At 47.9% G+C, this 550,846-nt stretch overlaps 18 protein-coding genes, 3 long non-coding RNA genes and 1 pseudogene across 119 annotated transcripts; 9 read left to right on the plus strand and 13 right to left on the minus strand.

The window, feature by feature from the left end:
- Window positions 1-7,784: 7,784 nt before the first annotated feature.
- CSTPP1 (centriolar satellite-associated tubulin polyglutamylase complex regulator 1) lies at window positions 7,785-218,517 on the plus strand. 2 transcript variants are annotated; one of them, XM_061381444.1, is made up of 9 exons: window positions 7,785-7,954; window positions 58,142-58,244; window positions 97,048-97,178; window positions 192,544-192,628; window positions 210,913-210,998; window positions 212,659-212,854; window positions 213,720-213,829; window positions 215,988-216,051; window positions 218,227-218,517. In XM_061381444.1, exons 1-9 carry the CDS (start codon window positions 7,909-7,911, stop codon window positions 218,384-218,386), a joined length of 981 nt encoding a protein of 326 aa, XP_061237428.1. In that variant the 5' UTR covers window positions 7,785-7,908; the 3' UTR covers window positions 218,387-218,517. The 2 variants fall into 2 exon arrangements, with proteins under 2 accessions (XP_061237428.1, XP_061237427.1); XM_061381443.1 differs by lacking the exon at window positions 218,227-218,517 and adding an exon at window positions 216,278-217,008 and having other exon boundaries at window positions 7,786-7,954.
- LOC133227056 (uncharacterized) lies at window positions 102,520-109,170 on the plus strand. 2 transcript variants are annotated; one of them, XR_009729714.1, is made up of 3 exons: window positions 102,520-107,041; window positions 108,410-108,540; window positions 109,077-109,170. It is a non-coding gene; the product is annotated as an uncharacterized LOC133227056 (long non-coding RNA). The 2 variants fall into 2 exon arrangements; XR_009729713.1 differs by having other exon boundaries at window positions 102,521-107,041; window positions 109,080-109,170.
- On the minus strand, window positions 131,850-131,919 carry LOC133227232 (U6 spliceosomal RNA; annotated as a pseudogene).
- On the minus strand, window positions 209,663-212,662 carry LOC133227057 (uncharacterized). Its single transcript, XR_009729715.1, has 2 exons — window positions 212,448-212,662; window positions 209,663-211,945 (listed from the first exon to the last, which is right to left on the minus strand). It is a non-coding gene; the product is annotated as an uncharacterized LOC133227057 (long non-coding RNA).
- On the minus strand, window positions 218,451-228,975 carry ARFGAP2 (ADP ribosylation factor GTPase activating protein 2). Of its 2 annotated transcripts, XM_061381418.1 has the most exons (17): window positions 228,821-228,975; window positions 228,531-228,649; window positions 227,971-228,043; window positions 227,310-227,441; window positions 227,139-227,219; window positions 226,055-226,136; window positions 225,699-225,755; window positions 225,029-225,070; window positions 224,634-224,686; window positions 224,091-224,227; window positions 223,858-223,989; window positions 221,924-222,052; window positions 221,710-221,844; window positions 220,710-220,836; window positions 220,465-220,558; window positions 220,233-220,351; window positions 218,451-219,753 (listed from the first exon to the last, which is right to left on the minus strand). In XM_061381418.1, exons 1-17 carry the CDS (start codon window positions 228,890-228,892, stop codon window positions 219,733-219,735), a joined length of 1,605 nt encoding a protein of 534 aa, XP_061237402.1. In that variant the 5' UTR covers window positions 228,893-228,975; the 3' UTR covers window positions 218,451-219,732. The 2 variants fall into 2 exon arrangements, with proteins under 2 accessions (XP_061237402.1, XP_061237403.1); XM_061381419.1 differs by lacking the exon at window positions 225,029-225,070 and having other exon boundaries at window positions 228,821-228,974.
- Window positions 228,976-229,617: 642 nt separating this feature from the next.
- On the minus strand, window positions 229,618-239,157 carry PACSIN3 (protein kinase C and casein kinase substrate in neurons 3). 4 transcript variants are annotated; one of them, XM_061381439.1, is made up of 11 exons: window positions 238,804-238,892; window positions 235,502-235,573; window positions 235,169-235,258; window positions 234,855-235,011; window positions 233,464-233,699; window positions 233,190-233,345; window positions 231,858-232,033; window positions 231,572-231,692; window positions 231,272-231,399; window positions 230,780-230,901; window positions 229,618-230,151 (listed from the first exon to the last, which is right to left on the minus strand). In XM_061381439.1, exons 3-11 carry the CDS (start codon window positions 235,220-235,222, stop codon window positions 230,036-230,038), a joined length of 1,266 nt encoding a protein of 421 aa, XP_061237423.1. In that variant the 5' UTR covers window positions 235,223-235,258; window positions 235,502-235,573; window positions 238,804-238,892; the 3' UTR covers window positions 229,618-230,035. The 4 variants fall into 4 exon arrangements, with proteins under 4 accessions (XP_061237423.1, XP_061237425.1, XP_061237424.1 ...); XM_061381441.1 differs by lacking the exons at window positions 235,502-235,573; window positions 238,804-238,892 and adding an exon at window positions 239,074-239,157; XM_061381440.1 differs by lacking the exon at window positions 235,502-235,573 and having other exon boundaries at window positions 238,804-238,886.
- DDB2 (damage specific DNA binding protein 2) lies at window positions 237,458-273,406 on the plus strand. 5 transcript variants are annotated; one of them, XM_061381432.1, is made up of 11 exons: window positions 237,467-237,715; window positions 252,396-253,407; window positions 254,545-254,678; window positions 255,051-255,242; window positions 268,456-268,601; window positions 269,876-269,975; window positions 270,067-270,244; window positions 270,550-270,692; window positions 272,385-272,549; window positions 272,689-272,734; window positions 273,028-273,406. In XM_061381432.1, exons 2-11 carry the CDS (start codon window positions 253,281-253,283, stop codon window positions 273,075-273,077), a joined length of 1,281 nt encoding a protein of 426 aa, XP_061237416.1. In that variant the 5' UTR covers window positions 237,467-237,715; window positions 252,396-253,280; the 3' UTR covers window positions 273,078-273,406. The 5 variants fall into 5 exon arrangements, with proteins under 5 accessions (XP_061237418.1, XP_061237416.1, XP_061237415.1 ...); XM_061381434.1 differs by lacking the exon at window positions 272,385-272,549 and having other exon boundaries at window positions 237,458-237,715; XM_061381431.1 differs by having other exon boundaries at window positions 272,385-272,734; window positions 273,028-273,131.
- ACP2 (acid phosphatase 2, lysosomal) lies at window positions 269,756-280,842 on the minus strand. Of its 3 annotated transcripts, none has more exons than XM_061381437.1 (11): window positions 280,630-280,842; window positions 279,962-280,057; window positions 279,553-279,639; window positions 278,498-278,650; window positions 278,290-278,388; window positions 278,122-278,211; window positions 277,548-277,680; window positions 276,681-276,763; window positions 276,457-276,563; window positions 276,157-276,332; window positions 269,756-274,413 (listed from the first exon to the last, which is right to left on the minus strand). In XM_061381437.1, the coding sequence occupies exons 1-11, from the start codon at window positions 280,741-280,743 to the stop codon at window positions 274,280-274,282; spliced, it is 1,272 nt and encodes a 423-aa protein (XP_061237421.1). In that variant the 5' UTR covers window positions 280,744-280,842; the 3' UTR covers window positions 269,756-274,279. The 3 variants fall into 3 exon arrangements, with proteins under 3 accessions (XP_061237421.1, XP_061237420.1, XP_061237419.1); XM_061381436.1 differs by having other exon boundaries at window positions 277,548-277,677; window positions 278,498-278,677; XM_061381435.1 differs by having other exon boundaries at window positions 278,498-278,677.
- A 10-nt stretch (window positions 280,843-280,852) lies between these two features.
- NR1H3 (nuclear receptor subfamily 1 group H member 3) lies at window positions 280,853-293,868 on the plus strand. 9 transcript variants are annotated; one of them, XM_061381425.1, is made up of 10 exons: window positions 280,889-280,997; window positions 287,602-287,681; window positions 288,211-288,399; window positions 288,910-289,176; window positions 289,550-289,758; window positions 289,866-290,045; window positions 290,228-290,327; window positions 292,954-293,067; window positions 293,287-293,381; window positions 293,573-293,868. In XM_061381425.1, exons 2-10 carry the CDS (start codon window positions 287,639-287,641, stop codon window positions 293,717-293,719), a joined length of 1,344 nt encoding a protein of 447 aa, XP_061237409.1. In that variant the 5' UTR covers window positions 280,889-280,997; window positions 287,602-287,638; the 3' UTR covers window positions 293,720-293,868. The 9 variants fall into 9 exon arrangements, with proteins under 9 accessions (XP_061237412.1, XP_061237409.1, XP_061237405.1 ...); XM_061381421.1 differs by having other exon boundaries at window positions 280,901-280,997; window positions 288,880-289,176; XM_061381420.1 differs by lacking the exon at window positions 280,889-280,997 and adding an exon at window positions 286,666-286,842 and having other exon boundaries at window positions 288,880-289,176.
- A 1,511-nt stretch (window positions 293,869-295,379) lies between these two features.
- Window positions 295,380-335,942, plus strand: MADD (MAP kinase activating death domain). 50 transcript variants are annotated; one of them, XR_009729712.1, is made up of 36 exons: window positions 295,380-295,626; window positions 299,121-299,280; window positions 299,888-300,484; window positions 300,884-301,187; window positions 301,895-302,026; window positions 302,558-302,671; window positions 303,811-303,891; window positions 305,594-305,772; window positions 306,128-306,363; window positions 306,569-306,725; window positions 307,322-307,425; window positions 307,633-307,823; window positions 308,212-308,462; window positions 308,708-308,847; window positions 309,692-309,793; window positions 311,085-311,144; window positions 311,500-311,602; window positions 312,172-312,358; window positions 312,449-312,599; window positions 313,081-313,287; window positions 314,969-315,022; window positions 315,983-316,083; window positions 317,084-317,167; window positions 317,514-317,672; window positions 320,397-320,505; window positions 320,789-320,851; window positions 321,091-321,211; window positions 321,314-321,419; window positions 322,113-322,223; window positions 324,613-324,720; window positions 330,277-330,441; window positions 330,680-330,752; window positions 330,891-330,997; window positions 333,030-333,112; window positions 334,664-334,710; window positions 335,027-335,059. XR_009729712.1 is itself a non-coding variant. In XM_061381365.1 (36 exons), exons 2-36 carry the CDS (start codon window positions 299,219-299,221, stop codon window positions 335,129-335,131), a joined length of 4,941 nt encoding a protein of 1,646 aa, XP_061237349.1. In that variant the 5' UTR covers window positions 295,381-295,626; window positions 299,121-299,218; the 3' UTR covers window positions 335,132-335,942. The 50 variants fall into 50 exon arrangements, 49 of the variants coding, with proteins under 49 accessions (XP_061237376.1, XP_061237377.1, XP_061237392.1 ...); XM_061381365.1 differs by lacking the exon at window positions 333,030-333,112 and adding an exon at window positions 332,936-333,005 and having other exon boundaries at window positions 295,381-295,626; window positions 335,027-335,942; XM_061381367.1 differs by lacking the exon at window positions 333,030-333,112 and adding an exon at window positions 332,936-333,005 and having other exon boundaries at window positions 295,381-295,626; window positions 317,084-317,164; window positions 335,027-335,942.
- Window positions 335,943-336,880: 938 nt separating this feature from the next.
- On the minus strand, window positions 336,881-354,636 carry MYBPC3 (myosin binding protein C3). Its single transcript, XM_061381451.1, has 34 exons — window positions 354,534-354,636; window positions 353,178-353,444; window positions 352,501-352,614; window positions 352,331-352,423; window positions 352,092-352,240; window positions 350,857-350,974; window positions 350,310-350,358; window positions 350,014-350,043; window positions 349,781-349,834; window positions 348,518-348,535; window positions 348,095-348,249; window positions 347,040-347,172; window positions 346,811-346,813; window positions 346,579-346,703; window positions 346,398-346,503; window positions 346,138-346,304; window positions 345,635-345,800; window positions 344,554-344,660; window positions 344,439-344,468; window positions 343,412-343,551; window positions 343,132-343,212; window positions 342,356-342,515; window positions 341,943-342,047; window positions 341,660-341,848; window positions 340,248-340,385; window positions 339,948-340,115; window positions 339,241-339,329; window positions 338,936-339,131; window positions 338,582-338,721; window positions 338,236-338,395; window positions 338,003-338,139; window positions 337,552-337,738; window positions 337,271-337,308; window positions 336,881-337,162 (listed from the first exon to the last, which is right to left on the minus strand). Exons 1-33 carry the CDS (start codon window positions 354,556-354,558, stop codon window positions 337,298-337,300), a joined length of 3,810 nt encoding a protein of 1,269 aa, XP_061237435.1. The 5' UTR covers window positions 354,559-354,636; the 3' UTR covers window positions 336,881-337,162; window positions 337,271-337,297.
- A 1,457-nt stretch (window positions 354,637-356,093) lies between these two features.
- On the minus strand, window positions 356,094-385,633 carry SPI1 (Spi-1 proto-oncogene). 5 transcript variants are annotated; one of them, XM_061381445.1, is made up of 5 exons: window positions 385,502-385,633; window positions 370,298-370,397; window positions 358,375-358,562; window positions 357,459-357,618; window positions 356,094-357,110 (listed from the first exon to the last, which is right to left on the minus strand). In XM_061381445.1, exons 1-5 carry the CDS (start codon window positions 385,616-385,618, stop codon window positions 356,791-356,793), a joined length of 885 nt encoding a protein of 294 aa, XP_061237429.1. In that variant the 5' UTR covers window positions 385,619-385,633; the 3' UTR covers window positions 356,094-356,790. The 5 variants fall into 5 exon arrangements, with proteins under 5 accessions (XP_061237429.1, XP_061237430.1, XP_061237431.1 ...); XM_061381446.1 differs by lacking the exon at window positions 385,502-385,633 and adding an exon at window positions 372,730-373,010; XM_061381447.1 differs by lacking the exon at window positions 385,502-385,633 and adding an exon at window positions 372,730-373,009 and having other exon boundaries at window positions 370,298-370,394.
- Window positions 385,634-395,235: 9,602 nt separating this feature from the next.
- SLC39A13 (solute carrier family 39 member 13) lies at window positions 395,236-403,532 on the plus strand. Of its 4 annotated transcripts, none has more exons than XM_061381458.1 (10): window positions 395,236-395,316; window positions 396,904-397,212; window positions 399,404-399,517; window positions 399,736-399,860; window positions 400,510-400,614; window positions 400,724-400,813; window positions 401,473-401,523; window positions 401,841-401,973; window positions 402,151-402,250; window positions 402,343-403,532. In XM_061381458.1, the coding sequence occupies exons 2-10, from the start codon at window positions 396,912-396,914 to the stop codon at window positions 402,416-402,418; spliced, it is 1,095 nt and encodes a 364-aa protein (XP_061237442.1). In that variant the 5' UTR covers window positions 395,236-395,316; window positions 396,904-396,911; the 3' UTR covers window positions 402,419-403,532. The 4 variants fall into 4 exon arrangements, with proteins under 4 accessions (XP_061237442.1, XP_061237444.1, XP_061237441.1 ...); XM_061381460.1 differs by having other exon boundaries at window positions 401,841-401,969; XM_061381457.1 differs by having other exon boundaries at window positions 401,841-402,250.
- Window positions 403,533-405,383: 1,851 nt separating this feature from the next.
- PSMC3 (proteasome 26S subunit, ATPase 3) lies at window positions 405,384-411,415 on the minus strand. Its single transcript, XM_061381455.1, has 12 exons — window positions 411,079-411,415; window positions 410,756-410,839; window positions 409,995-410,120; window positions 409,479-409,583; window positions 409,304-409,366; window positions 408,925-409,062; window positions 408,367-408,510; window positions 408,099-408,247; window positions 407,131-407,227; window positions 406,773-406,918; window positions 405,891-405,972; window positions 405,384-405,540 (listed from the first exon to the last, which is right to left on the minus strand). The coding sequence occupies exons 1-12, from the start codon at window positions 411,154-411,156 to the stop codon at window positions 405,430-405,432; spliced, it is 1,323 nt and encodes a 440-aa protein (XP_061237439.1). The 5' UTR covers window positions 411,157-411,415; the 3' UTR covers window positions 405,384-405,429.
- A 4,516-nt stretch (window positions 411,416-415,931) lies between these two features.
- On the minus strand, window positions 415,932-428,279 carry RAPSN (receptor associated protein of the synapse). 2 transcript variants are annotated; one of them, XM_061381453.1, is made up of 8 exons: window positions 427,941-428,279; window positions 427,040-427,378; window positions 419,522-419,680; window positions 418,900-418,998; window positions 418,700-418,822; window positions 418,042-418,140; window positions 416,603-416,802; window positions 415,932-416,252 (listed from the first exon to the last, which is right to left on the minus strand). In XM_061381453.1, exons 1-8 carry the CDS (start codon window positions 428,130-428,132, stop codon window positions 416,180-416,182), a joined length of 1,284 nt encoding a protein of 427 aa, XP_061237437.1. In that variant the 5' UTR covers window positions 428,133-428,279; the 3' UTR covers window positions 415,932-416,179. The 2 variants fall into 2 exon arrangements, with proteins under 2 accessions (XP_061237437.1, XP_061237438.1); XM_061381454.1 differs by having other exon boundaries at window positions 418,087-418,140; window positions 427,941-428,277.
- A 4,867-nt stretch (window positions 428,280-433,146) lies between these two features.
- Window positions 433,147-504,300, minus strand: CELF1 (CUGBP Elav-like family member 1). Of its 17 annotated transcripts, XM_061381477.1 has the most exons (16): window positions 504,211-504,298; window positions 471,923-471,963; window positions 466,837-466,988; window positions 459,755-459,942; window positions 458,178-458,260; window positions 457,599-457,647; window positions 455,394-455,528; window positions 454,760-454,839; window positions 454,054-454,215; window positions 451,583-451,658; window positions 450,045-450,173; window positions 449,561-449,674; window positions 448,699-448,884; window positions 446,051-446,194; window positions 445,432-445,598; window positions 439,252-445,343 (listed from the first exon to the last, which is right to left on the minus strand). In XM_061381477.1, exons 3-15 carry the CDS (start codon window positions 466,905-466,907, stop codon window positions 445,471-445,473), a joined length of 1,545 nt encoding a protein of 514 aa, XP_061237461.1. In that variant the 5' UTR covers window positions 466,908-466,988; window positions 471,923-471,963; window positions 504,211-504,298; the 3' UTR covers window positions 439,252-445,343; window positions 445,432-445,470. The 17 variants fall into 17 exon arrangements, with proteins under 17 accessions (XP_061237450.1, XP_061237461.1, XP_061237460.1 ...); XM_061381466.1 differs by lacking the exons at window positions 439,252-445,343; window positions 471,923-471,963 and adding an exon at window positions 433,147-434,765 and having other exon boundaries at window positions 504,211-504,293; XM_061381476.1 differs by lacking the exon at window positions 471,923-471,963 and having other exon boundaries at window positions 449,561-449,671; window positions 451,583-451,646; window positions 455,394-455,525; window positions 504,211-504,293.
- A 9,180-nt stretch (window positions 504,301-513,480) lies between these two features.
- Window positions 513,481-520,687, minus strand: LOC133227068 (uncharacterized). Its single transcript, XR_009729716.1, has 2 exons — window positions 520,619-520,687; window positions 513,481-514,710 (listed from the first exon to the last, which is right to left on the minus strand). It is a non-coding gene; the product is annotated as an uncharacterized LOC133227068 (long non-coding RNA).
- A 404-nt stretch (window positions 520,688-521,091) lies between these two features.
- Window positions 521,092-527,393, plus strand: PTPMT1 (protein tyrosine phosphatase mitochondrial 1). The gene is made up of 4 exons (XM_061381485.1): window positions 521,092-521,472; window positions 521,577-521,657; window positions 524,156-524,347; window positions 527,059-527,393. Exons 1-4 carry the CDS (start codon window positions 521,092-521,094, stop codon window positions 527,215-527,217), a joined length of 813 nt encoding a protein of 270 aa, XP_061237469.1. The 3' UTR covers window positions 527,218-527,393.
- Window positions 527,394-528,245: 852 nt separating this feature from the next.
- KBTBD4 (kelch repeat and BTB domain containing 4) lies at window positions 528,246-532,623 on the minus strand. 3 transcript variants are annotated; one of them, XM_061381461.1, is made up of 4 exons: window positions 532,541-532,623; window positions 531,010-531,630; window positions 529,964-530,070; window positions 528,246-529,511 (listed from the first exon to the last, which is right to left on the minus strand). In XM_061381461.1, the coding sequence occupies exons 1-4, from the start codon at window positions 532,557-532,559 to the stop codon at window positions 528,651-528,653; spliced, it is 1,608 nt and encodes a 535-aa protein (XP_061237445.1). In that variant the 5' UTR covers window positions 532,560-532,623; the 3' UTR covers window positions 528,246-528,650. The 3 variants fall into 3 exon arrangements, with proteins under 3 accessions (XP_061237445.1, XP_061237446.1, XP_061237447.1); XM_061381462.1 differs by lacking the exon at window positions 532,541-532,623 and adding an exon at window positions 532,411-532,499; XM_061381463.1 differs by lacking the exon at window positions 532,541-532,623 and adding an exon at window positions 531,830-532,276.
- Window positions 532,555-537,452, plus strand: NDUFS3 (NADH:ubiquinone oxidoreductase core subunit S3). Of its 2 annotated transcripts, none has more exons than XM_061381487.1 (7): window positions 532,555-532,639; window positions 532,896-532,961; window positions 534,088-534,185; window positions 534,392-534,541; window positions 535,663-535,788; window positions 535,902-536,021; window positions 537,203-537,452. In XM_061381487.1, exons 1-7 carry the CDS (start codon window positions 532,621-532,623, stop codon window positions 537,368-537,370), a joined length of 747 nt encoding a protein of 248 aa, XP_061237471.1. In that variant the 5' UTR covers window positions 532,555-532,620; the 3' UTR covers window positions 537,371-537,452. The 2 variants fall into 2 exon arrangements, with proteins under 2 accessions (XP_061237471.1, XP_061237470.1); XM_061381486.1 differs by lacking the exon at window positions 532,555-532,639 and adding an exon at window positions 532,713-532,785.
- A 100-nt stretch (window positions 537,453-537,552) lies between these two features.
- Window positions 537,553-540,806, plus strand: FAM180B (family with sequence similarity 180 member B). Of its 2 annotated transcripts, XM_061381488.1 has the most exons (3): window positions 537,553-538,693; window positions 539,483-539,553; window positions 539,762-540,806. In XM_061381488.1, the coding sequence occupies exons 1-3, from the start codon at window positions 538,555-538,557 to the stop codon at window positions 540,155-540,157; spliced, it is 606 nt and encodes a 201-aa protein (XP_061237472.1). In that variant the 5' UTR covers window positions 537,553-538,554; the 3' UTR covers window positions 540,158-540,806. The 2 variants fall into 2 exon arrangements, with proteins under 2 accessions (XP_061237472.1, XP_061237473.1); XM_061381489.1 differs by lacking the exon at window positions 539,483-539,553.
- Window positions 540,807-541,369: 563 nt separating this feature from the next.
- On the minus strand, window positions 541,370-545,831 carry C1QTNF4 (C1q and TNF related 4). Of its 2 annotated transcripts, none has more exons than XM_061381483.1 (3): window positions 545,722-545,831; window positions 545,424-545,490; window positions 541,370-542,392 (listed from the first exon to the last, which is right to left on the minus strand). In XM_061381483.1, exon 3 carries the CDS (start codon window positions 542,385-542,387, stop codon window positions 541,410-541,412), a length of 978 nt encoding a protein of 325 aa, XP_061237467.1. In that variant the 5' UTR covers window positions 542,388-542,392; window positions 545,424-545,490; window positions 545,722-545,831; the 3' UTR covers window positions 541,370-541,409. The 2 variants fall into 2 exon arrangements, with proteins under 2 accessions (XP_061237467.1, XP_061237468.1); XM_061381484.1 differs by having other exon boundaries at window positions 545,424-545,486; window positions 545,722-545,803.
- Window positions 545,832-550,846: the final 5,015 nt, after the last annotated feature.

Genomic DNA, 550,846 nt, shown 5'->3' on the forward strand with positions numbered 1-550,846 from the left:
TCACATTCCAGGTCAACAGTAGTATTTGAGTCAGGATCTGAGTACCATGGCTGATACAGTTCCCTGGTGTAACTTGAGGCACATGCTGAAAAATGGGACTTCCTAGCACATTTTTTAAAAATCTCCTGAAAGCTTGATAGTCACACACCTGACCTGATACATATAAATAGAGCTTTTGCAGCAAACGTCTCAGTACATCTTGCTAATTTCAGCGGCCAAGTTGAATGTAGAATGGTGGATAAACAAATGGACCAATGAATAAATACTCATTGGTAACAACCGTGACTCAAACATCTCTGTAAATGGTCTGTTTCACACATGCCCCTTATAATTCATTTTCTACACAGCAGCACAGTGACTTCCTAAAAAACAAATCAGATCATGTTATTACTAGGCTAAAAACCTTCCCATGCTTCCTACTCAGAATAACGGCTGTACTCAGAATAATGGCTGTACTTCTCACATGTTCTTTGAGGTCCTTCATGAGCTGACCCCCACTTAATTCTGTGACCACCTTTCCCCTTGTTCATTCTGCACTAGCCACACTGGCTTTCTTTCAGCTCTGCAACACACTACCATTTCTCACAACTTTTGCACAAGCCATCTCCTCTACTTAGCATATTGTTTGCCCAGACCCTTCTATGGCCACTCTCAGCTCAGTGTCATAGCCTCAGAGCTCACCACACTACGTGTGCCTTGTCCTTACTCATTGCCTTTACTCTGTTTTATATCGGAGATTGAATAAGAATTCATGGAGATGGGGCCATTTTGCCAAAGTCTTATAGGATGTGTAAGAGTTTGCATGGGTGCATGCTCAGTCTCTTCATTCATGTCCAACACTTGTGACCCGATGGGCTGCAGTCCACCAGGCTCCTCTGCCCATGGGATTCCCCAAGTAACAATACTAGAATGGGTTGCCATGCCCTCCTCCAGGGGATCTTCCCCACCCTCCCACCACCCACCGCCAGGGGTTGAACCTGAGTCTCCTGCATTCTAGGTGGATTTTTTACTGCTGAGCCACCAGGGAAGTGTTATGTACAAGTTTACTAGGCAGAAAATGTGGAAGAGGTACATTCTAGGTGGAGAGAAGAGCTTATCCCAAAGCAAGAGGGTGTGAATGAGCTCAGTATGTTTAGGAATAGTGAGTAGGAAGGAAGGTATGGCAAGAGAATTACGTGTGTAGGAAAGAGTGAATGGCATAGTGGCTGGAAAACTAGATTGGAGCCAGACTGTGAAGGAATATATGTGTCTGCATGTTAAGGAATTTTGCTTCATCCTAGCAATGGTGAGTCAGCAGTATTTTCAAAGTAAGGAAGTAACATGGTCAAATTTCAATTTTAGAACAATAAACTCTGTGACAATATAGAAGATGACTTGGGGGAGAAAAAAATAGACACCAACTGCAGCTTTTTGTCCTGAGATTCTAAACTTTGGGAACTTCCAGTTCATATCCTGAGTTTCTTTAGTGATTCCTAGTAGATTCCCTTTCATCTTCCTAAACTAGTTCTCTTGTCTATAGGCAGCATCCTCTCTACGCCTGTTGTGGAGTTAGTTGCTTTTTTTCTGGGTATTTCTTAAGCTATGATGATCTGTCACATATAGTATTTAGGTGCAGGGAGGAGATACCAATGCTGTCTGATTGATTTTTAATCTTCTCAATGATGCCTCGCCGTTTGCTGACCTCTTTATTTAATGAATTTGTTTCATGAATTGGTTCCTGTGAGGCAATCGTAAGTCCTATGGATTGGATGGCCTTCATTCTCTAGACTATTAATCTAAAGTAGAGGGGAAAGTCTGTTTGATAGGCACTGTGCATGGTTCTGGAAATTGAAAGATGAATGAAGACTGTCTCTGACCTCCAGGAACTCACAACTTAGTAGGATAATTCAAATCGTGTTTTTTTCTAATGACATAATTTTTTTAAGTCTACTTTTTCTAATATATTGTTTACGTTTTATTTCCAGTCCTTAGCTACATGCATAACCTGTGAAATTAACATTTATAGAGCACTCCACCCCACAATAGCAGGATAAACATTCTTTTCAAAGTGCACCCACGACAGCTACTGAGGCATATTTACTAAGGTAGTCCATATTCCAGATTGTAAAACCAGTCTCAATAAAGGCAAAAAGATTCAAGCCATATAAGATTTTATATGTGATCACAGAGGAATCAAACTAGAAATCAAGGAATTCCATGGTGGTCCAGTGGTTAGGACTCCATGCTTTCACTACTGAGGGCCTAGATTTGGTTCCTAGTTGGGAATACCTGACCACCTGACCTGCCTCTTGAGAAACCTGTATGCAGGTCAGGAAGCAACAGTTAGAACTGGACATGGAACAACAGACTGGTTCCAAATAGGAAAAGGAGTACGTCAAGGCTGTATATTGTCACCCTGTTTATTTAACTTATATGCAGAGTACATCATGAGAAACGCTGGACTGGAAGAAACACAAGCTGGAATCAAGATTGCCGGAGAAATATCAATAACCTCAGATATGCAGATGACACCACCCTTATGGCAGAAAGTGAAGAGGAACTCAAAAGCCTCTTGATGAAAGTGAAAGAGGAGAGTGAAAAAGTTGGCTTAAAGCTCAACATTCGGAAAACTAAGATCATGGCATCTGGTCCCATCACTTCATGGGAAATAGATGGGGAAACAGTGGAAACAGTGTCAGACTTTATTTTTGGGGGCTCCAAAATCACTGCAGATGGTGACTGCAGCCATGAAATTAGAAGACACTTACTCCTTGGAAGGAAAGTTATGACCAACCTAGATAGCATAGTCAAAAGCAGAGACATTACTTTGCCAACAAAGGTCCGTCTAGTCAAGGCTATGGTTTTTCCAGTAGTCATGTATGGTTGTGAAAGTTGGACTGTGAAGAAAGTGAAGTGAAAATCGCTCAGTTGTGTCCGACTCTTTGCAACCCCATGGACTGTAGCCTACCAGGCTCCTCTGTTCATGGGATTTTCCACGCAATAGTACTGGAGTGGATTGCCATTTCCTTCTCCAGGGAACTTCCCAACCCAGGGATTGAACCCGGGTCTCCCACATTGTAGACAGACGCTTAACCATCTGAGCCACCAGGGAAGTCAAGAAAGCTGAGTGCCAAAGAATTGATGCTTTTGAACTGTGGTGTTGGAGAAGACTCTTGAGAGTCCCTTGGACTGCAAGGAGATCCAACCAGTCCATTCTAAAGGAGATCAATCCTGGGTGTTCATTGGAAGGACTGATGCTAAAGCTGAAACTCCAATACTTTGGCCACCTCATGCGAAGAGTTGACTCATTGGAAAAGACTCTGATGCTGGGAGGGATTGGGGGCAGGAGGAGAAGGGGATGGCAGAGGATGAGATGGCTGGATGGCAGCACCGACTCGATGGACATGAGTTTGGGTAAACTCCGGGAGTTGGTGATGGACAGGGAGGCCTGGCGTGCTGCGATTCATGGGGTCGCAAAGAGTCAGAAACGACTGAGTGACTGAACTGAACTGAACTGAACTGGGAAACTAAGATCCCACAGATTGCACAAAGAAACAAAAAATTAAACAAAACAGAAACACCTCTGGAAAACCCTCTGGTGTATGGAAATCCTGAATAATACATTTCTATATAAACCATGGGACAAAGAAGAATTCCAAAGGGAAATTAGATAATGTTTTCTATTTTAATTCATAAACTTAAATGTTTAAAAAATACAAAATCACATTTTGGAAAATTGGAGCTCTCTTTGTGGGAAGATTTTTAACTAAAAATTGCATTTCTTTATAAATAGACAGGTGTTCAGGTCATCTGTTTATTCTTGAGTGAAACTTGCTAGTTTGGATTTCAAGGAATTTTTCCATTTTACATAATTTATTAAATGAGTAACACTGTCCTACTATTCCCTTAGTGAAAATGACATAAATATTTATCCAGGTGCATACTCCAGGACAGAGGAAGGCATGGCTAATTTTTGTGGGCTACCAAGAAGGGTCAAAAAAAGTCTTCGTTTCTTTTAAATTACATGAAAGTATAATTTCCAACTCTTTTTGCAGCACAGAAAATATAAAATAACAAGAAGGTACGAGTCTGTAATTGTCTTTGGGCTCCAGTTGAATTTAAGCTGTGTCCTCTAAACCACTTTCTTGCGATGCATTAGTTTTCTTTAACTGACCAAGAACTTGTGACCATTCTTTGCAAGTTCTCCCAAAGTTCTGGTCTGCTGATCTGGGGCAGTCTAAAATGATTTGTCTGTGAATAATATTTTAAAGTAAACATGTAAATCTCATGCAGTGGCATCACACTTAGTTTTTGCTTTTCTCTTATGGAAGATGAGTCTTCGAAGAAGAGCCTTGTAGCTCAGCATGAATTTCATGACCTGCATTTCTTAGGAGCTGCTTCGCCTTTAGCATCTTTCTGCTTGATGAGTTGATAAAAGCTTGTCCTAGTTTCTTGAACCTGTTTTGTAGCAATAACTCAGACTGCATTTTTTTCTTTCTATTGTTTCCTTGAGGTTTAAAACTATTTGGTACATTTATGTTTGCTTTTCTGTGGTTTTCAGTTCCAAGGAGGATTTTCTTCCCTATCCATCTCTCCACAGATCCTCTGCAGAGCCAGAGATGTCTGTTCATTTTCTGTTTATAATTAGAAATTATAATCTGATAAATTGATGTCTCAACATATCCTCTCTCATGGGCATTTTTTCTATTGAGTTTGATGTTTCCATTCTTTATGCTGCAGTATTGACTGTCACATCTTAAGCCCTCTCTATGTTTTGATCAATTTCATATCACTTGCTTATATTCAGGATTGTGGAGTTGATTTCTGATTTATTGGTTTACCTTGATGATTATTTGTTTGGGTAGAAATTTCAGAAGTATGTAATGATAATTGAAGAACCTGAAAAGTCCATCTAATTGAAGGCTGAGATGTTTTTCTTTTTTTTTTTTTTTAACATTCAATAGGTTCACAGAAATACACTTGACTCTAACAATTTTTGTGTATTTCTCCTTTTCTTAAGATCCGATGTTGTAAAGGTTTCACTAGAAAACTTCCTTTGCCACTGATGGGTTGCCAAAACATATTCATGTGATGTACAGCAAAAAAAGAAATCTAAAAGTAATGGCCACTTTTGGGGAAAAACAAACTCTCTATGAAGGGTCATGACTTCTTAAAAACATTTTAAAGATTTTCAAGCCACTTCACTTTCAGGTTGTTTGTATGCCTATTATAGATCATTTTAAGGATAAAGAAAAGTATAAAGAGGAAAAATGTAAGCAGTACTTCCATCACCATTTAAAGGCTACCTGCTATTTCTGTGCAACCTCAAACTTTCTTGAAGGCTTAGCCTAGCGACCACCTGCCCTTTTCTGAGTCTTCCGCCTCAACGGATTGTTTAGGACATTAAGAGTGGAAGACCGACTTTAAATATAAGGGCCCTTAGGATTTTTATGGAAGGGATGGAGCTGTAGGAAAAACCTACAAATTGCTCCAGAGATGACATCTTGTTCTTATTTAGCTTTCTTTGAGTCATTAACAGTCGGGCGCCACTGGTGCTGAAACTTATCATTATTATAACCGCAAATGGGTTAATGCCCAAACAAAGCTATATTCTTGGGGCTGGTTCCCAGCTCCACCGCACAGACCCCAAGAGCAGCACCCTCCAAATCCCAGGATAATGCCCCACAAATGAGGTGATGTCAAATGTTCAGCCCGAACTCAAAATTCTCTTCTTTTATCTGGGAGCTCACATTTGCTGGCAGGGAAGAGCCAAGGGGAAAATAAATAAATAAACGTCAAGCCAACAAACCCTAAAAAAAGAGGCTATGTGGTTTAGCGGTCAGACCACTATCCTGGAGGTTGAGATCGCTGCGATACAGTTCCAGCTCTCCCACTGACTGGCTGGATGATGCTAGACAAGTCATTTTCCTGACACGGTCCTCGGTTTCCCTACTTAGAAAAGGGAGCACTGCTTTAGAAAGTTTTTATGAGCACAAATGAATTGACCTGTGAATAGCTTCAGGTTGCTTGGAAATAAAATGAAATTGCAATCCTTAATAATTACCATCCTATTACTTAATTAATAATACAGTAAAAAGCCACAGGTGTTAAAGTTATGAAACTCCCATACCCTCAAGGTGCATGGGGGATGGGGCAGGGCAGTGGGAGGCAAGGGTGGAGGAAGAAGGCAAAATTTTTCAAATCAAATTTGCAGAACTTCACATCAAATACCAAATTAGCAAATTTATTACCTCAAGATAATAAATGCTGCCCTGAGTTTGGCTTTGGCCCTTTATCCTTACCACATCTAAACTCAGAGTGACTCACAGGAGCCTAGAAATGAGACATACACAATTTTAAGGGAAAGGGAGAATTAGGAGGTTTGAAGCTTCTGCTGGAGGAGGCTAAGAATAGACCCACTCAGAACACAAAGAGAGCCTCCTCTTTCCTCTTCCTCCCAGTGTAGGTGGTCTACTGGTTTCCCAGTCATTCCTTTGAAAAAATGATTTTTGTTTTCTTTCTGTCCGCAAAACCTCACCTTGTGTGGGGGAGAGCTAGCTAAAAATGTGAGGACAAAGTCGCTTTTTCTACTGCGTTAGAACTGTGACAAGTACTGTACAATACTAACCCCTTGTTGGGTGTGGAGAGGGGCTGAAAGACAAATACTGAATGTGAATATCTGGAGACTTGAAAACCACGGAGTTCTCTACCTTCTTAAAGGAAAAGTGAGCAATTAGGAATATGAGGGGGGAAAATCCAATAGGTGTCCTTGTTTGTGCATCCCACTCCCCCAAGACGTGGAGCGTCTTTTAGGGGGAAAAAAAAGACATTTGGGAAGGATATCAAATAGTAAGAGACAGAAGTAGAAGGAGGGGCTATAAAGATAAAGAGGAATTTGAGACGAAATGTCCATGAAGTCATAGATGATTTAATGAGCACCTTCTGGATGCCCAGTCTTGTCACAAGCAAAGACATCTCTGACCTCAAGGAGCAGCTGAGATATGGGCATGTGAAAGCACTTTGTAGTAATTTAAGATGGTAAATAATCAGATAAAATAGAAAGAAAGTGAAGTCACTCAGTCGTGTCTCACTCTTTGTGACCCCATGGACTATACCTAGCAGGTTCCTCCATCCATGGGATTTTCCAGGCAAGAGTACTGGAGTGGGTGCCATTGCCTTTTCCAGGGGGTCTTCCAGACCCCTGGAACCCAGGTCTCCTGCATTGCAGGCTGAGGCTTTACAGTCTGAGCCACCAGGGAAGCCACCAAAAAAAAAAAAAAAATTGATGATGGGATGTTAAATGTTTATGGAGATTTAGAGGTGGGAGCTACTATTGTGGGGCTTTCCTGGTGGGTCAGTTGGTAAAGAATCTGCCTGCTATGTAGGACACTGCCGGCAATGCAGGAGACTTGAGTTCAATCCCTGGGTCGGGAAGATCCCCTGGAGGAGAAAATGGCAACCCACTCCAGTATTCTTGCCTGGAGAATTCCATGGACAGAGGAGTCAGATGGGCTACAGTCTACGAGAGTAGGACACAACTTAGCGACTAAACCATCAAGGCTACTATTAGGATAACAGTTGTATAAAGCAGGAAGAGTCATGAAATTCAGAAATTGAGGGTATATGGAGGGCTGGCAATAAGTTTTCCACACCGGGAAATATGATGGTTTCAGAGGAACTCTCCGCCTCAAATTCCTCTAAAACCATCGCCTCAAGAAAGGGAGTCCAAAGAAACTAAGACCGCCGCGAGGCGACTGCTCCCGGAACTGGTACGGCCAGCTTGGAGTTGCGATACGGAAACTGTTTGCGTGACACCTCCTCCGCCTCCTGCCTCTCCCGCCGCGTGGGTGCCATGGCAACCGAGAGAGCCAGGAGACCTGGGTTCCGGAAGCCGAGGAGCTGGAGCTCTGAAGCCACCCTGATCAAAGGATGCTGAGTCCGGAGCGCCTAGCCCTACCGGACTACGAGTATCTGGGTAGGCGCTTCCTTCAGCTTTGGGGAAGGAAAGAAATGCCAACGCATTAGGCCAGGGTCTGGGGAGGAGGATGGGGCGGGATCTGAGTGTGAATGGGTCGGGTGGGCTAGGGAGGGGCGAGGAGGGGGCGCTGATCCAGGGGCCTGAAGGTGTAAGGCCCAGCGAAGAGGAAAACAACATCTGGGGAATAAAGAATGCTGAAGTGTACCCGCTGGAGCTCAGGCAGTGTGGACTGTGCTCACAGTGGGCTAGGTTGGAGTTGAGAATTGGCGGGGGTGGGGGGCTTTGGGGATGTTATGATACGCTGCTAGTGGAGTAACCTTAGAACCTTGAAGCGCCACATCAGTCATTCCGTGAGCCGTCATATAACCGTCACGGCGGCGGCAACTACACTTTCGAGTGTTTCTTTTACATTAGGCGCTATGCTAAGCATTTTACATGCATTCTTTATTGAATCTTCGTAACAGCCCTAGGAGGAAACTTTTCCTTCCATTTTGCAGACGGAGAAACTGAGGCTGAAGAGATAACTTACACAAAGCCACACCGCTAGGAAACGGTATGGCCTGGATCAGAACCTAATTTGCCCACTCCTGAGCTTGAGTTCTTGATCAGGAGGGCTGCGGCTGTAATACGTAATGCACACTTAGCACCTTCAGGGTGGATGAAAAAAGGGTGTGTGTAGGTATATGCATACGTGTAAGGACACGTGTTTTAAAACGTTGTTTAATCGCTAAGTCATGTCCAACTCTCTTGCAACCCCATGGACTGTAGCTGGCCAGGTTCCTCTGTCCATGGGGGTTTCCCAGGCAAGAATACTGGAGTGGGTTGCCATTTCCTTGTCCGGGGATCTTCCAGACCCAGAGATCGAACCCACGTCTCCTCCATTGGCAGGTGGATTGTTTACCACTGAGCCACCAAGGAAGCCCTTTAAAACATTAATAGACTTTACTTTTAAAGAAATTTTAAGTTTACAGGAAATTAAGCAAATATTATAGTGTTCCCATGTACTCCCAGTCAGTTTCCTGTTATTAACATCTGACATCTCTTAGTATAGTACACTTGTTACAGTTGATGGACCAATATTGATACGTTATTATTAACTAAGATCCACAGTTTGCCTTAGGGTCAGTCTGTGTCAGTACAGTTTTATGGGTTTTGACAAATGCATAGTGTCGGGTATCCACCATTATAGTACTGTGCAGAGTAGTTCCACCCCCTGTCTATTCATCCTTTCCCCTGTCCCCCAACCATTGACAACCATTGACCTTTTTACTCTCTCTAAAGTCTTACTTATTCAGAATATCATGCAGTGGAGTCACAGAGTGTATATCCTTTTCAGACTGGCTTTTTTCACTAAGCAATAATGCATTTTAGGTCCCTCCACATCTTTTCCAGGCTTGATAGCTCATTTCTTTTTATCACTGAGTAATATTCAATTGTATGGCTATATCGATACTATACACATTTTTTTAAATGAAAAACAATTCCAGTTTAAATTTCTGAATTTGTCATATGGAAACTAGATTAAAAAATATAAAGAAGTTTATAAGAAAAAGTCTCTTCCAGCCCTTTCCCCCTCATCTGCCAGTTTTCATCTGTCCTCAGCCCACTACTAGTAACCACTGTTAACTGGTTTCCTGGTGTCCTTCCAGAGTTTAGTTTATTATGTATATAAGAGGTAATGTATTTTTTTCTTTCTATATATCTCATAGTGATTTCTTTTTTTTTTTATTTTTATTTTTATTATTTTTTTTAATTTAATTTTATTTTTAAATTTACATAATTGTATTAGTTTTGCCAAATATCAAAATGAATCCGCCACAGGTATACATGTGTTCCCCATCCTGAACCCTCCTCCCTCCTCCCTCCCCATACCATCCCTCTGGGTCGTCCCAGTGCACTAGCCCCAAGCATCCAGTATCGTGCATCGAACCTGGACTGGCAACTCGTTTCTTACATGGTATTTTACATGTTTCAATGTCATTCTCCCAAATCTTCCCACTCTCTCCCTCTCCCACAGAGTCCATAGTGATTTCTATATCAGTGAGAGCTTTCTCATTCTTCTAAAAAAATTTTTAGCCACATAGTATTGAAATAATTTATTTGACCAGTTCTCGGTTGGTACACATGTTGTTTTTAGCCTTTTGCTATTACTGAAAATGTGTGTGTTGGTCGCTCAGTCATGTCCAGTCACGACCCTGTGGACTGTAGCCAGCCAGGCTCCTCTGTCCATGGAATTCTCCAGGCAAGAATACTGTAGTGGGTAGCCAGGAGATCTTCCCAACCCATGGATCAAACCCAGGTCTTCCGCACTGCAGGCAGATTCTTTACTGTCTGAACCACTCTGTCTAACCAGAGAAGGCCATTACTGAAAATGCCCCACTGAATAACCTGTAATTTTGTGCCATTACTAGTATATCTGCAAAGATAAAACCACAAAGTAAAATTGGTGGGTCAGAGATATATGCATTTTAAATATTGGTAGACATTGCTAAGTCATGTTTCACAGGGGTTGGACTGTTTTACACTGCTGTTAGCAATGTAGGAGAATCCCTGTTTCCCTATGGTCTTTCCAACAAAATATATCAAACTCAAACCATCAGATATTTTCAACTGGTTAGTGACAGATAGTCCCAGGGTAGATTTGATATGCGTTTCTCTTATGAAGTTAGGACTCTCTTCACCAAGGTTAAGGGGTATATGTGGCTTTTGAAAGGAGTATATATACCTATTTCTCCTAATTGGAGAAGGAAATGGTAACCCACTCCAGTATTCTTGCCCAGAAAATTCCACAGACAGAGGAGCCTGGCGGGCTATGGCCATGGGATCTCAAAGAGTTGGACTCAACTGAGCGATTTCACTCACTCATATATACCTAAAGAGCATAATTAAATCACAGATAATTTTGCATCCAATGAATAATAATGTCTAGCAATGCCTAGACTCTTGCTAAGAATTTTATGTTTTTTCTCTTACTTACTCGGTACTAATGAGTCTATGAAATATTTGAAAAGCCTAGTCCTTTGTTCAGTTCCTTGGATATTTGTCTCAAAGTCTTGACATATTTAAATTATATGCCTCAAAGGCTTGACATATTTAATATTACTGGTTCTTTGGTGAGTAGAAGTTAATGGTCCCTCCATAAGTGGCTTTTTTTTTCAGGGAGACTAAGCCAATGGCATTATTGATAATGAATTTATAAACAGAATCAAAGTTTCAGATTGGCCGAAAAAACTTCAGCATCCAACCACTTACCTAATTATTGAACCCTGGATTATTGAAGCTCTTTCAGGTTCTGTTGCATATTTAAGTGTCTTAACTCCATGTCCCAGTCACTGCCTAGACATTCATATTGCCCTAAGCAGGGTCATACTACTCACTGCCTTCCTCGCGGTTGCTCAAACCATACAACTCTGCTGAAATGCATTTGTCTTTAGTTGAGAGCAACCCTGCCCATTTCAGTTTGGTCTCTTTTAGAGGCATGCTGTTGCTGTTTGAAGCATTCACCCTCCATTTAACAACCACTGAAAATCGTCCCTTATAGATTAATTTAATGAAATATTTTCTGGTTTGAAAATTTAAATACTTGTGGAGGTTTTGTTTGACTTGATTTGGCTCTTCTCCTTTTCTTCTTTTTTTTTTTTTTAAATTATAAAGTCACGTGTGTAGAACTAGACAAGAAAATGCATACAGAAAAAGAAAATTGGGGAGACGGGAAAGCTCTAGGTATTCAGTGCATGGGAAAAGTGAAAGTTCAATATCCCTTAGTAAGTGTAAATGGAGACCTCTTTTTAGTATTATGTACAAATTACAGGGATACCTGTTCAGTGAATATCTATAGGTTTTCCTTTCTACCTGTTAGCCAGGGCTTCTATTTGCCTTTTTCACTACTAGTGAAGAAAAGAATCTTTCATCATGTTGGGTAAACTGATCCGTTCCCTGCTGACTTGGTGGATTTGGAACCTGTAATCATGGCCTGGAATGGCTTTAGTATCTTAAGATCATCATTACAGAATCAGCTCTGTGATGTTCATGCCTGCAGTCATCAGAATGGAGTGATAGAAACTGTGTTAATGCCCAGGCATAAATAGAGAGAGGAGAATCTGGAAAAGAGATGAAATAAATATAGAGCCCTTGAAAGAGTTCCAGCTTCATGAAAGCTACTTATTGGAAGCTTCTGCCAGAGGCTGAGGTGTGTCTGTGTATCTGGTTGGGTGTGGAGAGTTCTGTAGAGCCGAAGGGCGGCCTGTTCTGGTCCCAGGTTTGCAAAACACACTCCCTACGTGCTGACGTGAGTATAAGCAAGAGGGTGTGAAGTTTATCATCTTCCCCCACCTAGACTGGGGAGGTGCTTGCTCTCACTCATGCTCCTATTTACCACTTCTGTTTCTGTGGAAAGTGTTTGTTCTCACTAGGTTGGTAGTGGACCAGCATGATAGGTAACTCCAGGGAATCAGGGGTGGTCTTTCTCCTTTGCAGGCTGTACTTACAGAGGAATCATAATAAATTGGATAGTTTTTTTTTCTTAGTGTGGATCTTTTTTTTTTCTTTTTTGAGTTTGTTACAATATTGCTTCTGTTTTATGTGTTGGTTTTTTGGCTATGAGACCTGTGGGATCTTGGCTCCCCAACTAGGGATTGAACCCACACCCCCCACATTGGAAGGTGAAGTCTGAACCACTGGACTGTCAGGGAAGTCCCTGGATAGTTTTTTTGTTTTTTTGATTGGAAGATAATTGCTTTACAATGTCTCATTGGTTTCTGCGTACAACTGTGTGAATCAGCTGTAAGTATACATCCCCCTCTCTTGACCCTCTCTCCCACCCCCAACCCCCACAGTTATTTTGAAGCTATAGTTTTTGAACACTTCATTTATGCTTAACACTGTGCCTTAACTCGTTTCATCTTCACAACCGTCATACAAGGTATTATTAGGTAAAGGAGAAAGGGAAGGATATACCCAACTGAATGCAGAGTTCCAGAGAAGAGCAAGGAGGGATAAGAAAACCTTCTTAAGTGAACAGTGTGAAGAAATAGAGGAAAACGATAAAATGGGAAACACTAGAAATCTCTTCAAGAAAATTGGAGATACCAAGGGAACATTTCAAGCAAACATAGGAACAATAAAGGAGGAGGAAATGGCAAGGACCTAACAGAAACTGAAGAGATTAAGAAGAGATGTCAAAAATACACAGAACTATGCAAAAAAGGCCTTAATGACCCAGATAACCACCATGGTGTGGTCACTCATCTAGAGCCGGACATTCTGGAGTGTGAAGTCAGTAGACCTTAGGAAGCATTACTACAGACAAAGCTAGTGGAGGTGATGGAATTCTAGCTGAGTTATTTTAAATCCTAAAAGATGATGCTGTGAAAGTGCTGCACTCAACATGCCAGCAAATTTGGAAAACTCCAGCAGTGGCCACAGGACTGGAAAAGGTCAGTTTTCATTCCAATCCCAAAGAAGGGCAACGCCAAAGAATGTGCTCATTTCACATGCTAGCAAGGTCATGCTCAAAATCCTTTAAGCTAGGCTTCAACAGTCCATGAACCAAGAATTTCCAGATGTACAAGCTGGATTTAGAAAAGGCAGAGGAACCAGAGGTCAAATTGTCAACATCTGCTGGATCATAGAAAAAAAGCAAGGGAATTCCAGCTAAACATCTACTTTTGCTTCATTGACTACTCCAAAGCCTTTGTGTGGATCACAACAAACTGTGGGACATTCTTAAAGAGATAGGAATACCAGACCACCTTACCCGCCTTCTGAGAAATCTGTATGCAGATTTAAGAAACAACAGTTAGAAACGGACATGGAACAACAGACCAGTTCAAAAATGGGAAAGGAGGACTTCAAGGTTGTATATTGTTACACTGCTTATTTAACTTATATGCAGAGTACATCGTGCAAAATGCCAGGCTGGATGAATCACAAGCTGGAATCAAGATTGCTGGGAGAAGTAACAACAACCCCAGACATGCAGGTGTGTGTGTGTGTGTGTGTGTGTGTGTGTGTGTGTGTGTGTGCTTAGTTGCTCAATTGTGTTACCCTTTGCAACCAGGCTCTTCTGTCCATGGAGATTCTCCAGGCAAGAATCCTGGAGCGGGTTGCCATGCCCTGCTCAAGGGCAGAAAGTAAAGAGGAACAAAGAGCCTCTTGATGAGGGTGAAAGAGGAGAGTGAGAATCTGGCTTAAAACCCAGCATTCAAAAAGCTAAGAATGTAGCATCTGGTCCCATCACTTTATGGCAAATTGATGGGGAAAAAGTGGAAACAGTGGCAGATTTTATATCCTTGGGCTCCAAAATCACTGCAGATGGTAACTGCAGTCATGAAATTAAAAGACCATTGCTTCTTGGAAGAAAAGCTATGACAAATCTAGATAGCATATTAAAAAACAGAGACATCACTTTGCTGACAAAGGTCCGTGTAGTCAAAGCTATTATTTTTCCAGTAGTCATGTATAGATAGATGTGAGAGTTGGACTATAAAGAAGGCTGAGCGCTGAAGAACTGATTCTTTCAAATTGTGGTGCTGGAGAAGACTCTCGAGAGTCCCTTGGACAGCAAGGAGATCAAACCAGTCAATCCTAAAGGAAATCAACTCTGAATATTCATTGGAAGGACTGATAATGAATGCAAAAAGCCAACTCATTGGGAAAGACCCTGAAGCTGAGAAAGATGGAGGGCAGGAGGAGAAGTGGGTGACAGAGGATGAGATGGTTGGATGGCATCACCAACTTAATGGACATGAGTTTGAACAAACTCAAGGAGATTGTGAAGGACAGGGAAGCCTGGTGTGTTGTAGTCCGTGGGGTCACAAAAAGTTGAACACAGCTTAGCAACTGAACAACAATAATTATTAGTCCTATTTAGTAGTTATTCAAATCTCATTTTACAAATAAGAAAACTGAATCTTAGAAAGGCTAATTGATTTGTACAAAGTCACATAGGTGGTGATGCAGATTCAGATCCAGGTTTATGGAATTCCATGCCTGTTTTCCCCTCTCTTCAGTTCGGTTCAGTTCAGTTGCTCAACCATGACTCTTTGCGACCCCGTGGACTGTAGCACGCCAGGCCTCCCTGTCCATCACCAACTCCCAGAGTTTACCCAAAGTCATGTCCAGTGAGTCGGTGATGCCATCCAACTGTCTCATCCTCTGTCATCTCCTTCTCCTCCTGCCTTCAATCTTTCCCAGCATCAGCATCTTTTCAAATGGGTCAGCTCTTCGCATGAGGTGGCCAAAGTATTGGAGTTTCAGCGTCAACATCAGTCCTTCCAATGAACACCCAGGACTGATCTCCTTTAGGATGGACTGGTTGGATCTCCTTGCAGTCCAAGGGACTCTCAAGAGTCTTCTCCAACACCACAGTTCAAACCCAGAGATAAAAATAAACAAACCAAAATAGCTGCTGCCTGTAAAGGGTGTGATCCTTGCTTCCCTTTTAAGACTGGAGCTCTTAAACAGTTCATTAGTTGCAAACAAGTGTCCTGAGAACAGAAATTGTATCTTACTCATCCTTGTATACCTGCCTTTCACAATACAGACACCTTATACATACCTGTGTGTTACATAAAAGTGAAAGTGTTAGTTGCTCAGTTGTGTCCAACTCTTTGCAACCCCATGGACTGTAGCCCACTAGGCGCCTCTGTCCATGGGATTCTCCAGGCAAGAATACTGGAATGGGTTTCCATTTCTTTCTCCAGGGGATCTTCCCCACCCAGGGATTGAACCCCGGTCTCCTGCATTGTGGGCAAACTCTTTACCACCTGAGCCACCCATGCAACATGAATAATCTGACCTTAGGGTCCCCCAAGTGTGAGCAGTTACAACAATAACTGACTTATTAAGTACTTAGTATGTACCAGGTGACATTCTATATACTTTACATATTAATGCACATGAAGATAGTTTCAGTTTTTATCTCTATTTCATAGATGAGGAAACTGCAGCACCAAGGCATTAAATAAATAGTGAGTCCTGGAGGCAGGATTCTAATCCAGCAGTCTAATTTCAGAGTCTGCATTGTTAAACTCTATGCTACAAACACCTTGAACAACTCCAAAAAGGAGGCTCCATGGTTGCATGGATTCTGGAGTCAGTTCAGATGACTCCAAGGGCTTAATTTAACATTTCTGCCAGGAGGGGGCGTCCTAGGAATCAGGATGGATCCAAGAATAGTAAAATTCCAGTTCCTTCTTCCACTGGACTCATCTCTCAAAGGCAAGCAGTAAGGAAGATTACGACTAAAAATAGACCGTTTAGGGGAGCTTGCGTGACCGTAATCTATGTACTTTGTGCAGCTGTGTGACCTTGAGGAAGTTACTCAACCTCTCTGTGCCTCAGATGCCTAATCTGCAAAATATAGATAATAATACCTCATGCATACAAGCTTTTAGAGCAACACCTGGCTGATACATTATGAAAAGAGGATGTACAAAGATAAGTAAGATATCTTTTCCTCTAGAGCATCTAGGTAGGTGCTCAGTAGATATAAGCTGCTATTATTATTCCTGTTTTTTAATAAAAACATGTAATACATCTGTGGCAATGGGTCACGGAGCCGGACACGACTGAAGCAATCTAGCACACACAATACATCTGTGGTACCCATGAAACTGCCTCTCAGATCTCCTAGTGTGGGAGGGGAAGATCATTAACTCCAGCTCTCAATCCAACACCTTGTTCACACTGAGGTCACGCTTCCTGCAGGCTGCTCCCAGCAGATGACTGGGTGAGGCAGGCAGACCCACTTTTATGAGAAGTGTGACTCCTCTAATGGTGACTTAGGCTTGAGGACTCCCACCGCACCGCAGTCTAATACTCCCATTCTCTTCTCTACGCGGGTCAGCCCTGCAGTGCATCTGTCACCTCTCGGAGTCTCTTCCAGCTCCCTCCGCATATTCCCTCATGGGCTTTTCATCCCCTAAATCTCTTGCATGTCTGATCCTGTCTTCTTGTCTGCTTCTCAGAGTCCCTGGACTAAAACAGCCTCCAACAGTCACTGATACAGTCCCTTTCAGTCATGAGGTTAAAATTTCTTCAAGCCTTGGCAGAGGTTCTGACACATGACTGCTTCTATGTTGAAGATTCTTAAGTGTTACTAATCTTGGTTTGGGGTTTGTTTCTTTTTTTTTGCATTTGCTGATATCAACTTGTTTTATTGCCAGACATAATTTCTCTTTTTGCTTTTGGATGAGTCTTGATAAGCAAACGTAATTTTGTTGGAATATATTCAGTTCAGTTCAGTTCAGTCCAGTCGCTCAGTCGTGTCTGACTCTTGGCGACCCCATGAACCACAGCACACCAGGCCTCCCTGTCCATCACCAACTCCCAGAGTCCACCCAAACCCATGTCCATCGAGTCAGTGATGCCATCCAACCATCTCATCCTCTGTCGTCTCCTTCTCCTCCTGCCCTCAGTCTTTCCCAGCATCAGGGTGTTTTCAAATGAGTCAGCTCTTCACATGAAGTGGCCAAAGTATTGGAGTTTCAGCTTCAACATCAGTCTTTCCAATCTCCCAAACCCAGCCTCATGCTAGGAAACATTGCCATTTATAGTAAGTCAGAAGAAATACTCATAGGATTTTAGAGAGCTCGGGTTGTTGCAGAAAGAAAAGGAATAAATACTATAGGTGTTACACTGATTCCCTAAATCTTTGTAAACTAGGTTTATAATAATAAAGCTGGTCACTTAGAAACAGTAATGCATATGTTCACATAATCATGAACGTAATATTCATAAGTGACTGTAACACAAAGTAACTGTGTAATAAGTGCCGACTGGGAAAAATTGAGGGCAGGAGGAGAAGGGGATGGTTGAATGCCATCACTGACTCAATGGACATGAGTTTGAGCAAGCTCTGGGAGTTGGTGAAGGACAGGTAAGCCTGGCATGCTGCAGTCCACGGGGTCTCAAAGACTTGGACATGACTGAGCGACTGAACTGAACTGAAACTGGGAAAAGAGCGGAGACACCTGCCTACATACAGTTCACTCAGTCTGTTATAGCACTTAGATCCCATCTCCCATGTATGGCGTAAGTTTCCTGCAGGGAGTGGCACGTTATATTCATGCTTTGCTTTATATAGAGAAGCTATTCAGGGAACAAGAAAGAAAGAATGGAAGGAAGGAAGAATTAGGAAGAGAAGAAAGGAAGGGGAAAGGGGGAAGAAGAAAGAGATGATTTTGTGGACATGTGCCTTACTGTTTTTAAGTGACCAGCTTCATATATTGTAAACCTATGAATAGTATCCAGAGACTTAGGAAGTCAGCATTTAACATCTATAATATTTATTTATTTTCCTTTCTGCAACAACCCGAGCACTCTAAAGTCCCATGAGCATTTCTGTTGACATATTGTAAACAGCAATGGGTTGGATTGGCACTAGCATAGGGTTGGATTTGGAAGGTTCACTTATCATATTCAAACAAAAGCAAGTTTGCCTATCAGGATTCATCCAAAAGCAAAAGAAATCGCCATCACAGGGGCAGCAGCTCCCTAGGCGGCCCAGTTCTGGGGTGTGCCTCTGGGAGCTGTTCCTGGAAGTTCAGCCTAGACTCTGCTTCAGTCATCTTTCTAAGGATTCCATAAGCTACTTAATAAATGTAATCAATGTTTCTGTTGGAGGGGGTTAGGGATGGGGAACGGAGGTTGTCGGAGGAGAGCAAGTGAGTTCTAAGGCATGCTGTTTGTTGACCATTACCCACCTCTGTTTCTCCTGGGTAACTGACTACAGGTGATGTCAGTACTATTCTACGGATTAAAAATAGTTCTGTAAATTTTTTACTTTGCCTATCATTTATATATTCAGGTAATCTTAAAGTCTTCCCTCCAAATGCTATCTAAAAGTTGGAGATCACTATTTTTTGTTATAAATACCACATTTGCTAAATGAGTGAATTTAGGAAGCTGACTAGGTAATCAAAGTTTTAAAAAGTAATAAAAAAGACTTCAGAAGAGATAGATGATCAAGTTATCTCTGGTTCATCTTCCAGTTTATATGCTTCTTAGCGCTTATCACAATTATCTTATTAATCTATTCGTGTATCTTGTTACTGTCTGTTTCTTACTAGAATGTAAGCATAAGGGCAGGCTCATTCTCTCAGTATCTCCAAAATCTAGCACAGTGCTTGGCCCAAGTTAAGTGCACAGTTGTTAAATGAACAGCGTGCTTTATGTGGGCTTTCCAGATGGTGCTAGTGGTAAGACCCTGCCTGCCAATGCAGAAGATGTAAGAGGCTTGGGTTCAGTCCCTGGGTCAGGAAGATTGCCGGGAGGAGGGCATGGCAACCCACTTCAGTGTTCTTGTCTGGAGAATCCCATGGACAGAGGAGCTTGGCGGGCTGCAGTCCTTGGGGTTGCAAAGAGTCGGTCACGACTCAAGCGACTTAGCACACACGCACACTGCTTTAAATAGCAAAATAATTTTTTTTTCAAATGAAAGAAAGGAATCCAGCTCAGAAAATAGTTATTGAATTCCTGCTGTGTGAGAGACACTAGGGTTTTTTTCCCTTCTTCCATTGACAACCAAAGGAGAACTGATTAAAATCTTTGCTCTGAATGCTGTCCAAATGTTGGGGATCACCATTACTTGCATATATACTATGTTTACTAAATGAGTAAATATAATTTCTTGGTTGACACCATGTTTTCTCTGTTTTGATTACACAGCAGTAAGATTTAGTTCCTTTTTTCAAATGGTTTCTTATGAAGGAAGGAAATTTTATACCATTTTGAGGCATCTCCTGGAGATCCCGTTTTCAGTTGGGCAGAGTAACATGCTTTGATTAAGCCTGGAATTACCCTTGTCAGCCAATTGCTGGGTGCTTCCCTACGGGCCTTAGGAAATAGCTCATCCTATGATTGGAATTTCAAGTCAAAACACATTTATCTGAGCAGAATTTTAATGATTTATCAAAGAGAGGAGGGGTTTTCCCAAACACATCTGAACTTACCAAATTACTGATCCCATTAGCTATGTTTTCTCTTAAGCACTTCTCTTTAAACAAAGTAATTACAGCTGAAATCATCCAATGTATTTTTCATAAAAGCTTTTGACTAAGTTGTGTTTGATTAGCAGGAACCCAGTAAAAGTAAATATTGTTTGAGAAGGCACTTTCTGAGCCCTTTCTTTTTCTTCATTGAATTAGCTTTTTTGAAAGCACTGTTCTTTGGAGAGAGTAAGAGCCTTTTTCCAGCTGTCCTATTGTGTAGCCCAAGGTCTTGTTAATACTATTATCTGGCCCTGAGATTACAGGTAATTGTGATAAAACACAGGCTTCAGTTTCTGTAATCTCAGACAGAAATCTGTTTGTGCCCTGGCCTTCACATCAGGTGTTTGTGAAATTCAGACTTCTCTCACCTGAAAGAGCACCCCCACCCCCCGCCCCGGCCCCCAGTAAACAGAGGTATCTGGCAGGGAAAGGGCTGTATAAGAGCCATTGCCTTTATTTATTTATTTTTTTTAATCATGTGGCAGAACTCCTCCTGTGGCCAACTTACATACAACATGTGCCCTAAATGGGAAAATTATATATTTTAAAATAGGCATGCTTAAAACAATAACACTTTTGAATGTGAAATGTACCAGAAGGCCGCATGTCTCTGGCTTTGCTTGTCAAATGGAGAGGCTGCCAGAACCACTCGGCTCCATGGTTCTCATGCCCTAAAGTCCTGGAAACTGACACGTAAGTAGGCAACGCACAAAGAAGCTCAGCCCATGAGAATGAGTTTGGGCGCCCGGGCTGCCCCCTTTCTCTCTGTGTGGAGTTCTTTCCAGCTTCGCTTCTCCTGTCCCATCACAGTGGTTTTCAGAAAGGAGAGATTAAACGCATCTGGTATTTCAGCGTGTTAGCTGCACAGGCAACATGAGGCTAGCACTCAGGCCACTGTTGAGCCTGTCATATGGAAGGAATTGCTTTTCAGGGGAGATTATAATTGTGTATGTAGCCACACAAATGCACATTCTGCCTGGAGGGAAATGCACAGAAGAGGAGGCCTTATGCTGCCACTCAGGTCTCTTTGTGGAGGGCTGCATAAGGAGCCCTTACATGGCATAGTCAACTCTTCTGGGCTTAATGAGTCATCTTTTTGTGTGATGCCTACTTCAAAAAAAAAAAAGGTGGGGGGACGGGGGAGGATGGGAGTAGAGGGGGAGAAGAAGAAACACACTCTTCCCCAAGTGAGTTGCTTTTATTGGCCCTGCAGCTTTGTCTAAGAGTTTTGCAGATTCCTGATGACATCATTTATAATGCTAGTGCACAGACAGTAAACAAAAAAATAATTTAGCTTTCAGGCATTTTGACAAAACTTGAATAGTCCAATTTAGAGAAATGATAATGAGCTTTATGAACAGTAAGCACATGAGCTTAAACAGCAAGCATGACCCCAGTCTTTCTTGGAATGTGACACATTGAAAGATGACTGTAGAGAAAACCAGAAGCTTGACACTTTTGAATCACGTGCAGTTCAGACTGGAGCCTACGGTCTAGTGTTAATCCCATGCAGTGTGTTCTGGTTAGTGGCTGAAGTACAGGCTACCAAGTGAGCAAGTCATTAAGCCCCTTGAGCCCTAGCGTTGTACCTGTGAGAAAGGAAAAGGTAATATTACCACCTACCTCACTGGAATGTTAGAAGATTGAGACGATAAACATGTAGAACTCTTTATAAGAAAGATATTTTGTAAATAGAAAATACCATTATTACTCTCCTTGATCAAATTTCCCCAACACGAGGAGTTGATAAAAGCTACCTCAGACTGGGTTGAGAGGATGAATTAATTAATATATGTCAGTTATCTTACAGTAAGGTATTTAATGAGACCTAAAATTGTCTTTCTTGATAGTCTGTAGACCACCAAACCTGATATTTAAGCACATGATTAACTTACAAAGTCTTACACGTGCTGTCGGTCTTTTGCCTTGCCTTCGAGAATTGGCATGGTAGGGAATGGTGCATACTCTACCATGTGGTGGTGGAAGAAAATAAGTTAGGTCTTCAGGAAGCATGGCCCTGCCTCTTTTCTTTTCAAGGTTATGCCTACAGATGATCTTTGGAGTCTTGCTAATCTTTGTTGCCCTGTCTGAACATAGGTAGTGGCTGTTTGGACCTTTATTCTTCCAGTAAATATTTGGTTTTGATTTCATGTTTCTAAAGAAGAAACAAGCTTATAAGGAAAAGAAGTGATTGATTTATCTTACATTGTGAACTTTTCTTATCATATTTCTTAGTAGTTTAAGAGAAAATAATTGTTGTTGAGGGACCTAACTCTGAGTTCCCTAACTGGAAAGGTCTTAAACTAAGCCAAGTAATAAAAACCGCTTTGGTTGTTATCTTTAAAGAAGGGATACCGGAAAAGACTTTATATTTTTTAAATGACAAAATTATCACTGACATCTCTGCTTCCATTTGTGTTGGTATTTGCATAAGGTTTTAGGCAACAAAACCTGAGACGACCCCCTTGAAAACAGTGTAATTTTCAATGTAATTTTCATCTTCTGTTTCCAAGTACACTAATGTTTGGATAACCTCACTTCCCAGATTTCATTTTGTATTAGATGACACAAAATGGGAAACGCTATTTCATTTAAACTCTAAACCCTCAGCAGAGATTCTCTCTCGTACATTTTTTTAAATTAATTAATTAATTTTTTTACTTTACGATATTGTATTGGTTTTGCCATACATTGACATGAATCTGCCACAGGTGTAACATGTGTTCCCCATCCTGAACCCCCCTCCCACCTCCCTCCTTATCCCATCTCTCAGGGTTATCCCAGTGCACCAGCCCCGAGCACTCTGTCTCATGCATCAAACCTGGACTGGCGATTCACTTCACATATGGTAATATACATGTTTCAATGCCATTCTCCAAAATCATCCCACCCTCGCCCTCTCCCACAGAGTCCAAAAGACTGTTCTATACATCTGTGTCTCTTTTGCTGTCTCGCATACAGGGTCATCATTACCATCTTTCTAAATTCCATATATATCCATATATATGTATTGGTGTTTTTCTTTCTGGCTTACTTCACTCTGTATAATAGGCTCCAGTTTCATCCACCTCATTAGAACTGATTCAAATGTATTCTTTTTAATGGCTGAGTAATACTCCATTGTGTATATGTACCACAGCTTTCTTATCCATTCATCTACTGATGGACTTCTAGGTTGCTTCCATGTCCTGGCTATTGTAAACAGTGCTGCCATGAACACTGGGGTACACGTGTCTCTTTCAATTCTAATTTCCTCGGTGTGTATGCCCAGCAGTGGGATTGCTGGGTCATATGGCAATTCTATTTCCAGTTCTTTAAGGAATCTCCACACTGTTCTCCATAGTGGCCGTACTAATTTGCATTCCCACCAACAGTGTAAGAGGGTTCCCTTTTCTCCACACCCTCTCCAGCATTTATTGCTTGTAGACTTTTTGACAGCAGCCATTCTGACTGGTGTGAGATGGTACCTCATTGTGGTTTTGACTTGCATTTCTCTGATAATGAGTGATGTTGAGCATCTTTTCGGGTGTTTGTTAGCCATCTGTATGTCTTCTTTGGAGAAATGTCTGTTTAGTTCTTTGGCCCCTTTCTTGATCGGGTTGCTTATTTTTCTGGAATTGAGCTGCAGGAGTTGCTTGTAATTTTTGAGATTAATTCCTTGTCAGTTGCTTCATTTGCTCTTATTTTCTCCTGTTCTGACGGCTGTCTTTTCACCTGCTTATAGTTTCCTTTGTTGTGCAGAAGCTTTTAATTTTAATTAGGGCCCATTTGTTTATTTTTGCTTTTATTTCCCATATTCTGGGAGGTGGGTCATAGAGGATCCTGCTGTGGTTTATGTCGGAGGGTGTTTGGCCTATGTTTCTCTCTTTTTAAATACAGAGATAATATTCCAGCTTCTAAGTAAGCCCAGCCCCCCAAATACTGTCTTAAGTGGGAAATATATTCAAACAGATGTTCTTGGTATGCCAGCTGGAGTCATTCTCATATCCAGGAGGACTAGAATCGGTCCTTATATTTGTGAGGTAGGTACCAGCTTGACCCTCACTTTTCCATGAGGAAACTGAAATTTAGGTTATGTAACTTGCCCAAGGTCATCCAGCTAGTAAATATGGAGGTGAAGCTTGAATGAAATTTATCTAACTCTAGAGCCTGTGTTGTCAGCTACTTTGCTTTTAGGTCTGATTTCTCAAGGCCTGCTTTCTTATTCAGTTCATAAGGATTTAAGGATTAGAACTTAGTATTTTAACAGAAATGTCTATGGAATATATGATATATTCCCCATATTCCCTGGTATATAATAGAACATAACGTTTTCTTGATGACATGGTGTCATTATTTTAGACGTTTGTACTGTAGATGTGTTATGACATTTACTGGGGTGTATGTTAGGAAACAGGGACCCAGAGAGCTTAAGTAAAATTTCCATCGTTCATGTAGATAGCAGTAGGTGGAGCTAAGATTTAATTCTAGTTCTTCTGATTCCAAATTTAGTGGTTTAGGTGCCACTTAATCAGTGTTGGTTAAATCTGACTGGTAGCTGTCATTGATTAATGACAAGAACATCCCCTGTTGCTCAAAACTCCTCTCTCTCCAGACTAATGTTTCCTACTAGGTCAGTAAGCTGGTGAGTGTATTGAGGTTCTGTACTTTAGGTGATTTTGTGCCACTGATCTCAGGGTGATGGTTGAGCAACTGCCCCCTCCAGTGCAATGGCTTATACAGGAGAGAACTTTATTTCTCTCTCCCTTAACCTAGGTCCAGGATGCAGAAGGCAGAAATCTGCTCTAGGAAGCCATCGCAGGATTTCAGGCTAGCAGGGTAGCCATGCCATTTGAAATCCGTGGTTTCTGAGGATGCCTCCGTTGTAGCCATTTCCTGTCACAAAAAGGAAAAGGGGAAGGAATGAGTACAGGGCAAATAACTTTTAAGCAAATAAGGCAGAAGTTGCAAACATCACTTGTGCTCACATTTCATGGGTGAGGACTTAACATAAGACCACCGCTAATTGCAGAGGAGCTTGGGAAGTCCAACCAGACATCGTGTGTGAGAAGAATACGAGCACGTATTTTGCATAGGAGCACATATATTCGGAGTGCCGACAATAACCTACCATACCTGGTCTGTGCGTAGTTAGTAGCCGCTTGCCCTTGTTCAGAGGGGGAGCGCAGATACTCCAGTAGGTGTTTGGCTTTTCCTCCCCGATGTCTGCCTCTTCAAGTACAGTGTATTTTATCGGTTGTCCCTGTTCTCCACTCTTTTACCTTACACTACTACTGAGCTTGATTGCTCCCTTTTTATTATTATTATTATTATTATTTTCATAACTCTGTATCTCCAGTCATTTCTCTTGGATCACTTCTCTGTCCTTAGTAAACATTTCCAACTAATCAGAATAGTTCCTTTCTACACTTCAGGGAGCACATGTAATTGTTGGAGTTTTAGTTCTTCTTTATTGTGTTGCTTGCTGTCTGTTGGAGCTTACTTTTGCTGCCAAATAAAAATTTTTTGAGTGGGGAGTTAGACCCATGGTAGAAACTTAAATCTTGTCTCCAGAGAGAGAGTTTTACAGTGAATAAAGATATTTGTCTTCCTAGGCTGAGAGTAAGAGATTTAGAAGGACGAGGAAAATGTGGGGATGCAGAAACTGGGGGAGGAGTGAGTTTCAAGATGGAGGGAGTGTTCAGTGCTATCAGCTGCCTCCAAGAGGTCAAATGAGATAAGAGCTGCAAAAGGGATTGTTAGTGGCATTAGGTGAGAAGTGTCAGTGGAGCGCTGTGGCAGGATGCCAGGTTTGCCTGTAAATGGGAAGGGTGAGGGATTTGAGACAGTAGGTAGGATAGACTTGTTTCCAGAAGTTTGGTGGACTGGGAAAGGACAGGGGCTGGTAGCAAGGGTAGGCGAGAGTTTATTGCTGTTTTGAAGTTTTTAGAGTCTTGAATATGTTTACAGGCTGAAGGAAAGGGAGCCATTGTAGAGGAGAGAGGGATGAGCCAAGAGAATAAGATGATTAAATGATGCAATACTTTTTTAAAAGAGGTGGGAGAACATTTCAGGATCAAGGGCAGAGGTGCAAGCTTGTTTTTAGAGGTGGGATTCAGGACCATGTTTATTCATTAGGCACTACAGGCATTGTGCCAAATCTATAAACGGTTTTGAAATGTTTGGAAATACTTGATAGCTAAAAAATACTTGTGTGTATGTGTGTGCTCACTTGTGTCCGACTCTTTGTGACCCCATGGACTGTAGCCCGCCAGGCTCCTCTGTCCACAGGATTTTCCAGGCCAGAATGCTCAAGTGGGTTGTCATTTTCTACCCTGGGGATCTTCCCAACCCGGGGATTGAACCTGCATCTCTTGTGCCTCCTGTATTGGCAGGGGGATTCTTTATCACTGTATCACCTGGGAAGCCTCCAAAATACTATTTATTGACCCTAAAATATGGGTAAATGTTTAATTATACATTTATAAAACATAGTATAATACCACTTTTATTGTTATATTTAGTATGGAAAAGCATTTTATTACATTTAAAAGCAACTTTTACATGCTCACAAGGTAATGCTCAAAATCCTTAAAGCTATGCTTCAGTAGTAGGTGAACCAAGAGCTTCCAGATGTATAAGCTGGATTTTAAAAAAGGCAGAGGAAAAAAAAAAAAAGGCAGAGGAACCAGAGATCAAATTGCCAGCATCCATTGGATCATAGAAAAAACAAGGGAATTCCAAAAAAACATCTACTTCTGTTTTATTGACTACTCAAAAACCTTTGACTGTGGATCACAACAAACTGTGGAAAACTCTTAAAGAGACAGGAATACCAGACAACCTTACCCACCTCCTGAGAAAACTGTATGCAGGTCAAGAAGCAACAGTTAGAACCGAACATGGAGCAACAGACTGGTTCAAAATTGGGAAACGATAGGTCAAGGCTGCATATTGTCACCCTGCTTATTTAACTTATATGCAGAGTACATCATGTGAAATGCTGGGCTAGATGAATCACAAGCTGGAATCAAGATTGCCAGGAGAAATATCAGCCACCTCAGATACGCAGTAGATACCACTCTAATGGCAGAAATCAGAGAGGAACTAAAGAACCTTTTGATGAAGGTGAAAGAGGAGAGTAAAAAAGCTGGCTTAAACTCAGCATTATAAAACTAAGATCATGGCATCTGGTCCCATCACTTTATGGCAAATAGATGGGGAAAAATTGGAAACAGTGGCAGATTTTATTTTCTTGGGCTCCAAAACCACTGCAGACCATGACTGCAGCTATGAAATTAAAAGATGCTTGCTCCTTGGAAGAAAAGCTATGACAAACCTAGACAATATATTGAAAAGCAGAGACATCACTTTGCCAACAAAGGTCCATGTAGTCAAAGCTGTGGTTTTCCCAGTAGTCATGGATAGATATGAGAGTTGGACCATAAAGAAGGCTGAGTGTGAAAGAATTGACGCTTTCATACTGTGGTTTTGGAGAAGGCTCTTGAGAGTCCCTTGGACAGCAAGGAGATCATACCAATCAATCCTAAAAGAAATCAACCCTGAATATTCATTGCAAGGACTGATGCTAAAGCTGAAGCTCCAGTACTTTGACCACCTGATGCAAAGAGCCAACTCATTGGAAAAGACTCTGCTGCTAGGAAAGATTGAGGGCAGGAGGAGAAGGGGCAACAGAGGCTGAGATGGTTGGATGGTATCACCAACTCAATGGACATGAGTTTGAGCAAACTCAGGGAGATAGTGAAGGACAGGGAAGCCTGATGTGCTGTAGTCCACGGAGTCACAAAGAGTTGGCCATGACTTAGCAACTGAACAACAAAAGCAAGTTATAGGTAAGATTTTTTGCAATTAGCAGATCCTAAGTGTGAATTCATGTCCTAACATGGTTTTAAAAGAACTCTGCTGCTGCTAAGTCACTTCATTCGTGTCCGACTCTGAGTGACCCCATAGATGGCAGCCCACCAGGCTCCCCTATCCCTGGGATTCTCCAGGCAAGAACACTGGAGTGGGTTGCCATTTCCTTCTCCAATGCATGAAAGTGAAAGGTGAAAGTGAAGTCGCTCAGTCATGTCCGACTCTTCAAGACCCCATGGACTGCAGCCTACCAGGCTCCTCCGTCCATGGGATTTTCCAGGCAAGAGTGCTGGAGTGGGTTGCCATTGCCTTCTCCGTTAAAACAACTCTACAAGAATATTATTCAGCATAAAAAAGAAGTCCTGCCACTTGCAACAGCGTAAATGGATGTTGAAGGCATTATTTTAAGTGAAGTAAGTTAAAGACAAATACTGTATGATCTCACTAGCATGTATGTAATATTTAATATATTAAAAAACCCCTAGACTCATAGATACCAAAGAGGTGGAGGGTGGGTGAAATGGATAAAGGTGGGAAAAAGTACAAATATCTAGTAATACAATAAATAATCCCTGGGGATGTAATGTACAGCATGGTGACTGTAGTTCAGTATACTGTATTTATATTTGAAAATTGCTGAGAGTAGATCTTAAAAATTCTCATCACAAGAAAAAAATTGTAGCTGTGTGGTGACTGACGGATGTTAACTAGACTTACTATGGTGATCATTTCACAACATACACAGATATCCAATCATCATGTTGTATACCTGAAACTATTAATAGTACAGTGTTATATGTCAATTATGTATCAACAAAAAAGAAAAAGAAGGAAACCCTGACTCTGCAAAGAATAATTGCTTTTGAATAACAGAGACAGAAAGTAAAATTGGTGAAGGGCAGAATTGAAATGGAGCTGAAAGTTGATGTTCTTTACCTGGCCACCTACCTCGTCTTTGTCTTTGAAGTAAGATTCCAGGTTATCTCCCTAGAGTTAGGGAAACAAAAGTAAAAGGCATAGGAGAACAAAGAAAATTTGTATTACTGTGGAAAAGAAGAAATAAGTTGCTGTAGGAAGGAAGAAAGAGAGCTTGACTAGGAACAAGTACAAGAATTCTGAGCAGCATTAAGACATTTGAAGTAAAGATGTATAATGTGCATGCTCAGTTGTGACCCCATGGACTAGCCCACCAGGCTCCTCTGTTCATGGAATTTTCCAGGCAATAAGACCGACTGAAGTGGGTTGCCATTGCCCACTCCAGGGGATCTTCCCCACCCAGGGATCAAACGCACATCTCCAGCATTAGCGGGCACATTCTTTACCACTGCACCACCTGGGAATAAATAAACCCTTTGAAAAAAGAAGCAACAAAAAAACATAAATAGGAACAAAGTCGACTATGTAAATTCTAAAAGAAAAAACTACAAAAATATTGCAAAGTAATAATTAGATGAAACAACTGAATAACTTCTAGGAAAACAAGGTGTCACAAATAATGGGTAAAGAGAGGGGAAAATCCAAAAGAACAAAAATTATTTGATTTGATGTTTATTAGCTACAGAATTTTATCAGCCAAGTGGATTTATAAAAGCTTTAGTAAAACAGTAGTACCATACCCCACAAACTCTCACCTCTAAATCCCCCTCCTCAGAGGAGACTACTTACGGATTTTTTTCACCATGTCTTTTGCTGTTTTGCTGCATATCTTAAAATACCATGCTTACACTGCTCTTCTTGATTTTTCAGTTGCGGATATTGTCTAATGACTGCCTGTGATGGATTTAGCGCTTTTATATCCTCTTAACTTCCCTTCCTCCTAGCCTTGCAATAAATTATGATTTTTGGTTAAGTCAACATCCAGTGTTTATTATCACTAAGACAGTGGTATGTATACATTAGTCATGCAGTACTCTATGATTACATTTCCCTTTTTTGCATAGTTTTCCCCCCAGAGTTAATCATTGCCTTGTCTTTTGTTTGGTTGATTTTCTATGAACTTGTCTCTAGTTTCTGCCCCAGCTCTCCAACCAAAAGGCTAATCTTCTCCGAGCTGATTCAGACACATCAGGTATTCTCTAAATTTCAATTTATTTTTTTCAAGATAACTCCCCTGGGGTACTCCTTTACCTGATTGGCCCTCCTGCTGCCATCTGGCTCGGTTGCTGTCTAAATCCTTATCCTTATCTTGAATATTACTTGTCTCTCTCAAGTGATACTCCATACGACCTGAAGCCTCTGTTTTCCTTTTCCCCAAATAATCCTTCTTTTTCTTAGGTTGTATCCTCCAGCAGCTTTCTGAGAAAGTTTGCATGCAAAATAAAATTAGAGTGTCTTATATCTCTGAAAATGTTTTTGTACTACCTTCACACTTGATTCATAATTTGTGTAGGTATAAAATTCTATGTTGGAGATAATTTTCCCTTAGACTTTTAGAGGCATTTATCCCTTATTTTTTAGTTTCCCATATTGCTGTTGAGAAACTGAATGCCATTCTTATTTGTCATGTTTCATAAAGATATCCCTTGGTGTTGATCTGTCATTCATTTCTTGAGGCCCTTTCAATATGGAAATTTACATCCTTCAGTTCTGAGATGTTTTCTTGAATTTATGTTTGGCATTTTCTCATGTCTATCTCTGGAACTATTATTACTCAGACATTGGACCTTATGGATTCATGCTGTGATTTTCTTACCTTTCTTTCTCCTTTTCTGTATTTTTTGGTTTATTATATTTTATGTGAATATGTTTGACCTTTCCTATCCTATTGAATGCTACAAATATCTACAATTATATTTTAATTTTCTATTCATTTTTCCTGGATTCACAAACATAAGATTTTAAGCTTGTCTTTCTGAGATTTTTTTTTTTAATTTTAGGATAATTGCTTTACAGAATTTTGTTTTCTGCAAGTATCAGCATGAATCCACCATAGGTATACATATGTCCCCTCCCTCTTGACCTCCCTCCCGTCTCCCTCCTCATCCCACCCCTGTAGATTGTTACTTTCTGAGATTAGTAATTGTGGTATTTCTTTTCTTGTTTTGTTGTTTTTTTGTGCTTTGGTTTGGTTTGTTTTCTTGCTTTTGTGTATGTCTTCTGCATTTCTTTCTTTCAAGTTTATTTTTTTCTGTTAGTTATTTTTGGTGTACTTTTTAGATAAGAACCTTTCCTCAAACTTGTGAAACTTCTTGGATATCTGTTTATGTGCTAAGCAGGGGAGAGTCTCACACAGGTCAGTAGGTAGGCTTTAATGTAGTCATCTGGCACCTCTGTCCTTAACTGTTCTTGAAGTCCCTAAGTTCAAAGACCTGATGATTCAGTTTCTTAATAGAAGATAAACCTTTAATGTCATATCTAAGTAAAGGGAGGGTGATAACTTTGCTCCATAAAGTTGGGGAGAGGATCTAGAAGTATGAGTGGTTCTTATGTAGACTTTTTGCCCAACATATTAGTTAGCTTAGGCTGCCACAACAAAGCAATCACAGTGTGCATGGATCCACTTCTGTATGTGGATCCCCAGCTTTCCCATCACCGTTGTTTTTTTAAAGATCGCCTTTCCCCCTTGAATAACGTTGGCATCCTTGTCAAAAATTGACATATATGTGAGGGCTATTCCCAGGCTCTCTCTTGTATTCCATTGTGGGTTTGTTTTTGTTTTCATGCCAGCACTGCCCTGTTTTGATTCCTATAACTTTGTAATAAGTTTTAAAATTAGGAAGGGTGAGTCATCCATTTTTGTCCTTTTCCAAGATTTTTTGGCTATTCAGAATCTCTTGAGATTTCATTGGAATATTACAATGGAAAAAAAAAAGAATATTGCAGTGGGTTCCTACTTGTTCAGGGTTCAACATGACTGCTCCTCTGAGTAACTTTTCGGTCCTGTTTGGGCTCATCTCATCCACACCATACATGTGCAGCTTCACTGTAGTTTTCACTATGTGTTGATTGTCAGTGTGCTTACTTGTCTCCTTAAGGACAAAGAGCATAGTTCTATTTGTTTTCATTTTCCCAGTGCTTAGCATATTCTAGATTTTCCATATAATGTTTAAATGAATGAATGAAGCATAAACAAGTATTATGTTAAATTTAAGTGGATTGGGCTATCACCCAAATATAAATAACTGATACTTGTATAGTACTTTATTGTTTAAAGTACATTTAACTATACTGTAGTACTATATTGTTATAAAGCACATTTAGGTATATTATCATATTCATCTTAACCTATGAAGAAAGTCTGATTAATATTGTTCTTTTTTATAAATCTGATATTACAGACAGTAAGGTAAAATTAAAACATTTAGGAAAAGAATAAATGAGAAAATTTAGAAATTAAAAATATGTGGATCCTTTGCAAACATTTATCATATACAAGGTACAAAGAAGCTTTTGATTAATAAAAGGCAGAAATCATATATATTGCATCCTCAAGCTATAATACTATAAAATTAGAGATAATGAAAGTATAATTTAAAAGTACCTAACCACAAGGATAATTTAAAAATTACTTTCCTTTACAACTGGGTTAGGAAATAAATTTGAGAAATAACAATAGACTATTTATAACCACAACACAATTAAAATCTATGGACATTTACTAAAGCAATGTTCAGAGGAAAAGTTACTGCTATAAATATTTAAATTAATAAGACATAAAAACATAATTAAGTTTATACTTAAAGACTTCAGAAAAGGAGCAAAGTAGCAAACTAAAGAAAATATAAAATAAAATTAAATAATAAAATACAGTACACAACAAATGGTGATTTTTTTGAGCTTTCAGAAACAAGTAGTTCAATTACAAAGTTTGTAATTAACTCAGAAAAAACCGTCATCTCTTTTTTACTGACAGTTTTATGGATGTATAATTTGAATATAATAAAAACCATATAAGGGTGAAATTTAATAAGTTTTGATATATATATGTTAATATATAGCCATGTAGTCATCACCTCAGTTAGGATACATAGCATTTTCATCACCTGAAAGTTTCCTTATGCCCTGCTCCTATGCTGAAGCCTTGATTCCCAATGTGATGGTATTTAGAGGTGGGGCCATTGGCAGGTAATCGGGTCATAAGATGGAGCCTTCATCATGAGATTATATTGGGTTGGCCAAAAAGTTCATCCATCTTTTTACATAACATTGTATGAAAAATCCAAACAAACTTTTTGGCCAACCCAATACAAACAGACTCAAGAGAGATAATTTCTGTTTTTACCACCTGAGGAGGAAGGTGGCCATTCTGCAAACCAGGAAAGCTCCTTGGCAATATATACAAAAGTTGAACCTACTCATCCCCTGTGGCCTAGTCATGCACTTCAGGGCCCAGAACCAGCTGAAAATACAGACATGAGTTTACTAAATTTTGGCACCAGGGACCAGTTTCATGGAAGACAGTTTTTCCAGAGACTGAGGAGGGGGTAAGGTGGTTTGGGGATGATTCAAGCACATCACATTTATTGTGTATTTTATTTCTTTTCTTATTATATCAGCTCCACCTCAGATCATCAGGCATTAGATCTCTGAGGTTGGAGACCCCTGTACTAAAAGACTTATACTAGGGTGTCATAGTGATACCATTCATAATAGACCCAAACTAGAAACTGAAAAAATGCTGTCAGCAGGGAGTTGATAAATAAATTCAGGGCACAACAGAGGACAGAAACGGTATGGATCTAACAGAAGCAGAAGATACTAATAAGAGGTGGCAATAATACACAGAAGAACTATACAAAAAAGATCTTAATGACCCGGATAACCATGATGATGGGATCACTCACCTAGAGTCAGACATCCTGGAGTGTAAAGTCAAGTGGGCCTTCAGAAATATCACTGTGAACAAAGCTAGTGGAGGTGATAGAATTCCAGCTGAACTATTTCAAATCCTAAAAGATGATGCTGTTAAAGTGTTGCACTCAATACACCAGCAAATTTGGAAAAGTCAGCAGTGGCCACTGAACTGGAAAAAGTCAGTTTTCTTTCCAATCCCAGAAAAGGCAGTGCCAAAGAATATTCAAACTACCACACAATTGCACTCATTTCACAGGCTAGAAAGGTCATGCTCAAAATCCTCCAAGCTAGGCGTCAACAGTATGTGAACCAAGAACTTCCAGATATATAAGCTGGATTTAGAAAAGGTAGAGGAACCAGAGATCAAATTGCCAACATCCATTGTATCAGAAAAAGCAAGAGAATTCCAGAAAAACATCTGCTTCATTGACTACGCTAAAGCCTTTGACTGTGGATCACAACTAACTGTGGAAAATTCTTAAATGGATAGGAATACCAGACCACCTGACCTGCCTCCTGAGAAACCTGTATACAGGTCAAGAAGCAACAGTTAGAACTGGACATGAAACAATGGACTAGTTCCAAACTGGGAAAGGAGTATGTCAAGGCTGCATGTTGTCACCCTGATTATTTAACTTATATGCAGGGTAGATCATGGGACATGCTGGGCTGGATGAGTCACAAACTGGAATCAAGATTGCCAGGAGAAATATCAATAATCTCAGATATGCAGGTGACACCACCCTAATAGCAAAAAGTGAAGAGGAACTAAGGAGCCTCTTGATAAAGGTGAAAGAGGAGAGTGAAAAAGCTGACTTAAAATTCAACATTCAAAAACTGAAGATCATGGCATCTGGTCCCATCTCTTCATGGCAAATAGATGGGGAAACAATGGAAACAGTGAAAGACTTTATTATATTCTTGGGCTCCAAAATCACTGCAGATGGTTACTGCAGCCATGAAATTAAAAGATGCTTGCTCCTTGGAAGAATATCTATAGGAAACCTAGACAGAATATTAAAAAGCAGAGACATTATTTGCTGACAAAGGTCTATACAATCAAAACTATAGTTCTTCCAGTAGTCATGTATGAATGTGAGAGTTGAACCATAAAGAAGGCTGAGTGCCAAAGAATTGATGCTTTTGAACTGTGGTGTTGGAGAAGACTTTTGAGAGTCCCTTGGACTGCAAGGAGATCAAACCAATCAATCCTACTTCTGGGAATATATCTTAAGGAAATAATTCAAAAGAAAAAATAAATTGTAAAAAAAATTTTATAGCCACATTATTTTTAATAAAAAATTGGAAATAATCCAGAAGCAAACTGAGGTAAATTAATACAGTGGAATATCATATTACTATATCATTACGTAATTCCTAAGAAGACTTTATGTGTGTGGGTGTGAGTGTGTATGTGTGTAAAAGCATGTAGAAACAAACAACAGAAAAAGGTAGAACTCTAACATAAACCTGTGGATTTTAGTGAAGATGAGGCAGGACCATAGAGATATGTAATCTCTTGCTATTTTATGATCGGAGAAGGCAATGGCAACCCACTCCAGTACTCTTGCCTGGCAAATCCCATGGATGGAGAAGGCTGGTAGGCTGCAGTCCATGGAGTCGCTAGGAGTCGGAGACTACTGAGCGACTTCACTTTCACTTTTCACTTTCATGCATCGGAGAAGGAAATGGCAACCCACTCCAGTGTTCTTGCCTGGAGAATCCCAGGGACGAGGGAGCCTGGTGGGCTGCCGTCTATGGGGTCGCACAGAGTTGGACACGACTGAAGTGCTTTAGCAGCAGTAGCAGCAGCAGCTATTTTATGATAGAGGAATTCTGTGTTTAAGTAATGTTTTAAAATGCAATAACAATGTTGATCTTCTAATTTTAAAAAAGTATTAAACTAGATGACCTTAATATGGTTGCTATCAGCTCCATGCTTTTATAATCTCAGGAAAATGAACTTGAAAGTCAAGTTTCTTTGATCTTTTCCTTCTCCCTCTGGTGCCATTCAGATCTTTCTCCTTAGATTAACATTTTCTTAAATTCGATCCATTAATGAGGTTCTCTACTGACTTGTTTTGGAAAGACAAAGTATAAATTCAGAGAAGTAGAAGAAAATGCAGTTATTTCATTCTCCATATCTATTTATATTAACTGTTACAAAAGCAAAATATGCAGTTATGCTTAATCAAGCTTCCAGATAGTGCCGGAGAGGAAAGTATCCTTCTCCCCCATAATCTAATGAGGAAATTCAGCTTGGAGGGAGGCTCAACAACTTGCATAATGCTCTGAGGAGCAATCTAAGACAATGATTAGAAACCGGGGCTCATAGAACAAGACCCTCTTGCTTAGGCTGTTAGCCTGGGGGCCTCTCTGTGGAATGGCAGTGCAGGGCTGGGATCAATTCAGTGTTTAAGAGCTGGACTAAAGGTCAATTCACCTTTCCTTGAAGTGTTGGATTATTTGAGCAATATAAACTTTCTGATAAGAGATTTCTGGAAGCAATTGCAGAAGTGTCTTATGCCACCAGCAGGAGGACCTGAATGGACTCTGACCTAGGTTGTCCAGAGAGAAGGGGCCTGTAGAGAGGAGTTCTGCTGCCCCTTTGCTGCCTCTGACTTCATGTGCTGCCCTTCGTTTGCTCATTTTCCTCTCTAGTGCAAAAGGCAGGATCACAGGAAATGCTACTGTCATCAGCTCTGAAGTTGAACAGACTGCCTCCTCAGTTAGTAAAGGGAAAAATTAATTTTAAAATGTCTATACAAGTTCTGTGAAATACTAAGACATTGATTTGTGATCTGTTGTCAACACACACACGTACAAATCATGGTATTTATGTTCATATTAGTTAGTATCAATCATGGTCATTTTTAAAAACTTTTGAATATCTGTAAGAATCTCTCTAGAAATTATCCACTATGATTCAGTGGGGTATATTTACACTTATGAGATTAAATTTTAAATCTTTGCTTTACCATTTATAAACTGTATGACCTTGGGCAATTTCCTCATTTGTAAAATGGAGAGAATAATTCCAACCTTATCTGATTCCTGCTACTGCTAAGTCGCTTAAGTCGTGTCCGACTCTGTGCGACCCCATAGATGGCAGCCCACCAGGCTCCCCTGTCCCTGGGATTCTCCAGGCAAGAACATTGGAGGAAAGTATTTTTTCCAATGTTTTTTCCAATGCAGGAAAGTGAAAAGTGAAAGTGAAGTCGCTGAGTCTTGTCCGACTCTTAGCAACCCCATGGACTGCAGCCCACCAGGCTCCTCCGTCCATGGGATTTTCCAGGCAAGAGTACTAGAGTGGGGTGCCATTGCCTTCTCCATATCTGATTCCTAGGTTGGTTGCAAGGTTCATTGAGATAATGTAAGTGAAAGCATTTAGTGAACTTTCAGGGGTGTTACAAATCTGAGTGTTCAGTTAAGAGTCAGGAAGGCCTTACCCTGTGTGCAGTGATTCAGCATGGAAGGCAACAGTGCATTTCTTCAGACTCTGGGATGATTCTGGAAATATGTCATGGTGGCCCAGTGTGCGCTAACCTAAATTAGTGGATACCAATGAGCTTTCTGATTGGTACATTAGTTTAATCTCTTCATTTATACTTTAGGGCAAATACATAGGCATTTTATGTTTATATTAGGTTTCTCTAAATACAACAGAAAACCCTAAAACAACATGATTTAAATGACTTAGAAGACTGACAATAAGCAGTCCATGGCTGGTATGGTGTGTTCCAAGTGTAATCGGGAACTAAGGCTTCTGTCTTCCTACTCTGACATCCAACCATAGACTCCCTTTTTTTTTTTTTTGCCTCATGATCCATGAGGACTGAAGTAGCTTCTCTGTTCCTTTCTGGGATGGATAAGGGACATCTTTCAGCTGAATCAGTTTCATCTAAATACTTTCTAAAAGACCCTCACAATATTGTGCTCACATTTTATGGCTTAATCACATAAGGAAAGCCTAGCTTCAAGAGAAGCTGAAAAATATGATCTTTATGCCAGTGGCTATGTACCCAGGTAAAATTGGAGTATGTTTCTAAGGAGAAAAAGGTTACTAGAGTTAGCAACCAGCAGTCTCTGTCACAGCATTACATAAATATGGATGTTTTGCTCATAAACTGCACCCTCCCACCCCAACACTTACGTGCACACACACAGACACACATGTACCTCACATTCACACAAGTGTGGCCTATTTTACTTGTTTCCTGGGTAAATTAGTCCACTTCAGTTATCCTGTGCCCAGGAATCGTATCAGTGCATGGTGATTGATGCCAACTTTAGGAACGTGACCAAAAGGTCATTAAGCAAAAGGTTCTGTTGTCTTTTTCAAGACAGCCAGTTGGCCCAGGGAATGACTTGACTCTGTGCGTGCTCAGCACTGTGCTCAATCCTGCACAATGCACAGAAAGGTTATCATTCCGGCTTCTGGTCCTTTATTTGGTCTTGTGAGTGGAATTATCGTATTCCCAAATGCCCAAGAAAGGAACCCAGAAATCATCCCAAATGCCCTCCCATCCTTGAACCTCTCATATCCAGTCAGTTACCAGCTTCTGTTGATTTGATCTGTCATTTCCCTTGTTACTCCCCTACTTTGGGCCTTTAATGCCTCGGGCCTGTACTGTTTCAACAGTTGCCCTCCTGGTTGTCTGCACCTCTAATCTTTCTCCCTCCAGCTCTTCCACGGTGCTGTCAAAGTGATCTTTCAGAAATAGTAATATGACTGTCACTCTCCAGCTCAGAATCCTCCTGTGGTTTCCTAACATCTGTACTCTTTATAAAACCCTTGATGATGATGATGCTGTCCAGCTTTATCTCTTAGGAATACTCAACTATTTGTCGCTTTCCAGATCTCCCATGCTTTTCACATGCTGATGCTTCTGCACGTGCTGATGTGTCTGTGTTAAATATCCCTTCTCTACTTGTTCACCTGGAAATTCTTTCACATTCTTTGAAACATTCTTTCTCCCAGACAGACATAGGCCTCTTTATCTTTACCTTTTTTCCATGCCTCCTTTGTAACAATGATCATACTGTGTTATCATCTTTGATTTATATATCTGCTTCTCCAGTCAATCTTAAATAATCTCCTCGAGGACAAGGACTATGCTTAGGTAAATTAACTAATTATTAAACAAAGGAATGTCTTCAATTATATTATAATTTAGTTGAGGTTACTTACAGATGAAGTAAAATACTTTAAGTCAATATGAAATCAAGTGCTATGTAATAAGTAATAGTTGAGGGGGAGAAAAGGAGATCACTGGGGGTTGGAGGAATTAGACAAGGAGTCAAAGAGAATATATCTCCTTAGGAAGGTAGCAAGATGATTTGGGCAGGGGAAACCGAAAATTCCAGGGACATATTTTTATACTTGGCAATGTTTATAAAGCAATATTTCTAATGTCAAAGCATTACATTTTGAAAAATATAATAAGTAAATTTAAAAAGGAGATAAAAACGAGAAAGGAAAAACCCTAGGAAATACTGTACTGGGGCTTCCCAGGCGGCACTAGTGGTAAAGACCCCACCTGCCAGTGCAGGAGACGGGAGATGTGGAGTCAACCCTGGGTCAGGAAGACCCCCTGGAGAAGGAAACGGCAACCGACCCACTCCAGTATTCTGGCCTGGAGAATCCCATGAACAAAGGAGCCTGGCGGGCCACAGTCCACGGGGTTGCAAAGAGTTGGACTTCACTGAAGCAACTTAGCACACGTGCACATACACTGTATTGGTTTAATTTGAACCCTCTTATCTGTAAGTGTCTTTAGTTCCTTTTACTTTAGCCTTTTCTCATCTCCAAGGAAGTAAAAGTCCTATTGAATAAATGCTTTATGGATACTATATCAGTGCTAAGATTCAGCCTCTTCTCAGCCTGCAGTCTTTTTAGAATGTGTGTATACCTCACAGTACTAATATGTTTATTACATGTATGTTTATATATGTATACACACACACACACAGAGTAGGTAACACATCCACAGGTTCAAAAAATATAAGGTTGGTACAAAAGTAATTGCTATTTTGGACCTGAATTTTAAATCATTATAACTAGACTTAAACATATCTTTATTAATCAAGATAGGAGCCATTACAATCGACACATTTTTGCCAACAAGAAATACGTTTGTTTATTCCCGTAGCATAAAATCCATGCTTCGGGATTCGACGAACTCTGGGAAAGCATTTCCTGCTTCCTGCTGGTCGTGGAAGTGTTTTCCCTGCAGAAAGTTGTCGAGATGCTCAAAGAAGTCGTAGTAGGTTGGTGAGAGGTCAGGTGAATGGGGCAGATGAGGCAAAACTTTGTAGCCCGATTTGTGCAACTTTTGAAGTACTGGTCGTGCAGTGTGTGGTCAGGCGTTGTCGTGGAGAAGAATTGGGCCTTTTCTGTTGACCAAAGTGGGCTGTGGGCATTGCAATTTTCAGTGTATCTCATTGATTTGCTGAGTGTATTTCTTAGATGTAATGGGCTGCGATTCAGAAAGCTGTAGTGTATCAGAATGGCAGCAAACCACCAGTGACCATGACCTTTTTTTTAGTGCACGTTTGGCTTTGGGAAGTGGTTTTTGGAGCTTCTTCTGTGTCCAGCCACTGAGCTGGTTGTTGCCGGTTATCGTGTAAAATCTACTTTTTGTTGCGTGTCAGAATTCAATCGAGAAATGGTTCGTTGTTGTGCAGAATAAGAGAAGACAACGCCTTAAAAAGATGTTTTTGATTTGTGGTCAGCTCATGAGGCACCCACTTATCAAGCTTTTTCACCTTTCCAATTTGCCTCAAATGCCAAACTTGGCAACTTCTCTGGTAGTTGTAAGAGGATTAGCTTCAATGATTGCTCTCAACTGGTCATTGTCAACTTCCAATGGCTGGCCATCCTCAAGGCTCTCGTCTCCGTTGCAGCACTTCTTGATCCACCACTGCACTGTACATTCATTAGCAGTTCCTGGGCCAGAGGCGTTGTTGATGTTGCGAGTTGTCTCCGCTGCTTTGCTGCCCATTTTGAATGCAAATTTAAAAATTGTTCTAATTTGCTTTTTGTCTAACATCATTGCTGTAGTCTAAAATAAACAGCAAGTAATAAATCCTAACCAAAAAAATCCCGTGAGGAATGCACATTAGAATGATGTATAACCTAACCACATTTATTTAAGAATGTATTCCAACGTCAAATGGCAAAATTCAACAATGCAAAACCACAATTACTTTTGCACCAACCAAATAGCAAGGCATACATTGAGAGGAGTTGTTCTCACCCTGCCCTATTTCACCCCTTTCCCCCTCTCTTATGTTGTGTGGACAACTGCATTTAGTTTTTTCAACCACCTCTTTTAAATCCATTTGATATGATTATGTTTTGATTCTCCAATTTTCTAGTAGTGTTGAGCTTTGCCATTTACCTTCCTCCAAAATAGCTTCCTTCTTTACTTTCTCTAGAATACTTTTTCTGCCTTTTTATCATAAACGCATGTAATAATTTTCCTCATCTGGTATCTTCATGTTAAGGGTTCAGTATAATTCAGTAATCTGATTATCAGTACTTTGATTATCTTTCAGCCTAGCATTATGTTAAAGAAAGTTAAGGGGCTTCTCTGGTGGTCCAGTGGCTAAGACTCCACGCTCCCAATGCAGGGAATCCAGGTCTGATCCCTGGTCAAGGAACTAGATCCCACATGCCACAACTAAAGGTTTGCGTGCCTCAGCTAAAGATACCGAATGCCTCTGTGCAGGTCAAAGATCTGGCGTACCACAGCTAGGACCTGGCACAGCCCAATAAATAAATAATAGATGTAAAGAAAGTCAATAATTTATTAAACTTAGTATCACTTATTATAGGACAAAAACCATGTTTTGTACTTGATCCTGTATTATGATTAGTACCAGGGGCCTAAATGGACTATTAATAGGATAAAAGGAGCCTGGATAATATCATTTGACTATTACTTTTGTGTGTTTTCTTATTTATTTACCTATGGCTGTGCTGGGTATCCCTTGCTGCGCAAGCTCTTCTCCATTGTGGGGCGTGGGCTCTCACTGCAGTGGCTTCCCCTGACCTGGAGCACAGACTCTAGGGTATGCAGGCTTCAGTGTTACGGCACATGGGCTCAGTAGTTGAGGCTCCCGGGCTCTAGAGCACAGGCTCAGTGGTTGTGGCACGCGGGCTCAGTTGCTCCTCAGCACATAGGATTTTCCCCAACCAGGGATCCAACCCATGTCTCCTGCACCGGTGTGCGTGTGCCCGTTTAATCACTCAGTCGTGTCGAGCTCTTTGCGACCGATGGACTGTAGCCCACCAGGCTCCTCTGTCCTTGGGATTTTTCAGGCAAGAATACTAGAGAAGCTTGCCATCTCCTCCTCCAGGGGATCTTCTCGACCCAGGGATCAAACACGTGTCTCCACTGGCAGGCGAACTCTCCCACCGAGTCACCAGCGAAGCCCATGCATGCCATTTGACTATTGCTTTTAAAAAGTTGGGTGCTTTCAGGGAGTTGGGAAAAAATATTTGAAAATAATTCAGTTATTACCATGATTTATTTTGTTTGCTTTGTACAAAGAAAAACTTCGGCAATGTGGTTCTGGATAGAAATATGGAGAACTTAAGAGATGCATTTGAGCAAGCCCAAGAACTTTCTATTACTGAATCAAGGGCAAAAAGAAAGAAGAATGACTTCAATTTCTGTATCTGTAAAATGATTGGAGTTGCGTGATACAACCTTTAACTTAAGGACTTATCAACCTTAAGTCCTTTAACTCCTAAGCTTTTATAGTTCAGGAGCAGTGGTGAGAATGCAGTGACTGGCTACTGATTCAAGTACAGAAAGAGAGGCCGATGGGACAGTCTGTGGGAGGACATAAGTGATTTCAAGTCCTGGTGAAGAGGAATAGTGTGTTCAGTGAAAGCTGAGGAGGACAAGGAATTGTCAGGTTGGGACTTGGTAGCTCATCATTGTGAAAGAAAACTGACCATGTACTTCCATGAAGAGAGATTTGTTTTTTGTTTTTTTTTTTTAACATGTAGGCCCTGAATCCTCAGAGGAGCTATAGATGAGCCTTTGGAAGTTCTTCAGTGTTCTAAAATTGTAACTTGTTAAACTATATACATTTTTCTTTGAGAAAGCATTTGCAGCTTTAATTAAATTCTTATCATGACCTAACAAAAAGCCGCTCACTCTTAAAAAAAAAAGTGAATGATAAAGATTTAAAATGATTAAAACAGAGAAAGAGTAATACACTTCAGTGGACATGCAGTGGATGAGTATGGTCATTGTAACATTTTCAGAATAAACTGGGTTTCAGTCACAAGAGACACAGAAGTAAGGGCTGACAATTTAAATTTTTTAAAAATAGAGAGGAGTTTGCGCATTAGATAGCTTTTAGTTTTGGCTTGCCATTGTTGGCTGTGTGACCTTGGGCAAGTGAATTACCTTCAAAACCCTCAACTTTCTCCGCCTGTAACGGGGATAAGAAATATCCACCTTAAACGGTGACTGTGAAGATTAAGGGAGATAACGCACGGTAGCATTAATATAGTGTGTCAGTATTTGGTAAACGTCTCCCCTCACGCGGTTTTTGAATTTTCTGCATTTATTTTAAGGCCCTTATTGTAGATTTCACTTGGAAGGGCTGGTTCTCAGTCAATCTGTCTTCAGAGAACTGCTCAGTGATGCTAACAGTCAAGAAGATCATATCTTATTAAGTGGTTAGTCTAGAGGCTCTTTCCAATGCAGATTTGCAAGCTGGGTGTGTAAAAGTCACACACTGCACTTGTTGCCTGGCAGCACGTGTCCCTGAGTGGTGGTACATGGCTTGCATTGTAATGCCATCAGTGCAGGGGCCAGCTGGCTGGACATGTACTGCCACATGGGCTGGGGACTCCATTCCTCAACAACACAGCAGCCGCCCCCAGGGTTAACAGAAAATGACAAACCAGGCAGGGATGAGGAGGCGCCAGCAGAACAGCGGGACGTCCTTTGATTTGCTTCTGTTATTTGCATGTCTTTCTTGTGATGTCTGTGAAATGTTCAGAATGACAAAGTTTTTAAAAGACCTGCTGACTCCGCCTGAAAAATGTGAAAAACCTCCCGTTTAGAGACCCATTATGTCCAGCTAGCCTGCGTTTTCTATATCTTTTCCTTCGTTTTTTATTAATGCAAACATTTGCATGGAGACAGAACCTTTGTTTCTTAAAGAGTTCATCTGCTCCTGCTGCTTACTGGCCCTGCCATGCAAGCGCACAACAGAACCTTTGTTACGCTTTCAGCAAAGCTGTTTATGAACGGTGGCTTACTGAGGACTGCTTCCTGTGCTGTGTGCTTCCATTTTGTCTAAAAGAGAAAAAGAAAATAGTTCTTGGGAGTGAAAAGAATTTGGACTTTTCTTCTATTCACGTCTTGAATGTTGAAATGACAAGTAGCCCCCAAATTTGTGGAGGAACTGGTAATTGCATCAAATGCTTTTTTTTTTTTCCCCCACTTTACCTTGAACATAATGAGGCTCTTAGTAACAATAAAAGGAACAAGTGCTTCCCCTGGAGTGGAGGGACAGAACAGTAAAAAGGCAGTGGAAGGAAGGGCTGAGAGCAGGACGCAGTGGCTTCCTGTCAGAACCCCAGCGTTGCCACAGAACGCGTTTTGGCGCGTAGTGATGCCCACCTGGGAGGCACGGTCCTGCTGAAATGGCTGAGTTGAATGAAGAATAGCGCCACCGTTTATAAATAGTGATTCGAGTTATGTATTCATTCAGTAAATATTTGAATGACTGGTATGTGAAAGACGCTGAATGACCCAGAGTGTTATAAGGGATAGAAGATAAATGACTTATGGTTACCTCTGTGTCTTTAAGGAGCAAGAAGTCTTAACAAAGGAGGTAACACATGTGTAACAGAAATAACTCTATATCAAAGTAGAAAGTGCCGTTGGAAATATTTAAAATTGGTATTTAGGGAGTTCAGGAAAAGGAAGATTGCTTCTGGCTGGGAGAGAATCTGAGAAAGCTTCCTGGCCAGGTGGCATTTGAGGTGAGCCCAGCAGGAAAGGTAGGCTTGGACACTGCAACATTCCAACATTCCAACATTAGTCATTTGAGTTACGAGTCACAAATTATGTGGCTGAGGTAAAATAGATCCAAAGCCTGTCTTTATAGGGTACTTTGGTGGGAGAAGGCAATGGCACCCCACTCCAGTACTCTTGCCTGGAAAACCCCATGGACGGAGGAGCCTGGTGGGCTGCAGTCCATGGGGTCGCTGAGGGTCGGACATGACTGAGCAACTTCACTTTGACTTCACTTGGTGTTTTGCACCATTAATTTAGATGATATGTTAAGTGCTGGCATGAATTTTCTGTGTACATTAGTCTGGGGCCTCTCTGTCTAGCCTGTGCTGTTCCAGTCATTCATTGCGTGTGACTTCTTGTGCACTTTGACCTAGGCCTCTAGGCATCTATAAATATCTATGTTATAAAAAAATAGAAACTCAGAGGGATTATTGAGCATTATTACAGCCTTATCCCATAAGCAGGGTGTAGACATAGTTCTGAGTGGGGATTTGACATGTGAGACTCTCATTTGAAAAAGAATCCCACCTTCATACAGAAGAAGCAGGATCACTCAGAAGAGAGAGGATTGGAAATTCTAAGCCCGTGAGTTTTCAGCTACCTTAAATTGGAACTCCTCTGTATCTTTCTGCCACTAGATTAAATGAGACCCTACTGCTGTTTTGTGAGTTGTTGCGAGTGCAAACTAATTTTTATGAAATAGTTTGAATATAAAATGCCAAATAATTGATAAATTATTGCATTAGTACCTTGTTGCATTAATGTAACTGATCTGTATATCATAGTTCAATTGCATATTACCAAACATAACTGCTGATAATGTGTAAATGCGTGGTTTGCCCCAAATGCTACAACCTTTGATGACTCTATGTAGCACAATTAGTTTTCACCCTATAACATTAATACTTCTCTGCCTGATATGACATTATGAATGGCACGTGACTTGTTCCATGTTTGTCAATTTATAGGTTGTGTTTTCTGGAAAACGGTATTGTGAATGTTTATGGAGTTGATCTGATAACTCTCAGTTCAGTCGCTCAGTTGTGTCCGACTCTTTGCGACCCCATGAATCGCAGCATGCCAGGCCTCCCTGTCCATCACCAACTCCTGGAGTTCACTGAGACTCACGTCCATCGAGTCAGTGATGCCATCCAGCCATCTCATCCTCTGTCGTCCCCTTCTCCTCCTGCCCCCAATCCCTCCCAGCATCAGAGTCTTTTCCAATGAGTCAACTCTTCGCATGAGGTGGCCAAAGTACTGGAGTTTCAGCTTCAGCATCATTCCTTCCAAAGAACACCGAGGACTGATCTCCTTTAGAATGGACTGATTGGATCTCCTTGCAGTCCAAGGGACTCTCAAGAGTCTTTTCCAACACCACAGTTCAAAAGCATCAATTCTTCGGGGCTCAGCCTTCTTCACAGTCCAACTCTCATATCCATACATGACCACAGGAAAAACCATAGCCTTGACTAGACGAACCTTTGTTGCCAAAGTAATGTCTCTGCCTTTTAATCTGATAACTCTGCTGCTGCTGCTAAGTTGCGTCAGTTGTGTCCGACTCTGTGTGACCCCATAGACGGCAGCCCACCAGGTTCCTCCATCCCTGGGATTTTCCAGGCAAGAACTCTACTGCTCTATGAATAGCTGATTTTGCAAAGCTATCATCTTGATAGTTATTACTTCTTCATAATCATAAATCATAACTATAGGAAACTTAAGTGCTTCTTTAGATTTCTCTGCATTTTGGCAGTAAATTTTGTTATGGTCATCTAGGTGAGTGCTTCACATTTGGACCTCTGTAAAAGCCTCCTTTTTCTGGCACTTCAAATTATAAGACTCCAATGTACAAATTCTGTATAATGAGATTTAGGCTGGAAACACTGAAGCAGTAAGATTTAAGTACTTAGCCTTTTGACATTCACTCCCCGTGCACCCCCCCACCCCCAGTTTTAGGAAGGAAAAGGGAAGAGGGGAAGATTAATGGTTGACTAGAAACTGAATGTCAAGGGACTGAGCTCTGCCCAGCTGTTAACTTGTACAGTTCTTTGATTTGTTGAGGGAAGTAGACTTTAGTGTTTCGTCCTGTACTTTACACAAAGGTCTTTAGTCACCGCTTGTTTTCTGATTGTCACAGGTGATGTTGACATATGTGTAGTGTTTTGTTTGCTCCTGGCTTATCTTTTAGTATTTGAGTTTGACTAGCTGTATAGCAGCACTGGGGCTCCCAGGTAAAGAACCTGCCGAGAGATTCAGGTTCGATCCCTGGGTCAGGAAGATCCCCTGGAGGAGGGCACGGCAACCCACTCCAGTATTCTTGCCTGGAGAATCCCGATGGGTAGAGGAGCCTGGTGGGCTACAGTCCCTGGGTCTCAAAGAGTCGGACACGACTGAAGGGACTTAGCACGAATGCACGCATAGCAGCAGTGTGGTGGTTTGGGTGCTCACATGCAAAGTATTCCTTTTGTCTGTTTTATAACTATCAGTGTAAAATATCTTTCCTTAACTTGTATGTTTGTTCTTAGAAAATTCCATTTGATATATATGCTGCATAGCTCTTTGAGGGCTGCAGATTCACATCCTGTCTCTGCCACTTACCAGCCCATTGACCTTTGGGTAAATTACATGTCTGAGTCTTCCTTCTGTCACCTATAAAATGGAAATAAACCCATCTCATAGGATTGTTGTGAATAGTAAATGAATTAATACCTGTACAATGCTTAGAATACTGTCTTGCATGCAGAGCTTAATAAATGTTGACTGTCATTTTATTATATCTATAGGTTTAGCTACCATTAAGCAAATCTGTAGTGATCAAGAGCTAGTAAAAGAGGGAGGCCTCCTGCATTTATATAAAGGATATTTCTCAGGATATTGATCTGCAAGGTATGACTTATTTACATTTTTTTTCTGGAGGTCCAAAAGGTCCGTCTAGTCAAAGCTGTGGTTTTTCCAGTAGTCATGTATGGATGTGAGAGTTGAACTATAAAGAAAGCTGAGCACTGAATAATTGATGCTTTTGAACTGTGGTGTTGGAGAAGACTCCTGAGAGTCCCTTGGACTGCAAGGAGATCCACCAGTCAATCCTAAAGGAAATCAGCCCTGAATATTCATTGGAAGGACTAATGCTGAAGCTGAAACTCCAATACTTTGGCCACCTGATGCGAAGAACTGACTCACTGGAAAAGACCCTGATGCTGGGAAAGATTGAAGGCAGAAGGAGAAAGGGACGACAAAGGATGAGATGGTTGGATGGCATCACAGACTCAATGGACATGAGTTTGAGCAACCTCTGGGAGTTGGTGATGGACAGGGAAGCCTGGGGTGCTGCAGTCCATTGGGTTGCAAAGAGTCAGACATGACTGAGCGACTGAACTGAACTGAAAGTTAAACTTGACATACCACTCTTTTATATTCAGAGCTAGTAAAGGCTTGATTTTGGGTTAACACTTTTACTTTATGTTTCTTTCTTGCAAGTTTTAAATTTCTTTTTGTATTATACTATGTTAATTGTGAACTCATAATTTTGGTAAAGAACATAACTAGCTTAAATTAAATATCATCAGAGAAAAATATAGAGGAATAGGTTTATACACCTGGAGTGCAGGCCTGTTTGAATAAGACAAAAAGCGCAATGTATACAGATATTAATAAATACTGCTGACAATATCATCATTTAAAATTTTTGTGGTGAAATTTAATGAAAGATACCATAAAAAAATGATAAGAAAACCCCTAAGGTAGGTGTATATTTGCACATATAGAGAATTAGAAAAGCCTCCAAATCAAAAAGAAGAAAAAAGATAACCAGAGAGGAAAATGGGCAAAGGATGTTAGCAGATTATGCACTCAATATGCCAGCAAACTTGGAAAATTCAGCAGTGGCCACAGCACTGGAAAAAGTCAGTTTTCATTCCAATCCCAAAAAAGGGCAATGCCAAAGAATGTTCAAACTACCATACAGTTACACTCCTTTCACATGCTAGCAAGGTCATACTCAAAATCCTTCAAGCTAGGCTTCAACCGTTCTTTTTTTTTTTTTTAAACTTTACAAAATTGTATTAGTTTTGCCAAATATCGAAATGAATCCACCACAGGTATACATGTGTTCCCCATCCTGAACCCTCAGAACTTCCACATGTACACTCTGGATTTAGAAAATGCAGAGGAACCAGAGGTCAAATTGCCAACATCTGTTGGATCACAGAAAAAGCAAGAGAGTTCCAGAAAAACATCTACTACTCCTTCACTGACTGCACCAATGCCTTTGACATGGTTTGTTGAATCACAACAAACCATGGAAAATTCTTAAAGAGATGGGAATACCAGACCACCTGACCTGCCTCCTGAGAAACCTGTATGTAGGTCAGAAAGCAACAGAATGGTACATGGAGCAACTGGTTAGGCTGGTTCCAAATTGGGAAAGGAGTACGTCAAGGCTGTATATTGTCACCATGCTTATTTAACTTATATGAAGAGTACATCATGCGAAATGCCTGGCTGGATGAATCACAAGCTGGAATCAAGATTGCAGGGAGAAATATCAATAACCTCAGATATGCAGATGACACCACCCTAATAGAAACTGAAGAGGAACTGAAGAGCCTCTTGATGAAGGTGAAGGAGGAGAATGAAAAAGCTGGCTTAAAACTCAACATTCAAAAAACTAAGATCATGGCATTCAGTCCAATCACTTCATGGCATATAGATGGGGAAACAATGGAAATAGTGAAAGACTATTGGGCTCCAGAATCACTGCACATGGTGACTGCAGCCATGAAATTAAAAGACGCTTGCTCCTTGGAAGAAAAGCTATAGGCAACCTAGACAGCATATTAAAAACCTGAGATATTACTTTGCCGACAAAGGTCTGTATAGTCAAAGCTATGGTTTTTCCAGCTGTCATGTAACGACAACAATTCACAGAAGAGAAATACAAATGACCATGAAAATATGCTTAACTTAATTTAGTAAGAAGACTAGAATACTGAAACAACAGTGAGAAACTATTTTATAACTGTTAAATTGGCAAGATCATGAAGTCAGTGAAAACAGTCATAGTGAAAACAGATATTCTTATGGTGGGGAGGAGTGTAAATCAAAACATACTTTGTAAAGCAATTTTGTATATCTAGTAAACATGATGATGTGGAGAAAAGGAACTTCTTATGCACTGTTGTTATGACTGTAAGTTGGTACAGCAATTATGGAAATCAGTATGGAGGAGCCTCAAAAAATTAAAAATAGAACTACTACCATAAAATCTGAAGAATTGATGAGCACCAAAGAATTGATTTGTGTGGTGCTTTTGAATTGTGTGGTGAACTGTGAATTGTGTGGTGAATTGTGTGTGAATTGTGTGGTGCTGGAGCAGATTCTTAAGAGTCCCTTGGACAGCAAGGAGATCAAACCAGTCCTAAAGGAAATCAACCCTGAATATTCATTGGAAGGACTGATGCTTAAGCTGAAGCTCTAATACTTTGGCCACCTGATGTAAAGAGCTGAGTCATTAGAAAAGATCTTGATGCTGGGAGGGATTGAGGGCAGGAATAGAAGGGGGCAACAGAGGATGAGATGGTTAGATGACATCACTGACTCAGTGGACCTGAGTTTGAGCAAACTCCGGGAGATAGTGAAGGACAGGGAAGCCTAGAGTGCTGCAGTCCCTGGGGTTGCAAAGAGTCAGACGTGACTTAGCAGCTGAACAACAACACCATAAGATCCAGCAATTCCACTTCTGGGAATATATCCAAAGGAAACAAAGCACTAAATGGAAAAGATTCCTACACCCGTATGTTCATAACAACACGTTTACAGTAATTTAGGTAAGGAAACCACCTGAGTGTCCACTGATGAATGAATGGATGAAGAAGTTGTGCAACACACACACACACACACACACACACACACACACAGTGGAATATTATTCAGCCACGAAAACGAGGAAATCCTGCCATTTGCAACAACATGGATGGACCTTGAAGGCATTATGCTAAGTGAAGTAAATCATAAAGTAGATTTACACTATAGATTACACTAAACCTATCTAAATAGATTCAAATAAAATAGATAGACACTATGATCTCAGTTATATGTGGAATCTAAACGACTCCATCAGACTCTGGAAAAGAGATCAGACTTGTGATTGCCAGAGGCAGAGGGTCGGAAGAGAGGGAAGAGGAGGAAGGTGGGGGTGATGGTGGGGCAGAGTACAGATTTCCAGTAATAAGGTAAATGAATACTGGGGGTGTTAAATACAGCACAATGACTGTTGTTAACACTGCTGTATGATATATGGAAAAATTGTTAAAAGAGTAAATCCTAAGAGCTTTTACCCGAGGAGAAATATTTCTTTTTTTTCTTTTCATTTTATGTATGTTAGAAGATGGATGTTAGGCTTAACCTATTATGATAACCATTTCATAATATATGTATAAATCAAGCCATTATGCTGTATTCTTTAAACTTTCACAGTAGTGTACGTCAATTATTTCTCAATAAAACTGAAAAGTAAAACCCATGAGGATACGTGCATCCTATCAGATGTCACTTCCCTTGTGGCTCAGCTGGTAAAGAATCTGCCTGCAATGTGGGAGACCTGGCTTCGATCCCTGGGTTTCGATTCCCTGGAGAAGGGAAAGGCTACCCACTCCAGCATTCTGGCCTGCAGAATTCCATGGACTGTATAGTCCATGGGGTCGCAAAGAGTCGGACACAAGTGAGTGACTTTCACTTTCACCTTAAGAAAAACTCTTGCACATATGCACAGCGAGACAAGTACAGGAACGTTCCGCCAGCAGTTTGCTATAGTGGGTATGTGGGGACAGCCTGAGTGTTTACCAATAGAAATACACTGGCAAATAAGTTGGTACCATATTGTTTCATAAAAGATTTCCAAACATGGTCAAGTGAAAAAAGTAAGGTACAGAAAAGTATATGTCATTTACTTAAAAACAAAACCAAGTTCACAAACTGTGTATTTCTGTATTTTTTAGATATGCATACCAAACTGATTGGGAACTGGGATTGGTTTTTAACTTTTTCTATATTGTTTGAATCTTTCAAAGTAATTAAATATATAATTATAAATAATAAACATTAAAAAAATTAAAGACCATGCCAACATTTTATCTGATTAACCAAATGAAATTTCTTTTCTAGTGTTAACAATGGAGAGCCAGCATTTTCTAGACAATGCAGTGTAAAATGGAACACATTGTCGGTTCTTGGCTTTTTCTTATTTTGTTTTGCTTTTGAGAGCTAAGGTTGAGATGGAAAGGCATGGGCTTTGGAGTCAAATGTTAAGTTTCAGTTCTAACTTAGTCATTTTTTAAGACTGAGCAGGTTTCTTAACCTCTCTGAGCTTCAAAAAAAAAGTCTATTACCTACCTCACTGGGTTGTATAAGTATTACATATGCTAGTTTTCCTCATTTCCCCATCTCCTTTGGTCAAAGGAAATTGGTCTAGTGTGGTCTAAGATCAAAGATAGTCTTGTATGGGTGATAAAATATTTTACCAGAGCATACTGTATCCCTGGATGAGAACATACCAGTAAAGATGGAGAATGTAAATGATTAATTTTAGAGGTTTAACTTTTTAAGCCATTAAGCTATCTATTTGTATTTTACAAGATCAAATACTGTATCATGTTAGTGATTTAGAAATGATATTAAACTTGAAGCTTCTAAACAGTTTACATGACAGGTTGTTGGTTAAAAAGGTTACTTTTCTAATCTCAGAGAACAGTCTTAATTTAATTCAGCACTTATTTGTTCCAACCAGCATCTGAGTCTCCAAAGGACTCTGACAAAGGAGAAAAGTCAGATATAAATGTGGATATATGTATATGCTTTGCTTTTCACTTACACTGCTATTGCTCTTATATCTAGTAATACCTCATATTGTAATTCATGTGAATGTTTTCTAGTGAAACTTGTTTATTCTAGTCCAGGGACTCTGTGTAAAATAATAATCATATAATAAAATGAGTGGTCTAAATAATTGAGGTAGCCCCTCAAGCAAAAATTTCCAAATGGGACCCCTTACCATTTAATTGCAAAATAAACAGCTAATACTTGGATGGTATTTATGCTTGGGAAGAGAGTAAAAAGAAATCGTTTTGGATTTTCCCCATATAAATTAGAGTCTCCTGAGTAATTAGCAGTTAATAAGTGAATGCTTACTACAAGTTTAAAGGCTATAGCTGAAGTGAGTCTAAATTATGTGTATCGTTATATGTGTAGAGTTTTATGTAGCTCAGTAATCCTTGAAGATGATCTGTAAACATCTTTGGTTAGATGGGCAAACTTTAAATAAGTGAGCAGGAGTTATGGTAGGTTGATGCCTTGGTGTTCATTAGAGTTGAAACCCATTGTTTTGTGAGTTGCGATGTCTGGCAGAGAACAACTGTCATAATAACAACAGTAATGAACATACACACAGTAAGTTTATTGCACACTTACTGTGTGCCCAGTGTATGCTGAGATTATTGTTGTGTGTGTTGTGTTGTGTGTTAGTTGCTCAGTCGTGTCTGACTTTTGCAACCCCGTGGGCTATAGCCTGCCAGGCTTCTCTGTCCACGGGATTCTCCAGGCAAGAATACTGGAGCGGGGTGCCATTCCCTTCTCCAGGGGATCTTTCTGACCCAGGGATCGAACCCACGTCTCCCACATTGGAGGCAGATTCTTTACCATCTGAGCCACCAGGGAAGCCCCTAAGATTATTACATAAGTTATTTTATTTACTCCTCACTACAACCTTAAGTGGTAGGCATTAGTCCCCAGTTTTACAGAAAAGGGCAGAGAAATTAGGTAACTTGTTTCAAGTCACACAGCTAATAAGTACCAAAGCTAGAAATTAAATCCAGTTCAGCTTGACTCCAGAGCCTATGTTCTTAACCATTGCAGTGAATTGCTATATGGTTTTGATCTGTAAAATCTGTATGTAGCAATAATAACATAATCATTAATATGTTATCTTTTATATATATCCGATATTTTCTAAAGAGGCTAGCTTGCTCCTTGCAAGGAAGTGCATCTGTGTGCTTAGTCTCTGAGTCATGTCCAATTCTTTTGTGACCCCATGGCTATAACCCCCCAGGCTCCTCTGTCCATGGGATTCTGCAGGCAAGAATACTGGAGTGGGTTGCCATTCCCTTCTCTAGGGGATCTTCCCAACCCGGGGATCAAACCCGCGTCTCCTGCATTGCAGAGAGATTCTTGACCATCTGAGCCACCAGGGAAGCCCTTTTCTAAAGAAACAGTTTATTATTAGACATAGTCTTCACGTCATACTCAAGTCACAGCAAGCTTGACTGTGGTATCTAGAGATTAAGTGATCAGCAGGAGGTGATTCAACAGAGAACCAAGAAGTTTCTGACCCACAATTGCTTTCACCCACACGGTTTATATAAAGATCACACCGTGCTTACTTATATTTTACTCAGTCATTTCAGTGCAGTGTGTTGAAGGTTTAAGTGCTTATCTCAGACCGCGATGCTATCGTGAGCAAGACATGGATCCTTGGGCCTTAGTGTGGATTTCAGAACAATAGAGCCTATTGGTTCACGTTAGAAAACTTAATCCTGGCCTTGTGAAAATCACAGCAAAGCAGAAGAGGAAAAGTCAATCTGAAACGTTTTTCCTTCTCCGAGAGGGCAACTAAGGTGCCCAGATATCTCTGCCCTCCAGGGATGCAGGTGTGCAGTTTTTATTCTTTAATCATTCGCATAAATTAAAGCCTATTCCTTTGCATCTTAAAAATAATATGAAATGACACCCACCATGTTTTATTGCCAGACAAGAGCTTTGAACTTCCGTCTTATTGACGTTTGATAAAGTGCAAGGATTTTCCAGGGCTGGGTGGTACCTTTAACCACAGAAGTTAGCATGGGACTGATAAGAGCTGCACGTGGAGGAAGCCACCAGCGAGAAAGCAATTAGCAAGGAGGGCTCTTTGCACTAGGCTTGTGTGAAATCCTCAGAGAGGAACTTCCTCCTGCCTCTGCGGGCTCTTCTTAATTCCTTCACTTCACCCACGGCTGAAAAGAGCCCTAGGGCTTTCTGTTTCTGCTTTCTGAGCTAGGGGTGGGTGGGGTGAAGACTTTGTGGTGGGCAGGTTCTTTGTAAGAAACTTTGAAACTGGGGACATGTCCTGACTTCACACAAATGCCGATTGGCATGCACACCTGTGCAGGCGGGGACAGGGTAAATACACACAACACACAAACACACTCATACAAATTCACATATGAATTCACATGGACACAGGTGGACCACACCTCTCATGATTTTACTACCAACATACACCCCTTTCCTTTGTGCTCCATGTAAAATGAAGATCATATCTATTATAAAACTTATTACAAGGTGTCAGTGATGAGGCAGTGTGGTATACAGTGTTAAGAGCATGGGTTCTTGGTAGGACATACCTTGACTCGAGTCTTGGCTTCTGTTTTTACTAGCTGTGTGATCTAGAGAAAGGTACTTTATAAATCTCCATTCTCCCGTTTGTATAATGGAAACGTGATCAAAATATCTATCGTAGGATTATTGTGAAAATGAAATAAAATAATGCATGTAAAACAGCACAGTTTCTGGCACATGGTTATTCAGTAAGTTGCACAGGCGCTCAAAATTGGTAGAGCTGTTATTGTTATCATCATTATTATGTGTAATATAAAGTTCTACATATCTAATTGGTAGCTGAATGTTAAATAGGTATAGTCCTGTATTTATATTTGTTTTCTTTTTTCCTTTCCTTGCTCCCCATCCCCCACCTTTTTTTTTCTTGCTGCAAAGTCTGTTTTCCAGAAAATTCCTCCCTTTTTTGAGGAAGACAAAAGTACTTTGATTTTAACTGCTCTGAAAACATTTCTCCCTTAAAGGGCTTTCAGATTGACTTTTAGTCCCTGGAGCTAAGACGGAGAAGAAGCAGGATTTGCTTCTAAGTAGAGCTCTTTCATTTTTGCTGTCAAAAAACAGAACAAAAAAACAAAGCAAAAAGAAACCCTAATCTTTTGTAGTAGCCTTAGGTAGTTCCAATTCATAAAAGCCTATATATAGCCCATGGAAGGAATCTTTTTGTAAGATAAGGATAAGTGGGTGGAATAAGAGAAGGAAAATACAGAGGTGAAAGTATAGCTGATTTTAATGTTAATTTGGCCACCCGCACCCCCAGTTTCATATATAATTAATTATACAACGACTAATGCCAGAAATTGTCTGTTGTTGTTCTTGTTGTGCCGTGAAACTTGCAGGACCTTAGGGACCTTAGGACTTCCCACCAGGGAGGTCCCAAGAAATTCTCACGTATTATCTCACAACTTCACTGTCAGTTTGGGCCATTTCTTAGTGAAATAGTTTTCCAGTTGGATGAACCGTTGATGAAGCCCGGGTTTTGTTTTCACATCTTTTTGTGGGGTCGGAGTTGGAGAATGTTTGCAGTAGCTGATAGTTGTTAGCTTCGGGAAGCACTCAGATCGATAGAGTAAGTCATGGAATGTAAACATGTCATTCATCTGGACTTTGGGCTGGTGTAAACAGTGAAACTGTAGGTAACCACTGTCAAACAAAGGCTGTCTCGAGTACAGCTTGGGTAGATAAACGTATTTGCTTTACAAGTCTCACTAAACTACCAGGACTTCAGGAATGTTTTTTTTTTTTAAGTATCTAATTTTACAGATTTTAGGTAATTCCCTCATATTTTCCTGAGGGATGAAAATATGAAAGAGGCAAGTGTCCATCTTGGTAGCAACTTTGTGGAACTGCTGTGGCAGGATATTTATTACTTTGGGGTTTTTTGTTCTTACTGCTCCAGACGAAAATTGTTTTGTTTGTTTTGCTTTTGAAAAAGAAAAAAAATAGGGTGGTAAATGGAAATACTGAATTGGAAGTTTCTACGTGAAGTGTGCCAGGATACCGTTGTCATACCTAAAGATGAAAGTCAGGGAGGGGGAACAAGCGTCTGGGGAGCACCTGCTGTGTTAGAAGCTCTGCTGTATCACTGAAGCAGACTTCCAATAGCCCTTTGAGATAGACTTTTAATGAGATGTATCATCAAGAAAACAAGGCATTGTGGTTTAAGAATAGTGACGATGTTATTACCCACATTTTACAGGAGGAAATAGGCTTGCAGGCTAATTTGCCCGAGGTCGCACAGCTAGGAACTTGGTGGGCTGAGGATGAAACTCAGGTCTCTCAGAACTCCAGAGCCCAAGTTCTAACCAGCGATTGTTAAACTTCAGGATACGTAAGAAACTTCAAGGGTACCTGTTAAAATTACTGGGCTCCGGTTAGAATTTTAAGATCATGAAGTCTGAGATAGTGCCAGGTGAGGAATCTGCATTTTAATAGGGTGTCTCAGGCGGTTCAGATTAAGTTGATTGACCACTTTAGAGAAAGAATTAAATTCTGTTTCTCTCATCACTCATACGTGGAATCTAAAATATGACGCAAATGAACTTATTTACAAAACAGAAACAGACCCACAGACACAGGTAACAAATTTATGGTTACCAAAGGGGAAGGCGTGGAGGGATAAATTAGGAGCTGGGGATTAGCAGATACAACTACTATTTATAAAATAGATAAATAGGGTTCTACTATATAGCACAGGAAACTAGATTCAAGCTTCTGTAATAACTATAATGGAAAAGATATGAAGAAGAACATATGTGTATATAACTGAATCATTTTTCTATACACCAGGAACTAACACAACATTGTAAATCAACTATACTTCAATTTAAAAATAAATACATAAAATTACGTTTCTTTCCACACTTGATAAAGAAGGAAACAGGCGCAGATTACATAACTATCCAAGATTATGCTGTCAGACAGAGTCATGATTCCAGCCCAGGTCTAATTCTAGTACTCATCACATCCTTTATTACAAGCCCATGATGAAGTCACACATCTGCTAGTCACAACAAATGTGGGAAACATGGCTTCTGATAAATCGGGCCACCCAGATTTCATGGTCTTCTTATTTACTAAGGTTAATAACTTTTAACATCTTTACTGAAATCTTCATGGTCCTTAAACTTTTGCAGTTACTTTTTTTTTTTTTTTAAATGGAAGAATTGAGTTTTCCTTGCAGTCAGGCATAGAATCATTACTCCCTAGGGTAAATTTCTGAGCCATGCAGAAGTGGAAGGAGGTGGGAAGAAAGAATTCCCAGGTGTATCTGCTAAATGGTGCTAAAGCTCCTCACCTTTATCACTGAAATAAAGAGCGAATGGCTGATATTAATACTCACAGCCAATCAAATGGCAGCAGGTCTTCTCCAGCATCTCCCTTTGTACCCACTGAGACTGTAGCTCAGCGAGGGCCGTGAGTGGATTTACCTATTGCAGTCCACTTCCTAGAGCAGAGCCAGCGCCTCGATTGACTTTCATGCCTTACTGGGGTTTGGAGGGTTGTTTTTTTTTTTTATCTCCCTCTCACTTTCTCTCTCTCTCTGTCTCTTTTTTTTTTTTTTTTTTTTGTAGCCCAGCGACATGTCCTCACATACGTGGAGGATGCAGTCTGCCAGCTGCTAGAGAACAAGGAAGATATTAGCCAATATGGCATTGCCAGATTCTTCACAGAATAGTAAGTACCTGAGTGCTTTGCCTCTAGGGCAGGTCCAGAAGAGGCTTTTGGAAGCAGGCAAGATGCATGAAAAGTAGAGCAGGGCAGCTGATGAAGCAGTGGCGGTGGATGCTTAGTTTTGGTGGATGAGTTGAGGGCTGCCCAAACACGTTTTGGAACACGCTTTTGGTGCAGCCAGTTTTGTCTAATGATGAGTCTAGTGAGTAGTCACAGCTCTAGAAGCTCAACAACTGCTCATTTGATCCATCGCTACTACTGCTGTTCAGTCGCTCAGCTCTTTGTGACCCCATGGACAGTAGCCCGTCTGGTCCTCTGTCCATGGGATTCTCCAGGCAAGAATACTAGAGTGGGTGGCCGTTTTCCTCCTCCAGGGGATCTTCCCGACCCAGGGATCAAACCCCCATCTCCTGCTTGGCAGGATAATTCTTCACCACTGAGTCCCCTGGGAAGCCCTGTTTGATCTTTTAGATCTGTTTTTTTGTTTGTTTGTTTGTTTTTTTAGGTTCCTCTCATAATTTTTAACTTTTCCCATTATTCAGAATATTCACTCCGATTTCCTTTAGTCTGTGTCCTGTTAACCTGTGTTTTTCTTGGCTGGCTTTTTTTTCACGGAAATGTTCAGGATGATATTCCTCTGCAGTTTTCCTTCCAGAGGATGCTTCGTCCATCACTTAAGAATTTAAGATTATTTCTAGAGGTAGGACATCTTTCATAGATTATATCTGTAAGGAATTGTGTTTCTTTATAAAGTATGTTTGGAGGGGTAAAAGTCAAGATGATTATCCATTTTTTTTAATTTATAAAAAATGGTTTTCTTCAAGTTTTATTGAGATATAATTGATATACAGCATTGTATAAGTTTAAGATGCAGAGCATAGTGATTTGATTTACATACATCATGAAGTGCTTATCACCATAAATTTAGATGAACATCTATCATCTTAGATAGATAATTAAAGAAATAGAAAAAAACTTTTTTCTTTTGATGAGAACTCTTAGGATTTCCTCTCTTAACAATTCTTATGTGTAACATATGAAATTTTCATATGTAACATACATTTTTATATCCCCAGTACTTGTTTATCTTGTAACTGGAAGTTTTGATTACCTTTATCCAATTCCTCCTATCCCTCCCCACCTCTGATAACCCCAAATCTGATCTCTATTGCTGTTTGTTTTTTTAAAAACTTTTTGTTTTGTTTTGGAGTGTAGCCAATTCACAATGCTGTAATAGGTGAACAGCAAAGGGACTCAGCGGCATGTGCTGGAGCAGTTTGATGTGCTGTACATTAGGTCCTTGCTGGTTATCCATCTGCAATATAGCAGTGTGTACATGTCCATCCCAAACCGAGTTTGGTTTTGAATTACAGTTGACCTAGAACACTGGTTGTTCCTGTTATACTGCATAGCGATTTAATACTTCTTGTACACTTGACACTGATTACTACCACAAGTCTAGTTATGATAGTTCACTATACAAAGATATTACTTAGTTTTTAAAAAAATTTTAGATATTAGTTACTGACCATATTTTCCTCACTGTACACTTCATACCCATAAGTCACTTTTTTGTTTTGCCACCAGAATTTACCTCTTAAACTCTCTTACCTATTTCTTTCTTTTTGATATCACAAAACTGCTTTTAGGCTGAATGAGATAATCAGTTTAAAATACCTTGGTCTTCATGAAAGGACATGCTAAAGAAATTTAAAACATTATTTTTATTACCAAATTGCCATCACATATTTATATAATCATTTTTGTATTCTTTTCTCTTTTTTCCTGGTTTATTGTAAGCTTTTTAAGAAAGGAAGAATAGCTCTTGCAGGCTATCCTATTCTAAGGTGAATCATGAGCTCAGGTCTATTCTTGAAAACAATTTTTTTTCCTTTCTATTCTCCAGAGGTTCCTTGAAGATTAGACATCTCTTCTAATGGCCTAAACTTGGGTTGCTGTTAGGGGAATTCTTGACTCACTCTCATTCTTTTGCTGAGCTATAAGTCTTGCAAATTAAATCTAGATTTTTTTATGGGTTGGAATTTCAAGTTCCTGGGAAAAACAGGCTTTCCAGGATCAGAGCTGGTTCTTTGGCTTCCCCCAGTCGTCTAAAAGAGGATGAAGTAGAGCAAGGCATCTTCCTTGTTCTCATGGTATGGGCTGAAGCAAACGAAGTGGGCTGGGAATAAAGACCGAGATCAAATAGCCTTGCTTGCTTTACAGAACTGACAAGCCTAGGGGTCAAGTTTCTAGGCCATTTAATCTGTACCAGCACCCTTGAGCCTCCTTGCCAAGTGAAATATGATTCTTCTGGGGGCAATGCTTCTTCCTGGCTTGGTTCATTTTGCTCTATGCTCCCTCCCCCATCTCCTTTACGTCTCTTCCCTACTATGCTGGTTCCTGAGGGTAGGCACCATTTCTCCTTCATCTCTGCATTCCCAATGCCTGGCATGCATGATGCCTCGTATATGATAGATGTTAGGTAAATATTTGTTCAATCTATAGCTGTATATATATTTTAAGTTATTGAATTCTATCTACCTGGTGGCTCAGTGGTAAAGAAATCTGCCTGCCAATGCAGGAGACACAGGTTCGATCCCTGGGTCAGGAAGATCTCCTGGAGTAGGAAATGGCAAGTCACTCCAGTATTCTTGCCTGGAGAATCCCATGGAAGAGGAGCCTGGTGGGTTACAGTCCATGGGGTTGCAAAAGAGTCAGACACGACTTACTGACTAAACAGCAAACATTTCTATCTACCCTTTACTCTTGATTTTAGTATGAATAAGGACTATCTCTTGTTCTTTTTTTCTTTTTTGTTGATTGTTTTTGATAAAGTTCTATATCCTGCCATTTAAGAAGCTATGTACCAGAATTCCCTGGTGGTCTAGTGGTTAGGGCTCCTCACTTTCACTGCAGGGGGTATGGGTTATATCCTTGCTGGGGAACTAAGGTCCTGCTTGCTCTGCAGCCTGGCTGAAAAATAAAGAAGCAGCTGTATACCACGGATGTACCATGTAGCGTGGGTTCCAAAAGTGAACCCACTAGTCTATGTAACTAATACTGAACTCTAATAAGGCTTATAACTATTTCCAAATGCTATTGACTATAGCTTTTATCTAGCAGTACACTGTTGGGGAAAAAAGAGTCTTAAGATTTTCCACAGTGCTGATAGAAATCTAGTTACCAAGCAAGCAGTTTCTTGTCCTCAGAAAACTAAAAATTACATAATATATGTGAATGGCACATACTTGACATTTCTATAACTCTAAGACAACTGTATTGGCCTGAGGCAAGTTATTTTGAGAAGTGAGCCAGCATCAAAGCTCCAAAATCCTTTAGGAAAAAAAAAAACTTGGAAGATGTACAATTAAATGGGAAGTGGTATTTGGTAGGCAAGGAGACCTGCATGGTAGAAGCTCCTGACTTTCCTTTGATTGTGAATTTAACTTATGTAGTGAAAATCCTTCTTTCACAGGCCTCAGTTTTGTATTGATTTGTAGAAGCATAAGGAAGTGAAAAGCTTCCCAGATGGTTTAGTGGGTGAAGGATCTGCCTGCTATGCAGGAGACACAGGAGACACGGGTTTGATCCCTAGGTTGGGAAGATCCTCTGGAGGAGGAAATGGCAACCCACTCCAGTATTCTTCCTGGAAAATCCCACGGACAGAGGAGCCTGGTGGGCTACAGTCCATGGGGTCCAAAGAGTCAGACAGAACTGAGCAACTAAGCACTGCTGCTGCTGCTGCTGCTGAGTCGCCTCAGTCGTGTCCGATTCTGTGCGACCCCAGAGACGGCAGCCCACCAGGCTCCCCTGTCCCTGGGATTCTCCAGGCAACAACACTGGAGTGGGGTGCCATTGCCTTCTCCAGTGCACACACACACACAGTGAAGTGAAAAGAATGGAGCCCTGGGAGGAAGAGCTGCTATCCTTGTAAGTCCTCACTCTATAATCTTGAGCCAATTGCTGAAATTTTCTGGGCTCAGCTGCCTCATCTGTGAAATGGGTATAATAAAGTCTAACATGCTAATAAAAATGATGTGATAGTTATATATTATAATAAAGTTTTTATCAAACTCATACTATATTTCAGTAACTATAATTCTTTGAAGTAGGTAATATTATTATCTCTGTTTTATAGATGAGGAAACTGAGACTCAGAAAGGTTAAAATAGCTTCTATCAGTTCATGAGCTACAGAATTAAGAACCAAGCTTCACCTGCGGTATTAAAAAGCCACTGTTCTCTACTGTCTCCAAGTCGCTCTAATGCCTAATGTTACTGGAGGCCTAACCAGATAATAATTTGAGGTCTCTTCTTGCTATAATTTCTAAATTCTTTGAGGTTTCCCTTATGAATTATACTTCACACAGGTTATCACACAGCTTTGTCTGGTGACCTCAATACATTGCCATTTAAATGTTTAACACTGGCCTTTTGGAGGGGATAAATTGGAGCTATCTCTAAACAATAGGAAACATAATTTTTTTTAAAAATGTGTTGGGCTCCCCCCGTGGTCCAGTGGTTAAGAAGCCGCCTTGGAATGGAAGGGACACCAGTTTGATCCCTGGTCTGGGAAGATCTCGCACGCCACAGAGCAGCTAAGCCCGTGCACCAAAACTACTGAGCCAGTTTGCTAAAGCCCGCGAGCTGAAACCAGAGAAAGCCCACACACAGCAGTGAAGACCCACCACAGCCAAAAAATTAAATACAGATCTCTTAAAAAATATGTTAAGTGCGCACTTCCATCTCCCAGTTTCAAGTTCAGAGGTTGATATTTTCATACAATAAATGGTGGATAATTTACCTGTTTTTCAGTTCAGTTCAGTCGCTCAGTCGTGTCCGACTCTTTGCGACCCCATGAATCGCAGCACACCAGGCCTCCCTGTCCATCACCAACTCCCGGAGTTCACTCAGACTCATGTCCATCGAGTCAGTGATGCCATCCAGCCATCTCATCCTCTGTCGTCCCCTTCTCCTCCTGCCCCCAATCCCTCCCAGCATCAGAGTCTTCTCCAATGAATCAACTCTTCGCATGAGGTGGCCAAAGTACTGGAGTTTCAGCTTTAGCATCATTCCTTCCAAAGAAATCCCAGGGCTGATCTCCTTTAGGATGGATTGGTTGGATCTCCTTGCAGTCCAAGGGACTCTCAAGAGTCTTCTCCAACACCACAGTTCAAAAGCATCAATTCTTCGGCACTCAGCTTTCTTCACAGTCCAACTCTCACATCCATACATGACCACTGGAAAAACCATAGCCTTGACTAGACGGACCTTTGTTGGCAAAGTAATGTCTCTGCTTTTGAATATGCTATCTGGGTTGGTCATAACTTTCCTTCCAAGGAGTAAGCATCTTTTAATTTCATGGCTGCAATCATCATCTGCAGTGATTTTGGAGCCCCCCAAAATAAAGTCTGCCACTGTTTCCACTGTTTCCCCATCTATTTCCCATGAAGTGATGGGACCAGATGCCGTGATCTTAGTTTTCTGAATGTTGAGCTTTAAGCCAACTTTTTCACTTTCCTCTTTCACTTTCATCAAGAGGCTTTTTAGTTCCTCTTCACTTTCTGCCATAAGGGTGGTGTCATCTGCATATCTGAGGTTATTGATATTTCTCCCAGCAATCTTGATTCTATCTTGTGCTTCTTCCAGCCCAGCGTTTCTCATGATGTACTCTGCATATAAATTAAATAAGCAAGGTGACAATATACAGCCTTGACATACTCCTTGTCCTATTTGGAACCAGTCTGTTGAACAATGATAAAGATTACTCTTCCAAATTGTTTTTGGAAGGTTTTTCTGCCGATTTTCTTCTGTGGAGTGGCTTGCCCTCTCACCTGTGCCGTTGCTCCATGGAGGTTGGTGTTTCCAACAAATCCATGATTGTTCCAGCAAATCTGGATAAGCTGTAAAACATGAGTAGCTAAGCTGTACTCTGTGTGTGTGTGTGTGTGTGTCTGTAAGACTGTGAGCTCTTCAGATCAGATTCCTCTGGACACTCTTGAAAGAAGGATACCAGATCCCGGAGGATTTTCTTTTATGTTGTATGCAACCTCTACCTCTGAATGTTGTCTTTCAACCAGTGGAAGGTAAAAGGAATTGACATTTAGAGGTGCCGCTCTAAGAATAGACCAAGTGTCAGCACCGGGTCAGGACCTTTGAAGAAGTACATCCAAGAAAAAGAGGCTAGAATAGAGTAGCTGTAACTTAGAAACCGCAGTAGAGTGTGACCAGGTTCTTGTGGCAAAGATAAAATGAGAAATGTGGTTTTTTAAGACACTGGAAAATAATGATGAGAGAAAAACAGGCTGAAATCTGAGAATTCCTATCACGATTGGGAACCATTCTTCACAGGCTAAATTGATAGTTACAACCCTGTGGCATCAGGGAGCTTGACCTCCACGTACTAATATAGAAAAGAATGGTACTCTGTGGTCTTGGTTGGTGGGCCCAGGAGGGCTCTTTTTTATGATCAAGTGTCTTGTTTTTGTTTTTTTTAAATGATGATTTTAGCTTCCTAGGGAAGTTTGCATGACGACCACTTTGGTTACAAGTACATATACAGATTACCTTCATTGACGGAGGTTTATCTTAAGGATATGTGAGACTATATGACAACACTTCTTGAACTCATTCATGCAGTGATTATTTTTGAGCACTACTAGTGCCTGTGTGTATTTGGCAATGAAGGAGAGTGGTGAACAAGACAAATAAGGTATTAATAATTGCCCCCATGGACCTGGAGGTTTAGTGAGAGATAGTCAATAAACAAGTAAACTGATGATGATGACAGTAGCTAATAGTAGATAAATACTTGCTGTATTCTGGGCATTGTTCCAAGTCTGTAACATGTATTATGTCATTTAATTCTCAAAAATACTACGAGGTGGAGTATTAGTATTATCTTCATTTTATACATTAGGAAATTCAGACACACAAGAGTAACATTCCCCAGGTTATACAACTGATACTAACAAGATAAACAACAAAGAAGTAACTAGAATAATGTGATATATAGAATGGCCAGGAAGGCCCCTGGGAGGGGATGGCATTTGATGGCTTATCAAATTATTATTGATAATTTATCAATTTATAATTTATCAAACTTATTATTTGAGGGCTCAAATTATAGAATGATTGGCTCCTCATCCGAGAGCTGATAAGTTACTTCAGCTCAGGTGACTTACCTTGTTTTTGTCCACCTTGATCACCTAGGCTTTCTTTGTCCAAAAAAGAAAATTTGACTAATTTTATTTGCTGCTTCTCAGAGTGGAATACCTTTAACAGGTAGTAGTCATAGAAATCTACCTTATAGGTAATTGGCCTCTCTCTTGGGCGCTGCTTGTATATAATAAGTAAGAATAATAAAATAATTAGTCATAAAATTATTTGTGTTATCTAATATATACTATATATAGTTTAAATATGGAGATGGAAGTATTTATCAATTTTCAAAAAAATTATTAATTCCATTCTGATACATATCAATTATCAGAATTCAGTTGGGAACTTGCATGCTTGTTTTATATGCTTTAGTAGTAAAAGGTGCCAGCATCAAATTCCTTTTTTTATTGTTTTAGTTAGAATAAGTCCATGAAATGTGAGTTTCATTAATTTACTCTTGGAGGAAAGGAGAGTCCAATAGTGCATATTCTTAAATCATTTAAAATGTAACTCTAATGAAAACAATCCATGGTTATAAAGCATGTATTACTTTTTCTTTTTTAAACAGGTGCTCTAAGCCCTATGAAAGATGACCCACTTCTCTCCTCAGTAATCTAGAACAATCAGGGCGTAAACTTGCAGTTCTAAAGTTGGCAGGTTTTGTAGGATTATCCAGCACCCAGCATTTAAGTCGTGTTTGGGCTCTTCTTGTGCCCATGGTAACAGAGGAGCAGGTCTGGAGCACTGAGAAGCACATGAGAACAAACTAGGACCTTGCTGAGTTTCAGGCTCGTAGCTCTGATGAGGAGCGGACCTGAGACTTCTCTGGGCCTTTTCTGCTCCACATTCTCCCGACTGATTGTTGTAAAGTTGAGCCAAAGTGTAGCATGATGAAGTAATGGTGACTAATCACATCACAGGCGTCTTCATCAGGGGTAATGCTTGTCCTGGCCTGCCGCTCATCCCCATCTTTTCTCCACAGTTCAGTTCTTAGCTGCAGTTGACATTCTGTAACAGAAAGTTATCCACTTTTCACTGTCACCATCTGCATCCTCAGAGGGTTGCCTGGAATAGATTTTGCCATAGCTGAAGCAATCCTGCCCTCACTGATCCTGGCCCAGGCATTTCTGTTAAGCCATCATTTAGGAAATCCGTGGAGGATTCTGGCTCTTTTCTATATTACCAGAGGCATCTTGTAGAAAAAGGATGCCAAGGAAACATAGTGGTGGGTTTGAAAGTCTTTTGAAGCTTAAAAATCCAGGTTCACTGAGGATGTAAGAAGCTGCTTATTTGCTTAGAATCCATCTTTCTCCTCCAGGCCCTTCATGTCTTGAGCACAGGAAACCATCCAGCAGCACTTGACCTGGCGGCTGAGGAAGGCATTTCACAGCCCAGTGGCCCCTGACTCCTTTAGAAGTCGGAGTCAAAGGCTATGGAAGTAATAATTGGGCCCAGATTCTCCCTGTCAGGATAGACCTTACTTCCCCACCCCCTCCCTGCTACAAGTTAGGAGGAGTTTAGCTGTCATGAAACCATTCAATAAGAGGAAATGAAGGAACTCCATCCTTGGCTGAAGTATTCTCAACACCCAGTGATACTGTTTCTGCTTTCATAGGAGCTGCTCTTACAGCTAGCTAGTATAAATGTTAGGTATCATTCTCCACACTGAACTTTTCCCCTCAGAGAAATTACTTGATTTATTTTAATCTATAAATAATATAAAGAACCTTTACTTGGCCCAGTCCAAGCCCTGATACTCCTTCTCACTCTGGTCATTCCCTGAGTGCTCCTCTGGCAATCGTAGACACGCAAATCTGAGGTAGCGTGTCAATAGTGCTATTGCTAATCAGAAGTTAAGACGCTTTACCTAATCAACAGTAGAACCATTTAAATGAATCAGGGCTTCCGTCCTGGCTCAGTGGTAAAGAATCTGGCCTGCCAGTGTAGGAGACACTGGTCGGATCCCTAGGCCGGGAAGATCCCACCTGCCACGGAGCAACTAAGCCCGTGTTGCCACAACTCCTGAGCCTGTGCTCTAGAGCCCCGGGAGCTGCAACTCCTGAGCCCACGCACCACAGCTACTGAAGCCCGGGCACCCAGAGCCCGTGCTCTGCAACAAGAGAAGCCACCCCAGTGAGAAGCCCTCACACCCCAACTTGAGAGTAGCCCCTACTCTCCACAACTAGAAAAAAAAAATCGCACAGCAGCAAAGACCTAGCACAGCCAAAAATAAAGAAACAAAAAAATTATTAAAAAAATTCATCAGTGGTTTTAATTTCTCCCATAATTTGCTGGCAACTCTAGAAGATCTGCGGTGCTGGCAGCACAGGCCTGGCATGAGAGCAGGGAAGAATGACATAGTCTGGGACCTTGAACCAGAAGGTTGTTAATGAACTGAGATTGGGGTGGGAAGGAGACAGGGGAAGGAGGATGGACAATCAGATTTTTGGCAGCCACACAAAGGTCTTTCTTCCCGGAGAAAAGGGAAACGAAAGTCAAATGAAGCTTCTCTCTGTTACTATGATTTGTTTAGATGTCCGCCTGTGCGTCGCTTCCAGCCCCCTGGCAGGTGCATCTCTGCAGTCAGTGACTTGCCCACAAAACAAACTGTTTCTCAGTATCCCTCAAGAAGGGTCGTATCCAACCAAGTTCCTGTCTGAGGTCAGAACTGAGCGCTCTTTTCTTCAGCTAACAGGTGCGGCTCTGCTCAGCATGGTGTGTGTATGCATGCATGCTCAGTCATATCCGACTCTTTGCCACCCTATGGACTGTAGCCCGTCAGGCTCCTCTGTCCATGGGATTCTCCAGGCAAGAATACTGGAGTGGGGTGCCGTTTCCTTCTCCAGTATCTGACTTTATGTATTGATGATTCATTTTCATATAAGTCTCATTCCTGTTTAGCTCCAGTTTTCTGGGATGTTTGCATCCCTCCTATTTCATGGTGTTTTTGGAAAGTGATAGTATTTCTCTTTAAATAGTATTGGAGATGAAGATCCTTAGGACTTGTTAGTCTGTCTTGTTTCCTGTAACACTGCGTGCACTGTTTGGATTAAAGACATTTGATGATTTTCTACATGACTGGTAGCCCTTTAGTGTTATTTATTCAGAGAATAACCTAAGAAAGCTTTTTTTTCCCCCAACATATAAGCTATTTCCTCACTTCCTGTCTATACCCTCTTTCCTCTGGCTGCCAAGGTTTTAAAAATTCAAGGTGTCATGGGAGACCTGAGTCAGTCAAGCCTATCCAACTTGTATTGTTCCTGTTCTTAGCTCCAGCAGTGCAATGATGTGCTGAGGGTAATGAAAAGCAGACATTCTCTGCTGAGGTCATTGCTCGTCACACTGGCAGCTTGCTCCAGGAAGCTGTTTATCTGTGCTTGCTGAGCCAAGCTCCAGCCTCCAAACAGTTGGAATGTATTGAGAAACCACAGAGCCCAAGGAGAGACTGTTACACGGGCAGTTCCAGGCAGGGAGAGTATATTCACACCACACAAGTTACAGTTTACATGTTCCTGCGCACGGCCTCAGACTTCACTTTCTGTGCAATATATGTGCCCTCTCAAAGGGGGTTAACCGAGAGAGCTCTGTTCACATTGCCCTGAACATCCACAAGCTTGCTGTGAGGAAAAAAAGATATTATAGAAAACTTGATGTAAAAAGCACCTTTTTTAAGGTAGTGTTTTTCGGAGTCAGGTTTGTTGTTTAGAATCTTAAACCATATAGGCCCAATCTCTAAGGCATCCCCAAATGATATTCCATGCATAGTTTTTCCAACTAAATGTTTTTCTTCATGCCTTTACCAAAATAGCAAGTATTGTTACAGAGCTTTAAATGTGGTCTATATCCATAGGAATATAAGATATGGTCACGTGGCTTCGCGCGTGTAATCTGGTTGAGGAGTTAATGCTTATTGATTAACCACTAGAGAACCATTCAAGACCTTATATAATGGCTTTAAATCGTGCTTGGAGATCTGAGAGTACGGTGAAATAATGGGCACTAGAGTAATTACATCATAGAAGAATTTGTCTTGACCTGTGTGATGGTTAATTTTATGTGTTAACTTGACTAGGCTAAGGGGTGACCTGATAGCTGGTAAAACATTATTTCTGGATGCATCTATGAAGAGGTTTTCAGAGGAGATTAGCATTTGAACCAGTAAACTAAAGAAAGATTGCCCTCCCCAGTGCATTTGGGCATCATCTAATCCATTGACCTGAGTAGAACAAAAAGGTAAAGAAAGGTAAATCTGCTCTCATTGCTTGAGCTGGGAAGTCCATTTTCTCCTGCCCTTAGACACTGGTATTCCTGGTTCTCAAGCCTCTAACCTGAACTAGAACTTAAACCACTGGCCCCCTGCTTCTTGGTCATTCAGACTCAAACTGGAACTTATACTGTTGGCTCCTCTGGCTCTTAGGCCTTTAGACTTGGTTGAATTTACCAACTTTTTTGGTTCTTGAGATTACAAATGGCAGATCATGGGACTTTTTCGCCTCCATAATCACATGAGTCAATTCCATGATCAGGTAAGCTGATTTTACCTCTGTTCCACTATCTTCACTTATATATATATATATATATATATCTGTTTCTCTGGATAACCCTGATTAATACACCCTGGAAAGGTGAGTAGAATATGGATAAGTGAAAAGGAAAGAAGTATTTTTATATGACTTGAAAACACTGTAGCACAGTGGTGAAGAACACAGACTTTGGAATCAGATCTATGTTCGAGATCTGATTTCGAGCCTGCCATTTAACTTGTATGTGATCTTGGGCAGGTTGCTTACCCTTACCTATAAAATAGGGAGATTCATATAAACATAAAATTATATGTTACATGATTGATAGAAGGTTTAAATAAGATAATGAGTATAAAGTGCTTGGCATTCTACCTAAGACATACTAAGTGTTGGATAAATAATAGCTACTGCTACTATTGTTCTTTCATTAAAAAATATTTACTGACTGCATTTTGTTAGTGTTCTAGACACTAGGGGATACAGAAGTGAACAGAACAGACAAGATCTCAACCTTCATGGCACTTCCACTCTAAAATTAGCTATCATTCTGAAACTATCTTTGTTTCATTATTTGGTCTTTTAACTATTTTAGACTTACCAAAAAAATCACAAAAATATTATTGAGTTTCTATAGCCAGCTTCCATTATTCCATTCTTTCACCCAGCTTCCATTAATGTTAACATTTTCTATAACCGTAGTATAGTTATGAAGATCAGAGACTTATTGATTGAAAACTATTAATTATAGGCTTTATTGGAATTTCCACCTCCATTTCTGAAGGCCAGTTTTTCTTGTATAAATTCTAGGTTGGCAGTTTGGCACTTTGCATATTCCATTCTGTTATCTTGTTTACACCATTTCTGTTGAGAAGTGAGTTATCACTCTTATTATGCCTTTGAAAATAATCTATCCTTTTACAATAATCTCTGACTACTTTTTGGATATTTGGTCTGATTTTTGCTAGTTTTTCTGTGATGTGCCTAGGTTTGCTTTTCTTTATATTTATAAACTATTTGGGATTCTTAAGTGTTTCTTGAACATGTAACTTGACATCTTTTATCAGTTTTGGAAAGTTCTCCATTTTTAGCTTTTCAAATTTACCTCTGTTCCACTATCTTCACTTCTTCTGGAATTCTGATTACACAACCATTAGACTTTTTCATGGTGTCCTCTCTTAGGTATTTTCTGCATTTTTTTCATCATTTTGTCTTTCAGTGTGAATATTTTTTTCTGAACTATTTTTACAGTTCATCAATTCTCCTTTTCTTTATGTCTAATTTGCTGTTAAACCCATCTATTGAGTTCTTACCTCCCAATTATTGTATTGTTTTTTGTGTGTGTGTTTACTGGGCACTTTTAATCAGTCTTTTAAATACAAAAGAAGGAAAGGGAAATTGCAAGTTGGGGAAACTATTAGTATAAATGGTTGAAAGTTAGTCTGAAGAAACTAGTCTCTTCTGAAAACATCTTCATAGACACATCCAGAAATAATGTTTTACCAACTATCGGAGCACGCCTTAGCCTGGTCGGATTGATATGAAAAGTAACCATCACACAGTCTTGCCTCCCCTACACTGCATCTTAAATCTTTCTTATTTTTATTTCCAACAGCAAAATAGATTTTAATTAGCTTACTTTCTATAATTTATTCTTCTAGATTATTGTGAAAACCTTAGTTTTCAAATAGTAGTCCAAATATGGGTTTTTTTGGTTTGTTTCGTTTTTTAAAGACTTACCTTTAGAGCAGTTTTATGTTCACAGGAAGGTAGAGATTTTTTTATATATCCTCTGCTCCCCCAAAATACATGCTTCTCTCATGCCAACATCCCACCAGAGTAGCTGCTTGTTACAGTTTATGAGCCTATCTTGACACGTCATTATCACCCAAAGTCTACGGTTTACCTCAGTCGTGTCCGACTCTTTGAGACCCTGTGGATCGTAGCCTGCTAGGCTCCTCAGTCCATGGCGTTCTCCAGGCAAGAATACTGGAGTGGGGTCGCCATGCCCTCCTCCAGGGAAATCTTCCCGCCCTGGGGATGGAACCCGCATCTCCTGTGTCTCCTGCATTGCAGGCAGATTATTTACCCACTGAGCCACCTGGAAAACCCAGTTTGCCTTAGGGTTCACTCTTGATATTGTACGTTCTCTGGGTTTGGACAGATGTATAATGGCTCATATCCATCATTGTAATATCATACAGGATATTTTTTAGTGCTCTAAAAATCCTCTGCTCAGGGACTTCCCGGGTAGTCCAGTGGTTAAGAACCTGTCTTCCAATGCAGGGGACGTGGGTCTGATCCCTGTTCGGGAACTAAGATCCCACGTGCTGTGGGGCAACTAAGCCTGCCCACTGCGACTGCTGAGGCTGCGTGCCACAGCCAAGACCCAACAGCCGAAAGTGAATGGATAGGATTATTTTTAAACCTCTGTTCTGCCTGTTTATCCGTTTCCCCACCCCAACTTCTAATATTTTTTAGTGTCTTCATAGTTTTTCCTTTTTCAGGATATCATATAGTTGGAATCATATAATATGTAGCATTTTCTGATCATTATATTTTCTAGTTGAAGAACGGCTATTCAGCCATCATTTTAAAAGCCTACAAAGAGCACATGCTGGAGAGGGTTTAGGGAAAAGGCAACCCTTTGGCATGTTGGTGGGAATGTAAATTGGTGAAGCCACTATGAAAAATAGTATATAGGTTCCTCAGAAAAACTAAAAGAGCTGTCATATGATCCAGCAATCCCACTCCTGGGCATATATTCAGAGCAAACTATAATTCGAAAGGGTACATGCATCCATGTGTTCACAGCAGCACTATTTACAATAACCAAGACATGAAAACGACCTAAGTGTCCATCAGCAGATGAATGGATAAAGATAATGCGGTACCTGTATACAATGGAATATACTCAACCATCAAAAAGAATGAAATAATGCCATTTGCAGCAACATGGACAGTTGTTGTTCAGTCCCTAGGTCATGTCCGACTCTTTGCGACCCCTTGAACGGCAGCGCATGAGGCCTCCCTGTCCATCACCAACTCCCGGAGCTTGCTCAAACTCATGTCCATAGAGTCGGTGTGCCATCCAACCATCTCATCCTCTGTCTCCCCCTTCTCTTCCTGCCCTCAGTCTTTCCCAGCAACATGAATGGACCTAGAGATTATCACACTAAGCAAAGTAAGTCAGAAAGAGAAAGACAAGTACCACAGAAATCCCATAGGATATCCCTTGTATGTGGAATCTAAAATGTGACACAAATGAACATGTCTGTGAAGCAGACACAGACCCACAGACGCGGGAGCAGACTTGTGGTTGTGGGGGGGGGAGTGGGGAGGGGGAGTGATTGGGAGTGTGGGGTTAACAGATGCAAACTATTACGTATAAGATGGGTCAATAACAAGGTCCTACCGTATAACACAGGGAACTGTCTTCAATATCCTGTGGTAAGCCACAATGGAAAAGAATATAAAAATTATGTATAATGTGTATAATTATATATTATATACATATAACTGAGTCACTTATAGCAAAAATTAAATCTGTACATCAGAAATTAACAAAATTATAAATCAACTGTACTTCAATAAAATTTTTAATAAAAAGGACTGCCATTCAGTTCTCTTTTAATGGCTTCTTTACTAGATCTTATCTTTCATTTGCTGACCATACTAAAGCATATGGTTATAGGCAGTCCATCAGTCATTATTTGGATTCTCCGAGGGTCTGTGTCTATTATCTATTCTTTCTCTTGGATTTTTACTCCATTGTCTTATTTTGTAGTATACCTTTCCCCCTTTAGTTGTGTTATATATTGTATATGAAAAACTGTAGAGATAATGTGAGGCCTAGAATGATGTTATCTATTTTCAGAGAGGATTTATATTTGCTTCTGGCAGATGGCTAGAGCACTCACAGTCCTGGATTACCTCAATCCAATCAGGGGTTGAAATCATTTGAAACTGGTCTTAAGCGTCAGGGAGGGCTGATTTATCCCCAGTCACAGTTTTCACGGAGCCTTTCCCAGACCCTTAGAGAATTTACCAAGGTCCCTGGGTCCTGAACTCCAGTTTTTTGACTGCCAAGTCTTAAGAATCATTTGAAAATTCAAGGACTTAACAATAATTCACAACGATTACCGCTCAGTCTATCAGCTGCCTCTTTTATGACTAACACAGCTCTTGGAACTACTAGTGGGTATAATATTACCTTGTTTTTGAAGTGGTAATGAGTATAAATGATATTGTGAAGTGTCTGGAACAACTTTAATATGATATGAAAATACCTGAGGTTTCTGTTGTTGAAAAAAAAATCGCAGGCCCTGCTAATTCTGTTACGTTTACTTTCATACTTGAAGGAAATGCTAAATTCCAATGAAAGGTTAGTAAAGATAAAGATGTAATTTTTTTCCTATCCACGTTTGTAGAGTCGTCGAATTCAGTCCATGGATCCTTCTATTTAGAATCCCTGCCCATGGGAAAAATGACTCCAAACACTAGACTCACTTCTTTGGATTTTATTCTCCTCTTATACCTACCTGGCCTTGTCATTCTTCATTTGACTTGGTGGCTTGCTGATGACTTCAAATAAGTGCTTTTAATAATTCATCCAGTTTTTCTCAGCCAGGAGGATTGGTCTAAATTCCTTGGTCTACCTTTATTGTAAGAGGGAGTGTTTGGAACTTTCATTCTAGTGGAATATTGTTACATAGCAGAAGGAGAAAGTACCATCCACTGCATGGAGTCATAAAAGAGTCTCCCTTGACTTGTGGAGGACCAGCACATGTTGAAAAGTAACTAACAGGAAATATGTAATTAGGATAGGGCCAGTTTGTGGAAGGCTCCATTATATTGAGATAAGAAGAAAGGCAAAGTGAAAGACAGTACCTTATAAAGGCTGAGAAGCAAACTCACTGTTTGGTCTTTTAATTTTTAAAACTTAGTTACTCGAAAAATAAATAAATAAATAAAGGGGAAAAAAAAAACAACTTAGTTACTATTTCTTAAGCCCTGTGCATGATAAGTCGCTTCAGTCATGTCCAACTCTTTGCAATGCTGTGGACTGTAGCCCTCCAGGCTCCTCTGTCCATGGGTTCTCCAGGCAAGAATACTGGCATGCCCTCTTCTAGAGGATCTTCCCAATCCAAGAATACTGCCGTGCCCTCTTCCAGGGGATCTTCTCGACTCAGGGATCGAATCTGTATCCCTTATGCCTCCTGCATTGGCCGGCAGATTCTTTACCACTGGTGCCGCCTGAGAAGCCCTTATTAAGCCTTTAAACCTTAAACCTCTAAGCTAGAGGTTACCTCTAGTTGGCATTTAGTAAAATGCCAACCACTGTGTCAGACATGGTCCTCGAGGAATTCACTGTCATTCTTACAGGAAGCAGAAATCACGACAGTTTACATACCAGGATGCTTGTGGGTCCACTGTATGCCAGACACCATGTCAGTGAAGGACAGAAGATGATAAGCCAGCTGAACTCGAGGAACTAATGAACTCAAGGAGAAAATCAGATGTGAGCATAATTATTAAGATACTGCTCAGTAAGTGCCGAGTAGAATTTCAGGCAGCATGTTTTGGGATAAATGGAAGAAGAGATTTATTCTGACTATAAATTTTGAGGAAAGCTTCAAACGGTCTTTAGAAAATGAATAACGGAGAATAGGAACTGAGCAAGGAGAGCATCTCTAGCTAAGGGAAGAGCATGAGCAAGGGCACAGAGGGTTGGTGTATTCAGAGAACAAAGGGTCTGTGGTCTGTGCACCAGTCTGTTCGACCTGCTGTAACAAACTGCGGTAGACTATGTGGCTTATAAACAGAAATTTACTCCTCACGGTTCTGCATGCTTGAAGTGCAAGGCCAGTTCCTTGCAGAGGTTGATGGGATTCTGTCTGTTGAACGCTGCATCCTGGTTCATAGATGGCCATCTTTTTGCTGTATATTCCCATGGCATAAGGGGCCAGGGAACTCCCGTGAGCCTCTTCTGTAAGGACACAAGTCCTGTTCATGAGAGTTCCATCCTCCTGACCTACCTCCCAAAAGCCCCATCTTCAAATACCATCACCTTGGGAATTAGGTTTCAATATATGAATTTTGAAAGGGCCACAAATATTCAGTACATTGCAGTGAGGTAATAGAGCTTAGGAAGATATTTAAGTGAGGGGTTAGAAAGATAGTTTTCTCTCCTCTGTGACTGATAGGGTATTGGTGCCATTGACTGAGATCATTCAATTTAGGAAATACTTCTTAAATACCGCTTATATACGTGAACCGTGAACTACCAGATGTTCAAGCTGGTTTTAGAAAAGACAGAGGAACCAGAGATCAAATTGTCAACATCTGCTGGATCATTGAAAAAGCAAGAGAGTTCCAGAAAAACATCTATTTCTGCTTTATTTTCTATGCCAAAGCCTTTGTGTGGATCACAATAAACTGTGGAAAATTCTGAGAGATGGGAATACCAGAACACCTGACCTGCCTCTTGAGAAATCCATATGCAGGTCAGGAAGCAACAGTTAGAACTGGACATGGAACAACAGACTGGTTCCAAATAGGAAAAGGAGTATGTCAAAGCTGTATATTTTCACCCTGCTTATTTAACTTATATGCAGAGTACATCATGAGAAATGCTGAGCTGGAGGAAGCACAGGCTGGAATAAAGATTGCCGGGAGAAATATCAATAACCTCAGATATGCAGATGACACCACCCTTATGGCAGAAAGAAGAACTAAAGAGCCTCTTGATGAAAGTGAAAGAGGAGAGTGAAAAAGTTGGCTTAAAACTCAACATTCAGAAAACTAAGATCATGGCATCCGGTCCCATCACTTCATGGGAAATAGATGGGGAAACAGTGGAAACAGTGTCAGACTTTATTTTTGGGGGGCTCCAAAATCACTGCAGATGGTGATTGCAGCCATGAAATTAAAAGACCCTTACTCCTTGGAAGGAAAGTTATGACCAACCTAGACAGCATATTGAAAAGCAGAGACCTTGCTTTGTCAACAAAGGTCCGTCTAGTCAAGGCTATGGTTTTTCCAGTGGTCATGTATGGATGTGAAAGTTGGACTGTGTAGAAAGCTGAGTGCCGAAGAATTGATGCTTTTGAACTGCGATGTTGGAGAAGACTCTTGAGAGTCCCTTGGACTGCAAGGAGATCCAACAAGTCCATCTGAAAGGAGATCAGCCCTGGGTGTTCTTTGGAAGGACTGATGCTGAAGCTGAAACTCCAATACTTTGGCCACCTGTTGCGAAGAGCTAACTCATTTGAAAAAGACCCTGATGGTGGGAACGATTGAGGACAGGAGGAGAAGGGGACGACAGAGGATGAGATGGATGGATGGCATCACCGACTCAATTTGGGACATGGGTTTGGGTGAACTCTGGGAGTTGGTGATGGACAGGGAGGCCTGGCGTGCTGCGGTTCATGGGGTCGCAAAGAGTCGGACACGACTGAGTGACTGAACTGACTGAACTGACTGATGCCTTGGTTTATCACAGGTGCTGGAGAACCAATGATTAACAAGGCATGGTTTCTACTTTGAGAGGACTCACAAAAAAGCCAGTGGTTAAATTACTTGTGATTTGAGCTAACTAGAGGTTTAAGGTGTAAGAATAAGACTGTCCAGAGGACAGACATCTTAATTAAACTGGAAGAGTCACAGAAGGTGTCACAGAACAGGTAGCCCTCTAAGCTGAGTATTCTTTTCCTAATTTATTTATTTTTTAAAAATCAAAGTTATACATGCATTAGGTTTAAAGAATGAAATAGTTCTATAAGAATTGTAAAAAATAAAATTCTGCCAATTCTCAGTTCAGTTTCCCATTCCTCAAAGATAACCACTTTCAACTCAGAGTGATTTATTTGGCGTTTATTTCCAGATCTCTAAATTACTAGCTTATGTTGCTACTTCTTGATTTTTTTCAAATTCAGGCATTCCCTATTGACTTCCCACTCTTAAGATATTATTTCCTTTACCACACATATGTACCTTTACTTACCGCCCCCCCAATCTCCCAATATACTTATGTCCAGATTTTTGTTATTATTCAGTGTTTATATTTTATAATTATATAAACACTATCAACCCCTGAACTATGTTGTATAACCTTCTTACCCCTAGGATTTCCCCTGCTACTTTTTTTTTCTTGTTTGGTTAATTTCCTATAGATTTATCACGAATTGAACCAAACTCTATCCAGCTGCATACATTTCCCTGAGTGCTGTGCTGTTCCACTTGCCCCTCCAGATCCAGTCTCCACTTTTCTCTGCTCTGGAGGACTGATCTGTATGGATTTGAATCCATAGACTCCCTTGCCCTGTGGCTTCCATTTGGGTTAAAGCCAGTGGGAGGTACTGGCGGGAGATAGAAGGGCAGGAGGGGAGAGAGTGGGATGGGGGTATATGTCCATTTGTTTCTCTTTCTACCAGTCTGCTGTGGGCTGGGTTGGCTCTTTTCCTCTACTGACAGTCACAGCTCAAGTCGAATGGTCCCTACTCTTTCTGGGTTCCGGGAAGCTTTCCCTCCACCTGCCTCTCCAGGCCTAGGGGCAAACACAGGTCCTAACTAGCCCTTAGGTAATCCAGTCTCCCTCAGCCCTGTCCACCCCTTTGTAAATACCCTTTTTCTAAAACACATTCCTCAGCTATCCTCTTTCAATGCATTGTCTGTTCACTGCCAGGACTCTGACGGAAGCAAATGCATGAATATTTGTATGTATGTATTCTCTCTTTTCTAGCTCCTTAAAGAAGTCTCCTCCAGAATCTTGTCTTCCGCTCTGTCTTTATGACTTGATCTCTCCGTGTCGTATATAGCTGCTGTCAGGAATCTCTGGACTTTCACCAGTACCCTTCAGATTCCCTATCTTCTTTCATCTTTATTTTTGGTATAGTGGTCTTAAAAAAGGATCCCACATTCTTTGATATTCCTGCCTTGGAGAAGTGGGGTCTGTGTGCCCTCTGCTTGAATACGAATATGATAGAAGAAAGGCTTTGTGACTTCCCAGGGCTAGGTCACAAAAGGCTGTGTAGATTCTGTAGGACCTCAGGCTTCAGCCATTGCCCCTCAGGACCCCTCTTACTGACCAGCCGCCGTGCTGTAAGAAGCCAAGCCACGAGCCTGGTCTTCAGGTCGTCCCAGTCCAGGTGCCCAACCTGAGAGTGAAGAAGCCTCCAGCGGATTCTGTCCCCAGCCCTTTACATTGACCCCAGCCACTCAGGCCTTCCCAGTTTAGGTTCCAGGCATCGTGGAGTAAAGACTGGGCATCTCTGCTGTACTCTGTATAATTCCTGAACCTACTGAATCCATGAGCATAACAGCATTTTTATTTTTTATGCCACCAACTTTGGTGTGGTTTGTTAAGCAGCCATAGAAGTCTGGAACAGCATTTGTTCCTAGGAATGAGGAAGCTCAGTAACCTAAAACTTGCACCATTGGCCTGGAGACCAGGCAGTGGGCAAGAAATCAGGAGGACCTTGAGAAGAAGTTAGTGGAAGTCTCCTTCATGGATAGGAGATTATCCATGAAGGCTGGAAAAAAGGTAGGAAAAATGTTTTTGGAAGCTGGAGATGGGACTTTCCTGGTGATCCTGTGGCTAAGACTCCATGCTCTCAGTCAATGCAGGGGGCCTGGGTTCCACCCCTGGTCAGGGATCTAGATCCCACATGCTGTAACTAAAAGATCCTGCATGCTGCAGCAAAGATCAGCTATGACCAGGCACAGCCAAGGAAATGTTGGCGGAGGGGAAAGACCCTTGTTGTACAGAGACAGGAAGTTTGGCGTACTGTCACCGTTGGTAATGTGAAAAAAATAGGAAATGTACCTGGTGAACACCGTGGGCTAGCTATAGAGATTTCTGGGCCGCCTGTCTGTCTTTTCCTAGCTGCCTACAGTAAAACGTGTGGGCTTCCCTGATAGCTCAGTTGGTAAAGAATCCTCCTGCAATGCAGGAGACCCCAGTTTGATTCCTGGGTTGGGAAGACCCCCTGGAGAAGGGATAGGCTACCCACTCCAGTATTCTTGGGCTTCCCTTGTAGCTCAGCTAGTCAAGAATCCACCTGCAATGAGGGAGACCTGGGTTTGATCCCTGGGTTGGGAAGATCCCCTGAGTATGGGAAAGGCTACCCACTCTAGTATTCTGGCCTGGAGAACTCCATGGACTGTATAGTCCATGGGGTCACAGAGTCGGACACGACTGAGTGACTTTCACTTTCACAGTAAAATGTGAGAGAGATGAGCTAAAGAAATGAACTATTTTGTTTTCAAGTAGAATTTAGAGGAAATACAGAGAGCATGGGTAGTGTTTCCAACCAGCAAAAAGTACTCAAAGTAAGAAAGTGCCTCAGGGCAAAGATCAAATCCAGAGTGCTGTCAGAAAAGTGTGGTCTTAGAGTAAAGAGCTACTGTTTGTTAAAGCCTCAGATTTCAAGGTGGAGCCTCTTAGACTGTTTCAGAAGACCTCATAAGAAAACCCAAATAGGGCCTGCTTCAGGGAGATTTGGGTGTATAGCTTTGGTCTGATGAAGTAAACTCCAATTAAGGTAATAGAAAAACCCATGTTTTTAAGAGAATTGTATTGGTGGAAGTGCCACCAGTTTGGACTCAAGAAGATAGAGATAATACAAAATGAAAAAGTTACCTTTGGACCCCTAGACTCCAATGGACAGGAAGTAAGCCAAGAAGGCTACTCAGCTACAAACTGAAGCAATGTTTCATGGAGATGAAAGTAGGATTCAGAAGATGGAACCAAAAGCTCAGAGCACAGAGTCAAAGGCCACAGAACATCATTACCGGGAAGAAGGATTGGGCCCAAATCAAGGAAATAAGACCTGTGCCTGGATGGATTTCAGAGCTGCAACGGACCAATGACTACATCCTCTCCTCCCTGTTTTTGAATAGAAGTCTGTTGTGGTTATCCTATGCCTGTACCGTCATTGTACATACTAGATGTAGGGGAGCGTGTATTAATAACTCATCTCCTTGGTGTACAGGTGTTTAGATGAAGAACCAGACTCAAGGAGCCATACCCAAGAAATTGTACTGAAGGAATTTCATCTGGACCTGATTTTGATTTATACGACAAGATCCTAGACTTTTGGGTCGACGCTGAAATGGAATTAGACTTTAGGGGTTTCAGAGAGCAGTTGGGAAGAATGTAAAATTGTTGTGGCCAGAGGGAAACTGGCAGGTTCTATTTTCCAAAGACAGCTGCACCAGTGTCTCCTGTCATCCATTTTGCTACAGAGTGATCTTGCCACACTCCCAACAAAGGCAGAGTCTGCATCTTTACAGTGATGAACCTTGGCATGCATCTGTAGCCGTTCATTGCGCTGGGCTTTTAAGGATCCTTTCAATCTGGGAGCTCATGTCTTTCAGTTCTGAGAAATTTTCTTCAATTTTTTCCTTGCCTTCGTTTTCTCTTTTCTTTCAAACATCTTGTCTACTTGCATATACACCCATAGACGTGTAGTTTTGTATCAATGGTATTATACTATCCATGCTGTTCTGTGTAAAATATTATTTTTCAGATTATATAGGCTGTATGTCTTTTAATATTTATCAGTACTTCCCTGGTGGTCCAGTGGCTAAGACTCCACACACTCCCTCCCAATGCAGGGGGTCCAGGTTCAGTCCTTGGTCAGGGACTCATGCGTTGCAAGTAAGAGTTAACATGCCACAGCTAAAGATCCTGCATGCTGCAACTGAGAGCTGATGCAGCCAAATAAATAAACAAATAAAGATTTGGGTTTCCCCGGTAGTCTAGTGGTTAATAATTCACACGCCAATGCAGGGGACATGGGTGTGATTCCTGGTTCGGGAAGAGCCCCCATGCCATGAAGCAGCTAAGCCCATGTACCACAGCTACTGAAGCGCGAATGACTAGAGCCCGTCCTCTGCAACGAGAGAAGCCGTCGCAGCGAGAAAGCCGTGCACCGCAACCAAGAGAAGCCCCCCTCCCTTGCCGCAACTAGAAAAAGCCTGCTCACAGAGCAGCGAAGACCCAGTGCAACCAAAAACAAACAAATCTTTAAAAAAAAAAAGATTTATCAAATGATATGACATTTAATTTTTATCAATTAGCATGGCATGTAAACATAGCCATTACAGCTATATCTATATGTAAAATCTTTAGACCGTTTCTCACACCTGGAAGTGGCCCACACACCAAATAAAAAACTTTTTTAGACTCCGTGTCCCAATTTGAACTTCTGAAAATATGGTCACCATATGCTTAGGCATGAGTTAGGGAATGAGCGTGGTGTTTGATGTTCCCCATTACTCTTTTCATAGCTCTCCATTGCTCGTCCCTCCCTTCTTACATGATGACCCCATCTGAAATGAGTCTACGTAATGGAGAGTAGTTTAGAATTGTGATATTTTATGGAAACAATTATCTCTAATAACTTTTTGTAAAAATCATCTGTTTGTTTTGGAGTCTTAAGCCTAGTGGTGAGGCAGAATTTTTTTTCTTAGGAATCCAGATTTTCTCTTTAATCAGCAAAACCCTTTAATTTGCAAAAGATCAGTTTTGTGCCCCGTTGACCGCTCAGTGAAACAAGCAAGTGTTAGAGAACCCTTGTGTTTTTTCTTTGCTTGTAAATTCCATCAGGCTAGCCCATTAATTGCAGTGGATGGGAACTGGAGAGCTGTTCATTTGGCAATTAGCAAAGGGTGGTGGAGGAAAGGAAAATACCTTTCTGATATTTCTGCTTAGGAATTTGGGAATTCAGAATTTAGTCATAAACAACTAGATTAATGTGTTTAAATAACTTGAATCACTCTTAAATCCTTCCTTGTTTTGTAACATACTAACAAGATCTTAGAGATAGCTGAAACAGTGGTTGGAAAATTCTGTTGTGGATTTAAGATCCTGGAAAAGCATCATCCATTAATGGGCAGAGTGTTTTGGCACTAGACAAGCAAAGATGGATTAGCTAATAGAGTGAGAAGTCCCATGTCCTGTGGTTACCTCTCTGCACAGAGGAAGTGTGTAGTTTGTAGGCAAGAGGCAATTGGAGTTTACTGTCTTTGTTTTGCAGGGCTTTTTCCTTTTTTTTTTTTTTAATATATCATCCTAGAGAGAACAAGAACATTTAGTGACACTCAATGGTACTAATCAGGAATTTAGGATGTTGACATGAGAGGTTGTTTAAAACAAGACAGAAAAGGTTACTCTTTGTCAGCTGCATCATTCCTGGCGAGAGCTAGTAAGTTCGCTGCTTGTTTTTTGTTGTCGTTGTTGTTAACCCATTAGAGAAACTAACCACTATATTAGTTCCGGCCAAATCCTTGTCATCACTGGTCCTAAAAACCTCGGGAGGACCTCAGAGCACCTGGCCATTCTGAAAGCCTCTACTCAGTGATTGATGCGCGTCTCTGCAGGCTCCCCAAAGCCCTCCCCGCTTTCCCTGAAGCACCTTCAAGCATTTCTGCATGGCTACCCACTCTCTTCTATTCTATCTCCTCCTCCTGCCTTACTGAATACTGGATTTCCCAGCTCACAACTCTTAAGAAGGAGCTTTATTTCAGAGTAGAAAAGGGCCCCCATATGTGGCCTATTATATCCATATCAACTTGCTTACCCTTTTCAAACAGCTATTGTCTTTTAATAGGGTCTGGCCTGGCAGGGGGAGTCCTTAATTCTTGCCATATAAGAATGGGCAGCTTGAGTTACAGCGAACTGCAGTTTGGTGCTCTGATCAAAAGGCTTCTGTTGTTTTTAGGGTTTCTTTTTTCCCCCTCTCCTTCCCTCTCTCTCTCTTTCTATATCCTAGGCTAATAATTCAGCACAGCAAGGTCATTACTGGCTTTGAATTGAGAGCTGAGAGTGTTAAATTACTGACCTAGAATAAAACAGATCTGGGGGGTTCTCAGGAAAGATAAAGGGATTCCGGCTAGGAAAGTGCAAGCCCAGCAACCTCACTTCTTAACTATTATTTTTTTTAATCCTCTCTGTCTCCAAAAGTCTTTTCTGGGACAAGGAAAGATCTCCAGCCAGAGAAAGTAGGTTAGGAACTCAACGACGTCTTCTGGGAATAGTGGCCCAGGTGCTAGCCGTTTACAGGGCCTGCGTGACTGTCGTTTTTGTCTCCCCACCTTGTGAATATTCCTCCCTCTTCCAGCTTGCTCCTTGGCCAGATACTGGTCCTTTATCACAGAAGTCAAATATATTTGTGATATGTCAGCAGAAAGATTATATCCCTCAGGGGGATTTCCAACATGTGAAAAGCATACCATTGAGCCCCTAAAATATTTTTCAAATACTGTCTTTAAAAGCTACTTCCATTCCATTTATATTTTGTAAATATTATTTGTCTGGTCCTCACATACTATAACAAGAAAAATTTCCCCCACTGTGAACAAATTTGACACCTTCCCTCAACTATATTAGGTCTTCTTGAAGAAAGTCACTTCCATCCCTTTGTGCTTTGCCAAAACTATTATCTCCCATATATCTTTTTTTTCACTATTACCTCTTAAAAGCCAGGCACCATTCGTATCCTCTGGAAAATACTGACTTCCTAAATTTACTATTTTTAGAAAAGACCCTGAAATCTACTTTCACAGATTTTCTATAAAGCAAAGTAACAGTAATGAGCTTCCTTGGTGAGTCAGACGATAAAGAATCCACCTAAAATGCAGGAGACCTGGGTTCCATCCCTGAGTTGGGAAGATCCCCTGGAGGGGGGCATGGCAACCCACTCCAGTATTCTTGCTTGGAGAATCCCCATGGACAGAGGTACCTGGGGGGCTGCAGTCCACGGGTCTCAACGAGTCAGACACAACTGAGCAACTGAGCACAGCACAGCAAAGTAATAATAATAGCTAGTGTTCCCTGAATGTGACAAGCATTATACAACAGGCATTATTGTCACATTTAATCTTTGGCGACCTTATATGGTAAGCATTCCTATTGTCACCATTTTACAGATAAAAAAATAATTGAGGCAAAGAGTGGTTAAGTACCTGGGCCAGAGTCACACAACTAAAAAGTGGTAAGGTGCGATACGGTGTGCTCCAGACTGCTGGTGCTGCTGCTGAGTCGCTTCGGTCGTGTCCGACTCTGTGCGACCCCAGAGACGGCAGCCCACCAGGCTCCCCCGTCCCTGGGATTCTCCAGGCAAGAGCACTGGAGTGGGGTGCCATTGCCTTCTCCGGTGCCCCAGACTAGTGCTTCTTACACTTCAACATGTGTGTGAATCACCTGGGCATCTTGTTAAAATGAGGAATGGGATTCAGTAGGTCTGGTATGGGGTCTGAGATTCTGATTTCTTAGGGGCTTCTGTGTAACACCGATGCCACCATCCTCGGTCCACACTTTCAGTAACAAAGCTGTAGTCATTCTTACTTCAGAACCACTCTAAAAATGTTTTAGTTATAACTAAATTTCTCATTCCATCAAGCAATTCTATAAATACACATACTGGGCTTTTGTGTTACATTATTATTATCATCTTAACCAGTATCTTCATTCCTTTGCTTTTATTGTGGTAAAATACATATTACTAACATTTCCCATTGTAACAATTCTAAGTCTACATTTCTGTGACATTAAGTACATTCACATTATTTTGCAGCCATCACCGCCATGCATCTCCAGAACTTTTTCACCTTCCCAAACTGAAACTCTAGCCATTGAACATTAATTCCCCATTTCCTCCTCCCCTATTCCCTGATAACCACCATTCTGCTTTCTAGCTCTATGAATATGACTGCTCTAGATACTGCATCCCTGGGGAAGGAAATAGCAACCCACTCCAGTATCCTTACCTGGAAAATCTCATGAACAAAGGAGCCCGGAAAGCTACAGTGCCTGGGGTCACAAAAGAATCAGGCAGGCTTAGCAACTAAATAACAAAAGGTACTGCATGTAAGTAGAGTCGTACAATAGCTGTCTTCTTGTGACTGGCTTACTTTATTTAGCTTACTGTCCTCAAGGTTCATCCCCGTTGCAGCTTGTATCAGAATCTCCTTCCTTTTTGAGGCTAAATAATGTTTCATTGTATGCCAATACCACATTTTGTTTATCCATTCACTAGTCGATGGACCCTCGGGTTACTTCCACTTTTTGGCTATTGTGAATAATACTGCCGTGAACACAGGTGTACAAATATCCGAGTACTGCTTGCTTTCTTTTTTTTTTTTTTTGACAATAAAGCTGGAAGTGAAATTGCTGGAATATATAGTAATTCTGCCAATATCGTACTTCCTAAGGTACAAGTTTATGTTCAAGGTATTGTTTGTATCCCTCTTTTTCAAAAAAAGAAAAAGAATTTCTTACTTAAATGAATCTTTAAAGGTTTGGCAGGAAAAGTGAGTTTCAGTATAGATTTCCATTAAGTTCTGTCATCTATAACTGCTTTGTGATTTTCAATCACAAAAAAATATTGAAAATGTCCTTTGTGTTTTAGAAGATTGGTAACTGGTTAAATGATACCAAGTAAAGAATTAGAGAATGGTAGTGTTCTAAAATAAATCAACATTAAGAAGGTTTGTATCACAGAGAAAGTTTAATGAGAATGAATTCAAGACTGAGCCTGACAAACAGGTGTCTGGGGAATGGGAAATTGAAAGTGAAAGTCGCTCAGTCGTGTCTGACTCTTTGCAAACCCATGCACTATACAGTCCATGGGATTCTCCAGGCCAGAACACTGGAGTGGGGAGCCTTTCCCTTCTCCAAGGGATCTTCCCAGCCCAGGGACTGAACCCCGGTCTCCCACATTGCAGGCGGAGTCTTTACCAGTTAAATTTTTACGTTCTTCTTTTAAGATTTCCTGAAGTAACTCTCCCAGGATCATCAGAGACTTTGTGGTACCCTTTTCTCTGAGGTTTTTAACTAAATGACACATTAGATTCTCATGTGTTTACAAAGCTTTGTGTAAGACCCAACCTACTATCTCGAGTTCTTTCCTCATGTATCTTTAGAAATAAAATTCTCTGTTGGAAATAAAGTAAATCAAAGTGATATTGGAATCTGATAAGTTAATAAGAAAATTTGAAGGGATATTTATAAAGGTATCAGGAAGAAACAGACTTCTTTCCATCACAGACCAATGAATCATTAAGACTGCTTTAATCATGTGTGCCTAGAGCTCTCTCATTTTAGGAGTTCCCAGCTAATGCAAAAAATTTAAAAAGAATGGACTTGAATTTGGAAAGGTGAAAGAACACAAAATAACTTTTACCTAAAGTCAGGAAAATGAGTATTTTAAAAGTATAAATGAGTCAACTAGCAGCTTTTAAAGATAAGTATACATACCAAAAGACACTTTATTTTCTAAAAAGTAAGACCAACTTTGGAGATAAAACAAGAAATAACACAAAGGAGATAACTCTGGAAATAGTGGTAGTAATGTAGCACAAGACATGATGAGACGAGATGATAAGCCCCAAGAAAATGGAATTAGCAGCTGCAAGTCTGATGTACATGATTCTAACAGAGCAAACCCTGCACCACAACTCCCCTTCAACTTTATTTTCATTTTGGTATGATCAAATCCAAGAAGACTTTGTCCTGTGACTAAAGCATTTGTATGAAGCTTTTTTTTTTCCCAGCTTAATTCATATCATCTTGAACAAGAACAAAAGATGATGGTTTGAGAATTACTTGCTGGCTTTGAACCGAGAGAGCTGATAAATGTAATGCCTCCAGCTGTTGAATGGGGTGGAGGAAAGTATTTTTAACATTTAAGGGACCCATAAAAGTAGTGTTGGGTCTTCAGATCTTAATGAGAATAAAGAGATGATAAAGAAAAAAACCTTATCGTGGTAGGCAGGAAATAGAATATTCCTTAAAATGTCATCTACTGTTGTATTGATTCAAAGCTCAGACTTGCAACGGGTGGAGAAAACCTGAAAGGGAAGTTAGTATTGAGTTGAAAAGGCTAAAGAAGAAAACTGACAAGAAATTAAATGAGAATATGATTTGCGATCTGGCAGTAAAACAGATGAAAGCTGTTTTGAGGTCCGGAGGTAGAGAGTCACTGTGAGAAGGGAATGGCAGGGTGTGTTGAGGGTGACTAAGGAGAGCCCTACCTGAGGCACTAAATTTAACTTCAGTAGCAGAAAAAAGGGCTTCCCCTGGCGACTTAGATGGTAAAGAATCTGCCTGCAATGCAGGAGACCTGGGTCAGGAAGATCCCCTAGAGAAGGGAATGGCACCCTACTCCAGTCTTCTGGAGAATCCCATGGATGGAGGAGCCTGGTGGGCTGTAGTCCACGGGGTCGCCAAGAGTCACACATGACTGAGCAAAAAAAGTAGTACAGATGGGATGAGCCTGTTGATAAAAGAGATACAGAGGCTTAAAGATAGAGCCAAAGAGAAAGAAACAACAGATAACAGGTTTAGCGACCACATAAGAAAGTATGTGAGATACAACATGTAGCACGAGGTAAGACACAACAGAAGTACTGCCGCTTTCTAAAGAGGAGCATGCTTCGTCCAGAAAATTGTCCTCTACGGGTAGGAGACGTTTCCCCAGAGAAATCATCAAAACAAAATTACTCTGAATTTCAAGTGAAGTTAGACAAGCTCCTGGAAGTTCTGTTATCAAGAACTCTATTTAGAGACCAAGTAGCAATAAAGAAAACTAGAGATCTATGGTAACTCTTGTTAAAAAATGTCTTTACGACAGAAATATAGATCAATGGAACAAAATAGAAAGCCCAGAGATAAATCCATGCACATACGGACACCTTATCTTTGACAAAGGAGGCAAGAATATACAATGGATTAAAGACGATCTCTTTAACAAGTGGTGCTGGGAAATCTGGTCAACCACTTGTAAAAGAATGAAACTAGAACACTTTCTAACACCATACACAAAAATAAACTCAAAATGGATTAAAGATCTCAACGTAAGACCAGAAACTATAAAACTCCTAGAGGAGAACATAGGCAAAACACTCTCTGACATACATCACAGCAGGATCCTCTATGACCCACCTCCCAGAATATTGGAAATAAAAGCAAAAATAAACAAATGGGACCTAATTAACCTTAAAAGCTTCTGCACATCAAAGGAAACTATTAGCAAGGTGAAAAGACAGCCTTCAGAATGGGAGAAAATAATAGCAAATGAAGCAACTGACAAACAACTAATCTCAAAAATATACAAGCAACTCCTACAGCTCAACTCCAGAAAAATAAATGACCCAATCAAAAAATGGGCCAAAGAACTAAAAAGACATTTCTCCAAAGAAGACATACAGATGGCTAACAAACACATGAAAAGATGCTCAACATCACTCATTATCAGAGAAATGCAAATCAAAACCACTATGAGGTACCATTTCACACCAGTCAGAATGGCTGCGATCCAAAAGTCTACAAATAATAAATGCTGGAGAGGGTGTGGAGAAAAGGGAACCCTCTTACACTGTTGGTGGGAATGCAAACTAGTACAGCCACTATGGAGAACAGTGTGGAGATTCCTTAAAAAACTGGAAATAGAACTGCCTTATGATCCAGCAATCCCACTGCTGGGCATACACACTGAGGAAACCAGAAGGGAAAGAGACACGTGTACCCCAATGTTCATTACAGCACTGTTTATAATAGCCAGGACATGGAAGCAACCTAGATGTCCATCAGCAGATGAATGGATAAGAAAGGAGTGGTACATATACACAATGGAGTATTACTCAGCCATTAAAAAGAATACATTTGAATCAGTTCTAATGAGGTGGATGAAACTGGAGCCTATTATACAGAGTGAAGTAAGCCAGAAGGAAAAACACCAATACAGTATACTAACACATATATATGGAATTTAGAAAGATGGTAACAATAACCCTGTGCACGAGACAGCAAAAGAGACACTGATGTATAGAACAGTCTTATGGACTCTGTGGGAGAGGGAGAGGGTGGGAAGATTTGGGAGAATGGCATTGAAACATGTAAAATATCATGTATGAAACGAGATGCCAGTCCAGGTTCGATGCACGATACTGGATGCTTGGGGCTAGAGCACTGGGACGACCCAGAGGGATGGTATGGGGAGGGAGAAGGGAGGAGGGTTCAGGATGGGGAACACATGTATACCTGTGGCAGATTCATTTTGATATTTGGCAAAACCAATACAATTATGTAAAGTTTAAAAATAAAATAAAAAAAAAGAAAAGCATTTTCTAAATTGCTACATTGTCTTTTTATAATTTAAATTTCTAACATGCCATAAAGAGTATGTATTTAGTAATTGTCTCCTGGTGCTCTGTGCATTGATTTCCCGTCCTGAGTTACATGTATTTGCCTGTTTCTACTGGCATGAAGTAAACAACCATTTTTAAAAGTAATGTTCCTTAACACTTACAACTACAGACAGTAACAGATGTTAATGAATCATCTTACTTCTCCATTAATGCAAGTGGGTAAGGAGTTTATATGCAGTTGGGAGTTTACTGTAGCATACCAGGCCTTCAGCAATAAGTGTTGAAGTTGGAATACTTGAAAAGGGAGTTTGAAACTTTTTTTTTTTAACTCTGGCAGGGGGTCCTTACTGAATTAGAAACAAAGATCCAGTGGAGGGCAGTTTACTTTCAGAGAAGCAGCATGTGAGAATTTGCTCAGTGATCACCCTATGTACAAACACTCTCCTTTCCTCTTGGCATCAGATGCCCAGGGTGGCACAATCCATGGCTTGAAGCAGATTCATTCTGCAGTTTGGTGACAGAAGAGCACTTGATGAAGTAACTGAGGAAAGAAAACTCGACACTACTTATGCCTCCCATTGCAAAACTTTTCACAGCTCTCGGGGCCTACGAGGCCGTCTCATGAGTTTTTCTCTTCATAATGCAGTTCGATGTGATCTCACTGATATCATGATCTGAAAACTAACTCTGCTACTAAGGATTACTCAGTCAGGCAGGGAAAAAAAAAGAATCCTGGTATGAAATGCCAGTGCTGTCTTCAGAGTGAACTGATAAGCTTCTGGTTCAGTGGTTCCGCTCTTGCAGAGATTACTGCTCTCATCCACCACAAGGGCAGCTCGGGTCTCACAGGTTGGTTCACCTGTCCCTAGTCAGTGACTGAAGATCAATTAGTCCCTGTTGAATTTTTTCGTCAATTGGAGATTTTTTCATTTGTTTGTTTGGAAGCCAGTGATCTCAGATACTCTACTCCTAATTTAGCTGAGAATGAGAAGATGAAGAGGATGGTGGACACCCGCCTGCAGCATGGCAGATGTCCATTTTCTATACTGCTGACACTCACATCTTCCTGCCCAACAGAGAAGAGACCCTGCAGCCAGCTCACCTGATGCATGAACTGGGCAGAACCTATTCCACACGTACTGTACAGTAAAGACAGTAAAGACTTGGTCGGATTTCCCTGTGGACACAGAATCGAATTGTTCATTGATTTGTTTCCTGTTGTGAGTACATTGTATATTGAACAATAGATTATAACAGCCCAGGAGAGAGAAGGTTTAGAAATTCCGCAGTAAACTTTTGTGCAGAAATTCCTTTGTAGCACTATGAGAAAGAAACTGGTGTGAGACAACTTCTGCTCAAGTGTGTTGTCTAAGCTGCAACATAGGCCAAGCTGACATGCTTCACTGACTTCTCTCATCAAGTTGGCCCTGCAGAACTCTATAGCAGAAAAGCAATGGAAAGAAAACATTTAAGGGCTTTAGGCTTCATCTGAATTTCATAAGGTGGGAAAGAACAAATACAGGCATAGTTAGTTCAGGGGACCAAATCATGCCACGGGAATATATCTTTAGGGTTTGGCGACTTTTTGCAGAACAAAACTCCAGTCTGTTAGTCTTGCCAATTTGATAGTGGGAAATAGGCCACAAAAGGTTTCTTTTCTATTCCCTCTATAGGGAATATCTTTTTTCCTTCTGCTTCCAGAAACAATAAAGGGTTACTTTAAACCATGATTCTTTCTAAAGTATTTAGGATCTCTGATCTTATTTACTTTTCAGAGCTTGGTCTACACCCTATGTATTTATCACCGTGGTGTGGCCAGTTTGTTCTGCATAATGGGGTGTGGTCTGTTCTCATACATTGCTTCTTTGATAAATCTGTTTAGGATTTCTTGCAAATAAAACTCATCTTGAAACGGCAAAAGGCAGTTCCAATTCTAAAAGAAGATCATGTACTCTAATGAGCTAGCCTGATTTTAGAGAGAAAAAAAGGAGATAAGTGACTGGCCTAAGAAGAAGGAACTGTTGCAATCCAATTTAACTGTGTAGGTCAAGATTCATTGGCTGTTTTCATTTTGAGGAAGAGCAAAGAGTATCTGGAAGATATGAAGTATTATAGGAGCTTTGAACTTTTGCCTCTTGGCACATTGAACATGAGCTGGAATATTTTAATTTGGTCCTTTTGCTCTTTGCTATTTCTCTATATAGAATGTGAATGGCTATGTATATAAATCTACTATGATTACATTTATATTTAATTCTTTCTTTGACGGTCCTTCAGTTACTGACTACTTAACCAAAGTAACTTAAATCAGTTCTAACCTTTTGCTTTTTAATATTCAAAATTAAGATATTTATGTGAAATTTATATCATAAATGAATCCTTAGAACTTTTTTAGTTTTTCTGGAGAAAACAGATACCACTTAATAGAAGTCTGTTGACTTTTTTCTATGTAAACAACCTTTGTTATTAAATGAGAAAATGAAATTGTATCAAAACTATTTAACATGTTTACAAATGTCTGGTTATAAAGGTCATTAATTTTAAACAGCTTCTGCTATATTTTTTTGATATGATACTCTAGAATTAATTAAATAGTAAGCAAATAAAATGGTAAAACTGAAATTTAATTAACTTATTTTCTTGTTAAAATCAATTTGAGACATTTCTTCTCAGACAACTTCATTTTAATAAATTTATTTATACCTTTTAGGATTAAAAATTATTCGCAAAGATCCAGAGAGTTCCTGAACTTTTTATTCATGACGTCTTAAAAAGAAATCATCAGATACACCTATGAACTGGACGAAAGAACAACCTGTATTATGCTAACTTTAGCATAAGAAAGAATAGGAAATAAAAACATATACATCTACCTATTCTTTATTATAGAAAACAAACTTGTAGATGAAATGATGTAATTAGGTAGAAAATCACCATTTGGCAAAAGCATCATAATTTTTATTGCTTCTGGCAAGAATTATCATTAGATGCTGAAAGTCGTAAATGAAGGTTTGAAGAGTAACAGTATATTTCCCACAAGATACTTACTCATTACAAAGGATGAGTTCACCGCTCTACAGTGGGTGAACCTGGCAGACACTGCTTTACCTAAATAATCTAAGTTAATATCACCATAATTAGATTAATCCACAGCAAGTGCCTCTTGATATGATGCGCTAGGAAAACTCAGCATCACTTCCGTGATAATCCTGCCAAAAGAGTATAACCTGAACCTAATAGTGAGGAAACATTAGACAAACCCAAACTGGAGTAAAATCTGTACTCTTAAAATGTCAGTGTCATGAAATACAAAGACCCAGGAACTGTTTCCGATTAAAGGAGACTAAAAAGTCATGACAACCGAAGGCAATGTTTTGTCTTGAATTCTCTTTTCCTGTAAAGGAGACATTATTGAAACAGTTGGTGAAAACTTAATAAGGTCTGTAGATTAGATCAAAGTATTATATCAATTTTATTATATAAAATAAGGTGTTATATCAATGATATTGTATTGTTCATTGTACTATTGTTACATAAGAAAATTACTTATTTTTGGGGAAATACATAATGTGTTTAGGGGTAAAGGAGCATCATGTCCACAAGTTATTCTTGAATAGTTGTGAAATATATATATATATATATATATTTATACATGTATGTATGGGTGTGATAGAGACTGAGAGAGGAAGAATGTTGTAGTGAAAGCAAATGTAGTAAAATATTCACAACCAGGTAATCAAGGTGAGGGATATTCAGGAATCCCTTGTGCTATTCTTGTCACTTTTCTGTAAATTTGAAATTGTTTCAGAGTAGAAAAAAAATGAAATCTCAAGGGAATAAAACTAAAAACTTACAGAAAATGAAAGAATTTACTGAATGAAGTTTAAATAATGGTTTTGGAGAACTCCATTTGAGGCAGGCATCTGGTATACTTTTGCATGCCCTTTTAAGATATTTTTAGGAACTTTTATGTTTGGTTTTACAGGTAAGCTTGAGGGCTTTTTTTTTTTCAAAATTTGTGATCCAATTTTATTTATTTATTAATTTTTATTAACGTATAGGTGACCTACAATATTATGTTTCAGATGTACAGCATAATAATTCAATATTTTTATAGAGTATTCTTCATACAAAGTTATTATAAAATATTGGCTATATTCCCTGTGCTGTACATTGCATCCTTGTAACTTGTTTACTTTATACCTTGTAGTTATATGTCTGAATCCTATCCATTTATTTTACCCCTCCCTCTACCCCTCTCCCCTCTGCTGCTGCTAAGTCACTTCAGTTGTGTCCGACTCTGTGTGGTAAAAAAACAAGATCCAACTATTTACTACTCAGAAGAGTACTTACCTTTTTAAAATTAGCAAAAAGATTGAAATTAAGAGCATGGAAAAAAATATGCCAGAGAGCATGGAAAAAATATGCCAGGCAAATACCAATCAAAAAAAAAATGCTAGTATTGCAGAATTACAACACTAATATCAGACCAAAGTCCTGGACTTTTAAAAAGATCATAGAATGTTGACTTTCAGTATCACTAGTATGGCTGGCTACAAACATAAATCCTAATACTTTCTTCCTGGTATCATTCATCTGTTTTTTTCTTATCTTTCTTAAGCGGTATCTACTACATGTTAGGTAATGTAATGGAGACAAAGATGAGTACAAACGAATTGATTACTGTATAGAATCTAATAGAGAAAATAAATCCAGTCACTTTAAAACAAGGCAGCAAATTGTGAGTATCATCAAGAGAGTTGTAAGTGATATATGATGGGAATTGGCTGTGGTGGTGGAATCAGGAAAAGACTTCATACACATGGTATTTGAGATGGTCCTAGAAGATTGGATAGAATTTAAGAGGTGGGGGTGGTAGGAAAAAGATATTTCAGGTTGAAGAAAAACAGTGAAGTTTGGAGTAATTGTGTTTTCTACTTTTTCTTTACAGCCATCTTATCTAAAAGAATTTCACTGGCTGTGTTAAGATTGTCTATTAACTCCTTAGGTAGTGATTATGATCTCCATACTAATAAGCTGCCACGCTAATTCCTGCTTATTTTTATTTTTAATTAAATGTGAGTTTTATTGGTATGAGTTATCTAAAGATGGTAGTGTAAACACAATTCTAAATCTTTTTATATTCAATATTATCTGACTTGCCCTGTTGTATAAAATTCCTATTTTATAAATTCTTGTGTATATTTGTATTCATCTGTAAATGAGGCTCAGCTAGATTCTTCAATGCGTAAATTACTCCCTAGTTTTAAAAAAGCTGTTTTTTTAAAAGCTGCACGAAGAATAGAATTTCACTAGTATTAGTTCCATTTTACCCTAGACCATGACCTAGACACCAGCTTGTTTCCCTTGAGGGGTGTGCAGTACACTTTGGGACTAATTCTTTGCTGGTAGCTTCATAAATTTAGGCTCAAATGTTATCATTTGCTAGACTTCATTTGCTGGAAATGTGGCCTACTCCATTTACCTGTAACAGCTCATTTGCTTTATTTTTCATTTTCCTTTACTCAAGACTACAGCACTGCAAACTGCATAATTAGGTTAACACTTTCATTGCTTTTTAAAAATCTCTCTTCTAATTCTTTGCCAGATGTTGTCCTCATACTTCCTCATAGTATCTTAGAAGTAAGATTTCTAGGCTCGTTTTCCATAGGGAAAGAAGGGCATGTAATTTTCTTTTTCATACAGTGTTGTTAATATTAACAGAAAGAGGCTAATTTTATCCCAAGTGATAATATGCTCCATGTTAAAGACAGATTAGACACTTCCCTCTAAACTTGGTCAGGGAAAAGGAAAATGGATTAGATGGCTCCTGACGTTTTTTTCCTGTTCAGTTCGGAGACTCAGAATATTTTCCCCCTTTAAATAAACAAATGAAAAGTGGCATTTGGAATTACCACTATCCCTCTATTGCTTGCCATCTTCAGTTTAATGTCTGCTTCTCTACAAAGATTAACATATTTTCCACTCATGATTTATTTGTCAGGGACTTTAGGAGTTTTCTGGAACCAGAAGTCTGTCTTTGGTAGTGATGATTACTGGATAATTGCCTATTCTTTGGTGGATTTTCCATTTTTAGATTACGCCAGGCTCTGCAGTCTTTATTTCTTTGGCAGAAGAACCCGAAGGCAATGGAGTGTATTTTTTCCCCTTCCCCAGCCCAGCTTAAACAATGACTCACTCGGGCCCTGGGGCTTTGCTTCTTACTCCCATTCAGGGGCCACTTTCTACCCTTGTTTTCCTTATTTGCCTTTAGTGTCTGTCTGGAACCTTTTATATCTTTGGCATGTGGACTTTCCTCTAAGGTGATTGTCAGAGAGGTATACAACGCCACCCCCAAATTGGAACAGACAATCCAGTTGTGTTTCCATAAGCCACGTTGTTCTTAAGGCACCTAATATAGGTCAATTGTTTAGCCGCTCAGTCGTGTCCCACTCTTTGCAACCCCATAGGCTGTAACCTGCCAGGCTCTTCTGTCCATGGGATTTCCCAGGCAAGAATACTGGAGTGGATTGCCATTTCCTTCTCCAGATAGAGGCCAGAGAGAAGATAAAAAGAATGTCATTAAGGAAACATAATTTCAAATGGGGTAGAAGGAGAAGTATTCTCCAAGAGGATATGAGTGCCAGTTTATCATCGAGCTAAAGACAAAGATTTCCCTCTATATGAGATGTTCCAACAACTGATTAAAGCTTCCTTAGAGTGTACACACACACACACACACACACACGAGGTGGCATTCAGAGGAATTGGACTCCAGGAGTTTCCAAAGAGATATAGTTATGTGAAGAGAATTCCTCATACAGCAACTTGGTCTAATCTGTAGTACAGAGTTTTGTTGGAGAAAAGATTTTTCTCTGGGCAGTCGTTCTATATATTCTTGACTTTTTATTCTAATTCCAGTCTTCTGTAACTATCCATCTAGTGATGATTTCTTGCTTTTTCTCTTTGCAGTTTTAACAGTGTATGTCAGGGAACTCATATTCTTTTCCGGGAATTCAGCTTCATCCAAGCCACCCCTCACAACAGGGCATCATTCCTACGCGCCTTCTGGAGATGCTTCCGAACTGTTGGCAAAAATGGCGGTAAGTCTTCCCGAATTCTTTCCTAGCCTTCCTTTATTCCCTCTAAACTTCTTTCTTCTTGCTCAGCATAAATACTGTTGTAGCGCATGCGCTTCAAGGCTCTTGGAACACATTACTTTTAAGGAGCTATCTGTCTGTATCAGAGACACTGCCATCAGTAATACTATCACCATCACTGACGATACTTGTTAAGGTCCAAGTGTAGCTCTATGTGCAGTAATTCATTTAATCTGCACAGCATCTCTTTCTGGTAGATACTATAATTCCTATTTTACAACAAATTAAACTTAAGATCAATTTGCATGTTGGTTCTGCATCTTTTTGATTATAACCCAAGGAAAATATTAAGAAAAATGCTGATTGAAAATGCCTTATATTGACTGAGACCTTACTTTTGCTGAGGTGAAGTGTGAAAGCTTAGTGAGAGCTTCTTTTTAAAAAATGACGCTAGATTACATTCTTACATTTAGACTACTAAAATAGATTTAATTACTCCAAACTTTTCAGACCTAGACTATATCAAAACCTCTGTTCACATCTGTTTTCAAGGACTTGTTTTTATTCCTGTTTTCATCTTATGTGCTTTTCCAAATAAGTATTGAATGCCTTTAAGACAGTTTCTATAGGAATGGTAACTTAAAGTAGAGAGGAAGGCTAAAACGATTTCCTCATTCATGCAACAAGTATTTCTGGTAAACTTGCCATGTGCCTGACTCTGGGGTTATAGTAAGTGAATAGGTATGCTCCCTGCTTTTATTGAATTTGCAAGATTTCCTACCCTGATCTAATTGATGGTATTGCTATTTTATATATAGACACTGAAACTTTTTTGCTTAAAGATCTTTCTGCCTATTTTCTTATTAAATCATTTCACTATCCTAAGAAATAGATAAGGTAGATATTATTGTGCCTATTTTATAAAGTGCAAAATTGTGTAACTTGCAAAATGATTTCACAGTAGCAAAGATGGAAATAGAACTCAGATTTACTGGTACTCTATTTCTACTGGTACTCTTTGCGACCCCATGGACAGTAGCCTGCACCAGGCTCCTCCATCCATGGGATTTTCTAGGCAAGAGTACTGGAGTGGGTTGCCATTTCCTTCTCCAGGGAATCTTCCCGACCCAGGGATTGAAGCCAGGTCTCCCGCATTGATAGACAGACACTTTACCAGCTAAGCCACCAGGGGACCTCTATTTCTGCTATTGACATGTAACTCGAGAGATCATCCATCTAAGTTACACTCTTGTGCCAGTGTACTGAGAATAGCATCGTCTTCTTTACAAATGACAGTAGGCAAAAAACAATGTGAATGAGATTTGAAGTGAACTAGATCAGAAACACTATCTCATTGATCTCCACATAAGCTGGGAGCTATGAGTGTATCGGTGAATTTTGTACTATTTCATCTTTCCTATCTTTCCAGAACCTATCTTTCCTAATCCCTTCTCTGTCCCTTAACCAGTCAGCAAATATATATTGAATACTCACTATATTGAAGAATGGTGCGTATGGCTAGAGTTGGTTTCTGTGAAATAGCACATGAAGATAACTATGGAAAACAGTCCTCAGATATCCTTAATTCTTCTCATGATTATGGATCCATGGAGCAGTGGACTATACGCAGTGTCCTTTTCTTTATCTTTTGTGTGTGTGCATGCTCAGTTGCTTCAGTCGTGTCCAACTCTTTGGGACCCCAGAGACTGTAGCCCACCAGGCTCCTCTGTCCATGGGATTCTCCAGGCAAGAATACTGGAGTGGTTGCCATTCCCTCCTCCAGGGGATCTTCTCGACCCAGGGATCAAACCCAAGTCTCCTGTATTGCAGGCAGATTAGCTTACCACTGAGCCACCAAGAAATTTGGAGAAGGAAATGGCACCCCATTCCAGTACTCTTGCCTGGAAAACCCCATGGATGGAGGAGCCTGGTGGGCTACAGTCCATGGGGTTGCTAAGAGTCGGACACGACCGAGCGACTTCACTTTCACTTTTCACTTTCATGCATTGGAGAAGGAAATGGCAACCCACTCCAGTATCCTTCCCTAGAGAATCCCAGGGACAGAGGAGCCTGGTGGGCTGCCGTCTATGGGGTCGCACAGAGTCGGACACAACTGAAGCGACTTAGCAGCAGCAGCAGCATCAAGTAATGATCAATTCATTCAGCTGCTGAAAAGAGGCAACCCCAGATTCTCCTTATTTCTCCTGTGCTACCAAAAGGACCTAGATTTTATGCTGGATATCTGTTGTCATGCTTCTTAATCAGTCTCTGATTTCTTAAACACCGAAGACAGCATTTATGTCTAGGTGACCCTCAGGTCTTTGGTTAAATAGTTTTAATATATTCTCAGTTTCTTTCAGGAAACTGTAGAACATCATTCTGCCCAGAATGTGTCAGTCCCCAGTTTTCATCCAGAATGAGCAAAAACACTCAGAGGCATGGTTCCAAAGGAAAGTATTTATTAAGCCCCATTTTTTCAATTAGAATGCCAAGTACCAGACGCCTACTCAATGGAGCTGCTATTATATTGTTCTCCTGCAGATAACTTCCTTAGAACATCATGTACATGTTTTAGCATCATTGAGAGGAAACTAACTCTTCTGGGAGGTAGCAAGAGAAGCGCAGAGTTCCAGCCTAACATATCTAAAAATGAAGCCACCTGTAGAAAAGTAAGGCTCTGACCCCTTCTGGCAAGAAAAGTTTCATCCCGGGTTCTAGCAGCACAGAGCTGCAGTGTCGTTCCTGCATGACTGAGTCCCGAATGGCAGTCATCTCCCTAGGTTTGGAAGTCAAATAACCTCATGAAAACTGTAGTGAATCTCTTGCTATCTAGACAACTTTAGACTCTGGGAAGCAAAAAGATCTACTCAAATGTAATGAGCCGTCAAAATTCGACTTCTCACTTTGGTATTTCTTTCAATACAGAAAGATTAATCTAAATTTTCCACGTCTGGCAAAGACTGAAATTCCCCTGAAGTAAATCTTTACTTCTGTTTAGGGATATTGGCTCAAAGAGCTTTTGTCCACAGTTGATTTTCACAGTTTATGAGAATTTAGTTTTGAGCTTTGTGCTTTTACCAAGGAATATATATGTTTTCTTTAATAAAATAATGATGCTAAAGGAAGTGTCCTCCTGCTATAAACAACTAGAAAATCAGACAAAATGTCTGGAACAACTGTTTCAGAAACTGGACCAACAATCAATGTGGAACTGTGGTCTCTGAGAGGCAGTTGCCAAGTGACAGTTCAGGGAGATCACGAGGGTCTTACGAGTTGAGGAGACGAGGGCTGGGGTTTAGGGAGGCCGCGGTGGCCAGCATTTGCAGGGCCAAGTACTAGAGAGGAGTATGTTGCTCACTTAGCTCCAGAGATGCAAGGAGGTATTCGAGTCTTTGGCTACAAACTATGCACATGTGTGGGTTGGAAAAAGACCGACCGGAAAACAGTAGGCAAGACGATTCCTGGCATGTTCACAGGGCTAGTTCACACTTCTACCAGTTGGAGTGGAGAAACCTCAAACTGCACAGGGCATCGGATTGAGTCCTCAGCCGCTGAAGTAAGCATCAGGCTGATCTGCAAATGACTGCACACGAAAACACAATTCAATACTCCTTAAAGGAATTCAACAAAATCCAGTGCTCTGCAACGTAAAATTCACGAAGTCTGGCGTCCAACTAGAACGTACAGGAAGCAGGAAGATATGATGCATAACGGGCAGAAAAAACAAATCAGTAGAAACACAGACTCAGAAATGACAGAGACGGGGGACTAGCTGCCTAGGACCTTTAAACAGTTAAGTCGTACAGATGTACTCAAGTATGTAAGGAAAACATGAATATGACTAGGAGGTAAATGAAAGATGTTAGGAAGACCTAAATGGAATTTCTAGACATATAAAATATAGTATCAGAAATAAAAATATTGATAATGATAACATTTAATATTTATTAAGTAGATTATCTCACTTTTTAATCCTATGTATTAAGTAGATACTTTCATTATCTCCTCTGCACAGAAAACGAAGCTGAGATTTTTGAAATTTAAATAACTGGTCTAGGTCACACACCTAAAAGTGTGTGATCAAGGAATGCCAGAGAAGCCAGAGAAAACTGACTAGAGACAGTATTGTGTTTTTAATGTAAAGGTGTTCTCTACTGGAGGGTGTGTAAGATGCTGGAAATATAGATAAGTAAATGACAGTGCTTGCCCTCAAGGAGCTCGAGTTCTGGGAGAAGAAACAGAGCAGCCTGGAAGTAGTCTCCATGCAGCGTAAGTGATCACTGAAGTCTGTATAAGAGTCAGTGACCGCACAGGAGAGAAATAGTCCTTCCTGCAGACGCTGGAGAAGCTGTAAAGAAGTAAAGAGAATGAGGCTGGACCTTGGACTAGTAGAAGGCTATTGAGCAAAGGAGTACGTTCTAAACAGAAAACTCTCGCAGTTTTGAAAATATAACATGAAACACCACGGTTCCTTTGGGAAATGGTAAGAAGTACTATGTGGCAACAGAAAATACTGCTGAATGCTTATTGTGCCAGCCACTGAACAGAAATTCTGTTCATGTATTCATTTATTTCATTCACACAACAAACTTGAGTTGGTGTGATTATTATCCCATTTCTCCTAAAGAAACTAAGAGAAGTTAAGTGACTCGCACAGGCTATACGGTTTGTAAGTAGCACAGCTCATATTCAAACTTCAGTCTTGACAAAGGCCACACTTTTTTTTTATTGAATTGTAGTTGATTTACAATGTTGCCTTAATTTCTGATGTACAGCAAAGTGATTCAGTTATACATATATACATACTGTTTTCCATTATGTTTCTTTTATCTTGTTACAAGATATTGAATATAATTCCCTGTTCTATACAATAGGATCTTGTTAATCTGATTTGCTAATCCCAATTCTAATTTATCCCTCCCGCACTCCCTTCCCCTTTGGTAATCAGAAGTTTGTTTTCTGTGTCTGTGAGTCTGTTTCGTAAATAAGTTCCTTTGTGTCAGATTTGAGGTCCCACATGCAAGTGACATCATATGGTACTTGCTTTTCCCTTTCTGACTGACTCCCTCACTATGACAGTCTCTGGGTGGGTACTTGCTTTCCCTTTCTGACTGGCTTCCCTCACTATGACAGTCTCTGGGTCGGTACTTGCTTTCCCTTTCTGACTGACTCCCTCACTATGACAGTCTCTGGGTGGGTACTTGCTTTCCCTTTCTGACTGACTCCCTCACTATGACAATCTCTGGGTGGGTACTTGCTTTCCCTTTCTGACTGACTCCCTCACTATGACAGTCTCTGGGTGGGTACTTGCTTTCCCTTTCTGACTGACTCCCTCACTATGACAATCTCTGGGTCGGCACTTGCTTTCCCTTTCTGACTGACTCCCTCACTATGACAATCTCTGGGTCGGTACTTGCTTTTCCCTTTTCTGACTGGCTTCCCTCACTGTGACAATCTCTGGGTCCAGCCACGTTGCTGCCACTGGCATAATTTCGTTCACCAAGGCCACATCTGAACGACTCTGTGAGACTGAACACATGCTACCCCCAGTGTCAAAGGGCTCTGTGTCCTCTGAAGTTCGTGCCTTCTCCTGGACATGGCAGGACTCTATCGATTTTGTGTGATGTTTTCACTTCTGACATTGGCACAAGCATGGGAAGCAGAATGGAAGGTGGATAGTAAGACTGAAGCCAGAGACCAGACAGGAGATAATTGTAATCAAACAGGAAGTGGCTGTGGAGATGAAAAGTTATTTAAGGAGTGGGTTTGACAGGACTTGCAGATTTATTGTGAGTGTAGGGTATGGGAAAGAGTCGAAAATGAATGCCAGAAGCTGAATATTTCCAATTTTATCCCTCCCCTCCTTTTTTCCTTTCCTTTTATTTTCCCTTTCACCTTTTAGGTTTTACTCTGGATTTGCTGAGGTTTTGTCTTCATTGTCTAGGTGTATTTATTCACTAAAAAAAATTATGTATGGTGGGCTAACAGTCCCTGGAGTCGCGAAAGACATAACTTAGCAACTAAACAACGATCAGCAGTGTGTGGGATTAGACAGAAATTCTTGCTCTCATGGAGTTTGTGGTCTGATAATCAGAGATTGAAAGTAAAGGTGAAAGTCGCTCAGTCGTGTCCGACTCGTTGCAATGCCACGGACTATATATATGTAGTCCATGGAGTTCTCCAGGCCACAATACTGGAGTGGGTAGCCTTTCCCTTCTCCAGGGGATCTTCCCAACCCAGGGATCGAACCCAGGTCTCCCTCATTGCAGGCGGATTCTTGACCAGCTGAGCCACAAGAGAAGCCCAAGAATACTAGAGTAGATAGCCTTTCCCTTCTCCAGGGGATCTTCCCAACCCAGGGATCGAACCCAGGTCTCCCACATTGCAGGTGGATTCTTGACCAGCTGAGCCACAAGGGAAGCCCAATCAGAGATTAGGGGGGACAAAAAAATCCCTGCTTTTATAAAAGGAGTTCACATTCCCGGAATCGGGGGAATTGCAGTAGGTCTTGATGACCATATGATAAAAACCTGTTACTTTTTCCCTAAAATATCGAACGGTATGGTGGGTTTAGTGATCTCAAGTGAACACGCAGACGTTTTAGGCTGAGATGAAGCTTCTGTTCTGACTTCTCTGTGTAATTGCATCAAACTTCCACTTGATTATGCTTGTCACTAATCCTCATCCTCACCACTAAAGAGCCATTCTGTGAGGATTAACGGTGCTTACTGCAGGAGTGGGGTGGCTGTCTTGTTTGAAATATTAAAGAGCATTTGCTGCTTTTGTAATTTTGTAAACAAACACAAAGTGAAGTGTGACCTCTTCACTCTGAGGCCTCCTCTCGCCCATTCTCTCCCCTTGCTCCCACCAGTTCTTCACCTCTCGTCATTCTCCCCAGGAGCCCGAGACGGCCAGGAAATAATTTCTTCAACCTCAAGTTCCTGTTTCCTAGCTCCCGTTTTACTTATTTCTTCTCTCTTCCTAACTTTCTTCTTTTTTCATTTTTACTTCCTTCTTCAGAACCTTTTCTCCAGAGAGAACACTGATGTTGCCTCGAATCTGTCCCCTCTCTCCGTCCAGTACCTTTCATCTTTTCCTCTATTTAATTTCCCCTTTTTTCTATTCTGGTCATTTGGGGCTGTCACGCACGTCACATAAGCGTTTCTGGAATGCTTTTGTCACCACCTCCTCTCCCACCCGAGCCTCCTCAGCCTGCTTAGGTTGCTGACCTCTCTTTATCCTTTTAGGTCTTAGTTTAAAGGTCAGCTCCTTAAAGGGGGCTTCTCTGTGACCCTTCCTCATCTGAATTAGATGACTTCATTACTCTTTTCAAATCATCCTGTAATTTTTTAGTCATCCTGTATTATAGTTTCTGACTAAATTATTTTTTGCATGATCCTTAACTTAATGTACATTTCTTTTATTAAATTGTAACCTTTATGAGGCTATTCCTGACACCTAACATATGTAAGTGATTTGTTATTTAACATGAAGGTTCACCATTTCCCAGTCACTGGACAGAGGATAGAGTATTGAATGGTTTACATTATCACCCCTTTTATTAGGGGTAGGGTCGGTTTCAAATATCTGCTTTTCATATCTAACTTTTCAATATTGTGTAGGAGACGATTTAAAATAATAGTAGCTGCTACTTATTGACCATCTCATATATGCAACACACTAACACATCATGTTCAAAGTGCCCCAGTGGCAACTGAACCCATTCAAAGCTATACTGTATTATAACGTCTTCTGTTTGTTTATTTTTGACCATGCTGGATCTTGGTTGCTGTGCGCAGGTTTTCTCTAGCCGTAGAGAGCAGGGGCTGCTCTCTAGCTGTGGTGTTCGGGCTTCTGACTGGGGTGGCTTCTCTCGTTGCAGAGCATGGGCTCTGGTACCCGGGCCTCAGTAGCTGCGGCGCGTGGGCTCAGTAGTTGCTGCTCCCAGGCTCCAGAGCACAGGCTTAGGAGGTGCGGTGCACGGGCTTGGTTGCTCCATGGCATGTGAGTTCTTCCTGGACCAGGGATCGAACCCATGTCTCCTGCATTGGCAGTCAGATTCTTTACCACTGAGCCACCAGGGAAGTCCAAAAACTAGACTATTTTAAATGACACCTAATTAAAATACTATTCAATACCCACTAGTGCTTTTAAACAAGGATTAGAAAGATTTATGTCATGAACTGTAAGCCAACTTTAAATGTTGGTGAGGGTCTGGTTGGCAATACTTCTTTCCCTTCTTTTGTATTCTGGTCCAATCTTTATGCTTTGAAAGAGATCACAAACTAGTGGTCAGCTGACTAGACGTGCCTTGGCCTGCAGATATGTTTTCTTTGGTCTGTTGTTAAAAAATATGTATTTTTAATTAGATGCCAACATTTAACAAAAATGTCTCGATTCAGTTTCACTTAAAAATGGAAAGTTCTTCCAATACTGCAACCACATTCCAACAGAGAGACAGTTCGCCAGGGCGGAGGTACAGCTGCTCTCTTTAGACAGGGCATGTGGCCTCAGATTTACCACCATCCCCAGCTGCCTGGCTTCACCTGCTTACGTTTCCTGCCTGGCCTCTGTAGACATTTGAATTTGCTATCATTGCTAGAATTTCTTGGTCCATTTATAATCACTTGAAAGGTAAAGTTACACTCTTAATTCAGAACACGGAGTTAGGATCCTATTCCTCAGCTAGATTCTCTTTTCTCCTTGTTATCATGATGTCTCTCAAAAAATTTCATAATTAGAAGGGCCCTTAGAAGTCCTCTCATCTTGAAACTAAGTCTAGGGGGGTTTTAATATTCTCTTTTTTATAGTAAAATATGCATAACATAAAATTTGCTATTCTAACCACTTTTTAAGTTGAGAAATCTTCTTTTGGTGGTAAAATATAAGTAACCTAAAATTTACCATTTTAACCATTTTAAGTTACAGTTCCGTGGTATTAACTGTATTCACATTGTTATAAAACTATTACCAGCATCCAGGTCCTTGTCTGCATCTTCCCAAAATGAAACACTTTACCCATTAAAAAATAATTCTCCCTTCTGCGCTCCTCCAGCCACTGATAACCATTGTTTTGCTCTCTGTCTCTGTGTGTTTGACTATTCTAGGTACCACATATTAGTGAAATCATACAGTATTTGTCTCTTTGTGTCTGACTTATTCTACTAAGCATGACTTTTCCCAGTTCATCTATGTTGAGTATCAGGATTTCATTCCTTCCTGTGGCTGAATAATATTCCACCATGTAGAGTTCATGCTTTGTTTCTTCATTCATCTGTCGGTGGCCACTTGGGTTGTTTCTACCTTTTGGCTATTGTGAATAATGTGCAGCACAACCAAACAAGAAAAAAGTAGTGATAGTAAATTTTTGTGTCAAAGCTAATTTACTTGCCTAATTGGTGAGTAATCACTTTGGAGAACTCAATGAACAATTTTCCCAGCTAGTTTAAAAACTGTATTGTTTGGAGAAAAATAAATGTATCTTATAACATCTCATACGAGTTGTCCAATAGTGTTATTTCGTAAAAGATCAGATACTTCAGGGGCTGCTGTGAACTGCATTGTGTCCCCCCAGATTGATATGTTGAAGCCCTAAGCCCCAGTATGACTATGTTTGGAGGTAGGGGCTGTCAGGATGTCATAAAGACTCAGTGAGGTCATTAGGGTGGGGCTCTTCTCCAGTATGGTTAGCATGCTTGTAGGAAGAGACAGCTGAGAGCCTGGCCTCTCTCCCCCATGTAAGGAACGGTGAGAAGATGGCCTTTTACAACCAAGGACTGAGTCCTCCCTAGAACTGACCCTGCTGGCTCCCCGGTCTTGGACTTCTAGTCTCCTCGACTGTGAGAACAAAAATTTCTGGTGTCTAAGTAAGTCACCCACTCTCTGATATTTTGTTACAGCAACCTGAGCAGACTAATACAGAAGCCATCTTTCTACTCACAGTTTTTAGACAGAAAAATTAATTTTACTTTGCATGTTGAAGCCAAATCCTGTTTTGATTCATCACTAATGTTTTATCTCATTACAACCACTAATGAGGTTGTAAGTATGTTAGTCTTGTAAATGTAAACTGCGCTATTCAGTTTATTTAAAATATTAGCAAGATTTCCAAGTTGATAAACTTTAATGGATATACATAAGGCAGAAATAGGAGTAATTTTTTATTTTATTTGACTATTATTTCAACAACTTATATCAGTCAGAAAACCTTAGTGCAAAAGAATAAATTCCAGTATCACTACTGATACATCTACAGATAACTCTGAAAGGTCTAATTTAAAAGACTCATCCTAATAAAATTAATGCTGCTGCTGCTGCTAAGTTGCTTCAGTCGTGTCCGACTCTGTGCGACCCCATAGACGGCAGCCCACCAGGCTCCCCCGTTTCTGGGATTCTCCAGGCAAGAACACTGGAGTGGGGTGCCAGTTCCTTCTCCAGTGCATGAAAGTGAAAAGTGAAAGTGAAGTCGCTCAGTCATGTCTGACTTTTAGCGACCCCATGGACTACAGCCTACCAGGCTCCTCCATCCATGGGATTTTCCAGGCAAGAGTACTGGAGTGGGTGCCATCGCCTTCTCCCAATAAAATTAATAGAATGTATCAATTTGTACGTTATCCAATAGAGTTTTGAAAACTGCCTGCGTGATGTTAACTATCAGTGCTTACCCACACAGCATCCGATGGCACTGCAGGGCCTGTGTTTCCTGTGGTCCAGTATGCTATAAGCTTTTTTCTGATCCTGCTTTTCCAGTCCCAATACAAAAATGACTACATTTATCGCACTTTAAAGACTTCTGTTTTATAGTTATCAAGCTATGTTGTTGTTGTTTTTGTTAAGTCGCCTCAGTCGTGTCCGACTCTGTGTGACCCCACAGACGGCAGCCCACCAGGCTCCCCTGTCCCTGGGATTCTCCAGGCAAGAACACTGGAGTGGGGTGCCATTTCCTTCTCCAATGCATGAAAGTGAAAAGTGAAAGGGAAGTCACTCAGTCATGTCCGACTCTTCGAGACCCCATGGACTGCAGCCTACCAGGCTCCTCCGTCCATGAGATTTTCCAGGCAAGAGTACTGGAGTAGGGTGCCACTGCCTTCTCTATCAAGCCATGTTATGGAGCAATAGATCTGCTTTGGTTCTGTGACCGCATCATATAGGAACAAGGAGAGGGTGGTAACATCTGTACTCTCATCCAGTAGAACTGAAGATGTTATGTAATCATAGCCTTTATACTAATGTAGTCCTGGGTTGAAAAGAAAAGGAAAAGACCAGAGCAGACGAAAACCTTCCCCGTGCGTGACACGTCTACCAGTGTGCCGTTCACACGTACGTTTATGGAGAAGCTCCAGGAGAAGTTAACCCGAGAGCGCAGGTTGGTGGGGTCCATATCTAAAAATTTACTACTAACCTATTTAGTGTGCATTTTGTTTTTCTTATAAATTTTAAATAAAGGCATATTTTTTAACAAGAAAAGTATTAATATTAAACATCTGTAGAACCTTACAAGTGTCTCTCTAAAAGCCCTAGTCTCCTGCTTCCATGGCTGATTCGTGTCAATGTATGGCAAAAACCCCTACAATATGGTAAAGTAATTAGCCTTCAATTAAAATAAATAAATTAATTTGTTTAAAGAAAAAATAAATAAATAAAAACTGCTTCCACGCACCCCCTATCACACAGGTATAAATTGAAGCCTCAAATCTCCCAGTCCTCTGACTCTCACCAAGTGATCTTGCCATTAGCATCACGTTCTCTCTCCCTGATGCTTAACGAACATATATATATTTTATGTCATTCAGTCTCTGAGGTCAGTGTATAACTTTCTAGCCCAGAATGTGATCAAATGAGTTAAGGTTTAAGAATGCATCGCAATTATATGTGATTTTCTATCTTCTTTCATTGCCTTAGCAGATGGAGGAAAGTTTCTTTAAGTTCCACTCTGCCTGTCTTCAAGAGAAAGTTATTCCATCTTTTATTTAAAATAAAAAAATCATGATTCTTATTACTGAGGGAAGTATGGTACTTGTGTTACTGCATATTTCAAGCTTTGAAGGACATAAGCAGAATTTTCAAGTTCTTTGAGAATACAACTGAAGGTTTTGTTTTTATTTAATTAGGCTAAAAAGTGAGACTTTACCATGGGATGTTATTAAAGCCATTCTCTACAGCAGATCTACCCCAAAACCAAATGGTACCTCTGAGGCTTCTGAAATCTCTTGCTCTCATGATTCAGTTAGAAACAAAAGTAAATGACTAAATTAAAGTTTACACACTGTGAGTCAAAGTAAAACCACCTTAGGTTAAAGATGTCAGTTTAATAAAGCATACTCAAATTTGGTTGTTTTGGTGGGTTTTAAGCTGGAAGTGTATAAAAGCAAGTGTAAGTAGTGTTGAAAATTTAATCTTTTCCAGTTTTATTTTGCTTGGCATAACCTGCTCTTCCTTCCCACTGCCGCCACCTGACCCTAATTTAGAGCCCTAACTAACCACATCGGAGAGGTTGTCAAACAGACAGATTCCTTGATCCCGTCTCCAACCTACTGAATCAGAGTCAGCAGGGGAGGGACCTGGGAATTTATTTTTTAACAAGCATTTCAGGTGATTCTTAAAATCACTCAAGTGTGCGAAGTATTGAATAATTTCTTCACTTTTTTTCTTTTGCTCCAGTCCTTGCTCTACATCAGCAGTTTTTAAGCCGGGTTGCATGTCAAGTTCACTCAGGGAGTTTTTAAAAACTGCTGGTGCCCAGGCCCCATCCCAGAGCGATTTAATCAGAATCTTATGGTTTGGGACCTATGCTTTTTTTCTTTTTTAATAAGTAAAAGAAATTTTATTGCAGTACAGCATTTAGAGAAAAATGCAAAATAATAAATGTACAGCTTAATGGAGTTCTTAAAAACAAACATACTCATGTGATGTCCCTCCAAATAAAGACAGAGAACATTACCAGCACCCCAGCTGTCTCTCCCAGGTCCCCCTCGTCATGAATCCCCTCTAGGTCACCGCTAGTCTAACATTTATCACCATAAACTAGATGTGTCTGATCTTGAACTTTATGTATCGAGAATCATAGAACATAGAGCACTCTTCAGGGTCTGGCTTATTTTGCTCAACATCATACTTCTGATTTGTTGGAGTTAGCTGCAGTTTGTTCTTTTTTATTGTTGTACAGAATTCTATTTTATATAAACCACAGTTTTTTTTATCCCTTCTGCAGTAAGGTGGCATTTGGGTTGTTTTCAGTTTCAAGCTAGTACAAACAGTGTTGCTCTAAACATATTTTTGTACGTCTCCTGGTACACAGATTTCTGTTAGGTATGTACTTAGGAGTGGAATTGCTGGGAATGTGTATGTTCAGCTTCAGCACATATTCCCAGGTTTCCAAAATGACTGCACCATTTTCCACATTTTACTGTAGCTTGTGAGAGTCCCTGTTGCTCTGGAACTTTTAGTGGGGCCCATGTGTTTTCAAAGCTCTGCAGTTGATCGTGATACACACTGAAGCTTGAGAACTACTGCGAGACCTTGTATAAATACAGCTCTCTAAAGCACAGCCCTGGAAATGTGAATCCCATTACATTACATCCACACCAGATCTAACCTTTCCACCCACCACTTTCCTACTCACAGCTGATGCTCACCACACACAGTCATTCACTTTCCCCCAAACACTCCTTACGCTTTTTCCCAGCACACCTTCGTTTTTTCTTTTCTATTTGGGCAGAACTTTCTTGCAAGTCTGTCACATTCCTGCGCATCTTCAAACAAACCCAGCTCAAGTCATGCATCTTTTAAAAGTCTTCGTGATTCCCACATCCTCCCCTCCTTGCAGGGCTTCCCTGGTGGCTCACTGGTAAAGAATCTGCCTGCCGATGCAGGAGATGCAGGTTAGATCCCTGGTTCAAGAAGATCCCCTGGAGAAGGAAATGGCAACCCACTCCAGTGTTCTTGTTGGAGAATCCCATGGACAGAGGAGCCTGGCGGGCTACAGTCCATGGGGTCACAAAGAGTCAGACACAACTTAGCAACTAAACAAAAACAACCCCTCCTTGCCTTACTTCTCTCCACATGTCATCTCTCTTACAACACTTGTTCTATTATATTTACATTTAGTTATTAGCAAACATATAATCTCTTTCCTAAGACATCTCACGGGTTAGAGTAAATCGATTTTTATGTCTTTCCTACCTCTCACTCCAGCTCGTAAATCTGTAATGTCAAGCTCCATATGAAACCCTCAAGAGAAGACTTTAATTTGGGTACAGCTGTGTAACCACGGTTAAGTTACTTTTTCCAGGCCTTAGTTTTCTCATCTATAAAACGGAGCATATACTACTTCACCATTGTGAAAACTAAATGAGATAACAAATTAAAGCAGTTATTAATCTTGGCACATAGTAACTGGTTCATCAATGCCCGTTGTCTGTGTCATGTGGTGAGTATCATTGTTCGTTTCCTTCAGGGTAGAGACAGCATGGTTTATCTCTGAAGCTCCATTCAGTGCCTTTGCTTGTTGCCGGTGCTCAGTACAGGCTGGGAGAATAAATCAATGAATGTCTGCTGAATGGTTGCATGGGCCAGGCTTATTTATAGTCCCTTTCCAGAAAGCCCATCTTGGAAGAAGTCAAATTTCAATTTAACCATCAGAGATAGACAGAAAGTAGGATTTTTACTAAAAACTTTAAAAACTGCATTAAAAAGGCCAAATCCCCAGTTTAACCATACAACAGCTGCTCTCCTTCTGCTGCCAGGAAATAGGGAAAACCCTCCAAGAGCTATTTGCTGTTTGTTTGTTCATCTTCTGATAAACATGCCGTGACTTGGGGAAAGCACACACTTCGCCTGCAGGCAAGCGTGGGTCTGGGAAGTTGCAAGTAGCAGTAATGAGGAAGAAATCCCCAACTCTGTGGGAGAGGTTCCTGCAGGGACTCAGCTAAAGCCATTTGCCACTTTGCTGAGTTATTTACCAAGATGAAGGGACTGGGTGTGGCTGGCCTGCGAGTCCTCCTGGGAAGTCACTTTAAGAATCTCTCTAATTTCCTCACCCTTCATCTTTGTTCTCTGGCTCTGCTGCGAGGGCGCAGGCAGTCGCACCCACCTGGCTGTGGTTCCCAGCACACTGAATTCTTTGGAGCTGGCTGTTGCAGCCAAGGATTCCCTGCCCTGCTCTTTCCCCCTTGCCCTGATTTGAAAAACAGTTTGGGAAATTCTCATCTGGCATGGAGATTGATGAGAAGAAACCCCATGGGCTGTGTGCTCTTTTTCTAGATACACAGGACCAAGAAGGGTCTTTTGAGCTTTAAATTGTCCTTTCTCAAAAACCCAGTATTGATAGACTACATGTGAACAAGTTATACAAAGTAGGATCTGCCATCACCACTCTCATTTTAAGGCATTTTATTGCTAAGAGGCTGTATAAGTGAGACAGAAGCGATACCAGAGAGCATTTATCACCATCTATGTCGCTTGCAGAAGGAATATAACAATATACTTAACTAATTGAAACCTCATGAAAGATGTGTAACAAACCATATGAAGATTAATGGGTAAGTCCACGAAAATGTTTACCAGGTGTCTAATATCTTTTAAAATATGAACAAATAAATGACTTTAACCAAGTTATAATCAAAATGGGTCTGATGACAAAAGAATTAGCAACTTGAAAAATATATAAGCCCAGTGTCCAAAACCTTATTTGTCATGTAAGTTGGCCAATAATTCCTTGGAAGTGTGTTTCTGTTTTTAAAATAAAATTAACTTCAGGAAGCAGCGATAGACAAGGAAGTAATACGATTTTAGGAAGACTCTGAAAATCTACATTTATTGTCTCAAGTGGCAGAACAGCAGAATGGTATAATACCATTTATATATATTTTATGTCTGTATGTATTTATATGCATACAAAAATGTTTGGAGAGAGGTTTACCAGAATGTTATTAGTGGTTTTCTTTCAGTGCTAGGATTTTACTTTTTTTTTTTCACACATTTTTATATTGTTTGAGTTTTTGTAATGACTGTGTAACATTTTTATAATCACAGTAAAAATAAAGCTATTTGGGGGACTTCCCTGCAAGTCCAGCAGTTAAGACTCCACACTTGTACTGCAGGGGGCGCGATTTGAGCCCTGGTCAGGGAACTAGGATCCTGCCAGTCTCATGGTGCGGCCAAAACAAACAAACAACAAAAACAATACCTGAAACACAATAAGCATCAGCTGTCATCATGTGAAAAAATAAAGCCATTTTTGTTTAAAAAAAAGATTTTGTTCGACCATCTGCCGTGGGCCCACAGAGGTACTAGGAGCCATAGGGATTAGAAAAGAAGGCTGTGGCCTAGCCACCAAGATGTTCACATTCTAGTTGGGAAGACTCCTAAGGGGCGGTGTGGTAGAGAGTGAGCAGGCGTCAGGACGTGCGGTTCAAAGAAGTACTAGAGGCTACCAGGAAGAGGAGAGGTCGTGTGGAAGTTTTCACTGGAAAGAGGAGGTTCGAGTTGGACCTTGAAAGATGGACAGAATTTGACCAGGAGCGGGGCAGGCGGACGTTTTAGGCAGCTTGAGCACTGAAGCAATAATAATGGTATTTGAAAAGACAGTGGGGAGCCAGTTTATCTAGAATAGTAAGCAAATATAATTTGAGGTAGAGAAATTTGCTTTCTTGCCAAGTTTATTCTATATCTTTATTTTGATACATTGCAAATTATATTTTGGTGTACTTGAGCATTTTAAAAAAGGATATCTTAGGAAAATAAACACAATTATCCTGAATATTGACTCTAAAGTGACATAGAAATTAGACTGCTATGAACATTTCATTATTTTTAGTGTATTGAGAATGAAAGCCCTCAGTACATGAGCTCTCTAATGCTGTCATTTCAATCCATATTTCAATTAGGTCAATGGCTTTCTGTACAGGTTTTTAATTCGTGATTAATAATGTTCCTACTTTCTTGTACTAAAAGTCAAAAAGTAGAGTATGAAATATGAGGGCCAAAACAAAAACAAAATTTTACTTTAAAAAGAGACATTAAAGTACACTGCTGGTGGAAATGTAACTGATACAGCCACTATAGAAAACAAGTATGGCAATTCCTGTAAAAACTAGGAATAAAACCACCATCTGATCCAGCAGTACCACGTCTAGACACATACCCTGAAGAAAGCAAAACTGAAAAAGACACATGCACTCCAGTGTTCATTGCAGCACTCTTTACAGTAGCCGAGACATGGAATCAACCTAGATGTCCATCGACAGATGAATGGATAAGGAACCTGTGGTGCACATACACGATGGAGTACTACTCGGCCATAGAAAGGAACACACTTGAGTCTGTTCTAATGAGGTGGATGAACTGGAGCCTCCTATACAGAGTGGAGTAAGTCTGAAAGAGAAAAACATGCTGTATATTAATGCGTATATATGGAATCTAGAAGGACGGCACTGATGAACCTGTTTACAGAGCCGCAGTGGAGACACAGACCATGGTCAGGGTGGGGAGAGGAGAGACAGGGTGAGGCAAATGGAGAGAGCAGCGTGGCTGCATATGCACTAACATGTGAATAGAAAGCCGGTGGGAATTTGCAGTGAACTCACACTGGGGCTCTGTAATAACCAGAGAGGTGGGAATGGGCAGGAAGTAGGAGGAAGGTTCGAGAGGGAGGGAATATACACCTATGGTTAATTCATGTTGATGTATAACAGAAATCAAACCAATATTGTAAAGCAATCATCAGTCAAAAATAAATATTAAATAAATAATAAAAAAGACATTAAGGGACTTTCCTGGTGGTACAGTGAATAGGAATCCATCTGCCAGGGCAGGGGATACAGGTTTGATCCCTGGTCCAGGAAAATTCCACATGCCTCGGAGCAACTAAGCTCATACACCGCAACTCCTGAGCCCACACTCCAGAGCTCCCAAGCTGCAACTGCTGAAGCCCTCATGCCCTAGGGCCTCTGCAACGCAACAGGAGAAGCCACCACAATGGGAAACCCACGCTCCACAGTGAAGAGGAGCCCCACTCATCGCAACTAGAGAAAACCCATACAGCAGTGAAGACCCAGTTCAGTTCAGTTCAGTTGCTCAGTCTTGTCCGACTCTGCGACCCCATGAATTGCAGCACGCCAGGCCTCTCTGTCCATCACCAACTCCCGGAGTTCACTCAGACTCATGTCCATCAAGTCAGTGATGCCATCCAGCCATGTCATCCTCTGTCGTCCCCTTCTCCTCTTGCCCCCAATCCCTCCCAGCATCAGAGTCTTTTCCAACGAGTCAACTCTTCACATCAGGTGGCCAAAGTACTGGAGTTTCAGCTTTAGCATCATTCCTTCCAAAGAACACCCAGGACTGATCTCCTTTACAATGGACTGGTTGGATCTCCTTGCAGTCCAAGGGACTCTCAAGAGTCTTCTCCAACACCACAGTTCAAAAGCATCAATTCTTTGGCGCTCAGCTTTCTTCACAGTCCAACTCTCACATCCATACATGACTACTGGAAAAACCATAGCCTTGACTAGATGAACCTTTGTTGGCAAAGTAATGTCTTTGCTTTTGAATATGCTATCTAGGTTGGTCATAACTTTCCTTCCAAGGAGTAAGCGTCTTTTAATTTCATGGCTGCAATCACCATCTCCAGTGATTTTGGAGCCCCCCAAAAATAAAGTCTGACACTGTTTCCACTGTTTCCCCATCTATTTCCCATGAAGTGATGGGACCAGATGCCATGATCTTAGTTTTCTGGATGTTGAGCTTTAAGCCAACTTTTTCACTCTCCTCTTTCACTTTCATCAAGAGGCTTTTTAGTTCCTCTTCATTTTCTGCCATAAGGGTGGTGTCATCTGCATATCTGAGGTTATTGATATTTCTCCCAGCAATCTTGATTCCAGCTTGTGCTTCTTCCAGCCCAGTGTTTCTCATGATGTACTCTGCATAGAAGTTAAATAAGCAGGGTGACAATATACAGCCTTGACGTACTCCTTTTCCTCTTTGGAACCAGTCTGCTGTTCCATGTCCAGTTCTAACTGTTGCTTCCTGATCTGCATACAGATTTCTCAAGAGGCAGGTCAGGTGGTCTGGTATTCCCATCTCTTTCAGAATTTTCCACAGTTTATTTTGATCCACACAGTCAAAAGCTTTGGCATAGTCAATAAAGCAGAAGTAGATGTTTTTCTGGAACCCTCTTGCTTTTTTGATGATCCACCAATTTGATCTCTGGTTCCTCTGCCTTTTCTAAAACCAGCTTGAACATCTGGAGGTTCACGGTTCACGTATTGCTGAAGCCTGGCTTGGAGAATTTTGAGCATTACTTTACTAGCGTGTGAGATGAGTGCAATTGTGCGGTAGTTTGAGCATTCTTTGGCATTGCCTTTCTTTGGGATTGGAATGAAAACTGACCTTTTCCAGTCCTGTGGCCACTGCTGAGTTTTCCAAATTTGCTGGCATATTGAGTGCAGCACTTTCACAGCATCATCTTTCAGGATTTGAAATAGCTCAACTGGAATTCCATCACCTCCACTAGCTTTGTTCGTAGTGATGCTGTCTAAGGCCCACCTGACTTCACATTCCAGGATATCTGGCTCTAAGTGAGTGATCACACCATCGTGATTATCTGGGTCATGAAGATCTTTTTTGTACAGTTCTTCTGTGTATTCTTGCCACCTCTTCTTAGTATCTTCTGCTTCTGTTAGGCCCATGCCATTTTTGTCCTTTATCAAGCCCATCTTTGTATGAAATGTTCCCTTGGTATCTCTAATTTTCTTGAAGAGATCTCTAGTCTTTCCCATTCTGTTGTTTTCCTCTATTTCTTTGCACTGATCTCTGAGGAAGGCTTTCTTGTCTCTTCTTGCTATTCTTTGGAACTCTACATTCAGATGCTTATATCTTTCCTTTTCTCCTTTGCTTTTCACTTCTCTTTCCACAGCTATTTGTAAGGCCTTCCCAGACAGCCATTTTGCTTTTTTGCATTTCTTTTCCATGGGGATGGTCTTGATCCCTGTCTCCTGTACAGTGTCACGAACCTCCATCCATAGTTCATCAGGCACTCTATCTATCAGATCTAGTCCCTTAAATCTATTTCTCACTTTCACTGTATAATCATAAGGAATTTGATTTAGGTCATACCTGAATGGTCTAGTGGTTTTCCCTACTTTTCTTCAATTTAAGTCTGAACTTGGCAATAAGGAGTTCATGATCTGAGCCACAGTCAGCTCCCGGTCTTATTTTTGTTGACTGTATAGAGCTTCTCCATCTTTGGCTGCAAAGAGTATAATCAGTCTGATTTTGGTGTTGACCATCTGGTGATGTCCATGTGTAGAGTCTTCTCTTGTGTTGTTGGAAGAGGGTGTTTGCTATGACCAGTGTGTTCTCTTGGCAAAACTCTATCAGCCTTTGCCCTGTTTCATTCCATATTTGCCTGAATTTGGGCCTTGCACTCTCTATCAAACACACTGAATTTATAATGAAAGGGGAGAAGAGATATAAAGCCAGAAGAGAAGAAGAGATGACAGTGATTGCTGTTGTTGTTGTTGTTCAGCCACTAAGTCATGTCCAGCTCTTTTCTACACCATGGACTGCGGCAAGACAGGCTTCCGTGTCCTTCACTATCTCCCGGAGTTTACTCAAACTCACGTCCATTGAGTTGGTGGTGCTGCCCAGCCATCTCATCCTCTGTCACCCCCTTCTTCTCCTGCCCTTAATCTTTCCCAGCATTAGGGTCTTTTCCAGTGAGTCATCTCTTCTCATCAGATGGCCAAAGTATTGGAGCTTCAGCTTCAGCATCAGTCCTTCCAATGACTACTCAGGGTTGATTTCCCTTAGGATTGACTGGTTTGATCGCCTTTCAGTCCACGTGATAGGTATGAAGTAAATTTTACATCTATCTGCAGGTTGACCGCAGATGGATTAGTAGGAACTGTTTTAGCAAAGAAACCTGCTGACTCACTTACAAAAGAGAAAGATATCTGTTCATGCTGGGTCAGGCACTCTGAAACTAGGGGTGTGAGGAGAGCTGAAAACAGGATTTGGTGAAAGCCCTTATAAGGAACTGTTAGCACCTGAGAACTTCTTCCCCACATAAAGCATCAAGGTCAGTACTTCTTTCTCTATCCAGTTGAAGGCTGGAGCAACCAAGCCGAAGACGTCTCAATTCAAGAATACCAGGTTCAGAGCAGAGGTGAGATAGCCTCGTGAAAACAAGGAAATCAACCAGTGTCTACAGGCTGTGTGTTGATACCTATCCCTACTTCCCTTGCTTAGTTCTCAGAATGCTGGCTGCCGAATGGATACTCCCCAAGCGTGAGTCTGGAATATTACCTGGGGAAACGAAAGTAGCCCCTGAAAAAGTTCCCACAAATCTGACATTTAGGAGTTCCACTGTGAAATGACAGGTCTCAGCCTATTCGTTCTACAATGGAGTGCAGTGTCAGCAAGCTCCATCCATTGAGAAAACCAGCTTTTTGACATCTTACTCTAAATATGAATGGATATATTCCTGGATCACCAGCCATGTGGAAGAACTCTCTAACACGATAGCCAGAAATGAAGGCCAGACAAAAAGGGTAGACAAAGAGGCAACTGAGAAGAAGTGGCGACAAGACCAGGATCAGAAGAAAACTTTAAGAAGGCTCTCGTTAATATCATCAGGGAAAACAGAGAAGGTATTGGATCCACTAAATGGGACTAGCCTGCCATATGTGGATATACACTCACACATACATATGGAGAAGGAAATGGCAACCCACTCCAGTATTCTTGCCTAGAGAATCCCAGGGAGAGAGGAGCCTGACAGGCTACAGTCCAGGGATCGCAAGAGTCAGACACGACTTAGCGACTAAACCACCACCACCACCACCACACATACATATAAACATAAATACACATATATATGTATTTTCTTCAAAGAACAAGAAGGAATTTTTGGAAATTAAAAATATAATAGCATAAATTAAAAATTCAGTAGAAAAGCTGGAAATGGCCCAGAAGAGGCAAAAGAACTAGAAAATAAGAGAAAATTACAAGGAATTAGAGGCCTGCTCCAGAAATGTAATGTCTGAAAAATTGGACTTGCAGAGAAAAGGAATTAGAATGTGAATGGGCTTCTCAACAACAATGCTGGAAGTTGAAAATCAGTAGAGCGATAGAGCAATGCTTTCAGAATTCTAAGGGAAAATTATCAAATCAAATTATTCATCAACTACGAGAACAGAATATAGATTTTTAGATAGGCAAGAGCTTATAAATGTTAACTCCCATGCAGCTTTTCTCATGAAACTACTGGAGGACGTGTTTCACCCAAAAATGAGGATAAATCTTAAAGGTGAAATTATAGGATCTGGAAAAAGCTATCCAACACAGGAAGGAGTAAAGGGGATTCTCAGGATGATATTGAAGGTTAGTCCCAGGATAGTCGTTTGTGCAGGAGAGGTAGATAGCAATCAGCTCAGATTGCAGTGTCAGAAATCTCCAGGAGAAATGCCTACAAGAATACGTTAAAAATAGAACTGATGAAACTGTTGTGTTAGATTACATTCGGCTGGAGAATTAGAGATGAACACTTCAGTCAAAGAAATAGTAATTAATACTTACAAACTCCAAGCAAACCAAGAACGATGTAACTCCAAAAGAAACAAAATGTTGTATAAAAAAAGAATATGTAATAATAGCACGGCTTGTGGCTTGGCTGTGAATAATATTTATGTAGTATAAAAGTTATAAACACTGCATATTTCAAACTAGAATTGTTACAATTGGTTCAGTTCAGTCACTAAGTCCTGTCCAGCTCTTTGCAAGCCCATGGCCTGCAGCACTCCAGGCCTCCCTGTCATCACCAGTTCCCAGAGCTTGCTCAAACTCATGTCCATTGAGTCTGTGATGCCATCCAACCATCTTATCCTCTGTCATCCCCTTCTCCTGTCTTCAGTCTTTCCCAGTATCAGGGTCTTTTCCAATGAGTCAGGTCTTTGCATCAGGTGGCCAGAGTATTGGAGTTTCAGCTTCAGCATCAGTCCTTCCAATGAATATTCAGGACTGATTTGCTTTAGGATGGACTGGTTGAATCTCCTTGCAGTCCAAGGGACTCTCAAGTCTTCTCCTCATTAATATATTACAAAGATGGAGGGATGGAACTATGTGTGGGTGGTAAAAAAGATAATCTACCATCTTCAACTAAGAGTCCAAAAATAATATCTAAGATTTAAAACTCGAGGAATAGCAGCATACATGTTATTAAGAAATGAAAAGTGAAGAACAGAAGATTCATGGAGTTTAAGTGGAGCTGGTTACAAGCGTGCTACTGCAGTTTGGTTTGGAATCAGCTGAGTGTGAAAAGCCAGTGAACCTTCCAAATGAACTTGTCCAGCGGGATTCAAGACTGATGACGAGATTAGAAGCGGGAATATAATCAGAATTTAAAACGTGAATGGATGAGATCACCGAGGAACGAAAGTGTAGGGAGTGAGAAAGGAAAGGACAGAAGTTTGGGGAATGCGTATATTTAAAGGGTGAGAGAAGGAGAAAGTATCAGGGAAGAAGCAGGAAGAAAAACAGCATAGAATACCACTGTATAAGCCAGAGGAGGAAAGTTTCAAGTACTGGAGGGACAGCAGTATCAGAAAAATGTCCTTTGAATCTGTGGCGATTGGGAGCTCATCCATAACTTTCAAGAGGACAGTTTTGATGCGACAGAAGCGACATGGAACGGGCTTCTGAGTGAGTGAATGAGTAGTCAGAGGTAATGAATGCAGCACACTCTTCTGAGAAATTTGGCTTTGAAAAGCGAAAGGAGAACCAAGTAGCTTTAGTAAGTAAACTATGAAAGATGTTTAAATTAAGGGAGCACTCATACTTATGTGGGCAGATAGCAAAGCGCTAATGGAGAAGGTAAGAGGAAAGACGCATGCATAAGGCGGATAACTGGCAGAGCAGGGTCCCAGAGAAGCTGAGAGAACGTGGACTCGGGAACACAGATGGAGAGAGAGAGAGAGGGAAGGAAGAGGTGAGGGGAAGTGAAGACACGGGGAGATTTAAGGTATGGAGGAAGGAAATGGAAGGATTAAATTAGATGGCTTCAATCTTCTCAATAAAATAGGTTGTCTGCTTAGAGTGGAGGGGTGGGAGCAAAGGGTTAGTTTAGAAATTTGAGAATGGAAAACGTCTGGGGCAGCTGCTGTAAGGAATGCAATACAAAGTTCAAAGGAGATGACTGAAAGGATTACCCGGTAGCCATGAGCATCCAGTCGAAGTTGGATTGTATGAATTTGTAATAAAGCCAATCAGTATGGTTTCTGGACTTCCTCCAAGAACACTGTATCTCCAAAAATTGTATAGGCCATCATCTTGGCTAGGGAAGGGCTTCCTATGAGTGTCTTAGGAGACATGCTGCTGCTGCTGCTGCTAAGTTGCTTCAGTCGTGTCCGACTCTGTGCGACCCCATAGACGGCAGCCCACCAGGCTCTGCCGTCTCTGGGATTCTCAAGGCAAGAACACTGGAGTGGGTTGCCATTTCCTTCTCCAATGCATGAAAGTGAAAAGTGAAAGTGAAGTCACTCAGTCGCGTCCGACTCTGTGCGACCCCATGGACTACAGCCTACCAGGCTCCTCCGTCCATGGGATTTTCCAGGCAAGAGTACTGGAGTGGGGTGCCATTGCCTTCTCCACTTAGGAGACATCCCAGGGTTCAAAACCTTCAGAAAAATCCTTGCTCAAGAAAAGTTACTGCTCAGGAGTACCAAAGAGCAGGTTTGCTTGTGGGTCATGCAGGGGTCTTCTGGAGAGAATCATGGGCAACAAAAAGCAAGGTATTCAAGAGACTTAAGAGAAACAGGGCAGCTTGGTATCGAAAAGATCTATAGCTGCATGGATATCTAGACACAAATCTGGGGGTGGGAGCATGTTGGAGAACATCTGGAGTCAGATGAAAGAAGAAAGTGACATCATGTGAGATTACCCTGTAGGCTACCTAGCCGGATGGAAGAACTAGATGAAGCATTCTTGATACATATCATAAAACTGGCCTGAGTCAGGAGAGCATGGCGACCGGGATTTCAAACATCAAGACATAAGTTCCAAGCCACATTCAGCAAATAAGCAATATACTTGATTGATTCTTTTTATCTCCTGTTTATGTTTTTCTGATCATTAAAGAAACACTTGCCTATTATAGAAATGTAGTAGTACAGCAAAGTATAATGAAGCAGAAAAATGATTACTTATAAATCCACTACTGACAGCACTCACCATTAATATATTTGCTAATTATTTCTAGGTTTTTTTTTTTCTTTTGTGCTTAAACAATAGAATTTTATTTTCCCACAGTCTGAAGACTTGGAGTGCAAATCAGGGTGTCAGCAGGTTTGATTGCTCCTGAGGCCTTTCTCCTTGGTCTAATATTTTTTATACATTGTTTTTACATAGTAGAGATTATGCTGAATAACATTTGTATACCCAGTCGGGTTTTTTTAATATAGAAGCTTTTCCTCATGTCTGTTTCTCATATATCTCATACATATCTTCATAAAGATCTGAATTTTTTTAATTTTAAATCTTTGATTTGCCTTCATATTATGTCCCTCTCTCAAAAGGAAGAAATATGAGATAGGAGTTCTAGCTGTAATTATAAAAACAAGTTCACTATTTACTGTTTACTATCAAACAGTAAATTTACGCAGCTTCTCTGGTGGCTTGAATCCACCTCCCAGTGCAGTGACGTGGGTTCGATCTCTGGTCCAGGAAGATCCCCAGAAGGAAATGGCAACCCACTCCAGTATTCTTGCCTGGAAAATCCCATGGACAGAGGAGCCTGCTGGGCTATAGCTCATGGGGTCGCAAAAGAGTTGGACGTGACTTAGTGAATACAAAACAACAACAACAAATAATTATTTACATTTTTCTAAAGATACCAGTCAATACTACTAAGCAGGACATAAAAAGGAATGAATTTGAGGCAGTTCTAGTGAGGTAGATGAAACTAGAGCCTGTTATACAGAGTGAAGTTAAGTCAGAAAGAGAAAAACAATATCATATATGAACACATATATGTGGAATCTAGAAAAATGGTACTGATGAGCCTATTTGCAGGGCACCAATAGAGATGCAGACATAGAGAACAGCAGGGGAAGGAGAGGGCGGGATGAACTGAGAGGAGCATTGAAGCGTATGTATTACCATGTATGTAAAACAGATTGTTGTTGTTCACCCACCAGGTTGGTCCAACTCTTTGTGAGCCCATGGACTGCAGCACGCCAGGGTTCCTGGTCCTCCTTCACTAATTCCTGGAGTTTGCTCAAACTCGTGTCCATTGAGTCGATGATGCCATCCAACCATCTCGTCCTCTTTCAGCCCCTTCTTCTCTTGCCTCAACCTTTCCCAGCAGCAGGGTCTTTTCCAATGAGTTGGCTCTTCGCATTTGGTGGCCAAATTATTGGAGCTTTAGTTTCAGCATCAGTCCTTCCAATGACTATTCAAGGTTGATTTCCTTTAGGATTGACTGGTTTGATCTCCTTGCAGTCCAAGGGACTCTCAGGAGTCTTCTCCAGCACCACAATTCGAAAGTTTCAATTCTTCCATCAGATCAGATCAGTGGCTCAGTCGTGTCTGACTCTTTGCAACCCCGTGAATCCCAGCACGCCAGGCCTCCCTGTCCATCACCAACTCCCAGAGTTCACTCAGACTCACGTCCATCGAGTCACTGATGCCATCCAGCCATCTCATCCTCTCTCGTCCCCTTCTCTTGCCCCCAATCCCTCCCAGCATCAGTATCTTTCCCAATGAGTCAACTCTTCGCATGAGGTGGCCAAAGGACTGGAGTTTCAGCTTTAGCATCGTTCCTTCCAAAGAAATCCCAGGGCTAATCTCCTTCAGAATGGACTGGTTGGATCTCCTTGCAGTCCAAGGGACTCTCAAGAGTCTTCTCCAACACCACAGTTCAAAAGCATCAATTCTTTGGGGCTCAGCCTTCTTCACAGTCCAACTCTCACATCCATACATGACCACTGGAAAAACCATAGCCTTGACTAGATGAACCTTTGTTGGCAAAGTAATGTCTCTGCTTTTGAATATGCTATCTAGGTTGGTCATAACTTTCCTTCCAAGGAGTAAGCATCTTTTAATTTCATGGCTGCAGTCACCATCTGCAGTGATTTTGGAGCCCCCGAAAAATAAAGTCTGACACTGTTTCCACTGTTTCCCCATCTATTTCCCATGAAGTGATGGGACCAGATGCCATGATCTTCGTTTTCTGAATGTTGAGCTTTAAGCCAATTTTTTCACTCTCCACTTTCACCTTCATCAAGAGCCTTTTTAGTTCCTCTTCACTTTCTGCCATAAGGGTGGTGTCATCTGCATATCTGAGGTTATTGATATTTCTCCCAGCAATCTTGATTCCAGCTTGTGCTTCTTCCAGCCCAGCGTTTCTCATGATGTACTCTGCATATAAGTTAAATAAGCAGGGTGACAATATACAGCCTTGACATACTCCTTTTCCTATTTGGAACCAGTCTGTTATTCCATGTCCAGTTCTAACTGTTGCTTCCTGACCTGCATACAAATTTCTCAAGAGCCAGTGGTAATTTGCTGCATCTTGCAGGAAGCTTAGCCCAGTGCTCTGTGACAACCTAGAGGGGTGGGATGGGGTAGGAGAGAGGTTCAACAGGGTGGTGACATTTGTATACCTATGGCTGATTCATGTTGATATATGGCAGAAAGCTACACAAGATTGTATCCTCCACTTAGTGCTTGCTTCCGCAGCACATATACTAAACAATTATCCTCCAATTACAAATAAAATTTTTAAAAAGGAAAAAAGATAATAGCCCTCTAACAAAACTGTATCTTTAGAAGAAGAGGTGATACATTTCCATTGTTCAGTTATAAACAGGAATCTTGTGTCACTAAATTTAAGAGGATTTAGGAAAATTTACTTTCTTGTTAAAAAAAAATACTATTAGGCAGGAGAAAGAAATAAAAGACATAAAAATTTTAAAGAAGGAAAAATTACATTATTTGCAGGCAATACAGCTGCTTACTTGGAAAGCCAAAGACAACCAAACTGAAATCTATTATAAACATTATGAAGGGGACTTCCCTGGTGATCCAGTGGTTTAGAATCTGCCTTCCAACACAGGGGACACAGGTTCAATCCTTGGTCAGGGAACTAAGATCCCACATGTCCTGGGACAACTAAACCCAAGCACCACAACTCTGAGCCCACATACTGCAATGAAGATCCTGTGTGCCCCAGCTAAGAGCTGATGCAGCCAAATAAACGAACAAACCAAAAAAATTTATGAAGATTCAGCAAGGTGGCTGGACAAAATATACTAAAACCAACCATTTATTTTAAAAATAATAGCCTTTATATAGTCAAACAAGAAGAGAAGTCCCTTCCTCTAGCAAAAGAAGATAAAATACCTAGGAATAAACCAACAAGAATATGCAAGAACTGTATGAAAGAAGCCTTAAAACCTCACTGAAGAACTCAAAAAGAAAACTTGGGCATATGGAAAGGCATACTCTGTTCTTAGAAAGACTTAACCATCATAAAGCTATCAGTTCTCCCTAATTTAATTTATAATTACCATGATCTCAGAAGAATACCAAGAGGATTTAATTTTGTTTGCTTATGTTTTGTGAGACATGCTGATTGTAAAGTTTATACAGGAAAACTAAATAGGCTAGAATAACCAGGACTATCTTAAGAAAGAAAAAAAATAATAGAGTAGTAGCTCCTTCCAGATATTAGAAGCTATTCTAAGGCTATAATAATTCTACTAATAATAACTAAGGCAAAACACTGTGTGCCAGGTACTGTTTTAAGCATTTTTGAGATAATTCATTTAATCCTCACAACAGCCCAAGGAGATTAACTTGCTCAAGCTCACAGAGTTAATGAGTGGCAGAGGTTGAACTTAAACTCGGGGTACTGTGGCTCCAGTGTACATGCTCTTCATAACCATGCCATACAAACATTCATCACTAGAACATGAATAGGTAAGTGAAAAATCAGTGAACCAGATTTTGAAGTCTAGAAATTGACCCAAATATGAAATGGAGTTAACCTGTGTTGGAGAAGGGAGGACATTTAAAATCAATGAGCATAATTGTTCGCCATCTTTTAAAAAGTGAAGTTGGATTCCTTCCTCACACCTTACATGAAAATAAATTTACAGATGGATCAAAAATGTCAGTGTGAAAAAATGAAACCACGGGGCTTCCCTGGTGGCTCAGTGGTAAAGAATCCGCCTGCCAATGCATGAGACATGGGTTCGATCCCTGATATGGGAAGACCCCACGTGCCTCAGAGCAATTAGGCCCATGCGCCACAATTATTAAGCCTGTGCTCTACAGCCTGGGAGCTGTAGTACCGAGCTCACGTGCTGCAACTGCTGAGACCCACGTGCCTAGAGCCTGTGCTCTGCAACAGGGGAAGCCCCCCAGTGAGAAGCCAGCACACCATAAGGAGAGAGGAGCCCCTGCTCTCCACAACTAGAGAGGGCCCTAGCAGCAATGAAGACCCAGCACAGCCCAAAATAAGTAAATTTAAATATTTTTTAAGTTAAAAGGAATATAACTCTTTTTTTAAAATATTGAATCTATAAACATGCTCAAAGAAACCACAGGAAAATACTTTTATAGTTTAATAGAAGGAAAAGCCTTTCTTAATATGACTGACAAAAAAACCATCAAAGCCATAAAAGATTGGTATATTTCATTAAATTAAAAAGGTAGAAAATCTGCTTGACCAAAAAATTCTGTAAATAAGATAAAAGATTAACAACAAACAAGGAGAAGTATTTGTAACATATCATAAGTGAAGGGCTAATTTCCTTACATACAGAGTTCCTAAAAATCAATAATAAAAGTTCTAAAAATTCAGTAGAATATTAAATGAAGAAAACAAAATTCACAGCAAAGAATGGTAAAAGTGATTCTTTAAAAAATATTTAATAATAGCTTGATTGAAATATAACTCACATGCCATACAATTATCTTATTTAAAGCATGCAAGTCAATGGTTTTTAGTATATTCACAGAGTTGTGCAACAATTACCGCAATCAGTTTTAGAGCATTTTCATCACCCCCTCACCCTCAGAAGAAACCATAATCAGAAGGAACTCTAATTACTAATTACCCCTGCTTCCACCAGTCACGGACCTACTTCCAGCCCGAGGCAGCCACTAGTCTACTTTCTGTCTCTGGATTTGCCTGCTCTGGCATTTCATATAGAAGGACCCATATGCATGTGAACTTCTGTGTCTGGTTTCTTTCACTCAGAATAGAATTTTCAAGGTTCATCCATGTTGTTTCATGTATCATATCCATACTTTAGTTCTTTTTTATGGCCAAATAGTATTTCATTGTATGGGTATACAGTTGATATTTATCTACTCACCCATTGACAGACATTTGGGTTGTTTCTATGGTTTTGGCCATTATGAATAATATGCTGTGAATATTTGTGTGGAAGTTTTTGTGTGAACATAGCTTTCACTGGGCTTCCCAGGTGGCGCTAGTGGCAAAGAACCCTCCTGCCAGTGCAGGAGACATAAGAAAGGTGGGTTCAGTCCCTGGGTCAGGAAAATCCCCTGCAGGAGGGCATGGCAACCCACTCCAGTATTCTTGCCTGGAGAATCGCATGCACAGAAGAGTCTGGCGGGCTACAGTCCACAGGGTCACAGAGTTGGACGCAACTGAAGCAGCTGAGCACGCAAACACACGCGATTTCTCTTCTCTTAGATGTATAGCTGGCAGCGGGATGCTGGATCATATGATAACTCTACGTTTCACTTTTTAAGGAACCATTTGCCTGCCTGTGCGTTTGTGCTAAGTCACCGCAATCCTGTCCAACTGCTTGCAGCTCTATGGACTGTAGCCCGCTAGGCTCCTCTGTGCATGGGATTCTCCAGGCAAGAATACTGGAGTGGGTTGCCAAGTAGATTGCCATGCCCTCCTCCAGGGGATTTTCCCAACCCAGGGATCAAACCCATGTCTCCTGTGGCTCCCGCATTGCAGGTGGATTCTTTACTGCTTAGCCACCTGGCAAGACTGCCTGCCTACTAAAATGGCTACACCATTTTACATTCCCACCAATGTATGAGAGTTGCCATTTCTCCACATTCTTGCCAGCACTTGTCTTTTTCTTTTTTTTTTTAATATAGTTGATGTACTGTATTATGTTAGTTTCTGGTATACTACATACTGATTTGACGTTTGCATCCATTATGAAGTAATCATCATGGTAAGTCTGGTATCCATTTGGCCCCATACAAAGTTATTATGATATTACTGACCATATTCCTTAGGCTGTATGTTACATCCTTGTGGCTTATTTATTTTTTAACTGGAAGTTTGTACGTCTTAATCCACTTCACCTCTTTTGTCCCCCCACCCATTTGTTCTCTGTGTCTATGGGACTTTTCATTTTGTTTTGTTTGTTAGATTCCAAGTATAAGTGAGATCACATAGTATTTTTTCTTTCTCTGTCTAATTTATTTCATTTAGTGTAAAACTCTCTAGATTCATCAGTGTTCTTTCAGATGGCAAGATTTCTTTTTTATGGCTGAGTAATATTCCATTTGGAGAAGGCAATGGCACCCCACTCCAGTACTCTTGCCTGGAAAATCCCATGGATGGAGGAGCCTGGTGGGCTGCAGTCCATGGGGTCGCTGAGGGTCGGACATGACTTGAGCAACTTCACTTTCACTTTTCACTTTCATGCATTGGAGAAGGAAATGGCAACCCACTCCAGTGTTCTTGCCTGGAGAATCCCAGGGACGGGGGAGCCTGGTGGGCTGCTGTCTCTGGGGTCGCACAGAGTCGGACTCGACTGAAGTGACTTAGCAGCAGGAATATTCCATTACATGTATGTGTGCCACATCTTTATCCATTCATCTGTCAGTGGACACAGGTTGCCTCCATATCTTGTCTGTTGTAAATAATGCTGCAGTGAACACATATATTGCTGTGCAGATATGTTTTTGAAATAGCATTTTTGTTTTCTTTGGGTAAATATCTAGAAGAAATTCATGGATCATATGTTAGTACTGTTTTTAATTTCTTAAGGACCCTCCATACTGTTTCTCATAGTGGTTGCACCAATATGCCATTGCCCCAGTAGTGCGCAAGCGGTCCCTTTTCCCCACATCTGTGTTGTCTTTTTTGATGATAGCCATCCTGACAGGTGTGAGGTGATACCTCATGTGGTTTTTATTTACATTTCTCTGATGATTAGTGATGTTGCACATTTTCATCTGTCGGCCATCTATGTCTTCTTTGGAAAAATGTCTGAGTCTTCTGCCCCTTTTAAATTGGATTATTTGGCGTTTTGCTATTGAGTTGTTTGAGTTCCCCGTACATATTGACTATTAACCCCTTATCAGATACACGACTTACAGATATTTTCTCCCATTATTAGGTTGCCCTTTCTTTCTTCTTCTTCTTTTTTTTTGATCATGCTTTGTGGCATGCAGTATCTGAATTCCACTATCAGGCATCAAACTTGGGCCCCTGCAGTGGAAGCATGGAGTTCTAGTCACCAGGCCAACAGGGAATGCTGCTTTTTCACTGTATTAGTTGTTTCTTTTGCTGTGCAGAAGCTTTCCAGTTTGACATCGCTCTTGCTTATTTTTTCAGTTTGACATCGCTCCTGTTTATTTTTGCTTTTGTTGCATAAGCTTTTGGTATCATATACCCAGAAAAATTGGTGCCAAGATCAATATCAAGGATGTTTTCCCTTATGCTTTCTTCTAGGAGAAGAAGAAAGTTTCAGGTCTTACATTAGCCTCCTTTAAACCATTGTGAGTTATTTTTTGTGTGTGGTGTAAAATAGAGGTCCGATTTAATTATTTTGCATTTGAGTGTCCAATTTTCCCAGCACCATTTATTGAGAGACTATTCTTTCTTAGCTATCTTGCCAAATGTTAGTTGACTGAACACGTGGGCTTATTTCTGGGTTCTCGAGTTTGTGCCGTTGCTCTACATGTCTGTTCTGATGCCAGTACCGTACAGTCTTGATTACTTTAGCTTCGTAGTATTGTTTAAAGTCAAGACGTGTCATGCCTCCTGCTTTATTCTTCCTTCTCAGAATTGCTTTAGTTCTTCAGGGTCTTTTGTGGTTTCATATGAATTTTAAGATTTTTTTTCTATTTTTTCTGTGAAAAATGCCATGGGAATTTTGATAAGGATTACATTGAATCTATATATGGCTTCAGGTAGTATGAGCATTTTAACATTATTGATTCTTGCAGTTGGTGAACATAGATATCTTTGCATTTGTTTGTGTCTTCAATTTCTTTGATCAAACTCTTGCAGCTTTCAGTGTACATATCCTTCACTTCCTTGAATGAATTTATTCCTAAGTATTTTATTGTTTTGGATGCTATTGTGAATGGGATTATTTTCTTAATTTCTTTTTCAGGTAGTTTGTTGTTAGTGTATTAAAATGCAACTGATTTTTGTATGTTGGTTTTGTGTCCTATAACTTTACTGGATTTGATTTATTAATTCTAACAGTTTAGGGATTAGATTGGAGTTTTTAAGATTTTCTATATATAAGATCATATCATCTACAAACAGAGATAGTTTTACTTCCTTCTTTCTGATATGGATGCTTTTTATTTCATTTTCTTGCCCAATTGCTCTGGTTAAAAATTGCAGTACTGTGTTGAACAGGATGGTGAGAATAGGCACCCTTGTCTTGTTCCTGATCTTTAGAGGGAGAGCGTTCAACCTTTCACCACTGAATACGGAATAAGCAGTGGATGTGTCCTGTACAGTCTTTATTTGGTTGAGGTACTTTCCTTCTATATCCAATTTGTTCAGTTTTCAATCATGAAAGGAAGATGAATTTTGTGGATATATGTTTTTATTTCTCTTGCATAAATCAGATCAGATCAGATCAGTCGTTCAGTCGTGTCCAACTCTTTGCAACCCCATGAATCCCAGCACGCCAGGCCTCCCTGTCCATCACCAACTCCTGGAGTTCACTCAGACTCACGTCCATCGAGTCAGTGATGCCATCCAGCCATCTCATCCTTTGTCGTCCCCTTCTCCTCCTGCCCCCAGTCCCTCCCAGCATCAGAGTCTTTTCCAATGAGTCAACTCTTCGTATGAGGTGGCCAAAGGACTGGAGTTTCAGCTTTAGCATCATTCCTTCCAAAGAACACCCAGGGCTGATCTCCTTCAGAATGGACTGGTTGGATTTCCTTGCAGTCCAAGGGACTCTCAAGAGTCTTCTCCAACACCACAGTTCAAAAGCATCAATTCTTCGGCACTCAGCCTTCTTCACAGTCCAACTCTCACATCCATACGTGACCACAGGAAAAACCATAGCCTTGACTAGACGAACCTTTGTTGGCAAAGTAATATCTCTGCTTTTGAATATGCTATCTAGGTTGGTCATAACTTTCCTTCCAAGGAGTAAGCGTCTTTTATTCTCTTGCATAAATATCTAAGGGTAAAATCACTAACAAACTGTTTTCCACATTGGTTGTACTGTTTTATACTCCTATCAGCAATGTCTGAAAATTTCAGTTGTTACACATCCTTGCTAATATTTGGTGTTGTCAATCTTTTTTCCCCCAACTTTGAGATATAATTGGCATGTAACATTCTGCAGGTCTAACGTGTACTATGCAATGATTCGATATATGTATATATTGTGAAATGATTACCACAGTACAGTCATTTTTTAAAATATGGAACGTTTCACAAGCTTGTATGTCATCCTTGCACAGGGCCCATGCTAATCTCTCTGTGTGTGCTCTTTCGCTCAGTCATGTCCAATTCTTTGTGACCCCAGGGATGTAGCCAGCCAGGCTCCTCTGTCCATGGAATTTTCCAGGCAAGAATACTGGAATGGGTTGCCATTTCCTACTCTAGGGAATCTTCCTGACTCAAGAATCAAACCCATGTCTCTTGTGTCTCCTGCATTGGCAGGTGGGAAGCTCCAGTTGGCTCAGTGTTGTAAAGAATCTCTGTATTGTGCCAGTTTTAATATATGTTCTTCTGAAGCAAGCAGTCATTTTTTTTAACTTCTTATTTTATATTGGAGTATAGTCGATTAGCAATGCTGTGATAGTTTCAGGTGGACAGCAAAGGACTCAGCCCTATACATACATGTAGCCATTCTTCCCCAAACTCCCCTCGCATTCAGGCAAGCATAGTCTTTAATTTCAGCCTTTCTAATGGGTCTGAAGTAGCCTTTCTAGTATCTTATTGTGGTTTTGATTTGCGTTTTCCTGATGACTAATGATGTTGAACACTTTTTTATTGTTTATTGGCCATTTCCTCTGTGAAATGCCTCTTCACATCTTTTGCCTGTTTTTTATTGGGTTATTTATTATAATCATTAAAACAGTTCTTTATATATTCTGGTTCGCAGTCAGATGTATGTATTATAAATCTCTCTCACTCTTTGGCTTATTTATTTCCTTAATGAAGTCTTTTATAGAGCAGAAGTTTGAAGTCTATTTTCTGAATTTTTTCTTTTATGGTTAGGTCTTTTGGGTCCACTCTAAAAAAATCTTTGCCTTAAATACGTTTACAACACTATTACTCTACATTTTCTTCTAAAAGCTTGAGAAATTTACTTTTACATTTAGATATATAATCCATCTTGAATTAATTTTTGCGTGTGGTTTGAAGTTGAGATCAGGATTTTTTGTTTTGTTTTTTTTCCATATGGATAGCTAGCTGTTTATTTCAGCACCACTCTTTGAAAGACTGTACCTTTCCCACTTAATTTTTTTGGTTTGTTTGTAAAAGAAATCCGTTTATACAAGTGTGGGTGTATTTCTGGATTCTCTATTTTGTTTCATTGATCTACTTGTTGAACTTTAGTCTTGATTACAACAGAAAGGTACCGTCTTTAATGTCTCTCAGCAATACTTTATAGTGTTTAATATACAGATCTTATACATTATATTAAATCAATTTATATATTTCAAGTTTTGTGCTACTATTTAAGTAGCATTATTTTTAAAATCTATTTTCCTTACAACTGTTCATTGCAAGAACTTAGAAATATAATTGCTTTTTGTATATTTCTCATATCTTGAGACTTTGCTAAATTCACTTATTAGTTCCATAGCTTTTTTGTAGATTCCTTAGAATCTTCTACATGCAAAATCATGTCATATGCCAATTAGGGGCACTTTTATTTCTTCCTTTCAGGTCTCTGTAGGTTATTTTTCTCTTTCTTTCTTTATTGCCAGAGTAGGACCTCATTATAATGTTGAGCAGAAGTGGTGAGAGCAGATATCTTTGCTTTGTTCCCAATCATGGCAGAAGAGTTATCAGTGTTTCAGATTAAATATGAGGCTTTTTGTCGATGTCCTTTATTATGCTGAGGAAGTTTACTTTTATTCTTAGTTTGCTGAGAATTTTTTAAATTTAATTTAATTGTTTTAATTGAAGGATAATTGCTTTACAGAATTTTGTTGTTTTCTGCCAAATATTAACATGAATCATCCATAGGTATACATATACTGAGAATTTTTATTGTGAATTGGTATTCAATTTTTTATTGTTTTTCTGCATCTATTGAGATAATATATGATTTCCCCTTTATGCTATTAATGTGAATAAATCTACCTTAGCCATGATTTATTATTATATATACATATATATATATAATTGGATTCCTTTTACTAACATTTTGTTAATGATTTTCAGCTCTCTGCATAATGTATTTTAGTCTGTAGTTTTCTTTTCTTGTAATATCTGTCTGGTGTGAGTCTCAGGATTATGCTGGTCTCATAAAATGAGTTTGAAAGTATTTCCTCTGTTTTTAATATATCTTTTTTTGGGGGTGGTGGGGGATGGTTCCAATCCAATTTTATTACAAAAACAGGCAGGAGCCCAAGTTTGCTGACCCCTGGAATCTATCAAAATATCTTACTGCTTCTCCTACTAGCTATTAGACATGCTCAAGCCTCTTCCCATCTCGTTGCAGCTTCTCCTTTGTCTTTGGACATGGGATGTCTTTTTTTGATGGGTTCCAGGGTCCTCCTGTTGATGGTTGTTCAACTGCTATGCAATTTCAGTGCTCTCACAGGAGGAGATGAGCGCTCATCCTTCTACTCTGCCATCTTGAACAAATCTCAGTAATATATCTTTTTTAAATGTCTCTTTTTCTAGGAAGACTTTTCTGAACTTTTAAATAAGATTTAATATGCTTCTTATAAGCTCTTTTCCTAACATTTTTCATACATATAAATGTTTACTTAAATTCTGTCTTCCTCATTAGACTTAAGCTTCATTAGAACATTTTTATGTCTTTCTTATCCCTGGGCTAGCATCTAGCAAAGTGCCTTGTTCAGAGTTCAGTTGGCCCTTGAACAACATGGGTTTGAACTGTGCGAATTCTTTTCAATAAATATATTGGAAATTTTTTTATAGATTTGCAACAATTTGGAAAAGCTCACAGATAAACTGTGTAGCCTAGAAATATCTTAAAAAAATTAAGTTAGATATGTCATAAATGCCAAATAAATGTAGATGATAGTCTATTTTATCATTTGCTACCATGCATATGTGCTAAATCATTTCAGTCGTGTCCAACTCTGTGCAACCCTGTGGACTATATAGCCTGCCAAGCTTCCCTGTCCATAGGATTCTCCAGGCAAGAATACTGGAGTAGGTTGCCATGCCCTCCTCCAGGGGACCCTCCTGACCCGCAGATCAAACCTGTGTCTCATGTCTCCTGCACTGGCTGACAGGTTCTTTACCACTAATGCCACCTGGGAAGCCCAGTTGAATATCACCATGACAAGTGAAAGTGAAAGTCGCTCAGTCGTGACCAGCTGTTTTCAACCCCATGGACTATACAGTCCATGGAATTCTCCAGGCCAGAATACTGGAGTGTGTAGCCTTTCCCTTCTCCAGGGGATCTTCCCAACCCAGGGATCGAACCCAGGTCTCGTGCATTACAGGTGGATTCTTTACCATCTGAGCCACAAGGGAAACCCATAAAAATAGTCAAATAAAAAGTTTATAAAAACTTATGCACATATCTACATAGCATCATTTGTGGTCTAGAGAAATATAAACAAACACAAAGATGCAATATTAAATCATAACTGTATAAAATTAACTCTAGTACTCACTGTATTACTGTAATAATTTGTAGAGACCCCCTGTTGCTATTGCAGTGAGCTCAAGCATCGTGAGTATCCACTTAGAACGCCATGTGACACTAACTATTTCCACCTGGGCAGTTCATAGCTCCAGTACTGCTTATCGCGTTAAAAGTGATCCCCTGCAGATCTCATGTATTTTTCATCACATTTAGTGCAATATTGTAAACCTTGAAAGACACCATTGGACCCATATGAAGAGCCACTTGTGATGCTGGAAGTGCTGCTAAGAAGCAGAGAAAAGTCATGACATGACAAGAAAAAGCTGAATTGCTTGAGATGTACCATAGATTGCAGTCTGCAGCTGTGATTGCCCACCATTTCAAGATAAATGAATCCAGTGTAAGGACCATTCTTTAAAAAAAAAAAAAAAACCACTTCTTCTGTGTGAGCCATTGCTGCAGTTAGGTCAGCAGGCGCAGAAACCTTGCACTTTTTGAGAAATATTGAATATTTCTCTTTTTATCTCTTTGAAAATTCAGCTTTCATGTGGGTGTAGAATTACTGTAAGAAAGGCATGGTGATAGACTCTAATATGATTTGAGAAAAAGTGAAGTCATTATATGACAACTTAAGGCAAAATGAAATTGAACGATCTAAAGCTGGAGAATTTAATGCCAGCAAAAGGTGGTTTGATAATTTTAGAAAGTTTTGGCTTAAAAAAATGTCAAGATAACAGGAGAAGCAGCTTCTGCCAACCAAGAGGCAGCAGAAAAGTTCCCAGAAGCAATTAAGAAAGTCATTGAGGAGAAAAGATATCTGTCTAGACAGGTTTTTAATGCAGACGAAAGTGCCCTATTCTGGAAAAAAAAGAATGCCATAAAGAACATTTATTAGTAAAGAAGAGAAGTGAGCACCAGAATTTAAGGCAGAAGGAAATAGGCTAACTCTACTGTTTTTTGCAATTTCAGTCAAGTGTATCATCAGGACTACCCTCATCTAGGCTTCGGACCTTGAAGGAAAGAGATAAACACCAGCTCCCAGTCTTTTTAAGTTGTACAGGAAGAAGACCTGGACAACAGGAGTCCTTTTTCTAGATGGGTTTCATCGACATTTTGTCCCTAAATCAGGAAGTACCTTGCCACTAAGGGACTGCCTCTTAAAGTTCTTTTGATTTCAGACAATGCCTCGACCACCCAGAACCTCATGAATTCAATAATAAAGGCTTCAGAGCGGTCTACTAGCCCCCAAACACACTCTCTAATTCAGGGGATAATAAGGACCTTTAAGGCTCATTACACACAGTACTCTAGGGACAGGATTGTCAACACTATGAAAGAGAACCCCAATAGAGAAAACATCATGAAAGTCTATAAGGATTATACCACTGAAGATGCCATTGTTGCTATAGAAAAAGCCATGAAAGCCATCAAGCCCAAAACAATAAATTCCTGCTGGGGAAAACTGTGTCCAGATGTTGTACATGACTTCACAGGATTTACAACAGAGCCAGTCAAGGAAATCATGAAAGAGATTGTGGGATGAAAAAGAAAAAGTAGGCGGAGGGGTGAAAATTTTAAGATATGGAGAAATTCAAGAACTAATAGACACCAAATGAGAGGAATTAACAGAAGATGGCTTGATGGAGATGAGTACTTCCTAACTGGTGCCAGGCAATGAAGAAGACGAACACGTAGTGCCAGAAAACGTATTGATATGAGACAGTCTGGCAGAAGGTTCCAGTTATTCGTGATTGCTTCTGACTGCTGCGACGTGGACCCCGCTATGATACAGCCGCTGAAACTAAAGCAAACAGTAAAAGGAGGATGAGTACTATGTAGAAATATTTTCAGAGAAATGAAAAAGCAAAAAGGTCAGGCAAATTTCTGATATATTTCCGTAAAGTTACGCCCAGTGTGCCTGCCTCTCCTGCCTCCCCTTCTACCTCTGCCACCCCTGAGACGACAAGATCAACCCCTCCTCCTCCTCAGCCTGCTCAGTGTGAAGGCCTTTATGATGGGCCACTTCCACTTAATAATGGTGAGCAGCCACCTCATGCGAAGAGCTGACTCACTGGAAAAGACTCTGATGCTGGGAGGGACTGGGGGCAGGAGGAGAAGGGGACGACAGAGGATGAGATGGCTGGATGGCATCACTGACTCGATGGACGTGAGTCTGGGTGAACTCCGGGAGTTGGTGATGGACAGGGAGGCCTGGCGTGCTGCGATTCATGAGCGACGGAACTGAACGGAACTGAATCATGTTATACAGTTAAACTTAAGTGTTGTGTATGTGGAGGCGGGGTATGTGTGTGTGAAAATCTAATAGCTGAATAGCAAGAACTGTGTGAGATTTTGTGCTGTTACCATTATCATCACCTAAATATGCATCACATAGAACAGTGTGTGCAACAACGAAGGAGACTATAAGCAGGTGAGAAGATAGCCTTCAGAACAGGAGAAAATAATAGCAAATGAAGCAACTGACAAGGAATTAATCTCAAAAATATACAAGCAACTCCTGCAGCTCAATTCCAGAAAAATAAGCAACCCGATCAAGAAAGGGGCCAAAGAACTAAACAGACATTTCTCCAAAGAAGACATACAGATGGCTAACAAACACCCGAAAAGATGCTCAACATCACTCATTATCAGAGAAATGCAAGTCAAAACCACAATGAGGTACCATCTCACGCCAGTCAGAATGGCTGCTGTCAAAAAGTCTACAAGCAATAAATGCTGGAGAGGGTGCAGAGAAAAAAGAACCCTCTTACACCGTTGGTGGGAATGCAAACTAGTACAGCCACTATGGAGAACAGTGTGGAGATTCCTTAAAGTACTGGAAATAGAACTGCCATACAACCCAGCAATCCCACTGCTGGGCGTACACACCAAGGAAACCAGAATTGAAAGAGACATGCGTACCCCAATGTTCATCACAGCACTGTTTATAATAGCCAGGACATGGAAGCAACCTAGATGTCCATCAGCAGATGAATGGATAAGAAAGCTGTGGTACATATACACAATGGAATATTACTCAGCTATTTAAAAAGAATGCATTTGAATCAGTTCTAATGAGGTGGATGAAACTGGAGCCTATTTTACAGAGCGAAGTAAGTCAGAAAGAAAAACACCAATACAGTATATTAACGCATATATATGGAATTTAGAAAGATGGTAACGATGACCCTGTATGCGAGACAGTGAAAGAGACACAGATGTAAAGAACAGACTTTTGGACTCTGTGGGAGAAGGTGAGGGTGGGATGATTTGAGCGAATAACATTGAAACATGTGTATTATCATATGTGAAATAGATTGCCAGTCCAGGTTTGATGCATGAGACAGGGTGCTCAGGGCTGGTGCACTGGGATGACCCTGAGGGATGGGATGGGGAGGGAGGTGGGAGGGGGGTTCAGGATGGGGAACACATGTACGCTCATGGCTGATTCATATGAATGTGTGGCAAAAACCACCACAATATTGTAAAGTAATTAGCCTCCACTTAAAATAAATGAAAAAAAGAAAAAAAAAGATCTCTAAGTTCTGCAAAGTTCTTACTCTTTACAGGAAAGTATTGAACTTTTTTCCAATTAAAAATTAGAAAATACATTTTTCCTTTTTGTTAGAGATTCCCTTGAATCATATAATAAAATAAAGATAAAAAGAATGTAAAAAAAAAAACAAAACTGTGTGCAAGACTGGTATTGAGGCCGATAGCCTGTCCTTACACAGGCCTAGAGTGATATTTAATACAAAATTAACAATCTGTTAGTCTTCTTCCTAGTTTACTAAAACTTTGCTTTCAGAGAATTACATTACCATACAGCCTGCTTCTCTTTCTTATAATTGGAGAAACTTTGTTTTATCCTGTCATCACAAGTAAGTGGGTTTTTTTAATGTAGCAATATTTCCAGTACTGAATGAATATGACTGTAATATTGTATGCCATAAAATTTTTATAATGATTCATTCATTTGTACATAGGTTAGGCTGTTGGAAGGACTGATGCTGAAGCTGAAACTCCAGTACTTTGGCCACCTCATGCGGAGAGTTGACTCATTGGAAAAGACCCAGATGCTGGGAGGGATTGGGGGCAGGAGGAGAAGGGGATGACAGAGGATGAGATGGCTGGATGGCATCACCGACTCGATGGACATGAGTTTGGGTGAACTCCAGGAGTTGGTGACGGACAGGGAGGCCTGGCATGCTGCGATTCATGGGGTCGCAAAGAGTCGGACACGACTGAGCGACTGAACTGAACTGAACCATAAAGCAATTGTATTGCTGCTTCTTCGTTATCAATACATGAACCATTCTACCTGTAAATAAATATGGATTTCTTTTTCACATCTTGTTGTTAAGCCCCTAAGTCGTGTCTGACTCTTTGTGACCCATGGACTGAGCACGCCAGGCTCCCCTGTCCTTCACTATCTCCCAGAGTTTCCTCAGACTCATGTCCATTGAGTTGATGGTGCCATCCAACCATCTCATCCTCTGTTTCCCCTTTCTGTTCTTGCTCTTAATCTTTCCCAGCATCAGGGTCTTTTCCAATGAGTCAGCTCTTCAAATCAGGTGGCCAAAGTATTGGAGCTTCAGCTTCAGCATCAGTCCTTCCAATGAATATTCAGACCTGATTTCCTTTAGGATGGACTGGTTGGATCTCCTTGCAGTCCAAGGGACTCTCAAGAGTCTTCTCTAGCACCACAATTTGAAAGCATCAGTTCTTCAGTGTTCAGCCTTCTTAATGGTCCAACTCTCATAAATGTTAGTAATACATATAACATTACAGTGTTTTGTATCATACAAGACAATATGTAGGTACTGACAGATGATTCACTTGTAGACAGACTATTTAAACTTTGTGGTATAAATACATACAGTGCTATAAATGTGTTTTCTCTCCCTTATGATTTTCCTAATAATGTCTTCTTTTCTCTAGCTTACTTTATTGTTAAGAATACAATATATAATAATATAATATACAAAATATGTGTTAATTGACTATTTATGTCACCAGTAGGGCTTCAGATCAATAGGAGGATATTAGTAGTTAAGTTTGGGGAGAGTAAAAAGTTCCGCAAATTTTCACCTGCGTGGGAGGCTGGTGCCCCTAACACCTGTGCTGTTCAAAGGTCAACTATATATCCATATATATGTACACACACATATACAAGTGAATATTTGTACTTACATTGTATTAAAGGGAAGATAAGAGACTAGGAAGACTTGAGAATTGTGACAAAATACTGAAGACAATGTAAAAAGTCTTCCTTTTAAAAAAATTACATCAGAGCAGAAAAACCACAGTGAGGACTAGGTGGATGGTATCATATTAATGAGTGAAAGCGAGAAAAGAGAGCATTCACCTCTTATTTTGATTTAGTCTCCTCATCAAAGAGAATGCTTTTTGGATTGGAAAAGATTAAAAGAAACACTGGTTCCAGGAAATGAAATCAAATATAGCTGAGATGTAAGAAGTCACCTAACTGCTTTAAATGAGCTCAAGTTTCGGGCCTGATTTACTTTCTGAGGCGCGGAGGCCCAGTGGATAAGCAGGCTGAACTGCTGGGAGTCTCTGGGAAAGCGGACCGCGCACAGGATGTGAGGAGAGGGCGGCCGGGCAGAGGCAGGGTGGCCGAGCTGCTGGGAGAAGTTCCAGAAGACCCGACTCAGCAGGCCGGTTCAACAGACTGAGGGCGGGTGACCTTGCCATCAGTCCTGGGATATTCTTTCAGTTCAGTTCAGTTCAGTCACTCAGTCGTGTCCGACTCTTTGCGACCCCATGAATCACAGCACACCAGGCCTCCCTGTGTATCACCAAGTCCCAGAGTTCACCCAGACTCACGTCCATCGAGTCAGTGATGCCATCCAGCCATGTCATCCTCTGTCGTCCCCTTCTCCTCCTGCCCCCAATCCCTCCCAGCATCAGAATCTTTTCCAATGAGTCAACTCTTCGCATGAGGTGGCCAAAGTACTGGAGTTTCCGCTTTAGCATCATTCCTTCCAAAGAAATCCCAGGGCTGATCTTCAGAATGGACTGGTTGGATCTCCTTGCAGTCCAAGGGACTCTCAAGAGTCTTGTCCAACACCACAGTTCAAAAGCATCAATTCTTCGGCGCTCAGCCTTCTTCACAGTCCAACTCTCACATCCATACATGACCACAGGAAACTATTTGTTAAAGAGTAAGTTGTCGGTGTTTAGAAAAGGACGTTGTACTCACTGTAAGCCTATCAGAGTTTATTGCAAGAGAAAGGGCTGGGAGGGGATGAGGGAAGGAAGGAGGGGAGGAGAGAAGAGGGGAGAAGGAAGAGAGCCCAGGCTTGGTGGGTAAAGAAGGCCCCAGCTCTTACTTCTGAGTAAAACAACATTAGGCTAATTATTTATCTTTATAAGCCAAATTGCCTTATCGGTAAAACAGAAATAATAAGAGAACCTACTTCATAGCATAGTTCTTAGGTATAAACCAAATAATGTGTGTAAAATATTCATCAAAATCATTGGTAATTGTGAAGGGAGTGACAAAGACAAATGATGGTGATGACCATAATACTGAAGGAGGAAAAAGTGAAATAGTCAATGCAAACTTAGTCCATTTTTGAAGGGATTACTAGACTGTTAAATTGAGAAGAATCTATACTTAGCTATATTTATTTATTAGCTATATTTATTACAAAATTATTATAAAATGTAGCTATATTTATCCTGTTGGTTTGGGGTTCCCAGGTGGCACTAGTGGTAAAGAATCCACCTGCAACTTCAGGAGATGCCAAAGACACGAGTTTGATTCCTGGGTTGGGAAGATCCCCTGGAGAAGGAAATGGCAACCCATTCCAGTATTCTAGCCACGAAAATTCCACGGGCAGTGAAGTCTGGTGGGCTGCAGTCCATGGCGTCTCAAAGAGTCGGACACGACTCAACACCCACTCTCTCACTCACATCGTGTTGGTTTAGTTTAACTGGACTTCAACAAGACCTTGACAACATCTCCATGGTATCCTTGTGAAGAAGCAGAAAGGATGTAGGGCTGGATGGTATCTAACAGGTTGAACAGTCATATCCAAATGTGCTAATTAATGGGTTTGTGTCATGCTGAAGCGAAGACTCCAGAAGTATAATTCTGGATTATGTCATTTTTTTCTAATCCATTATTTGCATGAAAGCGTGGATAGCAGGCTGATCAAAGGTGGGAGACATAGCTGATAAGCTACCTGAAAGAAATAGCACCTGAAAAGCCATCGTACAATATACTACAGAGAACGTGGGGGTGGGTCTACCACTACTAGCTTATGACCTTGAGTAAATTACTTAACCACCTGAGCCTTTGTTTCCTATTTGCATGAGGATAATACCACCTATTCCGTGGTGGTTGTGAGAATAAAAAAGATATGTGTACTAGTTAAATATATTTTAGTTATCTATCACTGTATAATAAATTACCACCAAAGTTTGGAGGCTTAAAGCAATAAATACTTAAGTCACACCGTTTCAGAGGGTTAAGAATCTAGGAGCAGCTTACTTGGATGGTTCTGGCTCAAGGTCCCACATAAAGTTAAAATCAAGATTTTGGGGCTTCTGTGGCGTGGTTATGAATCCACCTTCCAATGCCGGGGACGTGAGTTCGATCTCTGGTCAGGGAACTAAGATCCCACATGCCACAGAGCGACTAAGCCCATGCGCCACAACTAGAGAGCCTGCAGGGTGTGACTAGAGACGCTCGCTCACCCACAGCGGAAATCCCGGTGAGGCAGCTAGGACGCAGTGCAGCCAAATAAACAGATTTTAAAAAAAGAAGACAAAATCAAGATTTGGGTCAGGGCTGCAGTCATCTGAAGGCTTGACTGGGACCAGAAGATCTGGTTCTAAACTCACTCATATCACTGTTAGCAGGAGGACTCAGTTCTTCATCCCGAGTTCCTCATGATATGGTAGTGGCTTCCCCAGAAACAGTGATCTCAGAGAGAGCAAGAAGCATCAGGACCTCTGATGACCAAGTCTCTGAAGTCACATCACGGCACTTTCATTTTACTCTGTTCTTTAGAAGTGAATCACTAAGTTTCACCCATACTCAAGGGGCAGAGAGGGGAGTATCATAGAATCTTGTGGACATATCTTAAAACCACCACATTATAAAAAGTACTCTGTTAGTGCTTCGCACAAGGTTCAGTTCATTTCAGTTGCTCAGTCCGATTCTTTGTGACCCCGTGGACTGCAGCACGCCAGGCCTCCCTGTCCAACACCAATTCCCAGAGTTTATTCAAACTCATGTCCATTGAGTCGGTGATGCAATCCAACCATCTCATCCTCTGTTGTCCCCTTCTCTTCCCGCCTTCGATCTTTCCCAGCATCAGGGTCTTTTCCAGTGAGTCGGTTCTTCACATCAGGTGGCCAAAGTACTGGAGTTTCAGCTTCAACATCAGTCCTTCCAATGAACACCCAGGACTGATCTCCTTTAGGATGGACTGGTTGGATCTCCTTGCAGTCCAAGGGACTCTCAAGAGTCTTCTCCAGCACCACAGTTCAAAAGCGTCAATTCTTCGGTGCTCAGCTTTCTTTATATCCGATTCTCACATCCATACATGAGCACTGGAAAAACCGTAGCCCTGACTAGACCTTTGTTGCTAGGTGCTCCATACATGGCAGTTGTTTTTATGCTGTTACTACTATACCCCTAACACATAAGGTCTTTTCTATAAAGCCACTATGAGCAGGACAAGAAAACCTCATGGTTCTTTAGATTCCTGGAAAATACAGAGAAGGAAGTACCATATATCACAAGATTCATTATATCTGTTTTGTAAACTAAAATGAATGAACTCTTTTTGTACTATTGCATTAAGAGCAGACTGATAAAATTAAATTTCAGTCACACTTAATAGTCATACCTAAAGTGTATAGTCAGCCGGCAAATACCAGTGACATGGATAGTTTGAATTGATGGTTAATCCAAAAATTAATTTTGTTTGGTTAAGACAAAATATAAACACCTATATTTATATTTAACACATATTACAATTCTTCCAACTTTAACTGTGTAGTATACCAACTTGTCTGAGTGTCCTACTCTCCTTTCCAGCTAGAAAACTGGCCACCGCTAAGACCGAGAGGACCCAGTCTCAACAAATATAAGAAGACTTGCTAGTTCACCCACCTTCCCTGAGGGCAAGGAGTAATTTAGGGAGAATTAAATCAACAAGCAAAAGAAGTATATCAATCAACAAAGGGCTCAATTAAGCCAGAGAGTTGATGTTGATAGTAAAAACTCAGAAACAAGAATCGGTATAGCTACGTCGCTGGATAACCTAGTGTTCCTCTGCTTGTGTACACATATGGATACCTGGTGTCCATCAGTGGCCTCAAGGATTGTCTAATGCTGGTTGTAAACAAAAGCATAAGAACTCATGAACTCCAGGTGGACAGAGTAGTTTACTGGGCCACTTTGGTAAGATAAGATCATTAAATTGAAGATATTGTCACACCCAAAACTGGTTTATTCACAAGTGTTTTGATTTGCATTAATCATTAGACAGTTCCTCAGGCTAATGTCTGGAATTATGGAACTCTCCTTAGCAACTCACCAACAAAGCAATCAGACTTCTAACATGTTCACAACACAGTCACGGATTTGAAAGTCAGTAAAAATGGCCCCCAAGGAGCCAGTGTTTACAGAGTTTATATGTGTCTTTGTAAAAGAGGCAGAAAATCTGCCCAGAGCTCCGCAGAGAATCCGATAACTTATAAATGCATAACTTTCAGGTTCTGATCAGGTCAACAGCAGCAGATAACAAGGTGGTGAGGAGGGTCTGACAGGCGTGATAAACGTTATCAGGAAAGAAAGTCACTAAAATTCAAACAGTGAAGAGAAAATCCATGTTAAAAACAAACAAGAGAAAATCTGTATATATTTTTTTAAATCAAATGGTATTTTAGGGTCATTTACCATGTAGGGGACCTGTAAAGGCTTTATCTTTTTTGTTCTTTGAGGATCTCTTTCCATTATGGTCCAGGGCAGTAAGCAGTTGTCATCATGTTGAACCAGAGTTGATAAACCAAATGCTACTTATGTTTATTATCATCTTTTAGCAGGCCAAGGAAGTTTGTGATGCAGTTTAGAGATAAGATACGCTTTAAAAAAATTTTTTTTTTAAGTTTGGGCACTTAAGCTTTACTTATTGACTTAGAGAATACACATAGAAGAAGGGGTCCCTGGAGCCTCCGGGAAAACTGTGTACTGATTCAGCATCATGAGGGTTGCACAGCCTGTTCTGTGAATAATAAAATAATTATAATAATAGCCATCATTTGATGAACACAGAGAATGAGATGGCTGGATGGCTTCACCAAGTCAATGGACATGAACGGGCAAACCCTGGGAGATGGTAAGGGACAGGGAGGCCTGGCATACTGTAGTCCATGGGGTCACAAAGAGTCGGACATGACTTGGCAACTGAACGACAATGAAAACTCATCATGTGTCAGGAACTGTGTTAAATCTTTATATGCATTATGGTATTGAATCTTCTCAACCACTATTTTGAGTATTATTATTATCTCCATTTTTTAAAATGTTTATTAATTTATTTGGCTGTGCCAGATCTTAATTGCAGCACACAGAACCTTCCATCTTCATCGTGGCATGCAGGATCTTGAGTTTTAGCACCTGAGCTCTTAGGGACAGCCTGTGGGATCTAGTTCCCTAACCAGGGATCAAACCAGGGCCCCCTGCATTGGGAGCACAGTCTTAGCCACTGGACCACCAGGGAAGTCCCTGTCTCCATTTTAAAGATGCGGGAACTGAGGTCAGTTCAGTTCAGTCACTCAGTTGTGTCCGACCCTTGGCGACCCCATGGACTGCAGCACACCAGGCTTCCCTCTCCTTCACTATATCCCGGAGCTTGCTCAAACCCATGTCCATTGAGTCAGTGATGCCATCCAACCATCTCATCCTCTGTCATCCCCTTCTCCTCCTGCCTTCAATCTTTCCCAGCATCAGGGTCTTTTCCAATGAGTCTGTTCTTCACATCAGGTGGCCAAAGTATTGGAGTTTCAGCTTCCACATCAGTCCTTCCAATGAATATTCAGGACTGATTTCCTTTAGGACTGACTGGGTAGATCTCCTTGCAGTCCAAGAGACTCTCAAGAGTCTTCTCCAAAACCACAGTTCAAAAGCATCAATTCTTTGGCGCTCAGCTTTCTTTATAGTCCAACTCTCACATCCATATGTGACTACTGGAAAAACCATAACTTTGACTAAATGGACCTTTGTTGGCAAAGTAATGTCTCTGCTTTTCAATATGCTGTCTAGGTTGGTCATAACTTTTCTTCCAAGGAGGAAGCGTCTTTTAATTTCATGGCTGCAGTCACCATCTGCAGTGATTTTGGAGCCCCAGAAAATAAAGTCTCTCACTGTTTCCATTGTTTCCCCATCTATTTGCCATGAAATGATGGGACTGGATGCCATAATCTTACTTTTCTGAATGTTGAGCTTTAAGCCAACTTTTTCACTCTCCTCTTTCACTCTCATCAAGAGACTCTTTAGTTCTTCACTTTCTGCCATAAAGGTGGTGTCATCTGCATATCTGAGGTTATTGATATTTCTCCTGGCAATCTTGATTCCAGCTTTTGTTTCTTCCAGCCCAGCGTTTCTCATGATGTACTCGGCATATAAGGTAAATAAGCAGGGTGACAATATACAGCCTTGACGGACTTCTTTCCCAATTTGGAACCAGTCTGTTGTTCCATGTCCAGTTCTAACTGTTGCTTCTTGACCTGCATACAGATTTCTCAGGAGGCAGGTCAGGTGCTCTGGTATTCCCATCTCTAAGAGTTTTCCACAATTTGTTGTCATCTACACAGTCAAAGGCTTTGGCATAATCAATAAAGCAGAAGTAGATGCTTTTCTGGAACTCTCTTGCTTTTCCAATGATCCAATAGATGTTGGCAATTTGATCTCGGATTCCTCTGCCTTTTCTAAATCCAGCTTGAACATCTGAAAGTTCATGGTTCACATACTGTTGAAGCCTGGCTTGGAGAATTATAAGCATTACTTTGCTAGTGTGAGATGAGTACAATTGTGCAGTAGTTTGAGCATTCTTTGGCATTGCCTTTCTTTGGGATTGGAATGAAAACTGTGGCCACTGCCTAGTTTTCCAAATTTGCTGGCATATTGAGTGTAGCACTTTCACAGAATCATCTTTTAGGATTTGAAATAGCTCAACTGGAATTCCATCACCTCTGCTAGCGACATGTTATGTCTTTGCTTCAGCATGACATGAACCCATTAATTAGCACATTTTGATATGACTGTTCAACCTATCATATGTCATCCAGCCTACATCCTTTCTGCTTCTTCACAAGGATATCATGGAGATGTTGTCAAGGTCTGGTTGAAATACAATTAAACTAAACAAACACAATGTGAGTGAGTGAGTAGGTGTTCAGTCGTGTCCAACTCTTTGCAACCTCATGGACTGCAGCCCGCCAGGCTCCTCTGACCATGGGATTCTCCAGGCAAGAATACCGGAGTGGGTGGCCATGCACTCCTCCAGGGGATCTTCCCAACCCAAGGATCGAACCCAGATCTCCCGCATTGCAGGTGGATTCTTTACCATCTGAGCCACCAGGGAAGCCCAAGAATACTGGAGTGGGTAGCCTGTCCCTTCTCCAGGGGATCTTCACAACCCACGAATCAAACTGGGGTCTCCTGTGTTGCAGGCAGATTCTTTATCACTTAGGCACCAGGGAAGTCCTGTAATGTTATCTTATATGGCAAGAAGAACTTTGCAGGTGTGATGAAGTTAAAGATCTTGAGATGAGGGAGTTTATCCTGGAATATCCATGTGGACTTAATGTTATCTCAAGTCTTCTCAGAGGCAGACTGCAAGAGATTTGATGATAGGAGAGGAAAGGCAGTGTGGAAGCTGGAAGCAATGGACAGGGGAAGGTGATGCAGCATCCTAAGCCAAGGAATGACCACAGCCCCTCGTGGCTGGCAAAGCCAAAGACTAGATTGTCCCCAAACCTCCAAAGGAATCATGCCTGCTGACACCTTCATGTTAGCCCTGTAAGACTCATTCTGGGGGCCTCCCTGGCAGTCCAGTGGTTAAGACTTCACCTTCCAGTAGCAGGGAGGTGCCGGTTCAGTCCCTGGTCAGGGAGCTAAAATCCCACCTGCCTCAAGACCAAAAACCAAAGCATAAGAGACAAAAAAAACAAAATGCAAAACAGGAGCAATATTGTAACAAATTCAATAAAGACTTTAAATGGTCCACATCCAAAATAATCTTTAAAAAGAAAAAAAAAAAGATTTATTTTGGACTTCTGGCCTTCAGAACTTTTTTTTTTTAATATATCAACTTAAGAATGATTTTATTTTACTTTTTAATTTTATTTTCTTTTTTAACTTTACAATATTGTATTGGTTTTGCGGATGGGGAACACGTGTATACCTGTGGCGAATTCATTTTGATGTACGGCCTTCAGAACTATAAGAGAATAAATTTCAGCCGTTTCAGGCTACCAAGTTTGTGGTAATTCATTACAGCAACCATAAGAGTCTCATACAACCATGTGACTGTCTTCATGGTTTGCTTGCTTCACACTTTGTCCTTATATTTTTCCTACACTTAGTAATTATATTTCCTGAATTCGGTTATAAAAGCATCGTTTCGGATCAGGTTTGAGGTGTGTTGAGAATTTAGCTGAGCTACCTCATGCTATTGCTGCCTTGGCATCCATTTTGTTTGGTCCACAGAGACGTTAAAAATGATGCCAGCCCCTCAGCAAGCACATGCCCTGGATAATAGCCTGCAAAGTCACAAGTAAACACAAGGTCCTGATGCGACTTTCCCCTTGTGTTCAGAGGCCGCCCCTGCCTCCCAGGGCTTTCACCTCATCCCTTAGATAAGACCCAAGTGGGAGCTTACCAAAAGCCCACTCTTTTGGTTTGAATTGACCAATCCAGCCTTAGCCCAGAAATCCCAAAGTTCTTCACCCACAGACCCTAATAAGGACTTGTTACCCCAGGTCCTGACGGTCTCGTCTGCACTCTGCCCTGACCTCCCGCTGTGGCCCCATGAGATGTGCTTTGTGCTTCTCCAAGACCTGTCTGTAATAAACGTCTCTCTTTCAGTTTTTTCTGTGGTCAGCTGTTGAACAAGACTCACCACCTGCTATCCTATGCTCCACTTAACAAATGTTGGTTAACAAAATCATAACAAAGAGGTGCTTTATGAGATTATCCAGTCCTATGGCTATCCCATATCCCAGCCTTTTGTATTCCTACAGTAGAACAGGGAAAGTGATGGGACCAGCGTTGCTATATGTATAATGAAAGAAAATCTTTTCAAGATGAAGGATTAACACACTTGTGGAAAAATACTGAATATCAAAAGTCAAATCCGTAATCACATCCCACATCTCTCACTAGAAATATAGTAGATTTCCCCTACACCCTCCACTCTTCATTAAAAAAGTATTTACAACCTTCAAGAAAGCTATGGAAGTAACTTGGATTCACCAAATGCTACCAACTATTACATTTGTGCACAATAGGGAGGTAGACAGATAGATAATTCAAAACTAAGTTATAAGAATCATGACACTCAACCCCTATGTCAGTGAAAATGAAGCCACTCAGTCGTGTCCGACTCTGCGACCTCATGGACTGTAGCCTACCAGGCTCCTCAGTCCATGGAATTTTCCAGGCAAGAGGACTGGAGTGTGTTGCCATTTCCTTCTCCAGGGGATCTTCCCGAGCCAGGGATTGAGCCCAGGTCTCCTGCATTGCAGGCAGACACTTTACTGTCTGAGCCACCAGAGAAGATACAACCCCTATATACTTAATATAACTTAATATATATAACCCCTATATACTTAATCTCCTAAAAGGAAGCATTCTCCTCGTCTGCATAACCCCAGTTTTGTTATTTAAGAAAATGAACAGTAATTCCCCAGTTGTTCTCAGATATATTAAAAGAAGTTTGTTTTCTGACCCAGGGTCAAATCAGGGTTCATAGTTGTACTTGGTAACGTCTCTCTAGTTTCTTTTAAGCTGGAGCAAACGCTGCACTGTTTTGTTTTTCACGCTGTTTTTCTGGTGCTTAGCCTGACCCTCCCTGCGCTCTCATGTAAACTCCACGGGGGCAGGGATTTGGGTCCCTTTTGTTCCTTGCTATGTCCTCAGCACTGAGAATAGGGCCTGGCACTTATTAAGACTTAGTAAATATTTGTTAAATAAATAGATGAGTGGATGAATAAGCAATGCAAGTGTAATGAGCATCATGAGAGGTGATCTAGAGGATGCCAAAGAGGCTGATCTGTTGTTGTTTGTATATTAACTGTTACCTCTGTGTTCCAGGGATTCGTGTTCCAACAACAGGCTCATTTTACAAACCAAATAAGAAAATATAAATAAAAATTGTTTAAAAAAATAACCAACTGAAAAAGTTGGTCAAGACAAAAGAGGTATGGGAATTCCCTGGCAGTCCAGTGGTTAGGGTTCTGCAGGGGTCACAGGTCTGATCCCTAGTCGGGGAACTAAGGTCTGCAAGCCGTACAGCATGGCCGTGGTACACGATGACATGTAACTTAACAGGAAGACTACAAAGACACTTAAATTGACTATTGGGTCACAGAATGATGTAACCAGCACACACCTAAGTTAGCCTTAGAGTAATACAAAAATAACAGAGGTCTTAAGAAGAAGATGGTTGTTTTGCTCTGTTTATTCATTCTTTCATTTGACTAGTATTTTTTGAGGGCCTACTGTATTCCAGGCACTAGTTTATAGATTCTTAAAGGTCATCTTTTTTAACCATCAGTAATAATACAGAGATAGGCACAGTTTCATTTTGGAATAAAGGAAAGCAATTATCACAGAAATAAAACTATTGTGTTATTCGGAGATATTTTTATTTCATTGACTTCAAATTGCTTCTTTTGAGCTCATCACTCCAATTAAAGAAATAAATTTCTAACAGGGAAATGGCCTACCCAGAGCATAATCAAGACAATAATCATTGTATCTTTTTCCTGAAAGAATTTTCCCATGATTGTTTAGTTCAGCCTGAAAAGCCTTTTGTGACACTTAAAAATCACTGAGGGGAAGAAAAGAGCCTGAGCTGGGCTGGTTTTGCACAGGACATGAGCTGTGAGTCTGGTTTCGGCTGTCAGTATTAGACAGGATGCCATCTACCAGCTTTGTTTCTTGTCCAACTCCAGTCTCCACAGGTTTCCGTTTCCCTTTGCTCTCCAGTCCAAAGGAAAAATACTCACATGATTCTTAGGAATACTGGAGCAGGAAATTGTTTGAGGGACTTGAAAAACCCTTTTTTCTCTCCCTTCAAAGCCTTAAATGATGCTTGCTTCATCGAAGCTTCAGTTCAGTTCAGTTCAGTCACTCAGTCGTGTCCAACTCTTTGCGACCCCATGAATCGCAGCATGCCAGGCCTCCCTGTCCATTACCAACTCCCGGAGTTCACCCAAACTCATGTCCATCGAGTCAGTGATGCCATTCAGCCATCTCATCCTCTGTCGTCCCCTTCTCCTCCTGCCCTGAATCCATCCCAGCATCAGAGACTTTTCCAATGAGTCAACTCTTCACATGAGGTGGCCAAAGTATTGGAGTTTCAGCCTCAGCATCAGTCCTTCCAATGAACACCCAGGACTGGTCTCCTTTAGGATGGACTGGTTGGATCTCCTTGCAGTCCAAGGGACTCTCAAGAGTCTTCTCCAACACCACAGTTCAAAAGCATCGATTCTTTAGCACTCAGCTTTCTTCACAGTCCAACTCTCACATCCATATATGACCACTGGAAAAACCATAGCGTTGACTAGATGGACCTTTGTTGGCAAAGTAATACCTCTGCTTTTGAATACGCTATCTAGGTTGGTCATAACGTTCCTTCCAAGGACTGTCTTTTAATTTCATGGCTGCAATCACCATCTGCAGTGATTTTGGAGCCCCAAAAAATAAGTCTGCCACTGTTTCCACTGTTTCCCCATCGATTTCCCATGAAGTGATGGGACCAGATGCTTACAAATCATTAAAAGCAGAACTGCCAGATTGATGTAGTATATGTTTTAGCTTCCAATAGAAAAAAAGAATCTCTATAAAACTAATCTTTGAGTCATGGAGAATTTTTTCTTTTCTGATTTTAATGTTTTGGAGTACTCTAGCACCTTTTCACTGCCTGCCATACACAAATCTCCTGTGTCTTCCTTGAGCCAAAGATGAACCTGGTGTCGCCTCTAGCAGCTGTGTATTCCTAGTCCTTTTCAAATATGTTATTATTCACCCATTTTAGCTGTCGCAGAGCAACTCCCAAGGACCAGTATCTTAGGAAACCAGAAACCACACAGAAGAGCAGCAGTTGTTGGACATCAAGAATGCCATTGCAGACCTGAATTTCTTGCATCTTTGTGGCTTCAGTTTAGGATAAATGTAGACGGACAGAGGCCGAGCTCTCTCCGGTGTGACCCCTGGTTAAGCTAAAAACTATATGAAAACTAAGGATACCCTACTTCCTGTTACTCACAGAGAGAGAGACATGAAAGGACCAGACTAACAAGAAAAAAGGAAATAGCGTTTGTCGAGCGCCTCCAGTGAGGTAGGCGTTGTGACAGGCGCTTCTTAAAGTTAAAACTTCTGCAGTATCACATCTGATCCTCATCACAGTCTACAAGGTATTGTCTCTATATTATAGACAAGAAAACTAAAGCTCACCACTAATTTGTTCAAGGCCATGCAATAGGATGCAGAGAAGAGATTCTAAACATTCTCTGTGGCTTCAGAGTTATGCCCTTCCCACTCACTCATTCTTCCTGCTCCTCTGACCAGTCCTCCTCTTTAGAAAGTTACTCTCCTCTGTCTTAAATGTTGCTGTGTCCCAGAATTCCATTCCTGACTCGTTACATTTCTCACTGAGTGTGGTTACTGAGCAGTCCTGTCTCCTTTGACTTCCCCTACTATCTTGGGCAAATGACTTCTAAATCTGACTGTCTAGCCCTGAACTCCCCCTGAGCCTCAGAACCACACATGCAGCATGCTACCAGCCTCAGACACCACTACTTACACATATGTCTGACAGTCACATGTTTCGGAAGCAGAACTCCTCACCCTCACCCTTGAATCTGCTTCTCTTGGGCTCCCCAGAGTTACACTTTTATCATTCTAGATTCCTTTTTCCCCCCTCACCGCTCACATGCAGTCAGCTAGAGTCCCACTGTTCTCCCCTTCAAAATAGTTCTTAAATTCCTGATCTGTCTTCTTGATTCCGGTGATCAATGGTACGGTTCTTTCTTGAACCTTTGATATTTTGCTCCCTTTATAGTTGAGTGATCTATATGCAAAGAAAATCTGACTGCACTGCTCTTCTTCTTTTACTTGAAACCATTTAAAGATGCCCCCACCATCTAAGAGCCCATTCATTGGAAAAGACCCTGACGCTGGGAAAGATTGAGGGCAAGAGGAGAAGGGGCGACAGAGGATGAGATGGTTGGATGGCATCACTGACTCAATGGACGTGAGTTTGAGCAAGCTCCGGGAGTTGGTGATAGACAGGGAGGCCTGGTGTGCTGCAGTCCTTGGGGTTTCAAAGAGTCGGTCACAACTTAGCAACTGAACAGCAAACCATGAATGAAGCCCACAAGACTTTCTGTGACCTGATCTCTGCCTCCCTCTTCAGCCTCGTTCCTAGCGACTCCTTAACTGGAAATCTTCTCTCCAGTTATACTGAACGCGAGCACTGATAGTCCCCCCTCGTCTCACGTGTTGTTTCCCAGCAGGATGCCTGAATTGAGGCCCTGCCTGCAGCCCTGCCACCTCATCTTTGCTCCTGGATAAACTCCCACTCCGGTGCTCATCGCCAGTAGCACCTCCTCTCCAATCCTGCCCTCAGCAGTCCTCTGCCACAACCCACCAAGGAGGCTAAACCCTGTCCTGCCTGTCAGTTGCGTCACCAGCATGTTTCAAAATCAGTTGTTTGTCTTGTCCATTAGACTTTAAGTTCTTTGGGCACAGAGATCATAACGTACTGAATTTTGTAATCCTAAGGCCTACCCTGGTATAGAGAGGGCTCTTAAAAACTGTTTAGCCTAAGTTAAACAACAGCACGGGTGGGTGCTCAATCACTTCAGTCATGTCCAACTCTTTGCGACCTCATGGACTGGGACACACCAGGCTCCTCTGTCCATGGGATTCCCCAGGCAAGAATACCAGAGTAGATTGCCATTTCCTTCTTCAGGGGATCTTCCCAACCCAGGGATCAAACCCTCGTCTCATGTCTCTTGCATTGGTTGGAGAGTTCTTTATCACTCTCGCCACCTGGGAAGCCCCAAACAACAGCATCAGTTCAGTTCAGTCACTCAGTCGTGTCCGGCTCTTTGCGACCCCATGAATCGCAGCACGCCAGGCCTCCCTGTCCATCACTAACTCCCAGAGTTCACCCAGACTCACGTCCATCGAGTCAGTGATGCCATCCAGCCATCTCATCCTCTGTCATCCCCTTCTCCTCCTGCCCCCAATCCCTCCCAGCATCAGTCTTTTCCAATGAGTCAACTCTTCACATGAGGTGGCCAAAGTACTGGAGTTTCAGCTTTAGCATCATTCCCTCCAAAGAAATCCCAGGGCTGATCTCCTTCAGCATGGACTGGTTGGATCTCCTTGCAGTCCAAGGGACTCTCAAGAGTCTTCTCCAACACCACAGTTCAAAAGCATCAATTCTTCGGCGCTCAGCCTTCTTCACAGTCCAACTCTCACATCCATACATGACCACAGGAAAAACCATAGCCTTGACTAGACGAACCTTTGTTGGCAAAGTAATGTCTCTGCTTTTGAATATGCTATCTAGGTTGGTCATAACTTTCCTTTATCTCTCAAAAATTACTTCTATATTGGAGGCTCAAATCATATCCTTCTCCATGAAAAATAAGCCTGACAACTATTAAAACACAAGAACATCAACCATTTAAAAAGCCACCTGATTTAAAACTTGGCAGAGGATTCAACAGGTATTTCTCCAAAGCAGATGATGAAGATATGCAATGATCAATAAGCCATGAGTGAAATGAAGAGACACTCAACATCACTAATCGTTAGGGAAATGAAAATCAAAACTAATCATTAGGGAAATGAAAACCAAAAAATCCATTAGGAGGGCTCCTGTTACAAAAGCAGAGAACACGTGTTGGCATGGATGTGGAGAGACTGGCACCGGAGCCCTTGTACACTGTTGGGGGGATGTACCACGGAGCTGCGGCTGTGTGCGGCAGTACAGTGGCTCCTCGGAAAATCAAAAATAGGCCCACCACCTCTGGGTGCTTATCCAGAAGAACAGAAAGCAGAGTCTCCAAGAGATACTTGTACTCCCGTGTCCTTAGCAGCTAAAGCATGGAAGTAACCAAAGTGTCCATCAGCGGGTAAGCCAACAGTGGTACGTACACACAGTGAAGCATTACTTGCCTTAAAAGGAAGGAAATTCTGAATATGCTACAGCATAGATGAACCTTGAGGACGCCTCGCTAGATGAAATAAACAAGCCACAAAAACACAAATACCACTTATATGAAGTACTTAGAGTTGCTAGGGGCTGGAGGAACTGAGAGAGTGTTGTTTAATGGATACAGAGTTTCAGTTTTAGAAGATACAGCAGGCACTGGGGATAGATGGGTGATGGTTGCATAACAGTGTGAATGAACTTAATACCACTGAGCTGTCCACTTAAACATGGCTAAGATGGTAAATTTTTTGTTATGTGTATTTTACCACAATAAAAAAAAAAATTTAAAAAAAAGCAAAAACAGGACAGAGGAAGAGGTGTAAGGGTGAATAAGCTTCTTGAATTGGCACCATGGTGCCCCAATGCAGACAGCATCCAGCTCTCCGTGATCCTGTCTTAGGGCCCAGAAGTTCCCACATGGCCAGAGAATGTGTGACTGTGAACAGTCACTTCAGATGATTCTGATGAGCAGACAGATTTGGGGAACTGCCTGAGCCACATTAGTATAAAAGAATGACTGAAGAACCTTTTATCTGGATATTTTTGAAAACAAGACAGATCATTTTTTACTGTAGTAAAATACACGTAATAAATTCACCACTTTAACCCTGGATAAGCGTGCAGTTCCGTGCCATTAAGTACATTCAAGTACATTCCCAGCGTTGTGCCACCAGCTCCACTATCCATTTCCAGCACATTTTCAACATCCCACCCTGAAACTCCGTACCCATTAAACAAGAACAGCGCACTTCTCCCTCTCCCAGCCCCAGCCCTGGGTGTCCTCTAGTCTCCTTTCTTCCAGGTACCTCATAAAAGTGGACAGATAATTGATTTCTATCCGAAGTTTAATTGCTTTTTTGCCTGGAGGCATGAGTCTGGTGAAGGGAATCAAACATCATAGGTCCCTCGATCTGCCAAGCCAATGTCATATTCAGATTTATTGGATTTATCTCAAGCAATAGAAAATTATATTCATGAACTTTGGTTTCATGAAATCATGTAGATTCCTTTTATCCTAATCATTTTTATCATAGCCTGTGTGTTCATTATAAAGTCTATTCATTCGAGATGGTTACTGATTAGTTAGTGGCGCTTTATCTGACTTTTCTCATAAAAATTAATAAGCATCTTTCAGTTACATTGTTCTAAGATTTTTCTGTCATATCAAGGCCCAGAGAAAAAAAATTGAGGAGAATATTACTATTAAAATGGTTCCAAAGTTCAAAAACAGAAGAACTAGGACTCTTTAGGCTCTTTTTATAAACAGCATTTACTTCAAGCCATCACAAATTGGAAATTTCAAGTCATCCTGTCCACAAGACTTAGCTCTTGAGTGCAGCCCTACTGACTTCTTCCAGATGTCCCAGTGAAGCAAAGAACATCTTACATGCTCAGCATACTATTCTGGGGAAAAAAATCTCTCCTCTTGTCTAGAGTAGGACATCTGTGCCCAGGAAAGAGGCCCAGGAAATAGCCACTACTTGAAATGTTTTTTTTAACCATATTCTTCAAGCTTTTTAAATATATATATATAAAATAAATAATATATTATTTATTTTGGGCTGTGCTCAGTCTCCACTGCTGCACGGGCTCTTCTCTAGGTACAGCAAGTGGGGGCTCCTCTCTAGTTGCAGTGCTCCAGGTCCTCATTGCCACGGCTTCTCTTTCTGTGGAGCACATGCGCTAGGGCATGTGTGCTTCCATGGTGGTGGCATGTGGGCTCAGTAGCTGTGGCTCCCCAGCTCTAGACACAGGCTCAATAGTCGTGGCCCACGAGCCTAGTGTCTCCTCGGCATGCGGGATCTTCCCAGATCAGAGATCAAACCCATGTCTCCTGCCTTGGCAGGTGGATTCCTTACCACTGGACCACCAGCAAAGCCCCAATTCCTCAAGCTTTTAAGACTATCCGTGACATCCCCACCACCTTCACTGTCTGACTGTAAAAGTCTGATCCTTAGTAACCTAATTATGTGCTTCCCTGGTGGCTCAAATGGTAAAGAATCTGCCTACAACGAAGAAGGGCACTCAAAGCCAGTGCTCTGGGACAATCCAGAGGGATGGGGTTGGGAGGGAGGTGGAAGGGGGGTTCAGGATAGGGGGACAGATGTGCACCCGTGGCTAATTCATGTCAATGTACGGCAAAGGCCATCACACTGTTATCAAGTAATTATCATCCAATTAAATTAATTAATATTTTAAATAAATAAAATATGCCAAGAGACTAATCCTAAAAAAAAAAAGAATCTGCCTACAATGCAGGAAACCAGGGTTTGATTCCTGGGTCAGGAAGATCCCCTGGAGAAGGGAATGGCAACCTACTCCAGGATTCTTGTCTGGAGAATCCCATGGACAGAGGAGCCTGGCAGGTCACAGTCCATGGGATCACAAAGAGTCAGACAAGACTGAGCAACTAACACTTTCACTTAATATGTTTTGTGTAAAACTATGTAACTACCTGTTAAGTACTTAAACCTTGCATTATAAAATTGTTTTTAATCTCTCTTCCCATGGGGTTGGACCACTGTGTCATGACAAGTCGTTGGTCTAAGGTCTTCCTACACATTCTTATTCACCATTAAAAAAAAAAGTATTCCAACTTCTAATTCACAAACCTGTAAGGGCCTTTCCGATAACCTCCATCTGTTCACTTTTTGAAGTTGACCCTTGGGTTCTACAATGCACTTTGTTACAGACCTACTTTGTAACTTTGAGCAAGTTATTTCTTGAACACTTAACTTTCCACACAACTTCACTGAGCATAAAACCAGGTTAATAATACCATCGCTTAGAAAAAGAGATTAGTGAGTCCATGGGTTTGTTTCCTTACTTATCTCTGGATGGGAAAATGCCATCTTACTTTTCCTTCTGTATTCTCCCTCTTGATACCTGGCCCAAATGAAGAATTGTTCTTCCTGGCAGCATCTATGGCTACCAAGAAGAACTTGCCCCGCCGCCCCCTACCCCCCGCCTTTGAAATGGTAGAGCCAAGCCTTTACGGAGAGCTTTCGTACAAGTTCCCACCAACAGCCTCTTTGGGAGGTCCTTTTCCTAAAGTTATCTGCGGACTTACATCAGTTTGCAGAGGAGACATCCTTCCCACAGAAAGTTGGCTTTTCCTCCCACAACTGGGAGGAAGATGGTAAAGGGGAAGTGAAAACGGGGTATAACATAGGCATATGTTTTAAGCGCTTTGGATAAAAACGTTTGATAAGTACCAGCTTGTTTTTATTGCTTTATTGTACTGCTTGTTGAAGAATGTGTTTTCTTTGGTCACCCGCCAATGAAAAAAATAAGCCTTTCCCCGAATCTAGGCTTTTTTCTGTAGCTAGTTATGTTGGTAGAACAAGATAGACAAATGCTTCTGAAATAAACGAATCAGTCTCGCAGTGGTGCTCATTCCTGTTCATTGCCCTTTTCCAACTCATGGACAGCAGCTGCCACCAACATGGACGGGGTTTCCGTGGGGCTCTTTCCCTCCTCACCAACCCCAAGTTGGAATGTTTTCAGTTGGTTCCTTTGTTCTGAAGTCCAAGACTTTAAAGGACTTGCCCCTACCTCCACCCCTGTTTTCCTGTTTTATGGCATCCAGTAGGAAATGGTTTTTTGTTTGTTTGTTTCAATGCCTGTCTGTAACAGAAGAATCCCTTTTTAGATATTTGTACCTTGTATCTTCTAGTTTCTGTTTTAGTTCAAAATAGTTATAATTTTATTTTTTTAAGGCAAAGCCTGAAGGGTTTTTTGTTTTTGCCCTCTCTCAAATTTGTTCCTGGTCTATAGAAAAAGAAGCAGCTAGAATAACATATCTGTATCAGAAGCTAGTTGAACTGAATGTAATACTACTTTGAAATTCTCCTTAATGTGTTCTCATTGATCTGAGGTGTCTCTTTTGGCTCTGGGCATTCTCAATTAAAATTAAAGCCTTTTACACATTATTAACTCATCTCCACCTCTTCAAACAAAAAAGAATGAATTCCTATTGCAATGTGAGGGACAGAGGTCACATATGTGGGCAGATTTATTAGAGATAATGTTATCCGATGTCATGTGAGGTTCCTAACCAATATTGCAGAATATCCTTTCCTGAAGTTCTTTGTTTTGTTTTAATAGAGTAGACCCTGGTAATAAGGAATGAATTACATACAGATCTACTTGAGAGCCTGAGATGGATTTTATCTCTTGAAGTCACTTACTCTTTAGGGAATTTTAATGCTGATTAACTGGGAGAATTTAAATGAACCTAAGTCTAGTTTACAGAGAAGAGGCCTTTTAGATAGCTGTTTTTATTTGGTCTGCCAACCTCTGACTCCCACCCTCTTACGGTGAGTTTCAAGTATGGCTAGTTCTAAGACATGATCTGTTTCTGTGACTACTAAATAAAATATGAATTTTTCATGTTACTTGAAGACTCTCTGTGAGAATTCTTTTTTATTTTTCCTGGCCATGTGGGATCGTAGCTCCACCAAGGATTGATCCCAGGCTCCAGTGAAAGTGCAGAGTCTTAACCACTGGACCGCCAGGGAGGTCCTCTGTGAGAGTTCTTGATTTGAGTCTTTATATATCAAGGTTTACTCTGCCTTGTCTAAACCCAGAAAGATGATGGAAAAGAGAAAACTTGTGTGCCTCCCTATACAGTGTGCTATGCTTTGCTCAAATTCACGTCCATTGAGTTAGCGATGCTATGTGTCTCATCCTCTGCTGTCCCCTTCTCCTCCTGCCCCCAATCTTTCCCAGCATCAGAGTCTTTTCCAGTGAATCAGCTCTTCACATCAGGTGGCCAAAGTACTGGAGCTTCAGCTTCAGCATCAGTCCTTCCAATGAATACTCAGGGTTGATTTCCTTTAGGATTGACTAGTTTGATCTCTTTGCAGTCCAAGGGACTCTCAAGAGTCTTTTCCAGTATCACAGTTCAAAAGCATCAGTTCTTCAGTGCTCACCCTGGGTTATGGTCCAACTCTCACATCCACTCATGACTGCTGGAAAAACCATAGCTTTGACTATAAGGCATTTGTTTCCAAAATAGAAACCTTTAGAATAACAGCCTGAGTTCTCTTCCTTTCTTCCCATCAGTCAGTCAGTTCTTATCTGTTAGCACCTTCTTTTGCTTTTCTGCTGTTAGATAGAGAAAACGGGTCGTCTGAGGCAGAATGACCTTTTTAAATTTCTCTCTAGCAGAGTACCATGATTCTAGATTAAAGTAGGAACCAGAAGACATAAGGTCTAGAAATCCTCATAGAGACTTTGTATGACAGATAAGGTATTTATACGAAGAAACATCAGTCCCTGTGACCTAATTTAAGCTACCTAATCTCTCGATGTCATCATTTCTCTGCTTGTAAAAGAGGAATAGCAACACCAATCACTGTCTTACTCTGGAGTTTGGGAGAAATTTAATGAGATAATGAACTTAATTCTACTCTTACAAGGGAATATATTGTTGACTTTTAGGAAAGTTAGCTATTTGGGGGTCCCCAAGGGACTTGACGATCTGTTACCTTTTCTAGCACTCAAATGGAACTATTGTAAAACGCTAACCCACAGCCAAAAAGTAAGCCATTTATTCTGCGGATAGATCAGGTCCAGTGCAAAAAAAAAAAAAAAAAAGGGTTTTGATCTCTTCTTTGGAAAAACTATCACTGGATAGGCCCAAAGATGTCCTTTTTTCTTTCTTTCTTTCTTTTTCTGAAATCAGAACAGTGGCATAATTGGGTTTGATGGTTCACTTTGAGAGAATGTTGGGTTCAGTCCTGGAACATATTAAATCAGATAATGTACTTTTTTAAAAGTCTCTAGAACATGCATTTTCAATGGGAGCAATATTTACCCTGAAGGGGGAAAATATTAGTTCTCTGAGAGGCAAAAAAAAATTCAATAATATAATGGTCTGTGGCCCTCCACTAAAAAAAAAATAGACATGCAGTATTTCTATGGTATTAAAATTTCATGATGGAAGAGGGCACTTGGAAAAAAATGTTATTAAAAGACTAGGGGTGGGGGATGGGATTTTAAAAAGTCGGGAAACACGGCTGCAGTCTAGAACAAGCTTGTTTGACTCTCAGTCCTGCCCAACTCTTTGGGACCCCATAGACTATAGCCCACCTGGCTCCTCTGTGAAATTCTCCAGGCAAGAATACTGAGTGGGTAGCCATTCCCTTTACCAGAGGATCTTCCTGACCCAGGGATCAAACCTAGGTCTCCTGCATTGCAGGCAGATTCTTTACTATCCGAGTCACCAGGGAAGCCCAGGCATACAGCTTCGGTTAGTCTCCTAGAAATGTATGTCCCTACTCCAGTACTTTTGCCTAGAAAATCCCATGGACAGAGGAGCCCGGTAGGCTGCAGTCTATGGGATCGATAGAGTCGGACATGACTGAGCGACTTCACTTTCACTTTTCACTTTCATGCATTGGAGAAGGAAATGGCAACCCACTCCAGTGTTCTTGCCTGGAGAATCCCAGGGACGGGGAAGCCTGGTGGGCTGCCATCTATGGGGTCGCACAAAGTTGGACACGACTGAAGCAACTTAGCAGCAGCACCAGCAGGGATAGGTGAGCTGCACACAGTCAGGCTGAATGCAGATTGCCATTGATTCCTTCAATCCAACAGGAACTGAGTTCATAGGAAACTTGAAAGAGATTCAATTCATACCCTAAGGGATAATGATCTCACACAAACAACTCAACATAAAATCTACCCTTTCAGAACCAATACTTTGTACTTAAATGTGGTTAAATCCTTAAGGTAAGAGATTCCTTTTTTCTCCTGCCTCTTTAGTCTTGCAGAAAGGCACATCAAGGGTAGAAGTGATCTTCAAAGTGGTTCACAGAAAAAGTCAGATGGAGAGAAAAGAGAGGGTGTGGACCCCGCAGGCAGGAAGGGAATAGTTGTCTAAATAGTAATGTAACGTGCAGAGGAATGAAGACCAGAAATATGGTGGGGAACTGGCATTTAAGCGTTTAGGAAACTTTAAGTTTGATGTTGGTGCTGATATTAATAAACATATATCCTTCCATCCCCCTTGTATGCCTTACATAGTCTTTTCATGCCTTTTGAATGGATGAGACGTCTCAAAATTGACTTGCTACATACTATGAAGTTTGGAAGAGGCCCTGTGTTCTTTAGACTCAGCAGCCCCGAAAAAATAGAATGGCCATATTTTTTGTGACTGATGTTACAAAAATTTTTTTAATTTACTTTTGGCTGCACTGGGTCTTCGTGGCTCAGGCATTCTCTGGTGAGGGCTGCTCCTTGTGGTTGGCGGGCTTCTCATCACGGTGGCTTCTCTTGTTGCGGAGCACAGGCTCTAGGTGCAAGGGCTTCAGTGGTTGCAGCCCACAGGCTACGCTGCCCCACATCATGTGGGATCTTCCCAGACCAGGGATGGAACCCGTGTCCCCTGCATTGGCAGGCAGACTCCTAACCACTGGACACCAGGGAAATCCTGGCCATATTTTTAAAAAATATACCCCCCAACCCCTCACCCCCATCTCTGACTCTTCTTTCATCATCCTGTTCTTTGATATACATAACATATCCGTAACTTGGAGAAAAAGAGAAAGTGATGTTTTTCTCTCCCCACTTACCGATTTCACAGTGATGTTCTGGACAATGAGTGCTCTTTCCCCAAGCCAAGCCTTTGCTAAGCATTCATTACTGTGGGCATTTAACTGCCTTACAGAAATCTACCCCAACCCCCTGTTTGTTGATTTCCTTAAGATCTTAGAAGAAAGTGAAATGACCTGAGAGGGGCCTTCAAGGCCACTGACGCCCAGGGGACCCCCTCATCTCCACCTCCCACCCCAGGTGCAAACGCTAACCTCCTGGCCGTCTCACTGGTGCTCGGATCCCCAGCCGTCAGCTCCCTTCTGCCACCCGCTGGGCCACGCCTCGGCCCCAGCAGCGGGCTGCTCCCGCATCGCATTGCAGACCTTCTTTTCATATCGTCGTGTCCCCACTGCCGCATTCCCTCCGTCTGGCATCCTTCCCTCTGCGCAAACTGCTGTGGCAAGGGACAGGAGTTTGCCAAGGAGATGCTGGCAGAGAGGGTCCATTTCTCTCCTTTCTATCTGAAGAGCCCAGTGTCACTCGTTAGCATATGAGAAGAATGGTTGTAAATAAACATCAAATGAGGTTAACGAGCTGCAGCTCATCAATATTAATGAAGTCCACCCCACAGCCGTGGAGTGAGGTCCTGACGGCTCAGATCACAAGCAGCAGCTTCACAAGGCCCCGGTTACAGGCCAGGAAGGACTCGATTCAGCCTGCTGGAATGTTTGTCATTTCGCCACCCCAGGAGTGCTGCAGGGAAAGGCTGTCTGATGCCAGATCTGTGCCTGCATGGCCCCTCTTGTGTTCAGAAGACATGTGTTTGTCTCAACAGGCGGAAGCCGTGAGGAAGGTTTTATCTGCTCAGCCACACTCTGGGGTGGGAAAATGCCAAGTCCATCTGCCATGTCCAAAAGGACATTCCCAAAGTACCAGGATTGAATCTCTCATGGCCCTTTCATCAGTAACCCCATGAAATGCAAGCTCTTGTTTCCAGTGTACTAAGGGACACTGTGGAGGCCTTCTAAGCCCAGCCCAATAAAAAGATGAAGAAACTCCTGTTTCATGAAGCTCGTGTGCCCACTGCCCCTTAGGTCCCTCCCCAGAGCCATGTTTGATTCCTGGGCCTGTTGGTGGCTCAGGCAGTAAAGAATTTGCCCAAAAAGCGGGAGACCCACGTTTGTTCCCTGGATCAGGAAGATCCCCTGGAGAAGGGAATGGCTGCCCACTTCAGGATTCTTGCCTGGAGAATCCCATGGACAGAGGAGCCTGGCAAGCTATAGTCCATGGGGTCAAAAAGAGTCGGACATGACTGAGCAACTAACACACACACAAAGAGAAATGAGTACACCTATTGTTTATTGAGCATTTACTGTGTCCCAGGCACCGCACAAAACCCTTTTCGTATGTTATATAACCCTCATACTAATCCTATGAGGATGATTCCCATTTCACAGGTGAGGAAGCGAAGCTCACTGATCTTATGTGACACGTCAAAGATCACACACAGCCAGCAACAGGGCTCCACCTTTGTATCTGCAAGGCCCCTGCTTTCTGCAAGCCCCAGGCTAATCACTGTGTCCTGTGGCATCTCAGCATCACTCACGGGAAGTATGTGAGCTTCTGTGCTGTCCTGCCTCTTTTGTAAGATGCTTGTCCTCTCTTCTCCAGGTCAGCAGACCAAACACCGTATGGTTCTCTGAAAGTAGAGTCAGAGGACTTTAGAATTAATTTTTTTTTTAATCAAAGCACCTCTTTGAAATTATTTTTAGAAAGGATCCTTTCTAAAATACTTTCTGAAAAAGTTTCATATTTTCCTGTGTGTATAAATTTGAGGTCAGTGGGTGTGTGCTTTGAGGTTGTGTGTGTGTGTGTGTGTGTGTGCTGAGTAGCACTGATGCTGATTTATCCAGCTCACCAGGTCAGTTCCTTTTACGATTAAGCACACACCTGTGTGAGATCGGTGACTGTGGACACAAAGAAGCCACCTGGCTCCCAGGGCTGATTTGAGCTTATGATCTTAGCCTCAATCACACCATTTCAACAACCGAACCTGGTTTATTACTTAACGTTCAGACTATCGGCTTCTTTATCTATGATTTCCTTGGGGGCGGGAAGGAGGACCTGATGCTTCATCAAATGGTTGTTATCACAAAAGCTACACCTCGTTGTTTTTAAAGAACACCTCATAGAGAAAGGGTCTGAGAATGAAACGGTCACTTATCTTTCTTCTCCTTTCCTCCCTGAAAACTCAGAGACCTCGCTTGGTCATTTTTACTTAGGCAAAATGCCCAGGAATATTTCCACAGAGCGGCACCCCAAGCCCACCCTTTCCGCCACCAAGGTAACCAGGACTGGGAAGCAATTGAAACTGGGCCTTCCTTTCCCAGGCCTGTGGCTGTCAGCTTGGCTCAGAAAGAGGCAGACTGATGGCTGCAGCTCCTCACCCGGGCGCACTACCACACAGCCTCGTTCAAGTCCCGTCACATGGTTTTGCTGCTCGTGGCCAAACAAGGGTGCGCTGTTTCCAGTTCTTTGCACCCGGGGTTGGGCCTCGGCATCCTTAGTTGAAACCACCAGGGCCCCCAAACCTGAAGCTTTTCCAGGGACAAATCGCATGCTGCGGTGGAGACGGGGAGCGGAGGGGTGGAGCGCAGCAGCGGATGGTGCACCGTCGGGCCGTGGGCGAGAGCCAAGGGGTTACTTCACTGCTGTTTAGTATACTCAGGCACACCAGAAGACTCCGATTAATAGGCTGTTTATTCTTCAGCATGTTCCTTGAATCAAAGGCTCTGGATGCCGTTATTGAAGAGTGTTTGTGAGAGTGCCCCGGAACACTCCTCCTGGGCTCCGCTCGCTGAAGAGGAACGGGGGAGTCCTTTCATTTCCTGGGCAGCACCCCTCACGATCACCGCTCACTGCAGTCTAAAGGTCTGCACAGCCTTTGTGAGAAACGGGATTTTTTGTTCTGTCTCCACGAGGTCCCATTCCCTCCAGCACCTTGCTCTCTTAGAGTCTAATCATTTCATGTTCTTGTCTTTGAGCCTCCTGAACCTGATGAACGCAGCCACTTTATCTCAAGTTTTTGCTGTTGTTGTTTGGGATTTCTGGCGGTTTTGAGTTGACTCTGTTTGGCACCAATTCTCTGCCTGGGCAGTATTGTCATCTTTTCTTTTCATGGTTGTTTAAAGGCATTTTTGCCAAGGGTGAAAAAAAAACCATCCATCTGAACCCTTTTCTGTGAAGCAAATGAAGATCTTTTTTTTAAATTTGACTATTAGAAATACAATGAGACTTCTTCAAACCTTGGAATTGAAACATACTTATTATGAAAGAGTTACTTCCTGCATCACCACCCCCTGCAGTAGACATCTGTGTGCACGTGCGGGTGTGTGTATGTATTAGTCTCTCAGTTGTGTCCGACTCTTCATGACCTCATGGGCTGTAGCCCGCCAGGCTCCTCTGTTCATGGAATTCTTAAGGCAAGAATACTGGAGTGGGTTGCCATTCCTTTCTCCATGGAATCTTCCCAACCCAGGGATCGAACCTGGGTCTCCTGCACTGCAGGCAGATTCTTCATCATCTGAGCCACCAGGGGAGCCCTTTATATCAGAAGTCAAAAAATTAGGAGGGACACCGCTTCTCCAGTCCCCCAAGAAGTCACTGTCAGCTTGGGGGACACGGAAGGGATCGCCGTTTCCTATTCCCTCTGGCAGTTATGCTTTTCCGTGGCCTGTAAAATAATTGTATTTCAGGCCTTCCATGACTTCTGTGCACACACGGACAACACAACCACGACCCTCATGGGAATGCCCTCAGCACAGAGGCATCCAGTGTATTGCAGAGGTGCTCGATGCTCTACAGGCCGTGCAAACACTCAGCATGCTGCGGGCGCCCACATACATCAGACAAACGCAGCACAAATCATAAGCAACAGTTTTGAATCTGGCACAACCCTTAATCACCACAGCCAGAGGCCAGCAAATGAAACCAGGGTCACGTATCTGGGGTTAGAACTCTATAAACCGTCGGGCACCCCATGGCCCAAGATTCTGCCGGGGAGGTGCTCCTCGGAGGGGATCCTTGGAGCACCACACCTTGGAACAGTGGGAGTCCTCGCGTCCACAGGATACTGTCCCCTCACATCCCTCCAAAACCAGCACAGCTGTGTGGACGGGAACCATTTGCCGTATATACACTGAGACCAAGATATATACACACACCCTGGCGTTTCGCCTGATTCCTTCCATGAAAGCCATCTGTTTATCCAGTTCCAAATCCCAGAAGACAGTCACCAAAAAGTAAATAGCGAGAAGGGACAGGATTGTGGTTTGTTTTTTTTTTTTACCCCTTTCCTTCTAGATAAACATGTTCCAATGAACAAAACAGATTTTGCAAACACATTCTGCCTACTAAATCTTACCTAACAACTGTGTGAGAAGGACTTAGAGGAGAGAAGGATGAGGCATGGGAGGGTGGGCTTGGACTTGATGAAGAGAACTAGAAATCCACAAGGTGGGACAGTTGAGTCCCACCTACGTCTCATTAGATGGGGATTTCCTCCTTCCCTGTATTCTGTCCCTTCATCCCAACCCTGGGACCTGTGGTGGGCTTGCCAAAGATAAAGATCTGGCTACAAATATCCGTTTCTTCAACTGAAAAACCAAGCAATCAGAACTTGTATCTTTAGAGGACACAGCCTGTCTTCTGCCTGCACCCTCTTCCTCTCCCACCAGCCCTGCCAGCGTCCACTGCAGCCATATGGCTCCTCTGGAGTCAGACCAGGGAGTGTTGCCCTTGAGCAGCCCACCTGGCCCGACTCTGCTTGGAAATGAGGGACCGAGCTCAGATCAAGAACTTGGATTCTGAAGATCAGGGACCAGCACAAGAAATTGACCTTTTGCCTCCGAGGCGCCCGGATATGTGTGTGTATCTCTGTTCGATGTCGAATTGGCTCACTCTACCATTCAGGAATGGTTGTTGTTTGGTTTGGGTTTTAATGCTCTCCTCGCTCCTCATTTGTGGGTCAGATGCTCTGGGTAGTCCAATGGAATTCTCTCTGCTTCCCTCCTGGTTGCTGCCAGACACAGAGTGCTAAATCCTGTCCGGCTGGTGACTTGAAATGATGATGTGTGAAATAGCACTGGTTTCTGGACATCCTGCGCTCATTCACACGAGCCTCTTTGCCAGTTAACCACAGTAGGGAAGAGCGGCCACAAAGTGGAGGGTGGGGGTGTTGGGGGGGATTCATTCCTACAGCCCTTGCCTTATCTTTGCTCTGGGATCAGAGTATCTACTGATGCTCCCAATCCTTCCCCCAAGGTCAACACGCGTCTCCAGTACTAATCGGTCAGCCTTGGGATTCCGTTTCGTTCAGTATCGTTCCTTTCCCAGGCCTCCTAGAGCAATTTCTTTAGCAGATGGTAGCATGGCCAGAGACAGAGAAGTCGTACTTGTGTGCAGAGCAGGGACCCGGGAAGCAAAGCAGCATTGCTGCCCCTTCCCACCTCCTGGCTGTGCGAGTGCTGTCCGCGCTCCCCCTGATTGCATGCCTGGCCCCTTCTCATCCACCAGGCCCCGGCTCAGACAACACCTGCTCCCTGACCGCCCTGTCTAGAGTCTCACGTTCGGTCACTCCACATACACTGCCCTGCTTTACTTATGCCGTCGCCCTTCTCACTCTGCAAGTATTTCATTTATCTCTCTCTTCACCCAGGCACCCACGCTAGCGAGCAAGCTCCATAAAAATAGGAACTTTTGTCTTACCATTCCTGTTCCTGCAGAGCCTCGCCTCACCCCTGGAACACAGTGGGCACTTAAATATTTATTAACTGAAGAAATCGGTAGGAATGTAGCAATTAAGAACTCCCAAAGCAAATATATGGTTTCTCTCAGGAGATGGAGAAGGCAGTCTGACGCATAGTTTGAGGAATGGAATAAAAGCCCAGGGGTTTCTCGTGTTGGTTTTCATAATGGTTTTAATTCCAAACTGAATGTGTTGAGTCAAACATCACAGAAAGTGAATTGCTCTCTTCACTTCCTCTGACTCAGACTAAACTGCTCGCCTTTGAGTAGATTAGGTCAGGGTCATGGAGACCAATATGACACCCTTCCCTGCCAAGCTGGCATAACTGAGGCCTCAAAGGATGCCCACTTCCAGATTTCCACTGGATAGTGCCCCCGACTTAGCTTTCCCGAGGGCAGGTGCCAGAAGAAACTGGCATCAAGGTGTACAGCAGTGTAAAGCCCAGCCTGGGTATCTTTATCTGCTTTTTATTACACCTTTTATTACACCCTTGCTTGCCTCCAGGTCCCAACGAGCTCACATTCCTCTCCAGAGCTCCGGGGCTCTGCAGGCAGCTCTTTCCACTGTGAGAGCCCTGGAGGGTGGGTGGGTGTGTCTTAGCTCCGATCTGCCCAGCTGTGAAGGGCTTTCCAGGTGGCTCAGTGGTAAAGAATCCACCTGCCAATGCAGGAGATGCAGGTTTGATCCCTGGGTCGGGAAGATCCCCTGGAGGGGGAAATGGCAACTCACTCTAGTATTCTTGCCTGGAGAATCCCATGGACAGAGAAGCCTGGCGGGCTACAATCCATGGGGTCACAAAGAGTCAGACACAACTTAACGACTGAGCACACACTCATGCCCAGCAGTGAAACAGTAGCACTGAGACAATGCATCCTTTTAGCCTGGCATCCACATGGCAGTCATCTCCTCGGGAGTCCTTTGCTGGAACGAGAAGTGCTAACTTCACAGACACCGTCCTTTGTCTTGTTGGGGCAAGATCCATGCCTCGTGTCAGGAGAGAGATATTAAAGATTAAAGAGCCTCCTCCACCAGGAAACGGGATAGTTTTGCCTGAATCTCTTAATTTGTTTTTCCCCCCATACAAGTGCGTTCATGTTGCTGGGCTCCCTGGCTCACTCCCCAGCAGTTTGTAGTCATTATTCTCTGGACTTTGTGGTCTCATTGATATTAGAATGTGTTTCATCTGCCGTAGGTGACGCTTCCACGCTCCACTGCTTTTGCTGTTGCATTCCTAATGACTCTTCTGTTGGTTTCAGCCTCTAGCCAAGCCCACCCCATCCACACCCCACCCTCTCCCTGTCTTTTATTGATGCTATGTTGACTTTGTGTGTCTCTGTTAGTTCAGTTTTCTGAGCACCTGCAGAGAATTAACCATCTCTACTGGCTGCTGGGGATCACCCAGGCCTTTGATCTGTTTGGTTTCTGTACTTTGGGAGACGTTAAAGGACTCTGAAACCGCACCAAAGCACATAAAAGGTGCTGTTATCCCTGTGGCCTGACCTTCCAGACTAGCTCCCCTTAGGGACCAGAAGGTATTCATGTCAACACAGATGTAGATACCGTCCGTTAAATGTTGGCTACGTACCACATACTGTTCTATGCACCTAACATGACTATCTTATTTAATCCTTACGTGTAGGCCTAAAAAGCCACACATGAACTGACTCCAGTTGTCTCTCCAGCCTCATCCCTCAGTCCTTTCTGCTTTGCTCTGGCTGTAGCCACATTGGCTTCTATGCTGCCCCTCTTACCCACCAGGCACATTCCTCCCATGCGGCCTTTGCAGTGGCCGTCCCCTCTGCCGGTAAGGCTTTTCCTTCAGATGTCTGCCAAAGTTACTTTTTAACTTTCTTCAGGTCTTTGCTTGGTACCATCTTCATGAAACCTAACTAGACTCCTTTCTATAAAACGATGCTACAACTGCAACCTCACACGCCTTCTCCAATTTGCTCTATTCTGTATTTTCCACTCAACTTACTATATAGTCAATTATTTTAGGTCTTCTCCCAACATAAGGTAAGCTTCAGAAGGGCAAAGAACTTGTCTGTTTGTGCCCTAATGTATCCTAAGCACCTAAAAAGCAGTGTCGGGCACATTTTAGACGTTCCACAATTCCTGCTAAATGGATGAACTTTGTCCCTTCAAGAATCCTGTGAGGTGGAGGTTTCTGTTGTTTCCATTTTAAAGATGATGGAATTAAAGCTCAAAGAATGTAAGTAACTAATTTGCCCACATCACTCAGCTATTAAGTAATGGAGCTGAGATCTGAAGCCAGGATTGACTAACTCCAAAGAATGTGCTTTCAAACACTAGGTCAATAGTTCTCAGACTTTGTGTTTTTTAATTTTGTGGCGGCGCCATGCAGCATGCAGAATCTTAGTCCCTGACCAGGGATGGAACCCACGGCCCCCTGCAGTGGGAGCAGAGTCCTAACCATTGGGCCACCAAGGAAGCCCCATCAGACTTTTTTTTTTTACATTATTTTAAAAGAGTTTTTTCTTAATTCATTTATTTTTGGTTGCACTGGGTCTTCCTTGCTGCAGGCAGGCTCTCTCTAGTTGCCGTGAGCGGGGGCTGCTCCTCTCTTGGTGCGGGGGCTTCTCGCCATGGCGGCTCCCCCAGTTGCAGAGCTCTGGCTCTTATTGCTCGGCAGCGTGTGGGATCTTCCCAGGCCAGGGGTCAAACCCATGTCTTCTGCATCGGCAGGCAGATCCTTACCCACTTTACCACCAGGGAAGTCCTCCCATCAAACTTGGATACACATTAAAAGTCACCTGAGCTATTTATTTAAATGCACATTCACACTTCCTAACCCTGAGGAGTCTGATTCTGTAGGTCTGGGATACAGATGCTCCATGGACCGTACTGGGAGAGACGTTGGGATACACTATATTGCATTTAAGGGCTTGGGATCTTTATAAGGAGATGTAGAAATGAAGTCCACGGGACAGGTTCTGAGTGCCTACTATGTGCCAGTCACTGTGGCATATAAAAGCAAGTGAGATGGAGTCCTCACTCTCAAGATGCAATCTTTTGGTAGTAATGGGGCAGCCAGACACATATATTATTAATAAATCATGGAATACTAAAAACCACAGGCTTCAGATTCAGGCAGACCCACGGTTCAAAGCCGGAATGGCAAATGACTTAACCTCCCCGTGTCTGCAACTAAAATGAGAACAGCAGTATTTACCTAATACGACAGTAATGAGGGATTAAATGAGGTAATGTGTGTATAACATTCAGAAAGGTAGTTTAAAAACAGATAACCAACATCAGGAGGCAGTGGATAAAAAGTGATAAATAAGTGGCTTAGAAACAGTAAACATAGAAAAACTCAGATGGAGAGTTTTACCGTTTTACAGCCTTCTGTTTTATGGTTAGAGTACCAAAATTTTTTGTTGTTTTTAATATAACTTACATGGAAATCTTTTCAAAATACATTTAAATAAATATATAATACTACTCTCTGCATCCTTTTTTTCCCCCTGCATTCATAAATAGAATTTATCTTGCATCTAAGTATATACTTATGAATTACATTATGCTGGAAAACACTGCTGCCATCAAAGCTCATGGAAGTGTACTAAAAACATCGATTGTCTTTTAAATATTTCTCCTCTCGATCAGGTTTCTGTCGTGCTGTTAATGCCTAACTTCTCCCTGCTGTCCTAGCACCTACCTTTTATACCTCCTTTCCTCTCCCGGGTTACTTCATCTAGTCTGTACTGGGCTTAGGAACTAGACGGCCAAGCTTGTTAAAGACTATGAACATAATTAGGGCATTTCTCGAAAGCCTGTACGTTCACCACATAAGCTTTAGTGCGTGAACTTTGTGACATCTCTTTTGCCTACTTAGAGGCTTACTGGCATCTAGGTATTTGAGACTTCCTGTTAGTTAAGTTGTGAATACATTTGGTGGGACTTGCTTGGTGGCCCAAGGGTTAAGATTCCACCAACCAATGTAGGGTGTGCGGGTTCTGATCCCTCCCTGGTCAGGGAGTTGAGATTCCCACATGCCTCATGGCCAAAACACCAAAACACAAAAAAAGGAGCATAAAAACATAAAAAATATTGTGACAAATTCAATAAAGGCTTTAAAAATGGTCCACATCAAAAAAAAAAAAATACTTAAACTGCATTAGGTATTATTGTGTAGGGTACAGACACCTAGAAAGTCCATATTTGTTCTCAGGATTGGAATTTAGTCCATTTTGTGGCTGTGTAACTTAAAAGAGCCTTGGAGATCACAAGGCCATAGATCTGGCCTCTTGCTCTCAAGTAGGTAACTGATCATTACCTCCATTTTACAGATGAAGAAACTGAGGCCTAAAGAGTAAGGAGCTTGCTCCAGTGAGGTAGCCCAGCAGAGCCAAGGCAGGGTTCCAAGTCTCCTGAGCCTCCCTTTCCCTCTGCTCAGCCACGCTGTTCCCAGGAGGAAACAGAGAATCATCGTAGGCTGTAGAAAGGAAGGAAAACCATCAATAACTGTGACTAAAAGGCATGAAGTCTGATTAGTATTGTAACTGATCAGTTTTAGCCCTGACTTTGATAGGTGTCTCTCCCCGCCCCCAGCCCCCTGCTTACCGTGCCCCATGGGCCCAAACTGTGAGCATGTATAAGGCAGAGCCAAACAGCATTATAACAAGATCCAGAAGCATGTTAAGGATTTTAAAAGATGATTATCAGCTTTGCAAACCCTTTTCATTATGGACAAAACCAAGTGACAGAGAGGGCAGACAGAGCCACTGGGAATGAGGGACATGGAAGTGGCTTTCTGAAGGAAGATGCAGAATCGACATTTTCTCTGGATGGATGGCTGCTCTGCTTGCTTGCTTGGACAGCTTTACTGAGATATAATTTTCATACCATTAGCCTGGGTGCCTTTTGTGAAATACATTTTATTCTGATTGTGAGAAAATGCAAATCACCCATAATCCCCAAACCCAGAGTTAACCACCATTATTAACACTTTGATGTAGCCCATTCTTTTTTCTGTGCAAGTTTATAGTCTTTTTTTTTCTTTTAAAGCAAAGATGAGATCATACTGTATAGAATTTTTTTTTGCTCTCTCCCTGAATAATTATGAGGTTATCTAGTTTATTTCTTTTCATCTTCAACTTGTTTAGTCAGATGGCTCAAATCTTTATCGTAAATGCTTCCAGAGAGAAATTCTACATCTGGGGTTGAAAACTGACATGCCTGCAGCAGCCAGACAGGTAATATATGGAGCACAGGTGTTAGTGCAATGCATTGTGGGTACCTGACAAGGACGTCCTCTGCCTGGCTTAGCTGATCGTGGCCGTGAAGGAATGGCCTTTCTAAGAATAATTTTTTTAGGGCTTCCCTGGTGGCTCAGTGGTAAAGAATCTGCCTGCCAATGCAGGAGACACAGGTTGGATCCGTGATCCTGGAAGATTGATCCAGGATTAGTTGAGGAGCAACTAAGCCCATGCACTGTAACGACTGAGCCTGTGCTCTGGAGCCCAGGAGCTGAAGCTACTGGAGCCTGTGCCCCCAAGAGCCCACGTTCCGCTCCAAGAGAAGCCACCGCACTGAGACTCCCACAGTGCGTCTAGAGAGAAGGCCCCGCTCTCTGCAGTTAGAGAAAAGCCAGCGCTGCAACAAAGACCCAGCACAGCCAGAAATAAAATTATTTTTATAAAAGCTTTTAAAGGGATATCTGAAACCTAGATTGTATTATGGGAATTGTCTTCATTTCTTAATGATTTAACTCAAAAAATTAAAAAATACAGTTCAAACCAAACAAAACCTGTGTTACAGCCATATTCTGTCTCAGTGAATGCCAAGAGCTTCCCAAGCATCATCTCACTTAATCATCACGGAAGTCTTGTTCATCTAACAGTTACTTATTGAGAACCAACAGTGAATAAAAGAATCAAAATCTTTGCCTTCCTGGAGCTTACATTCTAGTAGGGAGATGAATAGTACTGTATCCTAGTAGGTAATACCGTTAAAAAATATATAATACATCATACAGTGATAAGTACTATGGAGAAAAATAAAGCAGGAGAATGAGACGGGGATAGGGGTAGGGGAGTGGCTGTTTTAAATCCTTGCGGCCCCAAAGGCTTTACTGCTAGGATGGCATTTGAGGAGAGACCTGAAGGAAGTCAGCGCAATACAGGGACAAGTAGAAGACAAGAACACGCGTGACATATTCAAGAAACAGCAAAGCCGTGTGGCTGGAATGGTCTGAGCAAGGGGTGAGTAAGAGATGCAGTTTGGGCCCCCACTGGATGGAGTCGGAGAAGGATAAAGTCTTACCCGATGTTACAGATGTGAAACCTAGGGCTCAAAGAATTTTGCCCATGCTACATAGCAAGGAAATAAGAGGCATTTTGAACTCAGGCCTGTCTTTTATTCCAAATCTCATGCTGTTAGTGACTACGTGTGCTGCACTAGAAGGCAAGCACATGGGTTTATAGCATCCCCATCTTCTAGCAAGTTCTGTGCTCAGTTCAGTTCAGTCGCTCAGTCGTGTCCGACTCTTTGCGACCCCATGAACCGCAGCACGCCAGGCCTCCCTGTCCATCACCAACTCCCGGAGTTCACTCAGACTCACGTCCATCGAGTCGGTGATGCCATCCAGCCATCTCATCCTCTGTCGTCCCCTTCTCCTCCTGCCCCCAATCCCTCCCAGCATCAGAGTCTTTTCTAGTGACTCAACTCTTCGCATGAGGTGGCCAAAGTACTGGAGTTTCAGCTTTAGCATCATTCCTTCCAAAGAACACCCAGGACTGGTCTCCTTTAGGATTGACTGGTTGGATCTCCTTGCAGTCCAAGGGACTCTCAAAAGTCTTCTCTAACACCACAGTTCAAAGGCATCAATTCTTTGACGCTCATCACAGTCCAACTCTCACATCCATACATGACCACTGGAAAAACCATAGCCTTGACTAGACAGACCTTTGTTGGCAAAGTAATATTTCTGCTTTTTAATATGCTGTCTAGGTTGGTCATAACTTTCCTGCCAAGGAGTAAGCCTCTTTTAATTTCATGGCTGCAGTCACCATCTGCAGTGATTTTGGAGCCCCCAAAAATAAAGTCTGCCACTGTTTCCACTGTTTCCCCATCTGTTTCCCATGAAGTGATGGGGTCAGATGCCATGATCTTCGTTTTCTGAATGTTGAGCTTCAAGCCAACTTTTTCACTCCCCTCTTTCACTTTCATCAAGAGGCTTTTTAGTTCCTCTTCACTTTCTGCCATAAGGGTGGTGTCATCTGCATATCTGAGGTTATTGATATTTCTCCCGGCAATCTTGATTCCAGCTTGTACTTCTTCCAGCCCAGCGTTTCTCATGATGTACTCTGCATAGAAGTTAAATAAGCAGGGTGACAATATACAGCCTTGACACCTAGATTCAAATTTTGCCCTCCCTGTTTTTTAGGTTACTGCCTTAACCACAGAGAATTACAGTTAACGAATCCTAGAATGCTAGATCCAAATAGAACTCTGAGGATTATTGAGCCAAATAATTTGCAGTTTTTTATATAGTTCTGAATGGTCTTACTTTTTTTTCCGTTTCTATGGTCTTACTTCTTTAAGAGCCGTTGATATCTGCCCACTGCTTATATTTTTGTTTGATTTTTCTAAAATGGGTTATACATGAATGTCACAAAATTCAAAAAGTTTGATGCTTACATACTTTAAAACATATTTACACTTAGTCTAATTGACCCTGATCATTTATATGTGAGGCATGACAGAAGAAGAAACTGAGACACAAGGAGTTGGTGCCCAGTTGGGACTTCCTTGGTGGTGAAGAATCTGCCTTGAGATGCAGGGACATGCGTGCGATCCCTGGTCAGCGCACTAAGATCCTACATGCCTCAGAGGAGCTAAGCCCAAGCACCGCAGCTAGAGAGTCTGTGCTCTGAAACTAAGACTTGAAGCAGCCAAATAAATATTTTAAAAAAAAAAGAGTTGGTGCCCAATTGAAGGCCACACATCAATGGGCACGCTGAGTACCTTATCCAAACTCTGTAAGACCAGACTTTGTCTTCTAGTGTATTTTTGACTGAAAGAAACTGGGTGGGTTCATCCTTTGATGCCACTGGGGTATTTTTTTTTTACCTGTTTCCTTTCCTTTTGTATGCCTGCCAGCTGCACTGAAAGATGAGGATCCGAGTTGAGACAGCCCAACCATTGTGTCGTTTCCCAGGATGGAGAGCCGCTAGCATTTGGTTCTTTATTAAAGTGAGATGAGTGATTCGCTCGTGTTACAGGCAAAGCCTCTCCTACCAGGAAAACCATACTCTGACGAACAAAGAGGATGGCTTTAAGGGACAGAGAGTGCTAACATCAATTTCCTTTCCCATCCAATCCCAAAAAACGTCAGACCCTCTCTGTCTCTGGACACCTCTTTCTCTGACCCACACATATACATATAATTATAGAGACAGTGCATTATATATGCCCACAGAAGACAGAAAACAGCTGGAAAGACAGAGGTGGATTCATCTCGAGAAATGCATGTGTTTATCTACATCCAACCCTCTCTCTGCTTCCTGCTGGTTTTGTTTGTGAAATCTGTCTTTTCAGTTCATGGGTAGCCAGAAATGCATCATCCTTGGTGGAAGTTAGTGGATTCTGACAAGAGAACAGGCTGTGGTCTTTATAAATACGCCTACAGGCTGGCAACAGCCTTCCCCTACTCGCGCCATCATTGAGAACTAGGGAACTTAGATTGCTTTTTATTTTTAGTCTGTCTTGGTTCAGCTCACCCTCAGTGAGTAACTCTGTTAGCCACTGCTTCTTAGTATATTTATTTAGAAAAGAAGGAAAATGCATTTTAAGCAAAACAAATGCATAATCTGTCCCACTTCTTATTTATTCTATGGCTACTTTGGACAGTAGAAAGCCCAGAAAAATAATAACTTTTATTGGTTTTTGTTTTCTGTGGCTTGCTTTCTCAGACAAGTCATCAGACAGTTTTGCTGATAGCTTATAAAACTCCATGCCAATTTTTTTTAGCCTTATTTTATTTTTTATTTTTTTAACTATATATGTTTTATTGAAGTATAGTTGACTTACATTGTTTCAGGTTGTCAGCCTCATTTTAAATTGGAAAAGGAAAAAAGGTAGTTGGAAGTATTTTTTATGTACATTCAAATATACTTTTCTCTTGCTAACCTATGTCTGGGCCTGTTACCATTGCAGACACAGGCTTCTAATGACTCAGCGTGTTTATTGTGCTTGTTTCCCTTCTCTATTTTCTTTTAGAGATTAGCAGCAGGTCACCTAAAATAGAAGGGCCCTCTCAGTTTGAGGGGGTGGGGGGGGCGGCAACCAGGAAGCTGGGAGCCAGACAGACTACATCTGGCCCTGGGGTCAGCTTAGGAGAAGGATGCTAGAAAGAGGTAGAATGCTTGGCAGTAGACTTCAACGTAACAGAAATGACAGTAATAGCATTTGCAGCTAACATTTACTGCATTCTCACTACCAAATTCTCTAGGAGAAATAAAAGCAGGCCGAGAGCCCGGGGTCCCAGGGACCGTATGGACCGAAAGAAAAGGACATCACGGGGAACTGGCCTCCATAGTAGAAAGAGGCCATGCCCTGGAGTGGGAAGGCTTGATCTCATCCTGTCTCTACCACTTACTTGGTGATTTTATCCCTAAATGAGGCTGACTTTCCTCATCTATAAAACTGGGAATACTTTTATTACCACTTTCCTCTCTCTGCCCCACAGGTTTCTTATGGAGATCAAAAGTGGTAATGCATATGAAAATGGTTTGCATAATTATACAGTCTCTCTATAAATATGACTCATCATTACTTTTAATTGTAAGAAGAGAGGATTGGCAGCGCACTGACTATCCAGGAAGGTGGTGTGCACCTGCCTTGGGGCAGGAAGTCTGTTATTCACTCGTCAATAAGAACAAAGGCAGCCAGATAAAATAATTATGAGATAAGGCGTAAGATCGTTCTAGCCACCCACTGGCTGGAGCTGGAGAGCTTCCATGAACGGAGCCTTTTGTTCTGCAGGTGCCATCCCACCTGCGTGCCTCAGACACAGGAGTAGACACTCTACTGAACGTTTCCGCGTGCCGTGCACTAGAACGTGAAGTTTACTACCCCTCTCTTTTTTTTAATCGCCTGTTCGAATCCTCTCAAGAGCTCTTCACGATTAGTATTAGCATCATCTTTATTCATATTCATATGATGATGATTTACTGCCATTTCTAATGGGCATGCTCATTGCTACATGACTACTTAGCTTCAGCACCAGGATTTAGATCCTGGTCGGCTGATTCAGGAGCCCGCACCCTTAGCCATACGCTATATGAGACCCACTGAGCGGTCAGGGCCAGCGATCCTGCACAGAGCCCGGCATGTTGTTTTGCTTGCGTGGGTATTTGTTTCTTTGGTTGAGTCAGGTCCTAGTTGCGGCACGCAGGGCGCTCGCTGAGGTACGTGGGCTCCTCTCCTTGCTAGTGAAGGCTTTCCTCTAGTCGCCGCGCACGGGCTCAGGAGCTGGGGTGCGTGGGTAGAGCCCACCGTTTTAAAGGAGTTCCAGGCCTTCTCCTCCAGCCTCCTCACCCCCACACCTCTAGTGAAGGCTGTTGAGGACAAAGTTAGGTAAGAAAAGGCTTGTTTTTATCTGTTATACATTAAGTTTCCTTATAGGATTTCCTTTTGGGGGCGAAGAGCAGGGGCTGCTCCTTGTGGCTGGTGTGATCTCAGTTCCCGGACCGCGGACTGAACTCACACCCTTGGCAGTGAGAGGGCGGAGCCCGAGCTACCAGATGGCTGGGGAGCTCCCAAGGTTTCCTTTTTTTTTCTTTAAGTGCATTGTTGTATTGTTTAGTCACAAAGTCACGTGTGACTCTTTTGCGACCCCATGGACTGCAGCCCGCCAGGCTCCTCTGTCCATGGGGTTTTCCAGGCTAGAAGACTGGAGCAGGTTGTCATTTGCTTCTCCAGGGGATCTTCCCGACCCAAGGATCCAACCCACGTCTCCTGCATTGGCAGGTGGATTCTTTACCACTGAGTCACCAGGGAAGCCCCTTTAAAAAGTGTTATCTATTTAAAAATTTTGTTCAGCCCTCACATACCACAACGTTCTTATTTTATAGGTGAGGAAATGGAGGTCCAGAAAACCTGTGGCCAGAATCACAGAATTAGTTCTTTGCAGAACTCAGACCAAGTTCTTTTCTGTATATCAGGAGGTATCTTTGTGGGAAAACAGACTTTTTTAAAAAAAGGCATGAAAATCCTCATTTCAGCCATTAAAACCCTAGGTGGCTCAGATGGTAAAGAATCTGCCTGCAGTGCAGGAGATTCAGGCTGGGTGGGGAAGTGCCCCTGGAGCAGGGAATGGCAACTCAGTCCAGTATTCTTGCCTGGAGAATTCCATGGACAAGAGGATCCTGGCAGGCCGTGGGGTTGTAAAGGGTTGGACATGACTGAGCGACCAACACACACACAGCAGAAAATTTAAAATACTGCCTGTTTTTCAAAAATTGAGTGAGGTCTTCCAGATACGCACCATCGAGAGGGCAGGATTTTCCTCTCACCTTTACTTCATCCTCCAGCTCTGGTGCCTGTTTGACCATTTCTGTTGTATTAAGAACCGGAGTGGCTCACAGGAGTTTGCGGCGGTCCCCGCTTCTTCCTGGATGAAAATTACACCTCGGCTCTGAAACCTCTGCCTCCAAAGACACTCCCTTTTGTGAACAGTAGCGCAACGCTAGGCTTGAGATAGCTTCCTTGAAGGGCTACTGGGCCTTTGGGAGAGCTGCCTCCGTGTCCTCAGTAAACCGTCTGGAGACCATGCCCGTGCCCGAGGAGCTAGCCCTGTTGCTCCTGGAGAGACACTCTTCTTTTCTCCCGGCTGGTGCCTCCTTCCACAGTGCCACCTGGCTCCCCAGCCTGGGCACGGGAGGCCCGTTGGGTTTCACGTCAGCATCAGAGCTAAGGCAGTGCCCCCGCCAGCCCCAGGCCTTGCCCCGGTCCTCCACCTCTGAGCAGCTGCATCATGATGTCCAGAAGAAAGGGTGGCACCCTGAGGGTCTGGCCCAGTCTGGAGGGTTCTTCCGTGCCAGCCCAGCCCTCCAGTCCAGTCGCGCAGCCCCTCACCTGATCAGACTGCTGGGATGTGCCGAACACAATCCCTGGGGAAGAGTTTTCAGACCCTGATTAGAAGTGCTCACGTCTCTTTAAATCTTTGTATAATATAAAGAGTTTCTGGGGATTTACGTAATTATCTGTGGATGTGCTGTGTCTTCACTGCTGTGCTCGGGGTTTTTCTAGTAGCGGTGAGCCGGGAGCTACTCTAGCTGCTGTGCGCGGGCTTCTCAGCGTGGTGGCTTCTCTTGTTGCAGAGCCCGGGCTCTAGGGCCCACGGACTCAGGACTTGTGGCTCACGGGCTTAGTTGTCCCCTGTGGGATCTTCCTGGATCATGGATCAAAGCCATGTCCCCTGCATTGGCAGGTGAATTCTTAACCACTGGACCCCCTGGGATGTCCCCCTGGGGAATTTCTTTTGTTCATTCTAAAATTTGGGGTGAAATTGTTACTGTACCTGATTTAATACTTTGCCTAGAATGTATATACTGGTCAAGAAGTAATAGTCACTTGGTGTTGGGCTTTGTCATAATCAAATATGAAAAGGAAAGAGTCTGGCTCTCTGCCCCTGTTTGAACACACCTCGCATAGTCCAGAGACTAATGAGTTGGCAAAGAATAGTATTAATAATGCCCCACAGGTGTCACTGGAAGCCATTGCTGCTTCTCATTCCTTTTGTAAAATCATTTCCCTTTCAGTAAACTATCATTTCCCTCCATTTACAACATAAAACAACCGTGCTATCAAAGAAGATAAAATTTAAGAACACAGCCTGCCCTTCTTCTGAGGTTTTGCTGGACAAGAACATCCCCTGTGGCTGTTTGCAGTTTTCCTGTGTCTCATGGTACCCAGTGCTACATGAAGGGTGGAGCTGTCAGATGTCTCGCCTCCTCCCTACTCCCCCCTCTCTCCGTTCCCCTCCTTGCAGAGTAGCACTGAGATATTTACTCAGCTGCGGACTGGTACCAAAGCCTCAGTGCCCTGGGGAAAGGAAGGGGTGGTATGGTCATGCCCTGAATTATCCATGTCCTTCCGAGCATCTCTTGGCAGAGCAGCCTGGCTGGGGGGCAAGTGTCATTTGGAAGGAGACTTCATAACCCCTGCATGAAAGAACATAAAAACAATGGCAGCTGAAAATTGGAGAGTCCACTCATGGGCTGTGGTGTTCTCTGGGCTCTGTGGTAGTTCCTACCGAGATCATGCAGCCAACCAACTAGAGGCTATTCAGTCCTCTGGGATTCCCCGTGGCTTGGGAGCATTTCATTATCTCCGGCTCCTGTCCCAGCCCTCAGCCTGAAGGCTCTCGTGCAAATGAACTCAGACTAAACCCCAGTTCCTCCTCCAGACTTTCAGAGGTAAAAAAAAATAAAAATAAAAACAACCCTCGATTCAGTCGGGCTTGGGGGAAGGCTTCTCTGAGTAAGGGACAAAGATATGGCCCTTGTTCCTTCATCCTTGCTCTCATGACACCACTGTGACACTCGAAAGGGCACCATTTCCCAGGAAGAGCAAAGAGGCATCTGAATCTTCAACCACACACCGCCGCAGTTCTTCAGAGCAAATGTGTGGACCCACATGGTGGCCTGTGAGGAAGATGTAGAGATGACTCAGCTGCCCCCACAGAGCTTCAGAGCCTAGAGTTTCCACAGCAGGAAGGCAAGACCAGATGGAGAAAAGACAAGAGAAGGTCTTCAATCCTTCTTTTCCAAGAAAGGAGGAAGTGAGAATGAGTTAGCCTTTGAACATATTGGGCATGACTAATTTCTGACAAGATGAGTTTTCTTAGCCATCATAACCTCATCCATCACTCTCTAGGATTAGAGTGGGACAGCCAAGAGAATATTTTGAGTCGGGATGGGTATGTTGAAAACTCCAGTATTCTTGCCAGAGTTGTAACAGTGCATGCATGCTAAGTCACTTTAGTCGTGTCCGACTCTTTGAGACCCTGTGGACGCCCTCCAGGATCCTCTGTCCCTGGGATTCCCCAGGCAAGAATGCTGGAGTGGGTTGCCACGCTGTCCTCCAGGGGATCTTCCTGACCCAGGGTCAAGCCTGAGCCTCTTTGATTTCCTGCGTTGGCAGGCAGGTTCTTAACCACGAGCGCCACCTGGGAAGCTCCAGAGTTTAACAGTGGTAAACTGAATGCCTAAGAAGTGAACCCTAGGCTGCTTCTGATTTTCATGGTAAAACTGGTGATCTGTTCCAGTGAAAATAAGTATTCAGGTTGACTGGATTGAGCGCTTGCTAAGAAAGTGCTAGGAGCCAGCAAGGCCATGGAGTGTAGTTACACCTGCTGTAATTCATTCATTTCCCCGAGAGCCGGGTTACCTACCCAGCCAGGACGTGTTCCATCCCCAGCACCCGGCACCTCCTCGCACCACCCTGAGTTTACAGTCATGCCTCCTGTGTCTGGAGATCCCCCGTCTCTGTTCAAACGCTGACCGGAAACTCGTCCCTGTGAATTTTCATTCGGGTCACTGTGCAGTGTGTGTTTTATTCATTTGCTCTTTCAACGGGTATTTAGTACTATAATCCAGACATTGTGCTGAGGACTTCCAAAGATGCCTTAATTTCAGGACTTCAGTTAATAATTATTAAACAGTTCTCCCATTTACTGAGCATTTTGATAATTTTTTAGAAAAACACCTCATATACAAAGTACCTCCTTTTCTTTTTATAACAATCCCTTTAGGCAGGTACTGTCATTAGTCACATTACTAAGAGGAAATCAAGGTTCAGAAAAGTTGTCTAGGGAATTCCCCAGTAGGCCAGTGGCGGGGACTCCAAGCCTTTACTGCTGAGGGCACAGGTAGGTTCTATCCTGGTAGGGGGACCAAGATCCCACAAGCTACAGCCGAAACCAGGAAAAGGAAACAAAAGAAAAGCTGTCTAACTTGTCCAAGTCGTGCTGGTGGTAACTAGTGGGACCAGGTTTTGAAGCCAGGTCATCTGATTACGAAGTCTGGGCTCTGCACTAACACAGCTGCCCTGGCCACCTGCAAGCTATCTGTGTTTTTGTTGTTGTTCAGTGGCTAAGTTGTGTCTGACTCTGTGACCCCATGGCCTGCAGCATGCCAGGCTCCTCTGTCTTCCACCAACTCCAAAAGTTTGCTCAATTTCATGTCCATTGAGTCAGTGATGCTATCTAACCATCTTGTCCTCTGCTGCCCTCTCTTCCTCCTGCCCTCAGTCTTTGCCAGCATCACAGTCTCTTCCAATGAGTCAGCTCTTCGCATCAGGTGGCCAAACTATTAGAGCTTCAGCTTCAGCATCAGTCATTCCAGTGAATATTCAGGGTTGATTTCCTTTAGGATTGACTGGGTTGATCTCCTTACAGTCCAAGGGACTCTCAAGAGTCTCCCATATCACAATTCAAAAGCATCAATTCTTCAATGCTCAGCCTTCTTTATGGACCAACTCTCACATCCACGCATCCTGCTAAGTCACTTCAGTCATGTCCGACTCTGTGCAACCCCATAGACGGCAGCCCACCAGGCTCCACCGTCCCTGGGATTCTCCAGGCAAGAACACTGGAGTGGGTTGCCATTTCCTTCTCCAATGCATGAAAGTGAAAAGGGAAAGTGAAGTTGCTGAGTCATGTCCGACTCTTAGCGACCCCATGGACTGCAGCCTACTAGGCTCCTCCGTCCATGGGATTTTCCAGGCAAGAGTACTGGAGTGGGGTGCCATGCATGACTACTGGAAAAACTATAGATTTGACTATACAGACCTTTGTCAGCATAGTAATGTCTCTGCTTTTTAATACACTGTATAGGTTTTCATAACTTTCCTTCCAAGAAGCAATCGTCTTTTAATTTCATGGCTGCAGTCACCATCCACAGTGATTTTGGAGCCCAAGAAAATAAAATTTGTCACTGCTTCCACTTTTTCCCCTTCTATTTGCCATGAAATGATGGGACCGTATGCCATGATCTTCGTTTTTTGAGTGTTGAGTTTCTAGCTAGCTTTTTCACTCTCCTCATCAAGAGGCTCTTTAGTTCCTCTTCACTGTCTGCCATTAGAGTGGTATCATCTGCGTGTCAAAGGTTATTGATATTTCTCCCAGCAGTCTTGATTCCAGCTTGTGATTCAGCCAGGCTGGCATTCCTCATCATGCACTCTGCATATAAGTTAAATAAGTAGGGTGACAATATACAGCCTTGACATATTCCTTTCCCAATTTGCAACCAGCCTGTTGTTCCATGTCCGGTTTTAACTGTTGCTTCTTGACCTGCATACAGGTTTCTCAGGAGACAAGTAAGGTGGTCTGGTATTCCCATCTCTTTTAGAATTTTCTACAGTTTGTTGTGATCCACACAGTCAAATCCACACACCCAAAAAAATGAAATGGTTGGATGGTATCACCAACTTGATAGACATGAGTTTGAGCAAGCTCTGGGCCTTGGTGATGGACAGGGAAGCCTGGCGTGCTGCAGTTCATGGGGTCGCAAAGAGTCAGACACAACTGAGCGACTGAACTAAACTGAACACAAAGGCTTTAGAGTAGTCAATGAAGCAGAAGTAGATGTTTTTCTGGAACTCCCTTGCTTTCTCCATGATCCGACAAATGATGGCAATTTGATCTCTGGTTCCTCTGCCTCTTGTAAACCCAGCTTTTACATCTGGAAGTTCTTGATTCATATACTGCTAAAGCCTAGCTTGAAGGTTTTTGAGCATAACTGTATCAGCATGTAAAATGAGCACAATTGTGCAGTAGTTTGAACTTTCTTTGCCCTTCTTTGAGATTGGAATGGAAACTGACCTTTTCCAGTCTTGTGTCCACTGAGTTATCCAAATTTGCTGACATATTGAGTGCAGCACTTTAACAGCATCATCTTTTAGGATTTGAAATAGCTCAGCTGGAATTCAGTTACCTCCATTAGCTTTGTTCATAGTAATGCTTCCTAAGGCCCACTTGACATCACACTCCAGGATGTCTGGCTCTAGGTGAGTGACCATGCTATGGTGGTTATCTGGGTCATGAAGACCTTTCTTGTATGGTTTCTCTGTGTATTCTTGCCACCTCTTCTTAATCACTTCTGCTTCTGTTAGATCCTTGCTGTTCCTGTCCTTTGTTGTGCCAGACCTTGTATGAAATATTCCCTTAATACCTCCAATTTTCTTGAAGAGATCTCTAGTCTTTCCCATTCTGTTGTTTTCCTCTATCTGTGTTTTACCTTAGATATAAAGTCTGCAAGTCACCTGGCATAAACAATCCTATCATCAGAAGTCAAGTGCCCCACAAAACCAGTCAGATCCTACCTGGTAGAGTACCACTCGCTGGACCTTGAATGCTAAACCAGCAAACATCTGAATCTCAATCTTCCCTCCTCTTATTAGCTCTGTCTCTTTGAAAAGTCATTAACCTTAAAGAAACCTTGTTTCTTTATTTCTGAAATAATAATATCAAATACTAACAGAGCACTTATGATGGGACCCTTGTTCTCAGTAGTTTAAACAACTGTATGATGTTGGTTATCCTTATCCCCACTTTATAAATGTTGAAACTGAGGCATAGAATGCTTAAAGGTCAGTAATTTGAAATCAGTGGCAAGGCTCGGATCTGGACCCAGGCAGTCTAACTCCAGAGTCCATGCCGGGAGCCACCATGCAGTACAGAGCTCCTCCTGAGATGATACGATGGAGCAGGGTTGAGACCTCTGGTCCCCGAGCCAGGCACACAGTCAGTGGGGCTCTTAGGAGGTTTAGAATAAGAAAGACGAACAGCTCTGGCCACCCACAAAAAAAGCAGCACCAGTTTGCAGGGCATGTTCTGATTTTGATCTTATACCAAACTCGTCTCATGTCTTTGCCTTTGAACTTTCAGGACCTGGGGGGTTCCTTTAGAGCAGGCGTCTGGCGGTGCGCCGCTTGCCTTCCTGCACCTGCCGGGGTGGAGCGCCGGCAGTGGGCGGGATGCGCGGTGTAGCCGCCCGCAGAGGTGTACTCGTCCCTGCCTCCCCGAGGCCCCCAGCCCAGCACACGCCGCGATGCCGGAGCTGCAGCCTTTCCTGTTGACAGTAATTAGAACCTTTCAGACTCAATTTCTTATGTGCAAAAAAATCCCAGTTCACTTGAATTGTCTCCTTGATCCAGTTCACCTGGAGCTATTTAGTCCCTACAGTTTGTTTGGAGTGGAGAACAAGCTTTTAAGCCTTCACCCATTACGGTTGATAAGATCAAGGTGCGGAAAATGTTAGTTGGGTAAACTTTGGAGCCAGACTGCCAGAGCTTGGATTCCAGTTCCACCAGTTAAGCATGATCTGAGTGTCTGTGAAATGGGGATAACCACAGTGAGGACTAGATGAGACGGCACAGGTAAAACCCTTGGAAGAACTGTCTGGTCCAGAGTGAGTGCCCAGTACATGTTCACTCTAAGTATTATTATCATCATTAAGCCCATCCAGCCCTTAGGCCCCAAAGGCTACCCACTCCAGTATTCTGGCCTGGAGAATTCCATGCACTGTATAGTCCATGGGGTTGCAAAGAGTCAGACATGACTGAGCGACTTTGCTTCACTTCCTTTCCCCTCCCAGCCTAGGAAGCCAAGGCTCTGGGAAGCCAAACGTGCTCCTCCTGTCCCCCACGCTCTGGACCCTTCTCTCCTCACTTCCTAGATAATTTCATCTCTCTAAGCCTTCATGTCCTTATCTGTGCAGTAGGGCTGGGATTTATCTTATGAGGTTGTCATGAGGTTAAGCAAGCTACTTCAGAGCCTGAGCACAGAGCTCAGTGACTGACTCACTATTGCTATTCCTGAAGCACAAAGGGGCTGCCTGCGAGGCTGGTCTTCGAGATCTTGGAGAGCTCTTTAGAGCCAAAGGACCCAAAGGCAGGAGCGTTTAGGATTAACCAATGGCTGAGTTGGAGCCTCTGAGCTGGGGAGGCCACCAGCTTGTTGGGAATGGTGTGCGTGCTAAGTCCCTTCGGTCGTGTCCAGCTCTGTGCAAACCTATGGACTGTATAGCCCGCCAGGCTGCTCTGTCCATGGGCTTCTCCAGGCCAGGATACTGGAGTGGGTTGCCGTGCCCTGCTCCATGTGTTGTTGTTCTTGTTGTTTAGTTGCTAAGTCATGTCCAATTCTTTTGCAACACCATGGACTGTAGCCCGTCAGGCTCTTCCGTCCATGGGATTTCCCAGGCAAGAATACTGGAGTGTGTTGCCATTTCCTTCTCCAGGGGATCTTCCTGGGAACGGAGGAGGCATAAAATGCAGACTGCAGAAGAATATTCAAGAACAGGTTTGACTCAAACAACCTGACAGAATTTTCAAGGCAGAACTCTCCCAGGGGTTTAAGCTTTAAACTCAGCAAGAAGCTTCTTCCTCCTCTCATCTCCTGCCTTTGCCCCCAGGATTTAAAAAACAAAACCAAGCGATTTCCCTGGTGGTCCAGTGGCTACGACTCCGCACTCCTGATGCAGGGGGCCTGGGTCCAATCCCTGGTCAGGGAACTAGATTCCACACGGCCCAACTAAAGATCCGGCATGCCATGACTGAGGATCCTGAGCGCCACAACTAGGACCCAACACAGCCAGAAAGTAAACAAGTAAATGAACGAACACTGAAAACAAAACCCAATAGCTCCTGTTGTTTGGCATTACTGTGTCCTAGACATTCCACCGAGTACTTTCTAGACATCATCTCTTTTAATCTTGACTTGAGCCCTGAAAGGTAAGTGTCATCATTCCCGTTTCACAGTTGAGAAACTGAGATTTAGAGGGACTGAGCAATTTGCCCAAGGCTGCCTACCTGGGGAACCGAAGAGCCAAGGTTTAACTCCGAGCCAGAGGGCCAGGGGAAGAACAGCTCTCCTTTGCTCATCAATGCTCTGATTCGGGGACAAGACTTAACTGCTCACCCTTCTCCCAGATACCCAATGTGCAACCCAGGAGTGTTTCCAAGCGACAGATGCCTCTCCCTTGAAAGCATCTGGCCTTGATATTATCCTGAGTCTGCTTTAATAGAACTGCTGTCTTAAAGAAATAGAACTGCTGTCTTCCACAGTTAAGGTAGCCAAAGTTGTGTATTTGCCTGCACTTTCACTCATCTCTTTATCTGACTGTCTTCCTCGCTTTACATTTGGGAATGTCAAGTTCCAGAAGTGGTGAACAGGATCTATTCTGTTTTTCTGATGTATTTAGTATTTCCCAGAACTGTCGATGCTTTGGAGAAGAACAAAATTATTTTCGTAAGTTACTCTTCTGTCCTTAGGAAGCAAGTATTTGAAACACGTGAGTTAGAATATCATCAAGAACCTAAAAAATGCTGAGGGCAGGAAAACCAGGAGGCTAGAAGCTAAGATGGAGTCCCAGCACGGTCTTTCTTGATTAAATAAGCAGGGGGTGGGGGGCAGGTGTCACAACTGTCTCTCAGCTTCTCACTTTCCTTCATGTTGTTTATCTTCCCAAGAGTATCTTGCAGATAATTTGGGGGATAAATATGAATAACTGGGAAATACTTTGGCCCACCCTAAGAATGGTATCAGATCCATCCACCAAATCTTAGCCTCAGTTCAATTCAGTTCAGTAGCTCAGTCGTGTCCGACTCCTGCGACCCCGTGGACTGTAGCCCACCAGGCTCCTCTGTCCATGGGATTGTCCAGTCAAGGATAAGGATACTGGAGTGGGGTTGCCATTTCCTTCTCTAAATCTTAGCCTAGAAGAGCTTTAATGATCCAAAGACAGAACTCACTCCTCTCTGCACAGGGAGCTTTGGAGTGAGAGGAAAGCAGGAACGCATTCAATTCAGTGGCTTTTCGCCGCTTCGTTTTTCCTGTCCCTCACCCCAAGTCCGCGAGCCCACAAGTAGCTGTTACTCTTCCTGCTGAAGAACAAAGCCTCCGACTAGGCTGGTGCCCGAGGTCAGGCGAGCAAGGAGAGGGAAGCGCACCCCCCGTTGTGGCCGAGACGAAGGCCTCAAAAGCCATCTTGTCCTCTGACCCACGCTGACGCTGTCCCCTTGCTGTCCCTGACTGGCAGTGTGGTTAGTCTGACGCTGTGCCCTCACCTTGAATGGAGCCTTGATGAAAAAGGATAGGAAACCCAGGCCTGTCCCTGGGGATTTGGGGTTTTTATCTTGGAAAAGCATCAACTGAACTCGCAGGGACAGGAGATCTGGATTCCTGTGGCTTGAGCTAACTTAGGTCCAGAGAAACCAAGTGCCTGTGATCACCATCTTTGTTCCCCCCAGTGTGGCCTTGCCCTCGGGGCTCCCTCCTCTCACCCAGGCTCCCAGTTAGGAGGGCTTCTGGGTTGCTCCATCCTGCTTTACCGTCAGCACGTCCTTCCGTATTTGAAATGCTTTGGTATATGGAATACTTGTGGATTGAAGCTGCCTGACTGATCTAAAATCCCTCAGCTTTGGGACACGCAGTAACAAAACAACTTTTTTTTTTCTTTTTTTAAATTTTAATATGGAAGATCTGGTTTCTGCCATCAGATCAAATCAGTCGCTCAGTCGTGTCCGACTCTTTGCGACCCCATGAACCGCAGCATGCCAGGCCGCCCTGTCCATCACCAACTCCCGGAGTTCACTCAGACTCACGTCCATCGAGTCAGTGATGCCATCCAGCCATGTCATTCTCTGTCGTCCCCTTCTCCTCCTACCCCCAATCCCTCCCAGCATCAGAGTCTTTTCCAGTGAGTCAACTCTTCGCATGAGGTGGCCAAAGTACTGGAGTTTCCGCTTTAGCATCATTCTTTCCAAAGAAATCCCAGGGCTGATCTCCTTCAGAATGGACTGGTTGGATCTCCTTGCAGTCCAAGGGACTCTCAAGAGTCTTCTCCAACACCACAGTTCAAAAGCATCAATTCTTCAGCACTCAGCCTTCTTCATAGTCCAATTCTCACATCCATACATGACCACTGGAAAAACCATAGCCTTGACTAGACGAACCTTTGTTGGCAAAGTAATGTCTCTGCTTTTGAATATGCTATCTAGGTTGGTCATAACCTTCCTTCCAAGGAGTAAGCGTCTTTTAATTTCATGGCTGCAGTCACCATCTGTAGTGATTTTGGAGCCCAGAAAAATAAAGTCTGACACTGTTTCCACTGTTTCCCCATCTATTTCCCATGAAGTGGTGGGACCGGATGCCATGATCTTCGTTTTCTGAATGTTGAGCTTTAAGCCAACTTTTTCACTCTCCACTTTCACTTTCATCAAGGGGCTTTTGAGTTCCTCTTCACTTTCTGCCATAAGGGTGGTGTCATCTGCATATCTGAGGTTATTGATATTTCTCCTGGCAATCTTGATTCCAGCTTGTGTTTCTTCCAGTCCAGCGTTTCTCATGATGTACTCTGCAGATTAGTTAAATAAACAGGGTGACAATATACAGCCTTGACAAACTCCTTTCAACATAAATCGGCCACCGGTGTACATGTGTCCCTCCGTCTGAACCCCGCTTCCAGCTGCCTCCCCACCCTGTCCGTCCAGGTTGTCCCAGAGCACCGACTTTGAGTGCCCTGCTTCATACATCAAAGTCACACTGGTTATCTGTTTTGTATATCATAATGTATATGTTTCAATGCTATTCTCTCAAATCATCCCAAAACAGCTTTTAAGCATCAGTGTATTTCCTCTCCCCTGACATTCTACAAAGCCCTCTGAGTTTACCTCTCTGGGTTTTCTGCTGAGCCACGGAGCGTCATCCTGGCTCATCTCTCCCAAAGCACTGCTTCTGTATATCAGGAGTCATTTGGTCGCCTTGATTGTAGATCTCGGGTCTTGGCTTCCTACAGTAGGATGACCAGATCTGTGTGGGCATCCAAAAGAAGCCAGCCTGCCCAGTACTGGATGAAGGGCAAGAAGGGCTCGGGCCGCCCTGCTAACTCTTCTCCCCTATACACTACAAGACTGCCTCTGCCTTGGCACTGCTTCCAGATATTCTGTGCATGGTCTTTGGGCATGTTGTGGTGAAGGCTACCGTGCCAGAGAATTTCAGCAAATGTAGCCAGCTTTGAAATGACTCATTTTTGTGGATTTTCAGACACCAGGAAAATCAAACTGAGAAGGCTAATAAAGTTGCGCCTCTAATTCTCCCTTCTTACCCAACCATCCCTCAAACCAGTGAAGCTCCTTTGGCCAAAATGTTGTAGCTGGGTGCCTCCCATCCTGGAAAAACTTTGTAGAAATACTGATCTTAAAATATCATCCTTGGGTTAACGCAACCTTAATAGTGACTCACCTTGATCCATGTTGATGTGTGGCAGAAACCAGCATACTATTGTAAAGCAATTATCCTCCAATAAAAATTTGTTTAAAAAAGAGCAGTTCTACCTAGGGTAGGTCTGAAACCCCTGAAATGACCGAAAAGCCTGCGGTGACTTCCCACTCTGAGGCCTGACGCCTTCCTCTCCATTTCACTGCAGATTTGCTGACCATGAGGGAGTATCACTGCTTGCTGCAATTACTGTGCCCGGATTTCCCCCTGGAGCTCACTCAGAAGGCCGCCAGGTATGTCTCCCGGGCTCCTGAAGTCAACTGTGCCCTCTCTCTGGCTCAGGCTTCTGAGAGAGAACTTCGATGTATGCAGACAAACACACGTTAGGAGAGAGTAACAGCGACGGGAAGGAATTGGCATTTGGAGAGGGGTCTATTTGGGATTTGCCCCAAAACATAATATTCACTTTCTGCATCTCCAGGAGGAAGCCAAATGATCTTTGGTGGTTTCTGTGGGGAGCCTTAGGGTCTGCAGATAGAGTTGGGGGTGGTGGTGAGATGAAGAGGCAAACACACTCACACCAGCTCGCACACTCACACGGGCACACACACAGATAAACATCCCTAGAGGGCATTCTGAGAAAATATGGCGCAAGCTTTGGCAGCGACTTGCGATGAAGGGGGGTGAAGTTCGAGGCTGGAAAGCGTGAAGGTGATAAATTCCGACTGAGGGGGAGATAAATTGTATTATTTATGCTAAAAGACAGTTTTCAGTATTAGTCCAGAACCAGGGAGACTTGGCAGAAATAGTTAGAGCCCCTAATTTCTGTGTTTGGTTTCACTGTTATTCGCATCCTTTAAGCAAATGCGGTAGCTGGGCTATGCCTCAGTTAACTTTTACTTATTTAGGTGAAAATCTGAGCTAAGGCAACAAATGGAAGTGTAGCAAAAATCTCGTCTTTTGAAAAATGCCAAAACAGAGGATTTTTAGAAAAATATTCTGTCTTATACACGGTAGATGGCCTTCCCTGGTAGCTCAGCTGGTAAAGAATCCACCTGCAATGAAGGAGACCCCAGTTTAATTCCTGGGCCAGGAAGATCCCCTGGAGAAGGGATAGGCTACCCTCTCCAGTATTCTTGGGCTTCCCTTGTGGCTCAGACAGTAAAGAATCCACCTGTAACGTGGGAGACCTGGGTTCGATCCCTAGGATGGGAAGATTCCCTGGAGGAGAGCATGGCTACCCACTCCAGTATTCTTGGGCTTCCCTTGTGGCTCAGGCAGTAAAGAATCCGCCTGTAATGTGGGAGACCTGGGTTTGATCCCTAGGATGGGAAGATTCCCTGGGGGAGAGCATGGCAACCCACTCCAACATTCTTGCCTGGAGAATCCCCATGGACAGAGGAGCCTGGAGGGCTACCGTCCATGGGGTTGAAAAGAGTCGGACACGACTGAGCGACTAAGCACAGCACACAGGGCACAGCATACATGGTAGATACATCTGTTCACACCCGTGGAATGTAGCTCCAAGAGTGAAGCGTGGCTCCAAACCTGGACTTGGGGTGATGATGCGTCCGTGGGTTCAATGGCTGGAGCAGATGTGCCGGCGGGGTGGGGGGCTTTGATTATGGGGGAGTCTGTGCACGTGTGGGGGCAGAAGGCATTTGAGAAATCCCCTCCAGTTCACTGTGAACCTAAAACTGCTCTAGGAAAGTCTAAGTAATAATTTTTTTAATGCCCAGCTTCCCTAAACCAATTGATCAAGTATGCGTACAGAGTAGAGTTGACTAGTAAACAAGGAAGAGGTGAGAGACACCGGCCTCTCTGTGCAGATGAAAACCCAAGTAGAACTCTTAGTCCACTCTCCATACGCACAGGACTTCCACACATGTGGTTCCATATATGCAGGTTCAGCATCTATGGACTCAACCAGCTGCCCCTTCTGTATTCACTATTGAAAAAATAGTGAGCCTGCGCAGTTGAAACACAGGTTGTTCAAGGGTCAACCATATATTCACATCGCCACAATCCATTTTAGAGCATCTTCAGTTCAGTTCAGTCTCTCAGTCATGTCCGACTCTTTGTGACCCCACAGACTGCAGCACGCCAGGCCTCCCTGTCCATCACCACCCCCTGGAGTTCACTCAAACTCACGTGCATCGAGTCAGTGATCCCATCCAGCCATCTCATCCTCTGTCGTCCCCTTCTCCTCCTGCCCCCAATCCCTCCCAGCATCAGAGTCTTTTCCAATGTTTCAACTCTTCGCATGAGGTGGCCAAAGTACTGGAGTTTCAGCTTTAGCATCAGTCCTTCCAATGAACACCCAGGACTGATCTCCTTCAGAATGGACTGGTTGGATCTCCTTGCAGTCCAAGGGACTCTCAGGAGTCTTCTCCAACACCACAGTTCAAAAGCATCAATTCTTCGGCACTCAGCTTTCTTCACAGTCCAACTCTCACATCCATACATGACCACTGGAAAAACCATAGCCTTGACTAGACGGACCTTTGTTGGCAAAGTAATGTCTCTGCTTTTGAATATGCTATCTAGGTTGGTCATAACTTTTCTTCCAAGGAGTAAGCATCTTTTAATTTTAATTACCCCCAAAAGAAACCCTGCTGCTCTCAGCCACTGCTCCCTAATCCCCCGCCCATCCTCTCTCGCCCGCAGCAACTACACTCTGTCTCAGTAAATTTGCATGTTCAAGACACTGAAATGGAAGCACACGATATGCGGGCCTTTGTGACTGGTTCCTTTCGCTTAGCCGTATGTTTTCAAGGTTCATCCACGTCATAGCAGCTCTCAGTATTTCCTCTTATCAAATATTTTTTAAAGGTTTCTTATGTGGACCTTTTTTTTTTTTTTTTTTAGTTTTTACTGAATTTGTTACAATATTGCTTCTGTGTTAGGTTTTGCTTCTTGGCCCCAAGGTATGTGGGATCTTAGGTCCCTGAGCAGGGATTGAACGCGCACTGGAAGGTGAAGTCTTAACCACTGGACCGCCAGACAAGTCGTTCATCAGCTATTTATTGAGTGCCAGTTTTGTGCCAGGATCTAATCTGCACACTGGGGGTGCAGTGATGAATAAGATTATAGTTCCTGTACCAAGGAGCTTGACATCTGATTTAGAAGAGGGTCGCTTGGGTACCGATCACAGCCTGCCATCACTTTGTGACACACCGCCTTGGTCTCTGTCACTCCACAGCAGCTGCTGTCCCCGTTTCCCACACCTGAAAGGTAGTGGGTGGGCCCGAGGGTGAACCTTCTGTATGGTCTTCGGCCCCACCCACCTCCCAGATGCTTCCAAACAACCTGATGTAGTAAACACTGGAAGGTTAGACTAGAAGGAGCAGAACCCTCTAAAATCCACAGATTCTTACAAGTTTTGATATCCAGGGGCTTCTGGAGTGACCTTCCCCCGGCTGTGGTCAGAAGCTTACCGCCCCTCCCCATCACCACCACCACCAAGAGACCCTCTTGTTCTTTAGAACTTCAGACCTTTCCATTTGAGCAGGGGGGAAGCATGGTGGCCGGTCCATGCTAATAGCCAGCAACGAGAAGGGATGGTGGGGACGCCAGAATCAACAGCAGAAGGGCCCAGGGCAAGCGTCAGGAGACGGGCTACAAAATTAGAGATGACTTCAAGACTCAAGCTTCGGTGTCGACCCCGCCTCCCCAGCTCCATTCTCTCCCCACCCCACTCCAGCTGCTGTGTGCGTGTGTGTGTCTGTGTGGAAAAATCATATCCATCCCAGAATGTGCCCCTCTGACTGCCTGAGCTCTTCCCTTCTCATCCTGAAGGTCAGGATCCCAGCTTCCTCACACGCGAGCCCCGGCTTCCGACCAAAACTGCAGGCGGGGGTGCGGATGGCGAGGCCCCCCCAAGGCAGTGGCCATGGCTGGAGGACAGTCTTCGTGGCCCCGAGGTGGGGACAGGCCGTGGGAGCAGGCGGCAGCCCCTGATGATGTGTGCGTAAAGGAATGTGACCCACACGCAGCTGTGCACCAGAGCCTGCCGAGCACAGAGCAGCCCCACGTGCGCCCAGCTGACGGGCGGCACCTCGGCCGGGCCTGGGGCGGCAGGTGTGAGCCGGAAACACAACTGGGGAAGAGCCAGCAGACCCCCTGACCGCGCCCGGCCAGAGCCCCGCCCCACCCCCCACTCCTGCAGAATGGAGGTCGTTGAGTTACATATCCCTAAACGGTCACCATAGCATCTTCGTCTCCATCCTCCATGGACTGGGCAGCTTTCCTGACGGTTAAAAGCGCTCAACTAGAGCCAAACTGCTTCTTTTTTTAACAAGTGAGAGGCCACTTTTGATGGCATTTTAATACCACGCCTCCCCACCTTCAGGGAAGGTCCTTTTTATTTATGTGTGTTTTGGCTGTGCTGGGTCTTCATTGCCGTGTGTGGGCTCTCTCTAGTTGCACCGAGCAGAGGCTCCTCTCTAGGCGCGGTGCGCAGGCTTCTCTTTGCGGTGGCTTCTCTCGTTGCAGAGCACGGGCTCGAGGGCTTCAGTAGTTGAGGCTCACGGGATCGATAGTAGTGGCACATGGGCTTAGGTGCCCTGAGGGTTGCAGAGTCTTCCCGGACCAGGATTGAACCTGTGTCCCCTGCACTGGCAGGCAGATTCTTTTTTTTTTTTGCTCCTTTCATCCTTTCCCTTTCAAGTTGTAAGAATAACACATTTGCAGTAAAGAAATCCAAGAAATTTCAGAAAAGCCAGAAGAACATAGAAATTACAAACACTTAGAATCAGGAGTTTTCTGATTAGTCAGCTTGTATCCATCCAGCACAGGTTCCTGGCATCCCAGTGCCTGGCTGTCATGTTCAGGCAGAGTCTGGGCTTTGCTCTGAACACAGTGGCAGGCAGATTCTAAACCACTGGACCACCAGAGAGATTCAAGCCAGAACTCTTGAGTTCAAATCCTGGTCCCAGCTTATATCCTGGGGAAAGTTATTTAATTTCTTTGAGCCTCAGTTTCCTCATCTGTAAAGTGGGAATAATTTTAATAGTTGTCATAATTGAAGCCGCATATCACGTGATTAAAACAATGCCTGGCATAGAGCAAAAATGTTAGAAGCAGTGGTGTTAACCCTGACCTCTAAGAGCACAGGCACCAGAGGATTAGAAAGACCTGAGTATCCACACCACCTCTGTCTATTGACTGCATGACCTTGAGGATCTTTCTCAACTTCTCTAAGCCCTGTTTGCCTTGTCTGTAAAATGGGGCTAATAATTAAATCATAGGGTGGCTGTAAGATTTCAACAAAATTATATATATATAAATTGCTTAGCACATTATGGACATTCAATAAATAATATTTTCTTGCTGTTAAAATAATGTTGGTATTATTATTACCAGACTTTTTTTTTTAATCAGTGAGAAGTCAGACATTGAGAACAGACTTGCGGTTGCCAGTGGGAAGGGATAGGCTGAGAGTTTGGGGTTAGCAGATGCCAACTGTTACATATAAAATGGATAAACCACACGGCCCTACTGTAGAGCGCAGAGAACCGAACCCAGTCTCCGGGGATAAACCATAATGGAAAAGAATATTAAAAGGAGAATGTATGTGCATATGACTGAATCACCCTGCTGTACAGCAGAAATTAGCACAACGTTGGAAATGAACTGTACTTCGATGTAAAAATTAAATAAGTGAGAAGTTCCTGGGTTCCCTAAGGCACTGCTTTCTGGCCTTCTTCCCCTTCACAACACTCAGAAAATAATACGTAACAAAAAGTAGGGTAAAGACAAGACTGCCTGTGGTGAGTCCCCTGGGCCCAGGGGGCCCCCACACTTGTAGCCCGTCCAAGGCTCACATGACACGAGTGGGAAGCCTCGCCCCAAGGGTGGAGATTTCAAGCAGTGGCCCTCCAATCTGAGAGAGCGCCAGACTCACCCGCAGAGCTTAGTGAACTGCAGATGGCCCAGGCCCCGTCCTCAGAGCTCAGGGGGTCTGAGATGGGGCTCAAGAATTCATGTTTCTTAGAGGTTCTCAGGTGGTGCTCACGGGTCTGGGACCACTCTGAGAACCTCTTTAGAGCTTTGCATGCCCATCTCATTCTGCCATTTTAGAACTGATTGCACTCAAAGGAATTGCGTTTCCTTCTCACTCTTGTCATCGGAAATCGTATTTAACTCGCTTCTCTGTCTCTGAAAGCCACATTTCCTAGTCAGTAATACATGTTTAATAGGAAGAGCTCTTCTGTCATGGTTGTATGCTGAATACATACAGCGCTTTGAAAGCATGTAGACCCCTAAAAAATCTAGAATGTCTTTCCTCATGCCTCTCGCCTGCAGCAGCGTCCTGCACTTCATGCCTCTCGCCTGCAGCAGTGTCCTGCACTGATCTCCCCCCAGGGCTGACCTGCCACCCGACAGCGTCGCTGTTGCCCCGAAGGTCTTTCTCCCCATCCTCTCATTTCCCAAATGTTTATTGAGTGCCTGTTACGTGCCAGTCAGCGTGCTTGTGGAGGAGCTGACAGTGAGCAAAACAGACGTGGGTCCAGCCCTCAAGGAGCTTGCCAACCAGTAGAGCAGCAGACGTTAAGTCAATGAAGAGCCAAGTGCTGCAGGGACACGTAAACAGGTTACAGCCTAACCTGGTCGATTAGAAGCTGGTCCCTAAGGCAGAGATAGACATGTTGCATCGGGGACCCGGAGGGTCTGTAAGAGATGAACTTGCTCTGCCAGCTCTGTGTTCTCTGAGTGCCTCATCGCTCAGGCGTGTCCAACTCGTTGCAAACCCCCTGGACTGTAGCCCGCCAGGCTCCTCTGTCCGTGGGATTCTCCAGGCAAGAATACCAGACTGCCGTGCCCTCCTCCAGGGGATCTTCCCAACCCAGACCTGGAATCGAACCCAGGTCTCCCATATTGCAGGCAGATTCTTTACCGCCTGAGCCACCAGGGAAGCCTGTTGGTCTTGAAATAAGTCTTAGCCCTTTCAACTACTAAGACTTACTGTAAGGCCATCATGACAGTGAAAGTCACTCAGTCATGTCCGACTCTTTGTGACCCCATAGACTATATAATCTGTGGAATTCTCCAGGCCAGAATACTGGAGTGGGTAGCCGTTCCCTTCTCCAGCAGATCTTCCCAACCCAGGGATCAAACCCAGGTCTCCTGCATTGCATCGGAACCACCAGGGAAGCCCAAGGCCATCAAAATGCCCACTAAAAATTGGGACTGCCATCTGTCTGTACGAAGATTAAGCCACTGCAGCAGCTGACCTTCAACACACCCTGAATGGGGTTAATTAGGAATGAGGCACTCTGTGTTCTGGGAAAAACTAGCAGAACAGGCCTTCAAATAGTTAGATATTTTCAAGAAAAGATTTTATGAGTCCAATCCTTGCCTCTCCTCATACCTAGAAAAGCACTAAAATCACACATGGAGACGTCTGCTCCTCATGGCTAGCAGTAAACTTCACAAGACTAGCAGCAACTTCTGCAAAAATGCGTGCTTGATGGCATGCTCCCCCTTCACCAAAATCAGTACATACGGAGCTTTCTCCCAGCTCTTCAGAGTGGTTTCTCAGAGCTCTCTGAGGTGCTGTCTCCCAGGTTGTAGTCCTCATTTTGCCCCAAATAAAACTTAACTCACAATTCTCACATCGTGCATTTTTTTTTTCAGTTGACGTTTATCCTCTAGGATAAAATAAAATTAGATCACTACTTCAGACCATATGCAAAAGTCAGTTTCATATAGATTACAGAAAAATCCTTGTGTGCATGTGTGATCAGTCTTGTCCGACTCTTTTGCTGCCCTGTGGACTGTAGCCCACCAGGCTCCTCTGTCCATGGAATCTGCCAGGCAAGAATACTGGAGTAGTTTGCCATTTCCTCCTCCAGGGGATCTTCCTGACCCAGAGATTGAACCCAAATCTCCTGCATTGGCACCTGGATTATTTATTAACTGTTGCCACCTGAGAAGGCTGGATTATAGCCATAAGTGTAAAATGCAAAGCTATAATAATCTTAAAAGAGATTAGAAGAAAATATTTTATTGCCACTGGGTAGTTAAAAAATTCTTAAACGAGATATAAATTCTTTAAGCCCAACCCCAATGGACGAGGTTGATAAACCGACCACAAAACTGCATTCAGTCATTCAGCCATCAGCCAGTGTTGAAGGAGAACGCATCACCTGCTGCTGCTGAAAGCAGCGAAGAAAACAAAGCCCCTGCCCTCGTGGAGCAGACATTCTAGAGAAAGAAGCATCTGCTGGGAAGCAGGAGCTCCCTGATGGCAGACTGAACCCAGGCCGCAACAGTGCAAGCGCTGAGCCCTTGCCCAGCGGAGAGTGAGGATGAAAAACGTCTGTCCAGCAAAAGATACCATAAACAAAGTTGAAGGACAAGCCAGAGACTTGAAGAAGATATTTATCACCTACGTAACTAACAACAAATCAGTCCACAGAATTTTTTTAGTCTCGAGATTGTCTATAAAGAACTCCTACAATTGCGTAAGAAAAAGATGAAGGACCTCAGTAGAAAAATAGTCCAAAGATACGAAGAGCTAATACACAGAAGAGAAAACCCTAACAACTACCAAACATTCGGGCATATCTTCATGGCCAAACTCGCTAGTTATCAGGGAAATGCCAGTTAAGTTGAGATACCCGCTCACAGTCATCAAATTGGCAAAAATTTTAAAGTGAGATAATGCAAGTATTGGTGAGGACGTGGAACTGTGGGAACTCGCACACTCGGCTAGTGGGAGTGTAAATTGGCATAATCACTTGGAAGCAATTTGGGCAAATCTTAAAAAGTTCAAGAAATGAGAGGGCATATGTGTATACATACAGCTGACTCACTTTGCTGTACAGCAGAAACGAACACAACATTGTGAGGCAACTATATTCCAATACATTTTCTTTAAAAAGAGGAAAGTGTTTGGAAAAAAAATTCCAGAAAGTTCTGAAAAACAAAATAAATTTGAATTTGCCATGTGCAGGGAACTAGTTACATAATAGTAAAAAAAAAAAAAAAAAGTTCATGAGGTGTGGCTGAGTCTAAGGAGACAGGCAGCATTATTTGTAACAGCTACCAGTGAAGCCCTATGCCTGTTACCACGCAGTAGAAAGGACAAAACATCTTAAATCCGTTCCTTGGAATTCTATACAGCAGCTAAAACGAATACAGGGACGTAGGACTTCCCTGGTGGTCCAGCGGTTAAGAATCCACCTTCCAATGCAAGGGACGCAGGTTTGATACCATGGGGATCCTACGGTGCCAAATGGATGTTTTTTCTTAAATAATAAGGTGAATACAGGGAGATATACATGCATCAGCATTGATATATCTCAAAATGGCGAGTTGCAGAAGAATACACAGAGCTTGATAACAGGCAAAGCAAAGTGATATCATGCTTTAAGAATGTAAACATTTGTGTGAGTCAACAACAGTACGAAAGCACGCAGAGGCATGCCAAGCCCAAGTTTCCGTGAATGAATGAAAGCTAAGCCCTCAAGTTCCAGCGGGATCTCAAGGAGGAAGGTAGAGGGAGGGTGTCCGGGTGTTCTAAACAGTACGTGTAATCGCTTATAAAGCTTTTAAACATTGAAGCAAGGGTGGGAAAATGTGAAGATTGGAGAGGAAGTTAGCTAGTGGGTACACAGGTGTTTTTTCTGTTATTCTGTGTAATTTTCTGAAGTTTTAAATATTGTATTTAAAATGAAAAAGGTGTGGATAAAAGAACATTCTGTGTGATTTCAGTACCTTTAAACCATGAAGTTTTTCCACCTTGGTCTATGTCCCTGGATATGTTCCAGTGTCTTCTAGTTTATGATCTATGGTAACTTGAATTTATACCCTACTGTTGTGTGAAAATTGTGTAAGCTTTATGTCGAATTGGTCCATGGTGCTTTTCAGGTCTACTCCATCCTTCTGCTTTTCTGTATTCATTCTATTAATTTTGAGAGTTTGATATTGAAACTCCAACTAAAAATCTTAATTTATCTACTTAAAAAGTAGTTGTAATATATAGTGAAACTATTATGTAACTTTGATCTGTATTTTCCAAGCATCCTGTAAATGTCTCATCATGCTTTCGTAATTCAAAATATAAAAAAGAGAAAAACAAATAAAAGGAAGAAGGTGGGCAGGATTTAGGAAGGGAGCAGGGAGAGGGAAAGGCCATCTCGGGCAGGTAAGCAACCTGGAAAGGAGCCAGTGAGGACCTGGGTGCCCTGGGGGAACCAGGGGGCCGGGAGTTTGAGGAGCCTGGAGCTGGAAGAAGGGAGGGCCCCGCAGACCATGCACTGGATGTGGGTTTTATCTTAACAGCGTGGAACAGTTGCCCCCAGCCCCAGCTATGAGGCTTCTGGGGAGAGACCAGCATCATGGAGCCAAAATGGCCGAGTGGGGCCTTCATGGTATCTGCAAGGAAGAAGCAGCACCCAGGCCTCGTCGGCGTCCAGCCCGCCTGGGGGCCATGGCTCTACAAGAGTGGGAGAAGGGACAGCACCACCCCCGGCAGAAGGTGTCACGGCCACGTCTCACCTGGAGCCGCTGCAGCTGGCCCAGGAGCTGTGACTAGAGTCAGAGAGGCCTGTGTTCAAATTACAGCTCTTTTGCGTCTGGTTTGAAAACCCTGGTCAAGTTTCTGAGGCCCTGTGTTCTCAGTGAAGATATCCATCGATCTCACGTCACAGGATCAATGGGAGAAGAAAGTGCAATACCGGATGCAAAGCGCTGACCAAGCAAGCCCTTACTGGACGCCGTGTAGCTGTAATTGTTGCTGCTGCCCAGGCTCTCTGGGTCCAGTTTCTCAGGCACTGCAGGGCAGGGGGCGTTGGGGCCCCCCGGAAGTGCAGCCCAGAGCCCAGGGAAGACCACAACCTGGACGCCCCACGCTGCTCAGAGGGCCTGGACTGGAAGCAGCTCGTGCAGCACAGGGGGGTCTCTAGTGCAGCCCAGCGGGCCGGTAGCCCTAAGGAAGTGTCGCAGGAAACCGTGTTAATACCTGGAGAAGGCAGCCAGGCTGTGGTTTCGCCCTCGCTCATGGCCCTGACATTAAGGCAGACTCCACAGAGGTGTCCCAGGATCCCAGACAGGCCTGGAGACGCCCTTCACCCTCACCCATGAACGACGCGGCTCATGTGACCTCCCAGAGGAAGTGCCGGCATGGGAGGCTTCACACCAGCCCCAGCGCCCCCCAAAAGTGGACTTGAAACAGGATAGCTCGCTTCCGCCTGAGAGCCTGTGCCCAGCCAGGCACTGGCTGCACTACATCTGAGCTATATTTTTATTCGCTATTTTGAGCTCTTCCATCACCTGAAACCAGCTAGAACACACTTATGGGTGGCCGCTAACACTGATTTTGAGTGATTACTATGTATACCAGTAATATATAACAGTAGAATAGACGCAGCATATCACCATATTGAATCTTCACCAGAATCCTGTAAATTGGGAACTAGAATTATCTCCTTTCTGCAGATGAGGAAACTAAAGCTCCGAGAGAAAAACGTGACTTGCCGAGAAAAGGAAGCTTGGGCAGGGAGTTCTAGAGCTGGTGGGATTGGATCCCGCTGAACTGCAAACAAAACAAAACAAAACACGCCTTCTGCCAATCATCCCAGGGATGCTGACCTTTAAGGGGGAATAGGAAGTTGGCAAGTCGCAGATTCAGGCTGAAAACTGTTGTTTCGTTGGCACCCACGTAACGTCCAACCAGCCAGCCCATCCCAGCTGTTGGAAGTCAGCATGGGAGGGCGAGAACAGCCAGCCCCCTCGGGACGGGCTCAGACCCTGCCAAGCGCTCTTTTCTTTCTCCATTCCAGCCTCTGCCCTGGACTCCACCCTCCACATGTTTCTGCTCAGAGCCAGCCTCTCCTTCTCCCCCAGAGCCCCCTCTCTCCAGCCCCGAGGCCCAGCCTGCCAGGGTCCCTCCCCGACCCAGTGGATCTGTACAGACTCTCGCTGGCAGCCGCTCCCTGCTGGCTCCCCTTCAAAGCCAGAGCCGGCCCCTCTCCTCCAGGTGTCAGGAGCAGCTGGCACGTTAGCAGCAGGCCGCTGGCAGGAAGGGGTGTCGAGCCAGGAAACTCCTCCTCCTGACCCTCAAGGGGGTGGGGCCAGGTTCGGTTCAGGGTGGAGCCGCTGTCAGTGGGGTGATGGGCCTACAGCCTGGGGTCATCACAGTCACCACAGGCAGAGACAAAGCTGCAGCCTCCTGCCTGCCTCTCCCCACAGTTGTGAGATCCCGGTGCCAGATGCCCAGGACTTACGGGTCAGAGCGCTAGCCTGGAGATGGATGGTGTGGCATTCGATGTTTCTAAAAGCACCTTTTTGTGAGGTTTTTCAATAGCAAACTTCTCCCCAGTGAGAATCAGAGTTACCAGAAGCTGTTAGTTCTCTCTGCCCTTGGGATGCCCTTCTGTCAGAGCTAGAAGTCCACTCAGACTTTGGGGAAGTATTCCGCTTGAATATCTCCAGCAGCAGGCAGCTCACTTGCTCACAAAGCAGCCATAATCCCAGAGCTGGGCATCTTCCAGTCTCCCAGAACCCTGTGACGTCTCCCTCAGAGGCAGCCCTTCAAGAGCCACGGCCCAGCACCACTTACCCTTCATCCTCTCTTCCCACTAAAGGATCTAAAGGCAGTTGTTAGCCTGACATCCTGGTTTGCAGACTCTGCCTCGCCGACCCCCTGTTCTGTTACTCTAGCTCATCCTTCTTAAATAAACCGCCCAGAGCCGAACGTAGTGCCCAGATGTTACCTTGCCAGGAGAAAAGAAAAGGGTACCACACCTCTGTTAGTTATGCGTTCACACTTTCCCTCTCATTCAACTAATACTGGCTGAGGGCCTACTGTGTGCCTCCCCCCCCACGCTGGAGCATCATGGGGGACTGACTGGGGCCTCCTGTGAGTCCAGAAAGGTGAGCGGGAGCCAAGGGCAGGGCATACAGGCTCATAAGCCAGGATAAGGACGGGAGACGTTGCTCTAAGGACAAGGGGAAGCCCGTAAAGGGTTTAGAACAGAGTTGTAAAACAGTCAAATTCGCATTTTTAAAAAGGTCTTTCTGGGAGGAAGGAGAGGGTGAGATGAATGGAGAGAGTAGCATGGAAGCATACATACTACCGTATGTAAAGCAGATGAAAAGTGAAAGTGAAAGGCGCTCAGCCATGTCCGACTCTTTGCGACCCCGTGGACTATATGATCCATGGAGTTCTCCAGGCCAGAATACTGGAGTGAGTAGCCTTTCCCTTCTCCAGGGGATCTTCCCAACCCAGGGATCAAACCCAGGTCTCCCGCATTACAGGCGGATTCTTTACCAGCTGAGCCACAAGGGAAGCCCAATAGCCAATGGGAATTTGCTGTATGATTCAGGAAACTCAAACCCGGGCTCTATGACAACCTAGAGGGGTGGGATGGGGAAGGAGGTAGGAGGAAAGTTCAAGAAGGAGAGAACATAGGTAAACCTAACTGTGGTGTTGAAGAAGACTCTTGAGAGTCCCTTGGACTGCAAGGAGATCCGACCAGTCCATCCTAAAGGAAATCAGTCCCGAATATCCATTGGAAGGACTGATGCTGAAGCTGAAACTCCAATACTTTGACCACCTGATGTGAAGAACTGACTCATTGGAAAAGACTCTGATGCTGGAAAAGGTTGAAGTCGGGAGGAGAAGGGGACAACAGAGGATGAGGTGGTTGGATGGCATCACCGTCGCGCTGGACATGAGTTTGAGTAAGCTCCAGGAGTTGGTGATGGACAGGGAAGCCTGGTGTGCTGCAGTCCATGGGGTCGCAAAGTGTCAGACACAACTGAGTGGCTGAACTGAACTTATGGCTGATCATGTTGATGTTTGGCAGAAACCAACACAATATTGTAAAGCCATTATCCTTCATTTAAAAATAAATAAATTTAATTAAAAAAAAAACAAAACTCTTTCTGACCACAGTATGGTTACCCAATTAGAAGGAGGCAAAAGTGTTACCGGAAACCAGGTAGAAGGTCGTCCCGTTGTCCTGGAAGAGGAGGTGGACGTGGGCATCAGTGGGGGCCTTGGAAGTGGAAAAGAGTAGACAGATTCTAGAGAAATGTCTGGAACAGGACTGATTGGACCGGGTGATTGGTTGATATGTGGCGGGCAAGAGAGGGCATTTCCTGGATGTCAGGAGGACTCCCAGGCTTCTGGCTGAGCAGAGGAGCATGGCTGTCAGTGACAGCTGAGACCCAACTGGCTTCTCTGGCAGCCAGGCCCACTGCTTGCAGTCAGGAAAACACTTCAGTCCTACGTGCACGTGCTGCCAGGGATCCAGCTACCTGTCCCCAGAGAGAAAGCCCCTGCACCGCCTGCCTCCTCCAACTAGCCCCATCCACGCGTCAGCCCCCCGAGAAGCAGGGGTCAAAGCAGAGTGCACGCCGGGCTTGCCCTGCTTCACCCTGACACCTCCGAGGCCTGTGCCCTCTCTCTTCCCCAGCTGCCCACCTCAAAAGAGGGAGCTGGCGTCACAGTCAAGACTGGCTGCTGACAGCGGTGGCCAGCTCTGGGGCTGGAAGGGCGGGCCCTCTGCAGCTGACAGTCCTGGCTGTGGCTGAGAAGGGGAGATGCTTACGGCAGTTGGCCTGGCAGCCCTGGCATGGCCGGGAGCAGGCTGTTCAGCAAGAATGACCGCTTCTGGAATTAGATGGGGCTGGTGACTGTGCAGCTTTGTGAATGCACCGCCCTGTGCATTCTGAAAGGGTAAGTCCTATGGTATTGGAGTTACATTGCAATACAGCTCTTCCTTGACTTGCAAGGGGGTTATGTCCTGATAAAATCTACTGTAAGTTAAAAATATCAAGTCAAAAATGCACTGACTACACCCGACCTACCAGAGATCATATCTTAGCCCAGCCCTACCTCAGCTGTGTCCTCAGCCCACAGTTGGACAACATCATCTAACCCAAAGCCTGTTTTTTCATAAAGTGTTGAATCTCACATGTAATTGACTGAACACAGTACTCAAAATGAAAATAGAATGGTTGTCCATGTCCCACCCTTGTGACTGCACAGCCGACTAGGAGCTGCCCCTGCCCAGCATCACAGGAGAGTACGTACCTTGCATTGCTAGGCCAGGGAAAGGTCAAAATTCAAAGTCAAAAATTCAAAGTTCTTCTTGCTTTCACACCATCATCGGTGTGATGATGACCTGTTGGGGACCGTCTGTATAAAATAAGTAAATAAATAGGTGAAGAGAGAAATAGTCAGACTTCTCTGATGGCCCAGGGGTTAAGATTCCGAGCTTCCACTGTGGAGGGCACGGGTTCGATCCCCGGTTGGGGAAGTTCTGCATGCCCGTAGCATGGCCAAGAAGAGAGAGAGAGAGAAATAGTAAAGGGAGGTAACTGCTATAAACAGGAGCACCAGGTCCCAGGTTGATGATAAACAAGAGAAGCCAAGTAACATCTTCAAAGGCTTTGGTTCCCCTTCGTGGTTTCCTGCTTGGGGATGTTCTCAGCCCAGCACTCTTCCCTAGCAATTAACTTCAGGCCATTCTGGTTCTTGGCTGTCCCGGGAATTGGGGCAGGAAGGAGCCAGCACTGCCTTCTCTCCTCGGGGGGCCTGTCCCTCCGCTGTGGGCCGGGGAAGGGAGGACATTGAGGTTCTCCCTTGGACTCTGGAAAAATGCACTCTCCCTCTGCAGTTTGGGGTGCCTCTGCTACCCCAGCCCCCTCTCCCCACCCTCTGTCTACCTCTCTCGCCCCTCTGTCCCCATCCAGATATTAAAGTCTGGGCTTTGTGCCCTCTCTCATCCCTTTTGCCTGCCCATTCTGCTCAGGTTATAAGAAAAGAGGTAAATACTTGGCATCACCGACGCAATGGACATGAACTTGGGCAAACCCCAGGAAATGGTGAGGGACAGCGAGGCCTGGCCTGCTGCAGTCCATGGGGTCGTAAAGAGTCAGACTCGACCGGGTGACCAAACAACAGCTAACTAGGCCTAAGTCTCAGCTCTTCGTCCCAGGAGCCTCTGCCAGAAAGACTAGGGCGCCCTCTTGTGGCCATTAGCAGCATTGCTTGTTCCCACTCTGGCCTTGAATTTTTTTTTTTTTTTCCCTAGAGGTAATTTTAATGTTGAATTCTGGAAGTTCAGTTCAGTTCAGTCGCTCAGTCGTGTCCAACTCTTTGTGACCCTATGGACTGCAGCATGCCAGGCCTCCCTGTCCACCACCAACTCCCGGAATTTACTCAAACTCATGTTCATTGAGTTGGTGATGCCATCCAACCATCTCATCCTCGGTCATCCCCTTCTCCTCCCGCCTTCAATCTTTCCCAACATCAGGGTCTTCTGGTAGAGGAGGCAGCTTTTTTCTTCCCCAAGAGGTACATGAGAAACAATTAAGGCCCTAAGGTATAGGTGAGAAGAAAAAAAGATAAGTTAGGCAGATAATAAACTAAGAAATAAAATGCAGGTGTTTGTATCCTGTGAAAGAAAGAAAGTGAAGTTGCTCAGTCTGTGTCCAACTCTATGACCCCATGGACTGTAGCCTGCCAGGCTCCTCCGTTTATATCCTGTATCTTTATTTTAAAAGAGGTGGTGAGACCTAGTAGGAAGCAAGCCCATGACATGTGAGTAATGTAGTAAATTTACCAGCTATACAACCTTATTAAGCTGACTTCTCTGAGACTTAGTCTCTTCACCTGTAAAATGGAATAATCACAACACCTGTCTCATAGGATTGTTGTGGGTAAAATTTAATTGTTGTAATCGTTCAGTCGTTCAGTCATGTCCAACTCTTTATGACTCCATAGACTGTAGAACACCAAGCCTCCCTGTCCATCACCAACTCCTGGAATCCACCCAAACCCATGTCCATTGAGTCAATAATGCCATCCAACCATCTCATCCTCTGTCGCCCCCTTCTCCTCCCGCCTTCAATCTTTCCCAGCATCTGGGTCTTTTCCAATGAGTCAGCTCTTTGCATCAGGTGGCCAAAGGACTGTAGCTTCAGCATCAGTCCTTCCAATGAATATTCAGGGTTGATTTCCTTTAGAGATGACTGGTTTGATCTCCCTGCTGTTCAAGGGACTCTCAAAATTTAATTAACATAAGTTAAATACCTTGTAACTCAGGGCTTCCCTCGTAGCTCAGTTGGTAAAGAATCTGCCTGCAATGCAGGAGACCCAGTTTGATTCCTGGTTTGGGACGATCCCTTGGAGAAGGAAATGGCAACCCACTCCAGTATTCTTGCCTGGAGAATCCCATGGATAGAGGAGCCTGGAGGGCTACTGTCCATGGGGTCTCAAAGAGTCAAATATGACTTAGCAACTAAACCACCACAGGTCCATCCAAATACCTTGTACAGTGCCTGCCATGAAGTAAGGACTCAGTAAATCCTGCCTATTTCTATTGTTATCGTTATTACACCTGGAGACTAGATGTAGGAACCATCTCTCTCTTCGGGGAGACCTGAAGCCAGGCCTTGCACACTCCCAGGGGCGCTGTCCACATCATAGTCTCTCTAAAACCCCTTCCCCAGAGGCAAAAAATGCCTGCAGTCTCTGGAGCTGATCCAGTTGCCAGTCTGGGGACTCTGACCCAGTGAGGTGGAGAGAGAATTCGAAAAACCCATGAAGGAGCAAAATAAGTTGGTTTCTTGGGGTTTTTTATTTGTTTGTTTAAGGAAAGATAGGGCCCAGTCAGAAACAGATTGGGCAGGGAGGTAGGAACTCCCTGACGGTCTGGTGGTTAGGACTTTGCACGTCCACTACAGGAGGGCACAGGTTCGATCCCTGGTCAGGGAACTAAGATTCCCACATGTCTCATGGCTGGAAGAAAAGAGAAAAGAAACAGATTGGAAGCCCAGCTGCCCGTCAGTAGATGAGTTTGGCATAAGGATGGAGCCCGGCAAGTGCTCATTTCCATCTCTTGCTGTCCTCTCTCCAGCTAGGGCCTGAGCAGAGTATGAAGGGGGCTTTGGTCCGCTCCCTCTAGTGGTCACGGGATATTCTTCCTGCGAGAAGCGGGGAGGGGGCCACCCTGTGCGCATGGACAGCGTGGAGGAGCAGCAGCCGCCTGGCGTCACTGGACCCCCTCAAGGGCAGGCCCCAGGATGTATCCCCGGCCCTCTGTGCCGCCCATGCCCCAGGATGGAGGTGCCTATGGCCCGTCTGGCCCTCGGTCGCCTATTAAATCTCGGGGCCACTTGCCAAGACTCTTTAAAGCTCTTGGCTGTTCTTTTTGCCTTTGCCGATCAGCTGTATTTATTCTGAACTAAATGGTCCTTGCCGCAGGATGAAAGGATTTACTGCTGAAGGATATGAAAAGAAATCTTGGCTGCATTACAATTGCACCCCCTCCTTGCCACCCCCGCCCCCCGCCAGCCCATGTTCCATCCACTTGCTGGTGCCACAGAGACTGAAGTGGGAGCCTGACCCCCCACACCAGTTCAGTTTGGTGGCATAGCCCAGTTAACAGAGAAGTGAGGTGACAGGGAGGAGCTTGTCTGGGGGAGCCATCTCTCCTTGCTGTCCCAAGGGGGACTGGAGCCCCAAGAACGGCTCACTCCAACACCCCTCCATCACACGCACGCACGCGCACACGCACCCACTCTCTCTCATATTCTCTTTCTCTCTGCCCCTCAGGATTGTGCTCATGGACGATGCCATGGACTGCTTGATGTCTTTCTCAGATTTCCTTTTTGCCTTCCAGATCCAGTTTTACTACTCAGGTGAGAGTCTTCCGGGCCCCCGCGGCTCCTGTGGGACTACAGTCCCCCACTCCCGTCCCGCCCTGTGGCCCCTCCGCCTGCGTCTCTGGCCCGCACTTTCTGCGCCGCCTCCCTTCATGGCGGGCTTCCCCGCAGGATGTGCCGTTCTCGCCGGTGGTCACAAGACTCGGCCCGCAGGGCCGACCCACTCAGCCTCCTCACGACACGGAAAGCCACGGTGCTTCCCGCCAGCGGGGGGACACACATCAGTTTAAGTGACAGCCACGGTCACACCACACCGGCACACGCTGCTGCGGGGCGGTGCCCGCGGCGTTTCCCGTTAGCGAAGACGTGCTGCGGGCCGGGCCCAGCGCTAGGCACCTTCGTCCTCACCGCAGCCCTGAGGGGCAGGTGGCCCTTTTAAGGGAGAAGCGGACAGAGGGGAGCTGCCAACGCGCCGGGCTGCCGGGCGGACCAGAGGGCCCGTGCCGCGTCAGCGGGGTCGGAGGTCTCCCTGGGCCCGACGCAGCCGTGTGAGCACACAGCTCATCAGCACACGCCAGTCCTCTCTCACACTTCCCCCTCGCCCCCCTGCTGCCCAGCAAGCACCAGCTGCACCCCGAAATCCCAGGTGGAATAAAGATGGATGACTGGATGCCAGCACACACCGGCTCACACATGGCAGCGTCCGATGGAATGCTGGGCCCTGAAACTGCTGACTGTGTCCATCAGCAAACTTGTTTCAAACAGGCTCTTCCAGTAAACAGGGCTGGCTGTCCTTGGAGCCTGCCCGTGGCCTTCCGCCAGCGGCTGGCCCTGGCCGGCCGCAGCCTCACTCAGGTGCCGCTTCGTGTCCTCTTGAGGGCGGCCCCAGGGCCCGGTCAGGCAGGGGCCGCAGTCTGGGGTCTCGCCTCCTGCTCTCAGCAGCTCCGGGCGTCCATTTCCCATTTCTCTGAAGCTCTTGGGCCCTGGAGAAGGAGCAGCCGTGTGTGGAGACCCTGTTCCCCTCACCATGTGTCCAGGCTCTCTCCTCACAGCGCCCCCCAGAAAGGGCAGCCGTGGGGAGGTGGGCCGTAAGTCCTGGCTCACTGATGAGGGCTCGGGGACTAACACCTGAAAACTAGTTCAGCTGTTTAATAAATCAGCAGTTCGTAAGCTTTCCTGCATGGGTATCTCCAACCTGCTTCCCTTAGTCACAGAGGCAGGTGGCCTCACAAGAGAGGTTTGCCAGCAGGAATGTGTGCCTGTTCACCTTTTACGTTTTTCAAAAGTATTTATTGGATTTTCTATGCACCAGGCACTCTGCTGGGTGCTGGGGGTGGGGAAGGTGGACACGGCACGATTCAGGCCTGGGGACAAGATCTGCCATCCGAGCAAGGAGACAAAGCGAACCAGTCACACACAGATGCCCTCACTGGATAAGCACCCAGAGGAGTCCGGGTTGCCTGAAAGTATGTCACGGGGTCTCACCTGGTCTAGGAAGAACTGCCAGAGGAGGGGACGTTCGCGCTGAGACACGTGTCATCTCTCCTGAGCGTGGGCCATGAGGGCCCCTGCTCCCTGGATGCTGTGCATTGAGGACTTGCTGGGAGATGAGCTGACCTGGAGAGAGAAGGGGCGCATGGTGAGGGGATCCAGGGTGCCCTCCCACCTGACCCGCGCCCCTCCACCCTGTACGCAGAGTTCCTGGAGAGCGTGGCCGCCATCTATCAGGACCTGCTGTCGGGCAAGAACCCCAACACGGTGATCGTGCCCACGTCATCCAGTGGGCAGCACCGCCACCGGCCTTCCACGGGCGAGGCGGGCACACCAGAGGGCGTGGAGGCCTCGCTGTTCTACCAGTGCCTGGAGAACCTGTGTGACCGGCACAAGTACAGGTGAGAACCCGCCCCAGCCCCCGGGGCCGCGGGCGCGGGCACCGGCTCGGACCCCCAGCAGGCTCTTCTGACAGCCCAGGGTTCCGAGGCCCTTGACGGTCATCATATTGAATGTGAATCAGCCGCCATTTGCCCCCCATCAGTCCAGGCTGATGATTGACAGGCTTCCCAGGTGGCTCACGGGGGCCAGATTGCTTCCATTTGGGCAAGACCAGCTGTTAATGACCAGCTTGGGCCCCTTCTTGCCAGGAGATAGATTGGTCTTGACTTTTCAGAGAGAAGGAGAAAAATACCCACCGTGCGCAGAATTCACCCTCCAGAAAAAGAGGGTAGCTGTCCTGTGTAGCACAAAGTCCCCTTGGGGACAGAGCAGCCAGCTTGTGTCTCCTCCGAGAGGAGGCATCGCCCAGCGCCCTTTCCCCATCCCCCACCCCTGCCAGTGAAGCACCAATTGGTGAACATGCCAGCCTTTCTGTCCACAGTCAAGGCCTTGCTCCAAGAGTTCTGCCAGGCTCCCCAGGGCCTTAGGGTTCCCAGGGCAGGCAGGTACCTTGGTTTTCACCCTCCTAAGGGCTTCCCAGGTGGTACTAGTGGTAAAGAATCTGCCTGCCAAGGCAGGAGATGCAAAAGATGCAGGTTCGATCCCCAGGTCGGGAAGATCCCCTGGAGAAGGAAATGGCAACCCACTCCAGTATTCCTGCTTGGAGAATCCCATGGACAGAGGAGCCTGGCGGGCTACAGTCCACGGGGTCCCAAAGAGTTGGACCCGACTTAGCGGCAGAACACAACCTCCTAAGCCTGAAGGTCTGGATGAGAAGATGGCGTCAGACTTAACTAGTGTTTGAATCTGTGTTGTCCCCTCTAGCTGCCCACCCCCGGCGCTGGTCAAAGAGGTCCTCAGCAACGTTCAGAGACTGACCTTCTACGGCTTCCTCGTGGCCCTCTCAAAGCATCACGGGATCAACCAAGCCCTAGGTAAGCTGGAGCCGGCCACCTCCGCCCTGACAGCAGAAGGCCACGTAGGAGCCAGAGTATTGGTGGACAGAGTTCCCACAGGGGACGCAGATTTGCCAGGTCTGCCTTGACTTCTCAGGGTTGGACTCTGAGGCCTCTCCCACTCCCGTGCTTACAGATGGCCTCCCCAACCTGGGTCCTGCCCCGACATGAAGCAGCCTCCCCAGGGCAGAGGCATGCTCAGCACCCCCCACCGCATCGGGTCCCCGGCTCTGCTGTGGGCACTGGCCTGCAGGCTGGGCAGACACAGGCTATTTAATAAGTGGCTCCGGAGCTTATATTTCAAAGAGACCTGAACCCTATTTGTAAGCAGGGCAAAGGTGTGTCTTGGGAGACCTTTTTTTCCCATCTGGAAAAAAAAAATTCTTACTAGTCTGAAAGGGAGTGGGGAAAAAAAGGGCAGTGGTGGATGGAGGCCGGCTCCGCCCCAGTTTTTCCTGTCCATCGTTTCATCCTCACTGGTCCGCCTTCTCCCGCCCCCTCCCGCATGTGCTGCCCTCCCGGGGAGGGGCCACCAGGCTGACATCACCACCCACAGAGCTTGAGAGGGTTCTTCCTATTTTTTAAACAAGAAAGAGCACATCTGCCCGCTGTTTTTTTAAACTGTTTATTTTTTGGCTATACTGGGTCTTTGTTGCTGTGTGCAGTCTTTCTCTACTTGGGAAGCCGGGGCTCTTCTCTAGTTTCGGCACACAGGCTTCTCTTTGCGGTGGCTTCTCCTGCTGTGGCATATGCCAGCTCTAGGGCAAGTGGCCTTCAGTAGTTGTGGAACGTGGACCTTAGTTACCCGACCAGCAATGCCGCTCACATCCCCTGCAGTGCTGGGCCAGTGGGAGACGGAAAGAAGCACAGGGTCTCTGTCCTCACCTGCGTCTCCCGTGTTTGAAAGAGAGACTTGAGCTACCCCAGGTGCAGCCAGCTGTGGAGGGAGGCTGTCCTGTTCCCTTAGTCCTCAAGGCCACACACACACACACACGCACACGAGGGCTCCATCAAACACAGCGTGATCACCACTAACACCAAAGGGGCCAGGAAGCATCATCTGAAAAGGTCAGGAACCGTAGAGCCAGATGGACAATTTTGAGATTGAGGATTTCTGGGGACCAGTGCTGTTCACTAGCTTCTGGCCAGGAGTGCGGCTCTTTTCTCGTTTGCTGGTAAGAATCTATCTGCAGACTCCAGCTCTACCTTCACTCCCACTGTTAACAGCCCCAGGGAGCACCCTGGACCCCTCCTGTCACCTTTCCCGATATCCCGAGAATGACTGCCCTGGGTTTGTAGCCGAGGAAACCTGCAGTGATCTGTCAGAGAAGGGATAGCGCCCCTCCTGGCGGCTCGTGGCCAAGGGAGGAGAGCTGAGTCTCATCCTGACCCCGCCTTCCCTTCTCGCCCTGGGACCCTCCCGGGAGGAGCTGAGACAGCATGTTTGACCATTCTGTCCCCAAAGTGGGATCCCCCTGATCTAGAGGCACAAAACTAGGGAACTTCTGGCCTTTGGGGCCTTGGCCCTGTCCTGTGTCTCTGGCTCCTTCTCAGCACAGTACCTGGAGCCCCAGGAAAGGACTGAACCCTCAGCACCAGCTCATGCATGAGTGCTAAGTCCCTTCAGCCATGTCTGACTGTCTGCGGCCCCATGGACTGCAGCCCACCAGGCTCCTCGGTTCAAGGGATTCTCCAGGCAAGAACACTGGAGTGGGTTACCATTTCCTTCTCCAGGGGATCTTGCTAACCCAGAGATGGAACCCGTGTCTGTCTCGTCTCCTGCACTGGCGGGCGGGTTCTTTACCACTAGCACCACCTCACAACATCCCATCTAGTCTTGGAAGGAGATCATTCTCTTTGTGCAGTGACCTTGAGTTTTGGGGCTGTCTCGTAGTTATGATCGGGGAAGGTAGGAAGGGGGTTCACTAAATTTCTCCAGCAGCACCTAGGGCTTACTGCCCCCAGAGAAGATCTCTTAAACCTCTGTTCCCTGAATCTAGATCAGCTCTCCCAGGGTCAACAACGTAGGCAGACATGACGAGGAGGGGCACAGAGGCAGCCACTACAGGGGGATGTCTGGCTGAAGCCTGGGTGGAGGACCCTCAGGTTAAGTTCTGTGCCCCCAATTATTCCCTAGGAGCCTTACCCGACAAAGGGGACCTGATGCACGACCCAGCCATGGACGAGGAACTGGAGCGGCTGTAAGTGTTGGGTGGGAAGATGCTGCCCCCTTGTGGGCACGAGACCTCAGTCAGATCAGAGCCCGACATGGGCCACACATCACTTGTCCGTCTGTCAGGGAAGGGTTGGGGGGCTGGCAGAAGCCTGAGGCAGAAGCCCGTGGTCTCACACGCGAGAGTGAGTGAAGGGGTCCTGGTCTCTGGACAAGAGGCACCTCGCTCCCTCTGGGCATCTCCCCTTCTTCAGGCTGGCACAGATCCCAGGCCTGGTCACCTCGGTCACTGCCGGTCCAGAGGCCAGCTACCTGCCTCCCCGGACCCCTCCCCGGGTTGGCTCCCCCTGGAGACCCCTCCATCATGCTCGCAAAGTGGATGGAGAGAGCGATGGCTCCACTGAAGAGACAGATGAGTCCGAGACTTGACGAATCTGAAGGGTCCTGTCTACAGCACAGAACCCAGCCCTGGGTCCAGTTCCCAGCTCCCCACCCGCTCACCTCCCCACCCCCAGAACCCCAGGCATCTCTCCTCCCACTCCCTGTGCCAAGCTGCCCTCCACTGGTGAGAAGGCCAAGTGACAACCCTAGCCCAGAGACCCACCAGAGAGGTGCTGAGCAGCCAAGCTACAGTGACCCTAGAAAGTTAACAGCCGACTTTCTCCCGTCAGCCTGCCTTTCACCAGGCCCCAAGCTGACGGTGGACTGAGCTGAGGCCACGGGAAGGGTGACTGGGTTTTACCCTTTTGCTGACCATCCCCATCTCCTCACAGCAATCCCAGAACCATGCAGTGCCTTGCATGGTCAAGGGTGACACCCAGTGATGCGGGTATTAGGATACAGCCATGGTAGCCTTCTTCTGGAGGACTAGCCACTAGCCATAAGATGGAGGGTGGGCAAAAAGAAATTTCAGAAACCGCTTCAAGTCTCCTCTGTGTCTAATAGTTAAATATGTGAAACAAATAAAGTCCCTTGTGTCTGGTAAGTGGTGAGTCTAAAGCCATGAGACAGGGGTGAAGGGAAGGGGTGTTTGAGAATTTGGTGCCAAGTTCCAGCTTTTTCTGGCAGGACTGGGAAGTTGGGGGACACAGGACCACTTGACCTGGAGACCTGCCTCAGATCATGAGCAAAGAGGGACTCACCAGCTGCACATGAGCTCTGCCTTTCATGGGAAAGGTGGCCACAGCTGGACAGAGCTTTCAGGAACAAGCTCAGATGGTTCAAGGTCAGGTGCCTATAACTTGAGAGACTGGCCACAAGGGGTTGCCATCACAAATTCATTAAACATTTTCTAAGCACCTGCTCAGGGTTAGGCCAGTAGGGATGCAGCTGTGAACAAGACAGGCGGAGGAGCACCAGCTTCCAGCCAAAGCTGGACAGTAAGACGGGTGGTCTGCAACTTCCAGGAAATAAAACCACCCCAGGACCCAAGCAGATCAGGCTTCCTTCTCTGCAGCTGCCAGACACCCACATTTTTCTTGGCTCATCCCTACCCAGACCCACACCCCCTGGAGAGTTACAGGACTGGCTCCCACAGCTCTGCCAGGCCAGGGCCCAGCAGTTCCAGGCCACATGGTGAGCGCTTAGGGATCTGCACCCTCCAGCTGACTGGGAGCCACTCAAAGCCCCTGGCTGCCTCAGTCACCCCGGGGGGCTTGTGTACAAGGCCCACGACCACACCCCTCCAGCCCACGACCACACCCCTCCAGCCCGGGGGCAGGGCAGAGAAATCTCTTTATGAGCACCTCCCGAGGATTCCAAAACTTCTGATGACTCCGCACTTAGGACATCGCTGCCTTAGAGCCCTGTGGCTGCCTCCACCCATCCGTTCTCATCGCCCACCTCCCAGACCAGTGGCTTACAACTGTCGGCTGACGGTGGCACAGAGCTGTTCCAGGAGTCCCAGCCGGGGGAGCTGCCAGGCCACGGGTTCACACGCACACATGCACACACCTGCCTAGGGCTCTAACGCCCCTGAGACAGACAGACAGACAGACAGACAGACACACACACACACACACACACACACACACACACACTGACACACACTCTCACTCTCTCCCCCACCCACCCGAGACACCCGCCCCCAGCCAAGCCTACTGCTGGGCCAGTGGCAGGGCTGCAGAGGCTGCCCGCCCGCGCACAGCTCTCAGGGTGCCACGAAGGACCAACTAACGCCACCTCTTTCCCCCGCGTGCAACAGGGTGCTGAGGTGGAGGCCGCACCGGAGCTCGTGGCAGCACAGGGCCAAGGAGCCAGGGGCCTTTGGCTATCAGAGGAGAGACAAGCTGGAGGCCCTGCAGACAGTGCCCCCCGCTTCGGCACCAACGCCCTGCCTGTATCAGTGGGAGCCCAGAGAGTGAGGCCAGGGGCCTGCATGGGGCAGGGAGGCAGGATCCCGAGAGGACACTCCTCCACTCAGACCAGCAGAGACCCAGGGCCCCGTCGGGGCTTTATTCGACACCACTTTGTTTCAATACAGTCCAGAAAGAAAGTCACGTCCCTTTGGGGAGGGGTGCTGGGAACAGCGGTCTGCAGCGCTTGGGAGCCCAGCCCCCGTCACGGTGGGGGGACCCGGGCTGCCAGCAGCAGGGGCAGGTGGCACCAAGGATGGCACAGTGTGTGGCCCAGGGCCAAGACCTGCCTCCCCGCAGGTGCCACGAGCTCTCCGTGGGGGGTGCTGCCCAGGGTCCTGAGGCCAAGATAGTGCAGAGGAGAAAAGCCGAGCCCAGGAGCCTGCTTCCATCCCACGCATCCTCTGCCTCCTCGGCCAGCACTACGTTCACGGCATCCAGAGCAGAGCCCCGGGCAGAGCAGACACCATGGCCACCAAGCAAGGGAAGAAGGGGCAGAGTTTCCGAGGGACCGCGGTCCACCACGGATGGCATGGGAGGACTCCCTCACACCCGGGAGGAGGACTCCCTCACATCCAGGAGGAGGACTCCCTCACACCCGGGAGGACTCCCTCACACCCAGGAGGAGAAGTCCTCCGAGCAACCGCTGTAGAAAGGGTCAGCGAGACAGGAGAAGATCACTCAGGCCTCTAGTCTGATCCCAAATGGAAGCTTTAGGTACCGGATCAAGCTTCTAGCCCTTCGCAAGTCTCAGACAGAGGGTCCTTCCCCTCCCCTGCCCTCTCCTGGTGCCGGAAGAGACCACAGGAGCAGCAGCACATCCACAGCCTCCCACTCTGGAGGCTGATCTACAGCAGAACTCTCCAGACCTCCTGCCGCTTCCAGAGCTGGGAGCCAACCCCCGGGACCACCTGGAAGGATCCTAGAGCCGGCAAAACAGCCTTCCACTTTTTACTCTCCCTCCTCGGGGAAGGCCTGAACCCAGAATAAGCCATCCTGAGGGAATGCCCTCCCCTCACCCCCAGGGTGGCAGGCCAAGTGAGCAGCAGCGTGGGGGGCAGGACCAGAAGCACGGAGCACACAGGGTGGGGTGTGTGGGGAGGGGAACGAAGGGCCCGATCTCCAGGCAGAGGTCAGTGTGTATGGGGAGGGGAACAAAGGGCCCAATCTCCAGGCAGAGGTCAGGGGCCGGCACTGCCCCTCCCTCACCGGAGCTCCTCGCAGGCCACCCCACTCACACCACAGGCATAAAGTAACAACGCCTCCCTAGCTTCCACAAGGCAAGCATCCCAGGCCGAGGAATCGTGAGGTTTCTGCTACTGCCACCACCCAAAGTCTGAGACACGGAGCCTGGGTCAGTAGGAACCGTAGCGATCCTGGGGATGATGAAAAAAAAAACCCAAGTCAGAGTCTCTGACCTGCAGCAGCTTCCCAGCGAGCACACCCTTCCCCAACACACCCCAAGGGCTGGGGGGCTGCGGGGAGGGGTGAGTGAGGGAATCAAGCGCCCATCTCACCCGTGCAGAGACTGTCTCCTATTTACTGTGGCCCAGGAACGGGGTGTGGTCAGACCCCCAGGGGCCCACCCTGCCTGATCTCACAGAAGCTGGAGAGGGAGGAGAGACAGCACAGAGGAGCAGTGTGGGGGAGATCAGTGTAGACACGACACCATCTCAGGGAGAGGCCCAGCCCTGGGCCCAGCTCAGAGGGAGGAAGCTGTCCTCCAGGGAGAGGAGAGGCGCCCTCTTGGGCTGAGGGCCACCCCGGGGCTGAGTCTGGACGTGGTGGAGAAAGCCGCCTTCTCAGCACTACCCTCCAGTCTCCTCCCACCCCAGGCCATGCGGTCCAGACTCACCTGCAAAGAGTTCATCACGCCATTGGCCAGCACGGCCATCTTCCCGGCCACAGACTTGACGCCCTGCTTAAACTGGGCGATGTCAGCCGTGGGCAGCACATTCCCCAGGGACACGCTGCCTGTAAGCGAAGGGAGGGGGTGACCCAGCGCCTGCAGGAAGCCCTTCCCAGCCCACAGGGCCCTCCCGCTCGGTTGGCAGGCCCTCCTGGGGCCTACTCCGCCCCGGGCCCACCTGCTCCATGAGCTCCATCCACGTCCCCGAAGAGGTCTGACGAGCTGATGGCGCTGCTGCCCGAGAGCTGCTGGAGCCGGGACCTGGCTTCATACTGTGGCGGGGAAAAGGTGAGGTCTGTAGCTCTCTGCACCGCTGACCCTAGGATTCTCGCGGGCCAAGCCACCCAAGTGCCAAAGCCCAAACAGCAGGGCAGACAGTCCGCTTCTGCCTGCTGCCTCCAGGCTCAGGGTGGACCACCTCACCTCAGTATCCACCTCCCGCCCGAAGAACATGTCGGAGGAGATGGCTTTAGCTCCTGCAAATTTCTGACGTGCTTCACTCGACTCCAGGCCCGAGCTCCGGCTCTCCACTTCCCTCCGGTTGGTGACTCTGAGGGGTGGATATGGGACAATGGCTCTGACTCTCCCACTGCCTCCAGGGAAGTGTCCCTGGAGCGCTGCGACCCTATGACTACCCGAGGCCCCCCCGGGGGCGCTCCCCACAGTCCCGCCTGACTGCAGCTCTAGACCGGGCCCTCTCTCCACACTGAGGCCACGACACAGAGAACCTCTGTTCCCTTCGCTAGGCAGCATGGAAACGGGTTGGAGGGGCCAAGGCTTCTGCCCCAAACCACGAGGATGATCCAATTCTCAGGCTGCCTGGGTATATACCTCCTTTCTTGGTGTGATTATTAGTACCACCCTTTTACTCTCAAAAGCACCTCAGTCTGGCTGAAAAGGCGTAAGGTCACTGCCGCCTGACCCTGGCACACACACACTGAGCTTGCTGTGTTGTCAGTTTCATTTAACCCTAAGGCGGCCCTGTGAAGTTATTAGTTATGTCCCCATTTTACTAATGGGTTATTTTCAGATATTTATCAGTTAAGCATTACCCAGGTCGACATGGAATATACTTTTTAAAAATTCCCAGATGAGGGCCAGAGACACATCATCATCGGGAGGTCGGGAACCGAAGCATAAAATCAGGCTCCCCTGGCAGAAAAGGACCTCAAGCACAGCAGGCTAGTTCAGCCTCCTGAGACACGAGCACTGCTCAAACCCAGGCCTGGCTCCTGCACTCTCCAGTCTGGCAGCCACTAGCGGCTATCCAAATTTATTTAAATCAAGTTAAAAACTCAGTTCTCCATTAACACTGGACACTCCTGAAGGGCTCGGGAGCCGCGTGCGCGGTGGCCAGCACACCGGCAGGGCAGCTGCAGAGCGCGGCCACCAGCACGGGGCGTCCTAGGGAACAGGCCTCCACCTTTCTGAAACGGGCCGGATGCTGGAAACGGTCACTTCCGGCTCCTTCTCCTCCATCCTGTCCATACCCCAGGCAGTGTCCGTATCCCAGCGGGAACCGAAACTCTCCCCCAAGGAGAAGGGGTTGTCCTTGTACCTAGGGAGACAGTAGAGGGGCTCAGAGAACCTGAGTGGGGAGCACAGCAACCAAGTCTGCACCTCAACAACAGCCTTACTTTGGAGGCCCAGAGGCGAAGGTGCCAATGTCGTCAAATAAGTCCAGCTGCGAGCGGGAGGACTTGGCACTCACTGGGGTTTCCTGCTCGATCACCTGCATCTCAGACAGCACCGAGTGCGAGACGGAGCTGCAGAGACAAGTGGGGCCGGGGCAGGAGAGCAGGGGTGGGCATCCGTGTCGCCGCACAGAAGGCGCCCAGCCGCGAGTAGAAACCTGCTTCTCCCTCACTGAGCACCACCCAGAGCCTTCCCCTCCCTGCGCCTGGGGCTGGGCGAGGCCCCGCAGGGAGTGCTAGAGCCTGTGCTGAACTGGAGCGCACCTCCCGTCAACGTATCAGCTCGTCTTCTCGAAATAGGGTTTCCCTGACCAATGACCGTCTGCCTAATCTCAGTGATACTATGCACCAAACAAGAGCGCTTTCTGTCCTCCGCCTGCTATACCATGAGCTACATCCTTCACCGTCAGGGACACAAACGAAAAGATGGAAAATGCCCCAGAACCAGGGGAATGAGTCTAATGGCATCACAGGATGAGTTCTTAATTAACCCATCCTTTTTTTGTTGTTTTAGAGAACAAAGCATTTCAAAGTAGAGAGTCCAGCCTTCCGCACTAAGACCTCAATCTGCCATGTGGTTTCCTAGGGGGAAGAGGCAGTGAATTCGGCAGGCAGCACCGACTCGTGACACCTCTCTTCCCTGCTGTGTGACAACTCCACAGAGGCAGTTTAAGGACTAGTTTCATTTAAATAAATTCATTAAGATCTACAGCTTTTGGCTGGCAGAACTCCACGGAGTGACTATTTTGCTACAGAGTTTTAAACAGGGTAGGCTAGGTTTAAATAAGATTCTACTGCACACAAAAAATAAAAAAAATTAAGTATAACCTTTAACCCAGTAACTCCTGAGACCAAAACAGGGACGAGAAAGAGACGCAATCTGGAGTAAAACTGTGTCTCCCTGATCAGCTGTGGGTCACACTAGCAGGGCACGGACTGACAGGGAGTGACTAGATCCGCCTCGCTGCAGCCTGGGCGATGGAGCAGAGACACCAGCTTTCTCTTTCACCTGAGGAGCACAGTATAATGGCTCCAAATGCTAAGTATGAAAGAGTTCTAGGTTCAAAATCTAGTTGGACCAATTACTAGTACTTTGGGCTTCAGGCAAATTGCTTAACTGCTCTGAGTCTCAATTTTCTCATTTGTAAAAAGGGATAAGAGTACCTCCCACGTAGGACTGTTGTGTTTAAGTAAATAAAGCCACTGGTGAAGCTCACACCCTGTGGAAAGGAGCAGCCGCCACTTGGCACAAGCTCACTGGAGCCAGGGTTTCTCACTCTGGCCCTGCCAGATATGCCGATTTTTAAGAAAAAAATCTCGTATTACTGAAATCTCCAAACACTCTCAGTGTAAAGCAGACAAAACACCTAAGAGAACTGGTGAGCAGCTCTTGTTTTTGTTTAAGAAAACCACAGCAACCTAAATCCAGTGGTCCTGACACAGGAAGGGCACCACCCAACCAGGGCACCTGAGAGTCTGGGAGTACTTCCAGGTGTTACAGGAGCTGTCAGCACTAATGGCCTTTAGAGGACAGGGGCCAGAATACTCAAAGCCCTGTGATTCCTGGGAAGACCCTCAGAAAGAAAGAACTGTCCTGCCATCCTAAGAGCTGTTATCGCCCTCATCAAGAAACACGACCCTGGTCTCTCGGACGTTCGAAAGAGCACCTGATCCTGTGTTTTGACTCGTTCAACAAATACTTGGCGAGCACAAACCTACTACGTGCCAAGCACTATACTAGGCGCTTGAAGACAGTAAAAGCAAGGCCATCTATTCAGCCTCAGAGGAAGACTAAGCTGAGAATACTAGGAAGAACCTCCAGGGGTTCCCGGGAGAACAATGGCATTTCCCTGCTGCACCCCAAAGCTGAGCCTCACCTTCGGGACACCAGTCCCATGCCCAACCTCTCGGCCTGCTCTCGCTTCTTCCCTTCCAGGTTCTGTAGCTTCTTCTCCTCCTTCTTACGGTCAATCTGGAGCTCCTGGTAGGCCAGACGCATGGAGGCAACCCTTCGAGGGAACGAACATGCCAGAGTTCAGCACACATTCTGACCTGTCCTGCCTGCCCGCCCAACCCCACGTAAGCTGGGGCCTCTCTGGCAGACACACACATGGACTCCTCGGCCTGCTTCTTGGCATCAGCCACCTGCTGCTCACGGAGCTTCTCTGCCACCTGGGCCTGCCGCTCAATCTCGCTGAAACTCTGGCTGCTCACCTTCTGGGCCCCTAGGCCCTTCTTGGCACCCAGCTGGGAGGAGAATCATGTGATGAGAGCTTTGCCAACCACAAAGTCCTCTGTCCCCTCCTCCCCTCCCTGGCAAGGAGGGGACACCCCTAAGGAAAGGGCTCCTTCTTAAAGTGTTTATTAAAAAAAAAAAACAAAAACAGGAGCCCATCCACATGGTAGAGAGGCAGAAGAGGGGCTCTGCCTGGAGGCAGGCACGAGGCGGCCCACACAACCCCAGCGGAGGCCCAATGCTGCCAGGCCCGGGATGAGCCAAGCACCGAGGCACACAGTCTCGCTCTTGACAGCCCTTTCATAGCTGAGCTGCAGAGAAGCTGTGCACCTTTACCAAAGTCACAGTCATCTACCAAAGTGGCCGGGTCTGACCCCAGCCCCTAACCACCCTGCCATACTGCCTCTCCCCACCTACCCCCTTCTTCGCTGCTGCTGGCTTTTTCTTGCCAATGAGGGAGGTTTTCGGTTCTGTGTGAGGAAGAGGGTGGGGCATGAGCAGAGACAAAGGGACTTCGGAGGCGGCAGCTCGGTCCACATCATGCAGCTTCGTGGCAAGAACTTCTATGAAGAACAGCTTCAGGCAGAAAAACGGAGAGCTGCCACCACCAGCTCCAACCAATGGTGTCAGGACGTCCAAGCCAAGACGGACACGGTTAGGGGCGGTTACTGACTCCCAGCACATGGACGTAAGAACCCAGACCTGAAGCACCAGAGACAAAGGCCCTGACCCAACACAAAGACTGCCAGGCCGGGGCGGCGCCACACACAGCCTCCGGCATGCAAGGGGCTCCAGAAGCAGCGGACGGTTACCTCTGGCAGGAAGAACCCCTTTAGGTGACAGATACATGGACTCTGGAGAGAAACAGATTCGTGGCTAACAGCAGGCCCTACCCCAGAGCCTCCATACAGCTCCCAAGCCCAGAGGCCTCTACGGAGCCTCACTCCAGACCAGGCCACACCAGCCTTCTCACAGGGTCGTGATGGTCACTCTGCTGGTTTCCGGTCCCAACCCCTAAAGGTCAACAAAATCAACCAGGGCAGCAAATGGACTGTTCACCCTGAATTAAATCTGAAGGACATCAAGAAGAACAGAAAAGAGCCAAAAGGCGAGGAACTGGCTGAGAAAGGACAACGTCACCTCTAGCCATTAACAGCTCAGAGCTATCTCCCTGTATCATGAAATGGACCAGACAGGCCGATCCTGCGTCAGCCCCCAGGTCTAGGTGTCCAGCCTCATACTGGCCAGACCCAGGCCCACTCTGAAGCAGACCCCAGGCCTGGGACACCAGCCGCCAAGGGCCTGCTCTGAAGTCCCTTTGGTCAACGTTGAGGCCACAGCTTCAATCTCAGGCCCCACTCCAGAGACTAGAAGTTCAGTCTTCTGGGACCTCAGTCCACACAGGCAGCAGCAGATCTGAAAAGAACCCCCGCGGCCCACCCTCTCCCAAGGCACCCCACTCCTGCCAGCTGGTATACTGACCCAGAGAGGCTTTGGGTGAGGTGCCAAGCAGGTCCATGTTGGGGCCATGCTCCGGCTCTGTGGATGCAATGGTGGAAATTAGGTGTGACACTCAAAACTTCCAATGAGCTACCCTTAAAAAGTGACGAGGTAAGAGCAGAAGCTCAGCTTTCTTCAGCAGCTTTCCTCAGCTTTCTGAGGCCACCAAATAGAAAAGGAATTCCTACCACTTTCCCTAGGGGACTTAAGTGACTCCCAGCCCACCCAGAGATAAAGGAGACTCCTCGTTTCCATTCCCTTGGTCAGGTGTCCCACTCCGCTGCCCCAAGCCCTTTGCCAAGACCAGGGTACATGGCTGGAACATGGGCTGAACTCACGTGCCAGGCCACTGCTCTCTGCAGATGGGGCTGGCTGCTGGGTCTCTGACAGGTCGGTGACTGGTGCATTCCAGGCAGGGGGCTGAAAGAACCAGATGACAGAAGCCTCAATGAGCCATTCCTGCTGGTAAAGAGCGCCAAGTACCTTGGGGGTACAAGGCCCTACTCCAAGCCCATGAGGAAAGGAGACTGGAGGTTAGCAAGTAAAATTATAGTTGCTATTCACTATGGAGGGCTTCCCCAGAGGCCCAGACATTAAAGAATCCGCCTGCAACGTAGGAGACCTGGGTGTGATCCCTGGGTTGGGAAGATCCCCAGAGGAGGACATGGCAGCCCAAGCCAGTATTCTTGCCTGGAGAATCCCCATGGAGAGAGGAGCCTGATGGGCTACAGTCCATGGGGTCGCAAAGAGTTGGACACAACTGAGCGACTAAGCACAATGGAAGAAAGCAAGATGAAACTACAGCCATCACCACCTCTTCGATACTTACACCCAGAAGCCATTCCCCTAATTGAATAACAACAAACAAAGGCACTCATCACGTGCCAGGTACAAGTCTAAGGGCTTTTCACGTATAAATACGTTTTAACTATCACAACAAACCTATGATGTAAATAGTTCTCCATCTTAGAAACTGAGGTTTTAACACGTTAGGTATCTTACCCCACACTAGAAAGGCTAAACAGAAGAGCAGGGATCCAAACAGAGAGTCTGACTTGAGCACCCAGCACCAACAGAGGGAAACCTCTGGGAGTGGGTTGCTTGGGAGGGAATCCTTTCTCATAGGGGAAGAATCCAGCAAAAGTTATTTGGGTTCCTGATATCTCTTGAGCCTTCAAGAATCTTCTCATCCTCTGTAACTCCCCAGTTTATAGGGTTCTGTTCATAAGGAGGGCCATACTGCACCCCTGTTCATGGAAGGAGGAAAAAGCCGGCTTTACCCAGCAGTGGGCCCCACACATTCCCCATAGGGAATATCACACCAAGGCAAACAGGATCCATGCCTGTGACTGTGGGCCTTGGCCTCAGTCAGTAAACCACCTGTCAGGAACAACTGTGGGAAACATTCCTGTGGGCACTCACTTGAGTGTGTTCCAAGAAGAAATCGGACTCCTTCTTCTCTGGGGAGTGACTGGGAGCAGTACTCACACTGTCTGTCCAAAGCTAGAAAGGAGAAGGCACCACTGAAACACAGGACTCTGAACATGCCCACTCCCGCCACCCCGACGCCAGCCCCAGGGAACAGGCACTCACATCAGTGCCATGCCGAGCCAGGGCCGCGCTGCCCAGCTGCTGGATCTTCTCTCGGTACATCTGGGCAGCTCGACTGTTATACTTGGTGTTAGCATCATTGGCTGTGCATCCATGTTGGCGGAAGAAGGCTGTCTGGTGAGCAAAGAAGCGAGAACATGCTACAGGAGATTTTCCCAGAGCAAACGAGGCGCCCCCCCCCCCCACACACACACACACGCAACAGCCCTGTTATTACTCGAAGAGGGTGATGCACACTACTGACACCAGCAGCTTTTCACAAAGTTCCTCAGAAACTCCGGCAAAATAACACAGCATGCACCCACTAGGATGAATGTCCGAAGCCTAACCCTCACTCGACTCTGCCTGAGAACAGCATGATACACCCACTCTGCCCATCGTCCCTCCAGGCCAAGCCCCAGTCGACCGTGGAGACCCCAGCGCCATTGGCCTCTCCCCAAGAATGTCTGTCCCGGTTAGTTCGAATCCAAAGCCCCTTTAAGAAGAACAGTGACCAATGTCCAAGTTTAGAGAACAGCGTACAGAGCTGCCATAGACTAGAGAACCCTCTGAACAGAGAAACAGAGAGCCTCCAAGAAGTCACTGAGAAGTCAGTACCCAGACAGAAGAATGGGGGCAGAAGGATGGTAAGAAGGAGCTTTACCGCATTGGCATTCCCGCCGACCTGCATACACCTCAGCTGGAACCAGCTCCAGGTGGAATCCAACTCTGTGGACCTGTGTGCAAGGGCTGTGTGTCACCTACCAGCAGGTTCCAGGAGACGCTTCCCTGAGCGACCCACACCTGTCATTTGGCCCCGGGTTGCAGTAGGCACCCAAAAACATTCACCAGCCACCACCCCATTTCCTCCACTCTACCCTGTCCGGGAGAACTCTCCTCTACCCTCATTTAGTCAAAAGGGTACTAATTATTTTCCAGATGCGAAAGGAAATGGAAGGTTGGACTCAGCGTTCCTCTTGAGGACAACCAGAGTCTCGCTCCAGCGTATCACCAACTAGATCAACGCAGGTAACTCTTCCCCCTGAACCAGGAAAGAGTTCTGAGCCAGACGCGGAGACGAACCGCCAGGGTAACAAGAGGCCCACACCGGCGGTTCCCTCGCGTGAGAGTCTGGAGAACACCAAACTCAGCGCGGTCCAAGTCCTGGCAGCTCACTCTCCCCTGCTGAGCACTCAGTCCCGGCCGGCCGCGAGGAGACCCCACCTGATGAAGCTGAGATGGACGCCCAGGGAGCGATGCACCCCGGAGCAGTCAATGCACAGAAAAACACCGTACGTGACGCTGGCCCAACTCGGATTCTTAGCGCCACAGTCGAAGCAGGCCTGGGCAGAGAAGGAGATGAGCGAACGGTCAGGGGCCTCGAGTCGAGGCCGGGCGCTGACAACCCAGGAAAAGAAGCCTGCGCCGGCCCCTCCCCGTCCCTCAGACGCCAGGGGAGCCGGGAGAGACCCTCTCGGCGCCCCCCGGGCCCCGCACGCCTCCCTCTCTCGCACCTTGTTGGTCGGAATTGCGCGAAGCCTCTTAAAAAACGTCTGGATCTCGGTCTTGTTAGGCTCGGCCGCCATTTTCTCTCCTTCCCAGAACAGCAGCGCGACCGACGGGTCCCGCTATGGGCCAATCCGCGGCCGCCAAGGCGGGTCAGCGGGCGGGCCTCAGCGGAGGCCGGTCCGCCGAGGGGCGGGGCGACCCGGCCCGACGCGGGCCAACGGGCGAGCAGCCGGCGGAGCGTGCGCCGTGACGTCAGGGGCCCGGGCTCCACGCGCGCGCGCCCGAGTCCTCGCAGCGCCGCGCCGGAGCCAATCCGCGGGCGGGGCGGGGCGACGGCTCGCCCACAGGCCCAAACCGCGCCGCCCGCGCGCTCCCCAGCCCCGCTGGGGGCGGGGGGCGGAGCCACCTCCCAGAAGCGTGTGTTCTGCGAGGCTCGGCCCTCGGCCTCGGTTCGGGCCAGTTCCCGAACGGTGAGTAATGATTAACAGTCCCTACCAAACACGCGGTGCCGCCGGCCTGAATGGGAAGATCAACTGGCCGGGCCCCCGGCTCCGCTCAGAGCTCAGCTCCTGACCTCCACGCATCCTCGGATGGCTCGCACCAAATCTGATCACGAGTCCCCTGCGGGACCCCAGGTTAGGTTAGGTTAGGGTCCCGAAGTCCCAGAGCAGGTAGCAAGCTGGCACACCTCCACCCAACCCCCGCCCCCGCAATATACTGCAGGCCCACCACCTACCCCCTAGTGCCTCCAGATGTCCACTGCCGCCTGGCAAGGGTGGAATATCGAAAAAGATGCACAGAAGCCTTTTTTTTTTTTCGAAGTTTAATACACACTAGAACAAGCCGCAAGAGTGCTGCTAGCCCAGAACTACACTCACCCCAAGCCAACCCCTGGAACCCCAAACAGAGAGACTAGGAGCTGGGTCCACAGCTCCGGGGGAGACTGGAGGACTCTTTGGGGAGGCCCAGGCACCCGAGCCCTTCGGTCACTTCCTGACCTCCCCATCTTCTCCTCAGCCTAGACTCAGTTGGCCCTTCCGTACCAGTCCCTTCCCAGACACAAGGCCCCTCCCCTCCCTGGGTCCCAGGACTTCTCCCTCCTGGAAGGACAGAGCGGTCGCAGGGGGCAGGATGGTTCAGGGCCCTCAGGTCCGGCTGTGCAGACAAGCCGGGCTCTGACTCAGGGTGGAGAAACATTGCACAAGGGCTGCCAGGGCAGGTCAGGCCCCCACACACTCCACGTAGTTGGCAGGGTACAGGCCAATCCGGCCACTCTGCAGCTGGCCCTGACACCAGCCCTGTTCATCCTCCTCGCTCATCTTCAGCAGCTCCTCCCCTGAGAGAAGGGGGATTGGTCACTGGCAATTGCCCGCCCCATTCCTGTAATTGGGTCAAGGACTAAGGGGGAGGGGGTAGTCGGAGAACCCAGCTAGAAGAGACCTGGTTCAGGCAGAGGGAGGTCAAAGTCAGCCACTCCACCCCCAACCCCCACCCCACCCCACCCCACCCCCAGGCCCTGAATTCAGCAGTCAGGCCCCAGCTGGTGACTTTGAGAGGCAGGTGAGGCTCCAAACAGACACTCTGACTCCTCGGGGATGGACCCAGAGCAGCCTTTTTTCTAATAGTTTTTAAAAAATATTTATCTGGCTGCACCTGTCTTAAAGGTCACATGCAATATCTTCGATCTGTGTTACAGCGTGCATGAAGGATCTTTAGTTGTGGCATTCGAACTCTAAGTTGGATCTCATTCCAGGGATCAAACCCAGGCCCCCAGCACTGGCAGTATGGAGTCTTAGCCACTGGACCACCAGAGATGTCCCTAGAGCAGCCTTACAACTCAGAGCACTGACCCTTGAGAACTGAGCGTCTGGCTTCCCTTTCTCCACATTCCTGCTCAGGCTAGTAAAGGGGCGAAGGAGAAGGGCTGCAGCCTGGAAAGGACCAGGAAAGGGGTTCTAGGGTACCTGCTCGGAAGCTCAGCTCATCAGCTTCTTGCCCCGCGTAGTCATAGAGCGCCCGCACCCGCACGCCTGTGGCAGCCTTCAGGGGGTTTTCCTCATCTGACCACTCCTCCTCGTGTCTGCCACTACAGAGGGGAGGACAAGGGGGCAGGCTTGAGTAGGAGAGCCTGGGACTCAGGGCCTAGGGCTTCCCCCTGCAGGAGCCTGGGGAGAGGCAGGTGGGGGAAAAGCTGCAGGATTCTAGCCTGACTTCTGCCATGAATGCCTGCAAGCTCAAGCACACGTCCTGCCACTCAGAGCTGACACGGGCAGTACATGAGAGGGAGTGTGGGGAGTGCCTGGCAGACCACCATATAAACTGGCATCTTTACAACTCAAAACATCAGCTTTGAAGCCACTTCAGGTGTGAAGGGCATGAAGGGAAGGGACAGAGGAAGGATGGCACAGCAGGGGGCAGAGCAGTGTCCTTCCCACAGCCTGGATCCTGGCTCTCACCGCGGGGACTGGGGTGGGGGTGCAGCGCCGTCTCTGGTGGGTACGATGCTGGTCAGGGTAACCTCGTCAGGGCTCCGGCCACCCTTCTCCTTCCGGCTGATTGTCCTCTGTGTGTCCAAGGACCACTCCTATGGGGACAGTGTTCAGGGCCAGGCTGGGCTGTAGGCTTGGTGGCAGCCAGGACCATCCAGACCACCTCTACCTCCTACATCCCAAACCCCAGCCTCCAGCCGGAGCACCAGGGTGAGCCCGGTGGGAGCCTACCCCACCTGCCAGCCCCAGCCTGCCAGGAACAGGTACCTCAAACTGGGGCCAGTTCATGGCCATGCCCGGCCCATGGGTGCTGCGCCACCAGCGCAGGTCCTCCTCGTCGCTGGCTGCCTCGATGCCCCGATGCAGGTCTCGGTGGAGTTCGTGGAACCTGTGTCCCGGGTATAAGCCTCAGGCCCGGAAGCCCTGGGTCTCGATTCCCCAGCCTACCCCTCTAAACACACCCTGCCTGCTCTCATTCAGCCAGCCAGAGTCCAGAGGCGAGGGGAGAAAGCCAGCCTCACCCAGATCTCCAGGCCCACCCAGAAGGCCGTACCTCTCACTGCTGGAGAGGTCTAGGTGCTGGTGTAAGGTGAGCAGCATGTCCTTGAAGAAGAGGAGCCGCTGGCGCTCGGCCACCTGGCAGCTCTCGAAGGCCTGCTCCATGTCCTCCATGTAGCGTGGGGTGTAGCGGTGCAGCTCTGCCAGGCTTTGCTCATACTGGGTCTTCGTCTGGGTGGGGAGAGGAGGGGCTCTGGTGAGGACAAGACCTTCTTCTTCTTCCACTCAGGACTCTGCTAGTCTTTCCTGCACACCTGCTGTGGGCTAGGCACCAGGGGCTGGAAACCTGGCTCCTGCCCGCTAAAACCCCAGGAGCCTAACAAGGGAGGTGACATTCAGGCCCAGCGGCTTTAAGAGTCCAGTGCAGGGACTTCCCTGGTGGTCCAGTGGTTGAGAAGATGCTTTCCAACGCAGGGGACGTGGGATCAATCCCAGGTTGGAAAACTAAGATCCCGTATGTCTTGGGGAAACTACGCTTGAGCACCACAACTAAGACCCAACAAATAAATGATAAATTTTTAAAAATAAATTTTTAAAAATTTAATAAAAGAAAAAAAAAAGGTGGTACAGAGTGAGATGAGGTTAACCTCATCTCAGAAAATGGCAACCCACTCCAGTATTCTTGCCTGGAAAATCCCACGGACAGAGGAGCCTGATGGACTATATCATCCTTGGGGTTGCAAGGCAGACACGACTGAGCGCACACGCACGGGCACACACACACGGGGCGCCATGGAAGAAATCAGAAAAGGCTTCCGGGAAGAAGTGGAAACAGAGCAGCACCTCAGAGGACAGGGAGGCTCTGGATATGCAGGGCTGGAGGAAAAGCGCTCTGGCCGGGCGAGCAACATGAGATCTTGTCCCAGGGGGCACACCGAAAGGAAGGCAGCTGGGAAGGTCTCCTCAACTGCTAAAATTATCCCAGTGCCCCACACTGCACCATTTCTTTCCTGGGTAAAGCATCCTCTTTCCCTGGTGCGTGTGCACTCCGTCGCTCGGTGGTGTCTGACACTGCGATTCCATGGACAGTAGACTGCCAGGCTCCTCTGTCCGTGGGATTTCCCAGGCAAGAATAGTAGAGTGGGTTGCCATGCCCTCCTCCAGGGGATCTTCCCCACCCAAGGATCAAACTCACGTCCCCTGCATCTCCTGCATCAGTACTGGATTCTTTATCACTAAGGCCATTGGGACGCCCCATCTTTCTCAGGGTCCTATGTTACATGATAAGCTGGAGAGCAGGGGGCAAGTGAAGACGAGAGCAATGCTGGGGGCTGGAAAAGGCACTCAGGGAGCCCTGACCTGGGCTGGCGGGTCCCTCAGCCTGTACCTTCTCGGCCTCCTTGGAACACCGTTCCACCCGCTCCTGCAGCTTCCGCAGCTGCTCCTGGGACACGGCGCTGTCTGCCTTTGCGTGGCTCTCCCGCGTCTGGGCGGTCTTCTCCTCCTTCCGGGCCGCGTGGTAGCTCTTCTTGGAAGCCTCAACCTGGCGCATACGCAGGGACTGTGCTGGACCCAGGACCCTGCGCTGTGGTCCCTTCTAGCCCCAGGCCGACCCAGGAAGGGGGCGGACCTCTGCGGCCCCTCCTCCCTGCCGGGCTCACCTCCTTCAGCCTCTTGAGCCAGGGCTTCTGGGCCTTGCGGAAGCCGTCCTCGGCCGCCCGGCTCTCGCGGAAGCCACCCAGCACAGGCCGATGGAAGGCGCCCCGCTGCCAGGAGCGCACTCGCTCGCTGTCCTGGCCCTGCAGCTTCTCCCGCACCTCCAGGTGCAGCGCGCTCAGCCGCTCGGCCGCCGTGAAGAAAGCATGCCAGGCCTTCTCCAGCGTGCCATACTGGGGGCCTGCGGGGAGGGGTGAGCTGGGGCTGGGCCCACCTGCTGGCAGCGAGCCTCCCCCTCCACCAGCAGGGGCTTCTGGGCGCCAGGCATGGGGCAGAGATGCGAAGATGAACGACAAATGGTATCAGCTACTGCTGACTGAACACCTACTCGGTGCCTGGACACACGGTCCCACTGAGTGCTCGACTCATCCACCACCGTGAAGACGGCGTCACCAACAACGTGGAACAAGCGAAAAGGCAGCCCAGAGAAGTGAAATTCGTTGCCCAAAGCATTCCAGATACAGGTGGAGCTCAGATCCAAACCCAGGTGTGTGGTATAAATCACTACACTCTTGCCCCAGAGAAGAACTAGTGTCTGTCCCCAAGGAAGGCAGCTTGTTTGGACAGAAGGAGCCCCAGCGCCAGAGCCAGAAAACCTGGGCGCAAGTTTTGCTCTTCTTAGCTGTGTGACTTCAGGCAAGTCAGTTGGCCTCTGTGAAGTATCCCATTCTCCTCTAGCAGATAGTTAGAACAAGACCGTCTCCATGATAGAGCTGTGATTGGTTGGTTGTAAGTCACATCTGACTCTTTGGCCACCCCATGGACTGTAGCCTGCCAGGCTCCTCTGTCCATAGGATTTCTCAGGCAAGCATACTGGAGCAGGTTGCCATTTCCTTCTCCAGGACATCTTCCCGACCCAGGGATCCAACCCACATCTCCAGATTCTCTACCACTGAGCCACCAGGGAAACTCATAGGGTTATTCAGTTCAGTTTAGCTCAGTCGCTCAGTCGTGTCCAACTCTTTGCAACCCCATGAACCGCAGCATGCCAGGCTTCCCTGTCCATCACCAACTCCTGGAGTCCACCCAAACCCATGTCCATTGAGTCAGTGATGTCATGCAACCATCTCATCCTCTGTCGTCCCCTTCTCCTGCCCTCAATCTTTCCCAGCGGGTTATTAGAAATATCAAAATAACTCATTTGATGGTGCTTGGCAAACCCTAACAGCACAAATGTAAAGAATAACTAGGAGGATCTTCTCTCTTTAAAGGGAGGGCAGACAGGGAAGCCTCCAACTTTCCACAAGAGGTGCAAAAAGAAGCTGCCCTGCCTGGCTGCCCCTGCCCCCCACCTCGGCGGTCCTCTCCTCTCCACGAGGCCCGAGCGCTGGCTCACCCTTCTCCACGGCGCCCCTCCACTTGCGGGCCCAGTCAGCCAGCTGCTGGGCATAGGCCTTCTCGATGCGGGCGCGCTCCTGGAAGCAGCTGACCAGGTCCCCGCACAGCCGGTGCCCGTCCTCCACCCGCTGCACGGTCCGCCTGTAGTTGCCAGCCTGTGCAGGAGACGAGAAGCCTGGTGTCGCCCAGGGGAGATGCTCCCCTCCCCGGGAGCCAGGGCTGACGCGAGGCTCCTCCTTGGGACAGGTGGCTGGGCCCAGAGAGGGGTGGGCATTTCAGCGCCACCCCCAAAGCTGGCACCCAGCTGCTCACCTCCCAGAAACTGCCCTCCAGGGCCTCCCCTCCAGCCTCTTCCTCTGGAGCCATGGTGTCCCCGCAGCACGGAATGGTGGCGGATGGGGGCTGCAGAGGGCAGAGGGGTAAGCAGGAAAGCCAGGCGCACTTCGGGGGTGAGGCAAAGAGCCCCTGCTACCCCTGGGTTCTGCCCCTTCCCACTGCCATCCCCACTCCCCAAGGAACTGTCAAGAGCCAGGACTCAGGCAGGGGTCTGGAAGTCCCAGGAGGGGCCCGAAGGGGGCAAAGATGGTGGTTCTATGGCTGCTCCTCTTGCCCTGGCCTGCCCTCCCACCACCTCAGTTCATGTACCTGGGCCTAGAGTTCACTCCGGAGACCTGGGTGTCCGACCCTCACAGCTGCTACCGTGATCCTGCCTCAACGCTACAAAGAGCAAAGCAGGGGGTGAGGGTGGGGCTGACCGTGTCCAGGGCGGTGCCCAGCTCCCCCGATATAGCAACTGCTGTCAGAAGCGCCAGATTCCAGCCAGGAGAATGCCAGTCAGGTCACACGGTCCAGCCGGGGATTACATGGCAGGCGGGGGTGGGTAGTGGGCAGAGGGCCCTGCTGCCCAGACCGCAGATGAGATAAGGGGATGCCTGCCCAAGCCAGGGCTCTGTGGCCTCTCCTTGAACAAGGCGACCCCTCCCCAGACCCGGCCAGGTCAGAGGGTACCCAGCCACACCCCAGGAGCTCCTGGGGTGGCAAGAGCAGACTGGGAGCCAGGAGGCCTGAGGCTTATCTTGGCCATGAAGCTTGAACAAATGCATTATACTGTCGTCTCCTAAGGGGCCTCGGCTCCCTCCCAAGATGGAAATCCCGCCTTCTTCCCTCTTTCTGTGCCAACACTGGCATAAGACTCAAGGCAGCAAACAAGAACTGTGAGGAGCCTGACGGTCACAAGGGACACTCGTCCTGCTCCACAGCATCCCTGAGGTCCCACAGGATTCCGTGAATAATGAGTAACTCAGCCCCACCCTCCAAAAGCCCAGAGTCTGGGGCAGCACAAGGTGTCAGACAGGTGATCAGCCAGTTACAATAGTGGGTTCCAGGACTGCGGGGGAGGGCAAGGCAGATTCCAGCCCCAGAGCTCCCCCTGGGGGAGCTAGAGGACCCAGAGGCACGCGGCCACTCCCTGCCTGTCCCTGGGCAGGGTCTCAGCTGTCCCCAGCATCAAACCCCTAGAAGGAAACCACTTCCTCCTCTGAACAAACCCCAGGGACATGGCCAGGCCCGGGAGAACAGTGTGTTCATTGCCTCCAAGGCAGGGCTTTATGACAGTTCTCCCCCAAACTAACTCCCTCCCCACCCTCCAAAACTCGAGTGAGGGCTTCCCGGGTGGCTTGGTAAAGAATCCACCTGCCAATACAGGAGACTTGGGTTTAATCCCTGGGTCAGGAAGGTCCCTTGGAGAAGGAAACCCACTACACTCTTCTTGCCTGGGAAATTCCATGGACAGAGGAGCCTGGCAGGCTATAGTTCATGGGGTCACAAAGAGTCAGACACAACTTAGCAACTAAACAAACGATACTTTAAATGGGTGAATTGTGTGGTATATGTCAATAAAGCTGTTATTACAAAAAAGAAAACTGGGTAGGCATCTTCTCCAGGCACCATCCCATTCCTCCATCCCCAATCCCCACCCCTCTCTCCGGGTATATATCACATTGGGTATATATCTCCGGGTATATATCACATTGGCTTGCGACTACAGGCCAGGATCTGTCCTCAGTCACTGGCAGAGACTTCCTGAGGGTCCAGTTTGTGTTCCTCCAGGCACTGGAGTTAGTAGCTGAATTTAAAACACACACGACATCCACCTGAAGACCAGGAAATGCACAGGATATGGCAGCTTTGAGAAAACATGGCCTGCGTATGCTTCTGCCTCTCAGCTCACAGCGGGGAGAGCTCAGGCCCTCAGGGGAGATGCCTGGGCCCAGAGTAGAAGGATGGAGCAGCCCGCCCCGCCGGGGTCCTCAAAGCTTCCCCCTTGCTTCTGAATCTGTCCCATTTACCCAGAAAGGACATGCCAACCAGATGGAGAGAAACAGAGCTGCAGCTGTAAACCCCAGGGCCTCAAGAGCTGTCCCAGCCAGGCATCCAGGGGCCGGGGCCCCCTGCCTGCCCCAGCCTCCTGGCTCCCGGCTCCCAGGAGAGCTGCCCCCCACCCGTTCCCTCTCTCTGGCCCCAGAACAGAGCGAGCTGTGTGTGCAGGGCTGGCACCGCTCCCTCCGGCCTCCCAGAGCAAACACGAGCCCAAGCCCCAGGCACAGCCAGCCCCACTGCCCCAGCGGACCCAGCAATGGGGGAATGGGCCTGTGCCTTGACCCCTGCTGAGGAGGGCCAGTACCCTATGCCTCCTGACCCCGGCAGAGACCCAGCCTGCTCCCCAGAACACACTCTTGCCATGGCCAAGAGCTCGGGAAGCAGATCATGAACCTTCCCAGCCCAGGGAGCCAGCACCTAACTGGGCTGGGACTTGCTGCTGGGGCTTGGCAGGGTCTCCTCACAGCGTCCTAAGCCAAGGTAGGGAGTCTTGGGGTCCAGGGAAGAACCCACTTTCCCTTAGGAAGCCACTAGGTACCCCTGTCCAGACCGGCCCCAACCCTGTCCCGAAGTCCCCGGGCATGGCCCTGGGAGGGAGCCCTGCTGTCCTGCCCTGCCCAGGCTCCGTCCTGAGTCACAGGCTGCGCCCAAGGACCTCTTCTCCGGCAGCCCCTCCCGATCTGCCGGCAGATTTGACCACACCGAGGTGGGCGGTAGACCGGTCCAGAGAGGGGTGCTCAGGCAAGAGCCACTGGAACCTGCAGCCAGGGAGGCCCCGGAGGCTGGGGGAGGGGTGGCCCGGGAAAGGGGGAGGAGGCCGGCCGGGAGGGGCATAACAAAGGGGCACTTTTGGAAACCCGACCGGCCCCGCCTGAGGTGCCAGCTCCCCGATGACGCACTCCAAACCCAGAGCCCTCACACCAAACCTCCGAACCCAGGGGCCGCCGGTCTCTCGCCTCAAAACCCTTATGGACGGGCGCTCTGCTTGCGGGCCAGGCGCTGCACACCTCGGAGCCGCTGGAGCCCACGAGGAGCGGCCGGGCCAGGCCTGGCCCTGGAAACTCCAGGACTTCTTGGCCAAACTCGCTGAACTCGGTCTCGGCGCGGGGTGGGGGCCCGCCGGTAACCGCTGAGGGGAGGGGGTGCACCCTGCCTTGGCCCGCGCCGCCGGCAACTCCAGATGGTGGCCCGGGACCGGCAGCCCCAGGAACTGGGGCTCTTTGCTAAGGGCGAGGGGTCGCTGGGGAGCGAGGCCCCTGCTGGGGTCCCAGGGCGGTCTGGGGCCTTTGAGGGACCCCAGGAGATGGGATGGCCCGCCAGCCCCGACGCCTCCCTACCCCCCCGCGGCGGGTCTGGGAAAGTGCCGGGCGCGCGGCGCCGCAGAAGGGTCACCCCCTCGGCGTGGCGGCAGCTCTTGCCGCGCTCCCGCAAAGCACAGCTCCCCGGGGGCTCCCGGAGCCGGAGCCGGTCCCACAGCAAACCAGGAGCGGGAGGAGGAGAGGGCGTGCTCTATCTAGCTGCGGCTCCCGCCACCGCCTCCCCGCCGTCCCCGCCCGGGCAGCACTCACCGCGTCCTCCCTGGGCGCCTCGGCGGGTGGGGGGGTCCGGCCACGCTCCGACCCAAGTCCTGTCGCTCCCGGGCCGGGGCCGCAACCGCCTCCCGGAGCGCGCCGGGCCCTCCCCCCGGGAAGCCCAGCCCCCAGCCCCGCCCTCTCCTCGCGCCCGCGGGCCCCAACCCCACCGGCCAGGAGCTGCCTGCATCGCGGCGACTCGCGCGGCTCCCGGGGCGCGGGCTGTGGGGTCTCGGTTCCCGCCCGAGGAGCGCCAGGGCCGCCTACCCAGGGTGGCGCTGTAAGCAGTCTGATTTCGGCTTTGCCTCTCCCCGGCCTCGGCAGAACCTGGGAGAGCCGTGGAAGCGGGAAGGAGTCCGGCCTGCACCGGCTGTCTTTGGAGGGAGGCCTGGGGGAGTGCTACCCTGCCTTACTCTTTTTGCTGAGCACAGCTTTCTTAAAAGTTATAAGTTAACTTAGACGTTTACTTAGGCGTTAACTCTGGAGAGGCACATAACCATCCACTTGTAAGCGTTAGGATTCCCATTGTATAGATGCAGAAACTGAGGCTCAGAGACCTTTAGCACCTTGCACAAGATCTGTCGTCGAGCAGGGCCGGGACTCCAAAGCCTTGCCCTTTCCTTGCACAGCCCTCTTGGCCAATCTGATGGCCCATTCTGAGGACTGGGTACTACACGCGGTGGAGGTGGGGCAGAAAGTCATGACCTCCTCCCCCGCACGTGTTCTTATTCCCAGATTTTGTACCACGGTTCATTCTTAAATCCCTTCGCCCCTCCACCCCTTTTGTTAGTAGATCTTTCCAGATCGCCACGATGCGACCCCCCCCCCAACCCTTAATAAACCCCTGCTTCCTCACCCCCTTGCCCCGCACCCTGGGATTTTTCGGAGCCTGCCTGTCGGTTATTTATATCCACTGGAGCGGTCCAAGAATGTTCTGAGTCTGACCTAATCGCCACCTGCTCGGTCTCCCGGCCCCTCCCGCTTCCTCCTGGGCCCGGTGACCCGGCGGCCGTGCCCTCCGCCTGGCAGGCGAGAGGGGGCGCAGGTCTGCGCGGTCCGACGCCCAGGGCGCTCAGAGGGTCTGGATCGCGCAAATTGCTGGGGGCCGCAAACCCTCCCGCGCTCTCGGAGGAGTGCGCCCCCAGGGGACGGCGTGCGCGCTGGGAAGCCGAGAGCCAAGCTGTTCTCTCTCTAGCACGTCCTCTCGGTCCCCACGCCCCCACCCCCACCTCTACTCTCCCCGAGGAGTGTGAGTCCCTGTGCACGGATTTTTAAACGACAGCTTTAAAAATAGCAAAATTATGTAGTTTCTAAATCCCCGAGGAATCACGGACGCGTTCTCTGCGTAGATAAATCCGCTCATAAAATGAAAAGGGGGCTTGCAGAGAATGAACGAGGATAATTTCAAACCGGCATCTAAGTCTCTGAGGACTGACTTGCCCCGCAGTCCTCGTGGGAGGGTGAAACGGCCCGTGGGGCACCCTAGACAAGCCGCGTTCGGCCCCTCGCACCTGAGGAGTGGATCCTCGCCTGGGCGCTCGCAGGGTGTGAACCCAGCAGGAGGTAGCTCCCGAGACAAGTTTCAACACCCACTCTCTTGGGGCTTGGACAAGTCCCTTTTCTCCGTATCTCTGTTTCCACCTCTATGAAACACGACATGTGACTGGGCTGACCTCCCAAAAGGGCCTGTGCAGCAGCTAATTAATGATTGTAAAACGACTGCGAATGAGAGGAGCTGAGGTAACATCTAACGACAGCCATACTGTTTTGTATTATTTAAAATCAGTTACCATCCCACCTAGTGCCCGGAGGGGCTTTAGGCACCTGGACAGAAAGTGTGAAATCACAAGAAAGAAATGAATTACAGGAGCCACCTATCAAAAACCCATTAAAAATAAAGGCTGCAAGCCAGACTCTGGGATCTAGAGAAGTCTCTCTAGAAACTCAAAAAAACAGGGCCGTTTGTCAGACCACAAAGAGAAGGGAATGCGGAGTGGAAAACATCTGGCATCCCTCGGGTTCAAATCTGGAGAAATGCTGCAGCTGATCTTCATTGCCCCTAAGGTACTGTAGGGAGAAAAAAATAACCCAAAACCCAGAGCATAGTGAGCTGCTTCAAGGGTCAGAGGAGAGAGCTGACCTTGGAAAGCCAAAGTCCTGCTAGTGCTGCCCCAGGGTTCAGATTTCTGTGCTCCGCAGCCAGAGCCCCTGAACACTCACGGGGCTCCATCAGTGGGTTCCCAACTTGAACAGAACTCAAGATGAGATGCCCAAGATCAGGAGGACCAGATAGACAGAAACCCAGAGGGGCAGCTTGGCTCCCGGCACCAGGTGGCAGGTTGGTCCTCAGCCCAAGTTCACAACACTCACAGACTCACTCCCCTTGAGTTTCTGGAATGTCCTAAGGACTGTTCCTTTGTTTGTTTATTTATTTATTCACTCAGCCAATCAAGAAAACATTTGAATTTTTGCTTTATGCTAAGCCCTAGGCTGGGTGTTGGGAATACAAAAACAAAAAAGGCAGAGTCCGAGGTGTACGTTAATGATACAATATGCGCAGGAAATGCTATGGGAAAACAGAAGCAGAACAGACCACCTTTCACCGGGCGATGACACTTGACTGGTCTTGATGAGCAAGAATTAGTCATGTGAAGAGGCATTCTAGGCGGGAGCATCAGGGTGTGCCAAGCGCCGGAGGTGTTAGCATATGACATGGTGACCCAGCAATTCCACTTTTTGGTATCTACCCCAGCCAAACGTGTACAAGTCTAGGAAAAGGTCCGAGGATGTTTGCATATAGTATTGTTTGCAGTAAGGGAGAAACTTGAAAACAAATGGGTAGTGGTTGGGTGACATCCCTGGGGGTCCAGTGGTTGGTTGGGACTCTGCCCTTCTACTGCAAGGGGCCATGGGTTCGATCCCTGATCAGAGCAATGAGATCCTACATGCCATGTGGTGTCGTCAAAAAAAATTTTTTTTAATGAAGAAAAAAAAAAAGAGGCCATTGGTTGAATAACCTAAAGTCCATTCATGCTTTTGGATTACTCTGCAATAACCTAAGAACAGGAGAGATAAAGATATGTTCCTATATGAAGACATCCAAGATACTGTTGCATACAAAAAAACAAAGTGCAGAACACTCAAAAATTCAGAGAATATGCACCAAACTGATTTTGGTAATTTTCTCTAGAGAGAGGCTTCCCAGATGGCTCAATGGTAAAGAATCTGCCTGTCAATGCAGAAGACGCCGGAGACACCAGTCTGATCCCTATGTCAAGAAGATCCCTTGGAGTAGGAAATCGCAACCCACTTCAGTATTCTGGCCTGGAAAATTCCATGGACAGAGGAGCCTGGCAGGCCACAGTCCCTAGGGTTGCAAAAAGTTGGACTCAACTGAGCATGCACACACACTCTAGAGAGAACTGGTGAAGGAGATCTTTGTAATCTTTGAAAATTAACGATGGGTATGTACTTAAGCGTAAATTGTATAAACTGTTTTAGGAGATGGTGATGAGTCGTATTGTCTAAAATGGTGCTGCTCCTTTCACACTTCTCATAGACAATCTCACTGTGTGGAAGGAAGTGACTAGATCAGATTTGTCCTTTAAAAAGATAACTCTGGCAGCCCTTCAGAGTGTAGATTGGAGTGGGCAGAGGGCTGCAGGCAGGACTGATCTTCTCTGAAGGCTGCTGTTTGTCTCTGTGGCCTCTGGACATTGCCCCAGCATTCCAGACGGGCAGCTAAGTAAAGTATTCTGGTTCAATAGCTATGTTTTTAAGATCTCAGGCAACCCCAGGTGGAAAAACTGGTCCTAGTTATTGAGAAGGGTTAACCTCAGTCGGTTGTGGAGGGTGGGGCTGGGGGATGGCTGTTTCTGGGCTGAAACACAGGAAGAACAGCAGATGGATGGCATTAGCGTGAAAAATGTGCAGCAGATTTCAGAGCGGGGACTATAGAGAAAGCCTCTCTGGGGTCAGGAATTTGCCTGGGGCAGAGTCTTTGGAAGGTACTATTGCACAGTCCACATTACAGCTCTGCAGGCAAGGGTTCTGCTCAGGAAGCCTGCCCTGCTTCATTGGGACCCTTCCCCAAAGTCCACTGGGGACCTCCTTTTTGGTAAAAGAGGAATTCTAGTGGGGGATCCATTCATTCAGCTGACTTTCAGAGAACGCCCGCTATGCCAGACACCATGCTGGATGCTTGGTCCAGTGCAAACAAAGCAGATATGTTTCCTGATTCTGTGGATATGATAGGATAGGATAAAGCGACCCCATGGACTCTGTGACCCCATGGACTGTAACCTGCCAGGCTGCTCTGTCTGTGGGATTCTCCAGGCAAGAATACTGGAATGGGTTGTCATTCCTTTCTCCAGGGGATCTTTCTGACCCAGGGATCAAACCTGAGTCTCCTGCATTGCAGGTGGATTCTTTACCATCTGAGCCACCAGGGAAGCTTCATGGAGTTTCCCTAAAGTCAAAAGCCTGCATACACAATTAGAAATTGTGATATGTGTTTTAAAGGGGAATAAAAAGGATAGCATAAAAAAAAAAGGATAGCATATTCAAAAGCAGAGGCATTACTTTGCCAACAAAGGTCCATCTAGTCAAGGCTACGGTTTTTCCAATGGTCATGTATGGATGTGAGAGTTGGACTGTGAAGAAAGCTGAGCACCGGAGAATTGATGCTTTTGAACTGTGGTGTTGGAGAAGACTCCAAAGAGTTCAAGGAGATCCAACCAGTCCATTCTAAAGGAGATCGGTCCTGGGTGTTCTTTGGAAAGAATGATGCTAAAGCTGAAACTCCAGTACTTTGGCCACCTCATGTGAAGAGTTGACTCATTGGAAAAGACTCTGATGCTGGGAGGGATTGGGGGCAGGAGGAGAAGGGGACGACAGAGGATGAGATGGCTGGATGGCATCACTGACTCGATGGACTTGAGTCTGAGTGAACTCCGGGAGTTGGTGATGGACAGGGAGGCCTGGCGTGCTGCAATTCATAGGGTCGCAGAGAGTCAGACACGACTGAGCGACTGAACTGAACTGAAAAAGGATACAGTGCTATGAAAGAAGAATAACAGGGGAAGCATAATTTCAATGCGTCAGAAGGTCAGAGGACACTTCTCTCAGAAAGTTTAAGCTTCTCTACCCCTAGAGGCCCAAAAGACAAATGGAAGTCAGCTAGGTAAAGATGGAATCTAGAAGATGGCGTTCCAGGCAGAAGGACTGATGTGTGCAAAGTCCCTGTGATGGGAACTTGACCTGGGAAAGAAGGGCAGAGTGGTGAATGAGAGGGCGAGAGGGCGAGGGTGAGGTAAGAGGGGCAGGCAGCTCTCAGACACTGCAAGCTTTGTTTTATACTGAGTGCAGAATTTAAACAGAAGAGAGACCTTGAAGATCTTTCTGGATGTTGTGTGAGGAATAGATTAGAGCAGGGGATCAGCAAACTGTAGCCTGGATGGCCCATAAGGTAAGATTTTTATTTTGGGGTTTTTTTTTGTTTGTTTGTTTTCAAAGCTATGAATCCTTTAAAGATTATTATTATTTATTTATTTGGCTGTGTCAGTTGCAGGATCTTTCCTTTTGGCTTGTGGACTCAGTAGTTTCGGAGTCAGGGCCTAATTGTCTGGTGGCATGTGGACTCCTGACCAGGGACTGAAACTGCAAGGCAGATTCTTATTTTTTTCTCTTATGGTCAATTGATTTTTTTCTTAATTTTTAAACACCAAAACCATTTTGTATTGGGGTAGAGCCGATTAACAATGTTGTAGTGGTTTCAGCTGAACAGCAAAGGGACTCAGCCATGCAAGGCGGATTCTTAACCACTGGGCCACGAATGAAATCCCTAAGACAACTTTCACTTAATTAAATGGTTGAAAAGAATCAAAAGAAGAATACTCTCTGTGTTACATGAAGGTTAGAAGGAATTCAAATGTCAATGTCCATAATTTCAATTATTTATTGAAATTAAAATTTTCCATAAAGTTTTATTAGCACACAGGCACTATCCTGAACCTCACTGATGAGCCCGAGACCTGGGAGAAGGAACAGAAACGGTGCAGAATGGGAGCCCTCTGTACTTGATGTGAGCCCGTACCAACCGGGTGGGAAGGGGAGCTTACAGAGTGTCTATGGAGTTGCAGGTGATCTGCTGAGCATCTGGTCACCCCAGCCTCGTAACAACCCTGTCCAGTTGGATTTCTTCTTCCCATTTAACAATGGAGGGAAGAGACTTTGAGAGGTGCGGGATCTGCTTTGGGACACAGCTAGGAAGTAGGAACCTGAGGGCTCACCAACAGCAGGGAATAATTTTTCCCTCTTGGTGATACCAAGCACCCACAGCAGAGATTGGATATATTAGCTTCTGAGGGCTGCCGAACAAAAAACGGTGACTTAAAACAGCAGAAATGTCTTCTCTTACGGTTCTGGAGGCCAAAAGTCCAAAACCAAAGTGTTGGTAGGGCCACACCTCCCTCTCCAGGCTCTGGGGGAGAAGCTTTCCTGGTCCTTCTGCTGGCTGCCGGTGGCTGCTGACAACGTGGGGGCATATTTGGTGTCCCCTGGGCGACAGCCATATCACTCCAGTCTCTGCCTCGATCTTCACATCATCCTCGCTATGTGTCTGTCTCTTTGTCTTCTTCTCTCTCTCTGCCTCACTCCTATAAGGACACTTGCCGCTGGATTACAGTCTAATCAGATAATCCAAGATGATCTCCTTATTTTAAAATTCTTAACTACATCTGCAAAGACCCGCTTTCTAAATAAGATATCATTCACAGGTTCTGGAGATTCAGTTCAGTTCAGTTCAGTTACTCAGTCATGCCTGACTCTTTGCGACCCTAGGGACTGCAGCACACCAGGCTTCCCTGTCCATCACCAACTCCCAGAGCTTACTCAAACTCACATCCATTGAGTCGGTGATGCCATCCAACCATCTCATCCTCTGTCATCCCCTTCTTCTCCAGCTGCCTTCAATCTTTCCCAGCATCAGGGTCTTTTCAAATGAGTCAGTTCTTCACATCAGGTGGCCGAATATTCAGGACTGATCTCCTTTAGGATGGACTGGTTGGATTTCCTTGCAGTCCAAGGGACTCTCAAGAGTCTTCTCCCACGCCACAGTGCAAAAGCATCAATTCTTCAGCGCTCAGCTTTCTTTATAGTCCAAGTCTCACATCCATATATGACCACTGGAAAAACCATAGCCTTGACTAGATGGACATTTGTTGGCAAAGTAATGTCTTTCCTTTTTAATATGCTGTCTAGGTTAGTCATAACTTTTCTTCTAAGGAGTAAGCATCTTTTAATTTTATGGCTGCAGTCACCATCTGCAGTGATTTTGGAGCCCCCCAAAATAAAGTCTGTCACTGTTTCCACTGTTTCTCCATCTATTTGCCATGAAGTGATAGGACCAGATGCCATGATCTTAGTTTTCTGAATGTTGAGCTTTAAGCCAACTTTTTCACTCTTTCACTTTTATCAAGAGGCTCTTTAGTTCTTCTTCACCTTCTGCCATATGGGTGGTATCATCTGCATATCTGAGGTTATTGATATTTCTCCCACCAATCTTGATTCCAGCTTGTGCTTCATCCAGCCCACCGTTTCTCATAATGTACTCTGCATATAAGTTAAATAAGCAGAGTGACAATATACAGCCTTAACGTATTCCTTTCCTTATTTGGAACCAGTCTGTTGTTCCATGTTCAGTTCTAACTGTTGCTTCCTGATCTGCATACAGATTTCTCAAGAGGCAGGTCAGGTGGTCTGGTATTCCCTTCTCTTTCAGAATTTTCCACAGTTTGTGGTGATCCACGCAGTCAAAGGCTTTGGCATAGTCAATAAAGCAAAAATAGATGTTTTTCTGGAACTCTCTCGCTTTTTCGATAATCCAACGGCTGTTGGCAATTTGATCTCTGGTTCCTCTGCCTTTTCTAAAACCAGCTTGAACATCTGGAAGTTCACGGTTCACATACTGTTGAAGCCTGGCTTGGAGAATTTTGAGCATTACTTTAGTAGCATGTGAAATGAAGGCAGTTGTGCGATAATTTGAGCATTCTTTGGCATTGCCTTTCTTTGGAAGCTTCAGCATCGGTCCTTCCAATGAATAATCAGGACTGATTTCCTTTAGGATGGACTGGTTGGATATCCTTGCAGTTCAAGGGACTCTCAAGAGTTTTCTCCCACACCACAATTCAAAAGCATCAATTCTTCGGCACTCAGCTTTCTTTATAGTCCAACTCTTACATCCATACATGACTACTGGAAAAACCATAGCTTTGACTAGATGGACTTTTGCTGGCAAAGTAATGTCTCTGCTTTTTAATAGGTTGGTCATAGCTTTTCTTCCATGGAGCAAGCGTCTTTTAATTTCATGGCTGCAGTCACCATCTGCAGTGATTTTAGAGCCCAAGAAAATAAAGTCTCTCACTGTTTCCATTGTTTCCCCATCTATTTACCCATCTATTCTGGAGATTAGGATATGGGTATATCTTTTCAAGGGCCATCATTCAACCCTCCACACAAGGCTGGAGGAGCCCACAGCTGTTAGCCTTGGACATCTAGTATAATGCTTCTTGAGCTTAAAAAGCAGACTGCCTTTTCAGAGACCTTCTTCATCCAGTTTCATAAATCTATCTGCCTCTTTGCGGGATGGATCAGCAGCCTAAATGCTGTCAACATGAATGGGGTATGCTCTTCCAGATTGCCTATCTCTATGACAAAATGCTCAGATTCTGGGGCTTTCTAACACTGGGCAAGTCTAGCACAAAGAGGAATCACAGTTAACGTGCCAGCGATGATGCCCACGCAGGGTGTGGAGTGTGGGTGAGGGTGTGTGTAAATCGGTACTAAGAACACCCCCTCCCCCAGGCTATCGGCTTCACCTGTAAGAACTACGGCTATCCTGGCAGCTTATCACCTTCCTTTACAAAGAGAATGTTAACTGCGGCTCCTCGGGTAAGTTTTTTGTCACATGCTGCTGGAGTTACAACGTCCTAATAACAAGACCTTGGCTCCTAGGGACAGGAGCCAAAGGCGGGCAGTGGGGAGGGGGTGGGGAAGAGGGAAAAGTACAGAGATGTAAATGCAGTTCTCCCGGTCCCACCAGCGGGTGACTCATCCACTCAGGGAGAACTGGCTTGTCTGTAACACAGAGAGAACCATTTTTATTTCTGCCACTTGGGATTTGTGCAGTCCCTAGAAGAGACCTTTGGCTTGAGAAGAGCAAGTAGAAGGCATGGCCTGAACTCAGATGCCCGCTTTCTCATTCTCTGGTCCCCGCTCTTTCCATGATGGCTCAGTGACTGGTGAGAATTCTGGAGAATAGTCTCTCCACCACCTTTTTCAAACCTTATCAGTAAAAAACATGCTGCCAGGAGATTATATAACAACTTCTATTTGTAGAGTGCTTTACAGTTTGCGAAGCACTTTCATGTATTATTTCAGCACTCTGGCGAATGCCCTGCAGCTCTGGCTGCCTAGGGAAGTTTTCTGGCATCCTATGCCAATGGTATTTCATGACAGGATATTGATTTAGTGTGTGGATGGTGCTTCATGCCCCACAGCAGAGAGAGAAGGTAGGGTTTGGGGGTATTTACACAGCTGTCTGACACTTCCAAAGCTACCCCAAATTATTATATTTTTGAAAACTGATGCTGTTCCCAGAGAGTGGGAGTCATGCCCTCACTTCACATTATTACAAATCTATTCATATTTGGGCAGTTAAATATGTACTGGAGATGCCAAGTAACAAGGACCCTGGATGCTGTATTCAGTCTGTCTCCAGTCTTTTAGGAGGAATTTAAACTTCAGTCTCCTGCAAATGCTGCCGAATCCTTGAGGCTGTCATTTGCAAACCACTGGACGCAGTAACTGTGTGTGGGAAGCCTGCACACACCATCCATGTGGATTATGGATGGTTTTGCAGACTCAGCGGAGTGTTTGGATCCACAGACAGCTTGATCAGAATCGGAGTCATGTATCAGCCTGCAATAGGAAAATAATCCCTACTAGACGGAAACTTCCCACAGGGAGACCAGAGTTGAAAGCAGTCCCTGGTTTCTGCGGCTTTAACAGCAAGACAGTCACAGGATCACAGATTTTAAAATCAAAAAGGATCTGAGAGACCCGCCTCCTCTCTCCCTTTCATTAGATGATAAGGCACAGAGAAGCGAAATGACAGCTCCAAGACCACATACGCAGTCTCAGTACAGTGCTCTCTCCACCATGCTACATTATTTGTTCCAGAAAACACCTAAGCCACACATTGTTTTGCAGACCAAAGAAACTGGCTTTATTTAGGGCCATGCTCACGGTCTGCCAGGCTTCCAGTGTGAACGCGAGGCCTTGATTTGCTACCACCAGCAGCTTTTGAATGAATTACCTTGTGATGCCTTATGTCAAAAGTAGTGTCACAGATAGAACCCAAACATCTGTAAAGGGGGTTACCTGGCACAACCTCTCCACGGCATGAAACCAGAGCAATGCTGTGCCATTCACCCCATTATGAGAGGAGCCGCATCCAAAATATGTATGAAATAGTTTTGTCCACTGCGCACCCAATGGTTCATCAGATGGGAATGGACCAAGCCCCTTGTGAAACAGCAAAACTCAGGGTAAGAACGGCCCATGACACAACCTGAGGCAAAGTGCTTTACTGGTATGTGCAAGGTAGGTTTTCACTGCTCACATGTGGTTGGTTTGTTGTTGTTGTTTTATATCCACCATGGAAGACGCCTCAGTCCTAAACAAAGATTGTAGGAAAATCTGGTATTAAGCGGGACATTTCCTTTGCTCGTGAGTCCATTATGGCTAACAGTTACCTTCCTGCCATTCTGTCTTCTACTCCTCCTGCCTGGAAGGTTCTCCCCATCTCCCCTGCCTCAGTTTCCTCTCAAGATTTAAGTGTCACCTTCTCTGGGAAGATTTCCTTAACTCTGTTTGTTCACTTAGTAAACGTTTTTTGGCACACCCACACAGCATGTGCGATCTTATTCTCCAACCGGAGATTGAACCCCCTGGGGGCATTGCGTCTTAACCACTGGAAGGCCGCCAGTAAAGTCCCAACACTGTCCCTTATGTACTCCACTCCAAAATGAGTTCAAGTGTCCTTTTCCTGTGCCCCCTACCCCCCATGAATCCCGTGCTTCCTCTCTCACCCAGCTTATCACACAATACTGTAGTTGTATGTTTACTTGTTGATTAAAAGGCATACTCCATGGGGGAAAAGAGCATTTTTTTCCACTTCAGCATTCTTTTTGACTGGAATAATGCCAGGAACAGTGTGGGTTTTGATAAATGTCAGTAGGATGAATTCTTCTGCTTACCATACCACCTCCCCCTTTATCTGATCTCTCTCTCACTTTCCACAATCCTTTATTGACTTACTTTTCATATTTACTTGGCCGTGCCAGGTCCTACATGTGGCACTCGGGATCTTCAATCTTCGCTGTGGCACACAAACTCTTATTTCTTGACCAGGAATTGAACCTGGACCCCCTGCATCGGGAGCACGGACTCTTAGCCACTGGATGGCCAGGGAAGTCCCTGCACAGATCTTTAACGTGATCAGTTGTCTCCTCTTCAAGCTGCCGCCTATCCTGCTCATGAATATTCATGCCCCCGAGCCAAATACCATCAGGGACACACATGGAGTTGAACTCTGAGTCTACTGCCATTGCAACAGAGGATGCATACCATGGAGAAGGGCGGGACACCTCTGAAAGAAGGTGTTAGAAAGAAGTAGGAGGAAATTCCCTGGTTGTCCAGTCGTTAGGACTCCATGTTCTCACTGCCAAGGGCCCAGGTTCAATCCCTGGTTGGGGAACTTAGATCCTTCATGCTGCTCTGCTGAACCAGATGGTTTGGATAAGGGATCAGAGAAGTGGGCCTTTGCTCTGGATTGGAGGCTGTCAGGACACAGGAATGGTTCTATGATTGCATATGATTACATATCAATAAGAATGAAGCAAAGCTAAAGCTGTGATTAGCAAAGAATCTGCGGTCATTCATATTAGCCAAAATCATAGGGGAATGTTTGGTTCATTTCTGTGGTTTGGGCAGCGAACTGAACTGATCAAGATTACACAGGCCAGTAGCTGTGGCACACAGTCTTAGTTGCTTTGAGGCATGTGGGATCTTCCAGGACCAATGATCCCACTCACGTCTCCTGCATTAGCAGGTGGATTCTTTGGGTTTCCCACAATGCAGAGACACAAGAAACGTGGGTTCAATCCCACGTCTTCAATCCCAGGGGGTCAGGAAGATCCCCTGAAGAAGGAAATGGCAATCCACTCCAGTATTCTTGCCTAGAAAAGTCCGTGGACAGAAGAGCCTGGTGGGCTACAGTCCATGGGGTCACAAAGGGTTGGACACAATTGAGCATGTGTCCACGCGCACACACACACACACCATGATTATAGAATGGCCTCGTCTGTCTGTGCTGATATTTTGCAAAATTATTTCAACACATGACTAAAACCTAGCTAATAGTACTAGGTCAGCTTCCAGATGCCAGCAGCTGCTTTTTTTTTTTTTAATAATTTTACTTATGTGTGGCTGTGCTAAGTCTTCATTGCTGTGCAGGCTTTTCTCTACCTGTGGTGAACACGGACTTCTCTTTCTTGCAATGTGCAGGCTTCTCATTGAAGTGGCTTCTCTTGTGGAGAATGGGCTCTAGTGCTTCAGCAGTTGCAGCATGCAGATCTTCCCTGATCAGGGATGGAACCTGTGTCTCCTGCATTGGCAGGCAGATTCTTTACCACTGAGCCACCAGAGAAGCCCAAGGAGCTGTTTCTCTCTTTCTCACAACCCACACCCACGTCTAACTTTTATCAGTCTGCTTCTCCTCTTAGGATGCTATTCTGCCTCCCCCAAACAACTCCACAAAACCCCATCTTTCCCATGAGGTTTTCCTAAATACTTCTTTCTCCATTAGATTATCTTTTCTGAATGCATCTAAAAGTATTGGTTGGCATACCACAATTTAGTACTCACCTGTGTTCTTTTTTTTTAAATCTATTATTTGACTGGGCTGAATCTTAGTCGCGGCATGAGGGATCTTCTAGTTGCTAACAGAACAATTTACTTGAGACATGTGGGATCTAATTCCCCCACCAGGGATGGAACCCAGGCTGCCTGCATTGGGAGTGTGGAGTCTTAGCCAAAGGATCACCAGGGAAGTCCCCTGTGTCCTATCTTGACTTGTTTCACATGTATTTTTCTTCTTAGTAGGTTGTAAACTGACTACAACAGTTTAGGGGCAGGACAATTTCTCATACTTCAGGATCCCCCAAAAATGAATGCCCGCTGACGTGAAACTAAGGACTGGTCTGAGGAAGGGAGAGGGGGCATCTTGCTTCAGTAACACAGCTCTGAAAACACAGCTGCAGGGAAGATGCCATCACCTTGCGCTTTTCCGTTGTCTGCCATTTCTAACACCCTGAGCTGATCTTCCCATCAAGAAACCATTTTCCAGTTTTTCTCTTGGAGCATTCCTTTCTTTCCAAGAGTTGTTTGTGGTTCTCTACCTGTCTGAAAGCTCCTTTAGTGCACTATCTACCACTAACACATTTTTGTCTCTGCTTGCTCTCCCAAAGCACCTGGCATGGGACAGCCGGTGGAACCAAAGAACCAGAAGTTCCCAACACGCAGTTCTGCCTGGATCGAGGCATAAAGTGGGATGTATCCCAACTGTCTCCTCTCGGGCCAGATAGGACACCGATGAAGCTCACCACAATGGCCCTTGGCTGAAGTCGGGGGCACAAGACCTCTCAGCCCAGGCAGTTAGCTTAGCCGCACTCTCTCCGGTCCATCATCACTGCCCTAGGTTACTCCTGAGGAGGACGCTAAGCAGGCTTCGGGAAACTTTAGTTAAAAGCTGAGGGCTTCAACTGTTCTCCATAGACAAGCTGAGTTTCGGCGGAGCTAGAGAAATAAGAACTAATTGACATCAACCGCAAAGCCAGCCGACAGACACAACTTAATTTCCCCCGCCAGGATGTGGTTACTTTCTACGAAGCCGCCTCACGCCAACTGTAGGGATCAGCCAATCACAAAGCCCGAGAGGGCGTGGTCACCAATTAGAAGGTAGAGAGGTGGAGCCGAAGTTTTGATTGGCATCTAGTCTAGGGGGTAGGGTGGGGCTAGAGGCCTGGCAGCGTGGCGTCTGAAGAGGCTTCAAGTCGGGAGGTCCAGCGCTGACGGCCATCTTTACTTCTGGCAGGTCAGCTGACTTGGACCAGCTCCGAGCCAACTTGTAGGCGGTATCCCTTTTCTCTAGGGAGCGGTGAGGCTCTGCCTTCACACACTTCCCATCCGTCCGCGCGCGCCCCCGCCTTCCCGGTGAGCCTGTTTGGCGGGAAGTTGGCTTAGTTGGCCTACCTGTGGCTGAGCGCTTTTCCTCGTCCCCGCCTTGTTCTCCCCAGAGGCTTCTTAATTCTTCCTCGGCATAGGGCATAGTACCCCTTCGCACGGAGGACGCCATGGCTCCCAGGAAACGCCCAGAAAACCAGAAGACCCCTGAGGTGGTTGTGCGCCCCAAGAGCAAGAGGAACAGAAGCCCCCGGGAGCTGGAGCCCGAGGCCAAGAAGCTCTGTGTGAAGGGCCCCGGTACTGCCTGTGCCTGCTGCTTTAATTAATTCCGCAATTTGGGGTTCTCACGCAGAAGGCTGGAGTGGGGGATGGGTGCGCATAGGTTCTGAGGCTGGCCCAAATTGTGGGCGCCTCAGGCTATGCATTTTGTCTGTAGGTCCTTTGACACCCTTAGAGCTTGGGTTTAACCTCCCTCAGGTGACGGGACGAGGCAGATGACCTACGTTACAACAGACACAACCGACTTTTCCAATTCCTTGTTTGCATCGGCATTTTTACACACTGAGAACTGCTTAAGATAATCCTGCCTTGCGTGGTGGGGTGTGTGCTTAATTTCGATAGTTACTATCTGTCCTTGGTTTAACTGCGGGAACCTTCAATTTCCTTCCTTCCTCTGAAAACTCACTCTTAGGGTTTCTTGGGGCTAAAACCTGGGGCTGTAAGGAAAGTAGAGAACTCAAAAGACGGGATTGTCGATGAAGTGTTTTTATTGTTGTTGTTCATGAGAAGAAAGAAAGGGTTGTCCAGAGGCAGGATTTATAGAGATCAGGTCCTCAAATACAGGTTAGTAATCCGGAGTTGCTTTATTCCTATTCTAGGTGCATCTTCCTCTCCAAAAGTAGCCTAGTGAATTTAGCCCCATGCCAGACCCCGTGGATCCTGCTGGTTTTCAGGAGAACAGATTAGACTTGGGGCCCACAGCTGGTCACTTCTACATTATTGTAATACAGGATTTTGGAAAAAACTGCTTCTCTTACTGGCTTCCACTATATCATCTTAAAATCTTTTTATTGTGCTTTACATATGACTTTTAAATTGTCACTCAACCCTATCATCAGTTTTCCACCCCAAACTGAGAAGAGTTCTGCAATTCTTGTGTGTTTCTTGGGCTCGCTTCTCAGGAACCCTGCAAGATCACAGTTTCACTAAAGAATTACTGTTTTGGGGAATGTTTTTTTGGAAGAGATTGAATCCCTGCTCACTATTTATTTGTTGTGCTGGGTGAGACTGAGCAGAACCTGAAAAGATCTTAGGAGGTGATAGAGATTGTCTCTGCCAAAAGAAGCAATAGGGCTTTCTTTCTGGCATATTCGGCAGAAAAATCTTGCCTTCGTGAGACTGGAGCGGAAAATATGTGTCTGTTCTGCTTGGCAGGTTCTAGCAGAAGATTTGACTCAGGCCTTTGGGCGGGGTTGGCTAGCCTGCGGGTCCCGCCGCTATGCAGCAGCATCGTCAGGGCCCTCCACCAGCATAAGCTGGGCACAGCTGCCTGGCCATCACTACAGCAGGTGAGGCGTTTCCTGGCTGAAGAATTCAGGGGTTTGTATGGTGCCTTTTTAAGCCTCTGGATCCTCCAAAATTAGATGCTGGGTTGGTTCACCGGGTTGTCAGAGAGATCATCCCCACCTTGGTGACTGGCCTACTGGGCTCTCAACAAGATAGAAGTCCTATGCTGTAGGGGTCCCAGCAGGAATGCACTCTGCCTCCTTGATTTCTGTGGTTAGATTATGTGTATTGCAAATCTTTTTATGCACAGAGCCAGGCAGTTAGTTTTCCCTTAGTGGGAGAACTTGGCCCCAGGCCTCATCTATGGAGGAGTCAGAGATAGGCAATTTACCCTTGTGTTTTAATTCAACTTAATTCTTTTCTCTCTGTATTAGGGTCTCCAGCAGTCTTTTTTGAACTCTCTGGCTTCTTACCGGATATTCCAAAAGGCTGCCCCTTTTGACAGGAGGGCCACATCCCTGGCGTGGCACCCAACTCACCCCAGCACCCTGGCTGTGGGCTCCAAAGGGGGAGATATCTTGCTCTGGAACTTTGGCCTAAAGGACAAACCTACCTTCATTAAAGGGGTGAGCAGTACCCTCTGCCAGACAATAGTACTGAAGAGATGTTTGCTGAAGGGATGAAAAGTCATCCAGTAACAAGGAGATAATTGGGATCAAAAGTAACTGGGTATTTTCAAACAAGTAAACGGTGATGGTACTCAACTCTTTATTGAATGCCTGCCCTTAAAATATTAGCAACTATGAGACACTAATCATCCTCATAAGTTACTTATAGGATCTAAGCCCCTTCTTACCTCCTTGACCTTGGCTGTTGTCTTCCTCATTGCCTATGCTTTAGCCATACTAGATACTTCTGTTTCTGAAATTGGGTCTTTGGACTTGCTGTTCCTGTTGACTGGAGTCCTCTTTCCCGTGGTTTTTCTCATGGCTGGCTTCCTCTTACCATTCAGGTCTCAGCTTAATATACTTCTTCTACAAGGCTTATTACTGACCGCTCTGCTTACTCACTAATGACTCTCTACCTCATTATTATCCTCCATCACTGTCCCCCCACAGTGTTTATCAATATCTGAAATGTTTTACTGATTTGTATGTCTTTGTCCATTATACAGTAAACTCCATGATGGCAGGGACCTTGTCTTTCTAACTCACCACCGTATCCCCAGTACTTAGAGTAGCTGCTTCGTATTTGCTGAATGAATGAGGGCCTTGTGATATAACTGGGCAAGTCAGATGTATACCTACAAGATCACTGACTGTACAGCAATACAGATGCTAAATGCTACAGAAATGAGGGAAGGAAGAATCTCTGGGGATTAGAGTCGATAGGGAAGGTTTCATGGATGAGTGAGATGTGAGGAAGAACAATATTTAGGTAAATGGAGAGAAAAGGAGGAAAGGCAGAGTGTGTTTGGGGCAAGGTGTGGCAAAGAGCTTTTTAGGGATGGTCTTAATTGTGCTAGTGTTTGCCATCAGTCGCTAAGGGGTTGAGAGTGTTGGTTTCTCCACCAAAGAGAACACTCTTACCTTGCCCAGTAGGGGACTGAGATTGGAGGGCTATACTGTGAAAGGTGACACTCTGGGTTTAAAGCAGGAGCTGCAAATTCACATACCTAAAGAAGCCAGACAGATAAAAGAATGATGCAGGATGGTGGTTAGCGATAAATTGGAGATGGTTGACAGGTGAGAATTGAGGTCCTGTGGTATCAGGTCTGAGTTTTTCAAATGAAGTCTGAAATGTTTGGATTTTTAAAAATTGTAGTGAGACACGTAAAGTTTACCACCTTAGCCATTTTTTAAGTGTACCATTCAGTGTGAGAACATTTACGTTCTTGCATAACCAGTCTCCAGAACTTTTTTGTCTTGCAGAACTGAAACTCTGTAAACATTAACGCAGACTTCCCGTTCCCCCTTCCCTCCAGACCCTGGCAACCGCATGCTGCTTTCTGTCTCTCTGATTTTGACTGACTGTCTCATACAAGTGGAATCAGACAGTACCTGTCCTTTTCTGACAAATTTATTTCACTTAGCATCATGTCCTCAGGGTGCATCCATGTTGCAGCATGTATCTGAATTTCTTTCCTTTTTAAGGTTAAATATTATTCCTCTGTATGTATACACCACATTTTTCTTTTACCCATTCATCTCTTGATGGACATTTGGGTTGCTTCCACCTTTTGGCTTTTGTGAATAATGCTGCCATGAACAGAGTTGCACAAATATCTCTTCGAGTTCGTGCTTTCAGTTCATTTGGTTTTGTACCTAGAGTGGATCACATTGTAACTCTTTAATTTTTTGAGGAACCACCATACTGTTTTCCATAGCGGCATAGTCCCATTTTACATTCCTGCCAATAGGACACAAGGGTTTTAATTTAAAATACCTGATTTTTAATGTTGGGAATCAAATGAAATTGAACATGCTCTGTAGCTAAACAAAACACATTTGTGAACTGGATTCTTCATTAGCTCACTTTTTCTACCTCTGGTTTAGAGGCCATAGCTAAACCCACGATGAGTTCTTTGAAATGGACGGTTTGGAGAACAGCTCATCAGAAAAGGCCAGGTTAGACAGACTTGAGAGATTAGGATTCAAGCTATGAGATTATTCAAGAAAGTAAGTGCCTGAAGTCCGAAGAATGGCTTTCTGTCCAGCTGGTGAGACAGATGACCACCAGGAAGTGGAACTTTAAGTTGAAGTCAGAACCCAGAGCTCAAACAGGAAGAGATTTGTTCACTGCTGCTGCCGCCACCGCCCCACCCCGCCCCCACCTTCCCCAGCAAGCAGCCAGGATGCGAGAATAGAGAAATTTAAGAAATAGCCTAAGAGTGTCCTGGGGAAGGGCTTCCTGACTAAAAGAGGAATGATAACTGCTTTGAACTTGTGTTAGGGTGAAGGTGCTTTGGGATTTATCACCCTTCCTTACAATGTGTGTTTACGTGAAGCTTCCTCACGCTGTTGTGGAGATTGGTCTGGGCATTTAAACTGTGTGACTTGCAGGGAGGTAGGCTGTAGCAGAAGAAAGGTTTGGTGGTCTGGAGAACTGTCTGTACTCCCAGAAACCGACAGCAGAAGGTTGATTTGAAACCAGTGAGGAAGGGAGAAGCAGTGCCTCATTTTATCTTTTCTTTAGTCATCTGACCTTGGTTCTGGTCTTGATATCTTTCAGGCCCTTGGCGAGGGGACATGTGTTTAATTTTCAAAATGATCATTCTCATTGTAAAAATTACCTGTGCTCATTGTAAGAAATTCACGCAATACAGGAAAAATACATATATAAAGAATAAAGTAATTGTTACCTGAAATCCCCATATGGGGCATCTTTATATGTGTGTAGACACTATTATACACACCCATTCTTTTATTTATGTTTTTATATAAGTGTTCTACCCTAGAATCTGTTGTATTTTACTTATTAGATCATATTCTGGTTCAGTCATCTTGTACCAGATGATGACCACTTAAAAATATCTTATTTCCTTTTTTTTTTGTAATGTCTTTGGTTTTGGTATCAGGGATGTGTTTCCTCTACTTGAATTTTCTGGAATAGTTTGTGCAGAGTTAGTACTATTTTTTTTCTTAAATTTTTCATAGGATTCACTAGTGAAGCCATCTGGATCTAGAGTTTTCTTTGTTGGACGGTGTTAAACTATATTTCCAATTGTTTAACAGCAGTAAGGCAATTTAGGTTATTTCTTCTTGAAGGAGCATGGCAGTTTGTCTTTCAAGTAATTTGTTCATTTTATCTAAGTTGTTGAATTTAGAGGCATAAAGTTGTTTATATATTCCCTTGTGCTCAGATGTTCAGTCATGTCCGACTCTTTGCAACCCAGTGTACCATAGCCCACCAGACTCCTCTGTCCTTGGATTCTCCAGGCAAGAATACAGGAGTGGGTTGCCATTTCCTCCTCCAGGAGATCTTCCCAACCCAGGATCAAACCTGAGTCTTTTACGTCTCCTTCACTGGCAGACAAATTCTTTACCACTAGTGCCACCTGGGAAGCCTTGTATCTTTTTAATATTCATAAGGTCTGTTGTAATGTTCTCACTCTTTTCATTGGTACTGGTAATTTGTGTCTTTTTTTTCTTTTACCCCTGATCAGTCTTGCTAGAAGATCATCAGTTTTGTTGATATTTTCCAGCTTTTAGCTTCATTGATTTTTCTCCATTGTTTTTCTGTTTTCTTTATTTTTTTTTCTTTTTGCCCCATTGTTTTCTTTCCTGTGGGTATAATTTTCTTTTCTTTTTCTGGCTTCTTAAGATAGAAACTTGGATTTTTATTTGATTTTTTTGTTGTTGTTTTCTAATACAACCATTCAATGCTATACATTTCCCTGTATTTCTCTAACTGAATCTTACAGATTTTGTTGTGTTTTTGTTTTCATTCAGTATAAATTACTTTCCAGATTCTTTATGATTTCTTCTTTTACCTATGGATTATTTTGAAGTATCTGTTTGATTTCTATTTGGGGATTGTTGCGATATCTCTGTTACTGATTTCTAGTTCAATGCTGTTACGGAACAAAAGACATTTCGTGATTCCAGACCTTTTATAACTTAGCATGTTGATTGTCTTTGGAGTGTTCCATATGCATTTGAAAAAAGATGTGTACTGTGGTATTTTGGGGTGAATTACTCCTTAAATGTTAATTAGGTTACATTGGTTAATAGTGTTTGTATCCTTTTTTTAAATGTTCTATAGCCTTACTGATTTTATATCTCTTATCAGTTATTGAGAGAGGAATATTGGAATCTCCAACTATAAAATTGTGGTTCTGTTTATTTTCCTTTAGTTTTTGCTTTAAATGTTTGTTTGTTATTAGGTGCTTACACATTTAGCATTATGTCCTTTTGATGAATTGACACCTCTGTTATTGTGAGATGTCTCCTTTTATCCCTGATAATATTTCTTGTTCTGAAATTTTATTTCTTTGATATTAATGTAGCCATGCAGCTTTTTTATGATTAATACTTGCATTGTATATCTTTTTTCATCCCTTTATTCTTAATGTATTTGTATATTTGTATATAAAATGTTTCTTGTAGATAGCATTTTAAAAAAATGCAACCTGCTAATAATTCCCTGGTGAACCAGTGGTTAGGACTCTATGATTTCACTGCTGAGGGCTGGGATTCAAGCCCCTGGTTGGGGAACTGAGATCTTGCAAGCTGCATGGCATGGTGAAAAAGGAAAAATCCATTCTGACAGTCTCTACCTTTTAATTGAAGCATTTGTCCATTTACATTTAATATGATTAATTATAAATATGATTGGATTTAAGTCTGTCATCTTCTATATTTGTCTCATTGTTTTGGTCCATTATTTTTTCTTGCCTTCTTTTTGAGTACTTTTTGTGATTCCATTTTATCTTCATTATTGGATTATTAGTTACACTTTTCTTCTTTCCCTTCTCTCTCTTTTAGTAGTAGTTCTAGAGTTTGCAATGTACATCTTTTTTTTTTTGACCATGAGACTTGTAGGATGTTAGTTCCCTGACCCAGGGATTGAACCTGGGCCCTCAGCAGTGAAAGCACAGAGTCCTAACCATTGGACCGCCAGGGACTTTACCACAGTCTACATTTTTAATGTAAGAGTGAACATTCAAATAGTATCATACAACTTTATATGTATTGTAACAGTCTTACAACTATGTACTGACTTTCATTTTCTCCCTTCTCTCATTGTCTTTTATTTTACTTCTACATACTTTGTAAAGCTTACATTATGATTTTTGCTTTACACAGTTAATTATCTTTTTGTTTTTATTTAAATATTTATTGAGATATAGCTGATGTATGATAAATTGCATGTTTAAAGTGTGCAACTTGATGAGTCTTGACATATATAAATATGTATACAACCATGAAACCATCACCACAATTAAAATAATGAACATATCCATCACACCTCCAAATTTCCTTACACCCCTTGGTAATCCTTCCCTTTCTACTCTCTGTCCTGTCACCTGAAAACCACTGATCTGCTTTCTATTCCTATTGATAAATTTGCATTTTCAAGACATATAAATGGCTTGCATGCCAAGTTGCTTCAGTCATGTCCAACTCTTTGTGACCCCCATGGACTATAGTCCTCCAGGTTTCTCTGTCCATGGGATTCTCCAGTCAAGAATACTGAGGTGGGTTGCCATGCCCTCCTCCAGGAGCTGCTCCCCATATAAATGGCACTATATGATATAGACTCTTTTCTTTTCCCTGGCTTCTTTCATACAGTATGAATATTTGAGGTTCATCCATATTTTTGCTGGTATCAATAGTTTGTAGTAGTATTCCAGTGTATTGATATACCAGTTTATTTATCCATTCATCTATTGAAGGGCATTTAGACTTTTTCCAGCTTTTGACTGTTACCAATACAGCTGCTATGAAGATTTCACGTACAGTCTTTGTGTGGATATATGTCTTCATTTTTCCCGAGTAAATACCTGGTGGTGGGATGGCTGGGTTGCAGGGTAGGTATCTTTTAAAGATGTTTTTTAAATGAGAAAAAAACTTAATATTTACCCACATATTTGCCATTTCCAGTTTTTAAAATTCTTTTGTATGATTCAGACTTCCTTTTGATCTTCTGCTTAAAGAGATTTCTTTAACATTTCCTATAATGTAGGTTGGTTGGTGATGCATTTTTTTTCCTTTTGTTTGTCCAAGGAAGTCTTTATTTTGCAGTTTCCTTTAAAGGTATTTTTGCTGGGTATAGAATTCTAGGTTTACAGGATTTTTTATTCTTCTTTTAGTACTTTGAAGATGACTTCTGATGTGAAGTCTGCTCCCATTCTATGTTCCTCTTCATATGATTTTTCTTTCCCTTTGTCATCTAAATATTCACAGGATCCAGGGATCACAGCATAGACATTTTGGGTAATTGAATAAATTACCCATTATTCAATCCACTCCGGTTAGCATGGGTCTAAAGCAGCCTATGGAGAAGGCAGTGGCACCCCACTCCAGTACTCTTGCCTGGAGAATCCCATGGATGGAGGAGCCTGGTAGGCTGCAGTCCATGGGGTCGCGAATAGTCAGATACGACTGAGCGACTTCACTTTCACTTTTCACTTTCATGCATTGGAGAAGGAAATGGCAACCCACTCCAGTGTTCTTGCCTGGAGAATCCCAGGGACAGGGGCGCCTGGTGGGCTGCCATCTATGGGGTCGCACAGAGTCGGACACGACTGAAGTGACTTAGCAGTAGCAAAGCAGCCTATAGTCTAGATTTTGGCCTCACCCTGAGACAGTACCCTTCTGAGGACTCTGCTTGAGCTATGTTAAGAATCTTTTCATTCTGGATGGTGAGAATATAGACCGTTCTGAGGATTTCTCCTGTTAATTTCTGATGTCTCCCTTCTCCTGCCCTAGCTTTATATAGTTTCCTTATACACATTTACACAATATTATTTACTCAAAGGCCTGAGGGGACCCCTCTGAAAATATCCATAATGCTCTCTCTCTGCACATCAGCCTCTCCAGCATTTTGCCCTGCTGGCTTTCCCAAGTGTCTCCTGAGCCCATTGAGACTATTAGGCTGTTTGGGTCCTCCCTGCCTATGCTACAGCCTGGGTATGCTCTCCAAGCATTAAATTGGGGCAATCACATGGCTGCCTCACTCTTTTCCCTCTTGTGCTGCCTGTTGGCCAGTGTGTGAAAACTTATTTCATGTATTTTTCCATTTTTTTAGTTGTGTTAAGGCAGGAGGATATATCTGGTTTCTGACACTCCATCATGGTTGGAAGTAGAAATTCATATTAATTTTAATAGTTTCTCTGAGGGATTTAAATTTTTCCCCTATACAGTTTTTCATCTGTAAATCATGAGAGTTTGATTTCTTCCTCTACCATTTTTACACTTCTTTTTTATTTGCCTTATCTCATTGGCTGAGGCCTCTAGTACCTTGTTGAATGTTTGCTCTAACAGGCATTCTTATCTTGTTCTTCATTATAGAAGGCTTTTATGTTTTATCATTGAAATATCTGCTGCGTTTTATTGTGATAATCTATATATAACATGAGAATTACAATTTTAACCATTTCAAAGCATATAGTTCAATGGCACTAAGTACATTTATATTGTGCAGTCATTGCCACTATCCATCTCCAGGACTTCTTCATCCCCAAATAAAACTCTATACCCATTAAACAATAACTGTCTATTACCTCTTCCCCAGCCCCCCTAATCTGTTTTTTGTCTCTGAATTTCACAGTTCCAGGTACTGCATGTAAGTGGAATTATACAGTATTTTACCTTGGTGGTCTGGCTCCTTTTCCTTAGCATAATATTTCCAAGGCCCGTCCGTGTTGTAGCAGGTTTCAGTACTTTATTCCTTTTTGAGGTTGAATAATATTCCATTGTACAAATATACCAAATTTTGTTTTGCCACTCGTCTGTCATTGAACATTTGAATTGTTTCTGCATTTTGCTCTTTTGATTCAGCTGCCATGAATGTTCGTTTATGTACAAGTTTTTGTTTGAACAACTGTTTTCAGTTTTCTTGGCTATGCACCTGGGAGCTTGTTTGTTTTTAATACCTTTTATCAGATTAAGTAAGTTCCTCTTCTATTCTTAGTTTGCCAGAAGCTGTTATCATGAATGATAATTGAATTTTTTCAAATACTTTTGTGTCTGTTGAGGTCAGCATATGATTTTCCTTATCTGTGCTATTAAAAAAAAAACTACACTGTTTTTTGTTTGTTTTGGTTTATTACCAAATAAACCAAATTTGATTTTTTAATTTAAATGTTCTTTTCCCCACTTTTTAACCTTTACAATTATATTTCTAGCAAGTCGTACTGCTTCTTTTAAAAACTGTGGTAAAAGCACATAACCTGAAATGTGTCATCTCAACCATTTTTAAGTGCACAGTTAACACTGTATTTCCATTTTTAGCAACAGAGTTCTAGAATTTTTTTTTTTTTTAGAATTTTTTTATCTTGTAAAACTGAGACTGTGTGCCCACTGACTAACAGCTCACCATTTCCCCTTCCTTCCAGCGCTTGGCAACCACAGGTTTACTCTCTGTTTCTATGAGTCTGAACTACTTTAGATACCCTAAGTTTTGCTGGTTTTGCTGGGGCTATGTCAGAGAACATTCTTTTAGGAAGTACACAGTAAAGTATCTGAGTGTGATGGGACTTCATGTTGGGAATTTATTACCAAATGGTTCCAGAAAAAAACAGTGCTTTGTGCTGTTCTCACAACTTTTCTATGAGACAATTTGAAAATAAACTTTTTTTTTTAAAAAAAGATTGTTTCTTCCTCAAATATTTAGTACATTCACTACTGAAGCAATTAAGATCTGGAATTTACTTTGCGAAAAAGTGTTTAGTTGTGACTCGGTTTCTTTAACAGCTATCAGACTATTCAAATTTTTCCTTTTCATCTTCTGTCAGTTTGGTAAGTTTGTACTGTTCTAGGAATGTGCTTATCTCCTCTGAATTTTCAGTTTTATTGGCAAAAGATTGTTTATGATGTCCTCTTATTACTTTTTAAAATGTCTAAGATATCTTTTCCATCCACTAAATTGGTTATTTGTGCTTTCTCCTTTGTTTGGTCATTCTCAGCTGGGATTTATCAATTTAATTAGTCTTTTCATGGAACTAACTTTTGGCTTTGTTGATTTTTCTTCACAGTGTATTTATTTCATTCATTTCTGTTTTTTCTTCTTACTCTCTGGTTTTAGCTTCTTGTTTGTTTTACAGCTTCTTGAAATGGATGTTTGGGTCATTGATTTTTAGGCTTTTTTAACTTTTATTGTGAATAATACTCCTGTGAATATCTACATACGAGTTTTTATATCAACATACGTACTCATTTCTGTTGACTATATGTTTTCTTGGGTATATGTATCTTTGGGGCCATATGGTAATTGTGTGTTTAATTTTTTTGAAGAATTGCCTATGTTCCAAAGCACTCCATTTCACTTTCCCACCAGCAATGTCGGAGGGCTTTAGTTCCTCCACATCCTTGACTGACAAATAAAAATGGTGCATATCTAGTGTACATCATAGTGTGGTTTTGTTTTTGCTTTATTTGTCATTTTTGGCTGTGTCATGTGGATCTTAGTTCCTGACCTGGGATGGAACCTGAGCCCCCTGCAGTGGGAGCACAGAGTCCTAACCACTAGACCACCAGGGACCCAACATGATGTTTTAATACATGTATGTATTGTGAAATGATTTCCACAATCAAGCTAATTCGTTAACATCCATCATCTTACGTAGTTTTCTATGTGTATGCTGAGAACACTTAAGATCCATTCTCTTAGAAAATTTCACATATAAAATAATTATTAACTATAGTCACCATGCTATACATTAGATCTCATGAATAGTTGAAACTTTGTGTCCTTTGACGAGTATCTCACCATTGCCCTACCCCGCTTCAGCCCCAGGCAACCACTATTCTCTTGCCTTTGTGAGTGACTTTTTTAGATTGCACATATAAGTGAGGTCATGCGGTATTTATCTGTGTCTGACTTCGCTTAGCATAATGTCCTCCATGTTCATCCATGTTATCAGAAGTGGCAGGATTTACTTTTTTAAGGCTGAATAATATTCCACTTGATACATATATATCTCTCACATTTTCTTTCTTTATCCATTCATTGATCAGCAGACAGTTGTTTCTATATCTTGGGAATCGTGAATAATGCTGCAATGAACACAGGAGGACAGAACTCTGAGAAACTGATTTCCTTTCCTTTTGATACATACTCAAAAGTAGAATTAACCGGATAGTTTGGTAGCTCCCTTCTGAGTTTTTCATGGAGGAACCTCCATACTGTTTTCCATAATGCCCCTACCAATTTACATTCCCGTCAACAATATACCAGAGTTCCCTTTTTCCACATCTTGGCCAGCACTTGCTATCGCTTGTCTTTTTTATAATAGTCATTCTAACTGGGCGTGAGGTGACATCTCCTCGTAATTTTGTATTTCTGTTAGTGACCTTGAGCACCTTTTCATATACGCTTTGGCCATTTGTATGTCTTTGGAAAAATGCCTATTCAATATTTGTCCATTTTTTTTATCAGATTATTTGTTTCTCCTTTTTTTGCTATTGAGTTGTCCAAGTTCCTTATATGTTGTTGATACTAATCCCTCGTCAGATATAGTTTGCACTATTTTTTTTCATTCTATAGGCTGTCTTACAACACTCATTATTGTCTTTTTGTTTATAGCCTCCTATGGCTATGAAATAGTATTTCACTGTGACTTTTATTTGCATTACCTAGTGACTAATGAGGTTGAGCATCTTTTCATGTGCCACTATTTTTATATTTTCTTTGGAGAAATGTCTGTTGAAATCCTTTGTCCTTTTTTTGGTTGTACCATGGGGCTTGTGGGATGTTAGTTCCCTGACCAGGGATTGAACCCCAACCATGGGAGTGAAAATACCAAGTCCTAAACATAGGACCTCCAGGGAATTCTCTTTGTCCATTTTTTAATTAGGTCTCTTTTTAAAATGTATACTGATTACAATTATTTTAAAGCCAATGTCTAATAGCACCAATACCTGGATCTTCTGTGTCTTTAAGCTGGTGTTTTTTCTCTTGGTTGGTTATTTGATCTTGATTTCTGATATGCTGGACAGTTTTAGATTTGATGCCAAATATTGCATATGAAAATTTGCAGAGATATAATTTTAAGTTTTGAGTGCTCTTACAAAAAGAATTTTTTCTCTCTGCCAGGCAGGTCAGGTAGAATCAGATCATCTTACTCAGAGATGGAAATGATTTGTATGTGGACTTCAGTCTTCATGAGGGAGGGTCTGTTTCGTTTGCTCTTATTTCCGGGGTTTCAGGGATCCTAACTAAAACCTGCATTTTTTTTTTTTTTTCCTAAAACCTTTCCTCTCTGACAGGTCTGGACTCTGTTTTTGCCTCCTTTGAGATTGACAGAACTTCTGCTGAACTTCTCAGCTCCTCAGCCATACAGCTTTCTCACCTGCATAGGCCTCAGGAGCAGAAGCAGCATTGAAATGTCAGACTTACCTCTCTGCTTCTCTTCTCTCTAGGAGGCTGGACTTGGTAGTCCTTGGTGCCTTGATAGCTCTTCGTTGACTTCAGAAACTTTCCTTTGAGAACATACACCTCATCTACCTTTTCTAGCTTTTCTTGACAGGTTGGCCTGAAACCAGCTAACCCACCATGACTGGAATTGGAAAGTCTCAAACACATTTTCTTTTTTGTGTTTTGTCCAGGTTTATGTAGTCCTTCTCAGTGCAAGAGCTGTCGTAACTACTTAATCCACCCTTGCTAGAAGAACACGCATGCATTTTACCTGAAAATGTTTACATAAGTGCTTATTACTAATGTTTTGACATAGGGCCAGTCCTTTCTTGTAGTAAGTGCTCACTGATTCGGGTTCACCTGGTCTTACATAAACCGAATCCATAATGCATACTTTACAGCGTCTAGTTTCCATTTCCCAAAAGTGGAGACATAATTTAAAATCAGTTGTGAAGCAGTCTGATTGCAGATTCTCTTAAGTTTTCACTATTTCCCACCCTAATTGTTTATAAGTATCTCTCCCAGGCTTAATTCAGCAACTCTTATTTTAGCAAATCTTTTTAATCTAGTTTTTCCAAAGTGTTCAATGTGGATTTCATAGAAACCACAGTGGTCATTCTTTTTGCACATATTTCATCAATTTTAATTAAATTACATTTTAATGAAATGTTTTGTGTTTAAAGTTCAAATGTTTAATAAATTACATGTTAAGTTACATGATTACAATACAAAGTACAACTGACATATCTAGGTTTAAGAACAAACACAACTAACCCTTCATAAGCATAGAACTCAGCTAGTGGGAGCAGATTAACTTACTAGCAGCAAGGGTTCGATGAACCGTGGGCATCAGTTAGAACGTTTTATAGAGGGAATGGGAAGTACCAGTTAGTGTGCTGAGTGAGTTAAGTGAATGGTGTGTAAGAGGCCTTGTAGAAGTAAGGCTGGGAGAGCAACAACATACAGGAGAACTGGAGGAGGAGCCTGGAGGATATAAAGTTCTTAAAACAGTGCACTTGATATGTAATAAGCACTTAATAAGGTTATGCTGCCAATGTCATCATGATTATCTTCATCATCGTCTGGTATGTCTGCAAAAAATGAGCTCAGGTCTGACACCAGCCTACCTAACCCAGCCATTGTTCCAAGCTGAAGCTCCTCTGAAAAGAGCACTTGTATGATACATTATGGTACATCCACACAATAGGATATTCAACAATAAAATGAGATGAACTATAGATTCACAGAGCAGGCTGGATCAAACTCAGGGGCATTACACCGAGTGAAATGAAAGAAGCCAGTCTCAAAAGGCTGCACACCATGAGTCACTGATCCGACAGTCCATCAAAGGCAAAACTTGTATGGTGATGAAGAACTCATCCCTGGTTGCCAGGGGTGAGGAGTCGGGGGAGGATGTGACTACAGTGGGAGAACGTGAGGGATTTGGGGGGGAAGTGACACAACTTCTGCATGCTGATTTTGGTGGTGGTGGTGGTGGTGGTGCGAGTCTCTACATGTGTTAAAATTCATAAAGCTGTATACCAGAAACAACCAACTTACTGTATGTTCGTTAAAAAGTGTAAAATGAGAACCTTAAGAAGCAGTACTGTGGAGAGCACCCTAGTGTCTAGGCATCCAAGCTGGCCCGGCCCCAAGTGTGGCCTGGATGGCTCTTGTGTCCAATCAGAGGATGTGCGCCCAGGCTTTGTCCGTTCATGGGCCAGTATCACTCACTGACTTTTTTCTTCCTTGTGTTAGATTGGAGCTGGAGGGAGCATCACTGGGATGAAGTTTAACCCTCTCAATACCAACCAGTTTTTCACCTCCTCAATGGAGGGAACGACTAGGCTGCAAGATTTTAAAGGCAACACTCTCCGAGTTTTTGCCAGCTCAGACACCTGCAAGTGAGTAGTTTTAACTCAAGAGGGGAAAGGGCTTCTAGGCTCTCGGTGTAGTTGTGGTGAGAGCACCCGGATCCCATTTCTTTTCCCTAAACCCGGCACAGGGAAGAAAGGGATTAGCTCCTTTTCACCCTTCCCTCTGACTCTTTAGCTGCTATTCCTCTGGGCCAGGTGGGTTCCTGTTTCAGGGATGGGTTCTAGAACCTCAGCTTTTCTCGGCAAGGGAACAGTCTCAGCTCTTCTGTCAGTCCTTCCTGTATCCGACTAGACCTAGGATTCTCACTGGACAAGCCAACGTGTCATTAGTCTAAAAACTACTTCAAGCCTGGAGCAGGAACTAAGACCTTAAGACTCCATTCCTTGCTTTCACTGGGGTGTAATGACCTGGCCAGCTCCTTGATGGAAGCCGAAATGGATAGAATCATGTCCACAAAGCACTTTGGACTCCCCAAGAGCGTGTGGCTAGAGAAATTACAAAATGCTTGTCACTTTGGTTTTCAGTCGGAGATATGACTCTGCCCAAGTGTGTGAGGGTGCGGGGTTCTACCTAGCACTGGGCTGCCACACAGGGGTAAGAAATACAGGAGCAACGGGACAGGTGACAGGCGACCTTACTCTTCTACAAGGAGCCCTCCTCCTGCAAGATGTTTACAAGGGATGCAGAAAGCAGGGTAGCAGAGATTTGAGGGGAAAATGTGAATCTGGGCTCTCCCGACTGGGTATCAGGATCCCTGACGTTCCCCCGACCCTGACCCGTCCCTTCATATCAAGTGGTCTGAGGGACAGAAACAGCAGGTAGTTCCAAGTTGGTGTGGTTTTTCCCCTAAGTGCTCAGAAGGGGGCAGGAGTTCCTTTCCAGCCAGCAGTGAGGAAGAGTTGGGCAGTCCCTGTGTGGAGTGTCCTCTCCTTTGACCCAGAGGGTGGAGAGTGGAGAGAGAAAACAACAGCTGAGTCTTCCTCAGGGCTCCAGGGGGCAGGCCCGGACTTGAGGACTCGCCTTACGGCTCTGGGTTTGGCTGCTTCAGGGACTCTTACCACATGAGGATCCTGAGCCTAGAAGTAACTGGACAAGTTTCTGAGCCCCACCACCCCCATACCCTTTGTCGGAATGGTGGACGAGTCTTGAGTGCTCCTCACTGGGAGTCCATGACAAGATATTCACTCACTCAACGGATATTTATTGACTGTCTGCTGTGTGTGAGACATGAGCTGCAACAGTGAATAAATGCAACTTGCCTCTGTCCCTAAGAGTCTTACAGCACAATCTCTCCCTCCAGCGTCTGGTTCTGCAGCTTGGACGTATCTGTCAAAAGCCGAGTGGTGGTCACGGGAGACAATGTGGGGCACGTGATCCTGCTGAACATGGATGGCAGGGAGGTGCGTTCTCGCGAGCCCAGGCCCTCCCTTTCCCTTCCCAACCCCCAGCCTTGGTTCTGCACCCCAGCCTGAACCGAGCTCTTGTCCGCAGCTTTGGAATCTGAGAATGCACAAAAAGAAGGTGACCCATGTGGCCCTGAACCCGTGCTGTGACTGGCTCCTGGCCACAGCCTCCGTAGATCAAACGGTGAAAATCTGGGACCTGCGCCAGGTTAGAGGGAAATCCAGCTTCCTTCACTCGCTGCCGCACAGGCATCCTGTCAACGCAGGTGTGATATACCAGACCTCGGCCTTCCTGCAGACCCCGCCGACCCGCCGTTTCAGGGCCTTTCCCGCAAAGCGTGGAAGCCACTCAGCCAGGCCTTAACCCCGCACAGCGTTGGCCAGGCCGAGGTCCCGAGCCCTCCTGTCTCTAGCCGCCCTCCCAGCCGCTGAGCCTCTTGGGTGTTGGTTCACGGCCCAGATCACGGCCCTGCCACCTGTCTCTAGGAAGCAGTGGGAGGGAGGTGCCCCTGCGGGCCAGGATAGGGCCCACCTGGGGTCCCTTGAGCTCAGGGGCTTTTCGCTTTGCCAGCTCACTTCAGTCCCGATGGAGCCCAGCTCCTGACTACTGACCAGAAAAGTGAGATCCGGGTTTACTCTGCTTGCCAGTGGGACTGCCCGCCAAGCCTGATCCCACATCCTCACCGCCACTTCCAGCACCTGACACCCATCAAGGTAAGTGATGGTGGGGAGGTGGCGCTGGACAGGGCAGCCGCAGCCGCAGCCCCAGCCCTCTTCTCACCGTGGCTCACTCTGCACCTTTGGTCCAGCTCTGTGAGCCCGTTTTGCTGAGTCTTCGTCATGTCTCTTTGATAAGTGGATTTTCCTGAGTTCTTTCCACGCAGCCCAGGCATTTTCTGAGATCCTGACCCTCTGTTCTGCCCTCAGTTTTGGTGACCTGTGTGTGCAGCTGACCCACGAGCTAACTTGGATTAGTTAGCCAAGCCATTTATGGCTTCTCTAGCCTTAACCCCCAAGGCTTCCAACCTTCAAGTCCTCCATGCCTGCTGCCCCCCGTCCCCCCCGCCGCTGCCAGTCTGAACTCTGCCAGTCCTCCTGCTGCCCAGGTTATACTCTTTTCTAGAACCACAGTCCCTCTTCGGACTTCCGGAGCTCATGCCTGCACTTGTGTGGTCAGGAGAGCACAGTTCAGGCGGGCAGAGCCCATTCCCCCGCCCCCCAGGTTAGACTCCTTCAGCAAATCACTCGCAGTAGGGATCCCAATGTCCTCATCTATAAAGAGGGAATAATAGTATCTGACTGACAGGTGGTGGTTGTGAGTTTGAACCCAAGTACTTAAAGCATGTGGCAACATGCTTGGCGCCTAGGAAGTACTCAGGAAATAATGATTTGGTATGAGAATGGCCCCCACGTCGTACCTCAACCCTAGAGTAGGAAATGGCAGCCCACTCCAGTATTCTTGCCTGGAGAATCCCATGGACAGAGGAGCCTGGTGGGCTACAGGGTCACATAGGGTCACAAAGAGTTGGATACGACTGAGCAACTTAGCGTAGCGTAACGTACCTCACATCTAATCCAAGCTGTCTGTAATGTCAGCCCTTCAGCGGTTGGTGTTCCCGTTGACCCTTTCTTCCTTATCTCCCTCTTGGTATCAATCAGCCAGACCAACTGACAGCATCCCAGGTGTGACCTGTGACTTATTTCCAAGCCATTGCCTGTAGCACCTCTTTCTTCCTGCTAACCGTGTCTTGTCCCCTTCAGAACTTCCTTGAAAAGCTTTCTTGGGAAAATCCCATCCAGTTCTGTCATCCCAGTAGCTGCTCAGTTTGTTTTGAGTGGGGTGATCTGGGAACAGAGAGGTCCTCCCCCGTTTCAGCCACTTGCCATTTTCTACTCAACTCCCTGATGTTGGAGGGAGAGCTGTGGGATGAGCTCAGAACTGAGGTCTAATTTGCAATGCAGATCCCTGGGTCGGGAAGACCCCCTGGAGAAGGGAATGGCAACCCACTCCAGTGTTCCTGCCTGGAGAATCCCACGGACAGAGGAGCCTGGTGGGCTACAGTCCACGGGTCACAAAGAGTCGGACATGGCTGAGCAACTATACCATCGCTTTCGCTCGGGTCGCGCTGATGTTAAAATACTTATCAGCTGGTGCAGTGTCAGAAAATGCAGAGAGAAGGCCTGCATGTGTCCTGAGGATCACAGGAAGGTCAGCTGGGGATTTTACATTTGCGATGGTAGATGCACGTGCACTTCAAAACCATTCTTGTTTGATGTAGGTCTTACCTCTGTTGTTAAATTGCTGGCAGTTGTATTAACCGTTGTTGTCAGTGGCAAAGGTACTTCTGCTGTCCCTCTCAATGCTGTTCTGCATTTACTCCTGTGACCTGCCTCTCCATCTCCTAGGCAAGCTGGCATCCTCGGTACAACCTCATTGTCGTGGGCCGATACCCAGATCCTAATTTCAAAAGTTGTTCCCCCCATGAATTAAGGACGATCGATGTGTTTGATGGAAGCTCAGGAAAGATCATGTATCAGCTGTATGACCCAGAATCTTCTGGTATCATGTCGGTGAGGCCTGGGCCCTCAAATAATAAATGGGAGGAGGCAGGGATTCAACCTCATGGATCAAAAATGACCAATTACTCCTCACATGCCCTTCTTCTGCTACCTCCACTCCCTCCTCATGCTCATCCCCTTATCTCTGCAGCTCAATGAATTCAATCCCATGGGGGACACGCTGGCCTCCGTGATGGGTGAGTGTACATGAGGCCGGTCAAGCCCAGCCTATTCCCCAAGGTTCAGTGCAGGCTCACCCCAGCTTAGCATTGCTCCAGCCACCCCCAGGATATAGTCAGTGAAGATGGCAACCAGGAGCCCACGGTCTCTTTGGACCGAGGGCCGTCCTTCTCGCTGAGTCTTGGCCACAGCAATGCCTGGCTGCTGCCCGGATTCCTGGTGTCTCCTGACCAAGTGCTAGGTTCCCCACGCCAGCTCCAAGTTCTCAGAGGCTGATGATGGAAGGTGCCTCTGGTCTCACTCCTCCTAGGTTATCACATTCTCGTTTGGAGCCCGGAGGATGCTGGGACTCAGAAATGAGAGACGTTAATGAAGCGGGGGCGAAGCAGGGGCTTGGAGCCCCACGAGAACAAGTTCTTTGACGAGAGGCGGCTTCGTGTTAAAGGGCCGAGGTATCGGAGTCCCAGCGTTGGAGCTGGGGCACTGGGACCGTGACATGGGGACCGGACACGCGCGTGGGCTGAGCTCCAGGAACTCCAGAGTTGGCAGACTTGCTGTGCCAAGGGCCTCTGCTGTACGTGGCCTGGAGCCGAGCTTCTCTCCTTTCTCCTCTCTGACACTCAGTGCTCAGGTAGTGGTTTTTGATCTGTGCTCGCTATTCACATGGCCAATAAAACATACCCAGCTGAGCTTCTGAGTGGATCTTCCAGCTCCGATCTGGTCAAAGGGCTTCTCAGCTCCCCAGAATGAAGAAAAGGCATAGAACCAGCACTGGGAGTCCCAAACCTTCATTCTCTGGAAGCTGTCTCAGTCCTATTCTGGGCCAGTCTAGAGCTGTTCAGCTCACAACCTAGGGATCCCAGCCCCACTAAGGGTGGGGACAGTGGTTTCGGGATTCTGTACCACAACTCACCGTCCCCTCTCCGCCATCCCCGACTCCCTCCCAAGCACAAACCTCCTTCCAACCGGCTCAAGGAGAGGGGTGACAAAGATGCTGAAAGCATCATGTCTCACTGGAGTTAACGGTGGCGTCAGCTGGACAAACCACTGGCTGGCTCCTGGGTGACCTGGCTCCCTGGCGGGCAGTGTTTGTGCCCCCAGTGTTGGGCCGTTCTTCCCGCTAAAATAAGCACTGAGAGGTGAGAGGCAAGACCGTGTCCTTGGGGCCATCTGCCAAAGACTCTGGGTTGGAAGACAGAGCAGGGTTTGATGGAGAGGCAAAGCAGATCAAGCCCCGTCTCCTGCAGTCTTTTTCTCCGAGGTCCTGAGTGAAACCGGAGCACTTGTCTACATTTCACGTCCTTAGAAGGGAGCACGGAGGAGGCAAATCCTGTTTGGAGGAAGCCAGTGTCCGACACAGTACTTGGTTAACGTCGGGCACGTGGATGCCGGGTGACAGGTGCCTCGGGCCAAGCTGAGCCTCACTTGTTCATCTAGGTGCGGTGATCAGAGGGAGGCCCAACCCAGGGTCTCCTGTCCATGGGCTGGGGAGCAGCAACAGTCAGGAGCAAGGGCCCAGCCCACCTCCCCTAGGAGGCAGAGGGAAGGGGGCTGAGTGGTTGTCAGGCGTGGTCCTCCCCATCTGGGACGTGGCGGTAGCCAGGAGGCTGGGCCTGCACCCGGAAGAGGACGGTGAGGAGCAGCACTATGAGGAGGAAGAGGATGGAGCCGCAGACGGCCAAGGCCACGATCACCTCTGAGCACAGCGCCAGGGGAGGAGAGAAAGGTCATGTCAGTGTTCGTTCAGCAAATGTTTGGGCGCCTGCCACATGCCAGGTGCCATTCCTACAACGGGGAGACCACAGGCGGCCAAGACACAGTGTCCTGTGTGGCTTTTCCCTTCTAGGAGAGGAGATGCCATGACAGGCAAATGACAGAAAGGACAGGTTAGTGGCAGATGCCGTCGAGAGAACCAAAGCCAGGCAGGTCACAGGCAAGGTGTCACCAAGAAAGCAACACACTGACCTGAGCCTTGGAGTCAGTCAGACACACAGAAGATCTGAGAGAAGAGTGTCCTCAGGCCAGTGGGCGGGGGTGGGGGGAGGTGGAAGCAAATGCAAGAGGGACTTAGCTCGACATGGTCTAGGAAAGAGAGTCAGTATCACCGGAGCAGACCGAGCAGGGCCTGAAGGCCACAGTAGAGAATGTGGGTTTTATTCCAGATGACGGGAAGCCCTTGGACAGTTCTGAGAAGGGTAGTGATGTGAACCGATTCATGTTTTTAAAAAATTTAACTCTGCTGTGCTGACAGACTGGTAGGGCCAAGAACAAAATCAGAAAGAACGTTGGGAAGCTTTTCAGTACTTCTGGCAAGAGATGATGGTAGACTGAGCTAGGGAGCCAGAGCACGGATTTTAAAGACTGGACTGGCAGGATATGCTGGTGGTTGGAGGTGGGGGTCTGAGGAGAGGGCACTCGGAATGGCACCTTGGGACATGCTGTGCACCTGCGTGGCTGAGGCTGCACTAACTAAGGCGGGGAAGCCTTCAGGGAGAGCATGTGGGCTTAGACCTCCACTGTGAGACGGCTTAGCTGACATCCACATAGAGACCTCGAGTCCACAGCTGGATGTGCAAACCTGCGGCTCAGAGAGAAAGAGGTCACGAGGCATAAAAAGAACTTAGCATGGAAATGGTAACATGAGGCCATAGGGCTGGGTAAGCTCACTTGAGTAGAGGGCATCAGTGGGGAAAGAGCCAGGCTGATGAGCCCGGGGCCATCTGCTGGTTAGTGGGGAGGAGAAGCCAGTAAAGAAAGCTGCCTGCGGGGAGGAGGAAGGAAACCAGAGTAAGCAAGAAAGTAGTCAAAGAAGGAGTGACCGACTCCATAACGCCGCTGACAGGTGAGAGGAGCTGACTGAAGAACTGGTTAGCTGGCTTTGGGGCTAGAGGAGGTCACTGGTCCTCAACAACAGTGACTTCTGTGGAGTGGCAGGTGACGGAAGACTGTCCAGTGTGAGTCTGAGAATGAGCGGCAAGGAGGTGACAGCAGAGTCTAGGCAACTCTTTGAAGGATCCCATCCGAAAGGGGGAGAACGGGAGTGGCACCGGAGAAGGAGGTGGGCCAAAGGAGTCTCTGTTAGGCTCTGCAACGGGACTGATCTGGCAGAGCGGCGACACTGAGCACTGGGGCCCACGTGGAGGTCAGAGGAAACGAACCCGGGGTGTAAGTGGAAACGCGGGCCCCCAGCGGGGGCTCACGCCAAGGAGAGGGCCAGGACACCAGGTGGGGGAAGGATGAGATGGTCCTCTCCCTCCCAGCTGCAAGGCTTTCCTCACGCTGTAAGAAGGGCATTGCCTGAGGGTGAGGAGTGCGTCTCAGGGTGGGAAGGAGACTGTCTGGGAACCTGCACCAGGATTGGAAGTGCTCTGGAGACCTCTGGGTAGGAACCAGGAGCCGTTCTGGGCCTTGGCCAGCACAGAGGCAGACGGCAACTCACCTGTGTCTGCGGGCCCGCCTGCCAGCTGGCACTCCTGCAGCCAATCCTTGGGCACGACCGGCTCTGTGAGGCGGAGGAAGTCCTGCAGCGGGCAGCGGTGAGAGCAGCCGGGCAGGGTCAGGGGCCATGGGGCCCTGTGACTCTCATTCCGGAAGTACATCTCCACCGAGAAATTCCTGCGGGTGGGTGGGAAGCACGAGGGCAGTGGCTCCCCAGGCTAACAGCGTCCCCTCAGGCTGCCCACAGCCCCGCCCTCCACTTGGGCGCCCCTCCCGAGGGCAGACTGCACGCTCCACTCACCCACTGTCCTCCTGGTACAACTCAAACATGTGGCAGGACGCATAGGGGGCCTGCTCGCCGTTGTAGACGCCCAACGCCATGTGCAGAGCCACCAGCGTGGTGTCGTGCTATAAGAGGAAGGGCTTCCCATCAGCACCGCTCCCCCCCCCAAACCCCAGATACCGAAGAGAGAAGGAACCCAGCTTCCGCGTGCCCTGAGCCCCCTGAGGGCCGTGGGAGCTCACCGCAGAGTAGACCAGCAGCTTAGGGAGCTGGGAGGTGGTTGCCATCAGCGTCAGGTTCTTCCGTATCTGAGCCAGCAGGACGCCTGAGGGAGAGAGTCCCCCCGTGTCAGCGGCTGCGGTCTTCACCGTCTTCCGACCGACCTACCTGAGGGCCTCTCACCCTCTGCCAGCCCTGGGTCTGATCCCAGCAGAGAGGACACGTCAGAGGAATCCCACTTAAAAACTTTCAAATTTACAGAAGGAAGCAAGATAAAACAAGATACCCCTATTTCAACACAGACGCAGAAACCTGCCCATTTATTCATAAAGGGGCAATGAGGCCCTGCCTGTGTTTGAATGATTACTCCAGTTGGGAACAAATGTAAACCTAAGGCTGCTTCAGGGAGCATCAGACGGCAGCACCAGGCCAGGGGCACTCTGTCAGGGGCAAACTCGGAGAACCGAGATGCTGGGAAGGTCTGGCAGCTGGCATTCCCTTGAGCGCTCAGATCAGCGTGTGGCCTGTGTATTACTCTTGGCCTTCTTTCAGAATGGCCCCTGGTGGTCCTTTGGGGGAGGTGGGAAGTTATTTGAGGGGACAGAGGGTTTCCTGATATGGGTGAAACTAAGAATATGAATGGACACACACACGCACACACACACAAGATGCACACCAGCCTGTGGTCACTGGTACTAGTGACAGACGTGCTAAGCACCTGGGGGACTGGGGAGGCTTTGATGACTGACGGGATAACTAGGGTTCACTGGTCCTCAAAGAGCGGAGAACTCTTCAGGTAGAGAAGTGAGCGTGTGAGAAACCCCCCTGCAGAAGGTTTCTAACGCTGTTGGGTTCTTTCAGGGGAGTGACATGCTGGTCTTGTCACTCACCCCCCTGCAGCCGGGCCTTCTCTGCCTGCTTGTAGATCCCGAAGAGGAAGCGGAAGCTGAAGTCCTTCAGCCGGCTCAGACGCTGCATGGTTTGGGGCGAGGCCCAGGGCGGCAGGGGCAGCCCGTGTGTCTGCTGTGTGCGGCAGCGGGCAGGTTAGCTCCCCGGCCCCGGCCAGAGCCTCTCCCGGGAGCAGCTCTCTTCCCCGCTGGGATGGTGCCTGCGTGTGTGTGAGGGGAGGCAGAGGAGAGGCAGAGGGTCTGGAACCGGGAGACGTGGTGGAGGGTGTTGAGGAGGCAGGGAACAGGAAAGGAGGCTCGGGCCCCAAAAGTGTGACTCAGCAGAATGGAGTCGGATACCACGAGAGCTCTGGGTGGGGAGAAGTGGGAACTGCTGACCATCAACAAACTTGTTTCCCACTCTGAGGTTCTTTCTCACCCGTGAGGGAAATTCTTCTGTTTCACAAGAGGTGGCTTGCCTGGACCACCCCAGGGGCATGGCATCCAGGCACAGTGTTTTACTTGGCCTGGCCATGCAGGCCTGCCGAGCTGTGAGAGAAGACCTGAGCCGGCTCACCTCGCAGAATAGCGTGTCGTAGACATTCCAGACGGTCTCCAGGGACAGGTCCGTGAGCCCCGTCTCATTGGCCACCATATCCAGGAATTGCTATGAAACACGATCAGGGGGTCAGTCCTGCCCGGGGCTGAAGGTCGGGGTGGTGCCCTCCACTTCAGCCCCACTCACTGCATTCTGAACACTCTCGTTCTGATACTCGGGCGTCCGCCGGGTCTCATTCTGCAGCTGTTCAAAGCGGGGGCATGGGCCCAAGGGGAACTTCAGCAGCTGCAGGCCAGAGCGGGTAAGCAGAGGCAGAGAAGGAGTCAGGGATCAGCAGGCCAACAGCCAGAGTCGTTCCTGCCGTCGCCTCGAGGGAAGGGCGGGCCAGGCTTACCCTGTCCTCGGCAACGGGCACGGTGTGGACGGGGATAGGCTGCCAAGAGATGTTTGGGTTAAAGCGCTGGATCCCGTCGGGCGGGAAGAGTCCAGCCAGGTTGGCCTCCGCACTCATAAGCGTCCGGTCAAAGTCTGTGCTTCGCACATAAACCTGCAGAGATGACAACACCAGTCCCACCTGTGGGAGTTGGGGGGTGGGGGCAGCTCTGGCCTCGCAGTGGAGCCCCAGTTCTTGCTGTTCACCCAGCAAATTGTAAATCCACCATGCATCTGCCCCTCTCCCCTTCTCTGGCCTTCCCCACCCCTCTTCCAGCCTAGACTGGTAGGGTTGCTATCCCTGCCATCTGCAAAGAATTCCTGCAGGAACGGCTATAGGTCAAATGCCACTCCCAGTCCGAAGTGCTTACTCAACAAGGCTCTCGGCTCTGCCGGCCTGCCTGGTTTATTACAACACCTGTCTCCCTTATCGAGGCCCGGGTCCTTGGGGGCAGAAACTGTCTTTAATCACACACACACACACACACACACACACACACACACACACACACACACAATGCCCCCCTCCCCACCCTTAATAACTGGCTTAGAGAGTAGGAGAGGAAATAAGATGAGGAACAGAGATAACTACTTGTGAAAAGAGAGGAAGAAGTGAGAAAGGGCAAAATCAGGATAGGGCCGGCCCTCAAGGAAACAGTAACATGAGAGACAAAGATTGGATCTGGCTGACACACTGTTACACACAGTGCCAGCACAGTGCCTGGCCCGAAACAGTACTTGGAAGGAAAGCCTGAGTTACTTCACAGAGTCAGAAACTACTCTGCGAGGCCCTTAAGTCTGGGCTTGGATGCTTGAACAGTTTGGCTTCTTCCCAAGCCAAGCAGGGGCAACTCAGCCTCCAGAGTTTTGCTCCAGACAGCCCGTGGACGTCTCGTCCTGCAGCTGTAACCAGAGATACATGGAGGAAGGCCACAGTGCCCGGGTCACTGGTAGTCTCCCTGAGGGCAGAGAGTGAGAACAGACGATCCCCGCTCCCTCTAGAGTTCCCAGCCTTACCTCTTGTCGGTGGTAAGAGGTGTTGAGGAAGCCATGGTAGCGCTGTCGCAGAGCCTGGCCCAGCTCCCAGTGCTGCAGCATCCCCTCCTGTGGGCAAACCCAAGGGTTAAGAGGCCCAGGGGGAGGGGGATGGCTCATGAGAACAATAGGGCTTAGCCACGGCTGCTTTCCACCTTGTGGTTGGAAGCAGGAGTGGGTTAATCTGATCCCACAAGTCGTTTATTAAGGGGTTGATTGTGCATGCATTGTGTGTGCTCATTTTAATCTGGGCACGGATGAAAGTAAGCTGAAGAAATGTGGCCAAAGTTAGCATGCACATGGGGAAAAGCAGTTTGGTGAGTTCTGCAGCCTGCTCCAGAGGTCACCGGTTCTACAGCTCATCCTGAGAGAGAGCTGGCTCCTGACCCACCTTGGTTAGCTGACCAAAGCCCTGGGGCCATTTGTCTTCCTGATGGGGGTCCTTGGGATACGCTTTCACTGGAGAGCGGTCTCCATGTCGGTACAGCTGAGGAAAGAAAGTGGTTAGCCCAGAGGTCAGAGGGTCTCCTTGGGGTGGACACAGAGCCAACCCCTGCCCCATGTTGAGAACCTTAACTCTACCCACTGTGAAAAACCCCAACCTAGAAGTCACTAACTTCTTGCAGCCTCCAGAGACTCTAACTTGGCTAAGCAATGCCGCTGGAGACGTTGGGAAAACCGAAAGTACAGGAGGGAAAGGGAAAGAAATGAAAGCAATGCAGGTGTATGTGTGGGGTGGGTGGGGGCGGGGGAACTGGGAAAAAAAATCACCAAAGGTTGCTTTAGAAGTGAATCTCTTATTAATCATTGAACTACATCCCAGTCCCAAGGCAGACTCACCTATCTATCCTCTAATACAGAACTCCGTGCACCCTGCCCCCCACCCTAAATACCCCAGGGCCTCACAAAAACTGCGAACCCTGGCCCCCAACCCCACAGGCCAGTCGTCTCCCCACTACTCCAGACCCCAGACCCCAGCAAAGCCCCGCCCCTCCCTCCACCAGCAGGCCGGTGCCCACCTAGCACTGGCCAGCCCTTGGCGACCCCATCTCTCATTACCAAAGTAACGAAACGCAGAGTCCGGGCCTGGGTGGGTGGCATCACCATCAGGTTCACACCAAGAATGAGCTGGAGAAGAGCTGCCCGGCTCCAGCCAAACCGCCTGCCCGCCATCACCGCTGTAGTCTATGCAGCACAGAGGCTGGAACCCTCTGGGTGACACTTGCAGCAGCCACCCGGACGCACCCTTAAGAACACACGCCGGAAGTCCGCTCGCCGCCATCTTGGTAAAGGCGCGGGGCAGGGATGGTGGGAGGAGGAATCCCGGAGGGAATTCCTGTAGGAGGTTCGCGATCCTGCCATGGAGGAGGAGCGTGGGAATGTAGCGCGACCTCGCCCTGCAGAAAGGGTTTGAAGACCTCGTCTTGGTAAAGAGACCCCTGAACGTGGATTTTTGCCTCTGCTCACGGAGACCCCCGTACCAAGGTGGCTCTTGTATTCGGCTGGACCGTGGTCGGGAGAGCGAGCGCCCCCTCGGGCCTGGGGGTGCTTCCGGGCTTGACCTAGAGCCAGAGCCGGCGCCGAATTGAGGCGAGGGGTGGCCCAGGGCGGCTGTCTCCACACGCCTTACTTAGGGTGGAATTTGAGCCTTGGCCCGGGCTCTTATTCCCTGAAGGAAGGCTTGTTCGGGGTGTAGGGCACAGGGTGTACCAGCCCTTTGGACTTCCCGTGTGCCTGAGGTTGGTCCCAGTCTAGCCTACTGCTCATTTCCTGAGCAGAGCTTAAGGTGCTCTCTCACTTCCCCTTCCAGTCCTTTTCCCTCTCCTCCCACCCGTCCACTTCCAAGTTTTAGATGATTAGAATCAAGATGCCGTGCCTCTTCTCAAAGGGGTTGGGTTGCACAGGATGTTCAGGCTGCAAAACCAAAGCAGTGAATCCTCAGGGGAGACGTTTCAGACCAGTGGGGAGATATAGGGGTAAGGGAAAAGAGAATATCATACAGTAGGAGTAGATGGGCTTTCCACAGAATCAGACAGAGGCCCGCTTGGCACTCATTGCTAGGATATAGATGCAGCCAGTCTGGCTTCAGATCTTTGTGACTCTGAACTTGGGGAGGGACTCACTGCTCCAGGAAGTCAGGTCAAAGGCCATTGAGATGCTTTGATTCAGATCTGCCCCCTAGTAGCCAATTACCTCAGATCATTGGAGAAATAAAACCTGATCAGAACATGTGGAAGAAAGCAGAGTCACTATTTTGCCCCAGGACTCCAGATTGAATTATTTACATGTATTTCAGGATCTAAACTTTGCTTCCAGAATTGTTACGGAGGAGTGAATAGAAATTGAGATCTGAAGGCTGGGTAGTCAAAAAGTTCTTAGCCGTATTTAGTCACAAGCCCCTTTATGAATTAGATGAAAATTTAGTCTCCTCTCCTCCAGAAAAATGTCCACACACAAATAGAATTTTGCACACAATCCCAAGAAGTTCATGAAGACCATTAATAAGCTTCATATATCAGCACCTCTGAATCCTTGATGTAACCTAGTCCCCTTTTCTTCACAGATAAGAAAACAAATCCTAAGAGAGGAAGTGACTTGTCCAAGGTCACACAATTCAGGAGACTGGATTAAAACTCAGGTTTTCTGATTTCTATTCAAATTTTCCTTATAATGGGCTATTTCTCACAGGCTACTCAAACTGCATTGTTTAACTATATTCAGTGGCCCCCAAATATTTTCAATAAAGAGATTTCTAGCAAAGGAAACCTTTTCACGTGGGTGGGGTTGAGTGGGACATGGTTAATTGGCAAAATTCTGCATATTAATGGGAGTTGTTGAATATTTCATTTTAATATGCCCCTTACTCTCCTTGCAAAGTAACCAGACTGTTGTGATATCAGAGTGTAAATCCCAGGCTTACTAAATTTTGGCACGTAGAACAAAAATCCCTTAAATTCATCTTTTGCTTTTCTTCCCACTTGCTCAAATATTTCTGTTTTCTTTGTGCCTGCAAATATCCAATGTAGGAAGTATTGATGGAGAAGATATTATTTCAGTTTTGATGGTGAGAAATAAACCCAGGAAGGGTGAGGATTGCATCACAGTGCATGTTAGAGCCGAGAGCAGAGCCCTGGCTTCTGGACCCCCAGCTTCCGCCTGTTTTCCACCAGATGGTTCTGTGGTTCCCAAACCTTGGTTCTTAGCTACAGCTGCTAAAAGAATGGATGTGTAGATGGATACATGGGCCTCAGTTCAGTTCAGTTCAGTCACTCAAGTCGTGTCGGACTCTTTGGGACCCCATGATTTGCAGCCCGCCAGGCCTCCCTGTCCATCACCAACTCCCGGAGTCCACCCAAACTCATGTGCATCGAGTCGGTGATGCCATCCAGCCATCTTATCCTCTGTCATCCCCTTCCTACCTCAGGCCAAATAAATCAGAATCTCTGAAAAGGAGGCCAGGTTTGGGAACCACTGCTCTACCCTTTGTTGGCAGAAGTGAACCTAAATCCGTGTGAGTTCATTGTTTTTCCCAGTTGGGAAAATGTAATGGAGTGAGGTGGAAATTTTGTTTGAGTTTGAGCTTTTGAGTCAGCTACACTTGTGTTCAAATCTGAGATTTCCCCTCCTGCTAGTAACTACCTCTTGGGATTTTATATATAAGGAGAAATAAAATAATACATGCAAAGATAAATGTATGTCGTAGGGCCTAATAAATGTTACTTTTCTTTTTTTCCTTTCTGCCATCTGTATCATCTCTGAACTCACTGACCTGGAATTCCTGGGTTCTTCCCTGTCCTGTGACTGGGGGTTTGAGAAGTTACTTGGTTGGCCTGAAAGATGACCGCCCCCCCACCCCCCACTCCCCACACTTTGCAGCCTTCCAGAATCGTGAGGGAGGCAGCAGGAAGCACTTGCCCCCCTCCTCCATACCACCAAGTGTACCCTGTGGCCTGCTTCAGGGGAGCGCTTTGAGGGGAGTTATCTAGTGGTGCATGTGACCACGGGCTGGGGGATGTGCCTGTCTTGGCTTCAGATTCCCTCTGCAGGTTGTGGGGAGCTGGAAGATCTTAAATGGAGCTCCCAGGCAGGATGCCTCCTCTCGGGGTGGAGGAAGCACACAGGAAAGCCCCCTCGGGAAGGGGAGGCCTTGCACCTGACACCTCCTGGAGACTGGTAGATAGGTTTGGGGGTCTGGCAAAGTGAGAAGTAATGCCCGCTGCAGATAACTGACTGCTGGCCCTGGCTTGGGGAACATGTCCCAGTCCTTAGTCTCCAGGACCCCTGTGGAGAGACCACCAACAGGTTTTGGTCTTTGCCCATTTTGCTCTCCCCTCATGCGGGGGAGGCTCCTGAACCCCTGTAACCTGAAGGGGTAACTCAGGCAGTCACGCTTCCTCCTCCTCTGAGACGAGGCTGAGGCTGACTCCCTGAGGCTGACTCCCTGACGTGGGAGAGATGGCGCCCTAAGCTGCTTGTTCAGCAGCCGGCTCTGGCCCAGGTCAGAGGGTGACAGAACCAGCTCGTGTGTGGTCCTCGGTCCTGGCCTATGGGGAGATGAGGGCGTGAGGAGAGGAGTTGAGGATCTGGAGTGAACGAGGGTCTTCTCCCGACTCCCAGAAGACAAGTCATCAGACCCCAGACCAGAGTTCCACCCGAGTGCCCATCACCAGGTGTCTCAGTGGCACCGCTGACCCTCCCTGTGCACTGGAGGAGGAGGGAGCCGAGAGAGGGTGTAAGTGCTTAAGACGGAACCATTTCAGTTGCCCAAGAGCCAGAGTCCCTGGTTTTTTACTTTCCCAGGACAGCTGGGCCTTGTGCTTATGACTCAGAGATGCCCAGCCTGGGGTGCCGGCCTTGTGAGGGGATGACCTTGTGATGAGAGGGAACAAGAGCAAAAGCTGGAGGCAGAACTTTGAGATGGGGGATGTCAGAGGGGCTTTTCTGAAATGTGAAAATGAATACATGGGCAGATTTTGCAACACTGCCCAGCCTGCTGTCTTCTCAAGTTTTGGTCCCCAACTTCCACCCGTTCCCCCTGTCCCACCCTGAGCTTCCTCCCATCTTTCACTAAGCTCCTTTCTGTTTCTGCTTGCCTGGTGCCTCTCCCACCCAGTTCCCCCCACCCCGTGTCCACTCTTGCCCTGCTCTCTCTCCTCTTCCCTGGTGCCCTGTTCATATCCGTGTCTGTCCCTCTGGCTGCCCGCCCTGGCCTCCTGTCCTTCTCTGCTTTAATGTGGGACCCATGGGAACTGGAGTTCACAGCAAAACAGGAAGAGCCTGTGAGCAGGAAACTGGGAGTGGGGCGGGGTGGTGGGGGACAACCAGCAGTAACCTCAGCCCCTTGCTTCCCACATCTGCACTGAAGCATCCCCAGGGCCCTCTGCCTCTCCCACTGCAGCACCCCGGCCACCCCCCACCCCCGACCCCGCTCCCGCTTTGCCCATCTCAGTGCTTCACTGGTCCAGCAGACCTGAGAGGCATCCCGGACTCTGACGCAGGAGAAAGAGGATGGGGACTTGAGTGAGGACATCTGGATTCCGATCCCAGCTCAGCCACTGACTGTGTGTGGTCCCGGAAAAGGCTCCGCCCTGAGCTCAGTGTTCTCCGAGAAGAAAACGGAGCTCAGAGTTACTGTACCCTCCCTCCCTCCTGGGACGGCTCCAAGGACCAGAAGAGGGGGATGTATACGGAAATAAGCACTGGAAGGTTAATAGTGTTCAGAGCCAAGGTGATGGGAAGACCCATTGCTGAAGGAATTGGGAGGCTGATCACTGCTACCATCTCTAGTACTCTTACTGGGTGCGATACATCTGATATATTGTTTAATTGCCACGACAACCTTCTGTGGTAAAAACCATTATTATTATCCCTGTTATAAAGATAGGGAAACAGGTTCAGAGACAATAAGTAACAGTTAATCAAGTGCTGTGTGCTGTGGTTAGTTGCTCAGTCGTGTCTGACTCTGTGACCCCATGGACTGGAGCCTGCCAGACTCCTCTGCCCATGGGATTCTCCAGGCAAGAATACTGGAGTCGGCTGCCATGCCCTCCTCCAGGGGATCTTCCCCACCCAGGGATCAAACCCAGGTCTCCTGCATCACAGGTGGATTCTTTACAGCCTGAGCCAGCAGGGAAGCCCACTTAATCAAGATCACACAGAAAATAAGAGGCAGAGGCAAGGCCCAAATTTGAATCCAAAACCTGAGCTCAGAGCCCCTGCACTGAAGCAGTGTTGTGGAGATGAAACTGACTCGAGGTAACAAGTATAGGATAGAAGAGGATCATGCTGTTTTCCTTGTTTACTTATTCATTCAACAAACAGGACCACAGTACCTACTCTTGTTTCTTTCTCTATGTCAGGTTCTGTTTCAGGGGAGGTAAAATCAATAAAATGAGGCGTCCACCTTCAGGGTAGACCTCGGTGTTCCAGGCAGCGGGGCAGGAAGGCAGGGATATGGTCTCAGGAGCAGCGGGACAGGGCCTGCCTTCACTTGTGATGGAACCGTTCCTATATACACACCCTCTCGGGTCCTCCGGGCTGGTACCCAGATCTACAGCCTCCCATCCCAGACCATCCAGTGCTGAAGCGACTTCTTTCCACCCCAGCCCCTCCTCCAACCTCTTCCCCTTGCGGAGGGCCCCCACACCCCCCGCAGGGCACCCACAGTCAGAAACTCCCTGAAGGCCCAGCAACCTGCCCGTCTCCACCCCTGGAGATCTCCGGCCTGGAGATGGTGGGGAGAGCTGCTCAGCCCCTTCCCGAGGCAGGGAAGGCGGAGGAAGACTGGGAAAGCAGGCTGGGGCTCGGTGTCGCAATTCCGGGCCGGGCCGGGACCTTTGCTCTGCGAGATGTCTCCGGAGGGGAGGGGACGACTCTGGAGGCTGCGGGGAGTGGGGTGGTGGTGGGGGGTGGTGCCTGGGATGCAGCGGTTTGTGTAAGAGCCGCTCCGAGCCGCCGGGGTGAGGAGAGGAAGGGGAGACCCGCGGGCCGCTCTGCGGGGACATGCGGCCGCCGGGCTCGGGGGGCAGGGGCCGCGGTGGCGCCGGGCCGAGGGGGCGGCCGGCCGGCAGGGGCGGAGTCAGCGCCGGGGGCGGGGGCGAGGAGGCCCGGGCTCCAGTCGGTCGGCACCGGGCTCCCGGCCCCTGTCTCGCTCAGTTTGGGCGCCTCGGCCGCCGCCGAGGCCTGCGGACCGGGGGACTGCAGCATCCTGCTTTCCCAGCAAGGGGGCTCCAGAGACTGCCCCGGCCGGGGAGTCTGGCGGCCCGGGCACCGGTGGGTCTGCGCCTCAGTTCTGCCCTGGGGCTCTGCGTCTGCGTGTCCGGGAGTGGGGGCGGGGGTGCGGGGTGTCTCGGGGCTTTAGAAAGGGGGTCTTTGGGGAGCAGCGAGGGAGGGTGGTGATGGAAGCGCAGCGCTCGCTCTAAGCCCCAGAATAACTTGTCGCGATCAAGGGAGGAGGTCCTCTATGTGAACTGGGGTGACTCCCGGAGGCGAGAATTTTGTCCCGGGAAGTGGCAGGAGGGAGGTTTGTCTTAAGTAGCGGTGTTTATCGCGGGGTGGAGGGAGTCTGGATCTCAGAACTTGTCCCGGGTTCGGCCCAACGCCTGCGGTCCCCAGTGCAGGAGTAAGGGGAAGGGGCTCTGACAGAAGCCGGGCGCGGGGGCGTCAAATGTTCCCTGACAGCCTGGAGCGGGGCCTGGGGAGAAAAGGTGGCACGGTAGCCAAGACATGAGAGTTTTCGGGTCGGAGAGACCCGAGTTGGGAGTCTACCTCGGCTCTACCGCTGCCTAACTGCGTGGCCATAGGCAGTTTTCTTCGTGTCTTGTAACTCCAGTTTCCTCATCTGGAAATTGGGTTTAAGAGTAGCTCTGACATCACAGGGATGTTGTGAGGAAGGCATGGCAAGCCTTGGCACAGGCGCTAACACATACATGGCAGGTAAACATAAGCTGATATGTGAGGATAGATAAAAGGCAGGATCAGGAGGGGAAGGGACCCAGTTTGGGAATAGTGTAACCTGGATCCTTCCTGCAGGACAGTCCCTTGGTAATGTCCAGGGCTCCGGGAAGAGATGTCTTTGTGGCTGGAGGCTCCTGTGCCTGATGTTTCTCCTGGTAAGCGTCTTCACTCCAGCCCTCTCCCCTGAGCCTGGGCGCCGGCTCCTCTCCTCCAGCGGGAATCAGCCTCCTACATGACCTGCCTTCTGCCCACCCCTGGAGAACAGTTCAGAGCTGCTCTGGGTGTTGCTGACCTCCTTCTGCCCGGGCTGCCTCTGTGCTGGTTCTCGTGCCTGGCCCTTGCAGATAACCTGCCATCCTTCTCAATCCGGGCTTGCTGCTGGGGAGGCTTGGCATGTCCAGGGCTTACCCAGCTTGGCTTTCAAGAGTTCTGTCTGATCTCTGAGATGGACGAACTTCAGCCCCTGCCCAAAGGACAGAGTTTAATGTCCTCATTTAAGGCATTGAGGTGCAGGGGACTACAAGTGGCTCACTCTAGAGCCCACAACAATCCCAGGGTCCCAGAGCCAGAGCCAGCGTTTTGCTGCCCTCTGTGGGCGGAGATAGACTTGCAGTTTCCCAGGAGAATGCAGGAGGGGTGGGGGGGGGGGGCTGAGACCCCTTGTGTCTCTCTTTCGGGGTTCAGACTCTGCAGTGGAGCTGTGGGAACCAGATGCACAAGATGCAAGCAGCCAGCCCTTGGGAAGCAGCAAGTGCATCCTCAGGGAGGAGTCCAGCACACCGCAGTCCGCTGGGGACACTTTGAGGATGGGGCTGGAGGCACCAGAGCCCACGGCCCTGCTCCCTGGTGTAGAGGCCCCTCCAGAGTCCACAGGTGAGGAGCTGCCAGATTTGGAGGCGGGGGCTCCCTGGATCTGGGATCAGGACTCTTTACCTTATGAGATCAGGGTTAAGTCCAAAGGCTTTGGCGTCAACTAGACGTAAGTGATCTGAGTGTAAATCTTGCATCTGTCTTAGGCTCTTCACTCCAGTACTCTTGCCTGGAAAATCCCATGGACAGAGGAGCCTGGTGGGCTACAGTCCATGGGGTCGCAGAGAGTCGGACACGACTGAGCGACTTCACTCACTTTTAGGCTCTTCTGAGCCTCAATAAAATGGAAATAATAAGAGCACCCATCTCGTAGGTTGTTGTAAGGATCAGCGCCTGTAAGGGCTCAGACGGTACCTAGGACAGCGTGGCGTATGAGAGCTACTTTCTTAGAATAGAGAGACTAGTCTTGGTATAATGAAGTGAATGAAGGTCACTGAGTACTCAAGGCAGTGGCCAACTGGGCACTAAGCCTTCTCCCCAAAGAAGAACATGAAGGCTCTTCCCTGCATCCAGAGCTTCGTCCACAAAAGCGGAAAAAGGGGCCCGCCCCCAAAATGCTGGGGAACGAGCTGTGCAGCGTGTGCGGGGACAAGGCCTCCGGCTTCCACTACAACGTGCTGAGCTGCGAGGGCTGCAAGGGGTTCTTCCGCCGCAGTGTCATCAAAGGGGCACGCTACGTCTGCCACAGCGGGGGCCACTGCCCCATGGACACCTACATGCGCCGCAAGTGCCAGGAGTGCCGCCTTCGCAAGTGCCGCCAGGCGGGCATGCGGGAGGAGTGTGAGTGTCTGGACACCGGAGCTGGGGGCGGTTAGGCTGATGGGGAAGAGGGGACATGTGGCTGCCAGGGTCTGGGGGCAGACAGGCAGCTGAGTTGCAGGTCTTCCTAAGAGTGGATTAAAGTTTCTTCTTTAGGGACTTCCCTGATGGTTAGGACACTGAGCTTCCACTGCAGGGGGCTCAGGTTCCATCCCTGGTCTGGCAACTAAGATCCCACATGCCACATGGCATGTGTTGTTTTTTTTTTTTGTATCTTCTTTGTCTTTATCCAACACTCTCCGCTCTTCTGGAGCCTCAAACTATTCCTGTGCCCCATCCCCGTTTCCTGTCTCCCCACTTCTCCCCTCCTCACCCTGTCCCGCTCTCTCCTCAGGTGTCTTATCAGAAGAACAGATCCGTCTGAAGAAAATGAAGCGGCAAGAGGAGGAACAGGCTCAGGCCACATCTGCACCCCCGAGAGCTTCCTCACCTCCCCAAGTCCTGCCCCAGCTCAGCCCGGAGCAGCTGGGCATGATTGAGAAGCTGGTGGCTGCCCAGCAGCTGTGTAACAGGCGCTCCTTCTCAGACCAGCTTCGAGTCACGGTACCTGAGAGACTTGGGGAAGAGACGGCTGTGCCCAGAGCCCCAGGTGGCTTCTTGACATCCAGCTCAGGGCGCTTTGTTTCCTTCCTCCTTGCCTTTCCGGGCAGCCTTGGCCAATGGCACCAGATCCCCAGAGCCGGGAGGCCCGTCAGCAGCGCTTTGCTCACTTCACTGAGCTGGCCATCGTCTCCGTGCAGGAGATTGTGGATTTTGCCAAACAGCTGCCAGGCTTCCTGCAGCTCAGCCGGGAGGACCAGATCGCCCTGCTGAAGACGTCTGCGATTGAGGTGACTGGCGGGGACGGGGGTGAAGGGAGGACCTGAACAGGATGTCTGTGGGAGGAGCCTCCAGCCAGACCCCTGGAAAGCCATGTCCTCCCCGCTACCCCCCGGCCCGGGAAGTAGGGTTGAGGGGCTGCCCTTTCCTCGAAGGTGCCCCGGCCCGAGACCAGCCTGATCATTGTGTGCAGGTGATGCTCCTGGAGACCTCTCGGAGGTACAACCCTGGAAGTGAGAGTATCACCTTCCTCAAGGATTTCAGTTATAACCGGGAAGACTTTGCCAAAGCAGGTGAGGACTGAGCTCACAAAGGGGCTGGGCTGGATGGACACATGCATTTTGTCCCATCATGCAGGGGGTCCATAGTGACTACAGAGCTGCGGGCCCAGGGTTTGAGCGGCTCCAAAGGGAAAGACCCACCTGTTTTTCCAAGATGGAAAGTTGAAATGCTGATAGTTTTCCCTTAACTGCCCCACACCAATTCCTGGTCTCTGTTGCATTAGGCCAGTGGTTCTCAGACTGTGCTCCCAGGAACCTGAGGCAGGGTTTCCACAGTGTCACCTTAGAGCAGACATATCCTTCACCCTAACTTTAGCCAAACAAGAAGCTCCATTTAAATCTGCATTATATGTTGTGCTTATGAATAATATTTTGCTTGAAGAAAAGATTTGCTTGAAGAAAAGCTAGGAAAAATCCTCGAAAACCTCACTGAGCCCTTTAGTAGTCAATCACGAAAAACCTTTCACAGACGTGCTCTTTAAGGATCATGCGGACTGATTTCCTCCTTTTCAACTGCGCTTTCTGAGGAGCCGTGGCATTGGCGTTAAAACACAGCAGACATGCCCAGATGGGGCAGTTTTAGGATAAGAGGGAACACTTCTGTCCCCATCCCATAGCTGGAGTACTTTCTCCAAGAATTAGTTCACAGTGCGGTTCTCTAGCTGATATTTGCTTGCAGGCTAAGCAGCGTTGGTTTCCTCATATTCGGTTGCTGCTGATGTTTGTGCTGTGGGAGAAGGGTTGGAAGGTAGAAGGTGTTTTGGAGAGACCAGACTGAGGCTGAACAAGAGACTGAGTGGTTTAACACCTGAGTCAGTGGGTCTGTAAAATAGGGCTGATGCTGACTCTGTTCTCAGGTTTGGAGGATCCTGGTTTCCAGGGCAGAGTTCAGAAAGGTTTCTGGTGACTCAGGCCAGCTCTTGTCTTGTCACAGGCCACCCAGTGAGCTTTCTAGGTAGGCCTCTCTTCACCATAGGGCATGGGAGGGCTGTGTGGGCACCTCTAGCCTTCTATAGCACCCGGTGCGCTGCTTGAACATAGAGACACCTAATAGGAGTGATGTAATGACTTTCCTGCTTTAGAAGCCCAGCCCTGCCCCCTTTCTCTACCCAACCACGGCCTTCTCCTTCATAACATCCTCCCTTCTGAACCCTTGCCTGTTTTCACGTCTGCACGTATCTTTCGGCACTTACGGACTTGGGCTATCTGAATCTGCATCTATTTATAGATTCGTTTATATAAGCGGTTTTCATGTCCTAGTGTTTGTCTTTCATTTCTCATGTTTTCAGTGAGGGGAGCGGTGCTCTTTGGGTAGGTCTCCCTCCCCCTCTACCTCCACCACCACATGCTGTACGTACGTGTGAGTGGCCAGTGACGTGAGCCGACCACAGTGGGGGTGCTCACTCAGCGAGCAGCAGTGGACCCTCACAGGAGGTGAAACTCCAAAACTGGCTCGTCCTCCCAAGGGGCTGTTCAGCGCCGTTCAAGGCTGGACACCTCACCAAGAAGGGCTTTCTAAACAGAGCTTGTCCATTAAGTGTATCAAGACACACTTGATAAACATCGGGGTGAAAGTACAGGAAGTGACTAATCGAGAAGGCTGGAATGGAAAAGTTAGCAGATGGTTGCTAAAAGACATCTGAGAAAACCTAGGGGATGGGTAGGGTGGAGAGAGTTTGACTGTGTTTGGGAGAAACGTTCGTTAGAACGCTATCCTTTAGAACAAGTCATGATTTATTGAACTTCAGTCTTCTCAGTAAGAAGACTGGTTCTATTTTTTTTTTTAATTTATTCAACACTTATATGGCAGTTATTTTATGTGCCACTCATTATTCTAAGGACCCATTATGAGATAGGTAGTATTATTTCCATCCTAGAGATAGGAAAACCAAAGCCCAGAGAGCTTAAATAACTTACCCAAGGTCACACAGCCTAGGAAGTGGTAGAGCCAGGACTCAAACCCAGGGAGTCCAACAACAGAGTCCACACCCTCAACACACTGCTGTCTCCCCTGTGATGGAAAATGAAATGTTGCTACTATTCAAAGTAAGGCCACTTGCCAGTGAAGAAGTCTTTTTGTAAACAAACATAGAGTTGCCTCTATTTCTAGTAATGTGGGGCCCTGAAGAGTTCTAAGAAGAATTCTAACAGAATTATTATTGTGATTATTTAATTTAGCATGTCCTATATGCTGGGTTCAGTGCAAAGGGGTCTGTATGCTTTACCATTTAACCATCACAATTCTGTAAGTTCAGATATGATTCCCACCTCACATAAGAGACTTAAAGAGGCTAAGAAGCTTATCCAAGGTTACACAGCAGAGCCTGGGGACTTCTGACTGAGTTTCCTGGTATCTTCCTAAATTGAGCTGTGCTGCCCATGTCACGGGACTCACCTGGTGGCTCAGTGGTAAAGAATCCGCTTGCCAGTGCAGGAGACCCAGCTTCAATCCTGGGGTCAGGAAGATTCCCTGGAGAGGGAAATGGCAGCCCACTCCAATATTTGTGCCAGGGAAATCCCATGGACAGAGGAGCCTGGTGGGCTACAGTCTCTGTGGTTGCAAGAGAGTCAGACATGACTTAGGGATTGAACAACAAAGCCCATGCCACAGTCCCCAGCCTCTCTTCTTCCTCCCCAGGGCTGCAGGTGGAGTTCATCAACCCCATCTTCGAGTTCTCCAGAGCCATGAATGAGCTGCAGCTAAATGATGCTGAGTTTGCCTTGCTCATTGCCATCAGCATCTTCTCTGCAGGTGCGGAGGAGGGGCGAGAGGGAAAACCAGCGAGAGACTCAAACCAGAGAGGGCTGCAGGCGCCTTAGGGCAACGATCGTGGGGGTGGAGGCCCTTGCTGTGTTCCTGTGGGATAGGAGAGGTTGGGTGCGGCAGGTCCCTATTTCTGGGGTTGTGATTTGGGGTATGGAAATGAGACCCTGGCCAGACCTGCCACTCAACTCTGTTGGTGACCTGTAGACCGGCCCAACGTGCAGGACCAGCTCCAGGTAGAGAGGCTGCAACACACATATGTGGAGGCCCTGCATGCCTACGTCTCCATCCACCACCCCCATGTGAGTCTCCCCACTGCTCCTCCTCTGTCCTCTCCACAGCTCATCCCCAGAAAACCTGCTGTCCCTTCTAGAACCCCTCCCTGACTGCATCGAGCACAGACACTTCTCTGCCTCTCCCGCAACTCCCCTACCCCTGGCCCCTCTTCCCTGGGGAGAGACAAAAGGCCCTACTTGTCCCTCTCCTTTCCTAGGACCGACTGATGTTCCCAAGGATGCTGATGAAACTGGTGAGCCTCCGGACACTGAGCAGCGTCCACTCAGAGCAAGTGTTTGCCCTGCGCCTGCAGGATAAGAAGCTTCCCCCGCTGCTCTCTGAGATCTGGGACGTGCACGAATGACAGTTCCTCCTCCGTGTCTTCTGTTTTCCTGGGCTGGATGACTGAGGCTGGGTGGCTGCCTCCTAGAGGTGGAGCCAGATGAAGGACAAACATTCCTGAGGGCTGGGCAGAGGAGATCCTCACGTGGCATTAAAGGAGAGTCAAAGGGTTGGGAGTTTTGTGGCTGCTGAGTAGTCGGGATAGCCACACTGTGCTCCACGTGAACACTGTGTGAACCCTGTCAAATGGATGAACCTGGGGGCCCCTTTGCACTAGGCTCTCCGGGCGCTGCCCACGCTGCTTCTACCACTTCCTGTTTTTCCCCACAGGGCCCCCAGAGAAATTCTGCACTGTCCCTCCTTGGCTGTAAGCGCCTCGGGGCTGCCACATTGAGAGGTCTAGCACTGTTTGTATCAGTTCCGTTCAGTTCAGTCGCTCAGTCATGTCTGACTCTCTGCGACCCCACAACTGCAGCACGCCAGGCCTCCCTGCCTATCCCCAACTCCCGGAGTTCACTCAAACTCATGTCCACTGAGTCGGTGATGCCATCCAACCATCTCATCCTCTGTCGTCCCCTTCTCCTCCCGCCTTCAGTCTTTCCCAGAATCGGTCTTTTCAAATGAGTCAGCTCTTCGCATCAGGTGGCCAAAGTATTGGAGTTTCAGCTTCAGCATCAGTCCTTCCAATGAATATTCAGGACTGATTTCCTTTAGGATGTTTGTATAGGAAGACCAAACTGAATTCAGAAGGATAGAAACCGATTTCTGGATTGGTGGGTGGGAGTGGGGGCCCGACCACTGGAGGCGGGAAGCTAGTGTGTCCTTGAGGTTCCGCTTCCAGACTCAAGAGGAGGGAGGCAGGTCACAAAGTGACAGCCTCGGCCGTGAGAGGGGACCTCCTTTTACAAGTCCCATTGCGCCGTAAGGGGTCAATGAGGTGCTGAGGCTGGGAGGCCTGCTTCCCCTTCAGGAATCCCGGTGGGATCGCGCGTTGTCTTTCTCTGGGGGAGGGGTGTTGGATTTATTTTTCAGAACCAACGCCTCAGTCGCGCACCTGTATTAGCGCGTGCAGGTCCAATGCCTCGATTTTCCTGAAAATCAAAGGACAATAAGTCCTTCCTCTTGGCCCGCAGGCCCTGTGGGACTGGGGAGGGGGGGTGGAGGGGGGTGGGGGTAATGTCCTCTGAAGCCAAGGGGAAGCTGCCGCGTCTCGGGTTGAGCCTCTCAGAAGGGCTGGACTGCATTTCCCAGCGGGCCCCGCGGCGCCGCCCACGCCCCCTTCCTTGGAGCGCACCGGGCGTAGGTGATAACGCGGCCGCGCCTTCCGGCCTCAAGCCGCCCGGCCCCCCCTCCCCCCCCGCCGTCCCGAGTTGGTAGGCTCCGCCGCCTCAGCCGCCGGCTTCCCTGCACGGGCGGCTGGGCGCTTCCAAACCGCGAGCGGGGGGTGGGGAGGGAAGTAAAGGGGACGGCGAGAAAGTCTGAGAGCAGCTTATGTTGAGAAGTCGCTTCCAGGGTGAACGTACCATCATTGAAATGGGCTCTATTACCGTGTTGAACTGAAATGTTTGCGCAACCCACACCCACAGCAGCGTTCCCGTGGGCCCTCCCCTTGGCACGTACGCGCCCCATCGCGCTCCCACTCCCTCACGCCTAGGTGTGTGCGTAAACGCCCTTCTCCCGAGACCGGCTCCGCCCTTCGGCGCTCGGCTTGGTGCAGCCCTGTCCCCCCCCACCGCCGGGGGTGAATGGTACGGCCCCCGGCGCCCCTCAGCCTCCCCTTCCTTCACCTAGTCGGAGAGGTGCGCGCCCCCCTGGTGCAGACGCGGAACTGGCTTGCTCTCCGAGCGGCTCCGGGGCCGGGGAGCCACTGACGCCCGGCTTGCCCGGGGACGTCCAGCCGAGCCCGGCCGGTCCCCCTAGGCCCGGGAGGTAGGAAGGTCCGGACCGCTGGGGGCCCTAGGAAGGTGTTGGGAATTGGGTTCCCCGGGGGGAAGCGGATCCTGGGAGGGAACAGGAGCTCCAGGGGGAAGGGGTCTCTAAGGAGGCCCCAGAGGCGTGTGAGAGGGTATGGAGGTCTCGAGAGGCAGAGCAGGGGTCAGTAAGGAATAGGGCCGGTGGGGCTGGAGGAGGGGGCGTCCGGGCCGCTGAGGGGGTTCGGGCTGCGAGCCTGGGCGCAGCTTGCGGCTGCAGGGCTGGGTTCCTACGGGGCGGATTGGCGGCCCTGGTTCCGGGGCGGGGGCGGGGGGAGAACTGTCCAGCAGGTGAGGGGGCGGGCAGAGCTGTCCAGCCCGGGGGCCCGAGCCGTGCTAAGCACATGGTGAGCCTGTGTGTGTCTGTTTCTGTGCGCGTGTGTATATGTGTGTGCGCGCAGGCGCGCGGCTTATCTTTGGTTAGGTTTTGAAGAAGGACATTTGGTTCTTCAAAAATATATATATATATATTTTTTTTTAATTCGGTGTTTCAAAATTGGCTTGTTGGTGAGTGGAGACGCCGTTGTTCATCTTCACTGCAACAGCTTCCCTGCTCGTCCTCGTGCACCTCTAAATTCGCCCTCCTATTCCTGTCCTCCCCTCTTCCCCATCCCTGCCTAGCGCCTGCCTCCTTGCTCTCATTCTTCCCCAAGCTGGACCAGTCTGTGCTGATGCGCTTGCAAGGTCACTGCCTGGGGAGGAGGGGGAGGGGAGAGAGCCTCCTGTCGTTGCTCACGTCAGCGAAGATGTCATATCGCTCTCTGGTTCCTGTGGCTTTACTATTAACATCCTGCCCCAAACGGGGGACAGATCCAAGGAGCTGGTCCGTGTGACCATTTGTAAGCTGAAAAGACACAGATAATTTAAAGCTCTGTGGATGCAGTGGATGGTAACTGTGTAGAACTTCAGCAGGTAGGTTTGCGTTTGGAGCTTGATGCCTTTGGAATATAGGGGCTAATAATGATGGGTTCTACGTTTTGTAAATGTGGTTGAGGCTAGAGGCCGAGTGGGTGGATGTGAAGACAGAGTGTTGAGTTATAATAGGTCATGTTAGAGGATCCAGAGTCTTTGTGAGGAGGGGAGAAGGGTAGGAAAGCCTTAGTTATCTCTGCAATCTGAATAACTGAAGGCAGTGGCTGTTGATGAGATATGAGCCGAGGCTAAAAATCCATCCTGTCGCTAGTGGCCGGAATGGTCACGTCGTCTCTGGGTCCTTGTGGCTTTGGAGGGAGATGAACACTGTAGAGCATGATAATGATTTCAGTTTTATCAAGTGATTTTCAGTTCAGAGGGGGCTGGGATCCCACCAAGGATAGAGGTCCGATGCCTAGTATATCAGTAGAAAATGCTTCAGGTGTGATCTTCTAGATTTTTGGTTGTAAAGGGCTCCTGGTTTTCAGTGTAAACATAGATTTCAAGGCTCAGCCTTGAGCCCTGGTCCTGCGAGTTCTGTTTTATTTTAAGGTGCTTTGACTCTCATTAGGCATTTTCCACATGATTCTTTTTTTTTTTTTTTGGAGCAAACATTTTTATTGAAGTGTGGTTGACAGTACACTGTTATGTTAGTTTCAGATGTACAACAGTGATCTGATGTTTAAATACATCATAAAATGACCACCACAAACACATAATTGTTTAGAGAATGAGTTATGCTTTTACCCATCTTCCCATTTCATTTCTGTGTTCCCCTCCCCTTCTCATTCCGCTTGGGAGGAGCTCTGTTAACAGTGCTCTACATTCTGCGGTATGCTCATGATTCCATAGCAGTGGGGAGACCCAGAGGGCTCTTGCGGTGGCAGTGATGCCTAGAAATGAGTATACGGCAAGCTTGGGAACTTGGTTGTGGTTGTATAGAAGGGAGATAATCTCTTAACAAAATCCAAAATTAGGACCAAGTGCAAACTAAAGGCACATGAGGGAGAAGATAACCTGATAATCAGTAGATGCTGTCAGTGGAAGAGGCTTCTCTAGATTCAAGGAGAATGAATTGTTACGGGCACCGGGCAGCTCTGGGGTAGCAGCTGCTAGCACTGTGCGGTCACCACGCAGGGGAGGGGTGGCAGCTCTGCTATAAATAGTGCTGGAGCCAGAGTTGCTATGGAGACAAAACCGAATCCTATTACCTGCAGGCCCTCTATGGGGAGCAAGGGAAAGGAGGGAGAAGTATTTTGAGGATTGGAGAGGGGTGCTGTAAATAGTTTTTAAAAATGGTTAAGTAGAGAGAAAAAAGATATAACTTCTCATCTAGATCAGGTAGAGCCTTAAGCCTACAGGGAGTGTTTGCATTGTACATGCAGCAGCAAAGAAGGGAGTGGTGTGTAAGAGTGTGTGTAGTGCAGTGGGGTTCTGTGTGTGCAGTGAACAAGGTCCTAGTGTGGCCATGTGTTGGGCACAGAGGTGCAATGCTGGAAGTGCTGAAAGTGGCCTTGGCATGGAGTGAAACATTTTATTTAGGGAAGTATATGGAAATTGAACAGGAAATAAATTGCAGTTAAGACATGGAGTGAGTAAGTGCTCAGTCGCTCAGTCATGTCTGACTCTTTGCGACCCCAAGGACAGTAGCCCACCAGGCTCCTCTGTCCATGGGATTCTCCAGGCAAGAATGCTGGAGTGGGTTGCCATTTCCTTCTCCAGGGCAAGACATGGAAGCTTTTCCTAATTTTGGACTGTGGTTTAGAAATTTCCCTGAGCACCTCTCCCTCTCCTCACAGAAATCCTGTTGTTTCTGCCTTTAGATTCTTTATCTCTAAGATCCAGAAGGACAGGGCCTCATCCGTGTGTACTGTATCACTGATTCAAATCCCGGAACCAGAGTAGAGGCGGAAGACTATGATTCAGCACCAAGGGCAGAGCTAGTATCTGTAGCCACTTGGCCCCTTTCTTGCTTAAAGAAGGAAGAAAAATGGAATGGAGGCAGCAGCGGGGCAGGGAGAGCCCTCGTTTGAGATCACATGGGGTAGAGTAGCCGTCTGTTGTTGTCTGAGTGCAATTAAGTATAGTCTATAGGGTGGTTTCACATCAAGCTGAACGCAGAATGTTGGAACAGAATAATTAGGTTTCCACCTAGAGCTAGGAGTGCAGATTAGTTCTGATTACAGAGTCTGGTTTGATCCTGATGTACCCTGCAGCAGTCCTGAAAGTGACTTAATTTTTGTTATTATGATAATTGAGTCCAGATTGGACTGACCAGGCCTCTTTTTCAGAAACAGCCCCAGAAGTGAGGCTGGAAACGCCCTGGTTTGTAGGGATGGGAGGTGAGCCATTATTTATCCTACTTCTTGACATGTGACTCTGTGAGCTCATAAGCCGGGACAGAGCTCTAGACTGGGAAAAGTGTCATGTTCTCCTATCTTTAGTAGTAAAATGGAAGATCTTCTGACCTGGGTTGACGTGGAGAGGGATGAGTCCCTTAGGTGAAGCAGTGGATCTTATCAGTACTTTTTTTCCTATTAGACTTGGCTTTTCAGATAACATCAGAATTCGTCCTGCGAACGTTGACTCCATGCCTGGTGCCTTGAAGTTTCTCTGAGATGAACTGATGAATTGGAGCCATGGTGCAAAAGAAGAAGTCCTGTCCTCGGTTACTTGACTACCTGGTGATCGTAGGGGCCAGGTAACCAGGAAGTGACTGATTTTGTCCAGTCATCTGGGGTAGCCACAAAATCTGTAAGGAATCCCCTTCCCTACTCCCACATTGCTTTGCATATCTCATTCTTCTGTTATTTGACCCTGATGGGAAATTTGCTGCCAGTTGGAAAAACAGAACAGGCGGATCGAGGCTACTGGCCTGGAGGAAGAGAAAGAGCAAACCTCTGCTCTTAGATAGCATCTTTGTGATTTTGAGCAAATACACTCTTATCTACTTCAGCTTCCTTATTTCGGAAAAAAGGAAAAGTACGTTGTGCTCCTTTTCTGTCTACCTATGCTCCTTGGGGAATTCATTAGCTAACTCACCTTGAAAGATGCTAGTCATCTTAAGGTGTGGTGACAATTTTACTGTCGCCACTTGCCTTTCATTTCAGTATAGGCATCTTCATGGCAGCACAGACCTCAACGTGGCATGCTTTCCCAGGTCCTGCAGCTAGGTTACTTTATCCAAAGAGCATTTACTTCTCCCCTGTGGTTAAATTATTATTATTATTATTTTTCTTTACTGTGGTTAAAACCCAAAAGAGCATGCTGTCCCTTCAGGCTGCTGACCTTGTCTGTATGTTCTCCAGGCACCCGAGCAGTGACAGTGTGGCCCAGACTCCGGAACTGCTACGGCGGTACCCACTAGAGGACCACGCGGAGTTTCCCCTGCCCCCGGATGTCGTGTTCTTCTGCCAGCCGGAGGGCTGCCTGAGCGTGCGGCAGCGGCGCATGACCCTGCGGGATGACACCTCTTTTGTCTTCACCCTCACGGACAAGGACACTGGTGTCACCCGATATGGCATCTGCGTCAACTTCTACCGCTCCTTCCAAAAGCGCGTGCCTAAGGAAAAGGGGGAGGCCGGGCCAGGGTCCCGGGGGAAGGAAGGGCCCCGAGCCCCCTTCGTCTCCGAGGAGGTGGGCCCCAAGACCTCGGAGAGCGGCCCATCCCTGCAGCCGCCCAGTGCCGACTCCACCCCAGACGTGAGCCAGTCTCCGCGGGCCAGACGCCGGGCCAAGGCGGGGAGCCGGTCCCGCAACAGCACGCTGACGTCCCTGTGCGTGCTCAGCCACTACCCCTTCTTCTCTACCTTCCGCGAGTGTCTGTACACCCTCAAGCGTCTGGTGGACTGCTGCAGCGAGCGCCTGCTGGGCAAGAAACTGGGCCTCCCTCGAGGCATACAGAGGTATGGTTCGCTGCCGCTGCTCGAAACAGGGGAGGCATCTGGAGTTGAGGTGTAGTTGGATGGTGAGGGGCGTAGGGATTTCCCTCTAAAGCCTGAGGTCCCTCAGACCTCCTTAAACACTTAACGTTAATCCATGGAAGCGAAAGACTGCTGCAGAGTTAGACCTCCTTCCATGATCCTGCTTGGAGTGATGCTGAGGAGCTGGGTGTTTCAGGATGGGCAGGACTTGAAGTCCTTGCTGCATGTACGTTTTTGCACTTGTCATCACCCTTGTGTGCATCCTGTGGTCCTGGCTGAGCCCATAGTGAAGTCTTCTCCGTGGCCATCATTAGACGCTCTGTGGTTACTCGGGGCTGCCGTGAGGTGTCAGCTCCCACTGCTTATGTGTCTGCTCCTTAGGGACACCATGTGGCGCATCTTTACTGGATCGTTGTTAGTGGAGGAGAAGTCAAGTGCCCTGCTGCACGACCTCCGGGAGATTGAGGCCTGGATCTACCGGTTGCTGCGCTCCCCGGTACCTGTCTCGGGGCAGAAGCGAGTGGACATTGAGGTCCTGCCCCAGGAGCTCCAGCAGGCTCTGACCTTTGCTCTCCCAGACCCCTCTCGATTCACCCTAGTGGACTTCCCGCTGCACCTCCCCCTGGAGCTTCTGGGTGTGGACGCCTGTCTACAGGTGCTCACCTGCATCCTGTTAGAGCACAAGGTGAGAGGGCAGCATTCTAGGCCGTCCTAGGGGAAGGGCTTCGAAGTGTGGCAGAGGCTAGACCATCAAAGATGAGGATTAGGGACCACATCTTTTTCATCACCTTATCTCCAAGAGATAACATGATACCAGGTATACAGTAGGTTCTCAGCGGGTGAGGGTCGAATTACGGTACCAGCATCACGTGGGTTAGGGGGCCCAGTGCAGGAGCCATGGATTCAATCCCTGGGTCGGGAAGATCCCCTGGAGTAGGAAATGGCAACTCACTCCAGTATTCTGGCCTGGGAAATCCCATGGACAGAGGAGCCTTGGTGGGCTACAGTCCATAGGGTTGCAATAAGATTGACATGACTGAGCAACTGAGCATCATGTGGGATATATTCAGAGAGCTTGACACTCAGCTGAATTATCCTCAACTGTACCAGCCTAATTCTCTGGAAATCTCAGTAATTCTGTACTGATGAGTGACCCTGGGATTTGGGGAACAAGAACTAAGAAGGTAAAGGAATGGCTCAAGGGAGGATTTGGGCAGTGCTTACACTGGGAGGTGACAGGCAGGGCGGGGTGTAGGGCAGTGATAAGTGTGGAAACTAAGATCCCAGGGCCATGGCCTTGGTGAAGAGAGATTAAACTGTAGTGTCAGAGGCTCTTTTCACTTCAGCCTTACTGATTCTGTCGAGAAATCCCTCTGGTACGGTTTGCGGCAGGTTGTGCTCCAGTCCCGAGACTACAATGCACTCTCCATGTCCGTGATGGCCTTTGTGGCGATGATCTACCCCTTGGAGTATATGTTTCCTGTTATCCCACTGCTGCCCACCTGCATGGCGTCAGCAGAACAGGTGAGTCTTAAGGCATCTTCTGGCTTTGTCATCTCTGTTCTGACACTGTCCAGGTGAAGGCTCCGTGCCCAAAGAAGTTGTAAATCAGTCCTGGTCCTGAATTCCTTGTCATAACTTATTTGTCCACAAAATGTGAACTGATCTGGTGGGAAGACTTAGGCCATTTAGGCTTTTTTTTTAAACTTCTTGTTTTGTATTGGGGTATAGCTGATTAACAGTGTTATGATAATTTCAGGTGAACAGCGAAGGGACTCAGCCATATATATACATGGATCCATTATTTATAGTTTTTACTTATCACAATTAATGTCAGGGATTATAGGCTACTGGCTACCTCGCTGCAGGTAGTACATAACATGTAATATATACTATTACTGCTCTAAGATCTGAAGCATTCTGAACTTTGGAACACATCTGCCTTCAAGGGTTTTGGAAAAGGGATTGTGGACCTGTGTTTTCCTCTCCTGGAAAAATCTTGACCTGATAAGTGATCACAGTAGATTGTGGTTTTGTTCCCTGTCTTTTGCACAGCTGCTCTTGGCTCCAACACCATACATCATCGGGGTCCCTGCCAGCTTCTTCCTCTACAAACTGGACTTCAAAATGCCTGATGACGTGTGGCTAGTAGATCTGGACAGCAATAGGGTGAGGCCCTTGTCTGAGGCTCCATGGGGCCTAGAATAGGCCAGGAAGGTCCTAAATTTGTGGGTGATTGCTACTGTGAAACTCACTGAAACAAATTTTTTTGAAAAAAATGCTGCTTTTACTTTATTGTCTTGATAGGCCCTTGGTTAGCACCCAGAGAATTATAAGGTTTAGTTTTTCTGGAGTTAAGTGTTTCCCCGCATCTTCCAAGAGAAGCAGAGCAGTTATGGTTGCAGAATTATTACCTACGGCGTAGGTCATTTACTGGTTTTCTGGGAGTGTAGTTTCTAGTAAGAAACTGCCTTTCAGTGCAGATTTTAAAAAAGTATATTACTAACATTCTGTAATGTGAATACATTCAAGCTTCGGTAGTTAGCCCTTATATGTGTTTTCCATAAAACTTTAGAGAGTAAAAATAAAAGTACAAAGAACGAAACAAAAAACATGATCCTGGTACTGCCCTGGTGGTCCAGTGGCTAAGAGTCCATGCTCCCTCTGCAGGGGGCCCGGGTTCGATCCCTGGTCAGGGAACTAGAACTAAGAGTTTGCGTGCTGCAACTAAAGGATCCTGCATGTTGCAACTGAAGAACGCATATGCCGTCACGGAGATGGAAGGCCCCAGTGCCCCGGCCAAGACCTGGCACAATCCCATGAGCCTGTGGGCTAGGGAGAGTCACCAAGAACATTTAGGTACACTGTTTCCCTTCAGGTGTGTATGTCTGTCATATACATGCATATATATTTTTTTATGTACATGCATATATAATGTATGTGTTTGCATGTATATAACATGTATTGTATACATGTAAGGAGCTTCCCTGGTGGCTCAGATGGTAAAGAATCCGCCTGCCAAGCAGGAGATGCAGGTTTGATCCCTGGGTCAGGAAGATCCCCTGGAGAAGGAAATGGCAACCCACTCCAGTATTCTTGCTTGAAAAATCCCATGGACGGAGGAGCCTGGCGGGCTCCGGTCCATGGGGTCGCAAAAGAGTCAGGGTCCATGGGGTCGCAAAAGAGTCAGACACGACTTCGTGACTAAAAACAACAGCATTGTGTATCTGAGTTCCTGCTCTTGTTCCTTACTCTTATGTAAGAGCAACTCATTCTAAGGCCGCACCTTTGCTCTTTCTCTGGTGCAGGTGATTGCCCCCACTAATGCGGAAGTGCTGCCTATCCTGCCAGAGCCGGAATCGTTAGAGTTGAAGAAGCATTTGAAGCAGGTGGGTGAAGAGGGGATCAAGAGGAAGGGGAGCAGCAGCAGCTGTAGCACTGCTGTCGGAAGACAGCTATTGAGAGACCCAGTCTCCTTGCCGACTTCCAGTCGAGCAGGTCTCCTTAGCTGTGGGCGGGCTCCAGAGAAGTGGGGTGGCAGGGTGAATCTCAGAAAAGAGCCACTTAGATTCCTTTTCATTCACTGTGTGCGCCCCTCCCACCACCCTCTAGTGCATAAAACCACCTTCACCTTCTGCTGTTTGTCACAGCTGCCCTTCTTAACGGCCCCAGAATATTCTCTGTCTCCTAAGGAGGGAGTCAGCAGTTTGGACAGTCTGGCTCCTTTCATGTTTTTCTCTTGAATTGATCTCTGGTCCCTACAGAATCATTTCTTCAAAAATTCCTTCCTTTGAGTAAACCCCATAAACGCATTTTCATTGATTGATTTTCTTCTTCCCCTGCATGCTGAACACAGTACCTGAAGGTAAACCGTGATGAGACCCTGGCCCTCTGCCCTGCTGTGTGTCTTGTGTAGGACCACCAGTAGATAGCTCTGTGTTTCTTTTAGGAACTCCTCATTTGGAGAGTCTTCAGAAGTCTCTCTCTGTGTTGTCTCAGTTACTTAGCAATACCTCTAGGTGAAACCTGTTTGGATTTACACGAGTCATTTTGTGTCATCCCTCTCTCTTTCTCTCACTTGGTTCTATCACCACTGATACAATATGATATCTTGTTACAGCTGAGTCTGGTGAGGATAGCAAGTTCAGAAGGTGCTCTAGCTGTCTTCCTGTGTTGTGCTTTCATTCTCGATGATTGTTTTAGTATGACTAATGGGATGGAGAAGTACAGTCAGAATTGTACTATACATGTTCATAGGAGCTAAGACCTCTGGGCTTACAGATCCTGTATTCTGACCCCTGTCACTCAAAGCGAGGTCCCTGGACCAGTGGCGTTAGTGTCACCTGGGCTTGTTAAACGTGCAGAGTCACCTCAGACACAATGAATCAGAAGCCACGTGCAGGCACATACCCAGGTGATTCCTGTGCTCGGTAGCGTTGCAGAAACACTGCTGGGACTGCCCTGGTGGTCCCGTGGCTAAGAATCTGTCTGCCAGTGCAGGGAACACGGGTTCAGTCTTGGGTTGGGGAAGATTCCACATGCAGCTTCTGAAGCCCATGTGCCCTGGAGCCCACACTGTAACTGGAGAAGCCCCAGCAGTGAGAAGCCTCCTCAGCACAAGTAGAGAGAGCCTGCACGCAGCGACCAAGACCCAGTGCAGCCCCCCAAATAAACTAATTAAAAAAAACAAACACTGCTGGTTTAAACCAGTGGCTTTAAACTGGCCCACGGAGCCCCTGAGGGTTGATTTAGATCGGGACCACTGAGCACATGAGGCTCTGGGTTCCATATGTGCTTCAGAGAAGCTTTACTTTTACAGGTTTCAACTGTTGATGTTCCTGCCTAGATCTCAATTGAAAAACAAGATTTCATAACTAAAACAAATTTGAAAACTATCGCCTTGGACTTCAAGTGTGATCAAGTGGCCTTGATCAGATTGGCTTAAGCTGAAGATTGCGTAATTCAGATTGTTTTCTAAAGGTTAAAGTTTTTGGGTTCTTGTTTCAGAGAGGAAGGCTCTTTCCTAGGAATTGACGTTGGCTGGCTGCCCAGGACTCAGCCATTTGTGCGGGACTTTTTCTTCTTCCGCAGGCCCTCGCCAGCATGAGTCTCAACACCCAACCCATCCTCAATCTGGAGAAATTCCACGAGGGCCAGGAGATCCCCCTTCTCCTGGGAAGGCCTTCTAATGACCTGCAGTCCACACCTTCCACCGAGTTCAACCCGCTCATCTACGGCAATGATGTGGATTCGGTGGATGTTGCAACCAGGTACAGGCAAGCCAACCAGACAGTCACAAGCTCTTAAACTGGTCCCTCCTCACTCAGTGACCTTGGGGCGAATTACTTCCATGAGCCCAGAGATTCTTTATTTATAAAATGTGGATAATATCTAGTTATATTTGCCACTTTAGTAAAAGCAGAGGAAAATGGTCCATCATATTCTCAGGCCTTTTAGGCCTTGGGTACAGAAGGGGGTTGATGATTCTTTAAGACACCTCTCCCCTGGCTGTTGGAAGCCTGTTAAATGATGACCTCGGGAGGTGGTCTGAGGCCTCAGATCATAGGGACCCTTGCTCTGCAGGGCGCGAGACTTGGGTCATCTCACCATCCCCTTCTTCCCCAGAGTGGCCATGGTCCGTTTCTTCAACTCCCCCAACGTGCTGCAGGGCTTTCAGATGCACACACGTACCCTACGTCTCTTCCCCCGGCCCGTGGTGGCTTTCCAAGCCGGCTCCTTTTTAGCCTCACGCCCCCGGCAGACTCCTTTCGCCGAGAAACTGGCCAGGACTCAGGCCGTGGAGTACTTTGGAGAATGGATCCTGAACCCCACCAACTACGCCTTCCAGCGGATTCACAACAGTGAGTCCCCATCCCTCTGCACTGCCCCACCTCCTGTTCTGTCCTCCTGACGGCTCTTCCCCTTGCTGTCTCCTCTGCCAGTCTGCAGGCTGCTCCTGCCATTCTGATTTTGCTTGAGACTTTCTCCCACCTGTCTTTTACACTTTGCTTGCTTTTACTCCGCCTGTTGCCCACTCGAGTCTCCTTTTTTTTCCTCCATGGGTAGACATGTTCGATCCAGCTCTGATTGGCGACAAGCCCAAGTGGTATGCCCACCAGCTGCAGCCCATTCACTATCGAGTGTATGACAGTGGTTCCCAACTGGCCGAGGCGCTGAGCGTGCCGCCCGAGCGAGACTCTGACTCTGACCCAACTGACGACAGGTGAGCAGCACCTTACAGCAGCAGGAGGGTTCTCAAAGGCTAGAAGGCTCTCACTAGCACAGTGGCCAGATTTCATAGGGTTTAGACATCAAGGAGATCCAACCAGTCCATTCTGAAGGAGATCAGCCCTGGGATTTCTTTGGAAGGAATGATACTAAAGCTGAAACTCCAGTACTTTGGCCACCTCATGCGAAGAGTTGACTCATTGGAAAAGACTCCGATGCTGGGAGGGATTGGGGGCAGGAGGAAAAGGGGATGACAGAAGATGAGATGGCTGGATGGCATCACTGACTCGATGGACGTGAGTCTGAGTGAACTCCAGGAGTTGGTGATGGACAGGGAGGCCTGGCGTGCTGCGATTCATGGCGTTGCAAGGAGTCGGACACGACTGAGCGACTGGACTGCACTGAGACATCAGTCTGCAAAGCCTTGTCATACATAGTTCAGTTGATTTTGTGTTCGTTTCCTCATTCTGTATCTTGTTCCCCGATCTTGAGTTACAAGTGCTCCTCTGTTGATTTTCCCTAATGCGGGTTGCCGATTCTTATCTCTGCCCCCTTTTTCCTGTTTTGTTTTTCTTGATCTTCGCTCTGCAGCGGGAGTGACAGCATGGATTATGATGATTCAAGCTCTTCTTACTCTTCCCTTGGTGACTTTGTCAGCGAGATGATGAAATGCGATATCAACGGTGATACTCCTAGTAAGTATACTTGGAGAAATTAGCCGCTCTGGGCGGGGTTTGGGGTTCTGCGATGGCGGGTCTGCAGCTGCCATCCTTGAAGGTTTTTTTTTTTTTTAAGACTTATAAAAATTAGTCTTTTAATTGGAGTACAGTTGATTTACAGCGATAGCTTCTACAGCACAGCACAGTGAGCCCACCAGACATGTCCTCCTTGGGTTTTGGCAGACGTGGACCCTCTGACGCACGCGGCACTGGGAGATGCCAGCGAGGTGGCGATTGAGGAGCTGCAGAACCAGAAGGAGGCAGAGGAACCCGGCCCGGATGGCGAGAGCTCTCAGGAAAACCCGCCCCTGCGCTCCAGCCCCAGCACCACTGTGAGCAGTAGCCCCAGCACCGTCATCCACGGCGCCAGCTCTGTACGTGGGGACTCGGAGGAGGGGCTGAGTGAGAACGGTGACTTGGGGTGTGGGGCCTCATCTCTGCCAGGAAAGCTGGGGTGAAACTGTCCACTCAACTTGCTACTTTCTCCGCACTTCCCCCAGCCTCCTCTCCATAGATCCTGTAGTTTAGAGCCTATGAGGTACAGTCTGACCCCAGAAGGAGGACACACAGCCCTGTTCAGGAGTGAGCTGAGATTTCCCCCTTGCATAATTTGTGCAGAGAGAACAGGGGTGTCACGGAGATGTTTCTCACACACGCCTCAGGCTCAGAATCTACCAGGCCTGGCTTGGCCCTGCCCAGCTGAGAAAGATGGGAAGGCACCCCAGGCCCTGGGTGACCTCTTTGTATTTAATATGTTCCCAGGAACCTGTTGACTCAGCAGAGACCGACGATAAGGCGGCAGGAGGCGTCCCCAAGTCCCTACCCACCGTGCCTCCCGGCGTGGGCAAGTGCAGCATGGACAGGCATCAGACAGAAGCCGGAGAGGGGTCAGTGCGCCAGCGAGCCTCTGACAGTCCGTGCCTCCAGCCCCAGTATGGCTTTCCCCCTGAGGAAGACGATGAGCAGGGTGAAAGTTACACCCCCCGATTCAGCCAGCATGTCAGTGGCCATCGGTGAGAGCCTGCGGATGCCCCTAGAGGGGTGACGGAAGGGCCTCGACCCCATGGGCTCTGGGGCGAGGGTGGACCAGAAAGTCCAGGCAGTCCGAAGGCTCGTGAGGCCCGGCGTCCCCAGAGGCTCATGCTTTGATCTAGACCTGCCTGTAGGCACTGCGGGAAAGGAGTGCAGTGTAGTCAGGCCCACCGCCCAGGACTCGGTAGCCCTGCCTGGGGCTCAGAGGTGCCACTGTGTGTTCAAGGGCTCAAAAGCTGCTGCGGCCCAGCAGCTTGAAGCTGGCAAGTGACTCAGACGCAGAGTCGGACTCTCGAGCGAGCTCGCCCACCTCCACTGTCTCCAACAACAGCACGGAGGGCTTCGGGGGCATCATGTCTTTCGCCAGTAAGTGCCTGCAGCTCCCTCCCGCCTCGGTCCCATCTCCTGTCCGGCAGGGCCTGACCACAGCAGACGCTGCTTACGACTTCAGACGTAGGGCTGGGTTGGCATTGTCAAGCTCCTCTTCAGGTCGTTTGAGTGATGCCAAATAAGGTATTTTCGGGGGAAGTCAACAGAGAACAGGGACAGATTAGTCACTGTCTTTATGCCTGGAGGTTTCAGTCTGTTTGAGGGTAAGACAGCTGGCTGTTGAAATGAAAAGGAATCATTTTATTAAAATCATGACCCTTGTACATGTATTTCGTGGAAACGTTCTGGTCAAATTTGATTTGAGATTTATGTCTAATACCTTCTCTGCCTGGGGGAAGGACTTTTTCACACATATGCCTTGAAATCTATGTGACATTGACTTGTACATAGAGAATATTACCAGAAATGAGGGTGGTGTCAGTTCAAGATTAAAGACAGACTAGGGGCCAGAGAAGGCCATCATGGGGGGATCACTGTGATGGTGAGGGTTTTTTTTTTAGAAGCCCGGAAGGGACAGTACCAGCGTCAGACGGGAAGTACATTATCTGCCAGGCGTTTGCGCTGGGCTGGCAGTAGAGGAGAGGCTTGAGTGTTACCATGGGAGGCAGCCAGAGAAAGTGGTTCCTGGGGGTTCTGAGCATTCCTGGCAGTAGCTCTTCTGTTTGTCCTAAGTTAGCAGTGGTCCTTTCTAAGCTTAGATGAGGGGCTCTGGGATTACGTCTGAAGAGGAGGAGGGTGGAAGTGGTGCTCCAGCCCCTGGAGGGGAGTGCTCTGACGCTTTACCCCCCTGACACATGGCTCTCGCCCGCCCCCTGGACAGGCAGCCTGTATCGGAACCACAGCACCAGCTTCAGCCTTTCGAACCTCACGCTGCCCACCAAAGGAGCCCGAGAGAAGAGCACGCCCTTCCCCAGTCTGAAAGGTGACTACCGCCCTCCTTCTGCCAAGCCAAGGTCCTCCGGGAAATATTTCAGGCCCGTGGGTACTTGTCAGGAACCCCATGTATGATGAATTATCTGACCCGGCCGTTGCCTCTCATGTAACGCTTCTCATGGCTCTCACTGCACATCGTACGAGTTCTCCTCTGGTTTTCAGGTGGAAACTGTCTTTCGTAGCTAAAGAAAAGGCCCTGTCGTATCATTTAGGATAATGGCAACCGGGGGATTACTGCTGCTTCTGGGAGCAACCTTTGTCAGAGGCACTTAATCCACATAGGGCTCCTTGGCTGCCACCAGTCTTCCGCCAGCTTCCTCCTGCAGGGGCTTAGGACAGACTCCATCCTAAGGAGCTGGCCCACCAGGGGATGGTTGTGAAAAGACTGGCAGTGTTCACAGCGTCAAGAGACCTCTTACTTTGGCTTCCTGTCAGCTCAGGGCTCCGTGAGTGTAGCATTGGCTGGCATCGAGGGGCAATTAAGACCTCAGTGGATTTTCATTTGTGATCTCCCACAGTTTGACGGGCTCTTCTGAATTTACTCTGCTTTGTTTGCTTCCTTTGGAGTTTGTGCTGAAATATTTAATCAAAGAAGAAAGCCAAATGAGCAGCAGTTTCGTGTATTTCTTAACTGGCGTGTCTCCCCACCAATTAGTAAATGTTAGGGATCTCAGGAACGTTCTTTGGTGGGGATGGGGGTGAGGACATCACGTCTAGTGGCGCGTGTAGGGAGCTCACCAGGCCTGCAGGGCAGATCAGCCCAGGCACGGCAGGTTAGGGACGGAAAGGCGGCAGCGGCGCTGGCTCTCGTTTGACACAGCTGCAGGGGACAGGCATCGCCTCGCTCTCATTGCATGCGGGCGCTTCACTCCATCCGCTGCACTGGTCCCTCCCACCCACTCCCATCCTCAGCCCTGCCCCCTCCCCATGACGCATCGGGGGCACTTCCCTCTGCCTCCCTGTGGGCCCTCTGGAGCCCGGTGCTGGATGTTTCATGAAACAGCTGTCTCTCATGCATGCGTCCGTGAGTACCTAAAGGCTCCTGGTGTCGTTCCCCTGCCTCTGGCTAGGAGAGGCCATAGTCTTAAGGACAGTCTTTCCCAGAGCCTGGGCTTGTCCCCTTGGCCACTCGGCTTCCAGCCTCTGGAGGTGCCCGAGAACAAAGGTCACGGGCACTAAGCTTCGGGAGGATGCTGAGACGACCTGACTGGCAGCTCCATCGCGGGGTGCAGGGTGGTGGTATCACGGTGCACCTACTAATTGTGTATTTTGTGTCCCAGTATTTGGGCTAAATACTCTAATGGAGATTGTTACTGAAGCCGGCCCCGGGAGTGGTGAAGGTGGGTCTTGCCCGTGAGCTCTGCATGATCTTTTTTCTCCTAGCATCTCCTGTGCCTGCCCGAGGGCCATCCTCCTCCCGGAGCAAGCGGCATCACCTCGAGTGGCCCGCCTTGCCCCGCCCCCCCGTGCTTGCCCGTGGGGCGCGCTGCTGGTGCATGTGGAGTGGCCTGAGCCTCCATCCCCACCTCCTCCACGTGGCTGGTCTCCACCTGTGTGTGTGTGACACCCCGGGGCTGCCCGCACCCAGCCCCTCCAGGGAATGGGCGCGGAGCGTGGCTGCCCGGGGGCTGTGCTGAGCCTCGCTCCTGGACCCCAGGAGTGACGCCGCCATCTGTTCTGCCTTCCCGACTGCAGGGCACAGGCGGGCGTTGGTGGACCAGAAGTCGTCCGTCATTAAACACAGCCCGACCGTGAAGAGAGAACCCCCGTCACCCCAGGGCCGAGCCAGCAACTCTAGGTAATAAAGGGCAGCACTGTTTCCTTGTTTTTTGTTTTTTTCCCCTGTGTAAATATTGACTTACTTATTTGGCTGCTCTGGGCTTAGTTGCAGCACTCGGGACCTTTGATCTTCATTGTCACGTGGGATCCTTAGTTGTGGCATGTGAACTCCCCCATAGCATATCGGATCTAGTTCCCTGAGCAGGGATCCAACCTGGGTCCCTCGCGTTGGGCACGGCCGAGAAGTCCCCAGGGCCATTTGAAAGGTTCTCAGATGGAGGTAGCGATTCCTATACCAAACCTGAGGGGTGCTGAAGAGAGAGAGAGAGGTGAAACCCCTCCCCACTCAGACTCGGCCCCCGTGAGGCAGCCGTCGCTGGTGGTGTGGAGGAGGGTGGGGTTGGTACTAGGTCCTTGGCACACCTGGCCGTCTGGGGGGGGCTTCGCAGAGGACCTGGTGCTTTGGAAAGGGGCTTCGTGTTTTTGCCCCCGGGGGCAAACATCTAGCATGGTGAAAGTGGGGGATGCTCTGCCAAGGAGCCGCCGACCCCAAAAGTGGTGTGTGGACCCCCCCCCCCCCACCCTCAGTGAGAACCAGCAGTTCCTGAAGGAGGTGGTGCACAGCGTGCTGGACGGCCAGGGCGTCGGCTGGCTCAACATGAAGAAGGTGCGGCGGCTGCTGGAGAGCGAGCAGCTGCGCGTCTTCGTCCTGAGCAAGCTGAACCGCACGGTGCAGTCCGAGGACGAGGCCCGGCAGGATGTTATCCCCGACGTGGTCAGGGCCGGGGGTCGCCCGGGGAGAAGGGGTGGGGACGCCACGCTGGAGAGAGCGGTGCCCACTCTCGGCCCCGGGCTGTCGTTGCAGGAGATCAGCCGGAAGGTGTACAAGGGCATGTTGGATCTGCTCAAGTGCATGGTCCTCAGTCTGGAGCAGTCCTTCGCCCACGCTGGCCTGGGTGGCATGGCCAGCATCTTCGGGCTTCTGGAGATCGCCCAGACCCACTACTACAGTAAAGGTAGGGGTGGGGCCAGCAGGGCGGCGTGCCAGCCGCAGAGAAGGACTCGGCCCCTTGACGGGACTCCCAGCGCCGGCTGCTTCCTCAGGCTCTGGGCTTTTCTAGCGCGTGTTTTTACCTAGCGGGTGTTCTGTCGTGGGAGAGAACGAGGCCCGCTTTTCTTTCTCTGTGCTTCTTCCCTTCCACCTTCTCCTCTGTCCTCGCTTCTCTCACCTCATTCCACACCTGGACTCTCTCTCTTTTTTTTTTAAAGAAACACTTATTTACTTATTTGGCTGCGCAAAGATGGTCTTAGTTGCAGCAAGTGGGATCTTTAGTTACAGCATGCAAACTCTCCATTGCAGCACGTAGGATCTCATTCCCTGACCAGGGATCGAACGTGAGCCCCCAGCATGGGGAGCTCGGGGTCTTAGCCACTGGGCCGCCAGGGAAGTCCTCTCTGTCTCTTTTGACCTCTTCGTGTGTTTCATCTTTTCCTCAGAACCAGACAAGCGGAAGAGAAGTCCCACAGAGAGCATCAGTACACCAGTCGGCAAGGATCCTGGCCTGGCTGGGCGGGGGGACCCAAAGGCCATGGCACAGCTGAGGGTCCCCCAGCTGGGACCTCTGGCACCGAGTGCCCCAGGAAAGAGTCCCAAGGAACTGGACACCAGAAGTCTAAAGGAAGAGAACTTTGTGGCATCTATCGGTGTGTATCACGTGTTGAGTGTGCTGGAGGAGTTCTGGCTTCTTCAGTGTCCCTGCCTCCTTTCAATCCATCCAGAATCCCGCCTCTCTCTTCCCCACGCTTTGCTTTCCAGACAGGGAGACAGATTTGTGTCCATTCTAGCCATTCTTTATACTTCTTTATCCCTGATGTTTCGTTTACAGTCACCCTCACCTGAGCCTTAAAGGAAGAGCGGAAGTTTTGTTTAGGGGGCCCAGTGGAGCTTACTGCCGGAGTCTGAGCTGGACTCCCCCTCCCTCCCTCTCTTATATACATCGGGATTGCTTCACTTAGTGGAGAGTTCCTGGAAGCTATAAGGCAGTTTACGGATGCATCTCTGGGCTGTAACACTGTGATGGTTTGGGTCTCTACAGCCAGCTTCCCCCCCATCCAGGCATCACACTGCCCTCGGACTTGCTCCTCTGGGGCATGTCCGGCCACCCCAGCTCCCTGGGCTCTAGACCTTGAGGTCCAGAGTTCTGAGTCCGCTCTTCCTCACTGGACTTGGTGTTAGAGTTCGCTCTACTTGTGGTGTTTCTCCGTTCCCACTGAGGCAGTGCCTTGGTGAGCTCTCGGGGCGTCTGTCTGACTCACTCCCCACCTGACCTGGAGTCATCTAGATTGTATCTCTCTCTTTTTCTGGTTCTAGATCCCTGGGGAACATGCTTCTAACTGAAGCGTGTTTTTGCCACATCCATGAGCCAATAACTTTTACCCCCTTAAATGGTAATGTGGAGCGGGAAACTGGCCTTCTCTAGCCGGCAAAATACTTTCCTAGAGGCAGCCAGCCTGTTGTGATGCTCTAGAAACTATACTGACCTGCCAGTCTGGAGATCTGGAGTTTTAATCCTAGATCAGCCCCCAGAAAAGAAAATGACTTTGGACAGATCGCTTCCCTTCAGGGTCTGTATCTCCTCACCTGGGAAGCGAGGAGATTGGACCAAGTAGACTTTAAAGTTCTTTCAAGAAAAGAATTGCTGTGATGACTATTTCCTCTTCTCTACCCCTACTAAGATGCTCTTCTTGACCATTTAGGGATCTCTGTCCACCTCTACTGGCTAAGATGGGTCTTTTGGCAGGGCAGGCACTGATTCTGAGGGTAAGTTGGGTTTTTTGGTAGCAACAGGGAAGGATGCTAACTGCCTGCACAAGTGGCCTCTGTCCAGTCCAGAGAAGCACCAGGTCTGTGCTGATGCTTCTGGGGCCCTTTGGCTGCGCGAGGTGATCATCTGTCTGATCTGGAATCTTTAAAGTTTGCTGTTGCCCGGCTCACTTGGCAGAGAGAGCGCGGTGTGGTAGAAGTTTCCCCTGGGTTATGTGATCTTGAGCAAGTGTTTCAGCCTCTTTGGGATCAGTCTCCTCGCACCAGAATGAAGGAGCTTGATCAAAGGCTTCTCTGGCTCTGACATTCAGAGGGATTTTTACTGATGCATTGAGATGCGGAAAGGAATTTAGTTCTTGAGCTGGGCGGCAGGGGGAAGGCTTTAGAGCTCTTGATGTTTCCCCCCCCTTCCCCTCAGTGAAGATCTCTCTTGATCTCTTGATTTGTAGTCCTGTGCCTGAGACAGAAGCAGCTTGGGTGGTTGGGGTTTCCATTTCATCTGTCTGACCAGCCTCTGACTCTCTCTGTCTTTCTCTCCTGCTTACATTGCATCTGGGGTAGAATTGTGGAGCAAGCACCAGGAAGTGAAAAAGCAAAAAGCTTTGGAAAAACAGAGTAAGGAACAAATGCCCCTTCCCGTTCCCAAGTCTCCCATACCTGCCAACTCCCCAGGCCCAGTCGGGGCAGGCCCCCTTGGTCAGCCCCACCCCAAATTTGCTCTTGGGGGGTATTTGGAACGAAAGCAGGTAGGTGGTGTGTGACACCTAGGTATGTGCTCATAGGCTGCTTCTGCCCCTTCCCCTTGTGGTAAACCAGGCGGTGATCAGGGCATCCGCTGCGTAAAGGCCCCCAGGGCTGGGTTCTCTGTCGCCCCAGAGTTGGTGGGGAGAACATTTGCCTATTTCAGCACCCCTCATTGGCTGAATCTCCCGCACCCACTGGAAGGCCTGTGGGCACAGTTGGCAGAGATGGTTGCTGTCCCTCCGTGTTGAGTCTGCAGCTTCCCGACTCTCTGGTGGCTTGCCTAGGCACGCTTTCTCGCTTTCTGTCATTCTGTCCTTCTGCCATACCATTGTGGATGGGTGGGAAAGACGGGGTTGCCTTTTAACCCTGGACGTAGAAGCTGTGGGGGTTGGTGGGCAGTGTCCACTGAGACAGCTGGTGTTCTTTAGTCTCCCTGGCTCCTCCTGCCCTGGTCCCTTCAGACGTATTTATGGGAAAGCACAGGGACCGGGGGACCCTTGAAGGCTCTCAGGCCCTGGTGGAGCACTGACCCTGAGTGCAGTGGAGCGTGGTTTGTCTGTGTAACTTTTCCTCCTTAGGATGATGCAGTCAGAGTCTTCTCTAGTTAAGAAGATGGCTGCAGAACCCCTTGAGACCAGGTCTGATTTTTCCCTGCCTGGTTCTTAAGGCATCTGGGACTTCTTCCAGTGGGGCCCGAGTGAGTGGCAGTCCCTGGAAAGGTGACTGGGACACGCGGAACAGGTCTGGGACCAGGCTGTGCCTCTGTCCCACTCCCTTGGCCAGCCTGCCCCTAGCCTGTATACCGAGTAACACAAGTCTTCCCCTCCTCAGGGCCTGAAGTAATCAAACCCACTTTTGACCTTGGTGAGACCGACGAGAAAAAGTCCCAGGTCAGCGCAGACAGTGGTGTGAGCCTGACATCTGGTTCCCAGGTTTGTGACAACCTTGTTCAGAATCGTGAGTGTTAACAGTTCGCTATCTCAGAATACTTTAAGACCAAAACAAAAAGACAACCTTGAAACATCATGAATATCCAGTCGCAGAGGAATGGTGAAATAAGTGGGAGAAGGCAATGGCACCTCACTCCAGTACTCTTGCCTGGAAAATCCCATGGACGGAGGAGCCTGGTAGGCTTCAGTCCACGGGGTCGCAAAGAGTCAGACACGACTGAGCGACTTCACTTTTACTTTTTACTTTAATGCACTGGAGAAGGAAATGGCAACCCACTCCAGTGTTCTTGCCTGGAGAATCCCAGGGACGGCATAGCCTGGTGGGCTGCCATCTATGGGGTCACACAGAATCAGACACGACTGAAGTGACTCAGCAGCAGCAGCAGCAGCATCCATGTAATGGAGAAGGAAATGGCAACCCACTCCAGTATTCTTGCCTAGAGTATCCTGTGGACAGGGTAGCCTGGTGGGCTGCCATCTATGGGGTCACACAGAGTCGGACACAACAGAAGCGACTTAGCAGCAGCAGCAGCAGCATGCATGTAATGCAATATTAGTATCCATTAATGACTATTTTCAAAAATTTAGTGACATGGGAAAGTGTTTACAAAGCTATATACAGTGTGAATCAGATTTTACTTTTAAAATATACATAGAAAAGACTGAAAGGACGTTTGCTAAGATAAATAACAGTGATTAATGTGGATGGTAAGTTTATGGCTTTTTTTTTTTTAAATCTCCTTATTTCTTTCATGTATTTTCCGTAGCAAGCGTGTATTTGTTTTACATTCGTTGTTTTTCTTATTCTGTAAGTCCTACATATTTTATATTCAGGAAAAAGAGCTGATTTGTCATGACCTATCCGGGAATGACAACAGAAGGGTGGGGATGGGAGGAGGAAGAAGATACAGTGTTTCTTAGGGAAGCAGAGCATGGATGGGCCACCTCCCTGCTGTGTCTGAGTCCGCATGTCTCATTTCAGAGGACCGATCCAGACCCTGTCATCAGTGTGAGTCCCGCTGTGATGATCCGAAGCTCAAGTCAGGACTCTGAAGTTAGCACCGTGGTAGGGGAACACCACGCTGGCACCTTGGTGGGCGGGGTGTGGGTCCCCCTTTGGAAAAAGGGGGTTTCCTCTCTCCTATGGAGGCTGTTCTTAGTCTCAAGTCAGCTTGGTTCTCTCGGTGGAGACATGTCCCTGTCGTAGGTCTTTGTCCGTGGGCTCAGACCCTGAGATTTCACCCAGGGCGTCTCCTCATCTTATAAAGAAGGTATTTCCAGAGGCTGTCTTAACACGCCTTTGATGCTGGGTCCTTTTTTTTTCCTTCACGGCAGCAGAAGGCTCTAAGAAGCTTGGCATCTCTGGGACGCACCCCTGGGGGAGATCCCTTACCGCCTTTCTTCTCTTGCAGGTGAGCAACAGCTCCGGAGAGACCCTGGGAGCAGACAGCGACCTCAGCAGCAGTGCGGGCGATGGCCCAGGCGGCGAGGGCAGCGCCTACTTGGCAGGCTCTCGAGGCACCTTGTCTGACAGCGAGATCGAGACCAACTCTGCCACCAGTGCCATCTTTGTAAGCTCAACGGGATGGGGCTAGGTTAGAAAAGGTCGAAACTTAGGAGGCAGTTAGGAGGCAAAAGGGAAGGCAGGCATGGATAACCTTCATATATCTGACCCTCAGGAAAATGTTTCTTAAATTAGCTCTTTGCAGAGTCATCCAGTGCCACGCTCTAGGACTTTCAGAACCTTCTCCTGAATCATTGATGAGTTAGGCTTCCTGCCCAGTCACATAAGGGCTTCGACTCCTATGTGGCAATAACCCCTGCGCTTAAAATAAACAACGTGATGCCTTTGTGGCCGTGTCAGGGCAGCTGCAGCTCTCATTCTGTCCCAGTCAGCCTGTTTTCATTCTGGTCACTGCTTTGTTTATGTAGCACCTTAAAATAGCATTTCATTTTAGTGTGTTCCTAACGGTTATTCGAAGCTTTCCTTTGTGAATAAATGTCTATTAAGTGATTGACTAAATGCCAGATTCTGTAAGAAAGAATCAGGGGTGACAAGGCATGATTCCCCTTCTCAACAAGTTTGCAGTTCTGTATGTTGCTATGACTGATCTCTTCTGATAGGTGAGGGAAACAAAGCCTTAGGGGGAAAAAAAAGATCTTGCCCTAGGTTATACAGTAAGCCAGTGATCAGTAGGAATTAAATGGGTTCTTTTTAGTCCCTGTCTGTAGACACACTGCCCTGCAGTGTATACAGGCATCCTCAGGCAGCGTTAAGGGTTCTGACACTCTCGCCACTTGGTTAGGCAGAGCTCAGGATGGGTGTTCTCCGCCTGAGCTCAGAGGTCCTCATCTTTGGTCTGTGGGGAGAATGGGAGAGGAAGTTTAAATGAAATAAATCATGCAGCCCTGGCGATCACTCCCACCCCAGGGCCTTGTGTAGCCCTGCTTCTGACAGAGCCAGTGATATCCCAGAGTGGGGGGTAGGGGTAGGCACCAGAGCCATTCAAACTCATGCACTGTAACTTGCCCTGAGTCTAAACAGACCCTTTTAATTAAGAGCATCTTAAATCCTTCTAGTGTGCTTCTGTTCTGGAAGCTGAGGTACATGCTGTGCCGTAGCTGTCTTGCAAGAAGCCGCTCAGCTGTGGCCTCCCTTTCCTGGCACCTTCCCGGGACAGATTCTTACTTGTCCTGTGCTTCTGGGCGAGGGCGCTTCCTGCGGTTGAGTTGCCGAGAGCAGTTACCTAAATTTCTTGGCTCAAAAAAATAGGCTGCTTTGGCAAGAAATGGCATTATATTAAGTTAATACGGTTCCCTGAACGAAGTCTTTGGCTGTGAACCAGGCAGCTGGCGTTTGGACACACTCATCAGGTATTTATTGCCCAGGAGCCTCTGATCAGTGGCTTCTCTGCTTATGCTGCCTCACGTGTTGTGAAATGGGTGTGAGAGCTACCCCTTCCCCAGCTAAAAATCTTTCCCAAATGAACAGAAAGCCTAATGTTGTGCAAATGGCAGATAAAGTGCTGTTTTTATGTGGGAAGATATTTCTAAGAGATGGTAAGACAGAAAACATTAACATTTGTCAAACACCAGCCATGTGCCAGGGGTAAAGAGCCTGCCTGTCGGTGCAGGAGGCGTATGAGACGTGGGAGTTGGAAAGAGTCCCCTGGAGGAGGGCGTGGCAACCACTCCAGTGTTCTTGCCTAGAGAATCCCATGGACAGAGGAGCCTGGACACAACTGAAGCAACTTAGTGCACGCACGTGTGCCAGACACTGAGTGATTTATATGTCTTTTCTCATTTTATCCCTGGAATAGTCTTGTTGAGTGGGTATTATGACCTTCCTTTTACAGATGAAGAAAATGAGTCTGAGAAGCTAAAAAGTTTTTTTTTTATTTTTTTATTTTTAAACTTTACAATATTGTATTAGTTTTGCCAAATATTGAAATGACTCCACCACAGGTATATCCGTGTTCCCCATCCTGAACCCTCCTCCCTCCTCCCTCCCCATACCATCCCTCTGGGTTGTCCCAGTGCACCAGCCCCAAGCATCCAGTATCGTGCATCTAACCTGGACTGGCAACTCGTTTCATACATGATATTATACATGTTTCAATGCCATTCTCCCAAATCTTCCCACCCTCTCCCTCTCCAACAGAGTCCATAAGACTGTTCTATAAGCTAAAAAGTTTTGTACCAAAGATCACATAGCTAGCAAGAGGCAGGAATCTGATTCTTGGTCATTCTCAGTTTAAACCCAGTGTTCTTTCACTGTGTTACGCTGCTACAGAGAATTTGTCTAATTTTTAAGAGCAAAGAGTCTTATAGAAACGAAAGGAGGTAAAAATAAGTAAAAATGAAAGGTCGATTACCTGTTTCGGGAGGCAGTAACCGAAAGCAGTTTTATCAGATTGACTTCTTTTTTAAAAAAGTTTCTTTTATTTATTTTTGGCTGTGCTGGGTCTTTGCTGAGTGAAGGCTTTTTCTCTAGTTGCAGTGCATGGGCTTTAGGGAGCACGGGCTTAGTTGCCCCGTGGCATGTGGATTCTACCCAGACCAGGGATCAGACCCGTGTCCCCTGCATTGGCAAGTGGATTCTTAACCACTGGACCACCAGGGAAGTCCCAGAGTGACTTCTGTTTGAAGTGAGCAGAGTGGCAAAGGCAGGGCTACTGGAATACATGTGGCTAATGATGGTGGCCAGTGTGTGAGCCTCTTTTATAAGCTGCTTGGTTTCCTTTGTGCCTGTCCCTTGGTGCTTTGGCAGCTGACCTGTTGTCTCTTCTGTCTAGGGTAAAGCCCATAGCTTGAAGCCAAGTGTGAAGGAGAAGCTGGTGGGCAGCCCAGTTCGCTTTTCTGAAGACGTCAGCCAGCGAGTCTACCTCTACGAGGGACTCCTAGGTGAGAAACAGACCGAGAAGGCCTCTTGCACAGGAAGGAAGCAGGCTTCAGCCAGGGAAGAGGGTGGCACCGGACAAGTAGCTGCGTGGCCGTTGGCTGATCTCAGTGCGGACATGAAAGGGCATTTTTATATCTGAAGCCGGCGACTGTCTGGGTCTGGAGAGAGGAAGGCAGTGGGAGAACGCTAGGAGAGACTGAAGTCCAGTATTAATCAACAGTCTCTATCTTTCTGTCTTCTTTTACTTCCTTGCTACCATGGTCCTTCCTGCTCACAAACTGGCAGGAAGGGACAAAGGATCGATGTGGGACCAGTTAGAGGACGCTGCTATGGAGACCTTTTCTATAAGTAACCACCCTTCTGTGTGTGCTGTTCATCCCTCCTCCTCGGGAGGGGCTGGGCCTCACTTGGAGGCAGCCGGGGCTGGTGGCAGGAATGCTGCATCTGGGGTGGCGAGTCTGATGTTTCCTTTGCTCTGGAATTTGTAAAGACTCCCTTCTTTGCTGGAAGTTACTCTTTATCTTAGTTTGGCAGCCGCCTTCTTTATATGTTATATAAGCCACTAAGAAACCCTCTCTTCCACACAGGCAAAGAGCGTTCTACTTTATGGGACCAAATGCAGTTCTGGGAAGACGCGTTCTTAGATGCCGTGATGTTGGAGAGAGAAGGAATGGGCATGGACCAGGGTCCCCAGGAAATGATAGACAGGTGTGAGGTCTATAAACCCTTGGAAAAGGCAAATTTGGCCCCTTCCCCGTTAACTCTGCATCCTCCCACCTGGGGGCTGACGTGTCCTGGTCTCCCGTTCAGGTACCTGTCCCTGGGAGAACACGACCGGAAGCGCCTGGAGGACGATGAAGACCGTCTGCTGGCCACACTCTTGCACAACCTCATCTCGTACATGCTGCTGATGAAGGTAGTGTCAGTTCTGCTTACATCCAGCTACTGCCAATGCTGAGGACAAGGCTTGTTCCTGTTGCCTGGATCCTGGGGCAGTCGAGAAGCAGTCAGGGCGTCCTGCTAGGGCCCTCTTCCTCACTGAAGGTCCGAGGCCTCTCTGCAGCTCATTTATCCCCTGCCCTGAAGCAGCCAGGCTGCTGTACAGCTGGGGAGTGCTGTAAAGGTGAGGGATGACGGTGTGCTGTTTGTTTCTTTTGAATTTTAAGTGGGCTTCCTTTGCTGAATATTTTTAGGATGCCTGTCGAACTCCCCAGAGGATTCAGTGGAAAGAATGTTTTTTCAAGTAGTAGATTCTGAAACCTTAGAAAGGATGCTCAGAATTTACTTTTCAGCACTAGTCCTTCATCATATTGACTTTCCCGTGGATGTAAAAAGCACTACTCATTGGAAAAGCAGTGAATGGCAGATTCTAGTTTGACTTGGTTATATTTGGTTTTTATAGCAGTGGGAGAGAACTGTGTTCCCAAGTAGAAGAGTCCTGTTCTGAAAGGACCTGGTGGGTAGAAGAGAGTTGTTTTGAGAATGAGTTCCTGAGTTTTTCCTCCGCCTGTTCTCCCGGCCTCTCTTAATGTGAAGACATGAGTTGATCCAGTGGAGAGAATACCCTGCAGTCACTCTTGGTTATTGAGGTTCTGTTTTGGCTTTCCAGGTAAATAAGAATGACATCCGGAAGAAGGTGAGGCGCCTGATGGGAAAGTCCCATATTGGGCTTGTGTACAGTCAGCAAATCAATGAAGTCCTTGACCAGCTGGCCAACCTGGTGAGCACGTCTCAGCCATTCTTCAGGCTCCTTCCATCGCACTGGTCAGCTGCCTAGGCGTGGGCCCTGAGGCCTAACGGAGAGGCTTCCCTGTAGCTCATTTCTTGGCTCAGATGTTTTCAGAATTCCTAGTTCTGAACATCGGAGAAGGCAATGGCACCCCCTCCAGTACTCTTGCCTGGAAAATCCCATGGATGGAGGAGCCTGGTGGGCTACAGTCCATGGGGTCGCTAAGAGTCGGACACGACTGAGCAACTTCACTTTCTCTTTTCACTTTCATGCATTGGAGAAGGAAATGGCAACCCACTCCAGTGTTCTTGTCTGGAGAATCCCAGGGACGGGGGAGCCTGGTGAGCTGCCGTCTATAGGGTTGCACAGAGTCGGACACGACTGAAGTGACTTAGCAGCAGCAGCAGCAGCAGCAGTTCTGAACATAGGGCTTGGCCTCTAGATGAGGCGTTTGCCCTTCTGTTCTGTGATAGGAGTCTCTGCACTGAAACCGTCCCAGTGCAGCCTTTTCAGCATCTGTGTGGTCTGTGGACCCTTGTGGATCCACAAGGTGAATCCTATTTTCTTGACAATACTGAGATGTTATTTCCTTTTTCACTGGGTTGACATGCACACTAATGGTTCAGAAGCAGTAGTGGGTAAAAACCGCTGGTGCCTTAATGCAGTGTAGACAGTGGCACCAAAGCATGCTGGCGGCCCCACCTCTGTACTCTCTCGGTTAGGAAGAAAATGAAAAGCCAGTTGACTTGCGAGTGTCCTCGATGAAGCAGTTAAAATCATCAGTTTTCTTAAATCTGACCATTGATGATACATCTTCCTAATATTCTGTGTGGCAAAATGAGAAATACACATAGAGCATTTCTGCCGCAAACCAAAATGCAATGATCATTTGGAGGAAAAGCAGTTTGTGACAATTTTAGCTGCACGGTGAACTGGCAGCTTTGTTTATGGGACATCATTTTCACTTGAAAGAATGACTAACAAACTATCATTGTTTGGACTTGGGTACTCAGCAGACTTTATTTATTTATTTATTTATTTATTTTTCTCAGCAGACTTTTGTGCTCAAAGCTTCCCAGTATTTTAAAGACTTTTCTAGTAAGATTGGTGATGGAATTAATGAATGTGATTTTTTTTATATTATGTCATGAAATGTGTCAGCACTTGAAAGAGCTTCATAACTTGAAAAACCAGTATTTTCCAGATGCTCAATGTGTGGTGTTGAAAATTCAACTAACCACTCCAAGTGTAACTCCAAGTGTCAAGCAGACAAATGGATTGCACTGTAGCAAAGTACAAAGTGTTCACTGATGTGTTTTCAGATCCCACATTGCAACTAAGCTTAAGAAACTACTTGAGGTTCTGGTACAGCATCAGAGAAGAATATACATATACATATGGAAAGCCTGGTAGAATACTCCTCCCTTTTCCAGATAGATATCTTTGAAGTCAGGTTGTCTTTAATATACCTCTGCCAAAGCAACATGTCACAATGGATTGAATGTAGAAGCAGATATGAGAATGCAACTATTTTTTAATAAGCCAAACATTAATGAAACTTGCAAAAATGCAAAATAATGCTGTTCTTCACTTTTTTTTGTTCTGAGAGATACAGTTATTTGAAAAGTATATGTTATGTATGTTACCATGCAGTGGATTTATTGTTGCACTCTTGTACCTAGTCGCTCAGTCGTGTCCAGCTCTTTGCGACCCCATGGACAGTAGCCCAGGCCTCTGTCCATGAGATTTCCTAGGCAAGAATACTGGAGTGGGTTGCCTATTTCCTCCTCCAGGAGATCTTCCCGACCCAGGGATCAAACCCGCATCCCTTGTGTCTTCTGCATTGGCGGGCATATTCTTTACCACTTGCACCACCTTATTAATGAATTACTAATTCCTTTTAAATGAATTGGGTTTCCCTGATGGCTCAGGTAAAGAATCTGCCTGCAATGTGAGAGACCCAGGTTCAATCCCTGGGGTTGGGGAAGATCCCCTGGAGAAGGGAATGCCTATCCACTCCAGTATTCTTGCCTGGAGAATTCCATGGACAGAGGAGCCTGGCAGCCTGTGCAATCTGTGGGGGTCACGAAGAGTTGGACACGACTGTGCGACTAACACATTAAATGAATTAATAAAAACTTAAAACTTTTGTCAATGATAATTTCTAATATGGTAAATATCTATAAATTTAACTCACAAAAACATAAGCTCTTGGGGGTCATCAATAATGTTAGAAGAATCCTGAGACCAAGAAGTTTGTGAACACGTCCATGGTGGCCAGTGGCCAGCAGATGGCGCTTCTCTGAGGAGACCGATAGGAATTGAATTGCTGAATGGGGGATTCTGGGCCCAGACTGCTGAAGGATCTCTCTTTCCTCAGAATGGACGCGATCTCTCCATCCGGTCCAGTGGCAGCCGGCACATGAAGAAGCAGACATTTGTGGTACATGCAGGGACAGACACGAATGGAGATATCTTTTTCATGGAGGTAGGTGCTGCTGGTTCATGCCCAGAGGGACATTTGAAAGTCACAAGAAACTCCTAGAACGGATGCCAGAATATTTTTCCCCACTTATTCATTTTCATGGTCCATTTATCATTAATTTTCAGTTCAGTTCAGTCGCTCAGTCGTGTCCGACTCTGCGACCCCATGAACTACAGCATGCCAGGCTTCCCTGTCCATCACCAACTCCCGGAGTTAACTCAAATCCATGTCCACTGAGTCAGTGATGCCATCCAATCATCTCATCCTCTGTCGTCCCCTTTTCCTCCCACCTTCAATCTTTCCCAGCATCAGGGTCTTTTCCAGTGAGTCAGTTCTTCGCATCAGGTGGCCAAAGGATTGGAGTTTCAGCTTCAACATCAGTCCTTCCAATGAACACCCAGGACTGATCTCCTTTAGGATGGACTGGTTGGATCTCCTTGCAGTCCAAGGGATTCTCAAAAGTCTTCTCCAACACCACAGTTCAAAAGCATCAATTCTTCAGCATTCAGCTTTCTTTATAGTCCAACTCTTAACATCCATACATGACTACTGGAAAAACCATAGCCTTGACTAGATGGATTAATTGTCAGGCTCTTATGCAAATAAGTAATGTAATAGACGATTCCCTGTCTTGTCTTTTACATATAATTGAGTAGATGATACGGTCACATTGTCCATAAGTCAGAACAACATGAAATGGTATACACTGGCAAGTCTTGTCTCATTCTTATCCCCTTCCACTCGGTTTTCCAACCACCTCACCCCTTCCTCTCGTAGGCAACCACTTTTATTTATAACCACTTTATGTCCTCCAGTGGTTTTCTACGCAAACACAATAAAATATAAACATAAATTCTTATTTTCCTACTCTTACATAAAGGTTCAGTTCAGTTCACTAGCTCAGTCGTGTCTGACTCTTTGCGACCCCATGGACTGCAGCACGCCAGGCCTCCCTGTCCATCACCAACTCCCAGAGTTTACCCAAACTCACGTCCATTGAGTCGGTGATGCCATCCAATCATCTCATCCTCTGTCGTCTCCTTCTCCTCCCACCTTCAATCTTTCCCAGCAAAAGGGTCTTTTCCAGTGAGTAAGCTCTTCGCATCAGGTGGCTAGAGTATTGGAGTTTCAGCTTCAATATCAGTCGTTCCAATGAACACTCAGGATTGATCTCCTTTAGGATGGACTGGTTGGATCTCCTTGCAGTCCAAGGGACTCTCAAGAGTCTTCTCCAACACCACAGACATAAAGGTAGCACTTCATATCTGCTGATCTGAACCTTTTTCTTTTTTTCCTTAAACATATCCTGGAGATCTTCCGTATCAGTAGAAAAACAATGTTCTCATTCTTTTTACAGCCGTGTGGTGTTCCACCATGTGACTAGACCGCACTTTATTTCGCCAGTCAGCATATATACACCCTTGGTTTTCGCCCAGGTTTTTATATTGTTAGTAGTGTGACTCTGGGTGATGCTGTGCCTGCTTCATTTCATGCGTGAAAGGAAGCTTCATCTAAGAGTTCCCGGAAGTGGGATAGCTGGGTCAAAGAGAAAATGCATTTATTGTTTTGGTTGCTGTGACTCTAAAGTATCTCTTAACATCCAGTTTCTCTTCCATGTTGCTGTTTATTTTGTTGGAAAGCATAGGCCTGTGGAGGGGCCATCTTACCTTTTAGGTTTTTTGCTGATTGCATCTCCTTAGTGTTGTGTAACCTGTTCCTCTGTCACTTGTGTTTGTATACACTAGCGGTTCAGTCTGGAGGTTTGTTCAGTTTTGGTTTCAGTATTTCAGAAGACTAGGTGGTCGCCTCGTATGGTCAGCTCTCTGCTTGTGGTCAGAGGGTTCACACGTGGGAATCTGGCCTCTGCTCTGCATTAGTTTTCTGATTTATGGTATTTTTTGTCGTGCAGAATTTTTTTTAACTTTTTTTGTAGTTGAATTAATTAGTCGTTTATTTTCTGGCTTCTGGATTTTAAGTCATAGCTATAAAAATCCTTTCTTAATCCAGTATTATGAAGGAAGTTGGCCACGTTTTCTTCATTTCTGTGTTTTTAATTCTAAAATGGCTAAGATTCTTTCTCAGTACTTTTAGGGGCCAAGTAAAGCTCCTCTGTAAAGCAGTGAGATTAGCTAACACCCTGTTGCCTTTTGGTTCAGTCAAATTTGATTTTCACAGTCACAGCTTTTTGAAGAGGTAATCTAGCAAACATTGGTGGGGTGTCTGCTCTGCAGCAGAAACTTACATGTGATGCAGCTCAGAAGGCTGTTGTGTTCATGTCCCCTTGAAGTGATAGAATTTGTCTGAGTGCCTGTTGGAGCTGAGGGCTACTTCAGACACCTGCAGCAGAGTAAATTTCTAAAGAGGATTCTCTGACGTGTAGGACCCACTCCCACCACTGTACAAGGAGCCTCAGACAAGGGCGGTGGAGCTTGGGGTGGGTCTGTCAACTCATAGATGCTCCGCCTTGTACTGCAAAGCATGGGTACCGCGCTCACTCTGTCAGCGCCTGGCTACTGTGAGGCTATCGGAGTTAACCGTTCTCAGCACAGGCTGCTGGCTGTGTGATCAGCTGGATAACAATTTGCAAAGACTTTTTAAAAATCACCTTTATTGCCTTTTATCTTAATTACAAAAGTAAGAGTATATGCTGGAAACGTTTCAAACCATGTAGAAGTGAATTAAGTAAAAAGTAAAAATTTTCTTTCACTTCCTGCCAATGCCATGTCTCAGAGGTAACCACTGTTAGAGAATTTGGTGTGAATCCCTTCAGATTAAAAAAAAAATGCGTATTTGTTTGAATACAGCTTACTATATGGAATTTTATTTCAGTGTTTCTAAAAGTGATACCAGATTACAAATATTATTATATAATTTGACTTTTTTCACTTAATGTATCATAGATATATCGATAGTATGTCTCCATATTATAGAAGTCTGTCTTTTTTAAATGGAGGCTCAACCCTTAGGTTTTCTCTGGATGTGCCATGATGTATTTAACTAGTCCCTCCCACTTTTTCTTTTTTTTTTTTAACAAGGATTAACTGGTTATCCTTGAACATAAATCTTCGCACAGTCACATGAGAATTTCTATAGGATAGATTCTTGGTGTGAAATTTCTGGGTCAAACTATGTATAAGATAGATGACTAAGGAGAGCCTACTGTGTAACACAGGGAACTCAATGCTTGCGGTGATCTAAATGGGAAGGAAATCCAAGAAAGAGGGGGTAGATCTATACCTACAGATGATTGACTTTGCTGTACAGCAGAAACTAACACAGCATTAGTAAAGCGACTATACGCCAATAAAAATTAATTAAAAAAAAAGACATTTCTGGATCAAGCTTACATACATTTACAACTTTTTAAAAGCTTTTCATTTTGCACTGGAGTGCAACCAGTTAATGATGTTGTGGTAGTTTTGGGTGGACAGCAGAGGGGCACAGCCATACAGACACAGGTGTCCACTGGGTACGTTTACAGTTTGATAGATTTTGCCATTGCCATCCCAAAGACTACACCAGTTACCCCTCCCCCAGCACTGACGAGTGTGACACGTCGCTACCTTTGTGTCTCTAGCCTAGAAATTGTGTGTTCTTCTCAGTGTCTTTTCCCCGCCGTTCTTTTAAAATCAGTTGTTTTCGGCTGCTCTGGGTCTTTGTTTCTGTATGGCCTCGCTCTAGTTGCAGCGAGCGAGGGCTGCTCCTCATGGCAGTGGCTTCTCTTTTGTCGCAGAGCACAGGCTCTAGGCGCACGGGCTTAGTTGCTCCGAGGCATGTGGAATCTTCCCGGACCAGGGCTCGAACCCATGTCCCCTGCATTGGCAGGCGGCTTTTTATCCACTCTACCACCAGGGAAGGCCCTACATGATGTTCTTAAAGGGTTATGCAAAGCAGAGTAGTTCTCTCCATCTTTCAGATCGAGAGAAGCACAGAGTTCAGCTACAGTAGAATTCAAGTTTCTAAATTCCCACTCAGCTACTCTGGCCCTTTTCTTCCTTGGGCTTTTGAACTCCAGTAAAGTCTTATGTAGGTAGATTAAACTGATAGTCGTGTGTTCCTTATTCTTTCACCCAGTTTTTAGGGAGCACACATTACAGCCAGGCACTCTGCTGGCTTTGCTGGCTTTGGGGTTGCAGTAGTGAATCAGGGAGGTAGGTCTCTGTTGCCCTTATAGGGTTGATAAGCCATTGGGAAAGTCAGGTAATTAAACACCCAGTGTCCTAAAGGATAATGAGCATTATGAGAGATTTCTGGGGGGCAGATGTCATGAGGATACACAGCAGAGGGCCTGGGCGTTGCGGGTGATGCCCAGAAGTGATCTTTGCGCTTAAGACTTGAAGAAGAGTTAGAACTTAATGGCTGGAGTAGGGGAGGGGAAGAGTGTCCTGGGGTGTTTGGGGCAGAATGGTGGGGTCTCACATCACACCTTCATTCCTGGCTCAGGCAGCTGGGGGGACAGAAATGCCAGTTACTCAAGGAGCTTAGAGGGAGGAGCTGCCCAAGAGATGTGGAGTCCAGGATGAGTTTGAGGTGCTGTCAGTGTGACACCAACACAGAGCAAGGTCAGGACTCAGGAAGACAAGTCTCCTATGCAGGAAGGTTTGAGGACCATCAGTATGGTCGTCAGAATTATTATTCTGTTTCCTACATCACAGTTGTATCATTGGTATAGCAGCTGACTCTTGGGTACTTTCTATGTGCCTGGCTTTATTCTGAGAATTTTATGCACATTAACTTACTTAATCTTCACAGTAACTCCATGAAGTTATAGCTGTCCCCATCTTATACATGAGGACATACAGACACGGATTAACTTGCTTAAGGTGACACAGCTACGTAAGGTGATAGCCGGAATGTAAACCCAGGCAGTCAGATCTTAGACCAGTGTTCTTACCCATGGTGCTGAACTGCCTCCTCCATAACTGAAGGCAGATGGACATATTCATTGGCCTGTGGGAGAACGTTGAGCAAGAAAGAGGAGGAGGAGAACTGTGGCCTGTGGAGGAGAACTTGGCCTTTTAATTTATACCATCCTGTGCTGGATAGTTTTTTATTATTGCATTAAGCAGTGTCCATGTGTCACTGGTGTAATTAATTTTTGAGAAGAATCTATGCAGAACTGGAGTTGAGCCAAGATTAGGAAATGTGTTCATGTCGCTTTTTTTTCCTCCTGGGTTAAGTCTGCCCCAGTCCCCTGCCTTTGTGCCCCATCACTAAAGAGATGATTCCTAAGATTGAAAGGTAGAGGCGGGAGATGGCCTCCGCACTTATCTCCAGAACGTGTGAGAGGCAGTCGACCCTGAGGTGAGGTGCGGGCCTCCTTCCGGGCCCACGAGTTCCTCTCATTGGCCTCTCCCCTTGCCAGCAACCCTTCCGGTGGACGCGTGCCCAGCCGTTCAGGGTCTGCGTCTCTGCCAAGTTAGGCTAAGTGTCGGGTGAGAACCCTGACCTGGGGGATGCTCCTAGCACCCGGTACATCTGTCCCGGGGGCGGGGCGGCCCACGGCGTGGCCCGGGGAGGAAGAGACCCAGGAGACCAGGGCTGCCGACCGCCCCGCAGGTGTGTGACGACTGCGTGGTGCTGCGCAGTAACATCGGGACGGTGTACGAGCGCTGGTGGTACGAGAAACTCATCAACATGACCTACTGCCCCAAGACCAAGGTGCTGTGCTTGTGGCGCAGAAATGGCTCCGAGACCCAGCTCAACAAGTTCTATACTAAGAAGGTACCTACCCGTGAGCTCCATGTGTCCGGGGCGGGGCAGGCGATGAGGGCCACACCTGGAGTTCCCTGCGGGGAAGGGACCCTTAAGGGAGCCACGCTGGCCTCCCCCACCACCATCCACATGCCTCTGGCTGTGGCGTGGGCCACATAAAGCTGCCTCCAAGGTCCAGGGTTCAGGGACAGAGGGGTGGGGCGCCCGGGGGCCTGGTCTGACCGGCCGGCCGCCCCCTGTGCCACAGTGTCGGGAGCTGTACTACTGCGTGAAGGACAGCATGGAGCGCGCCGCCGCCCGCCAGCAGAGCATCAAGCCGGGTGAGGAGGGGGCGGCCCCGGAGCCCATGCCTTCCGTTGACTTTCATTGGTGTTCATCCGCCCGGAGAGCCCCGCGGAGGTCACGGGCCTCGGGACTCGCCCCCTCCGTTAGCTGATAACGCCCCTTCCTTGCCGCAGGGCCGGAATTGGGTGGCGAGTTCCCCGTGCAGGACATGAAGACTGGCGAGGGGGGCTTGCTGCAGGTCACCCTCGAAGGGATCAACCTCAAGTTCATGCACAACCAGGTGGGTTAGAGTGGCAGCCTGAGGCTTCCAGCCCCGGCGCTGCAGGCGTCGTGTCCAGGTTCCCCCGCGAATGGGAGCCAGGCCTCCGGGGCTAGTGAGTGCATCGGGGCAGCTGGGCCAGAGGGCAATCCGAAGGGAGGGCGCAGGGACACTGGCTGCCCCCACCCGCGAAGCCGCGGCAGGGAGCCGTTGCAGGGGGCGGGGAGAGGGGGCCGCGCCCGCCCGTAGACTCAGCTCAGTGTGAGTGGGAGCGTCTGCCCGGCCCTTCTCTTGCTCCAGGGTGTGCTTTTGCTTGTGGTTTCGCTGTGAGTCTAGGCCAGCTGGTCCTCTTGTGTGCGCAGAGTGTGTGTGTGAATTCGCCTTTCCAACCTGCTGATCCTCCTTCCTGTTCTCTTCCTTCCTCTGAGCGCCCCACTCCGTCCCCTGCTCCGCAGACCCCACTCCCCCGCCCGCCGGCCCGCGACCCCAACGGGGAGCACTTCGGGATCCATCTTGCCCTCCCTGTGGTCCCACCGTAGGACCTGACCGTTTCTCCTCTTGATCTTCTAACACAGCATTACGTTTTCTCTCAGTGGACGCTCCTTAAGCTAATTCCTTTCTGAGGCCCGCGCGTCATCCCAGGTCCGTTCCCAGTCCTGGCTCTTCACACAAGTGCCTTCCCTCACCCTCCCGAGGCTCTGAGCCAGACCCGAGTGTGCAGTGAACACCTGGCCTCGGGGGCTCCCTCCCCGCTTCCATTTTAATTCTTCTTTCAGGACCCCCTCAGGGCAGCTCGGTGTGCTGGGGAGCAGCCCCCCGGTTTCCCGGCAGGGTACGTGCAGAAGCACGTTTACTATCGTCAGAGTAGTGCATTAAATAGTATACTCGAGACGCGAGGCTCCACCCGCAGAGGGTTTACTTAAGCGGTTTTCTGGACCATGAAGGCGCCAGCAGTTCTTGGGGACCAGGCTTCGGACTGCACTTGAGGGTTGCGGCCTCCCCCAGAGCCTCACCTTCCGAAGAACAGGTCTCAGTGAATGACCCCCGTCCTCCCCTTGGTCCGCCCCCGCCCCAGACCGACCTCCTGTCTAAGCGTTACACGGTGTGTACAGGCCGGTCTGTGGATTACGGCTTTGCCCCAGGAGGTCAGACCCTGACTCACTTTGAGATCCTGGCCTCGGGGCCCATCTTCCACCTCCTGACAGTCAGCTGGAGTGGACGACGCGGTGGTCCCCTGGTGGGACTCTGCTGAAGGGGGGAAAGCGTGGCCTTTGGAGTCAGGATGTACTCAGATTCAGATGCCAGCTGTTATCCTCAGGAAAAACCTTCCTGACCCTCAGTAGCCTCATCTGTGCAACATGGGTGATACCACACCTGTGCGGATGCCCCACCCCGGAGACACGAGGACAGACAGACAGACAGTGTGCGCAGACTCCCAGTAGGCTCTCCCGAGTGGTAGCTGTCACTGCCAGCACCACGCACTCCGGGGAGAACCTGGATCCTGTCTCACAGAAGATGCCCCCACCTCCCCCAGGACAGTGTGAGGAGAGCTTTGTGCGTGCCAGCCCTCTGCGCCGGAGGAGGACGCATGGCGGGGTAGAGCGCTGAGGGGCCGGGGCGGGGGCCCCGGGGTGCCGGGTCCTGCCAGCGCTGCCCTGGGCAGAGGGTGCGGGCAGGCAGCCCAGGCCGGCAGAGGGGCCTCGGGGTTGGCTTTGACCGTTGAAACTAACACCTTCCTTTCTCTCCCATGCTTTCTCCTCCGGCCAGGAGCGGAAGGTACTGCCCTTTCTGCTGTCTTTGCTTCTTGGCGCTTTTGAGCTGTGTGTGTGTGGGTTCTGGTGCCCTCCCTTTGGGACATAGGTTTCCGGTGTGGGCACGGGGCTACAGCTGGGAGAGGGGGCTCTGCGGGTGGAGGGGGAGCCTCTGGGCCTTACCGCTCCCTCCCTCCCTCTCTTGCAGGTTTTCATAGAGCTGAATCACATTAAAAAGTGCAATACAGTCCGAGGCGTCTTTGTCCTGGAGGAATTTGGTAATTACACTATTTTGCTCTTAGGTCTGGACTCACATGGCAGTAACTCAAACCTCGGAGCTCCAGAGGAGGGACTAGAGACAGAGAAGAAGCGCCTCTGCAGAGAGGTCAGGAGGAGCAGGAGCGTAGGGAGGATGAGAGAAGGGAGGCAGGAAAGCTAGCCAGTGCTGCCAGGGAACAGGCCCCAGAGCAGCGGCTTAACGCCGGCCCAGAGCTCTGCTGGTGCTCAGGGGGCTCCTCCAACCAGCACGCCTCCCCTGGCTGGGCCTGGCCAGGCGGAAGTCAGAAAGTCCTGGGGGCAGAGCGGCCCAGCCGCGCCCCCGCTCAGCTGTGCTCACGTAGCCGCCTCAGTCCCTCTAGCAGCCCAGTGCCTCGTCCAACTGCCCCGGGGCCACGCCAGGGTCCGTGCAGCCTCCAAGCCAGAGGAAGGCGCGCAGGGGCGCAGGCAGGCCTAGGGAGCCGGGAGCCAGGCTCACCCCCACACCCAGGGCTGAGCAGCATCTGGGTTCTCACCCTGGGGCTTTGAGTTCCTGCTGTGTTTGTGCTTCATTCTTTTGTGCCCCTCATCGCTGCTATGAAAACCTTCGTTCTCCAGCAGGTAAAGTGACCTCGCCGCGCTGCCTCCCCAGGCCCTGCCCGCCACCTCGGGCCTGGGTGGGCGGGCTCCCTTCGCCCAGGCCAGCTGCTCCCATCGCCAACCTTCCCTAACCTTCCCTCCACCCTCTTCCTTCCCCACGTCCTCCACCTGCGCTGGCTCACCGGTTCTGTACGCCTTCCTCTCTTCTGCCAGAGAGATGTTTCGGGGGGCGGGGGGGGGTCCTCTGGCTCAGGAGAAGGACCTGGGCTCCTTGTTCTACCTTGGACGAGTGTATTTACTCCCTGTTAACCCTGGGCCCCAAACTCCCCTCCCAGGGTCAGGAGGAGGAGGGGCCCTCTGGGGCATGATGCCCCCCACTTCTGGTCTCGGGGCTGGGATGGGGCTGAGGCCCGGAGACCCGCTTCCCTGCTCTGGCCGCGCAGCAGCCCCGCAGGGCTGGGGCCAGGGGTCTCAGTCTTGGCCCCTGGGCCGTGGACCTGTGTGTATCTTGCCTGACGCTCCCTGTCACTTCCCCCGGGTGCCGTCCTCGCCTGTCTCTTCTGCTCGGTGTGTCTGCTCCAGGGCCCTCTGACGCTCTCCCTCACACGGGCAGGCCTGGGCCTCTCCTGCCATCAGGGAAGGAAACTCCCGAGTCTGGTGGGTTTAGTGTCCCGCCCCCGCTTCATCCCGCCTCAGGAGCCTCCGTGTCTGGGCTGGGAGCACAGGGCATCTGCTGCCTTGACCGGAGGGTGGGGCTGGGCAGGGGGCTGAGCGCTCGGGGGTCCCAGCAAGGCGAGGCACAGGCTAGAAACTGCTCTTCTTCTGGCCGAAAGCTGGGCGCACCTGCCGTGGTCCTTGGGGGCCAGGACTGGAGTGGCGGCCAGCAGGGTCGAGCCGCAGCTGTAGAGCCAGGGGCCATTGCGGACCTCAGGGCGTCTGGGCCGGTGTCCCCTCGCAGGGGCTGGGTGAGGCCCAGAGGGGAAGGGGACCCTGTGCCGGGCGCCGCCGCCTGGGGGAGCGTGGCGTCATTGCTCTGAAGTGTTGAACTCTCTTGTTTTGTCTCTTGCCCGTCCGGTTGTAGTTCCTGAAATTAAAGAAGTGGTGAGCCACAAGTACAAGACACCGATGGTGAGTGTGCCGCCAGCCCCGCCAGCCGGTCTGCAGAGGGCTCCCAGGGCGACTCCGGCAGGAGGGGGGCGGGCCTCGCAGGGCGCGGGCGATGGCGAGTGGTTAAGGCGAGTGTGGTCTGGAGGCCAGAGGTGCCGCTGGAGTGGAGCAGGCCTTTGGCCCGGCAGAGGCGCCCGCCTCCCCTCCTGCAGCCCGCTCTGGCCTCGCGGGGGCTCTTCGGCTGGAGGCCTGGAGTCTCCCACTTGGCAGCCGTCCACGAGTGAGGATGGCGGGGCCTGCGTCCCCTGCGCTGACCTGGCTGGTTCTCTGCCCCCAGGCCCACGAGATCTGCTACTCCGTGTTGTGTCTCTTCTCGTACGTGGCTGCGGTCCGCAGCAGTGAGGAGGACCTCAGGACCCCGCCCCGGCCCGTCTCTAGCTGATGGGGAGGGCCAAAGGCTGCCCCTCGCTGCTGCCCTGGCACGATGCTGCCGAGCGCGCCAATGGCGTGTCCTCTGCCGGCCTCTCGCCGCAGCTCAGACGGCTCTCAGTGTGTGTGTGTCTCAGCATGTCCACGGGGCTGAGCTAGTCTCTCCCGCCTTTCCCTCCCCTCCCCCAGAAGACCAGCCTGCTGTCCCCTCGGGGCTCAAGGGTGAGTGTGTGTGTGTGTGTGCGTGCACACGCGTGTGCGTCTCGGGCCAGTGGCTCCCGAGATCGCACGAGGCCGCGGTGCGAGCCCCTGCTGCGTGCTGTTGAGCTGTCCGTTGTAGTTCTCGTCCGTGACATCGTGGGTCTTCAGGGCAGACCTGGCCTCTCCTCCCTGTGACCCAGCAGGCTCGTCCCCGCCCCCGGCGAGGGGTGGGTGAACATGGGAGGGGTCAGGGGCGGCAGAGCCAGCGGGGCCCGCCATGCTCCTCGGGCAGTTCCCAGGCCGAAGCTGCTGCCCGCGGGCACAGGCCTGCCTGGCGGCTGCTCCCACAGCCTCCCCCCGCAGCGGTCTGCGCCGACCCCCTTCGCTGCTGAGTGGCGAGTTCCCTGCGGCCTGCCCGCCTCGGTAGGAGACTCCCAGGGGCGTGGGCTGCCCCGCCCGGAGCTGGGTGGGGTGGGGAGGGGAAAGGCCATTTCGGACCCCACTCGTGTGTGAGGGCAGGCGAGCCTGGGAGTGGGCAGCAGGGGACTGTAAATATTTCGGCTCCACACTATTTATAGAAGGTGTACAGAGGTGTGAATGTGAAATAAACGTCCTGAACTCCCCGTGGGTTCCTGGCTGCCGTGCATTCAGTGAGGCCCCTCAGCCCTGTGCGAGGAGGGCCAGCCCTGGACTCCACAAAGGCACCTCCGCCAGAGGCAGTTGGGGAGGTGAGGCTGTGCCCGCCCCACCTTGCCCCGCCACCCGCTCCAAGGGGCGGTCCCAGGGTGGCTGTGCTCGAGTGGGCCACTAGAGGGAGCCGCCAAACTGGGCTTTGACAGGGAGCAGGGATTCAGTGGGGCTGGACAGAGACTGAGGCCTGGGCCTCAGCTCCCCAGAGAGGTGTCAGGACTGGGCCTCCCCCAGGGCCTGGAAACCAGGAGTGTCTGAGGCAGGGCAGGAGTCCTTGGACCAGCCTTCATGGAACTTCTTTTCTATACCGTGGAAAAACCACTCTATCAGAGGACCTCTGAAAGCTGCTGGCTTCCTCCTCCCAAAAGGACATCAGTGGTGGGCTTCTGACTACTTGGCGAGGGGGGGAGCAGGGCCCTGGCCCCCGCACACCTTCCTGGTCCTGTCTGGTCCAACAGCAGGACCCTCTCCCCGTGCAACACAGCTGTGTGTGGGCAGCGGGTTCTTTGCCTACTGGGACCCCAAAGCCGCTGGGACGCTTTCACCCCAGGCCTTGTGGGCAAAGAAACACAGACGCCCGTCACTATCCCTCACCAGGCCACCGTGACCACGGTCGCCAGGACGACAACGGCAGAGCCTGGGGCTTCTGGCCCTTTTGCTAATAACAGTGCACTTTCCTCTGTCACAGCTCCTTGGTTTCCTCAACGGAAGGTCAGGGAGACTGAGTTCCTTCTATTATTGTTTCGTGAATTTAGGACCCTGTTCTGGTCCTCGTTTAATTCATCCAGGAGAAAGAACACCGGCCTTGTTTGTTTTCAATATAAATTTTCCTGTGCTTCTTGTGAAAACAGGCACCTTGGACAAAAGTCAGTTCTCAGTGGCTGCACCGATCTTTTATTGCCCTTACACGCTGAGAAAGCACGGCAGGCCAGAAAGGCCCGTCCCAGCAACCACTTCCAAAGCCCACACAGGGTCTGAGAGCTTCCGCATGGAGCTCTGAGGTCAGAATGTGCCCGCTTGTCGTGACTATGCTGCCCTACGGGTGCCCCCCCCCAACTCCAGTGTACACACTTGCACACACATCCAGCAGCAGGAAGGTGGCCTATCCAGCTTCCTTCCAGGCTCCTGGCATACGGGCCAGCTCCAGCTGCATCTGTAATACAGGTTCCCATCTGAGTGAGCTGGGCTGAAACCCTAACAGCCTCTTGGACCCCACCTCCTGGTGGCTGCCCCTGGACCAAGGGTGATCTGGAGCACATACCTGGCCATCCACAGGGAGCCAGCCCGGTCACTGAGGCACTGTGGGAGAGGCGGCGGCCATGCCGAATCTGTGCTGCAACCTCCCAGCACCACGTGTGGCCCCCGCCCCCACCCCCAGCCTTCGGGAAGGCTCAGGGAACAGCTCTGGCAGCAAAGTGCAGGGGCCAGTACCACCCGGCTGTGCCAGCCGCGCTCTCAGCCAGAGCAGCAGCTTGGGCCCGCGCAGCAGGGCAGAAGCCCAGCGTCCCCGGGGCACCCGGCCTTGGCCCGGTGGCTCCTCACCTCGCACCTCCAGGCGGCACTCGCACTGGGCCTCCCCTTCTAAGTTGGTGGCCCTGCAGGCGTAGATGCCCCCATCGAAGGGGCAGGGCTTTCTGATCTCCAGGGTCAGCACTCCCTGCTTGCTGAACATGCGGAAGCGGGCGTCTTTGCCCAAGTCCAGGCCATTCTTGAACCAGGAAATCTTGGGCTGCAGATAGTAGGGCGGGAGGGAGCGCACTCAGATGGAAGGAGACCCGACGTTTGTTTCTCCTCTGAGCACCTGCTAGAGTCCCAGACTGGCCAAGGCTGAGGACAGACGGAGCCAGCAGGACTGTCTCGGCCCTGTTCACAGAGACACCTGACCCCTGGGGTGGAGAGGAAGCAGGGGTAGCCCGCGAAGAGGACTGCTCGAGGTGGGGGCCCACAGGCAGCTCTCCTGGATTGGCCTGGACCAGCGCCCCCAGGTCCCTACCTTGGGGCTGCCCCGAACGGCACAGCAGAGAGTAGTGTTATAGCCGGCAATGACCGATCGGTTCACCAGCGGGCGGGTGAAGCTGGGGGCCTCAGAGAAGTCCAGGGCCTTGTACTTGGGCAACTCATACGTGATGCCTGTGGGGGTCAGAACTCAGCACCCAGAGGGCCGCACCCAGCCAGGCTCGCCTCCCAGCCCTGCCCACCCCGGGGACCAGAGTGAAGGCCCAGCACCTGGTCTGGGGATAAGGACCGGCTCCTTGGTGGTGGCGGCTGTGTCGCTGGGCCCCACTGTGTTATGGCTGAAGACCCGGAAGTAGTAGCTGTTGCCGATGATGAGCTCCGACACGACGCAGTGGGTGCGGCGGTAATGCTCCAGGACGGTGAACCACTCCTGGTGGGCAGGGAAGGAAAGGTTCCCTGAGGCAGGCCCTACGCACTGCCAGGGCCTCTCTCGGGCACCCCTGTTGTCTGCGCCCTCACTGTGGAGGGAACCAGGGCAGAGAGGAGGGCCCCGCCCAAGGGCGGGGAAGGGCAGCTGGGCCCCAGGCAGGGACCTGGGGCCCGGCCCCAGGCTCACCATGGTCTTCTTGTCGGCCTTCTGAACCGTGTACCCCCAGAGCTCTGTGTTCCCATCATCTTGGGGTGGCTTCCACTCCAGAGCCACATTGAACCCCCACGCCTCTGCAACCTGGATATCCTGGGGCGGACTTGGCTTGTCTGCAGGAGACAGATTCAGCTGGAAGCCCACGCCTCTGACATTGAGTACAGACAGGGGACGCAGGCTCCAGGGGCCCCCCTGCCTGCCAGGACCCGGCCGCCATCCTCAGCAGGGGCTCTGGGCCTCCCAGAGGAGGGGCCCCGGGCCTGCAAGATGGCGAGCGGCAGCCCTGCTCGGGCTGGAGGGGCTGCAGGGGTGCCCTGGGCCACGCACCAACGACCTGCAGCACCAGCTGGGCCTTGTCCTCCATGTCCTCCACACGCAGCGTCACCTGGTAGGTGCCCGAGTGGGCGCGGTGCGCGGCCCGGATGAACAGGATGGTGTCCGTGGGGCTGTTGCGGATGCTCACCTCCTCGCCCGCCAGCGGCTGCCCCTCCTTGGTCCAGGTCACCTGAGGCCGGGGCTTGCCCTGTTGGAGGAGCACAGCTCAGCGGCGAGCCTGGCCCACCCTCCCGGCCCCTGCCCCAGCCCTGCTGAGGACGTGCGAGTGTGCCAGGGCAGGGGCCAGCCAGCCCTACCTGGAAAGGAATGAGGAGGTTCACGGGCTCCCCGACCCTCTTCTGGATGGTCTGGCGAAGGTGTCTGGGCAGCTGCAGCCGAGGCCGCTCTGTGGGCACAGGAGAGCGGCTTGGTGGGGCCTGCAGGCCCAGGCAAGGCTGGAGAGCCGTGGCTGGGCCCCCCTCTCCTCCCGCCGCCCAGCCCCAGCCCCAAAGGTCCCAGGGCTCCCGCCACCACCGAGCTTCATGCTGCGACACAGGCACGGACCAGAGCGGGTGAAGGACTTGTTCACGGTCCGACAGCCAGTCTGCCACAGGCCGGGATGCTAATCTAGGCCTTTGCCTCTACGCCCCCTGCTGTTTTCTCTGTCCACTCTGAGCAGCAGTTCCTCAACGATCCACTCTTTGCTGGTGACAGACTAATGGAAAGTGGATCCCCCCAGGGGCCAACCTGACGCCAAGTGACCTCACTGCTCTGTACTGAGCACGTGGACAACGCCGAACTGATGGAGCTGAGAGACCCCCAGAACAGCTCGACGGTGATGGTGCAACAACCTGCGCCTTCCCGGGTCCGAACCGGGGACTGACAGGGAGCGGCCAGGCAGGAGGCCCCACACGTGCCACCCCCGGGGTAAGGGGGCCGGCCCCTCGTCCCTGCCCGGCACTCTCCTCCCTCTGGCAGGCTCTCCCCAACCGCCCCCACCTCCCTGCATGCGGGGGGCACTCACGCAGCAACTCCTGCACCGTCACAGGCTCCTTGGTGGTGACGGGGGGTCCAGCCCCCGCCAAATTGTGTGCCCGCACACGGAAGAGCACGCGGGCGCCAGTGGGCAGGTCCTTCACCAGCAGTGAAGTGCGCTCTATCAGCCCTGGCAGGGCAGACACCCACGCCGAGCCTGCGGGTGGGGCGGAGGCGGCCGTGAGGCGGCAAGGCCGGCAGGGTCTGCAGCCTGCTGCCCACCTCCCGGTGGCTGGCAGGCCCGGCAGGGGGCAGGGGGCAGGGGGCCCGGGCCCTGCAGCGCCCTCACCGGAGCCCTCCCGGCGGTACTCCACGCTGTAGCCGTCCAGGCCTCCGGCTCCCGCGCGCTCGGGGGGCCTCCACTTGAGGGAGACGGTGGTGTCGGAGATGTCCTCCACCGCCAGGTGGGTGGGCTCACTGGGCGGGCCTGGGCAGAGGGGAGGCAGACGGGGTCTGAGCAAGGCTGCACCCGTCAGTGCAACTGAAGGATCCAGGGAAACCCTCCCCCTTCCACTGGCCTTCAAGCACTTGAGAAATAGCCCAGCTTTGTTAAAACACATGTCTCTAGAAAGACTTAGAAACAAACACGCACCCAGACAGCACCAGCAATTACAGAAGAAAGATCTAAAAAGACACCCCAAATACCAACATGCTTAGAAGGAGTCGCTTCTTTCAGACGGAGCAGAAGACGCTACAGATGTAATTTAAGGGAAAACTAACCCAAAACATGGAAGTTTCCTGGCATTGTACAAGTGAGCTGAGAAAACTGCAGTCAGTCCCTAAAGAGGGAGGCTTGAGCCCTTGCCCCCAGAGCACCTTCTTCCTGCCATCTCACCAAACCTTGCCCCTCCCTGTGTCTGCCCCACTATGGCCAGCCACCCTGTCCCCTAGACCTATGGGTCCTGACACTGACAGGGATCCTCAAGAGTGCCACACCCTCGGGGGCTGCTCTAACTTCTCAACCCCCATTATACAGATGTGGAAACTGAGGCTCGGGGGGAGACCATGACTCCAGACATTCCTCCTGGGGACTTTCTCTACTCCCATTATGCAGATGCACAAACAGAGGCTCGGGGGACACCATGACTCCAGACATTCCTCCTGGGGACTTTCTCAACTCCCATTATACAGATGCACAAACAGCGGCTCGGGGGACACCATGACTCCAGACATTCCTCCTGGGGACTTTCTCAACCCCCATTATACAGATGCAGAAACTGAGGCTCGGGGGAGACCATGACTCCAGATATTCCTCCTGGGGACGAAGGTGCTGGCTCTGGTTCCTGGTCCAAGGCGCTTTCCACAGACAGACATCCCTCACACCCTCAGCAGCCCCCTGCCCTCACCCCTTCCCTGGCTCACAAACCCTGGCTGAAGAGAGTGGGTAAGGGGGGAAAAGAAGCATCTACGCCAGATGCTCCCCCTGCGTGCTCTCACTTCATCTTAACAGCAGTTTTGTGAAACAGACACTGTCATTACCCCCACTTCACAGATGCAGAAAGTGGGGCTGGAGAGGCGAGTCTCACCCGCTGCCAGCTGGGCTCCCAAGTAATTTACTTCCCAGAGCCTCCCTTTCTTCACCTGTGAGATGACGGGAATGAAGGAAGTCGAGGGGTGTGAACGCAGCCCGCAGAATGGCTGTGGTTACTGCACCCTGGCCGCGGTGGCCCGGGGCAGGGCTGGGGGCACTTGCAGGCTCACCGATGGGCATGAAGGGCTGGGAGGCAGGGCTGGGCCTGGACATGCCCACGGCGTTGACTGCGTAGACCCGCATCTCATAGATCACGCCCTCGATCATGCGCCGTGCCTCGTGGCTCAGCTCCCGAAGCAGGTCAAAGTTCAGCCGCATCCACCGGTAGCTCTTCTTCTTCTTGCGCTCCAAGATGTAGCCTGGATGGGGAGGCCGGCGCGCTGGTCTGCCTGCAGCTCAGCCCCCCCACCCCACACGCCCTGCCCAGGGCTCAGTCCCATGCCCGCAGCTCACCCAGGACCGGCTGCCCGCCGTCGTAGGCCGGGGGCTCCCAGCACACCGTGCACGAGTCCTCGCCCACCTTGCTGATCTCAGGGGCCGCAGGAGCATCCGGCACATCTGGGGGAGTGGACCCTCATGTGCCCTGCCCAGCCGGGGCCAACGGTGCCCATCCCCTCACCACCCTAACCAACAGGCTCCCCCGTACCCCCACAGGCTAACACCATCTTTCCAGAACAGTTCTCATCAGGTCACCAGCCTGCAATCAGCCGACTACGGCTCCCCACTGCCTGTGTGCCCCCAGGTCCAAGTCCCAACCCGCTCTACCAATCTGAGAGGGCCCCGCGACGTCTGCTGAGAGCCTAAAGGACTGAACAGCCGGGTCCTCCCTGGTTACCTCCGTGCTCTCCCCTGGACCCCCGCCTCACCGATGACCTTGACCGTGAGGCTGACTTGGTCCTCCCCCACGGGGTTCTTCACCGTGACCACGTAGACACCCTCGTCCTCCCGCTCGGCCCCCTCGACGGTGAAGATGCTGCGGTCCTTGGTGGTCTCCACTCGGACCCGGCCCTCTGTCTCACACAGCAGCTGGCGGGGGAGGAGGAGTTGGGGGGGGTGGGGCTCAAGTCAGACCCCAGGGGTTCCTGCAGCCGCTGACAGCCCTGAGGTGGACACGCAGCTCAGCCCGGGTCTGCTGGGGAGACACAGCCTCAGTGGAAACCACCGTGTGAGTGTCTAATCCAAGACCCTTTCCCACCACCTGCCGGAGCACGGCCCTCACTTTGTCACGGAACTTCAGGCAGTCACCTGTCCTCTCCATCCTCAGTCTGACTTTCTGACCTAAACGACCTCACACAATTACTGTGAGGGTCTCAAAAGACCTCAGCTGGGCAGAGGAAGCAGCAGTGCGTGGAGGAGAAAGAAAAGCCAAGAGCGGTGCCCTGGCTGCGACTCCGACCGAAAAGGGCCAAGGACCTACTCCCCCACGGGGAGGGAGCACAAAGTCAAGGTGGGCTCAGGAAGACAAGAGCCAGGGAGCCCGCAAGTCCGAACGACTTCCTGGGGTGTGGAGGGTGGAGACCCTGCCTGGGGCAGGAACACAGCTGGCCCAATGGGGCATCTCAACAGAGACCTCGCCTGAGGGCGGATCCCACGTGGACAGAAACTCACGGCAGCCAAACGAGCCTCCTCCAGCCTCACTCACCTTCTTGTCAAACACCCACTCGTCACCGGCACCTGACTCCTCTGATGCATCGGGGGCTGGCCCTGCTGGGACCTTATTCCCCTGGAAACAGGACGGGAAGGAAGGAGGGAGGGCGGAGGAGGAAGGTCTGGTTTGGCCTGGAGGGAACCCTGCCAAGCACCCTGTCCTTGCTCTGCCCACCCCCGGCCAGCTGTAGGGCGTGTGCAGGTGGGGTGGGGAGCGTGCTGGGCCCACGCGCCCATTTTACAGATGGGGGCGTGGGGGGAGGGGTCCACAGTACCTTTGTGATGGCCTTCTGCCAAATCACAGTGGGAGCAGGATCCCCGGAGATAGGGACGTCCAGGCGTAGCTTGTTCCCGGCCACAACCACGATGGTGTCTGGCACGCGGCCCGGGCAGTCCAGGTGGATCTTGGGAGGTTCTGGCAGGGAGACAGAACAGGTCATAGAAAGAAGAAAAGGGCCCCAGGCCTCTGAAAGAAGGGAGAACTGGAAAAAGCACATGCCCCTGGGAGTTGGTTTATCTTCTGAATTTATTTTCTCGAGGTATAGTTTGCATACAATCAAATGCCAACACTGAGCACACTGCTTAATGAGTACTAACACACATATACACCTGTGTAACCGTGCCCGATCACACCTAAAACTGCCATCTGCCCAGGAAGTTCCCAGGGAGGTTCATAACGTTGGGTCACCTAGGATGGCATTTCTCAGATTGTGTTTGGGGGAACACCAGTGTCTTGCTAGAAAAAAAAAGGTTCCATGGAAAATATTTAAGAAACCCTGGGTTAAACCAACTTGAGTAGGACTTTTCAGAGCCTCTGACATGCCCATGCGCTTTCTGAAGCAACAAGCAGTAGGACAGACGGACAGCTCAGAGTTTCTCAAACTTACTGAACCCTGTTTGGAAAGCCCTGGCCTAGAGCCCGCCTCAGCCTGGACAAGTCTCCTGAAGTTAAAATCCTAAAATGCCTGATCACAGTTTAATCTAAATGCAGGAGAGGTACTTCTTAAAAGCAAAAAAGATTAATAATAAAACCCCACAACTGTGATGTCCTCTGTAAGCTCACACATACCACCTTAGGTCATCATTCCTATCACCCCACTGGGGAGCCACTTCGGGGTCCCCGTTTTAGAGGTGAGGAAACTGAGACTGAGATAGACTGCAGCTGGCCTGCGGTCAGAGTGGCAGAGCTGAGGCTGGGCCTCAGGCTGAGCCAGGTCCCGACTCCCGGCTCCCTGCTTCTGTTGAGTGGAGAGGAGACCCTGGCGGGGTGGGGGAGGCAGCATGCCGGGGTCCGAGACTCACCCTGCCTGGGCACGAAGTCAATCTTGACCTCTGCAAGAGATGGAAGAGCAAGTGGCACCAGGGTGCAGGACGGGCCCAGCAGCAGGGGCCCCTCTGCCCCTCAGCACCGGCTCACCCATGAAGTGGAGCTTGGCAGACAGGTTACAGGCGAAGCCTTCCGGCACAAAGCTGTAGTCCGCCTCGTCTGCGGGCGTGACGTCGTCAATGGTCAGCTTGTGGACCCTACAGGGCAGTCGTGGCTCAAGGGACCCTGCTGGGCCACGTACCCCTTGCCTCACCAGACACCCCAGCCAGGGCTCCAGGGAGCCCTCGCCCTGCCCTGGCTCAATGGTGTGCAGAGTGTTTTCTTGGACTTCCCTGGTGGTCTAGTGGTTAGGAATTCACCTGCCAACGCAGGGGACATGAGTTCGACCCCTTGTCCGGGAAGATCTCACATGCTGAGGAGCAACTAAAGCAGGTGCACCTAGAGTGGGTTCTCCTCAAAATGAACCACCACCGCAATGAGGAGCCCCAGCACTGCAACCACAGGGGAGCTCCCGCTTGCCGCAGCTCGAGAAAGCCTGTGCACACCAACAAGGACCCAGAACAGCCAAAAAATAAAAATTTTTTTTGAGTGCTTTCTCTGCTTTTGAATTTTTCCGCTCCCTTGCCTGCTTTCAGAGGTAGGCAGCGTAGACGTGTCCCTTTGGCTGGGCCCTTGGAGACTGGGCAGGGGCTTGTCACATTAATCTCTGTGACCTTGGGCCCAGCACGGGCTGGCCCAGATACTCAGGGTATGAGTAAGAGAGTGGGAGACAGTGAGGGCCCCTGGCCAGAGCCATGCCCCGTGCGCCCTGCCCCGCCCTGGTCCCGAGCTGGGGGTCCCAGCCTGTCTCTCTCACTGCCTCATCTGTCTCCGACTTCCCCTCCATCTCTAAGGGACCTTCCTTTTCCGTACGCTTCTGCCTCTCCACACTTGGGTGCGTCCCTTCTCCTCTTTGTCTCTGTCCTGACCGTGTGTCTGTCCCTTTCTGTTCATCTCTCTCTCCCGTCTCTCAGTCTCTGTCTCTAGCTCACTCTTAGCTCTCTCTCTCTCTGTCCGTCTCTTTTTCTTTGCTTCAGTCTGTTTTTCTGTGTGTCTGTCCCTGCCTCTGCCTGTGTCTCTCTGTTTCTTGCTGTCTCTCTGTGACTGTCCCTGGCACATCCTGCACACTCACCGCCCGATGTGGGACACCTTTATGCGGCTGTCAGGCACCAGCTCCTTTCCGTTCTTCAGCCATACGCCCCGCACGTTCTCATCTGACACCTCACACTTGAACACAGCCTGGTCCTTTGAGCCCACCGTCAAGTCTGCAATGCTCTGGTACACCTCCAGCTTCTTCTCTGTGGGGCAGGGCAGAGCCAGTGAGCTGGGGCGGGTATGTGTGGGTGGGAATCCCTGCGGAGATCTCCTGGGCTTGTGAAAACACATGAGTGCGTGCATGAGTGCAATGCCTGTGTGCCTGTGACGGTGCTGTGTACACAAGGAACCTAAGTGCGCCGGGGTGGGTGACGCTAACCAGGCCCATCTGAACCTCCCAACACTCTCCAGGTGGTCACCCCAGCATCCCCATTTTATGGATGAGGAGAGTGAGGTTTGAGGTATTGAAGTGGCATGTCCAGGACCACGCGGGCCTTGATGCTGGCTTTGCTTGATCCCCGCCCGTGGCTGGGGGCTCACCCTGCACGATGAGCTCAGCCAGAGCCTGGCCCCCACTGGTGCGCAGCGCATAGTGCCCGGCATCCTCCAGTGTCGCCTCGTTGATGATCAGATGGTGCTTCTGACCGTCCTTCTTGAACCGGTATTTAAAGGTCTCCTCCCGGGTCAGCTCCACCCCGTCCTTCAGCCTGGCCAGAGGGTGGGCAGCAGGTGCCAGGGCCCCCTCTGGGGACACCCCAGGCCCCCGGCCCTGCCCCACGACACCCTGCCTTGGCACTCACCATTTGACCTGCGCCCCCTCCTCAGACACTTCACACTCAAACTCCACTCGCTGTCCCACCATCACCAGCTGGTCCTCCAGAGGCCGCGTGATCAGCACGGGGGGCTCTGTCAAGCGGAGGGAGCGAGATGGGCGGGCCGCTCTGTGGGTCCCCTCTCGGGGTCTCAGGGCGCCGGGCCCACCTTTGACGAAGAGCTCGGTGCTGCACTTTTCGCCACCCACCGCGCACTGGTAGGCTGCGTCGTCCGCCAGCGAGCACTGGCTAATGGTCAGCGTGCGCTTGGCGCCGATGGACTCGAAGATGTACCTGGGTAAGGCCGGGGTGGGGGCAGGAGACCCATGGACTCCCCGCCTGGGCCCTGGGTGCCCCCTCAAACCCCCATCGGGACCCCTGTGCCCCCAGCCCAACCTTACTTGCTGCAGAGCAGAAGAGGCCCATGGAGCATTCCCGATGCGAGGAGCGAGATCGAGAGAGCCGGGAAGAAACAGAGACAAGAGTTAGAACCCAGAGAAATGGGGAGAGACAGAGATAGGGAGTGAGAGCTGGCCAGAGGGCAGGGGCGGAGAGAGAGGCAGGGAACGCAGGGTTGGGGGGCAGCCCTTCCCGGCCCCAGCACCCCCAGGCCCCAGCACCCGCCCTCACCTGCCGCTCATCTGAATCTCCTGTCCGTTCTTAAGCCACTTGACCTCGGCGTCAGGGTCGGCCAGCTCCACCATCAGCCGGATCTTGTGGCCCTTGCTCACCTGGTAGGCCGGCTGCAGCTTCTTCTGAAAGGCTGAGCACCCCCACCCTCAGCCCCCGGCTCCCCAGGCTGGCCCAGGCCAGGAGGACACGGTCCCACCTCCCCACGTCTCTCTCTGTGCCTCTGCTGTGACTGTCTCCTTATCTCTGTCAGCTTCTTGTCTCTCTGGCTTCCTTCCCTGGGGTCCACTTCACCTGCTCAGCTCAGAGCTAGGGTTCAGGGCTTCCAGAAAGGCAGGAGCTTGGCAGGAGAATGGGTGGTGGGACAAATGGGCCTTCTCTTCCTCTCCGGTCTGTTTTTGTGGCAACCCCCAGGTTCATGCCCTCCTTCTAGGTGCCTCCGCCGTCTCAACTCGGGGTCTCCATGTCAAGCCCGCGATGGGGAAGGGCTGACCCGAGCCCTCGCCTCTGACCCACCTGGGGTGGGGGCCGGGGGTGCTCACCTGCACCCACCTGTTCTGTTGGCCTGTGAGGGGGCTTAACCAGGGTTTTCTCTTCCCGGGTCGGGGGAGGGGGCAGTGTCCTCTGGGCTAAACTGGCTTCCTCCCCTTCTGGGGGGTATGGGGAGAATCAAGCAGGCTACTTTTTTCCCCAAGGGCGGGTCGGGGAGGAAGGGGCCTCCTGGCTTTGGCTGTGGAGAGGAGGGCTGGCCTGGGCTCCGTCCTCTTCCTGTGGCATCTCGGGGCTAACTGCCCTTTTCTTTTTCTGTGTGACCAGATGCCAACCCGGGCACCCCAGCTTTTTCCCCCCCACAGAAGAGGACGTTCACCCAAATGGTCCCTTCCCGGGTGTCTCTGAGTCAAGCTGGATGCCGCTCTTTCCCGGCAGCGCGTCTGCGTGCCGCGCTGTGTGCACATGCCTGCGTCTGCGCGCCGCCGTGCGTGCACGTGCCCACGCACATCTAGGCAGGCGCTCAACCAGCCTTCGCCTCGCCTGGCTCTGCGCTGGAGGCTCACCTGTGCTTTTCTTCTCGTCCCGCTTTATGCCCTTGAGCCTCTTGAGCATGCCCCGCAGGTCGGTGACTCCATGCTGGAAGGCGATGCGCTCGTACTCCGACGGGGGTGCCTGCCGCAGGATCTCCCACACGTCCTCCTCGGCGGGGGCCTCCAGCCTGCGTCCACGTGGCAAGGCCTCAGAGCCCCCGTGGCCAGGACAGAGTTGCTGTCCCCCTGCCCTCCCCTCCGCAAGCGGGAGCTGCCCCCGCCCCGCTGACCCTTCCCTTCTGGTGGGGCAGCTTGAACTGGAGTGGATCCTGGACCAGTTCTGGGGATCATGAGGCCTTAGGTGTTCAGTGTGGGGGACTGGGACGGGGAGGGGCTCCTGGCTGAAGCAGGGGTGATAAGGGCGGGGGGGGGGGCGGTGCTTCCTGGGACACTCACCTCGGGGTCCGTAAACTGCTGCTCCAGGCAGGAAAGAAGGGCAGTGTACACATTAGAGACGGAACAGAGAACAAAGGTGACTCCATATTGAGTCCATGCCTTTAGCACAACCCTTGTGCTCTGTTGCCTGTGCTTCGTCAAGCTGGCTCTGCACCCTTGTAAAAGCATGTTGTCTATACCCTGAACTATAAAGTATATGACATTCTCCATTCTCAAGGCTGTGTCTCCCTGGCTGGACCTTTAAAGGTATAGAACGCTTTTCATTCGTATGGAGATAAAAAGTTACAAAAGATAACAATTATCTTGTGGGGAGTTTACAAGAACAGTGTGACCAAATCTACCTTGAGGGCTGCAAGAACAAAGCATTCTTCTAAGAAGTCTGCAATAACCAGCCACACCCCCTCCCCCTTTCAGTAGAAGAGACCAGAATTCTAACTGGGGTAAGATGGTTCTTTGGGACATTAGTCCACCATCTTTGGTTTGCTGGTTTTCTGAATAAAGTCCTTATTCTTTGCCCCCGACAAGTTGTCCTTCGACTTACTGGCCTGTCATGCAGCACACAATACAAGTGTGGACTCAGAAACAAGGCACGGTCATCCCTCCGTGACCCACAGCACATGGGGCCTCACCTCCACTTTCCTCCCTGCACTCACACCTTTCCGTTTACAGGGCACCCGTGGCCTTGTTTATTCCTCCTGAGCTCTGATAGGTGAGTGTCAGGAAAGCCGGAGGCTCAGAGACTCCCCAGTCAGTGGAGATCCTCGCCCGGATCCTCACCCAGGTCAGTCTGATCCCCAGCCTTGTCATCTGTCATCTGCCCTGGTGGGGATGGCCCTGCTACCCTCAAAGCACTTGACCCCAGTGCTCATTCTCTGGGCTGAAGCAGCACTGGCCGTAATGCAGGATCCAAGAGAGGGAGGGACAGGACACAGAGCACACGGGTCAGTTGCACTGTGTGGCCTAGGTGGGCAATTCCTGAGGCTTTGGAGCCCTCTCCCAGCTTGTGGGTCTCCAGAGCCTATTGGGAAGAGCCATCACAGACTCAAGTGTAGGCTGGTAACGGGAACAGTGTGAGGATGTTAGTACATGGGATGTAACCTCTGCTGAGCCCTCTGACTCTTCCCAGCACCTGGACTGTCCCGTCCGACAGACAAGGAAACTAGCTCCGAGAGGTGCATGACCTGCTCGGGGTCACACAGCTGGAAAACCACAGGGCTGGCATCAGGGAGCCACGTGTTCTGGGAGCTGCTTCCCTGGGCTTACCTCTTCCTCAGCAGCGAGCTGAAGTCCAGAGTCCCAGCGTCTTCATGGCTGTCGCTGCGGAGAGGAACCCCCAGTGAGGCCACGACAGAGCCAACTACGAATAGAAGGGTCTGGGAGCGGGGTGGGGGTGGGCTGGGGCGAGGGAGAGACAGGGACACTGACGGAGCGGGCGTGCCCCCCCCGCCCCGTCTCAGACCCCTGGGGTCACCATACAGGTGGATAGGAAGGGGCACCTGATGCGCCGACCGCCTCCAGCCAGGCTCCTGCGGGGATAAGACTCAGATTTTTCACCTGCCCAGGGAGCTTACTCTCTTCCACACCCATCCATTTCAGTCTGGCCATTCACATGACCCCAAGCCCTGGTCCCTATGTTATGCCCCTGCTCTGACCCCCGTATCAACCCCAGTCCTGGTCCCCCCAACATCCCACCCCAGCCCTGGGCCCCCACATCACCCTGGCCCTGACCCCAAGGGGCCACAGACCCCAGCACTGGCCTCCCCCACAGCCCCGAGGAGAGAGGGCCACTCACGTGCGGCGGAAAGTTGATCGGAGGTCCACATCTCCAGGGCCAACGGCCTCTGGTTTCAAAGAGGGGGGACGAGAGTCAGGGGGAAGGCTTTAGAGGGGGCCTGCCCAGGAGCCCTGCCCTGGGATCTCCTGGTGTCACAGGCCTGCCCACCTATGACCCCTTGACAGTGGGCATCTGTCCCAGGAACCTGCCCCCTGAACCTTTCCCAGCCCGCGCTGAGGAACCAGGGACGTGGCGCAGTTCATGGTCCCCAATACCTTCCAGATTCATCTCCCTCCCATGTCTCGACTCACCCTTCACCTCTTCACCAGTGCCTAATCATCAGACACCAAGATGATACCCAGAGGAGATCTGAGGTCAAGCCCCACCCCAAGCCTAGAAGCCCCGATGTATTTCTTGCATGCTTCTGTGTGAATAGCACTGAGCGTGTGATCAGCGGGCGTATGGCCAGGCCTCAGCATCCCCGTTAGTACTGGGAAGTGGAGGCAGGGGTGGGGACCGGACCCACGGGGAGCCTGAACCCAACAGACGCCACAGGGCCCCTCACCATGGACAGTGAGGTTGAAGTTGCAGCTGTCAAATTTGTCCTTGGTGGACACCTCACAGCGGTAACCGCCGGCAAAGGTGGTCTGGGCATCCATGATGCGCAGCTCAAACAGGTAGACCTGTGGAGGGCAGGTGTCGGGGAGGCTGGAGGCCGGGAGACAAGGCCCTGCACCCGAAAGGAGCCGGGGTGGCTGGGGACCACCGACCTTCTCACCCTTCGGGGCTTAAATGAATCCATTCCGTTTTGGATACATAAAAAAGGGACCCCTTCTCAAGACACATTGCTGTCTGCTGGCACAGGGTGGTGATAAAATAGAAATCAGGGGTGGCTATAAGGCACGTGGCATTCGCTTAGGATGAGGCATTTTGGGGGAATTTCCTGGCAGTCCAGTGGTTAGGACTCCATGCTTTCACTGCAATGGGCCCAGGTTGGATCACCGATTAGAGATTCTGAGAGCCACGCAGTTCAGCCCCCCAAAAAAGGCATTTTTGCTCAGGGAACTGCCCACACAACTGAACATGTCCACCCTATCCTTCCAGAAGCCCCCTTGCCTGGGCCAGGACTGTGGAAGAGTGGGAGGAGCAAAGGCTGGGAGTCAAAGCACAGGTTCCAGGCCTGGCTCTGAGTGACCTGGGACCAGCAACAGCAACCTCTCAAGCTTTGGTTTCCTCGTGTGTGTAGAGAATTGTGGTTGCTCATCGAGGGCCCCATGAGCTGATAGCCTTCCATATGGGGCCTTTGCAGCCTCACTGACTGATGCCCCCAGGCTTTATTATGCCCCCCTGAGACTATCACAGCTTCCCTAGTGGTTCCGTGCTAAAGAATCCACCTGCCAACGCAGGAGACATAGGTTTGACCCCCAGGTCGAGAAGATCCCCTGGAGGAGGAAATGGCAACCCACTCCTGGGAAATCCCATGCACAGAGGAGCCTGGCAGGCTACAGTCCATGGGGTCGCAAAGGTCGGACACGACTGAGCGCACACATGAGACTATCACGCCTCTGAGCCCCCATGTCCTTCTATGCCCCCAATAACCCTCCTCTGAGCCTCGCCAAGCTCACTGTGTGCCGCTGACCCCCCAACCAGCTTTGCAGGCTTTCCACACCCCTTCTCTGCACCTCCTCTGTGGCTCAGGTCTCAGTGCCTCCCTGCCTCTCTGTGCCCCCCCGGGCCTTCCAGGGGCTCTCCACATCCCCTCGCTGTGCGTCCCTGTGACCCTGTGCCCGCGGGCCCCACCTTGCTGGTCCGATCGTAGCTGTCGTGCAGCTGCAGATGCTGCCCGACCTTGCTGCTCAGGTCCACCCACTTGCCCTTGAACCACTTGACTACGGGCGGTTTCAAGAGGCTGGCTCCGGCCACGCGGGCTGAGAAGGTGATGGTGCCACCTGCCGGAGAGGCGTGACCGTCTGGGCTTGGGGGACGCCCTGTGCCTCCGTCCCCCACCTCGCCCTTGGGGGCAGCAGCCCCACACTCACCCACGGTCACCTCGCCGTCCTGTGGCCTCATCACAAAGAGGCCGATGGGGTCGCCAGGGGCACTGGAGCCCTCAGGGGCCGCTGAGCCGGACCCTGTGGTAGAGGCATTTGAGACCTGCCCTGGGACACCCCCATCCACCGACCCGGCCTCCCTGCCCCGCTCCTCTCACCTTCGGGACTGGGGGCGCCTGCTTCCACCTCAGGGGCAGAGGTCGGGGCCTCTCCCGGGGCTCCAGGGGCCTCGGTGGGGGCGGGAGCAGGGGCTGACACAGGCTCCGCTTTCCCTGGAGCGGATCAGGTTGGGGGTTGTGGAGCAGCTTCTAATCAGAGCCCCGCTGCCCCCACGCCCCGGTAGTCTTGTCCCTGGTCCTTCCCATCTTTGCAAGAAGTCCATCCAGCCTGCGTTTCACCTTCTCCCTGCCCTCACCAGTTGTCTGTGCCCTCATCTCAGAGGGTCGGCCTGAACATCCCTCCTCTCCTTCTCCAGGCTTGGGTCTTGGTCCAGCCCGTCAAGCTGGGCTGGGGCTCAGCACACAGCCATAGGGGCTTCCCTGCCAGCACACCCAGCCCACCAAGTTCCCATCCATGTGGGGGTGTCCAGCGGGAGGTCAGTGTTACGTCTGACTCATCTCTGAACTTCCCCCACCTCCAGATCGGCCCAGATGGGCCAGGGAGCCTCGCGGGGACACTCAGAAAGGTCTTGCTACAGAAAACGGGAAAAGGCCACGGCGGGCTGAGGGTGCAACCAGGGCCAAGGCGAGAAAGTGGGAAGACAGCTCCTGTGCCGTGATCGACAGAGAGCTGGCGGGGCTGCTCCAACTTCAGGGAAGGCTGCCCAGGCGCTTACCTGCGTCTACAACCTTGAGGTCAAACTTGACCTTGGAGGAGCCAGCGATGACCGCGTAGGAGCCCTGGTCGGCGGGACCCACATCCCGCACGGTCAGCGTGTGCCGCGTGCCCTCGGCTGCCAGGCTGTATTTGTCGCTGGCACTGATGTCGCTGCCCGCCCGCTGCCAGCGCACCTTCAGTCCTGCCCGCTCTGTCTCGGCCTCGAACACGGCAGAGCTGCCGGCGGCCACCTCTGCGGACCGTGGCTTCTTGCTGAAGGCGGAGGCTGAGGGGCCAATGGAGTTTGCAGGGGTCCCCTGGCTTGTCCCTGGACCCCACTCCTACACACCCTCTTATTAAATAAGGTGGTGAGCACTTTAATGGATCACCTCGTTTAATACTCCAACGGCTCTATGAGGTAGGTGCAGTTATCATCCCCAGAGGAGGGCTCTGAGGCTCAGAGAAGTTAAGTGACTTACCCAAGATCACACAGCCAGGAAGTGGGAGAACCAGGCCTGAGGAATTTTGCTAGGTGTGTCCCTGAAGAGCCCACCCTCTCTGCTTGTGGAAGCCCAGCCCCCACCAACTGCGGCCCTTGGCAAGGGGCCAGCACTCTGCCTACTTGGACGTGGCTAAATTTGTCCTCTAAGGGCCTGGGGCTGGGAATCAGCAAGTGAGATAAAGCTGGCCTGGGAGAGGGCTGGGGCTGGGGGGCTGATCCCTGACCTGGACAACCTTGGAAGGCCAGGGCGGCGACTCCGGGCTGTGACTTTCTCTGCCCTTGGCGGTGGCTCAGGGACCTCTTGCCCACCCTCTCCCCAGAGCAGAGGCCCTGCATCACCTCAGTGTGGGGGCCATGCCTGGTGTGGGGGCCACAGGGGTGCAGGCTGGCAAAGCAGAGACTCTCAGAACTAGAAGCAACCCACCAAAGCCCTCTTTGTACAGTTGGGGAAACCAAGACCCAGAGAGGGGAGGGGCCCATCCAAGATGTTCAGGGAGATGGGCTCAAGTCTGGGGTCATCCTGTGGTGCCTCCTGTGGCAGCCTTTCCCCAAAGGGCAAGCCGGGACCTAACCTTGCTGCAGAAGATGGGGATGCAGGCAGGGAGGGGTCCCCGGGCATCCTGAGAGTGGGGCGATGGCCCTGGGGGCTTCCTGCCTTGGCTGTCTCCCCCTCTGGGCCCCTGATCCTGGTTTACCCTCACTCTCATCAGAACGATGAGAAGGAGAAACTGAGAATCGAAAAAGGACCCAGGAGGACAGAGCCCCTGTCCTGGGAACCCCCTCAGGAGCTCATTCCTGGGCCCACCCCCTAACCGAGGATGTCCCCAGCCCTCCCTGCCCCACGGTCGGCCCCCAGCCCAGGCCTGGAGCTACCTGGTTTCTTCCCTGGCTCGGGCATCTTGAGAGAGGTCACAGCAGGAACCGAGCAGGCACGGGCCACCCAAAGAGACTCTGAGCAGGGCTCCGGTCCCGGACTATATAAGGGGCCGCCCCCTCTCCAGACCTTCCTTATCTGCACCCTGCCTGGCCACCTGCTAAATATAGACAAATTCCTGAGATCAAGGGCTCTCCAGGAGAATGTGTGGCCCTGGCTTTCTCCGCTGGCCCCGGCCCCTCCCTCAGCAACCCCACAGGACAGATCCTGCCCCCCCAACCCTCAGTGAACACAGGGGCACCCCAAGCCCTGCTGTGTGTCCTTGTGACAAGCAAATTGAGCGGTGTGGGTGTGTGGGGCCCAGAACCCTGAAGCTGTCGGGTCAGAGGCGTCCATGTTGGGTGATGGTTACACCCACAGACCCCGAGTCCCGGCTTCCCTCCTGAGTGTCCTTCTGAACCCCCGCAACTGCCTCCACACCCCCACCCCACCAAAGTCGCAAAGAACATCAGCTGCTACACAGGAAGAAGTGAATCACATGTGACCTACTGTGAGCAAGACCCACTAATCAGGGAAGGTCATTTGTCCCCCCCATCATCAGGAGAGAGGAATTCTATATACAAGCATTGTCCGTGTGGTCAACACTTGCCATCCCTTTCAACATAAATCCATTCTCTTATGCCATTTTAACCATGTTTAAACTGCCTCTCATGTCCCTGGGCCGTCTTTCAAAAGCAATCAGGACTTTGGGACTTCCCCAGTGGTCCAGTAGTCAGGACTCTGCGCTTCCACTGCTGGGGGAACCAAGATCCCGCATGCCATATGACACAGCCAAATATTTAAAATAAATTAATCCATAAAAATTCAAAGAGACGGGGCTCCACTCTCCCTCTCTCTCGGGGCTCAGAGATCCATGCAGGGGTGTTATGATTGAGTTTCTCCAGCCTGAGGGCTCAGGGCACTCCAGAGGGTATCTGCCCCAACACAAACGGCCCCAGAATCTGGATTCTCTGGGGTCTGCAGATTGCTGACGAGAGTTCCCTCACTCCCAGACTGCCGGCTGCCTCTTCTTGCTACTGTTGGAAGCAAAACCCTTACAGGTTTCACGGCTCATGTTTTTCTGCCTCTCCCCTGCTGTGGGCCAGAGGCCAGCGCGACCAGACGCCAGGGTACGTGGGAGGAGTTCACTTGTCTCAGGGTCCTGCCAGCAGGGATTCCGTGAGCTGCTCTGCTGCTCACGGGAGCTCTGGGGCTTCATTCTTGCTCCTGATCAAGCTGCACTTTACCCTCTTCCAGACACATGAAGCTTCCCGCCTCACATGGCCATGGCAGCCTTTCACTACATGTGTAACCTTGGACAAATGAGTTGACCTCTATGAGCTTCAGTTTCCCAGTCTATAAAATGGGGCATTAGATTCCACTTCTCAAGGTTAGCATGCAGTAAACGGCTAGAATACCCGGTGTTGTTGCCCTCATCATCATCATCATCATCAACATTGGGCTCATAACAGAAAGACTCAATGAGTTTAAGCCTCACTGAAGCATTAAAAAAACAGCCATTTATCGGGTACAGAGAGCTTTTTAATGATTTATTCCTTAAGAACAACTGAGAATTCGTTCCTTCCATGGATCGTGACTTCTGGTCAGGCAGTGTCAACTGTCTAGACAACCGGGCAAAGCGTCAACCATCCTGAGGTCCGCAGCATCCAGCATTGGTGCGGATCCTGAGTAAACGCACAGTGGATACACGAGAGGGCAGATCAGATGTCGGGGGTGGGGCGCATCAGACAAGGTGCACAAAAGATTCTAAAAAACGGGTCTGTGCTGAAGAGAACTGACTGAGAATAACTTTAGGTAAATGGGTTTCTTAAGAATGCTGATGGAGGGGGGGAGAGGTGTGGGGGCGAGAGGGCCACTGAAAAAAAAAAAAGGGGTTCAATATACACAAATAATGATGGCTTCCAACTCCCAAGGCCGTGTGCCCGGCACTAAGCAAGCTGACCCTTCGCTGGGGCCAGACGCCCAGATGGCCTTCTGGAACCCGGGCCGGTGCCCTGCTGGGAGGCGAAGCAGGGGATGTGGGGCGGGCAGGGGCCTTGGAGGAGGAGCGGGTGGGCAGGGAGGCGAGGCCTGGCCCGCCACAGTCCTGCCCCTGGCCCCTGGGAGCTTCCCTCCTGTGTCCGGCCGCCCGGGCGAAGGGGTTAATGCTATGGCCAACGGGGCGGCCTGGCGGGCCCGGTGGGCTCAGGCCTGGGCTCAGTGGGGCGGGTGGCGCCGCTCGGCCAGGCCCCCGCGGCCCAGCACCTCCCCGCTGAACTGGTAGGTGAGCTTCTTCTTGACCTTCTTGACCTCGCCCGTCTTGCCGTAGTTGCGCAGCGCTCGGGCCATCTTCTGGTAGGTCATCTTCTTGCGGTTGCCCTTCTGGATGCCCCAGCGGTGCGCCAGCGCCTCCTTGTGCTTGGACGAGAACTGGAACGTGCCCTTGTCCTTGTCCACCCACCAGATGCTGTCCTTCATGTCGCCGCTGCGCAGCAGGTCCAGCAGGAACTGGTACAGGCGGATCTTCTTCTTGCTGCCTGCGGCCGGAGACGGTCAGCGCCCACGCGGGGGACCCAGCCCGCCTCCCGGTGACGTGGGACCGCCCCCTCATTCCCTTCCGGGTGGGGTGGTCGCAGGGGCGGGGCTACGGCCAGCGTGGCGCATGCGCACGCCCACAGCGCAGGTGCTCATACCCGGACCGGGGGACACAGGCCCCCCCACCCCCACCCGCGGAACACACGCGAAGACACGTGTTGGCAAACACACACCCATATGCAAGCACTCTGCTCTGTGGCCAGGCTGCCGCGTCCGTGGGCCTTGATCGGGGTGGGGATGGGGCACAAGGGTGGCCAGGGTCAGGGCTGGTCCCAGGCTGGGTCCCCTACCTGTCTCCCCGTGCAGGAGGCCAGGCCCTGGCTCCAGGCCGTCGGCCTCCCCGTCGGACACCTCCAGGGGGGGGCTCTGCCGCTCCCCCTCCTCTTCATCCGAGCTGGGCCGGGCGGGAGACAGCGAGGGGTACGGCAGGCACATCCGGGGCAGGTAGACCTGGAAAGGAGGCAGAAGTAGGGTTGGGGTCCCTGAGGGACGGTGCAAAGCTGAAGGCGGCCAGGTGGGGGGGGTTCCGTGGGGTGAGAGAAGAGGGGGTCCTGGGGCAGGGTGGCCAGGGAGGGGCAGAGGGATATGGGAGAAGGCTGGGGACCCTGGAGGTCGGGCTTGTTACGGGGTCAGACGGGGTCCCCACACACAGAGTGCCGGTTGTGGGGACAAAGTGGCTCCTGACACCCAGCCTGTCTCCCTGGTTTGGGCGGAGGAAGGTGCCATGTGGACAGGCAGCTGCCCTGGGGTGAGGGGCTGAGGAGGAGGGTCGGTAAAGGGAGTCAGCGGGGAGATGGAGAGATCAGCGGATTTCAGGACTCAGTGACTTGGATGCCAGAACCACGAGGAGCCAGTGAACGGGGTGGGGGCACTAGCCCCGGAGTTTCAGAGGGCCCGTGATGAGGCCCCAGGGGGTCAGAAGGACCAGTGTGTGTGTGTGTGTGTGTGTGTGTGTGTGTGTGGGGGGGGCGGGGTGGGAATGGTCCGGGCTCTGTCCTCGGTGGGGTAAGAGCAGATAAGGGGTGTGGGGTCACGAGGTCAGCCGAGGGGTCAGGAGGCAGCCGTTGGGGCTCCGGCCACCGTTGGCGCTGTGGGGCAGGAAGCCCAGTTGAGTAAGAGCCTGTGTCAGCTTCCTGCGGAGTGCCCGCCTCACCACAGGCACAGGGCCGGGCCAGGGCGGGGCGCGGCGGCCCTGCAGGCACGCACCTGGTGACTGAGGTTGGCGTGGGGAGGAGCCATGGGGGGTTCGAGCACGTGCATCTGCTCCAGCTCCATGTGGCGGTAGAGCTGCTGCAGCTGTGGGGGCTGGACGCTCTGCAGCTCCGTGAAGTGGTTCTCAGGGAAGCTCTCAAACTCGCTGTGCACGTGGTGCGGATGAAAGTCCCAGTAATGGTCTGCGGGCCAAAGCAGGAGGGGCTTATGATTGTATAAAATATGAGCAATAATAGTATACATTATATATCATTATATATAATAACGATATTAATATATGTAACAATAATAGCATATATAAAAACAATAGCACCAGGCTGTGTTCCCTATCATAATCACCACCGCCATTCTGGACTGCAGATTGGCATTAATCGTAGCACCACCCACCCTGCTATTTTCCGACCCCCAATTCCACAGATGGGTCTTCCCCAGGTAGCTCAAAAGGTAAAGAATCTGCCTGCAATGCGGGAGACCAGGTTTCGATTCCTGGGTCGGGAAGATCTCCTGGAGGAGGGCATGGCAACCCTCTGCAGTATTCTTGCCTGGAGAATCCCATGAACAGAGGAGCCTGGCGGGCTGCGGTCCATGGGGTCGCAGAGAGTCAGTCAGGCACGACTGAGGGACTTTAGAATACTCAGAATATGCTATGGATGAGGACACTGAGACTTGGAGAGGCTACATGACCCACCCCCGGTCAAAGGCCACATTGGAGGCAAAGCCTTTGTTCTCAACAACCCATCTACCCTGCCTCCCACGCCCATCAAGAGGATGCTGGCTTTTGAGCCAGAGTCCGAAAACGGGCGTTTCCTTTCTGTGTGGCCTCAGGCACAGGCATTGACCCCTCTGTCAAATAGGAATGCTAGAAACTAGGAGGACCCATGCAAGTTCACATTTGTAAAACCCCCTAGCCCCAGAGGCCGCACTCGGGAGTGTGTGGAGTAGCTTCTCCTCCCCTTCAGACGCAGCAGAGGTTCCTGAGCTGACTGGCTGCCCGTAGTCACAGCTCACCGCCCCGTCACATGGCCGAGGTGTGACTGCAGAGTCACAGGGCTGACATTCCTCAGCCAAGCCCCTCCAAGGCCGTGTCCTTGGGGAGCTGCACCTGAGTCCCAGGGAAGTCGCCACGGCACCTGAGGCTTTCCCGGAAAGCCCCTGGTGGGTGCTTTCAGAGTCTGCGGTAGGGTGGATTTGAGTTTGGGGAACAGCTCCATGCCACTGGGAGCCCTGCCTGGGCCTAGAGCCGGTCTTCAACGTGGTTACTCTGGGCACCTTTTCCAGGAACAAAAACCACCACACGTCTGAGGACTTCCTGGGTACAACTTGGAGTCCAAAAGAAGATGTGACAAAGTGCCAAGAGGAATTTTTCTCGTGTCACCCAGAGAGGGAGAGTACAGGATGCTAAGACAGGCCACCATCTCCGGGACTGGCACAGGGCCCTGCAGGGGGACCGTCACCAACGCCTGTGCGTGTCTCTGTGTGTCTGTCTGTCTCCCCCCTCTCTTTCTCTCTCACAAACACATCGCTGCTCACGCATCCCTGAGAAATGACACGTGTTGTCTTGGCTCTGCACTGGCTCTCAGAAGACTCACTCATTTTCCAATCCTGCTCTGTGGTGGCTTTGCCTTGTGACCCTGAGCAAGACATTTTATCTGCCTGAGCCTCTGATTCTGCAAAAGTCAGAGACCCAGCTGGGCGGTTACTGAGGTCCGATTCACATGTGGAATTGTTTGAACCCACAGTCCAGACTCCCACTTCCGTGAAGCTGCATGGCATAGGGGAACTAATTGGGGCAGAGCTGGGTTTGAATGCTGGCTCTGCCACTCACCCTTGAGTGACACTGGGCAGGTCGTTCTGCTTCTCTATGCCTGTTGCCTCCGCTGTGAGATGGGGTTAATAACTACACCCAGCTCACGTCATAGCCTTGCTGTGAGGATTAAATGAGCTAATGCTTGCAAGGCACTTTGAATGGAACCTGGCACAAAGTAAGACTCAATAAACATTAACTATTATCATTCCAGGCTTCCCAGGTGGCTCAGTGGTAAAAAATCTGCCTGTGTAGGAGGAGTTGCAGGAAACACAGGTTCAATCCCTGGGTTGAGAAGATCCCTTGGAAGGAAATGGCAACCTACTCCAATATCCTTGCCTGGAGAATCCCATGGACAGAGGACCTGGTTTGTTACAGTCCATGGGGTTGCAAAGAGTCGGACACATGAGCGACTGAGCACACGCACACCCGTTATCCTTATAGTGATAATTATTATGAATGTTTAATGCTGTCTTTAGAGAGCCTAAATCAGCACCTGAGCAAACAGCAGATACTTTAATACTTATCAATTCCTCATCTTCCCCTGCTCTCTGCCACCTTAGTCCATGGTCCAGAGAAGTAGTTTGAGGGATCCTGGCCGTCTCTTTCTCCCAGAAGCTCAAGTTGGGACCCCAAGGTTGCACCAAGGGCAGAGGACTGTGTTTTTTCACCTTCATATTCCCAGTGCCTGGATGCAGTAGGTGTCTTGATGCCTTTGAACTGTGCTGTTGGAGGAGACTCTTGAGAGTCCCGTGGACTGCAAGGAGACCCAACCAGTCCATCCTAAAGGAAATCAGTCCTGAATAATCATTGGAAGGACTGATGCTGAAGCTGAAACTCCGATACTTTGGCCACCTGATGTGAAGAATTGACTAATCTGAAAAGACCCTGATGCTGGGAAAGATTGAAGGTGAGAGGAGAAGGGACAACAGAGGATGAGATGGTTGGATGGCATCACCAACTTAATGGACATGAGTTTGAGTAAGCTCCAGGAGTTGGGGATGGACAGGGAGGCCAGGTGTGCTGCAGTCCATGGGGTTGCAAAGAGTTGGACACGACTGAGAGACTGAACTGGACTGAACTGCAATGCAGTGAGCACTGAACAAGCATTTCCTGAGTGAATGCATGAATCCTAGCTTCTTAAGAACTCTGACTCTCCTCCACCAAATTATCCAAATCTGAAGGGAAAACAAAACAAAATGACACTTATTTTGTACTTTCATCTTGCCTTGCATTAATAAGACCCAGAAATTCTCCCCTTGCTGAGAGAGAGTTGGCTCTCTGGGGCTCTGGGGTGCTTGAGTGGATCCAGGTTCCTTTCAGCTGTAGATCTGCCCTGGAGCCTCACTCCAGGCCCTTCCCATTTTGCCTTCTCCTGCCCAGGCCGAGGTGCCCAGATCTTCATAGAATGCCTTATCCTGCCTGTGCATGCATGCCAAGTCCCTTCAGTGGTGTCCGACGCTTTGCCACCCCATGGGCTGTAGCCAGCCAGGCTCCTCCATTTCGGGGATTCTCCAGGCAAGAATACTGGAGTGGGTTGCCATGCCCTTCTCCAGGGGAACTTCCTGATCTTTATAGAATGCTTTATCCTCCCCCTCAAATCTTCACACCTACTCCAGGTCTTTTTTGGGTTTTTTTTTGGAGGGGGCGGGTTTTGGCCGTGCCGTGTGGCATGTGGGGTCTTAGTTCCCCTACCAGGGATCAGACCCGTGCCACCTGCATTGGAAGCACAGAGTCTCAATCCCTTGACCCCCAGGGAAGTACCCCCTACTCAGTTCTGGCTTGAGGGCTGAGTTCTCTCTCTCTCGGTCCCCGCCTCTGTCCCAGCTCCACGTGAGACCCACGGGCTTGTTCTGGCGGTCCCAGCTTAGGGCCAGCACTTCCCACAGCAGGTCTCAGCACCCCCCGATTCGAGTCACTTTGGGGGCCAGAAAAGCTTGCAGATTTGGGGCCCATCGGAGACCCATGCGATCTGCAGTGCTGGAAGGAGACGGGAGAGTCTGGCCTTTCACAGCACCCTGCAGAGGTTCGTTTGCTCACTGAGGCTCAGGAATCCTGCCCCAGGGTCGCTGAAACCTGCAACAGAGACTCTTGGGCTACAATTAAGGTTTCAAAAGGCCCAACGGAAACCTTTCCTCTACCCTTGATTTTGAGTGCTCCGGCAGTTATATAATAAACACTGGTAGGCAGAGATGAGTCGTCTGAAGGAACATCATGCCACAAGTCCATCCTTAGGCAAAGGTCAGCACTCTGGGCTCTTTGACTGCCCAGGAATGCTTTGCTAAATCCCTGCTTGTCACTTTGAGAGGTCATCCAGACTCTCCTGCCACTTATGTCCCCTTAGTATGACTTTCTGCTCCTCAGAAGGACATAGTGTCAGGACTTCCCTGGTGGTCCAGTGGCTAAGACTCTGCGCTTCCGATACAAGGGGCCAGAGTTCAATCCCTGGTCAGGCAACTAGATCTCACAGGCTCCAGCTAAGACTTTGAACGCTGCAACTAAAAGAAAAAAAAGAAAAAAGATCCCACATGCCACAATTGGATTAAAAAAAAAAAAAAAGACCAGGCATGAAGCAATGAAGATCGAAGTTCTGTGTGCCACACCTAAGACCAGGTGCAGTCAATACATAAATATGAAAAATTATAATACAGAGTATAGCGTCATTCGCATATCCAGAGAGAGCTCTGGACCTTCCCTTCTGGAACCTGTAGGGCATTCAACACGTACTAGGCTTCAGTCAATATTTGGTTAAATGACCAGTGGAAGCTTACTTTTAACGTGTTTTTATGTACCAGGCACTGTCCTAAGTACTTAATCCACATTATGTCCCTCAGTCCTCACCATAGCTCGGACAAAGTGGCCACTATGGTCTGATCTTCCTTTTGCATATGAGGAAGCTATGACTCAGAGACATAAAGTCCCTCGCCCACAGATAGTCATTGGTAGAGTCAGGATCCAAACCCACCTGTGTATGACTCCAGGGACTAAACTCTTATCCCTATGCCATACCTCCACTGAGGACCAAGACAGCCAGTGAAAGCTTTAAGTAAGACGCATGGTGACAGAATTTACGGACTGCTACTATCCATCTGTCTGTCTACCATCATTTACCCCTCATTCATTATTCATCCTCTATCCATCATCCATCCACCATCCAGCATCATCCATCTGTTATCCATCCATCCGTCTATCCATCCATCCATCCATCCATCCATCATCCAAATATCATCTATCCATCGTTCACTCATTCATCATCCATCATTTAACCCACCCATCCATCCATTTATCCACCCATCCATCACTGAACCTTTATTCATCCAGCCAGCAATGACCCATTCATCAACATCTTTGACTTCCACCCTCTAAACCAGCTTCCAGTCTGGAACCAAAGTCCTACCCACACATCCTATTGCTACTCAGTTTTTTGTGTCACTAACACCTAGATGTCACTAGGACGAAAATAAAATGATATTCAAAACAATCCCCCCCCACACACACAAAATGCAAGCCTTAAGTGTCATTCAGTTGACCTTATCTCCTTCAAGCAGAAACCCCAGCCTGAAGCCATGGCTCTCACCAGGAGAGGAGAAGTAAGATCAAGACTAAGAAGGAAAATGAGGAATTAAGAAAGCAAGGAATGAGGGAAAAAAACCTTCGCAGGAAATCACAGACCACTGGACAAGGGCTCCTTAATCCCAGCCCTCCTGCACATTATTCAAACATGGAAACTGAGGTCCCAGCAAGCAGAGAGCTCCAGGTCTCACGATCCTTATTATTTCTTACACTGTATCCTAATTATTACGATTTTAGTTCTTTCCTTTGTTAAAAAAGATAAATCTGGCAGGGCCTATGTTTTATTCATCCTACAGCACCTGGCAATGTCCCTGGGATGGAAGCAAGGTTTGGTAGGGGAAGGAAGGACACTTCAGAAGGTGAATGAAATGAATGGATGATTAGAAGACTCTGAATAAACTGTGGTATGTGAATAATAATAAACTGTGAATCTGTGGGATGAAAAGATGAAAAGTGTGTAGACAGGTGGAATGATGGAGAGAATGGTCATACTTTGGAACTCTATTTCCTCCATCAATCCCACTGCAAATAGCATTAGGATGGCTATTATCTAAAAACAGAACAACCCGGGCTGACTGTATAGCGCAGGGAACTACATTCACTATCCTGTAATAACAGAATGAAGGAGAATCTGAAAAACAATATGTATATACATGTATATATACATATATATAATCAGTGAGTCACTTTGCTGAACACATGACATTGTAAATTAACTACACTTCATTTTTTTAGTGGTTAAAAAGGCAGAAAATTATGAATTTTGGCAAGGATGTGGAGCAGTGGAATCCTTGTGCACTGTTGGTAGGAGAGTACAATGGTGCAACCGCTAAGGAAAAACAGCATGCTTGGTCTTCAAACAATTAAAAATAGAATTATCTTACAACCCAGCAACTCTACTTCTGGGCATATAGTCTCAAAGAACTGGAAGCAGGATCTTCAAAGAGGCATTTTAACACCTATGTTCACAGCAGCGTTATTCACAGCGACCAAAAGACAGAAGCAACCCACGTGTCCATCAACAGGTGAATGGGAAAACAGAATGTAGTATATCCACACAACGGAATATTACTCAGCTTCAAAAAGGAAGGAATTCTGATGTACACTGCAACACGGATGAATCTGCAGGTTTTATATGTTAAATAAAAGAAGCCAGTCACGAAAAGAGAAATACTGCATGATTCCACTAAGATGAGGTACTTAGTGCCGTCAAAGTCATAGGAATGGAAAGTAGAATGGTGGTTGCCGGGGGCTGAGGGGAGGGGGCAATGGGAGGCACCGTTTAATTGGTCCAGAATGCCAGTTTCGCAAGATGAACAGCGTTCTGGAGCTGGATGGTGGGGGATGGTAGCGCAGCAACATGTCCTTGAGCCGCCGAACTATACATGTGCAGATGGTTAAGATAGTACATGTTATACTGTATACATTTTAATCACAACTTAAAGATGATAAACAGCAAGTTCTATGAGCCCTACCTTGAGAATCTATCCTGAATCCGTCTGCTCTTTTTTGTCTGTCTCGCCACTACTCTTGGCCAAGTCACCGTCATCTCGTGTCTGGATTATTCCAGTGGTTTCCTCCTGGACTTACCCCTGTTCCTACTCTTGCCTCCTCTCCAGCTATTCTCCACCCAGAAATTAGAGTGATTTAAAAAAAAACAAACTTATTCAGTGGAACCACTAGGTATTGGGAGAAGACACTAAAAACTTCCCGAGAGATAAAACAAAACTAAACAGGAAAAAAATTAAACAAAACCCCAAAATGGTTACATTCAAAAAAGAGGATATGGAATGACATCAGATTTCCTAAGAAAAACTGTAGTAACCTGAAGACAGTAGAGAAATGCTTTCAGTTTCAATGAGAAAAAAAAAATTTTTTTTCAACTTAGACTTCTATACACAGCCAAACTACTGTTAATCAGGTGAGACCAGAAAGACAGCAGGTGACACAAACAGCAATAAAACCTTACCTCCCAGACATCCTCTCTTAGGAGAGCATAATGCTATGAGTAACAGATCCTTACATAATTTTCACTTTCTAAGCCTCTTATATGGAGTAGCTCACTCCATCCTTAGGGCAGTCCTGTGAAGTAGGTCTCATGAGTGAGAAGCTGAGGCCCAGAGGGGTGAGACATCTTCCCTGTGGTCACCCTACCCGATAATGGGGAGATGGGGCGTGACTCCCGGCAGCCTGGCTGCGGGGTGGGGGCCTCCGTCACTGCTGCTCAGCCCTCACACACAGCGATGAGAACGTACAGGTAATCAAAGCACGCAGCGTGGCTCAGCTGTGGGCCATGTTCACATGGTCCAAACCATGGAAAATTCAGACGTCAATTTAACAAACTTAGAACACAGACAAAGGGACTTTCCCGGTGGTCTAGTGGGTAGGACTTCATGCTCCCAATGTAGGGGACCAGGCTTGGATTCCTGATCAGGGCACTAAAAGCCCGCATGACGTGAATGTTGAGTGTTAGTTGTTAGGCCGTATCCGACTCTTTGTGACCCCATGGAAGGTAGCCCACCAGGCTCCTCTGTCCATGGAATTCTCCAGGCAAGAATACTGGACTGGGTAGCCATTCCCTTCTCCAGGGGATGTTCCTGACCCAGGGATCCAACCCAGGTCTACCACATTGCAGACAGATTCTTTACCCTCTGAGCCACCAGGGAAGCCCCCACAGGTGGGACATGGCCAAAAAGTGAAAAAAAATTATTAAAAATAGAATACAGAGGAAGACAAATGCTGTATGATCTCACTTATATGTGGAATCTTTAAAAAAAAAAAAACAATTCAGAAAAGGAGGTCAGATTGGTGTTTGCCAGAAGTAGTGAGAGATGGGGGAGATTGGGTGCCAGCGGTCTAAAGTGCAAACTTTCAGCTGTGAGATAAATAAGCCCTGGGGATGCCAGGCACAGAATGACTAGGGCTAACTGCTATATGGTAACTTCGAAAGCTAAGAGTAGCTCCTGAAAATTCTCATCACAAGGGGAAAAACTTTTTGTAACTGTATGAGGAGACAGATATTAACTAAACTTACGTGGTAATCATTTCCCAACGTATAGGTGTGTGAAGTCATTAGCTATTACACCTTAAACTCATACACTGATGTTGTATATCATAACAGCAATAAAATGAAAAAAAGGGGAAAAGTTACTGTAACTATTTTGGTATGTGTGAAGAAGTATGTGTGTGTGCTATAAATAACTAGAAAGTCAAATACTCATCTTTCATAGTACAATAGATTTCTCTAAGTAAAAAATCAAGCTAGATTCATCTCCACCTGGCATATAGAAAGTCCTCAATAAATGTTTGTGAATTAATAAATAAATGCTGTTCTAAGTCTCTATTTCAAACTTTCATGTATATACTTCCATTTCCCTGTAATAGAAAGACTGGAAAAATAGCTTTTAACTATCTCTGATGTGCTGGATAGGCCATAGGGAAACAACTCTGATAAATTTATGTAAAAAGTAGCAGATTGCAGAACAGCATGATACTGCAGTTCATTTCTGAATGGATAGGATATGTGTGGATGTATACACTTACAAACATGCAGGATTATACACCTCAAATAAGTATCTGCTAGAATTGACCAAGATGGCTATTGGTGCGGGGTGAGAATGAGAAGCAGGTAATAATATTTTCCTTCATACGCTGCTGTATTTTAAAATTGTTTGCAACGGGTATTTCTTGTTTGAATAATTAAAATTAAACATCTATAATTTCTCTGGATATTTACCAGACACACACACACACACACACAAGGTTACTCAGATCGTGTCATTTCTTTCCTCAGCCCCTCCAGTGGCTTCCCATTAGGCCTGGGAACCACGACAAGCTCCCGCTGCAGTCCTCGGCCTGTGCGGTACTCCCCTGCAGACCGGCCTCCCTTCCCGTCCTTTCTGCTTCCCGTGCTCCCTGCCCACCCTGGTCCCCATCCAGGTCCCTCCTGCTCTTGCACCTGCTGTTCCCACTCCTAGAACACTTGTGCCTCCCTGTCTGTGCATTCATGTGCCTTCAAGGCACTCAGATTTCCACCCGAGGGCCTCACCCGGGGGCCGTTCACCCCTGGAGCTCTGTCCTGCGGGCATACCCCTGGCAGCTTAAACCTGACATCTGTACCCAGAGATGCCATCTGTGGCAAGTCCTTCTTTAGGGCCCTCACATGCAGATGGCAGAGCCTGACTCACGGTACTGTGCTTTCTACAGGACGTCTTTAGAGCATGTCTGCTAATTCAGCTGTTCCCCGTCTCTCTCTCTCACTGGACTGTAAGCTCCACGAGGGCAGTGGCCTTGCCCGGCCTGCTCCTTGTGGCAAATCCAGCGCCTAGAACAGGGTCAGGTCCACAGCATGTAATCAGGGGCTATTTGGCAGATGGACAAGAGGGGATGAGTGGACAAGTGGACTGGACAGCAAGCGTTGGAAGGACAGGTGGCTGAGGGGGAGCTGGGCGGATGGCAGGGAGCGGACGGCTGGGTGAATGCTGGGTCATCGGGAGATGAGCCTGTTGATGTCACAGAACCTTCTGTGCTTCTCCACTCCCTGTCGACCTGCTGGCTTTCTCTACAGGGCTCACTCCATCAGCCAGCCCCAGGCCTACCTGGTTTCTAGAGTATATAAATAGCACCCCTGTATTATAGGAAGGGAGAATGCAGCTTCAGTAGACCCAAAGGAAAGGCACCCAGACCCAGGGAGACTGAGAAGGGGTCAGGCCAGGGGAGAAACGATCCCTGACACTAGCTAAAAGGGGTCAGAGGCCTCCCTGAGTTTGCAAGGACCTGAGCGGACCTGCTGCCTGGAGCCACCAGGGGGCGCCAGTCCTCAAGCAGGGACCTGCTTAGGTCCCAGACTGGGCAGAAGCAGGTGTAGGGCTGGTGTGGAGTCAGGGAGAGTCAGCCCCCGACCCTGGCAGTGGGAGCTGGAGGTAGAGCTGGAGAAGGGAGACTCTCTAAACCGTCTCTGGATTTTCCCCAGAAAGGGTGCATTTCTTGTAGAAGTATAAAATTTAAAAGTATGGGGGTGGGGCGGGGGGGAAGGATGTTTTTAAAGTCTTTCTAGTCCTCAAGTTCTGAAAGGATTTTGTGTGTTCCCAGATATGGCCTCAAAGGATGTCCACCCCTTACTCCCAAGATACGGTTTCCAGCTGTAGTCTTTAGAATGGATGTCAGGTGTGAGTTCCAGGCAAAACTGTTTGCAGGCTTTGCCATCTGGATGTGAGGGCCCTAAATAAGGACTCGCCACATATGGCATCTCTAGGTACAGACATCAGGCTTAAACTGCCAGAGGTGTGCCAGCAGAATGAAGCCCCAGGTGTGAGCGGCCCCCAGATGAGGCCCTCGGGTGAAACCTTCCTTGGCTGAGGCAGAGCATGCCTGTCCCTGTGGGGTTGCAGACACCCTGCTGTCTGGCTTGCCTAGGCCTCCAGACCCCCTGAAGAATCCCTCAGTGAAGACCCAGTAACCAGGCCACCTCGCCTTTGGTTCAGAGATATTCCATCAATACACCGAGATCTACCACCAGTGATCTCTCTTAGCGGTCCCAGACACTGAAGGTCTCTCTCCCTTCCCCTGAATTTGCTTCAGGATTGACCTGGGCTTTGGGGTGGGGGGCAGTTAGACCCAGATAGAAAAAAGCCCTGGCCCAGGCCCCATCCTCACCGCCCCGCACCCCCACCGGCAGACAGGGTTTCAGCCCTGCTGAATGAACAGCTCTCAAGTGGGAGCGGTTCTGCCCCACCGCCCCCACCGCCAGGGGACATTTGGCAGCTCTGGAGACATTTTTGGTTGTCATGATTGGCAGGAATGCTGGCAAATACCCTACAAGGCGCAAGACAGACCTCGCAGCGTGGACCTATCCAGCCCCAATGTCAATAGACAGACGCTGTTAGTCACACACAGCAGAGCCTGGGGCTGCACCAATGGAGTTCAGGGTCACGGGCGGTGACAAGAATGGAGAGGGAGAGGGGGGGTTGGGGGAGGAGAAGACCCAGGGTTCGATCCCTGGGTCGGGAAGATCCCCTGGAGGAGGAAATGGCAACCCACTCCAGTATTTTTGCCTAGAGAATCCCCAGAACAGAGGAGCACAGCAGACTACAGTTCCGTGGGGCCGCAAAGAGTTGGACATGAATGAGCGACTAAGGAAGCCAAAAAAAAATGAGAGAGCACTGGACCTGGAGCAGACAGAGCTGGGTCGCAGCGACCAGTTGCACCTCCTTGTACAAGTCCCGTAGCCTCTCCGCCTGTTTCGTCAGGTGTAAACAGGCCAAAAGGATTGGATGAGAAGATAAAACAGGGAAGAAGCTCACCATGCCTGCACACCAAGGCTGCTCCAGAAATGCGCGCTGGGGGTGTGGGATATTGGTGGGGAGCAGGAGCATGGGGATTTAGGGTAGGGAATTCATGTCCCTGAGAGCTAACTGGATCCGATCCTCGGGATTCCAAAGAAGCCTCAGGAAGGGTATGCTTTTCCCTCCCCCAGAACGCAGCGGCGCTGGGGCCAGGCCAGGCTGGGGAAGTCAGGGCAGGGCGGGGCCCGCTACTCACCGCTGTGGCTTTCTCCATCACTGCTGAGATAGGGGTAATATTCGTGCGTTTGGCGTTGGTAGAGATCCGTGTCATAGGGAACTAGGTCTTCCGATGGCTGCTGAGAGAGGAGGGGGTCAGAACTCGGAGTGCGGCGGGGAGAACCCAGCCAAGTTGGCAGGACCCCCCCCCAGGATGTTGGGTCCACACTGAGCCTCTTTATCAGGCCTACAGCCCTCGCTCTGCTTGCAGCTGGGAGAGGCCACGCAGAGCGCAAGCGGGGGACCCAGGGATGCAAGGGCCTCAGCTCCGGCAGAAAGGGGATGACAGAGACCCTGGGGGTCAGAGGTCAAAAGAAGACAGGTCTGAGGGGACAGCCCAGTGGCTCCCCTGGCCACCTTACACTCACGCTCCACTGAATGCCCAGGTCCCAGCCTCATACACTCACCCGCTCACGGTCACACTGACATGCCTACACCACCCCCCACACACACATCCACTCACAGCCCTCACACTCACCCCGGGCACACATGCCAGTACACACCCACCTGTAGGTGCTCGCAGAGTCCCTGGGGTTGACACGCGAATCCAACCCCTTGCCTCCAAGCGCACTGACACACACACTCACGCCCGTGTCCTTGCTCGGTCACTCATGTTCCTGCACGCCCATCGCCTGCACACAGGCTTGTCCTCCTGCCGTAGCCCCCCAGGCCCCCAGGCTCTCTGGCTGCCCGATGTCCAGGTCCCAGGGCGGCTCAGGGCCCCCACCCCCACGCTGGCCGTTCACGCCGATGGGCTTTATAGGGCTCACCCTGCGCAACGCTGGGGCCATGGCTTTGGGGGCCTCTCCCTCCTCTCCTTTCCTCTGGGGACACTCCCTGGTCCCCCTCCCTCCGTCTCCCAATCCCTCTCCCCTCAACCCTACTCCCTGGCCAGGCACTGGGACATGCACCCAGAGGCTTCCCAACAGTCACCAGGCCTCTCCCCACCCCCGCTCATGTGCCCAGGGATTGCACAACTGCCACCCCGGCCCTCAGGGCTTGATTTGGGGGCCAGAGCTGCCTTGGGAGCCCACCCTCCCAGGACCCACTCCGCGTCACACCTGGACTGGGCCAGGGGGCTCAGGGGGCTCGCGTGGAGCCCAGGAGGACATGTCTCCCGCTCAGCTCTAGCTGGGGTTCAGGGATTGAGAGGTCAAGGGTCAGAGACAGGGTGGCCGGGCCCCGGGGCCTCTGACTGTCTTGAGGCAGAGTGGGCTCCTCCTGGGACCACCCCCCTGTCACCCCCTGCCTGTCCCCCCCCATCTTCTAGGTGCCAGGTGGGGGTGGGGGGGCCAGGGCCAGGTCAGAGGCTGGCTGGCTTGTCCCATCTGTGGAGGCCCTGCGTGGAGCCTGGCACTGGGTCTGCAAACAGCACAGCCCTACAGAAGGGTGTCAAGCTGGGGTGCCTCCCTGGGGCTCTGGGGCCTGCCTGGGGTGGGGTGGCCGGGGGTAGGGGGAAGGGAGCTGCCTCCAGGCCGGGAAAGCTGAGTCAGATGGGCAGGCCCGGCCAAGCCCTTCCCAGTTACCCCCAGGGCTCCCCGTCCCCAGCTGAGTGGGGAAGGGGGTGAGGAAAGGGAGAGGGGTCCTCTCAGAGGGGACCGGTGGTGTGACACCTGCCAGAGGCTGCAACTGTCACTGAGGGCGGGAGCGGAGGGGCTGTGCCCCAGACGGCCGCCCTGCCATCCCTGGGGTCCCCTGGGACGCCCGCTTCTTCACCTCCGGCCTCAGCCGCTGCCCTCACTCCCGTCTCTCCTTGGACGAGGTCCTCCCCCAGCCCCAATCTCAGCCCCAGGAAGACGCTGCCCTCCTCTCCGCAGTCCCAGCCCCAGCTGCCTGGCCAGTCTCTGCTCCCCTTGCTGTCCCGGCCCCTGCCTCTGCCTCCACCACTCAGGGCCCAAGGCCCAGACCTCTCGGGTCAACAGGCACGTCCTCTGCGCCTGGTGGCGGGGACCCAGGTTTAAGGCAGCCTTGGTCTCCAGGGCACCCAGTCCAGGGCCCGAGACCTCCAGTCTCTTGCCTCCTGCCCTCCAGCCCTTCACCGTCCCAGGGACCGGCTTCCCTCCACACCAGCCTTCCCAGCTCCTCCACCACCAGCTCCCCGCTGCCCTCGCCACCCTCAGCCCAGCCCCCCCACCAGGCCCTTGGAACCCCGGCTGCCACCCAAGCCCCATCTATAAATAACCGTTCAGGCCCCATCGATTACAGCCCCACCGTGGGCCCGGCCCTCAGCCCGCCGGGGCGTGCTTGCTCCAAGGAGGCCGATGGCCCTCTTGCTTGGGTCTCAGGCCCTGGGGCTCCAGGGAGGAAACACCAACTTCCCACTGATAGGGGAAGGCAGGCGGCGGGCTGGCGGGCAGGTGGCGGGCGTCCGAGGGCCGTGGGCTGGGCTGGTGGAGGAGTCCCGATACTCACAGGGGGGACGAGGGGAAACCCTTCCATTTTGCACGCCTGTAACATCCAGCCGAGCTCCGAGCCGGTCAGGTCCCCTGCCTCGGTGGGGGCCAGTGCGGAGCCCCTGGGGATGGGGCGCCCCGTCGGGGGGTGTTGGCGGGGGGGCTGGACCGCTTCGGGGCGGGTGCAGGGCTCAGGCCTGCCCCTTGAGCTACAGGAGCCCTGGGTGAGCCCCCTCCCTTGACATTGCAGGGCCAGCGCAAGTTCCTGATTTTATCGAAGGCCTGCCGCTGGGAGATAGTCCCCTTGGGGTGACATCACCACCCCAGCCCGTTTGCATAAATCTCTTGCGCTACAGGAAGTCTCTGGCCGGCTGGGGCAGGTGGTGCTCCAGGGGCTGGCCTGGGAGGCTGAGGGGGCCAGGCCCCCTGCCCAGAGGAAGCTGGGACTGTGAGGGGCGGCCTTGAGGCCTGGGGTGGGGCGGGAGAATGGGAGGGCGGAAGGCTGGCTGCACCACCACGAGGAGGGCCTTGCTGCCCCCCGGGGTCTGCGGAGGCTCTTTCACCCCAAACCCCGCAGATGCCTACTACTTTTGAGACCCCCCACGCGGCCAACAGTCACTTCCTTGGGGGATCGGAGCTGGTAAGGGTGTCCTCTTGGGGCCTCCATGCTCTGGGGTCAGCCTGGCTAGCCGAGGGCTCTGGTCCGGCTAACTGCCAGGCCTGGCTCTTCCTGGGCCCCTAGGCCCCCAACCCCTCAGTCTTACCCAGCCTGGGGCTGGGCCCTGGGGTCTGGTCTTCAGCATGGTGCTGGTTTCTCTTTCGTTCCACCAGCTTCATTTCCACCAGAAGGATTCTTACACCCTCCCCTCCCAGCTTCCTAAGGATCACCATGCCTTCCACATCTCTGTTCCCAGCCCAGATTTCTCAGTTTCCCCACCCCTTACCAATGCCTGACTGTCAATCGAGTCTTCCTAGTTTACAAACTTTGTCTGTCCATCCATTCATCTATTTTCCCACCCATTTACTTATCTGTTTTGTCAATCCATCTATTCACCCATCAAGCCAGCCATACATTTGTCTTTTGGTTTAATCCAGCTCTTCATTCATCCATTAATCTGTTAGTCTATTATCCATCCACCCATTTGTTTATCTTCTCATCCACTGAGCCATCTATACGTTCATTTATCAGCCCATCCACTTCTTACTCATCCACATTTCCGTCTGTGTATCCATTGCATGTCCAGTGTCAGTCTGATCATTCGTTGGTCCATTCATTCATCTAGCCATCCATCCATTTATGCGTTCTACCATATCAGTTGAGTTCTAGGCTTCATGCCCATACGATATGGCTCAGATGGTAAAGCGTCTACCTGCAATGTGGGAGACCTGGGTTCAGTCCCTGGGTTGGGAAGATCCCCTGGAGAAGGAAATGGCAACCCACTCCAGCACTCTTGCCTGGGAAATCCCATGGACACTGGCGAGTGGCAGGCTACAGTCCATGGGGTTGCAAAGAGTCAGACACGACTGACTGGCTAACACACACAGGGCTTATGCTCAGTCCTGGGGAAAGAGAAAGGTGCTGGACAAGACTCCTGCTTCAGGGAGTTCCTGGTCTAGTCTGCAGGGCAGAAGGATGAATAAGGGAGTTCCTGGTCTAGTCTGCAGGGCAGAAGGATGAATAGAGGTAATTTTTAAATCTTTGGTCTCTGGTAAGCCCACTTCTCCAACTCACTGAGAGCTCACTTTCCTCTCCTGTGTAGTCTTACCCTTTGCTCTAAGTCCCATTCGCACTAACACTGCGTCCTCCCTGTCAGTGGAACCCCAGATACCCGAGCGCTTCTTCACTTGCAGCAAAAGCCAGGGATTCGCAGGCCTGGATTCACCATTAGACCCAACCCACTTACATCTTCACTGATTTTTTGCCTCCACCTTTGGGACTCTCCAAGGAGTTCAGGTCACTGGTCCTCAGGACGCCCTAGGAACCTGACCAAGGCCCCTCCCCAAGAAGAGGGGAGAGGTGGGCTGACTTGGCATCTGTGCCATCCCTGACCCCACTTTCTCATCAAGAAGGCCTCGTCCCCACTGACTGCATGGCTGTGAGGGTGGGCTCTACTGCACGAGAGCCACGTCCTGCTTGATGTGTTCCAGTATTCTTGCCTGGGAAATCCCATGGATAGAGGAGCCTGGCGGGCTACAGGGGTCGTGGGGTCACAAAGGGTCTGACACGACTGAACGACTGAGCATACACACACACCAGGAGGGAGTGCGTCGCTCTCCTCCGTGAGTGCAGACAGCAGACCAGGCCGGCTCTGTCCTCCTGAGCCCTAAGTCTCAAAGGGCCACAGAGAAGTAAGAGACTCCGATGTTCCAAGTCTGGCCAAGCCCAGGGTAAGAAAAGCCCCAGGGTCCCAAATCTCGGGAAATGGGCTGAACTGATTCCTACTTTCTGTGCAGCTCGAGCATCCTGTATCCATTCCCATGTCATCAAGTCCTCCCCATCCTTCCTCCCAATGCCCATCCTCCCTAAGTGCACCAGAAACCTCTGCCCAAGGCTCGGATTCCAAGGGACCTGCTGAAGTCCTAAGCCTTAGGAATACCAGGACCCAGCTTCTAAGCAATTCCAAGCAGAGCAGGAATGGGCTGATCATCCACAACCCCAGGAGCTAGCAACTCCTTCAAAGGGGTGAGGCGGAGATAGTTATTTTCTGCATGTCCAGCACTGGGCTGAGTGCCTCCACCCTTGTGATCTCATGGAATGGGGACAATCATCTGTTATCCTGAGGCCCAAGAGGTTGATGACTCGCCCAGGGTCACACAGCTTGTGAGTGGGGAGCTGGGGCCTGGACCTGCTTTCTGGGGCTCTCAGAAGGGCCGGATCGCAGGGCAGGGGAAGGAGGCAGAAGGAAGAGGAGCCAAGTGTGGAACAGACCGGGGGGTCAGGGGGACACAGGGGCCAAGGCAGTCAGAATTGGGGAGGAAGAGAAAGGCAAAAACATAGGAGAAAGAGTCACAGAAGGCGGTAGAGCGGAGTGAGGTGAGAAAGAGCGGGGAGGCTTTGGGGGGACACAGAGGAGGGCAAGAGGGGACAGCGCCGTGGGTTCTGGAAGGCTGCAGGCCCTGAGGAGCCCGCCTCCGTCTTCCTCAGCAGAGGAAAAGGGACCAGAGAGAGTCCGCAGTTTGCTGGAGGTCACCAGGAGCGTCTTGTTGACACCACAGCTCGAGTTTTTGTGGGCAAGAAATCGGTTTGAGATTAAAAAAACAAAACAAAACACTTAGGTGCTCCAGGGAGTGAGAGGCGAAACTGTTTTTTATTTTTATCTTTTTATTTGTTATTTATTTTTGGCTGTGCTGGGTCTCTGCTGAGGCATGTGGACTCTCTAATTGTGCTGTATGGGCTCAGAGGCCCCACGGCATCATGCAGGATCTCAGCTCCCCAACCGGGGATTGAACTTGTGTCCCCTGCATTGGAAGGCAGACTTTTAACCACTGGACCACCAGGGAAATCCCTGAAACAGTTTTTAAATTACGTTAATGTTTGAATAGGTAAAGATACACATGGTATGAAATTCAAAAGATAACAAAAGGGGAAATGGTTCTGTTCCCTGTTACCTGATTCTTGGATATTTTTTCTGGAGGAAGTCTAGCAGACAGAAGCACAGAGGCAGATAAACTCTTTTTTTAATTTCACACAGCAAGTAGCACACCAAACACACCATACTTTGGTTGTTTTTCCCCACTAAATCCATGCCCATGCCCACGCATATAGAGCCGTCTTGTTCTTTTTAATGACTATGTAGTATTCTACTGTTTGGGTAAACTGTGGTAGCTTCACATCCTGAGAGACCTCATTCATTCAAAAAACTGCAGGAAACATTTACGTACAATTTAAAAGATAATTATAAAGCGCACACGTATGTAACCACCATCCAGGTCAAGAAATAAAACACTGTCAGCACTCCAGAAGCTTCCCCCAAATGTCCTGCCTCTCTCTAGAAGGAAGACTATCCTAACTTTTCCAGTAATGATTTCCCTGTTTCTTTACAGCTTTCCCACTTAAGTAAACATCTCTAACAATACAGTTTTTACCTTAACAGGTTTTAATCTTTATATGAAGAGAATCATGGTGTAAACATTCTTGTTGCACGTAGCTGTTGTCCATTTTCATTGCGTATAGCCTTCCATTGTTGCAAAAAGCTATTTAACCAGTCTCTTACTGATGGATATTCAGATCATTTCCAGTCTTCTGCTATTACAAATAATACTGCAATAGGCAAAATTTGCTCATTTACGCACACGCAAGTATACGTCTAGGATAAATGCCCCAAAGTTGAAATACTGGGTCAAAGAGTAGTGCTTTTTTTTTTTTTTTTTTTGCAGGAAAGCTAGAGAGGAGTGTCTCCTGGAATAGTTGGGGGACGATGTGAGTGAAAGTTCATTTCCAGGACTGGCGGGATTGCAGTGCTGGCTCCAGGCGGCAGTCCTCACGCCTTTGCCTCTGCTTGTTTCTAAAAAACATCCTTCATCTGTAAAGAACAAAACCCATGTTTCTGCCTTACACGAAAACCATGTAGGAGAAAGGCCTGCTTCTGCAGAAGCAAATGCTCAAAGGGAGAGACACTACAATGTTACAAAGTCTTTCTCTGTATTTAATTTTCCAAGTCTAATCTTGACAGTTAAGAGACTTGACAGTGCCAAGAAAATCACCACAACCAAGTACAGGCTTGAGTCAAAAATCTTTGTGCACCTCCCTGCAGACACTAATAAATAGTATCAGGAATTACCTAAAATAGAAACAAAAAGTCCTTCAATTGTAAGTAATATTGAAAACGCCACAGCTTTCCATCTTAACTCATTGGAAAAGAGACCAGAGAGTTATTTAGATGCTATCAATGCAGGTGCCCAGATAGTTCTTTAATTTTTAAATTTTCATTTTTATTTTTTTTATTGAAGTACACAGAAATTTTTGACTTACCTCTTTTGAAGTCAAAAGAGACATTTTTTTTCAGTTGATATATAAGTGATGTATATAACATTTTATTAGTTTTAGCCTGTGTGCTGCATGCATTTTTAACTCTTAACTAAATAGGTAGATAAACATGGGCTTCCCAGGTGGCTTAGCAGTAAAGAATCTGCCTGCCAATGCAGGAGACACAGGTTTGATCCCTGAGTTGGGAAGATCCCCGGGAGGAGGAAGGGGCAACCCACTCCAGTATTCTTGCCTGGGAAATCCCATGGACAGAGGAGCCTGGCAGGCTACAGTCCACGGGGTTCTCAAAAGAGCCGGACACGACTGAGCGATTAAACAACGAGACGCATGTAGAGATACTGTCGCATTGTCTCAAGTGAAGGTTCCCCCCACTTATCCTCCCACCAGCAGCCAGTGAGATTGCTGTTCCCACCCTCGCTGGACAAGCGGGCGGCCACGCAGGGCTGGGCCCTGCAGAGAGGGCCAGGCGGTCAGGCAGGCCTGGGTGGTGGGGCGCTGGGTGGCCTTTGCCTGCACTGGGCTGGGCGACTGCTGGGGTAGGCTGGGTGCTATTGCAATCACAAGGCAGGCAGGCAACAGGAAACACGGGGCCCACGTCCTGGACGCTGAGCGCACATGGGGGAGCGTCGTGGCCCCTTCTCTCGCAGGCCCCTCAACCTCAGCCCCAAAGAGCTCCAGACGCCCTCCACCCTTGCGAGCGACTGGTCCCGACGGGACGCGACGGGGCGCATGGGAGGACTCAGGCCTCGCACAGCGAGCTGGGAAAGGTGACCAGAAAGAGCTGAGCCCGTGTACAGAAATGGCCGTCTTGCAACTTCCTCTCATGGTTGAGACACTGGGAGGGCTCCCTGGGCCCCTCCAAGCTCTGAGCTCCGGTCCGAGAGCCGGGCTGGCTCTGGAGTGTGTTAGGACATCTTACAAATATTTGCTCAGGGCCTCCAAGGGTCAGGCGACCAGACAGGCAAAGGCCCCTGTCCTCCAGGGGCTGATTCTGGAGCAGGCGGGGTTGGTGGGGGGGGCAGGGGACACACGGAGCAGGGAGGAGGAGGCAAGCGCAATAGGAAAGGGAATTGCCCAGTTTAGGGCTGCAGCAGTGCGGGGGAGGGGGGCGCATTTGCAGTGTGAAGGGGAGCAGGGCAGGCCTCGTGGAGAAATGGAGCATGGGGTCACTGAACCACCCCTGGGAACAAATGGACGAACCAGCCAAGCAGACACCTGGGAGAAGAGCTCCAGGCGGGGGGACCAGCAAGGGGCCAGTGTGAGCAGAGCCAGGGTGGGAGAGGGTGGCGGACGCTGAGGAACATTGCGCATCGTGTGGAATACGGTCCTGACTCCGGGAGAATAGGAGCACCACCGCAAAGTTCACTTTCTCATTCAGATCTGAAGTTGGGGCTCTTACCATCCCCCCGGGACAGTGGAGGAAACTGAGGCTCAGAAGGGGGTCCATGACTCAGCCAATCGAGAGACAGGCGAGGCTTAAACCAGGTCTACTGGAGACCCGGGTGGTGCCCAGGGCAGGCGCCCATAAAGTGCCGGGGGCCGGGACCAAGGAGGCAGCACCGCTGGCTGAGGCCCTCATCGCCCGGCACTAACTCACCCCACCTCCCATGACCCTGTGAATCTAGTACCAGTACCGTTTTACAGACAAGGGTCACGGGGTGCAGCTGGCAAGGGGGCTGCCCAAGGACACACAGCTGGCCCAGGGGGTGTGTGCGGGTGGCCCTGGGGCATGTGCTTCCGCGGCTGCCTCCATCTCGAGTTTCTCCTGTGGGTGCTTTCCTACCTAAACGTGCTCCTTAGCTCTGGCTTGTTCACAGGCTGAAGTCCAAAGCTCTGAGTCCTGTGCCGGAGTCCGCCGCCCCCCTCCAACACCCTGGCCAGCCTTTCCCACCCTCCCCCACCCCAAGTGGACCAGCCCTGCCCCCACCTCCAGCCCAAAGACACTACTCAACATTCCCAGAACCTCTTTCTCAATCTCCCACGGCCTTTGCTCACAGTCCCACCCCCTTTTACACTCGAAGGCCTCCTCCATCTTTTTTTTTTTCTCCTCCATCTTTTGACGGCTCCCCTTCTCCAGGCTAAGACGCTCCCTTCCCAGGTCACACCTCCATCTCCCCCCCCACCTCCACCGCCCTGCTGAGTCTCTCCTGGCACTCTGCACCAGCTCCTGCCCACCTCCCCACTCCCTCCCACACTCCCACCGGGTCCCTGGCCCCAGGGGCTAAGCAGCAGAGATCTTCAGAGTGGCCCGATCTCCCATGCCCTGAATCTCAGCTCTCCCCCCACAACCCCCCTCCACACCCTTGTCTCCTGTTGACCAGGCCTTTCAGACGGGGAGCTCACCTCCTGGCCACATCACTCAGCCTCCGGCACCTCAAACCCACCGCCACCCACAGCGACTTCCTCCTGCTCACCACGGGCAGCACCCGCCCTGCTCGCTCAGTGAGGACAGGAGCCACTCCCCCCCACTCTGCAAGGCCCCCCCCTCTTCTGTGGAGCCCCCGACACCATCCTCTCCTATCTAGGCACCCCTGGATCCTTCCCTACCACTGGCTGTGTAGCCCCTTCCCCTCCCCGAAGCTCAGAGGCCTCGATTCTGTAGAGGTGCCAACAAGACTCAGCTGCAGCATGGTCCAGAGGGCAGAAAGAGACAATCTGTGTGAGCCTCTCCCTTGTATACAGTAGGCTTTCAATTAGTGCGCGTTTCCCTCACTGGCCTCCACAATGCTGAGTGACCCTCGTGGAGGTTAGAGTATGGCTCTAGAGACCTTGATTTCAAATCCTATCCCTGCCCTGTGTTTGCCGTGTGGCTGGGGACAAGTCACTTCTCAGAGCCTCGGTATTGTCATCTATAAAGTGGGGGCAACAGCAGGATACACCCCAGGAGGCTAAGAGAATTAGAGACCACACTGGATATGTTTCTATCTGATGCGCACACCCAGCCTCCCTCTGGAGGAGGAAGGCTCGGCCCTGTCTCCAAGGGCTCAGGATCTCTGCGGCCCTCAGTTCCTTGGAAGCTCCCGCCCCCTGGCCTTCCAAAGACTCCTTGGAAAAGCAGAGCAACGTGAGGAGCCAAGAAGCTGTCGGACGAGAGCCTTAAGAGAGCAGCCTCTCGCCCTCCTTTGCCCTGCCTGCCCTTCTCTGCTCCTCCCTGCCTGAGCAACCAGCTCTCAGGAGAAGACTGAGGAGCCCCAGGTCTGGAGTAGGGATGCTGTGGTAGGAAGAGGCTAATCAATACCAAGCTCCTGTCATGGGCCAGTGCGCTAGACATTTACAACAAAGCGCCGGCAAAGGGATCGATTTTAATAGATGAGAAATGGGCCTCAGAGCCAACCCTTATACCGCTTCAGGACGGAAAGCAGAAAGAGCCAGAATCAGGGTCGGACCAGGCTTATCTTACTCCACAGTCTGTGCTCTCAGCCCAAAGCTGCCCCAGCGTGTGTGCTGGGAGCCAGCAGGACAGGGAACTCTGTGCCCGGTGCGTGAGTGGGAGGGTGCTGAGGGGGCCGGTGAGTGAGGCGCTGACTTGATTTCCAGGCTGTGGGATTCCAGGCTAGTCTGAAGCTAGGGGTCCCTGGGCAAGCGCGAGGGGCAAGGAGTAGACAGGCCTGGACCCGGAAGGAGTTAAATGCATAAGGGGCCTGGGTGAATCAGAGGCTCCGCAGGCTGAGATGGAAATTCCCTGTGCATGGCGTGTGGTCACCCAGAAAAGGGAAACGGTGCTTTTCGGAGCAGAGGACGGCGGGGGCTCCAACCCGGGAGCAGATGCCTGCCTGGGTGGGGCTGGCGAGGGCGTCGTGACCAAGGAGGCCTGGCTTCCGGGTGGGAAGAAGGAGGCAAGGAGCCATGAAGCCAGGCCAGGCCTGGTCATTCTGTGGTGTGTCCATGGGCCTTGACAGATGAATAGGAGTTCACCGGGCCCAGAGGAAGAAAGGGCACTTGACTCGAACTGTGGGAAGCACTAGAGCCCAGGCCCAGGGGTGGGACTCAGCATGGAGAGCCCGTCTCCCCGGGCTTTTGTTGGGGACCTCTTTCCCATCCCACCCGAGGGACCCCTCCTTGCCCGGGAACCACCCATCGCCCTCTCCTGGGTCTCCCAGACTCAGTCTCCCTTCCAGAGTCCTCGCATCTTGTCACCCATCTGCCTCCCGCACAGGACTGTGGGCAGGCACCATGTCCTGGCTCCAGAGACAGCTTCTGCCTGCTGTGTTTGAGCACTGACAATCCACGAAGAGGATTCTGACGTTCAGAGAAGTTAGGCGAAATGCAGCCCGCTGGCTGGGGCTGAGGGGGATGCGGGAGCCAGGGCTCTGCTTCAGCTGGGACTTGGTGGGAGGCATGGAGTGGGGCAGGCAGAGCCTTCTCCTGGGGCCGTGGAGGGGGACCTGGGCCGCTGACGACCAGGTCTGGCAGCTCCAGGGTCCAAGGCCTGCGTCTCCCTCAAGCTTCGGGACAGCCTGGCTTCCTGCCTTGTCCCCGGGGCTGGGAAACTTGTGTCCTCCCTGGGAAGGAGATGGGCGGATGAGATGGAGCCAGGGCCAGTCAGATGGACAGACAAGGGGACTGGGTGTCGGGAAACCCTGACTCCCGGTCCAGACACTTGCCCACTGCGTAGCCTGGGACGCGCGCCTTGCCCTCTGCGTCCCAGCATCCATTTCTGATGGAGACGGTGGGACAGGCTCTATCTGGGGATGAAAAGAACCGACCCGCTCTGCGCCATCGTGAGAGAGCTTGTTCATGATTTGAAACAAGTGTTCCTTGTGCTGTCTTCTGTCTCTTCCTAGAACAATCCCCCGCTGCAGCGCCAGTCCTGCCTGTGGTTCCCAAGCAGTGTGAGCCGTGGTCTCAGGCCCAGCATCCATCTGTCCCAGCTCAACTCTGCCCCGCAAGAGGGCCTGTGACCCACACCAGCCGGATGAGGGGGCTGAAGCCCATCTCACAGACAGTAGATGGCTGGGGCTTCCCACCCAGAAACAAGCCCCCTGGAAGGCCCCGGGTGCCCCCAGGCCCACTGCAGTGCCCCAGATTCCTTGCCCCCACCATCCCCCCCGGAAAAGGTCAAGGAGCTGCTGGAGCGGCTACCCTCGGGCAGGGCCGAGCAGCGTCATGGCGGCCATCAGGGCTGGAGCTTTTCCAGTCACGAAGGGGAACTGAGAACTGTGGGAATGTGCTTTGGGCAGGCCAGAGTGGGCCGGGCCCTGGTGGGAGGGGGCTGCTCCAAGAAGCCCAGGCTCATGGGGTCCTGGGTGGGGGTGAGGAGTTGAAGGGGACCCCCCCACCTCCAACCAAGAGGCTGAAGGGCCGGGGACGGGGTGTGTGGGGGTCACTGTGAGGTCCTGGCAGGTTGTCCAGAGAGAGCTGGCCGGGGCAGTGGGAGGTTGGGGAGCTGTGTGGGGAAGGAAAGAGGAAGCCGTGTGGAGCGGGGGAGGGGGCCGCGGGGGATGGAGTGGGGGCCGGGGGGCCTGGAGCCACTCTGGCCGCAGCCACTTCGCTTCTCCCGGTTTCGGTTTGTAAATAGCTGCTGGCTCCGTGCGGGCGGGATGGGTCCTGCCCCTTCTGTGGCCCGTGTCCAGGCAGGTCCAGGTCTGAGCTGCACAGGCTCCCGCCCTGGGTTTGAGGACCCTCCACCATGGGCATCGAGGCTGGCCCGGCCTTTGGCCTTGATGGGCAGGTTCTGGCGGGCCCAGTTCTGGGCAGCCCCAACCTGTGGTCACTGAGGTAATACAGCTGGGATAGAACTTGATGACTTGGCCAACACTGGGCTTATTTATAACTGGGCCTCCGTGGGCAGAAGAGCAGCTGCGGAGCCGCCAACTCAGCACTTGGGCTGACCCCAGGCACCAAGGCAGGGGACGCGATGGCAGCGGCCAGGCCAGCCTCCCAGCCCCTCAGGCTGAGCACCAGGGTCTTGGGATCCTGGAGGCCTCTCTGGCTGGAACCAGTCCTTGGCCGTCCGCGATGGACAGGCCTTGAGACTGAGGAGATGCCACTCAGGAAGTGGGCCCCTCAGAACCTCCTGGGCCGAGTGGGGTGGCTGAACTCAGTCAGTGGACCGGTCAATTCCCCCAGGGGCACCCAGGCCTCGGCCTTCCTGCAAAGAAATTCTTCCTCCAGACGTCAGATGCTGTCAGCAATCTCCACAAGCAGCCAAGTCATCTGCCCTCCCCTTCTTGCAAGAGCAGCTTGAAAACAAAACAAAACACATTCGGGGAAAAGGCAATGCCAAGTTCCCGACGCCTGGCCCTGGTGGTGGAACCTCCAGGCACCTGATGCCTGGAGAAGGCTCTGGGCCCTCCCGAGGCCCACGTGTCATGCCACACAGGCACCCACCTCCTTGCCAGACAGAGGAGAAGGGCTGGCCCTGCCCCTAGCCCTACTCGTCTTTCTCCTGAGAAAGAATGTGAGGGCGTACCAGACCCTTTCCTAACATTTGTAGGAATACAGAGGATCCGGAGATCTTTCTCCCGCTCGGAATCCTTCCGAGTCAACCTTGTCTGCCACCATTCTAGGTCTGTCCCATCCGCAGCCTGTCTCCCTAACCTGGTGCTGGCCTTTCCCGGCCTCCACACCTCAATTGGAAGTCTGGTTCCCCCAGCAGCTGTGCTCTCCCCTGCCCCTGTCTCTCCAAATCCCTCTCTGTCCAGGCCTACGCCAAGCCCCACCTTGGAGGGTCCCAGTCTCAGGGCCCATCTTGTCCTCAAAGCTGAGGCTCTTGGGATGGAAAATATCAAGGAACGTCAGAATTGGGCCTGAAATGCGTGAGGGATTTTAGACTCTGAGTACCATGATCATCTCACGTGAAAGAGGAAACCAAGGCCTGGGGTGGGTCAGGGATGGCCAGAGGCACTCAGAGAACAAAGGACAGAGCTGGGACCAGAGCTCCCGTCCCTGGACCTCGGACCCTCTGGACCACCTGCTCGGCCTCGGGCAGCCCTGCCTGGCCCCTTCCTCTTGGCAGAAGCTGTTGGGGATGGGAGGCATGGGGGCCCTGGGGTTGGGGGGTAACTCGGGCCATCTACTGCCCGGGTCGGGGCCTGGGGTGCGGGCCCACTCAGGCCCCTCTGGGCAGGGTCGGCGCGCCGCCCTGCCTGGAGCCACCCCGGCTGCAGCTGCCCCTGTTTCCACATCGGCAGCAGCAAGTCCGGCGCCTGAGAAAACAGGAAGCGCCCAGTCACCACAGGAAGCGTGTGTGCGCAGCCTCCCCGCCCCCGGGCCATTGCAAAATGCCAACAGCCCGGTTACCACAGGCACCACACCGCGGCAGCCGGGACGCTCCGCCGCCAGGTCCGCCCCGGGGGCCGGGCCGTCGGACTTCAGCCCTCACCTGCCTGGCCCCGGCCTCGGCCGATGTCCAACGGGGGCAGGGGGGCGGCCTCGAGGAGCCGGAGGCCTGGGCTTCGGGCCTCCCGCCTTCCTCTGGGTGCTCAGCCCCATCCCCCAGAGGCGGCTGAACCAGGCCCCCTCTGGCCATCGAGAAATCAGAATATGGGGTCAGGGGTCACAGAGAAGCCGCCTCTCCGGCCTAAGGGTTAGCGCGGGAGGACTATTTGATGGCCTTCGACCTGACCGGGCTCCATCCGCCAGCCTCCCGAGGCCGCGGCCTCAGAGCCCGCCACCCCCACAGCCCCTGGGAGCTGTCTGCCGTCAACTCCACACCTGCCACACCCTCTCGGCCCGGCCCCAGCCCTTCCCGACCGAGACTGAGCCCGCCCCTGGGGTCCTGCCCCGGGCCAGCCTTGGGGGGGCCGGGAGCGGGGGTGGGAGTCGGGGCCTCTCCTCGTCCGCCCTACCTGCTCCGACTCACCTCTCCTTTACGGCTCCCAGCGCCGGGGCTCACCCTTTGGAAGGAGATGGGAGTCCCGCAGGGCCTGTACTGCTCCAGCCCCGCGGACAGCAAGGAAAAGAGAAGAGAGCAGAGCATTTCATGGCTATAATAAATCAAAGGGGGAAGTCGGAGCAGGAGAAATAAGAAACTTCCCTACCCTGGGCACAGGGACCTGCCAGGCGGCAGCCCCCGGCACCCCACGGCTTTCCCTCCTCCTCCCTGCATCCCTGGCGGGGGGGTGGGGGGCCGGATAGGGTGTCTTTTCCCCTAGGCCGAGGTACCCCACCTGCCCGGAGGTCCCCTGGGAACCCTGAAGGCCCAGGCTCAGCACTGGGCCTCAGTTTCCTCCAAATGGGCACGGGGAGATTCAACAAGGCTGTTCCTCTGAGGAGGCAAGGGCTTAGACTGCCCTACATAGACAGCTGAAGATGGGTAGGGACCCTCTGGACAAGGACCCTCAGGGCGTGAAGGGGCGGGGGCGGGGTGGGGGGGTGAAGCATCTGAGAAGTCCCAGTGGGACGGCTGGGCTGGGCTGGACAAACGTCTGTGAAAGGAGACGGGAGAGTCAAAGCAAGAGGCCAAGAGGCAGGAGCACGGAGTGGAGGTGGGGAGAGCCCTAGACTGTGACAACAGGCAGGACTGTGACCTCAACTCTGTCCCTGCACTTTCTCAAACCAGACCAGGGGCCCAGGCCCTGGGGTCCACAGGGCAGGCCCCAGATACACGCACTCAAGACATCACGTCTTCTGGAGTGTCCACGCAGGTAGAAAATGAGAGTAGAAACTGATCTTTTTAAAATTGTGCGTGGGGTGGGGGAGCCCACCTTTTTAACAGGATACAAATCTGTATGAATTTTTAAGACAAGAAGAAGGAATTTCAGAAATACGTTGGCTAGTTTTGGCCCTGTTGTGAGCGACGCCTCCAGCTTCCCCCGCTGTTGGGGTATCTTTACTGGAACCCTCCTGAGAAGGCAGGCTCACTCCCCTTTACTCCAGGGGTCTGTGCTCTCACTCAGAGCAAATGCTTTGGGCCCCACCTGGGCTCCCAGCCCCCAGGGTCTCCCCGCAATATCTCCTGAACAGCTGGCAACCTAGAGCTCGGAGTCCTAGGAGACAGCAGCAGGGCCCAGGATCCCTCTGCGCCTCTGAGATCACGCTGCTTCACTCACAACCTCGTCGGGCAGATAAGATAAGAAAGTGGCTGTGACTGTTGGAGAGTCCGGGCTGCAGAGCCAGACAGATTGGGGAGCCTGCAGTGTGTGACCCTAGGCAAGTGATCTCGCCTCTTGGAGCCTTGGTTTCCCCACTGGGGAAAGGCCTCACTTGAAAGCCGGTAATGTAGGACAAAGGAGATCATGGTCTGGGGCCTCACGGTGACCGTGTGGCCAGCAGCACACAGCGACCGCCTCCTCCCAGAAGCCCCCACTTCCTCCCTCCTTTCCCTTTCACCTGCCTGAGAACCTCTGCTCCCTGCTCTTCTCTGCACGCCCAGGGCCCCTGACCTCCCTCTGACCTGTCCTGATCTGGGAGAGTACCGGAGCTGGGGTTCCCAGCCCTACCCCAAGGCACTACATCTGTGAGGCGAGGTCCTTGGACGCTCTACTCTTGCCCTGGCAGGACTCCCCACGTCTACTCACACACTTCCTGCCCTCCCAAGATACCACCTTTCATCCCCAGACAGCCACACGGTTTGAACAACGGGTAGTGTTCACCAGGCACTCTGTGCACACCACATCTTGTAATCCTTGCAGTTGGAAGTATTCTTATCCCCATTTCACAGATGAGGAAACTGAGGCTCAGAGAGGAAGAAGGATTGGTGTGAGGTCAGCTGGCTAGAGAGGGGCAGCTCTGAGCTGAGAACTCAGTTCTCTCATCAATTAACCCAGGAGAAATCCTAAGCAAACCGTGAGGTGAAGCAGCACCTCTTTGTTTGGAAGACTTTGAGTCCTTTGGGACGTCACTGTTGCCCAGGCTCATGTGTGCGCCCATGCGAAGTAGCTTCAGTTCAGTTCATTTGTTCAGTCGTGTCCGACTCTTTGCCACCCCATGAACTATAGCACACCAGGCTCCTCTGTCCATGGGATTCTCCAGGCAAGAGTACTGGAGTGGGTTGCCATGCCTTTCTCCAGGAGATTTTCCAGACCCAAGGAAAGAACCCATGTCTTTCACATCTGCTGCACTGGCAGGCAGGTTCTTGGTTCAGTCATGGCCTATTCCCAGTTCCCCGGCTCTGTCTCCATCCCCAGAGTCTCCTGCTTCTCCTGGTTCAGGCTGCAGTATGCCAGAGTTAGAAAAATTCCAGCCTCAGGTGACCATAAGATCAGAGATTATAAAATCCAGAAAGGTAAGCAGCCTCCTGAATCAAATGCTCCCCTGGCTCCCTGCCCTATGCATGTGCGCCTCGTAGTGGATGGAGCAGGCCCAAGGGGGCAGTGTTCCCCAGTGGTTAGAACCAGGGCCTTGCTGCCACACATTCATGGGGTCTAAATCTCAATTTTACAACCAGAGACACACCACTCCACCCCCCACTGCATAAGTGACAACCCTAATATGGAGAGAAAGATGCCTCTCCTGACCTGGAGATTTCACAGAAGGGAAATTTGCTTCTAAAGGCCAAAGGCTCAGCCCTTCTTCATGCATGGCCTCATTTAAGCCTTGTTACAGCTCTGACGAGTAGGTACTATTATTACTCCCATTTTACAGATGAAGAAACCAAGGCAAAGGAGTCTTCCCAAGGTCACATGGTCCTGCAGAGACTTGAACCTCAGGCCCATGTGACTCCAAGTCAGATGCACTTACCCTGCCCTAGACAGGTCCCCCTTCCTTTTTTTCCTAGGAATTTTCCCTACCACTGCCAGCCCACAAGTCAGAGGCCCTGAGTGGCAAAGTAAACCTCGACTGGCTGGGACTGAAGGGCTGGGCCCTGCCCAGCTGTGGTGCAGTCCCCAAATGCCTGACTGCTCTCACTCTTGGGCTGGGCTGGGCTGGTGGAGGGCCGCCTAAGCATGCAAGGGGTGCGCCCAGCTGCAGCGGGGACTCCTCTAGGCTCCAGCTGTCCTTCCTTGGGCCAACCCTGCAACTATATTGGTGTCCGACCTGCTCCTATAGGAGGGGTGTAAAGTCCTTCGCCGGGGGGTCTGCAGGGTGGGGCCAGGAAACCAAGAAGCTGGACTTGTGCTTCTTGCTTGCTTGGACCCCTTTCAAGGCCGGGGGAGAGGCCTCAGCAAATTTGTATTTGTGATTTTGTAATCTTTTTCTTAAAGAGGGCCCCCAGAGTGTACAAGCATACCCAAACCTAGCTCTGTTCCCGGGGTTGGCGGCAATACAAAGAGTTCCATTCCGCTCCCCACTTGTTTCCTGACGGCCAGCTCTGTGACTTAAGGCAGGCCCCTCAAATCCTCATCTACACAGTGGGGATCAAGCCTGGAGAGTCAGCAAGAACAGGCAGGGGCCATGCGAGGAACACAGGGTACCCCTTCTTTACAAAAGGGCCCAGATCTACAAAGGGATTTCACCAGCCTGCGCCTGTCCCATCCCCAACGGCCCTGGGGTGGGTAACTGGAGCTCCTACCCCCATTTTCCAACGGAGATGACTGAAGTTTGGAACGGAACGTGCAGGCTGGAGCCCCATCCCCCACGGCTGCAGGGGGGGCTGACCATGGCTCCGGGGAGTTGGGACCGGAGGGTGCGGGGGCGGGCTGGGCGGAGGCTGGGGGGAGGAGGCGGCGTCCCGCACTGTCTCACCGCAGGACCGACCTCGGCCCTTATCTGCTCGGGCAGCTTCCGCCCCCCGCCCAGCCCCCGCCGCAGGCCTGGCCCGCGCCTCCGCCTCCCGAGGGCCCGGCCCGGGGCGCCCCTCCCCCGCGGCCGCCCGCCCCCAGGGAGTGCCCGGGCTGCTGCCCAGCGGAGCAGAGAGGGGCCCGGCCCCCAGGTGAGCAGCCGGAAGTGATAAACAACTCCTGGGAGGGGGCATCATCGCGAGGAGGCCCTCCCTGGGGCAGCACATCCACCCTCACCCCGACGGGGGCTCCCCATCCGGGCCCCCTCGACCAAATACGGGAGGGCTACCGAGGTCCCTTAACGCCCCAGGGAGCAGGAGAGGCAGTGGCATTGGTCTGCAAGGTGTTCTGAGGGACAGGAGCCCACCACACACACACCACACACGCGCCCGCGTGCACACACGCACGCACTCACACTCGCATCCCTGGCACAGGTGTGGGAGGGAAGAGAGACGTGGAGACACCTTAGAGAAAGTGAAATGCAAGCCACAAACTGGAGGAGACGTCTGCCTGTCTGCCAGGTCCAACTCGTGAAGGATAAACATCAAAAATACATAAAGGACTGTTGCAAATCCATGGAGAAAAAAATAAAACAAACAACAAAAAACAACCCTCGTCATGCAACAGAAAAACAGATATAAGACATGAACTGGCCTTTTTACAAAAGAAACACTTTTGTCCAATCAACATCTAAGGGATGCTCAAGCTCATTGGCAATGAGAGAAATGCAAATAAAGACCACAATAAGATGCTATTTTACACCATGTGAAGGGCAAAAATGAACGAGACTGACAGCACCAAACGTTGGAGAAGAGGTGGGGCCACGGGATCTCCAGTGCATTAGTCAGAGTGCAACTCCAGACAACCTCTGGGGAAAACAATCTGGCCTTATCTTGTAAAGCCCAGCAGATCCCCCTCCAGGCTAAAATCAAGAGAAACTTTGGCATGTGCTCCAAGAGACAGGGAACATTCAAAGCCGCACTGTCCTGAATAGCAAAAATCTAGGAAATATCCCAAATGCCCATTGACAAAGAGAATGGGTACATTACAGAGGACTCATTCACACAGTGGCACATGGCTCAGCAGTGCAAGAAAACATGCTTCTCCCAATATTGTGAATCAATCTTAGTACCCATGAAACTGTTAATTGCTCAGTCCTGTCCGACGCTTTGTGACCCCATAGCCTGCCAGGCTCCTCTGTCCGTGGAATTCTCCAGGCAAGAATACTAGGGTAGGTAGCCATTCCCTTCTCCAGGGGATCTTCCCAACCCAGGGACTGAAGCCGGGTCTCCTGCATTGCAGGCAGATTCTGTACTGTCTGAGCCACCCAGGAAGCCCCTCGTACCCATATGGTTGAGGGAAAAAGCCAGTTCCCAGATACTTCCTATGAAGTTCAAAACCAAGCCAAACCATGTCTCTACAGCAGATGATGTGGGTCCCTTCCTTCTGCTACTTTTATTATTAGGAAATGATGTGATTACCCACCCTAAAGACTCAAGAGTAATACTGAGAATTGACCAGAACCAGTAAGAAAATGTGGTTGGCTTACCAGTTATCAAAGGAGTGCATAAAAATCATTTGCCTTCCTGTGCACTACATTTAAAATGTAACACGAAATACATTCTTTTAACTACCTGCAAAATGTAAAGTATTTAAAAGTAAGCTTATCAAAGCAGGAGGAGAAGGGGATAACACAGGATGAGATGGTGGGATGGCATCACCAACTTGATGGACATGAGTTTGAGCAAGCTCCAGGAGATGGTGAAGGACAGCGTGCTGCAGTCCGTGGGGCTGCAAAGAGCTGGACACGACTGAGCAACTGAAATGAACTGAAGTTTATTAAGAGTTAGGCAGGACCTATATGAGAACAACTTTAAAAAAAAAAAAGACAAAATTCTGAATAATGTAAAAGAAAACAGCTCTTTTTCTTACTAAAAAAAAAAAAGAAGCAGATTGGACAGAATATTGTATTGCCTGTCATGTTTATTTATTTTTTCTTTTTTTTCATGTTTATTAAAAATAAGGAAAGAATTGTTAAAACTCAGGTTCCCCCAAGAAGGAAGCAGAGATATGGGATTTGAACGGGGTAACACGCAAGGAAATCTATGAATAAACGTGAATTAAATGGGGTGATTCAGGAGACTCCGCCTCCCAATGCTGGGACTGTGGGTTCAATCCCTGGTCGGGAAACTAAGATCCTCTACGCCTGAACTAAGGTCCTACTTGCCACAACTAAGACCTGGCACCGCCAAATAAATAAATATATATATATATATTTAAAAATACATAAATAAAAGAGAGCCCTGCAAAGTCTCAGAACACAGTGTGTAGCGCACAGGAATTTTATCCCATTCTGTGCTCCTGAGGCAGGAGAGGGGGAAAGGGAGACATTAAATTGATTTGGACAGACTTCTCCTCAGGGTTATTGGCAAGAGCTCTTTCTTTCCAGAAGCCCACAGTGGGGCGAGGCTGAGGAGGGTGGTGGGTGGAGAAGCCCTGTGTATTCAGGGGACAGGTCTCCGGGCTCCAAAGACACGACCACTGAGGGCCTGGACAGACCCAGAAGGCTTCAGAGAGGTGGCGGCCTTGTAAACAGGCTGGATTCCAATCGACAGAGACCAGAGACGGTGGAAGGGGGCTGGAAGGGGCTGGAAGGGGCTGGAAGGGGAAGGCCAAGCCAGGCCTGCCAGGGTGGGATATAGGCACACGGGGGCAGTAAAGGCCGGGAGGCCACACCGAAAGGAGTGAGGCAGGGCTGCACTCCGCCGGGGAGGGAGGGAGCCTACCCACAGGGAGCGCCATCAGTGGAGTCACTGGGGCACTGCCAGCCAGGCTTAGAGATTCAGAGGAGACAGCTCCCCAGAAACTCACGGGGAGCTAAGGCTGCCCTGGGAAGAGCAAGTTGAGACAGTTAGGGTCGCGGGTTCCAGAAGGGCACGTCCAGTGTGGAGAGGCAGAGCCGGAGGCCATGGTAAGAGCAGCGGGGCCCCAGGTGAGCCCTGGGCTCCACCTCACCCCACCCTGGGCCCCCTGAGCCTCAGACGCCCTTCTCCAAGCAACTGCTGCCTCCCTGCAGGCCCCCACGGAAAGCCCAGAGAAGGCCGGCTCTCTCACAGAGGCCACGCTCTGGAAGCAGAAGGAAGGTGTCCGGCCTCGGGCCTCCAGCCTGGACTGCCAAAGGAGGAGAGGGTTGGCAGGGCCTGGGCAGTGCCGGCCATCGCCCGATGAAGAGCAGCCCCACCTTCCAGAAGTAAGTGGGCTGAGGCTGCTGAGAAAGGCCCCCCGGTAAAGGTACCAGAGCCAGGAACAATGTGTTAGTCAGACCCTGGGCAACTCAGTGAAATCAGAGAAATTGGTCTGCGCCACCCCCACCCCTACCCCGAGTGCCAGATGTCTCCCAACCACAAAGAAAGCAGTGTCCAGGCTCACCTTGCCCTGCTGGAGTGTGCCGGCCCAGTGCCGTGACCCAGGCAGTCCCTGAAGCCTCCAAACCGATTGATAAATGTGTTGGAAGCCATTCATCTGTGCTCAGCAAGGAGAGGAGGGCATGGGCCCCACCCTGTGTCATCCTCTGTTCATTACTGTAATACCTTCTTCTTTATATATGTATGTTTTTAAAATTTTTCTCTTTTTAAAATTTAATTATTTTTATTTTTATTTTTTTTTTCCACTGCATGTGGAATCTTTCTGGATCAGGGATCGAACCTGTGTCTCCTGCATTGACAGGTAGATTCTTTACCACTGAACCACCAGGGAAGCCCCAGCATGCAGATCTTTAGCTGTGGCATGCGAACTCTTAGCTACAGCCTGTGGGCTTAGTTCCCCGACCAGGGATCAAACCCATGCCCCCTGCATTGGAAGCGTGGGTCTCAACCCACTGCCTGGGAAGATGTGATTTTCTCTAGTTTTTATTTAGACTTCCCTGGTAGCTCAGACAGTAAAGCGTCTGTCTACAATGTGGGAGACCTGGGTTCGAGCCCTAGGTTGGGAAGATCCCCTGGAGAAGGAAATGGCAACCTACTCCAGGACTATTGCCTGGAAAATCCCATGGACAGAGGAGCCTCACAATTATACATGGGCTTATATATATATATATCTCAATACCTTTAATCATCCTCCTTGTCATGAGTTTAAACTAGCGGATATATTTAAAGATATTTCTACATTTCTCTTTTCTTACTCATCCACATCCAGAAACCCCTGGCAGATCTAACTCAACATTTTTAACAGCCACACTTTGGTTCCCCCACTGAACTCTACCTGGGCTCTTCTGGCTCATGACCATTTTCCAGTCTCATCCCAACCCCCAATACATTAGGGAGTCTAATGATGGAAATTCCGGCCCGAGTGAGAGAAAAGGGCAGAAAGAAGGCAGCATGTGGTGTTTCTAGCCGGGTCTTGCCCATCCCCTTACTGGCGGCCAGCAGTCCTCAGCTCCTAGTGGCGGGAATGCTGACTGTGTTATTGTGAAATCATTTGTATATTGTGAAGTGCTTTGCATGTGATGGAGTGATTTGCATAGGGCAATGGGGAGGGCATCTTAGAGATCCCAAAGCAGCATCCCTGAGTGTCCTCCTCCCTTTACAAAGTAAGTTGGGGCTTCCACTTCAGAACTCAGGAAGCGGAACAGGAGGGCGCCCCAGCAGAACTAAGGGCCTGGTGGATGAGGCAGACAGGACTTTCAGAGGAAAGCTGATCCGCTGTGTAGTTGGGGGTCTAGGAAGGGCGAACGTGGGCGAGTGCCGTAGAACAGGGCAACTGGTGTAGGTGTAGCACGTGACAGCCCTGTGCTGTCGGAGCCCCGGTAACAGAGTGACACATGACGGATGAAGGACCCGCCGCAGGAGCAGATGAGGGTCAGAGGCTCGGAGACTCCCACCCCGGACACAGTCTCTACCCAAGGGGGCACCCAAGTGCCCCTTTCCTGGTATTATATGGTCCTGGCAGATTCCCCAAGAAGAATGCAAAAGTGGAAATGCCAAACCAGATTCCCATGATCCTGCAAGTGAGAGGTGCTCTCACATGCTCTGGGTCCAGGGACACCCAGGTTTGAATCGGGCTTCTGCCATCTGTGCGACCCTGCGCTAACAGTCCCCACCTTAACGGGACAGACCCGAGGATTCAGTGAAGACAGTACGAACAGAGTGAATGGCACGTCATCGACGTTCAGTTAAACTGCAATTATAATAATAATGATGCTAGTTTGCTGCCCTCGTCTAAAGTGACGGAAGCACAGAGTCTCTGCTCCCCAAGGTTTGAAGTTTACCGGGCAGCAACGTCGGGCCACCGTGCATTGGACTCCAAAGGGTTACAAGCCCTGGAGACAAAAGGCTTGAGGTTCCCAGTGAAAAACCAAAGCATAAAAATAATTCGATGAGTAAGAATAAAATTCCCTCTTCTGAGGTTCCCGGGGCTAGGCCCCTCCCTGTGGCAGGAACTTCCCCTTTCCCTGGCTCATGGAGGAGCCAGGCCCGGCTGACTCAGAGCAGGAGCGCGGCAGCCGTCCCCCACCCTGCACACCCGGACCCCGGCCCGGGGCGGCGCCGTCCTGCGGCCGAGCGCGCCCCCGTGCGGCCGCGGCCAGCACCGCCGCCGGAGAGAGGAAGCGGCGGCCGGGCCCCGCAAGCCCAAGTGCCCCGGCCGCTCGCGGTCCCCGCGGGGGCCGCTGCCTCCTCTCTCGCGCAGCCAGGCCGAGCCGGGCGCCCACGGGGCTCCCACTTCCGCCCGACGCTCCCCGCCGCTGTCCCCGGTCCGGCCCGAGCGGAAGTGCGCCAGCCTCCTGGGTCCCCCATAGCCTCGAGGCGGAAGCGCGCCCCTTTACCGCCGCTCCCCCCGCGACCCCGCGGCGCGCGGCGCGCCGGGTTCCGGACAGGTCCCGTGTGACGTGGCCGCGCGCTGGGGGCGGCTCCGGGCCCGGGTGGAGGGGGGCGCCGGGCCGGGCGGGGCAGAGCCGGGGCGGGGCGCGGTGCCGCAGCTGGATGGCCGGGGCCGCCCGGAGCGCCGCCGCCGCCGCACGGTGAGTGACCGCCCGACGCCCGGGGCCCGAGCCCCGGACGGGGCGGACTCTGCCGATCCCCTTGTCCAGGTCAGACCTGGGCCTCTCGCCCGGGAGTTAAAACTTCCTTGGGCTCTTCTCCTCTGTCTCCCCACGCGTCGTCCCCATCTCTCCCCGCTCCGCATCCGTCTTTGGCTCTCCCCCTCTTCACTCTGCCGCTCTTGCTTCCCCCGTTCTCTCTTCTCTCTGACTCTCTTCGGTAGCCCTATCTCCTGTTCCACACCTGGGGCCCCCTCACCTCTAACCGTGACCCGCCTCTGCCTCCCAAGCCCGGCCTCCTGGCCGCAGTCCCGCCTTTGGTCCCCAGTGGAGCCCAGTGGGTTTCATCAGGGTCCCGTTAAGGCCTGGAGATCCCAGACCCTAGCGTCTCTTCCAGCTGCTTTCCCTTCCTCCCATCTCCATCAGGAGATGAGGAAACTGAGGCAAAGACATCACCGGCTCAAGGTCACAGCCGGCCTGAGGCTGGGAAGACCACATTTAAACCTCACGCCCGAGTTTCCAGGTTGAACTTCCCTCTTGGTTGACTCACATCCAGATCCTGTGATCTGATCGCTGGGTACACTCCGGCTGCCCCTTAACACGAGGAGGGCTCTCTGTATCTTCACCATGCCAGGCAGGCTCACCCAACGGGCAAATTCATCTCACCCTCACGACCAAGTGAGGGAGGCCATACTGATCTTCCTCGGAAGAGGAGGAGACTAAGGGCTCAGAGAAGGGCTTTAGGGACTTGTCCGCAGTCAGGCGAGGAGGGTACGGCAGCCCACTCCAGTATTCTTGCCTGGAGAATCCCCATGGACAGAGGAGCCTGGCGGGCTACAGTCCACGGGGTCGCAGAGAGTCGACAGGGCTGAGCGACTGAGCACACAGCACCGCAAGCCCAGCAGCTCTAAGCGTGGAGCACAAGGTTAAGGGTGGGTCTTGGATGCCCGTGCCCCGTGCATCTGGGAGGCCTCTCGTCACTGAAGGAGCCTCTCTCTTCGGTCTCACCTCACCTCTTGCCTGTCTCCGGGCCCCGGGGTATTAGACTCATTTCCTAGGAAGAAGCCCTGATGGTCTTGACCTAGCCCAGCTGCTTGGCTTCCGCCACCTGCGCTTCCTAAGCTCGTCCCGTCAAGCTAGACAATGCTGCCGCCGGCCGCGCTTCTGGGGGTATCCTCACTAGGGCGCATCCTGGCAGTCAGGCTTTCTCCCCTGGCAGCCAGACACCCTGATGGGGCGGGCCTGCCGGTGGCTGAAGGGAACTCAGCCAGCGCCTCACCCTGTCATTAAGGAAAGTTTAGCCCTAGGCGGACAGGCTGACACAAAGTCTGGAACTGGCTCCCAAGGAAAAAAAAAATGTGTGGTCCTTGGAAGTGGGGTGTGGAGGAGCAGAGCCCCATTGCTCCGTGCACCCCTCACAGGGGTCCTTGGAGGCCCTGGGGGAGGCAGGCAGGAGGGCGGGTGCCGTGGCCGCAGGGAGCGCGGGGAGGGTCCAGGTGCCACGTTTTCTAAGCAGGTGCGCGGCCAAGGGTGGCCGCTCACGCAAGCGGCCTTTGTGTGTTTTTTCAGCACGTGGCATGCCTGGATGTCCCTGCCCCGGCATCGGCATGGCGGGACAGAGGCTCCTCTTCCTTGCGGCTCTTGCCCTGGAGCTCCTGGGAGGGGCTGGGGGCTCCCAGCAGGCCCTCCGGAGCCGGGGGGTGGCAGCGGCCTGTCGCCTGGACAGTAAGGAGAGCGAGTCCTGGGGGGCCCTGCTGAGTGGAGAGAGGCTGGAGACGTGGATCTGCTCCCTCCTGGGCTCACTCATGGTGGGGCTCAGCGGGGTCTTCCCACTGCTTGTCATTCCCTTGGAGATGGGGACCACGTTGCGCTCAGAAGGTAAATGATCACCTCTCTGGCACCCAGGGGGCAGCAGGTGACCCGGGGACGACAGGTGACCCAGGGGCGGCAGGTGACCGGGGAACCATGCCGTTGCCCTTCGTGGGAGAGCTGGGTCTCGTCCCAGGCGGCAGCATGTCTGAGGTAGAGGGCTGGACCGAGTACAGTTCTTCCCCGCGGTCCAGTGAGCCGGGGTGTGCCAGCTTATTTGTTCATCCATTTGTGCACCTGTTTATTCTGAAAGATGAACATCAGCGAACGTTCACTGAGAAGCAAGAGGCAAGGCTGGAAATAGGACGCCAGGCTGCCTGGGGTTCAAAGCCTGGCTGTGCCACTTGGGGTAGTATTGCGTGAGTTCCTTAACTTGGCTCTGCCTCAAGGTCCCAACCTTAAAAACGGGGATAATAACAGTATAAACTTCATAGATGTTTTTGTGACGATTAAATGAACTAATATCAGTAAAGCGATTGGAAGAGTGCCCAGCCACTGAAAAGCCTGGGGGATATCGTCCACCCTGGCTTCCAGACCTGGGAGGGGGGCGTTCTTGAACACAAGTGGACCTGCCTCCCCTGAGTGTCACCTTGTACCGTATTTAGCGAGTGAGGAGTGGGTTTGGGATCTTACTGAGACGTGAGGTGGTGGTACTGGTGGGGCAGGTGGGATGATGCAGGAGAAGACGGTTGCTATTCAGCCCGTCTTGATGTTACACCTCTGGGGTAATACATGAAATGCTGTATGCAGACCTGATGAGCAGTGGGACTAGGTGTCACCTCTGGCCAGAGTTTCCTTGCTGTCTCAACCACGCTTAGGCGTGGACTGTGCAGGCTTACGTCCTGGGCTCCAACCACAGCGAGGCTGGCTTCATGTGGCAGGTGGTGCCACGGTGACCCCTACAAGGGTAGGGGCGGTGGGCCCAACACACCGCATAAATTAAGCAGTTAACTTGAAAAAAAAGAAGACTGTCCACCGCTGGGAAGGGGCTCCATGTTCACCAGCCAGTGCCCCGTAAAAAGCGCCACCTCTTGCTTCAGCCCCACTTCAGCGTGCAAAAGGGTGCTCAGACCCAGAGCCCCCAGGGCAGCCTTCCCTGGAACATGGAGAGGCTGGCAGCCCGCCTCCTCTGGGGAGGGCACCCGGGAGGTGGGCGCAGGCATGGCAGAGGGCTTTCCTTGGCTTCCTCTTCCTGCCGTGTGCGTGTGTCCACAGTGACGTTCTGTGGTGAAAGAGAAACAGGACCAGATGGGGAGCCCTAAAGATGCAGGTGGCTGTCGCCCCCAGCCAGGACAACGCCATGGAAGTTCTGGACCAGCCCTGGGAATCTCTGAAGCGAGGGTCCCCCGGGGACTTGTGCTGCCTGCCAGGCTTAGGAACCATTCATTCAGCAGATGGACATGCACACAGCCGTGCCGGGCCCTGGGCTGAGGGCTGGCACCGCAGCTGTGAACACAGCCCTCTTCAGGCCCGGCGCTCCTGACCTTCTCATGGCATCCCTGCGGGGTCAGCCTAGGGAGGACTTGGATTGTTAGCTCCATTTTACAAATGGGGACGCACGGGCACAAAGGAGTTCTTCTAGGAGCCCAAGGTCGCACAGCATGGAAGCAGTAGCTACCCTGGGATCATACGCCCACCACCAAGCCACCTTTTCCCTCTGGGCCTCAGTTTGTCTACTGAACCAAGGGCCCCTTTAGGGCACTTCCAACTCTAGGTATTCTAAGTCTGCACAGGTTGTCAGATCTCTGTCACTTCGCTGAGAGTATCAGTGGCCGAGAAGAGAAAAACTCCTCTTTAATAAGCATTTCTTACACGTGTTGTCATTTAATTTCATCAAGATCACTCACTGTCAGATAGATACAATTATCCCCAGTTTACAGATGATGAGACTGAGCCCTGGAAGTAATCTGCCCAGACTTACCAGCTGCTGGCTTTGGGGGCTGGGGCTTGTCCACTCTCTTAGCCCTGGAGCAGTAGTGGCTCCACGCGCGCCCTGCAGGACGTGGTGAATTCCTGCTGAACACCAGCCCCTGGAGGGGCTGGAGGCTGGGGGCCCGGGGAGGCCAGCAGCCCACGTCCAGCCGTCCAGAGACTTGCAGTCTGGTTGGGATCACACTAGGAGCCCAGTAAGCTGGGTGGGGAAGGGGTCAGGCCAGGGACTCTGGCCTCCGTTCCCAGGTCCCACATCTCTGCCTTGTAGCTGGGGCACGGCGCTTGAAACAGCTGCTCAGCTTTGCCTTGGGGGGACTTCTGGGCAACGTGTTTCTCCACCTGCTCCCCGAGGCGTGGGCCTACACGAACAGCGCCAGCTCTGGTGAGTGAGGCCACAGGCTGGGGGGGCCAGGAGGGTGGTGGGCAGTGGGTGGAGCTGGTGCCCAGGCCCAGGAATGACCTAGGCCGTGCCCACTCTGAAGAATGACTGGGAGAGGGGTTCCTGGACCTCTGTCACGGTCCCAGTGCCCCCGTTCCAATTGGGGGAGGGGGGCCCACCCCGGATCTGTGGCCCTGGCTTGTCAGTGCTGCCCCCTGCAGGTGGTGAGAGGCAGAGCCTGCAGCAGCAACAGCAGCTGGGACTGTGGGTCATTGCTGGCTTCCTGACCTTCCTGGTGTTGGAGAAGTTGTTCTTCGACAGCAAAGGGAAGGAGGAGACCAGCCAGGTGAGCCCCAAACTCCAGAGCCTACACAGGTCAGCCTTCATTCTGTGGTGGTACTAGGGCCTGGAGGCCCAGGTTTTGAGTCAGTTCAGTTCAGTTCAGTCCCTCAGTCGTGTCCAACTCTTCGCGACCCCATGGACTGCAGCACGCCAGGCCTCCCTGTCCATCACCAACTCCCAGAGTTTACTCAGACCCATGTCCATTGAGTTGGTGATGCCATCCAGCCATCTCATCTGTTGTCCCCTTCTCCTCCCGCCCTCAGTCTTTCCCAGTATCAGGGTCTTTTCCAGTGAGTCAGTTCTTCACATCAGGTGGCCAAAGTATTGGAGTTTCAGCATCAGCCCTTCCAGTGAATATTCAGGTTTTGAGTCAAGCCCTAAAAAGAGTCTCTCGGCCCTTTCCTGGGAGCTCTGGGAGGTTGGGCCAGCTTGTCTGGAAGGATCCGGGCCCAGCCCCTGCCATGACTTGTCTCCATGGATAATGGTGACAGCAGTGTGGAAAGCAGAGGGCTTGCTGGGTCTGGGGTCACCCGGCTGGTTGAGCAGCGAAGTCCAGCCGGATAAAAGCAGTGTCCCCTGTCTCCCTCCCTTTGTTTACCCTGGCCGAGTGGGGGGCATCTAATGTCACCTCTCCCCCCTTCTCCTGGCCCTAGGCCCCCAGCAAAGACCCCGCAGCTGCTGCCGCGCTCAATGGAGGCCACTATCTGGCCCAGCCGGCTGCAGAGCCCGGCCCGAGCGCCGTGGTCCGGAACATCAAAGTGAGTGGCCCGCTCGGGCCCTGCCCCCCACAGCCGCCCCACCCCGAGTGGCCGGCCTGGCTCAGGCCCACCTGCCTGGCTCAGCCCAACCCTGTCCCTCCTCACCCAGGTCAGTGGCTATCTCAACCTGCTGGCCAACACCATAGACAACTTCACCCACGGGCTGGCCGTGGCCGCCAGCTTCCTAGTGAGCAAGAAGGTGAGTGAGGCTGGGGTGGGGGCGGGGGCGCAGGCCATCGCGACAGGCATGCAGGGCCCACATTGACCAGGAGGCCCTGCATCCAGTCACTTCCTCCACGCTCCCTGCACCCAGCACCTTACCCCAGCCTCCTTACTGCGAACACTCCTCGGGACCACGGGCCTCAGCCAAGCTGCTAGACTCAGCCCCGTCCTGCTTCTACGTGCCTCTCCCCACTCCTGCTCCCTCTGCCTCTGTGCTTGGGCCCCGAGGTCTGTCTGCCCTTGAACTGGCCCACCTTGTCCCCCTCTGGTGGCTTCCTCCTCCCTGCTGCCTCTGCTTGGAGTGTTCTTTCTACCACTCTCATCCTTCAGGCCTCCGTTCCAAAAGCACTTTCTCAAAGAGGCCTCTGCTGACCCCTCATCTGTCAGGCCCCTCGTGTCCCATGGCCCCTGTCAAGGCGTGTGGTCACACGGCTCTTTCTGTGTTTACTCAGTCCTTGCCTCTCCCCCCTGGACTGGGAGCTTCTTGAGGGCGGATTCCTGGTCTGTTTTATTCGCTGCTGTATTTCTAGTAGCCAAACAGTGTCCAGCCAGGGCACCCAGAGCAGATACTGGTAGGATGAGCGGACAGCTGGGTACCCTCAACAAAGACCCCCCCACACACTCCCCTCCCTGCAGATCGGGCTCCTGACCACCATGGCCATCCTCCTGCATGAGATCCCCCATGAGGTGAGTGCCACAGGGTCCCCATGATCAGCCATGTGGGTGTGCAGCTGGTGGGGGGTACTTTGGGTGGGACTGCCCAGCAATGGTTGGCTTGGGGGGCTGCACCAGAGACCTGGGGCTACTCAGCCTACTCAGACTACAGCCACCATTGCAGCCATGCTCCAGCCTCCTCAGGACTGGGGGCCCAGCAGAGGGGTTGTGGGCCGAGGGTCCCAGCGATGGGGCTGCTGCTGGGGGCTCGGTGCACCCATCCACACCTGAGATGCTCAGGGCGTCTGGCCCCACCGGGGCCCAGAGTGATCGTCTGGACCTCCCCTCAGGTGGGCGACTTTGCCATCTTGCTCCGGGCCGGCTTTGACCGATGGAGCGCAGCCAAGCTGCAGCTCTCGACGGCACTGGGGGGCCTGCTGGGCGCCTGCTTCGCCATCTGTGCGCAATCCCCCAAGGGAGTAGGTACGGGCGTGGGGGTGGTGGCGGTCCGCAGAGGGGCCCTGGCCGAAGGGCATGGCCGCCCTGACCCGGGTATCCGAGCCCGGCTCTGCTCGGGTCCACCCCGCGGGATGGGGGGCGGTCGGTACACGTGGCCGCCCAGCCCCCCCCAGCCAGTCAGGGCTCCTCCCCCTGCTACAGAGGAGACGGTGGCCTGGATCCTGCCCTTCACCTCCGGTGGCTTTCTCTACATCGCCCTGGTGAACGTGCTGCCCGATCTCTTGGAGGAAGACGACCCGTGGTGAGCTGCCCGCCGGCACTGCCATTGGCAGGCCCCTGCCCGCTGCCTGTCGGCCCGTGCGGCCCCCTGAGCCCCGGCCCTCTCGCCCGCAGGCGCTCCCTGCAGCAGGTGCTTCTGCTTTGTGCGGGCATCGTGGTGATGGTGCTGTTCTCGGTCTTCGTGGAGTGACTGTCTCGGCGCCCCACTCCTGCACAGCAATAAGAGACTCGGATTCACTCTGTGACCATGTGTGTGTATGAGTGAATATGCGTGTGTCAGAGAGCGAGTGCACCTCCAACCCAACAAGAGGGTGGTGTGTGTGTGTGTGATGTGCACATGTGACCAGAGGTGTGTGCGAGGCCGACACTGTGATCCCTGACGCCCGGGCCCGCCCACTGGTCTTCTCCCCCTGCCACCCTGGGGGCTTGCACCGCCGGAGTCAGCAGTGAGGCACGGGAGTGGCGGTCCCGAGCAGAGGCCTCTGTGCGTGATGCTGGGAAGAGTGAGCCGCCCAAGGAGCCAGGCCTGCAGCGAGCCCCAAAGCTGTCCCCGCCGAGGCCTCCGTGGCCCTGGGCCTTGGGGGTAAGCCCCTGGGGGCGTGCACCCGGCTCCGAGCAGCCAGGGACCAAGGCTGGGGCACCTTTTCTCGGCCGTGGCCTGGTCCTCCCTTCACCAGCTCTGAGGCCAAAGAGAGGAGAGGCGGGTGCTTCGCCCCCGGCTCCACTCAGCGCTGACGGCCCTACTGCACCCAGCGCGGAGCTGGGAGATGCTTTCTAAGACCTTTTCCCCGTCAGCCCTGGGCCGGCTCCTGTCACCCCCACCGCTGCGAATGCTCCCTGGCAGCGCCGGCAGCTCTTGCCACCTCCAGCTGCCAAACGGCAGCCAGCAGGGCAGCGAGCGGCCCTGGGCCAGTGTCCTCCCCGTCCGCTCGGGTGCTCCTGCCAGCCCGGGGTCCGGAAGACACTCTGGGGGCAGGAAGACAGGAAACGGTGGCCGCCTGCCCCCGACGCGGGCCCCCTTCCCCAGCCACCGCGGGTGGGGCTGGGCGGGGGCGGTGAGGGCTCCACGTTGTCAGCACTCAGGAATGTGCTCTGGGAGAATGCTGAAGCCATAATCCCCAGCTATTTCCCTTGGCCGACATCCAGGTACTCAGCTGGCCCGCTCCACAGCCAGGCTCCAGCCTCGTGGGGAGGAGTCGCCGTCAGGAGGGGCTGATCGATTTTATAGCAGTTTTGCTGTGGTTCCGTTTGTATCTGTAAATAACTTGTATAGATGAGATGCAAATAAATATACACGAACTGGCTGCCTCTGTTCTGCACACGAAAGCCGGGCACCCCGTGTCCCCGCCAGGTTGGCTGTTCTGCGCACCCCGGCTCTTGCAGGTTGCCCAGCCTGTCATCCCTGCCTTCTAGCCCTTCTGCTCCTCTGCACTCTTTTGAGCTGCTTCTCAGAACAGGGTATAAACATTCCACGTTTCCCTGGCTTGTTCTGCTGTTAGCTTTTTATGTCAATAAAACAAGCCTGGTTCTAGGCCATTATAGCCCACGTCACCCCCAAGGCTGGTGTCCTCGCAGACCTGCGAACCAAGGGCTTCTTCCCAGCCTGGCCTGAGTAACTTCACCACGGGAGGGAGCTCCACCCACAAAGTCGTCTCCAGGTTTGGCCTCCATGAAATTATTTTTTGTTAAAAAGGAAAAATGAAATCTTTATTCTAAACCACACCCTCGCCTCCAGTGAACAGGCTGAGTAAAGCCAGCATCAGGCATGGGAAGGAGCTGCTTCCTGGGAGAAGGGGGACAGGGAGCGGTGGGCCCAGGCCTGATGAACAGAGGAAGCCAGGGCTGTCCCCCAGCGCCCCCAGCCCTCAGCAGGCATAGGGCATAGATGCACTCAGCTCGCCGAGGGAGGCAGCCAGGTCCCATTTACAGATGGGGGCTCCGAGGTCAGGGATAAGAAGCCTGTGGCCTCACTCAGGTGGGGATGCCCAGGAGAGGGACAGAGCTCTATCAGAGGCTGTGCTGGGGCTCCTCTGGAATGGGGTGGTGGTGGTGGGGGGGGCGGGCAGTGGAAGTCAGTGGGACCGATCACCAAGGAGTGTGCAGTGAGGGTACCCCCTGACCCAGGCTGGCGGCCTGGAGGCAGTGGGAGAGGGAGGGGCCTCCAGACTGGCCAGCAGTCAGTAGTTCTGGGATTGTGGGCACGGCCCCTCAGAGGGGATGGGAAGAGGGTAGGGGGCTCTTGCCAGGGGGCAAGTGAGAGCCGATGGGGGTTCTTGAAGGGTTGCTGTTTTAACAGGCCGTTTGTGGGGGTGGGGGGACGGCCAAACCTGCTGACGACAACACAGTAGGCTTTATGCTCACCCCTAGGTTTGAATCCTGGCTATGCCGTCTAAGAGTTGCATGGTCTTGGCCCAGCTGCTCAGATGCATCCATAAAACAGGGCTGCCCTACTGGTGGCTGAGATTAACTAGATACAATTAAGCATAAGATCCGCAAAGCATGTGGTCCCCGCCGAGCCCTCAGCCAGCGGTGAACCACCCGGTCAGCTTTCAGGCAGCAGAGCTGAAAGGGTGGCAGGCAGATGACCAGCAGATGTGGGGCGTCACAGGGACGGGGCGGGGGGCAGGACCGGGGGTGGGAGAGGACACCGGGTGAGCAGGGTCAGGCCTAGAAGGGCTCTCACCGGATCTTGCTTGAAGCTCATTTTTCAGCGGGAGGAAATGGGCCAATAGCGAACCAGGACGTGGAAACAAACAGAAGGCTTGGCAGCCAGGAACCAGGGAGCCAAGGCCCAGAGCCTGGCTTTACCAGGAAGCAAGGTCGAGGGCCAGAGCACCAAGATTCAAAAGGAAGGGAAACACTGGTTTGGCTTCTGTGTAGGCCCCTCAGGCAAACTGCAGGTTAACAAGAATTTTCAGAAGCTCAGACTGAGAGGCGGGGTAGGGAGTGTGCAGTCAGAGGGGTCTGGAGGCCAGAAGACCCCAGGGAGCAGCTGGGGCGCACACCCATCCCTGCCAGGGGGCCCCGCCCTGACAACTGGTCTGAGGCCCATGGCTCGCTTGGGTTTCTAGCAGCAGCACCTAGGGAAGGGCCTCCGGCATACACCCCGACTCCTCTACCCAAGGCCCCAGGAAGGTGAGACAGACAGGCAGCAGGAATGGGAAGCATCCTTTATTGCGCGTGTCCGCCAGCAGGAGGCCCCTAGGCGTAGTACTGCAGGTTGGCCTTCTTCTTGGCCTGTACCTCCAGGATGCCCTCCATGTAGTCCTCGTGGGTGAGCTCCGTGGCGCCTCTGCGCAGTGCGATCATGCCCTGCGCCCAGACAGACGGACAGGCTCTGGGTTCCTCCTCACGCCCCAGCTCCCCAGACAGGCTCTGGGTCCCTCCCCACGCCCCAGCCCTCAGACAGAGACACAGGCTCTCAGGTCCCTCCCCACACCCCAGGACAGGCTCTGGGTCCCTCCCCACGCCCCAGCCCCCAGACAGAGACACAGGCTCTGGGTCCCTCCCCACACCCCAGAACAGATAGGCTCTCTGGCCCCTCCCCACGCCCTGGTCCAGCTCCCGGAGGCCTCCACCTTCTCAGCCCCTCCCTCGGCCGCCTCCACCAGCCTGAGCAGGGAGGTGGTGTGAAGCGCCCACCCTCTGCAGCCCGCACTCACCGCCTCCACACACACTGCCTTGCACTGGGCCCCGTTGAAGTCATCCGTACAGCGGGCCAGTTCCTCGTAGTTCACGTCAGGACTGTGGGGAGGTAGGGCGAGACTCAGTGACTGAGGGGAGGGGCCAGGAAGAGCAGCTATCCCCCACACGCTCCCTCAGGCAGTGAGGTCGACTCGCCCGGATCACGGAAGAGTCCCTTCCCCACTGGGCCTCGTCCCTCCGTCCCTCTGCACAGGGCAGGGGGGAGGCAGGAGGCAGGGAGGTCAGAGTAGGTTAGACCAAGTCATTTCTAGTGTCTCCAGCCTTCGAGATGCACCTGGACCCCAGGATCCAGTCTGGGGGGAGCAGAAGGTTGTGCAGACAGAAGACAGCCGTCTGCCTGTCTCAGGCGGGCGGGCCCTGTACCGGCACAGTGCTGTGGCGACTCACCTCCTGCGCCAAGCATTGCACTGGACATTATCACAACCCCGGGAGGTTGCAGCCCTCACCCCCAAGTCCCAGGAAGAAAACCAAGGCTTATGCCACCTGCAGACGGGCACACAGATCTGAACCAGGTCTGCCTGGCCCCTGGCAGCATTCCCCTGGGCCAGGCTGGGCTGTGTTCACCTGCTAGGGCAGAGGAGGCCAGGAAACGGCCCGGGCTGGCACGCCTTCCGATCCCGGGGCAGGGGGTGTGTGTGCAGGTGAACGCTAAGGATCCTGGGCCCCAGTAAGGTTCTGTGTCAGGTCAGGCACCTGAGAGAAAGGGAGGCCGCTGCGGGGACAGTGCTGTGTGAATGGGAGGTGGAGGGAGAGGGGAAGCCCGGGGAGGCTCAGTACGAAGAGGACTGGGATGGCTCTGCTGCCCGAGGTCTCAGCGCCTCGCTCGTGACTTTACGCACCTGACGTTCATCTTCCGGGAGTGGATCTGCATGATTCTGGCCCGGGCCTCCTCGTTGGGCATGGGGAACTCGATCTTGCGGTCCAGGCGGCCTGAGCGGAGCAGGGCAGGATCCAGGATGTCTACTCTGTTGGTGGCTGCGATGACCTGAGAAGGAGACGCGGCCGCTTGAATGAGGAGGGAGCTTCAGAGACAGGTGACAGGCATGGCCACGACTGGCAAGGAGGCAGCCCGGGTCAGGTGAGACGGCACCGGATATTCAAGACCGCCTCTAATTCTAACTCGAGCTGCGCCAGTGAGACAACAGAAGACCCCTGACCTCTCAGCGCCCCTTCCTCCCCTGTGAAGACAACACCCACCTTCACTTGGGTGTTGGGCTGGAAGCCGTCCAGCTGGTTTAGCAGCTCCAGCATCGTCCTCTGCACCTCCCGGTCCCCGGCCTTCTCACTGTCGAAGCTGGGCCCCGAAGGAGACACTGGTGAGGCCACAGCTCGGGGGACGCCCTCCCCTGCTCCTCCAGAAGCCCAACCCAACCCATCCTGGGGCGGAGAGGAGTCCCGCTCAGCCTGGGGGCCCCCAGCCCAGGGACAGCACAGAAATGGTGTCAGATGTGAGAGCTCCTGGGCTCAGGTGCCGAACTGAGGACAGAACAGTGAGCAAAACCCGCTGCCTGGCCTGTGCCCCCGATGAAGGTGCCATCACAAACTGAACTAAAACTCAGAAGAAATAGAGAGATCTGGCCCAGACTTGGCATGGAACAGGGGGCCCAGGCAGCTGTCCCCGAGGAAATATCCCTCAGGCTGAGATCTGAGGGCTGAAAACACATCACTGGGCAACCGACCAGCAGAGATCAGGGGAAAAGGAAAAGCACATTCCAGAAAGAAAAGAGCAGGTGGCAAATCTCTGCCAACGAGCGGGCCTGCAAACTGAGGGGCCGCCTGGAGGAAGCCAGGGCGGGGCGGGGGGGGAGGTGAGGGCAGGGACAGGGTGAGGCTGGAGGGGAGCTGGGGCACCAACACAGGGCCCCGCAGGCCGTGGCAAGCCCAGCATTTATGCCACGGAACAGTGGGGAGGCGCGGAAGGGGAAAGCAGGCTCTGTCTGCATGAGGAGCTGGCGGAGCCAGTCAGTGAAACTTTGAGAGGAACCTGCTGGCAACTGTGAGGAGAAAGGATGGTGGGGGAAAAGAAATGAAGCAGGGAGGCTAGTCAGAAGAGCACTAAGAAGTCCAAGCACATGGAGAGCGCTGCCAGCATCCCAGGGCGAGCAGGCAGCAGGGTGGAAGAGCAGGGTTCCAGACCCAACCTGGTGGGACCCCGCACCCCTCACCGCTTGGTGCCGATGGCGTCCAGCTCATCTATGAAGATGATGGACGGCGCTTTCTCCTTGGCCAGCGCAAAGGCGTCCCGGACTAGCTTGGCACCGTCCCCAATGAACATCTGCACCAGCTGGGGGCCGGCTAGCTTCAGGAAGGTGGCCTGGGGTGGAGGGTGACAGAATCAGGCCAAAGGCGCAACAAGAGGCCCCTTCGATTCAAGCCCACCCAGCTGAGTCTCAGCTCCCACCCATCTCCCCCCATCCTTCCCAAGGCACTCACCTTGGTCTGCGCAGCACAGGCCCTGGCCAGCAGGGTCTTCCCTGTACCTGGAGGCCCGTACATCAGCACGCCCTTTGGGGGCTGGATCCCTAAGTTCTCAAACTTCTCCTTGTGGTTCATTGGCAGGACAATGGCCTCCACTAGCTGCCAGGAAGAAGACCTGGGTGAGGACAGTGAACCCTGTGGGCTCCCACAGCCTAACCCTCTCTGTAGCCCTCCCACTCAACTCGGGGCCACCGCTGTCTCCTTGCCCCACATCCAGAGGACACAGAACGCTCACTGCCACCAAGGCTGCCGGTGGACTCCCGGAACAGCAGGACAGAGCAGAAGGACGGGTTAAGAACAGGAGCCTGAGCTCCGGTCCTGGCTCTGGCCCTAACCATCTGAGATCCCAAGCAAGCCATTCAGACCCTCCAGAGCTCAGTCTTCTAAACTGTTCCATGGCCTCTTCCCTGCCTCCCTAGAGTGCTGCAAGGATAAGAGGCATGGGAGGAAAAGTGCTCTGGTCACTGAAGCAGAGAGACACAAAAGGCTGGTGAGGTGCCGGGCTTCCCTCACCTCCTGAATCTGCTTATCCAGGCCCCCGATGTCACTGTACTGCTCCGTGGGCCTCTCGTCCACCTCCATGGCCTTCACCCGCGAGTCGTACTCGGTGGGCAGGGTCTCCAGGATCAGATAGGAGTCTTTGTTCACACCCTGGGGACACAGCATGGAAACCTCAGCTCTGTCCCAGCTCAAGGTCTACCTAAGTGACTGGGGGACAGGTGTCTATAGGGTGAAAGGAGAGCCACAGGACCGGGCAACACAAGAATCAAAGGGCAGGCAGCTCCGCAAATGTTCAGGACCCACAGTGACCGGGCCGGGGCCAGGGGCTCGGCTCAGCAGTGGGAGAAACCTCGCTGGAAAAGGCCCGCCTGGGCTCAGGGACACCACTCACCACCAAGTCTCCCGGCTTCAGCTTTTCGGCATCCACCAAGCCAATCACAGGCAGGAAGTAGGTCTGCAGAAGGATTCCAGGTGCAGCCTCAGTCACTGCCCTCAGGTAGGCTCCCGAGTCCTGTCCCACATCCCCCTCTCATCCTCTGCAGCTCCTCCTGTTGTGCCAGCCTCACCTGCCGTGTAGAGGTTTTGATCACTGCACACTTGCCCTTCCTTTGGGAGTCTAGATCAATGTTTGCACCATCTTCCTCTTGGTCGTTAGGATCAACATCTAGAAGCTGGGAAAGGAAGAAGCTCAGATTTGCTCAGCCCCCCTGTACTCTGCAGAGCCCAGAACTTCTGGGGCCTAGACAACCTCAGCACTCCCAGGGCTCGCCATCCCTACCTCACTCCTCAGCCTAGCCCCAAGCCCAGCAAAGGTGCGGTTAATAAATCAGAAGATTAGCGTGATCTCTGCTCAGAGCTCATCTACCCCCTGAGGAAAAATACCCAGTAGAAAAAGAAACACGAAGCTTCCGATGCCTTTTCAGGCCTGTATATTCCCCTAAAAACTTACAGCGGGGAGGAGAACCTAAGAGGTTTAGATCCTACATGCAATTTAGGCCTCAAAAGGCCCACCCACTCTTTCCCCAATGGCAGGCTGTCTCCAAGCCCCACTGACCCCTCTTCCCCTCCACATACACACACACCTCGATGACGTTGGAGACCAGATACGGCAGCGTCTTGTTCACTTTGATTTTCTCGCTGTTCTCTTTGATCTTGTCCTTCATGGCCTGGAGTTCGTGGGTGACTCGCAACACTTCGCTCTTCATGATCTGGGATGAGGGTGAATGGAAGGAAACATTCAGCCTTACCTTAGCTTATCTGAGGGCCACTTAATTGGAGCACCTTATCCAGGCAGCCGGAGGAACCCTCCTGCACCCCTTCACTCAGCTCGAAGGCTCTCTGAATGCTCAGCCTAACTGTGTCCACAACCAGCAAAGGTCGAAACAGGAGGCCTGTCGGGAGACCTCCAGGGGAAGCAGTTGTAGTCAAGGGAAAAGAGCCAGACTTTGAGTTGAGCAAATACGGGTTTCAGGTTCTGCCTTTCGTTACAGGCTCCATACCTCACCACAGTAAAACACAAAACAACAACAACAACAAAAACCCTCTTTTAGCCTCAGTTTGCTCATCTGTAAAATGGGGGTTTCTTAAAAGACAGACTCTCAAGAGGAATACTGAAAAGCCTGGGAACGGCAGTCAGACCATTCCTTCTCTCAAGCCTGGTCTCCCACCACCCTGGCCCTCTCCCCCTCCCTTTTAAAACTTCGTTTTCTTTTCTCTTTTTCTGGTCTGAGGAGGAAACCGCGGCCCCCACACCTCTCCGAGGGAGGCTGGGGACGACGTGAGAGCACCAGGGCCTGCCCTGTGTGTGGGGACGCGGGCAGGGAGAGGGGGCTTCACTGCTCACCTTGATTTCACTGTCCAGCAGCCGTGTGCGCTGGATGATCTCTTCTGTGGACATCTTGAGAACTTCCTCCCCGATTCCATCTTGCTGCGAAAAGAATAATTTTTTTTCCCTTAAATTCAAGGCAGTTAACTCAGCACTGTGAGTTAGCCAACTCTGCCTCAATTGACCCACTATGCGCCAAAAAACCCAGAATGCAGTCGCGACCGCATACCAAGCGGCCCCAATCCCGGGACCGGGCTCGACCTTGACCCCCGCAGCCACCGCCTCCCCTCCCGCCAGCGGGGTCTCCCCGTGGCCCGAGCTCCAGCACCGCCTGCGCGCACCTCCGCTTCGTCCCACACAGTCGCCATCTTCTCCTGCCGAGTCACTGGACTCTCGAGTTTCGGCAGCAGATTCACCATTCGGAGGAGCAGCCTGAAGATTACACCGGGCGGCAGCCGCAGGGAGAGATCAATATTACCTCTCTTTACGTCTGCTCTTGACTAGTGAGACTCCGTCAACAAGTCCTGACTCTTGAAAAAAATTAGCTTGGGCCGCGTTGCGGCGGCGAATCTGCTTCTCGGATTCAAAAGCTGAAGCGCAGGCCACAGGACCCGCCCCCGCGGCTGCTGAAAAGTTCCCGCCCTCGTCCTGTTAGTGCCACAGCGAGAGGAGGATGCGCCACTGGCTGGAACGCCCAGAGGGGCGGGACCTGGGGCGGAAAAGAAATAGAAAGGGGAGGGAGAAACGACCCAGGGTCCTTGGGAAGTGTAGTCCTAATCAGGCTGCCCACAGGCTGCTCCTCCATCCTAAAGGAGGCAGGTCAGGTGGTCTGGTATTCCCATTTCTTTCAGAATTTTCCACAGTTTATTGTGATCCACACAGTCAAAGGCTTTGGCATAGTCAATAAAGCAGAAATAGATGTTTTTCTGGAACTCTCTTGCTTTTTCAATGATCCAGCCTAGACATTTTATTACAGAAACAGAGACATTACTTTGCCAACAAAGGTCCGTCTAGTCAAAGCTATGGTTTTTCCAGTGGTCATGTATGGATGTGAGAGTTGGACTATAAAGAAAGCTGAGTGCTGAAGAATTGATGCTTTTGAACTGTGGTGTTGGAGGAGACTCTTGAGAGTCCCTTGGACTGCAAGGAGATCCACCCAGTCCATCCTAAAGGAAATCAGTTCTGAATACTCTTTGGAAGGACTGATACTGAAGCTGAAGCTCCAATACTTTGGCCACCTGATTCGAAGAACTGACTCATTTGAAAAGACCCTGATGCTGGGAAAGATTGAAGGCGGGAGGAGAAGGGTGAGATGGTTGGATAGCATCACCTACTCAATGGACATGAGTTTGAGTAAACTCCGGAAGTTGGTGATGGACAGGGAGACCTGGCGTGCCGCAGTCCATGGGGTTGCAAAGAGTCAGACACGACTGAGTGACTGAACTGAACTGAACAGGGTCTTGTGCCTGTTGGCTTTCAGACTACAATGTACACCGGCAGCTCCATGGGACCTCAGGCCTTCTGATGAAGACTGAAACTAAACCAGCAACATTCCTGGGTTTCCAGTTTGCCGGTTTACCCTACCCGCCATGGAGGTTACCCACCTCTGTAATTGTATGAGCCGATTTCCTCATAATAAATCTCTTTACATACATATATGTCTCCTATGGGATCTGTTCCCCTGGGGACCCCTACTAAAATACTTCTTAAAATCTGTTATTTTGAAAACTGCGAAATACATTAAAAAATTGCAAGAATGGACAATGAATACCTATGTATCTTTCACCTAGAGTCACGAATTGATTTGCATTTTCTTTTGCTGTCTGTTTTTCTGAACCATTTCAAAGTACATTGCAGACATCATGTTACTTCACCTCTAATATTTCAACTTGTGTCTCCTAAGAGTAAAGACATTCTAATAATGGAACTCCAATACATTATAGCATAGTATATTGTCATACCTATAGAATTTAATATTGAGACAATAAAATCTAATATACAGTCCATATTAAAATTTCTTCAATTATCTCCATAACATGCCTTAGAGCCTTAAAAAAAAAAATCCAACATCAAGTCAAAAATCACACATGGCAGTCAGTTGTCAGGTCTCTACAGTCTCCTTCAGTTTAGAACAGTCTCCCGATCTTTTTTGGTCTTTCATGACATAGACATTTTTGAAGCATCCTGGCCAGTTGTCTTGTGTACTCTGTTCTCAACACAGCAACCAAGGGAATTATTTTAAAGCCTCGTTAGATCATGTCACTCCTCTGCTCAAAACCCTGCAGCAGCTGTGAGACTTAGAGTAAAAGCCAAGGTCCCTGAAACAGCCTCCCAGGTCCTGCAGGGGATTTTGTGCTTACGTGCTAAGTCGCTTCAGTTGTGTCCAAACTCTGTGCAACCCTATGAACTGTGGCCCGCCAGGCCCCTCTGCCCACGGGATTCTCCAGGCAAGAATACTGGAGTGGGGCGCCATGTCGTCCTCCGGGGACCTTCCCAACCCAGGAATTGCACCCACATCTCTTACATCTCCTGCATCGGCAGGTGGGTCACAGCACCGCTTTTTTCCTCCCCGACAATTTTCTCCAGGACCTTGACTCCCACTCCTTTCCTCCCTGCTCACAGTTACACGGCTCCTTGTTGCTTGGAGATCAGGCCAGGCCAACTCCTACCTTGGACTCTGTTCTGCTGTCCTGAAATGTTCTTTCCAGGATATTTTCTTGCTTCACTCCCTTACCTTTGCTCCTTCAAGTCTTTGCTTAAATGCCTCCTTCTCATCCAGACCCACTGGCACAGCCTTTAATGTTTCAGCCTGCACCTCCTGGGCCTTTTCTGCTCCCACGCTCCTCAACCGCTTACCCTGTGCTATTCTTTTTTTAAAAAATTATATATTTTTATTTTTAAAATCTAAAACCTAAAGAAAAGTTGAAAATACAGTGTAAATAATTTTTTTCTTGCATCTTTTGAGAGAATATTATTGGTTAAATACCACATCACCTTATATACTTTGGTGGGAATTTCCTACAAACAAGGACATTTTCCTACTTAAGCACAATACAACTTCAGTACCAGTAGGTTAACCTTGATATGTTTCTACCATCTAACCCTTAGCCTCCATTCAAATTTCATCACTTATCCCAGTAATGTTCTTCACAGCGTTAAAGGACAGACTGCATTCAGACTTGGATTCAGTCCAGAATCAAGATCAGAATCAAGCATTGTATTTAGTTGTAGGGCTTTAGTTTCTTTCAGTCTGGGATTGTTTCTCAGTTTTTCCCTGGCTTCATGACCTTGACACTTTTGAAGATTACAGTTACTTTGTAGAATATTTCTTTCCAAAAATAAAAAAATCTGGCATTAACAGTCTTTTAAAAAATTAATCAATGTATGTATTCTTTAGGCGTGGCAGGTCTTCATTGTTACGGGCTTTCTCTAGTTTCAGTGAGCGGGGGCTGCTCTCTAGTTGCATGGGCTTCTCTTTGCAGTCTCCTGTTGCAGGGAACAGGCTCTAGGGCTCCCAGGCTTCAGTAGCTGCAGTAGGTGGTCTCAGCAGTCCTGGTGCGGGGGCTTTAGTTGCTCCATGAGATGTGGAATCTTCCAGTGCAGGGATCGAGTCCGTGTCCCCTGCATTGGCAGGTGGGTTCTTATCCACTGGACGGCAAAGGAAGTCCTGCAGGGTATTTCTGTTTGTGTTTACCTGGCGTGTCCGCTTGATTACATTCACGTGACTCATCTTTGCAGGAGCCTCACAGAAGAGACGCTGAGTTTCTCACTCCGTTCATGCGGGTAGCAGCTGATTTCATTTTGTTTCATTACTGGATATGTCGATCTCACTCAGTGATTAATCTGGTTCTACAAACCTTCTCCATGGTGAGGGTTTCCCCTTGAAATTAACAAGTATTTTGTGAGGAAGTACTTTGAAACTATGCAAATATCCCATTCTATTTTTTATTAAGATTTTAATTTGTTCATTTATTAACATCAGTATGGATTTTTGTTTAATTAATCATTACTATGCACTGAATTTTGTATCCCTGCCTCCAAATTCATAACGTTGAAGCTCTAACCCTCAATGTGACGTATTTGGAGATGGGATGTTTGGTGGCTCGGACGGTAAAGCGTCTGTCTACAATGTGAGAGACCTGGGTTCGATCCCTGGGTTGGGAAGATTCCCTGGAGAAGGAAATGGCAACCCACTCCAGTACTCTTGCCTTGAAAATCCCATGGACGGAGGAGCTTGGTGCAGGCTACTATCCATGGGGTCACAAAGAGTCGGGCACGACTGAGCGACTTCACTTTCTTTAGGGTTCGATTAGATCATGAGAGTGGGACCCTCATGATGGGATTAAAGAGAGGGAGATCTTGCTCTCTCCTCTCTACATATAAGCACAGAGAAAACGCCATGCAAGGACACTGAGAAAGGGCTGTCTGCAAGCCAGGAAGAGGGGCCTCACCAGGGACCAACCCTGCGGGCACCTTGATTTTGCACTTCCAATCTCCAAAACTGCGAGGAAATACATTTTGATTATTTTACCCACCTGGTGTGTGGTATTGTGTTATGGCAGCCTGAGCTGACTAGAACAGTCTTTTTTTTTTTAGAGAGGGGACGTATGTATACCTATGGCTGATTCGTGTTGATGTATGGCAGAAACCAACACAATATTGTAAAGCAATTATCCTTCAATTAAAAATAAATAACATTTATTCTGTTTGTTTATTGGCTGCCCTGGGTCTTCATTGCTGTATGAGGGCTTTCTCTAGTTGCAGAGACTGGGGCTCCTCTCCTGTACTCTCTTGTAGAGCGCAGGCTCAGCAGTTTTGATGAAGCGACCTAGTCGCCCTGTGGCATGTGGCATGTGGAATCTCCCTGGACCAGGAAGCGAACCCGTGTCCCCTGCATTGGCAGGCAGATTCTTATCCACTGGACCACCAGGGGAGTCCTCTGACAGACTTTTTTGTGGCTGGTGTGCTGTGTGTACTCTGTACTGCATCCTCTTGCCCACCCCTGCGTGTCAGCACTTAAAGGTGCTGCTCTCCAGCAGGATCTTGCCTCCAGCTCCCACTGCAGCCCGAGGAGCCGGGAGGGTGGTGGAGGCGCTCGTCCACGTGTGCAGAGAGACAGGGGTGTCTGAGGAAGCCGGCTGCTCTCCCCCACCCTTGGGCAGACCGTGGGCAGGGAAAGTCCGAATCACCAGGACGAGGTACAAACGGTTTTATTTTTCTAGAAAGAGCAAAGTCCAGAGAGGCAGGGGGGAGGGCAGCTGGGCCTGGCGGAGCCGCGGTGGGCAGGCCCTGGGCCCTGACTGAGGCCGCAGGAGGCCCCCCCGCGCCGGCCCCTGACCCAGGAGTAAACAGGCATGGCGGGGGGCTCAGCTGGTCGGGGCCCTCCAGCGTGATGGCAGAGAAGGAGCAGGGGAGGTGAGGTGAAGTCCACGACCTACTGGGTCACACGAAGCCAGGCTTCATGGACGAGCGGCGGCAGTTGGGGCAGCTTCGTGTCCCGTTGTTCTGCAGGCACCTTGCGGGGGGTTGGTGCAAAGGGCACTGTCGGCTTGGCCGGCCTGGCTGCCCACCCTGGACCGGCTCCCTCTTCCCCTCCCCGCGGCAGGCAGCCCTGCAGGCCAGAGCCTGGGCCAGGGGTCAGGCGTGGGTGGCGGAGGCACCTGTGGCCCTGGTCACCGCTCCCCCATAACCTTCGAGAGTTCTCTCTCTGTGGTCTCTTTGGGGAGAAAAACAGGGCCGCCGGGAGGGTTTGATGAGTGATTAGACAGAAAACTCTTAGAACAGGCACCCAGGAGGCCCCAAAAGCACCGCCTAAGTGTGATTAGGCCCCAGGGAGCCCCCAGGGCCCAACAGCAGGGAGCTCACCTGAGGTGGAAGATGTGGGAGCAGGGCAGGGCCTGCAGACGGCTGTTCTTCTCGCCGATGGACTCGCCGCACAGGCCGCAGTAGAGCTCGGCCTCCTCCACGCACTCGTGGAAGCGCACGACGTGGGCGCGCAGCTCCCGCTGCAGCCCTTTGCTGCGGTAGATGCCCTCGCTCAGGCAGTGCAGCTTCAGCTGGCCCAGCTGCAGCGGGGGCGGACGAGACCAGGTCAGTGCCGGTAAGCAGCGGCCCCCAGACGCCATCTGTCCGCCGGGGCCACAGGCTGCTCAGTACACGGGGGCCCTGTCCTGCCGCGCTCCTGCCTTGCTGAGGGCCCTAGGAAAAACATCTGGCCCTCTCCGGGCCTTAGCTTCCCTTCATGCAGAATGAGGGGGTTGGCGAAATCAGTGATCTTTACTCCTAGAAGCGACTGGGGACCTCTTGTTTTTGAAGGATTTTTATTGACCGGATCTGCTGCCTCGATGCCCTACTCGTTAATTTGCTTTCCTGTTTCTGTTCATTGCATACCCACAGCAGCTCATCGACATTTCTGATGATATTTGGGTAAGCCAGAGCAGCTGTTGTCCAGCCAAGGCAGGTGTATTTGGCATTTTGACAGGACTGTGCCCTGATCTCTGAGAAAGGCGCATCTTCTAGAAGACTCTGAGGCTATTTTCAAAAGGTTTGGATAGGATGATGAAATTTGAAGAGGCTGCATAGACTGTGGGAAGAACACAGGCTGTGGAGTTAACACAGGTCAGTTACCCGGTGTGGGACCTTGAACACCTCTCTGAGCCTCACTTTCCTCATCTGTAAAAGGCGGCTCGCTGTACCCACCTTGCAGGAAGCCAGTGAGTCCTGGAACCCACAGCTAGAAGAGCCCTGGGGTGCCCACCTCCCTATCAGTGGCAGAGTCTTAATGACCATCAAGAAACCTCTGACGGGGGGCTTCCCTGATGGCGCAGTGGTGAAGAACTGGCTTGCCTATGCAGGGGGCGCAGGTTCGATCCCTGATCCAGGAACCTCCCATGTGCCACGGAGCAACTAAGCCTGTGCGCCACTCGTACTGAGCACGTGCTCCAGAGCCCGGGAGGCCACAGCTTCTGAAGCCCAGGTGCCCTGGGGCCTGTGCTCCACAAGGGAAGCCACCTGGGCAGGGAGAGGCCTGTGCACCGCAACCAGAGAAAGCCCAAGCAGCAGTGAAGACCCAGCGCAGCCAGAAAGAAAGAAACTTTCCAAAAAGAGAGAAAGAAACCACTGAGGAATTCTGATGTCCCCTGAGCTACAGAACTCTCACCCTGCCCGCCCCCCCCAAGTGCTCTCTGAGTGGAGGAGAAACAGCCAGGGTCAGGGAGTGACTAGGGGCATCTCCTGGAGATCAGGAAGGACTCAGGGCACGAGAAGGCTGGTGGGGGGGTCTCCCCATCCACCCTAGATCCCACCTTGGGCTCTTGACTCCAGACCCAGCAGACGGAATCAGGTCTGACCTTGTTCCCCACCTCCTCGGCCAGGTCCTGGGCTCTCTCAATGGCATCCAGGGCCTGGAAGGGGAGATAGGGCAGGGCTGCAGGCAGGGCTGTCGGACAGAGACCTTGCCTTGTAGGGAAGGAAGGGCAGGGAGGGACGGGGCTGGGGAGAGAAAGAGACTGGGGTACACTGGCCTGAGCTACCTCAGTTTACTTGGATACAGAATGGGAAGAACACTCCTATCTCACAGAGGGTTATGAAATCGGGCTCTGTCGCTCAGTCGTGTCTGACCCTTTGCAACCCATTGTTGCCCGCCAGATTCCTCTGCCTGTGAAATTTTCCAGGCAAGAATACTGCCCTGGGTTTCCTACTCCATGTGAAATCATAGGAGGTAGTTCAAGCGTCTGAGTTCCAATGCCAGGTCTGGCCCTTTACGAGCTGGGTGATTGGCAAGTCACGCCCTGGTCTGAGCCTGGAAAGTGACCTGGGATGCCCTGGCCTCACAGATGTGGGGTGAGGCTGATACTGGACAAAGGGTCTGAAAGAGCCCAGTCGGGAAGCAGACCCACACACCCTTGGCTGACCTGTGGGAGCGCTGGGGAGAGCTGGCCGCAGGACAGGGATCCCCCTCACCTTGTCCAGCGCCTTCCTGGCCACCCAGCACTTGGCCACGCCCAGCAACACCTGCACCTGCCCCAGGCGGTTCCCGATCTCGGTCATGATGCTCATGGCGGAGTCGTACCTGGGGAAGGCTGTCTGCGCAGCCGGGTTGGGGGTTGGGATCAGGCCCGGCCTGGCCCGCACCGCCGCCCCCTGCGTCCCGGTGACCTCACCTGCAGGTCCCCACGGCTCCGGTGGATGTCAGCAAAGCAGAGCAGGCAGAGAGCCTGCAGCGGACGGTCCCCGTGCTGCAGCGCGATCTTCATAGACTCCTGTGACGGAGCCGGACCCTCAGGCCTGCGCGTCTGCCCCCCACCCTAGAGGCATCCTCACCCCGTGGGCCCCTCAGACACCCTCGGAGCCCGGTACCCCTTTCCTGGTGCTGAGTCCCCGTGTACCGAACCCCTGAGGATTGACAGCCCTGGAGACTGAGGCTCTGAGAGCGGAAGTGGCTTGACCGAGGTCACCAGGTTATTAAGTGGCAAAGCTGGGATTCCTACCTAGGTCGGTGGAACTCCAGACTGGCTCGCTTCCAACTTAAAAGTGTCCCACAGAGTGGGTATTGGGCCGGGGGACAAAGGAAAGCCCCCTCCGCTGAGAACAGACTATAAGGGAATGAGATTTGGGGCAGATGGGGTAAGGGGAGCAAGCACATCCTCCAGGGGCTCAGCGATAGAGAGGGGGGCAGGAGCCAGACTTGGGGGGCTTCAGCGGACTGGGTAGGCAGGAGGAAGCCCCGGGCCCGGGCCCCGCCCACACCGCCGTGCTCCGCCCACCCGCCCGCGCTGCGCCCACCTCACAGCACTCCATGGCGCTGCCCAGGTGGCCCAGCAGGCGGTACGCTACAGCCATGTGATACTGGCTCATGGCCCGGTACTTGAGGCTCCAGCCTTTGCCATAGTCGTTGACGAGCTCTGCAGCCTTGCAGGGGAAGAACAGGGCCTTCTCGTAGTCCTGCAGGGGACAAAGGGAGGGGCCGGGATGGGAGTGCGCATGCCGAGTGGCGGGAGCTGCCCCTAAGTGGAGCGCTCCACCGCATGCTCGTTCATTCATTCATTCACTTATTCTGGTGTCCAGGAAAACCGTGATTCACGCAGAGGGAACAGCCCTGCAAAGGGGTGGGCTCATGAACGTAAGGGTTTTCATCTGGTTTGCCGACGTTTGCCAAGAGCCTAGCACAGTTCCTGGCTCAGAAAGTATTTGCTGAATGAATGAATGAGAATCAGAAGCAAGAAAGGCAACTGGCTTCTCTCAGCCAGTCCCGGTTGGGCCCCTGGCCTTCAGAGATGCACAGAAGGGTGGTGGTGGGGCTGTCAGAGCCCACCCTGACCCCCCGCTGGAGTTTGCCTCCTGGCGGCAAACTGACTGACTGAGGCAAAGAAATCATCCTCTCCCCCTTCCCTTCTCCTCAGACTTCTAAATGTCTTCTCAACCTGCCAGTTATGAGCACATGACCTCACCATACACTCCGTTAGGAAACAGAAGGAAATCGGAGACGCGCTCCCTCGCTCGCCTTCTCGGTCAAACCCACCGGCCCTGACTCCACACTGCCTCACTCCTGCTCCTCCCTGCTCCGTCAAATTAAATAAACCCCCTCCAGGCGGGCTCTGGAACCCCTCCCCAGTCTCTCTACTGAGTCATCCCATCACCATAAAAACACCATCTGGCATTTCTTACCTCACGTGAAAAGCAAAAATTAAAATCAAACAACCACCTTTGACTTCACGTCCCATTCAACTACAATCCCGATTCTCTCTTCTTTTTTGTAGAAAACCTACTTGAATTTTTATTTGATATCGAACAAGCTAATATGACCCAAAGAAAACTCTCGGTAACCCCAATATAAACCTGTTTCTAATAAACTTAGTATGTACTATGTACTTTTTAATTCGAAGCCATGTAAATGTTTTACAGACTTAAAAATAGGAAATTTAATTAAAAAAAACCTAAGATTGGAAAATGGAAACAAGGGACTTCCCTGCTGGTCCAGTGGTTAACTCAGCTCCCAATGCAGGGGGCCCAGGTTCCATCCCTGGTCAGGGAGCTAGATCCCACGTGCTGCAACTAAGACCTGGTGCAGCCAAATAAATGAATAAATATTTTTTAAAAATGGAAACAAATAACCTTAAGTGTATATTATTATAAAATTACAATTAATTTTAAGTATAATTAATATATAATTAATCATATAATAATTATAATATATAATTATATATTATATATTTAATTATATAATATATAATTATATATAATAGATAATATATAATTTTAATTATAATATATAATTATATTATATTATAGTATTATATAATTATAATAATATAATATATTAATGTATTATATATAATTATATATTATATATTAACATATATTTATATAATGTATGTTTATTATATTAAATATATTATATTTATATAATGTATATTTATATAATTATATATATGTTAATATATAATATAATATATATTATATTTTATAGTATGTATTATATCATATTATAATTATATTATATTGTATTGTATATATAATAATTATAATGTATATAATATAATTTAATATAATTATAACTATAGATGTATTATAAATACAGTGTAATATAGTTATATTATATTATAATATAAATATAATTTAATTATAATATGATTGTAATTATAATATAACCATAATATATAATTAAATATGCCATGATTATAATATAAATATAATATTATATAACTATAATATAAATATAATATATTACTCTTATAATAATATAGTATGGATGTGAGAGTAGGACTGTGAAGAAAGCTGAGCGCCGAAGAATTGATGTTTTTCAACTGTGGTGTTGGAGAACTCTTGAGAGTCCCTTGGACTGCAAGGAGATCCAACCAGTCCATTCTAAAGGAAATCAGTCCTACGTGTTCATTGGAAGGACTGATGCTAAAGCTGAAACTCCAATACTTTGGCCACCTCATGCGAAGAGTTGACTCATTGGAAAAAACTCTGATGCTGGGAGGGATTGAGGGGCAGGAGGGGAAGGGGACGACAGAGGATGAGATGGCTGGATGGCATCACCGACTCGATGGACATGAGTTTGAGTGAACTCCAGGAGTTGGTGATGGACAGGGAGGCCTGGCATGCTGCAATTCATCGGGTAGCAAAGAGTCGGACATGACTGAGCAACTAAACTGAACTGAATAATATAATTATCATAATATATAATATAATTATAATTATAATATAAATATAAGAATACAATGTATGATCATATAAATATAATTATAAATAGAATATACAATATAATTATAATATAATATAAACATTATATATAATATTGTAATATAATTATAAATATAATATATAATTAAATATAAAATTATATAAATATAACTTTATACATTATAATTATAATACATAACATAATTATATATAATTTATAATATAATTATAATATAATATATAATTATAATTGCCACATATAATATAATCATATCGTATATTATATTATAATAATTATATATTATATATTATATTATAATAATATATTATAAGAATTATAATATAATTATATTAATTATATTAAGTATTATATATTATATTATATATATGCTGCTGCTGCTGGTAAGTCGCTTCAGTTGTGTCCAACTCTGTGCAACCCCATAGATGGCAGCCCACCAGGCTCCCCTTGTCCCTGGGATTCTCCAGGCAAGAACACTGGAGTGGGTTGCCATTTCCTTCTCCAATGCGTGCAAGTGAAAAGTGAAAGGGAAGTCGCTCAGTCGTGTCTGACTCTTAGCGAGCCCATGGACTGCAGCCTACCAGGCTCTTCCGTCCATGGGATTTTCCAGGCAAGAGTACTCGAGTGGGGTGCCATTGCCTTCTCCGTATTATATATATATTATGTATTAATTGTATCATATATTATATATATCTGTATAATTATTTAGATTTATATATATTTATATTATATATATTCTACACATTATTATATAATTATATTACAATATAATAATTATTAGATAATTATTACATATAATTTAAATATAACTTAAAATTATAATATAATTATAATTGATTAAAATATAATTAAGGTATATTATAATATATTATGATGGTTTCATAATTGCCATAATATATTATATAACCTCTTATTAATAGAATCATACAGAACAAGTGTTACTTCAAATGACCTTAACATACACTTGAACAGTTCAACCATAGTGGGATATATTATAAAGACAAAAGAACAGCAGAGAAGTCTTAAACTTCATTTGTCTTTTTTTCTTCAGCAATAGTGGTATATTGTGTTTTGAAATTATTTTGTGTACTTTGTAAGATAAAGTAAATATTTAATTATGTTTTTAGAAACCAAGATTTTCAGCCTAAGAGAAAAAAAGAATCAAGTATGAAATAAAGAAAATCCTGAAACATTAAGCTTGAGTTGAAGATTTCAATATGAAGTCCAGTTGTCCTCGAAACCGAGGAGATTTAGTAGCAATAACAAGCCAGTGGCAATGAGCATCCTGAGAGCCCACATCCGGGCTTTACCAGTCTGGAGCAGGAAATATAGTGGGCCCTCAGTACCCAAGGGTTCCACATCCAATCAAAGCTTGAAAATATTAGGGGAAAAAAATCCAGAAAGTTCCAAAAAAGCAAAGCTTGAAGTTGCCAGGCACCTGACTATGAACCTAGCACTTACAGTGTATTAGGTTTTAAAAATAATCTGGGCTTCCTTGGTGTCTCAGTCTAAAAGAATCCGCCTACCAATGATGCAGTTTCAGTCCCTGGGTGGCAAAGATCCCCTGGAGAAGGAAATGGCAATCCACTCCAGTCTTCTTGCCTGGAGAATCCCATGGACAGAGGAGCCTGGCAGGCTACAGTCCGTGGGCCTGTCGACTTAGCGACTAAAACAACAACAAGAGATGATTTAAAGAATATAGGAGGGGGGACTTCCCTGGTGGGCCAGTGGGTAAGATTCTAGACTCCCAACGCAGGGTGTGCGGGGCTGATCCCTAGGCAGGGAACTAGACCCCATGTGCCACAGCTAAGACCCACTGCAGGCATATATGTAGGTTCTATGAAAATACTACACCATATTATATAGAGGCTTGAGCATTCCTGGATTTTGGTGTCCTTGGGGATCCTGAAACAAATCCCCTGAGAATACCAAGGGCCGATTCTACACAATACCATGGGACAGGCTATTGTGCCAGAAAACAAGAATGCTTTCTTTCAAAGAACTAAAGGAAGTCTCGTCAAAAGGACATAGGGGTCATGCTGAAGAGAATTCCCCTGACTAAAATTAAGATAACGTGAGTATCAAAAGCAACAATGATTGCAAATGACTGAAGACTACTGAGTATTTTTTTAACTCCAAGATTTCATGATGAAATACCAAAAAGAGGAAGCGAAACAAGTGTGATCGTTGGAGTCAACTATCACATCAGCTCGTTATCCTGAAACATGGCAATTAAAGGAGAGGAACAAAGGATTTGTCTACCTTTCCTTTAGGAACTGCTTTTCAGAGCAATCAGCTAGCTTTAATTTATAGGAAAATCCCAGCTAACAATTGCAGAAGGCATCATAGAACGTGGAAGTCACCGTTTCGTGAGAGTTGACAGAACTGATTCAGGCAACAGATGCCAAAAAATGCTCAAACCATTATGGAGAACACTGCTGCTGAGCTGAATATTCACCAAGTGTCACCCCACAAAGTAAGCTGCTGGTCCTGCAAGGAAGAAGGCAAAGCTGAAAGCAATGGGATCGGGCGGTTACTTGCTCGGACGTCAATATGGTGTCTCATGAAGCACGCAGACCTGCTTGTGCAGGTTCTCACCAGAAATGAACGACCTACGGGACTTCCCTGGTGATCCGGCGGTTAAGACTTCCCCTTCCGACGCAGGGGGTGCAGCTTCAACCCTTGGTCGGACAGCTAAGATCCCATGTGCTTTGTGGCCGAAAAACCAAAACATAAACAATATTGTAACGAATTCAATAAAGGCTCCACATTAAAAAAAAAAAATTTAAAAATGCGTGACCTAGATCTTACCAAGTCATTTTTAAAATTCTCGTTCATAGAGAGTAATGGAGACAAAGAAACAGCTTATGTGACTCCTTGAGGAAGCAATGAGACAATGAGATGGAATATAAATTAATTTGGCTTCTTCAGTAAATCATGGAGAATAAAGAGTAGTGTATTAACTTTCTATTGAAAGTGACATAATAATCACTGCAGTGTGTGGTTCTTGCTTGTGTTCCAGTTCAAACAAGCTGAGCGTTAAGGCGTATTTTCAGGATAAACAGAGAAATTTAAGAGATCATTGTTCACCATGGTGTGTGTGAGAATAGTATTGTGATTATATAATAAAGTGTCCTTATATCAGAAAATAGTCTCCTTATTCTCAGAAATGCTTACTGAACTACTTTGCGGTAAAATTTTGTGATGTCTATAATTTTTTTAAAAAACTATTTATCTGGCTGCTCCAGGTCTTTACTTGCGGCATACGGGATCCAGTTCCCTGACCAGGGATTGAACCCCAGCTCCCTGCACTGGGAGCGTAGAGTCTTAGCCACTGAACCACCAAGGAAGTCCCATAATGTATGGGATATAATGTGATATAATTTTATATCATAAGACTTCAGTGAAAAATATGTTAAGTCAAACATGGCAAAATGGTAATAATTGTTAAATATAAGTAGCCGGTATATGGTGATTCATTATATCATCCTCTATGCATTCCTGTATGGTTAATTTTCTTCATAATAAAAAAAGGTTTTAAAACACCCCTATCTCTCTCCAATCCTATTTGATCTCACAGAATGGCTTCCCCAGATGTCTTATTGCTGCAAACAAAATCCTCAAATGAAGGATGATCCATCAATCCATGGATGACTCTCATTTCCTCACACCCAACTGCTTTCCCAGGTGGGGCTAGTGGTAAAGAACCCACCTACCCATGCAGAAAACTTAAGAGATGTGGGTTCGAACCCTGGGTTGGGAAGATCCCCTGGAAAAGAGAATGGCAACCCACTCCTGTATTCTTGCCTGGAGAATTCCATGGACAGAGGAGCCTGGTGGGCTACAGTCCATGGGGCCTCAAAGAGTCAGACATGACTGAGCGACCCACACTTTCACACTTTGACTTTCGCAAGGTTTATTAGGCATTATTATGTGCCAGGGGCTGACATGCCCCAAGGGCCGAGCGCAGCCTGGATGTCTGCAGGATGGAGAGCAAAGGCTCAGGGCCAGAAGCCTGAGGTCATTGGCTCCATCAGTTTCTTCTCCCTTCTATCTCCCTTTCCCCTAACCCCCCGGATCCCACCACCTCCCACCTCTCACATACCTGCGACAGCCACGCTGGCCTCCACTCTTCCTGGAATACTCAAGGTAAGCTCCCCGAAAAGCAGAGCTGTGCTTCCACCATTCCCTTTTTCATTCTTTCGCCAGATTTCTGCATGGCTCACCCTCTCTTCTCCAAGTCATCAGACATCACCCCTACCACCCTGTTTGAACTTGCAACACCCCCTCCTCAGCCCTTCCAACCCCCTTTCCCTGCTCCCCTTTTTCCTAAGCACTTTCCACCATGCTGTATACTTGGCTTTGCTGATTATATTTATTCACCTTCCTCCCCCAGCTAGAAAGCAAGCTTCATGAGCCCAGGCACTTGGCTGTTATTTTCACTGCTGTATCCTGACCAACAGTGCCTGGCGTACAATAGATGCTCAGTACATGTTTGATGAATGAATCCTTACGACCGTGTTATAAGGCGGGTTCCATTCGCCCTCATTTCATAGGCTTGGAGAGAAGTGACTTGCCTAAGATCACACAGCAAACACAGCAAAGTACAGGTTTAAGGCCTGTCCTCACATAGGAGCTTCCCACTCCCCCAGGAAGTCAGGCAGACTGAAGCTTGAATTTTGACTCTGCCATGCCTGGCCACATCTCTGCACGCTAGGTCACCTCACTTGCGTCTGACTCTGCGACCCAGTGGACTGTGGCTCATCAGCCTCCTCTGTCCATGGGATTCTCCAGGCAAGAAGACTGGATTGGGTTGCCATTCCCTCCTCCAGGGGAATCTTCCTGACCCAGGGATTGAACCTGCATCTCTTATGTCTCCTGCATTGACAGGTGGGTCTTTACCACTAGTGCCATCTGGGAAGCCCAGCCATGTCTGTTCCTCCCGGCCAAGTCTTTCTCTTCTCAGACTCCCATCTGCCTCGTCCCTACTGATATGGGAGGACTGAACCCAGTGATGCAACAGGGAGCACGGCTCCTCGGAGGCTCTCCGGGAGCTGGGACCTCCACCACCCTCCCCCGGGGGCCCCGGGGCGCACCTTGACCTGAGCATAGAAGCTGCCCAGGCTGCAGCAGACGCGGCACTCGAGCATGGCGTCGTCGTTGTTGTGGGCATAGCGCAGGGCCTTCTCGAAGCTCTCCAGGGCCTTCTGGAAGAGACTGAGGCCCAGGAAGGCGTTGCCCATGCTCAGGCTGACCTGGCCTCCAAGCTGGGCGGCCGCCCTGGTGCCGGGCAGCCCAAGGCAGGTCTTGCAGTAGGAGATGGTCTTGTGGAACTCACACAGCTTCTCGTTGCTGCGCGCCAGGTTCAGGTAGCTCTCCAGGAGGAAGTTGGCGTCCTCCAGCTCCCGGGCGGTGTCGATCTGGACCACAGCGAACTGCCCAGCGCGGGGGTGGGCCGGGGTGCTCAGTCTCCGCCCTTCCAAGCCCCCCACCCCGCAGCCCAGAGCCTCAGACCCGGAGCGCCCACCCCTAGCCTCAGATATGCGCTGGGCTCCCCAGCCAGACTGGAAGCTGCAACCCGGGAGCCTTCACCTCCCAAATCCAGACCCCCCGCTTTCAACTTCATCCCGAAACTGGTCTGCAGTCTCCACCACCTGCCCAGGCCCCCAGCCTCGAACCTGGAGCCAGTGCCCCCTCCCCAGGCTTAGACTCAGAACCCCACAGGAGAGGACTGGAACCTCGACTCTGAGACCTGGCCTTGAGTGCCTCACACTGCAAGGCTGAGAACCTCAGACACCAAAGTTCAAGGCCATGGGCCCAAATCCAAAGCCAAGACAGAGCATCCAAGAGCCAGGGCCTGAGATGCGGAGGATTCAGAGCCTCAGGCCCTGACCGCCAGCCTGGGGGATACGGGTGAGTCTGAGGAGGCGGGAAGGGGCCGGGAAGCCTGGGAGAACCCCGCTGGGCCCCACCTGCCCAGCCTGGCCAAGCTCCCACCTTGAGCATCTCCTTGTAGCGGCCCATCTCTGAGTGGGCCGTGACGAGGCAGCCGAGCACACGGAAGCGCCCCACGAGGTCTGAGCTCTTCTCCAGGACCTTCATCCACAACTGCAGCGCCTTCTCCGTCTGGTTAGACTGGTACAGCTGGAGCCCCTTCTCGATCTGCTGCTTTGTCTGGTCCTGCCCCATCCTCCCAGAGACCCCCGGTGGCCCCGCGCCTCTAGGCTCTCATGGGACCACCCCCCCACCCCTGGTGCCCGCTGCCCACCCAGCCCCGAGCAGGCGCAGGGCCCAAACAGAGAGCGGGCACCACCCCGGGAACAAAGCCGGTCCAGGTCCTGTGCGCAGCTGTCCCTGCCAGTTGAGGCCACGTGGCCGCCAAGGAATGTCAGCAACAAGGTCACGCGGGCCCCCGCCGCCCCCGCCCCCAAGCTGGGAGGAAGGTGCCCGCCCCCTCCTGCCCCGGGCACCCTCTCGGGCATCTCTTTAGCACCTCTGACCCTGGCGCCCTGAGCCCCCCTGGCAGGGCAGGCTCTCCCTGCAGCCTGAGAGTTGGAGTAAGCAGGGATAAAGCTGGGCACATGGGCGGCAGGAAGGCTGGAGTGGATGCCCAGCTCTGAGCCCTCCTCTGCCGCCACATCACCATCCCCAGAGCCACCCTCCCCGGCTCTGCTTCTGTGAGTGACTGGCCACTGAAGCCACATACCTGCGCACAGGCCCACCCCATCCCAATGAGTCCTAACCTACAGCTCAGCCCAGCCAACAAGTTGCTCACCTCTCCGGGCCTCAGTTCCCTCATCTGTAAAATGGAACTGTCATAAGCTAATAAACCCTCACCTATGATGGGTAACAGCGGGACCCTGGACCAGGCTGCCAACTTTCGAATGCTGCCTTTGCCGTTTATTAGTTCTACGGGCAGCATGCCTTTGGGCAGGAGAGCAATGGTTTCCACTTCACTGGACTGTTGGAACCATACGCTTTAGGAGCTGGCAGGGACTTGGAACAGTGCCTGACACACGGGGAACACCACGTGACCATAAGCAAGAGGTTATCTCAAGCAGCATTCGTCTGCTCCATGGCAAATTGTCCACGAGGAATAGAAATTGGTTTTTGAAGGTTTAAAAAAATATCCAGTTCCAGGGACGCACAGTTCTGAGCTTTAGTCCACTGTGGCTCTCTTTGCCTGGCAAAGCAATAAAGCTATTCTTTTCTACTTCACCTCAAAAAAACAAAAACAAACAAAAGATATACAATTCCAATCCCAGTTTGAAAGAGTCCCTTATAATGAGCTTGAATGCCAGACACCATGGAGAAGGGCAAGGTCTTACAGAGGGAGAGGGCGGACCCGTGAAGGCTCCTGGGGTTGCGAGAGGGCTCTGCCAAAATTACCAGCTCGTCTCACTGCATCTTTCTCTTCCCGATCTGCAAACCAGGCTCCTTCCCGCCCCAGGGCAAAGTTGTCCTTTCAGAGTGGACAGTGGCTTTTAGCATATGAGCATCCCTCATTTTATTGCAGTTCCCAGATGCTTGTCTTTGACAAACGGGAGGTTTGCGGCAACTCAGCATCGAGCAAGTCTATTGGCACCATTTTTCCAAGAGCATAAGCTCACTTCGTGTCTCTATGCTGCATTTGGCAGTTCGTCTAGTCAAGGCTATGGTTTTTCCTGTGGTCATGTATGCATGTGAGAGTTGGACTGTGAAGAAAGCTGAGCGCCAAAGAATTGATGCTTTTGAACTGTGGTGTTGGAGAAGACTCTTGAGAGTCCCTTGGACTGCAAGGAGATCCAACCAGTCCATTCTGAAGGAGATCAGCCCTGGGATTTCTTTGGAAGGAATGATGCTAAAGCTGGCCACCTCATGCGAAGAGTTGACTCATTGGAAAAGACTCTGATGCTGGGAGGGATTGGGGGCAGGAGGAGAAGGGGACTACAGAGGATGAGATGGCTGGATGGCATCACTGACTCGATGGACGTGAGTCTGAGTGAACTCCGGGAGTTGGTGACGCACAGGGAGGCCTGGTGTGCTGCAATTCATGGGGTCGCAAAGAGTCGGACACGACTGAGCGACTGATCTGATCTGATAATATTTGGAGCTCTTTCATTATGTTTCTTATGGTGACGTGTAATCAGTTCTCTTGGCTTAACATCTTTTTGTTTCATTTTGTTTTGTTAACCTTTTGGCCATATCGCGTGTGGGACACGTGGGATCTTAGTTCACCGACCGGAGACTGAAGCTGAGCCCACTGCGTTAGGAGCATGGAGTCTTAACCACTGGACCACCAGGGATGTCCTGTAATCAGCGATCTTTGATGTTGATGGTTAGCATTTTCAGCAATAAAGTATTTTTCAGTTTAGGACTGAATATTGTTTTTGTAGGCATAATGCTATTGCACACTTAACAGACTACAATATAGCATGGACATAACTTTTGTATGCAATGGGAAACCAAAGTACTCGTGTGACGTTTTATGGTGATGTTCGTTTTATTGTGGTGGTCTGGAACCAGACCCGCAGTATCTCTGAGGCACGCCTCTATGCACAAAGTCGAACATTGATCTACCACTAACACCATAAGATTTTCATCCGTGCTTCCCTTGTTGCACAGCATGGGCTCTAGGTGCACGGGCTTAGTTGCTCTGATGTCCCCTGCCCTGGTGGGAGGTTTCTTAGTCGCTGGACCACTGGAAGTCCTGGGGGACGTGCTCTCGAACCTGGTGCACAGGAAGCTGGGCAAAGGGGGAGAGCTGGGAGCCACTGGCACAGTACTGTCTTGGGACAGGTGGGTCCTGGGGACCCACAGCGGGGAAGGAAGCTGGACCCACAGGGAAAGTGCTGAAGAGCCAGCAGGTTCTCTGCCATTTGTGGTTGAGATACAGTCCAGCTCCGAGTCTGCCTTGAGTCTTTGGCAGGAAGTAGATGGGCACTCTGCCTCAGCATCCCAGAGGAATCTGGAACCACAGACTTCCAGGTACCTGGGAACTCAAATGATCTCAAAACCTGACCGAGTTTTCTCTGCCCCCGAGTGAGCCATTTGCTGACTTCTGAACATAGTTAGGTCAGGGTCATGCTCCTTTCGGAGAAAGCATGTATGAGGCACGCCTGTATGCACAAAGTTGAGCATTGATCTAGCACTAACACCAGAAGATTTTCATCACCCTGGAAAGAAGCCCTGTGCTCATTAGCAGTCACCCCTGCTCATATGCGATACTGACTGCAGACCTCAGAATGTGACCTATTTGGAGACACCATCTCTTTTTGGCCATATTGCCTGACTTGTGGGAGTTTCGTTCCCTGACCAGGGACTGAGCCCACTCCAGTACTCTTGTCTGGAAAATCCCATGGACAGAGGAGCCTGGTAGGCTGCAGTCCATGGGGTCGCTAAGAGTCGGACACGACTGAGCAACTTCACTTTCACTTTTCACTTTCATGCATCGGAGAAGGAAATGGTAACCCACTCCAGTGTTCTTGCCTGGAGAATCCCAGGGATGGGGGAGCCTGGTGGGCTGCCGTCTATGGGGTCACAGAGTCGTACACGACTGAAGCGACTTAGCAGCAGCAGCATGCTCCTTTAGGGTAAGGGGGTGGTTTTTGTACTAGCATCCGCTCGGCCCCTGGCAAAGTGAGAGGAGACCAAAAGGAGGCTTACATTGCCCGAGCTGAGCACTTCTTCCAGCTTACAGATAACTGGGTGGCACCCAAGGGTGAAGTGACCTGCCCAAGGCCACACCTTGACCTCAAGACAGAGCAGGCAGTGGATCCCAAGCAGTGTGGCTCCAGGGGTCTTACTCTTGATCATGACACCGTCCCAGGAGAGAGGGAGAAAAGTGAAGGCGATGTAGATGGCCATATTCAGGAAGCTTAGTGATTTTCGCCAGACACACCAAGCCCACTGGGAACCCTGTCCAGGCTCTGACCTGGCTGGGCAGGAGAAATGCACACAAAGAAGGCTAAGGAGGGACTTCCTGGTGGTCCAGGGTCTAAGACTCTGAGCTCGCAATGCAGGGGGACCGAGTTCAATCCCTGGTTGGGAATTAGATCCTACATGTCGTAACTGAAGATCCCTCATGCCACAATGAATATCAAAGACCCTGCATTCAGCAACTAAGACCCAGAAGCCAAATAAATAAAAAGTAAGTATTTTTAAAAATTGCTCTTAAAAAAAAAAGGCTAAGGAGAGGGTGAACGGAATCAAGCCTTACTCACAAAGCCCAGCAACAAAGGCTGACCCAGGAGAGCAAGTCACAGAATGAGTCTTTTCCTGGGTCACTTACCCTCACAGGGTGATGGGACAGCAAGGGCCTGGGGGTTTGTTGTTCCAAGTGCCTGCTGTGTTGGGTACCAGCTACATGGCCTACATTTTAGTGCCCTGGTTGATAATCCAAAGTAGAAAATGAAATTTGGGCCTGAAGTGGGGCTCACAATCTGGCCTGCTGAAGATTCCCATATAAGGTGGCTACATTTGCTATCTGGGAGAGTTCATGTAAGAATCAGCACTTCCTGCTTCTCCTGAAGACAGGAAGCTCAAGTGATCCCTGGGCTTGTGAGTCCACAGTCAACGGGTCAAAGGGTCACTGTCTGGGCTCAAGGGGTCGGTGTCTGAAGGCAAGAGACCAACAATATCCCCCTTCACCCGCTGCCCCCACCTCCTGCCGTTCCTGCCTCGACACTGAAGCCAAGCGTCACTTACGATCTTCGATCGGCCTCCTCTTGCAAGCTTGAACCACCGGCTTGGCCCCTGCAGGCCCCTGACTTTAGAGCCCCTGCACAAGTGTAACTGGAGGTGACATCCCAGGCCCCTTCTGCCATGATTACTCGTATCCTTGAGATGTCTGTCCCTCTCAACAAACTTCGTTTTCCTATTTGTGAATGGGGATTTACCTTTCTGGGAAGGTTTCTGTGAAAACCAAACAAGATGATAAAGGAAGAACTTGGCTTTGAAAACAAGACGTGGCACAAACAGCCCTCTAAAGGACCCCCTGAACTTCGCTTGAATTGGCTCTTAACAATAGTGAACAATTTAGAGATAACCTGCATTCAATAGGAAAGTCATTGAGAAACCATGAAATGCTACGAAGCCTCTAAAAGTGAAAATCGTAGATGCCAGATGGAAGGGTGCCCGTGAAACAGTAACTGAAAAAAAATGCAGACAGCAGAACATTCTGTACATTAAGGCATGAGCTCATTTTTATTAACAAAAATTACATATGCACACATCTTTGTATAGAGAGAAATTCTGGAAGCGTACTTCCCCCATCTGTTTGACAGTCATCAATGAGCTATGGGACAGCGATGTGCGCATGCTCAGTCGCGTCCGACTCTTTGCAACCCCATGGACTGTAGCCCTCCAGGCTCCTCTGTCCATGGGATTCTCCAGACGAGAATACTGGAGTGGGTTGCCATTTCCTTCTCCAGGGCATCTCCCCCACCCAGGGATCGAACTCACGTGTCTGAAGTCTCCTGCATTGGCAGACAGGTTCTTTACCACTGGCGCCACCTGGGACTTGGGTCTCATTTGGTGGAAGAGGCTCCTAAACACACATAAGCTTTTCCCACCACACACTAAACCTTCTTCTATATACAATTTGCATTTAAAACAATAACAAAAAAACCCTCAACCATTATAACCTTTAAAAAGGCCACTGTGTCATGTTTGCCCCAGGCTCAGGGCACTCTTTCCACTGCAGGGATGACTAGGTTGGTGACACTCTCCAGGCTGGTGGGCCACACACAGGTTCCCCTCTGCCAAGGGCCTTCCCTGGCTGCCAAAGGGGCTCTCCAGCAGCAGAGGGGCCCAGGGAACAGGCGGCACACCAATCTCCTCAAGGAGCAGGAAGCTGTATTAGCAGCACTCCTGCCAAGGGTCTCTAAGGGACCTAGTTGTCATTCATTTCACGGCCACTGGGGGCCTGCAGAGAACTCGGGTACTGGCTGGAAGCTAGTGGCTTATAAGCGGGTGTGAAATGTTCCTCCCTTTTTTCTGGAGTGGATGGATTTCTAAATAAAAATCTAACGTAATACAATCTTGGGGAAAAAGCACATCCGGAAGCTCTTGACAGAAGCAACTGTCACCTTTGCATATTTATTTGTTCATGTTGGATATTTACTTGTTCATTAAATGTCTCCTGGATGCTTATTATCTACCAGACCCTAGGGTCCCAGTGAGACTTCCCATGTGGCTCAGTGGTAAAGAATCTGCCTGCAATGCAGGAGGCCCGGGTTTGGTCCCTGGGTCAAGAAGGTGCCCTGGAGAAGGAAATGGCAACCCACTCCAGTATTCTTGCCTTGGAAACCCCATGGACAGAGGAGCCTGGCGGGCTACAGTCCAAGGGGTTGCAAGTCGGACCCGACTGAGCGACCAACGGTGGAACAGGGCTCCAGTGAAGAACGCCACTTCACACTGTCCCTGCCTTCATGAAGCTCCATTCTAAAGGTGGGATTTATTTATTTTTAAAAAGATACGTCTTTACCTGGCTGTGCCACGCCTTAGTCGCAGCGTGTGGACTCTTCTGTTGTGGAGTGAGAACTCCTGGTTGCGGCATGGGGGATCTAGAACCCTGACCAGGAAGCAAACCTGGGCCCCCTGCATTGGGAGCAGGGAGTCTTCACCAGGGAAGTCCAGAAAGGAAGTCTTCATTCTTAATTAATAGCTCTATTGGCTAACAGGTAATCATAGTGGACGATGCAGGCAGGGCAGGTCTAAAAGACTCTGGGTCAGGAAGGTCACTCAGCAGGTAGCAGGAGGAGCTGGGAGAAGTGGAAGGGACTGGGCACTGCAGAAACAGCAGGAGACGAGCTCAGAAGGGCAGAAGCAGGCGGTCCCAGGCTAGTGCGGAAAGGAAAAGATGCCTCAGAAAGTAGGCTAAGTGAAGGCCAAACACGAAAGGGATGTGCCGCATGACTGCATTTATGACAAATCCAGGAGATCCAACCAGTCCATCCAAAAGGAAATCAGTCCTGAATATTCATTGGAAGGAGTGATGCTGAAGCTCAAACTCCCAATACTTTGGCCAGCTGATGAGAACTGACTCATTGGAAAAGAGCCTGATGCTGGGAAAGATTGAAGGCAGGAAGAGAAGGGGACAACAGAGGATGAGATGGTTGGATGGCATCACTGACTCAATGGACATGAGCTGGAGTGGACTCCGGGAGTTGGTGATGGACAGGGAGGCCTGGCGTGCTGCAGTCCACGGGGTCGCAGAGTCAGACACGACTGAGCGACTGAACAGAACAGAATAGAACTGAACTGAGGGGCTGGAAATGGGAATGGGGGGCGGGGGGGCGGAAGGCGAGTGATGGCTAAGGAGTACAGGCTTTCTTTCTATGGTGATGAAAATGTTCTAAAATTAGGTTATGGTGATGGCGCAGAATGCTCAAAATCAGACCTGGCTGCTTTAGTGGGCAGACTCTACAGCGTGTGAATTCCATCTCAGTAAGGCAGTTCAAACACACTCAAAACCACAGGCGGCTTCAGGTCACTGGAGCCTTCATGGGGGCGTGGGGATGGAAGTGGGGGCTGAGGTCCTATGGATTTGGCTGGAGTGTCAGGCGAGGGCTTCCTGGCCAAAACGTATTCATTTTCCCATCCCCAGATCTGACTGTGATTTAGAAGAACAAGAGCCCTTTCTATAGCTGGAGCCTGTGCCAGTAAAGAGAAAGTCAACGTATGCAAAAGAAATCGAACACCAGATGGTGGTGGTGGTAGGCTGGAAAGGGCTCCTGAGGAAGAGCTTGAAAAACGCAGAAGGTGCAAGAGAAAGCCGCGTTACGGTCCCTCATGGAAGGGCAACGTCATCACACATTAGTTTGACATTCCCAGAGGTGAAGGGACAAACCTGCGTTTTCATTTCCTTCCTGATGGCTCATCTTCATCCGGGACTGAGATGCTCAGGTGAGCACAGTATGTGATGTTCCTGGGAGATTTAGGGAGGTCATGTGCTGACCGAGAAAGCCAGTAAGCTGGGAACTAGGAGTGTGGCAAAAATTAGGTGCCTGAGGAATCTATTAAAAAAAATAATAAAAATAACTGAATGGGAGTTTTAAAAAAAATATTAACAGTTTAAGTAAGATACAGATATATGATTATAGAGATGCACAAGCCTAAAATTTTTTGAGGTTAAAAACAGTACACCTTTGACATAATCCCTTTCTGGTAAATTTTAAAAAGAAACAACAGCCTTTATGTATGATGTTAAACTGGAAGATGTTCAAGTCGTACATTTTATTTTTATGTCAAGTTGTCTCAGGAATACAGGAATCCAAACGCAAAGACTTAAAAAGAGATCTATCACCTCATTCTTTACCGTGAGTCACAGAGCATCTGGGTCAGGCGGGAGACAGCTTCAGGTTCAACCAAGTGCCTTCTAATTTCAGAGGCAACAGGCCCCAAAGAGTCCACGGGCAAGCCTGACTCTTCACCCTGGTCCAAATTCCGGAAGTGTGAAACACAGATCCTTTGAGAAGGTGCCGTGTGGCTGTTTTCTGTGTCCGATGATCATGTAGCCTCAGGTGTTTTTTATTTTGGCTGAGCAGCATGTGGGGTGTTAGTTCCCTGACCAGGGATCGAACCTGTGCCGCCCGTCTTAACCACGGGACTGCCAGGTAAATCCCCTGGTGTGTTATTTTAAAACATACAACTAGGGCATCGAACTTGTGACTTCACAAATACCAATGGCCCAAAGGAGGTGAAGTTACAAAAGGTGCGTTTCGAGCCGACTTAAAACATTAAGTGGCGATGGTCGCACCACACTGTGAATGTCCTCAATGTCACTGAACTGTTTACCCAAAAATGGTTAGAATAGAATTATTTAACTTTTACCACAATGCAAAAAAAAAAAAAATTAAACATGAGGTCAAGATGAGGTTAAGGAACAGTCCATCCTAAAGGAGATCCGTCCTGGGTGTTCACTGGAAGGACTGATGTTGAAGCTGAAACTCCCAATCCTTCGGCCATCTGATGCGAAGAGCTGACTCATTGGAAAAGACCCTGATGCTGGGAAAGATTGAGGGCAGGAGGAGGAGGGGACGACAGAGGATGAGATGGTTGGATGGCATCACTGACTCAATGGACATGGTTTTGGGTGGACTCCGGCAGTTGGTGATAGACAGGGAGGCCTGGCGTGCTGCGGTTCATGGGGTGGCAAAGAGTCGGATGCAACTGAACTGAACTGATCTAAAGAAAGAACTGTGTGGTAGCAATGACATTTAGGAAGCACCCCAGTATTCACGGGAAGTGGCGCCTTTCAGGAGCATGCTGGCCAACAATTTGGAGACCGAGTTACTAGTGAATCCCTTAAAGTGACTGAGAGTCACTTTGAGGACAAAGCTGAGATAAATGCACCACTGAGGGAGTCAGAGGGATATAGGGGCCGTCCCCTTGAGCCTAGAGGTCAGCAAGCCGATCACACGTGAGGAGTCTGCACAGGTAAGCACAACACACTCAGTCGCTTTTACGGAGTTACTTCTCCTCAGGGGTGAGGGCCTGCAAGTCAGGCAGACCTGGTTTGACTCCGGTGCACACCACTTTCCAGAAACAACTCGGCGTCTCCTTTTTTTTAGTATGATCCCAGTTCTATTTCTAAAATGTGCATATGGACAAAAAGACTCAATGAAATACGGCAGTACTTTGGACACGGGGGAAAGGGGTCGTTGGGAAAGGCGGTCTTGCTGTGCGGCCGCCGTCACTTCCACCTTCAGTCTCCGAGACCTTCGCAGAGACTCAACAGCGCTGCTACGTCGGGAGAGAGCATCCGGAGGGAGCATCCGGAGGGTCCTAACCTCTGCGGCCCATGGGAAGATTTTCCCACTTTCGGGGGAAAACAAGTGGAGGCTGCTAGCTGTGAACTTTGTACGCTGGATCTGGATTTTCTGCGCCTTTATAGTAAGACACTCACGACCTAAAATATAATCTGAGAGGGAACTCCCTGTGGCCCAGTGGTTAGGACTCTGGGCTTTCACCACCGAGGGCCTGGGGTTCAACTTCTGGTTGGGGAAGTAAAACTCCAAAAGCTGTGCAGTATGGCTGGGGCCGGGTGGGGAATTCAGGAGACAGATATGAAGGGGAGCATTTTAAGAGGTGCAATCTCTTTGAAAAAAGAATCAAACTCTTGAACTCAACATACTAGATGTTTGTAAATAAACTTTAGTTATCTTTTTTGCAGAGGGCAAGATTAACGCTCCCCTGCCCCTGACACAATTTCTTTTTCTTCAGTTAAGTATTTTTCTTACTTTTATTTATTTTGGGGGCTATGCTATGTGGCACGCAGGATCAAACCCATGCCCCCTGCAGTGGAAGCATGGAGTCTTAACCAGTGGACCACCAGAGAAGCCCACAACCCAATTTCTTTTAACCTCAGTTTGCTCATCCGCTAAGTGGGGATGGAAACAGTAGGTCCCCCAGGGGCTATGACGACGAGCGCATTCAGTGTGTCGTGTTCCCTGCAGCACTAGGATGGCGGTCAGTGAACACGAGCTGGGTCAATGACTGCATAAACACTTCGTGGGCTAGCACCCAGTACAACCCACTCTGGAAAACGCTACTCCAGGCCCACCCCACACAGAGCCCATCTGATGAGAAGGCTGAGGCCTGGCCCGCCTACCGGCCACAGCTGCTCGTGGGCCCCTGCACAGGCGCCAGCCTCTCGAGGACGGGCCTCCCAGGGGCGTGAGGCTGAAAGCGGTAGGAAGGGGCAGACAGACTCATGCCTCAGCCAGGGGGCCTGAGCTTCCCAGCCGAGGGGCTGACTGCATCTGCAGTTCACAGAGGTAGGAGGGGAAGCCTCGGTATGGGCCTCACTCGGAAAGTGATCTAGAATTACTGAGTAGTGAACCCAAGAAACCCTAGAAATGTGACCTTGTCCTAAGGTCAGAAAGAGGGGAAAAGGAGCCCATGCACTTTGGTCCGGAGTGAGGAAGCCCCAACGCGCGGCACCTCGGTGCTCGCTGGCTGCCTCCCTGGGGACAGGAACCCCGCAGCCAAGGAAGGGACTTGCACTCACAGGTCTGGGCCAGTCCTGCAGGGTGGCGGCCACTACTGGCGATGGAAGAAGCACAGAAATGAAGGCTGCCAAAAAGTTGTGTAAGTGCCTCCTGGTTAGTGGGTCCGTTGAGAAGAACGCAGGATCCATACAGAAGGCACTTTTCTGGAAGAAATCCTGTTCTTTCAGGAGTCTGGGGTGGTCCCACTGGATACTAACAGGTACATCAACGTGAAACCATACTAGAGTGCCCACCCCTTCCCTCAGGAAGGCCAATCCCTCTGCTCCAAAGGCCACCCCCGCCCCAACAATCAGTAACACAGAAGACAACGGCAGTTCTTCTCAAACAGTTTAATAGCAAATAAACAAAGGAAGGTACCACACTTGGCAGATACAAAATGACTTTTTGTCCGTGTGTCTGTGCAATTAAAACAGATTTAGGTTCCCCATTGGGACAAAAGGAAAAACACACAGAAAAGGAAGATTTCCTTTTAAACACATACTCCCTTGCTCCAAACTTGTAACAATTTTTTTTTTTCTTTTTTAATCCACTACACAAACTCTGTGATCAGGTCAGAAAAGCGACAGGGGCTCTTCTTGCCTTTTTTTTTTTTTTTAAACCATTAAAGTAAAATCCATAATTTTCTACATAGTACAACACAAGTTCACACAAAAAAGACATTTTCTTTTGCAAATCAAAACAGGAAAGAAAGGAAAAGCTCAAACAAGGTAAAGAAAAAGCATTTCTACGGCTGAATCACGACTTTGAGTTGATTGAATCCCGTTGTTGCTGCAGAACAGACTGTGCGTTTGGTCATAGTGGCAATTTTTTCTCTTCACATTGTGAAATCACTTTACATTGTTTTCTAGTAGAAAAGGCAAAAAACTGTACAAAACCCCTAGTGTTAAATACAACGTTTGTACCAATAAAAAACTCACACAGGTTTGTCTCCAAAATGTAAAGTTTCTTTTTTTTTTCTTTTTAAATTATTCACAAAAAGCAGCTGGAAATCAGAAAGGCAGCTGCCGCTCCAGGGTCTCAAATCCATTAAAACCACCACAAAACAATTAAAACAATCAGAGAGAGAAAAAGGAAAAGGAAACAGCGTCCAACATTTGGCATTTGGTTTTATCCACAGGTTTTCCCAGAGCTCCTCTTGGAATTGAAAGCAAAATATATTGGCAAACATGGGTTCTGAATACACAGGAAGGGGAGCCTTGGCGCCTTCTGCCCACAGAGGCCGCTCTGTGCAGTCAGACTGTGGGGTGCGCGGCGGTCTCGCTCAGGCTGGGGGTTCCTGGCCTCCTTCCATCCACTCACCCCTCTGAAGAAATGAAGCAGCCTACCATCCACTGGGCCTCCACCTGGCCACCCTCTCCTCTGGGTAAGGGGCGCCCCGAGCTAACACTAGGCTGCCTGCCCGGTCCCGGGGCAGAGACGCTGCCGAGACCCTTCCTCATCACCTGCAGCGAGGATGATGCGGACAGTGCTTCGACCTGCCCCGCCCCGCCCTGCCCCCGGCTCCCCTCTCCACCCGTCCCTGGACAGCCCTACTTCCCAGCTCGCTCGCCCACCAGCCGCTCAGGCCTGGGTGGAAGCTATCCCAAACGCCGCCCCCTGCAACCTCTGACCTCCACAGACCCACCCCGCGACCTCACGTCTCCTCTGGCCTCGCCCTTCACCATGCACCTTCTCACTCAAATCCCTGCAGACCCTGAGGCTGGATGGTGCCCCAAGAGAGGAGGGCAGGTTCCCCTCAGGGAACCAAGGACCGGGGCTTGCCTGGCACCCGGGGACAGTAGCTATTTGGCTCTTCACCCAATTTAAAAAAATAAACACAAAAAACCACCCCAACCCCAACCCCAGCAGCTAAGCAAGAGCAGAGCTGCAGTGAAGAGCCAGAGTGGGGCGGCGGGGCCCGGGGCTGCACAGCAGCGCGGGCAGGGGCATGCCGCCCAGCGCAGGCACGGCCGCCGGAGTGGTTCAGGGCACTCTCCGCCTCTGGGGCCGAGGAATGCCTGGGGCCCCTAGCGCACTCAGCCTCCTGCTGCCCACAGCCACCCTTGGGGTGCTCTCTCTGCTCCTGTGCCTCTCTGGACCCCCTTCCCACCCGTCTCTGAGCAGAGCAGCCGGCCCCCGGAGGCCCCCCAAGGCCTGGAGGCCGTGTGAGGAGACAGTCTAAATGCACAGGCAAACGCTCTAAGGGCAAGAGAGGAGAAAGTTGCCACTTCAAAACAAAACAATACAACCTTGGAAAAAAAAAAAAAATCAACCCCACAACAATTTAAAACAGCTTCTTTGAAACCCTTTTAAATCGGTCAGTTTTTGCACAAACTATAGGAAACAGAGAGGTGAAGGTGATATATACGGAGGTGTGAAGAAACAGCAGGAAACATGCAAACTCGGTTTTTCTGGGCATAATCTTAGTAGGAAAGGAAAAAATTCAAAACAAAAACACAAAAACAATACAAAAACAGAAAAAAAAAATTTGAAGCATCACATTTTGCTGTGGAGACTGCAGGAACAGGCCTGGGGGCGGGCACGGCGGGGCTGGGGGCGGGGGCCCCGCAGACTCCCCGCAAGGGGACTCCAGGGCAGAGCCACAGGTGGCGGGGGCTGCCTGGGGCCCAAGCTGCAGCTGGTGGTCAAAAAGGAAAAAGGGCTCAGGGGTTTTCTGCAGTTGAGAACTCAGAAAAAAGAAAAATAGGAACACATGCGGTCTCCTCAAGCCCTACAAATTGTATCAGCAAAATGTGCTCAGGAGCCTCAAAGGTTTTAGTGACATCTTTTATTTCATTGTTTACTCCAAAGTTGTCTTTAAAACTAAACACACCGAGAAACAAAGCCTAGAAGCGGACTGGCTGTGTTCACAGAAATACAAACACCACGCGGTATGTGCTAGTAGGGCTGCTCTGAAGACAATTACAAAGAATTGGAATCACAAAATCAAGTGGTTATCTTATGAAGTTCTAGAAAAATAGATTTTTTTATATTCAAATGCAAGTTTAAATATTTCCCCTTCAGCAGTCGTTCTAGCAAAACCAATTTGGCAGCACAAAAGAAAAAAAAAAGGAAAGAAAAAAGAAAAAACAAAGAAAGAAACAAACATAATAAAAATACACATCAGCATCAAAGGTCAACACAAGGTCAAAGGTGAGAGTTCAAGCATCAGAGAAGCTGAAGAGACAGGGATTTGGACGATGTACTTGACGCCACATCGACATGCTTTAGGCACAACGATGAACAAACGGCAGGAATCTAGAAAAAAAACAAACCAGAAAGAGGGAGACCCACTGAGTTACACAGAGCAATACATCCAAACAGAGAGAGAGAGAACAGGACACTCACTGTGTGCAGCCCTGAAATGAGGCGGCGGGCAGGGAGGCTGGGCGGTGACGGGACTCTCGCACATGCTAACAACGGACACGGGGAAGTCAAAAAGGACACGGAGGACACCGAGAAAACATCCAACTGCCAGAGACACAGGGGACCTAAGGCTTGGATTTCCCCAGAAGCGCCCAAATGCATCGGAAAAAGCAGCTCTCGGGCGGGGCAGAGCCTCAGCCTCCCGAGTGTCACTCCTGGTCGAGTGGTCGAGACTCAGGGAGACAGCTGGAGCTGCTGGCTTGGGGGCGAGGGGACCAGAATTCTTTGGGGGAGAGGGCCAGAATTTCTCCCCCTTCCTATGGGGATGGCCCTCTGTTGCCAGAAATCCAAGCTCTTAGCTTCCACGAGGGCCCTGGCCACCCCTGTGGGACCCAGGAGACAGTGTCTGGCTGCATTCAAGGCAAATCAATTTCATGATGAAACCCAAGGAAGAAACGAAACTACAGCAGAAAACACACTTATGTAAGTGAGAACCCCACACAACAGAAAAGGATCGCTTAAGACTTGACTGCGAGTTTCCCCTCTCCGAGCTGAACCCTTTACACCGTGAGACTTGTAGGGGAGCAGCTTCTCCACAACACCGTCTCTGGCCGGGGGAGAGCTGTGCTCGAGGGCAGCACTGCTGTGGGGTGCGCGGGGCTGGGGACAAGACCAACAGAGAGGCGCCCGTGCGCAGCCGAGGGAACCACGGCAGGTACGAAACCTCAGGGTCTGGTATCAGAGGCAGGCTGACTACACCTTTAACTCTCATGCCAATAGCGAAGGGATCCCAGAGCCCAGGACAAATAGGTATGCGAATAACAGTGAAATGGGGGAGGAGGGAGAGAAAGGGACAAAGGTGGGCGCAGAGCGGAGTTCCGGGCTTTGGAAAACCCCACGCGGGCCAAGGAGGAAGACAGAACAGAAGGTGAGACCGGCAGCAACCTGGGGAGCACAGCTCTCTCCTCCGCCAATTCACAGCGTTAACGCCTCCCCCTCGGCAGATTAGCTGGGCTGCAGACGGCCACAAAGTCAGTAGTTTCAATCATACACAGCACCCTGTGTGTACAACAATCACATTCTGGATTCTACAAAATCCTGGCCTTTTCCAGAGATATAATTTAGGTAATAAATATTCTCCACCCCGGAGCTGTATAAAACTTCTATAAAAATAGAAACGACATTCTTGGTTCCAGCCGGTTGGGATTCAGAACAGCGCCTCCCCAACCTAGCATTTTTTTCTTTTTTTTTTGTTTTCTTTTTTCTTTTTTATTTTTATTTTTTGCATTTATTTAAAAAATCCCATCATGACCCTGGAAGCCTTTGGAACAGTTTTATCCTTGAAACACAGGACACATTTCTCCCAGTGCGCGGAATTCAAGTTTACGTGGTTCAGCTTAAGAAGTATGTTTCATGTTTCTTAGAGGACAACAGACCCAAGTTATCACTATGAGAAGGGAACAGCTGTCCCAGCTTCAGTGGGGTAATCCACCACCACCAACTACCCGCACAACAGCAAGATGGTCAACGCTCGTCTGAGGCCCGAGGACAGCATGACAAGGAGAGCGTCCCCGTCTGACTGACAGCAAAGCAACCCCTGTGATCTCGCCTCTGCCGCTAGGGGGCAGGGCTGACGTCTGTGAGGCTGAGGAGCCCAGGGACTTGGTCCCTGGCCTTGGCTACGGGTCACATCCTAACAGGGCCACATTCCCGACAGCAGGTCCTTCCCGGGCCTCCCCACTACCAGCGCTTCTTGGAGCAGCGGCAGAGCCCAGAGGCTGTGTGGGTCACAGGCAAGAGTGAGACCTGTGGGAGGCAGCAGGGAGCTGACTGTAAGCACGAGGACAGAAGTGAACGCGGTGACACTGAGGTAAATGAACACTAACCCACACGGAGGCTGTAAACGTCCTGCCGCCTCCTCTGTCACCAGGAGCAGAGCACGGGGCTGCAGGGGTCAGAAGAGGGGCCTGCCTCCATCCAGACGCCACACCTGGGCCTCCTCAACCAAGGAGGCAACCGCGGATTGCTTAATCCTTTTAAGTACTGGGTGCTGGCCACCGGGAAATGCAGGACCAGCTTGAAGGGACCCTAGGATTCGGGTACACTGAGAAGCAGGCTCCTCCTCCCCCAGCGCGACAGCTTTTGATCGCTCTGCTCAGGAGAGGTGCTCCCTTCTGCCAGATACCATAAGCCCTTCTTGGATCTACCCTCAAGAGAAAACTGTGGCTAGGGATGGAAGTGACATTCCTTGCTGTGGTCAATTACCAAAAAGGAAACCCGATGGTATCTTCCGGAGAGGTCTTCCTTAAAGGGACCTGGTAGACATGGGCCATGGTCTAACAGTCTGGTGTTAAACCAAACAGGACCTCTGCCTGGCTTCTTCCTCCTAAGAGCCACCAGCCAGGAAGGAAGGGCCAATCCAACACCAATGGCTGGCTGGGTAACGGATGACAAATCCCTACTTTTTGCATGTTAGGCTAATTTAATAGGTACATTATTTCCAGAGACTTGTTACCCCCTTCTTAGGTAAGAGGGGCAGAAATCCTAGATGAGAATCTAAAAAAATAGCTGGCAAGAACGCAGATTTTCCAGTGAAGGCGGCTATGGAGGAGTTTCAGCCTCCAGCTCCCAGGGCTGCCGGGTTTCAAGTCACTCTCCCTCTCCAAAGCCAACCCCACCTGCTCTGCCCCCCAAGAGCTCTTGGGTATCAGTTCTCACGTCACCCACTCTCGTGCTCAGGAAGATTCTGGGGGTCCACTTTTGTCTAACTTCGTCCTCTTTCTTGGGATAGTTTGGGGCAAATTCTGATCCTCTTTCTTAATGTTTCCCCATTTCCCCTCCTCCCCCAGGGCAGTTTGATGTTGGTCCTTCTCAACACACACTGGTTACAAACACAGCAAACTTTTAAATAAAGGAGAAAAAAAAAAAAAAAAAAAAACAACTCAGGATATGGCACCTAAACTCCAAAGTAAAACACTGGAAACCAAAGCACAAACTTGTCCTCTGTACGAAGCGAAATTCCCACAGAAGGCAGTAGCTGAGTCTTCAGGGCAAGCTGTGCCTGCGAGAGTGGCAGGGATCAGGGTCCAGGGCTGTCAGCACACAGCCTTAGGGCTTCGAATCATTAAGGGTGCTCCTCCCCCACTTACCAGAAGACCCTCTCACTCCAGTCTCAGAGGGGAGCACGCTCAGTAGGGTTTGCTGTCGTTCTTCGAACGTTTGAGCTGCACTTTAAGCCGCTTCATGCCGATCTGAAAGCCGTTCATGGACTGGATGGCAGCTTGAGCCGAGACAGGATTGTCATAACTTACAAAACCTGTGGGTCCAAGCAGAAACCCAGTGAGGGGCGTGAAGAGGCAAGGACAGCCTTAGTCCTCCTTATGCAACAGAATCCTTACATGAGCTGAGTCTCAATTTTTCTCAGCAGGAAGAAGACTTCTTGAAATTACATCACATGAAACAAATCAGGTTCCTAACAGTATCAGCTGACATCTACACAGTATCCTAAAGTATTTTTTGGCCAAGCCATTTTCCATACATTATTTTTACCTCTGGAGCGACAGTGTGGGTACAAATCACCATTCCCACCAGAGAAATGAAAAAATAAACTGAGGCTCAAAACGAGGTAATGTAATCTACTCAAAGCAAAGTTCAACTACAGCTACGCAAAGTCAAACTCAGCTCTTCCTGCTATCAATCAGCCCCTCTCTTTCTCGCTCACTGGTAAAACACTGAACCCTCCCCACACCAGAAAAAACACCAACGTACCGAAACACTTGCTCAGGTTTGTCTGCTTGTCTATAAAAACCTTGGCAGACACGACATTCCCAAAGGGCATAAACATCTGCAGCAGGTCCTGGTCTCCGAACTCCTGGGGCAGGTGGTAGATGAACAGGTTGGCTCCTTCTGGACCTGCAAAATTCCCACTGACTGAAACGGCATCAGGGTCAAGCACGCCGTCCCCCGCACCAACGAGTCCCATTTCCACCCATGTTGAAAATCTCAGCATCCCCAAAACACAGAAATGTGTCTGGGGAACTAAAAAGATTCACCAAACACAAAGCAGGGAGCTGAAGGGCAATCACTGAAACAGGTTCCTGCCCTCTTTCCTGTTCTACCGACAGAGGGCAGAATTTGACCCTGTGGAAGGGTGGCATGCTGGGACAGTAGCAGGCAGATTTGCATTTGGAGCAAAAAAAAACAGTAGAAAGAGATTTTAAGTAAAATGGGTTTCAAAAGAGTGCCTAGAAACTAGAGGGCCAGCAAAGAGGTCAATAGCTGCCAGAGGCAGGTGGGGCAGGGACCGACTAGAGAGAGACATGAGGGAATTTCTAGGGGTCGTGGAGATATTCTACATCTGTGGTGGCAGGAACGTGACTACATGTGCTCATCAGAGCTCAAAGAGCGATATTCACCAAAGGGTGAATTTTACCATAAGTAAATTGTGCCTCAGTAAAAATGTATTTTTTAAAATACATGCCTATGATAAATAACCGGGCTTCCCTGATAGCTCAGTTGGTAAAGAATCCACCTGCAATGCAGGAGACCCCGATATGATTCCTGGGTTGGAAGATCTGCTGGAGAAGGGATAGGCTACCCACTCCAGTATTCTCGGGCTTCCCTTGTGACTCAGCTGGTAAAAAATCTGCCTGCAATGTGGGAGACCTGGGTTCGATCCTTGGATTGGGAAGATCCCCTAGAGAAGGGAAAGACTACCCACTCCAGTATTCTGGCCTGGAGAATTCCATGGACTGTATCGTCCATGGAGTCACAAAGAGCTGGACACGACTGAGTGACTTTCACTATATATGATAAATAACCAAAGCTCAAAAACAGAATATGTTTTCCTCTTCAACTCAAGGACTTCCCAACCAAAGAAAAGCTTTAAAAAGTATTTTTACTTGAGTATAATTGATATACAATGTGGTGTTAGTTTCTGCTGTGCAGCTAAGTGAATCAGTTACATATATACACACATATATCCACTCTTTTTTTAGATTCTTTTCCCATACAGGTCATCAGAGCACTGAGCAGAGCTCCCTGTGCTACACAATGGTCCTTACTAGTCTGTTTATGTATCTCAGTGTGTGTATGTCAATCCCAATCTCACTATTTACCCCTCCCTCACCATTTCTCCCCCTTGTAAACATAAGTTTGTTTTCTACATCTGTGACTCCTCCTGTTTTGTAAATAAGTTCACTTGTAGCATTTTTTAAAGACTCTACATGTAAACAACGTCATGTTTCTCTCTCTGTCTCACTTCACTTGGCACGATGTCTCTAGGGTCCATCCCTGCTGCCGCAAAGGGCACCACTTCTTTCTCTTTAACGTCTGGGCAACAGCCGTTATATATACGCACCACACATTCAAACAAGTTTTACTACAATGGCAGTCCAGGCAGCCTCCAGCCGCCCTGGCCTCCCTGCTGTCGTCAGATACGACGGCACACGCTGCCTCATGGTCTCTGCGCTTGCTGCCCCTCCGCCCCATTCCTCTTCTTCCTTGAGATACACACATTGCTCGCTTCTTCCTTCCCTAAGGTCTGCGCTTAAACGTCAGTTTGGAGAAACCTCTCTCTATGTAAAACGCTATCTTCCTGGCACTCTCTACTCCGCTTTCCTGTGTGTCATTCTTCAGAGCACCAGGGGAACACCTCACGCTTCTGCTCACCGTCTGTCTCCAGGGCTCCAAGAGCTCCCTGTCAACACAGCCCAGGGCAGGTAGTCAATGTCCAGCTCAGAGCAGGGGAGGGCGCACTGCACCGGGGCTCCTTGGGGCTAAAGCAAGAGAGGATGCCTGGCTTTTCCTACATAAACGCTTAGATCTTGCCAGCTCCTGGCTGTGAAAACTCGTCAAATAAGAGCACAGAGATGTCGGCAGGATTTTCTACTCAAACAAACCGCTTTTAGGCCTATTTCTGCTCACAAAGCCTCTCCTGAATTTAATACCGTTTGTGTCAAAGCACACCCTGCCGTCCGCATCGGCCCACAGGCTGTACTGTCTCAACGTCCCTCAGTTTTTCCTTAATAAGGAAAAGCACAGATGAGACCGTGAGGAAACGGCCAAGTGACAGTCAAAGGGGACACCCAGACAGAAGACATCCCCTAGCAGACTTCTAAGAAGGAAGACTTCCTCTCAAAAACAGACTGCCAAATGGTTTCAGACACAGGGAGGCCAGTATGCTTCCTCACCTGAAAGCTGCAGCCCCACTCGAGGAGGGCGTACAGAGGTTCTGAGACGAGCCACAGCCAGAACACATTCCAGTGCAGACCACAGTTTCTCAGTCTACCCTTGACAACGCCGAAGAGCGGGGCTGGCCTCACCACCTGAACGGCTCTCCCGGGCTTTGCCTGCCTTTCAGCGCTGGCGCAGAGGGCGTGCCCACTCTGCCCCGACTCCAGTCTCCCCGCACTCACCTTCCTTCTGGCTCCCAGCAGCACCGATACTCTGCTGTGCCAGCAGGTTCTGGTTGTACAGGGTGGGGAGCGCCGCGGCGGCGTACTGCTGGATCCCCGAGTAGGCCTGAGTGAGGGCCTCCATGGTGCTCCCGGTGCCGTTGGAAAGGCCGCTGCTGCCCAGGCCGCCGTTTAACGCGGCCATCCCTGGTGGGGGTGGGTGGGGGAAGAGGAGCGACAAATTGGGAAGACTCAACCGATGTGAAAACAAAACCCAAAGTAACCCTGTCATCTCCTCCTCAGCTTCTCCCTGAGAAGGAACAGCCATCTGATGGGTCAGGTTTTAGGACAGTCACCAGGGCCCATGGCTAACGGGGACGTTTTAAACAGCCACACCCAGAGGCAGCTCATCCTCCAACCTGCGCAAGAAGCAACACCACTGACACGTGACCTGCCCCACCTTTCTCTTAAGAACTGGAATGCGGTAGAACAACAGTCCCAGGACTGGGGACTAAAACGAGTGCACACACCGTATGACAGGTGTGGGCAAATCCTATCGTCAAGATAGCCGCTAACGCTTACTGAGCGTGTGCTACGTGTCAGATGCCATACCAAGTGATGTGCTCAGCACTTCACTGTATTCTCATTTAACTTGACAATCCTCAGAGAACTCGAGTCCCACTTCACAGATGAGAAAATGCCCTTAGAAAAGTGGTCTTAAGGTACAGTTAACGGACAGGGTCAGGTCTGACTCAAAATCCCACGGTCATTTCTAACTTCACTGAGCCACTCCCATCATTCTCTCTACGTGTCCCTACCAGAGTAGTTTAAAATGTGCTACCTGCACAGAGTGACTGGAGGACTTCCAGGGACTGGCCCTCACCTGCCAAAGAGCTGACGTTGAGGCCTGCTGTTGCTCCAGCTAATGTCTGCAGGGCTCCAAGGGAGGCGATGGGGTTGACGGAGCTGCTGCTGCTGGAGCTCGGTGAGGACCCTGCTGTCAGACACCCACCAGTTAAACTCAAACCAAAACTTGCCTTCCCGTGTCAACAGGAGCCAAAGCACAAGCTGTGTCACCCAACTCTTCATTCTCTTTATAGGGAGGCTTTCGGTTACCAAGTCCCCCACCCTCCGCTCGCCCCAGTGAATGATTCTGGTAACAACATGTTCTTGCAGGACACAGAAGTGATGATTACAACAAACTGAAGACTATGAGAGCTCTCTTAATTCAGAAGACATTTGAGACTTTCCTGTTCATGATCTGACCCCTTTGGAAATGGGCGTTAACTATTCTCCAGAATGACAGAATCCTCACGTGGGATTCTGCCCAAGGCCCACAGGGGCCCCCAGCCCCATCACACGCTTACCTGAACTGGTGAGCACGCTGAGGGGACTGCTGGACGTGGTGAGAGCACTGGTGCCACTTGGGGTGCTCTGAGCTGCACTAGCCGCAGCAGCCAGTGCAGCCAGGTTCTGTAACTGCACTGCATTTAACCCTGCAACATCCAAAGCAAGCCATCAGCCAGCAGATAAGAGTGCCCTACATCCACTCTGGCAATGACCGTGCAGACTGGCAGGAGGCTCATCCCAAAGTGGAAATGTTCTAGGTATAAGCCTTGCAGGCAATACTACAGAGCTCCAAAAAGACTCAGATACCATTCAACTCATTAAGAAACTTGACACTTCCTCAGATAAGACATGTCTAATACAATAGCAGGCCAGCCCAAGTGAGTGAGCATTAATAAATGGATGGGCAATTAGGAAATCAGAAAAAAAGGGGTGGATTCTGTGGTCTACCATGGAGACAGGCAGACTGAAGAGAACAATGGCAAAGCCCGAGGCAGAGGATCAATCTGTATCTGAGCCTTCACTGATGCTTTACAGGGGATCTGTTCTCTGCAATGGAGGAGAACCAAGTAGAAAATGTAGCAGAGACCCAGAAGACCATGGAGGGATGACACGTGAAAACTGCAACAGCAGAGAGAACAAAGAAAAAAACACCACCTAATCATCAGAAAAACAAGAGAAAACAAACTCTGAGAAGACCTCCAAGTGGAACCTAGCAACACTGGCAAAAGGAGAGCAAAAAATCTGAGCTGCACCAACAACGTGTGGCAAGCGATTTACTAGACAATGGAAAGGCAGATGGGTAGAGTGGAGAATTAACGAGACTACAGAGGCTACAGCACAGATTTACAATCTGGCAACTTTCTGAAAACACAGCAACCTTTGAGTCCCTGGGACAAAAAATGAATCCATCAGACTTCCCCAGTGGCACGCTGCACCTCGCCTAGGGTGGAGCCCTTCCTCAGATGCACCTGCCTAGCCGTACCCCACTGCCGGAGGGGCGGGGCTGGGCGGCTCTGGAGCGGCCCTGTCCCTGCCTCAGGTTTGTCTGTGGAGCAGTCTTTGTTAACAACTCGGGCATCTGTCAATTAAGTTTCTGGTGTGTGTTAACACCAAAAACAGTAATTACCTGAGGAACAACATGTATCACTAACTTCCGAGGTTCTAGCAGCTGCAGGGCAAGCCACACACACAGAAGCCATCTTAGACTTTTCTTCTGAGAATCACTGGAAAAGTCACTTTATTGTGGAAATAATTCCTGCAATTTTCTCCTTATCAAAGTGGCTGCAGACAGTCTGCAGGTACTAACAGCTCTTCTTACTAGAGACTTAAAGGGGTGGGGAGCAGACAACTACAGAGCAATATGACATCAGTAACTAAACGAGCCGCCTTTGAGAGAGGAGGTATGAATCCCAGGATGTTCATCTTATGTCAGGTTTATGTAATGAGTGGGAATTTTTTTTTTTCCTGCACAAACAGTAGAAAACTCTCAAGACTACCGTTAGCTGCGTCTGTTGGCTTGGCTGCTGCCGCTCCTCCGCACCAGTGAAACACTTACCTCCCATCGGGTGGAGGCTGCTCAGGGTGTTGAGGTTCCCAGAGGAGGCAGTCTGCTGAAGGAGCTGCAAATAAAGCTAGACATTACACCAAAAAACAGAACAAGAGTGAGAGTGAGGGCTGGTTCTGCATCTGGGATAACTCTACAGCACAGCAAAGCGAGAGTGCAGAGGCCCCCAGAGAGAAGAAAGTCGAAGACGAGAACCCAAGCCAACACAACAGAAACACGAGGCTTATGACAGTACAGGACAGCACAACACAGCTAAAGCCCTGGCCCAGAGGACAGCTGTGTAAGCCGAGTCCTAAGCCAGGCCCGAGTCCCTGGCAACACAGCACAGCAGCAGAGGACAGCGGGGATGGGAGAACTGAGCTCAGCTCAGGCAGCCATGCAGCCCACTTCAGGAGTGTCTGCAGACGAGTGACTGCCGTGTCTAATTTCTCTCCCAAATCCTCCTTGGTCAGGTCAACACACCTTATTTTATAGGCTGTTCCCATCTGGAGACCTAATTTCTACTTTAGCCGACTACTTAAAATACCAAACGGGACCATTTCAGGCTCTTTCTTGGAGTATCCTTTACCACCCATGATGAACTTGTGACTGGATCAACCTTGTCGTGATTAGAATACTACGCATTCATCTAGCCCCATTCATCTCACCGTTGCAGATGACCAAATGATGGCTCAGTCTGCATTCATCCACAGAACATTCTCTTTCAGTGAGTGTTGCATAACAAATAAAACCAAAGGACCTATCCATAAGCTATGAATCTCCACAGCCTTACCCTGTACCTAGCAAGCCGCAACCTTGATCTAAGCAACCTGCTGAAACCTTTTGTTCCATTCCAGCCCAATCACTGAATGGCTGGTATTCTTGTTTCTGGATCCTTTGTTCAGTCTGTTATCCATTCCTAGAAACATCTGACCTGGCTCCTCTGTCATCATGAATGTCTCTAGTCTACAGGCATTTCACGGAAGTTCACAAACTTCCAGAAGTAGAATGAAAAAATGTACACACGTGGAGTTTTATCAGCTTCTCAAAGGGCTCCACAGCCTGGAAGATTAAGAACTACTGCTCTAGTTTCAAGGCGACACATTCTAGTGCACCCTAATCAATGACGGCGTGCTATCACTTACGCAGCCCATCAGCTCTCACACATCTTTACTTCTGTCTCCTTAAATATCCTGGCCAATGAGCTCAGGCCCAACTAGGGACTGTACATACTATTTGGCACTTTACTTCCTCCCTAAATGAGACCAGCTCTGAGAGCGGGGATCATGTTTAACTGAAACAAGGAGGCCATAGCGCTCAACATATACCGTCATGTGCCTGCTAGATATGGCAATACAACAAAAAGGTGAGTCTTCCCTAAAAGAAGGCTCCAAACGCTCTAAGAAAAGCAAGCACCCATCATGGAGATAATTTTCAAAGCATTATCATTCTGGCAGAAGACTAAAATCTCTGAATTTTCTCAACTTAAAAGCAATGTTCTAGCACCAAGGAACAATTTAATCTGCAGAAATAGAACAACCACCTAGGCTTTCTGATTTCAGAGAAATACCAGCAGGGATAAACTTGGATTTCTTCTAATATTTTAGAAACATGGAAACCAGAGGGCATCAAATTAGCCAAAACCTGGCACCGAGGGCAGAAACCACTGCCTTTCTTCCGCTTCACATAGAACAATACTTAGGGGAGGAGGACGGGACGACTGCACCTCTGTGTGTGTCCTTAGACCGTCCATGCTCATCTAGTGCTTTCACCATTTGTTTTCCTTCTTTGGTAGCTTCACAGACGACTTGTTCTTTCTGACTCAAAGATGAGACAGTTTTAAGTGTCTTGTGCCATCTGTGATTCTTTTGAGGGTTAAAGCAGTGATAATCCCCTGTAATATACACTGCAGCCCTAATAAATCTAACAAATTAGAGCCTGCTTTTGGATTATATGACTCAAACTCGACAAGAGACAATTCAAATGAAAGGAAATCTATTTACTAGTGAACTCAAATAGACACCTGTAATACTCATTTAATAATGTCCATGTTAATCTCTTGACCTCCCGCCAATGGGAAAATCCACTGTCATACTCTTCATGGGAGGCTCAGGAAGGCTTTTATTGATGGTCTCTACATCTACTAGAGAAAGAGATGGAGAAAGATACTTGGTAGCTAAGAATTCTGCAGGAGTTTTTTTTCTTGGGGGCAGGGACACATGTTTCTAAATCTTTGTTTTAGGAAATTAGTATATTAGTATCTTGAGCAGAAGCTCAAGATATTACCAATGATGTGTGACGACAGCGAGCGAGCCAGTGCACACGCAAGGCTAACGTGACAAAGAATATCGTGTTGCCTGAATTTTTATGTAAAACTTGGATATGCTAAAAGTTCTGAGTGCTACTATATATGTTAGCTAGGGACAGCAGAAGAACAGCTGGGAGCTTGCACAGCCTGCAGAAAGCACACCACAAAGACTCACTGCTAAATACTGGGGTCCGAGAGTATTTAGACCAGCAAGGTTTCCCCACACAGAGGCTGCGCTGATTTGCTGCATCTGCTGCTGGAGCTGCTGGGCCATTCTCTTCTGTTCTTTGTCCTTCTGTGTATCAGCAAATTTTACCACCATGGGGGAGGAGCAACCCTACGAAAACACCAAAATCAAAGGGTCAAATTCCTCATTCTGGTGCAGGGAAACCCTCCTTTCCAGTGCCGCATAGGCTGCATTCTCATTTTATTCAGTGCCAAATGATTCTCCTCTTTGATAGACAAACAAGTGGCAAAAGGTAATTTAAAAGGGTTAACTAGTTGCAAAATGCTAATTTTAAAGAAAGCACCAGTGTTTCAGATGTTTGGCTTGCTTAACTTTTAGGGCTTCCCAGGTGGCAATTAGTGGTAAAGAAGCCACCTGCCAATGCAGGAGAACTGAGACACCCGGGTTCGATCCCTGGGTCGGGAAGATCCCCTGGAGGAAGAAACAGCACCCCACTCCAGTATTCTTGGCTGGAGAATCCCATGGACTTAGAGAAGCCTGGTGGGACAGTCCATGGGGTTGCAAAGTGTCAGACATGACGAAAGTGACTTAGCACACAGCAACTTTCAGGGCAATCAGCGCTCTGCACGCTACCGGGCTTTGGTCCTAGCACTCTCATGCTAAGAACCGCCCCTTTCGTCCATCTGCCCCCTACCTCCATGGTCTGTGCTTGGTGCATTGCCTTGATAGCTGTCTGTGCCATGGCTCTTGTTGTAAAAGTCACAAACGCACAACCTGGTGAGAAAAGAGTCAATAGCTCATCCATTCGTTTAATGATTTATCTGACCGACACTTACTGAGCACCTTCTATGCGCCCAAGTGGCATGCTAACAATACAGACGTGATTCTGCCTTTAGGAGTTCATGATCTAGTGGGGAAGATGATGTATTACAACAAGGCGATACACGCGTCAGGGAGAAATCAGGGAAGCACAAATAGGAGAGAAAGTGTTTGAGAGATAAAGGAGGAGTCACATTCTCTAGTTTCTCTCGTGAAAGGCGTGTTTCCACTTTGGCATAGAATCTCTCCAAGGACAGAAACAGAGACTTTTAATGCACGACACTTAAGTGCAGAATGCAGATTCCTTGGGGGAATTGGGATCAACTGACAGGAATCATGGCGGGACCTAGAAATACAACACCATACTCAACCCTCTCCATCTTGGCAGTATCATTCATGGTGGCTGGAGATCACTGGTTTCCACTGATCCAATTAAAAAGAACTCCAAATTTAAGATGAGTACTTTTAAAGGTGCTAAAGGTACTTTTAAAAGTTAAAAGTATACCCACCTCGGCTCAACCCATCAGGTCCCCTCAGTATCCGGCATTCTTCAATCTGTCCAAACGAAGAGAACATGACTCGGATGTCATTTTCAGTGCACTTCTTGGATATCATACCGATAAACAGCTTCCTGTCTTCCACTGCTGAGAGAGTAAACACAAATGCTTCGCTGTTACTGCAAGAGGGGGCACAGCAGAGCACTGTGCCTTCCAGCCTATTGCACTGACTTTAAGATGCATTTTGTTTCATAATTTATAGCACCTACTCTTATAAATCATAATTGGAAGCACTTAGATGAAATATAGTAGCTTCAGGATCTTATGAAAGTTACTTAACCATTCTGTGCCTGTTTCCTCGTGTGATTAATAGAGGAAACTTAGTTTACCTCAGAGGCTGCTGTAGGTATTAAACACCAAGTGCTCAGCATCCTGCCTCGTACTTAGCCAAGTCTGCTCTCACTAGCAATGCTGCTGGACCGAAGGAGGAGTTTTCTCACTTAACTGATATGACAAAAGCAGCAGAACACACATTCAGTGAATGGAACTGTCCACTTTCATATTTTGGTTATTTTCTTGAGGACTAAGCTTTTCTTCCTAATTTTTTAGGGAGGGAATTCCTTCAGTTCCCCTCCTTCCTCTGGTTGATAAGAAACTATGAAGATCAAAGGCATTCCAGTTCACTCTCAGATGTTCTTGTAATGTTTCCCTGTCAACTCTATCTCATCTATTTACCGTGCTTATTTTAAAGAACAAGTCAGATGACAGATTACTTACAGCACTGAATCACTATCTTCCACCAGACACAAAACTTAACTAAAAATTCATTAATTCTGAGTAAGTAATAGATCAACTGAAACCATGAAACTCCTAGGTGAGTTGGGCTTGGTAAACTCCTTTACATGAGTCTTGGCAATGTTTTTTTTTGGATTTGACACCAAAAGCAAAGCAACAAAAGCAAAAACAAAAAAGAAAAAAAGCAAGTGGTGTTACATCAAATGAAAAACCTTTTGCATAGCAAAAAACAAACAAAAAGCCATCAAGAAGCAACCTACTGAACAGGAGAAAGTATTTGCAAATCATGTATCTGATAAGGAGTTAATATGTAAAATGTATAAAGAACTTAAAGAACTCAAGAGTAAAAGAAAAACAACTTGATTTAAAAACGGGCAGCTTCCCTGGTGGTCCAGTGGTTAAGATTCCATACTTCCAGTGCATGGTCAACAGAGACATACAAGATGCTCAGTATCACTAATCATCAGGGAAAGGGAAATCAAAGCCACAACGAGGTATTATCTCATATGTTAGAACAGTTATTATCAAAAAGACAAAAAAGAACAAGTGTTGGTGAGGATGTGGAGAAAAGGGAACCCTCGTGCACTGCTGGCAGGATCTATATGGTACAGCCACTGTGCAAAACAGTACGCAATTCTTCAGAAAATTAAAATTCGTGCTACATATCACCCAGCGACTCCACTCCTGGGTATTTACCTGATGAACACGGAAACACTTACTTGAAAAGATCTATGTACACCCATGCTTATCCAGCAAAGGTATAGAAGCAACCTAAGTACCCATCAACAGATGAAGGGATACAGAAAAAGGGGTATTTTGCGCACACATGATTGTCCTTCAGCCATGAAACGTGAAATCTGGACATATGTGACAACATGAATGGACTGTGAGGGCATTCTGTTAAGTGAATTAAGTCACAGAAAGATAAATACTGTATTGCTCTCATTTAAATATGAATATTTCAAACAAAAAAACAACTGAGCTCATGGAGAACAGACTGGTGCTTGTCAGGGGCAAGGCAAAGGAGGAGGCAAAACGGGGAAAGGAGGCCGAGAAGTATTGATAAGCTTATTACACATAAACTTCCAGTTTTAAAATAAGTCACGAGGATGTATGGTGACTACAGTTTACTGCACTGCACGTTTCAATGTTGTCCAGAAAGTAGATCTTTAAAGTTCTCATCACAAGAAGGATAATTTTGGTAACTATGTATGGTGACAGATAACTAGACTTACTGCAGTGTCATTTCACAATACATACAAACACTGAATCATCATGCTGTACAACTGAAACTAACACAATACATGCCAATTATACCTCAACAGAAGAGTAATTAGTGCACAATACAATCAAATGCCATGAGAACAGCAACTACACCAGCGGAAACCGTGGAAGGGGAGGGCCGCTCACGTGCTTGCTTACCGTTGTTCTTCTCGCTGTCGGCAGGCTTCATCTGTATAGGATGATGCATCTACAAGGGAAGACACGTGCCTGTTACGATCGCACACTGAAGGCACTCAGAAACATAAACGAGGACTCCAAAGGAGACACCACAACTGAGCTTTAAGAGGTGGTTCTGGGGACCGCCCTGGTGATCCAGCGGCTAAGAATCCACCTTGCAATGCAGGGGACGTGGGTTCGACTGCTGATCCGGGAACTAAGATCCCACATGCCTTGGAGCAACTAACCCCATGCGCCACAACCAGAGTCCATACGCTGCAGTGACGCAACCAAACGAGACCCAGCGCGCCAAGGAAAGGAAGGACTGTCTCTGAACTCACGCCTGCCTCATTATCTCTCCTCAACAGAATCTCAAAATAGAATGTGAGTCAACAAGTCAAAATTCTTTTGGCTGAGAATTACTTTCACTCTATCTTCTTTGAAACATTCCCTTTATTCCTCCTTTGCATCAGTTCCTGTGGCAGTCACCCCTTTCCCCCCACAGGTGTGTTCCAGGCGCCAAAGCCACCACGGTTCCACTTACTAGTAGGAATTCCTTACCCCTGGGAGGACCTTCATGTTGTGAAGAGCGTTCTGAGCTTCTAATGCAGCTTTTCGGGTGTAAAATGTAACAAAACAGCACCCTGCAATAAACAATACTCAATGAAACCAAACCAGCCCTTTGAAAGCAGATGATTTCTGAGAGCACTCCCTCCTCCACGGATACATTGAAAGTCAAAAACCAGGGCTGGGTTTATTCAAATGGGTGGGTGGGTGGGGAGAGGGGAGGGAGGGAGATGGAGAAAATCTAACAAGGAAGGGAAAAAAAAAAAAAAGATTTTCTACCATTTTCTTTACTGCTATCGTCACCTGGTTTTATTCTTTAACTGCTCCTATAACTTCTCTGGAAAGAAGGCTGTCCTTACAAAGGTCACAGAATCACGGCATTCAACCCGCCCTCCACGCAGCACCAGGCGGTGCGCTGGGCAGGAAGACTCAGCCGTGCCCTCTTACAGCTTGTGGTCTACAACTCTTGCTTTCTCAGACCAAGCCTTACACTGCAGCCAATTTCTACCATATGCCTTAAACATAATCATCATTTATTAAATTATAAAATGACTTAAGAGCAAGGATCTCTTAGTATCTATTTCTTAGACTCTTGGTTCTCATCAAACATAATTATGTGTCCAACAGCACTTGACTGAGGAGACCTTGAGACTCTCTGCTCTGTATCTTTACTGGGGATTGGAGGGCATAAGTATGTTTTGTAAATCTTAGGCCCGCAGTCCCATAAGATATGATATAGATTTCTTTTAAAATCACCCTGCAATTAAGATTTTAAATTACTGTATATTACATTGACAGTCATTTTCAGAAACTATAATTTAACCTTTTACTTTGGTTAACTATGTCACAAACAGAAAATAATTCCTCGGCTCTAGACCCTTTGCTATTAAGCTGGTGTCAAGCATGACAATCACGCGTGCTTACATCTGTACTATAGAACAGCTTCCATAGAAAATTACTCTGAAATGGGTTATTTGGGAAAACAAGTGTGTATCCGCATGTATCTAGGGCCAAAGCTAACACCTCGTCTACTATCGTCCTATAAACCCTCTCCTCTGCCGGGTTTTCTGGAGGCAGCTTGCCTTCCTTCCCCTGTTCATTTTGTAGGCCATAACAAACAGGTGATCTATAAACAAGCCCCTCCTAGTTGCTAAGCCATCCCAGAAGGCCTGTGTAACACCAACAAAAACCCACGAGTACCTGGACAGTCTTTCTCTTTTCACTTACCCTAGCTAAAATACTAAAAAACCACCTACGTGGTTGGTTTACTTCAACTTTATTTCTGTCATTCCACTACCAAGATCAAATGAGACACTCACATGAGTCTGTTACAGATCTTGAAAATGACTGCCCAAGATCCAACTTGCAAATTATCCTCATGATGTCACTCATGAGGATTTTATTTTATTTTTAAGCCATTAAACATGTTTGGACTGGGAGATATAGCTGCAACAAAAAGACAGTCACATCCCTGCCCCCAACACCCTGGCCATGACCACAAGAGCATTCTGGCAATGAGAGCGAGCATGCGCCTGACTGCAAACACACATAAATTCAAAGCCCTTCCTTACCTTTGCTCTGTGGAGGGTTTTGGCTCCTATCCCTTAGGACATTGATTTCATAGACAGCACCATACTGTTCAAACAGTTCCCTCAAGTCCTTCTCAGACCAGGTCCTTGGAACCTGGCCCACAAACATCTTGATAGCATCAAGATCCGGTTGATCTGGGTGGTCCAGGGTGCCGTTCATTTTCTTTGAGCTGCGTAAAATAAAACTTCTATTATGTATTCATGTTGTTTCTAAGAGAAACTTCTTTTCTTTAAAAGTCTCAACTACTTCCTTAAGAAGTAAGGAGAAAAAAACCTACTTCTTTTCACTACTTACATTCAATTTACCAGAGTTCCCCAGCCATCCCTCACTATGCCTGCCACCCCTCACTATGCCTGCCACGCCTTCCATCTGATCCCAAACTAAAGGCACCAGTCTGAGTAGGACACCCCGGGCTTTAACTACGGAAATGAATGTCGGTCATTCCTTGTCTAGCTAGAGAAGTCTCAGAAGAACTTAAGAGGTAAAGTTCTTAAAGAAAGCTTTAATCATTTTTAAGTAGAAACTTTATAAAACTTCATAAAATGTCCACGAAATCAGGATTCTCAATCTACACAATGATGGGTGAAAAGTCTTCTCTCAGTAGATGTCAGAACAGAAGCACAGACTTCCAAGGCCTAAGAACTGACTGGAACATTAATCTTTGGTTGTTGCTGTCTCATGCATAATCCTGGTACTCTTGAGTGAGGCCCTCCAATCAAAACAAAATAAAACCTCTTAAACTTTCACAAATGATTGTTATATAAACAATGATGTCATCATTCTGGGGTCTTTTGTTTCTAAGTAATCCAATTTGCTGCTATTTCTCCAGTTAATTCCCTTACCAACTGTTATAATGTCCACATATTCCTCCAATCTGATCACACCAGATCTGTAACACTCCTATTTAAATGCCTTCATTCCTACCCCTGCCACTGTCAAGAACCATGGGGGAAACTGTTACACTATTAAATATTTCCACTCAGAATGAATCAAAGTCCTTCTCCTACCTCCTTTTCACAATCTTATTCTGAGCATTTACCCAAACTAGTAACAACTGAAATTCTAAATAGCACGTTTAACTTTTGTTAGTGTTTGCTAAATCCAGAAATTACATCATCATGTTCAAATGTGTCTTTCTTTCATGTATTCTTCCTAATGTTCAACCTCAAATAAAACGCCACTTTTCTTTAAAAGAAAAACAGTAAGTTTTGTCACCCAGAGAAGGCAATGGCACCCCACTCCAGTAGTCTTGCCTGGAGAATCCCATGGATGGAGGAGCCTGGTGGGCTGCACTCCATGGGGTTGCTAGGAGTCGGACACAACGGAGCAACTTCACTTTCACGCATTAGAGAAGACAATGGCAACCCACTCCAGTGTTCTCGCCTGGAGAATCCCAGGGATGGGGGAGCCTGGTGGGCTGCCGTCTACGGGGTCGCACAGAGTCGGACACGACTTCAGCGACTTAGCAGCAGAATGTTTTGACCATAAAGAAGCAGACAGCTATTTCTGAAAAGAGGCAGGAGCTCATTAGTTTGTATTACATCGGAGGCTCTCAGTTTGTCCCTTCCTTCCCTATTTGTGTACCACTTCTAAATTTTCTACATTGCTTTTTAGTGCAAAAGCATAAATGTAGTCAATCTATATGCTTTGTGATTTATCCAAAAGTTCAGTGGAGATTCAGCATTCCAGACAAGTGCCTTTCCTTTTTCTCTTTTCTCTCCAAATCCCGCTCATTTCTTTATGTCCACCTACTGCCTGAATCACCCTTTCCCTGAGTATACCTATTCAAGAACCAGAAGACTCCCCCAAGAACTTTGGGCAATCTTTAAACTTAACCATCAGAAACTTTTACAGGAATCACACTCCATAATTTTACATATGGTTAACTGAATATTAAAAAGATATGCAAAATGTAAGCCTTTACCTCATTATTTTGTTTTTCTATGAAATTATCTTATTGTATCTTACAAGCTGGGTGGAGGGAGGGATGGGACATGGTCCTTCACCAGTTTGAGAAGCACTTCTAGAGCACAGCAAATGATCAGGCTGCGCTCAAGACGCAGTGGACATCATTCAACTGGAGTTATGCACTGACTGATTTCTGCCTCCAATTACTACTGAGCTCTTCTTTATACAGCACAAGCACAGTGTTAGACGTGGTGTGGTAGTGGTGCTTTAGTCGCTAAGTCGTGTCTGACTTTTGCAACCCCATGGACTGGGAACCTACCAGACTCCTCTGTCCATGGGATTCTCCAGGCAAGAACACTGGGGTGGGTTGCCATTTCCTTCTCCAGGGGATCTTTTCAACCCAGGGATCAACCCCAGGTCTCCTGCATTGCTGGCAGATTCTTTACCGACTAAGCGAACTACAAGGGAAGCTCAAGATGTGGTATTCATCAGTGAAAAAGGAAAACATGGGGTATTTCTTTGGAGCACATGAAGACACAATTAGAAAGTTAAGTGCCAGTATCAGCTAGAGATAAAAAAGAGAAAAGCAACCACATATGTCTGTAGTAAGCAGTCACAAACTTCATCATCAACTGTTATTGTGTCTCAAGAGATGATCAACAATGCTCTTCCATTCTCAACGTTCCACACATACTTCTAGTTCTTAGAAGTAACCACTACATAAAAAAGTCACCTGGGGACAAGACTCCCAGTGTGACATGCCAAGGATCCCATAATATCCAGGTATGGCATTTACTTTGCACATCACCTAATACATTCTCAAATTTGTGTCTCACCTGCCCATTGATGGAGAGCTCCTCAGAGTCAGTAATCATAAATTAAACATATTACATTCATTCAAGAATCAATGAATTCAACAAACCCCCTGGAGAAGTATCTATAACGTCCCTGTCATTCCTAAGAGGCAGGTCAGTGGAAATTCCTTCTTATCTTCTGTGGAAGTACTGCCAGTCAGTGAAGTATTGACGGGAGTGGGGTGGAAGAGAGGAAAAGCAGGCCTGCGGCAGCAGAAGGGAGACAAGAAGGCAGCCAGTATTTCAGGAAAGAGGCATGGTATCCGCTTCTTTTTATGTTTCTGGCTGTGGCAGCAAGTGGCAACTCATTAAGATGAGAAACTAGGAGGCATCAGGACAAGAGGCTGTCTGGTCTACCTGATTCCCAATGGAACCCGGCACAGGAAAGGGAAACAACCAATCTGGAAGAGACGGGTGGGGAACTGAAGAGCTGCATCGCCAAAGTACACTTCCATTCAAAACTCTTAACCCCCGTCTTCACCTTTTCCTATCAAAACTTCCCAGCTCAGAGGGCAGAGTTAATGTTCTATTCCACTTTTTTTTTTCCATCCCTTGGCCCCCGATGACTAGACCAGGAGGTGGATCTTAACCCAACAAGACTGATTTACTGGCTGGCTAGAAACCTATGACTGTGACCTACGCTTAAAACAGAAACATAGGCCCGGCTAATCAAGACCCTCTATAGCTACCCCGAGCAAGACAACAGCCACTAGCCACATGTGCCTACTTAATTTTAAAAATCCAGTTTCTCAATTGGCACTAGCCACATGTGACTCGTGTTGACTACACAGGATATCAGAGACAGAGATTTTTTTTTTTGGGGGGGGGGTGGGGACATGCCACGTGGCTTGCAGGATCTTAGTTCCCTGACCAGGGATTGAACCCAGGGTCTCAGGAGTCAAAGCCTGGAGTCCTAAGTACTGGACAAGCAGGGACAACTCAGAAGAACATTTCTAACATCACAGGAAGTTCTGCTGCCCAGGACTGCTCTACAGAACCTAGAACCCACTGACAAAGACAGGCAGTCAGTGATGAAGTTGCAAGAGGAAAAGCTGCAACTCAGGATAGCTTGAGCTAAGCTAAGATGAAAGGGCAGCGGCAAGAGAGAGCAGGAGTCATGCTGCAATACAGCTGAAGCTTGAAAACATTAAGGTAAGTAAAAGAAGCCAATCACAAAAAGTGACATATTGTGTGATTCTACATCTGTGAAATGAATAGGCAAACCTATGGAGACAGAAAGTAAGTTAGTGGTTGCCTGGGAATGGGAATTAGAGGTGGGGAGAAAGGGAGGGAATGCTCACTAAAGGGTACAGGATTTCTTTTGGGAGTGATGAAAATGTTGTTATTAGACAGTGATAATAACCACAGAACTTTATGGATATAGTGAAAAATAAATAAAAAGATCAGTGATACTGTGCACTTTAAAAGGGTAAACTTTGTGTTAATTGTATTTACACGGTGTGGGGGACGGGTGGTGTCAAGACATCCTGGGAGGGCAAAGGCAAAGCCAAGCCACATGCAGCCAAAGCCATCCAGGAGGTGACCAGCAGAAGCACAGGCAGACAGCTGAGCGTGTGCCCTGGGTCAAAAAGCTGGTGTTTGCAAGTCTTTGAGGAAAAAGACTTTCATATATACTAGCTTGAGTGGAATCTGTTCCTTGTAGCCAAATAAGCTGGCAAACACTACCTTCACAGCTGTTCAAAAATAATTTCCAAAATCTTTAATTACCCAGTTTTTCCCCCTCTCCCCTTCTTATTACCTGTTGACCTACATTTGTTCATTATACAAGCAGAATAATTTCACATACTTACTAATCCCTCTACCTCCCCAGCAGGCATAAACACTTGCTGCATCCCAATCTCCAGACACCACCGACCCCGAACTGGTCCTCAGGCTCACGATGAGCACAGAGAACATCAAGATGAAGAGGACCCACAAACACCGGCCTAAATTACTTACCAGCTGTTCTCTAGGGGAACGAGACTAGGTACACAGAACTCAAGGGACATCCAGGGACAGGCATAAAGATCTGAGAATCAGAGAAGCATACCAGTGCCCCCTTAACCAACAGGGAAGCTGAGAGGTCAGGGCTGAGAGATGACCCCAGCCTAGAGAACACCTCTGTCCCAGGGCGCAAGCCAAGCGCTCCTCAGCTTCCCCTGTTCCTCTGTTATACAGAGTAAGTATCGGCAACACCTCTTACCATAAACAAGAAAGGGAGCTAGGGAGTGGGTCCCCTCAGCCTTTCCACAGCTCCTCCAGCAATTTTTGTCTGTTGTAATTTGAAATAGTGGAACAGATAGATTGCGAGGTCATATTCCCAGGCAGTATCACTTCAGAGAGAACACTAGTGGTATCGAGCCTACTGCTAAAGCAGTATGAGTGAAAAGAAGAGCTGAGAAGCCAAGAGGTGACAAGCACCCGCCATTCTCCAGAACTTTCCTCTTTCTACTCTGTGGCTTGGGTGTGTGGTGCCCCTGGGAGTGGGCCAGAGGACTTGCAGTCATGAGAAGAGTTGATGATAACTGCTTAATGACACCTGAGGAAGCCAAGTCCAGCAGGCAAAAAATAAAGTGGCTACCATCAAACTTGCACTTTAGGCCCAAGGTTGATACCAACTGTCCTCAGTTAAGTCAGTCATAGCCTCTCTCGGCTGGGTTTCTCATCTGTAAAAGAGGAGCAATAGCCTATGCCCAATTAACCTCACGAAGTTTTTGTGAAGATGGATGATTAAAACAAAAGCAAAAGCTCTTGGAAAAAAATAATAATGTTAGCAGAGTACTCCCTGATTACTCCTACTCAGAATGAGCGCTGTACTAAGTCCATTAGTTTTCACACTTCAGCGTACATAAAAACCACATGGGACACTATTAAAACAGATTCTTGGTGTGCCCATTCTAGCATGAGAATTATCTGCGCATGGGTCCAGAACCTGCATTTTTAATTCCAGGTGACTTTTACAGAGTGGTCCATGATCCAGATTTCATGGGATACTGAATTAGGCCGACCTAGTAAAAGATGAGAAAACAGGCTGAGGAAAAATACTGTATCGAAGGACTGAACACTAGGCAATGGTAATGCACAGACAATGAAAGACAATTTGGGCCACAAAGTCCTAATTCTAGGGATCATCTATCTGGTATGTGGTAATATTTTTATTATATATTAAGTTTTTATGATGGCATTCACTGTGATTTCACCTGTAATCTATTGCTAAACTTTTAACAGTAAAGAGAACTCTCATAAAAAGACACTACTAAATTATCATTATTTTGGAGACTACAGAGAAGGCACAGGATCCATTTCAAGTGAGCAAGCCAACTCTGTTTGAGGCCCCCAAAACTATCCCACAAAGAACTGTTGAGAATCTGCTATCACCACACTTGTTACACCAAATCCCAAGGCAGATCTGCACATGGAGGCCTAATGTCAAAGACTTGCACTACCCCCCGTGATCTAGGGAGTATTCTACCATTTAATGTTCTTGGCTTTGAATGACTTAAGTCTCTTTCAATTAGGTTCCAAGGTACTCTGAAGCCTGGTGAAAGTAACTGAAACCAAGGGTTAGAAGTGTGTTCTTTAACACAGAGCCCTGGACTCAGGCCCCCAAGGTACAACTCAGAGCCAGGGGGCCTTTCAGTTGCATACAGCGGTGAACAATGACGCAAAAGGATCAGGCTTCTCACTTTTTACGTTCAAAATTTATTTAGGCAATTTGCCAATCAAGATTGTGTGTTTGCCCCCTTGGGGTGGGGCACATCTGATGTCCCCAAAATCACAAAGTGTGCGGCATGTTCAATCAGTTGGGGGGAGGGAGGGTCAAGATTCAGGGTTAGTTTACACAGCAATACAATATTCTGTATACACTACTAAATACACCCTAGCTACCAGTCTGTGATATCAGTCTAAAAATTTGATCATTAGAAATAAAACATACAAATAAATAAATAGCTTCCCAAAAGATTATCTGAAATTGTATACCCAACCCAAAGCAATAAATCTAAGGTTTAAAAAAATACCTTAGAATCTATCAGATGGGAAAACTACATTAATGGAATTAAGAGCCCAGCACACATGAGCTGATGTTGCTGGTCATATATCAAATGCATCCTTATGTACAAAACTTAGTTACAACTACAGGAAGTCAGCAGTAATGAGAGAATCAGACTACAATAGAAAATAACAATAGTGTGGACTTTGGCTTCCTCACCCAATTTTTTTCTTTCCTCTTTTATCAAGTAACAAAGAAAACAGCCCAAGTCCTCTACTTATGATAAATATTAGACAACAAAAATACTTACACGGGACTGGAATTCAAAGAGCAATGATCCACCATCATTTCTGGAAGGAAATCCAACTTAAACGCAGCCATCACCTCACTCTCCCCTTCAGAAGCCAATGATATTAACTTGCTGCACTTGTCTGATCCACAAATATACACAGCTTTAGCTTCCTGGGCCCCACAAAAAACACAAAGTGGAAACAGGAGCTCAGGGACGCCAGCAGTGAGTGCCACAGAAGCAGGCAGGACTGGGGAAGGGGCAGGGAGCAGGGGATTAAACGGGGGATGTGAGCATGTGGAGGGAGGCTCAGCCCCGCACACAATGGAAGTGCTGATGCGCCGGGCGGGTTTTGTGCGATTTTCCCTGGCGAAGCAGTACTAAGTGCACTGTCAGATAAATAGTGTCAGACCCATGAGGAGAGCAGCGGCTAACAGAGCAGAAGAAACACAAACTTGCTTCACATCTTCCAAACTCCTCCCTGCCGAGCCGTTTCTGAGGACCCCCCCAAGCTTGAAACTACCTGAGTACAAGGAAGGGGGGCGCGGTTCTCGTCATGTAGTCTGAAAACGTTTTAGAAACAAATGGGTGGTTAGCTTTGGTCTGAACTTATTTCCCATGCACCAAAGACAGCAATGAATGCACTGTCTGGGTGCCAAACTAACCTCAGAAGAGTCATTTAAGGAGGAATGGTTCAGACCACCCATCAGAAGCAGGCCAGAGGCGAGCTGGCTGAAGAACTGGCCACCAGAAACATACTGCTCTTATATTAATTAATATTACCACCTGCGCTGGACCAACTTTGCTTTCTTGATGATCTTTATCGTAGTGAAGGGCTGTAAAAATTGCTGTTGCACTGGCATTCATTTAGGGAGCATAAGGCAAAACTTCTTTAGGAACTCTGAATCTTAATTTGTCACAAAATTTAAAAAACAAAAAATAAAAATAGTATATTCTGCCTCTTGACAGAGTACTAAGAAACACTGTTTATTCAGTATTTTGACCTTTCTAGAGAAACAAAAAACAAAAGAAAAACAAACAAAAGCCACCACAGTGATAATCATGAAGACGACCTGGGGCCTACCAGGGACAAAGGCTCAAATACTTAGAGGAGGAGAGAGGAGTGCAGACCCCGTCTATTCACTGTCTGCCCTCTTTTAAACTGCTCCTAAAACCAAGATTAATGAATGCGCACATAAAAATTCTATTATGGGTGAGCAGCAGAGATGGATACACTCAGCAGTCAAGGCAGATGTGGCACTCTCATTCTCAGTTTAGCTCCACATCCCTCCAAGCAACAAACGGTGGCATTTCAGTGTTTAGGCAGTGACTCTAAAACTATCTCTGAAGGCTCCAAATTTCACAGGGCTTCTTTCCGTTTTTACCACTAGGGCTGCCTTACCTCAAAGGTTTCACTTCACTCAAGCTCAGATCACAATACAGGGAACTTTGAAAAAAAGAAGTTACGTAAAGAGGTAAACAAATGAACTAAAGATACAGACTGACGTTAAAACAAAACTAATGAAAGGCAGTATGTCACAGCACAGGTCTGTCTAACAAAGGCTGGCACCTGTCTACATCTAACTGAGAAAGGTAGAAACTGTGTCTCCAGACATAACCACCCAAAATTTAGAACTAAAATAGCAGGTAGCTGCTCTTTCCGTTCTGTCAGAGACCCTGGCCCATCCGATCCCCTACAGAGACAGAAGTGACAGGAGCTCTCTGCCACCCTATTAACAGAGGAAGCAGAAGCAGGCTGCCACTGAGGAGACTGCAACCGGCACCCAGGGTACAGAGCTCGCCCCAGCTAGGGCTGGCTGAGCGACCGGCCCGTCGGGTCCCCGTTTCTAAGAGCACTGGAGCTGGTCACACGCCTCTTCCTACAGAGAAGCACCTGACTAAGGAGTGACTGTGTGAGGTCGGTTAATCAATTAGATTTTCTAGTTCCAGGACTCCTTTAAAAATGAATCAAGTTTTCAGGAAGTCCACTGGTTGCTATGCTTTTATTATTCACCAAAAATGCATGACTCCTAACTACATCTCTATTTTAATCAGAATCACAACTGTAACAAGAGTAACTGCCCAGTGTATGAAAGGATGTGTACTCCTCAGAGTAATTTTTACCGAGTCAAAGGCTGTAATATTTTAAAATTCATTTTATGATGGATAAGGCTGCAATGTTTTAAAAACCTACAAGGTGGAAATTTTATTACATGGGGGGAGGGGGAATTCTCTTTAAGCAGGTCACAAGAATTATCTCGGTATAATTAAATTCAACATGCTTGTAGGAAAAGAAAGAACAGAAATTAATCACAAGTCACTCCATTTTAGAAAAGGGTTACAAAGTGACAATAAAAACAATTATGGAAATACAAAAATGCAGCTGTTAGAGGGAAATTAAAAAGGAGAATTAAAAGTTATTGATAGCAAACTATCCGTAAGCAGTTGTTTAAAAGTTCTTAATCAGAAACACAGTCTAGGCCTAAAACCCAGGGTCTGCTGCAACAGAAGGCCCTAACCTTCCCTCAGTCTCTCTAACCACATCTGTGAATTTACACTCATGGTTTCCTCTTCTTCCCTGGTTGGCTGTCTCAGTTTTCTTTGCCTTGAATATTCTCTTTTTTCCTAAGGGCAATAATTCAAGGCTTGATTATGTGAGGGTAGGAACAATCGGTCTGTTATCTGTTATAACAAAAGAACCCAAATCATTAAAAATGATCAGAGAATAAGATATTCGGGTTTTCCCAGGTGGCTCGGTAGTAAAGAATCCACCTGCAAATGCAGGAGACGCGGGCAGAAGACATGGGTTCGATCCCTGGGTCGGGAAGGTCCCCTGGAGAAGGGAATGGCAACCCACCCCACTATTCCTGCCTGGAGAATCCCATAGACAGAGGAGCCTGGTGAGCTACAGTCCATGGGGTCGTAAAGAGTCGGACACAGCACGCACACACGCGGGCACACACACACACACACACCATCTCTCCTAGGAAGCCTTCCTGAATCCCTTAGGTGCCCTGCCCTGTGTTCCTATAGGACCCTGTGGATGCTACCAGAGGATCTGGGACACCCTCGAAAGAGCAGCGCACCCTGCATTTAGAGCATCAGAAGGGAATAAACAGCTTAAAAACCAGATTAGAAGACAGAAATGCTAGAATCACAGCATTTGGTTTGTCAAAAGAAAGAGCAAAGTGTAGTTAAGCAAAAAAGCCCACGTGGAACGTGCAAATGTCAGGCTGTCGATCTTGACTGATGTAACCAGGGAGTTCAATGACAGGTGAAGGGATTTTATACTTCCATCTCAATAATCTAAATGTGTTTTAAAAGGCAAAAATGTGAAGTCTGGTTATATGAGCATAGAGAAAATGAGAGCCTACTACTAAATTATAAAAGAGAGCCTATGTCTATCATTAGTCTATTTAAGGAAAAGTGCAAAAATCCAGGGAAAAGTCATAACCTAACAGTGAAGTGGACTGGATATCCCCTCAGAAGCAACGAACTGATACTACTTGAAAATAACCAACCAGAACAACTTAAAATTTAGCCTAAAATCTTTCTGGACTTGAATTTCATTTCTAAAGTTTAGTACCTCTAATATAATTAGTGGGGCTCCTAAAACTCCCCAGCTAGTACTTTGCATATGCAAAAATACACTGACCTGAATTGCTAATTATCTCTGTGACATCTCACTTTGTGGGAGACTTTCTGCAAACATGTGAGAGTTGAGCATATCTTAAAACAGAAAACCTTTGTTGAGTTTCCATGAGACGATGAAAAAATTCTGAAGAGGGGGATGGGGGGTTAAAGAAGGAATAGAAGTATTGTTTAAAAAAAAAAAAAAAAGTTCTATTCCAAATCTAAAATCACAGTAAGACCAAAAGCACTAAGTTTAGTAACTGTTATGTCTAAGACTATTTGCCTGTAAAATTATTATATATGGTACACTAAAAAGATAGGACAAGACTGAAGGGAGGAAGATTTACTTTTGAAATCTGAAAGTGTTCCATCTCCTCTCCCTGTCTTTAATCACCTATCTCCTCCCCAGTCAGCGTCAAAGTCCGAGCAGAAAGACATTCTTCTGTGCTCAGTTCTTTCAGCAAAAGTGTCAGCTCAGAGACATCCACGGAGTTTCTGGGACACACCTGACCAAATAAATCATCCTGTCAAACTGTGACCACCCTTTAAATCAGGTCATATTTTCAGGTCCCCAACTAGTTCTGGAATTTAAGTATAATTGTTAGTTGATAACAATATACTGTAGGTTGAAGCTTTATTTAGGTTCCAATGCTGATTTAAATATCAGTATGTTGAACAAATTCCAGTTCCAAGAGGGTTGTATCATCTTTGTGAAATTCACTGAGTTTTATCTTCATCTTTGCTCTAGTTTACTTAGGGTCTTCCAATAAGCCACCATGGCTCAGGCGGTAAAGCGTCTGCCCGCAACACAGAAGACCCAGGTTCGACCCCTCAGTCGAGAAGACTTCACTTCACTGAGCGACTTTACTTTTTCACCTTTAGGGTCTTCCAACTATGAAGTGGCTCAGATGGTAAGGAATCTGCCTGCAATGCAGGAGATCCAGGTTCAATCTCTGGGTCGAGAAGATCCCCTGGAGATGGGAATGGCAATCCACTCCAGTATTCTTGCTGGAGAATTCCATGGACAGGGACAGAGGAGCCTGGCAGGTTACAGATGGTGGGGTTGCAAAGAATCGGACAGCATTGAGCAACGAATCCTTTTCCAACTATGAGGCAGAAAGGGGAAAGGAAGCCAGCCAGGCAGCTGCTGTGTGCAGATACACACACACACACACGTGCCCTCCCTCTCTCCCTGTGCCTTCTCCACCCCCCGCCCAGCTCCAACTATTTGAACTACGCAGCAGCTAGTTCAAATGGGAGATAAGCCTGCATTGGTAAACAGCTAAGGAGAAAGTTGGGAAGGAGAAAAAAAAAAAAATCTAGCTTCCCAGGAATAGGAAATTTAATCTCAAAATGTAGGAAAAAGCCATCACCTTTCTGGAGGCAATTTTTTCACATCTGCAAAACAGGCCTCATGCAAGAAGGAAGGTTAAAAAGATAACCAGAGCACAACCATCCAGCAGTTAGCCCATACCTGTAGCTTTCCACCTCCCTCTCTGGACTAGTGTCTTCACTCTAAAAAACCAAGGAAAGAAAAATAAGTGGACCATGCCTATATTTCTCATAATTCCAGATACACAGCTTCTTTTCAAACAAAAGCCCCTTTGTCACCGAGACTGAAGATAAACAAACTCTCCCTCTCCCAATTTTAAAGTACACAATACACAATTACATTAACACCTCAAAGCTAATTTAAGAACACCATCAAGTTAAAAAACAGAGAACTAAACTATTAAAAGGTTTATTAAAAAGATGCTTACCCCAAAATGTCACCACAAATAGCAAATCAATGACTAGAATTTATGAGATTGAACTACAGCACATCTAGGTCACCAAAACAATCATTTTTAGCATCTGCTCTTGGGTGGGAAACTACCACAAAGCTAAAGGCTGTGTAATCCTTTTAGCAGTTAAGAGTGAAAGTCGCTGAGTCGAGTCAGACTCTTTGCGACCCCATGGGCTATACAGTCCATGGAATTCTCCAGGCCAGAATACTGGAGTGGGAAGCCTTTCCCTCCTCCAGGGGATCTGCCCAACCCAGGGATCGAACCCAGGTCTCTTGCATTGCAGGAGGATTCTTTCCCAGCTGAGCCACAAGGCAAGCCCTGAGCAGTTAAAGAGCGTATTATTAATGTGAAGAAGCCGTGCCATTTCCCCAAAGCAATCGGCCTGAGGGCTGGTGCTAGGTATAAAACTCTTCAAAAGTAACCCGAAGTTCCTGCCTTGTAAATGCATACTGATGGCCCCAGGATGGTGGTAAACCACTGAAACCAAGAAAACCAATCGGAAGATGGGGAAGTTAACTGAAGGTAAAAGCAAACAGGAACCAAAACACCAATCTATTTCATTTCTAAACATATGGAACAATCTTTCAAGTAAAGACTGCTTCTATAAAAGTTGCCCAAATTCCTACAAAAGTCCATCTACAACTCCTGCCAGCTGAAGTTCTGTCTGGCCCCGGCTACAGAGAACTGCAGAAAGTCACCAAGTCTACAACTGGAAAGTGTCAAGAATTCTGAAAGACAAAGCCAGAACCAGAACTCACCATGAGACACTGCACTCTACCTACCCTCTTTGAACTCAAAGACATTTCTTGCTGCTGCTGCTGCTAAGTCACTTCAGTCGTGTCCGAATCGGTGCGACCCCATAGACGGCAGCCCATCAGGCTCCCCTGTCCCTGGGATTCTCCAGGCAAGAACACTGGAGTGGGTTGCCATTTCCTTCTCCAATGCATGCAAGTGAAAAGTGAAAGGGAAGTCGCTCAGTCGTGTCCGACGCTCAGCGACCCCACAGACTGCAGCCTTCCAGGCTCCTCCGTCCATGGGATTTTCCAGGCAAGAGTACTGGAGTGGGCTGCCATTGCCTTCTCCGAGACATTTCTTGAGGCATAAAATGGGTGCATGAATACTTAACTGATGCTTCATACAGACCTAACCAGTCTCCAATTTTGCTAATGAAGTAATGATGCTTCCAACCATCTTAATGCCAAGTTTACACTAAGACACACACAAAAAACCTAAAAGCACTCTCCTGGACCTGCCTATATCATCAAAAGTTATTAAGAGGAAAGGAACTTACTATTTCTAAGTTCATAACACCTCATTCAATCCTGTATCATTATGGCCATTCCAAGATGGGGACTACTCTCGGAATTCAGAAGCTAAAGTAATCTACTAAATCCATGAGCAATTCTAATTTCAGAGCCCACAGTCTCTCTCTCTCAGAAATAGAGAAACCATCCAGGCCGCACAAACTTGTATAGGGACAGTGTGTCTGTCTTGAGCTTGCTCTGGAGTGCCTGTTAAGACAGTAGAGAACAAGTTAGATGTCTGCTTGTCAGTTTTATTCTGGAAGAAATAAAGACCAAGGAGTCATGTCTCCTGATATATTGCATGGAAGAGCTGAGAAACACTAGTGCTGTGTGACCCTGTGAGACCAGACTCATACTGCATGCTGGCTGGGGAGCCTCCAGGACACAAAGAGCTAAATGCAGGCTGGGGTTGTTAAGGAGGAGCAACTACGTTAAAATAGGAAGGACACACGTCAAGGCCCCAGCGAACATGGCAGCCCTGCGGGGGACTAAGAACACCCTGACTGCACAACCAAGAGAAAAGGAAAATGGAATTATTTATTTAAAACACACATAAGTAGGAGATTAATCATCCTACTAAGTCACCCAAAGACTTTTTAAAGAAAACTTAAGCGCACAAAAAAAGGACACACTGCCTTCCTTCACACAGGCCCCCGGCACTTGGAGGAGGACGGTGGGCAGACTGACACACAAGGAGGCGTCCTTAGAAGCTGTCATCCAGCTTTACTTTTCTTACATTCTGTTGCCTTGTCCGTAAAAAACAAACGCTTTGGGGAGCGAGGAGAGCTATGTGGAAATTAAAAGCTTTAGGCGTGAGGGATTTTTTTTAACTGATATTCTTTTTCTTTCTTTCTTTCTTTTAGGATTTATGCGCTTATCTGGCTGTGCCGGGTCTTAGTTGTGGCATGCGAACTCCTAGTGGAATCTAGTTTCCCTACCAGGGATCGAACTCGGGCCCTTGCACTGGAGCACGGAGTCCCGGCCATTTGACCACCAGAAAAGCCCCTAGGTTTGGATTTTCTACATCTTTCATTTATGTAGGGAACCAAACAAAATGCACTGCAAGCTGTGAGGAAGCCTGAACTGCCTTTGCTCTATGCTTCCCTGAGGTTCCACCAAGTCTGTTTCCATTAACATTATCTTCATATTCTCAATCACCATGTGCAGAGGCACAGAAGTAGTCTCAAAGAGTGGTAAAATAGAAGAGTCAAGGCAGAAAAGGAGCACCAAAAAGGTAGGTGGGGTTGGGGTGAGGGGGCAACAGACAAGGATGGGGGCAAGACGGCACTGAGGGAAATGAGCAGGACTGTCTGCTTGCGATACTCACATGTTCAAAGCACGACCTGCTTGAAGAATTAAAATTATACTTTGCAGGTCGATGGTACAGAGGACTCTGAAAGGCAAAGTACTTATCCCACAACACACAATCTGGAAAGCATTTATATTTGGTTTTGGAATATATCTTGGAACATTTTTATATGATCTTGACATGTTTCAAGGATGCAAGAGTGAATGAACAGTATCTCCTCTCACAAGAATATCTGATAAGAAAGGTCTCAGATCTCCTACACACCTCCCATAGTGTAGGCAAGGTAATGAATCTTAAGAGTTTTCTGCTGGCCTGTATGTTGAAGACCAAAACACAGTCCTTCAAAGGAAGACAGAAAGTCAACTGACTGAATCTCCATCAACAGCTCTTACACCGTGTGCACTGAGGCAGACTCCAGATACAGAGGCTGGTACCAGGCTCAGTGATGCTCAGACCTGCAAGAGGCCTAAACCCATGACTCCAGCCTCGCGAGCAAGTCCTCTTAACAATACCTGGACATGATTAATATGTTAATAATACAGCAGGGAGCTAAAGAAGAACGGAACAATGATCCAGATGAGCGGTTTTTGAAATGTTTTTAAATGAAGTGTTTTTCCCATAAACATAAAGGTGAAGCTGTTCAGGTGGAAGACAGACAGAGGCAAGGCAGACCCTACCTGTTTGCCTATTCTGGCCTCAGGGTAACCCGAGGTCTCCTGGGAAATTTGACAACAGGCCTGGATAATTCAAAACAATAGATAATTCACCAATTTTATGTCCAGCTTTGAGATGAATAGTTTCTTGAACAGATTTTTCTCTTTGAATCTAACAGGTTATCACAAATCAAGGAATTTAAGATGCCATCAATGGCAGTAAGTGTGTGCATCCTCAAACCGATGGGATTTGTATTTAAAATCTGTACACCAGAAAGTAGGGAGAAATCTCCAGTAATGTACAAGAGGCTACAATGACAAAAGTTAACACCTTCTGAGTATTTACTGTACACCATGTGCTGCTTTTTGGTCCTTTATATACTTAATCCTCCTGCCTATTCTATCTCTATTTACAGACAAGACGAGGCACAAAGGAACGAAGTAACTCAAGACCACATGAACCCAGGCAATGACGGAGCTGGATGGAATATAAAGAGCAGTAGTTGGACCCTTGAGTGAAAGAAAGCCTGACAGATACACTGAAGCACATGGTAAATTTTCTCCTCCAAGTCCCATCTTTTCCAGAGCCTCTCCTTCACTCTAGCTGTCTATAAGGAAGATCCTGTGCAGAAACCACAGAAAAGACTGCTTAAACGCTGAGCTCCCAAAAGCCAAATCTGACCATTTTTCTAAGGCAAATCTTGTAAGTAGGTAAATGTCCGAAGTCTCAACAGTCCTGACAGATTTGGCTGGGGTTAGTGAAAACTTCCTGTTACTCAGGAGACATGTGACTCTGATCAAGTTCATTAACATCTCTTAAGGGTCGGTCTCACCTGTAAAAGAGAACTGAACTTTACCCCCCCCGCAAAAAGGAACCAAATGGATGCCCAGAATACAACCAAGTCACTATACAAATCTCTAACTGGAAGAGGAAACAAATAATAGGAATGACTTACGAAAATTGTGCTCCTTTAAAAAATGTCTGTTACTTTTTAGATTGCATGCAATGCCCTCATGTCTGTCTTTCTCCTCCTGTTATGTGGCTGGTTCAATAAGAACGTTGGGCTTACTGCTTTGGAAAACTGCATGTTCTTCCACTCCCATACCCTAAAAAGCCAAATAGCCAGATAAAAGGATCAACTCTGGAAGCTGTCCTACCTAACCAAGCTCTTCCTGATGCAAAACTCCACCAGGGATTACTGCTAAATCCAGCGGGGTTTGCCTGGATTGGCCGCTCTGTTTTCCTCAGGAACCTGTAGCAGGGGAATGGCAGTTGCCACCAGATCCTAATCCAGGATCTTAGGCACACATACCACAAGTAATAGTGAGTAGAATCTAATTCAATGATCTGAGCATTCAATGAAATAAAGTGTGTAAAAGAACTCAGCAACAAATAGGTGGACGCAAGACTGAGAAACTAACCACTGTTTCGCTCATCTGTAAACTAGAGGCGATTAGGTAAATTAAACAGATGCACTTGAAACACCAGATAAATCCCCTCTGTCACTCTCCTCATTCCCAGAGCATCTCCTTCCGCAAAGTAAACGGTTTCATGTTAAACAGCTTGGGTCCTGCACTATATCAGACCTAGATCCTACTTGTCTTGGTCCACAGGGGTAAACTCGACACTTTCTCTGTGGGGTGCATAAAAACCATTTACCCGCCTTATGACACTTGCTCTGTGGCTACTATTTCCATGATTCAGACTCAAGTTTGGGGTTTCTGATTCTTTACTGACTGAGTCATCTGTGTGTGTCCTCTCCTTGACCCTAGGAGAGAAGTTTATAAACAGATCTCAACCTCATCTCCTTCACCACTGGCCAGTATGCTCATCTCTTCTTTAGAGGCAACAACTTTTCTCCAGCTTAAAAAAAAAAATGTGGTAAAAAACACATACACAGGGACTTTCCAATGCAGAGGGGCGTGGGCTCAACCCCTGGTCAGGAAACAAAGATCCCACATGCCGCAAGGTACAGCAGGGTCAAACAAAACAAACAATTTACCATCTAACCATTTTTGAGTACACAGTTCAGTAGCGTTAACACTATTATGCAATATAGCAACACTTTTTATTTAAAAAAACATGATAGTTATAAACATTTTCTTGTGAGCAGCGCATATTTAAGAATTAAGAGTCAGAGCTGGTATAAAGCCTGACTTTGCCAACATCATCTGTATGTAGAAATCAATAAATATAACACCTATTTGACAAAGCCAACATAATGATTAAATCTTCTGAAACTGTTACAAAAAGTGGTCCACAAAATAGAACAGTGCAAAAAAAAAAAAAAAGTTAAATGGTGGCGAGCTGGGCTATTCTTCCTTTCCCTGATCTGCCGTCTCATCTCCTGTTGGGTCGCATGATCTTTTCACATGATTACATACACATGGAAACAAGAGTTCACCTCCATTCCATTTTGGAGGTGCTCTGGTGAGGCAGACAGGAAATGCAAAATACGTTAAAAAAAAAAAACACCTCTTCATACTTCCTCCCCAAATACCTCTGCTGCTGCTGCTGCTGCTGCTGCTGCTAAGTCGCTTCAGTCGTGTCCGACTCTGTGTGACCCCATAGACGGCAGCCCACCAGGCTCCCCTGTCCCTGGGATTCTCCAGGCAAGAACACTGGAGTGGGCTGCCATTTCCTTCTCCCCAAATACCTCTCTCTCTAAGTAATTCTCAAATCCCCATTAAGTACTCCGCTCTCCTCCCCACCCAGCTCTCTCTCTGGTGGGGGCGGGGGGGGGGGGGCAGTGAATAAGAACCTCATTCTGCCTTCAGCTCCTCAGTTTCCCTGGCAGCACTGTCAGTCCCGGCCAACAAAACTGCCTGGTGGTGCAGCAGCATTTACATATGGTGGCGAAGCTTACGTGTAGCTTCCTCTGGGCAGAACTGCTACCTCTTCTATGCGTCTTTCTAGTTTGAACCCAGTGTTCCAGTGAACAATGTTAAATATTTGCCTAGTGGCTTCTTCACCATCTGAGCCACCAGGGAAGCCTCCAAAGACACAGCAGTCCGAGGCGGCGCAGGGTCCCCACTGTGTGGAAGTGGGGGCACTGGGGAGAGAGGGCCTCGGGGACTGAGCCACTGCCGGAGCACCTAATCGCGGGGCTCAGCCATTTTCCTGTCCCGGAACCCTCACGTATCCTCTGCTGAAATCTGGCATGTTCGGAGACCGTCAGTTCCGCCTTGGTTTCCCTGCCCTGCCATAAGGCCAAATCTGCCTCATCTAGTGAGTCATTACTGCTCCGCTCTCCAACTGCATTCTGACTTCAGCCCACTCGTGCAGCTCAGGAGGGCTGTGCCATATGTTAGTGCCATGTAGACAGAATGTGACTGGGTTTTTTTCCCTAAAACACTGTCAGAGTTACTTTTTAAATTACCTTATAATCTTGATATCTCTGAAGAGTCATTTCTGTAATACACAACCTTCTGGAGATGACTTTATAATTATTCTTCTGAGTGCTCAAAAGAGATTCTTCAGCATTTTTAGTCCCATATTCCAGATGAGGGAACTAAAGTGAAGATATCAGATTGAGTGACGCAGGTTCCACAGCCAGCCAGTAAAATTTGTACTTTCTGGAGTCACGGGGCTTTATTTGGTAAAATACACCCGTTTGTAAAATGCGCTTTTTTTGCGGGCGGAGGGGGCACAATCAAAATATTAGTTTGCTTTTATTTTCTGAGGTGATTATTAAACTTTAGATACAGCAACTACTTGGAATTTTTTTTTTTTTAACTACTTGGAATTTATTGGCTGATTCTTGTGACTGGTCTCATGACACCCACCCGAGTAGGTGAAAGAGAAGAGGACTGACTGAGAGAGGGACCACAAAGGTCCTTCCAAGGCAGAGACCACAGATGGGCGAGACTAACATTCTGAGAGTGAGAGAAATATATCTGGCTTACAGATTTAGCTACCATCACCACGTTCCCTAAAAATTTTTAAAAAGGAGGGGCTAAAAATAAATAAATAAAATAAAAAATAAAAAGGAGGGGTTACTCCTGCCTACTCTAGGCAACATGGCTCTTCTCCAGCAATAATGGTTGCTGGTTTTGATAGTTCAGCTTATCTCAGGACGGTCTCTTTAAATCTTCCCTTTCAGGTCATATGCTCTTCATTCCAGTAATTGTTTGGGCTAGTGGTTTGACTGCCACTGCATTAAGATCTTTCTACTCTGATAAGCAACAAGGTCCTACTGTATACAGCACAGGGAGCTATAATCAATACCCTGTGATAAACCATACAGAAAAAAAATGAAGAATATATATATATATATATCACTTTGCTGCACAGCAGAAATCAGCACAACACTGTAAATCAAATATACTTTAATAAAAATTCTTAAAAATCTTTCTAGTCTTCAATAGACATCACTTGCAAAATATAAAAAATGATCCTAAGTATGTGTATCAATATTGACAACTATATATGCACTTTGAATCCAGCAACTCCAGTTCCAGAAACACAGCCTCCAAATAAACTCATACTTGACATACACAAAAGGCCATTCGTAAGGACACTGTTTATAACAGCAAAAAAGAGAGACACATACGCCTATCAGCTGGATCCTGGTGAAATAAACTAGAGTATAGACACAACACCTCTGTAGCTATTGAAGAGAAGAAGGTAGCTCCAGCGTAGCACTAAGTACTGACCAGGAGGGTGTGTTTGGACACGAAGGGCCTGGGAACTCCTCCGTGTCCACTGGCACTTTCACCGCCAGGACCCGGGTTCAATCCCTGGAACTAAGAACCCACAAGCAGCGCAGTTTGACGAAAAAAAAAATAATAAATAGAATATTTATAAAATAGAATAGAGTATCTCTGGAAAGATAAAGAAAAAATTACTAACAAGGTTGCAGAAATAGAATACTGACTGAATTGCTCACATGTGGATACGTTTTATCTATTTTACAGAAATTTTTTTTTTTAAAGAAAACTCTTGGAAGTTATGAAAGACAAAGTAAAGAAAAATCCTAACTCAATCTGTTACAAACCAAGCATTTTGTTTTTCTACTTTTTTTCCTGCGTTCCAGACCTGTGTGGAAACAGCCAGGGTCCAGGTGAACCAGCAGTGTACCTACCACGTGTGAGCTGAGGGATTACACATGTGGAGTTATTCCAGCAACTTAACCGACTGCAAACCTTACAGCCGGCCTATTTACAGAATCTGGAGCTATCTTCAATCACTCAGCTGTATATATATATGTGTACATTTCTTCAATCAATCCTTCCTGCCAGGCAGAGTGCAACATTAGCTGGATTCCAGTAAGGAAGGCTAGGGACAGGGTGAGATAATATGTCAAAACAAGTTCTATAAATACAGCTTTTGGCCTAGTATCTCAAAAAGGAATCAAAACAGCTTCAAGCTTAAATAGAAAAATCCTACAGTCCTGCAGGAGGAGAAGACGGGAGGAGAAGGGGATGAGATGGTTGGATGGCATCACCAACTTGATGGACATGAGTTCGAGCAAGCTCCAGAAGTTGGAGGACAGGGAAGCCTAGCATGCTGCAGTCCATGGGGTCACAGAGAGTCGGACACGACTGAGGGGCTGAACTGAACAGTCCTGCCGTACCTTACCTTAAGTCTCTAGAGAACAAGCGAGGCCAGGGATCTGGAATCCTGCTTCTCACACTGTATCTTGTCTCCCTCTTCCTAATCTCAGGAGGTTAAGATCAAATTTGAGGTATCACTGAAGTCAGCGTCTTCCTATCTCTTCCCTTATCTTACCCCCACGCTACCAAATATATCAACAGTCTCTCACTGAGCTCACTTCAACTCTTAGGCAAACACGGCCAATATGCATCACATTCAACGGTCCTTCCACAGTACCTAGCATCTAACTTCTGCCATCTCCAAAATCCCTGACCAAGCAGCCAGGAACCCTGCCTGCACCATCTGCCCCAACCTCAACCTCAGCACATGGCGCTCACGCAGGACTCCTCCATATGGCCTTGTCTCAGGAGGCGTGTCCTCTTCTGCTGGAAAGCAGGAAACTCTACTCAACCTCTTTCTGTTAAGGTCATAATTCTACAAAACCAGAAACCACTTCATTCCGTGCAGATGCTCCCTGAAATACAAAAATTATACCTTTGCTTCAGCCAATCAGGGCATGTGTTTAGCATGGCTTGACTCATCCCAAAGGATGTGCAGCCCCAGGGCAAATTCTAAATATCTTTAATACTGTCACTTTTTTAAAAAGTGACTTCAATTTTCATGCTTTCATCACTCTCGAACTGCGCTCCTAACAATTATCATGCTTTCATCACTCTCAAACTGTGCTCCTAAAAGTGCTTCTCACATTTAAACACCCATTTATATGATCTCTGTCACCTCCTTCAAATCACTTCTAAAAAAATCCCACTGTTCCACAAAATTAAACTTGTCAGTGCTTTGATTTCATTTTTACAAAAACAAGCTCCTTATAAAATGGGAGAGCTATCCATCAAAAAATGCACATAGAGAACATCTAACTCTCGAAGCAGAGGGGGTACAAAAAAGGCCCAATCCTTGTCCTTGTTCAGAAGACAAGATCACACAAACAACCGACTCCGGACAGCATGTACATAAGGGAAAAGCATATATGGTCAGGAGAAATCTGTCATCCATTCAAGAGAGACAAGCACCACAGGAGAGCGGGAGAGCGGGTTCTTCCGCTGCTGTCTAAACCAAACTTCTGTGCTAGTTAATCCCACTGTCTAAGATTAGAATAACATTTTTGCTACCCTCTGCCGAAATTACTCTGCCTACCAATAATTCTACCATCATCATTTCTTTTGAATGTATATTATCCTGTTACCATCACATAGATTACAGCTAATGGAGCAGGCAAAATTTGCCAGGCTTCGCTCCCCATGCTCCCCTACGAAGGCATGTCTTAAAGACGGGTAGTGTAGGGCCCCAGAGTTAAAGCAGCTAAAATTAACTCTGCTTTCAGTATCTTCAACACACAGTCTGGCACTAGCAGAGATAAATTACTAATCTGGGGTATGCTTTGCAGGCTCACCACTTTACTTGCCTTCCAGCTTTTTATCATCAATAAATGAATTAGTTGACAGTGACCTGCAAAACCAAAGTCATATAGTCATTTTTAGAAGGAAATTCTAAAATGAAACGGGTTAGATGATTCATGATTCAAAAATCTCCAAATAAAATTCAGAATGTTTATAAAATTAATAGTCAAATGTTGACTACAAGCCAGTAACACACCCGACCCTCAGACTCTGGAGTCCCACCACTGTTTCTAGTCCCAGTGTGGACCTTACTAGCCATGTTTAGCTTTGGGTAAATTGCTTAACTTTTTTATACCTGTTACCTCATCTGGCAAATGGTCACAGCAACTGTATCTACTTTAGAATATGTTTGTTTGAATTTAAAAATCCATGTATATAAAGCATTTAGACCCGTGCCTGGCACACACAGGGTACTCCTGCTATCAGGATCACCCCAGGCACTGAGCTGGCACCTATGCAGGACAGGATTGCTTCTCTTCAAAATTGAGTACCTGAGATATTTTTCTATTATTTTTCAAATTCCTTTTCTATTGAGTTTATTACAGACTATTGAACAGAGTTCCCTGTGCTATACAGTAGATCCCTGTGGTTATCTACTTTAGATACAGCAGTGTGCGGATGTCAACCCCAGCAAAATGGAGTACCTAAGATTATACAGAAACACCTATTAGAGAGAGGGAGGGATGGAGATACGAAGGCAGTGACTGGCAGACAAATCTTCAACTGTGTCTGTTAAGAGTCCAGTGTAAGTGTAACTTTCATTACAAAAGACTGAACCACTTGTTCTAAGAGCACTTATTTATTTATAAACATTTATTTATTACCCGCATTATACCAAAAAGGGTTTATGGAAGCATACAATGAAAAAATACCAACTAATAAAACGAGACCAGGGAAATTATAAAAGTTTTTAAAAGATCAAGAACAAAGGAAAAGCTGAAATAAGAGATGTGCTAAATCACGGTGTCCTTTACTGAGATTAAGCTCTAAAATCTGAGAGCTGCCACTAATTTTAATCTCCAGGGACAGCCCCTACAGAGACTATACAGTGACTCACGGTATAAATGAGAAAACATTAGTAGAAAGATGACATGAGACAGGGACTAAGAGTTGCCAAGGAGAAGGTGAAGTCAACTTAATGACACACGCAACAGAATTTTAGAAAGTCATTAAGTAATGAGACCCATGAGAGACTTAGTACCAGGTCCTGGCCCTACACCAATACACACCCCTGCAGCCAACAACGGACAAGTCACAGGCAAACAAGTCACCAGACGACAGACTCAGGGACAGACTCCTGAGGGATCGAAAGGCAGACTGCATCAGTAAATAGTCACACGGAGCTCTGCAACCATACTACACAGCCACAGGAGAAGCTGCCTCAGTGAATGCATTTCTCCAGCATTTAAAGGCCTTTACCTTCCTCACCAGCCAGTTACAAATATGTGCAGCGAAGTGTCTCATCCCTACTCAGCTGACAAGTTCTATTCCCAACTTGGCATGCTTATGACTCACGGGGGGTTGGGGGAGGGGAGTAAAAGGCAAGTGTAAAACAAAGAAACCAACTTGAATTTAGACTTGAGTTGATCAAGAATGAGGCATGTATTTCTGTCTAATTAGAATACCTTACAACAAAGCAAGAGAGTACTCCTTAAATATATAACAAACCCGAAACTCTTTGAAATAATCTGAACTCTTGTCTACATGTCATGTCCTTAAATAGACATGACACCAAAAAAACATCATGAGCCTTCTGTAAGGCCAAACCAGACAAAGCCTTCTGAAACGGTGCGAACAGCATTGTCACTGTGAAGCCCAGAGAAGCGGGGCATTTCCCAGTTCCTTTTCCAGGAAAAGGTCAAAGGAAGAGGCTTAGCCCCTACTTATAAAAGTGCAAGTGTTACTCGCTCAGTTGTGTCCAACTCTTTGTGACCCCATGGACTGCTGCCCCACAGGCTCCTCTGACCATGGGATTCTTCAGGCAAGAATACTGGAGTGGGTAGGCATTCCCTTCTCCAGGGGATCTTCTGGACCCAGGGATCGAACCCGGGTCTCCCGCACTGCAGGCAGATTCTTTACAGTCTGAGACACAGGGGAGCCCCTCTTACAAAAAGATGTGTATGAGATCATTTCATAAGGAGGTAGATGTCTCAGCCTTTTTTACTCAATTCTTCTATCAGGAAATTCACGTGCCAGGAAAGGAAATTCACTTTCACCCCAAAGAACTGGGCTTTGTGACTAGTGAAAAACAACAGGGAAAAAACGCTACAACTTTAATGAGAAAAGTTTCTAAGAGAACAAAGTCACCTCTGACACTATGTTCATCAGTCTGGCATCCTCTCCCTAATATATTCTGTTAAATAATACAAATCTTTCCTCCTCACCCCACCCCCAAGATTCTGAAACATTCTTTACCATGTATAACTGACAAAACAAGGCAAACAGGTCACCTCTTTAATCTGAAACCTCAGTCCCCGACAGAAATGCACACAGACAGACGCATGCAGGTAAGAGACAAACTGCGAGCCGGGGCCGGGCCCTGAGCCGGCCCAAGCCAGGATGGGCTGCCCCTGTGCTGCGGTACAAATATAGAAAGCTGAAAAGTGGAGCAGCAGCTACAGCAGAACAGATCCTGCGCCGTGCTCAGGGAGGGAGGAGCAGGGACCTGAACAGCTTTATCCATACATGGTTGCTGAAAGGGGGCCACCAGTGAAAGCCCAATTATCTCACACACATGCATTGTGTTCACATGCTCCAGACAAAAAACAGAGGCAACACAGGCTGCTACTTGAAGAAAGGTTTGAGATTCTATTTCAGCCAAGGAACCTCCCAATAATTTCATTCACTTATACATCAAGAATCCCTCTGCCACGGGAGACAGAAAAGACACTGTGAGCACTTTAGTTGGTCAACGTCTTACCAGGTCAACAGCAGCCACCACAAGGTTTAATTCATCATTTAAATTCTGGAATTTAACATGCAAAAAAGGTTATTCTGCATCTGTGTGAAGGCCCCTTGGCTGGTGTCTTCAGAATGAAAGTCTCATTCCAACTCTCAAACTAGTTTTGGGTCTCTTGTTCTCTTCTGATTTACAAGTTAAAATAAATCCTGATATAACTTTTACAATGTATAACTTTTAAAATGTATTTCCCAGGATGCTGGCTTTTATAATCAGACGTCAAATGTTTATGTTCTAAAAATTATTCTGCTTGGAACAACTCATTCACATTCATCTCAATGTAAAGTATATGTGAAAAGCTTCATTTGTGGCCAGAGTGAACGCTCCACAGATAAGAAATGCATGGTTTGAAGAAAAAAAGGGCGGGGGGTTGGGGGGCAGAAAAGGAAAGAAATGCACTGCTCATGGCCTCAAAAGATTCTATACTTTAGCTGTCAATGAATCAACCAATATTTAGTGTGCATTTTAATATCTTTGATGACAAAACACTTGCTAAGTCACCCAGTCATGAAGGGGAGCTCTGGAGAAGACAGCATTGCCTAGCTCCTCTCTATCACTGAAATGCCTGCTTTATGCGTGCGCACAATCCTCCAGCTTATGGGACATAAGAACTCAAACATACTGGGTAGCACCCCAGCAAAATGCTTTCCCTAAAACTAAAAAAATGAAAACCCTTAAAATTAATTGGTCCACCGTAATTATTTACTTTACTGTATTTCATAAGCAAACTAACCATTTGAAATCTTCTCTGTAAAAAAAAAAAAAAAGGAAATCTTCTCTGTGCCTTTTGTACATAATTCAGTACTGATGAGCAAAAGGCCCAATCACAGATAAACCGATCTCTCAATCCCACCTCCTAGATCTCCTAGTGCAAGGCAGAGCCTTGTCCATACCCTGTTTGATGTGCTTGAAAAAGAGCACAGCAGGATTCCAGTAGTAGAGGCATTCCAGGCATGTCCCACAAAACACAGATGTGCAAGTGTTCAACATTTTATTAAAAATCTCTGAGCCGTGTTGGTGGCTTATACATTTAATTTATTCTGACCGGGCCTGTTACAGCAACTTTGATTTCCCAAAGCAACTTTGATTTCCCAAAACGTAGCATACTATGGACTGATACGCTACTTTCTGGATGACATCATAGCTTTAATTATCCATTAAGATTACTTATGTAAAAATAAACACAATGCAAAACATCACAACTATATATACCAAAGGTGATTAAAGTATAACCACAAAATCAACATGGCTATACACACCTATAGTTTGGCCTTTGCCAAGTCATTTCTTTCCTGATACCCACATCCTCAGGTGAAAAATGGCACTGGGCCAGATCAGCAGTCCGTGTTTAGGGTCCACAGACTTACAGAATTCCCGGGTATTTCACAGATTCCATAAACTTCACCATACTATGCACAAAATTTTACATATATATGCAAAAAAATTTATGTACTTAAATTGTATTTGTAGGGAAATAGTTCCATAGGTTTTTACCAGATTATCAAAGGGGGTCTATGATGCAAAACAGGTTTAAGAATCAAAGAGCAAACAATATATAGTTTGTTACATCTAACATCCTGTCATCTCCTCTTCTACTTCCTAGTCCAAAAAGGAGAGAATCTTCATGACTAAACCTAGTCAAGAATAAACAAGTCACCCTGGCCAAGAAATTATTCAAAATAATATATTCCAATTCAAGCGGAATCTGAACTGTATGACAGACTAACATCATACTTCTTTTTTAAAAATTCTCAAGCTACTGTAAATCAGCCATACCTCAATTACTAAAAAAAAAGAAGTCTAGTACAACAATTGGTTCAGGAAAAAAAATTTTTTTTTTCCCCTAAGAAAATTTTACCACCACAGCTTATCACAGGAGGCTTACACGAGAGTGGAATTCGGTAGATGTGCTTAGGGTTGTCCCACCAGACAGGTCCTCTCTTACCACGTATACTGTTTTTTCTAAGAAGGCAAGGCTTCCAGTTTCCTACTGCTAATTCTATCCTGTAGCAAAGTAACAGGAGACAGTCAGAGAAAAAACTAGAGCATGGAAGATTGGAATAAAGGAGACTGATAATAGAGAAACAAAGAAGCTACCCATCCTGTCAGCAAGAGGTGATACCTGAGAATAGACACTGACTAATATCTCAATTTGTAAAAAGTGTATTAGATCAAAGAAAAAGCTAGCCTACCTCTAAGACAATAAAAGAAAAAAAATGTGTCTGTTACTGAACCATTTAAGCCTGAGATTTTTAGGTTCTCATGGCAACCAAAGTCATCACACTGCACATACTGTATATAAAGCACATATTTAGAGGCTTAACTAGTAAACTCAAAATGTGACATATGTGCAATGTGGGCGACAACATTATTCTGGGAACTTTAACTTTAAAATCTTCCAACTTTTATTTTGCAGGCTCAAAGATGATAGAATAGAGTCAACTATGCAGAAGGTGCAAGCTCAAGAAAGAGGTACAAAGAACATAAACAGAAGCAGAGAGATGAAAGACAAGAGAAACCAGGCTATCACAAAGTTCCTGAACATGGCTCCTCCCCCACTGTGAATCAACCTGTACACGGAGGCTTAAAAAACAAGATTGCTAGCAAGGACATATATATCAAGATAGCATTGGGGACAGGCTTTAACGTGGGCCCAGTCAAAAGAGGACACGGCTACAGAGCAGACCACTTGGTGAAGCGGCACTGACTGCGAGGCAGCCAGGAGAGACTGGCCACCTCTCTCTCTCTCTAGGAGCTCGTGGAATACGGCTGTTTAGAATTAAGTAACGTCAGAGTCAGGAGGATGGCTGTGGGCAATGGGAGCAGAGATCAGGGCCAGACCTTAGGAAGAAGGGAGCAAGGGAGACAGCAGCCTCTCATGTCACACCCTTTCTCACTAAGGAACCAAGTAAAGATGCAACATCTAGTTTTCTCATCTAGTAGATGACCCGTGGGAGGGACACCCTCATCTGTTTGCCCACAGGAATGCCATACATTTCTCTGCAAAGACCTGAAGGTGCTATGAATGCTACCTACCTTAAAACCATTACTTCCATGCCACTTCTGTTAGGGTTAAATTACTCCTACTTTTTAACAAGAAAACAGATAAAAACAGCTTAGGTAAGGTACACAGACAATATCTTGTCAGAGCAGTTCACAGATAAGCCCATTTTCCCCCTTAACCCAAGGTAAGAACTTCTAAAATGAGACACTGAACTTACATGACTGATTAACAATTAAAAATTTACTACCACATGAAAAGGAGTGGTTATAAAAATAAATTATTTCATTATTTTTATGAGTCTGAGCCTCTAAAAGCAACAAAAGCAAAGGAAAACGGCACGGAATTTGGGATGTGGATTCAAAGTCCCCCCCTGACCTACTACTTGATAGCTGGATGCCCCAAATACGTTACCCTCCTCCCTGAGGTTCCCAACGCGAGCTCTCTTGTCTACAACATGGCACAGGTGCAGCCATCTCCCCCACCCCCCAATCCTTCTCTTCCTCTCCTCCCTCCTCTCTCATTCCCCACCTCCCACCCAAAACACGAGGTCCAACAGCTAGTCTGTACCACGACACTGTAGTCCAGCATACTTTCTTATCAAGAAAAACTGTATGATGAACTTTTACGTAAAAACTCACAGGTTGAATTAAGAACCAGAACCAACAAAAATAATATGTTTTGGAGTAAATGAGGGAAAAGGGCACTGGGTTGAAGCTGGGACTAGATACGTCTCTCAGAGCCAGGTCGCACCTACTAATGACTAAAGTATTTGATTACCTTAATTATCTTGGCTGCATAACCAAGAGGTGCTGGTGGTCATGAAATTCCAGAATATTAAAAACTCAGCCACATTTTCATTATAGCACTCTCTACTGTGTTGAAGTCAAGACAGCAAAAGACTGCCAACAGCATTTTCACTTTAATTTTCTGGTAAGACAAAAAGAAAAATTAACACTGGAGCCAAATTCTCCATTTTTAGACATGCTAAATTCTTCGAGGAAAAAATATCCATGGTTATAAGAAACTGAAATCATTTTTGTGTACTTTATTAGAAAATATGCATTTATGCTTTGCTTAAAAGGTATTTAAAAAAACAAAACCTCAGGCTAATAATCTTAAATGTTTACCTGTTACTACCCTTCCAGTAGTTAGGAAAGAAGAAAAGTGAAATAAAAGCTGAAGCACTTACTGATGGGACATTAAATGACTGGCATATTGAGCAACAATGATCCAGAAAACAGACCTAAAAAAATCCTTTTTTGGTACATGCAATTAATAATTACCAAAATAATGTTGGTTTTGAGTCCAAAACTCACTTCTGTGTAAATGAATCTACTCCAAACAATGACAGTAATGGTCACAAATGTACCACAAAAAAACCCCCACAAAACACCTTGCCTATTTAGCTCTTGATTTTGCTTTTAAAATACTTTGAGGCCTCTTTTGAGGCCTTCTGAGAACAGCAGAACTCTTCAGCTCACCATCATTTCATCTTATTAATAAGCACATTATAAAATACTTTAAGCTGAATATAGCATTTATCATCTCTTCCCTCCCAGCTGTTAAAGGACTAGCTTGTTCCAAATATGGCATTAGTCTTTTCCAAGTTCTACGATTTAGGCACGACATAATTCTTCAACAAATTATTCTGTCTTGTCATGACTGACAAGATGACTTAAGTGGAGATAAACAGGCTAATGAAAACCATTCAGGTCTGATTTTCAATTGCTATTTTGTAAGGGAGAAAAACAAAGCTTTTAGCTTTAAAATGGGAAAGCCATGTAAAACTATCTTCTCTTCAAAGTCAGGAAGTGGGGCTTTCGCTGACTGGACAGGTAAACCCCAGCTGAGGAAAGAGGCAGAGGCCACCTGCTCAGGATGCTGTAGGAGGGATTCCTCTACTGGGTGGAAGACTTCCCTGCATGCCCTCTAAGGTCTTTTCCTAACCTCAGAAACTGAGACTTGGTTTTTGAAAAGTAGAAGCAAAGCAAATGTGATGTGTAGGCAGAGACAGCAGAACAGCGCTGGAAAATTAGAAGCCATGGGTTGGAACCCTGCTTCCACTTCTATGTGAACTTAAATAAGGCATTTCACTTTCCTCTTTGCAAAATGAGAGGCTGAGAGAAGAAAATGAAGATCCTAACATTCTGAGCCTAAGGCTTCCTCCTATGCCTGCCTCGGCCACCCACCACCTTCCCACTACTGCACCTTACCATAATTAGGCAGCTTTTTAAAGCATCTAATTAATGGAACACAGAAATTAAAACCTTTAACTTTCTATTTCTGGCTTTGTTGCAAATGTGCAACAGCATTTTACCAAGGAGTAGTTAATGCCACACAGTTCTTGATATACTGGCTTTTCTTGAACTCCAGTGACAGTTACAGTGACAAGTTGTAAGCAAGGAGGTTGTTACCATGGGGACCCATTAGGATTTCCGGGGGTGGATCCGGCAGGCTTTTCCCCCTTTTGGTCAGAGCATTTTTTGATGGTCTGGATCTAGCAATTTAGAAAGCCTCATCTAATTTTTCTTCGGCAAGGTGCCTTTAAGAAATATAGCAGGTCTAAAAGGGTTATTTTTAAGTAGTTTGCCAATCCCATCACCACAATCTGTAATCCAGATTAATTCAGTAGTTTGCAAGCTTTAAAAAGAAACCGGTGGCGGGGGGGGGGTCCTTCCCTGATGGCTCAGTGGTAAAGAATCAGCCTATCAGTGCAGGAGACACAGGTTCAATCCCTGATCTGGGAAGATCCCACACGCCATGAGGCGTCTAAGTCCACGCACCACAACCACCAAGCATGTGCTCCAGAGCCCAGGAGCCCAAGAGCTTTGAGTCTAGAGCCCCAGCTCTAGATGGGAGATGCCACCAGTGAGAAGCCCATGCACTGCAACGAAGACAGAGCACAGCCAAAAATGAACACACATTTTTTAAAAAAAGACTTGTAAATGTATCCAGAGGCTATTAAAAAAGGCATGATATAAACAATAACGATAAAATAAACACTGGTGTCTTTCTGTGATCATTTCCCATGTAGTATACAATTCTGACAAAATGTTAACTGTTTTAATGACACTCTTATGAGTTACATATATTCAAGTTTTAATCTCTCTATTCATACGAGCAAATAAACACAAGCCCACTGAAGTCTCAATGACCTGTGTATGCTGTCATTTCTTTCCAGATCACCACACCACATGAACTGTATTTAGTACTTCCCCATCAAGACTTCAAAGTTCTCCAAATCAAGATTGTTCTCAAGAAATCTCAGCTTCCCTACACGATTATGTCAGAAATACATCACACAAAATAATTATAAAAATAAAACTTATTATAAAATAAATCACACTGATCAGACCAGAACAGAGTTTAAATTGCAGGTCTGCCTCCAAAACTGCTGTGTATGGACAAAGGGAGATGAACTGTCACTCCCAGCTAAATGTGTGTTGGGGCTCAGGTTCCCCCGAGACCCATTCTATTAGAAGATACCTTAAGAAAGAAGATCATTTACAAGGGTAATCTGTGGATCTGGTTTGATCAGAGAAGTGGAGCCATCAGAATTCAGAATAAAACATTTCTCTATGTCTTACTGAGCCCAAAGCAAAGTTACACCAGACAAATTAACATTAATAAAAAGGAGCACTTGATTTCACAGTAATAGTCTGAAACTTCACCTGCCCGAGGCCCGAGGCACAGTTATCCCGAGAGCCACAAGGTACTTGGAACAAAAGTGAAGACGTGTCTCTGTACTCACAAAAATCTTTCCTTGATCTCACACTAATAATTACTGAAAAACCTAAATATAAACACCACTAAGATAAAATGTGTTGAAACAGAATTCATAACCTAAAAAACAAATTACAAATTTACAAGTCTAAAGAGAAAAAAAAAAGACCTAAGAAGACAAGCTACACTGTCAACTAAGAGTAAACAACAGGCATGAAGATATCCCATAGAAACGATCCATCTGGTTTTGATACATTTACTCACCTAAGCTTTCCTGTGGCAGGTCCAAAAGGGTTATTTTTAAGCAGTTTCCCAACCCTATCTCCACAATCTATAACCCAAATTATTTCAGTAAAGAAGTTTGCAAGCAAAAAAAAAAAAAAAAAAGACTTGTATCAGGCTATTCAAGAAACATGGCATACGATACAAACAATAACGCAACAGGAAACATGGTGTCTTTCCATGATCATGTCCCATAAACTTTAAATAGGAAGAGCGAAGGACAAGCCCAAAGCATAGTCCTGACACATTAGTTTACTATCAGACATCCAGAAACAAAAAGAGACTCAGGTCACAGGACTTGAGAAGAGGCAAACTCTTGGGTGCTTTATTTGTTTTTACTACTGGTTTACAATTTCCCTGATTTTATTTTTAAATGCATGTCTTGGCCCAGAAAAGCAAGAGAGCATAGACTGCCAACAGTATCAGATTCTCCTTTTCTTATTTTCTGGAGCTACAGAAAACAGAGCCAGAATCCGGGTTGTCAAGGAGCCTTCTGATTCTGTCCAGGCAGTATACGGTGTGAGGTTTTAAGATACACAAAGGCTTTTATAGTATAAATCTCAGCCAACTTAATGTTCTTTCAATGCAAAGTGGCTTATATTTTTCCCCCCAGAAAACTCTCTGGAGCTTTAAGGTACTGACAATTTTCAAAAGACAATGATTTAAAGAAATGGATCACAGAATTTCAGTCTTAAAAGTTTTCTTCCTATTTCTAATCCTTAGTACTGAACTGTGTCAAACATTAAATTGTCATTCGATATACAGTATTTCAGCATTTATCGATTACCTACTTTGTGCAAGGGCCCTATACCAGTAAGCACTCTGGACTGTAAAAATGTAAGCGTCTTCTATGAACAGCACTTGGTTCAATACTATACACATGCTACAGCACAATACGAAGGCATAGCATTATTTAGGTTGTATTCTCGACAATTTGGGCTTCAAAGTAAAATAATGACTTTCAGCTTTTCCTACCCTGCACATCTATATACCTTCCTGGCTGTATACAAATCCACATTTCTTTTTAACTCCTGTTTTGATAGTATAGAGGACTGTTACATTTCTCTGGTGTAAAGTCTTTCAACTTAACAGAAACCAAATGATCGCAGAAGAAAAAGAAATCAAATTAGAAGCATTAAACTGTCTTTCTCAGAGCTTCCCTCTCCCCCTCATTAACATTGCTCAAACAGAAGAACGCTACTGTGATGCTCCCATTACAGACCATTCATGAAGTTCCCAACTGAGCTGAGACCGGCAGACTCCATCAACTGGGCACACAGCCACTCACCATTCCCCTTTGTTTAGAGTCTCAACTGCCGTTCAACCCACGTTATTGTGTTCCACTCAAGTCCATCAACTTTCTTAAAAGAGAAAACAATCAGGAAACAAGCAAATGTATTATTTAACCAGAAAATGAAGAAAGGATCTAATTCATATGCCTCACAAAAAACTCTTTAAAAATGATGGCTCACTTTATATTTCCTATCTTAAATAGCAGTATTACTTTATTACCAGTCTTACATGCCTAAAAAGACCCAGTTGTAAACAAATAATCATTAGAAACTTGTTTTTAAAGAAAGCCCAAGCCCTCAATCTTGAGCTGGCAAAGCACCAGAGAGAAGCACTCTGCGCCAGAAGGGACAACACAAATGCATGTCCACACTACACAGGTGGAGAAGAAAAAACCCCAAGCAGCCGGGGGGGGGGGCGGGGCTTGGAGGGGAAAGGGCAATATTCCAAAGAGCATGATCCTAGGTTTGACTATCCTAAAATTCAAATGACTTTAAGAAATATTAGGCAGAGCTCTGTGGTAAGCATCTTAGTCAAAGCTCTTTTGGTTGTAATTAAGGAGAATTTCCTCCAAACTAGCTTAAGCAAAAAAGGCACTAACTGAAAAGACAGGACCCAAAGGCAGGAAGTGTAACAGGGCCATACCTGGAGCCTTTACACACCCAGGCTCCTGTTCCGCAGTCTGTCTCCTGTCTCCAGTCTGTCTCTCCAGGGCTGTACCTCTCCTCAGTGCTTCCTTCTGGATAAATCTACTTACTTCTCCCTCCCTGTACTGGCCTTCGCTGCTTCCACAGATATACGCCTGTCTCTCTCCAGGGCCATCTCTCTCATCAGTGCTTCCTTCTGCATAAATCTTAGCCCCACCCCCGACCCCCCCACCCCGCCCCGTACTGGCCTCCCTGCTTTCACAGATACAAGCCTGAATTTGGCAGTACCCTGGCATCTGCTTATCTGTTTCAAGTTCTCTGAATTCAGGTGGACCTGTTTGTTCCCTGAAGGCATGAGTCTCAGTTCCAGTCTCAAATTCCTAGGAGAAACTGATTTGCCCAGCTTAGGTAAGTGCCTGCCTGCGGTCCAGTAAACTGTTAAAAGAAGAGCTGGGTCACAGAGTGTAGCCAGGGTAGGGACTGCATGCCTGACTCCTCAGAAGGTGTGTAATACACTAAACAAGCAATAAGGCAGTCTGCATCCTCAAAAAAAAAAAAAAAAACTTAAAATCTCACTGAAAAAATATATGAATACTAAATAATATCCTATGACACACTCTAGAATGAACGGACAGGAACAGCTCCATGACAAGGAACAAGGATCAGCTGTGCACTAAACGAAAGACGGAAATAGAACCAAGTTCAGGGAAGGGCTGAGGAGCACCAAACGCAGCGCCTGCTCCTCTCACTCTGGCCATATAGCTAAGAATTAGGAACCTAAGGAATAGTCTTTTACCACATAAATATCTTCTGTGAAATATCCTAGTTGAAAGCGTGCTGTAAGGTTTAACAAAACAGTGCTGTTTCAAAGTGCAGTAGTAACCCGCTAGCTGACGAATGTGGGTTATACATTTCCAAGGTGCTTGTCATCACCCTGACTTCCTTTCACTCCCTGGACCCCCTAAGATTCTTGCCCAGGCAGCCAACAGGACAGCACAGGTGTCTCACTGGTAATATCCCACCCAACCCAGCATGGTTAACACACAGACAACTCAGGCTAAGCTGGGTGCTAGTAGTGTGGGGGGAGGGGACTGGAACAGAAAAGAATGTTTCCCACATACAAAAGCTATAAGCACAAAAAAACTGGAAAAAGCCTAAATTATTTGTACAAAACAGAAACTAGCAAAAACTTAACAGATGTCCAAAAAATACTGGGTTAAAAAAGACAGTCTACTCACAGTAGACTATTAGTTACCCTACATTATCACCAAAATATCACACATTCCCACATGCCAGAGCTTGCTTCAATCTCACAAGAAACAAAAAGGTACAAAGAACAATGAGAAAGTGGTGACAGTTTCTAATTTACTGATTCCTTTGCTGAAGAGTAACAATGCTATGTAAATGAAAACCACAGACCTATCAAAATTAAACGTCTAACACTAAAATCCAACAGCTTTAGAACCAAAAAACTTCATTTTGTATAATCCCCAAACTAAAGACATTTCCCAATCTGGGAATAAAATTTCAATGGAGTTTCAATGTGGGGGGGGGAGTGATATTTAACTCCATTTTTTCAAAGCTGAACACAGCCATGGAGATCAGAAAAAGCTAGCGAACAATTCTTTCTAAAGCCACACTTCTAACCTACAAACACATCCCAAAAGAGGCATGTTAAAATCAATTAATTGAGATCCACTAGATCTCACTGCCGCCTCCAAACCAGAACTCACCATCCCTCTTCATATTTTCTGCCACATTTTCTAAGTGAAGTAAAAGAAAAATCAAAATGTTACAACTCAAATGCTGTTCTAAAAGTGAGTCCATTTCTTGTAAAGTGGGGGAAAGGTCAGCTGATTGAGGGTTACATCAGAACTTCACAAAGTTCTAAGAATTAAAATGCTTTAAAATTATTTAACGTAAGATACTTTATACTCAGTCTCCCCAAACTAGACTTTCTCATCTCTTGAGCATACAGTCTAATTTTAATGTAACTTTTATGAAATTCATGTTCTCTGTATGAAAATTTAAAAACAATGGCAAGTATGAAGAAAATAAAAACTGCTCATGTCCCAATGCCCAGAAAAAACTTTGGTATTTATCCTTCTAGCCTGTGAGGTAACATTTTTGAAGAATTAAAGATTTCCTTAGCAGAAAAGAATGTGTTAAGTTAATGTGGAGTTCATGGATATAAAACATTCTTGAAAAGCTTTACAGGTCTGGAACTCAAAGAAGTTAAAAATAAATTTATGCTCACGGCTTCCACAGTGTAGCAAGTTAAACAGTAACTACAGAGCACGGGAATTCCCTGGCGGGCCGGCGGGCCAGCGTTTAAGGCTCAGTGTTTCCACTTCAGTGGGCCCAGGTTCGATCCCGGGTTGGGCAACCGCAACTAAAATCCCACAAGCTGCAAGATGCAACCCCCAGGAAACCCAAACAAACTACACAACAGCTCTGTTGATTAACTGTTAGGAAACCAGTACTTTAAGGAGACTCCAACTGCCGATTTCAAGGCAAGGACAAGTTACAATTACAAAGATCTCATCAAGAAAACCTTCTTCAGTAAATTACAAAGCTCAGATAAGGATTCTTGATACAATAGTTTACTAAGCAAATAGCTACAACCAATTAACTCTATCATCTCTTCCTTCAGTCGCTCAGTTGTGTCTGACTCCTTGTGACCCCATGGTGTTCAACACACCAGGCTTCTGTTCTTTACCATCTCTCAGAGCTTGCGCAAACTCGTCCATCGAGTCGGTGATGCCATCCAACCATCTCACCCTCTGTCATTACAACTCTAAATATTAGCGTCCACCCTCTCTACAAGCCTAAAACTACTTATCTATAACCAGGTGTCCCTAGGGCAAACCCAGTAATACACTCATTTGTATTTTTCAGTTTTCTATGAACACAGCAGACTCCCTATTAGCAAACTCCATGTGAAGTACACAAAGGGAAGATGACAGGAGACCACCCTACCCAAGCATTCCACAGGGAACCACGAGCTGAAAGCTTCTACAGGAGAGGACACTCTTCCTAGCCAAACAATCTTATCCCTAAGCCACAATGAACAAAGCAAAGTGCACAACAGAACATACCTAAGCGGGGAGAGGAAAGGAACACTGGCAGTGGCTGCTGTCTATGCACCGCACACCGAGTCATCCTCTCTGTGTCTTTTATTTGGCTTAACTGCATTACTGACCAATGCATAAGCAGTAGGCCCATTTTTACAGATGAAAAAAGGAAACAGCATTATCAGCACTGTACCAGGCACTACTCAGCGCCTTGCTTCAGTTATCTCAATCAATCCTCACATTACACTCCAGGTGATGTCCATTTTAAAGATGGCGGGGGGCGGGGGGTGGGGTGGGGGGGCGGAGCCCAGAAATGTTAGGGTCACACAGTGATATTACCAATTTAAGGCCCAGAGCTGGAGGTGTCAAACCTACCCCTGCCAGGCTCTGCTCATAAACCCTATTCAAGTCACATCATTCTTTCCAACCACAGATTTCAAACCAATTTTAAAAACTCAAAAATCCTAGAATCAACTCTCAATTATGAGATTAATTCTCCACGTTTTGTTAAAAAATTTCTTGTTTTGGAATACAGTCAATATTTGCTAACTATAAATGGGGTAAAACCTTTAAAAATTGTGAATCACTATGTCGTACATCTGAAACATATAATACTGTAAATCAACCATACCTCAATTAAAAAATTAATATAAAAATTTTGTTTGTATTTTATTTGCTCTTTGAACATTTCAGCAGGCCATGGCACCTCTAGAAAGAGGTGTGCAGGTAAATACAAGATTGTATTAATAGCAATCAATTAGCAGAATTTGTAAGTTCTGCTAAGAAGGCCTACATATAAAGTTAATTCTTATTTCAAACATATAGTGAAATACTTGAACTTCCATGATAGTCTACTTTTAACTATTACCAAAAATAATCAAGAATCAAAGAATAGTTCTGAACAAAAAAATGGTTCATATTGTTTGAAAGAGAGGAATATAAGGGGCTTTCCTGGTGGTTAAGTCATTAAGAATCCGCTTTGCAATGAATGGGATACCCATTTGATCCCTCGACCAGGAAGATCCCACATGCTTCAGAGCAACTAAGCCCAGGCACCACAATTAGTGGGTGCTCTGGAGCCCAAAAGCCAAAACTGTTAAAACCTGTGTGCCCAAGAGACCATGCTCGGCCACTGGGAAAGCCACCGCAACAAGACGCCCACACACCAGAATTAGAGAGTAGCCCTTGCTCTCTCCAACTAGACAGCTTGAGCACAGCAACTATGACCCTAAATAAATCATTAAAAAAAAAAAAGAGGTATATAAATTCCTCGCTAACACTACAATAAAATCCCATCCATCAAGTACTGGGAAGCCTGTAATACCTCTTTAGGACAACAGAGTTGACCAAATAAAACTTCCAGTTCATCTCATGTCCCAAGAATTAATATTAATCATGCTCCTTTTGTTAGTGGAGAGGAAGAAAAATGAAGTTGGAGGCTACGTCCAAAAAGCAAAGAGGAAAAGTGGACAGTCAAGCAGCTCAAAATCAGTTATGAACCTCCAAATAAATAAGGAAAAGCTCACCTTAAGAAGAAAGTGAGAATACTCTGAACATACAGAAACAGACTCGGAGGCTTATGATAACCTTCAGAAGGCTCTTATCCTTAAAGTATTCATTATTAATTCTAAGTAGGCCATTAAATGCCAGGTTTATAGACTTTACCTCTACACAATATGGAATATCTGGATATCAGTCCACTCCTGTAACAAAGAGCACTCATATAACAGTTTCACAGCAATAGCAGAAATTTGCCGTTTCTTTCTCTTCATGCGATACTTTTTCTGTACATATAAATCACAAATTAGAAATGATGCTGATAACTGTGATCTGGGTTACTGTTACATACTTTTAAGCACACTGATATGTTTCAATTTTTTCAAAGATCTGAGGGAATCTGTGGACATCCCCCTGTAATTGGCAATCCCCATGAAGAGAAAGCATTCTAACCAAATCAAGAGCCTTTATGCAGCACTAAGAGAGGGCAAGATACCAAGATGAAGGAGACGTCCCTGACTTCAATCAGCAGAGGACTTCAACCACAGAAAGTCCTAATACCTGCTACACATGGACGAACCTTGAAAACTGTGCTACATGAAATAAGCCAGACACAAAAGGGTAAATATTGCACGATTCCAATTACATGAAGTATCCAGAACAGGTAAATTCACAGGGACAGACAGTAGACCAGAGGTTACCAGGAGCTAGGAGGAGGGAGCAATGGATGGTTATTACTTAATGGTTACAGATTTTCTGCTTGGGTTGAAGAAAACACTGGAAACAGGCAGAGACGATGACTGCACAACCCCATGAATGTACTTAAGGCCACTGCACTGCACTCTTGAAACGGGGAGAGCTCCCGAGTGGCCCAGTGGCGAGCATTTCGGGCTTTCACTGTTGTGGTCCCTGTTCAACTGCTCTTCAGGGAACTGAGATCCTGCAAGCCAAGTGGCACGGAGCAGCCAAAAAAAAAGGTTAAAATGACCTCAACCTAAACCTATAAAACTCGTAGAAGAAAACAGGGGATAAGCTTCAGGGCACTGGACTGGGCAGTGGTTTCTTGGATGAGACACCAAAAGCACAGGCTACAAAAGCAAAAACAAATGAGACCCCATCAAAGGACACAAGAGGATGAAAAGGCAAGGGGGAAGTGTGTGTGAGTCGTACACGTCTCTTAAGGGCTGATGTTCAGCGTGAATGAAGAACTGCACCTCAGCACCAAATGTTTTTAGTTTTTTAAATGGCGTTTCTGCAAAGTTGATACAGAAATGGTCAACAAGCATATGAAAAGATGTTGATCGTTAGTCAGAAATGCAAATCAAAACCACAGGGAGTCCTCACACCCGTCAGGATGACTACGGCCAGAGAAGAACCCTGGCAGTCCAGTGGTGAGGACTCTGTGCTTCAGCAGGGGGGCAGGGTTCAGGCTCCGGGGGAGGACTAGGATCCTGCATGCCCCATGGTGTGGCCAAAGAAGAAAACAAATGCTAGGGAGCATAGGGAGATATACGGACTCTTGTGCACTGTTTGTGGGATGGTGAAACGGTGCAATAATTGTGGAAAACAGTATGGAGGCTCCTCAAAAAACTAAACACAGAACCACTATATGATTCAGCCAATTCACTTCTGAGTATTATCCGGAAGAACTGAAAGAAGGATCTCAAAGAGATATCTGCACATCCATATTCACAGCAGCACTAATCATAATGGCCCAAAGATGGAAACAACTTGTCTTCATTGACAAATAAATGGACAAAATGTGGCATATTCATATAACAGGTTATTCAGCCTTTAAAAGGGAAGAAATCCTGCCATGTGCTACAACACGGATAAGCCTTAAAGATACTCTAGTAAGTGAAAGAACCCAGTCACAAATAGCCAAATACTATATGATTCTACTTATAAATCGAAAAGTCGTCAAATTCATAGAAGTAGTAAGCAGAATGGCAGTTATGAAAGGCTGGGGTGAGGAGAAGAGGAAGAAAATGGGAGTTGTTTAACGGATATATAGTTTCAGATTTAGAACATGAAAAAGTTCTGGAGATCTATTTTCCATTAATATGAATGTACTTAATGCTAGGAGCTTCCCTGATGGCTCAGTGGTAAACAACTCTCCTCTCTGCAGAAGACATGCGTTCGATCCCTGGGTTGGGAAGATCCCCTAGAGGAGGAATTGGCAACAACCCACCCCAGTTTTCGTGCCTGGGAAATCTCATGGACAGAGGAGCCTGACGGGCTATAGTCCATCTGGTTGCAAAGAGTCAGACACCACTTGGCAATAACAAGTTAATGCTACAAAACTGTACATTCAAAAATAATGAGGACGGTAACTTTCAGGTTATGTGCTTTATGCCACATTAAAAAAAATGATTAAAATGGCAAAACTGTATATTTTATCACAATTTCTTTAAATAATGTAATATACTAAAACTACGAAATTGTATAGTATGTGAGTATCTCAATAAAGCTGTTAAAAAAAAAAAAAAAAGCAGAGGAAACAGAGTTTAACCAAATTCTATCATTTGCTGGTTTAAGAAAAGAGAGCAATTTGTTGGAAGTATCCAGATCCTGGAGCTCAGAGAGGATCCTATGCTTCTGCTTCCTCCAACTTCTTCACCCCAGCCTCCATATGACAGCCCTTTTCTTGCCCCCTCCAAGGCACATCACCACCACCTTCTAACCTCCCAGTTCCTTATTATGTATTATGTCTGACCTCACAGGAAAGTTAAGTTAAAGAAGCTACAGTGGCAGTCATAGGAAAGGGCACAGAATTCAAGACTCAGATCTACGTTCAGCAGCAAAGCCAAAATATTTAAAAAAAAAAAAAAAAAAATCACACAGTAGACATACAATAAATGTCAGGTCTCTGCCCTTCCTCTCCTCTCCTTCCAGCCCAGCATGTCTAAAAGAGCAAATGCTCAGCTCCCGTGCTCGGATAGCCTCTGGCCTAACTCACATGTGCTGGAGCTATAAAACACAGAATCATTTAATACGTAGTTGTTAATGCCTATCACCTATTATTAAATCCTGAAAACACATCACAAAACTATTAACTAGGATAAGCCTATTTTGATAAAATAATAAACTTTTCTACTGCATATAAAAAAAGATGGTGAGATGAAGACTAAGTATTACCAACCACCTCCGAGCGGTGGAACTAAGGGTGAAGCGCTCCCTTTCTGGCACATCTGCGTTTTTAATGATGCATCTGGAACTTCTGCAATAAGAAATGTAACTCTCAGAAGAAGAAATCATTCTGGCTTAAAATTTCACTGTCTGCCTCTGATACCATATTACTGCGCTGAAGCTGAACTGGTACCATGTAAAACAGTCATGATTCCCTACATTTTACAGATGAGAATGAACTGAGGCTCAAAGCAGAGACGTGGTCAAGGCTGTAAGGCTAGTAACAGAGCGGGGATGCCAATTAAGGCCTTCCAACTTCAAGCCTTTCAGGTCCACCACATCTCAAAGAGCACTCTGCATTACTGCTCATTATATATATATATATATGAAAATGTATACATTTAATCTATGTTTAAATAGCACCTAAGAGCAGGTGCTACAGAATCTTGGGCAAGTAACCTGGAAGCTGAGCCTCAGTTTCCTCATCTGAAAAGTGAAGTGGTTGGAAAAGCTATTCTATCTCACCAGCTCATCTAGCCTCACCAGTGAATGGATTTTAAGTCTAGATACCAACTGAGGAGAAGAAAACCCCGTGGGCAAAAATGAATGAATAGTTGGAAAGAAGCTGAGGCCTGTGCTCTGGGTCAAGGGCCATTTTTCAATGGAAAGAGGCTGTGGACAGTCAAGAGCAAAGAGCCCGCTGGGGAAACTCAACTTCCTGGCTGAAGCAACAGCTGAAAGCTCCGGCTTTGCTTCCCTACCAGCAATGCTTCAATCTTAGCTAACTTAAGAGGAGAAACCGCAGATTTATAAGTAAAGTTAGAAGAATGTAACAACACAGCTGTAGGGGAGGAGCAATAGTTTATGCACGCTATGGCAACTGGATTATTTTCCAAGTGGACTCGTGAATATTAAAGTGGAAAGAATCTTTGGTGGTTCTCAGAGACGACCCTTCCTCAGCGAGAATTTCAGGAGAAACTGAAACTTGGCAATACCCATCGGAGAGATGTCACACTTGTGGAAAAGGTGAGAGAATCCAACTAAAGCCTCTTCAACCTACAGAGCATCAAAGAAAGCGAAAAGACCTTTATTAAGGGTGAAGTTCTTGCAAAGGATTCATCGGGTGTCTGTAACCTCTTATACTGCAAGCTAATTTATAAAGCACTCAAAGCTGTCTGACACTACTGGGCAGCATTCTCACTCGAAGGTAATAAAAGTACAGCATTAACTTTGCTCGCTAGAAAAAGAAAAAAAAAGATTCCATTTTGCTAAAGCAGCCTCCTCCGACCAAAACCCTACCACCTGCCCCTCCACTACGGGGATGAGCCTAAACCAAGGAGAAGCTGCTTCGAGCCTGGACAACCGGCCTCGAGAATTAAAATAACATCCTGCCCCGAGAACCGCAACCGAAGACGCCAGAAGCTTCAATTCCAAAAGCAGGTCCTTTAGAGAAGGAAGAAAGCTCCCGGCCGTGCTCTCGGCGCTCCCGGGTGCGAGAATTCAGCCCAGCTACTAGGCCATGACTGGGTGAGCACCTGACGTGGGGGGAGGGTGAGCCAAGGCCCTAGCGGATCTGGGGCGAGCAAGTGGGGGCTCCCGAAGCTCCAGAGAAGAAGCGCGGCCCTCCAGAGGCGGGGGTCCTGGGGACACCCCACCCCTACCCCAAGGATAAGGACCGAGAAGAACACGTGGGGCGACAGGAGCAGGGAAGGGGTGTCCCGGGCAAGCAGCCTGGTCTTGCACGGCGGCCGGAAGAAAGGAGGACGGAGCTACCCCCGGGGCAGGGAACCGAGCCCTCGGAGCCCCGAGGGGGAAGGCAAAGGGCGCGGGCAGAGGGGCAAGGCCACGAGGAGGGCGGGTCTCCCAGGGCGCCGGGGCACGCGCCGGGACCCGGGCAGCGGAGGACCCCGACACCCGGGAAGACACCGCGGACCTGCCTCCGGGGGCCGCGGGGAAGCCGGAGCGGCCGCGCCCGGAGGGGCCCTGGTGACCCCGCGGGGCCGCCCGGACCGGACCCGCCCCGCGGCGCCTCCCTCCTGCCCCTTCCCACCCACCCGCGCGGCCCGTTATCCCACGGCCGCCGCACTCACCAGCGGCTGCACCTCAGCCTGCCGCCGCCTCAGCTGCTGCCTGCGCCTCCGCAGCCGCCGCCGCCTCGCCGCTGAGGCCGAGTCCCGGGGGAGCCGCCGCGTCCCGCCGCCGCCGCCGCTGCCGCCAGAGCAGAACACCCCAAAATGGCGGCACTTCCGGCGCCTACCACCGGCGGGGAGGGCCGACGCGGAGGGGGAGGGCGGCTCGGGGGAACGTACCACCGCGGTGCCGCCCGCAGCGCTGAGCCGAGCGGGGCTCGGCGCAGGGGCGGGCCGAGCGCCCGGCGCTGCAGCGCCCCCTCGGGCTGGGGAGTGGAGAAGCAGCCGCGCGGGGGCCCTGGGGGCCTCGGGTAGAACCCTCGACCCGGGGAGCGGCGAGGGCAAGTCTCTTTGTCTCGTTACTCCGCTGGAGGGAAGACGCGGGGAAGACACCCGGCCTGAAAACTTGGAAGTTCTCGGCTCTGCGCCCCTCACCCACAAGAGTTCTGGACGAACTGGCGGGCGCCAACCTCTGCTTGGCGCTGAATATGCGCATAATAAAATACTTGATGAATGAATGGGTGAGTGAATGGGATGGTGCTTGGCCAGCGCTGGGCACCCGACACACCCTCCTTTCTAACCCAGCCGATAAGCAACGGGATCCGGCCCTTCCTTGTCTGCTGAGACGTGGACTGTAAGTGTATTGCAAGCTTTCAGAGTTAAACGAAAGCCCTCTGGCGGGATGAGCAGCTGGGTGAACTCACAACCTTGCAAAAATCCTTGGAGCGCCAGGAAGCTCATAAAAGTTCTACTAAAAGACTGATTTTTCCAGCCCTAACCTGCTTCTCCCAGTGAAAAAAAAAATTTTTTTTTCCGTAACAAAGGCTAGGTTCTTGAAGACCTCCTTCAGACTGACCTAGAAATCCCAAGATCTAGGTAGAATGCAAATAGTTCGTTTGTTTGTTTAAAAGGTCAACGTCATTTATTCCCACAAGTTCTACATCTTGTGGGACAGTAAAATGCAGAGAAAGAAAGAAAACTTAGTTCTGAGACCTTTTGGCCCCAACAACATGCAAATAACTCATGGGTTTGCAAATGATTTCTCTGTAACATCTGGCTTCTCAGAGCAATAACTCTTCTACCCACAAATACTGATTATACCCTACCTTACCACAAAAAAAATAAGTGGACTCCCAAGCAGAGGCCTCAAGGGTTTTCCCATGTGTTGGAAGCACCTCTTTCCTCTCTTAGGAAGGAAAAAAAATAGTCACAGTGTTTCTAGTACCATATAGATCTAAACAACTAACCCTTAAATTGTACACTATCAGATTTCCTAGTTGTGTAGTTTATCATTTTATATACATTTATAATGCTGATATTCAAACCAGTCGATCCCTGAATAGTCATTGAAAGGACCGATGCTGAAGCCGAAACTCCAGTACTTTGGCCACCGGATGCGAAGAGCTGACTTATTGGAAAAGACTGATGCTGGGAAAGACTGAAGGCAGGAGAAAGCATAACAGAGGATGAGATGGTTGGGTGGCATCACCAACTCAACAGACGTGAGTTTGAGCAAACTCAGGGAGATAGTGAGGGACAGGGAAGCCTGGCGTGCTGCAGTCCATGGGGTTGCAAAGAGTCGGACAGGACTTAGTGAACAACAAATAATGTTGATATATGATCTTGTTCTTGTTAATAGTTTTGTGTGTAATTTACTGAAAACATCTTCCATTTATAGACCATTACAGCTTATAGAAGGTTGTCATATATTGTTGTTCTTCAGTCAGTCATATGCTGCTAAGTCATTTCAGTGGTGTCCAACTCTGTGCGACCCCATAGACGGCAGCCCACCAGGCTCCGCTGTCCCTGGGATTCTCCAGGCAAGAACACTGGAGTGGGTTGCCATTTCCTTCTCCAATGCATGAAAGTGAAAAGAGAAAGTGAAGTCTCAGTCATGTCCAACTCTTCACGATCCCATGAACTGCAGCCTACCAGGCTCCTCCGTCCATGGGATTTTCCAGGCAAGAGTACTGGAGTGGGGTGCCATTGCCTTCTCCCTCCATGGACTGAAGCACGCCAGGCCTTCCTGTCCATCACCAACTCCCAGAGTTTGCCCATACTTAATGCTGGCAAAGAAGGAGGGCAGGAGGAGAAAGGGAGGACAGAGGATGAGATGGCTGGATGGCATCACCGACTCAATGGACATGAGTTTGGGTAAACTCTATGAGTTGGTGATGGACAGGGAGGCCTGGTGTGCTGTGATTCATGGGGTCGCAAAGAGTCGGACACGACTAGGCGACTGAACTGAACTGAACTGAATGTCCATTGAGTCAGTGACGCCATCCAACCATCTCATCCTCTGTCGTCCCCTTCTCCTCCCGCCTTCAATCTTTCCCACCATCAGGGTCTATTCAGATGAGTCAGCTCTTTGCATCAGGTGGCCAAAGTATTGGAATTTCAGCTTCAATATCAGTCCTTCCAATGAACACTCAGGACTGATCTCCTTTTGGATGGACTGGTTGGAGCTCCTTGCAGTCCAGGGGACTCTCAAGAGTCTTCTCCAAAACCACACTTCAAAAGCATCAATTCTTCAGTGATCAGCTTTCTTTATATTCCAACTGTCACATCCATACATGATTACTGGAAAAACCATAATCTTAACTAGACGGACCTTTGTTGGCAAAGTAATGTCTCTGCTTTTTAATACGCTGTCTAGGTTGGTCATAACTTTTCTTCCAAGGAGTAAGCGTCTTTTAATTTCATGGCTGAACTCACCATCTGCAGTGATTTTGGAGCCCCCCAAAATAAAATCTGCCACTGTTTCCACTGTTTCTCCATCTATTTGCCATGAAGTGATGGGACCGGATGCCATGATCTTTGTTTTCTGAATGTTGAGCTTTAAGCCTACTTTTTCACTCTCCTCTTTCACTTTCATCAAGAGGCTCTTTAGTTCTTCACTTTCTGCCATAAGGGTGGTGTCATCTGCATATCTGAGGTTATTGATATTTCTCCCGGCAATCTTGATTCCAGCTTGTGCTTCTTCCAGCCCAGCGTTTCTCATGATGTACTCTGCATATAAGTTAAATAGGCAGGGTGACAATATGCAGCCTTGATGTATTCCTTTTCCTATTTGGAACCAGTCTGTTGTTCCATGTCCAGTTCTAACTGTTGCTTCCTGACCTGCATACAGATTTCTCAGGAGGCACGTCAGATGGTCTGGTATTCCCATCTCTTTCAGAATTTTCCACAGTTTATTGTGATCCACACAGTCAAAGGCTTTGGCATAGTCAATAAAGCAAAAATAGATGTTTGTCTGGAACTCTCTCGCTTTTTCGATGATCCAATGGATGTTGGCAATTTAATCTCTGGTTCCTCTGCCTTTTCTAAAACCAGCGTGAACATCTGGAAGTTCATGGTTCATGTATTATTGAAGCCTGGCTTGGAGAATTTTGAGCATTACTTTACTGGCGTGTGAGATGAGTGCAACTGTGTGGTAGTTTGAGCATTCTTTGGCATTGCCTTTCTTTGGGATTGGAATGAAAACTGACCTTTTCCAGTCCTGTGGCCACTGCTGAGTTTTCCAAATTTGCTGACATATTGAGTGCAGCACTTTCACAGCATCATCTTTTAGGACTTGAAATAGCTCAACTGGAATTCCATCACCTCCACTAGCTTTGTTTGTAGTGATGCTTCCTAAAGCCCACTTGATCACATTCCAGGATGTCTGGCTCTAGGTCAGTGATCACACCATCGTGATTATCTGGGTCGTGAAGATCATTTTTGTACAGCTCTTCTGTGTATTCTTGCCACTTCTTCTTAATATCTTCTGCTTCTGTTTGGTCCATACCATTTCTGTCCTTTATTGAACCCATCATTGCATGAAATAGTCCCTTGATATCTCTAATTTTCTTCAAGAGATCTCTAGTCTTTCCCATTCTATTGTTTTCCTCTATTTCTTTGCACTAATTACTAAGGAAGGCTTTCTTATCTCTCCTTGCTATTCTTTGGAACTCTGCATTCAAATGGGTATATCTTTCCTTTTCTCCTTTGCCTTTCACTTCTCTTCTTTTCACAGCTATTTGTAAGGCCTCCTCAGACAGCCATTTTGCTTTTTTGCATTTCTTTTCCATGGAGATGGTCTTGCTCCCTGTCTCCTATACAATGTCATGAACCTCTGCCCATAGTTCATCAGGCACTCTGTCTATCAGATCTAGTCCCTTAAATCTATTTCTCACTTACACTGTATAATCATAAGGGATTTGATTTAGGTCATACCTGAATGGTCTAGTGGTTTTCCCTACTTTCTTCAATTTAAGTCTGAATTTTGCAATAAGGAGTTCATGATCTGAGCCACAGTCAGCTCCCAGTCTTGTTTTGCTGACTGTATAGAGCTTCTCCATCTTTACCTGCAAAGAATATAATCAATCTGATTTTGGTGTTGGCCATCTGGTGATGTCCATGTGTAGAGTCCTCTCTTGTGTTGTTGGAAGCGGGTGTTTGCTATGGCCAGTGTGTTCTCTTGGCAAAACTCTATTAGCCTTTGTCCTGCTTCATTCTGTACTCCAAGGCCAAATTTGCCTGTTACTCCAGGTGTTTCTTGACTTCCTACTTTTTCATTCCAGTGCCCTATAATGAAAAGGACATCTTTTTTGGGTGTTAATTCTAGAAGGTCTTGTAGGTCTTCAACTTCAGTTTCTTCAGCATTACTGGTCAGGGCATAGACTTGGATTACCGTGATATTGAATGGTTTGCGTTGGAAACGAACAGAGATCATTCTGTCGTTTTTGAGATTGCATCCAAGTACTGCATTTTGAACTCTTGTTGACTATGATGGCTACTCCATTTCTTCTAAGGGATTCCTGCCCACAGTAGTAGATATAATCGTCATCTGAGTTAAATTCACCCATTCCAGTCCATTTTAGTTCGCTGATTCCTAGAATGTCGATGTTGACTCTTGCCATCTCCTGTTTGACCATTTCCAATTTGCCTCAATTCATGGACCTAACACTACAGGTTCCTATGCAATGTTGCTCTTTAAAGCATCGGACCTTGCTTCTATCACCAGTCACATCCATAGCTGGGTATTGTTTTTGCTTTGGCTCCATCCCTTCATTCTTTCTGGAGTTATTTCTCCACTGATCTCCAGCAGCATACTGGGCACCCACCGACCTGGGGAGTTCCTCTTTCAGGGTCCTATCTTCTTGCCTTTTCACACTATTCATGGGGTTCTCAAGGCGAGAGTACTGAAGTGGTTTGCCATTCCCTTCTCCAGTGGACCACATTTTGTCAGAACTCTCCACCATGGGTGGCCCCACAGGGCATGGCTCATAGTTTCATTGAGTTAGACAAGGCTGTGGTCCATGTGATTAGATTGGTTAGTTTTCTGTGACTGTGGTTTTCAGTCTGTCTGCCTTCTGATGGAAGAGGATAAGAGGCTTATGGAAGCTTCCTGATGGGAAAGACTGACTGAGGGAGAAACTGGATCTTATTCTGATGGGCGGGGCCATGCTCAGTAAATCTTTAATCCAATTTTCTGTTGATGGGTGTAGCTGTGGTGTTCCCTCTCTGCTATTTATCTGGAGCCGGGAGCTGGCTAAGCATGTCCGAGGGCACTAAGGCTGTCACCAAGTATACCAGCTCCAAGTAAATATAATATGCCTAGCCGCTGTTAACGGAGAAGGCAATGGCACCCCACTCCAGTACTCCTGCCTGGAAAATCCCATGGATGGAGGGCCTGGTGGGCTGTAGTCCATGGGGTCGCTAAGGGTCGGACACAACTGAGCGACTTCACTTTCACCAAACTATGGTGGAGGTAAAGAAGATAATGGCGACCTCCTTCAAAAGATCCTATGCATGCACTGCTACACTCAGTGCCCCCAACCCTGCAGCAGGCCACCGCCAGAGACTCCCGGACACCCACAGGCAAGTCCGGGTCAGTCTCCTGTGGCGTCGCTGCTCCTTTCTCCTGGGTCCTGGTGCACAAGGTTCTGTTGTGCCCTCCAAGAGTCTATTTCCCAGTCCTGTGTAAGTTCTGGCAGCTCTCTGGTGGGGTTAATGGCGACCTCCTCTAAGAGGGCTTTTTCCCATACACAAGTGTGCTGCACCCAAAGCCCCTGTCCCTGCGGCAGACCACCGCCAGCCCGTACCTCCGCAGGAGATGCTCAAACACAGTTCTGTGCCAGTCTCTGTGCGCATAGGGTTTGTTTGAGCTCTCTGAGCATCTCTGGTGGTGTCTGAGGTGGCGCTGCTCCACCATAGTTTGGCCCCAGGAAAATAGCAGGGAGGGAACACAGCTCCACCCCTCAACAGAAAATTGGATTGAGGATTTACTGAGCATGGCCCCGCCCATCAGAACAAGACCCAGTTTCCCCTCAGTCAGCCCTGCACCCTATCCTGAGCTAAATGGGAGCGGCGGCCACACCTGTCCTGCTAACCTCTTCTCTCTCTGGTTCTCAAAGTGTCCAGCTGGATAGATAGTTCTGGACGGGCAACCAGAAACTTTCCCCTTCTATCTGCCTCCGGACGTACGGCCAGTCCTTGCCGGACGCTAGTGCCACTCTTGAATCTAATTACCACTAAGCCCAGAGTTGGGCGGCAGAACAGTTACATGAGGACTACAGATTCAGCTTCAAAGGGCTTCACAATGAAGACAAAAACACTCAGTAGTCCAAATGCAAAAAAAAGCCTGCTGTGAGGTAAACAAGGATGAAAATTGCCATTTAATTTTTTGCCTTCCAAATGGATGAAGATTTGTTTTTAAAAATGTTAATGAGGGTTCGGGGAAGCAAGCCTTTTTCCACGTGCTGGTGGGAGTAAAATTCAGATAGCCTGGAGGAATCTGAAGGTTTACATATCTTTCTAGGAGCATTTCTTGAGAAAATAATCAGGATAAGAGCAGAGATGGATCATAACATTGTTGGAATTGCATAAAATTTGACACAAAAACAGAGTGATAAAGTATGATATATCCATAGCCTAGAATATTATATATATATATATGCTTTTTCAAATAATTGTGAGCAAATGTTCATGACACATAGTGAATGAAACAGGTGATAGGACTTCCCTGGTAGTCCAGTGGTTAAGAACCTGCCTTGCAATGCAGGGGACTTGGGTTCAATCCCTAGTCAGGGAACTAGGAATCCCACCTGCTGCGGAGCAACTAAGCCTGAGCGTGTATCACAACTAGCGATGCCACGACTAGGGAGTCCATTCACGGCAATGAAAATTCTGGCAGGATGCAACGAAATCTTGGGTTCCACAACTAAGATCCAACACAATCAAACAAATAAATAAAACAGGTGACAAATTAATAGGTACAGTAAGATCCCATTTTTGTTAAACAGCATGCTTGTTGAGAGAAAGAGATAAAACCCAGAAAGAGGGCTTCTCTGGCGGTCTAATTATTAAGAAAGTGAAAGTGAAGTCGCTCAGTTGTGTCTGACTCTTTGTGACCCCATGGACTGTAGCCTACCAGGCTCCTCTGTCCATGGGATTTTCCAGGCAAGAATACTGGAGTGGGGTGCCATTTCCTTCTCCAGGGGATCTTCTCAACCCAGGGACTGAACCCGGGCCTCCCTCATTGTAGACAGACACTTTACCATCTGAGCTATCAGGGAAGTTATTAAGAACCACCTGCCAATGCAGGGAACATGGGTTCGATCCCGGAAAGATCCCACATGCCTTGGAGCAGCTAAGCCTGTGAGCTGAATCTACTGAGCCTAAGTGTTCCAACTACTGACTTGAAGCCAAAAATAAATTTTTTAAAAAAAAGGATGATCATACAAGTGAGGAATAGGAGGCTTGGTTAAATATTTTAATAAATATTTTTTCTGTGTTTTTTTTTAATTAAGATTTATTTATTTATTTTATTGTCCTGGGTCTTTCTTGTTGGCGAATGGGCTTTCTCTAGTTTCCTCGAGGGAGGGCTACTCATTGCAGTGGCTTCTCTTCTTGTGCAGCTCGGGCTCACCAGCACTCCAGCTCAGTTGCCCGGAGGCATGTGGAATCTTCCCGGACCAGGGATCAAACCAGCGTCCCCTCCATTGGCATGTGGATTTTTCAACCACTCTGCTACCAGGGAAGCCCCTTTCAAGTCCTTTAATTTTAGTCATTCTGGTGCAAGTGGAGTGATATTTTATTGTGGTTTGATTTTTTTTTCCCCTAATGGCTACTTTACATACATAATTCTTATTGACCATTTGGATATTTGTGTGTGTGTGAATCGCCTATTCAATCTTTTTTCTCTCTTTTCTCTCTCTCTCTTTTTTTTTTCTTGTTTTGGTTTGGAGGTGTTCTTTACATATTTTGAATACAAGTTTCTTGTCAAATATATGGGCTTCCCAGGTGGCTCAGTGGCAAACAGTCGGCCTGTGATGTAGATGCAGGAGACCTGGGTTTGATCCCTGGGTTGGGAAGATCCCCTGGAGAAGGGAGAGGCTACCCAATCCAGTATTCTGGCCTGGAGAATTCCATGGACTGTATGGTCCATGGGGTCGCAAAGAGTCGGACAGGACTGAGCGACTTTCACTTTCACTAAACTCAAGGAACAAATGTTCGTCTAGTCAAGGCTATGGTTTTTCCTGTGGTCATGTATGGATGTGAGAGTTGGACTGTGAAGAAGGATGAGTGCCGAAGAATTGATGCTTTTGAACTGTGGTGTTGGGGAAGACTCTTGCGAGTCCCTTGGACTGCAAGGAGATCCAACCAGTCCATTCTGAAGGAGATCAGCCCTGGGAGTTCTTTGGAAGGAATGATGCTAAAGCTGAAACTCCAGTACTTTGGCCACCTCATGCGAAGAGTTGACTCACTGGAAAAGACTCTGATGCTGGGAGGGGTTGGGGGCAGGAGGAGAAGGGGACGACAGAGGATGAGATGGCTGGATGGCATCACTGACTCGATGGACGTGAGTCTGAGTAAACTCCGAGAGTTGGTGATGGACAGGGAGGCCTGGCGTGCTGCGATTCATGGGGTCACAAAGAGTCGGACAGGACTGAGCAACTGATCTGATCTGAAACTCAAGGAGTTAAATGACCTTGTACCCCATGACATGGGCAGTTTTACTCCCAGTACAAGTGAATACTTATTCCCACCCCCCCCAAAAAAAAATGGTTTGTAGTACCTTTATTAATAATAGCCCAAACTGGAAATGATAGATAAATAAATTATGGAATATACTTACAACAGGCTATTTATATAGCAATGAAAAGGAACAAACTACAACTGTATATAACAATATGGATGAACTGCACAGACATAAAATGGAGCAAAACAAGTCATAAGAAAAGAGCATATGTTGTATGAGTTTATTCAACTGAAATTTGAATATGGGCGAAAAAAAGAAAAAAAGTCAGAATAGAGATTATCTTTGCTAGGGAAAGAGCATTGGCTATTGATTGGAGGGAGCTCCAGCGAGTTTTCTGGAGTATTGGAATGTTTTATGTCTTATTCTGGGTGGAGTTTACATGGGTGTGTAGATATGTAAAATTTATCAAGCCATACACTTAGAATCTGTACAGGTTCTGTGGCCAGGGAGAGTAACAACAAACAACCCATTAGCCAGACCTGCAAAAGAAAGAAACACGCAGTGCATAGGAAGCATAGAAATACTGACAAAGGTAAGATGTTCAAACTTAACTCGTGAATAATTAAGGGATTCTCGTTAAAACAGTGTGTACTTTTTTTTACTGTCAGAATGGGAAACTAAGTAATTTTTTTAGAAAACTTCTTGGCCACACCGCAGGGCATGTAGGAATCTTAAGTTTCCAAACAAGGACCAAACCCAAATCCCCTGCCATAGAAACTCAGAGTCTTGACCACTGGACTGCCAGGGAAGTCCTCTAAATTAAATAATTAAATTTAGAAGGTTGTTAAAATTGTGAAAAAACATACAACAGGTACTCAATGTATACAGATATAGCGATGTTAGAAGAAAATTTAACAGTAGTTATTACAATTAAAAATAGTCTCTCAGGCTTCCCTGGTGGCTCAGTGGTAAAGAATTCCCCTGCAGGGAAAACAGATTCAGTCCTTGATCCAGGAAGATCCCACATGCCTCGGGACAAGTAAGTCCAGGCTTCGACTACTGAGCCAGAGTTCTAGAGCCTGTGAGCAGCAAGAGAAAGCACTGCAATGAGAAGCCTGAGCACCGCAAGGAGAGAATAGCCCCACTTGCTGCAACTGGAGACGGCTTGTGCACTGCAATGAGGACCCATCGGTTCAGTTCAGTCACTCAATCATGTCCGACTCTTTGCCATTGCCAACTTCCAGAGCTTACTCAAACTCATGTCCACTGAGTCACTGATGCCATCCACCCATCTCATCTTCTGTCGTCCGCTTCTCCTCCTGCCTTCAATCTTTCCCAGCATCAGGGTCTTTTCCAATGAGTCAGTTCTTCGCATCAGGTGGCCAAAGTATTGGTGTTTCAGCTTCAGAATCAGTCCTTCCAATGAATATTCAGGACTGATTTCCTTTGGGATGGAATGGTTGGACCTCCTTGCAGTCCAAGGGACTCTCAAGAGTCTTCTCCAACACCACAGCCATAAATATTGAAAAAGAAAAAGAAAATTTCAATATAGCTTTTTGCCCAAGCTAATTAAGGGCTGGGATTCACAACCCAAGGGATGAATGGATAAACAAAATGTGACCAGGCTCCTCTATCCATGGGATTCTCTGGGCAAGAATACTGGAGTGGGTTGCTGTGCCCTCCTCCAGGGGATCTTCCCGACCCAGGGATCGAACCCGAACCTGTATTTCTTAAGTCTCCTGCATTGGCAGGCAGGCTCTTTACCACAAGTGCCACCTGGGAAGCCTATATATATATATATGTATATGTATGTGTATATATACGTATGAGTACTACTCAGCATTGAAAAGGAAGGAAATTTTGACACCTGCTGCAGCATAGATGAAACTTGAGGGAAATAAGCCTGTCACAAAAGGACAAATGCTATATGATTCTACTTATATGAGGTACCTAGAGTACTCAGGGTCATACATAGAGACAGAAGCTACAGCGGTGTTTACCAAGAGCTGAGGGGAGGGAGACATGGCGAGTTTGTTCAATGGGTATGGAGTTTCAGTTTGGGAAGATGAGAAAAGTTCTGGAAATGGATGGTGGTGATGGCTTAACAACAATGTGAAAATACTTAATGAACTGTACACTTAAAAATGGTTTAAATGGCGTATTTTATAGTATGTATATTTGGTATAGTAAAAAGAAAAAAAAAGTTGGACTTCACATTGCAACCGAGTAATGCGTTCTTGCCTGGATAATCCCAGGGACAGGGCAGCCTGGTGGGCTTCCGTCTATGGGGTCGCACAGAGATGGGCACGGCTGAAGTGACTTAGCAGCAGCAGCAGCAGCAGCAATGCACATACATTAGGATAGGTTAAGCTGTTGCAACAATTAGACCTAAAATAAATAGCTGAAACAAATTAGAAATTTATTTCTCTCTCCCTTAACAGATGAGAGCAGATATTCCCAGTTAGTGGGAGGATGAAGATAGGTGGTTTCTACTCTAAGTAGTTCTTAGTGACCCAGATTAATGAGGACTCTGCCACCTGTAACTGGTTCCTGGCATGGTGATTCTAGCCATCACCATTGCTATTTCATCTCACAAGAAGAGAGAGAGGGTATGGGAGAGGTTTGTGGAGGATTTATGGACCAGATCCGCTGGTCCTCGTCCTTGCGTACATTACTGGTGCTCACATCCCATTGGAGATAGAACTGAGTCCTATATCACTTCCCATTCTAAGGGACATTGGGCATATGACTGCTCAGACATTGTAAAAAAAGTGAATAAAGTATTTTGGGGACTTCCCTGGAGGTACAGTGGTTAAGAGTCTGGGTTCCCAATGTAGTGGGCATGGGTTAATCCCTAGCCAGGTGAGATCTCAAATGCTACATCGCTCAGCCAAAAAAAAAAAAAAGAATTTTGGTGGACAGTTCCTAAAAAGGAAAAAAGCCAATCACTGGGGGATGTGCATATAAGAGTGGTTTTCTCTGGAGCTGAGATTGCAGCAGACATCGACTTTTTATACCATGTAATTTTGAAGTGCTTGCATTTTTTTATAATAAGCATGTATTACTATTATAATCAGAAAATAAAAAGCAAATCCAGGGTGGAGAGAATAACAACAAAAAAAATATTTGACTACATAAAAGGTGAAACTACTTACTGATACATTCTTCATTAATAAAAATGGAAACCAATCTAAATTTCCATCACAGGAGAATGGGGAGGTAAATGATGGTATAATCATATAATGGATTATTAGAGAGCAGGAAAATTTAATGAATAGCACCTACACACAACAATGCAGTTGAATCTTTAATGAAAAAGTCATACAAGATTATCTGCTGTACCTATCATTTTCATTAAGCCACATTGATGTGCTAAAAACCCTATTTAAAATTTTTAGTTTGAAAATACTTTTTAAAAAAATAGGCAGGAGGGCATCATGAACCCCCAAAGAACATCATTCTGGGGCTTCCCTGGCGGCTCAGTGGTAAAGAATCCGCCTGCTGATGCAGGAGACATGTGTTCGATCCCTGGTCCAGAAGGATCCCACGTGCCTAGAAGCAAGTAGGCCCGTGTGTCACAACCACTGAGAGTGTGCTCTACAGCTAGGCAGCTGCAGCTGCTGAAGCCCCTAGAGCCCATGCTCTGCAACAGGAGAAGCCCGCACACCACAGCTGGAGAGTAACCCCCACCGACCACAACCAGAGAAAAGCCCAGGCAGCAGAGAAGACCCAGAACAGCCCAAAATAAACATAAACTAACAAAATTTTAAAGAATGTTACTCTGACTCAACAATGGTTCATATTTTGCCATATTTGTCTAATCCGTCTTTTTTCCTTGGTGCAGTCTTTTGAGGCAAGTCCCACACGTGTCATCTATTTCTACTCACTTCCGTAAGCATGTAGTCAATATATTTAGAGACCATTTTCTTACATTGTAACAATGCCATGATGACATTAACAAGTTAGCAGTCATTCTTTGGTATTATTTCAGTCCATAATCAATTGTCTCGTCATTTTGAAAAATGACTTTTAATAGCTGATTCATTTGAATTAGGATCTAAATGGCTTAAGTGTTTACTTCTGGTTGTCTTGCCTCTAGGACTCCTAATCTGAGGTAGCTGCTCTCTCATTCTTTTTTTTTTTTAATTTTCATTGGAGTATAGTTGATTTACAAACATATTATTTTCAGGTATACAGCAAAGTGAATCCGTTATACTCCCCTCTCCCCCTTTTTTTCAAGTTTTTGACTTGTTGAAGAAACTGAGTCAGCTGTTCCTGCCAAGTGTCCCAAATTCTGGATTTGTCTGTTGCTCCCCTATGATTACATCACTTACCCTTCTACCACCTAGGGCTTCCCTGATAGCTCAGTTGGTCAAGAATCTGCCTGCAATGCAGGAGACCCTGGTTCGATTCCTGGGTAGGGAAGATCTGCTGGAGAAGGGATAGGCTACCCACTCCAGTGCTTCACTTGTGGCTCAGCTGGTAAAGAATCTGCCTGCAATTTGGGAGACCTGGGTTAGATCCCTGAGTTGGGAAGATTCCGCTGGAGAAGGGAAAAGCTACTTAGTCCAGTATTCTGGCCTGGAGAATTCCATGGACTGTAGAGACCATGGCGTCAGAGTCAGACAGGACTGAGCAACTTTCACTTTCACTTTTCTATCACGTGTGTGTGTGTGTGTGTGTGTGTGTGCGCGCGCGCGCGCGCGCTCAGTCATGTCTGACTCTTTGTGATCCCATGGACTATAGTCCACCAGGCTCCTCTGTCCATGGAATTTTCCAGGCAAGAACACTGGAGTCGAGGGGATCTTTCTGATCCTGGGATCAAAGGAGCGTCTTTTGGGTCTCCTGCATTGTGGGCGGATTCTTCACCACTGTGCAACCTGGGAAGGCCTTATCACCTACATCTCCTATAAATGAACTTTAGCCCTAGAGGCCTGGTAAAAGTCAGGCTTGACTTTTTTGAGGTTGGTGGTGTGAGCATCACACTGCATTACATCTGGAAATGTGATGTTCAGGTAGGTTGTCCTGATTTCAGCAATGCAGAGATGTATCTGTGGTTCAGGTAAATCAGCCTGATCCGTCCATGGTAAAGTTTCGTATCATCACCTTATCTCATGCTTTTATACATTGGTGACCATTGACAGTATCAATTATTTCACTAGAAATTGCAAAATGCTGTCTTTCTAATCCTGTCTTTCCTTCCACATTTATTGGCTAAAATGCACAATCCTGAGTTTCTAATTTCATTATTCCTTCCATATGCATTTACAGGAAGTCTGCTGTAAATAACTTTCCCTCACCAACTGGAGGTATTTGGTTACCCCAAAATATAGTTCATACAGGAAAGGCAAGAGAGAACAGAAATCTTCACTGATATTGTCCACTGACATATCCTAAGTATTGGAATATTGTTTGGAATATATAGGACACTCAATAAATATTTTTTAATTGAATGGGAATCCATATATTGGAATATGATGTACATCTGAAAAGAATGAAGAAAATGTACATCTATCTCTATTGACATAATACTTACAAATAATGTTGAGTGTAAAAAGCGGGAAATAGAACAATAGGTATAGGATGAGTCAATTTTTATAAAATATATATAGTCTCAATGTAGCAAAAAGGATTAGTGGATGAATGTGATAAAACAAACAATAAAATGCTAATTGTTGAGTTTGGATAGTGATTATATGAATTTTCCCTGTTGAATCTATTTAATTTTTTATTATGAAAAGGTTCATCACAAAATGTTAGAAAAAGATATGCATGTAAAAATCTGTATTTCTGAAGAGTGGGTTTGGGGGTAAGGATGAAACTTTTCAGGTTATATACTTTATATAGAGCAAAACTTGTAAACTATCTTTTGACACAGTAATTCCACTTTTAGGAACCTATCCTAATATAGTAATTCTAAATATAAAAAAAAGTAGAAAAAAATTTCATGTTGAAAATGTTTTATAATACAAATGTGGAATTATCCTGAATATCTAAGAATAGAATGATCACATTATGGTATCGTAATTAGGTTCGTTATAAATGATAAAAATAATGTAGTAATATTGAACGTGCTTATGCGGACTTCCCTGGTGGCTCAGTGCTTGACTCTGGGCTTCCACTGCAGTGAGGCGTGGGCTCCATCTCTGGTCAAGGAAATAAGATCCCACACACCCCATGGCAGCAGCCAAAACGAACGAACGAACACACACAGTGACACAAAATTTCACCAAAATGACACCGCTGATTTTTAAATGGTGTACGTAAATCACATAGCACTATTATATGACTCCAGAACTCCGTGCTTGGATAGAAAAACGTGTATACAGCAACAGAGAGTAAACGAATGAGTACCAAGGCCTGGTGTGTTGAGGGAAAACACGGAGTGAATATTCTAATGGGCATAGGGTTTCTTTGGGAGATGATGAAAGTATTCTACAATTGATTGTGGTGATGGTTGTACAACTGCAAATATACTAAAAGCCATTGAACTGTACACTTTAAATGCATAAATTGTATGGTATGTGAATTATATCTCAATAAAACTGTTATAAAAAATTTAATGATAACACATGAAAAGAAAGTTGGAAGAAAAAAATGTGTTTGAGGTGGTAGGATTACGGGTGATTAAATTCTGCTTTCCTGTATGTTCCAGTTGTTATTCATATGTGTCATTTGTAGTAGGAGATAAGCTGTTTTAAAAAGCACAAGATGTGGAGAAGGAAATGCCGACCCACTCCAGTATTCTTGCCTGGAGAATGCCATGGACGGAGAAGCCTGGTGGGCTACAGTCCACAGGTCGCAAAGAGTGGGACACGACTGAGCGAGGAAAAAAAGCACAAGATGTACTTTTCAGAGTGCTATTTAACTATAAATAATCAGTGTGACAACTATTCCTCTTGCTTACTTGTAGGTTGTAGGTTTTATGTTTATCATAATATATATATTTTTAAACCTCTATTTATTTAATTTTTGGTCTAGCCTATGCAAGGCTGTGGGATCTTATTTCCCTGACAGGGATGGAACTGGCGCTCCTTGCCCTGGGAGCACAGAGTCTTAACCACTAGATCGCCAGAAAAGTACCTACGATAATATTTTTAATATTAATATATTTTCATAAATAGAGCAGATATCACTTATATCTATTTTTCATTTGAAAAGACCCTGATGCTGGGAATGATTGAAGGCGGGAGGAGAAGGGGACGACAGAGGATGAGACGGTTGGATGGCATCACCGACTCAATGGACATGAGTTTGAGTAAATTCCGGGAGTTGGGGATGGACAGGGAGGCCTGGCGGGCTGCAGTCCATGGGGTCGCAAAGAGTCGAACACGACTGAGCGACTGAACTCAACTGATATCTATTTTTCACTATGTACATATACACACACACACACATACTTACTGCAGTTTAGTTAGGAGGCGGGAGCCAGGACTTCAGGCAGATGTGGGGATGAGGTGGGAAGGGCCGGACGAACCCAGGTCCCCTATTTGATCAGGCCCCTCTCCTTACTATCCCTTCGGCTCTGAGCTCTGGACTCCCTGGCAGAGAGCCTCTTCCCGGTCCTGTCCCGCCCTTCGGTGGGGTCACCGTCCCCTCGGTCTGGCCGGTGGTTGGCGAAGGTGCCCCAGGCTCACTGGCCGGGGTCACAGTTCCACCCGCAGGGGTCAGGGCCCCCCACCCCCCACTGGAGTCACAGCCCCTCCCTCGGGAGGCGGGGGCTCACTAGCCACAGGCCGGGGTCACAGTTCCCCACACGCGGTAGACTCACAACCTCGGGTCCACGGGACGGGCCCTCCCTCGGCCCGGGGCCCCCTTTCCCGCCCGGGAAGCCCGGGTCCCTCCCCCTGGCGGCCGGCGGCCCCTCCTCCCGAGCCATGGTGTGGGTCCCGGGGGCCCCCGGCGGTCCCGGCGACTCCCCGGGGGCCGGGCCCGAGGTCGCGACGCTCGAGAGGCCCGCGCCGGCCGGGTCGTCCTCACTGGGGGCCGCGGCCGCCTCGCCGCCCCCCTGGCCCGGCCCGCGGTCGCCCGCTTCCTGCCCGGCGGTGGGCGGGTCGCCGCTGCGCCGCGCCGGCTGGGCAGGGATGGCGGCCGGCACGTTGCTGGAGGCCGGTCTGGCCCGGGTGCTCTACTACCCGACGCTGCTCTACACTGTGTTCCGCGGGAAGATGCCCGGCCGGGCGCACCGCGACTGGTACCACCGCATCGATTCCACCGTGCTGCTGGGCGCGCTGCCGCTGCGGAGCATGACGCGCCGGGTGAGCCGGGCCGGGCCGGGCCGCGGCAGGGCCTGCGAGCCCGGCGAGCGCCGCCCGGGCCTCGGCCGCCCGCCCCTTTCTGAGCCCCCTCTTTGCCTCGGCAGCTGGTCCAGGACGAGAACGTGCGCGGGGTGATCACCATGAACGAGGAGTATGAGACGAGGTTCCTGTGCAACTCCTCCAAGGTGAGGCTCCGGGGCCCGGCGCCCCGCCCGCCACCCCTCTACCACTCCGGGGTCTGGGCGAGCCCGGAGGAGGTTGGGGGGAGGCTGTGCTGTAGGTGACCTTGCCCCAGACACGGGCGTCCCAGGCTTTTTTTTTTTTTTTTTGCCTCTGAGGAGCTGGTCTTGCGGCTGAATGGGGGTAGAATCTAATTTGTGAATTAGAAATTGATGTGAAAGGTATTTCACAGTAGAGTTGCCCAACTTTGATTACTCCTTTCTGCACACGTGTATTCTCGGTTTGGTAACTCACATCAGTAGCCAAACTTGAAAGGCAACGTTTCTTTTTTGGCTACGCCTCGCGGCCTGTGGGATATTAGTTCCCCAATCAGGGATCAAACCTGCGACCCCTGCAGCTGGAAGAGCAGAGTCCTAACCATTGGACCACGAGGGAAGTCCTGAAAGGCAACTTTTCTCTGCCTTGCTTTCATTCGTTCAACACTTAATGAGCACTAAGTATGGATCCGTCACTGTTAGATATTCAAGACGAAGGCCCTATAAACTGTAAAAAGGAAAGCTACCCCCAATCTCTGATAACTGTATCATAAAACTCTTTGTAAAAACTGCATAGAATTCATTTGGTTTTTATTCGAGGGAATTTCATTTATATGTTAGAGATGATAGTGGAACTCCAAAGCATAGTCATAAATGAAGTTCAAGCCTAAAACCTAGTTTTCATTAGATGTGAGTGGTTTTTTAGTGGAACTCTTCATGATGGCTATTAGGTGTTGCCCTGTCTTTCTAATGTTTGACTTCTATTAGCACTGCACAATTATCTTCCCTGTTTACGGTACTGATAGAGCCTAATGAACACACAGTTATTTCAAACCATAGATCTTTTTTGAAATCTAAAAAAATAATTGTGACTCACATTTAAAATCTATTGATCAGTGATGGCATACATTTTTAAAGAACAGATAGCAATTCCTTGGATTTCCCACAGAACTTTGCCACAGAATCTCAGAAGTTAGTAGCCAAAATGTGTTATTAGCCTCAGTGTGGTCGGTCCTGTGGAGCAAGCCACAGAAAGTGCTTGGTCTCTGGGTGTGAGGCATCAAGATCTGCTATCTTCTCTCACTAGCCTAGAGAAAATAAATCTCCAAGGCAATGGTTCTGATGTTTTAATATGGCTAAGCATTATCTAGTGGTAGTGGTGTTAGTCACTCAGTCATGCCCAACTCTTTGCAATCTCGTGGACTATAGCCCACCAGGCTCCTCTGTCCATGGAATTCTCCAGGCAAGAAGACTGGAGTTGTTTGCTGTTTCCTTCAGGGGATTTTCCTGACGGGGGATTGAACCCGGGTCTCCTGCATTGCCACCTGATGCGAAGAACTGACTCATTGGAAAAGACCTGATGCTGGGAAAGACTGAAGGCAAGAGGAGGAGGGGATGACAGAGGATGAGATGGTTGGATGGCATCACTGACTAGATGGACATAAGTTTGAGCAAGCTCCGGGAGTTGGTGATGGACAGGGAAGCCTGGCGTTCTGCAGTCCATGGGGTCACAAAGAGACACGACTGAGCGACTGAACTGAACTGACTGACTCCTGTATTGCAGCAGATTCATTACTGTCTGAGCCCCAGGGAAGCCCCAGGGAAGCATTATCCGGCTGTCTGTTAAGACAGCACATTCCTAGGTACAACCCCTAAGAGATTCTGACTCAGGAACTTTAAATCACGGCCTAAGACCGTGACTATCTGATCTGATCTGATCTGATGTAGCAGGCTCCCCAAGTGTTTGATGTAATTGATGTGTAAACACACACTGCCAGATTTAGCTGTTTTTGGTTAATTTCGTTAGCTGTATAATATGTTGACCTTCATTCAGAGTCATGTGTCTGATTTGCTAAAGGGATTAATAACAAAAAGTCTACCTCAAGTCTTAAGGCAAAAAATAAAAAAGTTACCCAGTTTGCCAGAGGCCTTATTTCTTCTGTTGATTCTTTTCTTCCTTCTAAGCAAAAACAAAAGTGGGTACGTTATTTTAATTTTAAAATAACTCTTATTTTCTACCACATACCCCTCTCCAAAAAAGTGGTAAAAAAGAGAATACTTATGAGCAGAGAAATAGAAGGCCTTGCAAAATGTAGTAGTCGAACTCTGCAGCTGGATCACTGCACAAGCACCAAGGTCATGCAAAAAAACTGTTTACGCAGCTTTCGTCGATGAATTTTATACAGTTTGTGTTTTGTCGCTAAAGATTCAAATACTAAGAACGCTGTAAATCTTGGACATAATTCTAACTCAGAAGCATTGCTGTTGTTTGATGAAAGACCATGTAAGTCAGTCATCTTAAAGACATTTCTGAAAGAAGTTTCTTTTTAGGCCAACAGTATACCGCATATATTACCATACACCGTGAACCTTCCTTGTTGCTTTGCTGCCTCACGGGACTCCCTCTTCCTGCCACTCACATCAGGCGTTTTTCATTTTCTTTTCTGTGCTGGCGGACCTGGCCCCAGGAGTGGGAGAAAGCAGGAGTGGAGCAGCTGCGGCTCAGCACGGTAGACATGACTGGGGTCCCAACCCTGGCTAACCTCCAGAAGGGAGTCCAGTTTACCATCAGGCACCAGTCGCTAGGCCATTCTGTCTATGTGCACTGTAAGGCCGGGCGCTCCAGGAGCGCCACTATGGTGGCCGCGTATCTCATTCAGGTAGGTGCCCTCTTCTCCCCCATTGTTTCTAAAAGCGATCTGATTTTTATTTTATTATTTTTAAATTTTTATCTTTTGGTTGCACTGGGCCCTCACTGCCGACTGCAGGCTTTCTCCAGTTGCTGTGAGCGGGGGCTACTCTTCCATCGAGGTGCACACGTTTCTCACTGTGGCGGCTTCTTTTTTATTGCCGAGTACAGGCACTGGACGCTGTACACTGTACTTGGGTTTCACAGGTGGCACTAGTGGTAAAGAACCCACCTGCCAGTGCAGGAGACATTAAGATACCTGGGTTCGATCCCTGGGTCGGGAAGATGCCGTGGAGAAGGGCATGGCAACCCATCCAGTATTCTTGCCTGGAGAATCCCATGGTCAGAGGAGCGTGGCAGGCTACAGTCCATGGGGTCGCAAAGAGTCGGACACGACTGAAGCGACTTAGTCCGCAGGCACAGGCACTAGGCTCCAGGGGCTTCGGTAGTTGTAGCTCCCGGGCTCTAGAGCACAGGCTCGATAGCTGTGGCTCTTGGGCTTAGTTGCTCTGCATCACGTGGAATCTTCCCGAACTAGGGATCAAACCCATGTCCCCAGCATTGTCAGGTGGATTCTAAACCACTGTACCCCCAAGGAAGTCCCTCTTTATTTTGGCTGCGCTGCGTCTACATTGTAGTTCACGAGCTTCCCTTGTTGCAGGGTGGGCTTAGCTGCCCTGCTGCATGTGGGATCTTAGTTCCCCAACTGGGAGCGCATCCACATTGCCTACATTGGAAGGTGGATTCTTTACCACTGGGCCACCAGGGAATGGACTGGGCCCCTGTACAGCAGCTCTCCAATCTACTGGCGGACCTTGCTGGAAGGAGTCGCGTTCCCAATCTTAGGCCATTGGGAGGTGGAAAACATCTGAAATTTGCAGACAGGCTGCAACTTGCCACCTGTGTGACCTTAGGCAAAAGTGGGTGACCCTCTCCAATGCTCAATTTCTCAAACTAAATGTGTTACAAAACTCAAATAAGAACTATGTCAAACACTGACCTGGAGCAGGCAAAGAATGGAATTGCAAAGGATGTTAATACAAGCGAAAGGCTAGAAACATTTGTTATAAACAGTCCGTCAGGAAATACAGTGCTGTAGAGAACAGTGCTGATCATGGCTCTAGAGGACTCACATCTTGTTAAGTATTTCAGAGCACAGTCCTGGTTATTAGTTTCTAGAAACAGTGGCTCCAGCAGAATTTTGCCTATCAGTTTGATGATTGGCAGCGGAGATGCTTTTAAAAACATTTAGAAGCCAGCACTCTCTAGTCCATCATTTCCTGTTACACACCGCAGCTCATTTTTCTTACCTGTGAGGCCCCTGAAGAGCCCTGACTAATTTAGTTAGTTTAAGGTAAAAGGAAATGTAAAGATAAACGGCCTGGCCTTGTGTTACTGTGGCCTGGTGAATATATGATTTAACGGCCTGGCCTTGTGGTACTGTGGCCTGGTGAATATAGGATTTAACGGCCTGGCCTTGTGGTACTGTGGCCTGGTGAATATAGGATTTAACGGCCTGGCCTTGTGGTACTGTGGCCTGGTGAATATAGGATTTAACGGCCTGGCCTTGTGGTACTGTGGCCTGGTGAATATAGGATTTAACGGCCTGGCCTTGTGGTACTGTGGCCTGGTGAATATAGGATTTAACGGCCTGGCCTTGTGGTACTGTGGCCTGGTGAATATAGGATTTAACGGCCTGGCCTTGTGGTACTGTGGCCTGGTGAATATAGGATTTAACGGCCTGGCCTTGTGGTACTCTGGCCTGGTGAATATAGGATTTAACGGCCTGGCCTTGTGGTACTGTGGCCTGGTGAATATAGGATTTAACGGCCTGGCCTTGTGGTACTGTGGCCTGGTGAATATAGGATTTAACGGCCTGGCCTTGTGGTACTGTGGCCTGGTGAATATAGGATTTAACGGCCTGGCCTTGTGGTACTGTGGCCTGGTGAATATAGGATTTAACGGCCTGGCCTTGTGGTACTGTGGCCTGGTGAATATAGGATTTAACAGCCTGGCCTTGTGGTACTGTGGCCTGGTGAATATAGGATTTAACGGCCTGGCCTTGTGGTACTGTGGCCTGGTGAATATAGGATTTAACAATACTAAAGCTTTGGTCATTAGGAGTCTGTTTTGCTGGAAACTGGCTGTCAGGAGATATCTTGGGCCAAGTGAGAACTGAACCAGCAGACTAAAAATCTACTTTCTTGGTTCTGTTGCGTTCTGAACAAGTAAGTATCTTGAGGACATGAAGATAGCCCTCCTCGAAACATTTTAAAAGTACTCTTCTAGCCACAGTGACAAGTTATGACATCAATTGTACTCTTTCCAGGAAACTCTTGTAACCAACAGCCTAGCTCAGAGAGGGTATTTAGTAGGCCTAGGCCCGCGTGAATTTAGGACCTCAGCTTCATGTGTTCAACCTCCTAATTTTCCAGGGTTTGGCAGAACAAGAATTAGGTAGAAAGACTGACTTGTGTCTCCTCAACCCACCAGCCTGCTGCACAGAATTGTGGGACTGGCTGGCTGAGGGGCTAAAGTGTTCTCCCACTTGTAATATGTGGCTCATGGTTTCTGTTTCTGTTTTTAAAGAAATACTGAGAGCCCTTGAGCACCGGTTATCAGGTCAAGGACCCCTTAACACCTGCTCCTTCCTTTGTCTGACTTCCCAACCCTGCACTTCAGGTGTACCACTGGACTCCAGAGGAGGCCATAAGAGCCATCACCAAGATCCGGTCCCACATCTACATCAGACCTGGCCAGCTAGAAGTTCTCAAAGAGTTCCACAAGGTGACCACTGCAGGGGCGGCCAAGACGGAGATTCATCACACACCCCTGACATGACACAGGTGGATCAGGAAGAATGCAACACAGCGCTGCTTCCTACAGAATGAAAGTGCTTAACAGGACCAAGGGGGCTTAAGCCCAGACTTGACATAAGGAAATGTGCTAAGTGGGGGTTAATTTTGCTCCCTTTGTCTTGTTTCATTTTCCTGAAATAACGCTGTTGTATGGCTAGATTTCGTGTGGCTTCTGTTCATGGGGCATGGGGAAATGGGACCAGGCTGAGGGTTTATAAGATCAAAGAAGCCTGTCGTGCACCTGATGTTGTGCCTAATACTTAGCCCCGTAACTCAAAGACGTTTAACACTAGGAGAAGGGCAGAGAAATATGCAGCCCCGGCTCTTTCCCACCGTCGGAACGCTAACCCGCTGGCCTTCCGTGGCTGTCCTCGGGTTGGCGCAGTCGTCCTGTGTGTAGCAAAGGAAGCGCGGGATTCGGTCAGTGTTGCGACTTAGAAGTGTGTGGGGATGTAGTCAGTTCCCCTCAGGAAGTCACCCCTTGAGAATTCAAAACACACACATATCCCTTCAAAAACTTTTATTTGTGTGAACAGTTCCTAGCTCTTGATTTATCTTAGAGCTTTTAAAAGAGTAGTGACCTTATATATTTGAGTTTGAAAAAAGTTTCTGCTATTAACCAGAAATAATCCTTTCTACTTCTTTCTGGCTTACTCCTTGGAATAAGCCAAAAATAAAACCAAAGTGTACATATTCTGACGGAGAGATGAAAAACAATGGACGGCACATCCTGAATTCTAGGGTAGACTCTTGCTGGTGAAGGACACCTTCGGTTTAGTCCATTTTTTCCAAGCAACACCTGAAGGAGAACTCTAACACCTAATTCTTTGTGGGAAAATGACCAATGAGCCACTTTGCAGGCTACCAAAAAAAAAAAAAAACAAAAACGGAGACTGGGCATCTTTCCTTCTGTCCCAGGATCAGGGGTGCTTCTATTTAACATTGATCAGGTAGAGAGGGGAGGCTGTGCCTAGGGGTGGAGAAGAGGCTGGCTCTAAGCCATCTGTCCAAAAAAAAAAAAAAAAAAAACGGAGACTGGGCATCTTTCCTTCTGTCCCAGGATCAGGGGTGCTTCTATTTAACATTGATCAGGTAGAGAGGGGAGGCTGTGCCTAGGGGTGGAGAAGAGGCTGGCTCTAAGCCATCTGTAGTGAGTGAGGCTCAAGATTACAAGGGGGTGGCGAACAGGCTGGCCTACTCTCAGTTCTAGCAGCCGGTGAGCAGCAGCAGTCTAAAAAGCCCCAGACAGAACTCTCTTTTAGGAGTTCAGGGAAGGGCTGTGGCGCTGCTTTTCTAACATGTATCAGAAAGTAACATAATACCCCAGTTGGGGGGCCTCGGGGGACTTCTGAGTTTGGATGGGGAGGTGCTGGAAGGAGGGAGGGCAAACGCCAGCCGCTCCTGCCCTCAACAGCCTTAGGCCAACACGAACTGCAAATTGGTCAGCAGCACCTTAATGCCTCTGGTGACAGTTACAGCTGAAGTGGCAGGGTCAAGCTTGTAGGTGTTGGCATCCCCTTTTTTATACGGGTCCCGGAAAACATAGATGCTCCCGTTACAGCTGGCGATCTTCCAGAGGGACGGGGCAGAGCTCCAGGCCTCGGGAAGGCAAAGCCGGGTGAAGCTGTCTAGCAGGGGGTTGTAGCACACCAGGGAGTCCCCCTCGGCCACGATGAACACCAGGTCCTTATGCACAGCCGCGTGCATGCGGCCCGCGAAGGGCAGCACGTAGGGCTTCACGTGGCACTTGTCTGTCTCTGTGTCAAAGCACTGGATGAGTCGGGACGGTTTGGTAAAGAAGTCCAGGTCATTCTCCTCCCCCCCCAGTAAGTAGATGATCCCGTTGAGGTTGGCACCAGCGGCCCCTGACACAGCCACCTCCAGCTGGGTGGTCTCAGTCCAGACATTATCACCCACCCGATAATAGATGACTGCGTTGGAGAGGGTGTCCTGCAGCGTCTTGCCACCCAGGGAATATATGGCGTCCTTCCCTGGCACAGACACCAGGGTGTGCTGGAGTCGGTCTCGGGGCAAAGGTGCACACCACTCCCAGTCCACGGTGGCGTTGTTGCACTTCCACATGCGCCGCGGGATGGACCCTCCCACCACGTACAAGTCTCCGCCATGCTTGCAGGCTGCTGTGATCTGGTGGCACAGGCTGTTTTGGCCACTTACACTAATGGAGTCATCTTCCGCACAGTGTAAGGACACAGCCAACGAGTGGGTACGAGAGGACTCTTTCCCGATCAGGTAAATGTGTACATTCTCCCCAATTTCCTATTGGCGAAATTAAAGTTATAAATGGTGTCTATCAGCTCGAGGCTAAAGGCGCAGCTGAGACGCACACCCTTGCGTCCTGGGCCACACCCTGGATCCTGCTCTGACCCACCCCTTCTAGCTACCGTGTGTCACCCTGACTCTCCTCTGACCACTGTCTTTCAGACACCTTACGTTGGGAGAGAAAACCTGTTACACTCATCCTCCCAGCTTTCTTTGTAACTATGACGAGTTGGTGCTTTGGTCATTAATGCAATGATGAAAGTAGTTCTCTCAAGGAGCTTTGGAGCCCAGAGGCTGCTGGCTTCTAGGCTCATATACATATCCTCCACCCCAGCTCTTATCAGCTTTAAGCCAGAGACTTACTTGCCAGCCATCAAAGAGGCCAAGCTGATAGATGGCTGGAATGCATGGATAGTATGGTGTCCCAACCCTAAAGAAATCTGCCTTACCTTCAAGCTAGTCCTGAGTGACTCTGAAAAAGCCTCTCTTTCTTCTTTATTAAAATTGATCCAGGCTTCTATTGCCTCTGTTGGGTTCTGGGAACATGGAACTCCATCTGCAAGAGTCAGAGGAAAGGTATGGTCAATGGCAGTCTGAGGATCCACAAGGGAAATTTAGAGTCAGTGGCTTCAAAAATGTGAATCTCTTTGTTAGACTACCACCATGTATATATATGTATGTGTGTGTATGAGAAATTAACCTAAAATTGCCCTGTTTTTTTCCTTAATCAAAATGGATGACTTGATATTCTCCTATTTGCCATGGAAGCAATCTACTAGGCTACAAAGCTCACACTTCAAGTACAGTTATACCTCACTTGCAGGATTAGCACTGTTTCCTAAAAGTTGGCCAGTCACTTGAGAAGCTTCTTATTTAGGTGTCTGACTCTTTGCAACCCTATGGACTGTAGTCCGCCAGGCTCCTCTGTCCACGGGATTTTCCAGGCAAGAATACTGGAGTGGGTTGCCATTTCCTACTCCAGGGGATATTCCCAGCTCAGGGATCAAATCCACGTCTCTTGCGTCTCCTGCATTGGTAGGTGGATTTTTTTTTTTTTTTTAACCACTGTGCCACCTGGGAAGCCCCTAACTATCTTGACTCACTGTCAGTTTACTCAGGTAACCAGTCCCACAAACACGTGCCAAGTATAGAAGAGAACACTGATGCACAAGAAAGGTTAGAATATAAATGCAGGTAGCTCCTCACTACCTTTCGTGGCTAAGTGCAGCTTTTTTTTTTAATTCGATATTTGCATATAATGTGGAACGCTGCTTTGGTTTCCTAAGCTCTTCCTCTGGAAGGGCCTGTCTCTGACATTAACTACTAAATGTCAACTCAAGCTCTCTCTCAGAAGATATCTAAGTAAACTCTTATCAAGAATAATAATGTAAACTAGCACCAGGAGTCTGAGGGTACCCTTGTCCTAAAGGAGAACTTTCAGCGGACGTCACACACCCGTGCAGCTAGGCATGACGTTCCCTCTCCCTCTGCTTACCCGAGATGATATCGGTGAGTAGATGGTGGGGCAAGTGAAGAAATTCCTCTGTGCTCTGCAGCTGGGCCAGGTGGGCCTTGGCACAGTGCTTGGCAGCGGTGTAGAGCTCAGGATCACTGTGTCGATCTGCCAGCCACATCACCTGCAGGCAGTTGCCCACCTGCACTGTGCGGGCCAGAAACCGAGAACATTCCTCAAAGAGAGACGTCAGCTGATACATGTCTGACACCTCATAAATCTCCTGCAGCTCCTCCGCTCGGAGTTTCACGGTCCCATGGTAGATATAATCAACCAGGAGCTGGAAGACAGACTCGCTGACATCCTGCAGTACAATCACCCGGTTGTGGGCCTCCTTCAGGTTGGAAGTGAACATGGACCGGAAGAAGCAGCTCTGAGCCGAGAGGACCAATCGGTGGAGCTGAAACTCCCGCCCTTCCACGGAGATGGTGACATCAGCAAAGAGCTCTTCCTCCAAACACAGTTTCATGATGCCCTGGGCCACACGGCCTGAGTGTGACCTATCTTTGAAAGTGTAGTTCACAAAGTAGTTCTCATCCATGGATGCTCCAGGTTCCTCTGGTGATTCCATGGTGGTAGCCAACTTCTCTCTCTGCCAGCTGTCTGTAAAACAACACCACCTTGAGTAACTGAAGGAAGCCACAGTCTATGAATCTAAATGTCCAATTCAGGGAGAGAGAAGGGAAAAGGGAGGAGGGCACCGTCAACCCAGATTAGCCTTAGTCCTGGCCCTGCTAATGACAACTCTGATGATCCCCCTGAACCAAAGCTGGGCTCATTCTCTCACAGTGACATCACATACCTAATAAAATCAAGATTTCCTACGCGAGGTATTTCCCTGAGAAAACACAGAGAACCCCTTTTCCATGATGTAACAAGAGGCTTGGTATTCAGGTCAACATATGAGAGCAAGGGACTGGAGGAAGCCTGTGATTTTAAAAAGTCCAACCAAATAAGCCCTGGACGTAAAACGTGTGGAGGCTCCAGGCAGCAGAACCCGACAAGAAGACCCCTACGTCCTTGCAGCCAGGCTCCTCTTCCCTGGCGCAGGGAATCCAGACCTTACAATATGAGATTCAGCCTGGGACACCTCTCAGCTCCCCATCTGCTCTTTTCTGAGCCTCTCCCTGGCACTTCCCTGCTCGCCCTAATGACTCCCCAAGGCTTCGTCCAGAACGCGAGACGGAGCTCGATCCTTCTCCGGCAAGGGGCCAGAGGCGGCCCATCGCCACGTGCAGTGTCCCCGCTCCACCTGGAGTCGCCCGGGAAACGGTCGCCAGGGAAACCGTTCTTCTCTTCCCCTCCCCCTAGCCTGGCCCGCCGGCCCTCAGCAAAAGCTTAGCTCAGGGAGCGGGGGAGGGGTGTGGAATGTGGAACCCAGACCTCTCGTCCCTTCTTCTCCTCTCATCCGACTGGTTCTTTAGGATCCTTGCCTTCTCTCCAGCCTCTGTCACACCAAGCTAGGGCGGCATTCGCCTCACGGTCTCCCCACCTGCGGGCTTTGCTTTCTCACCTGCCTTCCCTCCTTTCATTCCGAAGCCCGGAACCTGGAACCTCTGCTTCTGGCCCCGCGTCCGCCCGGAAGAACGTCTGATGCACACTTCCGCTTCCGGTCCGTTCCCTTGGGGGGTCCGTGTCCTACGGGCCTGGCCTCGGAGGGGGGGGGGTGGAGGCCTGGTGTACATCCGGGAAACATGGCGGCGGCGGTGGCTCGGGGTTGTTGGCAGAGGCTCGTGGGGTCCGCGGCGCCGGCCAGAGGTGACCAGTGGGCAGCCGGCTGAGGCCCGGGGCAGGAGCGGCGACGCGCCCAGCGGAGGGAGTCCCTCAGGCCTCATCCTGCGCCTCAGTGTCTCTGTCTTCCCATGCAGTGGCCGGGAGACCCTCGGTGCTGTTGCTGCCCGTGAGGCGGGAAAGCTCTGTGGCCGACACGCGCCGTGAGTATGTGCGAGACCGGGCCCTTCTCGGGACTGCAGGCGGGGCCGCGTTCATTCCCTTTGTCAGATGCTTGCTTTGCCCTTGTCCTGGCCCGTCCTTCTCTGCGTCCTCCCGGCAAGCCTTTGCTTGTCCTTGGAGAGCTGACTGCACGCGTCCTTCTTGTGTCCTTGGGCCTGTTACGGCCCTGTTGCCGCTTGTCCATTTCTGTCTCTCTGTCTTGATTAAACTGTAAGCTCTTTAAAATGAGAAGCATAAACTCTGGGCCTCTGAGCCCTGTTATAATAGTAGCTCATGTGAATTGAGTGCTTATTGTATGCCAGGCACCTTGCTAAGCGATTAATGAATGATCATAGTTCCCACAACAATCTTACGAGGTAGATAGTATTATGCTCTTATACGGTAGAGTAGGAAACAGTTCAGAGAGGTTGACCAGGATCACAGCACTAGTAAGTGATAAAGCAGACCTGCCTGCTGCCAAAGGCGCAGAAAACAATTACTCTGCAGCCTATGATTTGTAGTCGCTCCAGTGATTTAGTGTGGCATGAATGAGCGTATGGAGATAAGTTCCAGTCAACATAAGCCGCCTGAGAATCAGGAGACCTGATATTTCCCCCTTTCTGGGCCTCAGTTTCCTGGTCTGTGCCAAAAAAAAAAAAAAAAAGGTTTCAACTACATAATCTGTGAGGACTTTTCAGCCCTGAAGTTCTTAGTTTGAGAACCTACTATGAGCCAGATGTTAAGGAGATACAGAGAATCATAAAAGCCCTAGTTCTCACACTGAAAGAGCTCCTAGTGTGGTAAGAGAACTGAGACCCATGCTGCTTTAGCAGAATTGCAGGCATTGAAAAGGAAGAACTGTGGAGTAGTTTTAAGAAGAAGCAAACACCCCAGCTGTAATAATAGGTGAGTCTTTATGGATCGTGCAGGTAGCATTTCCCCAGCATTTTCATCACTTCCTGTTCCGTGGAAGAGGAACTTTCTATCTTCACCTTTCTCAGGGTTCTACAGGGAGTCCTGACTGGGGAACAGCGTGCCTCACAAGCTCAAGAGACTAAGCAGGGCTCAGTCTGCAGGGCTGCCTGCTGCCTTCTACTTTCCTTTTCAAAATACGCCTTCTCGTTCCAGCCACTGTCAGACCACGGAATGATGTGGCCCACAAGCAGCTCTCAGCTTTTGGAGAGTATGTGGCTGAAATCCTGCCCAAGTATGTCCAGCAAGTTCAGGTAATATTCACTACCGGTGTTTGGATTTGGATCAAGAAAGAGCCATGTTCTCAGGGCATGTGGGAGTGGGCAGCCTGGAATCAAAGTACAGACTCCTGCATCCCAACTTGGTCTTCTCTCTCTGCCTTAAACCAGGAGATTCCAACTGAAGTAGTCTGCTCCGTCTGTAGCTTTGTTCCCTCTCCTCTCCTGTTCTGTGTCGTCAGGTGTCTTGCTTCAATGAGTTAGAGATCTGTATCCATCCTGATGGGGTCATCCCAGTGCTGACTTTCCTCAGGGATCACAGCAACGCACAATTCAAATCCTTGGCTGACTTGACGGCGGTGGACATCCCCACCCGGCAGAACCGTTTCGAGGTCAGTCAGGAGATTTGAGGTTTGGAGCATGAAGGAGGGAAGGGGACAGAACAGTTTCAGGGTGACAGTTGCCTGTGGGAACCGTAGCCGCCTTAGTTTCAGTTCAGGTCAAACAAATACAACACGGCAGTTAACGGGGGTCTCTGAATCAGGGAGACCTTCCGTTTTAGTTGTAGCTTTGCCATTAATAAGCCGTGTGACTTCAAACATTTTGTTTGGTCTCTCTGAACTTTAGTTTTTTTTATGTGCGAAATAAGTATTTTTAAAAAGTGTGAAACCACCTACCTCACAGGGTGGTTGTGAGTATTCACTGAGATAGTTCAGGTAGGTTGCTGGCACACAGTACATTCTCAGTACATTTAGCTGTTGTTGTTTACTCGTCACCTACTCTTTTTGCCAGATCCTGGGATCGAAAGAGAAGTAACACCCAATACCTGCTGCCCTCCAGAAGTCCCCCACACTCTAGTGAGGGAGAAGGACACGGAGAACAGTGTACTGTTGGGGGAGGGAATAGCAGCCCGCTCCAGTGCTCTTGCCTGGGAAACCCCACAGACAGAGGAGCCTGGGGAGCTGCAGTCTCACGGGGCTGCAAGGGTCAGACATGACCGAGCAACTAAACCACCGCCATAAAGTAGATACAGTGACCGTTACTTACACTCCAGAAAAGCCTATGAAAACAAAACAGGTTCAACATATTGATATGTATTTTTTTACAGTTTACTGTAATCACATAATTCATGGGATGTTGTAAGGACACAGGAGGAGCACTTAGCCCACTCTAGAAGGCTTTTATGAAGGGAGAGAGAGAGTTTGTGCTGACTCTTGATGATAATTTGGAGAGCAGGTATTAGTCCCACGGAGGGTGGGGTGGCGGGGAGGAGTTGGGAGACGTCCAGTAGCGTGAGCAGAGATAAGCATGCTGACAGGCTGAGCTAGTGTTGCTTAGGCGTCTGCAAGGAGTTGTGAGTCTTGGAGCATCTTGGGGTTTTGAGCTTCAGGACAGAAGGCAGGTTCACAAGGTGGAACTTTATCCCCTCATTATGGTCCCACTCAAGGACTTCTGTCCCAGACCCCTCAGCCTGTGGTCATCTTGGTCCTCCGGCTCCCTCCATTCTCCCTAGATCGTTTACAACCTGCTCTCTCTGCGCTTCAACTCGCGGATCCGTGTGAAGACCTATACGGACGAGCTAACGCCCATTGAGTCTTCTGTGCCTGTGTACAAGGCCGCCAACTGGTATGAGAGGGAGGTGAGTTTCCGCACGTGGTGGCCCCGCACCTGGGCCAGCTGCGAAACGGACCGGGTTCAGTGGATGCAGTGCAGCCCTCGCCTCTGTGACGGCCAGTCGCCTCTTTCTTCTAGATCTGGGACATGTTTGGAGTCTTCTTTGCTAACCACCCTGATCTAAGAAGAATCCTAACAGACTATGGTTTTGAGGGACATCCTTTCCGGAAAGACTTCCCCCTGTCTGGCTATGTTGAGGTAGGAGCCTTGGAAGTATGAGAGGGAGGGACTGGTAGGGATGCTGGGCAGGAATTATGGCCAGTGGATCGTGGTAGGTTAAGAGCATCAATGCTGCACTCTATCCGAGCTCCACTCTGACAGTTTTCTTATATGCAAAATGGGAACAAGAGTAGCACCTAACAATAGTAGATTTGTAGTAAACTAATTGATGTGTTTAAAACCGGTGTATTGTAAATGCCCAACTGTTGTCACCCGTTGTTTTAATGGCTTTAATGGTCATTTTAATGACCGAAGCAGATTTCAGGACACAATTTGTCACCAGGGTCTGAAAGTGGAGTGTCTCTTTACCCTGCCTGGATCTCTTGAGAAGGCAAGACACTAAATCTTCAGCCCTTGAATTCAGTGCTTTACTCGCCACTGCAGCGTGTTGCAGCTCATTAACAGGAAGGTGGTTTATTGTATATAGACATACATGGTTTCGTAGCAAAGTAACTTTAGAAATGTTGAGGTAGTGGCAATCCAGCCCTTTCTCTTCAGTACCCAGATGCTTCTGTTTTCTTAATGTTTAGCATGGTCCCATTTGCAGCAGCTGATTGTCCTCGCCTTATCCGACTGTTGATTTTCCAGTAACAGAAAAAGTCGTGCCAAGTTTACTACCTTGCATCTTGGCAGTGATAATGCCAAGGCCACCAGGCCTGAACTTAAGTGCTTGTCAGCTTAGGTTTATTCTTTTCAGCCACTGACTTGCTCCCTCATCCTGGGCAAATGCTTACCATCAACTTATAGGGTGTGTGGAGGGAATTCCCTGGCGGTCCAGTGGTTAGGCTTCCATGCTTTCACTGCCATGGGCCTGGGTTTGATCCCTGGTCAGAGAATGAAGGTCTCACCAAAAGGAGTATGTGGATAGGTGGGCAAGGTCCGAAAAGTTCTGGTGGAAGAAGAGCTCAGAGCACAGGATGTAGGGTAACGGGCTGGGAAGCCTGCCTGGGTGATGGCAGAGCTTGAGGTAGAGGCCGTTTTAGATGGTGGTTGGATTGTGACCTAATGGGTAACACAGAGGAGGATGGAGACTTAAAAGAGGCTGGGACGGGAGTCCAGGGCAGAGGAGTAAGGGGGCTGAGGAAAGCTTTGGGAAAGTGGGCCTTTAGTGGCTGTCACAGGCTTTCCTCAATGCTCAAGCCTGCCTTTTTCTTCTCCAGTTACGCTATGACGATGAGGTGAAGCGGGTGGTGGCCGAGCCGGTGGAGTTGGCTCAAGAGTTCCGCAAGTTTGATCTGAACAGCCCGTGGGAGGCTTTCCCTGCCTATCGCCAGCCCCCCGAGAGTCTCAAGCTTGAAGCCGGAGACACGAAACCTGAAGCCAAGTAGTTTCAGGGAAGGCATGTGGATCCTAGAAAGCACCTTACCTATAATTGAATGTCCTGTAAATAAAATCCTACTAGACTCACCACTTTCTGCGTGCTTACCATAAGTAGAAGTGAAGCTTGGACTCAGGAGAGGAGAGAGGGGCAAGCTGGGGTTTTGCTGACTCCCTTAAAGAGACTTCGAAACCGGGAATCTATTTCGATGGGGCTAAATACTGCAGTTGCGGACAGGCTTAACTTGCACGCCTAGATATACTTCTGAGAGATCCTGGAACTGAAATGGAAAGTTCTCACAGTTCACAGGGCTTAGGACGGGTGTGGGGTGGAGTCTCGGCCACTGCTGGAGAAAGCCCTTTGTCACAGCAGACTATCTCGTGGCAGCTGATGGGTCCAGAGAGCCTGTGAAAATAGGGCAACCCTCACCCACCCTCATCCTGTTTAAGCCACAAGGTTCCCAGAACCAGGACGAGCTGCAGCCCATTCTGAACCTTGTGTCCTGCACCCTGACAGCGCATCAGGCCTGGGCTAAGGGAATCTTCCTGGAGTCTGGTCTGAGCTGAGAATGTTGTAAACAAGCAAAGGAGGGTCCCAGTCGGGCCAAAGACAATCAGGAGCTGCTGATCTGTCTCCAGGAAACAAGTACTCCCCATTCCAGCCAGTCTGGGGTCTGTTCAGCCAGTGGCTGAGTGCCTGAGGGGGAAGAGTTCTCTGCCTGTCCAGGGGCCACTCAGCCAGCCCACCAGGCAGCTGGAAGATCAGGCTTTGTGGCTGTTCTTGGCTACTGAGGGGCTTCCTGGAGGCTGGGCCAGGCTGTACTGGGCCAGACTGAATGTCAGTCTAGAGCCAGTTGCAGTGTTTTGGGGGTGAGGACAGATAGTAAGGCAGTCTTACTGCCTGGGGTCTCGCCTACCTCTTTGGGAGGGCCAAGCCTGAGCTGTTTGCTACCAAATGCCTTTTTCTATTAACTAAGCATCCCGCCCATCTGGGCAGGAATAGGCTTAGGGCCTGACAAGCTGGGAGCCAGGCTCCTACTGCCAACAACCAGATTCCACATTTCTCTGGGATGGAAAGAGCCCCTAGGAAGCCAGAGCCAGCCCCTCCCTGTTGAGCTCTGAAGACCGACACGCAACGCAGGGAGCAGCTGGAGCAGCCTAGTGGAAAGTTGGAGCCCCAGTGTGTGCCAGGCAGATGGAGGTGCAGAGAGACGCCGCGAAGAATAAGACTCAGAGGGCCTGGTGGGGCATGGCCGGGACAATGCAGTTCCTGGCTTGGCTGACAGTAACCATTTGTCTCCTCCCCGGGGTGACTACAACCTACCACCATGCAGGTACCCGGGCCTTAGGGTGGGGTGGAGGGAGCTAAGGAAGGCTGCTGGCTGACAGCAGTCACACTTGGTCCTATCTGAGTCCAGCAGGGCTTAGGAACTGTGGGTGTGATAGCTGCTAGGCTGCCCTGTGCTGCAGAGTGGGGGACGGAATGATGTGGGCCTCACTCAGAACCAGAAAGGTCCAGGTGAAGTGAGGGTGGTTCGCCCTCGGTGCTCTCAACGAGCCTTGGGCTTCTTCTGGCTGATGTGCAAAGCAGGACCTCCTGAACTGCCCTGGGCTTAGGGCAGACATTCCAAGGGTTAGGCAGCACCGCAGAGAGATGCGGAAGCTGCGGCAGGCATCCTGCTTTGCCTGGCCTCCTGTCTTGTAGTCACTTACTGAGGAGCGGGAAAGGACTAGGTCCTTCTCAAAGGGGTCTTCACCTTTGGGGAGGGTCACTGGCACTGTTTCAGGTCACGTGGTCCCCAGATGATGATAGGGAGGGGTAATGGGAAGGGAAGTGTCTTGTGACTCGTTGGGCTGGAGCTCTTGGCCAGGGGAACTGTAGAAGTTCGAGGAGGAGTCATGGACATTTGCCGAGATGGTATCTGGGTTTGGGATGACGCCTGGGAGAGTGAATGTCTATGTGCATGTGTGTAGGGGGAGGTGGACATGGGGTGGCATTCCTCTTCTTTTGTAGATAGAAGAGCTTCTGGGCACTCCTACCAGGCAGCTCAGGGGCAGTCTGGGGATGCTGGGGTGTTCTGGGTGGAGCTTGGCAGGGCCCTGACTCCTCTCTGCTGCCCCAGGGCAGCCCATGGACAGCACCAGCGTGGGAGGTGGCCCGAAGGAGCCAGAGGCCCCGGAAGTGATGTTCGAGGTCTTTCCTCCAGCCTGGGAATGTGGGGGTGGGAGTACCAGTGGTCCCCGAGCTCAGGGTCGGGAAGGGGGATGCCTCAAGCTGGGGCTGCTGGGGGAGGGGGCAGCCCAGCATGGGTCCTACTGCCTGCTTGTGGCCCCCGGCACACTACTGCTCGCTGACCTGCTCCCTAGGCCCCAGCCTGCCCCTTACGTGGCTCCCCTTGCAGCTGCTCTGGGCGGGGCTGGAGCTGGATATCGTGGGGCAGCTGCACCTCCAGGACGAGGAACTGGCATCCACACGTCCAGGCCGCCGGCTCAGGCTCCTCCTGCAGCACCAGGTGCCCAGGGACTTGGAGGGCGCTGAGCAGCGGCTGCAGCAGCTCCAGGACCTGCGGAAGGGACCTCCTCTTAGCCCTTGGGACTTTGAACATCTGCTCCTCACAGGCGTGTCCTGTGTCTACCGGCTCCATGTGGCTAGCGAGGCCGAGGAGAGAGGCCGCTGGGCCCAGGTCTTCACCCTCCTGGCACAGGAAACACTCTGGGACCTGTGCAAGGGCTTCTGCCCCCAGGGCCAGCCCCCTTCTCTAGGGCTCTGGGCCTCCATCGTTGACTCCTTCCCCTAACCCTCCCCTTTTGCTTGCCATCCCTCTTTCCTCCTCTCCCCCCATCCCCAACCTGAGCCAGATCCACCTTTGGCAGGGGCTTCCATCTGGCACCGGGTTCTTCCCACTGTGTTCGGGTCTCTGGGCTTGCCTTGTATAACTGGACCCCAGTCTACCCCTCCCCCATCTTCTTCCTCGGGCCCAGGTTCTGGGTTCCAGACGGGCAGGCACAGACCTAAGGGCAGGACTTGCAGGCAGTGTGTGTGTGTGTGTTTGAAAAGTGTGTTTAAGAGATGCTGAAAAGGAAGCTCCCAAGTAAGGCCAGGTCAGACCCTCCAACTCCTACCCCGGCAGCCCAGGTAACTTCTAAGTGCCCAGTCTTATGTAGATACCTCTTTTAAACCCAATCGAGGCTCTGGGGGTCCCTAAGTTGCCCAAGTATCCTATCTGGGCTAGAAGAATAGACTGGACATTTTTAGTTCAGTCTGTTGGAAGAATGAGGGGAAGCAGGTGGAGGAACATTATCTTTTGGGGGGCAGGGAAGTGAGAAACGTTCTTTTGGTCCATCTCAACAAGGCTCAGAGAAGGGGATGAGGTTGGGAGGAGATTGAGGCTGGCTGGAGTGTTTCTGATCCTGTGTAGCTCATCCCATAAAATGTTCTGTTCTGGCCTCCTGGAGCCCTGTGTCGTTCTGTGTCAGATAACAAACCCCCCTCCCCATCCTGGGAAGGCAGGAATCAGGGCAACCAGATACCAGCTGCCTTTCCCATTCACCACCGCCCATACCGGGAGCCAGAATGTACCGTTTCCTTGAATCCCATACACCCAGTGAGGCCGGGGTGTTGTCCCTTGCCACAAAAAAGGAACTAGATGGGCCCTAAAAATCACATCGGAGTTCAACGGGGAAGAGCTACAGGGACCGACTAAAGACGGACATGGAGGGGAGACCCACGCGGAGTTAGACAAGAAGGGTCCAATCAAATTCTCACCTCCTCGCTCGCCCAGGGAGAATCCTGCCCTCGGCCTGCCGACCCCGCACCGGGGTGGTCCCTCTTCTCCCGCCCCGCCCCAAGACAACAGCGTCGCAGTAAGGACAAAGCGCAGGACCCTGGCAGACAGGAGCCGGCGCAGGCCCACTTTATTGGCAGAGTTCGCCACGCGCGGCGGGCCGTCATGCTCGCGCCGGCGGGGCGTTCGGGCCGCGGGTCCGGCCTCGGCATGCACGCCCCCGACCCCACCCCACCCCACCCCGAGCGGCTCTCCGGGTTGGGGTTCAGAGCTCGGGCGGCCCGAGGCCCGGCGGGCCGGCGGGCGGGAGGTCGGGGTACACCAGGAAGCCGGAGAAGGTGATGTACTTGCCGTGGTTGCTGTAGGCGCCGTAGCCGTCGCGGTCGTGGCTGAGCAGCCAGACGGCGTCGCCACGCCGCAGCGCCAGCATCACGCTCTGGCTCTGCATCTCGCGGCGCCGCGACGCGCCGTCGTCGTAGATCATGGCCTGCACCTCGTCGCGGTTCTTCATCAGCTTCACCGACAGCGTCTTGCGCGGCAGCTTGCCCAGCGTGAAGGAGAAGAAGTAGGCGCCGGGCAGGCGGCAGCGGAACACGCCGGCCGCCGCGTCGAAGTCGCCGCCGATGTTGACCAGCTCGGTGTCGAAGGCCAGCGGCCGGTGGCGCGGCCCGGGGCCCGCGTCCGAGCCCACCAGGCTGCGCGTGCGCGCCGCCGAGAAGGCCGAGCGCGGCTCCGCGGGCGCGGGCGGCCCCCCGCGCGCGGGCGCGTCGGCGTCGGCGTACACCAGGTAGCCGCTGAAGGTGGCGCCCGGCGCGCCCAGCGCGTAGCGCGGGGCGCCGTGCAGCCGCAGCCACACCGAGTCGCCGTAGTCGAGCTGCAGCATGGCGCTCTGGCTGGCGGCGCGGCGCGTGCCCGGCCGCCGCTGCTCGTCGAAGGCCAGCGCCTGCACCTCGTCGCGGTTGCGCACCAGCATCACCGACAGGCTCTTGTGCGGCGCCTTGCCCGCCGTGAAGGAGAAGAAGTAGGCGCCCGGCACGCGGCAGCGGAACTGGCCGGTGGCCGGGTCGAAGTCGCCCCCGACGTTCACGTACACCTTGTCGAAGGTCACCGCCATCTCCGACGTGCCCTCCAGCGGGGTGGTGCGCGCCGCCGAGAAGGCCGAGCGCAGCTCCGCGGACCCCGGGGCCGGGCCCGGAGCCCCGTAGGCCGCCGGGCTCAGCAGGCCCAGCAGCAGTAGCAGCATGGCGCCTGGGACGGGAGGCACGAGAGGGAGGGAGATGAGGGTTTTGGCGGGGCGGCCGGGGGCCGGGTCCCCCTGCACAGCCCCGCCTTGGCCCACAAATCGGACTTCTGGTTTTCTACACACCGAGACTGGCTCAGAGGTTCTCAAAAGTTAAGTGGGCCTCGGTGTCACCTGGAGGGCCTGTTAAAACACATTGTTGGCCTGCACCCCTGCCTCGCCTGGGATGTGCTGTGCTTAGTCACTCAGTCGTGTCCGTCTCTTTGTGACCCCATGAACAGTAGCCCACCAGGCTCTTCTGTTCATTGGATTCTCCAGGCAAGAATACTGGAGTGGGTTGCCATTTCCTTCTCCACTTGTCTAGGATGAGGCCTGAGAATTTCCATTGCTCACAGGTTCCCAGGCAATGCAGAGATGCTGCTCGTCCAGGGACCACAGTTTGTGAACAATCAGATCAGTGGCTTGTTTTTTCGTTTTTTTTGTAACCAAACCCCTTTGTGTGAAATTTCGCAGACAGATACCAGTGGAAATGCTCAGGTTCAAGGGTCCTAATGCCCTGTCTGCTGCGCTTGCCACGTGCCCTCCTCCTTGACACCCAGGAGCCCTGGAAACACAGAAGGTGGTCAGGACGCCGTGGGGTTATCTTCAGCTTCCAATTGGCTACATTTTCCTGGTCTGTTCCATGGCCCTTAGCATGCCCCTCACTCAGGCACTGGCTGTCTGTACTGGCATCCTCCTTGATGGCTGCTGTTTAAACCTCCATCTTGGCAGGAAATAGCTGCTCCCTGACCTGACTCATTGAAAAGACCCTGATGCTGGGAAAGATTGAAGGCAGGAGGAGAAGGGGACGACAGAGGATGAGATGGTTGGATGGCATCACCGACTCAAAGTATATGAGTTTGAGTAAGCTCCAGGAGTTGGTGATGGACAAGGAGGCCTGGCATGCTGCAGTCCATGGGGTTGCAAAGAGTTGGACACGACTGAGCGACTGAACTGAACTGACCCCTTTCCTGGCCTCTGACCCAGTCAAGGGTCAGCTCCCACACTGGACCTCCAGAATCACCAGGGGCCCTTCTTGGGCTGAAGAGGTCAGAACAGTTGGGTTTTGAGGTAGTTCCCTCCCTCCACAAAATCAGAGTAAGAAGAAAAAGGGACTCTTTCCTCTGGGCTTGGGGGTTGGTCCCTGAGGGGAAAGAGAGAGCCAGGGGCTGCTAGGGATACAGTGGGAGAGCGGTTCCAGCGGGCTTCGCCAGGTCTGTGAGGTCAGCAGCTCGGTTCCTCGGTAGGAGCAGTGGGGTGTACAAGACTGGCAGCTAAACCTGGGCTCAGGTCCTGGCGCTGCTCCTCTACATGCTGTGAAACCTTAGGCAAGTTCCCGAATGTCTCCAGGCATGGCCCCTTCTGTTTAAACTGGGGGAGGATATCCGCCTAACTAGCTTACTGAGGATGCTCTGAGATAGCAGGTGTGAGTACCTCTGTTGGATGGCAGTGCAGTCGATTTTGGGGGAAAACTGATCTGATCAAGTGTTTTTGTTTTTTTTTAACCTAATTTTTAAAAATTATATTGGAGTATAGTTGATGATCAAGTTCTTGACACAAGGGGTTAGAGTTCAGTAACCCTTACCCCTGGAAGCTTGGTGAAGGCACTACTTGACTCAGGATTACCTCCTGGAAGATAGGGAGATGCTTCCTCCATAATGCTTCCTAGTAGGGCACTGGCTTTGGGGACTGAATTCCCTGAAGCCCTGAAGTGGAGGCAAAGTGGGAAAGAAAATGAGCTGGCAACAGCCTAGGATGTGGGCTTCACAGGAAATGCCCGGGGAGCGTGTGTGCCTTTGTGTCGCTTAGAGATGCTGGGGGCCTGCCAAGAAGGAGTGCCAGGAGCAGGCGTACAGATGCGCTGCACTCAACAAGGACGTTCACCTGAAGGCAGGTGGGCGCTGGAGTGCGGCCTGCATCCTATTTGCCCAACTGTGTGGAACTGCTGCAGCTGGGCAAAGTGCGCCTTTTTCTGCTTCTCATAAGAAAGACCCCCAAGTCCCTAGCCCAGCTGAACACTCTCCTTCCAGAGACAGTACCTTTTCTCATTCTTACGAAGGTGCCCCTTGGGCTAGCCAGTCGCTTGTTGAGGGCAGCGGTGGGGGGAGTGGGGGTCCCTGCAGCAGTGAAGATTGCATCTCACAGTACTCATCACAATCCCTTTCCCAGGGCACTTCTTTCACCCATCTGGGTGTCACAGCTAACCTGCAAGACGGGTGGGCCCTCTCCCATTTTACAGGGGAGAAAGCTGAGGTCCAACCAGGGGAAGCGTTTTGGCCCAAGGTCACCCATGGAGCCCTGAGGCAAGCCTTGAATGGAGGTCTTTTGGCTCCAAATTCAGTGTGCTTTCCTCTCCACCACCTTTCCTTTCTAAACGTAGACATGTCCAGCCAACCTGTTATCTGCCTCAGTTTCCCTTTTTGCAAAAATAGGAGGGGAGAGAAGTGGACTGAGTCTTGGGATCTAGGGCGAAGGGGGAAGAAAGCAAAACCAACCCCCAAAACTAACGTTTTTGTCTCCTGGGAATATGGGAGCGTCGCAACTCTTCCTGACCGTGCGGCTCTCCTAGCAGGTCTTGCCCCGGGAGCATCTGCCCACTGGACCGTTGGTAATCTCCCTTCTGCGCCTGGTGCACCCTGCCAGTGCCAGAGGGTCTTCCTGTGTGTTTGGTACCCGGCACTGCCCATTTCTCAGATCCCTAGGTCCCCATCCTTCCCTAAGCCCCCTTCCCGGAGCAGGTCAGAGGTGAGAGGGTGTCAGGTGGGCGTCACAGCTCCAGGGAAGGAAATGGCTGTTCCTGGCTTCGTGCAGGTGAGGCTCAAAACAATCATCTTCAAAGAGAAAAAAAATCGAGGACACGGTGCGCTGGACAGAGCCCCGGAACCGACCGTGGAGATGCAGCCATGCCAGGCTAAGGGGATTCCAGAGACCCTCCCAGCGAACCCCACTCCCCAGTCACCCCCTCCCTCAAGCTCTGCCCAAAGCGCCCTCTCCACCTACCTTGAAAGCCCCTCGGGCTCCCAAGAAGATGAGTCCCCCTTTCACGGAAGAAGCCAATTAATCCTTTCTCATTAAAAAAAGGGAAAAAAATCCCTCAGAAAATGGTACCTTAGACCCTCTCTCCCCCAGACCTTCCTTCATCCATCCTTTAGGATGAAAAGCCCTTGAGCCTCTTTCATGGAAGAAGCTCCCAGATCCTCCTTTCAGGGGAAAAAAAAAAAAAAAAGGATTCAATTCCCGGCCCCCGCTTCCCGTCAAGGAGAAAGCCTGGCTCCCCGCGCCCCAGAGCAGCTCTCACCTGGCTGGGGGCGGCGGTCGCTCGGGTTCGCTCCGCGCCCGCGATCCGGCTCCGGGCTGCGGGCGGGCGCCGGGCTGCGCACTGGCCGCCCGCGCTGCGGCGGGGCCGGGCCTGGCGCGGGCGGCGGCGCCGGGGGCGGGCGGGGCGCGGGGACCCCGGGGTGGGTGGGCGCGGGGCGGCGAGGGAAAGAGGACTGCTGAAGAGCGAGCCGCCGGGCCCGCGCGGGGAGAGGCGGGCAGGGGGAGAGAGGGAGGGGCGCGCCGAGCGCCGGGGCCCAGGGGCACCGCACAGAGGCCCCCCGCGCGGGCCGCGCGAGCGCCGGCCTCGTCCTCCTCCGTGACCTCCCTCGGGCTTCAGCCTCTGGGTGTGCAGAGCAGGCATCAGGAATCCAAGTTAGCAGATGGGGAAACTGAGGCAGAGGCCGATTCCCCCACCCCCACCCCCGCCCCCAGTCCCGGGGTGGCTCGGGGCTGTCTAGAGACCCAGCCTCCTCCCTGGTTGGAGGAGAGGGGGCTGGAGCGGGGCGCGGAGACTGGACTAGCCTCGGGGCTGCAAGGGCAGCGGGAGGGGAGAGCGAGTTCGGTGGGGACAGATGTCCAGGCTCAAGGGAGGGGAGAGGGTCTTCGAGAAGAGGAGGATAAATGGGTCAGTGCTGCCAGGAAAGGAGGGGCTTACAGTGACCGCGTTTTCTTCCTCCCCTCCAAATCGGAAAAGGCCATGGTTGGTTAGGAAGGAAGGAGGAAGACCAAACTCCCAGGCATCAGAGGGTCAGCCTGGGGGGCGTCCCCGGGGAGGGGGGGGCGACGCAGGAGGGGTGTCCTTGCAGAATTGCCTTGTGGCGGGAAGGCTGCGTTCACAGCATCTGCAAGGAGGGAAGGGGTTGAGAAAGGCGATGGAAGGCCTCAAGGGGCCTGTGTGCAGAGGGACACTGACACCCGGCCTAGCTGGGCCCGGTGGGCAGGACCCAGCAGGACCCCCGGGCTGGGAGCAACTGCCGTCCCACCGCGGCATTCACCGGGGCCCTTCCACAGCTTCCACCCTGGACTCTGACCCCACCTCCGGGAGGCTGCAGTCCTCTCCTGAAGGCTGTGCTGGGCACGCACTGGCTGAATGGATGGTCGTGAAGAGCCCCACTCCCAGCTGCCAGAAGCAGGAGCCCTCGGACTCAGGAGGCCCAAGTTCTAGTCCTGGCTCTGCCCCAGCCCCTCTGTGACCCCCTGCGCTCTGGAGCTCTCCTGCAACTCTCAGAACCTACAGGACCCAGTTAATCTAACATGGGTTAGCCCTCATGAAGGTGTTGACAGTGATGAACTCATTAAATATTCTTCAGGTGTTGAGGGAAAGATGAAGTGAATGGATATGTACCTGAACAGAAAGGAATGGATGGAGGCATTTCTGGCTGGGCACGGGGTATTCGGGGGAACACAGGATGAAGCCCCTGTCTAGCCCTTCCGGACCATCCTTTGTCTCCTCACCAGCCTGTAAAGGTCGAGGAGGGGTGTGGGAAGAGGCTTAGGTGGGCTGGGGAAGACCGGAAGCCGATCTGGGGCAGCCACAACCCTTCTTAGGGCATCAGTGCCTCTTTTGAACCAGGAGGTTGAGGTTGCCATCATGAAGGTGCGCTTTGAAGGTGATTCCGATAGAGTACTGGGAAGAAGGCAGGACTCTAGAGGCAGAACAGTTAAGCCCAGTGGGGCTCTGTCTCAGGCTGAAAGCCATTTGACACTCCCTGGGTCCCCCAAAACGTTCAACCAGAGCAGTCAGGGTGCGGGGTGGAGACAGGCGGCTGAGGCAGATGGCAGCAGGGTTTGCGTCAAGGGATGGGATCGGGCCACTGGCAAGGAGATACTGAGGAGGAGGGTGCCATGTGCTAGCGGGCTTCTGGGGGTGGGGGCGCCCCGGAGGGGGCAGCAGGGTTCAGAGCAAACAGCTCCAGGGCTCAGTTGTAGTTCCTGCCTGCTCCAGCTCTGTCCTGGAACAAGTTGGAGCAACAGTATTAATTTTTATAGCAAGCTCCTTTCACTGTGTGTTGCACATGCTACCGGCGCCCCCTCTCAAGCCCCCAGGCAGCTCCTGAGCTTGCTGTGTCTCTCCTGAGGCATTCCCAGCTATGGAGGCAAGGGTGGGGCAGGCTGCAAGTGGAAAATTAACACCTCCAGGGTAACGCTCAACAAGGAGGGTCCAGAGTTAGTGAATAAATCCTCTAGCTTTCAGTCTCCCTGAAAGCAGGACAATCCTCAGTTCCCAGGCGTGTTGCAGTCTCAGACTCCAGCAGAATGGACCAAAACCACGGGGAAACCCTGCTTACCCCTGTGGGCTTGGCTTGCTTTCCTCTCTTGCCTCACTTTCCCACTTTCGCACCCTGCTGTGGGATCACCTCGTAAATAAACTGCTGCTGCTAAGTCACTTCAGTCGTGTCCGACTCTGTGCAACCCCATAGACGGCAGCCCACCAGGCTCCCCCGTCCCTGGGATTCTCCAGGCAAGAACACTGGAGTGGGTTGCCATTTCCTTCTCCAATTCATGAAAGTGAAAAGTGAATGTGAAGTCGCTCAGTCGTGTCCGACTCCTAGCGACCCCATGGACTGCAGCCTACCAGGCTCCTCCATCTATGGGATTTTCCAGGCAAGAGTACTGGAGTGGGGTGCCATTGCCTTCTCCCCTAAATAAACTACTTGTATCCAAATCTCTCAGGGTCAACTTTTGGGGGATCTCAAATAGACAATGAACCATAACTGTGTTACGTGCTTTTTCATTTCACCCATTGTCTTATTTAATTCCTATTTATTTATGGCTGTGCTGTGAGGGATGTGGGATCTTAGTTCCCCAACCAGGAATGAAACTCATCCCCTGCAATGGAAGCACAGAGTCTTAACCACTGGATTGCCGGCGAAGTGCCCTTATTTAATTTTTTAACATCCTCTGAAGTAGATGTCACGAACCCAATTTTACAAAGGAAGAGTAAAAAAGTTAATGCACAGAGAGGATTCAAACTCAGGTCGATCTAGCTCCAAAACCCAGTCCTTGACCACTATCCTCTGTAGCCTAATTCTTTGATCCTCTCTGGGCCTTACTTTTTCATCTGTACAATGAGGAATGAGCCCTCGAGTTTGAAGGGAGGCAACGTACCCAGTGGCTCCTGCAGCTAGGCCTTGTCAGTGAGATGTAAGCAGAAATTATCAGGAAGGGCTTCCCTGGTGGTCCAGTGGTTAAGACTGTGAGCTTCCATTGCGAGGGGGTGTGGATTCGATACCCAGTGGGGGAACGAAGATCCCCCATGCCTTATGGCTTGGCCAAAACAACAACAACAAAAATTATTAGGAGACAAAGTGGTTTAAAGGGACTGACTAGGCCCACTCTTTTTGCCCTCCCTCTTCCCTTTTCCTGGAATGTATGCATGAAGGCTGGAGCTCCAGTTGCCACGCTGGGCCAGGAGACAACAATGAAATTTTCTGAAACAGTGTCAAATAGGGTACTCAGGAGGAAGCTGAGATGAATAGGATGTAGAGATTCTGCTCTCAAGGAGCTGATCATTTAGGGAGAGCGGCAGGATTTGGGTGTAAAGAACCACAATAGGTAAAAAGAGATCAGCACCAGGAGAGAGGTGCAGAAATTCCTCCTGGGGGAATCAGGGCGGTGTCACAGAAGTTATTTCTAAATGATGGTGAGGATTTTACATAGTGCTGATAGAGGAGTAAGGGAGTGGGATCCAGTTTAAGTTAAAAGTTTGAGCAAAGGCATGGAGGTAGCATACATGCGCCAGTGTGTGGCTAGTTGAAGGGGGAAGGGTTCGTGAAGGAGACGAGGCAGATAAGGTGTATGGGGCTTAAATGCTGAGCTAAGGAGCTCGGTTCAACCTGCAGCAGGAGGGAAGAGTGCCCAGAGCAGTATTTTAAGATTATTCCAGCCACAGAGTGAAAGGCAGGAGACAGAAGAGGCAGGGAGATCTATAAGAATCTAATCAAAGTGTCCAATCTGAACTATACAGGGTTAGTAAGAAAAGAAAAGAAAGGGAAGAAACAGATGGAAGAGAGACTGAGAAGAGTTGCAGAGACAGAGGGCACACAGGCACACAAGCTCAGAATTTAATTAGCTTCTTGGTTTGCCGATGGATTACAGGGGAATTAGCAGAGCTCAGAGTCGAGGGACCTTGCTGGGAGTTGAGGGGAAGCTAATGAGAAAGGCAACAACAAGCCCCAGGGAGAAACGAAAGGGGAGGGATCATTAGCCAAGCAGAGAAGCTGGCAGGAGAAACAGATGTCAGGGCGCTGAGTCCCTGCCTCCCTGGGAGATTTCAGCCTTCCGGGGGCAGCAGACGTTCAGAGCGCTTGGGCTGGGCTCCTGGCCCCATGGCGCCTGGTTCCAATCCCTCTGAGCACTTGGTAAACAGCCGGGAATGGGGGAAGTTGGGAGTGGCTGTGAGGAGCAAGTTCCTAACTCTCCGTTGGCCCTTTTCCCAGAAGCAGATCCCTAGGTCCTTCTGCAGATGGGGAGGTCGAGGCCTGCTCCTGACTAGACATGGCAAATTGCATTTTCCAAAGACAGCTGTGACTCCCACCCTGCCCTTCTTGCACTGGGACCATGCCACTGCCCTCCAAGAGGAGGACTTGGGCTCACCTGTGAAAGGTGATGCTGCTTCTCTCTGGTGCTCGCTCTCTTGAAATTCACACTTGGAATCCAGCCATCATGATGTGAGAAAGCCCAGGCTGCATGGAAAGGCTGTGTGTAGATGTGGTGGCCAACAGCCCGAGGCAGGACCAGTTATCTAATTTGCAGGGTCCAGGGCAAAATGGAAAGACAGGGCTTTTTGTTCAAAAATTAAGAATTGAGGAGGTGAGAACCGCCTTACACCAAGCATAGAGGCCACATGTGGGACTCTGTGCAGTGGTATAAGGCACCCTGTGAAGCTGGGCCTGACCCCAGCTGAGGTTCCAGCATCCGCTGTTTGCGGTACGACTCTGGAAGCCTCCAAGATGACTCGGGGCGCAGGTACTGTCTGATGGCAACTGCGAAAGAACTCCAAGCGGGACCCACCCGGCTGACCCAGTGCACTTCCAGATCCACTAGGGTTCTGTTTTAAAGAACTGACTGTTTTAAACCAGAAACTTTTGAGTTACTGCACAGCC

This window comes from Bos javanicus, chromosome 15 (genome assembly GCF_032452875.1).
Source record: "Bos javanicus breed banteng chromosome 15, ARS-OSU_banteng_1.0, whole genome shotgun sequence".
Classification (NCBI taxonomy): domain Eukaryota; kingdom Metazoa; phylum Chordata; class Mammalia; order Artiodactyla; family Bovidae; genus Bos; species Bos javanicus.

Coding starts and splice junctions, on each gene's coding strand:
- CSTPP1 (XM_061381443.1), top strand. CDS start 7,909: ATGCTGAGTCCGGAGCGCCTAGCCCTACCGGACTACGAGTATCTGG. Junction 212,855..213,719: donor TGTGACCGGCACAAGTACAG/GTGAGAACCCGC, acceptor TGTCCCCTCTAG/CTGCCCACCCCCGGCGCTGG. Junction 213,830..215,987: donor CGGGATCAACCAAGCCCTAG/GTAAGCTGGAGC, acceptor ATTATTCCCTAG/GAGCCTTACCCGACAAAGGG.
- FAM180B (XM_061381488.1), top strand. CDS start 538,555: ATGGAGGTGCAGAGAGACGCCGCGAAGAATAAGACTCAGAGGGCCTGG. Junction 538,694..539,482: donor TACAACCTACCACCATGCAG/GTACCCGGGCCT, acceptor CTGCTGCCCCAG/GGCAGCCCATGGACAGCACC. Junction 539,554..539,761: donor CCCCGGAAGTGATGTTCGAG/GTCTTTCCTCCA, acceptor CTCCCCTTGCAG/CTGCTCTGGGCGGGGCTGGA.
- PTPMT1 (XM_061381485.1), top strand. CDS start 521,092: ATGGTGTGGGTCCCGGGGGCCCCCGGCGGTCCCGGCGACTCCCCGGGG. Junction 521,473..521,576: donor TGCGGAGCATGACGCGCCGG/GTGAGCCGGGCC, acceptor TTGCCTCGGCAG/CTGGTCCAGGACGAGAACGT. Junction 521,658..524,155: donor TCCTGTGCAACTCCTCCAAG/GTGAGGCTCCGG, acceptor ACCTGGCCCCAG/GAGTGGGAGAAAGCAGGAGT.
- PACSIN3 (XM_061381441.1), bottom strand. CDS start 235,222: ATGGCTCCAGAGGAAGAGGCTGGAGGGGAGGCCCTGGAGGGCAGTTTC. Junction 233,700..234,854: donor GAGGGGCGCCGTGGAGAAGG/GTGAGCCAGCGC, acceptor CCCTCCCCGCAG/GCCCCCAGTATGGCACGCTG. Junction 233,346..233,463: donor GGCTCAAGAGGCTGAAGGAG/GTGAGCCCGGCA, acceptor CGTATGCGCCAG/GTTGAGGCTTCCAAGAAGAG.
- PSMC3 (XM_061381455.1), bottom strand. CDS start 411,156: ATGGTGAATCTGCTGCCGAAACTCGAGAGTCCAGTGACTCGGCAGGAG. Junction 410,840..411,078: donor CTGTGTGGGACGAAGCGGAG/GTGCGCGCAGGC, acceptor TTCTTTTCGCAG/CAAGATGGAATCGGGGAGGA. Junction 410,121..410,755: donor TGCTGGACAGTGAAATCAAG/GTGAGCAGTGAA, acceptor CCCTCATCCCAG/ATCATGAAGAGCGAAGTGTT.
- MADD (XM_061381365.1), top strand. CDS start 299,219: ATGGTGCAAAAGAAGAAGTCCTGTCCTCGGTTACTTGACTACCTGGTG. Junction 330,442..330,679: donor ACAAGTTCTATACTAAGAAG/GTACCTACCCGT, acceptor CCTGTGCCACAG/TGTCGGGAGCTGTACTACTG. Junction 333,006..334,663: donor CTTTGTCCTGGAGGAATTTG/GTAATTACACTA, acceptor GTCCGGTTGTAG/TTCCTGAAATTAAAGAAGTG.
- KBTBD4 (XM_061381462.1), bottom strand. CDS start 532,435: ATGAGAGGAGAAGAAGGGACGAGAG. Junction 531,631..532,410: donor AGGAGAAGAAGGGACGAGAG/GTCTGGGTTCCA, acceptor GTTGTTTTACAG/ACAGCTGGCAGAGAGAGAAG. Junction 530,071..531,009: donor ACTCACCGATATCATCTCGG/GTAAGCAGAGGG, acceptor TGACTCTTGCAG/ATGGAGTTCCATGTTCCCAG.
- C1QTNF4 (XM_061381483.1), bottom strand. CDS start 542,387: ATGCTGCTACTGCTGCTGGGCCTGCTGAGCCCGGCGGCCTACGGGGCT.
- SLC39A13 (XM_061381457.1), top strand. CDS start 396,912: ATGCCTGGATGTCCCTGCCCCGGCATCGGCATGGCGGGACAGAGGCTC. Junction 401,524..401,840: donor TGCATGAGATCCCCCATGAG/GTGAGTGCCACA, acceptor ACCTCCCCTCAG/GTGGGCGACTTTGCCATCTT. Junction 402,251..402,342: donor TTGGAGGAAGACGACCCGTG/GTGAGCTGCCCG, acceptor TCTCGCCCGCAG/GCGCTCCCTGCAGCAGGTGC.
- MYBPC3 (XM_061381451.1), bottom strand. CDS start 354,558: ATGCCCGAGCCAGGGAAGAAACCAG. Junction 350,975..352,091: donor GCTACGATCGGACCAGCAAG/GTGGGGCCCGCG, acceptor TGCCCTCCACAG/GTCTACCTGTTTGAGCTGCG. Junction 338,396..338,581: donor AGGCCGACAAGAAGACCATG/GTGAGCCTGGGG, acceptor CCTGCCCACCAG/GAGTGGTTCACCGTCCTGGA.
- RAPSN (XM_061381453.1), bottom strand. CDS start 428,132: ATGGGGCAGGACCAGACAAAGCAGCAGATCGAGAAGGGGCTCCAGCTG. Junction 418,999..419,521: donor GCGCCATGGAGTGCTGTGAG/GTGGGCGCAGCG, acceptor GCTCCGTCACAG/GAGTCTATGAAGATCGCGCT. Junction 418,823..418,899: donor GGAGCCGTGGGGACCTGCAG/GTGAGGTCACCG, acceptor CCGGCTGCGCAG/ACAGCCTTCCCCAGGTACGA.
- DDB2 (XM_061381430.1), top strand. CDS start 253,281: ATGGCTCCCAGGAAACGCCCAGAAAACCAGAAGACCCCTGAGGTGGTT. Junction 268,602..269,875: donor GCCAGCTCAGACACCTGCAA/GTGAGTAGTTTT, acceptor CTCTCCCTCCAG/CGTCTGGTTCTGCAGCTTGG. Junction 270,245..270,549: donor CAGGCATCCTGTCAACGCAG/GTGTGATATACC, acceptor TCGCTTTGCCAG/CTCACTTCAGTCCCGATGGA.
- NDUFS3 (XM_061381486.1), top strand. CDS start 532,722: ATGGCGGCGGCGGTGGCTCGGGGTTGTTGGCAGAGGCTCGTGGGGTCC. Junction 532,786..532,895: donor GTCCGCGGCGCCGGCCAGAG/GTGACCAGTGGG, acceptor CTTCCCATGCAG/TGGCCGGGAGACCCTCGGTG. Junction 536,022..537,202: donor CCCTGTCTGGCTATGTTGAG/GTAGGAGCCTTG, acceptor TTTCTTCTCCAG/TTACGCTATGACGATGAGGT.
- NR1H3 (XM_061381421.1), top strand. CDS start 287,639: ATGTCTTTGTGGCTGGAGGCTCCTGTGCCTGATGTTTCTCCTG. Junction 289,177..289,549: donor GGCGGGCATGCGGGAGGAGT/GTGAGTGTCTGG, acceptor CTCTCTCCTCAG/GTGTCTTATCAGAAGAACAG. Junction 293,382..293,572: donor TCTCCATCCACCACCCCCAT/GTGAGTCTCCCC, acceptor CTCCTTTCCTAG/GACCGACTGATGTTCCCAAG.
- SPI1 (XM_061381445.1), bottom strand. CDS start 385,618: ATGCTCTGCTCTCTTCTCTTTTCCTTGCTGTCCGCGGGGCTGGAGCAG. Junction 358,563..370,297: donor TGATGGAGAAAGCCACAGCG/GTGAGTAGCGGG, acceptor TTTGGCCCGCAG/ACCATTACTGGGACTTTCAT. Junction 357,619..358,374: donor ACGCCAACCTCAGTCACCAG/GTGCGTGCCTGC, acceptor CCTCCTTTCCAG/GTCTACCTGCCCCGGATGTG.
- CELF1 (XM_061381466.1), bottom strand. CDS start 466,907: ATGGCTGCGTTTAAGTTGGATTTCCTTCCAGAAATGATGGTGGATCAT. Junction 458,261..459,754: donor AAACCCTCCACAGAGCAAAG/GTAAGGAAGGGC, acceptor TGTTTATTGCAG/GGTGCTGTTTTGTTACATTT. Junction 455,529..457,598: donor CGACAGCGAGAAGAACAACG/GTAAGCAAGCAC, acceptor TTACTCTCTCAG/CAGTGGAAGACAGGAAGCTG.
- ACP2 (XM_061381435.1), bottom strand. CDS start 280,743: ATGGCGGGCAGGCGGTTTGGCTGGAGCCGGGCAGCTCTTCTCCAGCTC. Junction 278,389..278,497: donor TGCCCGTTGCCGAGGACAGG/GTAAGCCTGGCC, acceptor TCTGGCCTGCAG/CTGCTGAAGTTCCCCTTGGG. Junction 274,414..276,156: donor AGGCGGGCCCGCAGACACAG/GTGAGTTGCCGT, acceptor CGCTGTGCTCAG/AGGTGATCGTGGCCTTGGCC.
- ARFGAP2 (XM_061381418.1), bottom strand. CDS start 228,892: ATGGCGGCCGAGCCTAACAAGACCGAGATCCAGACGTTTTTTAAGAGG. Junction 223,990..224,090: donor AAGCAGGCCGAGGAGTCCAT/GTGTGTGTCTGC, acceptor GTTCCCTCGAAG/GGTTGCCTCCATGCGTCTGG. Junction 220,837..221,709: donor ATCCGGCCCGTTTCAGAAAG/GTGGAGGCCTGT, acceptor TCCACCCCTCAG/AGTCACCAACCGGAGGGAAG.